The sequence below is a fragment of the Pleurodeles waltl genome, chromosome 7, assembly GCF_031143425.1.
Source record: "Pleurodeles waltl isolate 20211129_DDA chromosome 7, aPleWal1.hap1.20221129, whole genome shotgun sequence".
NCBI classification, from domain to species: domain Eukaryota; kingdom Metazoa; phylum Chordata; class Amphibia; order Caudata; family Salamandridae; genus Pleurodeles; species Pleurodeles waltl.
Genome location: NC_090446.1, coordinates 843543890 through 844120605, shown reverse-complemented (window position 1 = coordinate 844120605; position 576716 = coordinate 843543890).

Here is a 576716-nt window from a genome sequence, read left to right as displayed (position 1 = left end):
ACCTGAGCAGATACTACACTACCTCCTCTCGCAGTTCAGTCAGGGTTGGTGCATGCATCTATTAAGGTACATCCCACTGCAATATGAAAATATAGACACTCTTCACATTCTCTTTCTTTGTGCTCGAGCAGAATCATGAAACAGTTCATGAATGAATTATTCAGACTTTTTCCTCCAGTATGGGCTTGTACCCCAGACTGGCACCTGAACATAGTTCTATCTCAACTCATGAAGACTCCATTCAAATCAGAGCAAACCTCAAATTTCTCACAAGGAAGGTTGCATTGTTGTAGCTCTCATTTCTGCCACAAGAATAAGTGAGATACAGGCTTTTGCACTCCACAATTCTATAATTCTCAGAACCAATCCAAAATTCATTCTCAAGGTCACCTCAAATGTTCACCTCAACAAACCTATAATATTACGGACTTTGATATTGAATCCGACATCACCAGTGGAAAGGTCTCTCCATACGCTAGATATCAAAAGATTTCTCAAATTCTTCTTACATCACACTAAACAGCTTAGAAGAACTGACCAACTGTTGGTCTCACATGGACACACTAAAAACGATGTTCCAGTCACAAAAGCAGCCATTTGCTCGATGAGTCTCAGCCACAGTCCAGTCTTGCCACTCAAAGGCTGGAGCGAAAACAAGGGCACACTCAACTAGGGCAGTTTCCACCTCAACTGCTTTTTTTGTGCAAGTGCCTCTGGAGAAAATATGTTTGTACTGCGCCTTGGAAGAGTATGCATACATTCATGCAGCATTATTGTCTGGAACCGATGCAGTGCAGCGATGCAGCCGTAGGACAGACTGTACTGTACACCATCTATTTCAGTAAGGTGAACCTGTTAGCACGTCAGACCTTATTAATTAAACTTACAACAGAGACGCATATAGGCCGATGGACCTTTCGACTGCGATTTACACAAATCCACGCGGCGGTCTTTCAACCGCAGTATTCCATTGGCGGTACACACCACTGCGCTCAAAATACACACACTCTTACAAAACACTGCCACATTGGACAATTCCAAATACACACACCTGATACACATACACACACCACTCCCACACACCCGATACAATATAAAACACACCCCCACATCACCCACAAACCCCTACGACAAAAAATTCAGAAAGAAGGCGAGAGAGAGACAGCACCAGCAAGAACAACAGAATCCACAGGCACACAACACCATCACCCACTGAACTTCCATGCACCTCACACAACACACCACTACATATCAGCACACTTACCACGACACACTCCACCCCACATATCACCTATGCCACCCCATGGCATGGCAAAGACATCCCAGGTTCTCGGAGGAGGAGCTCAGGGTCATGGTGGAGGAAATCGTCCAGGTAGAGCCACAGCTATTCGGAGCACAGGTGCAGCACACCTCCATTGCAAGGAAGATGGAGCTATGGCGAAGAATAGTGGACAGGGTCAACGCAGTGGGACAGCACCCAAGAAATCGGGAGGACATCAGGAAGAGGTGGAACGACCTACGGGGGAAGGTGTGTTCCGTGGTCTCAAGACACCACCAGGCGGTTCAGCGGACTGGCGGCGGACCACTATCTCCTCCCCCACAACTAACAACATGGGAGGAGCAGGTCTTGGCGATACTGCATCCTGAGGGCCTCGCAGGAGTAGGTGGAGGAATGGACTCTGGTAATACAAATCTTAATTATTACATCCCCCACCCTACCAGCATGCCAGCACATACCCCCACCCTCACCCTCACCCCCAGCACCCCAACTCCTCACATATGTCCCAACATCACAAACCACCCATCCCAACACCAAGCCCTGCATGCAACAACAAAGCATGGACACCAATTACTAAAGCATGCCCACTGCACATACCCATACAACCCCCTAAACCATCATCACACAAGGTCCCACACAGGAATGCAAGCACTGGGGTACACGGTCACTCACCCATTGCACACCATGGCACACACAGATGTAATAAACATCATTTTATACCCCTGCAGGACCCCTACCCAACGTCACCGCACAGGAGGGTCCACACATGTCCACACCACCAACAGAAGAGGCCCACAGTGATGACAGCAGCTCTGTCCAACTGGATCTAGATGACCAGCCCGGCCCATCGGGGACCTCAGGACAGTCGGTTCCCCTCACCCAGTCACAGGCCACCACAGACCTTCCCCCCTCTGGAAACACCAGCACAGCACCCACCCAGCGGGCCCATACCTCCGTCCCCAGGACACGTCAATCAGCTGTGTGTCCACCACTACAGGGAACCCAGGATAACCCACCACCACAACAACAACGGGGACCTGGGGGCAGTGGGCACACAGTCCAGGGGGACGGAGGCCCAGGAACACGGGGAACTGGGAGGGCTGCTGTGCGACAGGGGGCGGACAGGCCAAGGGAACCCACTCTCCACGAGGCCCTCTCCTCCATCATGGGAGCCTACCACCACTCCCAGGAGACGATGGCAACGGTACTGGCCAAGTTTCAGGAGACCCAGCGCCTGCAGGAGGAACAGTAAATGGGCTTCAGGGAGGAACTCAGAACCATCATCTCCACCCTGGGCACCATCGTAGGGGTGCTGAAGGAAGTACTCAACACCAGGAGGGACACTGTGGCACTACAAGGGGCCCCTGACACTAGCATGGACGATGAACTGCCCACCACCTCCGCCGGAGCTAGTGGACAGGAGGCACCGCCGCAGGACCACCACACCAACACCCCACCCCCTGGTGTGGTCTGAGATCCAGGACAAAGACAGAGCACGATGCCAAGACCCCCGCCAAGAAATGAGACCACCCTGATTGTCATCCTACTGTCCCACTTTGTCACAGGGGTCCCGGTGGGAGTGTGGAGTCAGCTGTGACACCTTCCAAGGTGGGGAAGGGCCACAAGAAACCCGGCAAGTCTGGGAAGAGCAGCACGGCGGAGAAGACCGCCATCATCCCCGTTGCCCAGGAGCCCACCTCCAGCCCAAGCCCAGCTGCCCAGGACAGGACCGCCAGCACTAGCCCACCTGCCCAGGAGGGGCCCGCCAGCACCAGCCCAGCTGCCCAGGACAGGACCGCCAGCGCTAGCCCACCTGCCCAGGAGGGGCCCGCCAGAACCAGCCCAGCTACCCAGGAGGCCACCGCCAGCACCAGCCCACCTGCCCAGGAGGACACCGCCAGCACCAGCCTAGCTGCCCAGGAGGCCACCGCCAGCACCAGCCCACCTGCCCAGGAGGCCACCGCCAGCACCAGCCCAGCTGCCCAGGAGGCCACGCCAGCACCAGCTCACCAGCCCAGGAGGCCAGCACCAGCCCACCTGCCCAGGAGGCCACCGCCAGCACCAGCCCACCTGCCCAGGAGGCCACCGCCAGCACCAGCCCACGTGCCCAGGAGGCTACCGCCAGCACCAGCCCAGCTGGGCCATGAATGACCGCCAGCAAAAGCCCTGCTAGGCCATGAAGGACCACCAGCAAAAGCCCCGCTGGGCCATGAAGGACCGCCAGCACAAGCCCCGCTGTGCCATGAAGGACCGCCAGCACAAGCCCCTCTGGGCCACGAAGGACCGCCAGCAGCTGAGACCCTGCAATGGAGATCGCCATCTCAAGCACCGCTGCACAGGGCACTGCCAAATCAAGCACCGCTGAACAGGGCACCGCCAACTCAAGCACCGCTGAACAGGGCACCGCCTTCTCAAGCACCGCTGCAAAGGGCACCGCCAACTCAAGCACCACTGAACAGGGCACCGCCATCTCAAGCACCGCTGCACAGGGCACCGCCGTCTCAAGCACCGCTGAACAGGGCACCGCCAACTCAAGCACCGCTGTACAGGGCACCGCCAACTCAAGCACCGCTGAACAGGGCACCGCCGTCTCAAGCACAGCTGAACAGGGCACCGCCAACTCAAGCACCACTGAACAGGGCACCGCCAACTCAAGCTCTGCTGAACAGGGCACCGCCAACTCAAGCACCGCTGAACAGGGCACCGCCGTCTCAAGCACCGCTGAACAGGGCACTGCCAACTCAAGCACCGCTGAACAGGGCACCGCCAACTCAAGCACCGCTGGCCCATGAGCGCCAAGGGCACTGACGCAACTGAGTCCGTCACGGGGTGAATGATGCACTCTGGGCACCATGCCCCCTCCAGAACCAGTGGAGACTGTCATCCACTACCTCTGTCCTTAGCAGGATGAAGCACTCTGGGCACCATTCCCCCTCCAGAACCAGTGGAGAAAAGCATCCACTACCTCTGTCCTTAGCAGGATGAAGCACTCTGGGCACCATGCCCCCTCCAGAACCAGTGGAGACTGTCATCCACTACCTCTGTCCTTAGCAGGATGAAGCACTCTGGGCACCATGCCCCCTCCAGAACCAGTGGAGAAAAGCATCCACTACCTCTGTCCTTAGCAGGATGAAGCACTCTGGGCACCATGCCCCCTCCAGAACCAGTGGAGACTGTTATCCACTTGTGAGACTGTGGCTTTGCACTCCCCAGGATTGAACAGTGGGCAACCCACCCACTGTAATTACTTGAGAGACTGTGGCTTTGCACTCCCCAGGATATGGCAGTGGGCAACCCACCCACTGTATAGACTTGAGAGACTGTGGCATTGCACTCCCCAGGATGAAGCAGTGGGCAACGCACCCACTGTATAGACTTGAGAGACTGTGGCTTTGCACTCCCCAGGATGAAGCAGTGGGCAACCTACCCACTTGTGAGACTTGAGAGACTGTGGCTTTGCACTCCCCAGGATGGAACAGTGGGTATGTGGCCCCCTCGTGGATTTGGCATCGTGCACTCATCCGGCTGAGGTGCCCCCCTTTCCCTCCCCCTGAGGTGCCTGTTTAGTTGCTGTCTGATGCCCCTGCAGTGTTCTCTCCATCATGGTCGGGGATCTTGTGTGGGCCTCGCCCATACCATGTGGTCCCAGTGTTCCACGGACTTTCTTAGAGCACTACCTGGACTACTATGCTTGGTATATATGATGTACATGGTGTATACATATATTTCTGCCTACTTGCTTTTAATATATTACAATGGTTACACTCATTTTCTATTGTCTTTGCATTCTTCCGGGGGGTTTGGGGGGTGTAAATGTGATGTATTGATATGCATTAGTGTGTGTGTTGTAGTGGGTGAGGGTGGGGGTGTTGCGTGTGTGTGTCCCTGTTTTTTGCCTCCCCCCTCCCCTGTGTCGTAGGTGCAGTACTCACCGTGGTCTTCGCCGCCGGTGTTCGTGCTCCTGGTAGAGGAGCAGGAAGACTATTGCAGGTAGAATTTGGAGTTCCGGGTCCACGGAGTCCTCGTTCCTTGTGGGGTGTGTAGAGGTGAGCGTTTTCCCTTCGGGATTACTGTTTCCGCCGTGTTTTTATCCGTGGTGAATCCACCCCGGAAAAGGTGGCGGATTGGCCTGTCATAATAGTGTGGGCGGTACATTGTCTCCCGCCTGTCTGTTGGCAGTGACCGCTGTGCTGTTTGTATGTACCACCGTGGTGGTCGGAGTGTTAAAGTGGCTGTCTTTGTTGGCGGTTTCCGCCACAGTCGTAATTGCAAATCTTTTACCGCCGGCCTGTTGGCGGTCTTACCGCCGCTTTAACACCGACCGCCAGGGTTGTAATGACCACCTTAGTCTCAAAATCAAATGATAAACAATCAGAAACAATACTGGTTGCCAAAAGAATTGCCATCTAATCAAAGCTTGAGCTACCACACATTCTAATGTCAAGTTACAAATTAACAACACGAATAACGCAAACGAAATAGCATACATTTAGATTCAGAAATGAAAAGACAATAGCTGTTGTTACATGTAGCGAACTTCATCAGTGAGAACCCTAACTAATATCAGATTAGAATAGCATGTTTGGGCTTCATGCAAAACAATTTAGTCAACACAAATTTGGAAAACATCTAACAATGGCTCTATCAAATGTAACAGTTGGTACCTAGGAATAAACACAAATAGACATAACAATCAGTAACATCGTCTTATACCTGTCCTCAATATGGTTCAGTAAGCTGCAACAGTCTTGGTCGATAGAACATCAGTTCGGTCAGCAAGACATCAGGATTCAGCAATTGAGTTCAGAAAAGCAAAGTCTCTTCAAGCAATTCGGAAAAGAATAAGAAAACTCAAGACAGTTAAGAAGAATTTCACAGAATGGCCTTTAGATTTCCTAAAACTATTCCCCATGTCATTATTGGTCAAAGAATTGCATTTTTGCATTTAGTCCAGTGAAAATAAATCTCCAAATCTATAGATTTACTACATGGTTCATGCACCATTTTCAAAACCACTGCTTTAGTACTTCACCAAAAACATTGCACTCAGCAATTCAGATTGTCCATAGCTAAGGCACATGCCGGTGTTGTCTGCCTCGAGTCGACGGTCTTGGAAGTTTCTCTGCTGATGACCCTAGAGCTGTTACTTGCATTTTTTGAGTTATGTATATCAGGATTGTGCACACTCTGTGGGGTCAGGGAAAACACTGTTCAGTGGGTCATCCTCCTTAATTTAAAGATGTGTTTGGCAAATATATTTTGGACAACTGCTGCTGATACCTCTGTCATATTAATCTGTGAATTTATTTGTTGAAGGTATAACATCTTTCCATTATACCCTATCTGCTGTGCTAAATAAAGCCACTTACAAGCCCCTTCCTGGAAAGGTAAAGGCCCATATTTATACTTTTTGACGCAAAACAGCGCCAACGCAGTTTTGCGTAAAAAAAATTAGCGCCGGCTAACGCCATTCTGAAGCGCCATGCGGGCGCCGTATTTATTGAATGACGTTAGCCGGCGTTAGCCGCCGGCGCTGTCTGGTGTGCGTTAAAAAAACGACGTACACCAGGCAGCGCCAGCGTAGGGGGAAAATGGCGTATGGGCGTCCAGAAATGGTGCAAGTCAGGCTGAGGCAAAAAATTTGCCACAACCCGATTTGCGCCATTTTTTTACGACGCCCATCCCCCATTGAAATGACTCCTGTCTTAGCAAAGACAGGAGTCATGCCCCCTTGCCCAATGGCCATGCCCAGGGGACCTCTGTCCCCTGGGCATGGTCATTGGGCATAGTGGCATGTAGGGGGGCACAAATCAGGCCCCCCTATGCCACAATTTTTTTTTACAAAAAATACTTACCTGGACTTACCTTAATGTCCCTGGGGTGGGTCCCTCCATCCTTGGGTGTCCTCCTGGGGTGGGCAAGGGTGGCAGGGGGTGTCCCTGGGGGCTTGGGAGGGCACCTCTGGGCTCATTCTGAGCCCACAGGTCCCTTAACACCTGCCCTGACCCAGGCGCTAAAATCCGGCGCAAATGCGGGATTTTTAGACCCGCCCACTCCCGGGCGTCATTTTTGCCCGGGAGTATAAATACGACGCATATGCATCGCAGTCATTTTTTAAGACGGGAACGCCTACCTTGCATATCATCAACGCAAGGAAGGTGTTCACGCAAAAAAATGACGCTAACTCCATGAACTTTGGCGCTAGACGCGTCTAACGCCAAAGTATAAATATGGAGTTAGTTTTGCGTCGAAATTGCGTCAAAAAAACGACGCAATTTCGGCGCAAACGGAGTATAAATATGCCCCTAAATATCCCATATAAGGCCCTAGTTATGTGGTGGCAAAGGGTTATAATGAAGTTCCATTATTGCTGTTAAAATTAATTATACAGACACTTTTTCAGTTAATGTACTGATATTGAATGTTACTGTAACTTCATTAATTTAAGAAACTGAGGTCTTGATTAAGAATGATAATGCACAACTTAATAAATCACATTTAACTTCCCGAATGATTTGTGTAACCTAGGTGTTTTTGGTCGTTTTTTCATCTGTGAGCACAGGTTGCCACACTAATATGGTAACAAAGAAATCAACCAAATATTTCTCAATCACACTGAACTCCCTGCTTTCCTTTTTCATTTTGTGGTGTATCACACATTGTGAATAGAGCACTCCTAAAATATAAAATTATACATACAGTGATGGACACGAAGTGTATGGCAAATTCCACTATAAGCGTAAGAATGCTTCCCTTAAAATAAAGTGACCAGCCAAAATGTCTGAAAAACATTTCTGAAAACATGCTTAATCAAAAAACTTGATACAAAATCCAAAAGGCACCTATACTTTAAAGCAATTTACCAAGTAAAATATGCTTTACCCAGGCAATACCCCTTCTAGTTTAAATGGAAAATATAGAAAAACAGTATTGTTCTTGCATAACTAAGGTACCTAGATGGAATTACTGTAACTAGAGCACAAAGTAGGTTTTCACTTGTTTATGTATAGGAGAAGTACAGAATACTTTACTACTCTCACTTAAACATATTGCAAAAACCTGGCATTAAAATTACCCTGCATCATAATACATTTGTGTTTAAAGCATTATTTGACTTCAAACTTTTCTGTTTAAAGCTGAACACCGACAGGACCGAAACTGTGAGCTTTGGGAAGAGCACATCACCTTGGGTCACCAACAGAGCTGGGACTAACACCCTCCCCTACTACCCACACCAAGAACTTCAGAATCATCACCAACTAGAAACTCGACATGACTGTCTATGTCAATGGCATTACCGCCTCAGGTTTCCACACTGACATGACACTACACCTCAAGGAGCTTCACTGGCTCCCCATTCACAACCGATTACAATTCAAACTCTTCAACCACAGTTGCAAGGTCCTACGTAACACTGGCCGAGCATAACTTAAAAATTGCATCTTTTTTCCAAAACCTTCCAGACACCTCCTCTCGTCCACACTCCTACTTGCACAACTATCACACATATATGGTGCATGTACATTAGACCTGGCAGTTTAGCCTTCTCCTATGATTGCTTCAAAAGGGTGGAACAACCTACAGGTGCACATAAGAGTTCCGCAAGAAGCTGAAGACCTGGATTTTTGAGTAGCCCACTGGACCCTTGGTGTGGCTAGACCCACACCTGCTCTGTGCTAGGATACCTTCCGGTTGATAGTGAACTCTATAAACTGCATAGCATAACATAAAATTACAAACTTTTGTTGCCAGGGGCATTTAAATACCATATGAAGAATAGTGCCTGATAAAAATGAATCGTCTTCATTACTTGTACATAAATTACATATAACTTGCAATGTTTCATCTTTAAACAGATGTAACAAAATGATGTTGAACCTTGCTTTTTCCAACAAATAGAGATGTTTGCTCCAAAACACATCTTTGATGTAAATTTTCATGCATTGAAATGCCAGGAAGAGACTCAGTACAGGATGAAGTAAATTTTTATGCTAGAGAAACTGTGCTTCGCATAGCAATCTGCAGCAGAAAAAGTTGTAATGGAACTATCTTAAATAGGGCGGGAGAACGCCAGTATATCACAGAGTTCTAGTGATTGATGGATCGCTGGGTCAAGGGTTTCTGATGGCAGAGCCTATTGAGGGTCGCCAGTTGGAAGCCCTGGGGTTCACTCCATTACAAAGGAGGCGTGGATACCCTGAGTCTGGTGGGGCCATCACGGAAAGCAGATTCTGAAAGAAGATTCCAGAAAAAGTAGATATATCTATTTCTGTTTTGCTGGTATGACCATAGTTGTTCACCATTACAATCCTACAGGTTAGTTTGATGATGTACTGAAGAATTACTCTGTCAGATTTCCACATTCAGAGACTGAACCACTCATTTATGAACATTTTGAATAGGGCCTTAGTCTTGTGAAGTCGCAGTTGGTTGTCCATGACAGCTGGGCACTGAAATGTACCAGTGATAGTCATGTATGCACAAAAGACACACCATGAGTCATGCCACCCTCCATGCCCACAACACCACTTTGCCAACGGTACAAAAACATTAATTGACAAAGCCAGTAGGTCTGGGCATTTTGTTAGTAAAAGTGCGTCTTCGTTGTTTGCCAAATTTGCGTTTTTTTGCTACATGTGTGAGTGAGTTGGTCAGTGTGAGAATGAGTCAATAACTGGAGGAATGAGCGAGTGGATGAAATGAGTGATACTGCATGGCAAGATATGTGCATTTGTGAATGGCTTAGTACTGTGTCAGTGGATGAATATTTGGATAAATCGATGGGTGAATGAATGAAAGAGTTTAAATAGGCAGGTTCCAGCAGGCTTACAGGCTTAGCTGTAAGTAAGGAGTAGTGCTATTTTTATAAAAATGACATATAACCCTGGCATTGAGTTAATTGAAGCATTAGTCCAAGACTGAGTAGCACCATGTGCCATGAAATTGACCTAGGAAAGACCGCTGCATTCAAATATAACGTGCTGAGTTGATTTAGGTGGGAAGCACTCACAAGCTGTAATAGTCAAGCACACCGTGTCAAATCACTATGCCTTACAGAACAGGATTCTCTTTTGTAAAGCTAAAATATCAGTTATATAGGATAAGGAATAGAGCTTTAAAGAAAGTTGCATTTTGAGAAGAGATACTTCCTTTCGAGACTAGCCATTTTCGCTTTTTTTCGCATTGGGAAGAGGCGATTTATCAACAAACACATTAATTCAGTGAGAACTTCCTAAGGATTTATGATGCCAAATTTTAAAGCGAACATAAAGGCTACAACTCGCCACAGGAAATCACATGGAGCTGATAGCAAAACTTTATAATTGTGTCGATTTGCATTTAGTGCATTCCTTTGATCTTCATCCTCGGGAAACTGTAGAGAGAAACGAGCACCCAACGAAATGTGCCCATCTTCTTTTGACATTGGAAGCATGAATGTTAATTCATTTGATCAAAAAATATATTACAAAACAGAGCAGACAGGTTTTTGTCGAAGTCACCATGCCAATCAACAAGCCTTCAGAGGTAGAGGACACCGGGCGCCATTGGTAACAGAAATAATATGCAATATGACACAGACAAGGTTTACCTGTCACAAAATGGATGTCACTGCAAATGATTTATAGTGCTGAAACTATGTGCAATTCATTGCCTTCTCCTCTGTGCAGAGAATCGCCAGAAGAATGTCTGCAATAAATATGAAGAACAGCATACCTCTGTCACTATATTAAGCCATCTACACCGTTGAAAGTAAATCGCATTCTACAAACAAGCGTGACTACGTGCCAGTGTTGGAAGGGGCCAGAAGTCAAATAAAACCAAACTTAAAAAGGAGCCACGCAAAAGGAGCAGGACTACATAACACGCATTGGCAATGGCAGTAGGCCTTGTCTTTCAGAGCTAGTGACTTTGCCGATGATACTTAGCCATGCTGCACAGCATCCCTGATAAATTAGTGTTTGACCTGACATCCTTTTAATGGTGTTTCCCCAGACTTATTGCCTTCACACGTTATTTTTGCTGTGGTCGTTTTGTTGACTCTGTGCACTTTAACCTTGCTAACCCTTGGCAAAGTGCTTGTAATCTCTCTCCCTAAAACCTGGTAAAATTGGTCTATACCTAATTGACACATTTAATTCACTTAGACATCTCTAGTAATGGTTCTCCGTTGAAACGGAGGCATGTAATTAAATGCAACCCTTGTGCCACCTGTTAAGGTATCTTTCAAAAACATGCCTAAGGCATGCCACTGCAGCCCCTAGTGCAGTTATAAACTGCCATGTCAACCTGGCAAAATAACCCCTTTGCCAGGCCTACGCATTCCTTTTTAATACTTATAGGTGGCTCCTAAGGCAGGGCCTAAGCGCTCATAGTTCAGGGCGCATAGTATTTAAAAAGTAAAGCATTTGTACTTAAGTTTTGCATGTCCTGACGATAAAAACTCCTAAAGTTCTATTTCACTACTGTACGGTTTCTCTCCCGTAGACTAACAATGCGTTACCGTTTTGCAGCTGATATGGGATAGCTAATGAATTGTACTTTAAAATCCTCTTTAATAGTAAAGTCAGATTTTCGGTTACTATTCTGAAAATGTCATATCTAGAAAGTTAATTACAAAACTGTGTTAGAACCAGTTAAGGGCAAGCTAGGAAGGGATCAATTAAACCAAATACATTAAATCCCCCTGTTGATCATAAATGCCATCAATTACTTATTGTCGTACACAATGGAATCAATCAGTGTGTACTACGTAGAAGCCTTTTTTCAAGCTCCAACCATATTACTTACATACATATTACTATCACAAGACTTTGAAAAGAAATTCACATAACTGGACCCAAATCAACAATACTTTTATTATATAGACGTGTCTCACATATAAACTGATTATAACTTAAAGAAGTGTCAAACATGGAAATACACACAGTACATAGATTAAACTCTGATAATAACTGAAAATTCAGTAGTCCTTTTTCGTTAGGAAACTAAAGTTTACATTTGTCTCACTGTCATGTAGGGGGAGGACACTATGGGTGGGAAAAAACAGAAGACTGCTTGTTAAGGAGATTCTATTGGCCAGGAGTCGACACAGATCTTAGACAATTTTGTGCCTCCTGTGAGTGGTGTCAGTTAGCTAACCCATCATGCATTTCCAAAGCCCCACTACATGCCCTCCCATGCCCATTACTTGAAACTACCTTTAGTGTTCTGTGCCATTTGATGTCATGCTCAAAGTTCCTCTGGATTCTCTGCATCTGAGCTAGTTTTTGAAAGGTAACTGCACAACTTACTTGAAATTCCTGTGGAACACTGGGAGGAAGAGGGGGATAAGAGTGGGGGGGTTAGACTTGACAGGCTTAGGGTGATCATCCCCCAACTTTTTGCCTGCCTCCTACACTTTTCTGACACTGTTTTTGCTGTTTTTATGCCTTTGCACACTTTACCACTGCTAACCAGTGCTGAAGTGCATATGCTCTCTCCCTTAAACATGGTAACATTGGTTCATACCCAATTGGCATATTTGATTTTCTTGTAAGTCCCTAGTAAAATGCACTTCTTGAGCCCAGGGCCTGTAGATTGAATGCTACTAGTGGGCCTGCAGCACTGGTTGCCCAACCATGTCTCAGGCCTGCCATTGCAAGGCCTGTGTGCAGTTTCACTGCCACTTCGACTTGGCAGTTAAAAGTACTTGACAAGCCTTGTAAGTCACCCTTAAGGTAGGCCTTAGGTAACACATAGGGCAAGGTGCTATGTAGGTAAAAGGCAGGTAAAAGGCAGGACATGTGCATGTGTGTTTTATATGTCCTGGTAGCGTAAAACTCCTAAATCCGTTTTCTACTACTGTGAGGCCTGCTCCTTTCATAGACTAGCATTAGGGCTACCCTCATATACTGTTTGAGTGGTAGATTCTGATCAGAAAGGGGTAACCAGGTCATATTTAGTATGGCCAGAATGGTAATACAAAATCCTGCTTATTGGTGAAGTTGGATTTTGTATTACTATTTTAGAAATGCCACTTTTAAAAAATGAGCATTTCTCCTCACTTAAAATCCATCTGTGCCTTACCGTCTGTCTCCAATCCAAGTCTGGCTGGGCTAGTTGACAGCTCCCTTGTGCATTTCACCTAGACAATCACAGGATACACAGTTACACCTGCACTTATCTGCATACTGAATGGGTCTTCCTAGGCTGGGAGGGTAGAGGGCCTGACACGTACATTTCAAAGGCTAGTGGCCTGCCCTCACACAATGGACTGTCTAACCCCCTACTGGGACCCTGGCAGACATGGCAGACAGACATGTACTGAAAGGAGACCTTGTGCACATCAAAACAACTCTTTGAAGTCTCCCCCACTTCAAAGGCATTTTGGGGTATATAAACTGGGTTTCTGACCCCACTAAACCAGACACTTCAGGACCTGAACCTCCAACCTGTCAAGAGGAACTGCGTGGCTGCCCCAAGGACTCATCTGGACTGCTTTGCTGTGAAGGACTGCTATCCTACTGTTGCCCTGCTGCCCTCTGACTTTGCTGGGAGGTGCTCTCCAAGGGCTTTGATTGAGCTGGAAAGACTTCATCTCTTCAAGGAACACCTTGTGCGCAGAAAAGTCAATACGCAGCCTGCTGGAAACGACACACGCCCTGCGACAAGAAAATTGCCGAACCGGAATGATGCAGCCTGACTTCCCGAGCAAAGATCAACACAGCACCTGCATTGTGACTGGAAATTCGGTGCACAGCCCTACCAGATCGACGCACAGCAGAGCAGGAACAACGCAGCCCCCATTTTCAGAGTGAAGAATCGACACACGCCTGCCGTGCAACAGAAACTCCAACGCATTGCCTACTGGATTGACACAACACGTGTTACTTCATCTGGCATGCCCAGGATTTCCAGGCATCGTCCCTGTGTGTCAAAGAGAAACCCACATCGCAGTGAGGAACCAAGACTGCGTGCCGGAAATTGACGCAAAGCCTCTTGCAGCGTGGAAAGAAAAAAACGCCTCGTCTGTGCCATCCCGTAAATTCTGACACACACCTTTTTTTCCACGCATCTCTTCCTCCTCAGTCTCCGTGTGTGTAATTTTTTAAGCAAACCAGATACTTTGTGAAACAAAGAGACAACTGTTGATTTCTAAGATTTAAGACTCTTTTTAATCTTGCAAACTTGTGCTTATTGAATCTTTATTGTTTTGAAATTAATTTAACCAGATAAATATCTTATATTTTTCTAAACACTGTATGGTGTATTTTTGTGGTGTTTTCACTGTGTTACTGTATGACTTATTGCACAATACTTTACACATTGCCTTCTAAGTTAAGCATGACTGCTCAGTGCCAAGCTACCAGAGGGTGGGCACAGGATAATTTGAGCTTTTGAATCATTCTCAGAAATGACGGCTGACTGTGAAATAGCAAGTAACACCACCAACAGTAGTGTGCACATGGACATCCCAAGATGGCACCAGGGGTGTTCAGTCTAGTTGTTGTAGCAGCCCCAGACAGATAACATCAGCACATCTGCTGTCTTCTGAACATTTCACTGACGCGTTGCAGGTCGAAGTGCTAAGGATTAGTTCCCTGTGGCGGCAAAACAAGAAAATGTGATTCTCCACCATTATTCTGGTACAATGTAAGTTGGCTGAGACATGTAGCTGCTTGCTTTTATTTGCTTAAAATACTGTTATATGCCGGACTAGTGGAATCTATACAATACTCTATTGTTTACAGTTCGTGCACTGTGGCAAACGGATACTTGACTGTGATGGGATTGGTATAAGGCTACCTTGGTGTCAGGCTACTTTGAAAACTATGAAAGCTACAGCATGCAACCACACAATGGAGGGTGTTACACATGAATTATAGTTATAGTTTACTTCATCAATAGGAGGTTGAATCTAAAACAGTATTTTGCACTGTATTTCAGTGAACTGAGTTGAATTGGGACATAGCAGCATAACCAGGGATCTGCTGTAATTATATAGAAATGTAAGTGTTATCTTCACATGCATTGGTGAACATGTTGATATTGGTGCAGAGATATGATTGTTTTTTCTCACACGTAAGTGCATGGTGCATGACACATTGGGGGTCATTACAACATTGGCGGTAAAAGCCGCTTACCGCCGTGCAGAAGACCGCCAACACACCGCCGCGGCTGCGGAATTCCACCACAGCTATTATGACCCACATCTCGGAACCCGCCAAAATTCAGACACCCACACAAGTCCGCCACACCAAAGGTCAATGATAAACTGGCAAAAACAAATCCTCCACCGTCACGCCAACAGAAATACGCCCACACTATCACGACACACAAATCCACACGGCGGTCTTTCAACAGCGGTATTCCATTGGCGGTACACACCGGCGCGCTCAAAATACACACACTCTTACACCTCCGCCGGCGCTAGTGGACAGGACACCCCGCCACAGGACCACCACACCAGCACCCCACTCCCTGCAGAGGGACAACCACCCCGCAAACGGTCCCTGAGATCCAGGAACAAGACAGAGCACGATGACTAGACCCCCGCCAAGAAATGAGACCACCCTGATTGTCATCCCACTGTCCCACTTTGTCACCCTTCCATAATTAAACTGCCCCAGCTCCACTTCCTATGCCCATATGGGCAATGCACCTGTGAGACTAATAGACTGGACTCTGCCATGGACACTCCTCCGCCATCACCGCTCACCATTTAACTTCCCCCTCCAATATTTTGCATTTAAATAAACACACCTAAAGCACAAAATGATCTGGAGCCTGTCTGTGATTTCGAAATAGTGTATTTGCAATTACAGTGACAAAATGTTCTTGAAATAGTAATGTCAACATACCTATGTCACACAGCTCTAGTCCATGAGGAATGTAAGCAGATGACACACAGTGGGACCCACATCTGTGAAACCGTAAGGGAAAGTGACAACTCAGTGACCATACACTGGGTGAAAACGACAGACAGTAGAGAGGTAGTAGTTGAAAAGTACATGTAGTAGGCAGGAATGTATTCTCACCTGTGTTTCACTGGAAATATTGCTGGATCACTGAGTCCCTGTTCTGCGTGGCTTCTTCCTCTGCTTCATCCTCATCACTGTCCACAGGCTCCACAGCTGCCACAACACCGCCATCTGGACCATCCTCCTGCAGAAAAGGCATCTGTTGTCGCAAAGCCAAGTTGTGAAGCATACAGCAGGCCACGATGATCTAGCACACCTTCTTTGGTGAGTAGAATAGGGATCCACCTGTCATATGCAGGCACCTGAACCTGGCCTTCAGGAGGCCGAAGGTCTGCTCGATCACCCTCCTAGTTCGCCCATGGGCCTCATTGTAGCGTTCCTCTGCCCTGGTTGTGGGATTCCTCACTGGGGTCAGTAGCCATGACAGGTTGGGGTACCCAGAGTCACCTGGAAATGGCGAGGGACAACTGTTAGACACACACTAACCTGTAGGGATAACCCCAGACAACCATTCCCACTGTCTTGCTTCCAGGGGCTCACCTAATAGCCACACACGGTGCCTCTGGAGTTGACCCATCACATAAGGGATGTTGCTATTCCGAAGGTTGTAGGCATCATGCACTGAGCCAGGGAACATGGCATTCACATGGGAGATGTACTGGTCTGCCAAACATACCATCTGTACATTCATCGAATGATAACTCTTCCAGTTTCTGTACACCTCTTAACTCCTGTGGGGGGGGGCAAAGCCACATGGTCCCATCAATGGCACCTATGATGTTGGGGATATGTCCAAGGGCATAGAAGTCACCTTTCACTGTAGGCAAATCCTCCACCTGAGGGAAAACAATGTAGCTCCGCATGTGTTTCAGCAGGGCAGACAACACTCTGGACAATACATTGGAAAACATAGGCTGGGACATCCCTGATGCCATGGCCACAGTTGTTTGAAAAGACCCACTTGCAAGGAAATGGAGCACTGATAGCACCTGCACTTGAGGGGGAATTCCTGTGGGATGGCGGATTGCTGACATCAGGTCTGGCTCCAACTGGGTACACAGTTACTGGATTGTGGCACGTCAAACCTGTAGGTGATTATAAAATGTCTTTCCTCCATTGTCGACAGGTCCACCAGCGATCGGTACACCGGAGGATTCCGCCATCTCCTCACATGTCCCAGCGGACGGTGCCTATGAAGGACAACAGCGACCACAGAGTCAAACAACTCAGAAGTACATACCCACAGTTTACCCAGAACACCAATCATACAAAATAGGTGGCCTGTATGTGTGTTGAGACTAGGCCTAGGTATGTGTGACGCAGTTGGAAATTAGGCCATGTGAGCCCCTTAAATGGCGGCTTCCTGACCTCTAAAGTGGGACAATGGGATGTAAGGTAACTGCGCTGGCGTTGTACACCATCGCGGTAGGCGGTCGGAGACCGCGGCGCAATGCTGTATTGGTTTACATTGGACCCTATGGGTCCCAGGAGCCAATGACAATGTACGCCGGCGGTGATGGTACGCACCGCCACGGACGTGACCGCCGCGGACGTGACCACTGCGGACGTGACCGCCATTTTCTATCTGTTCAATCACTCGATACCTGATCTTCGACAGGAGAGGACCTACACTGCAAGTGCTGCTGTGACCTCGGTCTGGAAGAGACAATGGCTTGTGCGTCTGGGGAGTTGGAGAAGCTCGTTGATGGGGTCCTCCCCCAGTACATGCTACTCTACGGTCCTCCAGACAAACAGGTAAGTACACAGGGAGCATGTTTTATGGGCTATGCCTGTGTGGAGAGGGCTGGATGTAAGAAGGAAGGGGGCAGAGTTCTGCGTGCATAAAAAAGACGGTGGGTGCATGTGCCACATGGCAAGGGTAGGGATGGGGGCCACTCACTTTGACGGTGCAGTAACTACTCTTTTTCCCCTGTACATTTCATGTAGGTCAGCACCCACCATAAGAAAGATATTTGGCGTGCCATCGCCAAGGACGTCCGGACCCTGGGGGTCTACCACAGATGGAGCACCCACTGCCGAAAAAGATGGGAGGACATTCGCCGCTGGAGCAAGAAGACGGCGGAGGCTCAGCTGGGGATGGCCTCCCAACATGGGAGGGGTGCCTGTCGCACCATGACCCCCCTGATGTTCAGGATCCCGGAGTTGGATGGGCACTTGAGGGCATCACAGCAGACACAAGGGGGTGAGTACACTCTCATTCAGCTGACTGCGCGCAGTGGAGTTGTCTGGGTGGGGGACGAGGGCTGTGGGTTTCCCTAGTCCAGGGCGAGTTCTGTAGGCTAGGCCCCTCCGTAAGGCATGGCCCTGTGGCCCTCCACCCCACCTCTGTAGAGTGCCAAGTACAGCTATTCATGCCCCTGTGTCATCTATGTGTGCAGATGTCATCCATAGCCTTGTAGGCCATTTCCCAGGAATTGCACTGTAGAGCCCAAGAGCGCGGCGTAGTGCAGGGGGCTTCAGTGTCTGTCTTGTCCGCCAACGGTAGCGGTAATCCATGCACTCAACATGTCTTTATTCTGTTCCCGCCCCCCCTTTTTGTGGTTTCCCTGTTCTTGTGTGCATTAGCATAATCAGGCGGAGGAGCAGTGGCACCGGAGCACGAGGGAGCTGCATCCTATATGGCCATGGAGGGCCACACTACGGACTCAGAATTCACCAGTGGGACAGAGGGCGAGGGGAGCTGCGTGGCGGGGACAAGAGCTGACACCAGCGACACAGACTCGTCCTCTGATGGGAGCTCCCTTATGGTGGCGGCAACATCTGTGCCCCCCGCATCTACAGGTACAGCCGCCACCCCCCCTACCAGCACCGCCCTCCCAGCAGCCCCTCAGCCTTCGCCCCGTGTCCGCTCACCCAGGAGGGTGGGCATCACCTTCGCCCCAGGCACCTCAGGCCCTGCCCCAGTCACCCCTGCTGCCCTCAGTGAGGAGGCCATTGACCTCCTCAGGTCACTCACTGTTGGGCAGTCTACCATTTTGAATGCCATCCAGGGTGTAGAAAGGCAGTTGCAACAAACAAATGCATTCCTGGAGGGCATTCATTCTGCTCAGGCGGCCCTTCACCGAGCCTTTCAAACTCTGGCCTCAGCACTGATGGCAGCCATTGTCCCTGTGTCTAGCCTCCCCCCTCCAACTTCCTCCACCCAGACCCAATCCCCTGTACCTCTGCCTATCCCAAGCACACCATCAGACCAGCCTGCACACACCTCACCACACAAGGGAAGCTCAGGCAAACATAAGCACCACACATCCCACAGGCACGCACGCAAGCATCAGACACATGCAGACACACCAACATCCACTGCCTCCACTGTGTCCCCCTCCTCCTCGTCTCCCTCCTCCCTCCCAGTCTCGTCTACACACACACCTGCATGCACTACCTCTACAGCCACTACTTCCCTCACCAGCACACCCACCACCACACCCCGCTCACGTGCAGTCACCACCCCACTATCATTCACACGTCCCCTGTGTCCTCTCCCAGTGTGTCTGTGACGCCCCCTCCCAAGATACACAAACGCAGGCACACACCCACCCAACAGCCATCCACCTCACGACAGCCTACAGTGCATGCACCTGCACCCAAAGTCACCAAACATACACCTCCTACTACCAGCACCTCTTCCTCCACTCCCATACCCCCTCCAGCTACCCATCCTAGTGTGTCCAAAAAACTTTTCCTTTCCAGCCTTGACCTTTTTCCCACACCTCCCCCACCCCGTCCATCTCATAGGTCCCTGTAGGAAAGTACCATCTTGCCTGGCATGTTACCCCCATTTTTCACTGTATGTATGTTGTTTTAGTTGTATGTGTCACTGGGACCCTGGTAACCCAGGGCCCCAGTGCTCATAAGTGTGCCTGAATGTATTACCTGTGTAGTGACTAACTGTCTCACTGAGGCTCTGCTAATCAGAACCTCAGTGGTTATGCTCTCTCATTTCTTTCCAAATTGTCACTAACAGGCTAGTGATCAATTTTACCAATTTACATTGGCTTACTGGAACACCCTTATAATTCCCTAGTATATGGTACTGAGGTACCCAGGGTATTGGGGTTCCAGGAGATCCCTATGGGCTGCAGCATTTCTTTTGCCACCCATAGGGAGCTCTGACAATTCTTACACAGGCCTGCCACTGCAGCCTGAGTGAAATAACGTCCACGTTATTTCACAGCCATTTTACACTGCACTTAAGTAACTTATAAGTCACCTATATGTCTAACCTTTACCTGGTAAAGGTTAGGTGCAAAGTTACTTAGTGTGAGGGCACCCTGGCACTAGCCAAGGTGCCCCCACATTGTTCAGGGCCAATTCCCCGGACTTTATGAGTGCGGGGACACCATTACACGCGTGCACTACATGTAGGTCACTACCTATATGTAGCTTCACAATGGTAACTCCGAATATGGCCATGTAACATGTCTATGATCATGGAATTGCCCCCTCTATACCATCCTGGCATAGTTGGCACAATCCCATGATCCCAGTGGCCTGTAGCACAGACCCTGGTACTGCCAAACTGCCCTTCCTGGGGTTTCACTGCAGCTGCTGCTGCTGCCAACCCCTCAGACAGGCAGCTGCCCTCCTGGGGTCCAGCCAGGCCTGGCCCAGGATGGCAGAACAAAGGACTTCCTCTGAGAGAGGGTGTTACACCCTCTCCCTTTGGAAAATGGTGTGAAGGCAGGGGAGGAGTAGCCTCCCCCAGCATCTGGAAATGCTTTCTTGGGCACAGATGTGCCCAATTCTGCATAAGCCAGTCTACACCGGTTCAGGGGACCCCTTAGCCCTGCTCTGGCGCGAAACTGGACAAAGGAAAGGGGAGTGACCACTCCCCTGACCTGCACCTCCCCTGGAGGTGTCCAGAGCTCCTCCAGTGTGCTCCAGACCTCTGCCATCTTGGAAACAGAGGTGCTGCTGGCACACTGGACTGCTCTGAGTGGCCAGTGCCACCAGGTGATGTCAAAGACTCCTTCTGATAGGCTCCTTCAGGTGTTAGTAGCCTATCCTCTCTCCTAGGTAGCCAAACCCTCTTTTCTGGCTATTTAGGGTCTCTGTCTCTGGGGAAACTTTAGATAACGAATGCAAGAGCTCATCCGAGTTCCTCTGCATCTCTCTCTTCACCTTCTGCCAAGGAATCGACTGCTGACCGCGCTGGAAGCCTGCAAAACTGCAACATAGTAGCTAAGACGACTACTGCAACTCTGTAACGCTGATCCTGCCACCTTCTCAACTGTTTTCCTGGTGGTGCATGCTGTGGGGGTAGTCTGCCTCCTCTCTGCACTAGAAGCTCTGAAGAAATCTCCCGTGGGTCGACGGAATCTTCCCCCTGCAACCGCAGGCACCAAAAAGCTGCATTACCGGTCCCTTGGGTCTCCTCTCAGCACGACGAGCGAGGTCCCTCGAATCCAGCAACTCTGTCCAAGTGACCCCCACAGTCCAGTGACTCTTCAGTCCAAGTTTGGTGGAGGTAAGTCCTTGCCTCACCTCGCTAGACTGCATTTCTGGGAACCATGACTTTTGCAGCTACTCCGGCCCCTGTGCACTTCCGGCGGAAATCCTTTGTGCACAGACAAGCCTGGGTCCACGGCACTCTAACCTGCATTGCACGACTTTCTAAGTTGGTCTCCGGCGACGTGGGACTCCTTTGTGTAACTTCGGGTGAGCACCGTTTCACGCATCCTTGTAGTGCTGGTTTCTGGCACTTCTCTGGGTGCTACCTGCTGCTAAGAGGGCTCCTTGTCTTGCTCGACGTCCCCTCTACCTCCTGGTCCAATTTGCGACCTCCTGGTCCCTCCTGGGTTACAGCAGTGTCCAAAAACGCTAACCGCACGATTTGCAGCTAGCAAGGCTTGTTGGCATTCTTTCGGCAGAAAAACACTTCTGCACGACTCTCCACGGCGAGAGGAATCCGTCCACCAAAGGGGAAGTCTCTAGCCCTTTTCGTTCCTGCAGAAACCTCAGCTTCTTCTGTCCAGTAGAAGCTTATTTGCACCCACAGCTGGCATTTCCTGGACATCTGCCCATCTCCGACTTGCTTGTGACTTTTGGACTTGGTCTCCTTGTTCCACAGGTACCCTAGATTGGAAATCCATCGTTGTTGCATTGTTGGTTTGTGTCTTTCCTGCATTATTCCTCTAACACGACTTCTTTATCCTTAGGGGAACTTTAGTGCACTTTGCACTCACTTTTCAGGGTCTTGGGGAGGGTTATTTTTCTAACTCTCACTATTTTCTAATAGTCCCAGCGACCCTCTACAAGGTCACATAGGTTTGGGGTCCATTCGTGGTTCGCATTCCACTTTTGGAGTATATGGTTTGTGTTGCCCCTATCCCTATGTGTCCCCATTGCATCCTATTGTAACTATACATTGTTTGCACTGTTTTCTAAGACTATACTGCATATTTTTGCTATTGTGTATATATATATAGTGTATATTTCCTATCCTCTCACTGAGGGTACACTCTGAGATACTTTGGCATAATGTCATAAAAATAAAGTACCTTTATTTTTAGTATAACTGTGTATTGTGTTTTCTTATGATATTGTGCATATGACACTAAGTGGTACTGTAGTAGCTTCACACGTCTCCTAGTTCAGCCTAAGCTGCTCTGCTAAGCTACCATTATCTACCAGCCTAACCTGCTAGACACCCTATACACTAATAAGGGATAACTGGGCCTGGTGCAAGGTGCAAGTACCCCTTGGTACTCACTACAAGCCAGTCCAGCCTCCTACATTGGTTGTGCAGCGGTGGGATAAGTGCTTTGAGACTACTTACCACTCTTGTCATTGTACTTTTCATAAGAGAAAAATATACAAACCAAGTTCAGTGTATATACACATAACCAAAAAGTTTTGCATTTCCTCTTTTCACTCTTTTCTAAGTGCTGAAAAGTACTTCTAACTTTCTAAAAAGTTTTAAAAAGTTTTTTTCTCTGTCTTTCTAAAAGCTCTGACAAACTTTTTTCTCTTTTTCTATCACTTTAACTCTCTCTAAAAATGTCTGGCACAGGCCAAAATGTTGATCTGTCCAAACTTGCATATGATCACCTTAGCTGGAAAGGAGCAAGGAGTCTCTGCATAGAGAGAGGTTTGAGTGCAGGGAAGAATCCTTCCTTGGAATTGTTACTTAACATGCTTAGAGAACAAGATAAGGCAAGAAGTGCCCCATCTGTTGAAAAAGTAGCTAATGGTTCCCAATCTGATCCAGGTACTCCCCCAGGAAAAGATTCAGGAAAGAAACTTCCTAGCCTGCCCATTACTAGACAGTCTAGCATAGTTGGTAATGATGAAGAGCCACACCATACAAATAGTGTTGTCTCACATCATAGCAAAAGCATTTATTCTCACCACAGTGGTACTGATGTTTCTGTTAGCCAAGCTGTTAGGGTGCCCTCTGTAAGGGACAGGTCTCCTTCTGTCCATTCTCACCATACTTCTGTTTCAAGGCATGTCCCTCCCACCCACCCTGATGACAGATTGTTAGAAAGGGAACTCAATAGATTGAGAGTGGAACAAACCAGACTGAAGCTCAAGAAGCAACAGCTGGATTTGGATAGACAGACTTTAGAAGTAGAGAAGGAGAGACAGAAACTGGGTTTAGAAACCCATGGTGGCAGCAGCAGTATTCCCCATAGTCATCCTGCAAAAGAGCATGATTCCAGGAATCTGCACAAGATAGTTCCCCCTTATAAGGAGGGGGATGACATTAACAAGTGGTTTGCTGCACTTGAGAGGGCCTGTGTTGTACAGGATGTCCCTCAAAGGCAGTGGGCTGCTATCCTATGGCTATCATTTAGTGGAAAAGGTAGGGATAGGCTCCTTACTGTGAAAGAAAATGAAGCCAATGATTACAAAGTTCTTAAGAATGCACTCCTGGATGGTTATGGCTTAACCACTGAACAGTACAGGATAAAGTTCAGAGAGACCAAAAAGGAGTTTTCACAAGACTGGGTTGATTTCATTGGCCATTCAGTGAAGGCCTTGGAGGGGTGGTTACATGGCAGTAAAGTTACTGATTATGACAGCCTGTATAACTTAATCCTGAGAGAGCATATTCTTAATAATTGTGTGTCTGATTTGTTGCACCAGTACTTGGTGGACTCTGATCTGACCTCTCCCCAAGAATTGGGAAAGAAGGCAGACAAATGGGTCAGAACAAGGGTGAACAGAAAAGTTCATACAGGGGGTGACAAAGATGGCAACAAGAAGAAGGATGGTAAGTCTTCTGACAAGGGTGGGGACAAATCTAAAAATGAGTCTTCATCAGGCCCACAAAAACACTCTGGTGGGGGTGGTGGGCCCAAATCCTCTTCTAATCAAAACAAGGAAAAGAAACCATGGTGCTATTTATGTAAAATAAAAGGCCATTGGACAACAGATCCCAGTTGTCCAAAGAAAAGCACCAAGCCTCCTACCACTACAACCCCTACTGCTACCCCTAGTGTCCCTACTAATAGCAGAGGTGGTGGGAGCAAACCTACTAATAGCCAATCCAAGGGAGTAGCTGGGCTCACTTTTGGTAACTTAGTTGGGGTTGGCCTTGTTAGGGAGGCCACAGAGGCTGTGTTAGTCTCTGAGGGGGCTATTGATTTAGCGACCTTAGTTGCTTGTGCCCCTTAATATGGATAAGTACAAGCAGCTACCCCTAATAAATGGTGTTGAGGTTCAGGCCTACAGGGACACTGGAGCCAGTGTGACTATGGTCAGAGAAACTGGTCCACCCTGAACAACACCTACTTGGTCACTAGTACCAAGTAACCGATGCTCACAACAACACACTTAGCCACCCCATAGCTGTTGTAAATCTCAACTGGGGGGGGGTTACTGGTCCAAAGAAAGTTGTGGTAGCCACAGATTTACCTGTAGACTGTCTACTAGGAAATGATTTGGAGACATCAGCTTGGTCAGATGTGGAGTTGGAGGCCCATGCAGCAATGCTGGGCATCCCAGGGCATATTTTTGCTTTAACCAGGGCTCAGGCCAAAAAGCAAAAAGGACAGGGAAGCTTGGATCCTGGAACAATGGACCAAGTGCTCCCTAAAGCTAGGGCTAGTAGAAGCAAACCACGTTCTACTATCCCTCCCTCTACAGTGGATTCTACTTCTGAGGAAGAAGAATTTCCACCCTGTGCAGAACCTACACCAGAGGAGCTTGAAGCAGACACTGCTGAGCTTTTGGGTGAAGGGGGGCCTGCCAGGGAGGAGCTGAGTGTGGCACAGCAAACCTGTCCCACATTAGAGGGTCTAAGACAGCAAGCTGTCAAACAGGCTAATGGGGATGTCAGTGACTCTCACAGAGTTTACTGGGAGGACAACCTCTTGTACACTGAGCATAGGGATCCTAAACCTGGAGCTGCCAGGAGATTAGTGATTCCTCAGGAGTACAGAAAGTTCCTCCTAACTCTTGCCCACGACATTCCCCTAGCTGGACACCTGGGTCAAATGAAAACTTGGGACAGGCTTGTTCCCTTGTTTCATTGGCCTAGGATGTCTGAGGACACAAAAGAGTTTTGTAAGTCCTGTGAAACCTGTCAAGCCAGTGGCAAGACAGGTGGCACCCCAAAGGCACCCCTTATTCCACTGCCTGTGGTTGGGGTTCCCTTTGAGAGGGTAGGGGTTGACATAGTTGGCCCCCTTGACCCTCCTACTGCTTCAGGCAATAGGTTTATCTTGGTGGTAGTGGACCATGCCACAAGATACCCTGAAGAAATTCCTTTAAGGACCACTACAGCACCTGCAGTGGCAAAGGCCCTCCTGGGAATATTTTCTAGGGTGGGCTTCCCAAAGGAAGTAGTATCAGACAGGGGAAGCAATTTCATGTCTGCATACTTAAAGGCCATGTGGAAGGAGTGTGGTGTAACTTACAAGTTCACTACACCCTATCATCCACAAACAAATGGACTGGTGGAGAGATTTAATAAAACTCTCAAAGGCATGATTATGGGTCTCCCTGAAAAACTCCGCAGGAGATGGGATATCCTGCTACCATGCCTCCTTTTTGCCTACAGGGAGGTACCCCAGAAAGGAGTGGGCTTCAGCCCCTTTGAACTTCTTTTTGGACACCCTGTTAGGGGTCCACTCACACTTGTAAAGGAGGGTTGGGAACAACCTTTAAAAGCTCCTAAGCAGGATATTGTGGATTATGTACTTGGCCTCAGATCAAGGATGGCTGAGTACATGAAAAAGGCCAGCAAAAACCTTCAGGCCAGCCAAGAGCTCCAGAAGCAATGGCATGATCAGAAGGCTGTTTTGGTTCAGTACCAACCAGGGCAGAAAGTGTGGGTCTTGGAGCCTGTGGCCCCAAGAGCACTCCAAGATAAATGGAGTGGACCCCACACAATTGTTGAAAAGAAGGGATAAGTCACCTATTTAGTTGACTTAGGCACTGCCAGGAGTCCCCTTAGGGTGCTCCATGTCAACCGCCTGAAACCCTACTATGACAGGGCTGATCTCACCCTGCTCATAGCAACTGATGAGGGACAGGAAGAAGACAGTGATCCTCTACCTGATCTCTTCTCTTCCACAGAACAAGATGCTCTTGTGGAAGGCGTAGTTTTGGCTGATTGTCTTACTGCTGAGCAGAAAGACCATTGCATAAATCTCCTAGATCAATTCTCTGAACTCTTCTCTACTGTGCCAGGTACCACTTCTTGGTGTGAGCACAATATAGATACTGGAGACAGTTTACCTGTCAAAAGTAAGATCTATAGGCAGCCTGACCATGTCAGGGACTGCATAAAGCAAGAGGTGCAGAAAATGTTAGAACTAGGAGAGGTTGAGCACTCTGAAAGTCCATGGGCTTCTCCTGTGGTACTTGTACCAAAACCCCATTCCAAAGATGGAAAGAAGGAAATGCGGTTTTGTGTAGACTATAGAGGTCTCAACCTGGTAACCAAAACTGATGCTCACCCTATACCCAGGGCAGATGAGCTCACAGATACACTGGCATCTGCCAAGTATCTAAGCACTTTTGATTTGACTGCAGGGTATTGGCAGATCAAATTGTCAGAAGATGCTAAACCTAAAACTGCATTTTCAACCATTGGAGGCCATTACCAGTTTACTGTAATGCCTTTTGGATTGAAAAATGCACCTGCCACTTTTCAGAGGTTGGTGAACACAGTCCTGCAAGGGCTAGAAGCTTTCAGTGCAGCATATTTGGACGATATAGCTGTCTTTAGCTCCAGCTGGGATGATCACCTGGTCCACCTATGGAAAGTTTTGGAGGCCCTGCAAAATGCAGGCCTCACTATCAAGGCTTCAAAGTGCCAGATAGGGCAGGGTAAGGTGGTTTATCTGGGACACCTTGTTGGTGGGGAACAGATTGCACCACTTCAGGGGAAAATCCAAACAATTATTGATTGGGTTCCCCCTACCACTCAAACTCAGGTGAGAGCCTTCCTAGGCCTCACTGGGTATTACAGGAGGTTCATTAAGAACTATGGCTCCATTGCAGCCCCTCTTAATGACCTCACATCCAAGAAAATGCCTAAAAAGGTATTATGGACAGCAAACTGTCAGAAAGCTTTTGAGGAGCTGAAGCAGGCCATGTGCTCTGCACCTGTCCTGAAAAGCCCTTGTTACTCTAAAAAATTCTATGTCCAAACTGATGCATCTGAATTAGGAGTAGGGGCAGTCCTATCACAACTTAATTCTGAGGGCCAGGATCAACCTGTTGCTTTTATTAGTAGGAGGTTGACCCCTAGAGAAAAGCGTTGGTCTGCCATAGAGAGGGAGGCCTTTGCTGTGGTCTGGGCTCTGAAGAAGTTGAGGCCAGACCTGTTTGGCACTCACTTCATTGTTCAGACAGACCACAAACCTCTACTTTGGCTAAAACAAATGAAAGGTGAAAATCCTAAATTGTTGAGGTGGTCCATATCCCTACAGGGAATGGACTATACAGTGGAACATAGACCTGGGAGTAGCCACTCCAATGCAGATGGACTCTTCAGATATTTCCACTTAGACAATGAAGACTCATCAGGTCAAGGCTAGTCTTATTGTCCTTCGTTTGGGGGGGGGTTGTGTAGGAAAGTACCATCTTGCCTGGCATGTTACCCCCATTTTTCACTGTATATATGTTGTTTTAGTTGTATGTGTCACTGGGACCCTGGTAACCCAGGGCCCCAGTGCTCATAAGTGTGCCTGAATGTGTTACCTGTGTAGTGACTAACTGTCTCACTGAGGCTCTGCTAATCAGAACCTCAGTGGTTATGCTCTCTCATCTCTTTCCAAATTGTCACTAACAGGCTAGTGACCAATTTTACCAATTTACATTGGCTTACTGGAACACCCTTATAATTCCCTAGTATATGGTACTGAGGTACCCAGGGTATTGGGGTTCCAGGAGATCCCTATGGGCTGCAGCATGTCTTTTGCCACCCATAGGGAGCTCTGACAATTCTTACACAGGCCTGCCACTGCAGCCTGAGTGAAATAACATCCACGTTATTTCACAGCCATTTTACACTGCACTTAAGTAACTTATAAGTCACCTATATGTCTAACCTTTACCTGGTAAAGGTTAGGTGCAAAGTTACCTAGTGTGAGGGCACCCTGGCACTAGCCAAGGTGCCCCCACATTGTTCAGGGCCAATTCCCCGGACTTTGTGAGTGCGGGGACACCATTACATGCGTGCACTACATATAGGTCACTACCTATATGTAGCTTCACAATGGTAACTCCGAATATGGCCATGCAACATGTCTATGATCATGGAACTGCCCCCTCTATACCATCCTGGCATAGTTGGCACAATCCCATGATCCCAGTGGCCTGTAGCACAGACCCTGGTACTGCCAAACTGCCCTTCCTGGGGTTTCACTGCAGCTGCTGCTGCTGCCAACCCCTCAGACAGGCAGCTGCCCTCCTGGGGTCCAGCCAGGCCTGGCCCAGGATGGCAGAACAAAGGACTTCCTCTGAGAGAGGGTGTTACACCCTCTCCCTTTGGAAAATGGTGTGAAGGCAGGGGAGGAGTAGCCTCCCCCAGCCTCTGGAAATGCTTTCTTGGGCACAGATGTGCCCAATTCTGCATAAGCCAGTCTACACCGGTTCAGGGGACCCCTTAGCCCTGCTCTGGCGCGAAACTGGACAAAGGAAAGGGGAGTGACCACTCCCCTGACCTGCACCTCCCCTGGGAGGTGTCCAGAGCTCCTCCAGTGTGCTCCAGACCTCTGCCATCTTGGAAACAGAGGTGCTGCTGGCACACTGGACTGCTCTGAGTGGCCAGTGCCACCAGGTGACGTCAGAGACTCCTTCTGATAGGCTCCTTCAGGTGTTAGTAGCCTATCCTCTCTCCTAGGTAGCCAAACCCTCTTTTCTGGCTATTTAGGGTCTCTGTCTCTGGGGAAACTTTAGATAATGAATGCAAGAGCTCATCCGAGTTCCTCTGCATCTCTCTCTTCACCTTCTGCCAAGGAATCGACTGCTGACCGCGCTGGAAGCCTGCAAAACTGCAACATAGTAGCTAAGACGACTACTGCAACTCTGTAACGCTGATCCTGCCACCTTCTCGACTGTTTTCCTGGTGGTGCATGCTGTGGGGGTAGTCTGCCTCCTCTCTGCACTAGAAGCTCCGAAGAAATCTCCCGTGGGTCGACGGAATCTTCCCCCTGCAACCGCAGGCACCAAAAAGCTGCATTACCGGTCCCTTGGGTCTCCTCTCAGCACGACGAACGAGGTCCCTCGAATCCAGCAACTCTGTCCAAGTGACCCCCACAGTCCAGTGACTCTTCAGTCCAAGTTTGGTGGAGGTAAGTCCTTGCCTCACCTCGCTAGACTGCATTGCTGGGAACCGCGACTTTTGCAGCTACTCCGGCCCCTGTGCACTTCTGGCGGAAATCCTTTGTGCACAGACAAGCCTGGGTCCATGGCACTCTAACCTGCATTGCACGACTTTCTAAGTTGGTCTCCGGCGACGTGGGACTCCTTTGTGTAACTTCGGGTGAGCACTGTTTCACGCATCCTTGTAGTGCCTGTTTCTGGCACTTCTCCGGGTGCTACCTGCTGTTAAGAGGGCTCCTTGTGTTGCTCGACGTCCCCTCTACCTCCTGGTCCAATTTGCGACCTTCTGGTCCCTTCTGGGCCACAGCAGCGTCCAAAAACGCTAACTGCATGATTTGCAGCTAGCAAGGCTTGTTGGCATTCTTTTGGCGGGAAAACACTTCTGCACAACTCTCCACGGCGAGAGAGATCTGTCCACCAAAGGGGAAGTCTCTAGCCCTTTTTGTTCCTTCAGAAACCTCAGCTTCTTCTGTCCAGTAGAAGCTTCTTTGCACCCACAGCTGGCATTTCCTGGGCATCTGCCCATCTCCGACTTGCTTGTGACTTTTGGACTTGGTCCCCTTGTTCCACAGGTACCCTAGATTGGAAATCCATCAGTGTTGCATTGTTGGTTTGTGTCTTTCCTGCATTATTCCTCTAACACGACTTTTTATCCTTAGGGGAACTTTAGTGCACTTTGCACTCACTTTTCAGGGTCTTGGGGAGGGTTATTTTTCTAACTCTCACTATTTTCTAATAGTCCCAGCGACCCTCTACAAGGTCACATAGGTTTGGGGTCCATTCGTGGTTCGCATTCCACTTTTGGAGTATATGGTTTGTGTTGCCCCTATCCCTATGTGTCCCCATTGCATCCTATTGTAACTATACATTGTTTGCACTGTTTTCTAAGACTATACTGCATATTTTTGCTATTGTGTATATATATCTAGTGTATATTTCCTATCCTCTCACAGAGGGTACACTCTGAGATACTTTGGCATATTGTCATAAAAATAAAGTATCTTTATTTTTAGTATAACTGTGTATTGTGTTTTCTTATGATATTGTGCATATGACAATAAGTGGTACTGTAGTAGCTTCACACGTCTCCTAGTTCAGCCTAAGCTGCTCTGCTAAGCTACCATTATCTATCAGCCTAAGCTGCTAGACACCCTATACACTAATAAGGGATAACTGGGCCTGGTGCAAGGTGCAAGTACCCCTTGGTACTCACTACAAGCCAGTCCAGCCTCCTACAGTCCCGAACTAGCACCTCAGCCACACCATCTCCGGGACCAGTGGTGCCTGTAGTCACATGTATGTGGAGTGCACCGGCCACCAGGACAGCCAGTGTGGCACGGAGCCACAGCACAGCCAGTCCCCCCCCTGTGAAGCATCAGAAGGTGGCCAGTGCCCGGCGGGAGAGGGGGAAGACTCCAGCCACCCAAGCCGCTCCCAGGGGTCCCGGTGGGAGTGTGGACTCAGCTGTGACACCTCCCTAGGTGGGGAAGGGCCACAAGAAACCCGGCAAGTCTGGGAAGAGCAGCACTGCGGAGAAGACCGCCATCATCCCCGCTGCCCAGGAGGCCACCGCCAGCCCCACCCCAGCTCCCCAGGAGGGCCCCGCCAGCCCCATCCCCGCTGCCCAGGAGGCCACCGCCAGCCCCAGCCCAGCTGCCCAGGAGGGCACCGCCAGCCCCAGCCCAGCTGGCCAGGAGGGCCCCGCCAGCCCCAGCCCATCTGCCCAGGAGGGCCCCGCCAGCCCCAGCCCAGCTGCCCAGGAGGGCCCCGCCAGCCCCAGCCCAGCTGGGCCATGAAGGACCGCCAGCCCAGCTGGGCCATGAAGGACCGCCAGCACAAGACCCGCTGGCCATGAAGGACCGCCAACTCAAGCACCGCTGGGCCATGAAGGACCGCCAACTCAAGCACCGCTGAACAGGGCAAGCACCGCTGAACAGGGCACCGCCAAATCAAGCACCGCTGAACAGGGCACCGTCAAATCAAGCACCGCTGAACAGGGCACCGCCAACTCAACCACCGCTGAACAGGGCACCGCCAAATCAAGCACCGCTGAACAGGGCAAGCACCGCTGAACAGGGCACCGCCAACTCAAGCACCGCTGAACAGGGCACCGCCAAATCAAGCACCGCTGAAGAGGGCAAGCACCGCTGAACAGGGCACGCCAACTCAAGCACAGCTGAACAGGCCACCGCCAAATCAAGCACCGCTGAACAGGGCACCGCCAAATCAAGCACCGCAGAACAGGGCACTGCCAAATCAAGCACCGCTGAACAGGGCAAGCACCGTTGAACAGGGCACCGCCAACTCAAGCACCGCTGAACAGGGCACCACCAAATCAAGCACCGCTGAATAGGGCAAGCACCGCTGAACAGGGCACCGCCAACTCAAGCACTGCTGAACAGGGCACCGCCAAATCAAGCACAGCTGAATAGGGCACCGCCAAATCAAGCACCGCTGAATAGGGCACCACCAAATCAAGCACCGCTGAACAGGGCACCGCCAACTCAAGCACCGCTGAACAGGGCAGTGCCAACTCAAGCACCGCTAGCGCATGAGCGGCAGGGGCACTGACGCAACTGGGACCGTCACGGGGTGAGTGATGCACTCTGGGCACCAGTCCCCCTCCAGAACCAGTAGAGACATGCATCCACTACCTCTGTCCTTCACAGGATGAAGCACTCTGGGCACCAGTCCCCCTCCAGAACCAGTGGAGAGATCCATCCACTACCTCTGTCCTTCACAGGATGAAGCACTCTGGGCACCAGTCCCCCTCCAGAACCACTGGAGACTGTTATCCACTTGAGAGACTGTGGCTTTGCACCCCCCAGGGTAATGCAGTGGGCAAACCACCCACTGGAGAGACTTGAGAGACTGTGGCTTTGCACTCCCCAGGATAATGCAGTGGGCAAACCACCCACTGGAGAGACTTGAGAGACTGTGGCTTTGCACTCTCCAGGATAATGCAGTCAGCAAACCACCCACTGGAGAGACTTGAGAGACTGTGGCTTTGCACTCCCCAGGATAATGCAGTGGGCAACCCACCCACTGTAGAGACTTGAGAGTCTGTGGCTTTGCACTCCCCAGGATAATGCAGTGGGCAAACCACCTACTGGAGAGACTTGAGAGACTGTGGCTTTGCACTCCCCAGGATTGAACAGTGGGCATTTAGCCCCCTCGTGTATCTGGCGTCGTGCACTCATCCGGCTGAGGTGCCCCCCCCTTCCCTTCCCCCTGAGGTGCCTGTTGTATTTTTATCTGATGCCCCTGCAGTGTCCTCTCTGTTTTGATCTGGTATCGAGTGTGGGCCTCGCCCATGCATTTTGGGCCCAGTGATCCACGGACTATAAATGGTGCAATACCTGGACTACTATTCTTGGTGTATATTTTGTTAATAGTGTATATATGTATATTTTTGCGTACTGCATTTTAATAGATTACAATAGTTACACTCATTTCCTTTTGTCTTTGCATTCTTACGGGGGTTGGGAGTGTAACTATAATGTATAGATATGTATTAGTGTGTATGTTGTAGTGGGTGAGGGTGGGGGTGGGGGTGTTGCGTGTGTGTGTCCCTGTTTTTTGCCTCCCCTGTGTCATCGGTGCAGTACTCACCATGGTCTCCGCCGCCGGCGTTCGTGCTCCTGGTAGAGGAGCAGGAAGACTATCGCAGGTAGGATTTGGAGTTCCAGGTCCATGCTGTCCTCATTCCTCATGGAGTGTGTAGAGGTGAGCGTTTTTCCTTCGAAATTCCTGTTTCCGCTGTGTTTTTATCCGCAGTGAATCCGCCCCGGAAAAGGTGGCGGATTGGCCTGTCATAATAGTGTGGGCGGTACATTGTCTTCCGCCTGTCTGTTGGCGGTGACCGCCGCGCTGTTTGTTTGTACTGGTGTGGCGGTCAGAGTGTTAAAGTGGCTGTCTTTGTTGGCGGTTTCCGCCACGGTCGTAATTGCAAAAAAAAATCAGCTGGCCTGTTGGTGGTCTTACCGCCACTTTAACACCGTCCACCAGGGTTGTAATGACCACCATTATGTTTTAAACACTTCCATTGATGGAACTAAGGCCAGTTTCATTGACTGACTAATATCATATGAATACCCCAATGCGAGACAGCATTGAACACTTGGTTCTGACACTATTGATAGCATTTGATGGCATTGACTGGCTAATAATATGTGGACACCATAATGCCAGAGAGCATGGAACACTTGGTTGTAATGCTATAGATGACATTTTCCTAATCCTTTGAGATGTAAATTTGACTGAAAGTTTGGTAGCACTAGCATGGCTACCTTTGCTAAGCAAGGAGAAATGCTAGACAAGGATTTAATTTCAGTTCAGTATAATTCCATAGGTGAGAGAGGTAGACAACGGCATCCTGAGGAGACTCCTCTAGTGGCTTAGGGACAAAACGTGAACTAATTTCCACATATGGTTGAGGACTGTTTTTGAGAAAGGAATAGCTCTGACATATGGGCACCCCAATCACTTGCATACAATACAATACAATACAATACAATACAGTGTATTATTGTTTTATTTGTTTGTATTTGTGTATATGAGAGCACCGCGTCTGCACTTTTGATTCACTTTCTCACACTTTTGATTATTGCATCATTTTAGTAACAGTTGTTCATAACCTAATTCAATATATAAAAATGATTAAATTCTACTATGTGTCCAGCACATGTCTAAAGTATGAGTATAAAGCTAGGGTCTATTCATACCGGTATAAGAACTTACCTAACTTAAATTGACGAGTTTACATAAGTCTATGCAATTACAAGACTTATAGGCTGATTGGCTAATTGCCCTTCCGAATAATTCCCATGTGACAATTATTCTATGTTGATGGTAATCAAACCAGTACATGGGTGTATTGGGTGGTCATTGTTTCATATTCACAACTTTTAGGAAGTTGACATGTTCCTGCCTTAGCCATTTAGTGCCTCTAGCCTGTCTCTGATTACATGCCTGGGTGTAGCTGACAGTTGGGCTTTATGTATTCCTCCTAGACAGCCACACACAATAGAGAGCTTAGTTGTGCCTGGATGGACCATTATGGGCAGGATGGGAGGACAGAGTTGAATCCAGTCCTACTTACGCTTGAGAAGGTTGTATCCTGCCTCCACGTAAAAGAGCTGCATATCCCCTGTAGTTAGTGAGCCAGGGAAGGCAGGATGCCTGGGAACTTGATAAGAAAACCTCAAGAAACTTCTCCCCCACTTCAAAGGCACAACTGGGTATAAATACTGACCCTCAGATGCCAGTTCTTCAGTACATGTTTGGCCCTATTGATACTCTGCCATGAAGAAGGCCTACTGTGCTGTTGGAAGGACTGCCACTCTACCGGACTGCTAGATTCCTGCCTTGCTGGACTGCAGCTTTGCTGATTGCTGCCCGTGTCTGGGTGAGAAGGACTAGATTTGCAACTCTTGAACCTAGAACCCCAGAGTGATTATAACGGCTTAGTGGATGGCCTCCTGATCTGAAGCCTCATGGACACAACAGGTTTTAAACGAACTTGTACCTAGACCCTGCCTTCTGTGAGTCTACCCTGCCAAGTGGTGCCACCCCAGTCCTTGACCCTTGGAAGTGGGCCTAACATTCTCTCCCATCCTCTGTGGATTCAGTGGAACTGACGCATCAGAAAGACCCATGTCACATCATAGCCGGTCGCCGCATCCTAACTGCAGCTACAGGACATCTACTCAGCGCAGGCCCTCCCATGCTTTATTGACAGCAGCCTTGATGACAATGTCAGACTCTGCTTTGCAGCCTCGCAAGTCCTCGGAACCAACGCATTGACCCACTTGCTTCATGCACCTTTGACTCCGGACTTCGCACCACAAGCCCTAGTCGACGGGATCCTTGCCAGATATTGGAACTAACTCCTCGCTTTGGCTGTGCAATGCACCTTCATCACGGATTCTTGCAATTCTCAGCCAACCAGGATCTAAGGTATTTTGTTCAGTGAGCCTAACTGGGACCCTGTAGCCCGCCCACCCTGCATTGTGGTTGGCCTGAACTCGTGATTTTGTCCTGGTCTGGCACGACCTGATATCCACATTTGACGCTTTATGTCTTTTGATGCTATTTTCACTAAAATCTTTAAAACTGAATATCTCTGATTCTTCTAATTTTTATTTTTGACTTTTGGTCGTGCTTTATTTATTACAAATTCCTCTATATTTCTAAACTGGTGTAGGTTCCTTGTGTGGTGGGTTTCAATGTGTTATTGTTTAAGTGTTGCACAAATACTTTACACATTGCCTGATTGATCTGTGTCAAGCTACCTGAGGGCTGAGCACTGGCTAATTTAGGGTTTGCTTGTGACTTCCTCCTGAGAAGAATTGTGTTTGCTACTTGAGTAGAGTTTCACCTCCCTCAGCCAGTATTCTAATTTCCTACAGCCACTAACACCCAAGCCCTAGAAACAACATTTAGCCCAGCTGGAAACCCAAAGAATCCAGGAAAGTGAACTTAGGGATGCACATAAGTATTAATGGAGAAATCCAATTGAGGAAAATCTTGCGTACATATCATGACTGATTTTCTGGGAAGCCAGGAAAATAAACAATCTTATCCCACAAGATATTGTTATGGAGGTCAACCAAGTAGTTCAGTTGTGCCTTATAGAATTCCAGAAGCTTGGACGGAGGCTGTAGAGAGAGAAGTTATCACAATGTTACAGGAAGGAATAATTGCATCCTCAAACAGTTCATAGTGTTCCCCAATCATCTTAGTAACCAAACATGATGGAACTATTACATTTTGCTTTCACTTCAGAACTCTAAACAGCATATTAACATTTGAAACTTATCTATGCCCCAGGTGGATGAGTTAGTAGAAAAACTGGGGACGGTCCGGATTCTGTCCATCCTCGAGCTCAATAAAGACTATTGGCAAATTCCCTTATCTAAAACAACCAGAGAAAATACAGCCTTCGTGAGCCCTTCGGGGCGATGTCAGTTTAAGGCTCATCTTTCTGGACTTCATGGGGCTAGTGCCATCTTCTAAAGATTAATGGATCATATTCTACAACCTCATCAACAATATGCAGCCACATATATTGATGACATTGTAATTTTCAATCCTAACTGGGTAACTACACATTAAACATCTTAATTCCTTCTTCACCACCTTTCAGGAGGCTGGGCTCACCATCAACCCCAAGGAATGTACGTTAGCAATAGACTCTATTCAGTATTTGAGGTTTCAAATACAGGCAGGTACTATTCGTCCACAAGTTGATAAGATCATGGTGATTAAGACTATTCAACAATCCTCCTTTTCAGAACTAGTTGGTTACTATAGGAGGTTAATTCCTTAGTTCTCTGAACTGGCAGGTCCCTTGACAGCCTTACTTAGGTATACCCAACCTGGCAGAATTAAGGTATGGTCTGCTGCTCAAAACAAAGTTTTGAACTTCTTACAGACATCTTGTAATGGGACACATTTTGCGGTGCACTAATTTTCAGAAGCCTTTTGATCTGCAGACTGATGCTTCAGTTAACGGTCCAGGGGTAGAGTTATCTCAGCCTGATGTGGAGGGAGTATTACATCCTGTGGTTTATATCAGAAGAAAACTCCTTCCACAGGAAGTCCACTATGCTAATATTGAGAATGAGTGTTTAGCTATTAACTGGGCCATGGCCGCTCTCTAATATTATTTGTTTGGTTATATCTTTTTGCTACTCACTGACCATACTCCTTTGATGTGGTTTGACCAAAACAAGGATTCTAATCCCAGGATTTTGAAGGGGTTCTTAGCTCTTCAACCTTTTTCTTTTTAGGCTTCACTGTCCAGGGAAGCTGCAAATGAACGTTGACTGTTTGTGCAGATATGGGGTCTATGAATGGTCCAATGGGCCATTCCCGGAGATGAAGTTACTGACCAGAAGTTGAGTGGACCCTTGTTAGGATCCAGCATGGCAGACATTATGGAGCCATGCGACAAGGAAGTCATCATTCAAGCAGCTGTCACGCGTACAAAGAACTTGAAGCAGTTGTCCTACAGGGTATTGAATGAAGACACCAACAGGAAGAGGAGGAGTGGAGAATGCCGGAAATCAAGATAACTATGGGGAAGTCTGAGGCAGCAAAAAGTGGAGCAACAGATCCCGAGAGACAGGAGAGCAGAAACGGGACATGGATTTTAGGTGGCAAAGAGATGTGCAGATTTCAGGCGTGTCCTCCAGGGTTGTGGCCACAGGCAAGTGACCGTTATAAGAATGACCAGGTATTGAAGGGCTCAGGGCACTTAGAGATACAGGTGAGGCACTTGGAGATGATCAGGTGTGCATCAGTAAATGCAGACAATGAAATCTTCACGGCTTATGACACTAATGAAGCCTGAGAGGGTGACATTGGCACATGGTGATGATGAAGGGTGTGTGCAATAAAACTATAAATTAGTACTTCTACTGTTTCCCAAGGGCCAGCACTTTCCTAACAAGGTCACCAGGAGAATAAGCACGAAGGCTGAGGAAGGCCACTGAGAACCATGATTTCAAAGTAGATAACTGTAAAACCTTAATAATACTTACAACCAATAGATCTCTTGGGGTATTATCACAATTTACAGCCTGCTATGGATGCTTGACAGGATCTTCACGCTAAGGCCTTGACCATGTGTGACACCTGGCCTGCTCTTTGCGCTACAGGGATGACCATCTGTGACACTCTTCCTGTTCCTCACAGCCCACTCAACCGCAAACTGGATATTTCACACCAGACTTTAGAAGGTAACTTTTTCAGCAGGACTAACCTGGTGTATCCAGCCTCCACTCCATCACAGTCAGCCTGAACGTCTGACTTTCACCTGTTCTTGCACTAACAGATAACCGCAAGTGGCACTTTGTGCATTTAGGCACTGTACTTACCTTAAATCTTTGAAATTGCATATCTCCGGTTTGACTGATTGGACTTTTGTCATTTTTACCTCAATTAATTTAATACATTTTACTCTATTTTTATAAAATAGTGTGGGTTTTTTCTTGTGTTGTGGTTTCCCTTTATTATTGTTTGATGTGCTGCATAAATATACTATATGTTGCCTTTATGTTAAGCCTGACTGCTTTTTTGACAACCTACCAGAGGCTTAAGCACAGGTTAATTTGGGGGTTATTTATGTTACACATCAACAAGAATTCTTGTTGCTGCTTCATTAGGGTTTCATCACCCTCAACCAGTATTCCAATTTCCTATACCTTGATAGAAAAACCTCAAAGAATTTCTAACAGAAACCCTTTCTTCATCCTCCATCATATCCACCAACTCCAGGAACTGCTACCATACAAGTGTCACACATCCAGCATGCAGAGACACATATGATTTGCAGGGAATGTCAGCGCAAGGCTCTGGGAATTACCTCTCAGTAGAACTTTACACAAGTGTTGGAAAGAGGATTATTGGTAAGGGCAGGTAGGTACCTACAATTAGCAATAGGCCACAAACCCCCACTAGGTCCAGTCAAGGTCTCAGTAAATTAATCCTTACTCAACCCTTGGATGCTTAGCCAGAAGCCGTAGGCTTAACTTAGGCAACAGGTTTGTAAAGCATTTAATATCAACAAAACAAAAAATAAGTAAAACAAAATACACACTACAATTCTGATTGTTACCTTTAAAATGACATAAAAATGACAAAAATCAAATATATAGAACTGGAGATATGAATTTTTGAAGATTAAATGAAAAAACATCAAAAGTTTTGACCGGGGACATCTGGTCCCACTCGACCGGTGCAAAGTCAAAAGTTGAGGCCGACCAGGATGGACCCCTGCTCGGATACACTGAGCGGGAGGCCTCAGTCTATGTTTTACCTTCACACAGACATTTTATGGAGCTTTTTCTCTCATCATCGGGAGAGGTTCCTCTTCAGGTCGGGGTGCGATGCGATGACGGCGGCTTGCTTCAGCGCAGGTCCCGGTCAACTCCTGGAAGTCTCATTGACAAGAAAAAACTCTGGAGCTTCAGCTGGACGAACCTGAAATTCACTCAAGGTCATAGTCCGACATCGCCGTCTTGACTCTTCTCAACGGGTCGGTCACCTTATGGAGCTTTTTTCCAAAGTTGCTCCAAATTGCTCCAAACTTCTGGATCTTCTTTCAGGAGTACTTTTTGGGCCCTTAAAGTGTCCACAAAATTGATCCAAGGTTCCAGAAGCTCTGAGCTGCTCCATGGAAGTTGGGACTACAGTTCCCAGAATGTACCTCTTCAGAGTCCTCAAATGGACTCTAGTCAGCTCATTTATACTTGTTGCTTACAGGGAGTCCATATTCCTGGAGTTGGGGAGATACAAGACAAAGCCCTTTTCTTTTTGAAGCCCAAAGTGTGCAGCTGGTGCAGTCCTTGTGAGTGCAGTGTCCAGGTGCAGGCCAACAGGGCAGTCCTCTTCTCCGGTATCTTCTTCCAGTAGGGAACTAAATTGTGGGGCAGCTCTGCCATTTTTGTCCCTGCTCCTGAGTGTAGAAAGCAGGGGCTGCTCCTCTCCAATGGAGTGCAGGCCATCATCCTCTTGGCTGAGCACTTTGTGGGTAGTGTGGCAAAAATCCCACTGGTGTGGCTAGGTTTCTCTTAACACACCCCTTCCAGCCTCTATCTTAATCTAATCAGGGGGGGGCTCCTATCTGTGTGGGGCTGCAGGAAATGGGGGAGGTCCAGTTTCTGTTCCAAGTGACTTTCCCTCCTTTGAAGACCAGTTTGTCTACTCTTTCCCCCATCCTGCTCTGCCATCTGCTCTAGCAGTTCTCCTCCCACCAAATGATTCCTTTATTTCAACGCAGGCCAGTTCACACCTCGTTAAGGTATCCTAGCTCAGGCTCCCAGAGGCTGACCAACCAGGTAAGGGCACTACAATGCTGAATTTGGTAATTTCAGAAAGAGTTATAAAACTCTTTTCCTGGGTTAGTTATATTAAATTAAACATTGGCAAGTTATTGGACTTATCATAACATTTAATTTGGTACCAAATTGGATATATTTAGCTAATCTCTATGGAAATTAAGACATTATTGTTTTAAAATTAAGGGCCTGATTTATGAAAAGTTAGCGCCGCCTTTGTGCCTTTTTTTTAATGCAAAAGCGGCATAAACTTACAAAATATAATTAAAAGGCGGTACTAACTTTTCATAAATCAGGCCCTAAGTCTCTCTATGTTAGCCTATGGGGCCCATTGACTACAATAGGGAAAAACTCGTTTGGCTATTTTTACCTCACCAGAGCTCATAAAGCATATTTTATAAAGTCCCTGCTTACATTTACACTGCATCCATTCCTGGGGTCACCTAGGGCAGACCTTAGGGGTGACCTATGCAAAAATAAGGTAGGTTGAGAGTTTGGAAGTAGTTTTAATTCCAAGGTCAAATTGTGGGGTTAATTTTAACTTGAAAGCAGTCAGCAAGGCAGGCCTGTTTTACAATGACACTGGACACCACCTATGGGTGTACTATATATACTGGGTTCCCTAAACCTACATGCCCTACCTTATACTAGGGACTTATAGGTAGGGTGTCAGAGACAATTATAATTAGGTCTAATATTCATATACCATTTTACTCAGAGCACTGGTCCTGGGACTGGTTAGCAGTGCCCAGGGCACAGTCAGAGTCAGTAACCACCAGTATCAGTCCAAATCTTTGGGAGGAGATCAGGCAAAAAGGATGACTTTCCTACAACGAGAATGACAGAAAGGCTCCACTCCCCCTGGAACAGAAAAAAGACTGCTCAGGATGACGGATATTTAAAACTTTCTGTGCTTCCATCATGGGCAAGAGGTCAGCAACACGGGCATCGATGGCAGTCTCTTGTCTTTATAGAGGATACACTTGGTGCATCCTTCCAAGTCACAGAAAAGGTTCTAGCTGAGCCTAAAATAAGTCAGTACAAATGTTTCACATGCAGTCTGGTCACTCAGGGCAAGGGTACACTTCTATGTACCGCGCAGGGGACATTGCCGCCTCAGCAGAACTTTCACATCAGTTCTTTCATTTAAAGTTGGGCAAATGGTGATGGTTTCGCAGAGACTGTGTGATAGTTCATAAAATGCCTGCTCCGTGAGGCACCTTTTTTCGGGCTGGTCTTGTTACTGTCCTCTAGATTAGGTAGAGATAGTATCGGGATTTATAACCTCTATGCCAGTAAAGCAAACCAAGCCGTATTATTTCTTGCCTGCTTGACTACAAATTGCCTATATTGCCAGTAGTTGCACCGCAGGATATGCAGTAGCTGTATTATGGGATGGAAAGGGAACAGAGAAAGGATTTTAGGTTCGTATGATTGGTAACAGGCCATTGTAAAAAGAAATTCGGTAATATTAGAGCAGATTAATTCCGCACACCAGCAGCTTTAGTTAACATTTAATCCTCGCGGCCTACAAAGGAAGAGTAAAAGAGCTCTAAAGACCCATGCTCCAAATATACCTTTTTGAAAATCCTTTCAAGAACTGCTGTCAGGGAACGCAAGGCTACATGACATCTGCAGTACCCCTGTCGCTCAAGCCAAACCTACCGGTCATCACAGACAAGCATTAGGAGAAGCCTCCTGCCCTTCTCTACTCTGTGCTCTTCCCTCGACCACCCACTATTTGGATGTCTGGCTCGAGCAGCTTTTCTGTCCTAGGGACTGAGGACGCCCTCTGTTGGAAGGCCTGATTTCCACAGTGATAAGAGCTGGCAGCACTGAGAAACAAACGTTGCAACCAACAGGAATCTGTTACAGTCTGCAAAGACTGGAGAGACATTTAAGCTTTCTTTATGTGCACAAGAGATCAGGAAACGCTCGATGTCAATCTCCGGGATTGACGTTGCCCAATTGGCATGTAAAGAATAACTATGCCGCCCGTCTGTGCTGTAGTTGCTCTGTATGCATTTACACTAAGGTTAAACCCCTCTAGGGTCCGAAAGCGATTTTTGAACGGAGTCCTCTGTACTTCGTTGAGATAGCTAGGGTTTATGCGGCACAGATGTATCGAGTTATTTTGTGTGATAGTAGAGTTCACTGATAGCGGGTCCTTTTAGCGGGTGTACAGTTGGCGTTGAGTGTCAATTATAGCCTCCGAAGGAACGCGCGCAGAGAGCTAAATGTCACTTCATTGACTACTCACAACAGGTATGGCACAGAATTCCTACTTCTCGTGCGCACGACGCGCTAGAAATGTTCATGGTACAAGTCCCACAACCTCTCATGCAGGAAACGTCTTACAAGCAGTTTTACTCACCAGAAGGCCTGGGGCTCTAGTATATTTCGTAGTACTAGCATAGAGTTCCCAAGTGCGGAACACATTAAAATACTGGGGGGGATATCCACAACATTGAGAGTTATTAATGATCAATTCAGATCGCTTGTGGCCTTAGTGAGCAGCCTGCGCTTCTCTTAACCATGTAACAATCTGAAAAATTAGGCTTTTCGTTATTCACAAACTAAGATTTAATAGTAACTTTATGACTGCAGAGACTCGGCAGTCGGGGTGGAGAACTTTACACATAAAAGGACAGGACAGGCCGAACTATAAAACATGCCCTCAGTTACAAAGTAGTTCTCTTTAGGCTTGAGCATTGTGTTCTTCAACTTTGTTTAGGATGATCGCGATCAAGTAGATATTATGATCTGTATATGTTGGCAAACATTGAACCATTTTATAGTTCCCATATGTGAATTGCTATTGTGTTGTGTTTTCATGTTGAGGATTGTGCTCGTTCTTGAGATTATTCAGTGATTGTGAAGTGTGTATAGTGTGCAAAAGCCTGGACCTCAGTTTCCTCAGTTCATTGCTTGCATTACTGTTTTATTCTGTTTTGTGTCTTGTGTACTTTTGAATATTTTTATCACATTTTGTATTAATATATTTCTGTATTTCAAGATATTATGGAAGTGTTGGGTTTTCACAATTCTGACTCTGCTTTCACTTCTTTCTTTCTTGCAACTGGGATAATTGTATTGTACTGCACCTTGGTTCACCCTACACCATTTCATTTGACCTAGGCCTTGTTTGCTCATCCACGTTTAGCATGAGAATTGAGAATGCTACGAGATCAGCTTTCTATCGTAGGGTAAGGGCTGTCACATTACAGTCATGGTCATCCTTATTTAGAGTTGGGTGAACATCATGCGCTCCTGGACAAGGAAATCAAACAATGACCCAATGTGCAAGGAAAAGCCTTCCAGTATGGAAGACCATTTTTTCAGTAAGCACACAACCACTTTGAAAAGTTGCTTTATGAAAAGCAAAATGTTGCAGAGTGGCTGTGTTAACGCGTCCCTTTAAAATTTATTACACATCAGGACTCGTTTTAGGCCAATGAATCTTTTAACCCAGTTGAGAGACACCTTAGGACGAGATAGCTAATCTATATGTCAATCAATACATCAATAATGTCATAAATATTTATCACGACAATGCATTTTGCTTTAGTCAAAGTCATTAATCATTTCAAAGACGCTACCATGACCTTTCAGCAATGAATAACCACACCTTGTTTAGTAGAATTTTATAAGTTTTATTCCCTATTAGTTACAGTCTAAAAGCAGATGCGTTAATCTCAACACCAAGAAACATAATAGCATAGTCACAATATCGCAACTTTGAAAAGATTTCATTAAAGCGAGAATCACAAACATCAGAACATAACATGGCATGAACATAGATCAAGTTTAGCAGCGTCTCAATAACGCGTCAGTTCAACAAAGCATGATCTCGGTCGTTTGTCTATTTGCGTCAGTTTTGGTGAACACCTATCCTAACCACTGATTAGCATTCGCATGTTGGGCTTCATGCAAAACAATTTAGAACACTAATTTGGAAAACATCTATCTAAGGTCTCTGTCAAAGTAAGCAGTTGGTACCTAGAAAGGAAAAGCAAACAGACAAATCACAGATGAATTGTCATAATTACCCTCCAAGGTTTAGGTCAGCGCACAGGTTCAGTCTTCGTCCTCAGGACATCAGTCAATTCGCCATCAGTCAAAACTCAGCTCCGGGGCAAAAGGACACTTTCCTCAGAAGGAGGTAAAGTGTAACATGGACAAATCTAAGGGCAAGGATGGTTTTAAGTAGACCACTAAGTCACCAAACAGAGTGACAGAGTTTCTGGATAAAATCAATAGCATTCCCTAACCCACCTAAATGACTCCCCGTGACATGGGTTTTTATCCCTTTTCCATTGTACATTCCCCAAAAATTCTATTGGACATTTGTTATACCCCACTATCTTTAACCTATCAGAAAATTCATTAGATAACCCAACTCTTCACCCCATGTTATTTTACAAGTCTTTGATTGGTCTTTATAATTGACGTCTTCCGAGGTGGCACGTCCGGTATGATTTCATCTTTCTGTAATTCTTTGCACATCTTTTGGTAAGCACTTCCATTGTCTTCACCGGTTTGAATGACCTTGTACATTACATTAATCTACACTGTTTCAATTTGTTTTTAACATTTACTCTGCACACAATGAAGAATGCTTGAGAACGGATCTAACATGGTTACATTCGTCTTCTAATTTGAAGAAAAAAAGAACATGCAGGGTCGTGTCCCTTTGTGAGTCAGCATACTGAAAAATAGAAAAATGCATTTAATATGAGAGCCAAGCAGCTAAGCTTCGGCTCATGCTAACTTAAGGCCTATGAGGATTTCAGCACAGATTCAATAACGCAATCATTAGTATAAACTTATTTAAACGTAATATAAACATTTTGGTCATTATTATTAGTCTACGTATACATTGACGGCCACTCCCCGTGGTCACATTTCAAGTGCACATTTTAAGCAAAATTATTATTGTAATTTCTATGCAGCATTATCACACATTAATTCATAAACATTTCATGTTAATATAGATTATATAAACTACGCTCTCTCAGTCCCTCCTCTGATGACGTTCGTCATCACACACACCATTCCCTTTGACCTTTCACTTTAATTTTTCACTTTACGCATAACGCGCATTTCAACATCTTTTCCCTTGTGTGAACTCTCCCAAGTTTCATTAAACATTTTCTCCCTTTCATTTTCTTCATGCTTTTTACTCCTCTTGGTCCATTTTCTTTTAATTTTGTCATTACTTCTGCAAGCACCCCATAATCCTAATAGACAGGCCAGAACAATTAATAGACCCCCTAATATTTTTGCAAGTACCCCATTCCAAATGTTGCTAAACCAGCTCCCTACTCTGGCAATTCCCTTCCCTAATTTCTCCCACACTCCAGGTTCCTTCAAATCTTTTAAATCTGTACTATCTTTAGTTAGGGTAGTAAGCATTCCTCTTATCTTTCTACTATTGTCTGGTATATATGAGCAACAATGACGCTCGTTGAGCATCTTGCAGACTCCACCACTCTTTGCTAAAAGAATGTCTAAAGCAAGCCTATTTTGAAGAGTCATAACTCTTTCCGCAGCAAGTTCAGTATCCATCAGGAGTATAGCCCCTGTAAAATTTGTCAGCATGTTATCCACAATAGTAGACAACTTTTGAATCTTTATGGAGTTTCAGATAACCCCTACTGAAGGAATTATGGCTCCAAATATGTCACCAATGACAGCAGCCGATGTCTCTCATTTTTATCTAACATGTAATTCAGACATTTTAGGTATTTGTTTTAAATCATCAATCTGGTAAATCTTTGGGAAAACTATTCCCAAATAACATGTCCCATACCATCCCTTAGGAAGACGGTAATAAGCATTAAGTCCACAGATATAATAGATCCCAGGGATCGCTGGGTCCTGCCCATTTAACATGAATGTTCGTTTACTCTGAAACAAAAACACACGCCTGCATTCACTCGTTCCCACAAATGAAGTGTCCTGCTCAGATTTTGGCCTATATATACAAAGCCTTCCTACATGTAAAGCATCTATAGCTAGTTTGCCTTGTGTCTTTATGGCAGTGTAAGCATAATCATTTGCATATGTGTGTTTCTCTAACCCTTTCTCTAATCTTTCTTTCATTGCTTTGCGTCTATCATCAGTGTGATCTAGAAAGCTTTTCTCTACAGGTGTCAATAAGCAAGTCAGATTATTGCGGTGTGCATGAGCTGTCCCAAATGTAAGTGTCGGTTCAAACTACAACTTATCCCATACGTTAATGGAAGGCTATGATAGGTAACCCCTTCTTGCACTGATGAAGGAATCTTTGTGCACACATAACAGTTTTTCGCATCCATGGTCTCAACGTATTCATTCAGAAAGCGATAGAGGACATTAGTGGAAAGTTCCCCCTTTGAGTTAGTTCCCTCATGCCAGTGTTTTGCATCCTGCTCACACATTTCCCACGGTGTTAGTGTTACAGTCTCAGGTTTTGAAGCATTGTTAGTCGCTTTCTTATCCAACCACAGCATTCCCGCAATCACAATTATTATTGCACACACAATACCTATTGTAAGACTCAACCAACCACACACTTTACCCTTTTTGTTACTACCACTATTATAAGCCATGTCTGTAAAGAATCAGATAGTAGAACAATTAATCAACTTGAGGATGATATAACACTTTTTTTTTTTTTTTCTTGATGCAAAAGTCTCTTTCTCTCTTGCTGTATTTACAGCGTTTCACTTACTCCAGGACCCTTTTGTTAAATCAGGGTTAGCAGCTTGTCTTAGTCAGGTTTTCAAAGTTAATTCAGGTTATCAGTGTCACATCCGGTAATGTATAAGTCTCTTTCTTAGCTTCTCAATTTTCAATTTCAATTTCAATTTTAACAAAGTCTCTTCTTTTTTTAATTGATTTCAGGTACCGTAGTATTGACCTGGTACTTCTCGATCAAAACAGAACGCTAAGAATTCTTGTTGCCATTCAGATGTTGTTGCATATGCCCATTCAGGACCTGCGTACCTTCTATTTGTGGTTCTCTTTCTTTTCAATCTGCGTTCGCCGTGCAATTCTCCTTCACTTAGATCTTCTGTCCTTGTGGTATCGGTTTCTTCTGTTATTGTTTCACCTGGTACATCCTCTTCTTTTGCAGCCTGCTTCTCTGGCCAGTTATCTCCCTTATGCGTCTTTTTCCTGCTTGTCCTTTCAGTACGCTGAACAGCACCCTCCTCTTGTGCTATGGTGTTTTCTCTTGATGGACCTGCAATTGGCTCAGGGGATGTCGGTGTACTTTGATCTCTCTCTACTATTTCCCCTTCTTCTTCTGGATCTGTAATGGGTTCAAGCTCTAACCCGTATCCGTCTGCTTCTGGGAGAACCTCTCCTTGATTTAGTTCTCCTGCTGCCTCTACTGAGATAGGCACATTGTCACCTCTCTCGCACTCGTATACTGTATGAGGGACAAGGCTGTTCTCAGTGGGCTCTCCTGCAGTCTCAGTTCTCTCTTGACTATTTTCAGGCCCTGAGACTTCCCTCTCTGGAACTGTTGAGTCGGAAACTTCAAGTTCCTCATTAGTTGGACACGTTACCTTCTTTGTGTGACTGGCGTGTATCCAGTTTGGAACACCTGCACATTTCACAGCAGTGGTTGTTGTCAATATTACTTGATATGGCCCCTTCCAGCGCGGCTCCAAACACGATTTTCTCACATGCTTCTTGACAACCACCCAGTCACCGGCTTGCAGGGTGTGACCTGGATCACTGATCGGTGGCAATGCGTTAGCTTCCACCTGGTGAGAAAAAGAGCAAACCACATCAGCCAAACCTTTGCAGTAGTCCAACACCATATCATCCGTGATATTCACAACAGCATTTGCAGGTACTGCGGGCAGCCTCATAGCTCTACCCATAAGGATCTCATGGGGTGATAGGCCTGTCTTCTTATCAGGGGTGTTCCTCATCGACATCAGCACTAAGGGCAATGCATCTGGCCATTTCATATTGGTAGCTGCGCACATCTTCGCCATTCTCGATTTGAAGGTACCATTCATTTGTTCTACTAGTCCTGATGCTTCAGGGCGGTAGCTACAATGCAGCTTCTGTTCAATGTCTAATGCGGCACACAAGAGCTTAATCACCTCATTATCGAAGTGTCTGCCCCTATCTGATTCTATAGAGACCGGGAACCCGAACCTGGGTATTAGTTCCCTAAGCAGCAGCTTTGCGACTGTGAGACTGTCGCTTCTACGTGTGGGGTAAGCTCCAATCCAGTGGCTGAAAACACACACAATCACCAACACGTACTTCAATCCTCCACAAACAGGCATCTCAATGAAATCCATTTGCATCTTGATAAATGGACCACCAGCTCTCCCTATGTGGCTCAATCTTACCACAGTCCCTTTTCCGGCATTCATCTGTTGACAGATGATGCACCTGTGACAGATAACCTCTGCGGCATGTCTGAATTTTGCATTAAACCAGTCAATTTTGAATGACCTGATCATTGCATCTCTCCCAAGATGTGCCTGTCCATGGTAGAGCCTCGCAAATTGTGACAGAAGACTGTTTGGCAAAACCAGTTTCCCTTCTTCTGAGACCCACAAGTCATCAGCTCTTTGTACGCATTGCATTCTCTGCCAGGAGCGTTTTTCTTCTTTGCTAGCACGACCCTGTAGTGTCTTTAGCTCATCTAGTGTATCGACCACCCTTAATGCAAGATTCAAACAGGTGTCATTTTCAGTTTGCGGTAACAACTCCCACTGATCCTTGAACGATATACAGTTCAATGCACAAAATCTTGCGACTTGATCTGCATAGCCGTTCCCCATGGACACAAAGGGGGTCATTCTGACCCTGGCGGTCCATGACCGCCATGGCGGAGGGCGGCGGAAGCACCGCCAACAGGCTGGCTGTGCTTCCTGGGCTATTCTGACCGCGGCGGTAAAGCCGCGGTCAGAAAAGGGGAACCGGCGGTTTCCCGCCGGTTTTCCCCTGGCCCAGGGAATCCTCCATGGCAGCGCTGCTTGCAGCACCGCCATGGGGATTCCGACCCCCTTCCCGCCAACCAGGATGGCGGGAACGGGTGCCGTAGGGCCCCTGGGGGCCCCTGCACTGCCCATGCAACTGGCATGGGCAGTGCAGGGGCCCCCTAACAGGGCCCCACAAAGATTTTCACTGTCTGCTTTGCAGACGGTGAAAATCGCGACGGGTGCCACTGCACCCGTCGCACCCCTGCATCTCCGCCGGCTCCATTCGGAGCCGGCTTCCTCGTTGCAGGGGCTTTCCCACTGGGCCGGCGGGCGGCCTTTTGGCGGTCGCCCCCCGGCCCAGCGGGAAAGTTGAAATGATCGCTGCGGTCTTTTGACCGCGGTGCGGTTATTTGGCGGTAACCGCATGGCGGGCGGCGACTGCCGCCCGCCGCGGTCAGAATGACCGCCAAAGTCTTGCGACATAACATGAGCATTGCATTTCACCACGGCAATTTCAAGAGGTAACTGAATCGCATGTAACAAATCCTTAATTTGTTCACCATTTATCACAGGAGAACCAGAAGAGGTCATGAAACTTCTCTGTGACCACAATTGGCCAAAATCATGTACAATTCCAAATCCGTATCTGCTGTCAGTATAAATAGTGACTCTCAGATTTTTAGCTGCGTGGCATGCCTTAGTAAGGGCAATTAATTCTGCCACTTGGGCAGAATACACTCTCTCGAGCCAGGAAGCTTCAATAATACCAGCTATGGTACACACAGCGTAACAGGCTCTCAGCATTCCAACTGAGTCTCTCAGACAGGATCCATCAACAAACATAATGCAGTCATTTTCTTTTAACTGCGTGTCTTGAATATCAGGTCGGGGCTTGGTACATAGTTCTGTTACCTCAAGACAATCATGCTCCACTTCCTCTTCATTATTAATCTCGGTATTCTCAACAGGAAGCAGAGTTGCCGGGTTTAATACAGTACATCGCTTCAGTGAAACATTAGGTGACCCCAATATAATTGTCTCATATCTGGTAAGTCGGGCATTTGTCATGTGCTGAGTTTTGGTTCGAGTCCACAAAATTTCAACTGAATGTGGAACCATTACTGTCAAGGGATGTCCCATCACTATGCCTTCACACTGCGTGAGGCTTTGACCAACTGCTGCAACTGCGCACAAACAACCCGGTAAGGCTGCTGCAACGGGGTCCAAGGTAGCTGAAAAATATGCTACAGGGTGGTTTGCACCTCCATGGACCTGTGTTAAGACAGACAAAGAACAAGCATCACGTTCATTTCAAAACAGTAGAAAAGGTTTTGTGTAATCAGGCATACCCAAAGCTGGTGCCCTGCACATGCACTCTCTCAATTCCATGAATGACTCAAGCTCTTCTTTGGATAGGGTTATGGTGTACGGTTCATCTTTAATCTCTTTGCCTGTTAGCTTTATCAATGGTTTTGAGATAATTGAGAAGTTGGGTATCCACTGGCGAGAGTAACCCACCATTCCCCAAAACATCCTGATATCTCTCTTTGTTGTCGGGGGGCTCATTTTCAAAATGTCTGTCACCCTTTCCTTCGATATTCTCCTAGACCCTCTCTCAATCAAGTGTCCTAAGTATTTCACCTCTTTCTGGCAGTACTGCAGCTTCTTGGGTGACACTTTATCTCCGTTCTTTCCCAAATGATTCAATAAGGCTATTGTATCATATTTACAGTCATCTTTTGTCCTGGACGCAATCAGCAAATCGTCAATGTACTGTACTAGAGTTGAATTGAAAGGCAGTACTAGGTATTCTAAGTCCTTTTTCAATATCTGATTGAAGATGGACGGTGATTCAGAAAACCCTTGAGGAATTCTGCACCAACTGTACACCTTGTCCAGGAATTTGAAACTGAATAAAAACTGGCTGTCCTCATGAAGAGGTATCGAAAATAAAGCTTGTGACAGGTCTACAACGGTGAAGCATTCAGCATCACACGGGACCTGAAACATAATCACTGCTGGATTGGGCACTATGGGGCAACACTTCACCACAATCTCGTTTATTTTTCTCAAGTCCTGCACAATTCGGACCTTCCCACAAGGCTTTTTCAGACCCGTTATCGGTGAATTACATGGGCTGCCCAATATTTCCTCCAGGACTCCCTGTTTCACAAAGTCCGCAATTATTTGTGTCACCTGGATAAGAACATCTTGTGCCATATGATATTGTGGCACCTGGGGAAATACTGCATTTGGCTTTACTTGAACTTTAACTGGTTCCACTCCTTTTATCAGTCCCACTTCCTTTCCTGTCAAATCCCACACCTTCTCTGTCACTGTTCCCTGCAATTCATCCGGTAAGTCAATCACTGTAAGCATCGGGAATAATGTTATCAAAGGGTAATCTTCATTTGCGGTTTCTGTCTCTAACTCTGAGAACTGACCATCGTCCCCTTCATCATCACTGTTTGTCTGCACCTCAATTCCATCATTAGAACAGGTAATCGAGCATTTCGTCTTGCACAGTAAGTCTCTTCCCAGTAGGGATACCGGACTTGAATCGCAGACTACAAACTTATGCAGTCCCTGGAAGTTGCCGATCTCAACTTGCACTGGATCTGTAATTGGATTCGTCAAGTACTGGTTAGCTACTCCGACCAGTCTTATGGTACGCCCCGAAAGTGGCAACCAAGAATGAAACCTTGTGACCCATTACCATTCCCTCTACATAGGGTCCCTCTGATCTACCTCTAGGGACGCTGCAAGCCTGCACTCTTCACTGTCTGAACTGTCATCCGACCATTCCTCATTCATTCCATCTTCACCACGCAATGGGAATTGCTGTCCTGTATTATTTTGGCTCATCACTTGACCTGTGAGCTGCTGAGGAAGCATCACCTGTTGCTGTCCCATTGGAGCCATTGGTAGTTGCATTTGCTGTCTAGGTTCCATGGGAACCTGCTGTTGTACTTGCTGCATTTGCGCTGGCTGAACACGCGGCATTTGCATTTGCTGCATGGGCTGTAACCCTGGCATCTGAACCATGTTATTTTGAAAGTTCGGGTTTTGATTTCTCAACTTTGGACCTCTCATATTTTGCAATGTACCGACATTAGTGCTTTGTTGAACGACACCATCCTGCACCGCATTTCGGCATTCCCGCTTCCAAGGACCCACGCCCCCACACGCGTGACATGGTGATATCTTTTTCATCCCTTGTTCATCATTTTGAACTACAACAGTATTCAAATCTGGACCACGATTCACGAAACCTCAACCTCGACCTCTTGGTTGTGCCTGAAACACACCATTCCCTTGCGGTTGCTGCTGTATCATCTGCTGAATCCCATTTCCCTGCATTCCTGCCTGTGCAGCCCTTATCTGCATCACCATCACTTTCTCCTTCAACTTTTTCTGCTTCAGCTCAATCTCATCACTACAGTATTTTGCATACTGTAACACCTCGTCAATCGGCTTCGCCTGCCAACAGATCAAATGATTCTTAATCATCTGGCTAACCTCTGGTCTCAACCCTTCAACAAATCTGAACACAAGATGGTTCATGTCTTTCGGCTCAATTGTCTCAGTACCACTGTAATGTTTGAATGCCTTCAACAACCTCTCATAGTAAGCATGTATTGATTCCTTAACCTCCTGTGAGGTCCGGTCGATTTTCTGCCAATCAGTCACTTTCGGCGACACTTTCTACTTCAAAAACTCAATCACTTTATGATAGTACTTCATCACCTCCTCAGAGGGTGCTCCGGTCACCTTATCCCTTGCCGGCTCCTGTGTCGGCCAGTCTACCCCTCTCTTGCACTCAAGCCATAAGTCGGGCGGAACAATGATTTCAAACAAGGTATTCAAGTCTTCCCAGAGACACTTCGCAAGCTTCACAAACCTATCTGTTTGTTGGTACCACTCGATTGGTTTCTCCCTCAACCTGAGATAATCATTTGTAAAAGATAGGATGTCTCCCCTGGACCACGGTACATGAATTAAAACCCCACCAGCTGTGTCTCTCATTTGTAGCATTTTTACTGATTCCGTATCTGGTGTAGTTTTAGCTTTACTTGATCCTGGGCTGTCACCTTTCTCCTTGTCTCTTTTCTTAGCCCATCTGCCTTCCCACTTTTCTAATGCTCCCCACATTTGCGCACTTTGCAATATTTCCTTTAAATGTGCTTTCATTCCGGCAGAACTCATGTGCTCGAAGTCTTTTGAATCAAAGTCTAACCTGTAACTTCTTTTCAAATGTTTAGTATTCTCAATATCAATATTGTATTTGTCTGCCAGGTTCGCTAATTTCCGATGTACCTTGCCTACTTCCTTAGTAATCATAGGGCACAGATATCTCAGTTCTGCTTCTGTGTGTGACTCTAATCTGTTTACCCCCATTGTTCCGTCCACTAATTCAGCAGCTTCCCCGCCCAGTCTCACAAAGCTCAGGTACTCATCTCTCCCCAACCTTTCCGGTTCCACTGCAGTTACTGTAGTCTTTTGCGTAGTAGAGGTCTTCTCTAACCACTCATTCAACTGTTGTACCGTAAAACCTTGTAATGAAATGTTTCCTGCATGCATCATCGGCGACTGTGAAGCATTCGTACTTATTGTTTGTGGGGTTCACACCCCTAGCCCTGCCTGTCTCATTGCTTCCAACGGTGCTTCAACTGGGCTAAGGTCTATCAAAGACCTTGGTTTTTCAACCGCTTGCTCTCCTGGGGCCATTAACTGAGGGGTTCCAATGGACCCTCCTCTTATTACATCTTGGGTCATTACTCCCTGATCACATACACCAGGCTTACCATGTGCATACAATGGCACCGGTGGACCAACAGTAATTGGCAATGATATTGCAGCTGGTGTCTGACCTGGTCCCAAACTTTGTGGAGCAGCAACTCCAAAGGTCTGATCCAGTGAAGCCGGGGCAGGTATTAATGGAGGTCCTGCTGCTGGATTATATCCTGGTATCAGTTGTGGCTGCGGCTGGGGCAACAATTGCGGAGTTGACTCAATTTGTACTAACCTCGATTTTGTATATATCGGGTTTGGCGGCACTAACAGGTTTGTAGTAGTCTCTAGTACCGGGACATCTGGGTAGATTCTCTGTATCTGCGGTGGAGGTTGCAACTGTATCTGCATGTCTGCTGCAGTGGGTACACTGACGCCATTCTGTATCGAACCCGTATCACTAGTCTGTACTGTATCAGTAACTCCCTTCTATTGCGTCTGGTTCCCAGGTCCTGGGCTAGTGCTCGGGACATTGTCGCTTACCCCATAAGGTGGCGGGCGATCATGTAATATCTGATTTAGGAATTCTTCATCGTCTGAATCATCTTCTTCTTCCCAGTTTCTTTAGGCTTACTAGAGTCTTTGTCTGTTTTACATTTGGCTTTCTTCCCCTGCATCTCATCTCCCTGTGTTATAGCTGGAAACAATTTTAATCCATCAAATATCCCTCGTCTCCACATTTTGCTCTCATTGTCCCACCTGGCTTCCGCTAAAGTGTTTTCTGCCCTTTTTATTCTTCTTTGGAATTTTTCTTATCTCTGTTTAATAGCCATTACATCCCAAATTGCTAAAGCCTCATACTGGTCTGGTCTCGGGGGTGGTTTCTGTACACTTAACATCCACCTTAAATTCTCTAGAACTCTCGTATTAAACATCCTGTGTTCTGGGAATGCCAAACATCCCTCTTTTTCTGTCAATTTGCACCACAGTTTCATCCATAAGCAAGGCGCAACACCTTTTTCCTCCATAACTATGTAAGCTGGAGTTCCCTCAGGCGGTGTAGGCTCCCCTTCACTCACCATAATGTATGCGTCTCCTTTCAAAGCACTCTTAAAAGCTTTGACAAAGTTCATTTTTACGTCTTCCTTTTGTTTGTGTTTGATCAAGAAGTGACTTTAATTCCCAGGATACTCTTCACCCACCTTTCTCAACCTATTGTCTCTCACGGACGGAGGCCAATCCGTGCGCGACCCCTCTCGAAAGCTGACCTATCTCAGCGCAGCACCACTGACGTCACACTCACACACTGCAGCTGACAATGTCTTGCGGCTCGTCCGCCCCTCACTGGATTCACACCAAACTAATGCAAAATTTACTGCGAGCACCTTAACAACAACAACACAAATTTGCCGGTTTACTACAGGAAGGGTAACACATTTGCTTCAGAACTTTACAGATATTTCACTTGAAGCCTCGGCCGCTACTCTCTCCTTCTCAGTTCCCGCACCCGCAAGCAGAATTCGACCCGCAAATCCTACTCTCGACTTGTCAATGGTTCATTCTAGTGCACTTTAGAACTTGCCAAATCTCCATCGAAGGTTTCATACATACAATTTGACTCAAACTCGACTTGTCAACCACGCCCGATTGACCTACTTAAACCGCACAAATTACAACATAAACCCAAGTGTCCCCTACACTTGTCAATATACTCCGGAGTCTTAGACCACGACGGGTCGGTACATGAACAACCAACCACGTGGATAAATTTGAGCACAAAGTGCCAAACTCATATGAAGTACGCCGACTTCCCTACTTTCTTACTGCGGAGTACGCCCACTCCTACTAAAACAACATTACCTGGCCTAAATACACACAAACTTCACAAATCACCTGCAAAATGCATAAGCTGAGCAAGCGCAAATCCTACACCACACATGCTAAAAAGCCAAGAACATTCCCAACTCACTTAGGCAGGCTCAAAGATCCCAGGAAAACCATGGTGAATTTAGAAAAACATCCTATCTCGAATTTGCATTATCTCAGAAAAACAATTTAAACAATGATTCTCCGTCCTAGGGCCCCAAACGACCAAACCGTCGCTCTGCTACCAGAACTGTTAACGCGTTCCTTTATTATAATTTATTACACATCAGGACTCGTTTTAGGCCAATGAATCTTTTGACCCAGTTTAGAGACACCTTAGGACGAGATAGCTAATCAATATGTCAATCAATACATCAATAATGTCATAAATATTTATCACGACAATGCATTTCGCTTTAGTCAAAGTCATTAATCAATTCAAAGACCCTACCATGACCTTTCAGCCATGAATAACCACACCTTGTTTAGTAGAATTTTATAAGTTTTATTCCCTATTAGTTACAGTCTAAAAGCAGATGCGTTAATCTCAACACCAAGAAACATAATAGCATAGTCACGATATCACAACTTTGAAAAGATTTCATTAAAGCGAGAATCACAAACATCAGAACATAACACGGCATGAACATAGATCAAGTTTAGCAGCGTCTCAATAACGCGTCAGTTCAACAAAGCATGATCTCGGTTGTTTGTCTATTTGCGTCAGTTTTGGTGAACACCTATCCTAACCACTGATTAGCACTCGCATGTTGGGCTTCATGCAAAACAATTTAGAACACTAATTTGGAAAACATCTATCTAAGGTCTCTGTCAAAGTAAGCAGTTGGTACCTAGAAAGAAAAAGCAAACAGACAAATCACAGATGCATTGTCATAATTACCCTCCAAGGTTTAGGTCAGTGCACAGGTTCAGTCTTCGTCCTCAGGACATCAGTCAATTCGCCATCAGTCAAAACTCAGCTCCGGGGCAAAAGGACACTTTCCTCAGAAGGAGGTAAAGTGTAACATGGACAAATCTAAGGGCAAGGATGGTTTTAAGTAAACCACTAAGGCCCTCATTCCAACCCTGGCGGTCTCTGACCGCCAGGGCGGAGGGCAGCGGAAGCACCGCCAACAGGCTGGCGGTGCTTCCTGGGCTATTCTGACCGCGGCGGTAAAGCCGCGGTCAGAAAAGGGGAACCGGCGGTTTCCCGCCGGTTTTTCCGCCGGTTTTCCCCTGGCCCAGGGAATCCTCCATGGCAGCGCTGCTTGCAGCGCCGCCATGGGGATTCCGACCCCCTTCCCGCCAGCCTGTTTCGTGGGGCCCCCTAACAGGGCCCCATACAGATTTTCACTGTCTGCTTTGCAGACAGTGAAAATCGCGACGGGTGCCACTGCACCCGTCGCACCCCTGCAACTCCGCCAGCTCCATTCGGAGCCGGCTTCCTCGTTGCAGGGGCTTTCCCGCTGGGCCGGTGGGCGGCCTTTTGGCGGTCGCCCGCCGGCCCAGCGGGAAAGTTGGAATGGCCGCCACAGTCTTTTGACCGCGGGGCGGTCATTCGGCGGGAACCGCATGGCGGGCGGCGACCGCCGCCCGCCGCGGTCAGAATGACCGCCTAAGTCACCAAACAGGGTGACAGAGTTTCTGGATAAAATCAATAGCATTCCCTAACCCAGCTAAATGACTCCCCGTGACATGGGTTTTTATCCCTTTTCCATTGTACATTCCCCCAAAATTCTATTGGATATTTGTAATACCCTACTATCTTTAACCTATCAGAAAATTCATTAGATAACCCAACTCTTCACCCCATATTATTTTACAAGTCTTTGAATGGTCTTCATAATTGACGTCTTCCGAGATGGCACGTCCGGTATGATTTCATCTTTCTGTAATTCTTTGCACATCTTTTGGTCAGCAGTTCCATTGTCTTCACCGGTTTGAATGACCTTGTACATTACATTAATCTACACTGTTTCAATTTGCTTTTAACATTTACTCTGCACACAATGAAGAATGCTTGAGAACGGATCTAACATGGTTACATTCGTCTTCTAATTTGAAGAAAAAAAGAACACGCAGGGTCGTGTCCCTTTGTGAGTCAGCATACTGAAAAATAGAAAAATGCATTTAATATGAGAGCCAAGCAGCTAAGCTTCGGCTCATGCTAACTTAATGCCTATGAGGATTTCAGCACAGATTCAATAACGCAATCATTAGTATAAACTTATTTAAACGTAATATAAACATTTTGGTCATTATTATTAGTATACGTATACATTGGTGGCCACTCCCCGTGGTCACATTTCAAGTGCACATTTTAAGCAAAATTATTATTGTAATTTCTATGCAGCATTATCACATATTAATTCATAAACATTTCATGTTAATATAGATTATATAAACTACGCTCTCTCAGCTGCAATAAACAGGGCGTTCACTCGACAAACTTTGAAGCCTTGAGTGGAGCTAGTGTACCTCATCTCCCCTGAGGGCAAATAGACCCACCTCACCTACATGCTGATGACCTCTTAATTTGGCAGTCTGTCACCTGCCAGTGTCTAAATGACACACTGAGTATTGAGAATCCTGTTTACATGGGAACACCAGCATGTTCACCTTTGAAAGTGCTTGTTTGTCTTGCACAGCCCTAGCAAAAAGCCTGACAAACTCTATTTAAATAGCTATACTTTCCTCATTAAACTAAGAAATGCAGATGCTCCTTTCTAGTAAAGGCTAATGTAATCACAGGCTTGTCAAGGAGGTGATGTGAAATGTAAAGGTTTAACTATTGATGTTTTGCCTTTTGCACAATGATTCAGAACACTGTATCACAAGGTCAGTTCCCATAGGTTAAAGAACAAGTAAACTAAGCTAGGAATACTCAGTTTGTATAACAATTATTAATATAAGCATTAACCTTGTATGCTGTCACAAATAAATGGTTGGAACATCATTCAGTCTGCTTTCATCAGAGCAGCAATACCTTGTTTCCGTTAGAAGCACATGCTTGACCACTAACCTTATGGATCCTAGCTATGCAGTATATATTTGGTGTCAGAATTCCTTTTCTGTTGTCTTCTGGCTCTCCTTGCAGTTTGACTTTGTAGAAGAGAGAGTCAGGAATAGTGGTAAGGATGACACCAATTTTCTTCAGCAGGAGACAACACACAAAAAGGTTAGTGGTTTAGTACTTCTTTTTCAATTTCTTGCTGAAACTAGAGGAAAATCCCTTCCTGGAATTGTTTCTCCCATACTAGCAGATGGAGAGGAAACTCACCGAGTGTATTCCTCTACCGATTTTTCATGCCCTACTTAAATTTTCTATTATGATCCAATTCTAAATAAGGCCAAAAGTCTAAAAATCTGACGAAAACTGATTGTACCATTCATTTACAGAAGAAACAATTCCCTGGGTCTTCAGCAGTACATGAAAAACGTAAATCTTTAGAAACAACTTGAAGAGTCAGAGTACAAGTATTATTCATCTCTGCTTTTTCCCAGTGGCAGCTTTGTCTTCTGCATGATATTGTTTCAACAAGGAATGCTATTAAGTGGATCCTGTAGAACCCACTATAAAAAGATCTTCAAACAACCCTTTCCAGAGGTAACCGAGCACTAAAACGGTTTAGACAAGATATAACTAAGTTGATTGTGTCAATCCTCTACCCAAAGGCCAATATGGGCCATTCACTGTATGACCTTTAATCCACATCCATGTAAAAATACTCATTGTGGCACCTAGGTTCTCTTCCAGGGGATCCTCATCAATAGCCATAAGCATTAAATAGTCCGGCCCACGTGTGGGGACTCCAGAGCACATATTAAACATATATACATATATATATATATATATATATATATATATATATAGAGAGAGAGAGAGAGAGAGAGAGTTGGACTTTTTTGCTCAGGCAGGGTCATCCCCAATCTTTTTGCCTCCTGCCTCCTATTTTTTCTGACCTGTTGCTGTTGGCTTTTAAACTCTGAGCACTTTACCACTGCTGACCAGTGCTAAAGTGCATATGCTCTTTGTGTAAATTGTATGGTTAATTGGTTTATACATGATTGGCATGTTTGATTTACTAGTAAGTCCCTAGTAAAGTGCACTAGAGGTGCCCAGGGCATGTAAACCAAATGCTACTAGTGGGTCTGCAGCACTGGTTGTGCCACCCACCTTAGTAGCCCTGTAATCATGTCTCAGACCTCCCACTGCAGTGTTTGTGTGTGCAGTTTTAAACTGTAAATTCGACTTGGCAAGAGGACCCACTTGCCAGGCCTAACCCTTCCCTTATCTTACATGTAAGACACCCCTAAGGTGGGCCCTAGGTAGCCCCAAGGGCAGGGTGCAGTGTATGGTTAAGGTAGGACAAATAATAATGTGTTTTATATGTCCTGACAGTGAATTATCTAAATTTGTTTTTTCACTGTTGCAAGGCCTGTCCCTCTCATAGGTTAACATGGGGGCTACCTTTAAATATGATTAAAGTGTAGATTCCCTTTGGGAGCATATAGACATGTGGAGATTGAGGTCTCTGAGCTCACAATTTAAAAATACATCTTTTAGTAAAGTTGATTTTGAGATTGTGTGTTCGAAAATGCCACTTTTAGAAAGTGAGCCTTTTCTTGATTAAACCATTTCTGTGACTCTGCCTATTTGTGGATTCCCTTTCTTGGTCAGTTTGACATTTGGGCTGGTTGCACCTCTCACTAGACAGTGACACAAAGGGAGCTGGGGTGTAGTCTGCATTTCCTGATGACCCATCTGTGCTAGAAGGGAGGGGAGGAGTGGTCACTCACAACTGAAAGGGCTGTGCCTGCCCTCACACAATGCAGTCTCCAACCCCCTGGTGTGTGTCTGGGGCTTGGCCTGGGCAAGGCAAGATTTCACAATCAAGAGAGACTTTCCTTTGAAGTAGGCCTACTTCACAGGGCAAAATGGGTATAAGAAGGCACCCAAAACCACAGACTTTAGAATACTTCTGGAAACCAAGAACAACCTCTGCCTGGATAAGAGCTGAAGAGCTGAGGAAGAGGAGCCCTGTCTGTGACTGTGCTTTGTGTAGCTATCTTGCAGTTGCTGCTTCTGCGTGGCTAGAGGACAAAGACGGAACTTTGTGTTGCCTTCTTTCTTGTGAAGATCTCCAAGTGCTTGACTTAGAGCTTACCTCCTGTTGTTTGAAGTCTCAGGGAAAGCAAAGACTTCTCTCTGCCAGCATCTGGAGTCTCTGGAGAGACTCCTACTCTGCCCAGTGGTGCCCATCCAGTTCCTGGGACCCTGAGAAGAGAAGCTGGCAGACCAAGATTGAGAAGTCCACGCACAGACTGCCGTGCGGGGAAAAGATCAACGCAACTCCGATCTGCGGCTGAAAAATCGACGCGCCACCATCTTCGCAGCTAAAACTCGACGCACGCCTGCAACACGACCGGGAGAGCGACGCCCACTGCTGGAGAAACGACACGCCGCATCACTGACGGAGGCTGGTGAGATCGCAACCCGCGCTGCATGGTTTTCAGACCATTGTGCAGCTGAATTTCGGGCGCAAACACGGCTGGGTATGTAAAAACAACGCAAGGCCTGCCCGGACCCCAGAGCGCTGACCGGAATCGACGCATCACTCTCCTGCGGAGAGAAGAAACAAAGCGCGCCGACCCGACTAAAGGAGAAACGACACAAGGTCTCGCTCGCGAGTGAAATCAACGCATCTCAAGCCCTTTTCGAAGCACACTCGCCCGTGCTGGGTTATTTTTGATGCACCCAAGGTACATTTTTAAGCTAACAGCGTTGTGTTTAAAATTACATGACAGCTCTTTTTTGTTTTTTAATTGATAACGACTTGTGGATTGTGGATTTTTATTGTTTTGGTCTTGTTCTGTTTAGATAAATATTTTCAATTTTTCTAAACCTATGTTGTGTCATTTTGTAGTATTTTCATTGAGTTACTGTGTGTGTTGGTACAAATACTTTACACCTAGCACTCTGAAGTTAAGACTGCTGCTCGTGCCAAGCTACCAAGGGGATGAGCAGGGCTAGCTGAGGGTGATTCTCTTTTACCCTGACTAGAGTGAGGGTCCTTGCTTGGACAGGGATTAACCTGACTGCCAACCAAAGCCCCTATTTCTAACATATATATATATACATACATATATATATAGAGGTCACCAGTAGGTAGTTATAGTTAGGACCATGTTTCCATTGAAAAAGCGTTTTTTGGCTTGCCTATATCTTTCGTGCCATTTGACAAATCTTCACAAAGTTTTTCCAAAAAATGTTCCAGTGAACCTAGCTGTACATAGGAAGTTTCGGGGTGATCCGTCAGGTGAGGGCCGTAAAAAAGGGGAGGGGTCAAAAAATGTGTGTTTCCCATATAATTCCCATAGGGATTTTAGACACGGCTACAGCCCAAACCGGTGGATGAAATTACACCAAATTTGGCAGAAAAGTACCCCATGGTCCAGAAAGAGTGCTTTTTCTTATTGTCAGGACTGCGGGCGGAGTCTGTAGGAAATCTGGGTGGAGCACCACTCAGGGTCATGGAATATTTCCCTATGGATGTAGTGTATCAAAGGAGAGGAGCAGATAAATGCATACACAAGGAAAGAACAGTTAAAGATTGAGCGCAGGAACAGCATAGTGAAGGCAGAGCAAACTTGGCATGAACAAACAGAGAACAAACCAATAATTGATAACACTCTGGATTACCAGTAAGGTTGTACACAGATAAGGCTTAGAATTTCACACAGTAACAGGGAATGTCAATGCCTCTGTGCAGTTTACTCTTACAGATAATCACCTGCAAGCCCCATAGAAAGGAGGCAGCAGAAGGGATTCTGTCTCTGAACCTTTAAGGCACAAACATGGTTTGTACTTACATTTACAAAATGAGCCCTTATGAGTCCACCTGGAGAAACAGTGAGAATTCCTAGAAAACAGAAATGGCTCACTGTCACAGATAAAGCACGTAAGACTGCATACAACACAAGAAATAGGATAGGGCAGGAATTGCCACCTGGAAACCAGGAGCCAACCCCTGCACAAAGAAAAATACTTATACACAGGTGAGGACTAATAGGTCACTTACCAGACACAATTGCCCCAGAGGAAAATTCAGAGCAAGCACTAGAAAGGAGCCTAAGAACTGTAGCTAATATTTCAGGGGCAGGCTATGCAAGGAAAACTGGAGAACAGGTAAGTCATACACAAGGATTTCAGGAAACTGTAACAACCAAGAGACTCGAATTTCAAGAGAATTAAAGCAAGGAAAAAACTGGAGAACAACTAAGTCATACACAAGGATTCTAGGAAATTGTAACAAGCAAGAGACTTGCAGTTCAGGAAAACTAACGACTGCAAAAAAATCATGGAGAACGGGAACAGAAACTAAGGAAAAATCTAAGACACAAAGGAGAAATTTCAGGAGTTAAGGTAGAAGCAAAATGAATAAGTAATTGGAAAGTGATAGCAGGAACAGAAGGAACAAACTAGGAACAATTAGAAAGCAAACAGCTCAAGGGCTGCACCAAGAGCACAGCAAACAGAGCTGGGAAAAATCTGTAGCAGGCTGCACAAGAACAAGGTATAGCAAACAGGCCTGTGAAAGATCTATAACAGGCTGCACAGGAAAAGGACACTGTAAAGAGGGCTGGGAAAAATCTGCAGCAGGCAGCACAGGGCCAGGGCACAGGAAACAGCGCTAAATCAAGCAGGAACAGGACTAGAAAACAAACCAAAAAGAGGTCCAGTACACAATGGAACAAACTTCAATGCAAGAACAGGGAGCTTCTGCGAATGGCAGCTTATAAGCAGTTCCAGGCAGCAGTAAGACCAGGGCAGAGTCACATGGCTCGGCTGCACAAGACTGACCACTGGTATGTGCGATTCCAATCTCTCATAAGTCTTGAAGGAGAGAATCCATTACAGAGGAACAGCAAGACTATTCCCACAGGAAGTAATGGACAGCAGATTCCAGGTCTTACTGACTACTAGGCTGTGCATTATGGGTCCAGAAGTCCACGGAAACAAATGTAGGTTTTCAGTAGCATACAATATCGAAATGGGAAGCAAGAAGGAGTCAGAAAGGGACTCTCTAGGGGCCACATGTAGGTAGGTTCAGATTTGCGACCCGCAAATTGCGAGTCAGAGCGACTCGCAATTTGCGAGTCGCAAATCCGAATGTAGGATGGTGTCCCTGACACCATTTGCGATTCGCAAGGGTGTTGCAAATGCCCACCTCATGAATAATCATGAGGTGGGTCACAATTTGCGACCCCCTTGCGAATGGCGGCCCTCACAGGGATGGTGGCCTGCTGCGGACAGCAGACCACCATGTCTGTGACTGCTTTTCAAAAAAGCAGTTTTTTTTTTTTTGTAATGCAGCCCGTTTTCCTTAAAGGAAAACAAGATGCATTACAAAAACAAAAAATGAAATGTTTTCTATGGACCACTGCCTGCTCTGAAAAAATGTTTACAGTGACATTCATAACAGGGAAGGGATCCTATGGTGACCCCTTCCCTTTTGCGAATGTGTTAACACCCATTTGAAATGGGTGCAAACTGCGATTGGTTTGCGACCGCGTTCGCGGTCACAAAACAATCCTACATTGCACTGCGAGTCGCAATTAGGAAGGGAGCACCCCTTCCTAATTGCGAGTCGCAAACCAGGTTACTGAATCGCAAAACTGGGTTTGTGCATCGCGATGTGCTTTTTGCACGTCGCAAACAGCGAAATTCGCTGTTTGCAACGTGCAAAAAGCCACCTACATGTGGCCCTACGAGTTTGAATGGGGATTCCCAGGCTGCAGATGGTCCATGTACAGCGTTCCCCAAAGACGAAATGATAGTCGTAACAGTTATTTGGTGTAAATCCATTGAGTATTTTTTCAAATATTAAAAGAAAACGAAATATAGATATCTAGAGGTGTGAAGCGTTTGCAAATAATAATGAGCTGATACAGGGAAATGCAGAGCTCTGATTGGCTGCCAACACTTCAACCAGGAAGTGTTGGCAGCCATCTTGGGACTCAATTTCAGTTGAGTCCCAAAAAAAAGCTAAATAGAAAATAGGCCAGTTTAGGGACACCCTGACCCCTTAGCACTGGTGGTGGGGTGTCAGAGGGACCCCACCCCAGAGCAAAAAAACCTTTTTTTTAAGCTTTTGCTGCAAATGTCTGGGCCAGGTCCTGGGAGCATTATGAAATAATAGAGGGGGGCGCACAGGGACCCCCATCTAGGGCATTACCCCCTCCTGCAGCCCCGGAGACTGCCACCTCCCTAGGGCTAATAACAAATACAATGCAAGGGGGGGCATTTTGCCCCCCCACATTCCCAGTTTCCCTCACCTCCCCAGGGCTAATAACAAATACAGTGCAGAGGGCCATCGGACACCCCCCCTGTAGCCCCGGGGACTGCCACCTTCCCAGAGCTTTAAAGAAATTGAATGTGCGGGGACTGTGCGACCCCAACCCCCACAGCCTTGGGAAGCACAATCTCCCCAGGGCATTGAAATCATGAATGAGGGGGGCAGCGCAACACCTCCCCAGCCCCAGGAAACACCACCTCCCCTGGGCTAATAACAAACTAAGGGGGTCATTACAACCCTGGCGGTCGGTGTTAAAGCGGTGGTAATACCGCAAACAGGCCGGCGGAGAAAAAAAGGGAATCATGACCCTGGTGGAAACCGCCAACAAAGACAGCCACTTTAACACACCGCCCGCCACGGCGGTACAGACAAGCAGCGCGGCGGTCACCGCCAACAGACAGGCGGAAGACAATGTACCGCCCATAGTATCACAACCTGCCAATCCGCCACCTTTTCCGGGGCGGATTCACCGTGGATAAAAACACGGCAGAAACTGTTTCTGCAATGTGAAAACGCTCACCTGAACACATCCTACGAGGAAGGAGGACACCATGGAGCCGGAATTACAAATCCTACCGGCCCTTGTATTCCTACTCATCTACGAAGACCAACGCCGGCGCAGACAACGGTGAGTACTGCACTTACGACATAGGGGAGGGGGGAGGCAAAAGTCAGGGGGACACACACGCAACACCCCCACCCTCGCATATTACAACACACACACCAATGCATGTAGAAACATCACAGTAACAACCCACAACCCCCCCTGAAGAATGCATAGAGAAAACTAAATCAGTTCAAACATTGTAATGTATCAATATACATGTCTCAAATATATACAGATATATTATAAACTCATTCAAAAGTATATACATTACGAGAGGTAGTGTAGATATGTACATATCAATGTCCGTGCACCACTAGTCCAAAAATGCATGGGCGAGGCCCACACAAGATACCTGTCCACAAACGGAGAGAACACTGCCGGGGCATCAGAGAGAAATACAACAGGCACCTCAGGGGGAAGGGAAGGGGGCACCTCAGCCGGATGAGTGCAAAGCCAGATCCACGACGGGGCTCCATGCCCATTGATGTATCCTGGGGAGTGCAAAGCCACAGTCTCTCAATTCTCTACAGTGGGTGGGTTGCCCACTGGACCATCCTGGGGAGTGCAAATCCACAGTCTCTCAATTCTCTACAGTGGGTGGCTTGCCCACTGGACCATCCTGGGGAGTGCAAAGCCACAGTCTCTCGAGTGGATAACAGTCTCCACTGGTTCTGGAGGGGGAATGGTGCCCAGACTGGATTAGAGTCCCCGTGACAGTTCCTGTCCCGTCACTGTCCCAGCTGCACATGGGATAACGATGCTTGATGTGGCGGTCTTTTCCTTCTTCAGCGGTGCATGCCCTGTTCAGCGGTGCTTGCCCTGTTCAGCGGTGCATGCCCTGTTCAGCGGTGCTTTGCCATGGCGGTTCGGGACTGTTCAGCAGTGCTTTGCCATGGCGGTCCTGGACTGTTCAGCGGTGCTTTGCCATGGCAGTCTCTGGACTGTTCAGCGGTGCTTTGCCATGGCGGTTCGGGACTGTTCAGTGGTGCTTTGCCATGGCGGTCCTGGACTGTTCAGCGGTGCTTTGCTATGGCGGTCTCTGGACTGTTCAGCGGTGCTTTGCCATGGTGGTTCGGGACTGTTCAGCGTTGCTTTGCCATGGCGGTCTCTGGACTGTTCAGCGGTGCTTTGCCATGGCGGTTCAGGACTGTTCAGCGGTGCTTTGCCATGGCGGTCCTGGACTGTTCAGCGGTGCTTTGCCATGGCGGTTCGGGACTGTTCAGTGGTGCTTTGCCATGGCGGTCCTGGACTGTTCAGCGGTGCTTTGCCATGGCGGTCCTGGACTGTTCAGCGCTGCTTTGCCATGGCGGTCTCTGGACTGGGCATTGGTATGTGGCATGACGATCCCTCATTGCCCAGCGGGGCCGTGACTGCCGGGGCCCTCCTGGGCAATGACTCTGGCGGTGGTCTCCTGACTAGTGACGATACTTGGGCCCTCCTGGGCACTGACTCCGGAGGTAGCGGTGGTCTCCTGACCAGTGACGATACTTGGGCCCTCCTGGGCACTGACTCCGGCGGTGGCGGTGGTCTCCTGACCAGTGACGATACTCGTGCCCTCCTGGGCAATGACTCTGGCGGTGGTCTCCTGACCAGTGACGATACTCGTGCCCTCCTGGGCACTGACTCTGGCGGTGGTCTCTTGACCAGTGACGATACTTGGGCCCTCCTGGGCACTGACTCTGGCGGTGGTCTCCTGACCAGTGACGATACTCGTGCCCTCCTGGGCAATGACTCTGGCGGTGGTCTACTGACCAGTGACGATACTTGGGCCCTCCTGGGCAATGACTCTGGCAGTGGTTCCTTGACCAGTGACGATACTTGGGCCCTCCTGGGCACTGACTCCGGCGGTGGTCTCCTGACCAGTGACGATGGTGCTGGCGGTGGCATCCCGGATGCCGGGAAGGATGCCGCCCTTCTCCGCCGTGATGCTCACACCAGGCTGTGCAGACTTCTTCTCGCCCTTCCCCACCTTTGGAGGAGTCACAGCTGACTCTGCAATCCCCCTGGGACACCTGTGAGTTGTTTTGCCTCCAGTAGTCTTCACACGGTCCCGTCGGCCACTTTCCAACTTCAGAGCCTTTACAGGGGGTGGACTGGCAGTGCCTTGGCTCCGTGTCACACTGCCTGCCCTGGTGGCCGGTGCACTCCACACACCTTGAACACGCACCACTGGTACTGGAGGCTTGTTGGCTGAGGCGCTACGACGGGACTGATGAATTGGGGGGGGGTGGGGGCAAAAAGGTCAACTTTGCAGAGGGACAGTTTCTGACGAACACTGGGATGGGTAGCTGGAGGGGGTCTGGGAGTGGAGGAAGAGGAGGTGGTTGTAGGAGGTGTCACTTTAGGTGTTTTGGGTGCAGGTGCAAGTACTGGAGGCTGTCGTGAGGTGGATGGATGTTGGGTGTGTGGGTGCCCGCGTTTGTGTACTTTGGGAGGGGGCGTCACAGACACACTGGGAGAGGAAACAGAGGACGTGTAAATGGGAGTGGAGGTGGTGATTGCAGGTGAGCGGGGTGTGGTGCTGGGTGTTCTGGTGCGAGTCCTGGTGCCTGTAGATGTAGTGCATGCAGGTGAGAGTGTAGACGACACTGGGAGGGAGGAGGGAGACGGTGAGGAGGGGGACACAGTGGAGGCAGTGGATGTTGCTGTGTCCGTATGTGTGTGATGCTTGTTTGAGTGCCTGTGGGATGTGTGGTGTCTATGTTTGACTGAGCTACTTTTGTGTGTTGAGGTGTGAGCATGCTGGTCTGATGGTGTGCTTGGGATGGGCTGGGGTACGGGGATTGGGTCTGGGTGGAGGAGGTTGGAGGGGGGAGGCTAGTGACAGGGACAATGGCTGCCATCAGTGCTGAAACCAGAGATTGCAGGGTTCGCTGAAGGACAGCCTCACCAGAATGAATGCCCTCCAGGAATGAATTACCGTGTTGCAACTCCCTTTCTACACCCTGGATGGCATTCACAATGGTAGACTGCCCAACAGTGAGTGACCTGAGGAGGTCAATGGCCTCCTCACTGAGGGCAGCAGGGGTGACTGGCGCAGGGCCTGAGGTGCCTGGGGCAAAGGTGATGCCCACCCTCCTGGGTGAGCGGGCGCGGGGCGAACGCTGAGGGGCTGCTGGGAGGGCGGTGCTGGTAGGGGAGGTGGTGGCTGTACCTGTAGAAGTGGGGCGCACAGATGGTGCCGCCACCACAAGTGAGCTCCCATCGGCGGACGAGTCCGTGTCGCTGGTTGGTGATCTGGTGGCCGACGTGAAGCTCCCGTCGCCCTCCGTCCCACTGGTGCATTCTGAGTCCGTGGTGTGACCCTCCATGGCCATGAGGGATGCAGCTCCCTCGTGCTCCGGTGCCACTGTACCTCCGCCTGATGATGCTGATGCACAAAAGAACAGGGAGAGCACAAAAAGGGGGGGGGAGACAGAAGAAAGACAGGTTGAGTGCATGGCATACCGCTACCGTTGGCAGACAATACAGACACAGCAGCCCCCTGCCCTACGCCGTGCTCCTGGCCTCTACAGATGCAATTTCTGGGATCTGGCCTACATGGCTATGGTGGACATCTGCACACATGGATGCCACAGGGGCATGTATACCTGTACTTGGCACTCTACTGCGGTGGGGTAGAGTGCCACATGGCCTGCATTACGGAGGGGCCTAGCCTACGTATTTCTGCCTGGCCTAGGTACACCCACAGCCCTCCTCCCTCAGCCAGCCCCTCCACTGCGCGCCAAGTACCCAGAATTAGGTTGTACTCACCCCCTTGTGTCTGCTGTGATGCCCTCAAGCGCCCATCCAACTCCAGGTAGGCCACCGCCAGGATCCGGAACATCAGGGGTGTCATGGTTCGACGGGCACCCCTCCCACGTTGGGAGGCCATCCCCAGCAGTCTTCTTGCTCCAGCTGCGAATGTCCTCCCATCTTTTCCGGCAGTGGGTGCCCCGTCTCTGGTGGACCCCCAGGGTCCAGACGTCCTTGGCGATGGCACGCCAAATGTCCTTCTTCTGGTGGGCGCTGACCTACATGACATGCACAAGGGAAGAAGAGAAGTCATTACCAACTGCACCGTCGATGTGAGTGTCCCCCCTCCCTACCCTAGCCAGGTGACACATTCATTCACATGCATCAATGTTCCCTGAACTCTGCCCCCTTCCCTCTTACAACCAGCCCTCTCCACCTAGGCCTAGCCCATACAACTTGCTACCTGTGTACTAACCTGTTGGTCTGGAGGACCGTAGAGTAGCGTGTACTGGGGGAGGACCCCGTCTACTAGTTTCTCCAACTCCTGAGAAGTGAAGGCATGGGACCTTTCCCCAGATGCAGCAGTCATTGTCGCTTCCAGACTGAGGTCACAGCAGCACTTGCAGTGTAGGTCCTCTCCTGTCGAAGATCAGGTATCTAGTGATTGAACAGATAGAAAATGGTGGTGACGTCCACGGCGGTGACGTCCGCGGCGGTGCGTATCATCACCGGCGGCGCACTTGTTCATTTGCTCCTGGGACCCATAGGGTCCAATGTTAACCAATGCAGCATTGCGCTGCGGTCTATGACCGCCTACCGCGACGGTGTGCAACGGCAACGCAGTTACCCCACAATCCCATTGTCCCAGTTTAGAGGTCAGGCAGCCGCCATTTCATTGGCCCACATGGCTTTATTTATTTCTGTGTCACACATAGCTAGGCCTACACTCAACACACATACAGGAAGGGTTTTGTGTCTGGTGTCGTGTTCTGTGTAACTGTGGGTACATACCTGGAAAAAAGTTGACTCTGTGGTCGAAGTTGTCCTTCCTAAGCACCGTCATTTGGGACAATTGAGAAGATGGCGGAATCTTCCGGTGTACCGACCGCTGGTGGACCTGTTGACAATGGAGGAGCGACATTTAATCATCACCTAAAGGTTTGACCGTGCCACTATCCATGAACTATGTACCCAGTTGGAGCCAGACCTGATGTCACCAATCCGCCATCCCACTGGAATCCCCCCTGCCGTGCAGGTGCTGTCAGTGCTCCATTTCCTTGCAAGTGGGTCTTTTCAGACAACAGTGGCCATGGCATCAGGGATGTCCCAGCCTATGTTTTCCAACGTGCTGTCCAGAGTGTTGTCTGCCCTGCTGAAACACGTAAGGAGATACATCATTTTCCCTGAGGTGGAAGATCTAGCTACAGTGAAAGGTGACTTCTATGCCCTTGGACATATCCCCAACATCATAGGTGCTATTGATGGGACCCATGTAGCTCTGGTCCCCCCCACAGGAGTGAACAGGTGTACAGGAATCGGAAGAGTTATCATTCCATGAATGTACAGATGGTATGTTTGGCAGACCAGTACATCTCTCAGGTAAATGCTATGTTTCCTGGCTCAGTGCATTACGCATACATCCTGCGGAATAGCAGCATCCCTGATATGATGGGTCAACTCCCACCGTGTGTGGCTATTAGGAGACTCTGGTTACCCCAACCTGTCCTGGCTATTGACCCCAGTGAAGAATCCCAGGACCAGGGCAGAGGAACGCTACAATGAGGCCCATGGGCGGAGTAGGAGGGTGATCGAACGCACCTTCGGCCTCCTGAAGGCCAGGTTCAGGTGCCTCCATATGACAGGTGGTTCCCTATTCTACTCACCGAAGAAGGTGTGCCAGATCATCATCGCCTGCTCTATGCTTCACAATCTTGCATTGCGACCCCAGGTGCCTTTTCTGCAGGAGGATGGTCCAGATGACGGTGTTGTGGCAGCTGTGGAGCCTGTGGACAGTGATGAGGAGGTAGCAGGGAGTCAGACATACAGCAATATTTCCAGTGACACACAGGTGAGAACATTTTCATTTTTACCATTACATTCACTCTCACACGTCTTACTCTATCCTGTGTGTAATTTCATAGGATTATTTGGTAACTGAGTTGTTCCTTTCCATTACGGTTTCACAGGTGTGCTTACCAACGTGTGTCATCTGTATGCATCCTTCAAGGACTTGTGATGGTTGACATAGGTATGTTGCCTTTACAACTAGAAACGCATTTTGACACTGTCATTGATAATACATTTTACCAAATCGTAGACTGACTCAACATTGTTTTGTGGTTCAAGGATGTTTATTTACGTGCTCAAAAATGGAGGGGGGTTGTAAAATGGGGATGGGTGATGGTGGAGGAATGTCCATGGCAGAGTCCAGTCTATTAGTCTCACAGGTGTACTGCCCATATGGGCATAGGAAGTGGAGCTGGGGCAGTTTAAGTATGGACAGGGTAACAAAGTGGGACAGTGGGAGGACAATCAGGGTGGTCTCATTTCCTGGCGGGGGTCTTGCCATCTTGCTCTGTCCTGTTCCTGGATCTCAGGGACCGCTTGCGTGGTGGTTGTCCGTCTGCAGGGGGTGGGGTGCTGGTGTGGTGGTCCTGTGGCGGGCGTCCTGTCCACTAGCGCCGGCGGAGGTGGTGGGCAGTTCATCGTCCATGCTAGTGTAAGGAGCCCCTTGGAGTGCCACGGTGTCCTTCAAGGTCTGCTGTATGTCCTTCAGCACCCCTACGATGGTGCCCAAGGCGGAGCTGATGGTCCTGAGCTCCTCCCTGAACCCCAAATAATGGTCCTCCTGCAGGCGCTGGGTCTCCTGAAACTTGACCAGGACCGTGGCCATCGTCTCCTGGGAGTGGTGGTATGCTCCCATGATGGAGGAGAGGGCCTCGTGGAGTGTGGGTTCCCTTGGCCTGTCCGCCCCCTGTAGCACAGCAGCCCTCCCAGTTCCCCTGTGTTCCTGGGACTCCGTCCCCTGGACCGTGTGCCAACTACCACTGCCCCCAGGTCCCTGTTGTTGTTGGGGTGGTGGGTTAACCTGGGTTCCCTGTAGTGGTGGACACACAGCTGATTGACCTGTCCTGGGTACGTAGGTTTGGGCCCGCTGGGTGGGTGCTGTGCTGGTGTTACCAGAGGGTGGAAGGTCAGTGTTGGGCTGTGCCTGTGCAAGGGGAACCGACTGTCCCGAGGCCCACGATGGTCCGGGCTGGTCATCAGGATCCAGTAGGGCAGAGCTGCTATCGTCACTGTGGGCCTCTTCTGTGGGTGGAGTGGAGTTGTCTGGACCCTCTGGTGTGGTGACGGTCCTTCGTGATCCTGCAGGGGCATAAGAGCATGATTATTGCATGTGTGTGTGTCATGGTGTGCAATGTGTGGGTGTGCGTGTACCCCAGTGCAACCATTCCTGTGTGGGGGCTTGTGTGATGATGGTTAGGGGTTATTATGGGTATGTGCAGTGAGCATGCTTTAGTGATGGGTGTCCATGCTTAGTTGTGTCATGCAGGGCTTGGTGTTGGGATGGGTGGTTTGTGTTATTAGTACATTAGTGAGGAGTTGGAGTGATTGGGGAGGGGGTGAGGGTGGGGGTGTGTGATAGCATGCAGGTAGGGTGGGGGATATGATAGTTAAGATTTGACTTACCAGTGTCCATTCCTCCACCGACTCCTCCGAGGCCCTCTGGATGCATGATGGTCAAGACTTGCTCCTCTCATGTTGTTAGTTGTGGGGGAGGAGGTGGGGGTCCGCCGCCAGTCCGCTGAACCGCGATGTTGTACCTGGAGACCGCTGAACGCACCTTCCCCCGTAGGTCGTTCCACCTCTTCCTGATGTCCTCCCGATTTCTTGGATGCTGTCCCACAGCGTTAACCCTGTCCACGATTCTGCGCCATAGCTCCATCTTTCTGGCTATGGATGTGTTCTGCACCTGTGAGCCAAATAACTGTGGCTCTACCCGTAGGATTTCCTCCACCTTGACCCGGAGCTCCTCTTCGGAAAAGCGGGGGTGTCTTTGGCGTGACATGGGGTGGTGTTTGTGATGTGTGGGGCGGTGTCAGTGTTGATGTGTGTGGTGATGTGTAGTGGTGTGTGGTGTTTTGTGTGTGGATGTTGTGTGGGTGATGGTGTTGTGTGCCTCTGTGTGGTGGGATTGTCTATTCTGTGCTGTCTCTCTGGCCTTCGTGACTAATTTTTGGTCGTAGGTGTTTGTGGGTGATGTGGGTGTGTGTTTTATATTGTGTTGGGTGTGTGGGAGTGTTGTTTGTATGTGTATCAGGTGTGTGTATTTGGAATTGTCCAATGTGGCGGTGTTTTGGAGATGTGTGTGTATTTTGAGCGTGGCGGTGTGTACCGCCAATGGAATACCGCGGTTGAAAGACCGCCATGTGGATTCGTGGGTCGTAATAGCATGGGCGTGTTTCTGTTGGCGTGGAGGTGGAGGTTTTGTTTTCACCAGTTTAACACTGACCTTTGGTGTGGCGGACTTGTGTGGGTGTCTGAATTTTGGCGGATTCCGAGATGTGGGTCATAATAGCTGTGGCGGAATTCCGTGGCTGCGGCGGTGTTTTGGCGGTCTTCTGCACGGCGGTAAGCGGCTTCTACCGCCAATGTTGTAATGACCCCCTAAATGTGGTGGGCCACCCTAGGGTAACTATAAGTCATTTCATCACCATGCACTGCTAATTACCCACAAATTACAGCACTCTTGAAATCTTTGATGACATAATTGATAATATGTATGTAATATTTGCAGTAAATGTACCTTAAGGCATGACTTAAGATAACTATAACTTTAACAGGTACATTTCTATGGTTTTGTAAGTTTAGAATGTGAGGCTAACTATAACATCCCTGTAACCTTTGGTTTTTTAAGTAAGTTTCTGTTGGAAAATTGATTATTGGTAAGGACAGGTAAGTGCCTACACTTAGTAATAGGCCACTAACCTCCACCTAGGTCCAGTTAGGTCTCAATAAATTAAACCCAGCTCTACCCTTGGTAGCTTGGCAACGAGCGACATGGCTTAAATTAGGAGACAAATGTGAAAAGCATTTACAAATCACAAAACAGTAAATAAGTAAAATACAAAACACAATATAAAATCCAACACCAATTTATGAAAATAGATGATATTTTTATTTTTAAAATGACACCAAAACAATTAAAATTGGATAAGGGGAACCGGAGATATGATTTTTATTTTTTTAATTAATGCTTTCTAGTGCATAGAAGCAACTAGCGCTCAAAGGGTTAAAAAAGGTCACACTGGAAAGGAACAAAGTCCAGAGTTCAGGCCACCCACAAGGTAACACTGTCACACTTACTTTCAGAAGTGTTTTGTGATTCAGGAAAGTGATCCACAGCACCAACCAAGGGTTCACAGGCTCTGGTTTGCCTCTTGGGGTCTGGGACTACAACTCCCACAATGCACCTCTTCAATTTATGAAGTCGAACCAAACGTCTCCAAACTTGTGGATCTTCTTCCAGAGGTGCTTTCTGGGTTCTTGAAGTGTCCACATCTTAATCCAAGGCTCCAGAAGCTGTGAGTTGCTCCTTGTGAGTTGGGACTACAATTCCCAGAATGCACCTGATCAGAATCCTCAACTGGCCACTGGACACTGGTGAGCTGGGCTCTGCTTACAGGACTTGATGTAGGGGACTCTCGGCAGCTCCTTTGTACCTGTTGCAAACAGGAAATCCCTTCATGAAGCAGTAAAAGACAGGCAAAGTCCTTTTACTGGTGAAGCCCAAGTGTGCAGCTGACGCAGTACTTCAGAGTGCAGTGTCCAGGTGCGGGTCAGGGGTCCAGCAGGGCAGTCCTTGTTCTTCTGCTTATAGTTACATGGCACCCAGCCCTAGGGGCACATAGGGCACATCTTAGGGGTGACGTATATGTAAAAATAAGGTGGTTTAAGACTTTGGAAGTACTTTTAATTCCAAAGTCAAATGAGCATGTAACTTTAATTTAAAAACAGACAGCAAGGCAGGCTTGCCTTTAAACTGACCCTGGGCACCTCAGCAGTGCACCTATGGGTGCACTACCTATGCTGGGTTCCCTAAACCAACATGCCCTACCATATGCTAGGGACTTATAGGTAGGTTGACATAGCATTTGCATACTCATTTTACACAGAGCACAGGCCCTTGGACTGATTAGCAGTACCCAGGGCACCATCCTAGTCTGGAAAACAACAGCAAAAAGTGAAAAACGGAGGCAAAAAGTTAGGCGCCTTTACAATCACCCCTGTTTTCTCACAGTTTCTATGTTTTTTTAAATTCTATTTCCTAACTATAACGTCCCTGTAACCTTTCTTTTTTTCAGTGAATATATATATATATATATATATATATATATATATATATTACCGAGTGGCGGTCGCCACTAGGTAGTAATAGTTAGGACCGAGTTTCTTTATAAAGAGCTTTTTTTACTTGCCTATATCTTTGGCGCGGCTTGACGAATCTTCACAAAGCTTTCCAAAACAATTAGCCAGTCCCGTCAGCTGCTTCCTGTAAACTTTCAGGGGGATCCATCCAGAGGGGGCTGAGAAAAAGGGGGGTCCCAAAAAACGTCTACCCCATTCAATTTTCCATTGCGATTTTCAACATCAATAGCCAAACTACTGGATGGAATTACACCAAATTTGACAAGAAGGTAAGACCTAGTCTAGAAAGCTACTTTTTTTTGTTTTGCTGTAATTCTGTTCAGTAGTTTTTGAGAAATTAAGGGGAGAACACATTTTTACATCTAGGGACGCAAAGGATTTGCGACCCCTCCCCATCTCCTGCAGAGATCTAATTTGCTGATAGCACTTCAACAACAGAAGTCATTGAAGTGTTGTCAGCCATCTTGGGACTTAGCTGAAGCTGAGCCCCAATAAAATCGTTTAAAAAAAAAGAAAAGGTGCCAGGGTACGAACACCCGGACCCCTTAGCTCTGATGTTAGGGTCCCAAAGGGGGCCATAGAAATTCACCAGTTATAGTTAGAGTTACCTCAAGTAACTATAACTTGTGCCCTAAGGTAACTATAACTCCCACCCCTGCCATGCACAGGTATATGATCAATAATTTTACTGCAGATCTTGCAGTGACTTTATCAATGATGGTATCAAAGCTGTCATGAGTATTGTCATTTGTGGGGTAATTAGCAGTGCATGGTGAGGGAGCGAGTTATAGTTACCTTTGGGCACAAGTTAATCTAGGCGGTGCTTGGCCACAGGGCCTGCCCTCCTGCCAGCCCTGGGAGGCGGGAGGGTGCCGGGCACCCCTGCATATTAAAGTCACAGCCCTGGGAAGGCGGTGGTCCACAGGGAAGCAGGGGGGCACATGCCCCTCGCATATGAATCATTGGCCCCAGGGAGGCAATGGTCCCCAGGACAGCAAAAGAGGGACGGGTGCTCCCCGCAAATTAAAAAACAGCCCTTGGGAGGTGGAAGTCCCCAGGGCAGCAGGAGGGGGAATGATAGTAATGAAGTGTGGTGTCCACGCGTTTTTTAATTTTTTTTATTTTATGGCAGATCCACCACGACTCTGTTAGTAAAATCAAAAAAATTGCCTGAGCTAACTATAACTTACTCCCCCGCAATGCACTGCTTATGACTGTACATTTTACATTCAATCATGACATGGTCAGTGACAGGGCTTGCTTTTTTTTGTCACAAAGTCACCACAACTTTGAGGCAAAAATGAAATAAGAAATTGCTATTTTGCCTTGACGGGGTGCCACGGGGACCCCAGCATCAAATCTAGAGGGTTAGTGTATTTAAACTCTTCTCCCTCTTCTTTTTTATGTTTATTTTTGTGATTCGGCTGAAGCCAAGTCCCAAAATGACTGCCAGCACTTCCTGGTTGTCAGCCAATCAGATCCCTGCACGAGATCAGGAGTATTGGGGAAGCTGTTGCAACCCTGGATATACAAATTTGGATTTTCTTTATTGTCTCCAAAACTACAGAATGGATTTACACCACAGAACAAAAAGCATGCTTTCTGGACCAAAAGCTACCAATCTGCCAAGTTTGATGTAATTCCATCCAGCAGTTTGAGCTGTAGGCTCAAAATCCCTATGGGAATTAACATGGGAAACACACATTTTTGATACCCTGAAACATTCAATGCACAACAAGACCCAACTATTTATATATATATATATATATATATATATATATATATATATATATATATATATATATATATATATATATATATATATATATGTGTGTGTGTGTGTGTGTGTATATATATATATAAATGTATATATATATATATATATACAGTATATATATATATACATATACACACATATACATATAGATTCATATATATGTATGTGTGTATATATATATATATTTATATATTTATGTGTATATGAGTGTGTGTATACCACAAGTAATGAACGTAGTACTTTTAGCAGAATATATAAATAAATGTAAATATGCAGCATACAGCAAAGAGCTAAAAAAGCTGAAATTAAATTGAGTTTTCATTTAGAAACCATCCAATTCAGTTCAATTCTCTATTTATGGTTTGGATCTCAAAGAGAACCACATGATCAAAACAATACAGAACACGTATACCATAATCTTGCATCTTAAAACAAGAATAAAAGCCATGATAAAAACTCAAAAATACAGTCTTAGGAGCAAATAACATCTTAACAGATAGCTAAGAAAATCTCCATCAGTTAATCAACCAATTATACAAAGTGGCCCAAAGAGAGCAGCCAAATAAGTTCTTACCACTGCCAAAAGAACAGTGCAACTCCAAGTTAAAATACCTGCATTTAGATCTTAAAACTAATAAAAATAAAACCTGAGATAATATTGTGCAAACTGCTCTCTAATACACTTTCAAAGAAGCCCTCCCCCCAAGACAGCAGAAAACCATTAGTGCCAAATACTCTAAAATGTGCTGTGCAAACATGAATGATCCCCCCTTACATAGCAGCAATCTAGAGATCATTATTATAAATTCATAAAACCTTTGAAGATTATAAAAATTCTTATACAAATCACTTCATTCTAAGGAAAAAAAGAATCTCTTGTGCCATTTCAACCGACGTTACATTATTCTGTAAGAACATTGGCCCTAAAAGGCATTGTCGCAAGGTAATAATGCAGGACAGACAAAAAGTACATGATTAAGATCTTGGCTCCCTAGATCACACAAGTTAACATCTTTTCCTGTATCTACAGAAGAGGATCAGTTGGCAGTTAGATCAATTAACAGCAGCAAATTACCAAGATGTGTCTGCAAAAGCAGAAAAAGAGACTATAACATGTAATCACAACCTTTCTTAGAAAAGGAAAATGCAATATAATGACGGGCATTGTTAGCCAATAGGCTGCATTTAAAGAATAACAGATAAAACTGGCACTGTGCCTTTAAGGCCGTACAGGACCCCCTATATCCTATCATGCCCCATAGGTGACATTTAGGCCAGTTCTTTTTTCAGGCCCCTACTGTTAGGATCCTGGAGCACTGAGCTCTAATATTTTTTTATGTTTTGTCAAAACATTCTCTTTGAAAACTCCAGTTTTTGGTTTTATTCAACAGATTTAAGTACCTAGCGAACAGAAGACTGTTTTTTCTGCCCGTGGTAAAAAGAAGGAACATTCAGTCTGTGATGATCCACATTTAGTCTGTATTGTCTGTCTTCCTGATCCTCATCATCCAGAGACCTGCCGGCATTGTCAGAAACTGTCCAGAACAACTCTCAAGGACAGAGAGAAGATTAGGCTGCATGGTCTACAGGAGAAAGGAAAGATAGGCTCTTCAAAAGGCTTTGGGGAGTCCCTGTACTTCAAAGAGCCCTCCTCTCATACGGCAATAGCTAACAGAGGAAGATCTCATAAAACACATGAGAAATGCCATTGGCGTTGAAGTTGACGTTGAGAGTGGCTTTGGAGCAGCACCACTCGATGTTGGGCCAAGCATCGCCCTTGAGAGTTCCTTTGACGCCTATCCATCATCATCACTCAAAGTCAAGATTTTCCCTGCAGTCAACAACAGGTAGGTGTCAACAACAGGATCACCGTCATGGCATTCATCAGCTGCAACAGCTCCGTCAACGCCTAAGCGGCATTGGTTGTCGACATTGTGACACTCGGCAACGTCAAAGGACACTCCATCAAAAGATACACATCGCTTGTCAACGCCAGGACAACCATCATTGGCAAAAGATACGCTGCCAAGAGCTATAAGGTGTCCATCAACGTCCAGCACACACCCGTCAACAACGAAGCAACCTGAAAGGTCACAGTTGTAGTCGAACAGATGGTCTAAAACCGTATCAACGTCAAGAAGTGATTCAACATCACTACAGGTGCAGATTTACCATTTGAGTCAGTGGGATCAAGGTCTTCTTCACCAATTTGACCTACTTCTGGTACACCTGTGAATCTCTCTCAACATTGTATTGAAAGTGTGCGTAAGTGGCGAGAGTCTGCACCTCAGAGTCCTAACTCAGTCTTGTCATAGACATACTCCCTATCCAGCATTACCTCACATACGCCAGCATAAAATGCACTCTGCCACCGGCATTCTCCCTGGACTTTCCACCCACACTTCTGAAGAGATGTACAACTGTGCCAAAGTTCTACTATTGATCCAAGACCCCACAATGCCATAGATCAAGGCCGAAATCTGTTACAACCAGGTCTGCTTCCAGATCTCGATGATCCCATCATTCCAGATCTCTCCATCAGAGGAGTAGAATACCCTCCTGGTCCACCACTTCTCTATCACCCGTGAGGGATTATTCTCCAACTCTAACAGACATACCACCTGCAAGGGTTTCACCTGTAGATGACCTGATCACATTCAATGATGTGTTGATTGGGGTGTATCAAAACTGAACATTGACATCCAAGCACCTAAAACATTGTCTTCGGTCATCTTTGATACTCTGCACCACAGAGCAGTATCAAGGCCAGTGCTACCTCTAATATCAAGGATTCTAGAGCCGGTAATGCAACTCTTTCTGGCTTTGGCTTCTCTAAGAGCAGGACCATCATGGATCCTTCAAAAATATAAGGATCCAGACCAGGAACTGTTGTCCCTAAGGGCTGATTCCCCACCAGATTCAGTCATGATGGCCACTGCTCATAAGACACACTCTAGTGCCTCATCATCATCAGTCCCTCTGGATAAGGACAGCAAACAGGCAGACACCATAGGGAAGACAATGTGCGGAATGTCCACTTCCTTCATAAAATTAGCCAGCGCTTCTGCCTTACTAGGAATGTATGATAGAGCATTGTGGGAGTCTCTTAGGAGATTCACAGAGACGTTACCTGAGGAAGACAGACTGGACTTTCAGAAAATACTGCAGGAAGGTGGATTCATATCCAATCAGATCATTAGTGCAGCTGCGGATGCGTCAGATCTGGCTGTGTATGGATATTCCCACAGCATCTGCATCAAAAGGTCTTTCTGGTTTCACTCACAGGCCTAAAGCCAGAGGCCCAATACAAGATTATGAATCTGCCATTTATGGGAAATCCATTACTTGGCACTCATGCAGTTGATGAAATGGCCAAAATGAAAACTGAGCTGTAGGTCTGGAGAAATGGAAGGAGTTCCAAAAAAGATTCTGACCTTATGATACACGACAGAGCCAGTCCCAGTCCAACTATTATGCCCACAGACCAGCTCATGGAAAAGGACAACTTGCATCCTCTGCCAAACCACCAGCCAAGCAATGAGACCTCACTTCCCCCTTCTCCGTTACCTGCTCCAGTGCGGGGAAGTACCATCAAACACCTGGATGAGTGGCGCTCCATCACAAGAGACAAGTTGTCTTAAATATTGTCCAAAATGGTTACTCACTTTGTTTCATGTCTCCTCCTCCCGCTATCCCACCTACAACAAAATCATGTCATCAGCGAAACCTTCTACAAAAAGAAGTTGCTAATCTGCTCCAAAAGGAGGCCATAGAAGAAGTCCCTTGTTCCCAAAAGGGACTAGGAATTTACTCTTGTTATATCCTAGTGAGGAAGAAAGGCCCAAACAAGAATTCCAACCCAATATGGACTTCAGAGTCCAGAACAAATTTATACAAAAGGAAAGATTCAGGATGCTAGCCCATCACCAGATCTACCCACAACTACATTAGGGGGACTGGATGTGTTTGGCTGATTTACAGGATGCATACTTCTGCATCCAGATCACCACAATACACTGGAAGGACCTACACTTTCAAGTGACATCCAAACACTATCAATACAAAGTTGAACGGTTCAGCCTAAAATTGTCACCTCGTACAGTCCCAAAAAATACATGGCTGTGGTCGCAGCATCCTTGAGGTGGAAAGGACTATTTGTCTACCCCTACTTAGATGAATGACTTACAAAAAGCACCTCCCAGTCACAGATGGAAGAACATTGCCAAATCTGCATGGAGAGATGCCAATAAATCTAGGTCTCCAGATCAACTTCATAAAGTCTGTACAAAAGCCAACCCAAAAGCTGCATTATCTGGATGGTACTCTAGCCACAAGAGCTACAAGAGTGTATCCTTCAGAGGAGAGACTATACCCAATCAGTCTAAAGTGTTACAATCTCCTACATTCCCAACATCACTCTGTTAGACAGGTGGCATCTCTTCTAGGCTCAATTGCCTCTTGTATTTTCCCTGTCTCCCATAGAGGAATGCATATGAAACCCTTGCAACAAACTCTATAAGATCAATGAAATACGTTTTCAAACTGTTGGAATGACAGACTGATTATTTCACAAGCTGCGACTCAATCACTGTCATGGTGGTCTCAGTGGTAGAACCTAATGGTGGGAGTTCCCTTTCACCAGGACCCTCTCACGCAGACACTGATCATGGATGCCTCCCTCCATGGGTGGGACACTCACATGGGCTCCCTGCAAACTCAGGGAGTGTAGTCAGACAGGGAACAGCAATATCATATCAATATAATGGAGCTAAGGGCAGTCCATCTAGTCCTCAAGTCTTTTTATCCATAGATAACAAGAAGCTCTTTCCTCGTCCAAACCAACAACACAACCATGATGTATTACTTAAATAAGCAATGGGGACTCATTCTCACCCCTTGTCTCTGGAATCACAGGCCACCTGAAAGTGATTATTAGCAAGGAACTTTGCAATCTAAGCCATTCATCTGCCAGGAGTCCAGAACACTCAAGCGGACTCTCTCAGTAGCAACTTCATGAATGGATTCTACACAGCAAAGTTATGTATGACATCTTTCGAGAATGGGGGCATCACAAATCAACCTGTTCCCTGACTAAAGCACACAAAATCCCTAGATTACACATTCAGGTTTTCCCGACAAGAGTCAAAGGGTAAAGCCCTTTTGATTACTTGGTCACGGAAATTTCTTTATGCGTTTCCCCCAACTCTGCTGATTCCTTCAGGTTTAACAAACTGTACAAGTCCAGGACCAGAATGATCCTCATAGCACAGGAAAGGCCTCACCAGTGGGAGTTCCCAGACCTGCTTCACCTATCAGAAAAAACATCCTAGAGGTGGCAATTTAGACAGAATCTGCTGTTCAAGCTTGAAGGGCAGATTTTCCATCCAAATCTTCCCTCGCTCAGCTTGACACCATGGCTTCTGAATTCCTCCAGTATGCCCATTTCGGCCTATCTCGGGAATGTATGGGCATTCTCAAAGAATCCAAAAGACCTCCTACCAGAAAAGTCTATGCATTCAAATGTATAAGGTTTTATTTTTGGGTTGTCCAAAATGATCTCCATCCATTTTTGGGACAAGAAGATATAATTCTTCTTTACCTTCTCCATTTAGCAAAATCTGGTCTGCAGTTTTCATCCACAAAGATACAGCTCACAGCCATTACAGCTTACAGAAAGTCTACCACACAGAATGATTTCTTTCAAATAACTGTAGTCAAAGATTTTTTAGAAGGGCTAAAGAAGGTATTCCCTCCTGTAAGATCACTTTCTCCCCAATGGGAACTTAATGACCCTCTCTCTAAACTCATGGGTCCTCCTTTCGAGCCTATACACAAAACCTCTTTAGTGCACCTAACATGGAAAGTGGCTTTTCTAGTTGCTATTACTTGAGTAGGTAGAGTCAGTAAGATCTAGTTGCTATGCGCTAAAGAGCCCTATACAGTGTTTCATGCTAGTAGTGTGGTCATGAGAATGCATGCAAGTTCCCTTTTCTAGGTAGTTTCTGACTTTCACATTAACCAAACTATTTCACTACTGATGTGCTTTCCTAGTCCACCCCAGTGGAGAGAGCTTTGCAATCCTTAGATATCAAATGAGGACTAAAGTTTTACTTAGATAAAACAAAAGATTTCAGACAATCTGGCCATCTCTTTGTCAACTATGTTCCAATGAGAGTAGCAATAACTTCCTCCAAGCAGACCATCCATAGGTGGTTAGTCTCATGTATAGTGTTTTCCTATCAGTTAGTCGGCAAACACTTACCTGCCAGACCCAAGGCCCATTCTACTAGTTGGAAGGTAGCAACTGCTGCTCTACTAAGAAATGTATCAATTTTCAAGATCAATAAAGCTGCAACATGGAGATCGGTACATACTTTTACCAGACATTACTGTTTAGACTCTGACACTCAGACAGATACTTATGTAGGGCAGGCCTCTTTGATTAATCTTTTAGATAATTGCAACAGCTGCTATTGATTCTTTGTCTTCATCCCCAGGTGCATGGAATGTGCTATCTATTCTTTTCAATGCTTATGACTGTTGATGGGGATCCCCTGGAAGAGAAGGATAAATTGCTTACCTGCAATCCTAGTTCTCTTCCAGGGGAATCCTCATCAAAGTCTCAAGCAACCCTCTTTCCTCCTCCGATGAATCATTAATTCAGCTTCTTATACATTCTTTGTGCTCTGGTTTTCATGACACCATAAAAAACATGACCTAACTGTCATCTGTGGGCATGATGGGATATAGGGGTTTCTGTGAGTTCTTAAAGGCACGGTGCCAGTATTCTCTGTTATACTTTAAATGCATCCTAGTAGCTAACAATGCCTCTCATTCCCTTGCATTTTCCTTTTCAAATAAAGGTTGTGATTACATTTTATAGTGTCTTTTTCTGCTCTACCGGAAATGTCTTGGTAATTGTTGGATGTTTTTTAAACGAAAACTCAATGTAATTTCAGCATTTTTAGCTCTTTGTATAGGCTGCATATTTACATATTTATATCTATGTGTTATGTACATTGATTGCATTATACACACTCACTCAAACATATGACATATATATATATATAATATATAGGGGGTCATTACAACATTGGCGGCAAAAGCCGCTTACCGCCGTGCAGAAGACCGCCAACACACCGCCGTGGCGGCGGATTTCCGCCACAGCTATTATGACCCACATCTTGGAATCCGCCAAAACTGAGACACCCACACAAGTCCGCCACACCAAAGGTCAGTGATAAACTGGCGAAAAAAAAACCTCCACCGTCACGCCAACAGAAATACGCCCACACTATCACGACACACGAATCCACGCGGCGGTCTTTTACCGCGGTATTCCACTGGCGGTACACACCGCTGCGCTCAAAATACACACACTTCTCCAAAACACAGCCACATTGGACAATTCGAAATACATACACCTGATACACATAAACACACCACTCCCACACATTAAATACAATATAAAACACACACCCACATCACCCACAAACCCTTACGACCACATTTACAGAGAGAAGGCCAGAGAGAGACACCACCATCCACAAATTAGCAGCCACAGGCACACAACACCATCACCCACACAACTTCCACGCACAAAACACCACACACCACTACATATCACCACACTTATCACCACACACACCACCCCACACATCACCTACACCACCCCATGGCACGGCAAAGACACCCCAGGATTTCAGAGGAGGAGCTCAGGGTCATGGTGGAGGAAATCGTCCGGGTAGAGCCGTAGCTATTTGGAGCACAGGTGCAGCACACCTCAATTGCAAGGAAGATGGAGCTATGGTGAAGAATAGTCGACAGGGTCAACGCAGTGGGACAACACCCAAGAAATCGGGACGACATCAGGAAGAGGTGGAACGACCTACGGGGGAAGGTGCGTTCTGTGGTCTCAAGACACCACCAGCCGGTTCACTGGACTGGCGGCTAACCCCCACCTCCTCACCCACAACTAACAACATTGGCGATTCTGCATCCTGAGGGCCTCGCAGGAGTCGGTGGAGGAATGGACTCTGGTAAGTCAAATCTTAACTATTACATCCCCCACCCTAACTGCATGCTATCACATACCCCCACCCTCGCCCCCACCCCTATCACTCCAACTCCTCACAAATGTACCAATATCACAAACCACACATCCCAACACCAAGCACTGCATGCAACAATAACGCATGGACACCCATCACTAAAGCATGCCCACTGCACATACCCATACACCCCCCTAAACCATCATCACACAAGCCCCCACACAGGAATGCCAGCACTGGGGTACACGGTCACCCACCCATTGCACACCATGACACACACAGATGCAATAATCATGCTTTTCCACCCCTGCAGGACCACTACCCAATGTCACCAGACAGGAGGGTCCAGACATCTCCACTCCACCCACAGAAGAGGCCCACAGTGATGACAGCAGCTCTGTCCAACTGGATCTAGATGACCAGCCCGGACCATCGTGGGCCTCGGGACAGTCGGTTCCCCTCACACAGGCACAGGCCACCACAGACCTTCCCCCCTCTGGTAAAACCAGCACAGCACCCACCCAGCGGGCCCATACCTCCGTCCCCAGGACACCTCAATCAGCTGTGTGTCCACCACTACAGGGAACCCAGGATAATCCACCACCCCAACAACAACAGGGACCTGGGGGCAGTGGTAGTGGGCACACGGTCCAGGGGACGGAGGCCCAGGAACACAGGGGAACTGGGAGGGCTGCTGTGCGACAGGGGGCGGACAGGCCAAGGGAACCCACACTCCACGAGGCCCTCTCCTCCATCATGGGAGCATACCACCACTCCCAGGAGACGATGGCAACGGTCCTGGCCAAGTTTCAGGAGACCCAGCGCATGCAGGAAGAACAGTATTTGGGGTTCAGGGAGGAACTCAGAACCATCAGCTCCGCCCTGGGCACCATTGTAGGGGTGCTGAAGGAAATACTCAACACCAGGAGGGACACTGTGGCACTACAAGGGGCCCCTGACACTAGCATGGACGATGAACTGCCCACCACCTCTGCCGGCGCTAGTGGACAGGAGGCACCGCCACAGGACCACCACACCAGCACCCCACCCCCTGCAGACATAGAACCACCCCGCAAACGGTCCCTGAGATCAGGGAACAAGACAGAGCACGATGCCAAGACCCCCGCCAAGAAATGAGACCACCCTGATTGTCTAGCCACTGTCCCACTTTGTCACCCTGTCCATAATAAAACTGCCCCATCTCCACTTCCTATGCCCATATGGGCAATGCACCTGTGAGACTAATAGACTGGACTCTGCCATGGACACTCCTCCGCCATCACCCCTCACCATTTGACTTCCCCCTCCAATATTTTGCATGTAAATAAACACACCTAAAGCACCAAAAGATCTGGAGTCTGTGATTTCGAAATAGTGTATTTGCAATTACAGTGACACAATTTTCAGGAATTAGTAATGTCAACATACCTATCTCACACAGCTCTAGTCCATGATGAATCTAAGAAGATGATACACGTTGGGACCCACACCTGTGAAACCGTAAGGGAAAGTGACAACTCAGTGACCATACACTGGGTGAAATCGACAGACAGGATAGAGGTAGAAGTGTTAAAGTACTTGTAGTAGGCAGGAATGTATCCTCACCTGTGTTTCACTGGAAATATTGCTGGATGACTGAGTCCCTGTTGTCAATGTCTTCTTCCTCTGCTTGCTCCTCATCACTGTCCACAGGCTCCACAGCTGCCACAACACCGCCATCTGGACCATCCTCCTGCAGAAAAGGCACCTGTCGTCGCAAAGCCAAGTTATGAAGCATACAGCAGGCCACGATGATCTGGCACACCTTCTTTGGTGAATAGGGATCCACCTGTCATATGGAGGCACCTAAACCTGGCCTTCAGGAGGCCGAAGGTGCGTTCGATCACCCTCCTAGTCCGCCCATGGGCCTTATTGTAGTGTCTCTGACCTGGTCCTGGGATTCCTCACTGGGGTCAGTAGCCATGACAGGTTGGGGTAACCAGAGTCACCCAATAGCCACACCCTGTGCCTCTGTAGTTGACCCATCACATAAGGGATGCTGCTATTCCGCATGATGTAGGCGTCATGCACTGAGCCAAGGAACATGGCATTCACATGGGAGATGTACTGGTCTGCCAAACATACCATCTGCACATTCATCGAATGATAACTCTTCCGGTTCCTGTACACCTGTTCACTCCTGTGGGGGGGGGGACCAAAGCCACATGGGTCCCATCAATGGCACCTATGATGTTGGGGACATGTCCAGGGGCATAGAAGTCACCTTTCACTGTAGGCACGTCCTCCACCTGAGGGAAAACGATGTAGCTCCGCATGTGTTTAAGCAGGGCAGACAACACTCTGGCAATATGTTGGAAAACATAGGCTGGGACATCCCTGATGCCATGGCCACAGTTGTTTGAAAAGACCCACTTGCAAGGAAATGGAGCACTGATAGCACCTGCACTTGAGGGGGGATTCCTGTGGGATGGCGGATTGCTGACATCAGGTCTGGCTCCAACTGGGTACACAGTTCCTGGATTGTGGCACGGTCAAACCTGTAGGTGATGATCAAATTTCTTTCTTCCATTGTCGACAGGTCCACCAGCGGTCGGTACACCGGAGGATTCTGCCATCTCCTCACATGTCCCAGCGGACGGTGCCTATGAAGGACAACAGCAAGCACAGAGTCAAACAACTCAGAGGTATGTACCCACAGTCTACACAGAACACGATTCATACACAGAATCTGGCCTGTATGTGTGTTGAGAGTAGGCCTAGGTATGTGTGACGCAGTTGGTAATTAGGCCATGTGGGCCCCTGAAATGGTGGCTGCCTGACCTCTAAAGCGGGACAATGGGATGTGAGGTAACTGCGCTGGCGTTGTACACAGTCGCGGTAGGCGGTCGAAGACCGCGGCGCAATGCTGCGTTGGTTAACATTGGACCCTATGGGTCCCAGGAGCCAATGATGACGTACGCCGGCGGTGATGGTACGCACCGCCGCGGATGTGACCGCCGCGGACATGACCACCATTTTCTAGCTGTTGAATCACTCGATACCTGATCTTCGACAGGAGAGGACCTACACTGCAAGTGCTGCTGTGACCTCGGTCTGGAAGAGACAGTAGCTCATGCGTCTGGTGAAAGGGCCCCTGCCTTCACATCGGAGGAGTTGGAGAAGCTCGTCGACGAGGTCCTCCCCCAGTACACGCTACTCTACAGTCCTCCAGACCAACAGGTAAGTACACAGGGAGCATGTTGTATGGGCTATGCCTGTGTGGAGAGGGCTGGTTGTAAGAAGGAAGGGGGCAGAGTTCTGAGTGCATGAAAGACAGTGGGTGCATGTGCCACATGGCAAGGGTAGGGATGGGGGCCACTCACTTTGACGGTGCAGTTGGTAATGACTTCTCTTCTTCCCCTGTACATTTCGTGTAGGTCAGCGCCCACCAGAAGAAGGATATTTGGCGTGCCATCTCCAAGGACGTCCGGGCCCTGGGGGTCCACCACAGTCGGAGCACCCACTGCCGGAAGAGATGGGAGGACATTCGCCGCTGGAGCAAGAAGACGGCGGAGGCTCAGCTGGGGATGGCCTCCCAACGTGGGAGGGGTGCCCGTCGAACCATGACCCCCCTGTAGTTCCAGATCCTGGCTGTGGCCTACCCTGAGTTGGATGGACGCTTGAGGGCATCACAGCAGACACAAGGGGGTGAGTACACTCTCATTCTGCTGACTTTGCGCGCAGTGGAGGGGTCTGGGTGGGGGAGGAGGGCTGTGGGTTTCCCTAGGCCAGGGCGAGTTCTGTAGGCTGGGCCCCTTCGTAAGGCATGGCCATGTGGCCCCCCACCCCACCTCTGTAGAGTGCCAAGTACAGCTATTCATGCACCTGTGTCATCTATGTGTGAAGATGTCGTCCATAGCCTTGTAGGCCATTTCCCATGAATTGCACTGTAGAGCCCAACAGTGCGACGTAGTGCAGGGGGCTGCTGTGTCTGTCTTGTCTGTCAACGGTAGCGGTAAGCCATGCACTCAACCTGTCTTTCTTCTGTTCCCCCCCCACTTTTTTTGCGGTCTCCCTGTTCTTGTATGCATTAGCATCATCAGGCGGAGGAGCAGTGGCACAGGAGCACGAGGGAGCTGCATCCCACATGGGCATGGAGGCCCACACTATGGACTCTGAATACACCAGTGGGACGGAGGGCGAGGGGAGCACCACGGCGGTCACAGGATCTGCAACCAGCGACACGGACTCTTCCTCCGATGGGAGCTCCCTTGTGGTGGCAGCAACATCTGTGCCCCCCACTTCTACAGGTACAGCCGCCACCCCCCCTACCAGCACCGCCCTCCCAGCAGCCCCTCAGCCTTCGCCCCGTGCCCGCTCACCCAGGAGGGTGGGCATCACCTTCGCCCCAGGCATCTCAGCCCCTGCCCCTGTCACCTCTGCTGCCCTCAGTGAGGAGGCCATTGACCTCCTCAGGTCACTCACTGTTAGGCAGTCTACCATTTTGAATGCCATCAAGGGTGTAGAAAGGGAGTTGCAACAAACCAATGCATTCCTGAAGGGCATTCATTCTGGTCAGGCTGCCCTTCATCGAACCTTTCAAACTCTGGCCTCAACACTGATGGCAGCCATTGTCCCTGTGTCTAGCCTCCCCCTCCAACTTCCTCCACCCAGACCCAATCCCCTGTACCTCTGCCTATCCCAAGCACACCATCAGACCAGCCTGCACACACCTCACCACACAAGGGAAGCTCAGGCAAACATAAGCACCACACATCCCACAGGCACTCACGCAAGCATCACACACATACAGACACACCAACATCCACTGCCTCCACTGTGTCCCCCTCCTCCTCGTCTCCCTCCTCCCTCCCAGTCTCGTCTCCACTCACACCTGCATGCACTACCATTACAGCCACTACGTCCCGCACCAGCACACCCACCACCACACCCCGCTCACGTGCACTCACCACCCCCACTACCATTCACACTTCCCCTGTGTCCTCTCCCAGTGTGTCTGTGATGCCCCCTCCGAAGATACACAAATGCATGCACACACCCAGCCAACATACATCCACCTCACAACAGCCTCCAGCGCATGCACCTGCACCCAAAGCCACAAAACTTACACCTCCTACAACCACCACCTCTTCCTCCACTCCCAAACCCCCTCCAGCTACCCGTCCCAGTGTCTCCAAACAACTTTTCCTGTCCACCCTTAACCTATTTCCCATCACCCCCCGTCCAACTCATAGGTCCCGTACTAGCACCTCAGCCACAAAATCTCCTGGACCAGTGGTGCCTGTTGTCACTGGTATGTGTAGTGCACCGGCCACCAGGCCAGCCAGTCTGTCACGGAGCCACAGCACAGCCAGTCCCTCCCCTGTGAAGCACCAGAAGTTGGCCAGTGCCCAGCGGGAGAGGGGGAAGACTCCAGCCAGCCAAGCCGCTCACAGGGGTCCCGGGGGGAGTGTGGACTCAGCTGTGACTCCTACCATGGTGGGGAAGGGGCAGAAGAAACCTGCAAAGTCTGGGAGGAGCAGCACAGCGGAGAAGACCGCCATCATCCCAGCAGGAGGGCCCCGCCAGCCCCATCGTCGCTGCCCAGGAGGCCACCGCCAGCCCCATCGCCGCTGCCCAGGAGGCCACCTCCAGCCCCATTGTCAATGCCCTGGAGGCCACCGCCAGCCCCATCGTCGCTGCCCAGGAGGCCCCCGCCAGCCCCATCGTCACTGCCCAGGAGGCCACCGCCAGCTCCATCGTCGCTGCCCAGGAGGCCAACGCCAGCCCCATCGTCGCTGCCCAGGAGGGCCCCGCCAGCCACAGCCCACCTGCCCAGGAGGGCCCCGCCAGCCACAGCCCAGCTGCCCAGGAGGGCCCCGCCAGCCACAGCCCATCTGACCAATGAAGGACCGCCAGCCACAGCCCAGCTGGGCAATGACGGACCGCTAGGGCAAGCACCGCTAAACAGGGCAAGCACCGCTGAACAGGGCAGAGACCGCCAAGGCAAGCACCGCTGAACAGGGCAAGCACCGCTGAACAGGGCAGAGACCGCCAAGGCAAGCACCGCTGAACAGGGCAAGCACTGCTGAACAGGGCAGAGACCGCCAACTCAAGCACCGCTGAAGAGGGCAAGCACCGCTGAACAGGGCAGAGACCCCCAAGGCAAGCACCGCTGAACAGGGCAAGCACCGCTGAACAGGGCAGAGACCACCAAGGCAAGCACCGCTGAACAGGGCAAGCAACGCTGAACAGGGCAGAGACCGCCAACTCAAGCACCGCTGAACAGGGCAAGGCCCGCCAACTCAAGGACCGCTAGCCCATGAGCGGCAGGGGCAGTGACGCAACTGGGACCGTCACGGGATGAGTGTTGCACTCTGGGCACCAGTCCCCCTCCAGAACCAGTGGAGAACAGCATCCACTACCTCTGTCCTTGGCAGGATGAAGCACTCTGGGCACCAGTCCCCCTCCAGAACCAGTGGAGAACAGCATCCACTACCTCTGTCCTGCACAGGATGAAGCACTCTGGGCACCAGTCCCCCTCCAGAACCAGTGGAGAAAGACATCCACTTGAGAGACTGTGGCTTTGCACTCCCCAGGATGGAACAGTGGGCAACCCACCCACTGTAGGGACTTGAGAGACTGTGGCTTTGCACTCCCCAGGATGGAACAGTGGGCATCCCACCCACTGTAGAGACTTGAGAGACTGTGGCTTTGCACTCCCAGGATGGAACCATGGGCAACCCACCCACTGTAGAGACTTGAGAGACTGTGGCTTTGCACTTCCCAGGATGGAACAGTGGGCAACCCACCCACTGTAGAGACTTGAGAGACTGTGGCTTTGCACTCCCCAGGATGGAACAGTGGGCAACCCACCCACTGTAGAGACATGAGAGACTGTGGCTTTGCATTCCCCAGGATGGAACAGTGGGCAAGCCACCCACTTGTGAGACTTGAAAGACTGTGGCTTTGCACTCCCCAGGATACATCAATGGGCATGGAGCCCCCTCGTGGATCTGGCGTTGTGCACTCATCCGGCTGAGGTGCCCCCCTTCCCTTCCCCCTGAGGTGCCTGTTGTATTTCTATCTGCTGCCCCTGCAGTGTTCTCTCTGTCATGTTCGGGTATCTTGTGTGGGCCTCGCCCATGCATTTTGGGCCCAGTGGTCCACGGACTATGAATGGTACAATACCTGGACTACTAATCGTGGTGTATATTTTGTTAATAGTGTATATATATATTTTTTTTTTTGCTTACTGATTTTTGATATAATACAATAGTTACACTCATTTCCTTTTGTCTTTGCATTCTTCTGGGGGGGTTGGGGGGTGTTACTGTAATGTATAGATATGCATTGGTGTGTGTGTTGTAGTGGGTGAGGGTGGGGGTGGGGTTGGGGGGTTGCGTGTGAGTGTCCCTGTTTTTTCCCTCCCCCCTCCCCTATGTCGTAGGTGCAGTACTCACTGTGGTCTTCGCCGCCGGCATTGGTGCTCCTGGTAGAGGAGCAGGAAGACTAGCGCAGGGAGAATATGAAGTTCCGGCTCCATGGTGTCCTCCTTCCTCGTGGAGTGTGTAGAGGTGAGTGTTTTTCCTTTGAAATGCCTGTTTCCGCAGTGTTTTTATCCACGGTGAATCCGCCCCGGAAAAGGTGGCGGATTGGCCTGTCATAATAGTGTGGGCGGTACATTGTCTCCCGCCTGTCTGTTGGCGGTGATTGCCGCGCTGTTTGTCTGTATCGCCGTGGCGGTCAGAGTGTTAAAGTGGCTGTCTTCGTTGGCGGTTTCCGCCACGGTCGTAATTCCAAAATTTTTACCGCCGGCCTGTTGCCGGTCTTACCGCCGCTTTAACACCGTCCGCCAGGGTTGTAATGACCACCATAATGTTTAATATGTACTCTAGGGTCCCCATAAATGGACGGAGCTATTCAGTGCTTATGACTTTGATGATGATTCCTGTGGAAGAAAACTAGGATTAAAGGTAAGCCAAACCCAAGGTCCCATTTGGAAGTGGGTGAACCACTAAACATCTGAACAGCAGGGCCTGATCCTGATCTGCCTTCTGTAACCTTTGAAGCGGAGCCCCAATTGAAACAGGGCTGCTTCCAGAAGTCCACTCCATACAGGGTAAGCTATTCAATTATATTTTTACCTCTATTGGACTTCCATATGAAGCATAGTGGATCCAGAATGGAAAAAGGAGGAAAATTCCCTTTGCCTTAGGGCCGTTGCTTATTTTGTTGGGAGAAACAAACCTGAATTTTGTTTTTTCAAGAGGAAACTAATGCTAAAGAGTCCTCTGTGACACAGCTGCCCACCTGGCATTACAGTTTTGATGAAAGTGAATCAGCCAAATCAATGGTAGTACTTTCGCCAAAATGATCCCTCCCACCTCCACCATAGGGTAATTACATAAGTGATCCTCTGCCGGGCTGGAGGAGACAAAGGCCTCCACTGAGCAGTAGGCTTGCAGGTAATTTAGTACAATCTAAACAACACTTTCACATGTAGCCAATTGTTCACATGCTCCCATACACATATAACATTGAATAGTATTATAAAACAGTTATGTCAATTTTAGTTTGACTATACTGCAATTCCTTTATCTTTTAACTGTATCACATTGTGCTTGTTGATGCCTATATTGCCTTTCAGGACTGAGACAAGCTTTCAACCGACCTGGTACACCTAATGTTAAAACTACATTACTTTCATGAGGCTTTTGGCACATTTTTGAGCAAGCGGATTACAATATTCAGTGCTCAACTTAAGTGCGTTTCACTTTAGCCCTATTCTGTCCCTCTCCTATTTTGCTTGCTAATTTACCATTCTGTTATTCAATGGTACTCATTGTATCAACTTAGTAAAGATGAACATTTAAATACACCGACTAGGATTGAAATCAGAGACATGCAAGTTACATAAAATCTCAGCAGGAATTTAATAAACCATTATACTATCCTGCTTTCATCATTTGTAATCCAGGAACAAAACATGGACTGAATTGTCCAGCAGTGGCATTTTCGTTACCAAAGACTTATCTTGACACCTTAATAGATCATCGTTATAGAGAAGGATTTTTGTTATAGCCCTATAAAATATTACAGTTATAGTTAAAATATTGAAGTTGTAGTTAAAAACTACACTAATACAAACCCAAGGTTTTGTAAATAATGGAACACCTTCACCCCACTGGTACTTAAAATTACCGAAAGTAACTAGATTGTCGCTGTAAGCAATCGCAGAGTAATTGGTATTTTCTGAAACTCGGGCAATTTTCAGTTTTTGGAGGGATTTCTTGTAGGATGAGAGAGGACTGTGAGCCTTGTAAGGCAATTAAATGAGCTGCGTACGTATGTGGCACAGATGCTATCCCACTCATATATTTAAGGCAGAGCCCTCACAAATAAATTGTGTAGTAAACTTTATCAATTAAGAACTGCAATTGAGGAAATATATATCTTGAGTGGAGCCAGAAGAGTGTTTATGGTAATGCTTCCATGACCCTTTTTTAGTACTACAAACATTTGCAACCCACCTATCTTTAACGGACATGAGGAAATCAATTGTTTAATGTAACTAAATCATAGTGTAGCAGCACATTTTTATTTACAGACAGCACATTTTCAATTGAAATGATCACTAAATTTGCACGAACATATTATTTACGGACAATACCATATTGCACACAAAGGATAATGTGTGGAAATAATTTTTCAGTAAATATTTACTATTTTTGCATCACCAAGTAGTGACTTCATTTGTCCTGAATATTGAAAACTTTGGTTTCTTCACACTTCAGAATTACCAAAAAATATGCTTCATTTTTGCTTTCCTAACTGCGGAATGTGTACAGTTCATTTTCAGATATTTACATTGTGCAGTGTTACCAAACACATGTCATCCCACTGCCTTTTTTTCCTTTCCTTTCATACTTCATTTACCTCAGCGAGATTGTCACGTAATTCATGTAACTTTTTTTCTCTGAATGCAAAGTGAGAGGAGTTTGTAAATACCATTCCCCATCTTAAAAACATAAGCAGCTGAAGACATCGTTTGACATTTGTCCTCTGACATTGAAGTGCAGCAAATGTGTCAAGATAAATACTGAATTTAAAGTTATCTTTATTTATCGCTTGAGCTTTGTCCATCCACCAAAAATCTGCTGGTGAGCTACTAATGTGTCGACATCCATACATTGGGAAACACTACTTTTACTTCTTAATGATTCATATGTCTGCACTTATGTGATGTGGGAGCCAGGGTCTACTGGAAATTTCACCAAAACCTTATGCTAACATAATATTGGCCACTAACGAAGGCCTCCAGGAAGTTGGTGAATAATTATCCAGACAAATAGTGCCTGTCTGCCACAGCAGCATTCAATAACCAGCAAAGGTTCAGCTATAAGTGGCAATGAGGTTCACAATTCAATAATCAAGGTTAGAATATCGACCAGAAAAGACAGTGGAATAAGTACCACAAAATCTAGCACAAATGTCCTAGAGTTTAAGTTCAAGTTTAGAGTTTTTCTGTTTGCCATTGTGGTAGATAAAGTTCTAACTGCTAAGGCAGCAGAAGAAAATCAGCCTGACTTGAAAAAAAGATTTGTTTAAAATTCTCCAATGCCCATCTCTGCTGCAAGAACATACACAATCCACACACAAGACACAAACAGTAGCTCCCAAGGGAAATTAGTATTTCTGATCAAGAATAGTTAATTGAATGAATCAAATAGGCAACAGCAAACCATTAGGAGCTGTTAATGTAGCCACATAATATCAATATACATGTAGAGAACAATCAATCATGGCATACATTTTTTAAAGAAAAATATTGAATTTAATATGTATATATTATTATATATGTATTTAATTGTTTATGAAGAAATGTTCATTCAATACTAAAAGAGGGTTTAAATTGAGGCAATTGAAGCATTGCAAACTTTGTAGAAACTTAAAGGCATGCTTCTTGATGTAAATGACTAAAACAGTGAGATTTATTGACAACTTAATAACAAAGAACAATATACCTAGTTATGGAACATTCCCACACTTATGATCAGACAACCTATATCTGATATCACTAAGCAAGAAGTTCCAGATGAAAACTGACTCACTGTCAAATAATTAGCATACTTGCATAAATTTGATTACACCAGTCCCACAAACTACACCATCCACAAATACTTAAAAATGCCATCAAATCCCCTGGACTCCTGCAGTCTGTCATTCTATTATCCAGTTGCTACCTGAATGCTTGATTTTTAATTACACCCTTGGTACCACAATAAGTCCTATGCTTGTGATAGTACATTTGTGATTAATATTCTAGGATGTTATACTTTTGAAAATAATATAGATTTACTTGTCACAAAGCAGATTGAGAGCCTATACACCAACATTCCGCAAAATGAGGCTCTCTCAGTTCTTGACACCATACTTGAATTGAGAATTCGACCCTATGGAATTCCTAGGTCCTTTCATATTCAAAGTTCTAATGTTGTCCTCAGTAAAAACTACTTTATTGTTGATGGTTGCTTCTACACAGAGACCAAAGGTATTGTCATTGGGAACAATGTTTGTTCCTCAGCTAGCCAACCTTTAATTTGTAGACTTTGAAGACCATTTCATATAGCACAGCTGGACTTCATTTAAATATAAAACTTCCACATAGATTTACTATATTGAGAATGTATTTATATTTGGAGAGGGACTGATCTACAACCAAAACATTTTTATAACTGGCTTAATTCAAGAAAAATTAGAATGCCACAAGAAGTCTATCAATTGTCTTACCTTATGCATTCAAGAAGGGGAAGGTAAATTGTACACTCCTACATACACTAAACCAAAATCACATAACACTTTATTTAAATAGTATAGCTATTATCCTCATTATCAGAAAGACAATCTCCCCTTTGGACAGTTTCTTGCTCATGAGACACAACTTTACTAAAAACTGATTATTTCAGATAATTTCAAACTTTAGTAATCAAATGTTGATGCGAGTCAAGAGATCATTAGAGCATGCTTGGTAAAATTATTGTCAGTCTTTTGTACAGGCAAAATCCAGTGAAAAACATACTCAAGTTTTTTGTGTGTCAGCATCTGGTAATCACTTCAATAAGATCAAAAAGACCATTTTGAATTTTATAATCCAGTTTGGGAAACAACTTTTTGTCTTTAGGAAAGGCCAAAATGTATATGACAAACTTTTACAGGCCTGCATTGATCCTCCTAGCCCACCACTTAGTCATAAATTGAATGAAGATCCTGTGGTTAGCCACTTTGTCTTGTGGAAATTGGACGACAACTAATACTGTCTGTACTGTTAAATCTTTGACTTTTAATGATCAAGAATAGTATCTATGACATTTCACTATATGAATGTGATTTATTCAAATCAATGCCCCTGTGATCTTTTAGATATTGGTAAAACTATCCAAGAGATCATGAAAAGGATACGGCAATACCAATCAAGAATCAGATGCCTTGCTCAACATGCCCCTCTAGTTGAACAATATGGCAAATGCAATCATCGAGCAGGGGATGTGAAATTGTGGGTTACTGATGTAATCAAGTGCTCATTTAGAAAGTAAAATGTTGATTACAAGTTAGCTTTGCAAGACAAAAATGGCTTTGGAAGGACAACACATTGAAATAGGGACTGGGTGTATCAGATGTGTAGTTTTCCTGGCAGTAACCATGTAATTTTCCTGCTTTTTGAGTCTAGTAAACTGAATTCAAAGTTATCTGGTTACCTTAGCCGTAGGTTACTGATGTGTTTCTGACTTGCATCTCTTTGGTGCACCCTTGATTCCCGTTTGTATGCTTAGGTTCATTTGTTTACTGTATGGTTATTTTACACTTGTTTCCTTCACCACTGGTCTCAGTCTTGATCATACACTTGTGTCCCTTTGTTAAGCTTTCTATTTTTCTTATTTGTATCATTTTGATAATTAGGCTGTTGTTTGTCTATTTCTGTGTTTACATTTTCTTATATCTCTGGCTTATCACCTTAGGCATAGCTCTCTGGCCATATTTTTTTGGAGTTGTCAAGTCTACTTCATTATTACTCTGAGCATTCTACATAAGTGTAGCAAAACTTAAAAAAAGCCAACAACTTTGGGTCCACTTCCAGAGTATTGTCCCATCCTATTAATGCCTTCCTGTCTTGTTTTTAGACAGGTCACAGTTTTTCCTCTACCTACCATTAAGCAGAGGATGCCATTGAGGCTCTCCCAGTTTCCTCTAGCTGCTCCTCACACATTTTCATCTCTCTGTGAGAGTGCTGCGGTTCTGCTCTTTGTTTTGCTCTCTCATCACATTTGTTGGTGTATATATACTTTAGCTGGCTTTTGACTGTGTTTCACAGTGTTCTGGATTACCTTGGCCATTCCTTCTTGTCTGCATTTTTGTAAATTTACTCTGAGTGATATGGTGCACACTCCATATCTTGTCTGGCCTAAACCATGTGCCACCTATGCAAATGCTGACAACAACTTATCGCATAATTGTCTAAGATTGGAGGAGCACAAAATATGTGCCTGAGCATAATGTGGAATAATTAATTGTATTGCTGGAAATATATGTGCCTGCTCCAACTATACCCCCCTTGTTAGTATTGAATTATCATTTTCCATAAACATTTCCATTTTTTTTACGCAATGTATGTCGAGATTGATTTTTATGTACATGTATATTGCTATTAATTGTCTGCATTATTGGCTGCATTAGTTGCTCCACAGGGTTTGTTGTCTGTTACCTATTTGATTGTTTAGCTAACCACCTTGAATTATGCACTAAGTATTTCCTTTGGGAGCTACTGTTTGCATTTTTGTTCTCAGAGTGCCCTTTGTTAGTGTTATGAGATCCCACACAATCAAAACAATCTAGCACCTACAAATAAGGAAATTTTTCTGTGCCTCAGCCAATTAGAACTAGGTCGGCCAGAAGAACTGCGCTTCACCCCGACAAAGTACTTATTAGGGCAAGACGGGCATTACACAGAGCACAGAGCAAGCACAAACAAAAACTAACAATTCAGACAGTGGCAGGGATAAAAAAAACAACACTTGAACTCTTAAGAAAATAACCTGGGAGTGTCAGGTGGCAAAGGATCAAAAAGAATGGGCAATTTTATTTCAATTATTGATGGATCCAAATCATGTGGGCTTTTGAGAGCATGTGAACAAGCTTAGGAACCGCAAGGTCACAAGAATAAATGGCATACCAGAGGCTGCCTTGGCTACCCATGACACAAATCTTTATACGGATAGCCTGTCAGTTTCAGATACGAGCGACAAGTGGAGCGAGACAATCTTGAATTCCCCTCCCACCCTTATTGATGCGCCCATCGGGGAGGATGAAGGAGGGACAGAGAAAAAAGCAGTCAGACATTTCTGATGAATCACAACATGAAAGTCCCAAACTTATTACCCAAACGAATATTGAAAATCCATTAAGTGCATAGGGAAAAATGGGGCCCCTGGACCTAATGGTCTGCCAGCGTCTCTGTTCAAATGCGCCCAAGCAGAATGGGAAAGGAGGCAGTCTCACTGTTTAACCATGCGTTCCAACTGGCCACATTCTGGACTCATGGAGACGGTCCATTCTTTGTCCAATTTAGAAAAAGGGGAATCGTTCAGCCCCCTCAAACTATTGTTTATTAGCCCTCTTGGACGTAGTAGCAGAAATGTACGCCCGCACATTACTGGCCCAATTGGAGGCTTGGGTATAGGATCAAAAGATCCTGCCGTTCTTTCAATCTTGCTTTAGACCGGGGGCGTCCACAGTGGATAATGTTGTGGTACTATTGTTTCTGAGATTGCAAGCAATCAAACACAATCACCCTCCGCTATTTGGCTGTTTTCTGGACTATGGTGTGACATTTGCCAGGGCTGACCGAGAAATACTATGGAGGAAGCTGGCTGCATAGGGTATCACTGCACAGCTCCTAAGTGCCATCATTTCACTGTACTCAGGCACATGGGCCCGAATGTCCACAAGTCCTTGCATGGTAACTCAGAGAACTGAAACCAGCAGGGGCTTAAAGCAGGGGTGGGTCCTGGTCCCTCTATTGTTTAAACTATACACAGCCGATCTATGGAAAAGCTTGGAGGCCAGTAGTCTGGTGTTGCAGAGGATTGGCTCCACTAAGCTTCAAATCATCCAGTATGCTGACGACATTATGATAATGGACTACACAAGAATCGGCCCACAGCGTGCATTAAAGGCTCTGAATGCATTTAACATTGCAAGTTAGCTTCAAGCGAACCAAAATAAAATGAAGGTTCTCATATTTGGAAAGTACAAAAACAAAAAGAACATCTCCGGGTGACTGGAAAGAATGCCCATCAGTACAGCCAGAAAGTATAACTATCTATGTGTGAGATAAGTGCAATTAAAAACAAAGCAGATGCAATCACATATGGGTTTGCACAGATGAACAAACAACTGGGAAGTGCATCCGCGGGCCCAATACTGAGGGTAATAAAGATGACTCTTTTTGGAAAATGGGTTATTGGTAAGGGCAGGTAAGTACCTACACTAGCAATAGGCCACTAACCTCCACTTAGGTCCAGTTAGGTCTCAGTAAATTAAACCCAGCTCAACCCTTGGTAGCTTGGCAAGGTTTAACTTAGGAGACAGAGTGTAAAGCATTCAAATATCACAAAACAGTAATTAAATAAAACACAGGAAACAGTTTAAAAATCCAAAACCAATTTATAAACATAGATCATATTTTTATCTTTAAAATGACACAAAAACGAATAAAATCGGATAAGGGGAACCGGAGTTATGAATTTGTAAAGAATTATTGTTTTTTAGCGCCCAGAAACAAAAAGTGCCAATCGGGTCATCTGGTTGCACCTCGACCAGGGCAAAGTCAAAGTTTAAGGCCGACCGCAATGGAGCCCTGCTCGGCTACAGGCCGCGGGAGGCCTTGGTTAAAAGTTTACCTTCACACTTAGGGGCTCATTACAACCCTGGATGTACAAGACCGCCAGGGCTGTTATGACGGAAGCACCACCAACAGGCTGGCGGTGCTTCACAGGTCATTACGACCGTGGCGGAAGCGCCGCGGTCGCACCGCCGGGGCCGGCGGTTTCCCACCACAATGGCCCCGGTGGTAGTAATCCGTCAGGGTAGCGCTGCTAGCAGCGCTGCCCAGGGGATTACAAATCCCCCTACCGCCAGCCTTTTCCTGGCGGTTTGAACCGCCAGGAAAAGGCTGGCGGTACGGGGTAGTCACGGGGCCCCAACTGCACCCGTCGCACAGCCGCAACACCGCCGGCTCCATTTGGACTGTGTTGCGGCCGAGATCCTCGCTGGGCCGGCGGGCGGAAACTAGGTTTCAGCCACCCGCCAAGGTCGTAATGAGGGCCTAAGTCGCTTTTCTGAAGATTTTCTTCAGCGGGACGAACCTGTCAGTCCAATCCGACCTCCTGGAGCCCTTCTCCGGATACACGTCGCGGGAATCCTTCGGACTTAGTCGTTTTCTCGGGGTGAAATCCTTCGACCGGGGTAAACCTGTATCTTGATCCGACGTCCCTGGAGCCCTCCTCGGATACGCTGGCTTGGAGGTCCCGGTCAACTTTTTACCTTCGGACTTAGTCTCTTTTTGGGAGATTTTCTTTACCGGGACGAACCTGCAAATCAGGCCAGGTCGCTGTTGAGGCAAGCCGGCTAGAGTTGACGCAGCGGGTCTGTCACTCTATGGAGACTTTTTTCAAAAGTTCTCCAAACTTCTAGGGCTTCTCCCAGATGTTCCTATAAGGTTCTTTTGGGGTCCACAGCTCACCCCAAGAGTCCAGAAGCTCTGAGATGATCCTTGAGGGGGTGCAGACTACAACTCCCAGAATGCACCTGGTGCAAACTCCTTTTTGGCCACTGGGCAGTGGTCAGCTGGTTGATTTCTTCAGGAGTTGGTGCAGGGGACTCTGGTTAGCAATTTTTCACCTGTAGCAAACAGGGAGTCCCTCCTTGAACCAGTTGAAGCCAGGCAAAGTCCTTCTTGTGGTGAAGCCCAAGTGTGCAGCTGGTGCAGTCCTTCTGAGTGCAGGTTCCAGGTGCAGGCCAGGAGTCCAGCAGGGCAGTCCTTCTTCTCCTTTGGTTCTTCCTTGTTGGAATCTGATGGGGATCTGAGGTGTGCGTGCAGGTCTGCCAGTTTTATCCTTGCTCCTGGGTGAAAAACAGGGGGGTCCTGATTCTCCAATCAGGTGCAGGGTCCTTCCCCCTGTGATGACCACTTCCTGGGAAGTGTGGCAAAATCAATCCCAGGAGGCAACATTCTTCAAACATCCATCATGGCTGAATCTGATTTTTGGAGGTTACATCTGGCTGAGCCCACCCACTGGTGTGGCTAAGAATCATAAACACACCCCTCTCCTGCCCTCTCCTAATCTAATCAAGGGGGCACCTAGTTGTCTGGGGTTGCAGGATGTGGGGGTGTTGCTGGGTTGTTCCAAATGTCCTTCTCTGCCTTTGAAGACCAGTTTGGCAGCCCTCCCCCTTCCTGCCTCACCATCTGCTGAGGGGAAATTCCCTCTCACAGGCACATCTTTTTGTGTGAAGCCAGGCCACTTCACACCTCATCAAGGCAGCCTGGTCAGGCTGCCAGAGGCTGGCCAATCAGAGCACAGCAGCAAAAACAATGCAGGGCTGAAATTGGCAACTTTTCAGGTAAAGATTAAAAGGCTTTACCTGAACAAGTTATATTAAATCCAAAAACTGGAAGTTGTGGGATTTATTATAACAATTAATTTGATACCAAACTCTTGGTATCCATTGTTTAAGGGGACTTGAAAAATTAAAATAAAGTCTCCCCATTCTAGCCTATGAAGGCCATTTACTACAATGAGGGAAAAACGAATTTGGCTGTTTTTACCTCACCAGGGCTTATAAAACTACTTTTATAAGGTCCCTGCTTATAGTTACATGGCACCCAGCCCTAGGGGCACATAGGGCACACCTTAGGGGTGACTTATATGTAAAAATAAGGTAGTTTAAGACTTTGGAACTACTTTTAATTCCAAAGTCGAATTTGCATATAACTTTAATTTAAAACCAGCCTGCAAGGTAGGCCTGCCTTTAAAATGACACTGGGCACCTCATCAGTGCACCTATGGGTGCACTACCTATGCTGTGGTCCCTAAACCTACATGCCCTACCATATACTAGGGACTTATAGGTAGGTTAACTTAGCCAATTATAATTAGTCTAATTTGCATAGCAAGATACGTCCAACATGCAAGGCTAAGAATAAAGTTGGGCTTAGTGTCACAGAGACTAGACTGTCAAGCATCAATCTTGACATATTATATCAGGGTTACGAAGGCAGACCTTCTATCATTAAAAAGCCATCTGAAATGTATCTTTGAAAATGCAGGCAACCCTTGGTATACCCTGGTAAATAATGCACTGAAGACTTTTGAGATGGTAAATTCTATCTAGTTGGCAGAAAGTGCTCCGTATCACACCTGGAAAAAAACAATTAACAGACATTCAAAGGAAATCTCGAGAGAACGAGATCTATTGATCATCAGAATCTCAGCTGTAGCACAGCCTTTAAATGACTCCTACTTGGTTGGAGCCCCACAGCCATACTCATTGGAGTCAATAAATGAGGAAACCCGTCAGCAGATTCTCTACATGTACATACTAGCCCTGCCAACTAAGGACTTCAACCTTTCTTGGCCCACTTTCAGTGACAAAAGATCCTGCAGGCCCTGCTCTTATCAGCACAAATCTTGACTACACCTTCTTTGTTGCTGCCCCTCTTTAGATTCTCAGAGGGGACTGTTAATTAAGCCAGTGGCATTGGCCTTGGGGGTGCGCTTGTGCCACATCTGCTTCTCTCATTCGGCTGCTTGGGTCCTGGCCAGATGTGCTAAATATGTCACCGCACTAAGGTGGCTGCTCTCCTGGTCCACTGGAGTGGTTAGCATGGAGGAGGGAGGGCCATCAGCTGATAAACTACAAGGTGGGGTAGGTCCCTTCAAATAGTGCAAGAGAGGGCTTGGAAAGCCTGGACATGATAACAAGTTGCAACATATGTCTTTTTGTATATAAGTTTTAATATTGCCCTTCCTGCAGTACATCAGATCATGCCTAGAAGCAAAGTATGGTCTGAAAGTCAACGCCATCTAATTGTACTGGTCTCTCTGGAAAAGACCTGAACTACTGACTTAATTTGGGAGAAAACAAATCTTTTTTAAATGTGTCTTGCACAAGCACTTTAGGCTTTTGCCTTAGCGGCCTTCCCAGTTGGGTAACGTAAGTCTTTAATTACACTGCTCTCCCTGGAAAAGGGATGAATTACCAGCATAGTCTTAATTGCATGTGTTTTGCACAAGTACCTTAGTCCCTTGCTTCAAAAGGTTTTATTTGGGTAGTTAAGTTTTTTAGATGGCATTATTTATATTCTCTTTAATAATGTATTGATTTACTACACATTTTTGTCTTTCAAAGTATAGATGTTTACCAAGATCTTTATTTTAGACAATTGTTTATTGCTTATTTTTACATTGTTATGGTTTTAATTAACTAAACAATAAAGTTTGACTCAAGCAAAGTTTGACAGCTTTCTGTGATGATTTAAAGCTAACTGTTGGTACCTTGGCACAAGCAGCTAGGACTTCCTCATACAAAATTACATGTGGTAGATGCATAGCGACTAGAAAACAACATTAAGAATTACTTTAAAGTTCTCAAACTAACATAGGTAAAAACAGTATAACAAGATTGATGAAAATACATTAAAACTGTTAACAGAGAATGTGGGCGTAAGAAGTTCTAAAAATATTTGAAAGCATCAATAGCAACCAAAAGGTTCAATGTTATAATCTCAGATACAGTTTACTGGGTGAAGTGGGCCGGTTTTGGATAGAGGTTGGTAGGCCTAGCAGTTCACCACAATCAAGAGTTTTACCTTCTTAATTGTTTATTTGGAAGTTAAGAAAAGCCAGCAGAGGAATGCATAACATTTCTGCCGAGCAGGGATCCACAGGCAGATACAACAGTGTGACTCCATTGAAGCCAGTAGCCATGATGTAAACAGATCAGAACTGGATAGACCTGGAAATTGTAGCAGGAGGGATCACATTGTCATTAGTGTTATTAAGGTTTAGCTTCTGATTAGAAAGGTTTCTAGGAATTATTATATGTGAGCAAAGCAAGGTCAGGATGCATGGCCAGACACAGCTCCATAAGAAAGGATACCTTGTTTTCAAAGACTTGCTTAAGCATTGATTCTTGCTGCAAAAGATCAGAGCTTGACAAACCAGGAAACCTGTCCACAAAGATCACATCTTCGTATCATAACCTTATCACCTTGTGCCGGGCTTCCAGATGTAAAACAGTTTCTTAAGGTCCACCATTTTCCAAAGTTCTGCATCTTCTCTCCTTTTGCTAAAGTTCCCAAACTTTCAGGAAGGCTATCCTTTGACCTGACTGCCCTTGAAAGGGGTTCAGTGTTGTGGTTTCCTTTTAAAAGACAAGTAGGAAAAGATGTCCAAATTCAGGTCGGGAAGTCTTTGTCTAAAAGCAGCTTTAATCAAGATCAAACTTTTCTTCAGATATGGTTACCAAATACAGAAATCAGTGACAGACAGGAATAGGTTTATTCTGAAAAATGTGATCAGTAAGGAGGAAAGCATCTGTTAACGCGTCCCTTTATGACTAATTTACTCACTTTGGGACTCGTTTTAGGCCAATGAATCTTTTGACACTGATTGAAGACACCTTAGGACGAGATAACTAATCAGCATGTCAATCAACATGTCAATGATGTCATCAAGTTTCACAATAATACGACAATTCAAATTAGTCAATGTCATTTAATAATACTCAGAAACCACCATGACCTTGCAGTCATGAATAACCACACCAGTTTAGTACTATTATATGAAGTTTATTCCCTATTGATTACAATTCTACTAGCAAGTTTATTAATCTCAAAACCAAGAAACACACTAGCATAGTCACAATATGCAACTCTGATAAGATTTCATCAAAGCAAGAATCACGAATATTAGAACATAACACGGCGTCAGCATAGGTTATCCTTAGCAGTGTATCATCATCATGTTATTCAACAAAGCATAGATTTGGTCATTTGTCTATTTGCGTCAGTTTAGTGAACCCCTCATCTAACCTCAAATCAGCATTGTCATGTTGGGCTTCATGCACAACAATTTAGTAACACCAATTTAGAAAACATCTAGCTATGGTCTCTGTCAAAAGAAGCAGTTGGTACCTAGAAAGGAAAAGCAAACAGACAATTACAATTTCATTGTCATATAGTTACCCTCCGTATTGGGTCAGCACTCAGGTTCAGTCTTCGTCCTCAGGACATCAGTTGATTTGCCATCAAGAATTCAGCAATCGGGTATAAGGGGCACTTCCCTCATAAGGAGATAAAGGCGGTCATTCTGACTGCGGCGGGCGGGCGGCGGTCGCCGCCCGCCATGCGGTCACCGCCAAATGCCCGCTCCGCGGTCAGGAGACCGCGGATGCCATTCTGGCATTCCCGCTGGGCCGGCGGGCGACCGCCAAAAGGCCGCCGGCCGGCCCAGTGGGAAAGCCCCTGCAACATAGATGCAGGGGTGCGACGGGTGCAGTGGCACCCGTCGCGATTTTCACTGTCTGCAAAGCAGACAATGAAAATCTTCATGGGGCCCTGTTAGGGGGCCCCTGCACTGCCCATGCCAGTGGCATGGGCAGTGCAGGGGCCCCCAGGGGCCCCACGACACCCGTTCCCGCCATCCTGGTTCTGGCGGTGTAAACCGGCAGAAACAGGCTGGCGGGAAGGGGGTCGGAATCCCCATGGCGGCGCTGCAAGCAGCGCCGCCATGGAGGATTCCCTGGGCCAGGGGAAAACCGGCGGGAAACCGCCGGTTCCCCTTTTCTGACCGCGGCTTTACCGCCGCGGTCAGAATAGCCCTGGAAGCACTGCCAGCCTGTTGGCGGTGCTTCCGCTGCCCTGACCGCCAGGGTTGGAATGAGGGCCAAAGTGTAAATGGGAAATATAAGGCAAGGATGGTTTTAAGAACCAAACAGCAAAGTCTGTATGCAGAGTGACAAAGTGTCTGGGTCATAGCAAATCGCATCAGCATCTCCCTAATTCTCTCTCCTACTCTCTTCTGTTCTGATTTACTTCCTTGTGACAAGGGTTTTTATCCCCTTTTCTGTTGTACAATCCCCTAAAAGCTGATTGGCTGGGGTCAGTACCCCACTATCTCTATCCAATAGTTTTTCAATTACTTCATTGAATTTGTCACCCCATAACTGTTCTCACGTAGTTTATTGGTCCTTATGATTGACGTCTTCAGTGGGTAGAATGTCCGGTATGATTTCATACTCTTGTGGTCTTCTTTGCATCTTTAGTCAGTGGCTCCATCGTCTGTACGGGTTCAGGCGACCTTGTACCTGCGAACAGTCTACACTGTTGCGTTCAGCAAAAATGTTTCACTAAGCAAGTCGAATTTCATGGGAATGGATCTACTACAGTTACATTCATCTTCTAGTTTGGAGAAAAACAAGAGTTCATGTCCTTCAGCAAGTCAGCACACTGCACGTTAGAAAAACACATTTAGTATGAAAGCCAGGCAGCTAGGACTTGACTCATGCTAACTAAGGCCTAATGATTTATTTAGCAAAACTTTTACATATAACCTATTATTATTAGTGCAAAATCATATCATAATTTAACATTTCAACATTATTAGTCAGTTTCATTAGTCATTGTATACATTAGCGGCCACTCCCCGTGGGCACATTTCAAATGCACGTTTTAGCAAAATACATTACTATGTTTTCTATGCAGCATTATTACACGTTAGTTCATATACATTTCGTATTAATATAAGCTACGCTGTCCCAGTCCCTCCTCTGATGACACTTGTCATCACACATAGGGGGTCATTCTGAGGGTGGCTGGCGGCGGGCGTCGCCAGCCAAACGGGAACCACCAGAATACCGCTGCGTGGTCAAAAGACCGATGCGGTTATTCTGAGTTTCCCGCTGGGCGGGCGGGCGACCGCCAGAAGGCCGCCCGCCCGCCCAGTGGGAAACCCCTTCCCACGAGGAAGCCGGCTCCGAATGGAGCCAGCGGAGTGGGAAGGGTGCGACGGGTGCAGTTGCACCCGTCGCGATTTTCAGTGTCTGCTATGCAGACACTGAAAATCTTAGTGGGGCCCTGTTAGGGGGACCCTGCAGTGCCCATGCCATTGGCCAGGTTCTGGCGGCCCGCCAGCCAGCCAGCCAGGTTCTGGCGGTCAAAACCGCCAGAACCAGGCTGGCGGTAAGGGGGTCGGAATCCCCGGCAGCGCCGCCATGGAGGATTCCCCAGGGCAGTGGAAAACCGGCGGGACACCGCCGGTTTTCCGTTTGTGACCGCGGCTGTACCGCCGTGGTCAGAATGCCCATGGGAGCACCGCCAGCCTGTTGGCGGTGCTCCCGCGGTCGTTGGCCCTAGCGGTCCATGACCGCCAGGGTCAGAATGACCCCCATAATCTTTCCCTTCACAACCTCTCAATTTCTTTAACTTTCGCATCTCAATTTCTTCCTTCCTATGGGATCTTTCCCAAATTTCTTTGAACATTTCTTCTTTTTCTGTTTCTTCTTTTCTTTTATTATGTTTTGCCGAATCTCTTTTAATTCTTTTATTAATTTTGCATGACAACCATAGACCTAATAGACAAATCAGGACAATCAATAGACCCCCTAATATTTTTGCAAGAACCCTGTTCCAAATACTACTAAACCAGTTCCCTACTTTGGTAATTCCTTTCCCAACTTTTTCCCAAACTCCAGGTTCCTTCAACTCTTTCAAATCTGCACTATCTCTTGTTAGGTTAGTAAGCATACCTCTAATCTTTTTACTGTTATCTGGAATGAAGGCACAACAATGGCACTCCTTAAGCATTTTACAGACTCCGCCACTCTTTGCTAAAAGAATGTCTAAAGCAAGCAGGTTTTGAATAGTCATAGCTCTTTCCGCAGCAAGTTCAGTTTCCATCAGGAGTATAGCCCCTGTGAAGTTTGTCAGCATGTTACCCACAATGGTAGACAACTTTCGAATCTTTATGGAGTTTAAGATAACTTCTACTGAAGGAATTATGGCTCCAAATATGTCACCAATGACAGCAGCCGTTGTCTCTCGTTTTTGTCTAGTATGTTGTAATTCAGACATTTTAGGAATTTGTTTTAAGTCATCAATCTGGTAGATCTTTGGAAAAACTATTCCCAAATAGCATGTCCCATACCATCCCTTTGGAAGACGGTAATCAGCATTAAGCCCTATATGCATCTATATAATAGATCCCAGGGATCGCTGGATCCTGTCCATTTAACATCAATGTCCATTTACTCTGAAGCAGAAACACATGCCTGCACTCACTCGTTCCCACAAATAAAGTGTCAATGCTCAGATTTAGGCCTATAAATACAAAGCCTTCCTACGTGTAATGCATCTATAGCTAACTTGCCCGGTATCTTTATAGCAGTGTAAGCATAATCATTTGCAAGCATGCGTTTTTCTAATCCCTTTTCTAGCCTTTGCTTCAATGCTTTTCATCTATCATCAGTGTGATCTAAGAAGCTCTTTTCTACAGGTGTTAGTAAGCAGGTTAGATTATTGCGGTGCACATAAGCTGTCCCAAATGTTAGTGTCGGCTCAAAGAACCCCCTAACTAATTTTATGCTGTGTTCTTTAGCTAGTTTATTTAGAAACTTCATCACAGGCACGAAGGAAAACACTACATCTAAGTTAGAATAGAAGTATTGAACGTGTTCTTGATCACAGAATCTTGTTAACAGCAAACTACAGCTTATCCTGTAGATTAATGGCAGACTATGATAAGTAACCCCTTCTTGTACAGATGAAGGAATCTTCGTGCACCCGTAGCAATTTTTCGCATCCATTGTGTCAACATAATCATTCAGCAAGCGATAGAAAACATTAATAGATAGTTCCCCTTTTGGATTAGTTCCCTCATGCAAGTATTTTGCATCCTGCTCAAACTTCTCCCACGGTGTTAGTGTAGCAGTCTCAGGATTTGAAGCATTATTAGTCACTTTCTTATCCACCAATGGCATTCCCACAATCACTCCTATAATTATTATTGCACAAACAATACCCAGAATAGCACTCAACCAACCACACATTCTACCCTTATTACTATTATCTCTATTGTAACTCATGATCTGTAAAGAATCAGGTAGCGGAATACAAAGCAAACAATCAACTTGCGGATGATATAAAAGCTTTGTTTTTTCTCTTGTGCAAAGTCTCTCTCTCTCTGAGTATTTACAGCGTTTCACTCACTTCAGGTCCCCTTTGTCAAATCAGGTTAGCAGCTTGTCATAATCGGTTTTTCAAAGTCAATTCAGGTTAACAGTGTCACATCCGGTAATTTATCAGTCTCTTTTCTCAGCTTTTCAGCTTTCAATTTCAATTTCAATTTAACACAGTCTCTTTCTAAAGTTTAATTCAGGTGCCGTAGTATTGACCTGGTACCTCTCGATCAAAACCGAACGCCAAGAATTCTTGCTGCCATTCAGCTGACGTTGCATATGCCCATTCCGGACCTGCGTACCTTCTGTTTGCAACTCTTTTTCTTTTCAGTTTGCGTTCACCCTGCAACTCTCCTTCACTGAGATCTTCTTTCCTGGTTATATCAACTTCTTCCTCTATTGTCTCATTAGGGATTACTTTCTCTCTTGCAGCTTGTGGCTCCGGCCAATTATCTCCTTTAAGTGTTTTCTTTCTGTCTGGCTTTTCAGGACGTTGAACAGTGCCCTTCTCTTGTGCTATGGTGTTTTCTCTTGATGGACCTGCATGTGGCTCAGGAGGAGTCAGAACACCTCGACTTCCTTCTGCCTCACTCACTTCACCTTCAGGGTCTGTTATGGGCTCAACTTCAAACCCGCATCCGTCTGCTTCTGGGAGAATCTCTGTTTATGTCAGTTCCCCTGATGCCCCAGCTGAGATAGGCTCACCATCACCCCTCTGGATCTCGTTTTGAGTGATTAAGCCATCCTCAGCGGGCTCTCCTTCAGTCTCAGTTCCCCTTTGAATACTCTCCGGCCCTGAGACTTCATTCTCTGCAGCTGTTGTTTTGAACACTTCAAGTTCCTCATCAGTCGGACATGTCACCTTCTTTGTGTGAACGGCATGTATCCAATTCGGAAGACCTGCACATTTCACAGCAGTAGTTGTTGTCAGTATCACTTGATACGGCCCCTTCCAACGTGGCTCCAGACACGATTTCCTCACGTGTTTCCTGACAACCACCCAGTCACCGGCTTTCAGGGTGTGACCTGGATCACTATTGGTGGAAATGTGGTAGCCTCCACCTGGTGAGAAAAAGAGCGGACCAGTCAGCCAGACCCTTGCAGTAGTCCAACACCATATCATCTGTGATATTCACAAGAGCATTTGCAGGTTCTGCGGGCAATCGCATAGCTCGGCCCATTAGTATTTAGTGGGGAGACAGTCCTGTTTTCTTGTCAGGTGTATTTCTCATTGACATCAGTACTAAGGGCAATGCATCTGGCCACTTCAGATTGTTAGCTACGCACATTTGTGCCATTCTCGACTTCAAGGTACCATTCATCTGCTCCACTAGTCCTGATGCTTCAGGGCGATAACTACAATGCAGCTTCTGCTCAATGTTTAATGCAGCACACAAGAGCTTAATCACCTCATTGTCGAAGTGTCTGCCCCTATCTGATTCTAAAGAGATCGGGAATCTGAAACGTGGTATTAACTCCCTAAGCAGCAGCTTTGCTACTGTGAGACTGTCATTCCTACGTGTAGGGTAAGCTTCAATCCAGTGGCTAAAAATGCACACAATCACTAACACGTACCTCAATCCTCCACACACAGGCATTTCAATGAAGTCCATCTGCATCCTGCTAAATGGACCTCCAGCTCTCCCAACGTGGCTCATATTCACCACAGTCCCTTTTCCTGCATTCATCTGCTGACAGATGATGCACCTGTGACAGATAACCTCTGCAGCTTGTGTGAATTTTGGATTGAACCAATCGATTTTGAACAACCTGATCATTGCGTCTCTCCCAACATGGGCTTGGCCATGGTAAAACCTCGCAAACTGTGACAAAAGACTGTTTGGCAAAACCATTTTCCCCTCCTCTGAGACCCATAAGTCATCAGACCTCTGTACACATTGCATTCTCTGCCAGGAACGTTTCTCCTCTTTGCTAGCACGTCCCAGCAAGGATTTTAGCTCATCTAATGTGTCAACCACCCCTAATGCAAAGTTTAAGCATGTTTTATTTTCAGTTTCAGGCAACAATTCCCACTGATCTCGAAATGATATACAGTTCAATGCACAAAACCTTGTGACTTGATCTGCATAGCCATTTCCCATTGACACAAAGTCTTGTGACTTAACATGAGCATTGCATTTCACCACGGCAATTTCAAGAGGTAACTGAATCGCGTGCAACAAATACTTAATCTTTTTGCCATTTTTCACTGGAGAACCAGAAGAGGTCATGAAACCCCTCTGTGACCATAACTGGCCAAAATCATGTACAATTCCGAATCCGTATCTGCTGTCAGTGTAGATAGTGACTTTCAGGTTTTCAGCTGCACGCCATGCCCTTCTAAGAGCAATTAATTCCACCACTTGAGCAGAGTACACTCTTTCGAGTCAGGAAGCTTCTAAGATACCAGAGATTGTACACACAGCATATTCAGCTCTCAGTACTCCTACTCAGTCTCTCAAGCATGAACCATCAACAAAGATAATGTAATCATTTTCTTCAAGTTGGGTATCTTTAATTTCAGGTCTTGGTTTGGTGCACAGATTTGTTACCTCAAGACAATCATGTTCCACTTCCTCAGCATCACCAATGTCTGCATTATCAATAGGTAGTAAAGTTGCCGGGTTCAATACAGTACATCTCTTAAGGGACACATTCGGAGACCCCAGTATAATGGTCTCATATTTTGTAAGGCGTGCATTTGTCATGTGTTGCGTCTTGGTTCGAGTTAACGAGATTTCAACTGAATGGGGGACCATTATTGTTAAAGGATGTCCCATCACTATTCCTTCACACTGTGTCAGGCTTTGACCAACTGCTGCAACTGCACTCAAACAACCCGATAAGGCTGCTGCGACTGGGTCCAAAGTAGTTGAAAAATATGCTACTGGGCGGTTTGCACCTCCATGGACGTGTGTCAGGACAGACAAAGAACAAGCATCACGTTCATGACAAAACAGTACAAAAGGCTTAGTGTAATCAGGCATACCTAAAGCTGGTGTCCTGCACATGCTTTCCCTCAACTCCATTCCCTCAACTCTGCCTTCATCTCTTTCTCGGACTTGGTTATGGCACCTGGGCCATCCTGAACTTCCTTGACTGTCCGTCTTATCAAGGGCTTAGAGATGATCGAGAAGCTGGGAATCCACTGACGACAGTAGCCCACCATTCCCAAAAACATCATAACATTTCTCTTAGTTGTCGGGGATTCATCTGCAGTATGGTTGTCACTCTTTCTTTAGAAATTTTTCTTGACCCTTTCTTAATCAGGTGACCTAAGTACTTCACCTCTCTCTGACAGTATTGCAGCTTTTTTGGGGACACTTTGGGGGTCATTCCAACCCTGGCGGTCAGTGATAAAGCGGCGGCCAACCCGCCAACAGGCAGGGGGTCAAAAAAATGGAATTCTGACCCTGGCGGGAACCGCCAACACAGCCCGCCACTTTAACACTCCGACTGCCACGGCGGGACAAACAAACAGCGCGGCGGTCACCGCCAACAGGCAGGCGGCAGACAATGTACCGCCCACCCTATCACAACTCACCAATCCGCCACCTTTTCCGGGGCAGGAGCCCCGCCGATAAAAACACGGCGGAAACAGACTATGAACGGGAAAACGCTCACCTCTATACACTCCACGAGGAAGGAGGACAGCATGGAACCCGAACTACACATCCTACCAGCTATTGTCTACCTGCTCATCTACCAGGAGTACGAACGCTGGCGCAGACGACAACGGTGAGTACTGCACCTACGACACAGGGGAGGGGGGAGGAGGAAAGGTTACGGGCACACACATACGCGATACACCCACACCCCCACCCCAAATACCTACACACCAATGCAGAGCAACAAGTCAGAGTGACACCCCCCAAACCCCACGGAATAATGCAAAAACAAAATTAAAATGAACTTCAAAATTTAAGTATATTATAGCTCAATTGAAGTTTTGGGAAATATGCAATATGAAATATACATATTAAATAATTAACATAGTGAAAAATATATACATAGGCAATAAGTCCTGCACATTTTGGCAAAGTTCCATAGTCCGTGGGCCAATGTGCACAAACACATAGGTAAAGCCCACACACGAGACCAGATACCATTGGAGAGAACACTGCTGGGGCATCAGATGATAAAACTACAGGCACCTCAGGGGGAAGGGAAGGGAGGGCACCTCAGCCACATGAGTCCACGACGCCAGATCCACGAGGGGCCTCCATGCCCACTGTACCATCCTGGGGAGTGCAAAGCCACAGTCTCTCAAGTCTCTACAGTGGGTGGCTTGCCCACTGTTCCATCCTGGGGAGTGCAAAGCCACAGTCCATCAGATGGATTACCGACTCCACTGGTAATGGAGGAGGCATGGTGGCCACAGTGCTTCGTGAAGCCCTGCTCGACACAGCACCGGCACTGCCAATGGGCTAGCGGTGCTTGAGATGGCGGTGCCCAGCGGAGCGGTGCTTGACAGGAAGGGCCCAGCGGAGCGGTGCTTGACAGGAAGGGCCCAGCGGAGCGCTGCTTGAGACGGCAGTGCCCAGCGGAGCGGTGCTTGAGATGAAGGGCCCAGCAGAGCGGTGCTTGAGATGAAGGGCCCAGCGGAGCGGTGCTTGAGATGAAGGGCCCAGCGGAGCGGTGCTTGACAGGAAGGGCCCAGCGGAGCGGTGCTTGAGATGAAGGGCCCAGTGGAGCGGTGCTTGACAGGAAGGGGCCAGCGGAGCGGTGCTTGAGATGAAGGGCCCAGCGGAGCGGTGCTTGAGACGAAGGGTCCAGCGGAGCGGTACTTGACAGGAAGGGCCCAGCGGAGCAGTGCTTGAGATGAAGGGCCCAGCGGAGCGGTGCTTGAGACGAAGGGCCCAGCGGAGCGGTGCTTGACAGGAAGGGCCCAGCGGAGCGGTGCTTGAGATGAAGGGCCCAGAGGAGCGGTGCTTGAGATGAAGGGCCCAGCGGAGCGGTGCTTGTCTTGGCGGGCCCTGTTCAGCGGTGCTTGTCTTGGCGGGGCCCTGTTCAGCGGTGCTTGTCTTGGCGGGGCCCTGTTCAGCGGTGCTTCTCATGGCGGGGCCCTGTTCAGCGGTGCTTCTCACGGCGGGGCCCTGCTCAGCGGTGCTTCTCACGGCGGTCCCTGTTCAGCGGTGCTTGAGCTGTGTTTCTTGGGAACCAGACCTGGCCAATACTTCCCGCTCAGTCGCCATCCGACCTTTCGGTTGCGGGGCCCTCCTGTGATGGAGTCCTGGGCCCGTGGGTGTCGTCCGTCACCCCCGGAATGGGGCTGGTGGGGCCCTCCTGGTCAGCTCGCCTGCTGCCTGACTTGTCTGCCCTGCTGCCCTTGCCCTCCTTCGCTGAAGCTCTGTGGCCCTTGCCTCCCTTTGTTGATGTGGCAGGTGACGGGGCAAGGCTACTGTCCTTGGTGGCAGCCGTCTCAGGCTTGTCGCGCCAGCCCTTCGTTTTTTTGGTCCTCTTCCCAGGGGGTGGGCTGGCTGTCCCCTTGCTGCTGGCCGATGTTCCTGCCCTAGGAGCTGGTGGACTCCAATAGCCCTGAACTATGGTCCTAGTAGATGCAGGGCTTGTGGTGGCTGAGGTGCTGTTTGTACTCTTACCAGATGGAGGGGGTGGGTCAGGTGATGCAAAGAGGTTAATTTTGGAGAGGAAAAGTTTTTTAGGAGCAATGGGAAGGGTAGGTGCAGTGGGTATGGGAGTGGAGGAAGAGCATGTGGTTGTAGGAGAGTCAAGTGTGCTGTCTTTGGGTGCAGGTGCTTGTGACGGAGGCTGTCATGAGGTGGATGGCTGTTGGGTGGGTGGCTGCCTGCGTTGTGTGGTTTGGAAGAGGGGGTGACAGACACACTGGGAGAGGACACAGGGGACGTGTAAATGGCAGTGGGGGTGGTGACTGCACGTGTGCGGACTGTACTGGAGGGTGTGCTGGTGATGGAAGTACTGGCTGATGGTGGTGTGCATGCAGGTGTGAGTGGAGACGTCACAGGGAGGGAGGAGGGAGACGAGGAGGTGGGGGACACAGAGGTGGTAGTGACTGTTGGCATGTCTGCATCTGGATGTTGCTTGGGTGAATGCTTGTGTGATCTGTGGTGCTTATGTCTGGATGAGCTGCCCTTGGGTGTTGAGGTGTGTGCAGGCTTGTCTGATGGTGTGGATGGGATAGGCAGAGGAACAGGAGACTGAAACTGGGTGGAGGGAGTTTGAAGAGACAGGGACAATGGCTGCCGTCAGTGCTGAGGCCAGAGCGTTGAACGATTGCTGATGGGCAGCCTGACCCGAATGAATGCCCTCCAGGTATGCATTACTCCGATGCACCTCCCTTTCTACACCCTGGATGGCATTCAAAAGGGTAGAATGCCCAACAATGAGCGTCTGGAGGAGGTCAATGATCTCCTCACTGAGGGCAGCAGGGGTAACTGGGGCAGGGCCTGAGGTGCCTGGGTCGAAGGAGATGGCCGGCTTCCTGGCCGAGCGGGCACGGGCCGAACGCTGAGGGGCTGCTGGAAGGGCAGAGCTGGTGCGCTGGGTGGCGGCTGTACCTGTTGTGGCGGTGGGCACGGATGTTGCCGCCACCGCAAGGGAGCTCCCTTCCGAGGACATGTCTGTGTCGCTGACGTCTCCACGGGTCCCCGTTGTGGAGCCCCCCTCGCCCTCCGTCTCACTGGTGTACTCGGAGTCGGTTGCATGGCCCTCCGGGGCCATGTGAGATGCAGTTCCCTCATGCGCCGATGCCACTTCTCCTCCACCTGATGATGCTAATGCACACATGAACAGGAAGACAAAGAAAATGGGTGGCGGGGAGAAATGAAGACAGGTTGAGTGCATGCATTGGCAACACCGTTGTCGGAGAGGACAGACACAGAAGCCCCCAGCACTAGGCGGCGCAATCGGGGTTCACTACTCAGTTATTGTGACTAGGCCTACAGGTCTATGGACGACAAATGCACACATAGGTGAGGCCGGACCATGGATAGCTGTACTTGGCACCCTACAGAGGTGGGGGCGGGGCCATGCCTAAGGGAGGGGCCTAGCCTACAGAAAGCGCCCTGGCCTAGAGATAGCCACAGCCCTCCTCCCCCACCCAGGCACCTCCACTGCGCGCAAAGATAGCAGATTGTGCTGATACTCACCCCCTTGTGTCTGCTGTGATGTCCTCACGCGCCCATCCAAATCGGGGTAGGCCACCGCCAGGATCCGGGACATCAGGGGGGTCAATTGGCGGCTGGCACCCCTCCTACGTTGGGAGGCCATCCCCAGCAGAGCCTCGGCGGTCTTTCTCGTCCCGCGGCGGATGTCCTCCCACCTCTTTCGGCAGTGGGTGCCCCGTCTGTTGTGGACCCCCAGGGCCCGGACGTCCTTGGCGATGGCACGCCAAATCTCAATCTTCTGATGGGCGCTGACCTATGTGACATGTACAGTGTGGGAAAGGAAATATCGTCACTTTTCGGCATGGTCAATGTGAGTGGCCCCCCCTCACCAACCTTGCCATGTGGCACATGCTCTCATCTGTCGTGCGTTGCACTCCTCATTCGCTCCCCACCATCTTACATCCACCCCACTCAACACAGGCATAGCCCATACAACGTGCACCCTGTGTACTAACCTGTTGGTCTGGAGGACCGTAGAGTAGCGCATACTGGGGGAGGACCCCATCAACAAGTTTCTCCAATTCTTCTGAAGTGAAGGCAGGGGCCCTTTCCCCATTCGCAGCAGCCATTGTATCTTCCAGACCGAGGTCACAGCAGCACTTGCAGTATATGTCCTCTCCTGTGGATGATCAGGTCTCGAGTGATTAATCAGATAGAAAGTGGCGGTCACGCCCCCGGCGGCGGTGCGTACCGCTGCGGTGCGTACCGCAACCGCCGGCGCACATCATCATTGGCTCCTGAAACCCATAGGGTGCAATGTTAACCAATGCGGCTTTGCATCGCGGTCTTCGACCGCCTACCGCCACGGTGTGCCACGCCAGCGCATTGACCTCACATCCCATTGTCACACTTCACAGGTCAGGCAGCCGCCATTTCAAGGGCCCACATGGCATATTTTCTACTGCGTCACACAGGCCTCGGCCTTGCATTGCCACTCATACAAGCCTTTCAATGCATAGCAAATCGTGTACTGTGCAAGCTGTGGTTACGTACCTGTGGGTTGCTTGACTCTGTGCTCCATGTTGTCCTTCCTAGGCACCGTCCGCTGGGACTTGCGAGGAGACGGATGAATCCTCCCGTGTACCGAGCGCTGGTGGACCTGTCGACAATGGAAGAACGACATATCATACTTACATACAGGCTTGATCGAGCCACTATACAGGAACTGTGTGCCCAGCTGGAGCCAGTCCTGATGTCTCCCATCCGCCAACCCACAGGGATTCCCCCTCTGGTGCAGGTTCTGTCAGTACTCCATTTTTTGGCAAGTGGGTCTTTTCAGACAACAGTGGCCATGTCATCAGGGATGTCTCAGCCTACGTTTTCTAAGGTTTTGTTCAGAGTGTTGTCTGCCCTGATGAAATACATGCGGAGCTACATTGTTTTCCCTGAGGTGGGCGAATTGGCTACAGTGAAGGGTGATTTCTATGCCCTTGGACATATTCCCAACATCATTGGTGCCATTGATGGGACCCATGTGGCTTTGGTTCCCCCCAAAGAAAGTGAGCAGGTGTACAGAAATAGAAAAGGTTTTCATTCTATGAATGTCCAGGTGGTCTGTTTGGCTGACCAGTACATCTCCCATGTAAATGCCAAGTTCCCTGGGTCAGTGCATGACGCGTACATCATGCGAAATAGCAGCATCCCTTATGTGATGGAACAGCTACAGAGACACCGTGTGTGGCTAATTGGTGACTCTGGTTACCCCAACCTGTCGTGGCTACTGACCCCAGTGAGGAATCCCCGGACCAGGGCAGAGGAACGGTACAATGAGGCCCATGGGCGAACTAGGAGGATCATAGAAAGGACCTTTGGGCTCCTGAAGGCCAGGTTTAGGTGCCTGCATATGACAGGTGGATCCCTAATGTACTCACCAAAGAAGGTGTGCCATATCATTGTGGCCTGCTGTATGCTTCACAATCTTGCTTTGCGACGCCAGGTGCCTTTTCTGCAGGAGGATGGTCCAGATGGTGGTGTTGTAGCAGCTGTGGAGCCTGTGGAGAGTGAAGAGGAGGAAGACGACGGGGACGACACGGACAACAGGGATACAGTCATACAACAATATTTTCAGTAGCACACAGGTAAGAATCACCCACGCCATTTTACATTTACTTAAGGCCTCCTGCGTCTCTAATGTCTGTGTTTCCCCCCAGTTCCTTTTAACTGATTTGTGACTTTCCCTTCCCTTTTCAGAGCTGTATGACCCACTGCGTGACTTCTGCTTTGTTTGACCATGGACTAAAGCTTATTGACATTGGTATGTTGTCATCACAAAGTAACTGAACATTATTGCACCGTTATGTGTAATACATTTGTTAAGAATACAAGCAGACTCCTGATTTTTTAAGTGCAATAAGTGATTTATTTCAAGTGCTACATATAGGTACATGATTGTCAAACGGTGATGGGTGGGGGTGGAGTAATGTCCATGGCAGAGTCCAGTTCTCAGTCTCACAGGTGCATTGTCCATATGCCTGTGGAAGGATGGAGCAGGGGCAGTTAAAGGTTGGACAGGGTGACAATGTGGGACAGTGGGATGACATCAGGGGGTATCTTATGCTGGCGGGGTCTTGCAATCCTACTCTGTCTTCTTGTGAGATCTCAGGTTCCACTTGCGGGGTGGTTCTTCTTCTGCAGGAGGTGGGGTTCTGGTGGCCTGTTGTTGTGTGGGGGCCTCCTGTCCACTAGCGCCGGCGGAGGTGGTAGGCTGTTCCTGGCCTGGGCTAGTGACACGGGCCCTTTGGGGTGCCACATGGTCCCGCAATGTGGTGACTATTTGGTTAAGGGCCACAACGATGGTCTCCATTGCGGAACCAATGTTCCTCAGTTCCTCTCTGAACCCCATGTACCGTTCCTCCTGCAGTGCCTGGATCTCCTGGAACCTGGCCAGTACCGTTGCCATCGTCTCCTGGGACTGGTGGTATGCTCCCATGATGGAGGAGAGGGCCTCTTGGAGAGTGGGTTCCCTGGGCCTGTCCCCCCCCTGTCGCACAGCAGCCCTCCCAGTTCCCCTGTGTTCCTGGGCCTCTGTCCCCTGGACGGTGTGCCCACTACCACTGTCCCCAGGTCTCTGTTGTTGTTGGGGTGGTGGGTCAACCTGGGTGCCCTGTAGTGGTGGACACACCGCTGATTGACGTGTCCTGGAGACAGAGGCATGGGCCCGCTGGGTGGGAGCTGTGCTGGTGTTCCCAGAGGGGGTTAGGTCTGCTGTAGCCTGTGGCTATCTGTGGGGAACCGACTGTCCAGAGGTCCCCGATGGGCCGGGCTGGTCATCTGGGTCCAGGGAGACAGAGCTGCTGTGATCGCTGGGGGCCTCTTCTGGGGGTGGGATGGACATCTCTGTACCCTCCGTGGTGGTGTGGTGGCATTCGGGTCCTGCAGGGGTATAAGGGTATGGTTATTGCTTCTGTGTGTGGCATTTCGTGTGATGGGTGGGTGTCCGTGTACCCAAGTGCAGGCATTCCCTTGTGGGGGCTTTTGTGAGGGCGGCTTGTGGGGGTGATGTGTGTGTGCAGTGGGCATGCTTTGGTGATGGCTGTCCATGCTTTGTGGTCGCATGCAGGGCTTGGTGTTGAGATGTTTTGGGTTGTGATGGTGAGCCATTTGCAAGGAGTTGGTGTGATGGGGGTGGGGGTGAGGGTGGGGGTATGTGCTGGCATGCAGGTGGGGTGGGGGTGGGAAGAAGTAGTTAAGATTTGACTTACCAGAGTCCATTCCTCTGCCTACTCCTGCGAGGCCCTCAGGATGCAGGATGTGCAAGACTTCCTCCTCCCATGCTGTAAATTCTGGGGGAGTAGGTGGGGGTCCGCCGCCAGTCTTCTGCACCGCAATGTTGTGCCTTGATACCATGGAACGCACCTTCCCCCGTAGGTCGTTCCAGCGCTTCCTTATGTCATCCCGATTGCGTGGATGCTGTCCCACCGCGTTGACCCTGTCCACTATCCTTTGCCATAGCTCCATCTTCCTGGCAATTGTGGTGTGCTGCACCTGTGCCCCGAAGAGCTGGGGCTCTACACGAACTATTTCCTCCACCATGACCCTGAGTTCTGCGTCAGTGAACCTGGGGTGTCTTTGGGGTGCCATGGGGTGGTGTGGATGAGGTGTGGGGTGGCATTTGTGGTGATGAGTGTGGTGCGTGTGGTGGTGTGTGGTGTTTTGTGCGTGGATGTTGTGTGGGTGATGGTGTTGTGTGCCTCTGTGTTGTGGGATTGTCTATTCTGTGCTCTCTCTCTAGCCTTCGTCAATAATTTCGGGTCGTAGGGGTTTGTGGGTGATGTGGGTGTGTGTTTTATATTGTGTTGGGTGTGTGGGAGTGGTGTTAGTATGTGTATCAGGTGTGTGTGTTTCAAAATGACCAATGTGGCAGTGTTTTGGAGCTGGGTGTGTATTTTGAGCGCGGCGGTGTGTACCGCCAATGGAATACCGCGGTTGAAAGACCGCCGCGTGGATTCATGGGTGGTAATGGCATGGGCGGATTTCTGTTGGCGTGACGGTGGAGGTTTGGTCATCGCCATTTTTTCGCTGACCTTTGGTGTGGCGGACTTTTGTGGATGTCGGGTTTTTGGCGGTTTTCAAGTTGCGGGTCAGAATGACCATGGCGGTTTACCGCGGCCGCGGCGGCGTTATGGCGGTCTTCTGACCGGCGGTAAGCGCCTTTTACCGCCGAGGTCAGAATGACCCCCTTTATGTCCGTTCTTTGCCAAATGGTTCAGTAAGGCAATTGTGTTGTACCTGCAGTCATCTTTTGTCCTGGACGCAATTAACATATCATCAATGTACTGCACTACAGTCAAACTGAAAGGCAGTTCCAATGACTCCAAGTCCTTCTTCAGTATCTGATTGAAGATGAAAGGTGACTCAGAAAACCCTTGAGGAATTCTGCACCAACTGTACACCTTATCCAGGAATTTGAAACTGAAGAGAAATTGGCTATCCTCATGAAGAGGCACCGAAAAGAATGCTTGAGACAAGTCCACAACGGTGAACCACTCTGCATCACACGGAACTTGAAACATGATCACTGCTGGATTTGGCACTATGGGGCAACACTTTACCACAATCTCATTTATTTTCCTCAAGTCTTAAACAATTCGAACTTTCCCACAAGGCTTTTTCAGACCCATTATTGGTGAATTACACGGGCTACTCAGCACTTCTTTCAGAACCCCTTGCTTCACAAAGTCTGCAATTATCTGTGCTACTTGAATGAGGACATCTTGTGCCATGTGGTACTGCGTTACCTGGGGAAACACAGCATTCGGCTTCACCTCTACTTTAACCGGTTCTACCCCTTTTATCAGTCCCACTTCCTTTCCTGTCAGGTCCCACACTTTCTCTGTCACTGTTCCCTGCAACTCGGCTGGTAAGTCATTCACTGTAAGCATTGGGAATAGGGTTATCCAAGGGTATTCCTCATTTGCGGTCTCAGTCTCTAACTCTGGAAACTGACCATCGTCCCCTTCATCATCACTGTTCGTCTGCACTTCAATCCCCTCATTGGAACAGGTAATCGAACACTTTGTTTTGCACAGTAAGCCTCTTCCCAGTAGGGATACGGGACTCAAGTCACAGACTACAAATTTGTGTAATCCCTCGAAGTTGCCAATCTCAACTTGGACCGGATCAGTAATTGGGTTTGTCAGGAACTGATTTGCTACTCCTACTACTCTTATGGTACACCCAGAAAGTGGTAATTTCGGAACCTCTGCACTTCTGACTGTAGAGCGTGTAGCTCCTGTATCAACTAAGAATGAAACCTTATGACCCATCACCTTCCCCTCTACATAGGGTCCCCTCTGATATACTTCTAGGGACGCTGCAAGCCTGCACTCCCCACTGTCTGAACAATCATCCGACAATTCATCGTTTATTCCATCCTCACCACGCAATGGGAACTGTTGTACTGGGTTATTTTGACTCATTGTTTGACCTGTTGAGGAAGCATCACCTGTTGCTGTCCCATTGGAGCTAATGGTATTTGCATTTGCTGTCTGGGTACCATGGGAATCTGCTGTTGTGCCTGTTGCATCTGTGCTTGTTGGACACGTAGCATTTGCATCTGCTGCATGGGCTGTAACCCCTGCATCTGTACCATGTTATTCTGGAAGCTCTGATTCTACCCTATCATTTTAGGACCTCTCACATTCTGAAAGGTACCAACATCATTGTTTTTTTTAACAACACCATCCTGCACCAACATTGGGCATTCCCGCTTCCAATGCCCAACACCCCTGCACGTGTGACATGGTGTCACCTTTTTCATCTTCTGTACATCATTTTAACCACAACTGTGTTCAAGTCTGGACCATGGTTCACAAAACCTCCTCGTCCTCGGCCTTTTGGCTGTGCCTGAAACACTCCATTCCCCTGCGGTTGCTGCTGTATCACCTGCTGTACTCAATTTCCCCGCATTCCTGCTTGTGCTGCCTTAATCTGCATCACCATCACCTTCTCCTTCAACTTTCTCTGCTTCAACTCAATCTCATCACTTCAGTATTTTGCATACTGCAACACCTCATCAATCGGCTTCGCTTGCCAACAGATCAAATGATTCTTAATCATCTGGCTAATCTCTGGTCTCAGCCCTTCAACAATCCTGAACACAAGATGATTCATGTCTTTCCGCTCAGCTCAATGACCTCAGTGCCACTGTAATGTGTGAACGCTTTCAACAATCTCTCATAGTAAGCATGAATCGACTCTTTGGCTTCCTGTGATGTTCGATCGATTTTCTGCCAATCAGTCACTTTTGGCGACACTTTCTGCTTCAAAAGCTCAATCACTTTATGATAGTACCTCATCACTTCTGCGGATGGTTCTCCAGTAACCTTATCCCTTGCCGGCTCCTCTGTCGGCCAGTCTACGCCCCTCTTACACTCAAGCCATAAGTCAAGTGGAACTATAATCTGAAACAGGGTATTCAAGTCCTCCCAGAGACATTTTGCAAGCTTCACAAACCTGTCCGTCTGTTGATACCATTCTATCGGCTGCACCACTGACGTCACACTCACACACACTGCAGCTGACAAAGTCTTGCGGCTTGTCCTCCTCACACAAAGCTAATGCGATATATTGCGAGCACCTTTAACAACAATAACCCAAATTTTGCCGGTTTACTACAGGAAGGGTAACACATTCGCTTCAGAACTTTACAGAGATTTCACTTGAAGACTCGGCCGCTACTCTCTCCTTCTCAGCTCCCGCACTCGCAAGCAGAATTTGACCAGCAAATCCTACTCTCGACTTGTCAATGGTTCGTTCTAGTGCACTTTAGAACTTGCCAAATATCCATTGAAGTTTTAACTCACACAATTTGACTCAAACTCGACTTCTCAACCACGCCCGATTGACCTATTAAACCGCACAAATTACAACATAAACCCAAGTGTCACCTACACTTGTCAATATACTCCGGAGTCTTAGACCACGATAGGTCCGTACATCACCAACAACCACGTGGATAATTTTTTAGCACAAAGCGCCACAGTCACATGAAGTTCGCCGACTTCCCTACTCTCATACTTCAGAGTATGCCCACTCCTACTAAAACAACATTACCTGACCTAAATCCACACAAACTTCACAAAACACCTGCAATATGCATAAGCTGAGCAAGCGCAAATTCTACACCACACATGCTAAAACGCAGAGAACATACCCAACTCACTTAGGCGAGCTCCGAGATTCCAGGAAAAGCCATGGGGAATTTAGAAACGTATCATACCTCCAATTTGCATTATCTCGAAAAACACTTTTAAACAATGGTCCCTCATCCTAGGGCCCCAAAGGGCCTAAACCGTCTCTCTGCTACCTGAACTGTTAACTCGTCCCTTTATGACTAATTTACTCACTTTGGGATTCGTTTTAGGCCAATGAATCTTTTGACCCTGATTGAAGACATCTTAGTCTTCAATATGTCAATATGTCAATATGTCAATCAATATGTCAATGACGTCATCAAGGTTCACAATAATACGACAATTCAAATTAGTCATAATAATACTCAGAAACCACCATGACCTTGCAGTCATGAATAACCACACCAGTTTAGTACTATTATATGAAGTTTATTCCCTATTGATCACAATTCTACTAGCAATCTTATTAATCTCAAAACCAAGAAACACATGAGCATAGTCACAATATGGCAACTCTGGTAAGATTTCTTCAAAGCAAGAATCACGAATATTAGAACATAACACGGCGTCAGCATAGGTTATCCTTAGCAGTGTATCATCATCATGTCATTCAACAAAGCATAGATTTGGTCATTTGTCTATTTGTGTCAGTTTAGTGAACCCCTAATCTAACCTCAAATCAGCATTGGCATGTTGGGCTTCATGCAAAACAATTTAGTAACACCAATTTAGAAAACATCTAGCTATGGTCTCTGTCAAAAGAAGCAGTTGGTACCTAGAAAGGAAAAGCAAACAGACAATTACAATTTCATTGTCATATAGTTACCCTCCGTATTGGGTCCTCAGGACATCAGATGATTCGCCATCAAGAATTCAGCAATCGGGTATAAGGGGCACTTCCCTTATAAGGAGGTAAAGTGTAAATGGTCAATATAAGGCAAGGATGGTTTTAAGAACCAAAGAGAAAAGTCTCTATGCAGAGTGACAAAGTGTCGGGGTCATAGCAAATCGCATCAGCATCTCCCTAATTCTCTCTCCTATTCTCTCCTGTTCTGATTTACTTCCTTGTGACAAGGGTTTTTATCCCCTTTTCTGTTGTACAATCCCCTAAAAGCTAATTGGCCGGGGTCAGTACCCCACTATCTCTAGCCAATAGTTTTTCAATTACTTCATTGAATTTGTCACCCCATAACTGTTCTCACGTAGTTTGGTCCTTATGATTGACGTCTTCCGTGGGTAGAATGTCCGGTATGATTTCATACTCTCGTGGTCTTCTTTGCATCTTTAGTCAGTGGCTCCATTGTCTCTACCGGTTCAGGCGACCTTGTACCTGCGAACAGTCTACACTGTTGCGTTCAGCAAAAATGTTTCACTAAGCAAGTTGTATTTCATGGGAACGAATCTACTACAGTTACATTCATCTTCTAGTTTGGAGAAAAACAAGAGTTCATGTCCTTTAGCAAGTCAGCACACTGCACGTTAGAAAAACACATTTAATATGAAAGCCAGGCAGCTAGGCCTCGACTCATGCTAACTAAGGCCTAATGATTTATTTAGCAAAACTTTTACATATAACCTTTTATTATTAGTGCAAAATCATATCATAATATAACATTTCAACATTATTAGTCAGTTTCATTAGTCATTGTATATATTGACTGCCACTCCCCGTGGGCACATTTCAAACGCACGTTTTAGCAAAATACATTAATATGTTTTCTATGCAGCATTATTACACGTTAGTTCAATACATTTCGTATTAATATAAGCTACGCTCTCCCACATCTATCCCAGGAGCTGAGTAAATGTGAAAGAAACTCATTACTAGTGAGCTACAGGTAGTGGGAATTCATGCAATTTATGTTCAACAAATAACTAACATCACTTTATGTAACCTGCAGCCATTTTGGCATGCACAAGCCTCGCTTTTGTGCCGTTCACAGCAAAACGAGAATGTTCAATCAAACTAGAACAGCATCTAAGATTTTTTATTGTATCTTTTATCAAGCTTTTTGTGCAGTTCTCACTAGAAAGCAAGATGTATCATCCTTCAACTGCCTATGTGAAGGAAATATATCTGGGTTCGGTAAATTTGGAGGGGCCAGCATTACATGGTTAGATGTTTGAGGGAGGAGCACTGTCTCTTTTTGCTGCAATATGACTATTTGTGCATGTTTTGCTTATTAGTAAATGTGTTGCAGCCACTTCTCTTCCACAGAAGGAGGTTAACTCACCAGGTTAAATTTTTTTCTTAAGGACAGGACAATCAAAACCTTTAAAATGTTACCATTGCACCGTATTATATAAGGATCCCTGTAGGGTAATTATTTTTATTCTTCTGAATTAGTAATATGCCACATGAATGACTTTCCTATTTAAAAAGTGCAGTTTAAATTCACACTGTCTCAATGATAACACTGCAAGAGTCTCCCACCACTGCAATCACATTCTCACTGCTCCAGTACAGTAACCCTGCCATTTATAGAATTATATAAGAGATTTGTTTACACTTTGTGAAGAGGGTCTCTTGGGATCGTTCAACAGTCTGTGGGATAGCAGTCTGCTCAAGTGGGTGCACACAGCTGTTATTTGCACAGTAAAAGCTGTCCATCTCAGACACTTTCAATGTTTTTTGACTGCCTGAGTAGTCAAACCAGTGTTAAATTTCCTTAAGGGCACAAATAGGGCAATAGTCTTTACCCACCCCATGTGAGTTTGAAAAAATTGCTAAGAAAAATTAGCTTGATAATGTCTTTTTTTATTCATTTCATTATCTTATTTCAGCCGCGTAAAGCCTGTCAGTAGGCACTATTGTTTGCAAACAGAGACTCCTGACATATCTATATTAAAAGTAAATTTCAAATAACAAAGTACTTTATATGCGTTCCTTGCCACTCATATTTTCCTATTGTATTTTAACATAACTACTTTTAGGCAAATCTGAAAAGTTGGCTTGGATCTCTCTCCATAGTAGACACACTGAGGGCGCTGAGGGCCCCAACCGGGCCAATGCACCAATAAGGACAGGACACCATAGTAGGGTAGACTAGCCCTTGGTGCCAAACCTAAGGTCTTTTTATTTACTCACCTCTTATGTCAGGGGCATAATATCAATCCCCACCACCAGCAGGGGAAACACAGAAAGCCCACGCAGTGAGGCATACTCATAGTGTTTTCACATGGGATTCCGGTTTGATGGACCCCAGTTACGGGACCATCGCTGAACCTCATCAGCATCTTCCTCCAGAGGTTCTCTTACATCAGGACAAATTCAGGACAAAGTCTTTCAGCCTGCTGGAAGGCAGGAGTCAGGGTCTCAGATGATACCTCCCATACCTCCCAGGCCCATCCTTTGGAGGGACACTCTCGAATGTCATGGCTGGACCACCCCCCACTGACGACCTTTCCATCCCGCCTCTCTCAAAGGCCACAGACGGACCCCCGGTACGACTCTCTATCCAGCAGGTTACCCACTCTTTCTCAGTGGGTTCCTGGATGACTTTGCTCACTGAGAGGCATCGTGCCTTTTCATCTGCACCAGTCCTTGTTTACCCACCTTCAGACCGGTAGTGCTTGAGGAACGAGACATACTTGGTTACAAACTCTTCTCCCCGGGTCGCCGTGATCAATCATGGTGCCTTCACCACTGTCCTGGGCACAGGTTCAAATGGAAACTTGAACTTCCCTCCCAGGTGTCAGTTCCGGACCAACACCCGGTCGTCCACTCTTAGGAGCTTGGTTCAAATGTTTCTTTCCTTGACATGTGATCATTGGTGGGGCTATGTTCGAACAGCCTATCCGCTGCTTGCTCCTAAAGGGTCGAGGGTGTCTCTTGATGTGTGATGGTGTCCCCAATCATCCTGTTTATGCACAGTGAGCTTGATGTCACCTTAGTGGTAAGATGGGGCGTGAGTCGATACTCGCTCTAGAAGGAGTATAAAGCACAGTCTATGTTCTGCCCCTTGGCCACTGCAACCATTAGAACTTTGCTTAAGGTCCTCATAAACCGTTCAGCCTCGCCATTCGCCTGTGAACAGCACGGTGTGATTTTGCGATGATGGATGCCCTTGAGAGCCAGGTATTCATCAAAGTCCTGACTAGAAAAAGACAGTCCATTGTCTATCCTGTGCTCCTGGATGAAACCATGCATGACCATGATCTTTTCAAACTGGGGGATGGTCTGCTCTGCCGTGGTTACATCCAGAATCTCCACCTCTGGGTACTTAGAGAAATTCTCAATGACGACTTGCATGTGTCGCCCATCTGGCAGTGCTCGGTCGGTGCCAGGGAACAGACATGAAAGGCTCAGTGAGGATGGGAGCCCGGGGTTCACTTGGACCAGTGGCCTGACAGAGCTGGCAGTGTTGCACCACTCTCTCTACGTGTTGGTCTAGCCCCGGGAACCACAAGTTGCCTTGATCTTGACGATTCCCTGGTTTGCTGAGTGTGCAAGGTCGACGGTTCTATTTTGTAAAGCCATGAGTCTACTAGCCTTAGACTGCAGAGCAGACATCCTTCAGGAGATACAGACAACTCTTGCCTGATAGTGTGCGGCCTGCATGTTCAGTCCTTTTTGACAGATTGTGCGTCATAACATGCCTTCGTCCCGTTGTGACACCCGCTATAGCCAGCTGCTGACATTCATCAGCTTGGGTGGTGGCTTTGAACACTTCCATTGACCAGTAGCAGTTGTGACTGCTCAACCACCAGCCACACATATTCCTCCACGTAATCTGCTTCCGATTCCTCCTGGGCAGTAGCTGGCCTGGCAGGCCATGAGAGATAGTCTGCCGATTTTGGCCCCTGGTTAATACACCACTGTGAACTGATACTCTTGCAACTGGAGAATCCACTTTTCTATCCTGGGGGGTAGGATGAATGCTGACCCATTGAATAGTGGAATTAGAGGTTTGTGGTCAGTGTGTACAGTGAAATGCTGTCTGTATAGGTATAGATGAAAATGACGACAGCCCCAATGGACAGCTATAGCTTCCTTTTCAATGTGGGAGTATCGCTGTTTGATTACAGTCAATGCAGAACTGGCAGAGGCTACTGGGGCCCACTCCCCATTATCACCCTGTTGAGATAAGATGGCTCACAATCCAGTGGGACTTGCATCCACAGATAACTCAGAGTCTTTGGAGGGATGAAAGTACATCAGAGTGGTGTGAGCTGACAGGGCGCACTTGGTGGCATGAAATGCCTCTTCCTGAGTAGGTCCCCATTACCATGGGGCATTGGCCTTCATCAGCTCCATGAGAGGAGCAGTTAGGGATGGCAAGTTCAGGATGAGATTCCCACAGTATGTGACCATGCCCAGAAAACTGTGAACAACGGTGACCGAGGTGGGCGCTGTCCCTGTTTGAATGTCTTGGAACTTTTCGAGATCTGGCATTACCCCTTGGTCTGAGAAGTGATAGAAGAAAAAGGCAATGTCTGTCTGCAGAAAAGCACACTTCTCCTGATGCATCGTCAGCCCGTGATCCTGCAGGCACTTGAAAGTGGCTCAGTCATTCTAGGTGTTCATCTATGGTGGGGGCATGCACCATGATATTGTCACTGATGTTTATTACTTCCTCCAGTCCGGCCAGTACCCCTCTTATCGTGTCCTAAAAAACTTCTGAGGCACTGGATACCCTGAAACTTAAGCGTTTGCATCTCTGGAGTCCCACATGCGTAGAAAATGTAGTAATGGCCCTTGATTCTGGGGTCAACAACAGTTGGTGATAGCCTGACCGCAGGTCCATCTTGGAGAACCATCGGTATCCGCTCACCTCTGGCACGATGTCATCCACAGTCAGGGTTAGGTGGTGTTCCCAGCAGATGCCCAGGTTGGACATCCCCGTATCAACGCAGATTCTCACCTCCCCAGGCTGCTTGGGCTTCTGGGTGACGACAATTGGTGAGACTCTGGGAGTGGGTCAATCCACCCGTTTGATGATGTCAGCAGGCTTGAGCTTTCGTAGTTCCTCTTCTACCTTGGGATGTAGGTGAACGTGACCTGGTGGTGCTTCAGGGCCACAGGTTGGATGGACTTATCAATATGAAGGTGTATCAGTCTTCCTTTGAGACATCTAATGCCTTCAAATAATTGAGAGTACTGTGGCACCAGTCCCTCAATACTCTCTTAGTGTAAGCTGAATGTGAAGGACACCAGATCCAATTTCTCCACTGCCCAGCAGCTCAGAAACATGCCGGAACCTGTCTTTGGGATGTAAACCTTAGCACGGACCTTCTGGGTCTCGTGCGTGATGTCAGCCATGAAGACTCCTGCTAGAGGGAGCGGTGTGGAAGAACTGAACGCGAAGACCCAGGTGGTAGTACGGAGGAGCACCAGATGAATTTCCAAGTATTCAGGACAGGATAGGCCATGAGGTTGATGGAGGCTCTAATGTCAATGAAGGCCACCACTGGTCACCAATCTACTTGTATGTTGCATATTGGGATGCATTTCCTGGGGCATCCTCCCGGTTGCATGGCATGAATTACGTGTACGCCTCATCCACGTCATCTTCGTTCATATCTCTGTCCCCCTCATCTGGTGTGTGCATTTGCACAGAATGAACTGTCTTGGTTTGTTGAGTTTTTTTGATGGAGTGGAACAACAGACTTTGGAGAAGTGGCTTGTTTCAGTTTGTGCATTGTTTCCCTTGAGCAGGGCATTAACCTTGGTGTAGATTGGACCCTCCACACGTGTCTCGGTGGTCGTTTTTGGTTGAGGTTTCTTCCGTCCTGAGGCTGCTGCTGTGACTGCATTCACCGGTTCAATCTTCACCTGTCACTGCAAAGCCACCTCCATGTGTCCAGCATGAACCTTCGACAACTCCTTCGATCGCCCCATGGTGAGCATATCTACCGTGGGCATCCCTGGGACTTGTAGTATACTTTCTCTCAACTTCACTGAGTAGCAGTCTTGGATAAATTGTGCTCCCTGAGTCTTGTGTAGAAGGTGTCAACTCATTCTTCTGGAGGCTATCAAGTCTGCAGAAGGAGAAATCTATCATAATCAGGGGTTGCCAGTGGCTCAAAATAGCCCGTCAAAGCTCTTTTTTAGTGTTTGATATATGAATGGTGGCCCATCTTCTGTCACTGATTTGCTGATTTTGTTAATTGCAGCTCCGCCTCAATGTAGCAACATGGGAGAGCGCCGATCATTGTCTAGGGCTACAGCTGCAAAGTAGGTTTCCAGTCTTTCAACCCACTCCTTCCATTTGTCCAAGTGTGCAGATGGCAGACCGTCAATTACGAATGGCTCCAGGACGGGTATGGACGACATGATGTGCTAAGGACGAGTCTGGGCTGTGTCAGGGGAAAACGAGGAGGGACCCTTGCCCCGCCCTTTGGGGTCACTTTACATTCCGGGTGATGCCCTATAGCGAGGGTGTGGTGTCAACAGGCCCCCTTTTTTGACGTGTGCCATGCCACAACTTAACCCCTGTGTAACCTTTAAAGCTGTTGGTCATTTACCAGTGTCTAAGGACAGCCCACTACCTCCTCCTGGGACTATGTGGACGTAAGGATGCCATGTTTTGCCTTGTCCTCGTGGTCATGCAGTGTCTGGTTCCCCTGCAAGTTTATTTATAGATTTGTGCCCAGACTATATGCACCTTGTTGTATATCCCTCTCTTTTTATTTGGTTACTTTCTGCTTGCTTACTTTTCCATTTCTTTCCTTATTTTTATAGTTTCATAGTCTCTTTTTTAATATTTAGTGTCTCTGAGGCATGCTTGGTACCGTAAGGGATCATTTAGGTCTTTTCCGTCCTTCTCTGCTTCACTCCGATGTTCGGTCTCAGGCATGCAACTGACGCCGTGCAGCTGAACATGAGCGCTCTCCTTCCCTGGAGAAGCTTGACAACCAGCGGTGGGTGGGGCCTGCGGTATGAACATGGCGGCCCCACCGAGAACAAGTCGACAATTCTCGGGACTCAGGAAGAAGGAACCTTACGCCTGCTCTGGCGTTTTCAGCCACAGTACTCCTGCCGCTGCTCGAAGATAGCAGCACACTCAGGCCCATATTTATACTTTTTTTGCGCCGCGTTTGCATCACTTTTTGGTGCAAAAGCAGCGCTAACTTACAAAACACAATTGTATTTTGTAAGTTAGCGCTGCTTTTGCGTCAAAGAATGACGCAAACACGGCGCAAAAAAGTATAAATATGGGCCTCAGTGAGCAGGCGGGGCGAAGGAGGCACATACCACACAGTGCTGCATGGCAGCGAAGACATTGGACAGTGCCAGGTACCTGATGTCAACTTTTTATGGTTGATGGTGACGAGCGGGTCACCCACCCCCTCATCCCCAATTTGTTGGTGCTGGGGGCCCTGACCGGGCCATTGCAGCAATAAGGACAGGACACCATAGCAGGGTAGACTGGTCCTTGGCGCCAAACCTTGGGCCTGTTTATTTACTCACCCCTTACATCAGGGGCGTACCATCAATCCCCACCACCGGCAGGGGAAACACAGGGCCTTAGAGAGAGGGTCCCCCCTCTCAGTTAGACTGCCCAATAACACAACATAGCTGACAGTGTGTGGAGAACCATCCTACCAGCTTTAAACATTTTTCTTTGAATGGATCCTGTTTTATTACAGCTTGGGAATGTACCCATCATTCTATAGAGACATGTGATTTGCTATAACTAAACTTGTTTGCACATTATTATTTTCATTGGTGTTGTTTTTAAACCCTGCAATAACATTTTAAAGAAAAGAAATACGATCAAGTAAAGCAAGTGGCAAAAATCTATAGGACTGTACAAGGCAAAGGAAACACAGCTTTCCCTGTAAAAATCTCTACAACCCCCTCAGCCACCCTGACCCTAGCATCAATTGAGAAGCTGCTGGTAGAGACATTGGCACAATGGACCACCCATGATTTTGTTTTAAAGATTTTTTTTAAATCCCAAAAAAATGTCATGCTAGTTACTCCAAACTTGAAACTGATATCTCACAAAGTTCTACAGTGCTCACAGACATGATTAGCCCTACTCCACCAGGTGAAACACAACTTAATCTAATAGTACCAACTGAAGGTATACAATGGTCAGAGGGTCACAGCAGCTCAGATCCATTTCACTGTCTGATTTATCTTGTGCACTCTACCAACAGTATACCCTTTTAAAAGAAATTCAGGGTGTGCAATGACATTTTGAAGTTACCAGAATATGACAAACTAAATCACATTTACAACTAAAGAAATAGTCACTGTGAAGTTTATAAGCAAAGAGGAAGCCTTGACCATACATTCAAGAAATGCTTCTAGGTTGCGTCTAGCCTTTAAACCTAATAATAGTAATAACTGACCCCCTAATATTGAATAGCATGAATGACCATTGGGGGAGAATATATGGCTTGATCACTGGGAAGCATGTCTACTTTTTTGTCAGCATATGGAGGCAATAAGGTTATTGAAAGTTGTGGAAAAAATGCTCCTTTCTGCCGGGTCAGTTCAATTTTTTGCTGAATTTTATTGCTGATGTTAAGACTCTGCACACTGAAGTACTGCTTTCCAGTGCAATGTGTAGATAATGTGACCCATAAAACATGCAGATATTGCCTAATTCTTGATTTCACTTTTCTATAAGACCATAGTATATTGTGCAGAAATACACCCATGGCATGAAAAGTTAAATGCCACCTGCCATCCATATGTGCTACAAAGCAAAATATCGCTTCAGGCCCGCCTTGTAGTCTGACTGCTGCAGTGTAAAACCTCCAGTATGACCTTTTGGAATAACATTTTTACCAGGTAAAAGCCTCCCTTTAAACAAAAGTAAGTCAGCACTAAGGATGCCTTGTTGCTGACAATATAGAGTACAAGGTATTTGAAAGTGAGATGTAGAATGTTACCATCTACCTACATTGACCTATATTGACCTACATTGACTAGGCCCTATAAGACATTTTCAATATGGCAGGCCTTACTGTCCTCTGTAGAAACCCAGAGTACAAATTAAAATACTAATACTATAATCTCAAGAATGGAACAATCTAGAAAAAGGATTAAATGCCTATTTTATTAACAATCCAATTCAATGGTAAAGTCATATTTTTAATAAATATTAAGGAAAAGTAAATTTTACAACGTTACCATTTATCTGCATAACTGTCATTAGGCTAATTAGTTTAAGCTTCTGCCAGATCCCAGACTGTGCTCACGCCAAGGAAGAGTTGTCAAAGAGGTCTGAAATGCATTCAGGGAGCTAACAGTAGACTGACCGGAATCGGCAGAGACGACTCCTCTGAACTCCACAGAATAGTCACAGTGAGGACTGTGGGTATTCCCACACTGTCAATCCCTAGTTAATACCACATACAACACTTGGGTAGCCTTTGAATGGAATATAACGAGACGACAAAACAATTCTTATGTGCCCTTGCCTCGTTTCTGAAATACCTGCTTTTGCCCTGCTATACTTCTGCCTCTGGGATTGTTGTTCGTCAGTGCCTGCTTCAACTGGGTTTTAGTGGTAGATGTGGGAACATTAGGATTACCATGGTACACTTCTCACTCACATTGCCAGCCTCCGAGCCCAGGATCAGGGTAGCCAAAGACCTTCGCCAGCTTGGATTTGCCCTGACACATAGCATTTTGAGCCTGTTTGCAGTAGAGCTAACAGCAACTACCACAAATGTAGGTATGTCAGGGCCTTGAAATAGTTACTACATTGGTCAAAAAAGGACTAGAAATGTCCTAAAGGGTCCCCCACCCACAAGCTGGTGAACCCTACACAGCTAGTTCCCTACCCAGTCTTCCTCATATCACTGCTGTACTTGCAAAAGGGTACCAGGTGGGCTGAACCTAATATACTTGGAATCTGTGGCCTGCAATAAGGACTTCCACTGCCACTTGAAATCCAAACACAGCAAGATCTCAAAGGATCATGAGGCTGAATCCCTGTGTGGTTCCTAGAACATAACAAATCTGAAGAGGACATTCCTATGAAGAGTCCCAGGTGACCAGTGCCAACTAGACATGGATTGGATTTAGCTTTTGCTCTCTGTCTGACACCCAGATAGTCTCTCAGTGCTCCCTGTGAGGTCCTTGGGGTATTAGGAGTGTACTCCTGTGCTTGTTTGGGCACAAAAATGAGTTTGAAAACTTTTTTTAAAAAGTGTGCACCAGAGTACCAGAACTTCAAGGTGACTGACAGCAAAAAGTATCATTTTCACTGTGTTAGATTACATTTGAGGTTTGTCCCACACAGAGAAAAGGTTTTCCTCAGAAAAACAACTGTCTGTTTTCAGATTATGACTTAGAAACTTTTTTTTAACATTCCTACTTACAAGCTCTAGCTGGGCCAATGTAATTGGTGTACCAGCTTGTGGACTATATTGGTTGGCCTTAAATCGCACTAAGGTCTTTGTATACAAGAACCATTGACCCAAATTACTCATTGCACTTTTTGGCACTATTTGCTCTTAATTCCTGAAAAATTCCATATCTCCATTTCCCCTTACTGGATTTTTGTCATTGTGGTGCTATTTTGCTTGCTGAATGTTTCTTTATTTTTATATTTTGTAGTGGGATTTTTATTGTGCTGTGGTGTTGACATTTTAACTGTTTTGGTACTTCTAATAGCTTTACACATTTTTGTTAAATCTGTCAGATCTGTGCCACAGCTACAGGGGAAAGAGCTCAGGTTTAAATTATTAAAACTTTTTACATTTTGAAAAAATGACTTTTTTGAACCGCCTTTCAAGATTCTACAATCTCAGAGATCAAAACGCTAACAATAAGAGATGTCTTGCTAACCAAAAAAAGCAAGGCAGTGGGATTTCGGAATTAAATGCATTAGCCCATTGGTACACATGAAAGTTCCTTCAGAGTAAAGACAGCCTTTACTAATTGTGTGATCTAAGCTCTTACAAAGGGAGATTCATAACTGCATTTGAATTGAGTCTTTACCTGAAGAAGGTCTTGAATGCATAGTCACTGGAGACATTTCACTCCAAATATTAAATACATAATTTTGAGAATTTCTGCTTCACGAGCTGACTAATAACTCCCATTTTAATAATATTTAAGTTGTTTTTGCTTCTTCATATGTCCCACATGCCATCTTCATCTGTCCCACAGGTTTGTGAAGAGAAGTGAATATTAATTTTTTCAAAATAGTTTCTAGACCCAATGCTTTCCCCTTGTCTCTGTGAGTTTCCAATCTTTTTAAATGTGTCTTGAAGGATCTGTTTTGCTCTAGTTATTTGTTAACAATCATAGACTGTGAATGGATTGAAAGTCCTCCTTTGTGTATGTGAGCTATTGGGAGTCAGAATTTCAGCAAACTCAGGTTCAGCAATAATAAGAAGAGTATTCACTTGTTGTCAATGCAATTATAATATTGTTAGAAAAGGGGTCTTTGGTTGGCAGTCAGGTTACCCTCTGTCCTAGCAAGGACCCTCACTCTAGTGAAGGTAAGTCATACACAATCCTAATTATCCTGTGCCGACCCTCTGGTAGCTTGTAACTATGCAGTCAGGCTTAACTTAGAAGGCAATGTGTAAAGTATTTGTGCAATAAATCATACAATAACACCATATAGCTCCACAAAAATACACCACACAGTGTTTAGAAAAATATATAATATTTATCTGATAAGATGCAGGTCAAAACGATTAAAATGTAATAAGTAGATGTTGAGCTATCACTGTAAAAGTAATATAAAGTGTCTTAAGTCTTTGCAAAACAAGTAAATGTCTCTTAAAAACAATAAAGGTCTCTTACAAGCACAAAGTACCTGGTTCACGTTTGAAATCTCCGCAAGGGACTGCAGAGGAGGCGATGCGTGGAAAATGGGAAGGTGTGCGTCAGTTCCCCCCTTTCGCACACTGACTTGCATCGTTATTTTTCACGCAGGGGAAGGCTTCGCGTCGATTTCCGGCACGTGGACTTGGTTCCTCTTCAGGTTGCGGCGGTTTCTGGGGCCCCGGGGACTGTGTGTGGAATCCTGGGCTTGCGGAGCGAAGTCACAAGCGTTCCGTCGATCCAGTGGGCGTTACATGAAAATTTATCCTGCATTGTAGGCGCTGCGTCGATTCCTCTCAGGAAGCCGGGCTGCGTCGTCCCATGTCGGTTGTGCGCCGATCCGGTGGGCCGTGCGTCAAAGTTCTGGTCTCAATGCAGGCGCTGCATCAATCTTCTCCTAGCAAAATCGCACTGCATCATCCCGGTTTGGCGTGCAGTGAATGTCTCACCGCGGGGCAGGCTGTGTGTCATTTTTAGCAGGCTGTGAGTCGAATTCTAGCCGCACCAGAAATCCAGTTACAGGAGTAAAGTCTTTTTGGTCCTGAGACTTCAGGGAACAGGAGGCAAGCTCTATCCAAGCCCTTGGAGAGCACTTCTCAGCACGGCCAGGGAGCATCAAGGCAGCAGGGCAACAGCAAGGCAGCAGTCCTTGTCAGAAAAACAGTCCCAGTGAGGCCTTTGGGCAGCCAGGCAATTCCTCTTGGCAGGGCTGGTTCAGGGATTCTTCACCAGCAAGTTTCTTGTCCAGAAGTGTCTGTGAGATAGAGTGCCTGCCCCAAGAAGTGTCTAAATTCTGTGGCTTTGGGTCCTCTTCTTATACCCATTTTGGTCCTTGAAGTAAGCTTACTTCAAAGAAAAGTCTCACTTGATTGTGAAATCCTGCCTTGGCCAGGCAAGGCCTCAGGCACACACCAGGGGGTTGGAGTCTGCATTGTGTGAGGGCAGGCACAGCCCTTTCAGGTGCGAGTAACCACTCCTCTCCTCCCTACTAGCACAGATCGCTCATCAGAATATGCAGGCTCCAACCCAGCCCCCTTTGTGTCACTGTCTGGAAAGAGGTGCAAAGAGCCCAACTGTCAAACTAACCCAGACAGGGAATCCACAAACAGGCAGAGTCACAAAAATGGTTCAAGCAAGAAAATGCCCACTTTCTAAAAGTGAGATTTTCAAATACACAATCTTAAAACTTCTTAAAACCAACTTTACTAAAAGATGTATTTTTAAATTGTGAGTTCAGAGGTCCCAAACTCCTCATGTCTATCTGCTCCCAAAGGGAATCTACGCTTTAATCATATTTAAAGGCAGCACCCAGGTTAACCCATGAGAAGGATAGGCCTTGCAACAGTGAAAAACGAATTTGGCAGTATTTCACTGTCAAGACATAGAAAACACATTAGTATGTTTCCTACCTGAAACTGTGTCTTATATGTAGGGAATGGAAAGGGTTAGGCCTGGCAAGTGGGTACACTTGCTAATTCGAATTTACAGTTTAAAACTGCTCCACACAGGCACTGCAGTGGCAGGTCTGAGACATGATTACAGTGCTACTTATGTGGATGGCGCAATCAGTGCTGCAGGCCCACTAGTAGCATTTGATTTACAGGCCCTGGGCACCTCTATTGCACTTTACTAGGGACTTACTACTAAATCAAATATGCCAATCATGGACAAACCAATTAATAGTACAATTTACACGGAGAGCATACGCACTTTAGCACTGGTTAGCAGTTGTAAAGTGCTCAGAGTTCAAAAGCCAACAAAAACAGGTCAGGAAAAATAGGAGGAAGGAGGCAAAACGTTTGGGGATGACCCTGCATAAAGGGCCAGGTCCAACAAATATTGATCATTTAAGTTGCGTGCAACAAAAATGAATGGTATTTTGCAGCTAAAACAACTGAATTCTTATATCATCCACTCCACAAAGACGAAAAAGTGGGTTGTTCCTTAGGGTTACATTTGAGGGGACCATCACTCAAGCACTGGCTTAAGAAGTGTAGGGATGTAAATTTTAGCAATACTTTAGTGGCACAAAAGTCAGCACTATGCGACTTTTATATTCGCATTTAAAAGCTCAATGTAGATATTTGCATCATGTATTTTAAAAGTATACATGTTTTAATTTGTAGTGGACTTTGTGCTACCATGGCATACGTTGTGCCTACCAGAAATGACACAAGTGTTAACATGATTTAGATTTAACAATATTGAAATATTATAATTATTAGAATGAATTATTATGAGTAGAAATGAATATGATTTAGAATGATTTATGATGTATTAATTCAAAGTTACATGTGCAGAAAAATAAACGCACATCTGTGTCATATTTAATGTAATGCTTTAACAAAGACTGGAAATAATATTGAAATGCTTTTGCACATTTTATAATATAATATTAATGATGAATTCACAAGTTTGTATATTATGTGTGTTTTTTAGTGACGATATTAGTGCATTTAATTTCTTGCATTAGCATAACTAGGCCTGAAGTTTTCATATTGCAGTAACATGAGATTTCAAAGAATCTTCTTTTCCTCTAATGTGAATGTTTCCATTAGGTTGTCTCACTTAAGAGCCCCATTGTTTTATGTGTAAGTTTCATCCACCATGACCTTGGATGTTTTAACATTGGAATATGAGGACTGGATAATAAAACAGCATTATTGTTTAACTGTTAATTCTCATGAGAAACATTGTAACTATGGTGAGCCAGGGAAGATGTCGAAATGTATCAAGTAACGTACAGAGTTGCCTTTTATTGCCGGTGTCACACGGAAGGAGAGATCACTTCATTCAAACCTGGGAATCTTCATCGTTGTTGCAAATTCATCTTGTGTTTTAGTTCTCATTGGATATTGCCCTCTTGCATAAAGTGGACTAGTCAAATTGATAAATCAAATTGTTTTGTATATTTTAGAATAGGGATAGACATTCTAAGTTTTAGTCAGTCCACTCTTGAGTCTTGTCCAAAGTAGAGCCCCTTTGCATCTTGAACTGTTAAGTTGTCTCTTTGGACTTTTCCTGTTTCCTTTGTGCAGCCTGTGTTCTGCACTTCCCCCCGATGGTGCTTCTAATTGATCTTGCTGAAGATTTCTTTCTCTGTTGGTAGACCTCCATTGCCTGCTGATCCCAGGAGAGGTATATTATGTTAATTGCCCCCCTTGCTGTATTTTCCTAATTGAGTTAGCAATGTTTACATCTGGCTATTTTAATTTTTTAGTTATTCTAATTTAGCCCGAGATAAATGATTTTTCTAAATTATTTTTGTCTTGATTTTCTTTTTGATTTACCCATAAGTGTTGGCCCGTCCCCATACATGCATGTTCCCTATACCAAAGAAAGTTCATTCCCTACCTGTAAGAGTTACTACCTAATTCAGAGTGACCAACAGGGCCTGGGTCTTCATATTCCTCTGGAGGAACATGGGGAGCACAAAATCTCAGCTGCAGAGTCCTGTCTACCTCACTGAACCTGCTTCTGTCTGCACCAGTGTAAGAAGGCCAAAAGCAAACTGAAGGAGAGAACATACTCTGAAATAAATTGGATTTATGGTCTGGGTTTCCAAACACTGGCTTCGAAGAATTTTCTGAAAGGAAATTTCATTTGCATAATTTAGGTGATTGCTAAACATTGTGGAGGCAAGTGTACAAAAGGAGTGAAAGGGCTAAAACAAACTCCTTATTTTCAGAAAGTGTAGGGGAAGGATTCTAAGTCAGAACTGGAGACGAGGATTATGCTCATCTTTCTCCACTTTATTGCATAGATTAGCTTTAATTTTGCAAACTACCTTTCGCAGAAAATCGTAATGGAAAGAAGAAAAATATCACAGCCAATCAATACACAGACAATATATAACAGTGCATTGTCACTATTTATGCTCCCTATTCCTTCGCTGCGCAGCAGCCATGAGTTAAGTGTTTTTCAGTCTCTTTTCTCATTTGTGGTAATTGTAATGCTTTTGTGTGATTGTGGTTTGTGTTAATGCTGAGCACACCTAAGGCTTGTTTTTCACTTTCTGCAGGAGTGAGTTTCTGTGCTCCTCACACGGCATGTTATCATGCTGAATGGGGCCCAATGACAATGTTTTCTTCTGACAGCTGCTAAAGGACGCTTGTACAGCCGAGATGCTCCCTTGGCCCTGCAAAAGTAGCGTGACGTTTTTCTGCAATCTCGCATCCCGGAGCATTGGCATGTGCACAGGTGCCGCTGCAGCCTAAAAGCCCTCTAATGTAATCATGGGCACTTTCCCAATTATGTGCATAATTCACAGTGAGGTGACTGCCACACCCATGGGGTAGGGTACATAAAATGAACCCCTAGAGGTCAGAATATTCTGTGCAGATCCTTCCTTATTAACCATTAATCGCCCAGAAGCAATATGAGTTGGCGTACTGAGGGTCTAAAACCTTGTATCCAAAGGCATTGTTGTCCCTTAAGGGCCCACAGTCCCATTTTGACCTCCTCCAAGAGTCTCTGGGCCTACTACTGTATCACTAATTAAAGTCCCTTTTGTCAGTACCTCAGGGACCAGACCAGGTTGTTTACCAGTTGATCTCACAAGGTGTGGTCCAATATTCCCTGAGTCTCTGACTCCCTACATCTGCTAGGTTCCCTAGCACCATAGTCCTTCCTGGCATGCCGGAATCAGATGCTTAGGATATGGAGGAGGAATCAACCTCCTTTCTGCATTCTGACAATGAACTTTGTAAGGTGGTGGTTGCCTAAATCCATCAAGCGGTGTCTCTTGCACTTGCACGCCTGCAGGAAAAGATTGAAAGATTGTCTCAGGTTCACCATCAAACCCCACTCAAGGTGACAGAGGGCATGGTAGTTCCACATCAAGTGCCAAAAAGCACCCCGCAGACCAGGACGTTGATAAGGATTCTTTTGAGCGTCTCAGGAGAGCCTTCCTCCAGCTGCCCTATCAGACCCATTGGTAACAGCCCCTCCCTCTCCTAACCCTGTGGGGGATGACAATTCCTTGATCCATTTGTTTGATCTGGACAAATGGCTCCATCCTAGATCTTCTACGTGGTCCCCTAGCAAGAATGTTGTTACCTCCAAGGCGACTTAGAAAGCCCCTGGAAAAGGAGGCCTGGGCCCATCTACCGGTATAGTGCCTCTGTCCATCCTTGGTGGTCAAGGTGGCCTTCACCCTGGAGATCGATTAACGCACAGCTACATTTTTAGCGAAGACCATTAGAGATCCCAACAAGGGCACTGACCGCTCCTGGTGGTCATGCCAGGACAAACTCTTAGACGTAACAGGGCTGCTTACAAAGATTTTGGGGAAGAGGCCAAGTAGTCGGGGGCCTCTCATCTCTCCTGAAAACCTATCTGGGTGGAGTCAGAAAGTAAGAATTATTTTGGGAAATGCAAATTGTTTACTATCAGCTGAGAGGAGACATTCTCTTTTCAGCAAAGTGGACCCGAAGTTAGGAGACTTGACTTCGTAGGCGGGTGCCACTGCGCAAGGTGTGTTGTTTGGTAACCTCTTTATAAGGGTCCTTGGCAAATTTGTTGCCTCTTTCAGCTCATTCAATTATGTGCAGGCCTCTATCAAGAAGGTTTTATGGTCCAAGGTTTCTGGCGGCTAGAACATGGCAGGGGGTGCTCGCCTGGCCGATTCATCATCAATGTCTCTCAGAGAGGCCAGGGCTCTCGCCAAGGGCAATGGCAAGACCCTACCAGATTTGGCGACTTATTTCCCTCCTGTTGTTTCCAACATTCCTATGGGGCGCAAAGGAGGTGGCCACAGCCACGCTGAAGGATCTACTCATGGTAAGGACTCTCCTTTCTTCCCAACTAAAGGTGGGAGGTCACCTGGCTCTATTCCAGTCAGCTCTTTTGAGAAAAGGCACGATTGCTCCTTCAATTCTCCACCCGAGTGAGCTTGTGAGCATTATTTTCCTACTGAGTAGAGAGATGGGTGTCAGAGTCCCGTGATCAGCTTCAGGAAATTCAGCAAGTGGCTGCTGAATCTCCACTTCAAGATGGAAGGCATTCATCTCCTACACGAACTCCTAAGTCCAGGGGACTGGTTAGTACAGCTGGACCACAAGGACGCCTACTTTAAGATCCCAGTTTTTCTGTCTGACCCCAGGTTTCTGCAGTTCCAGAGAGGTCATTGTGCCTTTGAGTTTTAAATACTTTCCTTCGGACTTTCGTCCACTCAGTTTAGTTTCACCAAAGTTCTAAAGCCGGTGGTGGAGTTCCTCCATTGCATGGGCATATGTTTAATGTTCTATCTAGATAACGTTCTGTTGATAGATCAATGCCCTTGCCCTCTGTCAAGCCAGCTTCAGATGATGGTAGATTTGGTGCAATATCAGGGATTTCTGATCGATGAACAAAGAATCCTCTTGGTCCCTTCTGAGCAGACAACTTTTATGGGTTTCATGATAAACTCTCAGGAGTCCACCCAGAGTTTGCCCTCCAAAAAGATGTTGAAGATTTATCACAAACTATGAATGATCATGGACAGACAAGTCGTACATGTGTCTTAGGCAATTGGCCCAGCTGGTGGGCCCATTGGCATCTACCATTCAAGCCATATTTCCTAGCCCTTTTCATTACTGGGCTTTGCAAAGGTTGAAGGCACACCAACATCAGGAAAGCTTGACTTATTCAGCAATGATACCTCTATCAGAGGAGGGCAAGGAGAAAAGGAAATGGTGGTTGACTCACATGGAGGCCTGGAATGGGAGAGCCATCTTTGGTTCCAGTCCGGAGATCGTAATTGAGTCCAATGCCAGTACAACAGGCTGTGTATCCACAGGAGGAAAGTGGTCTTCAGAAGAGCAGTCTCTGCATATGAATTGCCTTTAGCTCCTAGCGGGCTCATTTGCAGTCCTAACCACCTTGGGGGCCATGATCCAAAATGGTAGCGGAATTGGCAAAGGGATTCTGGCACTACTGCCTAAATCGCAGCCTCTCAGTGACAGCGGAGTACCTCCCAGGGAAGTTCAACGAGGTGACAGATTGGTACTCTCGACTTATTTAGGACCTGCAGTGCATGGCAATTGCATCCAGAGGTTTTCCATTTGGTTTAGAGGCTCCGGGGACCTTTTTCGGTGGATCTCTTTGCCACTCGCCTTGACTGCCAACTAAACTGTTTCTTCAGGTGGAGGCCAGACCCACAAGCTGAGGGGACAGATGCATTCCTGCAGGATTGGAGTATGGAAGTGGGGTATGCTTTTCCCCTGTTTGTGATGCAGATGAAAATGGCAATGTAGGTCCATCGACAGAAGGCAAATCTGGTGGTGATCACTCCATTTTGGAGATCGCAAGTATGGTTTCCAGCGATGATGGAGCTTTCTTGAGATTTTCCAATCTGTCTACCCCAGAGACAGGATCTCCTACAGGATCCTTTAGGGAATCCTCACCGCTTGGTCCTGGAAGGGAAGTTACCCCTCATGGTGCAGAGGTTTACAGGATTAAGTGGAAAGTCTGAGGACTTTCAGAAACAGCTCAAAGTCTCTTGTCCAAGGCTTAGTCAAACAGGACAACTAAGAGATACAAGTCTGCTTTGGGCAGATGGCTGCATTGGTGTGTGCAGAGGGATGCAGATCCCATGGAATCAGGAGTCTTTCATGTTTTGAATTTGTTATCCCCATTGCTGAAAGACAGTATGGCTTACAGGTCAGTAAATACTTTCCGCTCGGCCATTTTGGTAGGTCACCTTCCCAAAGAGAGTTTCCAAACCATTGAATATCCCTTGTTTAAGAAATTGAACAGGGTTGTTAGGTTGTCAGTGCCTCCTGATCCCAGGTATTCTGCCCTGTGGGATGCTAATAAGGTTCTTAGGGCCATATGTCCTAAAGCATTTTCCCATAGACACAGAATGGGTAAAACCCTTTCATACATCTGGCCCTTAATTTCTTCCTTTCTTAGCCACACAATAAATACCTTTCTAGGAAGCAATTATCAGGTAAGTTGGCAACATTGTTGTGTTTGGTTTCTTGCAAACAAGTTTCGGATGTAAGAGCCCTGGACATTACAGGTAAGGTATTTACCCCAGAGGGGGTAACCTTTCATATTTTGAGAAGGATGAAATGTAATTCTAGTATTATTTCTCATCCAGTTTTGTGTATGTCCCCAAATTATGTGCAATCCGATGCCTTAAAGCCTATGCGGTATTAACAGAAGAAGTTCGCCCAGCTGGGGAACGTTACCTTCTAATTCCCTTTTGTAAATCGTTCAGGGCTGTTTCTTACCTCACCGTGGCCCAATAAATAGGGGGTGTCATGCAAGAGGCAGGAGTTGATATGTTTGTTTTTGGTGCACACTCGGAGGTGCTATGGCATCTAAACCTTTTTCTTTAGGGGTTTACCTGCAGGACATATTCAATGCAGCTGACCAGTTGTCAGATTCTACATTTAACACGTTCTATTTCAAACCAGTAGTGAATATGGCTACCCTTGTGGTGAATAAGCTTTAAATGAGCATAATCCTCACCTCCAGTCCTGAGATAGAATATGAAATTTCCTAGCTGTCGTAACAGAAAGTTTCAGTTCTGTGAGGACTTATAAGCGAGGATTACTCCTATTCGTATTAAGGCTGATTGTATCCTCCCTGTAAATTTTGCATCAATGTGAAGTTACACATTTCACTTGATATAAGAATGTTTACTGATTTTTGATTGAGAACTATGTGGATAATGGCATTGTTTAATGTAATGTGTCCTTGCATTATCAACAGTGTCTCAAAATAAATCATATGTTCAGGTTTTGTGGATAAATGTTACAGGATTGTTTATACTTTCAGGGAATGAAGCCTCCAACCAAGATTGAGCCAATTATCGATGAAACCCCTACGCTGGAAGGCATCTGTTGCATGAAGAAAGAGGAAGCATAAACAGTGACAATGGACTATGCATTTAGTTTGTTTATTAAGACTGCTATGTGCAATGAAGTGGAGAAAGATGAGCATAATTCTCACCTCTGTATCCTTCATAAAATTGGAACTTCTTGTTACGCCAGCTATGAAATTTTGTATTTTCACCTGGTACAAATTCATTTTTCACATTTAGGTTAAACAAGGGAAGAGGTAAAAAGGGTAAATGAACACATCCATTCTGCTCACTCATGCACATTGTCCATATAGCACTGTGGAAAATTAGAGCTTAGGGTTGAGTATTTGTAGGAGAGTAGGAGGACATGTGGAAATCTGTAGGTTGTGGAAAATTCTGAGGTACTCCTCAGCACTTCATGATAACAGCAAAAATTGGGATAGTTATGAAAATCGTAGTCTGAAATCTATTTTTAAATGTCCTCATGTTATTCTGATCTACCTCTTAATGAAAAATCTGAGCTTCCCATTTAACCAAAAGCACATATTCAAAAGTAAAGGTGAGCCGAAGACTCTAATGCGCTATTGGCTCTCTCTCTATAAAAAGCATGGACTCAGCTAGTACCCCATAGGTGTTGCTCTGGTATACAGGAAGCAAGCATGTGGCTGCATTCAGGGTCACTGGGGATTGTCCCTGATGGCCGTGTGGTATGAATGTGATCAAAATGTTGCTCTAACTGATGGTCGCTGTGGGTACTTCCACCGATGGTAAAATTACTTTGCAGCTAGCACATAGTGTTTTTTAATGTTCTGATACTGCGGTGCTTAAGGGTGCAGTCACTGACAGTTTGTGAGAGTACTAACTCTTCAAGTCGATGATTGTGATAAAAGTATTTTTTGGGAAACTTGCCATGATGATAACAGAGGGAGCTAGCACTGATGATGATAGTGGACACTGGCAGTTTGGTCTTGGGTTTGCTGACATTGACTGTCACTAGTGGACTGGCACTAATAGTCACTTTGGATACAATCACTGATGGCTCTGTTGGTTTTGCCTGATGGTTTTGTTAACTGAAAACTTGTCACTGAATGTGTCAATGATTTTAACTGCTAGTGCAAAAACTGGTAGTGAGTGCGGTGCTGACATGAATGGTCAATGTATGTATTTGTATTAATAGTCACTGCTATGTTGGAATTGATGATCACCTGGTGCACTGGCACAGATGCTCATTGTGGGCAATTACAATGATGCTCATTGGGGTGATTGGGATAGATGCTTAATGGGGGAGCTGACCATACTGGTCAACGGGCAGCTAGCACTGCTAATTTAAGTTGTTATAACACAATCTGTTACAAGTAGGTTTCATGGAGCTAAACAAGTGTACCAGGCAATTGCATATCATATCCATATACCTAAAAATGATTAGCAGAAAAGGAGGGATGTCAAAGCATAACAGAATGAAACAAACTGTGAATTTAATGCTACATTGAGTGACAGATCATTTCAAAGCTGAATCCAACAATTGATCTGTTTATCACTAGTGCACTGGCACTAATTGCCACTGGAACTGGCAGTGATAGTTCATGAAGGCACTATCAGTGATGACCATTGAGGGCTCACACACTTATGGTCACATAGGCATAGGCCTTTATGGACACTGGGGGTGCTTGCATTATGTTCACATTAAACTAGGAAGCCTGTGGGACTTTCCTACACTTTCTGCTACACACGGAATCATGAAGTTGATCATGAGTTTATTTTCAGTTTCAAGAAACTGAAAATGGTGAATTTTTAAATGTCTTCTGAATGGCAGAAGGTGAGGATGGTGCCCTAAGTTTGGAGGGAGAAAGCCAAGAAGTCAGTTATGGCTTCTACAACAACACTGATTTTGTTCTTGAAAAGTTCTGAATGTTGCTATAAGTTCAGGGGGTTCTTGCTTGGAGTTCTACTTAGGCACAAGAGTTGGGAAGTCAGATTGATCTACAAGAGGGTTTATTCTGACGCATTATTTTACCAGGCAGACAATTCTAAATTGAATTCTGAGTTATGAACTAAGGGCCAGATGTAGCAAAAAGAAAATTTGCGAGTTGGAAATTGCGAGTCCATGCGACTCGCAATTTGCAACTCGCAAATTGGTATGCAGTACGGTGTCTCAGACACCGTCTGCGAGTCGCTATGGGGTCGCAATGACTCACCTCATTAATATTAATGAGGTGGGTCGCAAATTGCAGCCCCATAGCAAGTCTAGGCACTCGCAAACATGGAGGCCTGCTGTCGTCAGCAGACCTCCATGTTCGTGACTGCTTTCTCAATAAAGCAGTTTTGTTTTTTTTAAGTGTAGCCCGTTTTCCTTAAAGGAAAACAAGCTGCACTTAAAAAAAAAACGAAACCTTTAGTTTCAGTATTTTTTCAGGGCAGGTAGTGGTCCGTTGGACCACTACCTGCCCTGAAAAAATAGTATTGGGTCCATTCGCAAAGGGGAAGGGGTCCCATGGGGACCCCTTCCAATTTGCGAGTGGGTTACCGTCCACTTGAAGTGGATGGTAACTGCGACACCCTTTGCGACCGTCCCTTCCTATATGCGATTCTGAAATGCATATTGCAAGTCGGTCCCGACTCGCAATATGCACTTCTGCATAGCAAAAAGGCATTTGCGCCTCGCAAACGGCGATTTTCGCCGTTTGCGACGCGCAAATCCTTTGCTACATCTGGCCCATAATGTTTTCAGGGCACAGAGAGAGCTGTGTGAGAAGCATGTTCATTGAGCCGTGCTTGATCAAATTTGTTTTTTGTGCATGAGCTCCTTTTCATGGGGAAAATGCATCAATAGGTTATCAGACATCCTTGAGTGGCGTTTTGCCACACTGATGTGTAGAGTACCATTTCAGGAGGATATTTGTCTGAGTTCTGCAACTCGGGATTAAAGCTGAACAGAGTGGTGATTAAAACTGAACTGTTGGGGGTGCCATTTGCCAACGTATCTATATCACAGATACGATTTCCAGTCTTTACTGAGATTGGCTATTTATAACAGAGGAGGAAAAGCTCAGGACTTTGTCATAAAGTCCATGTAATGTTCCACAGTTCAGCTTTTAATCAAACACAGCCACAAAGGTAATAATTGATCCTAGATCTTCAAATCTCCTGATAAAATTTTCTTTAGCGTTAATGTGAGGGCCCCATTGTATCTTCCTTCCTGTCCATCGCTTCGTGGATGATAAACCAAGGTCATTATATGCTTAATATCCAGAATATTGCATATCTGTTTCATTTATTTGGATACAAAAGGGGTACTTGCATCTGTCAGGATCTCTTGGAAATCCAATATGGGAAAATATTTCAATTAAATGTTGTGCTATTATTTTGGTGCTGGTGGTGGCCCTTAAGTTTATGGCTTTGGTACCCAGTAGCATAATCAACCAATTCCAACATGTATTTATACCCTTTAGTTGAACGGGGTAAGGGCCCAATTAAATATATTCCCACCCTCAATTTTCCTATTGTTGGCATTGGTTGTAAAGGGGGTTAATAAGGATTTTTACATTGATATATTTCACATTCCTGTTAATACTTCTTTATTTGAGCCATTATGCCAGGCCTATAGAAATGATATAGTATGATATAGTATGGCTTGGGTGGTTTTCTCAGACCCACTATGTCCTGCTAACATGGGAGTATGCATAAAACAATATTTGGTCCCTAAATTCTAGAGGAACCAATCATTTGAGGAGATTCATTGACTCACCCAGCTCAATATGAAAGCTCATTTTTAATTACAAAGTGAGGTTATGTGAGTTTTGAATTCTATTCATTGAGTTTAGTGCTTTGCCATGCATTATGGAGGGAGGAGCCATTTACTTGAACCACCCTGAAATTACAGTCTAAGACCCAAGGGTCCAGAATGAGTAGGGTGTTCTGCAGGTCTAAGACAATCTCCCTATAATCTTTTGTTGTTAACCCCTTATCCTGGACATTTCTTTTATAATAGGCTAATGAATTGAGAATTGTCAGTCCATAAAATTGTATCTTCAGGAAGATTCCCCCAAATCAATAGCTGATTCCTGGAATTTCAAATGTTTTACTTTTACTTTTGCTATGGGGTACTTTTTAGTATCCCCATGTACACACCGAATCCCCACATACTTATGTGGGATGATTTGATAAGGGTACTATGTCATCCAGGTCCACAGATTGTCTGCAGTAAAAATACACAGGGCCGTCACCAATTTGTGATTTATTTGCAAACTCAACTAATAACCTGATCCCACTTCCTGGGTAAAATAAATGGAGCAGGGTACGCATTTAAGTTCCATTGGTTCTTCCCCTGATTTCTTGATTTTACAGAATCTTGCAATATGTCCCCACTCTCCACACTCATAACATTGCAGCCCACTGTTGGGATCTGATTTGCTTTTTATTGGTGTGTTTTATGTACCTCTGATAGATTCTCTTAGTTTCTCTCCTCACTTCTATTAGAGCAGGAGGCTTGGGAGGTCCAGGTACTTCTTTCCATTTCAATAAACTGTGAGTGGGGTTGTGCCCTGGCAAACATAGTAGGAGCCATCTCTACAGATTGCTCCTAAGTTGGACCTGAAGGTTGACAAAACCACTTCAGGTGTGGACAGGTAAAGCCTCCAAATACTACTCTAAATATATTTTGGTCATTATTTCTACTGGATTCTTAGGGTTTCATCCATCTATCAGCAACATCTTTTATCTTGAAAAAAACAAGATTTATGAAGTATCCACATGAGCTCCTCTTTTTTTTTTAAACCAAAGTCAATAAGTTTCCTCATCCACTCCCAAACTATTGAGGATAATATCTTTGATTTCCACGTATGAGATATCACCAATAGCATTTGCTGTTTGGTAGGCTGCTTTGATCTCCCCAATCAACAAAGGAGCTAAATAGAAAAGCCATCTTTCTACTGGCCGTGAACTTGATCTATTAGCTCTCTCAAAGTTCAGCAAGAAAGCCTTGGGGCCTTCTCCAGACAAAAATGTTTGGAACAACACCTTAGGACCTATAGGAGTAATGCCTTTACTTTGGCTATAACTGAAGCTAACTGAAGTTGACTTTGCAAAACTTTAGTCATTTGTTCTACCTGGGTCTTTAAGGTATCCTGGAAGACTGTACGCTCTGCCTCAGCAATGGTCATATTTCTCTCCAGGGCCCATTTGAGTCTGTGTTGGCCATCAGCCAGTTGTCAGTTGGTTAATTATGCCCACGGTCTATACCATGTGTCATGTACTTGAGCAGGATAATTAACTTTTCCAATCTTTCAGTTTTAAGCATGATGTAACTTACTTTTTTCTTAGCCATTATCTGTTGTTGTCTGGCCAAGTTGCAGGTGTCAATAACTTAGTAGAGTTGATGTGCTGGTAGGGCACAAGGCCACTTTTAAGAACCTGCAGCGCCTAACCAAGCTGCATAATGGACCTAAGTTGACTCAGTCCATGATGTAAAAATGAAATATCATTTTGAATGATGTCCAAGGCAGATGACATGATGTTATTTAGCATATAAATGTGATTGGACAATGTGTTCATACCATTATCGACAACAGACAAACCCTTTTCCATGTTTTCTTGATCAATCTTCCTTAAAAATGCAGCAGATTCCATTTGTGAAAGCTTCCCCTTTTTATTGTATATAGCCTATGGAAAACGTTTTGAGCATGGTTTGCTAGGACCCAACAAGAAATCTTGTAAGTTGACCTCTTCTGAGAGGAGACTTTGACAGCTGCTAATGTGGAAGAACGTAACCACTGTTGGCAAAGTTTACCCACACTATATGCTGTGATGATACCTGAGTATTAAACGAGGGCCCAGTCATCTTGCTCTGAAAGCCTGTGCGGAATTTACAAAATGTGCCTGACAACCGATTGTGTCCACTGGTCACGACAACCAACCATGGCACGTGAAAGTGAGGAATAAACAGTACTATTCTGAACCCAATTAGTGAGCTGTCCTTCTGTGATATTCAAAAGTGTCTGCCAATTGTTAGATTTAGCTGTGTGGATATTGGGCGCATGTAGTTCTTTTATTTTTGCTAACCCCAGGCAAGTTGTTTGCTGAACTGTGTCATTCAGAAACATTATTTGTAAAAGATTAAGATATGCCCTAAATAAAGCTTCCCTATTAGCATTTGCCAATCACATGTTCTCCAAACACTCTTCAAATCAACAGAGGTTTTCCAAACTTCATAGCCCTCAACAGCCAGCCAGGAAACAAAGGAATGTGAATAGATGGATTTTGTTTCAGTTAGAAATATTTTGCTTACTTTAGAAAGCGGTAAGTTAAAGTAATATGACTCGGCATTTTTAGCATCATGCTGAGAAAAACATGCAACCTTTTCTACATACTTTTTGGAACTCCCCACCAGAGGAGTTGGACAATGCTCCTATTGTGTGTAATTAAAAACTGATCTTGGGGTACTACCTCAGTGCAGAAACATAATGGTGGTAACAGAACATTTCCCCATAATTTGCTGTGTTCATATATACATCTTCACTTTCAAATACAGTATAATATTCAAGCTCAAAAAGCATGGAATCAACTGTTTTAACATCCCAATCATCAGAAACAGCCCCTGGTGTTATAATATAATTCACTGAAACTTTGAAGATATATGGAATTTAAATGACCTCAGTAGGACCAAAAATATTATATGGTACTTTATGGTACTTTATCCCAAACAATCTCATCTGGAATCAGAACAGCTGAAATGTTCACAAGTGAAAAGTCTGTTCAGACATTATGGGAAGAAAGGTAAGGTGTCAAAACCTCATCCATCAGTTCAACAACAAAGGATTCAGGAAGAATGTGACCATTTATCAATGAAAAGAAAATTATGACAAACCCAATCCAAAGCAGGAAGGCAATGTTAGTAGTATCCATAGATAGTACCATCGATGAACCAAATAATTGTTTTTAAGGCAGGTATAAAGCTTAGGTGGTGCTGTCACAGATGCAAAGGAATTAGAAGAAAAGTTGTCACTGTTGACAAAATAACCCGAAGACGTTTGTGCAGACAGGAACCGGGGCAGAATTGGTAGATGGACCCAATGGTGGTGGTTCATAATAAATTATGTCATCTATCCGTGTTGAATTAGAATAGTAGAGATCCATAGTTTGGATGTTTCTTGTCGGTGAAGTGGTGATAGGAAGTAGCAGAAGTTTGTTTTCAGCCCTCCCCAAGCTAATGGAGACAACTGTAACATTGGTACTTGCGGAAGCATTATTGAGTGTTTGAAGAGGTATATCCCATTGGATAGTGAGGGAAGCTAGAGAACTACCCAGGGATCCTCATGGTCTACTGTGCAGGATCAGCCACATGGTGCAATTTGACATTGTCAATTGGAACAAAACAGTTTTCTTTAGAACCAAAAAGCAGTGGTATGATGACAGTTCTGGTACCATGTATTCCCAAGACTGGAACCAGTGCTCTATAGGATGGGCCAAACTCCATTTTTATATCAATCTTTTCTCACACTAGGGGCCAGATGTAGCGAAAAGAAAATTTGCGAGTTGCAAATTGCGAGTCCATGCAAATTGGTATGCAGTACGGTGTCTCAGACACCGTCTGCGAGTCGCTATGGGGTCGCAATGACCCACCTCATTAATATTAATGAGGTGGGTCGCAAATTGCGGCCCCATAGCGAGTCTAGGCACTCGCAAACATGGAGGCCTGCTGTCGTCAGCAGACCTCCATGTTCGTGACTGCTTTCTCAATAAAGCAGTTTTTTTTTTTTTAAGTGTAGCCCGTTTTCCTTAAAGGAAAACGAGCTGCACTTAAAAAAAAAACGAAAGCTTTAGTTTCAGTATTTTTTCACGGCAGGTAGTGGTCCCTTGGACCACTACCTACCCTGAAAAAATAGTATTGGGTCCATTCGCAAAGGGGAAGGGGTCCCATGGGGACCCCTTCCAATTTGCGAGTGGGTTACCATCCACTTGAAGTGGATGGTAACTGCGACACCCTTTGCGACCGCATATGCGGTCGCAAATGGTATTGCATGCCACTCCGAATCGCAAATAGGAAGGGAACACCCCTTCCTATTTGCGATTCTGAAATGCATATTGCGAGTCGGTCCCGACTCGCAATATGCATTTCTGCATAGCAAAGAGGCATTTGCGCCTCGCAAACGGCGATTTTCGCTGTTTGCGACGCGCAAATCCTTTGCTACATCTGGCCCTAGATCCCTAACTTTAGAAATCCAGCCAGTAGATGTTGTTGGCAAATCCCTCATTCCACAGGTAAGGTGGCAGCATAGACAGCTGAATTTTCATCATGGAATTGTGTTTCCTGTAAAACAGTGGCACGTTCATTTATGTCAAATGGTGTTTCTGCCACCACCTTGCCAGGGCCATCAAGATCTGGGACATATAGATATCCCAAACAGGACCTCACAGGGGATGCATCCTCCCAGGGACCTTCTGGGCAGATTATTTAGTGACCTCTAAACCCCATATAAGTGATGAAGCCAACTACAACCAGAACCTAATACCCTTGCTGTTAAGGACTGCATTAAGTCTTAGTTCTTCCACTCCACAACAGAATTTCACTTAGGATGATATAGAGATGAGAAATGGAGTTGAACACCCATTGTTGTCATGGTGTCTCTAAATGCCCTGGACGCAAAGGCCGGGCCCTGGTCCATTTGAAATGCTGCAACTACATATGTCCTGATGAAGACTTGCAAATCTTTAATAACAGTTCAGGTGTCAGCCGATCATTGTGGACATACTCACAGGAATATAGAACATAAATCAACAGCAACTAAGATATTTGTATGCAAAATCAGGTTGTAAGGGACCACAATGGTCCAGGTACACACATTGTAGTGGTTTGCTGAACACTAAGAGGGGAGTCTGCAGTGGGTGTTTCATGGTGGACCCCTTAATTCATAGATAGATGTCACAGCAAAGGACATACTGTTTGGTCTGTTTGCATAGATCGGACTGCCAATACCGTTTTTGTAGCAGGAAAATACTAGCCATCACATAAGCATAGGTAGAAGCAACATCCTCATGCACTGCTTTAATGAGATCTGATCTCTGATATTGGTAGGAGATCACACAATCACCTATCCATGGAATAGTTTCAAATGCAATGTCTTGGGCACTGAGGTGGTAGGTATATTTAGCACAGTATGCGTTTGGTAAAGGATTGCCCTCAGTTGAAGCTTTCACACAGCCAATGTCTCATTATTGAATCTCATATGAGAATGGGTAATTGCAGCAACAGAAGCTGATAGTCTGTGCTTAAGATCTGCTATCCTTCCCCACTAGTTTTTGTGTTTGTTGTTGTTCCCTTTTGAGTCTCTGAACCTGTTCAGGCTCCAACAATGTGAGTAACCCCTGTAGGACTGGACATAATAGTACAGATCACACACAATCAGTGTGGACTGTTCAGGATCCATATGTTCCAGTGCTAAAATCAAAGCCATAAGCTCTGCAAGTTGTGCAGTGCAGTCCCCTAGGGTCTGCGTGTACGTATGTTGAAGGTGAAATGTACCACCCCTGATTACTCCCCTAACAGCTGCGCAAGCAGCAGAGTACTGGTGTTTTGTACCTACACCTGGTTGTGCTGAACCATCAGTGTAAATGATTGTTCTGTATTGATCAAGAGGCATGATGTTAGAGGGCATGGGGTACTCAAGTTCATATTGTAGAAATTCTTGTGTCTGCATTTGAGGTTGAAAACATAATCAAAATCAGTGGCGGTCAGGGAGATTGCCCATTGAATCCAACGTGGATGTAATGCTTTGGAGATTTGGATGCTAGCTTTGGTTACCACCTCAAGGGCTGGTACCTGGGTAATGACAATAATATGTTTCCCTTGGGCAAGCGGCCTCTCCTTAATGACAGCCATCTGTACAGAGGTCAGCAGTTTTTCTGTTGGTGCAAATCTTTGTTCTTCGTTAGAGTAGAAGTGTGATTTGTATGCTATGGGTACAGTGTCACCCTCATTATATGTGATATAGGTGAACCTATTGGCACTAGGAATTATTCTGATGACCAAATTTGTTTTGTTGTTTCATGTGTGTAAATATAGTGCTTCTAGCATGTCTTGTCTCTGAGTTCTGGTGTCCAGTGTTTGCTTGAAAAATCTGTCTAGATGAATTAAATAATAAACTGGTTTTATGCATTGTGCATAGTCAGGAATGTATGTTCTGCCAAAATTAAAGAAATCAGTAGTGACTGTAGCTTCTTGATCATGTTTAAAGGTTGAAGTTGGGCACACTTTTCTTGAAAATGTGGGGCTACACTTTTGCCTTCATCAGATATTTTGTATCCTAAAATAGGAAACTAAGAAAAGCAATATTGGTTTTCTTGAAGTTAAATATATAGCCATGGGCAGCGAATCCTGAAAGTATGCGATTCACCTTGGTCAAATGTGCATTGAGTTTGTTATCTGTAAGACAGAGCCTAGGGATCAGTAATAATAGTAATATTGATGTTACAGTGGCAGAAAATACCCCAGGGTTGTTCTTATACCCTAGGGGCAAAAAACAAAAATGCATTTGAGAGCCTGGTACACTGAAGGCACTTAGATACTGACTTTTAGGCACTAGATTTTGGCAGGAAAAAACTTTACAAATGTCCAAGGTCGTTTTATATATTTTTTTAACTATATGGTTGATAAGTGATGTGCTGTGAGCAGTTTGGATTGCAAATGTGCATGTCTGACTGTTTAAATGTCTGTACTCTAAGACTACTGAATATGAATGGTCAGGTTTTGCTACAGGGAATAACGGGTTATGCATTGCAGGAACACAGGGTTCTAATACACCATGGCACTCAAGTTGTGTGAGAATCTATCTCACGGGTGCTTTAGCTTCATATTTAATTGGATTTTGAGGCTGGACTTGTGGAGTAGATCTAATTGGTATTACATTTTAGGGGAAATCTCTATTCCACCCTACATGGTTGTGATACATTGCAGGAGCCTGTGCCACAGCCCAATCAGCAGCATAGGCTTCCTTTACTACGTCTGTAACTAGGACTAAGAAAGAAGGAAAAATTACATCTTCCCCTTGTGGGAGCACGCAGAGAAATTCTGGTGGCCAATTTTTTTCTGCCAATAAAAGAACTTACAATCTACCAGGTGCTGGCGTAGCCCTGGAAAACAGTGACTGAACATGTGCTCTCTGGCAATCAAAGTGTACGGCCTCAGAAGTGTTTACCATACTACCCTTCACCCAACCATCCAGTGCACTGCAAAAGTGACCAACAAAATCTTTACAGGACTGGTGAGACAGTTTCCTACTATCCCTGAATCTCAACCTGCACTCTTCTGGGGTGAAGCGATATCTCTTGACAAGGGTCTCCTTCATGGTGGGATACCCGAACCTGTCTCTCCGATCTAGGGCCAGTAGGGCATCCCTCTCATCATCAGATATAGGCTGCCATTGTACAGCCTCCTAGTATTCTTCGGGACCCTGTGCATTACTATAGTGACTTCAAACACCTCAAATCACCTGTCTAAGTCATTGTCCTCCCTGAAGTCAGGCACCAAATATCTAGGTGTGTTTACCTTATCTTTGCCACTGGACATGGTAGTTTTGCTGCCACCACTGGACCCTACTTCTTTGCTTTTAAGTCCAGTTCCTTTAGACTCAGCTCATGAGACAACAAGATTTGTCTTTCTTCTAAGGCTCTTTCAGCCTCAGTTCTCCTGTCCTCTGTAGCTAGTCAGGCCAGCTGCAGTTTCAGATCCCTCTCAGCCTGTAGGTCCTTCAATTCCTCAGGAGACAGGGTGTGGGAGGAGACGTTGCTTACTGCCTATGATCCAGCAGGGGACCCCCTCTCTGTGGGCTCCCCTCCGTCCTCTGAAGCCACTGCTAAGACATTTTCATTCTCCTCCTCATTATCCCTCTCAGGTTCATCACCCTTTTGGCCCTCTGCTTTAGCCTTCAGCCAATGTGCTTCCTCAGAAGCATATAGGGAATCCTGCAGGTCCTGCTTGGAAGACCACTTTTTCACAGCCATCCCTCTATCCTTGCAGAACTTCCTTAGCTTAGCCTTGCTGAGGGCTTCAATGGGGGCAAGGTCCATCTCATTTTAGTTTGCTGGGAAGTTTGAATTCATTTCCAATCTGTTATAAGGTATCACAGGCGCAAAACAAAGATTCCCAAGTTTATGAAGGAGAGGTAGGAATCAAATTTGGAAAAATGACCAATGGAGATAATAAGGAGAAAACAACTTGTAATGGTCTTTAGATGTGGATGGTAGTGTACACTTAGTCACAGTAAGGCACTGCACAAACACAAGTCCTACCCTCACTGCTGAGTACCAATGTTAGAAATTGGGGCTCCAGTTGGCAGAGGTAGGACCCAGTCCAAGTGGGGACCACAATCCTGGTAAGGGTAAGTCACAACACAACCTAAATTATCCTGTGGTCAACCTCCAGTAGCTTGGCACAGAACAGACAGGCTTAACTTAGAAGGAGGCAAAATGTAAAGAGTTTGTGCAAGACCTCATACAGTAACACAGTGAAAACACCACAAAATGTTCTCCACACCAGTTTAAAAAATAGATATTTATCTGAATAAAAACTACAAAAATCCAATATGCACAAGTCAAGATATCTCTTTTTAGAGGTTTAAGTAAGTCTTCATCCATAGGAATCAATAGATGTATTTCTTTAGCACAAAGTAACTGAGATGCATAAAAAATAATGACACTGCCAGGTCACAGAGGAGGTGAGGCGTCGGAAAATAAAGCGAAGCATCAATTTTCCGGTGCAGTTAATTTTCTCCCTTAGGTAAAGTCTTTGATTGCCCTGAGACTTCTTGACAGGAGGCAAGCTGACAAGCCTTTGGAGATCAATTGCGTGGGGAAGGTAAAGTCCTTCCAGCAGACTCAGGGAGCAGCAGGCAGCAGGGCAACAAGCAGGAGAGCAGTCCTTCCAGAACAGCAGTTCAGATTAATCTTTTGGACAGCACTGCAGTCCGTCTGACAGAGTCCAGTTGTAGGTCCAGAAGTGTTCTACAGTCAACAAAAACAAGGTGAGAAAAAGAACAGGAAGGCAAAATGTTTGGGGGTGACCCTTCAGAGAGGGCCATTTTCCAACAAGTATTAATCTTCCCCAGAAGATTATTTTAATAGTGCGCTCTATGTCTCCCTCAAACTGTATGTTTAATCTGTACACTCTGTCTGTCTGTGACATATCCAGAAGATCTATAATAATCTGGCGACATATTGTGACCTCTGCAGCTCTGTTTAGCAGAGTCACTGCCAATGTCATGTTCTTCAACAACGTTCTCAGTATGAGTGGCATCTTTAATTGAAATTGCTGCCACCTTTTTCTTTTTAAATTGGGGCTTTTTCTGTGGAGGTTTCTCTTCTTTTTTTGTGAAAGTCTCTGAGGAGCATTGTGAGTCCTTTTTCAGCTTCACTCAGTCGCGTCAGTGTTCTGATCATCCTCCTCTGTCACTCCACTTATTTGGTGTGACCTGGGAGGAACTAGGTTGGCAACTGTCAGTATATTGATATCTATCTGGTGTTTTTAAAGTTTGCCTATTTCCAAGGTTGTATCTTTTTTCTGAGGTTTCCAGTGGTGGAGATTCTCTTCTTTGTGTTCTTCTATATTGATTTTGTTTTTTTTATCCCAACATTTTAGAGAGCTCTCTTTTACTTGCTTAGTACCCTCCTTAGTGGAGGTACTCTGTAGTTGAGGTTTAGTTGGTCTGGCCCTCAGACTTTCCCGATCTATACTAGTATAAGTTTCGGAAACAATCTTTGGCAGCTTGTGCTCCAGGTCCTGCTGAGGAACCTCCCGGAGCTGCTGGCAAATTGCCAGTGCTGCTTCTCCCCTTTTAATATTGCTTAAAATGATTGAGGACACTCTGTCAAAATTGCACATCAGTTTCACCCCCAGCCCAGGGCTGTGGCTATCCCATGTTCATTATGATTTTTTTGCAACACTTCAGGTAAATTTGCAAGTGTCAGTGTACAATGTGTAGTGGTATATATTGCGACAAAGACTGTGCCCTAAGTGGCACAATCCTCAATTGAGGGTGTAGTGTGACCATTTTTATATAGCCTTTGCGCGTTTGCTTAAAGCATTAGGCCTCTGTGCACTTTGTTCTAGATGCATTTTATTTGTTTGCTTAAAGCATTGGGCCTCTGTGCACTTTGCCCTAGATGCGTTTTATTCAGCCTCGCATTGTTATTTTTAAATAGCCAGTTTCACTGTCTTGTTTTATTTTCTTCTATCACACTGTTTAGCCTACTTCAGCACAGGAGTTCTCAAATAATACATTCTTGCTCACTCTGTGCTTCAGTCAAGGATACAGTCTGGTACATTGCCGATAGACGTGGTAGGAGTTTAGTCTTTTGGGTTCATAGACGATACACATTCTTACGTAGGGACGTTTTTTAGCACATCGACATGTTAGTTATAAAAACACTTCCTAGTCCTAATACACGTAAGAGGGAAATTCCGACCAGGTACCACAACTAGACGCTGACTGCCCTGTTGCAGATGCTGATACAGATCACAGGCCTTTGCTCAGGTATGAGGGTTGATGTCCTCCCAGGGAATCTGAAAGGCAAGCTTAGAGCTTAACATGCTGTGCTCAAAATAGACTTAATAGAGAGAACGTAATCTGGTAACAATATGATAGCGTTATTTCTATGTTTCACTCTCCTCGTTACTATTTCAATCCTACTGTGTTGTATGGTTCTGGTTATTGCGGCTCACGCCTTATTATCTAAAATGCAGTTGTTTTATTAAATCAATCTATAAAACCTAAACTGCCTTTCTCATTTGTATATGAGACCACACTTTGTATGAGAGAGCTGGTTGGGATCTGAGTGACCACGACTTCCCTGATAAGCTCTAAGATGTCATGCGCTCGGCTGCCCAATCATCCCTTCCCTTTGGGAGAGATGATGCACTGCTAGTTAGCCGGAGCAAAACCGGATCGAGGATGACAGGGATCCTTCTCCGTGGGTTCGACTTAGTCCCCCACACTGAGTACGACCCTGATACCCAAACATCCAGAAGTCTCATTTAGGATAATGAGAGCCAACGCAACAAGGGAGCTATTCCAAATGGCATGCACATTGTGAGAATTCTATGTTTATCTTAGGGTATGGTATAGGGAAACACTGCTTGCAGCTTGTTTTTCTTTTGCACAACCCAGAATAGAATATTCTCCCGCTCAGTGGGTGCTTTTGCTATTATTGAATGGACAGTTTGTGGCTTTATCCCAGTAGCAGCCAATTGATTTTTGTCTGGAGCAGCCCTCGCTCAGGCGGTGTTTAAAGTCTGAATTACAAATTGTATTAATCGCCTATACATTGGTACTAGCTCATTGTATAAAATGTGTACTTCTGCCATTTGCAGAGCTTGTACATTGAATGAGGTGTGTATCTGGACAATGTTGGCCATGTTGGACCATCATTGCTTAAAGGACCTAACCTAACAGGTTGTTTTACATGTGGAAGGGTGCTATTAAACCAGTCTTGGTGTTTTTGATAATTTAGAGGTTTTTCTAAATATTGGTGTGCTATGTACTGTAGTGGCACATTCAGTATTCTGTATCTATGAAATGTGTTGGTAATGAACACTTATTTCTGGGAAGGTGACCCATGGGTCAGTTCTGCAAGCGTCTTTAGCTTCAACTATGAATGTGACATACCTGCTCTAATTTTTAATCCTTAGCCAAAAGGAACTACATGAAAGGTTGTCTACAGTTCTCTCAAATATTTACTGGTTGTGCCAAATTAAGAAATAGCAATCATAGTCAGGAACACCAATGGTGGAATCCTTTTAAGGTTCACGCTTGAACAACTTGCACCCTAGATAAGTACTCCCTATTCAGCTAAGTATTTTTCCTAAGACCAGAGACGTCCCCCTATAATGGAGCTTAGGGTACCTTTAGTGTTTGTGAGACAGAGATACTCAGGGGACCTGTATAATTAGTGCCTTACCAATGTTGGTGTTGCCATGTTGTACGACTCCGGTTTTTGGAACAAGACTACTGGATTTGGAGTGGCAGCGTCTCCTTTTGTGAGTGACTGAGTCAATCCCACACCACCTTGGCAGCTGTTGGTCCAATCCTTATGGCCAGCTAGTAGCACTTCACCCAAACCAGAAATAAAAGGTTATTTGTGGCAGCCCGACACATTACACTCTGTGGCTTCTCAGGGGAAGTCCTGGTCAACAAGTCTCATCCCTTAACCTCGTTAGCAAAAGGTCTCATACAGACACATTGGCCAAAGAAAAATATGTAGGATGGTTTTCAATATGTTTATTGAAAAGACTGCAATCTACAATAAAATATATGAGCTGCAAATATTAGGGCAACATGACAGAACAGGATTAGAATGGTGGTGACCAGCAAGAAGAAAATAAACACTCTCAACATATTGGAATAACATACATATATGAATTTTAGCTTACCCCTAACTCCTAAGCGAAAGCATTGCGGTGATAACCCAATCTGTCCGTACTTAGTTCATGAGAGGAGCATTACCTGGAAGATAGGGGTCTGCGCGCTGTCTCCTGGGTTTGGTTGTAGAGACAGGGCTGAAGTCATCCATGAAATGGCATGCAGCATGTGTGGAATCCTGGCCGGAATTACCTCCCTGTTGTCCCTTGGCCTGTACAGGGGAAACATCCTGAACAATGCGTTGCAAACAACGCGAGCAATGCTTGCCGGAACAACGACTGCCTTTTTCTCTGCCTTAACCACGCATGTGTCAAACTACGCATATGCGTAGTTAAGGCAGAGAAAAAGACAGAGAGCTTGGGGAGGTCTGTGGGGCTGGGGCAGAGTTAGGGAGCATGTGGGGGTGTTGGGGAAGTTTAGTTTTATCGGCAGGGATGGGGGTTGGGATATTCTTTTAGGGCTTAGGATGGCTTAGGATGGGTATGGGTTGGGGTAGTTTAGTTATTGTGGTGGGGAATGTTTGAGGGCTCAGGGCGGGTGGGGTGTGTTGGGATAGTTTACTTCTTAGAGGTGGGGGTAGTTTTGGGCCTCAGGGTGAGTGGATTGTGAGTTGGGGTACTTTATTAGGTCAAGAGGGGGTTGTATGACAAAACCATGCATGCCCTTTCCACATATGACTTCACTAAGCATTCTTTTACAATGAAATTTGTTGCAAAGGCATACGTGGGAAAGGTATGTGTGGAAAAGACGCGGTCGTGGTTCAGACCGCGTTGTTAAGGCATGCGTTGTTCCAGTATTCATGGTTCTGTCATACAACCCCTGTACAGTGTTTTTATAAGAAACATATTTCTGTTCCATGAAAAGGCCTGAGGTGGGAATGTGCCTAAGTGTTGGACTGTTTACATAACCTTATGACGACAATTGCTAGCTGGATTATCATGTACTGCTCTTGTCAGCCTTGGACAGAGGAGCATGGTTAAATGTCGTGCACAGAATAATAATAACAATGCTTTCACAGAATCACAGAGTTACAGCTGATTCAAAAATAAAAACATCCCACTGAAAGCAGGCTAACTAAAAATGAATAAAACTGAATAAATAAATTCAGAGCACATATGTAGGTTCAATGGCACAGGCCTCAAACCTAAGCTAAGCAAAAATATTTGTGCCCAAGCAGAGTGTAAAATGAACCCACAACACATACATTATACATTTGCCCTACTATTGATTAACATCTAGACATCAGTATGTAGCCTGCCTAACAAATGTGTTTGTGTTAAACCCCAAGTGTAAACTATCCTCAGGAGGCGTCATACAGAGCTGATGTTTAAAATTGCGGTCACATTTTGATGAACCAGCAGCAGTCACACGTGCATCTTATTTTGCAGAGAAGTGTGAATTGCAACCAAAGAATCCAGTGGTTACCTCTGCAGGGAGATGTCTAAACTCTACTCAGATTCTCCTCTAGTGGGATCAGTGTTTTCTTGCTGCCTGGCCCACCCTAAGGGACTGAAGCCACTAATTCAATACGTCAATATTTACTTTGCCATGGTGTTTCTTGTCCTTGTATTTTTTTCATGTCTTTCCACCATACTGGACTCAATTCAAGTGCATTCATCCATGGTTATCCACAGTGTATGTCCAGTGACCATACTGAGCATGTCAATGGTTAGTAAAACACATGGATCTCACCACATGGCACGCCAGAATCCCAACATAAGAATCAGTGAAAATTATTTTCCTTGTGGAAACTTTATCCTGATCCATATATTCAACAAGCTCTGCCATCTTAATCTGGAGCCATTCCTCGGCTCTGCATTCTGCAGATCTTTTCACACTGTGAAATGGGGGATGCTGTGCTACACTTACTTATATAATATGGGTTGGATGTCCATGCAGGTGTTTAGAATGAGGGTTGGTTTTTACTGTATACTGGTGCCTTTCTTTATTCGCTGTGAGGCCATTTGGATGTCTCCCTTATCATTATGTTGAACATATTGAGGTGGGTTGTAAATTGTTTGCATGTATTGCTTGCGATCTGAGTAAGAGATTGGCTGTATGTGTGACTTTTCAAACATTTGAGTGCCATGAATTGCTTGGGGAGTATCATGTTCTCATGATTGTGCCATGAACATGGAGCTAGACATGCTTGTAATCAGGGGGGTAGCCTTCAATGCCAGAGTGGCAGGAGGGATAAGTTATTAAAATGTCCTGGTACTGCTAGGCAAAGGGATGGCCAAGTGCCTGGCAAGCATGATCGATAGGAGCTAGTTGAAATGTGGTGAGGAATTACAAATTTTAAGTACAATACATTGGTCAAAACATGGCAGGATATAAGGGCGAATTTACAGAGGGTTGTGCATTTCTAATGACATTAGGCTAATAGGAAAAAAATAATACGTACATAGAGCTCAAGATCTCCTGAGATATTTTATTAGAATATGCCACAAAAGTGAGCCAATTGCATAATAATTTCTTACTCTCTTTCAACAAATAGCAGTACCTCAAATGCGTTGTTAATAAGGGCTTCTTATCGAATCCTTCAGAAAAACAATTGCAACTGCATTAATCTCTGTGAATTTTGTTTTATTGTGTGCCAGAATCATCTGATGATTGCTTGACTCTCCTAAATCCATTTTTTAAATATTTGTTGTGGTAATGGTCTCACAGATTGTTTGGTGCACATCTTCAAATTCCTACTAGCTGTTCAATTTAAGAAGCACTTCAATCTTGGTGCACAGGTTCTAAACTCCCTTGAATTGGTAAAGGTGTCCCATATATTATCTTTCAATGTATTTTTACGAAGTGTGCTAGCCCTGTATTGAGTCAAGAATGTATATTTTGTCATCCCTTCTTTTTACATTTCTTTTCTTTTTACATGTTTTACCTTTTTCTTTGCTCCATGTGTGTGCTACTAATTTGTCTCTCCAGTAGCACACTTTTTAATATGCTGCAGTGGCTTATTTCCAATTCCAATCAAGATTATACAGCACAAAGAAGAGAAAGAACAGTGAAAAATATGCTTAGTGCCATGAAAATACCAAGGCTGGAGGACAAAAAGCAAGTTATTCAATTATATTAGAAACACCAAAGAAATTAATTTAGAGAAGAAAGGGGTAGGGGAAAGTTAAAAAGCATAATTTTTAGTTTAAGGAATGTGAGTTTCCCATATACATTGGGAGCGTTGGCATGTTTGATGAGCTGCTCTAGCATGCCTATAAAATTCATGATAGTGTTTTCAGTGGCCCCCGAAATGTTCAAACCATCACCTGGTCTTTAAATCTCCCAAAGGGCCATCAGAGACCATTGCTTTGCCATAGGATACACCCAACATCCCCTCAAACGGGATCTAGCCTGTCTTTGGTTACCTTTAGCTGCCCTAACACTCCACCAGCCAGCCTTAGAGACTCTTACTGTGCCATCCGCCATCTCCAGACAGCCCCCAGTCAGGCATCAGAGCTCACTCCAGACACATTCAACTGCTCTTCAGAGAGCATATTCCACCTTCATACAACCTAGGTAAGAATGTTAGTCCATGGTTTATTGCACTAGTTGATTTCAGTCTTGTGTAATTTACACAGTTATTTCTAAAATCGAATAGAAAGGCCACACATTTTGTCATCTTCCATGCAAGCTACACCCATTGTATTGGAACATATTTGCATGCTGCACAGCTATGGGTACTTTGCAGTGTCTGTTGGCCAACAACACATGTTCATTGAGATACACAATTGTAGTTGTCAACTTTGCTGATTGCCGTTCCTTGATTACAAACGTGTAGTCTGGCCTATGGCACTAGGAAATTGTACGGAGAGGGGATAGTTGCTTGTGAAGTAGATTGGATACACAACCACTCACTTTTATATTCCAGGAGATGTTCCAGGGTTTGTGAATGGTGGTCTCACAAAGGTAAATGTTGTTCTTCCCAAGTAATACTAACAAGGTACAAGAGTAAGCATGGAGGTTTTGTCTGAAGGAGTTCGGATTAAGACAATGTTCAAAAAATGGATGGAGATAGAAAGAATTGAATAGGTAAAACAAAAATTTTAAATGTGGGGATTTGTTTAATTAATTGTGAAATGAGTTGATTTTAACATAACTGGCTATTCATACAATATGGCCCTAATTCTGAGTTTTGTCAGTGTTTTCCGACCCCTGAACAAATCCCTGTTTTAGTAGGGTCAGAGTACCGAGGTAGGTGAAATTTCATGCACCTGATAATCACCATGTGTGCTAAATACTTCATCCTTAGTTTGATTTCGGCAGGTCAAACCTGACAAAACTTAACATGGGCATACAATAAGTTATTTACAAGCACATGTAAACACCAAGATGTGCATGTTATTTCCCACAGTCTCAGAATATGTGTTATTTATCTCACCCGACATATTTTGAACCCAGGGGTATCAGAATTTATTAAGTATTAAAAATAGCATTTTCAGTCCGACAAACTCTGAATCAGGCCCTTCTGCAAAATGTACGATTTTGGGCTTCAGAAAAAAAGTGTGTTTTTGCCATAATTTCTATGTGCCTGTAGGCCTACGGGTGTATCTTAAGACTGTTGTGCATTAAGCCTGTTTAGGGTGGAAGCTTTGATAAATAGCCAAATACAAGTAACATATGACTGGTTTAGGTTACACCTATTTTATTGAACTGGATTCTGTGTGCATTTGTAATCTGGGCATCTATGCATATATCATAACCTTGCCTACTTGTTTCACACTTTGGAAATGAAGCATAAACTACATAGTAAATGTAAAGTATTTTTACACAGTCAAACTTACACCTCGGAAAAAACCTTTGCAAATCAACATGTACATTTCTATCGCTTCTTTTATGGGATGCTCACTTTCTTTTTCTAACTCGTGCGAAGTCTCCTTAAACTGGACAGTGATCATGAGAATGAAAAAAGAAGACGTGCATAGATGTCATCTATTTTTATGACTCCCAACCAGAGTTGCAACAGCATGTGATGGTTTTGAGATCACATCAGTTTCATTGCTCGGTGATGAGCACGTGCAGACAATCTTGTAGTGTGTTGCTCAACAACCTGGCTCCATTATAACCTACTTTCTTTGCGCTCCCGCCGCCTCCCGTTCCTGTGGCATCTCCTTTGAGATGTAAACTACCTGCGGAGAGCCCTAAGGCCCGCTCTGACTGTTAGAAAAGAGGCCAATCAATAATTGGCTTGAGGATGAAAAGATGGTTCGTTTTTTCAGTACATCCCTGCTGATGACATTGTTGATGGGTCCCAGCACGCTATGAAGTTATCATTGGTGCATTTAAGCGTGTGCAACTGTGCGTTTTCATTCTGGAAGGAAAGCTTCTTTTTGTTTCCTTTTATTGTGCTTAGTAGAAGACAATTTCTGTGTTAGCCATGCTTTGTTGAAAGAAACAGTACTCAAAACAGTCTTTTAAGGAACTTCTAAATTAACAGTTTTTTCCACGTCCTTTTTAACCAATTAGGCCAAATATGCTATGCGTTTTGTCAAATATCGCTCCATCAAATTTAACCAAATTTAACAGTAAATCGAAAATGTTTTGACTTAATTTTGTCTTCCTTCGCCATTGGTTCTGCACAGGACCTGAAATACCGGCCCCACTTGCTTACAGCTTACCACATTTGATGCAGATTTATTGCAAGCTCCAAAGTTATAATGAAATAAAACAGTTGATTGCCTTCCCTTTAACCTTACCTCCTATTGAAGAATTGGCACAAAAGATGACATTCCAAAAGAAAACTAGTAGCAAGCTTTTTAGCAATTTAACACCTTTTGACCCCTCCCTCCATTTTATAACTGCTTTCTCCTTGATGGAAGCTGGACAATACTAAAAGTAATTTCAATATACCAGGGTCTTCGTTACCAATTGTCCAATGTTTGGACTGATAGTCATCGGATCCAAGAAAAGCTGGAATCTATGGGCTCTAACGAATAGCTCCTAATTAGGAATTTGTCCACAAAAAAGTGGATCTACATGCCGAATTTGGTGGTTAATGCACCAAAGCCTACCTGTTCCATAGAACAGCTTAGCGTTTTTCATTCAAAACATTTTTGCAGATTCACCCTGACAAAATATATGGGAGAAAAACTGCTGTAAATCGCTGCTAAAGGTCAAATAGGAGTTACCTCACATATCGCAACTAACCAGGGCACACGTAACAAGGGCCCATGTTCCTGTCAAATTTCAAGCATTTTGGTCATTTTGATCATTTTGTGCAAAAAGTGCAAATCAATAAATGGCTTAACAGCTGACAAGATATACAACAGTGTTCACATTTTTAAGCCCACTTGGCACATTTTTTTAAAAACTACTAAAAGGATTCATAAAACCATAAACAACAAACTTTCTGAGTAAAGTTGTTTCTATGAAAGTAGCTAAGAGCAAAATACCTTATGGGAATTAAAAGGGAAACACATTCTTTAACTCTTTTCGCCCTTCACAGAAATACACAAAAATTGACATACCAGATTTTAGGAGACTGCACCAAACGAGTGCCAGATTTGGTGTAGCCCCATCCATGGGCACCAAAATCATAGAAATGTCTTTTAAATGGAAAACTTGACTGAACCAAAAACACTCAGTGTTGACTGCTACTATAATATATATATATATATATATATATATATATATATATATATATATGTATTGCCCATGGAGAGCAGGTTCCCACAAATTCCTCTTTTAGTCAATAGTTGACCAGCCAATGCTGGTCTCCTGGTCTCCTTTCATCGTGGTTGGGGCGAAATCATTTGCATGAGGCTAGTATTCCTCTTGGGTCAAAAATCCAGACACACCCGGGTCCAGCAGACTCAGGTGTAACTTTTGCCTGTCAAGGATCAACCATTTTGGGTGCCAAGCGGCAGGTAGCGGCAAAACAGGGCAAAACTTCTGCAGTGGCTACCAACTTGCTGGTTTGGACTTCTTCAGATCTTTTCTCCCTGGTGTTAGTTTCAGGGGAGTACCTGCTATGACATGTGGCTGGGAATTAACTTGTCCCTGCCCCAGGAGCCAAAGGCACAGGCCAAACTTCACTAGCCTAAAGTGCAACAGGTGCAGTCCTTCCGACGGTGCAGCATCACTTTGTGCATTTTCAAGGGCAGCAGGGCAGTCCTTCTTCTTTCTTTTCTCGTGATCCAATGTTATCTGAGGGACAGGGTGCCAGTGGTGCTATATTTATCCCAGGAAAGTAACCTTAGGGGACCACATGGTCACTAGCCAATGGGCTACTCGGTCACCTCCCTCATGGTGACATGTCTCGTGCAGTGTGTAAATCATCTGGCTATCCCAGAGTGCACTGTTCTCAGCCATTCCCAAGATATTGGGACCCAAGAACTGTGGGTACCTGAAGGCTACACACCCACAGCAAAAATGGTTTTGGCACTCAATTTCCCTCTCTGCCCCTCTGTTCAACTTGCCTGCAAGAACACAAGGCAGTGTGTTCGGGAGTGTTATCACCATTTGCCCTTCAAAGGTGGTTTCAACTTTTAAACTCGCTTTTTGGGTTAACACCCAAGTGGCCTTCCTGGGAGAGGAGATAACACCATGCTCAGTGGCAACAGCCTTTGTTTTGAAACCTGGGAGCAGTTCACACATCTCCCCAGGTGGGCAGAAAGCTATCTGTGGGCCAGGGCCTTTCCTGGGGCCACTAGACTAACTGGAGCACTTAGAGGCAACTTTCTAAAAGTTGTAGAACTTTAATTCTGACATTAAATTCTACCCCAGAATCAAACCAGATGTAATGTCACAATTAATTTGATATCTTACAGTATCCAGTTAGGTAGTCCCATTCAGAAGTTAGCCAGGCTGGGGTGCCAACTAATAACCCTGTGTTAGCCAATGGGGCCACTAACTTTTCCTGAGCAAATCAACAATTTTGAAGTGTTGGGGTTAAGACATATGAAAATATATGTCATACTTAACAGTATATATCTCCCTGCGATAGGTCTTACATACCCTGGGTACCATGTACTAGGGACTTAGAAATAAGTCATCAGTTGCCATTTGGGTATAGCCAATTCGACATATACTTTTTAAGAGGTTAGACCACTGGAACTGAGGTCTGGTTAGGGATCTCAGTGAACTTTCAGCAGCATTTGAATAACAAATATGGGGGTGAACATGCAAAAAGGCAAATAGAGGTGTTTCCTTAATATATATATATATATATGTGTATATATATATATATATATATATATATATATATATATATATATATGTATGTGTGTGTGTGTGAGACACTCTAGATTTGCTCACCTCAAATGTCTGTTTTTCTAGAAAGATTTCTAAGCAAAGGATTGCCACAGTGCCATCCACGTCGAGCTACAAAGCAACAAAAGTCTTTTGCCATTAATACAGCAAAATCTTTACGCATAGGATTGGCCCAGTGCCATCCTTACCAAGCTGTAAAATGACAAAAAAAAAACAATCCTAGTCAGGGTACATCACAACACAACCTAAATTATCCTGTGCTCACCCTCTGGTAGCGTAGCACAGAGCAGGGGGCTTAACTTCGAAGGCAATGTGTAAAGCATTTGTGCAATAACTTAGACAGTAACACAGTGAAAAGACCAAAAACAGTACTCCACACTAGCTTAGAAAATAGATAATATTTATCTGAATAAAACCAGACTAAAGCAACAAAGGACCAAAATATACAGGTCAAGATGTCATTTTTTAGAGGATTAAGTAAGTCTTAATCCATAGAAATCAATGGACGTATCTCTTTAGCTCAAAGTACCTGGAATGCATCAAAAACAAAGATGACGCGGGCCATTGTGGGGATGAGGCACAGGAAAAGCAAAGCAATGCATCAGTTCCTCACTGCGCAGGGGAGGTGATGCATTGATTCTTTCCTCACAGGTGAGACAATGCATCGGTTCCTTACTGGCAGGGGAGGTTATGTGTTGATTGTTTCCTTGCAGGAAAGGCAATGCGTCGATTTCTAGACATGCAACCTTGGTTTCTTACTGCGGTGCATGGTTGATGACAAATTGATGCACAGGGCCGATGCATGGAAAATCCAGATGTGCTGTGATGATGGAACCCACTGTGAAACAGGCACTGCATCAATTCTGCAAGTGCCATGTTGATTCTTCAGCCACAAGACAGGTGCTGCATTGATTCTGCAGTCTTTGCGTCAATATTTCAGCCGCAAGGCATGTGTTGTATAGATTTTCCAGTGCTGCACGTTGAGACGTGGATTTTCTTTTTAGGTGAATTCTTTGATGGCACTGAGACTTCTTAACAGGAGGCAAGCTGACAAGCCTTTGGAGATCACTTGTGATGGTAAGGCAAAGTCCTTACAGCAGAGTCTGGGAGCAGGAGGCAACAGGGCAACAAGCAGAAGAGCAGTCTTTCCAGAAAAGCAGTCCAGTTGAGTCCTTTGGGTAGTACTGCAGTCCTTCTGACAGAGTTCAACTGTAGGTCAAGAAGTGCCTGATTTTTAGGGAGTCATAGACTAAGCACATATTCCCAAATGTGCCTTTGAAGTGGAGGAGATTTCAAAGAGTGGTTTTCAAGTGCACCTGTTTCCCTTTCAACCCATCCCTGTCTGCCAGGATATCTGTGGGGAGAGAGGGGGGTCCCCATCAGTATGCAGATGAATGCAGATGCAGCTGAGTGTCCTATGTTTATGGCTGCCTGGGTGGAGTGCACAAGGGGAGTTGTCAACCAGCACAGACCAGACATGGAGTTGAGACAGGATGAAAGGCACAGAGTGCTGTACATGCAGAGAAATGCCTACTTTCTAAAGGTAGCTTTTCTAAAATAGTAATGTTAAATCTAACTTAACTAGTAGCAGGATTTCTCACTACCATTCCAAATATGACAATGCCACTCCTTTCAGACCAGAAATTACCTCTCAAAAGTATTTAAGGGAATTTACGATGCTGGCCTATGAGAGGAGCAGGCTTCCACAATAGTAAACAATGACTTTCGGAGTTTGTCACTACCAGGACATGATGAACTTACAAGTACATGTCCTGCCTTTTACTTACATAGCACCTTGCCCTGTTGTCTAAATAGGGCCTACCTTAGGAGTGACATATGTAATAACAGGGACGTTTAAGGCTTGGCAAGTAGTTTTAAGCACCAAGCCAAAGTGGCAGTGAAGCTGCACATGCAGGCATTGCAATAGCAGCCCTGAAACATGCTCATAAGGCTACTTATGTGGGTGGCACAATCAGCGCTGCAGGCTCACTAGTAGCATTTAATTTACAGGCCCTGGGCACATATAATGCACTTTATTTGGGACTTATATGTAAATTAAATATGCCAATTGGGTAGGAGCCAATGTTACCATGTTTAGGGGAGAGACCTTTGAGAAAGTGCCTCTTTTGACGTGGTTAGCCCCCACTTTTTGCCTGGAACATGATCTGGTTTTGAACTGCAAGTACCCTGGGGCCCTGCAAAACAGGTTCCCAGGGCCAGATCTCTTTCCCCAAAACTGTACTGTGATTGGCAACTTCAGCCACCCTTGTAAGTCCCTAGTAAATGGTACCCCTGGTATCTAGGGCATGGGTACTGAAGACCTGCAGCTACATGTGTGCCACTCTGAGAGGCCCCACACAAGCCTTATGCAGACTGCCATTGCAGGCTGTATGATAAGGTGTCCCCAAAGTTGCAAACACAACATGGCACTCAGCCTGGATGCCATATCCCGTATCACTGCATGGAATATAGATAAGTCACATCTCTAGCAGGCCTTACAGCCCTAAGGCAGGGTGCACTATATTATTTTTGAGGGCATATGTGCATGACAAATATGCACCTACTGTGTCTTTGTCAATTTTTAGTCATAGTAAGTGTACAGGGAAGCCATAGCAAATACATGTGCTCGGAACTGATCATTACCCCAGCTACATGATGGTGTCTCTGAACCCTGGGTTGTTTGGTATTGAACAAGTCAGCATAATAAATCCTCACTGGTGCCAGTGTTGGATTTGTTATAAAATGTACCCAGAGGGTACCTTGGAGGTGCCCCAGAAAACCTGGTATGGTTGCTGACCGGTCTTAACCAGCCTGCCACCACCAGACATGATTCTGGACTCCTGAGACGGAAGCCTTTGCTCCCTGGAGCCAGAAAACAAAGCCTTTCCTGGGTGGAGGTGTCACACCTCCTCCCCCCGGCAAGTACACTCCTCAGGTGGGAAGTTTCGAAGGCTATACCGCCTTTGAAATGCAACCCTAGTCTCTGCTGCTACCAGCAGAAGGCAACCCCTAGTTCAGCCCCCACTTTAGGTGGGAAAACCAGTGGGAAAACTAGAAAGAATAGGAGCAGTGGCCATCCTCAGTGACTCCTGCATTTCATTTTTCTCCATCTTGGATGGCAGGAAGAATAGCCAATTAGGGTCAGGGTTGTGCCCCCCTCCCATAGGAGGTGGTCATATAGTGGATGTAGCCAGCCTAAGGTAGGTAGCCCATTGGCTACTACCACATGCTCCCACTAACGCTCCCTAAATACAGTATTTAAGTGGCATCCCCTGACCAGAGCTTTAGATTCCTGATGATCTAAGAAGAGCCAGATGCCACAGAAGTCGCACCAGCAGAGAAAACTGCAGACCCCAACTGACTTGGCCTACAAGTTCTTCAAATAGCCATGTCTTCAGCTCCTTCATGAAGTTGAGGAGGGGTGTAGCCTGTCTGAGGTGGAGTGGTACGGCGTTCCAGGCTGTGGCGGTGAGGTAGGAGAAAGAGCGTCTCCCTGTTCTTGTTTTACTGATGAGGGGTACTACAGCGAGAGAGAGCTGGGCTGAGCGTACGGTGCTGAGGGGTATGTGGAAATTGAGTAGCCTGTTCAGGTAGGCTGGTCCGGTGTCGTGGAGGGCTTTTTGTTCGTGGGTGAGGATGTAGAAGGTGATTCTTTTCTCTTTGGGAAGCCAGTGTAGTGTGCACAGGTTCTGAGAGATGTGACAGTGTAGAGGTAGGTCGAGGACCAGTCTGGCGGTGGTGTTCTTGATGTTTGTAGTTTGTGGGCGAGTTTCTTGTTGATCTCGGCATCGAGCGAGTTGCCATAGTCCAGTCTGGTGGTAACAGGGGCATGTGTGATGGTCTTTCTGTGTTCGAGGGGATCCATTTGAAAGTCTTGCATAGGAGGCAGAGGGTGCTAAGCATGTGGATGTGACTGAGTTGATTTAGCCGTTCATGTGGAATTTGGAGTCCAGGATGATCCCGAGATTGCAGGCTTGGTTCGTGGGGGTGGGCGGGCTTCCGATGGTAGGTGGCCACCAGGAGCCGTTCCACACGTTAGGTTGAGGGCCCTTTATGAGTACTTCTGTTTTGTTTGCACTGAGTTGTATGCAGCTGTTTTTCATCCAGTTGGCGACTACTCCCAAGTGCTGGGTTCATAGGATGAGGATGAGTTGAGTGTTGTCAGCATAGGAGACAATGTTGAATCCGTAGTTTCTGACGATGGCAGCTAAGGGCCCATGTAGATGTTAAACAGTGTGGGGCTGAGGGAGGATCCCTGGGGAGCTCCACAGGTGGAAGGGCAGAGTCTCACTCATTGAGTTCTGCCTGAGAGGAAGGATTGGATCCAGTCAAGGGCCTTGTCTCTGATACCGGCCTCATGAAGTCTGCGTGTCAGGGTGTGGTGGGAGACTATGTCAAAGGCCGTCAAGATGATAAGCAGGATAAGGACCACAGTATCTCCCTTGTCCAGCAGGGAGTAGATGTCGTCTGTTGCGGCTAGGAGGGCTGCTTCGATGCTGTGTTTTTTTCTGAAGCCAGATTGGGAAGTGTAGAGGATGTTGTGGTATTCGATGAAAGTGGCGTGTTGGCTGTTGATGGCTATCAGGATGACTTTCACTGGAAATGGGAGCAGGGAGATGGGCCTGAAGTTCTTGAGGATGGTGGGGTTCGCCCTGGGTTTCTTGAGGAGAGGGTCAATCTTGGCGCGTTTCCAGTCATCGGGGAAGGAGGCATCTGCTACAGAGAGGTTGATGGTGAGGTGGAGCTTGAGGGCGATCATGTCAGCAGCTCTGTTGAAGAAGCGGTGGGGGCATGGGTCTGTGGGGGCTCCAGAGTGAATGGTCTTCATTGTCTTCAGTGTATCGTCAGTGGTGTGGGGGGGTCCAGTTGGTGGTCGTTGGTTTGTTGGTGTCGGGACCCGGTGGAGAGGGTTCTGCACATGGGTTCTCCTCGTGGGTTGTCCTCGTTGAAGTTGTCGCAGATGGTCTTGATTTTGTGGTGGAAGTATATGTTGAGTTTGTTGCAGAGATTTTGTAAGGGTGGGATGTTGAAGGGTTCCTTGCTGTTGTTTGTGTGTGAGAAGATTCTTTCTTGTATTGCTTTCTTTTTGGTGCTTCTGATGAGTTGGTGGTTTGAGGTGGTGGTGGCTCTGAGTTTGCTTTGGGCTTCTGTAGATTTGGTGTTTCATCAGATTTTTTCGAGGCGTCGACATGTGTGTCCTACTGGCCTGCCTGCAGCCCTCGAAGAACCTGCACCAAAGACATTTTGTCCTGCAGCCCAGCGACCTCGGACTGCCTGCCTTTGATAAAGACCAAGATCTCCCATGGACAGTGGACCTGTCCAAAAGAAAACAATTTCAAAGAAGTCTGCCAGAGGAACTGCAAACCTGCCTCTGGAACCACCCCTGCACCCGACACCCAAGGCCTGAGTCCAAGTAGACTACCGGTCCTGTGAAGGTTCCCCGGCGCTACTGAGCAAGAGTCCACCATAGGCTGACCCCTGCCAGACTACACAGTGATGCCTGCAACCTCAGTCCGAAGACACCACCTGACCGCGACCTGTCTGGTACGCTGTTTCTGATGTCAAAAGACACCCCTTCACCAGGAGTCCCTGAGCCTTGGGGAGCTGGACCATCAGTGTCCCTACGACCCCTGGCATCTCTACTTACCTGGGCAGCTGTGGGTTTTCCTCACCCGGCCTCCTGGCCAGAGCCTGTAGCCTGTTTCAGAAACTGACCTCTGCTGTTCGATAACATTGGGTGCTGTATGCTGTGTTGGCACACTGCACCTAGCCGCCCATGTGCGGCTGAGGGTATAAGTTTGGTGTTGCCTTGTGGCCCCTCTTGTACTTACCTCAACTTTAGGAGATTGACCTCCTCTGACCCCGATGTACTCACGTGGGAGCAGCGCATCTTCAGTTATCCCCTGTCTCCATTGGTTAACATTGGGCACCTAACGCTCTGTTGGCTCTCCTCACTTAGCTGCCGCGGTGACGGTGTAAGTTTGATGATGGCTCCTGGCCTCCCGGTGCTTACCTCGGCCCCCAGAAACAACCCTCTGATGCCACTTGTATTCACCTGTGAGCAGTGCATCTTCATTCACCCCCAGTCTCCAGTGGTTAATAATGGGCACCTGACTCTGAATTCAACCTCTGCACCCGGCCACCCTTGTGCTGCTGGGGGTGCACTCTTGGTGCTGACTTGGTGCACTGCCCACCTCCCCAGGCCGATCTCAACCCCGGGGAACTCATACCCCGGGGCCAGGCCTTTTGGGAGGGTGGTCAGATGGCACCCCTCTCTAGGGCTGATCTCAGCCCCACGGACCCCAGGGACCCCATTTCCCAGGGCCCAGCAATGTGGCCTGGGTGCCCCCTCAGAGCACCCAGTCACTATGTTGGGGACCGCGTGAGGGAGCCTGAAGCTCCCTGCGGTCCCAGCCAGCTCCCTCCTATGGGAGCCGGCTTTGCTGTCACAGAGGGGGAGCTAAAGCAGCTCCCTCTCTGAGAGAGAAATGTTTCCTCTGTTTCCCTACCTGCATCTCTGTGGCCAGTCCCTGTGGCCAAATCCTATACCAACCAAACCCTGGGCAGTCCCTCTCCCCAGGCCAATCTCTGCCCTGGTGACCCCATCCCCGGGGCCCAGTGAAGAACCAGAACCTTATGGGCCTGGCGGCGCAGGGTACGCCTAAAATCTCCTTGGATTCACCTGCCTCAACTAACAGAGACACGGGACACTCTGTCAGGCGTAAAAGATCAGATTTTATTAGCTGCAGCTAGTACAGTTGTCCAAGAAGTACACAAGGTATGTTCTCAGGAGACTGCCACTTTACTTTGTGGCGCACAATCTTATATACCGTATAAAAACCATTTATTAACTACATACACTCCCAGAACACATAGAAAGGAGCCAGTAAGAATAATGTAAAGATAGAACAGAGCCAATAGAAATGTCGGAAAACAAGACAGCACCAATAGAAGGAATTGGAAAACAAAGTATCAAGTGACTTAAGGTTGCCTCCCCTCCAGCTGTGTTTGTCACCCCTCCCTTGAACTAATTCATTAACCGATCCACAACGAAGTTGCATGTGGTGTGATAAGTTTGTGTGCGTTTGGAGGACAGTTGTGAAATGAGAGAATACTAGCAAAGGACAGCGAAGGCCAGACGATAAGATAAGATCGGCGGAGAATAGTGTGAGCGTACAGATAGTTGAAACAAGGATTAGAAAACCAGACAGGGATTAGTGTACTCGGTCAGACCTTAATACCAGCCTTGTAAAGATAGAGGCAGAAGGCTGTTTTGAACACCATGTTGCAGAATAAGCAGAAAAGGCAGAATGGACTTCGTTCGCTGTGCTGCCTGAGTGAAGGCAACATAAAATGGCGGCGGGCCACAAAATGGCGGGTCGATACGATAGTATTAAAAATCGAATTTCCTCACCAGCCTAATTATTAATGTTTTTTTGGGGAGGGGGGCTGCATGGCCCCCTTTCCAAGGGCCAATCTTTTCCCCAGAGAACACCACCCTCCAGGATCTGGCCTAAACATTACTTTTTTTTTGAAGATGTGGGCTGTGCACACCCCCTCCCCAGGCCAATCTCAGCCCCAGTTACTCCTTCCCCTGTGGCCTGGCCTAATTATTACATTTTTGGGGGGAGGGGAGCCATGTGGCATAGAACTTGTCCCCTAAGATAACTATACCTATTGCTGTTGCAATGCACTGCTAATCACCCACAAATCACAGCACTCATGGCATCTTTGATAGTATGGTGGGTATGGGTTTGTGGGTGCTAAGAGCGGTCGCCAGTAGGTAATAAATTTAGGACCATGTTTCCACAGAAAAAGTGTTTTTGTCTTGCCTATTTCTTTGGCACGAATCTCCACGAGATGTTCCAAAAAAAGTGCCACAGTGATTCTTGTTGCACATTGGAACGTTTTGAGGTGATCCGTCAATCAGAGGATGAGAAACAAGGGGGGAGTCATAAAAGTTGTGTTTCCAATGTTAATCCGCACAGGACCTTTAGATACAACTACAGCCCAAAAGCCCAAACCGCTGGACAAAATTACACTAAATCTGGCAGAAAGCTAGCTTTCAGTATGCAGGTTGTGATTTTGGTTATTTGATGTAAATGAGTTCAGTAGTTTACAAGAAATAGAGGAAAATCTGAATTTGTATATCTCTGGCCACCAATAAATCATGCATATTCGTTTATTTTCACAAATGCATGCGCTAATAGAAGTCGTGTAATTGGCTGGCCACAACCTGACCAGAAAGTTGCGGCTGCCATTTTATGTAATGGCATGCTCTGCTAATTACCCCCAAAATTACTGCACTCATGACATCTTCAATAAAATCATTGATAGTATCAATATAATATTTGCAATAAAGTTTTTGACAAATTAATTGTGCATGGGGGGGTGCAAGCCATAGTTACCCTAGAGAACGAGTTATAGGGCCTCATTAGGAGTTCAGTAGAGGGGAAGACCCATCCGCCGAACTTCCAATAGAGAAGCATACGGCACACTGGCTACCTCCCCGCCTGACTGATTATGACTTTCCTGCTAGGCTGACTGACAGAAATTGAGGTTTCTGCAAGTCAGCCTAGTGGAAAAAAGGTGGCAGCATTGTCTCTAGCTCGTTATTGAGCCAGTGGCAATGCTGGACCCTGCAGGGTGCACCAGCACCCTTGCAGTGTTCACAGTCTGCACAGCAGACATTTGAATATTGCAAGGGTGCTGGGCAGGGGTACAGCTGCACTGCCCGTGTCAAGTGCATGCGCATTGCAGGGGTCCCCCTGTAGCCCCCCTGCACCTGTTCTCCACCAGCATGTTCATAACTGTGATACCGCCATGAAAAGGCTGGAGGAGAATCAGGTCGTATGCATGCAGTGCCGCCCTGGCTGACTCCTACCTGCACCCACCGTCAACCCATCAGGATCACTGATCCCGGTTGCGGTGACAAAACCCTATTAATGTGGCGGTCAGACCACCACAGCAGCTGCAGTCCTGACCACAAGGCTGGCAGTCTCAAGACAGCCTCGTAATGAGGCCCTTAGTGGCCTGAGATAACTCTAACTGTAACAGGTGAATTTTTATGATTTTATATGTTTAAAGTGTGAGCATATCTGCATCGTACCTGTAACCTTTGGTTTTTTAAGTGAGTTTGCATATTTGCATACATATATATATATATATATATATATATATATATATATATATATATACACATATATATATATATATATATATATAAGGATTATACTTCGCATTTGAATTTTTTCCACGCATATGCCTTTACCCACCATGCCTTTACAATGACATTTGTTTGTGGTAACGGCATGCGTGGTAAAGGCATATGTGTGGTAAACATTTTTGTTGCAAATGCATGTATGGTAATGACACATGCGTCATTTTAACCACGTTGTAAAGACATGCATGGCAAATGCATTCATGGTTCCATCATACAACCAAGGAAAACAGATTAAACTATTGCTCCGGTATGCAGGTAGCAGCATTTTTAGCTGCTCCCCTCATGTGGGAGCAATGCCAGCTCCCGGAGGAGACAGGGAGCCAGCTGGGACTGCAGGGTCTAGAAGCTCCCTCCACCGTCCCCGACATGGAAGAAAGAAAAAAGTGGCCTCTTCCAGGATAAATAGGCAGGGCAGAAATCATTCAGGCACAAAGCACATTTTGCATATATTAAAGGTCAACAGGAAGCACCTACAGATATAAACAACGCAGGTGCCCTATTTGAAGTTCCACTTCTGCAAAGTACTAATCATCCTAATTTCTTGCACATGGTCAAGGCAAACCAAGTGTTTTTTCTCTGCATTTCCATCTTGATAAGCTGTCTGATGAAGACGCTCATGGAATAATTACATTGGCAAAGTTACAGACACACAAGGTCACTGGAAACATTACTTTGGCATCCTTTACTTGGCTTTAGTGTAGGAGATACACTATATATATACCCAATGAGGTAGCGCTTACTAACTATCTATTAGAAAGTACTCCAGTTGGGTAGAGATTCTGCACAAAATGGTGGCCTGTTCTTAGGTAAATACGCAGGGTAGGATTCATTCTGGTATGATGCTCATTTCACTGAAATCCAACCTCAATGGCAAGTGCTTACAGATATAAGCAAGGCAGGTGCCCAAGTTGAAGCTCCACTTCTGCAAAGTACTAATCATCCTAATTTCATGTGCAAGGTAAAGGAAAAGAAAGTGTTTTTTCTCTGCATTTCCATCTTCAAAATGTATCTGGAATCCTTGATGGAGGTGTTTACCTCCTTGCTTTTTTCGACAGTAATATATAATTCAGTGACTGTTAAAAGTGGGGTGTTCCTTGTCATGTGTTGCTGAGACCAAAGATTAAGGGCCAGATGTAGGAAGGAAAAGTTTTGCGAGTTGGAAATTGCGAGTCAATGCGAATCGCAATTTCCGACTTGCAAAATGGGATCCAAGAAAAAAAAGCAACATCAAATTACGACTCGCAAATGATGTCGCACTGCAGATTGCGAGTCAGCTATTAGCGAGGTCGCTTTTTGCGACCTCGCTAAAAGCGAACTCGCAATTTGCGAGTAGGGTGTCGCATTTTGCGATGGGCCCGCAAATTGCATGCAGGTGCAGCAAAACAGTTGGAAAAACACTTCCTGGCTCTTGCTGATGACATCAGAACCAGGAATTCATCAAACACATCTTGGAGGAGGGAGGACCACACCCTTTTCAAACTGCTGTGCAACTACCTGGAGAGAGGAGCTGCTGCTACCATGGAAGACACAGGCAGTGCAGGAAGGAAAAGGAAACTCAAGTTCTAAGAAAAAGAACTTGAGGTGCTAACAGAAGAATGCTGCCATCACCATGACCAACTTTTTGGCAAGGCAGCCCTGAGTGTTCCAGACACTGAGAAGAGGAAGATCTGGCTGCAAATCCAGGAGAGGATCAATGCCATTGGGGTGAGCCACCGAACCCTTGATGAAATCAAAAAAAGGTGGTACAACCTGCGCTCCAGGACAAAGGAGAGGGTGGCAGAGCACCTCAGGGAAATGAGGGGCACAGGAGGAGGCCCATCCACCATCCCACCACCCACAGCCATGGAGGAATTGGTGGAGCAGACACTGGAGCCTGAGGATGTGTCAGGAATGGGAGCATTGGACACTTCAGCGCAAAGGACATCCAAAAGTGAATACCATGAAATATGCATGTACAACTACAAATGCTATATCCACACTCTCCCAGTACACAGCAGCAGGCATAACCAGACTAGCTCCATTCCAGACTAGCAACCACCAGAATGGTGCATTATGGGCAATGTAGTACAGTAGTCAGCATATAGGCAAATGTCCAACACGACACCCCCACCAGCCACACCATCCAGGGAGAAGGCAGCAGGCCACAGGCAGTGCCGGAGGCTGCAGCAGCCATTCCAGGGCCCAGCACGACACCACCACAGTCCCCTCCAGAAGAAGTACAGGACATGGAGGAAGGAAACACAACACCTGGCCCCAGCCACACAGTGAGACATTCAGAGCCAACAGCACAACCGTGTAGCATACGCAGAGTCCAAGTGCAGGCGGTGCCCCAGGAGGATTTAGGGGAGGCATCAATGTCTGCAGTCGAGGCATCCCTCCTTTCCGGTCAGTGCCTGCAAACAAGGCAATTATGGATAATATCAGGTGCATTGCAGAGACTGGAAAATAATATGACACATGGCCTGGCTGATGTGAACACACAGTTCACAAGACTAAATGACAATGTTAGCGAACTTACACAGTCAATCCGCCAACTGGTGACAGAACTGGTGGTTGAGAGACACAGTGCAAGGCACCGAGAGCGCCACCTAGTTACTAGATTTGACCGCATGGCAGCGACCATTGGCCGTCTTGCCAAGAACACTACAGGCCTGTCAAGACGGACCGTGAGTCTGCAGGTGGAACTTGCCCCCTTTTCCCGGGGATGTGGCACGGGGACTGGGCTGCATTAGCCTCGCAGTGGACATGTTGGAGGCCAGGCAGGTGGCAAGGGGCACGGGTGAGACCCTTCAGGACAGTGAGGAGGATTTCACTATCAGCAGTGTATCTGCCACTGAAACACGTGTACTGAGGAGTGGAAGTGCACGTCAGGGGTCAGCTGACCCACCTGGGATGAGCCATGCTGGGAGAACCAGGAGGAGGATGTAGGCAAGAACACTGCAGGACTCATGAGGCACATGCAGTTAATATGTCCTCATTAAGGGTGGACATGTGCAGCCCCTTACGGACAGTTATGTTCTTTCAACATTAGGTTCACAAATTAAAAAGTTTTGTTTGTTCCACTACACAACTGGGCTCTTTGGATGTGACACTGATGAGTGTGGTGTCAGTTGCCATGTACCTTCCAAAGTATTGGGTTGCAATGTGGTCCCATCTCTGTCTGCCTTGATTTGCAATGCTTCTATCTCCAGGCTGCCGATGTGGTAGCTCTTGCTCCTCATCCTCCGAATCTGGGTCTGCAGGGGTGAGATGTAGCCCACGTCTGGTGGCAATGTTGTGTAGTATTGCGCATGCACCAACTATCTTGAATGCTGTTATTGGGGCATACTGGAGCGCACCTCCACTTCTGTGGAGGCATCGGAATCTTGCCTTTAACAGTCCAAAGGTCCTCTCTATGACATTTCTGGTCCGCCGATGTGCACTGTTATATCGCCTCTCATTCTCATTGCTAGGTGTTAGGTATGGGGTAAGTATCCATGGTCTTAGCGCATATGCACTGTCACCTGTTTGGCAAAAATAAGCTCTGTTAGCAGGGCATGGATGGCTTCTACAGTGACCTGTGTGTATGGCTTCAGGGTGTATTCAGCAATACCTAATAGATAGCCGTCTCCAAACTCCCCACGTTCTAGGCGTTGGTGTATCCCACTGTGCCTGAAAATGTAAGAGTCACGTGTACTCCCTGGAAATTTGGCTACAATGTCAGTGATGACATTATGGGCGTCACATACCACCTGGATGTTCAGTGAGTGGGTACATTTCCTATTGCGGAACAGATATTTCAGATTTGCAGGAGGGCAAATTTGTATATGTGTCCCGTCCACACACCCTATTACATGAGGGAAGTTGGCAATTCTGTAGATTTCTGTTTGTGCTGTTAATTTCTGCCTCATTCCTGGGTAGGTATATGTATCTGGACATGTGTGTGAGTATGGCATCTAGGAAACATCTGAGGAACCGTGAGAGTGCACTTTGGGATACCCCACCTGCCACTGCAATCACCCCCTGATAGCTACCCGAGGCCAAGAGGTGCAGTGAACATAGCCCTTGTACATGTGTGGGGATGGCGCTGCCGCGCACAGTCTGGCATTGAAGCTGCGGATTGAGTAGATCAATTAATTCTAATATTGCTGCACTGCTGAGTCTGTATTTGTCATAAATCTCCTCCTCAGTTTTTTGGAAAAGTGTCTGCTTGGTTCTGTGTATCCTCTCATGTCTCTGGCTCCTCTTCCTCCTCTGCTGGGCGGCGTGGACTCTCCTCCTCCTTGCTATCACATATATTTCAGCCATTTTGAATAACCCATCTGGGTGTCCTTTTATACTTTGGTTCTGGTTACCACCTGCTCTGACTTAGTGGTAATTTGGGTGTGCAAAATGGGCTTTTTGCGACTAGTCGCAATTTGCAAGTGGCTTTTTCATATGGTTTGCGACTGGCAATTTGCGACTTCCTATTTGCGGGTCACAAAATCAGGTCGCAAATTTTGTGAGTCGGTAATGGCTCACATTGAAATTTGCACTACGGAAATGGGATTTTTGCATCCCCTTTCCGATTTTGCGGTGTCGCAAATTGCGATTCGGGCCATTTGCGACTTGCAAAACTTTACTACATCTGGCCCTAAGTTCTATCTTTTAAAAACTACAAGTATAGAAAAATTAGCCTGGAAGCCCCGCCCTTTTGACCCTGTCCCATATACATTAGTGGTATGCAACGTCTTCCTGCTATTTTTCCAGTTTGATGGACAACTTACTGAAAGGACCTCCCCAAACATGTTTCCTGACAATTTTGGAGACACGTTCTTGATGCTTAGAAATATGATCACATCTCCACCAAACAAAGAAGTACTTCATGAGTGGCATGGGGTTTTGTGATTGTAGGGGGTAGGCTTTGCAGACAATCCCTGCCGCTCACGGCCGAAGGCAATGCGTGCCGAAGGGTTGGGTGGTTATAGGGGGCTGGCCAACACACAGCGTAAGGCCATGCGCGGTTGTGGTTGTGTAAAGTAATTAAAATTACTTAATGTTTAAAAAAAAAAAATCACTAAAAAAAACAAAGGTTACAGGGGTGTTATAGTTAGGAAATGGAATTAAAACAAATTGAAATGTATTTATCGAGCCAAAGGCTACCTGAAAATTATAGTTGGACACACGTATCAAACGTACCAAACCATGGAAATTGAGCAGTTAAAGTTATAGTGATATCAAGTAACCATAACTCGTGCCCTCGCCATGCACTGCTAATTACCCAATATATTACATCAGTCATGACCTTTTCTATGGCGTAATTGAAATTTTCAATGGAATTATTGAAATTATCACTGCAACATTTCCAATCAAATTATTTATGAGGAAACTGTACATGGCAGGGGCGCAAGTTATAGTTACCTAAGGCGCGTGTTGTAGTCACTTAAAGTAACTCAAACTGCTGAATTTCTATGGTTTTGTACTTTGAAAAGTGAGCCTAAGTATAACATCCCTGTAACCTTTGATGGTTTATGTGAATCACAATGTTTTTTAAATTCTATTTCTTAACTAAAACGTCCCTGTAACCTTTGGTTTCTTCAGTGAATATATATATATATATATATATATATATATATATATATATATATTTAGGGAATGATCTCATCTATAATTTCATTTAACATGTCATGAGTTATGCAATATATGAGGTCATACATAAGCAGGGCATGGTGGAGGCATAAGTTATAGGCAGCTTAGTAAACTATAACTGGTGAATTTCACTCCATTTTTTGTTTCTACCTTATTTCAACACCTAATTATAACTCCAGTTTAACTTTTGGTTTCAGTGCATTTCTAGGGGCTTTTAACATAAAGCAAGATGGTATTACCATAACTAACTATAACATAACTTTAATCTTCTTTTTCTTTGAATTGGTAGTTTTTTTTTTTAAGGTGATGATCTTATTACCATCCCTAACTATAACATAATTTTAACATTTGTGTTTTTTTCAGTGAATTTCTGGGTTTTATTGATGACATACATCCAACTCTTCACTGAGCACAGCTTTTGGTCATGCTTGGCAGGAGGTTGGACACAGAGCCTGGCCTGCAACAGTCCCTCCACCCAGCCCCCTATGGGCAGCCGTGCATGGCTTTCGGACATGTGCAATAAGGGGTTAGCTGCATGGACTGGCCTTCGGTCAGACCCTCTGCCCATCCCATGATCTGTGCAGTTGTGCACGGCAGGGAGTTTGATGCGCAAACCCATTTTTAGAAGAGAGTGGATACTATTTTTGTGTGTTTTTTTTGTGTTGTTGTTCACATTCATTTAAAAAAAATTTCAGTTTTCAACTTTTGTTCTTTAAAAAATATTTGATATTGTTTTCCTTTTTTTTACTTTTTTGTATTTCCCTTTTTCTTACATAATCTAAATGCTATTTTGGTACTTTATTTATTGTTTTAAACACTTTTTAAAAATTTTGTTACTTCTTTTACTTTTACGGCTTTGTGTCCTGTTTGCAGATGCTGTCCCATGGCCCTTGTATATATTCTTCTATTTACTTCATCACATGCTGCATCTGCAGTATATCCTGAAATTCTGCATTTTGCAATAATTTTCTTGCTCTTCTTGTTTTAGTACTGTCCCCAGAGCAGTGAATTCTCTTTCTCCCACTATTTCTTCTGCATCTCTTTATGCGTTATTATGTTTGGGTGCATAGCCCTTAAGTACTTCCACATTTCAATGGTCCCATTGAAAACTGGCCACTCTTCCGAACCTTTTGGCAAGGGGCACATGCAACCTCTTGTCCATTCTTGTTTTTTTCTAACAGTTGGAAGGTCAAAACACTGCCACACTAGTGATTCCTTCACTTGCCTTGCTTATTATAGTATTTTTCGACCACCCTAAAGTTCTGCAATAGTCCACCATGAACCATGGAGCCAATGAGAGGGTACACAGGAATACTGGATGGTTTACTTCTTATTCTAGGTCCCGGGGGAGCATGGAGAGACACAAGACATCTGAAAAAAACAGTAGTGTTCACTATGAAGTGGTAGTTTTATTTAAACTTTGAGCCTAGAGGTTTACTCACAGGCCTAAACAAGAAATGTGCCTAGAAGGTTTTAGTGAAATGTCTACATTGTTAGGTGTTGCTGGACCACTGTACATGAAAATTGAAACTGTACTACTCTACGTATAAGAGACAATAAAACACCACATCTTTGGCTGATGTCATTACTTTGATCTATGTTTCATCTCTGTTCCATCTACATAGCCCTTGGAGTTACTGTGGTAGACTTGGGTTCAGTTGAAGAAGCAGGGCTCAAGCAGCAGGGCAGGCCTGAGGGTTCGAGGCAGGCTCCAGGCAGCAAAGCAGTCTTGTGGAATATAAAGGCAGTCCTCTGAGAGCCCTTCTACAGGTCCAGAAAGTGAATTGAAGAGTGGGTTTGAGGGTCCTATTTTTATACGTGGGTGTCTTTTTTGGAGTAGGAGCAGTCTCCAGAGGTTTATCTCTGAAGTGCATGAGATTTCCTGACTCTCCTGCCTTGGTTCCAAGTTCACTGCAGGGACAATGTATTTGTGACAAACCCTTTGTGTGAGGGCAGAGCACAGCCTATTCAGTCACTACTGGGGCTGTGCCAAACTCTGCCCCCCCTCCATCCTGCCAGCAAATGCCCCCATTCAGGCATAGCTTATCCCTGTATTGTATGACTGTCTGGGAGGAATTCACAAAGACTAACTTCCAACTACACCCAGTCATGTGGCCTAGGACATGCTGTAGCCACCAAATGGCAAAGGGCAGGAAAATGCCAAACACCATTTTTAAAATTGTAATTTAAAATCCAACTTTGCCATTAAAGAGGATTTACAATACAGTTTCATAGATACCAAACATGAAATGCGTATTTGTTCACATTCAAAAGTTAACACTTATTAGATATAATAAGACAACCCAATATTATCCTATTCAACAGGTAGGTCTCACAGTAGTGAAAAATGAATTTAGGAGTTTTCACTACCAGGACAAGTAAAGCTTAAAAGTACATGTCCAACCTTTTAATTACATTTCCTTATTGGCTACCTAGGACCTACCTTAGGGGTAACATATATTCAATAAAAGGGGACTTTATGATTTGGCCTGGGAGCTACATGGCAAGTCGATTTGGCAGTTTAAAACTGCATTTAGGCTTCAATGACATGCCAAGGACATATTTTAAGGAGTTACTCAAGTGAGCTGCACAATACGTGCTGCAGGCCCACTACTAGCATTTAATGTACAGACCCTGGGTAAATGGCATACCAGTAAATTAAATATGCTGATTAGGTGTGTCGTGGGTGTATGTATGGAGTTTCTGTTTGTCAAATATAGTTATAGGAATAAAGAGGGATCACACAATTCTTTTATTGAGTATAAGGATATCTCCTTTATTATTGACTGTAGTTTATTCAATTATTTCTTTTTTCTTTTGTCCTTTTGTCCTTTTCTTGTCTCTCTCTCTTTTATTTGATTCTGGTTACTTTTCTTTTCCTGATAGCTTCTCTCTGGGGATATCTTCCTGGGTTGTGTATTGTTTTCTTCTCTCTTCCTTCTTGTAGGTATCTCCGGTTTCAGAGGCACCGTTCCCGAAAACATGGATGTCAAAGGAAAAAAAAAAGGAAAAGAGTAGGGAGTAGGTAAGCATAATTTCTCTTTTAGGGTAACTTGACTACACCTGGTGGGAGCGGGAAAAAGGAAAAAGAGAGAGTGGGACTGTTGAGGTCTGTGCTTAAAAGTGTAGGTCCTAATCATCTTTAAGTGTCCAAGTGCTCTTGGTGCATAAAAGGGGAAAAGAAACAACGTTGAATAAGTCCCCACTTCTCTTTATGTTTCTGTTAGGCTTCTCCCTCCCTCCCCCTTCTTCCCACATTTAAAATAGGTATACAGGTTTGGCAAATAAGCCTGTACCTGTAGTAGCCATGTCCCTCCTGGGACGTGGCGGGTGGATACGGCGTCCTTCTTTGTCGACTCAGCTTCAGATGGGAAATCTGTTTACCGAGCCCATGCTGCCACCTCTGACTTTGCGTTGCTCTCCTGCCTCCTTCCGTTATTAGGACTCTTTGCCTCTTTCCACACGTCCTCGTTATCATCGGATGTTGCTCTATCCTCTTTTCTATCATCCTCCCTATCTAGCGTCTTCTTCGTCCTTTTTTCTCCCCCTTGCGCAGCGCTGCAACCCTCTTTTTCCAGGTTGGCTCACCCCACGAACCGGGCGTTGTTTTTTAAAGTGCCCCTGGGGTACTCGTTTAGCTGCCCCACACGATTAGTGGGGTCGGCTGTTACAGCTAATCTGTTACAAGGTGTAAGTAAATCTTACCATGTTTAGGGGAGCGAGGACAAGTATTGAGCACTGGTTTGCAGTGCTAAAGTGCACAGAGACCTAAGGCCAACAAAATTGAACTCAGAAAAAATAGGAGGGCTGAAGGCAAAAAGTTTGTGGGTGACTCTGCAGACAGGGCCAGTTCCAACAGAGTATGTATACACACAATTATCTAAACCTAATGGGCTAATGGATACAGATATTGAGAGGAGCTTAACTAAATGCACATTAAGAACTATTAATAGATATATTTTTTTTTAGGCGGGAACAAACAAAGGATGACAGTATTGACCAATATATTAAAAAGAATGGGCAACCCAATAACTCTTCGGGAGCCTGGGTATCATAAAAGTGAAGGGTAAAATGCTGACAAGGGGATCATTTAGAGAGTCATTTAGGCAAAGAGTGAATCTCAAGCTTAATGTCATTAAATGGAGGCAATTGGAGTAAAACGCAAAGAAAAAATGTCAAATCATTAAAAATCTAAATTAATTAGAAATGAGAAACACGGTCATACGCACTCTCAAATTAAAACAAATTCTTCTGTATTGTTTGTGTTAAATGATAATCAAGATTATAGGGTACACGAAAGATGTAAACAATCTGAGATACATTAATCATGTATAAATGCAAGCACTTAAAGTCCTATTTCTACACAATAAACTAATGTATGTGATGTCCACTCATAAATGTATAGAATTGGTCTTCTATATGCATCAAAAAAATCAGAAAATCAAAATGTACTGGTGCGAGAAGTGGAACCTATGTCAACATTTTGGTCTCTTGTGTCAACAGTGCATGAGACCACCCCCAGGACTTTATATGTCCATTCATTTTAATTAATGAGTGTGTACGCCTGTGTTTCTCATTTCTAATCAATTTAGATGCTTAATGATATGGGCCCTCATTCCGACCCTGGCGGTTTGAAACCGCCAGGTTGGAGGGCAACGGAAGCACCGCCAACAGGCTGGCGGTGCTTCCAGGGCTATACCGCCGCGGTCAGAAAAGGGGAACCGGCGGTTTCCCGCCGGTTTTCCCCTGGCCAAGGGAATCCTCCATGGCGGCGCTGCAAGACATGGGGATTCCGACCCCCTTCCCGCCAGCCTGTTCCTGGCGGTAAAAACCGCTAGGAACAGGATGGCGGGAACGGGTGTCGTGGGGCCCTGGCATGGGCAGTGCAGGGGCCCCCTAACAGGGCCCCACCATGATTTTCACTGTCTGCTATGCAGACAGTGAAAATCGCGACGGGTGCTACTGCACCTGTCGCACCCCTGCAACTCCGCCGGCTCCATTCGGAGCCGGCTTCCTCGTTGCAGGGGCTTTCCCGCTGGGCCGGCGGGCGATCTTCTGGAGATCGCCCGCCGACCCAGCGGGAAAGTCAAAATGACCCCCGCGGTCATTTGACCGCGGTGCGGTCTTTGGTTGGTTTCCGCCAGACGGCCGCCGCCCGCCGCCCGCCGGGCTCGGAATGAGCCCCATGATGTTTCTGCCTTGAGTTTTCCTCTATTTGCCTTCATTTAGTGACATTAACTTTGAGATTCACTCTTTCCCCAAATGACTCTCTGAAAAAATTCCTTTGTCAGTACTTTACCCTTTACAGAATTGACCAATATCTCACAAACTTGATGTCTATGATGACAAATGTTGTTTTGAAACTACACAGAAAGACTTCATGATAGATTGGATTGTGGTGCAATGAATCAGAACATGATCATACATTCCTGTTAGGTGAGCACTTTTTATAGGAAGTCACAGTAATAGTGCATTATCAGAAAACTGTTTTAAAGTGGTGAATTAAGTAAGAGAGGGAGGATGAACTGAATTATTTAGTATGCAAAATGCTGTATAGACAGCTTCTACTTTCGCAAGAATAGTTCAAATAAAAAATAAGAAACTAGTAGGAAAGGGAATAAAAAAGAAAGGCATTAGCACTGCTTTTTGTGCTGTCAGTGTGGAGGTATGAATAATATGGTGCATAAGAAAAAACGTCCCAGGACTAAGGTTTATGTTATCTGGATAAAAAAAAAACAGTTGTTAATTTGGAACTATGTTTAGACTCATAAAATGCATGGTTGAATTGACATCTCAAACTATCAGAAGTATTTGGGATTTAGGGGGTCATTCCAAGTTTAGCGGGCGGCGGTTGCCGCCCGCCAAACTTACCCCGTCAAATGACCGCTCCGCGGTCAGAAGACCGCGGGGGCCATTCAGACTTTCCCACTGGGCCGGCGGGCGCCCTCCAAGGGAGCACCCGCCGGCCCAGCGGGAAAGGCCCTGCAACACAGTAGCCGGCTCCGAATGGAGCCGGCGGTGTTGCAGGGGTGCGACGGGTGCAGTTGCACCAGTCGCGATTTTCACTGTCTGCATAGCAGACAGTGAACATCATGCTGGGGCCCTGTTAGGGGGCCCCTGCACTGCCCATGCCAGTGGCATGGGCAGTGCAGGGGCCCCCAGGGGCCCCATGACACCTGTTCCCGCCATCCTGTTCCTGGCGGGAAAAACCGCCAGAAACAGGCTGGCGGGAAGGGGGTCGGAATCCCCATGGCGGCGCTGCTTGCAGCGCCGCCATGGAGGATTCTCCCAGCCGGGGGAAATCCGGCAGGAAACCGCCGGACCCGGCTGGGCGACCGCGGCTGTAAATGAAGCACCGCCAGCCTGTTGGCGGTGCTTCCGTGACCATCCACCCTGGCGGTCGATGACCGCCAGGGTTGGAATGACCCCCTTAATGTCTCAGACAAGAAAAAACAAATGGGATATTGGTTTGTAATGAGAATATTAGTAAAGTTAGGGTTGAGATTGTTGGGGATTCAGAACCTCCATTTCTCCAGTATTGGATGATTCATAGATTCACATTCTTGAATCATTCCCTGTCGTCAAAGTGGAAGTTCCACGGTACCATAGTAAAGCAGTACATAGCATTGCAATAGGCTATAATGGTAATGAACAATCACTTTGAGGACCTATCCATGTCCTTTCATATAAACTAAACTCAGCCAATCAGGCAACAACACCTTCTAGAACATGACTAAACAGAGGCTGAGTCCCTAAGAGTTTCTACCACACATCATGTGAAGAGAGCCTCCCTGAGCTCTGCACAGTTTTTAAAATTATATTTACTACCTACTACCATGTCAGAGTCATCAAAGAAAGGGCTTTTCAGGCCCTGTGGTACTTGTGGGAAGAAAATACTTCATTTTGAAGACCTCCACAAGGATTGTATCTACTGCCTCTACCCTCAACATAAGTTAAAAGACTACAAGATCTGTAAAACTTTCCCACTAAAAACTTAAGGATGAGGAGGGGAGGCGTCTTCTATGGCTTCATAAAGCTAAACCAAAAAGATCTCTTTGCTCAGAGGAAGAATACAGTGACACCTCTTCCACCTGTCAGAAAATGTCACAGAAGAGGGAAAGGTCAGATAACCAGGGGACTTCAGAGGAGTCCAGGAAGGCCTATGAACCATCGACAACTGCACACTCAACTATGGCACTGTCAATTAGAATAACTTTGTTGACGCTGGAAAAATACCAAAAGCCCTTTACAGTCGACAGCGACATCCACCGGTTCGACAATGATGTTAACGAAATCATTAATTCTGCCAGAACACACTTCGCCAAGTAAGGTCCCTCCTGTCCCTCCTAGTATTCTTTCGGATGAGGAAGACCAATGATTGCTCATTTGGGACTGCCCACAGGCCTTCCAGACCTCAAATATAATACCAGGATGAGGAAGAGGAAGATGAACAGTATTACAAGGAATACTACTACCCCAGCAGACAGACTATGCGGATATTACTACCCACAGCAGACAGAATATGCGGAACGATCCAGGCATCATGGGGAGCATTTCCAACAATATGGCCATTCTCCTTCACAAGAAAGTATGGTACAGGTTACTTTGACCCCTTTCCAAGACCTTTCAAAGGATGCTGCAGGACTACAATAAAAGGTTTCCTGAGCTCACAAGACCAACATCCCCAACAGAGCCTAATGCCCCAGCTCCAACTCAGTATCCAAGCAGGCTGAGGCCTATTCTGCCACCCCTGACACCCAGGATGACTCCTGCATCCAACATTGCAGCTCCTCCTGGGGATGATCTCTCATCATCAGATGAGTATAGAGAGGATGGAGAGATTCCGGACAATAACAATGGAGTGACTTCATCGCCACCTGCTCCCCAACCAGTAGACTCACCTCCAGATGACATAGTGGATTTCTACAACCTGAAGGAGATGGTGGCAACATTTTCCAGCTGCCAATATCAGTGAAACAGTCTGACTGATTTCTTTATGACTTCAAGGAGCCTGCAAAGAAGTCAGTGAAAGCCATCCTGATAGTGGATAATAACTGGGAAGAGGACACAGAGGATTATGAAGAACCCTAAGACAGTCCCAGCCGTCCTGCCATGAATAGATAAAAAGCACAAGGCTCCAGATTGACCATCTTGATTAAATCTACATCCAAAGCCGGATTCAGTCATCTCTAAAATGCTCAACGCCGTTCTGAAAAATCCTCCATGTCTATCTCAACTCTACCAGATGGAGAAGGTAGGCGCTTAGATATGGGGAAAATGTTTTCATCTACACCCACCATTAAAGTGTGTGCTGCCAATATCCTGGCAATCATGGGCCGATATGATCAACAAATGTGGTACGATATCAGTGCCTTTATAGACTGACCTGGTGCAATAGGTTAGAATATCAGAGGCAAAAAGAATGCTGCAACAAGGGGAAAGAACATCCTCAGAGACAATTGACTGTATTATGAATATAGCCTCAACAGACATTCAGCAGCTAGCAGGTGATGCTGTTTTAAGACAACAAGGTTGGTTGAAAGCAACATCTTTCTGACCTGAAGTTCAGTGAAAAGTCCTGGATACTCCCTATGATGGAGAAGTCCGCTTTGGAAAACATGTGGACGATGCTTTACAGGCCATCAAGGGTCATACAGATACTGCGAAATCTTTGGGCACCCTTCATTTTTAGAAATTGCCCTTTCTGGGGCCACAAGGAAGACATTTTGGTTCATACAGAGGGGGTTATCAATGCTTTCAGCAGTACCAACCATACCAACAACAGTGTAGGCCATCCTACCAACAGCAATCCTATCAACTGCCACTTATGGCTGCTTGTAACAGACAAGGGCTAAGACAGAAACAGTCCAACCAAGGTAGAGACACCAATAGGAAACACTGACCCCTCTCAAGTGCTATTTACACTCAAGCCTATGAAAGCTGTGGGTTCAAGCATTTCCAACTTCTCCCACCAGTGGTGGAAAATAACATCAGACAGATGGGTTTTAGCCCTTGTCACCTATGGTCATACCCTATAATTTATCAGGAGGCCGCCAACCACTCCACCAAAGGGAGTTACCCACCATGTCTCCACTTACTCTAGAAGGAAGACCTCACCATGTTGAACAAAGGAGCAATAGAAAAAGTCCTCCACTCCCATTCTTCATCATAAAACAAAGAAAACAGGAGATTGGCGACCCATTTTAGATCTCTGAAAAATAAACACATTTCTATGTGTATTTCCGTATTCCCACACATCCCAAACATTGCGCGTTTCTAAGATTCATGTTAGTCAGCACCCACTACCAGTTCAAAGTCCTACCATTCAGCCTCAAATCAGCTCCCCGCATTACCAGGAAAGGCCTTGCCCCCGTGGCAGCTTCCCTACGGAAAGGTGGTTATCATGTGTTCCCCATACCTTGATGATTAGCTTATAAAAGTATCAACAGCCACGAAAGCTTGCCTAACTTTGTTCAGCAACTTACCTTCAACCACCAAAAATCATCAAGTATTTCACCAAAAAGGATAATATTTATGGAAGAGGCTTTGGATACCATCCAAGAAAAAAAGTTCTATCTCAGGACAGATAACAAGGACTGAAAGACCTGGCACTCAAACTGCTGGGAAGAACGTTTTTTTCATGGTGTCTGTTCAAATCGCTTCTAGGGATGATTTTCTCAGCGATAAACCAAGTCCCTTTCTCCTGCCTAAAAATGAGGTCCATACAGGAGGAACTAGACAACCAACGTATTGTATGCAGACAGAGGGATCCTTTGAAGATCTAGTGAAGATTACGCCAGGCAAGACAGTAGCTCTGACCTGGTGGTAACAAACCAGTCATCTTTCCAAGGATCTCATATACCCAATTTTTAAAAAGAACCACAGATGCCTCCTTAGAGGGCCGGGGAGGCTACCTTCAAGACCCGCAGATCCACAGAAAGTGGTCTCCAGTCCAAAGGACCATGCATATGAATTGAATGGAGCTCAAAGCAATCTTTCTCAGTCATCAAGCTTTCCTACTATGAATAATAGGCTTGTCAATGTTAGTTTGCACAGACAATACCACCAGCATGCATTACATAAATATGCAAGGGGACACAAGCTCACTAGCCATTTCCAGGAAAGCTCAGTAAATCTGGAGCTGGTTAATGAAGCACAGGATAGCGCTTCGGACAGAACATTTTCCAGAGGCAAGAAATTTCTTAGTGGACACACTAAGCAGAACACAGACCAGCTGCCACAAAGGGGAACCGAACCAGTCGGCACTAAACAGATCTTCTTCCTTTGGGGCAAGCTGGTGTTAGACCTCTTTGACACAAGAGGAAATGGGAAATACCAGTTCTAAGCAAGTTGGCATCCACATCCAGGATCTTGGGGAAATGCGTTTTTGATCAGATGGTCAGGGCTCTATGCATATACTTTTCCCCAATACCTCTTATTTCAAAGTGTCTCAGCAGAATGAAGGGAGAGCGCTGTTGTTTAATACTGATAGCCCCCAGGTGGCCCAGACAACACTGATTCAGGGAGATGCTCCTATTGTCAGAAACCAGCCACATTCACCTGAAACCATCCAGGACACACTTGACGATGTGCCATGGTCAGGTCCTCCATCCAGACCTGACTTCTCTCCACTTATGCGCATGGCTTCTGAATTCCAAGAGTTTTGAGATCTGAATATCTCTCAGGACTGCAGATATGTCCTTGCTAGCCCCATCGGTACAAAACCTGAAAATTACAAACTAGTTACAATGGATGTGGTTGCACTTTATACCAACATTGAACATGAAATAGGGATAAAAGCTTGTGAATATTTTCTAAAGCAATGCAATATACAACTATACCAACATAATACCATGCTCCTGGAGATGATAAAAATGTGTTTAACAAATAACTTCTTCCTCTTTGATAAACAGTTATATCTTCAGATCAAAGGTACGACCATGGGCTTTTCATTTCCTACAACGTTTGCCAGTCTAACAATGGGGTGGTTTGAGCAACAGTTTGCCTGGTCAGAACAAAATGATATATTTATGCAAAAGATTGTAATCTGGTTAAGTTTCATAGACGATATATTCATTGTATGGCATGATACAGAAGAAGAATTTCAACAGTATTTTGAACAATTGAAAAAGACTCCAGCAAAAATGGGGTTCACCTATCAAATAGATTAAACCTGGGTTACATTCCTGGAAACAGAAATGTATATAAACAACTTTAAAGTACATACTACGCTACACTGAAAAATAACAGTGACACATTCAATACTTCATGCAGAAAACTTCCACCAGCCTAGCACCAAATGGAACATTCCTTATGGAGAATTCATGAGATTTAAAAGAATTTGTTCACAAAGAAAGGAATATAAGCGACATTTGGAAACATCATCAGAGAGGTTTATCAGGCAAAAAAATCCAATAACATGTATTAAAAAATCTAAATAAAGATTAGAGGACATCACAAGATCAATGTTAATACAGTACACAAAAAATCAAAAAACTGAAAAGGAAGAAGTAATAAGATTTATGACATCATACTCGTCAGAGACAAAACAAATGCAGAAGATTCTCACCAAACATTGGTCTGTCCTAAAAAGGGATCCAGTAATAGGAAATATGGTAGGAGATCATCCACAGGTGACCTATCATAGAGTACCAAGTTTGAGGGATAATCTGGTGAGAAGCCACTGTGACAATTCTAGTACATCATGGCTTACACAATCTGGTTTTTGGAGATGCAACAAATGTAAAGCCTGTGCGTTAGAAATGGGGTCTTTGGTTGGCAGTCAGGTTACCCCCTGTCCAAGCAAGGACCCTCACTCTAGTCAGAGTAAAGGAGAATCACCCTCAGCTAACCCCCGCTCACCCCCTTGGTAGCTCTTGGTAGCTTGGCACGAGCAGGCAGGCTTAACTTTAGAGTTCTAAGTGTAAAGTATTTGTACCAACACACACAGTAACTTAATGAAAACACTACAAAATTACACTACACAGGTTTTGAAAAATAGGAAGTATTTATCTAAACAAAACAAGACCAAAACGACAAAAATCCAACATAAACAAGTCAAGTTATTAATTAAAATGCAAAAAGGGTCTTAAATCCTTTAGAAAACAATTTAGAAAGTATGCCTAGAAAAAGGTAAGTGGTGCATCGATTTCTCACCCGCAAGCAAGGTCATGCGTTGTTTCTCCTACTCCTCGCTCGGGTCGGCGTGTGTCGTTTTTCTTCCCCGCAGGGGAGCAATGCGTTGATCCGGGCAGCACTCAGTTCTGGGCAGGCGTTGTGTCATTTTTCCACACCCAGCAAGATTTGCGTTGAAAATCCTGCCGCATGGTGAAAGCAAAACCGCGCTGTGTGGGTTGCAACGTTGGCAGACTCTGTCCGGCGGAGAGTCGTTTCTTCAGCCGCTCTCGGAGGTGGCTTCGGTAATTTCCCTTCACAGCGGTTTGTGCGTTGATTTTCACGCCTGGTCAGCCAGCTTCACCTGTCAGGGCCCCAGGAACTGGATAGGGCACCACTTGGCAGGGCAGGAGTCTCAGCAGAGAGTCCAGGTGCTGGCAGGGGAAGTCTTTGATGGCCCTGAGACTTCAACAACATGAGTCAAGCTTGGGAAAAGCCCTTGGAGATTTCTTCACAAGTAGGAATGCACAACAAAGTCCAGTCTTTGTCCCCTTTCACCAGGCATAAGCAGCAACTGCGAATAGCTCCACAAAGCACAGTCACAGGCAGGGCAGCACTTCTCAGCTGTTCTCCAGGCAGAGGTTCCTCTTGATGTCCAAAGTGATCTAAAGTCTGTGGTTTTGGGAGCCCTTCTTATACCAATTTTGGCCTTTGAAGTAGGCTTACTTCAAAGGAAAGTCTCTCTTATTTGTGAACTCCTGCCTTGCCCAGGCCAGGCCCCAGACACACACCAGGGAGTTGGAGACTGCATTGTGTGAGGGCAGACACAGCCCTTTCAGGTGTGAGTGACCACTCCTCCTCTCCCTCCTAGCACAGATGGCTCATCAGGATATGCAGGCTACACCCCAGCTCCCTTTGTGTCACTGTCTAGAGAAAGGTGCAAACAGCCAAACTGTCAAACTGCCCCAGGCAGGGAATCAACAAACAGGTAGAGTCACAGAAATGGTATAAGCAAGTAAAAGCTCAGAAGTGGCATTTTCAAACTGACAATTTAAAAATCAACTTTACCAAAAGTTGTGTATGTAAATTGTGAGTTTAGAGACACAAAACTCCAAATCTCCATCTGCTCCTAAAGGGAAACTGCACTTAAAAGATATTTAAAGTAGCCCCCATGTTAACCTATGAGAGAGATAGGCTTTGCAACAGTGAAAAACGAATTTGGCAGTATTTCACTGTTAGGATATGCAAAACACATCAGTACATGTCCACCTTTAACATACACTGCACCTTGCCAATGGGGCTACCTAAGGCCTACCTTAGGGGTGTCTTACATGTAAGAAAAGGGAAGGTTTAGGCCTGGCAAGTGAGTACACTTGGCAAGTCGAATTGGCAGTTTAAAACTGCACCCACAGACACTGCAGTGGCAGGTCTGAGACATGATTACAGAGCTGCTAATGTGGGTGGCACAACCAGTGCTGCAGGCCCACTAGTAGCATTTGATTTACAGGCCCTGGGCACCTCTAGTGCACTGTACTAGGGACTTACCAGTAAATCAAATGTGCCAATCATGGTAATCCAATCAACAATACAATTTACACAAACAGCATATGCACTTTAGCACTGGTTAGCAGTGGTAAAGTGCTCAGAGTTCAAAAGCCAACAATAACAGGTCAGAAAATATAGGAGGCATGAGGCAAAAAGATTGGAGCTGAACCTGCATAAGCTAAAAAGTCCATCACTGTGTAATCAGAGTAAACAAAAAAGAATATGTAACAGGAATGGGAAAAAACTAAACAAATTAAACAACACATTGCATGCAGAAGCAGATTCATTGTATATTTGTACCAATCAACAAAATCCTTGGACAAAGGTGTGCCACACCAGTTTGATTCAATCAAGATTAAATCAAACTGGCAAAACATTTAATTCAGAAAAGGACAAAATGAAGGTGTTCTTTTTGTCATAGAAAATATGGTTAGTGCTGTAGAAAGAAAAATTAGGACAGGTTTTAAGTGAGTTCTCATAGAGATCAGATTTCACTAATACATTAGTGGCATATGAGTTAGCATATGGCGACTTATAAATGTTCATTTGAAAGCCTAACAGAGAAATTAACATGAAATGTAAAAATTTGCACATTTGAATTATCAGCAGGCATTGTGCCCTCTACTTATTTGGAAAATTGTGTTTTGTAATGGCAGATGTTGTGCATTTATATTTTAGTGAGCTACTATGATAAATTATTGTTAAACATATTATTTTTAGAGCTACAGTAGAGATGGAAAATATATCATGAATATTGAATGAACATGAATTAACCGTACTTATATTGATGTTTATGGACTTTATGAATGTGGAGTTCCATGCAGAAAAAGCAATACACGTTTCAACTATTTCTAACGTTATGTATTAATGATATCTGCAAATAAATGAATTTTGTTTGCATATGTTGATTAAATGGTACGCATTAGCATAAGTGTTTAGTAATTTGAACTATGTATTTAGGCTTACTTTGCTAGACTAGGCCCAAAGACTCATTTTTGCTGCAATAGTGAGAAGTGCTAATGCATCATGTTTCCTTTGCATATGTGTTCAAGAGTGTCTTATTGTATTAATAGATAGCAATTCTGGTTCTGTTGACCTAAAAATGTAGCAATATCTGTTTAACCTATCAGAAGGACGACAAGTATTGCTGAATTCAGAGCTGTGGGATCATCCTGTGGTACATGGGAAGAAATCTTACTGTTTGAAATGTTATACAAATTGTCATTTTTCAACAGAACTCTATGAATTCATCTACATGACTTCGCACCTTCCCTGAGAAAATCCAGAATAGTTGCAAACCTGAGGCGCATTGATAATTTTCATTGGATATTGATCCATTTGCGCAAGATGAGTCCAATCTGAGGGCCAATCAGAACTCTTTGGACATTTCTAGTTAGGGAGAGACTTATGAAACTTAGAGGAGGTTCTTGCTTGGGTGTTTATGTTGTCACTTTCTGTTCCTCTCCAAGTCTTCTACCATTTCTAGTCTTTCTCTCATTTTATGGGTTTTCCTTTCATTCTATATGCCCCATTCATTTATGATGCTCAGTACTAATATGCCCAACATGTTCTGAACTGCTATCTTATTCTATGTGCAGCTCATTATTCTGCACTGTCCTTGATACTGCTGTCTACTGATACTGAGAAGCTGTGAGCTCTCTGGACTGTCAAATCCTTCTTGGCTGCTTTCCCATAAGGAGAGGTATATAATCTGCAATGTGGTTCTACTTGTTTCCTTTTCAGCTTAGATGATTTACACCAGTGTATTTTATAGAGAGTTGCCCTAGTTACATGATTTTCCAAATTATTTTAGTCTCTTCTTTTGCTTTTGTCCGCATGTGTTAGCCCATCCCCACACATGCAACTCCAAATTCGTAATAGGGATAAGGAGAGCCCAGCGCTAAAATGTGATTGTTACTAATTGAATTTTGATGCTTTACTGATGTTATCATCATCTGCTTTTAAACCTGTTTTGATGTATAGTTCTGTTAATTTATGTTATTTTCCTGGAGTGTTTAATCATACTGATGTTTAGTAGGCTTAGTCTCTTTAGACGTATTGGTCAGCCTACTCTTTTCATGTGTGTTTATAACTTAGTTTTGCGTACCATTTACATTACATTGGCTCTGTGGTTGCAATGAAGCATTGAAAATTAATTCAGTTTGGAGTCTTGTTTCAGTGGCCAATTGATCATGGTGTTTAAATTGTCTAGATTTCTCTTGTTATTGATTTGTGCTGAAACAAATCTGATTACCCACTCTTTATTGATTCCAAAGATCCCATCGACCTCTAGTGTAGGTGGGACGAGTCATGGCGTCTCACCCGCATGCAGTTTCTGAATCCAAATTGGGAGGAAGACCTCTGCATGCTACAACAGTTTTTGGTAGCAGAGTGATAGTTTTGGCTCATGAGGAGAGGAGTCAGATTTTGCCCACATCATGAGCTGTTCATGGTGAAGTGTAGGGGTGGATGACATTTCAGCATTATGGTACAGGTGTATGTGTTCTGAGTAGGGTTTGTGCTTGCAATGCTTTTGCTAAATTGCAGTGAAGTGTGATGTGTTTGATGTTCAGAGAGTCATCATACTCAAAGTGAATGTTGTGCTTTGAGCTCAAAATTGCCCACGTGGCTGTTGTTGTTTACAGGTCCTAGGTGGCCCAAAACTTCAGTGTACCACACAAGTGTATGGAGACACCTGGTTAATTTATTGTCTGCAGTAAGGTGTTGGTTGATTGAGTGCTATCGACAATACCAGTAAATTCCATGAGTATGTGTGAGATGTTGGTTGGTATTAGGTGAATCCTGAGTTCACAAATCTTACTTGCATTTGTGTGAAAGCCACAGTCGGAAGTGTAGCCATACAGCTTTCAAAGCGTTTGAGCAGACAGGTTTGGTTTTTGTGCTTGCAATATGTGCATTCAGGGTACATGCAAGTGGTGTATGAGACGGTTGTGAAATGAGTTGCAGCTGCAGAGTGAAGTGAATGTGACGTGATTTGATCCAGACTGGGATTGGTTGATTAGTGAGAAGAGCAGAGCACTAATTGATGGACAAGACTGCGCTGCTATAGGTTGAGTTTACGAAAAGGATTGTGGGTTGAAAGGTACTTCATGGATTCATGTTTGTGAATAAAACTTTTGTAGAAATTAAGTTTTTCAAAGCTTTAAGGTGTGCTTTAGGAGGAGATATATTTTTATTCCAATTTGTGAGGGTGAACCTACTTCACCTGAGGGTACACCAGCAGTTGAGGTGATTCAGCATGTCTTTGGGTAAAATAGTGGTGGAAAATCACTGAGAAGGAAGGTAACTTAGCTATCCCCTGTTACGAACCTTTCAATCTAAGGGTTTTAGAGAATTTGAGGAGAGTATTGTATTGTAATAATCAAAACCTCTTCGTAGACCTGTATAATTTGAAGCACTTACCATTTGGGAATAGGTTGCAAGGCAAAAAGAGGCTCAGAAATTCAAGAGGAGAATGAGGAAAGCAGAAGAGACATTGGAAGAAGCAAGATGGGATGAGGAACAGAACAGTTGGAGAGCAGACAAGTTACATGGAGTAAAATTATTCCCAGCAATGCCACAGGAGGATGATCAAAGTGTCCAAAAAGAAACCTGCAGAAAACTTAGAACAGAAGTTAGATTAACATAAAAAGGCAACAACCACTGAAAGTGATTCAGATGATGAATGTATAACCCAGCTTTTACAGAATCGTTCCCCCACGGTATAATGCGATTGAACCTGTAAATCAGAATGTAGCCATGTGTATAGCCACAGCTCCAGTTGCACAAGGCCGGGCTCAAGTAGCTCCCAATGTACCTGCTACTGTGGCACGGGTACCAGCCATTTATCACACAGTTCCAGTTGTTAATATAGCCCAGAATATCACAATTCCATTTATGCCACAGAGACCCCAGATTTCAGGAATGACTAACGCTTAATGTAATGACACCTGCACAAATTGTAAATCAGAGGCAGACAATGCCCATGTATTCCTCAATATCAACACTACAGAATATTGCCCCAAATCAATCAAAATAGACCTTTGGTACAGTACTAACTGGCTAAGGTACAGGACGGATGTCCCTACCAATTTAAACAAATTTGTCAGGACCAGATGCAATGACAGTTCCCATGACAATATGTCCAGTCTTCCTGTTGTATACCCATGGTAATAATGGGAGTGGTCTACATACTCCAAACCCAGTATTAGCAGTGCATTCTCCTTTTGGAACTAATGCAGTAACGGAGCGACTGAGTACTACTGTGCCAGCCAGGACCCCTATGAATTCTTTCAGTTTTAACCAGATATGTGATAAAGTAGGTTCACTGACTGATATGAAATGTCCCCTGTGCTCAACAGGTCCATCTGTGCTGGGTCAGGAGTAGGCTATGAGAGCACCATGTAGTACTCCACAGCCCATATAGCGAGGTAATAATATTAGCTTACAAGGAGTATCAGCACAGCATCTAACTTAATGGTTAGACAGTTTGGGATGAAGTATCAGTTTTAAGAAACACACCAGAGGTACAGAAGACACCAAATATGGCTAGACTAAAATGTGAATTGAATGAAATGATTAAGAGAACACTTGAATTGGACAGATCTTACAATAAAAAACAAGTTGCACTTTATGTGCAAAGATGTCACACACCATGCAGGACAGATCTATGGGAAATTAGCTGATTTGACAGAGAAATATGAAATTGAGATGAATAAATCCAAACAGTTAAACAAAAGTTATGGATTAGAATTTGATTCTAGAGACATTGCAAACATGAGATCACCTGGCATGAAAATTCACATTAAGGAATTGATTCAGAGCATCCAAACATGGGGGGCATTGGATAAGTGGGAGGACAGATGGGCAAAGAGAAGAGATCAGAAGAAAAATACATCTAGATCCACACATGGTGTACAGCAAGCTGAGGGAGAAGTAAAAATGATGCCAATGAGAGAAATTCTGGGAGGGAATTTTGTTCATGTCCCATGGAGCAAAATTGGCATATTGTCATTTATCAATTATTACCCGAAGTTGAGGGAGAAGCCAGTACCAACAAACGGAGAGGTTTGTTAAGCTTCCAAAGTGTTTGTGAGAAGAGTTGAACACTTCATTTGAAATTGTAGTCCCAGCATATTTGTGGGTTGAATGTAAGCGGGGTGTTGATTGGTCAACTCGTAAGCCACTAAGTGATTCAGTGAGAGGTGCACCGTCTAAAGAGGAAAAGTTTATATAAGGTGATTGAATTTCTGAAAACTAGAGTTTCCCCTAAAGATGTTGATTGGCAGAGAATTGACAGGACAGCCCAGGAGTCAAAGGAGTCCATTCATGTTTGTGATAAGGGTTAGACCCGATAGCCTTAGGGTGGTCACCCCTAACTTTTTGCCTGCCTCCCTCCACTTTTCAGATACTGTTTTTGCTGGTTTTAAGACTGTACCACAGCTAACCAGTGCTGAACTGCATATGCTCTCTCCCTTTAAACATGGTAACATTGGATCATACCCAATTGGCTTATTTAATTTACTTATAAGTCCCTAGTAAAAGCACTATAGGTGCCCAGGGCCTGCAAATTAAGTGCTACTAGTGGACCTGCAGCACTGATTGTTCCACCCACTTAAGTAGCTCTTTAACCTTGTCTCGGGCCTGCCATTGCAAGGCCTGTGTGCGCAGTTTCACTGCCGATTCAACTTGGCATTTAAAAGTACTTGCCAAGCCTAAAACTCCCATTTTTCTACATATGTCACCCCTAAGGTATGCCCTAGGTAACCCGTAGGGCAGGGTGCTGTGTAGGCAAAAGGCAGGACCTGTAGTTTACATGTCCTGGTAGTGTAGAACTCCTAAATTCATTTTTACACTGCTGTGAGGCCTGCCCCCTTCATAGGCTAACATTGGGGGCTGCCCTCATATATTGTTTGAGTAGTAGCTGCTGATCTGAAAGGGGTAGGGAGGTCATATTTAATATGGCCAGAATGGTGATACAAAATCCTGCTGACTGGTGAAGTTGGATTTAATATTACTATTTTAGAAATGCCACTTTTAGAAAGTGAGCATTTCTTTGCACTTAAATCCTTCTGTGCCTTACAATCCATGTCTGGCTGGGTTTAGTTGACAGCTTCCTTGTGCATTCACTCAGACACACCCCAAACACAGGATACTCAGCCTCACTTGCATACATCTGCATTTTGAATGGGTCTTCCAGGGCTGGGAGGGTGGAGGGCCTGACACTTGCATGTCAAAGAACAGTAGCTTGCCCTCACACAAAGGACTGCCACACCCCCTACTGGGACCCTGGCAGACAGGATTGAACTGAAAGGGGACCTTGTGCACTTCTAAGCCACTCTTTGAAGTCTCCCCCACTTCAAAGGCACATTTGGGTATTTAAACAGGGCCTCTGCCCCTACCAACTCAGACACTTCCTGGAGAAGAGAACCTGAACCAGAACCTGCATCCTGCAAAGAAGACCTGTCTGGCTGCCCAAAAGACTCACCTGTCTGCTTTCTGTGAAGGACTGCTGCATTGCTGTTGCCCTGCTGCCTTGCTGCTCTCTGGCTGTTCTGAGTAGTGCTCTCCAAGGGGTTGGATAGCTTGCCTCCTGTTCCCTGAAGTCTCAGGACCAAAAAGACTTCATCTCTACAAGAAGAACTCCTTCTGCAGCGAAATTCCATGCACAGTCTGCCAGAAACGATGCACAGCTTGCACCACAGTGAAAAATTCACTGCACACCGAGCTGGAATCCTGCACACTGACTTTGCGTCAAGAAGATCGACGCAGCTCAGCGATCGGAAATTCAATGCACGGGCCACTGGATCGACGCACAGCCGAGACGGAACGACGCAGCCCGACTTCCAGAGAGGAATGGACGCAGCGTCTGATGTGCGGTAGAAATTTCGACGCAACGCCCACCGAATCGACGCAGTTCCTGTGACTACATCCTGCCAGTGCAGGAAATTCCCACATCGTCCCCGGGGCACCTGAAAACCCCATAACCCAAAGAGGATTCACGTCCGAGCACCGGAAATCGACCCACAGCCGTCCCTGCGTGAGAACTAAAAGACGCATTGCTGTGTGCGGCCCAGATATCGACACACACCCTTTTGTGTCCACGCATCTCCTCCTGTGCGGTTCTTTGAAGAGATTTTGCACGCAAACCAGATACTTTGGGCTTGAAAGAGACCTTTATTGCATTTATGAGACTTAAGACGCTTCGGGGGTCATTATGAACATGGCGGTAACCACCGTTCCCTGCCGTGGTGATGGTGAACAGAACCCCGCCATTGGCGGTGAACAGAAACCCACTGTATAAAGATGCAAAAATCAGAATCTGACAATAAAAAATTCCTGCCACCAGTCACCGCCAGAGCCTTGTCAGCGAAAATGCCGGGCATCCCACCACGCCACCGCCGAGCACACAAATTCCCAGCCCTCCAAATAATGAAGTGCAAATCACCGCAGCGGTCAGTGGAAGTCGAATGATTATTGGAGGTACAGACCGCCACGGCCACCAATGGGACCCAACAGTAAGAATGCACACATTGGCAAGTTTGAAAATCACACACCTGACACACATCCACAACACTATAAAACACTTACATACATACCCCACAATCCTTTGCATCTCCAATAGGACAACTGAGATTGAGAACTCCACAAGCAGACACTGAATGCCACAACACACAAATCACACACCCAACCACACAACAGCACCTTCACCTAGATCCACACAACACATCACTCACAACACACACCGTGGCACCCCCCAAGCTCCCACGCTTCACAGAAAGGGAGCTAAGAGCCACGGTGGACGAGATACTGAAGGTCGAGCAACAATTATTTGGGGCCCAGGTCCAGCACACACCCATCGCCAGGAAGATGAAGTTATGGCAGACCATTGTCAACAAGGTCAACGCAGTGGGACACCATCCACGCACGAGGGATGACGTCCGCAAGAGATGGAATGACCTGCACGGGATGGTGAGGTCCATGGTCCAGAAGACTGAGGGAGGACCTCCACCAACACCACCCAACTACACTGACTGGGAGGAAAAGGTACTGGCTATCATGCACCATGCGGGCCTCACTGGACTCACTGGAAGAATGGACTTGGGTAAGTCATCTACAATTACCCCATATCCATCACACCTGTAATGCATGCACCATCCCACCCCTCCAACAGCCACCAGGACCACTACCTCACCCAGGCCACAATCACAACATCCAGTCATCCTGCATGCCCACAAATCCACCAGCAGGCCCACAGTCCTCCCTCTGTGCACAGCCACCTACCCCTGCAAGGAATCACAATGGCACCACACCACCCACAATGCACCTCCACATCCTAAGCAAAATGCAATGGCAACCTCACAAAGGCACCCTGCATGGTGCAACAGTGGAAAACCAGCACATAACAGCTCAGCCCTGTGCACCCCATCAGATTTTGCAACTGTAACAGACATGTCCATTTCCCCCAACAGAAGGCACCACCACCCATACCACCCTGACAGACAGGACAAGGGGTGGCAGTGCCCCACATGGAGACAGAGGCACTACCCAGGAGACTGGAGAGGGAACCCTGGACAGTGAGGAATACCCTGGCCCCTCACACAGTCCAGGACTGTGACCATCCAGCAGCCCCACCCAGGACACCACTGACACCCCTACCACCCAGCCACCAACATCAGCCCAGGGCAAGCAGCCCCACATCTGTGTATCCAGGCCACAGACTGGTGGAACACAAGGGAGAGGCCACAGTCACCACCCACCAACAGGCAGGTAGACGATGGCCCCAGTACAAGTGGTACCGCCAGACCTGCGCAGGGAACACAGGGAGCTAGGCCCAGAGGAAGGGCATCAGTGACCTGGGGGAGGCCACATGATGGATGCTGCAGCCCAGGACATGATCTCTGAGGTCCTGGGAGCACACCACCATACCCAGGACAGGATGGGCCAGACTGTGGCCACCCTGGATCAGAGTCATCCCATCACTGTAAAGAGCACCATGGTATTCCTGACACCAAATAAAACAACTTGTTCACCTACGTAAATGTCCCCAGTCAGTATGTTGAATCAAGTCAACGTGTGCATGCAATTGTCATTGAAATAATTTATTCATATCTCTATTGCAGGACTGGCACCCCACGCATAACATGGGGTAAACCAACAGAAATGTCTAACAAGTTGTCCATGATGTCACATGTCCATGCAAACCTGGTCACAGTGTCAATGTCTATAGGCCCAACACCCCCATAGAGGATAAGGAATACCGACAGTATGTAGCACAGACAACAACAGCATCAAATAGTACCTCTTAGTTACTGAAGTACAGTTGGATCAGTTGGTTCCTAGGGTGTACATCTTCCCCCTCCTCATCATCACCATCACTCTCATCCCCTCTCCGAGGAAGCTGGTCTGGATATACAGCACCATCCTCCTCCAAGAGGGAAATAGATTTCCTCACAGCCACGTGGTGCAGCATGCAGCAGGCCACCACTATTCTACACAACCTCTCAGGCTCATAGGCCAGGGATCCCCCAGAGATATGGAGGCCCCAGAATCTAGCCTTCAAGAGACCTATAGTGAGCTCTATCATCCTCCAAGTACGTCCATGGGCCTCATTTTAATTCCTCTCAGCATCTGTCCTAGAATTCCTCACTGGTGTCAGGAGCCAATGCATGTTGGGGTAGCCAGAATCACCTGCAAAAGTGGGCAAAATAGGACTGTTACTGACAACCATCAGTTGCAGTCAGCTATGTTCCAAAAGGTGCCAGACACACTTACCTATTATCTATCCTCTGCCCCCTTGTAGTTGTTCTATCATGTGTGGCACACTGCTGTTCTTTAGCACAAAGGAATCATGGACTGATCCAGAGAACATGGCATTCACATGTGAAATATACTGGTCTGTAGTACACACCAATTGAATGTTCGTGGAGTGAAAGTTCTTCTTGTTTCTGTATACCTGTTCACTTACTCTTGGTGGGATGAGAGCTATGTGGGTTCCATCGATGGCACCTATCACATGGGGAATGTTGGCAAAGGCATAAAAGTCTGACTTGATGGCAGGGAGTTCAGCACTTAGTGGAAACCTCACATAGGACTGCAGGTGTTGTACAAATTCATTCAGGAACATGGACAGTATGAGGCTAAACATTGGCTGTGAAAAACCTGCACCCATGCCCACAGTCACCTGAAATGAGCCTGTGGCCAGGAAATGGAGTGCGGAGAGCACTTGTGCTTCAGTAGGGATGGCATACTGATTCCAATTAGCCGGTCTCAGTGCTGGATCCAGTAATGCACAAAGTTCATGAGTAGTGGCACTGTTGAGTCTCTAATTGATGATGATGTGGCACTCCACCATGGTCCCCAAATCAACAAGTGGTCTGTACACCGAAGGGGCCCTCCCTCGCCACATGGGTCTGTACCTAGGCGGAGTGGAGAACACATGTGAGGAACACACATTCATCTGCTCATTATGTTGAATATTCAGCACTGCTGGCATACAAGTCAATGACACATATGCATAGGAGGATGCTAAACTGGAGTTACATGTCCTCAATAATACATCTGGACCGATGTGGTGAGTAAATGTATATTTGGCATGCGTATGGGGGCTGGGGACAATAGGGCCTGCATAGGGCAAATGAGAAATAACTGCGTAGTAATGTCCAAAATGTCTGCCCCCTGTAATCCAGACATGTTGTAGTGGAAGTGACCTTATACCACCAGTGGTTGTCGTAATGGTGTAAGGTGGTGTTCACCGCTGTGCGATCATTCATTGGTTAACATGGTTGTCAATGGGGAATATGAGCCTATCATGATCGCTGCGGGTGGTGACAGTGGACACCGCCGCGGAGCGTACACCATCTCGTCACCCCAACTTCACTTGACTCCCGGATTACGTGCATACAGGTACTCCATTGAGTGTGCTGCTGTGTCCTGTCTCTGGTCCTGGAAATGGCACATGTGACAGGGGAAAGGGCCCTGGCCTTCACCACCGAGGAACTGGACAAACTGGTGGACGGCGACCTACCCCTGTACGAAAGCTCCATGGTCGACCACAGGTACAGGTGAGTAGGCGGATGGGGGGCATGGATGTGTGTAATGGTGGTAGATGGATGTATACATGTGCACACGATTTGACACTGTACAGTCGTCAGATTCATGACATGCTGCATGTGTGAGGTGCTGTTATGCTCTTGTAAGTGTCGGTCCCATAGGGGACGTATAGCCATCTATATCTAAACCAACAAGGAAGGGGTGCCCATCGGGCACTGACCCTCCTAATGCGCCGCATTCTGGCAGTGGCGTATCTGGACCTGGATGGGCGCTTGAAGGCTGCACAGCAGACCCAAGGGGGTGAGTACAGAAAACATCATATGCCTCCTTGATGGATATGTGAGTGTGCGTAGTATGTATGCTGTCTAGTGGCAGGGACTCTAACTGATGTGATTTTACATAATGGCCCCCATGGGAAGTTAGGTTGTAAGGGACAGGTCTGCAGTACTTCCGGTCCTTCTGTGATGTTGGAAATGGCTGTAGAGCAGGGTTGTGGCCACCAGTCAGGGGCATATCCATGTGTATGGCGGTAGGTGCTGCATGGTGGGATATTTGCAGGGTGGGATTGTGTGTGAACCAGTTATGTACCTCCATTCAGATATTTACAAGTGTCTCTCCTGTTTGGTCTCCCCATCCCTGTTCTCTTGTGTTGTCTGTGTACATCAGCATCATCTGGCGAGGGAGCCATGGCACCTGCGAGTGGGGATGCAGCTGCCCATGGTTCCACGGAGGCAGAGTCGAGCGACGCCAAGCGAACTAGTGGGTTGGAGGGCGAGGGGAGTACCACGGGGAGGCAACTCTGATACCTCCTCCGATGGGAGCTCCCTGGTGGTGGTGGAACCTAGTGGGCCCACTCATTCTGTGTCATCTTCCGCCACCCCCATACCATCACCGCCCTCCCAGTTGCTCCCCACCCAGTTGCCCGTGCCCACTCACCCAGAAGGGTGGGCGTTTCCTTCGCCCCAGGCACCTCATCCCCTACCCCAGTCAGCCCTGCTGCCCTCACGGAGGAGGCTATTGACCTCCTGGGGACCATCTCTGTAGGGCAGACAACCATCCTCAATGCCATCCAGATGCTAACAGCCGTGGTGCAGCAGACCAATGCATACCTGGATGGCATTCACAGTGCCGTCTGGCCAACAGAGAACTTTTCAGGCTCTGTCTCCTCTTTGACGGCAGCCAGTGTCCCTGGTCATTCCGTCCCCCCTCCAACCACCTCTACCCCTTCCAGCACCCCACTCCCTTCACCCGTCCCAAGCACACATTCTGACAGTCATGCACACACCTCAACACACCAGAAGCACACTGAAAAACACAAGCAGCACACTTCCCACCACAGGCATACACACAGCCAACATACAAAGGCACACACACCAACATCCACTTCCCCCAGTGTGTCCACCTCTTCGGCCTCCCTGTCTGTCACCTTTACATGTACACTCACATTCACTGCACCCTCACTCACTGTTGCTGACCCCATTCTGGCAGCAACCACAACATCAGACACCCATTCATGCACCCCAGACACCACACCTGCACTCACCACAACAACTTTGGTTGACACATGCAGCTCACCAAACTTGCAGACACACAGACAACATACATTTACACTGGCAGCCTGTCTTGTCCCACTGTGTCCACCCCCCTCCTCTCAAGACACTCAAACGTTCCAGGACACCCACCCAACACACATCCACCACACCTCAGCATACTGTACAGTCACCTGCATCCACGTCACACACACCTACACCTGTCATGACCACTCCCTCTACCTCCACTCCCACACCTTTCTCCAGGTCCACCCCGACTGCCCCTAAAAAACTTTTCCTATCCTGTGTTGACCTATTCAAATCCACTGGCCCACCCTGTCTCTTCCCTAAACATGCCCACCTCTGGATCCATGGTTCATCATTTCTTTGTGGGGGGGGGGGTGTTGTGCACATGTGTGTACTTTGGGCAGGTGGTCTTGGCCTTGGGTCGGGTAAGTAACTCTGGCTCTGGGGTGTATTGGCTTGTGCTGTTGGGTGGGGTTATGGGTGCGTTGCGGGGTGGGTGGAGTGGGTGGTTATGTAACTGTGCCCTTTCTTCCCTTGTTTAGTAGATTGCAGTACTTACCGCTGTCGTCTTCATCTGCGGTCTCAGTCGTGGAGGTATATTGCAAGGAGCAGGACTAGCATGATTTGCAACTCTCTGCTTCGGCGTGTTGTGTGAGCCTCTGGTGAGTGTTTCCTTTTATTTGGTTTGTTTCAACCTGCCTTTGCGTGGTTCCTGCCCCGGAACTGATGGCGGTCTAGTGCTTCATTATTTGATGGGTGGGTAAGGCCTTTCCGTTGGCCTGTGGGCGGCCTCTTCCGCCATTATTGGGACTCCTCTGCTGGCGGTGGGTGGTTTTCAGGCTGCCTGTTTTTCATGTGCTTCATAATTTGGTGGGCCAGATCGCATGCCTGTTGGTGGTAGTAACTGCACTGTTGGTGGTACGGTCTTTACCGCTGTGTTCATAATGAGGGCCTTTATATCACTTTTACAGTGCTATCTCAACACATACTTATTGCATTTTAATCGTTTTCACCTGCATCTTATCAAATAAATATTATATATTTTTCTAAACATTGTGTGGTGTATTTTTGTGCTGCTATACTGTGTTATTGCATGATTTATTGCACAAATACTTTACACATTGCCTTCTAAGTTAAGCCTGACTGCTAAGTGCCAAGCTACCAGAGGGTGGGCATGGGATGATTTGGATTGTGTGTGACTTACCCTGACTAGAGTGAGAGTCCTTGCTTGGACAGGGGGTAACCTGGCTTCCAACCAAAGACTCCATTTTTTGTAATAATGAGAGATTATTGCAAGTAGTTAAACAATATAATGGTAACGAAAGATATGTTTAATTTTGTGTTCAGATTCATACAAGGATTGAAGCCTGAAATTAGCAATATGGTTCAGAATCATTTGATTTGCTGGCAGGGTAAACCAATTGATGAAGTACTGCAGTACTCAAAATACTGTAGTGATTAACTTGAATTGAAGCAGAAGAGATTAAAGGATAAGGTGATTGTGATACAAATAAAGTCTGCCCAAGCAGCAGGAATGTTGGACTCTCAATGGAGGGTGAGCAAAGGAGGAATGCAGGGAGTACAGCAGCAGGACAATATGATGCCTCAGTTTAGTGGTTGAAGTTGTGGAGTTTGAGTAGATCAGAATGTCAGGGTGGCTGATGTTCAAACTATGAAGAGAATACTTCCTTGTCATGCATGCGGAAATGTCGGACATTGGAGATGGGAGTGTCCATACAGTAGCATTAATAATTTGGGGCAAGATAGTGGTGTTGCGCAGATCGTTGACAACAGTCAATTTCAAAATCAAAGAGTTCAAACTCTCTGAAACCAAAATATGAATGTTACTGGAGCAGTACAAATACAATTTCTCCAACAGTAAATTCAGGCCCCACAACAAATGCAGATTCCACCAGCTCCGATGGTACAGCAACAGGTAATGGTTCCTCAGCAGAATGCAATCCAGAGAGCAAATGTGAATGTAAATCAGTTAATCACACAATACTGACTAATGGATTTCAGTGATGATAAAGTGAGTGAAGAATAATAGAGAGTGAGAGTTCAGAAGAGGAAGAATGTGTGTTGGCTGCCTCACTGGAGAGAGATCAGTGTGGTCCCTATCTGAATTCAAGTGTTAGGGGTCATGATGTTTTGTTTCTGGTTGACACTGGAGCAACCTGTTTCACTGTCAGATCTGCAGAAGTCCCTAATATGCCCTGTCTGGAAGAACAGTTCAGGTAGTAGGAGTAGCAAACCAGCATCTGGTAAATCCCATTATGGAGTACATCCCGGTCAAGATAGGAATCTTTAAGGATTTACACCAATTTGTAGTTTGTGATTCAAGTCCTGTGAGTCGGTTAGGAAGATACTTGATATGCAAATTCAAATACTCCATCACTTGTACTCATGAAGGGATAACAATCCAAACAAGTAGTGATGATTACACTTCCAGAAAAATTAATGAGATGTATCATCTCATTTCATTGTTACCTGTCATGACAGTTACAGACTTGCCCGAAGAATTACAGGACACAGTAATGTTGAGAGTTTGGGATCTCACGGGAAAATATTTTAGACTCATGAGGAGTTGAGCCAGTCAAAGCAACTATAAAGCCAAATGCAGTCTTTTCCAAAATGCCACAGTATATCATGATCCCAGAAGTATTTGAGGGAATTACTCTAATAATGATAGACTTTGTTGAGCAGGGAGTTCTAAATGAAGTGGTGGGCAGCCCTTGTAATTCTTCTAATATGGGACTGCAGAAGACAAGTGGAAAATACTGCTTAGTCCAGGATTTGAGAAAGATGAACAAAAGTGTGGTATCATGTTGTCCAGTGGTGCCAAATGCAGCAGTAATTTTATTTCAGGTTCCACATGAAGCAGAATGGTTTTCTGTTATTGATTTGTTCTAAGCATTCTTTTCAATGCCCTTACATGAAGACAAAAGTAAATGAGTCTAACCAGTGTTATATTGGAACATTCAGATATATCAAGGGAAAAACAAATAATCAGTATATACAAATGTTTACATTATGTACACAAGGCCGTACACTGTCTCTTGTAAATGATTGTGGACCAGTGGTCCCAAAAAGCATAGGCGAAGCCCACACAGGACATCTGCCTCAAAACGGAGAGAACACTGCAGGGGCATCAGGTCGAAAAAACACAGGCACCTCAGGGGGAAGGAGAGGGCGGCACCTCAGCCGGAAGATGGTACGATGCCACTGCTCCTCAAGGGGGCTCCATGCCCACTGCTTGGTTCTGGGGAGTGCAAAACCACAGTCTCTCAAGTGGGTGGTTTGCCCACTGCTTGGTCCTGGGGAGTACAAAGCTCTCAAGTGGGTGACATGTTCCACTGGTTCTGAAGGGGGCTTTGTGCCCACAGTGCTTCATGCTGCCAACAATTGGGTGAGTGGATGTATCTCTTGACTGGTTCTGGAGGGGGCTTTGTGCCCAGAGTGCTTCATCCTGCCAAGGATTGGGTGAGTGGATTTATCTCTCCACTGGTTCTGGAGGGGGCTTTGTGCCCAGAGTGCTTCATCCTGCCAAGGATTGGGTGAGTGGATGTATCTCTCCACTGGTTCTGGAGGGGGCTTTGTGCCCAGTGATGCTGCACCTGGGGTGTGGCAGTTAACATCCTCACACCTGGGTGTCTGAGCCACGCGATGTACCTGGAACAGGTAGCATGATACTCCATGGAGGCAGAGCCACACTCCATCCTGCGGCGACTTAGGCTGCCAACTGCTGGTAGTGCCAGTGTTGGAGGTGGTGCCTCAAGTGGCGTGTCCAGGGTCCAAGACGTCGCCTGCAGCCCCGGTTGGCTGCCCACTGGTGATGCTGCTGACGTCCGACAGTGGTACCGGCTGGGCATGTGGTTGTTCAGATGGTAGTGCAGGTGGCGGTGGCTGTGGCGGAGATGCTACCGGTGCTGGCCGTGGTGCAAGTGTCTGTCGTGGTGGAGGGAGACACCATACCGTCTCCAGCAGCCTCAGATAGTTGATCCTTGGGGAGGATGCTGCAGACCGACATTGTGGCAGCGGCGGTACAGGTGGCGGTGCAGGTGGCAGTCGTTGCGGCGGTGGTTACTGTGGAACAGGTCGCTGGCATCCCTGACGAAATGGTGGTCACCAGCCCCTCACCAGGAGGCATCGTGCCTTGAGGTGACTTGCCCTTTGCCTTGTGGCACTTCCCCACTTTGGCAGTTGCTGCTGGGACCTTGGCACTGTCCTCCCTGTGTTTGGGCAAGGCCTTGCTGGGTGGTTGGTGCGACTTTCCCCTGCTGGAAGCCGGCCCCTTTTTGTCCTTTGCATGTGGTGAAATAGGGTGGTCCTTCCCATCTGTAGGTGGCACACTGGCAGCTCTGATGGGTGCCACCTTCGATCCACCACGCCTTACATGGATCACAGCAGACACAGGTGTGGTGGCTGAGATGCTGGGCTGGGATCTAGACATCCTGGCCCTAGGGGACGGACGGGGGGGAGGTGTAGGGAAAAGGGTTCAAGTTAGGTAGGAAACGTTTTTTAGACACACTAGGATGGGAAGATGGAGGGGGTGTGGGAGTGGAGGAAGAGGTAGTGGTTGTAGGAGGCATACATCTGCTGAGTTTGGGTGAAGTAGCATGGGCTGGAGGCTGTTCTGAGGTGGATGGCTGTTGAGTGGGTGTGTGCCTGCATTTCTCTACTTTGGGAGGAGGGCACAGGGGACGTGTGAATGGTAGTGGGGGTGGTGATTGCACGTGAGCAGTGTGTAGTGATGGGCGTGCTGGCGATGGAGGCAGTGGCTGATGATGTAGTGCATGCGGGTGTGAGTGGAGATGAGACTGGGAGGGAGGTGGAGGACAAGGAGGAGGGTGGCACAGTGGAGGACGTGGATGTTGGTATGTGTGCATGGGTATGGTGCCTGTGTGAGTGCCTGTGAGATGTGTGGTGCTTATGTTTTCCTGAGCCACTTTTGTCTGTTGATATGTGTGCATGCTGGTCTGATGGTGTGCTTGGGATAGGCTGAGGAAGAGGGGATTAGGTCTGGGTAGTGGAAGTTGGAGGGGGAGGGGGAGGCTGGACACAAGGACAATGGCTGCCATCAGTGCTGAGGCTCGAGCCTGAAATGCTCTCTGTTGGGCCGCCACGCCAGTATGAATGCCCTCCAGGTATGCATTTGTTTGCTGCAAATGCCTCTCGACACCCTGGATGGCATTCAGAATGGTTGACTGCCCAACAGTGAGGGATCCCAGGAGGTCAATAGCCTCCTCACTGAGGGCAGCAGGAGTGACTGGGGCAGGGCCTGAGGTGCCTGGGGAGAAGGAGATGCCCACCGTCCTGGGTGAGCTGGCATAGGAAACACGCTGATTGGCTGCTGGGAGGGCAGTACTGGTAGGGGGTGGTGGCTGTACCTGTTGATGGAGTGGGCACAGAGGTGTCCGCCACCACCAGGGAGCTTCCATCAGAGGAGTCGCTGGTATCCCCTCCTGTCCCTGTCGTGGAGCTCCCCTTGCCCTCAGTCCCACTGGTGCCTCGTCCCCCACCTGGGATTCACCCTCCTGGGTCATGTGGGATGCAGCTCCCTCCGTCGTTGCTGCCTCTGCTCCTCCGATGGTGCTAATGCACATGAGGACAGGGTGACAAAACAAGAAGGGGGGGAGAGACAGAGGACACACATGGTCAATGCCAGCAACACCACTACCGTTGGCGGACACAACACACACCGAGCTGCCCTGTGCACTAGGCCTTGCCCAACCACTCACTATGGTAGTCACCACCCCATGTGGTACAATGCCTAATGCCAACATATGCACACCTGACACCCACAGGACCCTGCACACTAGTAGCTGTCCAATTGTACCATTGGGGTAGGGGTGCTTCTGAGCCTGCAAACAAGGAACCTACCCTGGCATGACCGCCCTGGCCTATGGGCACCCACAGCCCACACACCCCACCCAGATCCCTCCTAAACCACACAGAGTCAGCTTTATGACACTGTACTCACCCCCTTGTGGCTGCTGTGATGCCCTCAAGTGCCCATCCAACTCCGGATAGGCCACCGCCAGGATGCGGAACATCAGGGGGCGTCATGGTACGACGGGCAACCCTTCCACGTTGGGAGGCCAGCCCCAGCTGGGCCTCCGCCGTCTTCTTGCTCCTGCGGCGCTGGTCCTCCCATCTCTTGCGGCAGTGGGTGCTCTATCTGTGATAGACCCCCAGGGTCTGCACTTCCTTGGCGATGGCACGCCAAATACCCTTCTTCTGGTGGGCGCTGACCTAAAGGAAAAGTACAGGAGGAAAGGAAACTACTCACCCGTCCGGACTGTCATGCTCATTGCCCACCAGTTCCCACCCATGCCCTGACGCACATACACTGACCATCCTCACATGCAGCCCTCAGCCCCCCAACATGTGGCTTCCATCCACACCACTCCAAATAGGCATTGCCAACGCATCATGCTCACAGTGCACTCATCTGTTTATCTGGAGGACCATAGAGTAGCATGTACTGGGGGAGGACCCCATCGACCAGTTTGTCCAATTCCTCCCCAGACACCGACCAGTTTGTCCAATTCCTCCCCAGACACATGAGCAAATGTCGCTTCCAGACTCAGGTCACAGCAGCACTTGCAGAGTAGGTCCTCTCCTGTTGATGGTCAGGTATCAAGTGAGTGAACAGATAGAAAATGGCAGTCACGTCCACCGCTATGCGTACTGTCACCGCCGGCATACATGGCCGTTGGCTCCTGAAACCCATAGGGCCCAATGATAACCAATGCTGAGTCGTGCGGCGGTCTTCGACCGCCTACCACGACGCTGCACAACGCCAGCGCAGTTACCTCATTTGCCCTTGTCCCTCCTCACAAGTCAGGCAGCTGCCATTTCAGGGGTGCACATGGCATGACACCTAACTTTGTCACAGCACATATTGGCACATATACGGACTAACTTTTTCACACACTGAATTACTAACATTACTGCAGACACAGTTGTGCTACCTATGTGGTAAATGAACCTCTGCTCACAGTTCTCCTCCATAGGCTACAACTGCTGGGGCAGATGATGAGATGGCAGCATCCTCCGGTGTACAGACCCCTGTTGGACCTGTCAACAATGGAAGACTGACACATCATAATCACCTACAGACTTGATCGTGCCACAATCCAAGAACTGTGTGCCCAATTGGAGTCAGACCTGATGTCATCTATCTGCCAGCCCACAGGTATGCCCCTCTAGTGCAGGTCCTGTCAGTACTCCATTTCCTGGCAAGTGGCTCCTTTCAAACTACAGTGGCCATAGCATCTGGGATGTCTCAGCCAATGTTTTCTAACGTGTTGACCAGAGTTTTGTCTGCCCTGCTGAAACACATGCACAGCTACATTGTGTTCCCCCAGGTGGTTGATTTGCCCACAGTGAAAGCTGACTTCTATGCCCTGAGACATATCCCCAACATCATTGGTGCCATTGATGGTACACATGTGGCATTTGTCCCCCATGCAGAAATGAACAACTGTACAGAAATAGAAAAATGGTGTGTTTGGCGGACCAGTACATCTCCCATGTGAATGCCAAGTATCCTGGCTCTGTGCATGACGCCTATATCTTGCGGAATAGCAGTATCCCTTATGTGATGGGCCAACTCCAGAGGCACCAGGTTTGGCTAGTAGGTGAGCCCAAGCTCCCCACACAGTATGAGTAGGTGTCTGGGTATGGGGTAGTCCCTAAGGGTTAGTGTGTGTCTAACAGGTATTCCTCGGAATTTCCAGGTGACTCTGGTTACCCCAACCTCTCATGGCTACTGACCCCAGTCAGGAATGCCAGGACAAGGGCAGAGGACTGCTACAATGAGGCACATGGCCAAACTAGGCGTATTATTGAGAGGACGTTCGGCCTCCTGAAGACCAGATTCCGGTCCTCCATCTAACAGGTGGCTCCCTATACTACACACTGAAGAAGGTGTGCCAGATAATTGTGGCATGCTGCATGTTGCACAACTTGGCATTGAGACGCCAGGTGCCTTTTCTGCAGCAGCATGAGCCTGGTGATGGTCTTGTGGCAGTGGTGGAGCCTGTAGACAGTGAGGAAGAAGAGGCAGAGGAAGAAGATATTGACAACAGAAGGAACATCATCATGCAGTACTTCCAGTGATACACAGGTAATAGACTGTAACTCCTACCCACATTTCAGAATACTGTAGGACAGTGTACATGTCAGCCTCTTAACCTCTGTCTATTGACACTGACTGTTCCCTTTGGGTTTACTTTTTTCAGATCTGGGTACCACATTCTGCCTTCTGCTATATGTACTGCTGGCCAATCAGGAGAGTCTTATTTCCTGGCGGGGGGTCTTGGCAATGTTCTCTGTCTTCTGCCTGGATCGCAGGGACCGTTTGCGGGGTGGTTCTCCTTCTGCAGGGGGTGGGGTGCTGGTGGCCTGTTGTTTCTGTGGCGGTGCCTCCAGTCCACTCGCGCCGGCGGAGGTGGAAGGCTGTTCCTCTGTTTGGCTAGTATCAAGGGGCCTTTGTTGTGCCACTGCCTCCCTCACAGTCTTGCTTATGTCAGCCAGCACCCCTGCTATGGTGACCAGGATGGTGTAGATTTGGGGGAAGTGCTCCCTGATCCCCATGTAGTGTCCCTCCTGCTGCCGCTGGGTCTCCTGAAACTTGGCCAGTACTGTGCCCATGGTCTCCTGGGAATAGTGGTATGCTCCTATGATGTTGTAGAGTACCTCGTGGAGAGTGGATTCCCTGGGCCTGTCCTCCCCCTGTCGCACAGCAGTCCTCCCAGATTTCCTGTTGCCCTGTGCCTCTGTCCCCTGAACAGTGTGCCCACTGCCCCCAGGTCCCTGATCGTCATGGGTTAGTGGGTTTGCATGGGGTCCCTGTATTGGTGGACACACTGTTGATTGACGTGTCCTGGCGACAGTGGCATGGGCCCGCTGGGTGGGTGCTGTGCCGGTATTTCCTGAAGGGGGAGGTTCTGTGGTGGTTTGGGACTGTGGCAGGGGAACCGACTGTCCAGAGTTCCTAGATGGGCCAGGCTGGTCATCCTGATCCAGGCGTGCAGAGCTGCTGTCGTCACTGTGGGCCTCTTCTGTGGGGGGACTGGATATGGCTGGCACCTCTTGTCCGGTGACGTTGGGTAGGGGTCCTGTTAGGATGTAAATGCATTGTTATCTGTGTCTGCCATCTTGTGCAATGGGTGTGTTTCCCTGTGTTTCCCTGTATTAATGTGCTTGCATTGTCGCCTTGGCCTTGTGTGACTGGTGATTATGTGGGTCTGGTGAGTCTCTCTACTAGGTATGCTGTGGTGATGGGTGTCCATGCAGGTCTGTGATGGGTGTCCATGCATTGTTATTGCATGCAGGGCTTGGTATTGGGATGGGTGGGTTGGGTTGTGATAGTGGGGTATGTGTGAGGTGGGGGAGTGATGGGAGTGATGGGTGTGAGGGTAGGGGTAGGAGTTTGTGATGGAATGCAGGAAGGGTGGGGGATATAGTAGTAAAGATTTGACTTAATAATTGTCCAGTCCTCCTGCTACTCCTGCGAGGCCCTCTGGATACATGATCGCCAAGACTTGCTCCTCCCATGTTGTTAGTTGTGGGGGAGGAGGTGGGGGTCCCCCGCCAGTCCTCCGTACAGCAATCTGGTGTCTTGAAACCACAGAACGTACCTTTCCCCGTAGGTCGTTCCACCTCTTCCTCATGTAATTTCTGGTTTCGGGATGCTGTCCCACTGCGTTGACCCTGTCGACAATTCTCCGCCATAGCTCCATCTTCCTTGCAATGGATGTCTGCTGCACCTGTGATCTGAATAGCTGTGGCTCTACCCGGATGATTTCCTCCACCCTGACCCTGAGCTCCTCCTCAGAAAACCTGGGGTGTCTTTGAGGTGCCATGATGTGATGTGAGTGATGTGTGATGTGATGTGTGGGGTGATGTGTTGGGGTGTGTGCCATGACATGCGTGGATGGTGTATGTGTGATGGTTGTTGGAAAATGGGTTATTGATAAGGGCAGGTAGGTACCTCCACTTAGCAATAGGCCACTAGCCTCCACTTAGGTCCAGCTAGATCTCAGTAAGTTAAACCCATCTCAACCCTTGGTAGCTTGGCAACGAGCGGCAAGGCTTAACTTAGGAGACAGAGTGTAAAGCATTCAAATAACACAAAACAGTAATTAAATAAAACACAGGAAACAGTTTAAAAATCCAAAACCAATTTATAAGAATAGATTATATTTTTATCTTAAAAATGACACAAAAACGAATAAAATCGGATAAGGGGAACCGGAGATATTAATTTTTAAAGAATTATTGTTTTTTTAGCACCTAGAAACAAAAAGCGCCAATCAGGTCATCTGGTTGCACCTCGACCGGGGCAAAGTCAAAGTTTAAGGCCGACCGCAATGGAGCCAGGCTCGGCAACAGCCCGCGGGATGCCCCAGTCAAAAGTTTACCTTCGGACTTAGTCGTTTTTCTGAAGATTTTCTTCAGCGGACGAACCTGCCAGTCCAATCCAACCTCCTGGAACTCTTCTCCAGATACGCGTCGCGGGAGCCCTCAGTGGAGATTTTTACCTTCGGACTTAGTTGTTTTTTCCGAGGTGAAAATCCTTCGACCGGGGTAAACCTGATCTTGATCCGACGTCCTTGGCGCCCTCCTCGGATACGCTGGCTGGGAGGTCCCGGTCAACTTCCTACGTTCGGACTTAGTATCTTTTTTGGAGATTTTCTTCACTGGGACAAACCTGCAAGTCAGGCCGGGTCGCAGTTGAGGCAAGCCGGCTAGAGTTGCCGCAGCAGGTTTGTCCCTCTATGGAGCTTTTTTTCAAAAGTTCTCCAAACTGCTGGGTCTTCTCCCAGATGTTCCTTTAAGGTTCTTTTGGGGTCCACAGCTCACCCCAAGGTTATAGAAGCTCTGAGATGATCCTTGGGGGTGTGGACTACAACTCCCAGAATGCACCTGGTGCAAACTCCTTTTTGGCCACTGGACAGTGGTTAGCTGGTTGATTTCTTCAGGAGCTGGTGCAGGGGACTCTTGTTAGCAATTTTGTCACCTGTAGCAAACAGGGAGTCTCTCCTTGAACCAGTTGAAGCCAGGCAAAGTCCTTCTTGTGGTGAAGCCCAAGTGTGCAGCAGGTGCAGTCCTTCAGAGTGCAGGGTCCAGGTGCAGGCCAGGGGTCCAGCAGGGCAGTCCTTCTTCTCCTTTGGTTCTTCCTTGTTGGAATTTGATGGAGATCTGGTTGGGAACGGAGGTGTGGGTGCAGGTGTGCCAGTTTTATCCCTGCTCCAGGGGGTTCCTGGTTCTCCAATCAGGGGCAGGGTTCTTCCCCCTGTAATGATCACTTCCTGGGAAGTGTGGCAAAAATCAATCCCAGGGAGCAACATTCATCAAAAATCCATCATGACTGAAAGTGATTTTTGGAGGTTACATCTGGCTGAGCCCACCCACTGGTGTGACTAAAAATCCTAAACACACCCCTCTCCTGTCCTATCCTAATCTAATCAAGGGGGCACATAATTGTCTGGGTTTGCAGGATGTGGGGGTGTTGCTGGGTTGCTCCAAATGTCCTTCTCTGCCTTTGAAGACCAGTTTGTCAGCCCTCCCCTTTCCTGCCTCACAATCTGGTGAGGGGAGATCTCCTCCCACATTCACATCTCTTTGTGTGGAAGAGCCAGGCCACTTCACACCTCATCAAGGCAGCCTGGCCAGGCTGCCAGAGGCTGGCCAATCACAGCACAGCAGCAAAAACAATGCAGGGCTGAGGTTGGTAACTTTTCAGGTAAAGTTTAAAACTCTTTACCTGAACAACTTATATTAAATCCCACAACTGGAAGTTGTGGGATTTATTATAACAATTAATTTGTTACCAAACTCTTGGTATCTGTTGCTTAAGGAGACTTTTAAAATAAAAATAATGTCTCCCCATTCTAGCCTATGGAGGCCATTCACTACAATGAGGGAAAAACAAATGTGGCTGTTTTTACCTCACCAGGGCGTATACAAATATGTTTGTAAGGTCCCTGCTTATAGTTACAGGCACCCAGCCCTAGGGGCACTTAGGGCACACCTCAGGGGTGACTTATATGTAAAAATAAGGTACTTTAAGACTTTGGAACTACTTTTACTTCCAAAGTCGAATTTGCATATAACTTTAATTTAAAAGCAGCCAGCAATGCAGGCCTGCCTTTAAAATGACACTGGGCACCTCAGCAGTGCACCTATGGGTGCACTATCTATGCTGCGGTCCCTAAACCTACATACCCTACCATATGCTAGGGACTTATAGGTAGGTTGACTTAGCCAATTATAATTAGCCTAATTTGCATACTGATTTTACACAGAGCACAGGCCCTGGGACTGGTTAGCAGTACCCAGGGCACCATCAGAGTCAGGAAAACACCAGCAAAAAGGGGAACATGGGGGCAAAAAGTTAGGGGCCTCTGCAATCAGCCCTCTTCTCTCACAATGTTATTCTGTGCCTCTGGATAATGGTGTGGTCTTTGCTTTTCTCTCTCTCTGCTTGTTCAAATCTTTTCGCTGTAAGGGGTTGTGGGTAATGTTGGTGTGTGTTATATATTGGTTTGAGTGTGTGGGTGCGGGTGTGGTGTGTGTATGTGTGTCAGGTGTGTGTAGTTTGAATTGTCCAGTGTGGTTGTGTTTTGTAAGTGTGTATGTATTTTGAGCGCAGCGGTGTGTACCGCCAATAGTTTACTGCGGTTGAAAGACCACCGCGTTGATTCGAGGGTCGTGATACTGTGGGCGTATTCCTGTTGACGTGACGGTGTGGGTTTTGCTATCACCAATTTATCACTGACCTTTGGTCTGATGGACTTGTGTGGGTGTCTGTATAGTGGTGGTTTTCTCAGTGTGGGTCATAATACCCGTAGCGGAATACCGCTGTGGTATGTTGGCAGCCGTCAGCACGGCGGTAAGCAGGGTTTTCCACCAGGGTTGTAATGAGGGCCTTAGTGCTGGATTATTGCAAAGGTGTGGCTAATAAGGTTCGCTCTTCGCCTCATCAGGTTGAAGCAGCAACAGTTCAAACAGCTCAAGAGCAGTGTCACAGCTTGAAGGCTGGTGAATGGGTGCTCATCAAGAAACAAGTGAGGAAGACTTGCCTAGAACCAAGGTGGAAAGGACCTTATCAAATCATCTTAATGACTAAAAGTGTGCTGATCTTCTGAACTGGATTCATGCAAGCCACACACGCAAGACAGAGAGTCTGATCCCCAGGAGTGAATGCAGAAGGTGAAGGGGTTCAGATTAACCAAGCTGTGAGGACTGGACAAGTGGCTGAAGCAGAACTTGTGATAGATGGTAAACATGCAAGCATTCCAAATGCAGATAAAGGTACAGGACGACCAATTCAAAGCCAACTGACTCATGCCAGCACATCAAACTTTGAGAATCCAGTTGCACCCAAAAAGAGAACTGTAAAGGGAGATCAATTGTCTTCATCTATACCTGACCTGTTTGCTGATAAGCTTCAAACTATAACAGAAGCATTTGAAGAATCGAATCAAAATGAAGGCAAAATGTGTGCTGTGAGGTGAGCAAAAAGGAAAAGAGTGCCAAGCGGAAAATACTCTTCACCTGAATGGATATATCTTGCTGTAAACTGTTGGACTTTTTTGCTTATGCAGGGTCATCCCCAATCTTTTTGCCTCCTGCCTCCTATTTTTTCTGACTGGTTGCTGTTGGCTTTTGAACTCTGAGCACTTTACCACTGCTAACCAGTGTTAAAGTGCATATGATCCTGTGTAAATTGTATCGTTGATTGGTTTATCCATGATTGGCATATTTGATTTACTAGTAAGTCCCTAGTAAAGTGCACTAGAGGTGCCCAGGGCCTGTAAATCAGATGCTTTTAGTGGGACTGCAGCACTGGTTGTGCCCCCCACATATGTTGCTTTGTAATCATGTCTCAGACCTGCCATTGCAGTGTCTGTTTGTGCAGTTTTAACTGTAAATTCGACTTGGCAAGTGTACCCACTTGCCAGGCCTAAACCTTCCCTTTTTCTTACATGGAAGGCACCCCTAAGGTAGGCCCTAGGTAGCCCCAAAGGCAGGGTGCAGTGTATGATTAAGGTATGACATATAGTAATGTGTTTTATATGTCCTGACAGTGAAATATTGCTAAATTCGTTTTTCACTTTTGCAAGGCCTGCCCTCTCGTAGGTTAACATGGGTCTACCTTTAAATTTGATTAAAGTGTAGATTCCCTTTGGAAGCGGATGGACATGTGGAGTTTAGGGTCTCTGAGCTCACAATTTAAATATACATCCTTTAGTAAAGTTGATTTTAAGATTGTGTGTTTGAAAATGTCACTTTTAGAAAGTGAGCATTTTCTTGCCTATACCATTTCTGTGACTCTGCCTGTTTGTGGATTCCCTGTCTGGGCCAGTTTGACAGTTGGGCTGGTTGCACCTCACACTAGACAGTGACAGAAATGGAGTTGGGGCGTAGCCTGTATGTCCTGATGAGCCATCTGTGCTCTGGTGTGTGTCTGGGGCCTGGCCTAGGCAAGGCAGGATTTCACATTCAAAAGAGACTTTACTTTGAAGTAGGCCTACTTCAAAGGAGAAATTGGGTATAAGAAGGGCACCCAAAACCACAGACTTTAGAAACACTTCTAGAAACAAGAGGAACCTCTGCCTGGAGAAGACCTGAAGAGCTGAGGAAGAAGAGATGCCCTGCCTGTGACTGTGCTTTGTGGAGATATCCTGCAGTTGCTGCTTCTGCCAGAGTAAGAGGGCAAAGACTGGACTTTGTGTGCCTTCCATCTTGAAAAGAAATCTCCAAGGGCTTGATTTAGAGCTTGCCTCCTGTTGTTTGAAGTCTGAGGGACAGCAAAGACTTCTCTCTGCCAGCACCTGGAGTCTCTGGAGAGACTCCTACTCTGCCCTGTGGTGCCCATCCAGTTCCTGGGAGCCTGAAAGGAGAAGCTGGCAGCCTAAGAGGAAGAAATCCATGCGCAGAGCACAGTTCGGGGAAAAGATCGACGCAACTCCGATCTGCGACAGAAGAAACGATGCACCGCCAGCTTCATCGCTGACGGAGGCTGGGAGATTGCAACCCGCGCTGCGTGGATTTTGAATCATCGTGCAGCTGGATTTCTGACATGAACCATCGTGGTGCATGCAAAAACAATGCAAGGCCTGCCTGGACCCGTGTGCAGACCGAATCGACGCATCGCTCTCCTGCAGAGAGAAGAATCGACGCATGCTGACTCGACAGAAGGGGAAACGACGCAAGGTCTCGCTCGTGAGTGATATTGACACATCGCAAGCCCTTTTTGACTCACACCAGCCTGTGCAGGGTTATTTTTGACGTGCACCAGGTACATTTTCACGCTACCAGTGCTAGCGTGTGTTTAAAACTACTTAAAGATTCTTTTTGATTTTTAATTGATACCTTGACTTGTGTTTTGTGGATTTTATGTCGTTTTGGTCTTGTTTTGTTTAGATAAATATTTCCTATTTTTCTAAACCTGTGTTGTGTCATTTTGTAGTGTTTTCATTGAGTTACTGTGTGTGTTTTGGTAAACACTTTACACCTAACACTGTGAAGTTACATCTACTGCTCTGCCAAGCTACCAAGGGGGTAAACAGGGGTTAGCTGATGGTGATTCTCTTTTACCCTGACTAGAGTGAGGGTCCTTGCTTGAACAGGGGGTAACCTGACTGTCAACCAAAGACCCCATTTCTAACATAAACGAATAGGAGAATTAATCTATGGCCTTTTGTTTAAGCCGTGAGAGTTCAGATAAACATTCTGAAACTTGAAATCATATTTGAAATGAGTTTTGAAATTACCATGCCAATTGATCACCAGAGACACTACACACTGGAAGTGACAAAAAGTGATCATCAGACTGTGATTTATTAGAGACAAACCTTTTTTAACTACATGTGAGCACCTTTTAGATGAAACTTGATGAACATCCTAGAAGATAAAGAATTGTTGTAAATAAGTGCATAAAGACTGTGAAAAGCTGCTCCGAACTTTTGATTTTTGCTTGCTTTTGAATTTTTCCTTTTCTTCTTCCTCCTTGATTCCACAGAAACCATGAACCCAAAACAGGGTAAACATAGCAAATGTAAATATGCGTACATTGGTTTAGTCATAGTATATGTGATTGTAGGATTGAGTGTTTTGATGAAAGAAGATGTGCAAAGCACAGCAACTCCAGTGCAGGGACTAACACCACCCAAGCTGGAGACGTTTCATAAGAATGACAGATTGCTTCATTTAGATGACGCGAAGGGAGATTTGTTTTCCAATGTTTATTATGGGCTCCTGTATGAGTATGTGGATACAATGAATGCACATGACTGTTATGTGTGCACACAGATTCCTTCATCAGTACCGCTGACGTATGGAATTAGTTGCAGTCTGCTGTTAAGACATTTGTATAATAAGAGTACATCCAGTGTTTTTATTCTAACTTTGATCTTGTTTTCTCTTTTGTTCCTGTTAATCAGCATTTAAGTGGCATTGCAAAGGCTGAGAACATAGATATAGTAGGAGGATTCTTCGAACCTGCACTAACCTTTAGCACAGCATGCACACAGAAACAGCTTCACATGTATCCTCATACAATTAGAGAAAGAGTTTATTAATCAAGTTGATGACAGAAGGAAGGCAATGTAATGAAAAGATAGAAAAGAGCATAGTTTCACATGATTACAAAAATAAATCTGCTCACAACACGCCTGATACACAAGGATGCTTACTTTTAGATAGGAAAAATGTAGAGAAGCTTTGTACGTATAGGCCACAATCAGAGACTGACAAGTTAGTAGGGACTAGTGAATGCAGACATGTGTTTTTATTTCAGAGTGTATGGGATTTTATGTTAAATGGACAAGACTCCACTGTCCCTGGTGTATATTATATTTGTGGGAAGAATGCTTATTACAGGTTACCAAAAGGTTGGTATGGCACATGCTATTTAGGGGTGTTTTTTCCAAACATTTATCGGGTAGACAATTTTGACAACCCAGCAGGGAATGAGAGACCTAAGGCGAGGATTAAAAGAGGAGTAAGTAGTTCAGAGATTACTGGAGATACTTTTGAAGCTTGTATTCCATCAGTAGTTGTGCTCCTAAATGACAATCAGATAAGGAAATTATCAACCATAGCAGACAAAATGTCAATTTATTTTGCGGGTGCAATGGTCCTAATGGACACGGAAATGGTTGCAGTAAGAACAATGGTTTTGCAGAATCGCCTTGTGTTACACATCCTTTTAGCAAAGGAAGGCAGAGTCTGTTGAGTTTTAAAGGCAAAACATTGTTGTACCTACATACCTGACAAAAGTAAGGAGATATAGTTCTAACCTGACAAGTCTGAAAAATGCCTTGAATTACCTAAAACAGACACATGTTTGGGAGACAATAAGTGAATGATTCTTAAGAGTAGCATCTTGGTCAGTAGGTTTTGTAAATGGATTTGTGAGAATGATCCTGAAACCTTTATTGATAGTGCCGGTGTGCATAATTTGAGCACTTGGATTTATAAGGTCTACAATTTTTATAAGATGCAAAGAGCAAAGAATAAACAGAAGAGGGAAGAGATTAAAATGGAGAATGTGAGAAACAGATACTACAAGAACCTGAAGAAAATTGAAAATTACCACAGACCTAGACCTATGCGTTATCATACTACAAGGCTTTCAGTTGTCTCATTGTAAATGAGAATGTCCTTTTTGTGACCCCATAAATTGCCATCAGAGCAGGGACTGATAGAGATCAGAAGACATTAGTGGCTTCGAGTTAGCATATGACAACTTATAAATCTTAAATCCTCATTTCAAAGCCTAACAGAGAAATTAACATGAAATGTTAAAATTTGCACATTTGAAACATGAAGGACATTGTGCCCTCAAGTTATTTGGATATCATGTTTTGCCATGGCTGATGTTGTGCATTTATATTTTAGTGGACTACTGACATGAATTAATTTTAAAAGTATTATTTTGAGAGATACAGTAGAGATGGAAAATATATCATGAGTATTGAATTAAAATGAATTAGCTGTACTTACATTGATGTTTATGGACTTTATGATTGTGGAGTTCTTTGCAGAAAAAGAAATACACGTTTCAATTATTTCTAATGTTATTAATTACTGATTTCTGCAAATGAAAGGATTTTGTTTGCATGTGTTAATTAAATGCTACACATTAGCATAAGTGTTTAGTAATCTGAACTATGTATTTAGGCTTACTTAGCTAGATGAGGCCCGAAGATTCATTTTTGCTGCAATAGTGAAAAGTGCTAATTCATCCTGTTTCCTTTGACCTGAATTATTTCCAAGTTTGCTTCAGTATTGTAGAATGTCTTATTGTATTAAGAGGTTGCAAATGTGGTTCTGTTGGCCTTGAAATGTAGCGATATTTGTTCTAGCTATCGAATGGACGACAAGCATTACTGAATCCACATTAGAACTCTGGGATCATCCTGTGGTACATGGGAAGAAATCTCACTGTTTCAAATGTTATACAAATTGTCATTTTTCAACGGAACTATATGAATTCATTGACATGACTTCGCACCTTCCCTGATAAAATATTGTATAGTTGCAAACCTGATGGCCATCAATAATTATAATTGGCTATTGATCCATTTGCGCAAGATGAGTCTACTCTGAGGACAAATCAGAAGTCTATGGGCATTTCTAGTTAGGGAGAGACTTTTGAAATTTAGAGGGAATTCTTGCTTGGATGTTCGTGTTGTCACCTTCTGTTCCTCTCCAAGTCTTCTACCATTTTTAGCCTTTCATGTTATGAGTTTTCCTTGAGTTTTATATGCCCCATTTAATTATGCGGTTCATTACTAATATGCCCAACTTATTCTGAACCTATATTTTACCCTATGTGCAGCTTGTATTCTGCACTGTCCCTGATGCTACTGTCTACTGATGCTGAGAAGCTGTGAGCACTCTGGCCTGATGAATCCTTCTTGTCTGCTGTCCCACGAGGAGAGGTATATAATCTGCAATGTGCTTCTTCTTGTTTCCTTTTCAGCCTAGATGATTTACACCAGTGTATTTTATAGTGAGTTACCCTAGTTAGATGATTTTCCAAATTATTTTTGTCTCCTCTTTTGCTTTTGTATACATGTGTTATCCCATCCCCGCACACACAAGTCCAAATTCGTAATATGGATAAGAATGGTCCAGCACTAAAGTTTGATTGTTACTAATTGAATTTTGATGATTTACTGTTTTCACCATCATATGCTTTGTAACCTGCTTTGATGTATAGTTCTGTTAATTGATTGTTACTAATTGAATTTTGATGATTTATTGATGTCATCATCATATGCTTTGAAACCAGCTTTGATGTATAGTTTTGTTAATTTGTGTTATTCTCCTGGAGTGTTTAATCATACTGATGTTTAGTAGGCTTAATCGTAATAGACGTATTTGTCAACCTATGGTTTTCAGGTAGTTTTATAGCTTAGTTTTGCATACCATTTACATTACACTGGCTCTGTGGTTGTCATAAAGATTTGAAACTTAATTCAGTGTGGAGTCTTATTTCCATGGCCAAATTGGCCATGGTGTTTAAATTGTCTAGATTTCTCTTGTTATTGATTTGTGCTGAAACAAATTTGATTACCCACTTTTCACTGAGTCCAAAGATCGCATCGACCTCTAGTGTGGGTGGGGCAAGTCGTGGCATCTCACCCGCGTACAGTTTGTGAATCTGAATTCGGAGGAACACCTCCATGTGCTACAGCAGTTCTCAAATATCTTCCTCTTATATTTCATTAAAACATTCTGACATGCAGACTGAAATGCATACTTTCAAAATTAGCAACAGACCGAAGTTAACTCCTTGGTGACCAGTAGTTTTACTACAGTGTTCTAATGATCAACTAGAGTGCTAACCTTGCAAATCTATGCCAAAAGTGTGGCACATCTGAATGCCATCTCAATGGAATCAAAGTTGAACACTCTAAGCAGTTTCTACTGAGGGTACTGCATTAATTGAGATTAGGTAGCTTCATAACAAACACATCTCCCATGACTGCCATCAGAGAAAAAAGAGCTCAAATTCAGCACAAATATCACCCAAATGTAGCCCAAATATAGCCCAATGAGACAAGTGTACAAAACACTTAGGGCCAGATTTCCACCAAAGTGGTGTAGCGCTGTGCTGTGCCAAAATTGGCCACTCCATGCTATGTCACTTTGGAAACGCAGGGATGTGCCGTATTACCAAGAATAAGGCACACCCCTGCATTTCCCTCTGTGGCAAATGTGCTTCCAAGCACCAACGCTGCTACCCTTGTGCCATGATGCAACAATGGCTGCGTTGTGGGGGGACATTTTTTGTGCAGGAAGGGACACCTTTCTGCACAAAAACAATCTTCAATGGCAACTTGTTCTTTATATGCATGCTGCAGAATGCAGCACATATAGAAGGAGCAAAAAACTAGAAGAAATTAAAGCATTTCTCCTTGCTGCACCATGCTAACACCATGCCTGGAGTGGCATTAGTTTTGTTGGCACTGCTTCAGATTTACAAAATCTCGTAAATCTGGCGCAGCGTCAAAAGGCAATGGGTGTTGCTGTCGAATACACACGGCAACACCCATTGCACACCCCTTCCACACAAAGTGCTGCGTTGAAGGGGCCGTATTTACAAGGTGGCGTTAAGCCAGAAAAAGTGGCTTAACGCCACCCTGTAAATATAGCAGAATGCCCAGCACCACCTGAGCATCACTAAAAGTGACGCTCTAGTGGTGCTAGGGGCTTGTCAATATGCCCCTTCATTTTGTTGTTTTTTTGCAGTTTTATAGTGCAGACTTGACCCGAAGGTTTTGGAGTGCTTTACATGAGCATCAGTTACATTACACAGGGACATCTCCATTTTGGTTTTAGGCATGGAGAGATTAGGTGATTTGCCCAGAATCACAGGATGTCGAGCTAATGCAGAAACTCGAACCTGGTTCCTCAGTTGCAAAGTCTGCAGCTCTGGCCTTAATGCCACATTCTCTCCCTCTAGGTTAACACATAATCATGATATCAACTGGATAAAAAAATCAAGATACCACATAATTTAAAAGTGTTTTCTTGCTATTTGAGAATACAGAAAATAGGCCCTTATTTTAGCCTTATAGCACTAACCATAATTTCTACAGGAATAAGACCTAATTTGTGTAATTTGTAAAGGAAATGATTGAGGTGTTACACTTTTGATTACATCAAGATGACGTCAGGCATTCTACACTTTTGTAATTAATGTTAGCAGTCTAGTTGTTCATTAGAATACGGTGGGGAGGCAGAGGTCAGGGCCATGGATTTGGATAATTGAGGTCAGTGAGGAGGGTGCAGAGGCAATAAGTTAACCATGCAGGACAGGCAAAAAAGACTGTGGCAATATAACAGACCATTTAGGGCAGAAGCAAGAGACAGTGATAGGACAACCATACAAGCCAACAGACCCGATTCAGGCAGCAGACTCCCAATGTTTTTAATCCCAAAAGGAATTCATTTTATCTGCTGCATGCCTCAAATCTCCTCTTTTTCAATGTAGGTCAATGGAGAAAATCAATTCACCAGTTTATTTCCAAAATCTCCCTCTTACCAAGTTAAAAATGTTAGGAAGTATGACACACCAGATAATGGAAGGCAGGAGGAATAGGGTAGGGGCATGGACGCAGATAACAGAGGGCAGGAGGAAGATGAGCAGCGGCACCAAACTGACCTTATAAACAGGCACCAGGGGTTGCAGCTGCTCAATACACCACACAGGGCATGTGGGACAGCAGTGCAGCACAACAGACCATGAAAAACAATGGGGAGGAAACAGGGCCATGTGCATGGACGACAGAGAGCAGAGGGGTAGAGAAGGGACAGGGCCATGCACGTTGAGGACAGAGAGGAAGAGGCAGGGGCAGCAAGGTGACCATACAGGACAGACAATAGGGACGGTTGCAGATTAACGGACCATGAAGGGCAGGAGGGAGGGGGCAGTGGCAGCATAACTGACCATGCAGGGCAGGAGAGAGGGAGCTTGTGCATGGACCCAGACAACAGAGGGTAGGGAGGGGTGATGGGGTAGCAAGCTAACTGTTCAGGGCAGATGGGAAGGAAATTGTCAAAACAATGGCCACACAGGCCTAAAATAAAGGAGCAGGGACATGGACAATGAATAGTGATATAGTCTAACCTTTCACACAGCCCCTCGTGTTACAAAGGTCATCAGAATGTGATGGTTTATGTTTTCTGTTAATCGTAGTTTTAATAGTTAAATGTATAAAGTTGCACTGATGCATTTTAATGTGCACCTGCTTGTACTTCATAGTACAACTTAGGTTGCATTTGCATTTAATCACATGTTAGAGGGATAAAATGTAAGTTATATTTTAATTTAGGGTTGGCCTCCCCTGAGCAAAACCTTTTTTGGGGTATTTGGGTTAGTTCACATTTAGGCCCCCATCATTTTTGGTCCACATAAGCTATCCAGGCCACAGTTGCATCCTTTTTTTCCAACATCCTAGGAATTCTAAAGGTACCCTGGGTTTGTGGATACCTCTCGCGAGAACAGAGAAAATAGGCAAAATGTCGCTAAATTTTAAGTTGTTGGGGAAAAATGGGAAAACAGTGCTGCAGAAGAAGGCGTCTGTTTTTTCCGCTGCCAATGGCATCAACAAAGGGTTTGCTGTGCTAAAATTAGCATCTTCCCAGTTTTCAGTAACAGGCAGACTTGAATCAGAAAACTAAATTTTGTAACACAGTTTTAGCAGTTTACTTGAACATAGCCCATTTTTCCTATGTTTTGTGCATTCAGCCTCCTTCCAGTTAGTGGTGGAAATGGGTATGAAGCCACTGGTGGATCCTAGAAAACTATACATTTCTAAACAGTAAACAAAATTCCCAATTCAGCATTTTTGTAGATCCTTCAAGGTTTTCCTATAGAAAGTAAAAATTGAAATAAAAAAATATTGAAATTGAGTTGAAAAAAACTGCCATTTTTGTCTGTATTTTAATCTGTAACTTCTAACTATGGCAGATTTTCAAAAGCAATATACTGTATGTCCACTGGACCATTCTGGTTGAGGCAATATATAGGGCTTGTAGGTTAACTAAGAACCCTAGGTACCCAAAGCCAATAACTGAGGTGCACCTTGCAATGGATTTTCATTATGTACTGGGTATACATACATTCATTTAATAAAATATAAAGAATGAAACATAGGTATCAAGGAAACCTAAGGGCCATATTTATACTCTGTTTGCGCCGGATTTGCGTCGTTTTTTTTACGCAAATTCGACGCACAACGAACTCCATATTTATACTTTGGCGTTAGACGCGTCTAGCGCCAAAGTTCATGGAGTTTGCGTCATTTTTTAGCGTGGACACCTACCTTGCGTTAATGATATGCAAGGTAGGCGTTCCCTTCTAAAAAATGACTCCGAGGCATGTGCGCCGTATTTACACTCCCGGGCAAAAATGACACCCGGGAGTGGGCGGGTCAAAAAAAATTACGTCTACCCGCGTTAGCGTCATTTTTTAACGCCTGCTCAGGGCAGGCGTTAAGGGACCTGTGGGCTCGGAAGGAGCCCAGAGGTGCCCTCCCATGCCCCCAGGGACACCCCCTGCCACCCTTGCCCACCCCAGGAGGACGCCCAAGGATGGAGGGTCCCACCCCTGGGACATTAAGGTAAGTGCTGGTAAGTATTTTCTTTTTTTTTTTTGTGGCATAGGGGGGCCTGATTTGGGCCCCCCTACATGCCACTATGCCCAATGAGCATGCCCAGGGGACAAAAGTTCCCTGGGCATGGCCATTGGGCAAGGGGGCATGACTCCTGTCTTTGCTAAGACAGGAGTCATCTTAATGGCGTCTGGGCGTCGAAATAAAATGGCGCAAATCGGGTTGAGCCGATAATTTTGCCTCAGCCTGACTTGCCCCATTTTTTTACGCCCAAGCTCCATTTTCCCCTACGCCGGCGCTGCCTGGTGTGTGTCATTTTTTTTGACGCACACCACTCCGCAGCGCCGGCTAACGCCGGCTAACGTCATTGAATAAATATGGCGCCCGCATGGCGCTTCAGAATGGCGTTAGCCGGCGTTAAATTTTTTGACGCACAACTGCGTTGGCGCAGTTGTGCATCGAAAAGTATAAATATGGCCCTAAGTATTTCAAAAATGTGCACAAGGTATGGAGTTTAGAAGCAGTGGTAATTTGCACATCTCTGAATTTGTGGGTACCCATACTAGCATGTGCATTAGAGGGCCATTTCTCAAAATGACTTCTTCCTTACACACTGTCTTACATTTGGAAGGAACAAATGCAGAGAAAGACAATTGGTAAAAACACTTGTTCTACTATTATGCCTTCCCATGAGTCTCCTGATAAAGATGGTACCTCACTTGTGTGGGTAGGCTATGTGCCCACAACTGAAAATGACCCAAAACGCAACATGGACACATCAAGTATTTCCACCCAAAACTGACCCTTTTTGGCAATGTGCCTAGCTGTGGATTTTGAGCCCTAGCTGAGCTGGCACATAAAGAAACTTAACAAACCTGTACATTTCTGAAAACTAAACACCCCGGGGAATCCAAGATGGCCTCACCAGGTTCTTTTATCCAGAATCCCTTGCAAACCTCAAAACAGGTCTAAAAAAAAATTGTACTCACAATTCTGTAATGGAAAGTTTGGAAATCTGAGTGGAGTAACAACCTTCCTTCCACCCAGCATCCCCCCAAGTCTCCCAATAAAAATGGTACCTTACTCGTGTGAGTAGACCTAGTGCCAGCAACAGTAAATGGCCCAAAACACAACATAGACACATCACATTTTTCCACCCAAAACTAACCCTTTTTTTTGCAATGTGCCTAGCTGTGGATTTTGGGCCCTAGCTCAGCCGGCACCTTGGGAAACCTAGCAAACCTAAAACTAGACAACCAGGGAAATCTAGGATGGGGTGACTTGTGTGGCTCCCATCAAGTTCTGTTACTGAGTCTCCCTTGCAAACCTCAAAATTTGTCTAAAAAACTCATTTTCATCACATTTCTGTGATGGAAAGTTCAGGAATCTGAAGGGAGACGACAACTTCTTTACACTCAGTATTCCCCCAAGTCTCCTGATAAAAATGATACCACACTTGTGTGGGTAGGCCTAGTTCCCGAAACAGGAAATGGCCCAAAACACAACATGGACACATCACATTTTTCCACCATAAAACTGACCCTTTTTTTTGCAATGTGCCTAGCTGTGGATTTTGGGCCCTAGCTCAGCCGGCACCTTGGGAAACCTAGCAAACCTAAAACTAGACAACCAGGGAAATCTAGGATGGGGTGACTTGTGTGGCTCCCATCAAGTTCTGTTACTGAGTCTCCCTTGCAAACCTCAACATTTGTCTAAAAAACTCATTTTCATCAAATTTCTGTGATGGAAAGTTCAGGAATCTGAAGGGAGACGACAACTTCTTTACACTCAGTATTCCCCCAAGTCTCCTGATAAAAACGATACCACACTTGTGTGGGTAGGCCTAGTTCCCGAAACAGGAAATGGCCCAAAACACAACATGGACACATCACATTTTTCCACCATAAAACTGACCCTTTTTTGCAATATATCTAGCTATAGTTTTGGGTCCCTAGCTCACCCAGCACTAGGGAAAGCTAGCAAACCTGAACATTTTTTAAAACTAGACACCCAGGAGAATCTAGGATGGGCTGATTTGTGTGGATCTCACCAGGTTCTGTTAACCAGAGTCCCCCTCAAACCTCAACATTTGTCTAAAAATAAATTTTCCTCACATTTCTGTGATGGAAAGTTCTGGCATCTGAAAGAAGCCCCACACTTCTTTCCACCTAGCATTCCCTCAAGTCTCCCAATAAAAATGTTACCTCACTCATGTGGGTAGGCCTAGTGCCCGCATCAGAAAATGGCCCAAAATGCAACATGGTATAAACACCACAGCGGTGTGTGCGCTAGGGCTCACCCCTACCTGTTGCTCATCATTATCCAAAAGGAAAGGTCCTTCCATATGCCATCATGCTAAAACAGCCATTTAGCGTGCTGGCAAAGTGCATGCCATAATGTCAGGGCGATGTTGGCTCTTTTGCCCTAAGTTCAGGGCTCACCTTCTGCATGATCGCTCTATGGACGATCAGTAACAAGTTATGGCTTAACTCACGGACTCGCGCTTCATGCGCACACAATGCCGCCCTGTGTTCTGTCTATATCATACACAAGGACTTCAAGTCCCAGCTACCGTTGTGGCAGGCTCTTGGGCAGGGCACTACTATTTAAGCATCCCCGTCCTGTTCCCAGTGCTCACTATTCTGGGATTCAGTTATACGCTCATTGGATCAGTTCCGATTTCCTGAACTAGCAGTTCCTTCTTTGCTGAAACCATCCTGTGGTCCGCTTGGTCGGAGTTCGAGGGTAGCCTAAGTGCCCATGATAGGAAAGGGCCCAAAACATATTGTGGTCACATCAAACTTCTCTGTCACAAAATGACCTGATTTGCAAGTAGGGCACCTACGTTTTTGTTCCCGTACTCGGGGGCCATCTAGGGAAACCTACAAAACCCTGATATTTCTGAAAACAAAACAACGGGGGGAGTCCTGGGAGGTGTGGCTTGCGTGAATGCCCCAACGTTTTCTTACCCAAAATCCCCTACACACCTCAGATTTTGTTAAGGATTCATATTTTCCTCACATTTCCGTGTGGGATAATTGTGGCAGCAGACATGTATCACCACCCAGGAGTCTCCTGAGTCTCCTGATAAAAATGATACCTCACTTGTGTAGGTGGGCCAAGTACCTGTAACAGGGAAGCACCAAAAACATGTAGAAATTGAGGGGGAACCAAAGCCGGTCCAAAAGGGCAGTTTTTTCATACAGTTTTAGGCTGACTCTGCTTTGGGCACCCACACAGGTGGGGAAGAGTTTTTAAACAAAAGATGAGGCAATGCTGGATGGTAAATGTTTTGTGGAGTCATGCAAATTCTGGACGTTTCCATCACAGAAATGTAGGGAAAATTAGTGTTTCAAGTAAAGTTGGAAGTTTGTAGGGCACTGGGGTAAGAAAATGGTGTGGGGTGCATGTGGAGCACACCACCATGGACTCTCCCAAATGTTTAGTTTTCAGATTTGTCTGAGGCTGGTAGATATTTCCAGGTGGCAGCGTACCCAAGTCCAAAAAGTTCAGCCCCTCACCATTGCAAGTGGGACAATATTGGAAGTTAGCTAAGCTCTCTTGGCCCATATGTAAAATCAAAAACCAAAAGATTCAAATGTCCTCTTGTCAAATGCCCTCTTGCTTGCCATTGGGATGAGATGATGATGATTTAGCCCACGGGGGACAGGAAGAATGTTGCCCTCTTCAGTTGTGGTGGGAGCATAACCATGCCCATGGAGCTGGGCAGCCCCCACCCCTCTATTATTTTTAGTTCTCTGACGTCTAGTGAGCTGTCTGCCTCAGACCTCCCAGGGGCAGATCGGGGTTAATTACCTCCCTCTGGCTGAGTGGGGTAGAAAGACTTTGGTCCCCATTTCTGTGGGGTGGGAGCATGGCCATGCCGAAAGTGGGCAGGCCCCACCCACCCCTCTTTTAAAAATCTCTGGTGTCTAGTGTGCTTCGTGCCCCCCCAAGGGCAGATTGGAAATAAAAACACCCAACCTGCCCCCTAGGGGACATAAAGACTGTGCCTATTTTCAGGGGTGGCATTGCTGTGCCATTGTGGACCGCCCCCACCCCTAGACTTTTCTAAAAAGAAAAACAAATTCTCACAGTTGCCTTGTGGACTTTCCATCACCCAGGATGGGCAGATCAGGGGTAATTACCCTATTTGCCCCTGGGGGGTAGAAAGATTTTGGTCCCTGTTCATATGGGGTTGGGGCATGGCAATGCCCATGGTGAGCAGCCATCTGAATCGAAGTGATTGTGGTGCTTTTTGCTCAAAAATCTCTGCAGTTGTTAGTTACTGGTCCTTTGTAGCCTAAGATCGTGGGATAATGCACAGGTGTAGAAGACACTTGGTTCATTTATTGTCTGCAGTGAGGTGCTTGTATTAAAACGTCGTCGATGGTGCCAATAGTTTTCCTTGAATGAGTGTGATTTTTTAGTTGGTATTAGTGAATCCTGAGGGCCTACGGAGGATCTATATCAACTGGAGTGAGAATTGCTGGTCCAGTTTCAATCATTGTGTGATTGTGAAAGCTACAGTCGTCAAAGTGTAAGCCTGTACAGCTTTGAAGTGTTTTAACTTTTACTCGTAGTGCGCAGACAGGTTGTTGGTTTTTGCTTGCAATAGTTTGGATTAGGTGTGAGTGAGCGATTATGTAAAAGACTATTGCAAAGTGATTACAGCTGTTGAAACAATTGAGTGTGATGTCTGCCATGCTAATATAGGTTGGTTAGTGTGAAGCTGTGCTGGTATTGGTGGACTGTGCCACATTGCTATTTGTTGGAACTGTGAGAGCAAAGGGTTGTGGAATTGAAATTACTTTCTGATTTGATTGCAAGTTGTGATATTTATTGAATTTGATCAAAAATGAAATTGTTCAAAGCATTAAAGGGTGTGTTAAAGAGAGATGTATTTAGTTCAGTTAGAGAACATATAGAAACACCACCCCAAGGAACTCCAGGTTATATTGTGTTGTCCGCTAAGGTTTTTCATGCATGTCTTTGAACAATGGTGTAAAATTAGAGAAAGAAGGTGTATTAACTTTTCCCTGATATGGAGCATTTAATTTGAGAATTTCAGACAATTTGATGCGCATAATGTATGAAATGGGACCACCTCCAAGACCTGCACATTTGGAAGGCCTCAGTATTTGGGAACTTGTTGCCCAAGAATGTCAGCTAGATTTGTATTGGAATGCAGAAAGTAATCAAGAGAACTTTCAGAAGCTAGATGGGATGCAGAAGGTGTGGACAGCAGATATATTAGTTAGAGTCAGAATGTTTCCAGCTATTTCAGAGGAAAGTGATGTAAGCACAAAACCTAAGACTCGAAAGAAACAGGCAGAGAAAGCAGGATAGACAGCAGAAGCCAAGAGTAAAAAGACAGTAACCTATGACAGTGATTCAGATGATTAGTTTATAAATCAGTTTTTAATGAATCATCCACAACCGTATCATTCAGTCTAATAAGAACAAGAGGTGAAGCAGTACAGAATGTTGTCCACAATGCGCCAACCACTCCAGTTGCACAGCCTCAGAACAGGATTGTTCCAATTTGGCCTGTAAATGCAGGGACACAAATGTCAATGGCTCATTCACCAGTTCTGATTATTAATGTGAATCAGACAGTGGTGACACTTAGTGTGACTATGCCTTTGTAGAATTGTAATCAGAAACAGTCTATGCCTATGTTTTTGTCAGCGCAGACAATGTCAAATGTTACACCAAGTCAAACAAGACAGGCTTTCAGAACTGTCTTTACAGGACAGAGTGCAGGCATACAAATTCCTCAGAATCAGACAAATCTTGTGGGTTTCGATGCACTGACAGTTCCATTGACTATAGGTCCAGTTGTTCCCTTGTATGCTTTAGGTGGTACTAGAAGTAATCTGCTGGGATATCACCAACTGGTATGCAGAGATCAGTATATTCAAACAATTCGGAATTGGAGAGAACAGCTTCTGTTGTTCTACCTTTGCCCCCTACATGAATTGCAGAACCTAACCAGATGTTAAAGAAGACAGAACCAGTTCTGGATGTGAGATTTCCTCAGGGAACCCCACCGTATTCCATGCTCAGACGAGATCAGATTACGCACATAAATCGCAATACCTCGCAAGACATGTCTCAGAGTAATAATATTAGTTTGCAAGGTTTCACAGCACAGGAATTAACAGATTGGTTAAATAGTTTGAGTCCCCAAGGTGCAACATAATCAAATGGCAATGCTAGAACAGAAGAGACAGAGAGAGAGAGAGACAGATCAGTGAATATGCCCAGATAGAAATTAGAATTGAATTAAATTATTCTAGAAACTTTGGACATAGCTCAATTGGAAACTTACACAGAAGACGAACTGGGGTTCATGTGTAAGGTTGTTACTCAAAGTGTTGGACATGGCTTATGAGAGATTAGCTTAATTAGCCAAGAAATATGACGTGGATTTAGAAAAATCAAAACCCTTGAAGAAAAGTTACAGTTTAGAGTTCAGTTCAAAAGACATACCTAACATGAGATCGTCTGGAACGAAATTGCACATTACGGAATTGATTACCTATATACAAACGCGGGGAGCATTAGATAAGTAGAAACACAGATGGGCAATGACAAGAGATCAGAAGAAAGCAAAGTCAAAAGTGCCTCTGGCAGGATTAAGCCAAGCTGAGGGCAATGTGAAAATGATGCCCATGAGAGAAACACCAGGTGAAGGTTATGTTGAGATACCTTGGAGGAGGAGTGATATACTTTCATTCACCAATGATTACCCGAGATTGAGAAAAAAACCTGTGGAGTGGTACAAGCAGACAGAGAGATTTGTGAAACTTTCAAAATACTCGTGGGAAGGTATGATTACATTGTTTGATATTGTGGTTCCAACTGATTTGTGGAACGCGCGTAAAGTGCATGTTGATTGGCCTGAACGGAACCTCCAAGAGATCCATTGACTGGTGTGCCACCTGAAGAGGTGATAATAAAGTATTGTAAGGTAATTGAGTTCCTGAAAAATAAAGTGCCCCCAAAAGATACAAATTGGCAGAACAGTCCAGGAGACGAAATAATTGATTCATGCTTATTATGAGAGATTGTTGCAATCTTTCAAGCATCACAGTAGTACTGAGATTATAGAAGCTAAAGATATGTGTTCAGATTTGTACAAAAAAACAATATTTCACAAGTGCCTGTTTAACCCTTCATGAGCAAGTGATTCTTGCCTCTTTGTGTATATTAAGAAATGCAGGGCCGACTTCAAGACAAATGGTGCTGCATCCAGTGCAGTGCTAATTTTTTTGCACCCCTTAGCACCCGCCTAATGTCACCATGTGTGTGCCATAATTAACATATGATAGTCAGAGAACTAGCGTAAAAAATGTTTATGCTAGTTTGGCGCTTTGCAGGAATAGCGTCAAAAAATGTGACGCTAACCCTGCAAAGCACATTGAGGCCCATTGAAAACAATGAGGTGCCTCCTTTTAACACCTGCTCTGCGCCGGTGTTAAAAATGCCACTAAAATGGAGCAAAGAAATCTTTTAGATTTCATTGAGCCATTTTTGCAGGCTCCATAATGGGAAACCCCCCCTTGCATATATTATGCCTAGCGCAGACATAGGGGGTCATTATGATCCCGGCGGTCGGCGTTAATATGGAGTAAAGTACTGCCAACAGGCTGGTGGTACTTTTCTCCATATTATGACATTGCCGGTTTGGCATTTGCCAAACCGCCAATGTGTCACACTGACCGCCACGGCAGTAACCGCTGGGCTGGAGTCTTCACTCTCCAGCCCAGCACCTGTCACTTGCCCGCCTGTGAGATTATGACCCTGCCTACCACCATGGTTTTTGTAGGATCCTTAATGCCACGAAAACCATGGTGATAGGCACTATCAGTGATAGGGGATCCCTTCCCTGTCACTGATAGGGGTCTTCCCTGCCCCTCCCCCTCCCCAGGTTCCCCCCACCCCCCCTTCCTCTCCAGACCCCCATACACCCCCCTGCCTTTACACACTCACACATGCATACACAGATCCATTCCAACATTCATGCACGCATGCATACATCCATGCACACACACACAACAAAAAAAACAACCCCTCAAAATACATGCACTCACACATCCATACATGCACACACCCACAACAAGCAACACACACCTGCATACACGCACGCACAGACATACACACCCACTCCCACACACACAAAACCCCCTCCCCTGTCGGAGCACCTGACTTACCTGTGGTCAGGGGGTCCTCTGGCAGGCGACGGAACGGGCACTGCTGCCAGCAGCAGCGTCCGCTGCAGAACACTGCCAGGCCGTATTATTCTCATAATACGGCCAGCAGCGGTCTACTGACGTGGTGCTGCAGCTGGCACCAGTGCCACCTTACCGGCATCCGCCGGCATGGCCACAGCCAGATTTCCACCATCCTTCTGGTGGAAATCCAGCTGTGGTCATAATCCAACAGATGGCTGATAGCCGCGGCGACGGTCTTTTGGTGGCAGTCGCCACGTGGTAGGTGTTTTTTACCACCGGGGCCTTAATGACCCAGTAAAAAAATTACGCAAATGCGGTGCTAAAAAATTATAAATCAGGCCCTAAGTGCATATAGAAAGGATATTGAATTTCTACAGATTAGTAAGGATTATGAGTGTAAAATATGTGCAAAAGTGAGAGAAATGCAATTCTCTGTTGCACTTAATGAATTTAGTAACAAAGCTTTTCCATGTGAAATTAAATGTATTATTCATGTTAATGAAATATTAGTAATGCTGAATTTATATGCTTGAATATAACATCTGTTTCACTAAAACATATTAATTAAATGCATTATTATGGTTCCCTTTGTGTTAGCATGAGCATGGCCTGTTGAAGCTTTTAGATTTTGCCCGTGCTAGAAATGCTGTTTAATTTCCTAATGTGAACATTCTTTCTAATGAGAAACTTAGTTAGTTGGTAACAGAATGGTTTGCTTAAGTATAGAGAGAATGTAGCGTAGTGTCCTTGACGGAAGAACATCACAGAACATAGACTGGTATTGTATACAATTGTTCCAAGCTTGCATAGAGTCACGCAGATGGAAAATGTTCTCATGGAAAGCTTGGGAAAGGAAGAGCTTGGTACAATTTGGAGTCTGGTGATCAATTTCTATTGGATGATGCCCATTCAACATGACATGAACTGATATCTTTGACGAATCAGAATGCTTTGTGAATTCGAAAATACTGATGGACATTTGAACTTTGAGCAGTCCCTGCAGTTCCTAGTAGCTTCTAGAGAGCTCCTGATGTGTGTAGACATCTTGCTAATCCTGATGCTTTGCTGATGAAGATTCCCTAAATGCTGTATCCTTTGGAGAGGTATCTCCCTCTCTGCCATTGCCCCTTGAAACATCTTCTTAGATTTAGATATCCTTTTATTTTTCCTTTCAGAAGATTCTTGACCAAGCTTCTGATATGCTGACACATTCCTTTTTTATTTTTTGCCTAATTTAGTTAGCGACCTGCAGTCCAAGATTATCTTTTTCCAAATTATTTTTAAGCTTTTTATGCTTTTTGTATTTTGCCCACATGTGTTTCTCCCCACACCTGTATTTTCCTGATTTGATTAGTTGCAGGGTTGACCTGTGCCCAGCAAAAGATTTTTTAATCAGCTAATTTGCATTGATTGATGATTATTCACTCTGAGCAACATATCATCTCTGTAACTCAGATAATCTTATCAATTATACACATTCTTCTTCTTGAATGTTTAGTTTTATTGATGTTAGTTCACCCTAATCTATTTCAATGCCTTGGGCAACCCCTGATAATTATGTACCTTTACAATTTGGTTTTATGCATTGTCTACATGACTTTGAGTTTGTGTTTGTAATACATTTTTTACTTTATTTCCTGTTTGGAGTTTTTCCTTATGTGGCCACATTGGTCATGGTATTTAAATTGCTTGGGGTTGTATTGAAATCATGTTGATGGTTCAAACGTCCTATATCCCGGGTCCAAAGAGTCATCCACCTCGAAAAGTACTGATTCCTGTGAACAATGCAAATGCTACAACAATGGCATGGGGGGGGGACAGTAGCAGAAAGCTTGGGTAAGGGCAGCACAATGCCAAGCCAGGCCCACCATCAAAACCCCCTCCCCCACCGTGCATCTTAACATTAAAAAAACCCTAGAAAACCCTAGAAAATTACTAACAAAAATAAAGGCTACAGGGATGTTAGGAAACAGAGTTAAAACAACCTTAGAAATTCACTAAAAAAACAAGGTTACAGGGACATTATAGTTAGGTTCACATTTTACATGCACAAAACCATAGAAATTCAGATGTTATAGTGAGAGTTATTTAAAGTACCTGTAACTCATGCCCTAAGGTAACCATAACTTGTGCCCTTGCCATGCACTACCAAGTACCCCAGATATTATATCACTCATGACATCTTCTTTGACATCATTGATAATATCACTGTAACTTTTGCAGTAAAATTGTTGATGAGAAAATGTGTATGGTGAGGGGGGCAAGTTATAGTTGCCTGAAATAACTCTAACAGCTGAATTTCTATGGTTTTGTGCATGTAAAATGTCAACCTATCTACAACGTCCCTATATATATATATATATATATATATATATATATATATATATATATATATATGTAAATATATATATAAACATAGGAAACAATTGCTCTCACAGAGAGGGAGCTGCATCTTTAGCAGCTCCCTCTTTATGACAGCAGTGCTGGCTTCCACAGGAGGCTTGGAGCCAGCTGGGACTGCGGGAGCCTTCAGGCTGCATTCCCAAACCATTTTGACCACCCAGATGACATGGTCAGACCCCGCCAGATAGGGTCCTCGGGACATAGATCGGCCTGGGCTGCAAGGCTATTTTTAGGACTTAGGGTGAGTATGGGTTTTTGGATGGCAAGGGCATTTTTAGGGTTGGGGTGGGCATAGGTTTTTAAGTTGCAAGGGCATTGTTAGGGTTTAAGGTGGGTAGGTGTTTTTGGGTGGCAATGGAAATTTTAGGGTTAAAGATGGGCATAGGTTTTTGGGTAGAAATGTTATTTTGAGCGTTTAGGGTGTGTATGGGTTTTTGAGTGGCATGGGGATTTCAGGGTATAGTATGGATATAGGTATTGGGTGGCAAGGCTATTTTTAGGATTTAGGGTGGTATGGGTTTTTAGGTGGCAAGGGCATTTTTAGGGTTTGGGGTGGGTATAGATTTTTAGTGGCAAGGGAATTTTTAGGGTTTAGGGCAGGTATGGGTTTTTGGGAGGAAAGGGATTTTTTTAGGTTTTAGGTGGGCATAGGATTTCGGGTGGCAGGGGAATTTTTAGGATTTAGGGTAGGTATGGATTTTTAAGTGGCAAGGGAATTTTTAGGCTTCAGGGTGGGTTTAGGGGTTGCTGGTTAATAAGGGAATATATATATATATATCCCAAAACCAACAGTTGGTAACAACTGCAACACTTCACTCCAGGAGAAAAATTTGCGCTTTTTTTTTATTTGCAGTAAAAAAAAAAAAGGTCACCAACCATCACCACTGACGCGTTTTGACCTACTGGTCTTGGTTGCAGTATCTCAATCTTTTTTCAATGTTTGTTATTTATAGTCGCTTCACAACTACCCATGCTAATGCATTATGGGAAATGTAGTATATTCGAAAACTAATGTTAAAAACAAAGGATTCCACCCAACCCAATTATACAAAAATAGATTACCATATGTGCAAAAAACACCGGAATTTAAAGTATTGATCACATATATCTCTAAGTCAATCCAGACTGGGAAGTCTCTGTTATAACATGAAGATATCTGTCTAATTACTATGGTCCTACTTTAGGGGATTCATTCATCTTACCATAATTACTGCTTTGGCTGGCTTTCTATATTGTGACAAATATTTCTCCTGGAGTGCAATGTTGCAGTAGTTATCAACTGTTTGTTTTGGAATTATTTGGAGGAAAGGTCCATTCCTCAAGACTGCACCAGTATGAAACAGCGCGCCATAAGGATGACCGTTTGTTCATATATATATATGTGTCTGTATCTGCCTGTGTGTGCGTGTGCATGTGTGCGTGCATGTGTGTGTGTGTGTGTGTGTATGTTGGAGGGTGGGTCATTAGTTGTGTAGCCCGCACAAGTAAGGCGTCCACACTTGACCACCACTGGGAATCAAACAACCCATTGTAGCACTTGACGTTCATAGGGTAGCACTGCAGAGCAGTTCAAGGCTTACTCAAGGGAGGTGGTGTGGGCTTGTAATCACCATTCATGAGCACACAAGAATAACACTTAATAAATGATTGTTCAGTCAGTGCTTTTTCTTTTGATAAAGCAAAAGTACATTTATTACACACATCACTCAATACTATGCAACAATTTGCAAATTTACACAAGTTCATGGAATTACTTTTGGATGACAGTGCGTAATCATTCTTGTCTCTCCCAAGGGGAGACATTAACCAACAAACTACATGGCAGAACATTCACCTAATGCGATATTTGACTGTAACTTGGAAGTGAGAGCACCTGATACTGAAAATAAAGTACATCTACTTTGATCACTGGTGGCTGTCAGACTCATTACTCAAATAAGCATCAACGCTAAACAGGCTGGAGAGGTTGGCACAGCTAGGATTTCTCTCAGCATGATCTACGCAGTCTACCCATATCCCTAAAGGGTGAGGGGCAAGGTTCATCATAATCCACATTGAAATATTGAACATAAAACTGATGCACAGTTGACAGGGTCCCTAAAGGACATCATTTGGTTGTTAAACATCATGTAGTACCATATTTCACCCTTAGAGGATGCCTTGTCCTATGACCCTTCACAAGTCATACCATTTGCCTCAACACTGCGACCACATATTTTTAAAGACACATTTAACATAACATGCTACCATTTGTACCATAGTCGCTAAAGAACATCATTATGTAAAAACACCCTTAGAGAATGTTCACTTTTTTAACAATCTTGTTGTTATCACCATTCAGGCCACAGGAACTTCAGCCATGATGTTCACCTCTAGTAAGCACAGTTCCATCACCCTGAAACAAAGGTTTCAGCTGGGTCTTTTTTTAATACACATTGCTCCTGCAGCTCACCCTGTCCACTTACTTCCTGTAGGTGGTGACCCCATCTTTCTGGGGCCACCACAAGCTGAAAACTGGAATGTTTTAGGCCCAACACGTTGTGCCTCATAAGGCATTATGGGGCGCTCCTTGCCAGAGCATGCATATTTGATGAGTGGCTCTCCCGCTATGCTGGGGAGAGCTGCTTGCCTTTTCCATCATGTGATACTTTTTCCTGGTGGCCTCGTGTCACAACTTTTTGCCTCATGTGGTGTCCAGTTCCACCCAGACACCCCCACATGAGGTATGGCATGGTGTGCAGTCACTCAGGGAGCCCCACCCCTAGCCGCTCTCTGCATGGTCAGCGCCTGGTGGTGCTGCCATGGGTGCCGGCACTCCTAACTTTGGAGGTCTGCCCACTCCAGCGGACAGATGCTGGTGAGATGGCCTGGGGACAGGCTATGTGGAGGAGGCATGCTGGCACTCCCCTATCTTTCCTCTGGTGTCGGCCCACTTCTGCAGACACAATGTTGGTGGTGTCCGCCCTGGTCACCTTGGGGGAGTAGGACTGCACTCTTACCTCCCTCATCTTCACAGGGAGTGCGACGATGCTCCCTGGATTCTGCTTCCACCATGGGGCTCTGGGATGGGGTCTGAGGCCCCTCTTACAATTGAGGCCCCATGAAGGTGTTCAGGGCCCCCTCTCAATTTTCATGGGGAGCACAATGGTGTTCCCTAGTTTGGGGTCTATTTGGGGCCCAGGATGGGGCTGGGGGCCCCCCTCTCCATGTTGTTGGGGAGCACGATGGCACACCCCGGCTTGGGTTCTTGAGGGGCCCCAGGATAAGGTCCGGGGCCCCTCTTGCACACCTTCGAGGGAGCACGACGGCACTCTTGCATGTTCGTTATTTTCACAGTGGACGAGTGACGGCGCTTCACGGCTCCAATTTTCCTTGTGGGCATCCCCCAGACCCTGGCCCACTCTGAGGGCAAGCTTTAAGTCAATGGCAGATCTCCACATGCTTTGTGGCTGGCCTTACAAAGGTCAAAGATTGCCAAACTTTAAATGAGGATATATCAGTGCACGTTGAGGCAATTTGTGATGCTCTTTGGCTCATTTTGCTCCTGGTGATGCACCCTAGCAGCAACCAGAAACACTTTCATCAGGCCTTCTAGCCTGCAAGGGTGAAAGATTTGGCAGAAAGCTGGTTTCACAGGCTTCCTGTACCAGATTCCACTTTGCTCTCCTTCTGGGCCTCTCACGTCCTGGCGCAGAACCCAGTCTCTCTCCACTGGTCCTGGGGCCAATCAAAGTCAGAATCCTTGGTCCTGGGGGCAGTCAGGGGGCTCCTCCTTCCAATTGTCCATTGCATCAGCCTCCAGTCCAGGGGTTCTTCAGCAAAAGCACATTCCAAGAGAGAGTCCTCCCCTGTGCAAGACCATTTAAGTGGGGGCAGAAGGGTCCAGCAGGGCTGCACCTCTGGCCGATCCAGATGTGCCACATCACTTCTCTGCCCCTGTCCCAGTCTTCCTGCACAATCTTCTGGGATAGCTCAAAATGGTGTTGTCCAAGAGATAGTTGCTACATGTGCTCTAAGAGACTCAGCCCCTCCTCCCTGACATTCCTTCCAGGGCCTCTCAGGCCCAGTTCCTGACATGGAATGACTGCTGGCTGATTGATGCAAGGCCTGCTCCTCCAGCTGGACAGAGCAATAATGGGCCTTTGTCTTGAGCTGAGTGAGAGAAAGATGACATTTCTGGATGATCCATAAGCTGTACAGATATGCTTATGTAACCAACTACGTGTGCCAGCCCATATTTACAAGGCCATGCAAAGCCACCTTGCATGGCTTTTCATGACCTTGTAAATATGGAACCATTTCACGCATTACTTATGAAAGTGGTGTTCCATGGGTGTTGCTTGGGATGTTCCCATGCAACACCCATTGAACCCAAAAGAATCTGATACATTTCCAGGTTTACAAGTCTATGAATGCATCAGATTCCTACACCACGTCTGGGTGGTGTAAGAGTGATTCAACGGGGAGAAATACATTTATTTTTCCCCGATTTTCCTCTTTCTATGAGTGCTGCATTGTGCAGCACACATAGAAAGAGGAAAACACCTCTTGTGATTGTTTTTGTGCAGGAAGGTGTCCCTTCCTGCACAGAAACAATCATCCCCACAAAGCAGGGTGCCTGTGTTGGCGCATGACAGCAATTTGTGTTCCATGGCAGGGGGAGAGGACAGAAATGCAACATATCCTGTCAATGTGGCTCATTGCAGGGCGGTGCGCCACCTGTGCCAAGGGCCTTGTAAATGAGGCCCTCAGCCTTGAATCAATAAACTAAATTATGGATTAGTGCGCACTAGCCTGAGGATCAAGTACATAGCCCTGTCTTAGTTCTTTAACTGGAATCCGAAGAAAGGCAGAAGGCTGTGGTGGGAGAAGCCCAAAAGGAGATGGAATCATAGTCAGGACTGAATGCAAAGGAAGTGTTGCAGGAGTCAGTATCATGGGATCAGCAGGAAGGCTTAGAAGACTAAAGCGCTGGAGGTTCCGGTTGACTCAGGAGGTGAGTGTAGGGAAGATGCTTGCACAGGACTAGAATGAGGCCAAGCACTAATTCAGGTTCAGAAGGTGTATTTAGGCTGGAAGGAGAGACTGCTCCTGAAACACATGTATCTCACGTGGAAGAGTGTAAGTTTCAAAGAAACTGTGAAACAGAATGTGTTACATAAAACGGATATGACCCCTTGCAGGTGCAAGTAAGCAATTAACAATGATCAACGAACCCAAGAGCATCCTGGTAAAAGTCAACAGGTCAGGGCAGAAACAGCTAATTGCCCAGGAAACAAGTGGTTCTTCTGCAGGTGCAAGACAGACTAAACTAGCAACAGTATCGGAGATTCAATGGTTCAAGAGCTCTGGGATGGGGACCAGAGTCAGAGAGGTGCCACAAGGGAAAGGTTACAAGAGCCTGGTGTGTAAAACCCATAGCACAGAGGGCACTAGAAGGGTTTGTGATAGTGGGGTTCGTGGCATATGTGAATCTATGAAAGATAGCAATACTGGAGAACTATAGTTACAGATAAATAACTAGTTTTCTTATTTTAGTTTCAACTAAAATTTGGAAGGGACGTTTAAGGAAAAGGTGGGTTGAAACGTACTTCTCATAAACACTAATCCTGATGTAGTCTAGAGCAAAGAATGCATTGTTGGCAATATGTCTTAGGCAGCTTAACAGAACGTAAAAGGCTGGAGGTATGAAAGATTCCATAAAATCGTCCTTATTGATGCCCCCCTTGATATTTGCCTGACATGTGACTGAAACTATCAGCCTGTGTGCCAATCTAAAGGGATTTATTAGGAACATACAGGGATTTATTAGGAACATACAGAGTTGCAACTTGGAGCAACCCAAAAAATCTAGTCCATGCTCATGTTAGGAGAGACAATGTTTGTAGGAGAAAACAGTGAAGTATGGCATGCCACCGAATTCTACCGAACAATGACTCTAAGCACTTAATATGATTAATTATTTATTTTTGAAGCTTCAATTTTACACAAATGTTCAATATCAAAGCCTTTTTTGAAGGGTTATTCCTATGATGAAAGCATGTCCTTTGGATGGGATTGTACAAATGATATCGAGGATGCCCTCCTTTCTCCTTAGATTACTTACATGGAGTTGCAATCATCCATGACTTGTAAAACTTATCAAGGATGTTTATGTTAAGGATCCCTTTAGAAAACAAATTAACATTTAAATATTGTATTTTTTTAGTATTCCTTTCAATTAGCTTCAATTAATTTCTCTATTAGGAATTCCTATTTTTCTCTATGTCTTGTCAGGCTGTGTATAACCCTTTGAGATCTTGTAACAGCATTGTCCTGAATGATACTATATCGCCCTTGTCCACCGTCTACGAACGCTTGTAATGTAGCTTCATCACATTATTTTCTGCCTTGTAATAATCATCATACAGAAAATTATTGTTCTTCTTAATTTGAGAAATTCACTTGCTGTCCTACAAACCTCAAAGATATTGTTTGAGGGTTCGGAAAAACGTGTTTCCAATGTATTAAGAAAGTATATGCATGTTTTTCAGTAAAGGTAGATGAAAAGAGTAGTTCAATATGGTGTGTTAGTATAACCTGTTTGAGTAGACATCATGCATACTTGTTACCTGGTTTAAGAAAAATGTAAACAGCGGATTGAGAGTTATGCACAAACCATACATAATACTGATTGCACTACACTGTGACAGCCTTTGCCTCTGTGGAGATGTATAATAGACGTGCCCCATTCGTTCTCAGTTAGATTGACTCCCGGTTATTCCTCCCTATCACATATGAAAAACAGTTCTTATTTGAATTATCTTATTATGTTGAGGTGCAAAATTATCAAAGTTAAGTTCTTCCACAACACGTCTTCTATTTTATTTTGGTTACGAATTATTGTAGCAATATGGACACATAAAAGGAAGACAGCTGCACATATTGGACATTTGTAAAAACAATTTGACTTTTAGGGTTCTGCATTGTTTACATGTCGCCTGTAGCTACATATGACTGCGTGGTTTCGTCCTATCTCTTGTGCACTGTACGGTTAAATATGCTAATAAAGCTAAATTATTTAGAAATGGAATAAAACAAAGATAAAATCAGTATGAATGCAGAGAAACATTTAGGACATGAGTTGGGTAAGTATGTGTCTTACCAAAACTATCAAACAATAGCCCCGCCTGCAACCAACAAGGATGAGATGAGGTCTTTCCTTGCACATGCAGAATTGTGTTCTTGATGTTGAAAGGTATGCAAGCATAACATATCCTTTGAGGTGGTTCATGAAAAAAGTGTAAATGAAGTGGAGTGACACATGACCGGAATGGTCAGTTAGTAGTGCCGGGCCTCAAAGCGAACCATCTGAAATTGAAACTGGGTGTCTAAAAATGGAATTGGAATATGGGTTACATTGTCTCAAAAGTAATAAGGTGATTATAAAAACTTTTGTGTCAGTATTACTCACAGAAACTAAATAAACATATTGTTTACTTGAAAGAGAAACTCTGTTGTTTGTGCGATGGGGGCAGAAGATGTTTGATACTGTTACTGCGTGGAGGGGTTCTACGCTTTAACCACTCACTAAGATGTCAATCAAAGAGGAATGATGAGAGCATCTGGCCTTGCGGCCAGGGCCGGCCTCAGCACTGGCAGCGCCCTGTGCGACAATGCTTGTTGGTGCCCCCCAGTGACTACCTCCACCACGAATTCCCTCACTACCACCCTTTAACAGTGTCCTTCAAGTCTCCATAACCACTCCCTCTCAGATGCATTTAATTAGTTTTGTAGGTCCACTCATTCCACTGTTGGGTGCCAGCACTTTACATCGCACACAAATTACACAAAGACAATCAATGATAAGTGTGTAAATCAGTATATAAGAAACGTTACATAAGGCAGAGCACTACAAGATGTAGGAGTCACATGTCATCCATACTAGAGTGCCTGGTCTGGAGAAGCATCAACTCTGAATGTAAAATGTAGCACCATGGTTGGGGGTTCTCTTTAATAATATTAACTTATTGATACCCAATTGAACCCTTTTTACAACATTAGGATAATGAAAGAGTGGGGAAAAATAATGACGCTCTAATCTATACCTTGCAGAATGCATGCCATTCTTTGATGACAGTTAATAGTTTACTGTTCTATGTTAAGATTTTAACTTATAAACTGCAAGTAACAAAAGGAGCTCTCTGACCAAAGCAGTAACCCACTGACCTATTTGCGTTATATGCTCTTTGTGATCGCCATGGTAAACGTTCTTTGCAGGAGACTGCGCTACCTTAAAGCTTCCACTAGTGAAAACTCTGAACTCTCTCCAGGCAGAACATTAATCACCAGAGTTATCTTGACATTTTTATTGCTGCCTGAAAATTGCTGGAGGCAAAGAACGCTCCACTAGGGGCTTTTAAAACAATAATTTGCTTGCAAACAGGTGCCCTCTCCCAAGTCAACACCTGGTGCAGTGGCACCAGTTGCACCGCCCTAGTGCCGGCCCTGCATGTGGCTATCTATAAGGCTGGAAGAATTTTGTTACATATTGAAATATTTTTCAAGACTAAGGGCCTCATTTACAAGGAAATGATGCAGCCCAGTGCCCCAAGCAATTTTGCTGCACCGAGCTGCGCCATTTCCAAAATGCACGAATGCACCGTATTTACCAAAATACACCGCAACCCTGTGCTTTCCCCTGTGCTTTCCCCTGTGCTGGCATTAAATCAGCTACCTGGCGCCAACTCAGTCATCCTTGAACCGTGGTGCAAGGATGCCTGCATTGCAAGGGTTGTTGTTTTTGTGCAGGAAGGTGTTGAAGTAAGCCTCAGCAAGGCCTACTAGTGCAAGGGGTTCACCTTTCTCTGCACAAAGTCCTTAGACCATGTAGGAAGAAGTTGGCACAGGAACTGAAATAAAAGACAAAGTTTATTAACCTCACGAGGTGGTACTACAGTTCAAACAGCACCCTTAGGTAATGTCTGAAGTAGCACACTGAACTGAGAGAGCATGGTCCTTTTATACCCACGCAGGGGCTAAAAGGAGGTGGTACAATTATAGAAGCAAGACTTGTATACATGTAAGGTCATGTGGAAAATGCACAGTCGACAGGTTGGAGGAGCTAACAGTTTTCAAGGACTAACAGCTGCAGACCTTACTGAGCATGTGCGAAAGTGGGAGATGCTAAATATAACTTGTCACTAGGCAGATTTCAAGAGTAGTTAACAGAAAGGTAGGACAGAGCACATGGTGAGCACATGGCAGCATGTGGCAGAGAAAATGGCTGCCATGAATACAAAATGGATTCCGCGAAATGTTCACAATAGTTTCAAACACAGATGTCTTCCGCTAATGCTTAATCTAATCGCTGCTAAACTACAACAAAGGGACACATTCCTTCACAAAAACAATCATTAATGGCTTTTGCTCCTTCTACGTGTGCTACAGAATACACACATAGGAAGATCAAAAAACGAGGAGAAATAAAAGTATTTCTCCTTGTTGCGCCACTTTAATGCCACTCCTGGGAGGCGTTAGTTTTTGGTGCTTTCTCAGATTTATGTTTTCTTGTACATCTGGTGCAGTGTCAAAAAGCAGCTGGTGTTGCATGTGCACCCCTGCAGCAACACCTGTAACACGCTCATTTGCGGCAGAAAACTGCATTGGGTGGTCCATATTTACAAGGCCACATTAAGGATGAAAAGTGGCTTAGCACCGCCCTGTAAATATGGAGCAGGGCACAGTGCCACCGGAGCGTTGCAAAAAGTGATGCTCCGGTGGCATAGGGGGCTTGCAAATAAGCCCCTAAAAGCCTCATTTAACAGGCCCGTGGCGCAGGGTGGCACAGCGGGGTACTGTGCCACTGGAAAAGGGTAGAAATGCACCATATCTACAAGATACAGTGCATTTATGTCCTCTCCCCCTGCGCTGGCCCAGAAATTGCTGCCATGCACCAATGCAGACACCTTTGCACCATGGTGTAAGGGTGCCTGCATTGTTGGAGTGATTGGTTTTGTGCAGAAATGGACACCTTCCTGCACAAAAACAATCACTAGAGGTGTTTTCCTCTTTTTATGTGTGTTGCAGAATGCAGCACACGTGGAAAGAGGAACAAATGGGAATAAGTAAAGATATTTCTCCACATTGCATCACTTTTATGCCACCCATGAGGTGGTGTAGGAATCTGACGCATTGCCAGACTAGTAAATTTGGAATGCATCAAAGTCCTTCCTGTTCCATGGGTGTTGCATGGGAACACCCCAAGCAACACCCATGGAACACCCTTTTCATGCAGTGTTATGTGTGAAAGGGGTCCATATTTACAAGGCCATGAAAAACCATGCTAGATGGCTTTATGTGACCTTGTAAAAAGGGGGCTGCACACTGTGCCACCGGAGTGTGAAAAAACGATGCTCTGGTGGCACAGTGTACTGGTAGGGCCTCGTAAATGAGGCCCTAAGTATGTTACGGCACATTTGTTGTCAGGCATGCCCGTGGTGAAAAAAAGAGAGATGAATGTGATGAAGGCATAGTGCGGTATCTGAAAAGAATGTTGGAAGTTTCATTAAAAAAAAGAAGAATGGCTTGGTGGATATAAACGATGATACATTAATATTGAGGGCATGCATTGCAGAAGGATGGTTTATTAAGGATTTTCTGGATGAGTTTTTAAAGCAATCCAAGGCGTTCCAGAATAAATTTGTCATAGGGGAATGTTTAAATTTGGAAAGGGTGGAAGTGGTTCCTCCCTCTTTTTGAGAACTAGGGTAATAATGTCAGATCAAATGACACATTCAGTAATTTGAACCAAATGGAGAGTAAAGAATGGTTTTTCATAGACATGCACAGGAAACTTGTGTTTTCCTTCCAGCCAACCCTGGAAAAACAATAACAGAGGAAGAAGAAGTGAGGGATGAGGTTGCCCTCCACAGGCAGTTGCCAATAATCATACCTGATGGGCATTTACCGTACACAAATGTTCCAGTGATTGTGATCACTTATTGCAAAAGTTATGCTCATAACTGCAAGCATTTAAAACATTTGAACATAATTTAAATGCTGAGGCCAGTAGGAAGCTGCCCAAGGGTGCAACTATGCACACAAAAAACATGAATATGCTGTCACAAAAAAGGGTTTGATCAGAGGGGGATCAAGAAAAACACCCATCTTGAGAGTGCAGGGTAACTAGACCACTAGACCATTTCGGGCACACAAAAGGAAGCCTATGACTATTAGGAGCCTCTCAAACTTTATCTAAAAGCAGAAGTGCAGGGTAACAGAACAACAATAGAAAGAAATGGTAGGTATGGCGTCGTTGCTCGGATAGTCATCCTTACAGCTTCACAGATCACTTTCAAATTAGCCCTGAGAGTTTACTCTCTTCAGAGGAAAGACGTGTCTGTCTGCCTCGGCATTGAGAAGCTCGGGTTCTTAGGCTATTCCCTCCAATCCCTCCACCTACTGTGGTGCCTGGAAGGTAATGGTGTTTGTGTGCAGCTGTTACCATTATTCCTTCCCATCCGGCTGTAATGTATCTCTAACGCAGGTAATTGATGACCAGGAACAGAGCGAGGTATCACTGGCCTGAGATTGAAAACGGGTGGCCCAGATAACCTAGGAAAGCAGAGCTAGACCGAATTTGTCAACAACGTGTTCTGCTGCTGTGTGAAACGTTATACACTTCATCATACCCTGTGGCAGATATGAAGAAACAGAAAATCTCTACTATGAGGAATTTTTCTTTTGAACATCACTGAATTAGAAAGGTGTAAAAACAAACTGCTCATTCTGCCGAGAACAACCTCAGAGTTGACAGAAAGAGCAGCCCCGCTTTTGTCAGTTTGAAATATTGACAGAGACACAAAAATATTCAAAATTAATGGATACTCTAAAAAAATGAATAAAGTTTTGTCAATACTTTTGAACCCTTAAGACATAATAATAATGTTTTATGTTATGTATTTGTGCGAATTCAAGCCCTTGAGCTCAGGCCATGCTAGTTAGTGACCCCCAAAAAGCGACATTTTTGGTCTCAAAGCATGCAGCCTAATGATAATCATTTTCTGAAGTTAGCCCTTCATGCAGTGGGTTCCTGTAGAACTGGTTGGCATGCAGTGCTTACTCTGAGCTGGTGGTTTCAGTTGAGGCCAACCCGCAATCATTTTTTGTCAGACTTGGGCCCTGATTTACAAACACTACACTGAACGCAGCGCAGCAGCCGAAAAGGCTGTGCTGTTTTGCATGACAGGGAGGGAGCAGGAGAGCGCCATATTTACGAACATATGGCACTCTCCTTTCCTCTCCCTAGCTCTGGGGCTGATTTCAGCAGCTGTGCGCCACGCACACACCTTTGTGCCATAGTGCTAGGGTGTGTGCTAGTGTGTGTGCATGAGTCTAGCATAGTACAAAGCACTATGTTTAGATGCACTTTAAAACTTTTCCTACTTCACAGCACGCATGCAAAGTCAGAAAAGAAAGGAGAAATTAAAACATTTACCTGCTCTCAAATGGGGTTAACTTTTGGCAAAAAACACTGTCTACTATTGTTTGGAGATGCAGTTTGGCATCAAAAGGCATGGATGGTTGCATGGAAACACCCCATATACCACCCATATAATGCCCCTTTGGTGCTTCGCACTGCTTTGCATAATTTTTAGGGTACTTTCCACCACAAAATAAGCTTGCACTGTAAAGGAAGAAATCATTTTGTGCTGGTTAGCATCACGTTTGTGACAGTAACCCAGTGCAAAATGTTTGTAAATCTCCCCCAGTGACTCTAAAAAAGAGTAAAACACATGGGGGAAAGAAAGAGAAGCCAAAGACAGAAATCAGTGACAGAGGGAGACTCCTGAGATGAAAGTCAACCTGAAAAGAGAGAAAGGGGCAGCGAGTGAATGCTGCTGGATTAAAGAGGCATGAAGTGGAATCAAGACTATGCAGCCTTGGTATTCTACACCCAAATATTCAACAGCACCAACCCCGGGCCTCTGAGTGAAACCTTGGGCCCCAGCACTTATTGCTTTACATATTAATCACCGTTGGTTAGTGTTGCCCATTGGGTGCGTGCCTATCATTGGGACCAGCAGCAGCGACAGCCAATCAATATCCATGCTAGGGTTGTGTTTAGGTTTCCACCTAGGCCCATATTTATAATGCCCTTGTACCACTCTTGTGTCACTTTTTGTAGTGTAATTATGGCACGAACTACTAAATCATATTTATAAAGCCAGGCAAAGCCACTTTGAGTGGTTTTGAATTGTCTCGTAAATATGGTGTAAGGCAAGGCAGTGCAAATCACAGCCTTGCTGTACTCTGAACTAGGGAGGCATTCAATGGGCATTGTAGCACACATGGAAAGAGGAAAAGGCCTCCCAGGATTGTTTTTCCTGAACAAAACAATTGTGCATGCACCAAGGTACAAGGGTGCCCGCGTTGACGCTAGACTACCAAAACAGAGCCAGCGCAGGGGAAATAGACCCGAATGCAGAGTATTGATTAAATATGGGAATTCTTTCCCTTTCCCTTTGATGCAGGACAGCACAGCAGGGTGACTTGTGCACTGCCCTGAACCAATATCTCACTCTCTAGCAACTCCTTCATTCATTTGCCTGCAGGTTTATGGGTAGCATAATGATATAGGAAGCTGTGTTGGAAAAGGGGGTGTTGTGAAGCCTTTCCGTTACTTTTGGAGCGGGGCTATTGCAGCCTTACATATCAAAGAGAGTCCTGTGGAGTCCATTTAGTACATTCTTCTACAATTACACTGAGACATATTAGTCTTACAAGTTTTCAAATGGAATACAAGGGAAAGAAAATCACTGCATAACAACACGATGGAGCACATTTCCAAAGCGCAATCATAGCTTCTTTCATCATCAGACATCAAAAGGATAAGACTGCTGGAACGGGCTCAGATATGCTTAAAACATGATGCTATTTGCAATAATGGATTTTTCTCTGCAGAGAATAGGCAGCTTCAAGCGTAGCTGGGGGGTAAGATGTCAAAAGGGGCTTACAAAATGTCTGCAGGAGCATGGCTTGATGAGGCTCAGCCTACAAAATTATAAAAGTTTTCAGATGAAGTTATAAGAGCTGCGGTATCAAAACTATGGGCTGAATAGGGACGAACAGAGGGCAACATGTATTCGTTTTATTTTCGATGTTTTTCACAGGCCTCGATTTAGTTGTGTGAGGCTGGCCTGCAGCAAGAGGAATACTAATGTAATGCTGCCATCTGGTGGTGAAAAGTATCAGTGCATTGAAATGACAAAAAATGTCTACATTGAATTTGCAACTGCAGAGCGTTAACAGCGGTTAAAAAAAACACCAGTGCAACAGAATATCCAACTGAACAGTTCTGAATGGTTTCTACTGAATCCAAATGTTGGCCTTTAGGTGTCAGGGTAAAGGAGAATCACCCTCAGTTGACCCCCACTCATCCCCTTGGTAGCTTGGCACCAGCAGACAGGCTTAACTTCAGAAGAAATGTGTAAAGTATTAGTACCAACACACACAGTAACTGAGTAAAAACAATACAAAATGACATAACAAAGGTTTAGAGAAATAGGTAATATTTATCTAAACATAACAAGACAAAAATGACAAAAATCTAACATACACAAGTCAAGATATTACTTTTTAAAAGAATAAGAATCTTAGGCCCATATTTATACTTTTTTAGCACCGCATTAGTGCTGCTTTTTGACGCAAAAGCAGTGCAAATTTACAAAATACAATTGTGTTTTGTGAGTTTGCACCGCTTTTGCGTAAATAAAATGACGCAAACGCAGCACTAAAAAAGTATAAATATGGGCGTTAATCCTTAGAAAACAGTGAGAATGCTGTTATTTCACAAAAGTACCTCGGTAGCATCAAAATAAAGCCACACCGGCCAGTGTGCGTTGAAAAAGGCCAGCGATGCATCGATTTCTCCCCTGCAAGCAAGAACGTGAGTCATTCCTCATCCAGTCGGGTCACTGTGCGTCGTTTCTTCTTTCCTGCAAGAGAGCGATGCATCGATCCAGACGGGCACCTTGGGTCCGCGCAGGCTTTGTGTTGATTTTCCACGCCCAGCGATGTTGCGTTGAAATACGGTTGTCCCGTTGTCAAGAAACCGCACTGTGTGGGGGCTTGCAGCCACTGCAGGTGTTGTGCTTCGTTTCTCCAGCTGCATTGCATCGATCCCCGAGCGACGAAGCAGGGGAGACGCCAATTTTAGCAGTGAGGTCGACGGCACACCGTTATGAGCTGCTAGGCGGGTGGTGCACTGAAAGTTTCCCTGCACTGCAGTCTTTGCGTGGATTTTCAGTTCTTAGCTGCCAGCTTCACCTCTCAAGGGCCCAGGGACTGGACAGGGCACCACTTGGCAGGGCAGGAGTCTCAGCAGAGAGTCTAGGCGCTGACAGGGTAAGTCTTTAATGGCCCTGAGACTTTTCAACAACAGGAGGTAAGCTCAGTTCAAGCCCTTGGAGATTCTTCTCAAGCAGGAATGCACAATAAAATCCAGTCTTTGTACCCTTTCACAGGCAGAAGCAGCAGCTGCAGGATAGTCCAACAAACCACAGTCACAGGAAGGGGCAGCATTTCTCCTCAGCTCTTCAGTTCTTCTCCTTGGCAGAGGATCCTCTTGATTCCAGAAGTGATTTAATTTTCAGGAGTTTTGGGTGCTCTTCTTATACCCCTTTCTGCCTTTGATGCAGGCCTTCTTCAAAGAGAAGCCTCTGTTGTTTTCAAGATCCTGCCTTGCCCAGGCCAGGCCCCAGACACACCAGAAGGTTGGAGACTACTTTGTGTGAGGACACTCCTCCCTTCCCCTCAGCCAGATGGCCTATCAGGATATGCAGGCTACACCCAGGCTCCCTTTGTGTCACTGGAGAGGTGCAAACAGCCCGGCTGTCAAACTGATCCAGACTGGGAATCAATAAACTAGCAGAGTCACAGAATGGGCTAAGTAAGAAAATGTCTACTTTCTAAAAGTGGCATTTTCAAACACACAATCTCAAAACCAACTTCACTAAAAGATGTATTTTTAAATTGGGAGTTCAGAGACCCCAAACTCCAATGTTTATCTGCTCCCAAAGGGATTCTGCGATTTAATAATATTTAAAGGCAGCCCGAATGTTAACCTATGAGAGAGATAGGCCTTGCACCTGTGAAAACCACATTTGGCTGTATTTCACTGTCAGGACATATAAAACACATAAGTACATGTCCCACCTGTAACATACACTGCACCCTGCCAATGGGGCTACCTAGGGCCTAGCTTAAGGCTACCTTACATGTATAAAAAGGGCAGGTTTAGGTCTGGTAAGTGGCTACTCTTGCCAAGTCGAAATGGCAGTTTAAAACTGCACACACAGACACTGCAGTGGGAGGTCTGAATCATGTTTACAGTGGTACTAATGTGGGTGACACAACCAGTGCTGCAGCCCACTAGTAGCATTTGATCACAGGCCCTGGGCACCTTTAGTGCACTGTACTAGGGACTTACTAGTAAATCAAGCATGCCAATCATGGAAAGCCAATTACACATACATTTTACATAGGAGCACTTGCACTTTAGCACTTGATAGCCGTGGTAAAGTGCCCAGAGTAACAAAAACAGCAAAAACAGAGTCTATCATACATCAACAATCTGGGAAACAGAGGCAAAAAGTTAGGGGAGACCATGCCAAGGATGCCAAGTCTAACACCTGTCCCCCCCCCGCTGAAAGTGGGGAGAAACTACTTAACCTCATAGGAGTTTTCATTACTAAGGCGGAACAATCCCAACAGACCATTAGCATTGGTGTGTTCTGTACCAGGGAGGTGTTCCAACATAAAGACCATCCCCTGTAGGGAAATGGACCACCTCAGCAGTTTGGGATTCTCACCCTTCATCTGCATTAACCATCTGAGGAGCATCTGGTCGGTCTGAATCCGAAAGTGAGTCCCAAACAAGTAGGGTCTTAGATTCTTCAGTGCCCAGACAGCAGCAAAAGATTCACGCTCTATTGCACTCCACATACATTCCCTGGGAAGTAACCTCCTGCTAATGAAGGCTACAGGTTGATCTAGTCCCTCTTCATTAAGCTGTGAGAGTACTGCACCTATACCATGCTCTGAGGCATCTGATTGTACAACAAACTCCTTGGAGTAGTCAGGTGCTTTAAGAACAGGTGCTGTGCACATGGCAGCCTTCAGGGCATCAAAAGCGGTCTGGCAAGCCTCTGTCCAGATCATCTTCTTTGGTTGCTTCATTTGGAAGTCAAATCATTCAAGAGTGCAACAATGGTGCCATATCCCTTGACAAACCTCCATTAATAGCCGATGAGGCCTAAAAAGGCTCTCACCTCAGTCCGGGTCTTGGGAGGCTCCCAAGCCAGAATGGTGTCAATTTTTGGCTGTAGGGGTGCCACCTGGCCACTCCTTACCTGGTGTCCCAAATACACAACTGAGCCATGCCCTATTATGCACTTGCTTGCCTTAATAGTGAGGCCTGCCTTTTGCAGGGCTCCAACACTCTGCGGAGGTGCTGCAAGTGTTCCTCCCAAGTGAAACTGAACACTGCATTGTAATCCAGGTCTGCTGCCCTGAAGTCATCCAGCCCTGTCACCACCTGGTTGACCAACCTCTGGAATGTTGCAGGGGCAATTTTCATCCCAAATGACATCACTTTAAACTGGAAGTATCCCTTAGAGTAGAAAATGCTGACCTCTCCTTGGCCCCCTGAGTTAGGGCAATCTGCCAATACCCAGATGACAAATCAAACGTGATGAGGTATTTGGCAGCTCCCAAACGATCTATGAGCTCATCAACTCAGGGGATGGGGTGCGGGTCAGTTTTTGTGACCGCATTGAGACCCCTGTAGTCCACATAAAAGCGGAGTTCTGGGGTGGCACTAGGAGGAGCAGCCTTTGGGACCAAGACCACAGTGCTGGCCCAAGCACTGCTAGAAAACTCAATCACCCCTACAGCTAACATCTTACACACCTCATCTTTGATGCTGGCCCTGACCTTTTCAGTCATCCTGTAAACCTTCTGTTTAATGGGTGGACTGTCCCCAGTGTCCACATCATCTGTACAGAAGTGTGAGACCCCTGTGATCAGGGAGAACAGGGAGGCAAACTGACCCAATATCTGGCAACAGTTTCTCTGTTGTTCTGAGGTCAGGGAGGGGGAGAGGTTCACTCCCTGACAGACCCATCTTTATCTGCAGCAGACAGGAGTTCAGGAAGAGGCTCACTCTCTTCTTCTACCCCATCATCTGTTGCTAGGAGCATAGACAATTCAGTCCACTCAAAATGTGGTTTGAGACGGTTCACATGCAGGGCCCTTAAGGGGTTCCTGGGAGTCCTCAAGTCCACCAGGTAGGTGACTTCGCTCTTGCACTCCCCCACCTCAAATTGCCCTGTCCACTTGTCCTGGAGCACCCTGGGCTCCACTGGTGCCAATACCTTCACTTTTTGGCCAGGCTGAAACTCGACCACAGTGGCATTCTGGTCATACCACCGTTTCATGTCTGCCTGGCTCGCTTCCATGTTCTCTTGTGCAAGAGCTCTGAAGTGGGAAGTCTGGTTTCTGAGGCCAGCATGTAACTAAATACATCCTGTGGAGGTTTACTGGGGTCTTTCTCTAAGCCCTCCTTCGCCAGACTCAAAGGTCCCCTAACAGGGTGGTTATACAGTAACTCAAAAGGACTAAATCCAAGCCCTTTTTGAGGCACCTCCCTATAGGCGTACAGAAGGCATGGCGAAAGGACATCCCACTTCTGCCTCTAGGGCTCTGACAGACCCATGACCATGCCTTTCAAGGTGTGGTTGAATCATTCAATCAGACCATTGCTTTGGGGGTGGTAAGGAGTGGTGAACTTATACGTTACCCTCACTCCCGCCACAGAGACTTAATATAAGTAGATATGAAGTCTGTACCCCTATCTGATGCCACTTTCTTGAGGAACCCCATGCTGTTAAAAAAAAAACATCAATGCATGACCCACCACAGGGGAAGTGATTTACCTCAGAGGAATGGCTTCTGGGTACTGGGTGCCATGGTCAACCAAGACGAGGATGAACCTGTTGCCCATGGCTGTCTTGGGATCCAGAGGCCCCACAATGTCAATGCTGACTCTTTCAAAGGAAGTATTAACCACTGGAAAAGGTTGGAGGGGAGCCTTACATTTCCCCCCACTCTTGCCACTTGCCTGACAAGTCTGGCAAGACCTGCAATGAGCATCTGAGTACCTGGGCATTAGGGGCCAGTAAAAGTTGGTGACAAGCAGTTCAAAGGGCTTGTCCTGCCCCAAATGTCCAGCTAAAGGCACATCATAAGCCAGCCCCAGTAGGAAGGCTCTAAAGCACTAGGGTACCACCAGCACATGGGCTGATCCAGCAACTTTAGGCTCACTATACAGTAGGTCATCCTCCCATTAAATTAGGTGAGATCCTGGCTCCTTACCGGCCGCCTGGTCTGCAGCCTGCCGCCACAAATCCACTAGAGTAGGGCATGTCCTCTATGCCTCGCAGAATGCCTCCCTGTTGGGTCCCCCTTCCTGCTGCCACTGTGACAGCTCAGGGACCTCTCCCAGCTCATCCACCTGTTCCCCTGTAGGCTCCGGGGCATCAGCCTCAGGCTCTGCCTCCTCCCAGACTGTGGGAACCTCTGGGGACAGTTTCCCATGCCCTTCCTCTTTTTGGCGGTTCCCCGGGCCACTGTTTCAGGCTCCAGGGGCACCTGACCACCCTGACGGGCTGCCATTGACCTGGTGGATATGCATACCCACCCAGGCAGATGCAACATCTCCAAGTGTGACATGTGTTCCACCTCCTTCCAAGGGGAATCCTTCAGGTCATTGCCTAGAAAACAATCCACAGACATGGTTGGACTCACAGCTACCTTAAAGGAACCTGAGACCCCCATTCAAAGGGAACCTGCACCATTCTGCATAGGCTCTCTGAGTTGTCCACTGCAACTACTTCGTGAAGTACATGGGGATCTATCTGCTCTTTAGATACCATGTGACTCCTCACTGTAGTCACACTGGCTCCTGTGTCTCTCAGAGCCTCCACCCTGTGTCCATTCATGGTCACCCACTGCCAGTACATTTTAGTTTTCTCAGGCACTAGGGTTCTCTGGACCATCTCACTGGCCCTAGTGAGACAAGGGTCATCTCAGCTGGCTCCCACCCACCTGGAACCAACTCCTCCCCAAGCGCTACACTAGCCAAACCCTGTGACTGAGCACCAGTGGGAGTTGGTGTACCCTTGGGACATTTGGGGTCCCCCCTCACATGACCCAGCTGGTCACATGCATAACACTTACGTGGGGGACCCATTCCACAGGTCTCCCTTTGGAGAACCATGGCTTCTTTTCACTGGGGGGCTGGGATTCCTTACCTGGGGAACTAGGTTGGGGCCCGTTAGAGAACTCCCCCTGTTTACCCTTACCGCCCTTCTTCTGAGAGGGACCCTGCCCACCCTTGATGTGGTATTCCCCATACCTCTCCTGGACCCTGGTGCTTTCCCAGGGGTCCGCTTCCTGAGTAAGCCTTCTGGGATCAGCCAGCTTGCTGTCAATTAGGTATGGTGCAGCTCTTTAAAACATAAACTGCACAAGTGCTCCCAAGCACCTGGGGCCTGACTAACAGGTAAAGCTGCTTCCCCCTTGATTACAGCTAATTTTTGCACTTCCTCTTAGTTCTTAAATATTTTATCTTGTGCACGCATTTTATGGGACTCCGGTGCCCGTGTTCAGTGGCATCCGGTAGTCCTTAGGGATCTCCTATTTTTAATTCAACATTAGTGTAATCCTCATGCTCTCTGTGGCATTTCTTCTGACGCTCTCTCTGTGCCATTTCTCCTGGCAGCCATTTTTTCCTCACTCAGTAGTTCCAATTAGAGCCGCCATCTTTGTTAAGCAGTCTAGTTGCCAGTCCCCGGCTCCCCAGGCCCATAAAAAGAGCTGCATGAAGCAGACACGCAGCAAACCTGATTTACAGGTAAAGCTGCTTCTCCCTTGATTATAGTGCGATTTTGCACTTCCTCATAGTTCTTAAATATTTTGTATAGCGCACGCATTTTAAGGGACTCCGGTGCCCGTGTTCAGTGGCATCCGGTAGTCCTTAGGTATCTCCTATTTTTAATTCAACATTAGTGTAATCCTTATGCTCTCTGTGCCATGTCTTCTGGTAGCCATTTTTTCCGCACTCAGTGGTTCCAGTTAGAGACGCCATCTTTGTTAAGCGGTCTAGTTGCCAGTCCCCTGGCCCATAAAAAGAGCTGCATGAAGCGGACAGATCCCGGAAAGATTAGCGTACTCGAGGCAATCTCTTATATCTCTCAATAACAATACAGTGAATCCTTCTCAATACCTGCTAAACTTTAATTCGCCCACAAGCACCTGTATCGCTTGTCAATAAACTCCTCGGCTTATACTCTCATCGAATCCAAGAATGGATAAAGAGCAGGTTAACAAACTGCTGTTATTAAACTGTCACTCCCTACCCACACACAAGCTATATATTCAGTCATTGCTAAGTGAATATGCCCCAGAGGTTCTATTTTTAACAGAAACTTAGCTGTCTTAGGACTCCACTCCCGATTTAAACATGGTCCTGCCCTCAAATTATTCAATACATCGTCTAGATAGACCCCAGGGCAAGGGAGGAGGGATCGGAATAATCTACAAAAACTCAATTCATTGTCTTATTCACTCCTTCTCCATACCTGACTGAGAAAGTCTGGCCTTTTCTTTGGCAATGAATGCCACTTTCAACTTCTCTGGTATAGTAATCTATCATCCCCCTGGCCCCTATGGGAGGTTTCTGCAGGCCCTACTGGACTATGTAGCAAATGTTGCCTGCAGATATTCCAACTGCACTATCCTAGGTGATTTTAATATTCATGTAGATGACCCTCACAACATCTCTGCCAAAGCCCTACTCACGGACTCGGCAGCCTTAGACCTGACACAATTGATAACTGGCCCCACCCATCTTTGATGCCATACAATTGATTTAGTTTTTAGTAATCTTTCCAATCTATCAGCTCAGGCCCCCCTCCCCTTGATCTGGTCCAACCCTTTTTTAGTTGCACTCCCACTTCCTATTTCTTCTTCTCCAATTCTCCAGCCCCGTAGTAAGTCAACCATACGTCAGTGGTCAAAGTTGAATAAAAAGACTGGATGGATACCTTGATGAACCTGCATTCTTCCCCATCCTTTACTAAGCCTTATATAGCAGAAAGATTTGATAAATGAATCTCCGAGTCCCTAGCAATTATTTTATCTACTAAGACCGTTATTAGGACCACTCGTCAAAAGAAATCATTCTGGTTCTCCCCTCATCTGCTGCATCTAAAAAAATAATGTAAATGGATGGAGAAGAAATGGAGGAAATCACACGACCCTGGCCTCAAAAGAGATTATAGGAATATGATCCGATCCTTCCACTCGGAAATTAAGGCTGCGCAGGCATCCTATTATACCTCCAGGATTGAACAGTCCTCCCATTCTCCCAGGGAGATTTTCTCTATCTTCAAGGAAATGACCAAGCTTCCCTCCGTCAACAATGTAATAGAGGGTGCTAAGGAACTTAGTAATGAGCTAGCCTGCTTTTTCCAAAAGAAAATCTCTGACATTCAAGCAACTCTCCCTAGTAATCCCCTTAATGAGGATGTCTGTCTCCTATGTCGACAGTCAGGTTTCTCGAGTCCTACTTTCAGGCTTCCAGCCTTTCAGTGAAGATTAAGTAGATAAATACCTTTGCTCCATAAAATCTGGATCTCCTTTGGATCCGCCTCCTCCGTTTGTCCTAGCCTTAGGATCAGATGTATTAACTCCTGTGTTAACTGATGTTCTCAATGACTCTTTGTCTTTCAGGCATACTCCGTAACATTGGTAACATGCTGTTGTTAAGCCCTTACTAAAAAAACTAATCTTGATACAACATCACCCTGCAATTACAGACCGATTGCTCTTATCCCCATTGCATTCAAAATAATCGAGAAACACATTAATACTTAGGTGTCAGGCTTTCTTGACAAACATAATCTTCTTCACAACACCCAAATGGGATTTAGACTACTACATAGCACCGAAACTGCCCTGCTGGCGGTTACTGAAGATACTAGGCAACGCTTAGATGCAGGTGGATGTGCATCAATCATCCTAATTGATCTGAGTGCCGCCTTCGAGGCTGTGGATCATAAGGTCCTACTTCATAGAATTTCTCAAATGGGAATTGAGGGTATTTGCCTTAAATGGCTTTCACCATATTTGAGTCAGGGACTTTTCAAGTCCTTGACCAGGCACACTACTCTGACATTTTTCCCCTTACCTGTGGGGTCCCACAAGGTTTGTCCTTAAGCCCTATGCTTTTCAATATCTATATGGCCCCTCTGGCAAAGATCGTGAAAACCTATGGGTTATCCCTTGTTTCCTATGCTGATGATACCCAATTGGTCTTTTCTTTTTCTCCTGGCACCAATTCAGAACAAGCCATCCTTTCCTCCTTTCTGTCGGGTGTTGCGAGATGGATGGCAGACAGCAAACTCAAGCTAAATGATGAAAATACAGGTTATGTTGATAGGGAATTTCCCCCGCCGTAAGTACCCTCCCTCAGTTTCAGCAGGATTAAATGATCTCCCTTTGCCTAAAGACAACATAAAAAGCTTAGGCTTTTGGCTGGACTCCCATGTCACAATGGAATGTCATTCAAAGAAACTGGCTGCTACTTGTTTCAATCTGTTGAGGACCTGCAGGAAAATGTTTACATTCCTATCCTTTTCAGCTAAAAGGCTTATTGTTCAGGCTCTTATATTGTCCCGCCTGGACTACGGGAATGTTTTATTTATGAGCTCTCCATCCTCTGTCTTAAAGAGACTGCAGGTGGCACAAATTGCTGCTGCCTGCCTTTTAATGGGCACTCCCAGATACTATTCTGCTAAATCCACTCTGGCCTCTCTCCATTGGCTCCCCATTGCACAGTGCATCAACTTTAAAGCTATTTGTTTCGTTCACCGGGCACTTCATAAAAAGGGGTCAGCCTTTCTTAGGTGGATTATAACCCCCATACTCCCCAAAGATCACTTAGATTGCCATCCACTTCCCTGATTAACATACATCGTGTTAAGAAAGCAAGATGGGGAGGCAGGTCCTTTGCCTTTAAAGCAGGTAATTTATGGAACTCTCTCTTACTGGAACTCCACCTAGAGAACACATAACTTTCTTTCCGTAAAAAGCTGAAAACTTTTCTTTTCCTTCCATAGCTGGTCAGCTTTGCCTGTTTAAAGGTCTTGCATCATTGCTGGTAGGCCTCCGGGTAGCCATGTGCTCTATAAATGTTAATGTTAATGGTAAGCTGTAGATTGTAAAGGCCCTCATACATTGTCACCTTACTGCCCTTCACCCAACCATCCAGTGACCTGCAAAAAGAATCAACACATTCCAACCATGTTTGGGATTCCTTCTTCTTATAGGGCGTAATCTTGTCCTTATACCGCTCAGGGGTCAGACATTACCTCGTGAGTAGAGCATCCTTCATGATAGAGTAGGTGAGCCCCTGAAAATCGTCTAAGGAAGTCAGAGTATCCCTCCCCTACACCTCAAAGTGTTTCCACAGACCCACCCTCCAATGAGCTTCTGGGGCCAGATTCATATGGAGAGCAGACTCATACCCCTTGAACCACAAGAATATCTCATCTTCCCTTTTGTAATCCTTCACAAGGTCTTTAGGAATGTGCACCCTCCTCAGGCTGCACCGTGATATTGCTGCCACCATCCCTACTGGACTGGCTCCTCTGATCCACCTCCCTCAAGTTGAGGATATGAGCCAGCAGTATCTTCTTCTCCTCTATGGCCATCCTTCTTTCATCCATCTTCCTTTGCATCCTAAACTTTTCCAGCTCCAATTGGTACTCTCTCTCTGCCTGTCTGTCCTGTAACTCTTCAGGAGTCAGACCCCTGGATGACACACTGCTACCTGCCCTGGAGACCCTCTACCTGCACTTAACAGGCCCACCCACTATACCATTGGGAATGGACTGCTCTTCCTTCTCCTCATCCTCCTCCTCCCCCCTCTGTGTGCCCCTCAGCTTCCTTGGCTGTTACCAGGGCCCTCAGTGCCTTTTGCAGCTCCTCTTTCCTGGTGGAGCCCTTAATGGGACAAGCAAGGTTTTTGCAGAACTGCCTCAACTGGGCCACTATATAGCTCTTCAGTTTCCCTAAATCAAAGCAGCTCCAGCTGATGCATCGCCGGATTGAGACATGATGAAGAGTTAAACAAACAAAGTTCCAGAGGCAGAAAAACAAGTTCCCAATGAAGTTGTCAAGTCAATCAGGAGAGCAGCAAAAAAATTAAAGTAGAGCAAAAAGGAGAAAGTAGAGCAAAAAGGAGAAAAAGCTAAAATCACGAAGACAAGTAGTATGTGATCATGTAAGGGTCTGCACTGAAAACAGTAGTGTACACTTAATCACTGTATGTCAAGTACAAATACAAGTTCAATCCTCACCGCAGATCACCAATGTAAGAAATGCAATGTTTGGTTGGCAGTCAGGTTACCCCCTGTTCAAGCAAGGACCCTCACTCTAGTCAGGGTAAAGGAGAATCACCCTCAGTTAACCCCCGCTCACCCCCTTGGTAGCATGGCACGAGCAGGCAGGCTTAACTTGAGAAGCAATGTGTAAAGTATTTGTACCAACACACACTAACTCAGTGAAAACACTACAAAATGACACAACACAGGTTTAGAAAAATAGGTAATATTTATCTAAACAAAACAAGGCCAAAATAACAAAAATATAACATACACAAGTCAAGATCTGAATTTTTAAAAGAATAAGGTTATCACAATCCTGGCAGTTGGTGTTAAAGCGGCTGTAAGACCGCCAACAGGCCGGCGGTAAAAAATTAGCAATTACGACCATGGCGGAAACCGCCAACAAAGACAGCCACTTTAACACTCCGACCGCCACAGCGGTACAAACAAGCAGCGCGGCGGTCACTGCCAACAGACAGTCGGGAGACAATGTACCTTCCACACTATTATGACAGGCCAATCTGCCACATTTTCTGGGGCGGATTAACCGCAGGTAAAAACATGGCGGAAACAGGAATCCCAAAGGAAAAACGCTCACCTCTACACACCCCACGAGGAACAAGGATGCCATGGATCCGGAACTCCAAATTCTCCCTGCAATAGTCTTCCTGATCCTCTACCAGGAGAACGAACGCCGGCGGCCAAGACCACTGTGAGTACTGCACCTACGACACAGGGGAGGGGAGAGGGAAAAAACAGGGACACGCAACACCCCCACCCCCACCCTCACCCACAACAACACACACACTAATGCATATCAATACATCACAGTTACACCCTCGAACCCCCCCAGAAGAATGCAAAGACAATAGAAGATGAGTGTAACCATTGTAATATATTAAAAGCAAGTAGGCAGAAACATATATATTCACCATGTACAAAATATATACCAAGCATAGTAGTCCAGGTAGTGCTCTAATAAAGTCCGTGGAACACTGGGACCACACGGTATGGGCGAGGCGCACACAAGATCCCAAACCATGACGTAAAGAACACTGCAGGGGCATCAGAGAGCAACTAAACAGGCACCTCAGGGGGAGCGAAAGGGGGGCACCTCAGCTGCTTGAGTGCACAATGCCAAATCCACGAGGGGGGCCACAAGCCCACTGTTACATCCTGGGGAGTGCAAAGCCACAGTCTCACAAGTCTCTCCAGTGGGTGGTTTGCCCACTGTTCAATCCTGGGGAGTGCAAAGCCACAGTTTCTCAAGTCTCTACAGTGGGTAGTTTGCCCACTGTTCAATCCTGGGGAGTGCAAAGCCACAGTCTCACAAGTCTCTCCAGTGGGTGGTTTGCCCACTGTTCAATCCTGGGGAGTGCAAAGCCACAGTCTCACAAGTCTCTCCAGTGGGTGGTTTGCCCACTGTTCAATCCTGGGTAGTGCAAAGCCACAGTCTCACAAATCTCTATAGTGAGTGGGTTGCCCACTGTTCAACCCTGGGGAGTGCAAAGCCACAGTCTCACAAGTCTCTACAGTGGGTGGGTTGCCCATTGTTCAATCCTGGGGAGTGCAAAGCCACAGTCTCACAAGTCTCTACAGTGGGTGGTTTGCCCACTGTTCAATCCTGGGGAGTGCAAAGCCACAGTCTCTCAAGTAGATGACAGTCTCCACTGGTTCTGGAGGGGGCCTTGTGCCCAGAGTGCTTCATCCTGCCAAGGACAGAGGTAGTGGATGTGATACTCCACTGTTTCTGGAGGGGGCTTTGTGCCCAGAGTCCTTCATCCTGCTAAGGACAGAGGTAGTGGATGACAGTCTCCACTGGTTCTGGAGGGGGCATGGTGCCCAGAGTGCATCATTCACCCCGTGATGGACTCAGTTGCGTCAGTGGCCTTGCCGCTCAAGGGCCAGCGGTGCTTGAGACGGCGGTGCCCTGTGCAGCGGTGCTTGAGACGGCGGTGCCCTGTTCAGCAGTGCTTGAGATGGCGGTGCCCTGTTCAGCAGCGCTTGAGACGACGGTGCCCTGTTCAGCGGTGCTTGAGATGGCGGTGCCCCGTGCAGAGGTGCTTGAGGTGGCGGTCTCCATTGCAGGGACTCAGCTGCTGGCGGTCCTTCATGGCCCAGTGGGGCTTTTGCTGGCGGTGGCCTCCTGGGCAGGTGGGCTTGTGCTGGCGGTCCTAACCTGGGCAGGTGGGCTTGTGTTGGCGGTCCTGTCCTGGGCAGGTGGGCTTGTGCTGGCGGTCCTGTACTGGCCAGCTGGGCTTGTGCTGGCGGTCCTATCCTGGGCAGCTGGGCTTGTGCTGGCGGTCCTGTCCTGGGCAGCTGGGCTGGTGCTGGCGGTGGCCTCCTTGGCAGCGGGGATGATGGCGGTCTTCTCCGCCGTGCTGCTCTTCCCAGACTTTCCTGGTTTCTTGTGGCCCTTCCCCACCTTGGAGGGTGTCACAGCTGAGTCCACACTCCCACAGGGAACCCTGGGAGTGGCTTTGGTGGCTGGAGTCTTCCCCCTCTCCCGCCGGGCACTGGCCAACTTCTGATGCTTCACAGGTGGGGGACTGTCTGTGCTGTGGCTAAGTGCCACACTGGCTACCCTGGTGGCCGGTGCACTCCAGATTCCGGTGACTACAGGCACCACTGGTCCCGGAGATGTTGTGGCTGAGGTGCTAGTTCAGGACCTAGGAGACGGACGGGGTGGGGGAGGTGTGGGAAAGAGGTCAAGGTTGGACAGGAAAAGTTTTTTTGACACACTGGGACGGGTAGCTGGAGGGGGTTTGGGAGTGGAGGAAGAGGTGGTGGTTGTAGGAGGTGTTCGTTTGCTGACTTTGGATGAAGGTGTATGCGCTGGAGGCTGGATGGCTGTTGGGTGGGTGTGTGCCTGCGTTTGTGTATCTTGGGAGGGGGCGTCACAGACACACTGGGAGAGGACACGGGACATGTGAATGGTAGTGGGGTGGTGACTGCACGTGAGCGGGGTGTGTTGGTGGGTGTGCTGGAGAGGGACGTGGTGGCTGTAGAGGTAGTGCATGCAAGTATGAGTGTAGACGAGACTGGGAGGGAGACGAGGAGGAGGGGGACACAGTGGAGGCAGTGGATGTTGGTGTGTCTGCATGTGTTTGATGCTTGCGTGAGTGCCTGTGGGATGTGTGGTGCTTATGTTTGCCTGAGCTTCCCTTGTGTGTTGAGGTGTGTGCATGCTGGTCTGTAGGTGTGCTTGGGATAGGCTGAGGTACAGGGGATTGGGTCGGGGTGGATAAAGTTGGAGGGGGGAGGCTAGACACAGGGACAATGGCTGCCATCAGTGCTGAGGCCAGAGTCTGAAAAGCTCTCTGAAGGGCCGCCTGACCAGAATGAATGCCCTCCAGGAATGCATTTGTTTGTTGCAACTGCCTTTCTACACCCTGGATGGCATTCAAAATGGTAGATTGCCCAACAGTAAGGGGCCTGAGGAGGTCAATGGCCTCCTCACTGAGGGCAGCAGGGGTGACTGAGGCAGGGCCTGAGGTGCCTGGGGCGAAGGTGATGCCCACCCTCCCAGGTGAGTGGGCACGGGGCGAAGGCTGAGGGTCTGCTGGGAGGGCGGTGCTGGAAGGGGGGGTGGCGGCTGTACTTGTAGATGTGGGGGCACAGATGTGGTCGCCACCACAAGGGAGCTCCCATCAGAGGTCGAGTCCATGTCACTGGTCTCAGCTCCTGTCCCCGCCGTGGAGCTCCCCGCGCCCTCCGTCCCACTGGTGAAGTCCGAGTCCGTAGTGTGGCCCTCCAAGGCCATGTGGGATGCAGCCCACTGGTGCTCCGGTGCCACTGCTCCTCCGTCTGATGATGCTAATGAACACAAGAACAGGGAGACCACAAAAAGGGGGGGGACGACAGAAGAAAGACATGTTGAGTGGATGCATTACCGCTACCGTTGGTGGACACGACAGACACAGAAGCCCCCTGAGATAAGCCACGCTCTTGGGCTCCACTGTTCAATTCCTGGGAAATGCCCTACAAGGCTATGGACGACATCTGCACACATAGACGACACAGGGGCATGACTAGGTTTACTTGGCACTCTACAGAGGTGGGGTGGGGTGCCACATGGCCTGCCTTACGGAGGGACCTTGCCTACGGAACTCGCCCTGGCCCAGGGAAACCCACAGCTCACCTCCCCCACCCAGACCCCCCCACTGCGTGCAGAGTCAGCAGAATGAGAGTGTACTCACCCCCTTGTGTCTGCTGTGATGCCCTCAAGCGCCCATCCAACTCCGGGTAGGCCACCGCCAGGATCCTGAACATCAGGAGGGTCATGGTGCGACGGGCACCTATCCCATATTGGAAGGCCATCCCCAGCTGAGCCTCCCATCTTTTCCGGCAGTGGGTGCTCCGTCTGTGGTAGACCCTCAGGGTACGGACGTCCTTGCCGATGGCACGCCAAATATGTTTTTTCTGGTGGGCACTGAACTACATGAAATGTACAGGGGGAAGAGTAAGTAATTAACAACTGCACCGTCAAAGTGATTGGCCCCCATCCCTACCCTTGCCATGTGGCACATGCATTCACCGTCGTTTCATGCACGCCGCACTCTCCCCTCTTGCTTCTTACATGCAGCCCTCTCCACACAGGCATAGCCCATACAGCATGCTCCCTGTGTACTTACCTGTTTGTCTGGAGGACCGTAGTGTAGCATGTACTGGGGGAGGACCCCATCCACGAGTTTCTCCAACTCCTCCGATGTGAAGGCAGGGGCCCATTCCCCAGACACTCGAGCCATTGTCTCTTCCAGACCGAGGTCACAGCAGCACTTTCAGTGTACGTCCTCTCCTGTCGAAGATCAGGTATTGAGTTATTCAATAGATAGAAAATGGCGGTCACGTCCGCGGCGGTGAGTACCGTCACCACCGGCGTACATCGTCATTGGCTCCTGGGACCCATAGGGTCCAATGTTAACAAATGCAGCATTGAGCCGCGGTCTTCGACCACCTATCGCAACGGTGTACAACGCCATCGCAGTTACCTCACATCCCATTGTCCCACTTTAGAGGTCAGGCAGCCGCCATTTCAGGGGCCCACATGGATTAATTTTCAACTGCGTCACACATACCTAGGCCTAGACTCAACACACATACAGGCCACCTTTTGTGTATGAATGGTGTTCTGTGTAAACTGTGGGTACGTACCTCCGAGTTGTTTGACTCTGTGCTCGCTGTTGTCCTTCATAGGCACCGTCCGCTGGGACATGTGAGGAGATGGCGGCATCCTCCGGTGTACCGACCGTTGGTGGACCTGTCGACAATGGAGGAGCGACATGTGATTATCACATACAGGCTTGACCGTGCCATAATCCAGGAACTGTGTACCCAGTTGGAGCCAGACCTGATGTCAGCAATCCACCATCCCACAGGAATCCTCCTCTCAAGTACAGGTGCTGTCAGTGCTCCATTTCCTTGCAAGTGGGTCATTTCAAACAACAGTGGCCATAGCATCAGGGATGTCCCAGCCTATTGTAGTGCTTTCCTCTTATTTAGTTTCTAAGCACTAACATAACACAACAGAAATGCACTTCTGAGGTCAAAGAAGACTTTTATTGTTATTTTATTCTTCCCCAACCACAATGTTTATGAATGAATGACGAATTAGTAGCTTTCAAGTCCGCGTTAATCAAACAAAATATATCAGTTTGCAATATACACAGCAGGTTATATTTATAAGATATTGAATGCAAAGCAAAACAAATACTTCACCGTGTAGGAACTATTTACAGCTACATCTTTCTAAGGTCTGCAAGCTGATGACCCCTGTCAGCCGCGAGAAAGAGTGTCATCTACCCACACGGGATGCTGGCAGCTGGCGCCAAGCTCCAGCACGAGGTCCGGCAGATTCGAATCTCACTCTCTGCAGCCTGTTACATTCGTTACAAAGGTGTGCCCCCTCCTCTCAGACCTGGGAAACTGAGCAAGCCTTTTGGAGACTGGCCAGGTCTCCAAGACTACTCCTGTTCCCAAGCTCAAGGGAAGAGAAACAACGCCCATGTACTCTCTCTTATCAGGTCTAGTCTACTGTGAGAGCAAAACATCTTGGTTCTCTGGTGCAAAAACACAGCTTGGAAAAATACAGCTTAGATTCTCAACTGCCATGTCTAACTCCACGTTAAAGGCAATGGGCAGCTAACCTAAATATCAAATGCAATGTCATGTTAAAGGCAATAGGCAGCTAACCTAAATATCAAATGCAATGTCTAGTGTCATGTCAAAGCCAATAGGCATCTAAGCTGAATACAAAATGCAATATATAATATCATGTCAAAGCCCATAGGCAGCTGAGCTGAATATAAAATGCAATGTATAATATCATGTCAAAGCCAATAGGCAGCTGAGCTGAATACAAAATGCAATGTATAATATCATGTCAAAGCCAATAGGCATCTAAGCTGAATATAAAATGCAATGTATAATATCATGTCAAAGCCCATAGGCAGAATATCTAATAGCATGTCAAAGTCAATAGGCAGCTAAATTGAATACATCATGTCAAAGTCAATAGGCATGCAATGTCAAAGCCAATAGGCGGCTAGACTGGATACAGCATGTCAAAGCCAATAGGCAGAATACAGAATGTAATGGCTAATGCAATGTCAAAGCCCATAGGCGGCTCAACTGAATACAGAAAGTAATGGCTAATGCCATGTCAAAGCCAATAGGCACAATACAGAATGTAATGACTAATGCAATGTTAAAGCCCATAGACGGCTCAACTGAACAAAACATACCATGTGCTACTGGTGAACATTGAGCAACTAATATGCGCAGTGGTGAAACACAAAGTCATTGGTCAAAACAAACTTTATCAAATGGCAGGACATTCCGCCCTTTGACCAATGAATTTTTGTTTCACATATCTCATATTTCAAACAAACAAAAAAAAACATCAGCACAAAAAAAAAACATTATGATCAAATCAAATTTCAATGATCAAAGCAATCCCTGTAAAGCAATAGAAGTGAATTAACACATTGATTTCATAACCTTTCACATCAGATACATCTACATAGAAAAGACTGGGCAATTTTTTTTTTTTTTTCTGAATGAGTCTCTAATTCAACAGTGTTAGCAATTTGATGTGGCATGAGTTCTGCTCATGTAAAGGTGCACGGTCCACCTGAAAGGTTTTCTGGAAGGTAAGCAAAAGTCAGAGTTCCATACGAGAGGGGAAAAAAAAAACCACAGCAAACAAGTTGAACTTGAACTGAAGGCGCAGTTTGCGCGAAATTGATCCATGGTGCTGGCACTTTACTCAGCCAGGTTCAGGTTGGGGATTCGGTCCCTTCCCCGACCCCACACGCACACACCGGAAGGGGGACCACACAGCGCACTCAGGGACAGTGGCGAAACGTGGTAGGATCTGCAAAAGAAACAAGTATGACTTTTCTTGCAAATAACATTTTTCATTTAAACTGCACCCTTCCTCTTTCTTTCCCTGTTTTATAATCAGCAGGACGTTTTTGGGGCCCTTTGTTATATTCTCTGCAGGTTCTGGAGGGTCACTTGGGGCGTCAGCCCACACATCAGCACTGAGGTTTTTATCTGCTGCACCACAGCTTCCCTTTTCTTGCACTGTCAGAAGGGCTGGGGCAGACTCCTTCTTTACCAAACCTCCATTCACTGCATTTTTGCCAAGTTGGGCCATTCTGTCTCCAATTTGTATGAATGAATCAGATTCTTTTCTAGGTATCAGCATAATTTCGATTTTTCCTTGGTAATTTGCAGCAATCACTTTCCCTAAAACCTGATCAATTTGCCATTTCTGTTCTGGTAACTTTCCTCTCCCCAACTGCTCTGTGACTGCTTGCATGACAGATTGCTTTTGTGCGTGCTGCACAGTTTTTATCAAATCTAGGGGAATGTGCATCTCTCTCATCTCTGCCCACCTGTAAGTGGCCTTTTCACATTTCTGGGGCACCCACATAGCCATCCCCACTAAGGCAGAATTCTGGGTGAACACTTCTCTCTCTGCATTTTTCTCATTAACATCTGCAAGGTAATTGAACCAGTTAGGTGCTAAAACATTATCAAAGAACCAAAAATCAGCATAAAAATGACACATCTCATGTAGCTCTTGCTTTAAAATCTGACACACATTATACAACGCTGTTCCTTCTACTGTGCCAGAAAACAACATTTCAGTCAATGAATCATTAGTAAAACAAACATGCTTTTTATCTTCAGTGGACACGAATTCAAATGGTGCACACAATTTCATTGATAATTCTTTTATCTGTGGTACTCTAGCCCTGTCTTGCAAGTACCAGATCCATTGTATGATTCTAGCTAGGGGCACTATTTTCTTTCCTTGTTCTTGATTTACATGTACATCAGTATTTCCTTCTTGCACTGCGCAGAAACCTAAAGTCTGCATTATTTCAATTGCCAAATCACAAGCGCGCAGCTGCATATTATTTTTCACAGTGACCATATACAAAAGTGTTAGGATTTCTCTCAAATGAGGGCTATTCTTTTTCCAAAAATCAAACAAGCTAATGAAACTCGGGGTGTCTTGCTCTAAAATCCTTCGTTTTACTTGTGCATTTTGCAACGGTAACTTGTAAATCACATTCTGGTCTCTCTTGTCCGTGTTATCAGTTAAGGAATGCATTTTGGCTGCCAAAAACCCTGGCTCACACGGAAACTCAGTGCAGCTCGGAGCTGTCTTAACCCCCTCATTACTGGAATGGGACAAGAAAGATTCTTCAAAAACAGCCTTTTTATAACTTTCAGTCGGGCTAATTTGCTCACGTAAATTCCTATTTTCATGTTCCAACTTCCTACATTTCTCCTGCATTTCTCTGTAAGCAGATAAAGGTATCCAGACCTTTCTGTCATCATTACTTCCAAAACACACGTTTTCTACATATATACAACAGGAATTATTTCTCAAAACATTATCAGGCCTTTTAGCTACACATGCATTTTCTTCTGTAATTCCCCAAACAGAAAACAATTCACAGTTTTTCTTAGCACCATCAGGCAGTTCATCAACACATGTATTCTCAGACATGGTCTGCCGTGCTACTGTGATTCCCCAAACAGAACAATTTCTGTAATTCTCCAAACAACAAAAAAACAATTACACTTTTAAAGTGTGCACTTAGAAATCTACTAACTCGTCAAACCCCTTCTTAATCACCTCTTAATGACCGACCCCACGACTCCAGGTACCAATTGTAGTGCTTTCCTCTTATTTAGTTTCTAAGCACTAACATAACACAACAGAAATGCACTTCTGAGGTCAAAGAAGACTTTTATTGTTATTTTATTCTTCCCCAACCACAATGTTTATGAATGAATGACGAATTAGTAGCTTTCAAGTCCGCGTTAATCAAACAAAATATATCAGTTTGCAATATACACAGCAGGTTATATTTATAAGATATTGAATGCAAAGCAAAACAAATACTTCACCGTGTAGGAACTATTTACAGCTACATCTTTCTAAGGTCTGCAAGCTGATGACCCCTGTCAGCCGCGAGAAAGAGTGTCATCTACCCACACGGGATGCTGGCAGCTGGCGCCAAGCTCCAGCACGAGGTCCGGCAGATTAGAATCTCACTCTCTGCAGCCTGTTACATTCGTTACAAAGGTGTGCCCCCTCCTCTCAGACCTGGGAAACTGAGCAAGCCTTTTGGAGACTGGCCAGGTCTCCAAGACTACTCCTGTTCCCAAGCTCAAGGGAAGAGAAACAACGCCCATGTACTCTCTCTTATCAGGTCTAGTCTACTGTGAGAGCAAAACATCTTGGTTCTCTGGTGCAAAAACACAGCTTGGAAAAATACAGCTTAGATTCTCAACTGCCATGTCTAACTCAACGTTAAAGGCAATGGGCAGCTAACCTAAATATCAAATGCAATGTCATGTTAAAGGCAATAGGCAGCTAACCTAAATATCAAATGCAATGTCTAGTGTCATGTCAAAGCCAATAGGCATCTAAGCTGAATACAAAATGCAATATATAATATCATGTCAAAGCCCATAGGCAGCTGAGCTGAATATAAAATGCAATGTATAATATCATGTCAAAGCCAATAGGCAGCTGAGCTGAATACAAAATGCAATGTATAATATCATGTCAAAGCCAATAGGCATCTAAGCTGAATATAAAATGCAATGTATAATATCATGTCAAAGCCCATAGGCAGAATATCTAATAGCATGTCAAAGTCAATAGGCAGCTAAATTGAATACATCATGTCAAAGTCAATAGGCATGCAATGTCAAAGCCAATAGGCGGCTAGACTGGATACAGCATGTCAAAGCCAATAGGCAGAATACAGAATGTAATGGCTAATGCAATGTCAAAGCCCATAGGCGGCTCAACTGAATACAGAAAGTAATGGCTAATGCCATGTCAAAGCCAATAGGCACAATACAGAATGTAATGACTAATGCAATGTCAAAGCCCATAGGCGGCTCAACTGAACAAAACATACCATGTGCTACTGGTGAACATTGAGCAACTAATATGCGCAGTGGTGAAACACAAAGTCATTGGTCAAAACAAACTTTATCAAATGGCAGGACACCTATGTTTTCCAACGGGTTGTCCAGAGTGTTGTCTGCCCTTCTGAAACACATGCGGAGCTACATTGTTTTCCGTCAGGTGGAGGATTTGCCTACAGTGAAAGGTGATTTCTTTGCCCTGAGACATATCCCCAACATCATAGGTGCCATTGATAGGACCCATGTGGCTTTGGTCCCCCCCACAGGAGTGAACAGGTGTACAGAAACAGGAAGAGTTATCATTCAATGAATGTACAGATGCTATGTTTGGCCGACCAGTACATCTCTCTTGTGAATTCCATGTTCCCTGGCTCAGTGCATGACGCCTACATCCTGCAGAATAGCAGCACCCCTTATGTGATGGGGCAACTCCAAAGGCACTGTGTGTGGCTATTAGGTGAGCACCTGGGAGCAAGACAGTGGGAATGGTTGTCTGGGTCTGGGGATATCCCTACAGGTTAGTGCGTATCTAACAGTTGTCCCTCGCCATTTGCAGATGACTCTGGTTACCCCAACCTGTCATGGCTACTGACCCCAGTGAGGAATCCTAGGAAAAGGGCAGAGGAACGCTACAATGAGACCCATGGGCGAACTAGGAGGGTGATCGAGTGGATCTTCGGCCTCCTGAAGGGCAGGTTCCGGTGCCTCCATATGACAGGGGGATCCCTATTCTACTCACCAAAGAAGGTGTGCCAGATCATCGTGGCCTGCTGTATGCTTCAAAACTTGCCTTTGAGACGACAGGTGCCTTTTCTGCAGGAGGATGGTCCAGATGGCGGTGTTGTGGCAGCTGTGGAGCCTGTGGACAGTGAAGACGAGGAAGCAGAGGAAGAAGACATGAACAACAGGGACTCAGTGATCCAGCAATATTTCCAGTGAGACACAGGTAAGAGTACAGACCTGCCTACTACATGTACTTTAACACTACTACCTCTCTACTGTCTGTCCTTTTCACCCAGTGTGTTGGCACTGAGTTGGCACTTTCCCTTACGATTTCACAGATGTGGGTCCCACTGTGTGACATCTGCTTAGATTCCTCATGGACTAGAGCTGTGTGACATAGGTATGTTGACATTACAATTGCAAGAGCATTTTGTAATTGCTAATACACTATTTCGAAATCACAGACAGACTCCAGATTGTTTTGTGCTTTAAGTGTGTTTATTTAAGTGCTCAATATTGGAGGGGGTAGTAAAAGGGTGAGGGATGATGGCAGAGGAATGTCCATGGCAGAGTCCAGTCTATTAGTCTCACAGGTGCATTGCCCATAAGGGCATAGGAAGTGGAGCTGGGGCAGTTTAAGTATGGACAGGGTGACAAAGTGGGACAGTAGGATGACAATCAGGGTGGTCTCATTTCTTGGCGGGGGTCTTGGCATCGTGCCCTGTCTTTGTCCTGGATCTCAGGGACCGTTTGCAGTTTGGTTCTCCCTCTGCAGGGGGTGGGGTGCTGGTGTGGTGGTCCTGTGGCAGGCGTCCTGTCCACTAGCGCAGGCAGAGGTGGTGGGCAGTTCATCGTCCATGCTAGTGTCAGAGGCCCCTTGTAGTGCCATAGTGTCCCTCCTGGTGTTCATGAGTTCCTTCAGCACCCCTACGATGGTGCCCAGGGTGGAGCTGATGGTTCTGAGTTACTCCCTGAAGCCCATATACTGTTCCTTCTGCAGGCGCTGGGTCTCCTGAAACTTGGCCAGTACCGTTGCCATCGTCTCCTGGGAGTGGTGGTAGGCTCCCATGATGGAGGAGAGGGCTTTGTGGAGAGTGGGTTCCCTTGGCCTGTCCGCCCCCTGTCGCACAGCAGCCCTCCCAGTTCCCCTGTGTTCCTGGGCCTCCGTCCCCTGGACCGTGTGCCCACTGCCACTGCCACTGCCCCCAGGTCCCTGTTGTTGTTGGGGTGTTGGGTTAGCCTGGGTTCCCTGTAGTGGTGGACACACTGCTGATTGACGTGTCCTGGGGACGGAGGTATGGGCCCGTTGGGTGGGTGCTGTGCTGGTATTTCCAAAGGGGGGAAGGTCTGTAGTGGCCTGTGACTGTGTGAGGGGAACCGACTGTTCAGAGGTCCCCGATGGGCAGGGCTGGTCATCTAGATCCAGTTGGACAGAAGTGCTGTCATCACTGTGGGCCTCTTCTGTTGGTGGTGTGAACATGTGTGAACCCTCCTGTCCGGGGACGTTGGGTATTTCTTCTCTTCTGCAAACACAGCTATGCATCGATCCGGACGGGCACGCTGGGTCCGGACAGGCTTTGCACTGATTTTCCATGCCCAGCGATGTTGCATTGAAATCTGGTCACACATTGTCTAGGAACCACCCTGTGTGGGGTCTTGCATCTTTAACAGCAGCTGCTGCGGGTGTTGCACGTCATTTCTCCAGCTGCGTTGCATCGATCTTCCAGCCCCGATGCAGGTGTATCATTGATTTTAGCTGCGAGGCCGGCGGTGCATCGTTTTCAGCCGCAAGGCCGCTGGTTCATCAAAAGTTTCCCTGCACGGCGGTCTTTGTGTGGATTTTCAGTTCTTAGCTACCAGCTTCACCACTCAAGGGCCCAGGGACTGGATAGGGCACCACTTGGCAGGGTAGGTGTTTCAGCAGAGAGTCCAAGTGCTGGCAGGGGAAGTCTTTGATGGCCCTGAGACTTCAACAACAGGAGGCAAGCTCAGTTCAAGCCCTTGGAGATTCTACTCAAGCAGGAATGCACAACAAAGTCCAGTCTTTGTCCCCTTTCACAGGCAGAAGCAGCAACTTCAGGATAGCCCAACAAAGCACAGTCGCAGGCAGGGGCAGCAATTCTCTTCAGCTCTTCTCCTTGGCAGAGGTTCCTCTTGATTTCAGAAGTGATCTACTTGTCAGGGGGTTTGGGTGCTCTTCTTATACCCCTTTATGGATTTGAAGTAGGCCCACTTCAAAGAGAAGTCTCTGTTGTTTTCAAGATCCTGTCTTGCCCAGGCCAGACCCCAGACACACACCAGGGGGTTGGAGACTATTGTGTGAGGGCAGGCACAGCCCTTTCAGGTGTAAGTGACCACTCCTCCCCTCCCTTCAACCCAGGTGGCCCATCAGGTCATGCAGGCTTCACCCCAGCTCCCTTTATGTCACTGTCTAGAGGAGAGGTGCAACTGTCAAACTGGCCCAGATAGGGAATCCACAAAAAAGCAGAGTCACAGAATGGTTTAAGCAAGAAAATGCCTGCTTTCTAAAAGTGGCATTTTCAAACACACAATCTCAAAACCAACTTCACTAAAAGATGGATGTATTTTTAAATTGTTAGTTCAGAGACCCCAAACTCCACAATTCTATCTGCTCCCAAAGGGAAACTGTGCTTTAATAATATTTAAAGACAGCCCCCTTGTTAGCCTATGAGAGAGATAGACCTTGCACCAGTGAAAACCAAATTATGCAGTATTTCACTGTCAGGACATGTAAAACACATACGTCCATGTCCCACATTTAACATACACTGCACCCTGCCCATGGGGCTAACTAGGGTCTACCTTAGGGGTGCCTTACATGTATAAAAAGGGAAGGTTTAGGCCTGGGAAGTAGGTATACTTGCCAAGTTGAATTGGCAGTTTAAAACTGCACACACAGACACTGCAGTGGCAGGTCTTTTACAGGGCTACTAATGTGGGTGGCACAACCAGTGCTGCAGGGCCACTAGTAGCATTTGATTCACAGGCCCTTGGCACCTCTAGTGCACTGTACTAGGAACTTACTAGTAAATCAAATATGCCAATCATGGAAAGCCAATTACACATACATTTTACATAGGAGCACTTGCACTTTAGCACTGTGTACTAGTGGTACAGTGCCCAGAGTAACAAAAATAGCAAAAACAGAGTCCAGCATACATCAACAACCTGGTAAACAGAGGCAAAAAGTTAGGTATAGACCATGCCAAGGATGCCAAGTTTTACACAAATCCCTAAGTCTGATATGAAACACAGAAAAGCAACTTTGTGTGGTTTTGAATGTCAAAACATTTTGGAATAGTGCAACCATGTACTAAATGTTGTGTTGCATCACTTTGCGGAAGTGGAGAGGTGTTCCATATGTATTGTGTTAGTGTTTCCATTAGACTTTCATGGTTGTTAATGTATGTCATTGTTAGAAATTGGGTTTCTGGTTGGCTGGGGTATGCACCTCAGCTAGGCAGAAATTACCCACTCTATTCAGTGCAAGGGAGTTACACGTCCAACATAACACCTGCTCACCCCCTTGGTAGCTTGGCACAATCAGTCAGGCTTATCCCAAAGGCAATGTGTAAAGCGTTTGCACAAAAACACACAACACACGTGACGCAATATCCCCACCACAAAGGAAACACAACACCAGATTATATGAAAATACACTGTATTGTACACAACGCAATTATTAGACCAAACATCACATAATAGTACTATCCTGCTACCTTAGCAGTTGTCTGAACATTTCACATACTCTGCAAACTAGCAGTAGTCACACCTAATACACTAGTTACTCAGTATTCTACAACATAAGCAGTAGTCAGGAAAACACGTTATTACACCAAAGTACTTGTTGTAAGTATATCATAAAATGCCCATAGTAGGAACATTAGAAAACATATGGCAAGTTAGAAAAACATATTAGCAAGCATGTCCATAAAAGGAACATTTGAATATGCACACAAAAACACCATAAAACAGGTAGGCAACATATAATGCAATAAAGTCTCTAATAAGATCTTTTGGTATATATATTGTCCCTTAGGAGTACCTGGTTGATGATAAAGGCAACTCCAGTGCCTAGAAGACAAAGTAGAAAGGGTCCCCACGCTCCCCTATGCAATGTGGGGGCCTCCTTAAAATTCCAGGGAAGAGGGGGGTGGCACGCACCCCCTCTGCACTACTGACGGGCCCCCCCCTGGGGAGTGCAATCACTGGGGCTCCCGCAGGCCTCCACCGGCCCTAACGTGGGGGGCCAAGGTCACCCAATACTTTTATGGAAAAGAGGGAGGCGGCACAAATGTGGGTTGAGTGTGTGCCATTATATATGCCTGTGTCAGGAAATGCAATCTTATTGGACCAGGAGGCCAACACAAATATCTGTCCAGAATAGATGTACTGCTACTAACATTGACAGGAGTAAAACAGAGATCATGTGTATTTGGCAGCATTATGGTAACTAAACATCACAAGTTAAATAGACTATTTGACCCCGGTTCACTGAAGTGATGCCTAATTGTTCACTCACATATTCCAAAGGTCTGTTAGAGTGTGTAAAACTTACCCCTGACCCACATCAACTTGTCAGAAATATGTGGGCATAATAACACAATGTGCAGAACACGTTTGCCTTTGCAAGACATACACAACAGAAAGGTTGCAATGTGGAATAGTGTACACATGTTGGCAGTGTCTGTGCTGCAACATTGTGTTCACCTTCAGACCCTCTAGCACTGTCCAAAGAGAGTGTAGTTCCAAACAGTGTGTGATGACTGTGTGTTCTGCACATCATGATGTTTGTTTCTGTCTGACATGTGGAGAACAGTGTACTTTCTATTATGTCCTGTGAGTATAAACAGAGAGGCATGTAATGAGCATGCCCACACAGTGCAGCACAGATAGTCTCCTTATGCAAGCAAATTGCAAGAAATGTTCTGTATCTAACAAAACTCTTTAAATTCCCTCCTTCTACTCCATGCTGGTAAATGTATGTGAGCATAAAGGTGCACCTTACTGCTAACCAATATATCCTGTGAGCCATAGTCCTCCATCTAGATGTGCTGCTGTACAGAGGACACAGAGAAAAATGAAGTATCAAGGAGATGTTAAGGTCCAACTCCATGTAATGTCACTCTTGGGAAGGTCTGTTTGTAAATGCATATATTACCATTTGATGTGAATGACTACCAACATGCAGTGGTCAAGGAAACTATCTCTGTTGCAGTGTAAGACAATGCAGTGATTTGCAATATAGTGGGGTACTTGTGAATAATGACACTTGCTTTGGATACTCAAGCTGGCCCTGTTATGCTCAAACAAAAGGCAAACTGATTTGCAAAACATATTTACCATGGTGTATTATGCAAGTGCCACCCATATTGCTTTAGACATATAGCCTTGACTGCAGACATGTCTGTACCACTACATTACATACTTCTGCCTACACCACAGCTACGTTTGTTCATCCAAGCATACTACAAACCTCAAAAGGAAGAAAAACATGTAAATGTATCTATACATTACAATAATTACTTGTTTTACATCTAAATATTTTGTCACTCAAAATGTCATCACTAGGAAGGTAAAATGGCACACATAGACACACCATGACTACTGAAAAATCACACATCAGCAAATATTAAACTTGTCTGGTAAGAAAAAAAGACCAAGAAAAGTGAGCCCAAGGTATGTTTTCCTGTATTGCATAATTCCCTACAGTGTATCCCAGACCATAGGCCAGTTGCATGGGTCAGAACACATGCACCGACCCATTTACTCAGTGCATTGCACCCTTTGCTCCGGTTGTAAGCTATTCATCAAAGCCAATATGTTGAAAAAAATGCATAGGTGGTAATGCGCTGTGCGTTAATCATGAAATTGCAATTTCTGTACCAATGTGTCATAAAAAACGAAGGGGCATATTTATACTCTGTTTGCGCGGAATATGCGTCAAAAAGTTTGACGCACATTCGGCGCAAACCGTGCACCATATTTAAACTTTGACGGCTGAGCACGCACATGCCAAAATTCTGCCATGTGCGTCATTTTCTGGAATGCGGGAAACCGCCTTGCTTTAATGACATGCAAGGTGGGCGTTCCCATTCAAAAAATGACTTAAACTCATTTTGCTACCACCCAAAAATGACGCACGGCCGGGAGGCGGAGTCTAAAAATGACGCACATCCCGGTTTGCATAAAAAAATAACGCCTGGGTAAGGTCAAGTGTTAAAATGGGGCAAACACACCTGTACTTAATGAAAACACACAGAAGCAACAGCAGAACTCCAAAAGGAAGACATGGAGGTGCGTTTCATCCAGCATGCACGCAGATGCAGAGCACAGGACCAACAGCAGCAGCTTCCACAACACCAGCAGGGACCCCAAAGGCAACACAGAAGGCAGGAGAGGATATTCCGCACCAGGACAACCCTTATGGGACTCCACCAACAAGACATCATTCAGAGGTACAGGCTTAACTAGCAAGCCATTCAGCAGCTGCTACGCACCATTGAGCCACAGTTGGCACCTAGCTTGCAGACACCCTGCATCATTCCACCAGAAACCAAGCTGCTAGCTGTACTAAACATTTTGGCAAGTGGCTCCTTTCAAACCACTGGCGCCCTGGATGCTGGGATCTCACAGCCATCATTCTCCGCCTTCCTACCCAAGGTACTGGATGCATCATCTCCCTCACACCCCGCCACATCAGCTTCCCCAACACGCAGCAGAAGCAGCAGGAGAAAAAACAGGGGTTTTACCAAATTAATGGCTTCCCACACATCCTTGGTGCCATTGACTGCACACATGTACGCATTGTGCCACCTGCTGCAACCAAACATCTATACTGCAACAGGAAGCACACACACTCCATCAATGTGCAGGCCATTGTCGATCGCCGGGTTTTGATCACCAACATCGTGGCAAAGTATCCTGGGAGTGTACATGATTCATTCATCTTCCGTCACTGCACCATCAATCAACACTTCCAGGATGGACGATATGGAAATGGCCTACTTGTTGGTAAGTACAGAAACCCAGTTACATGCACACTGCACAGCAACCCTCTAGGACACACAACACATACACCACGACATCGACACGTGGACAGGAACACACTGAGGTTGTGACACCGCTAGGCATGGTTGATATCCTCACCCAATCAAAGTTCCAAATAACAACAGATGCCACTCCACAGACACAAGGGGACAATTTAAAACTACACAATGACAAAGACATGGCCCCAACTGGCAGTACATTTTGGAAGATTAATCTTTCAATAGCACATCAATAACACTCAATCCAACACCCTTCAAACCAATACGTACTATGTAAGGGGTGTGTAATGTTTTGTACTGCAGGTGAAACACCATGACACACATAGCATGATGATGACTCCAATGACGGTCATGTGCAATCATTGAGGCTGTACCAATATCTCACATCACTCCTGCTCTCACATTGCCCACTACAAAGGAGCAAGTGGACTGTGTGAAGAACACATATTGATGGGACAATATTGAAAGTGCACATACCTACACATACGCATTGCGACAAATTAACACACACACAACAGATGTACTGGCATACGGTCATTCTGAAACTCAAAATGACAACCTCACAACCAAGTTAGCCATCTGAACTAGAACATGTTCAGTAGTATAGGTACACGTTACAACCTGAGTCGACTTGTCAAGGGCAGAGAAATAGGTCTGCAGTGAACTTGTCACACAATTGAAATCAGTGCATAGTCAATTGTTAACACGTCAGTGCTCACAACGTACGGAGATGTTTTGCACATTGTCACCTTGCAAAATCTAAGGGTCTCACTGATGGTTAAATAATTCTATTGCATATGCGAAATTGTATGGGATGTCCAGGGTATATAGATGCAACTGTGTTACCACCACTGTCGAATTGATTCTGTGTATGGAAGAATCATGTCACCCCCAGTTAAGACACAGGGACACCTATTTGACAAGTCACAATGCAAGGGAGTACACACTGTACTGCAACTCTACAAAAATACTGCTGACATCCGGTCAACAGCCAAACACCTGTTCAGATAAGGAAACAACCCAATGCTGATGGTACATCCTAGAAGCCTAGGATTCCACACAATAACACAAACACCAATGAGTCACAAACAACACAAGAGAACAACTGCCATGCAAAGTGATATTTATGGTGCAAAGTACATCAGCTGATCAGGGGTACGGGATCCAGCCATGGATCATGACCCCATTTGCAAACCCAAGCACTGCAGCAGAGTGTGCCTATAATGAGGCACATAGGAGGACACGCACCATAGTTGAGAGGACATTTGGCATCCTGAAGTCAAGATTTAGGTGCCTCGACATCACCCGAGGCAGCCTCCTATACTCACCAGAAATGATGTGCAAAATAATTTTGACCTGTGCCATCCTGCACAACATGTGTAGAAGGAACATTCCCCTATATGAACCCGACCCAAAAATGCTGAAGAGGAGGAAGAGGAGGATGCTGTCCATCAACATGAGGGGGACCATCCAAACACAGCTGCACGATTTTGTCGGAGACAACATATTGTCCAAAATTTCTTTTAACTCTACTAATCCATCACCACTATCTTACCATATGTAAATAAACACCTGTACTAATCACTATATCATGGTCTGGATACTCATTTTTGCATAACATTATCTCTAACTATCAGAATCAGAGTGTAGCCTCATGGAGCATTGCTGAAATACCGATTAGGACACAGAAAATTCCAAAACTAGTTTGATGCGTATGAATGTACAGCCACATTCACTCACACTGTAAATTACATATATCCTGTACATTTCACATTTGAAGGGCAATAGCAGAGGCCCACACCTATTTCACACATACATGTTGGCAACATGGTTCATCGCAGCATATGGCACACAACTAAGACACCATCAGTCAATGAGGGAAACAAATGCCTCATACATGAGGCGGTGGATGTGCTATTGCATTGGTAACAGGAATGTATGACCAGACCCTTGACAGCAGTAAGTCTTACATCACCTATCTGTGCAAGGACTATGTGTGACTAGATTTCCATATAAGCAGCAAAATCATAGCTCAAGTGCCCGAGGTCTGACTAGCATTGCTCACATGACATCCCCTTCACATGGCAGCCCAAGTCCTAAGTCCAGCCACACCCATGTTCCCTGTCTCACCCCACCCTTCTTCAGAGGTCCCTGGAATGGGAATATCTGTCCCCAGATAATCCCTCCTCTACACACTCCCAGACTCAAAATGTAAATCCAGTGTGGTTCCCTCTTTAGTATGGTATGCCATAGTCATTGTACTTCTGTCTGCATGGACGTCAGGTTAAATAATGCACTGGCTTGTAGTCTGTAGGACCTGTAATCGCCTGTGCATTGCTTCCCATGTGAAAGGTACTGTTGGCCCTTTGAACTTGAATCTCACCTACAGGACTTGTGAGAGACTGATGCTACACACACCTGTGAGCACCTCCATGGAGACCAGCCATTTAAACATGCACTGCCCTTGCAGCTGCTTTGAACAACATAGAAGCAGCCATTTTATCTATAACACTGTTATGCATTGCTGTATAAACACAGCCCTTGGGTTAATGTGTTACGTTTGAACACACAGGAAAACACAGTTTTCCGTTTCCACAGTCTTGTTCCACCTTTGACCAGTCTCAGTCTGACCACTGTGTATTTACCTTGTGAAATGTTGGGATCCTGATTGACCCTGCATTGTATTAGCCTGACTGGCTCCTGTCTTTGCGTTACCCTAAAGGTTCCTTGTGCCTACATTTGTATCATAGTTGCTTTCCCAATCCTCATATTCCTCCTGGGGTATTGTGTCAGGTGGGTCTACAATGCATACTCAAATACATTGTATAGCATAATCAGTTTATTTATTGCACCATGGGGGGGAACTTGCCTCCAAATAGCCGAATCGTGGCCTATCCCTTGTCTGGGTTTCATGTATGCATGAGTGACAAATTGTTTCAGTGTACCATGGCTGTATTCATGGATTGGGAATGGTGCCTCCAGCACAACAAACAACATCAGATAATGTGCATGAAATGTCTACACATGTTAGGACCCTGACAGTCTACACGCTGATTCACATTGCTCCCAACATATTGATGGGGCTTGTGTGGTGAATAGCTGTGAGATTAATCAGCACAGAGGCACTGATGTTCCCAGATGCAGTGGGAATGTTAGAGGCAAACCTGTGTACAAATGTTGTGAGGACACCTGCCGGTATAAGAATCCTGAGACATTAACTTTGTCAGCACACCAAGGGTGCCCTGTTGACTGTCTCATAACACATCTGCGTGACAGGGTTGGACCATCCACATGCGTGTTCTCAAATCCTCATTAGCTTTCCTTCTATTGATCTGTAAAGGATACTTTGTAGATACAGGAAATGGCTCCACAGACTCATGACTAGACCTGCACGTAACTGTGGCAACATAGACCCCAATAATTAAACAGGCTAAACATTGGCCCACGCAGATGAACCAGATACCTCTGTGCATTTTACCACTGGAAATATATGAACATGTGCTGCTTGGTCTGCTGGTCCTCCACTGCCACAGGAGAGACATGGCTCAGTTATATGACTCCAACTGTGGGGTAACATTACAATTGTGTATTATATTTGGGACTCAGTGTCACAAACACAGTACCCACATAGTAAGATCCCATGCCTGACTCATGGTGGGTAAACAAACAAGTGCCTAGGAAGTAGTATCCAACATTTCAGGACATGTGATGGCTAAGTTTTGGAACATTGACATGAACAACCTCTGCTATCTATCCAGTGCATGTGTTTATGTTCCAAAAAACCTAAGAAGTGAACACAGCAGTTGTTGCAATGTGTATGACTAACACATGTCCTCTTTCATTTCCACACTGACTTGCATCTGAGGGTTGGACACATTGACTCCACATGCATACAAGCAGATTTGCAAAAATGCATCTTGTGATGCTCACACAGTGAGTCAACAACAATAGTAGTAGCCAAATCACACACATTGACCCATAGGCATTGAGATACTGTAGTCAGTTGCGTCGCCTTGCTATCCTCTCTTGACGCAAAACATGCCCAAACTGGGTAATACATAATTGTATCCCACACGTTTGGCCATCTATTGTGTCACTGAAGAGTGAAACTCCGGTACACCAAGTAGAGGATTTTGGTCCGCAGTAGTATGATCTGTAACAAGTGCCCATACACCGTAATGCCCAATGTGGGTGCAATCAGCCTATCTCTGTATTGTCACAACCGTCATGTCCCATTACAAATGAGAAATGACCGAAACACAGTTAATGTCAGAAATTTTGACGCATAAGCGTAGAAAAATTATGCATATGCGGCGAAATAGGATGTACATTGCCATGAAAAATCCATTGGCCCTGAGCGGTAATTCCCATACTGTACCCCCAGAAAATTGTTAAGTATGAAACATATTTAACAATATGGATGCAGGGTTATTTCTAATCATGTGCATAAAAAAAATGACGCACAGACTGTAAGCGTAATAATATTTTGACGCATAACAAGAAAAACGCACTGCATTTGAGGCAGGAAGTGATGTAAAAGGATATCCTGTTTACAGATTTGGTACAGTGGGTGTACTTTCACTTTCACTTTGCAGCCTGTGATATTTCCTGACTGTGTGGATGTGTTTAGACTTGTCTCTCTGTGCATTTTGTGATTTTGTCTCCAGTGTGGTCTTCAAATTGTCTTTTTGTGTATAATAACTGTCTGTGGTATCCTGTCTGAGTGTTTTTTTGGTCATTTGTGTTGTCAACATTTGTCTTTGTTGTGTTGGGAGTCTGTTGTGGGTAGTGGTAGTTTGGGTATAGTTGGGCTGTGTTCTTAGTTACTTTGCATTTTCCTGTCCTACTTTCCCTCTATTCTCCTTTGTACCCCTTAATCCCCTCTTTTTTTGGTGCAATAATGTTGGGTAGGCCTCGTCTTTGCAGGATGGGAGAGGAGGAGCTGGGTGGGTTTATTTGGCTGGTGTGCCACTTCCTACCCTTAATGATAGACGCAGGTAGTCATGTGATCCAAGGCTATCACACAGAGGCAAGGAAGCTCCGGTGGACAAAGGTGTTGTACCATCTGCAGAGAATATACAACACACCACGCAATGACCACCAGCTGAAGCACTGCTGGGCTGATGCAAGACCTGCTGTACCACCTGGGGATTGTGATTGGTGGCCCTGTTGGTGAGCACAAATCAGAGTAATGTGCACATTTAAATGCTCCGTAGTGACAGTAGCTGATTTGTTCATATGCTGCCGGCAATGTTTTTGAACATGCGGAATGCTAGTGAAACATACAGGGCCATATTTCTACTTTGTTAGCAGTGCAATTGTGACCTGTTTTGAAGCAGGAGCGGTGCACACTTACAAAATACATTTGTATTTTGTAAGTTTGCACCGCCTTTGTGTCAAACAGCAACACAAATGCGGTGCAAAATATGTATAGATATGGGCCACAGTTGCCTGTGAGGTATACAATTTTCCTACACATTACCGTCATTTGTTGACGCAACAGCTAGACTAACTTTCAAAACACAACAGGAGCCTGAAAATTAGTGCTGGCTTCACGTCAATTGATGATGGCAATGTGGCTCAAACATATGTTTCATGTGTGGTCTGTGAGTGTATCAGGAAACATATCTTGGAAATCCAGAAATTTTCAATAAATATTGTGTCCCTCAATTGTTTTCGGATACAGGTCTGAACTGGATTCTGACGCATACATAACAAGTTATAGCTTACCTCAGGTAACACCTTAGACTGATATTTTGAGTTTGTAGTGCTACATTCAAATTAAGGATGGCTGGCAAAAGGTATGCACACAGGTTCATATCTCTATGGTTGGTGCAACTCACCATAGCTGTGGCACATCAAATGAAGAAAATGATACAAATTGAGGGCTAACAACTGTCCCTGGCCCTCTGTACATTGTACCTGTGTGTCTAAAATTGGTCTTAGTCACAATGTCTGGGTGACTGGTATAGCAGTCCTCACGGAAAGTGGCTTTGCATGTCTCTCGTGGATACACATGATGAGAGGAATACATTCCATGAATTTGTCTGCTCACTAATAAAGGTAACAACTTAGACCGATATTTTGAGTTTGTAGTGCTACATTCAAATTAAGGATGGCTGGCAAAAGGTATGCACACTGGTTCATATCTCTATGGTTGGTGCAACTCACCATAGCTGTGGCACATCAAATGAAGAAAATGATACAAATTGAGGGCTAACAACTGTCCCTGGCCCTCTGTACATTGTACTTGTGTGTCTAAAATTGGTCCTAGTCACAATCTCTGGGTGACTGGTATAGCAGTCCTCTCAGAAAGTGGCTTTGCATGTCTCTCATGGATACACATGATGAGAGGAATACATTCCATGAATTTGTCTGCTCACTAATGAAGGAGCATGTTTGCCACAACATGATAGTTAGGGCCATTGCATGTGTGCAGATATGTGTGTACCACTCACTGCAGTCCCCGGGTCTGTACATGTTTGCAGTGGTATGTGGGATGCAGTATCATCATGTCTGAGAGGCTTTACTTTCTGAATTAACATTACACATTGTATTTGTATTTTGAAGTGTTGTACAGTGCGTAGACATTGAGCACATTTCTCCCTTCCATGCCTTACAGGTGGACCTGCACCCTACACTATCGGAGAGGTCGCTCGATTTGCGGACCCAGACATCTCCAGTAAGTGTTGATATTTCTGTTCTGTGTTGTGTTTGCTGATGATTTGTGATTGACTCCTGTGTGCTGGACACATAGCAAGGTCAATGATGGGTTTTGTTCCTTGAGTAAAGTATCATTTTTTCCCCATCTTTGAGTTGGCCAATCCTTAACCCCTTAGCTGCTGGGCCGTTTCCCCCCCCCCTCCAGTGCTGAGCCCTTTTTTGGCTATTTGGGGTAGTTCGTGCTTAGACCTTCATAACTTTTTGTCCACATAAGCTATCCACGCCAAATTTGCGTCCTTTTTTTCCAACATCCTAGGGATTCTAATGGTACCCAGAGTTTGTGGTTTCCCCTGGAGGAGACCAAGAAATTAGCCAAAATACAGTGAAAAATTTGTTTTTTCCAAAAAAATGGGGAAAAAAGGGCTGCCGAAGAAGGCTTGTGTTTTTTTTTCCTGAAAATGACATCAAGAAAGGGTTTCTGGTGATAAAATCACCATCTTCCCACCTTTCAGGAAAGGGCAGACTTGAATCAGAAAGCCACATTTTTCAACACAAATTTGGCATTTTACTGGGACATACCCCATTTTTACTATTTGTGGTGCTTTCAGCCTCATTCCAGTTAGTGACAGGAATGGGTGTGAAAACAATGCTGGATCCTGGAAAGCCAAACATTTCTGAAAACTAGATAATATTCTGAAATCAGCAAGGGGTCATTTGTGTAGATCCTACAAGGTTTTCCTACAGAAAGTAACAGCTGAATTAAAAAAATATTGAAATTAAGCTGAAAACAACAGCCATTTTCCTTTATGTTTTACTCTGTAACTTTTTCCTGCGATGTCAGATTTTTTAAAGCAATATACCGTTATGTCTGCTGGACTCTTATGGTTGTGGGGATATAAACGGCTTGTAGGTTCATCAAGAACCCTAGGTACCCAGAGCCAATAAATGAGCTGCACCCTGCAGTTGGTTTTCATTCTATACTGGGTATACAGCAATTCATTTGCTGAAATATGAAGAGTGAAAAATAGGTATCAAGAAAACCTTTGCATTTCCAAAATGGGCTCAAGATAAGGTTTTGAGGAACAGTGGTTATTTGCACATCTCTGAATTCCGGGGTGCCCATACGAGCATGTGAATTGCAGGGCATTTCTCAAATAGATGTCTTTTTTACACACTCTCTTATATTTGGAAGGAAAAAAGGTACAGAAAGATAAGGGGCAATAACACTTGTTTTGCTATTCTATGTTCCCTTAAGTCTCCCGATAAAAATGATACCTCACTTGTGTGGGTAGGCCTAGCGCCCGCGACAGGAAATGCCCCAAAACACAACGTGGACACATCCCATTTTTTGACAGAAAACAGAGCTGTTTTTTGCAAAGTGCCTACCTGTAGATTTTGGCCTCTAGCTCAGCCGGCACATAGGGAAACATACCAAACCTTTGCATTTTTTAAAACTAGAGACCTAGGGGAATCCAAGATGGGGTGGCTTGTGGGGCTCTGACCAGGTTCTGCTACCCAGAATCCTTTGCAAACCTCAAAATGTGGCTAAAAAAACACGTTTTCCTCATATTTTGGTGACAGAAAGTTCTGGAATCTGAGAGGAGCCACAAATTTCCTTCCACCCAGCATTCCCCCAAGTCTCCCGATAAAAATGATACCTCACTTGTGTGGGTAGACCTAGCGCCAGCGATAGGAAATGCCCCAAAACACAATATGGACAAATCCCATTTTTTGACAGAAAACAGAGCTGTTTTTTGCAAAGTGCCTACCTGTAGCTTTTGGCCTTTAGCTCAGCCGGCATCTAGGGAAACCTACCAAACCTGTGCATTTTTTAAAACTAGAGACCCAGGGGAATCCAAGATGGGGTGACTTGTGGGGCTCTGAGCAGGTTCTGTTACCCAGAATCCTTTGCAAACCTCAAAATGTGGCTAAAAAAACAAGTATTCTTCATTTTTCGGTGACAGAAAGTTCTCGAATCAGAGAGGAGCCACAAATTTCCTTCCACCCCGCGTTCCCCCAAGTCTCCTGATAAAAATTATACCTCACTTGTGTGGGTAGGCCGAGTGCCCGCGACAGGAAATGCCCCAAAACACAACGTGGACACATCACATTTTTTCATAGAAAACAGTGTCTACCTGTGGATTTTGGCCTCTAGCTCAGCCGGCACCTGGGGAAACCTAGCAAACCAGCGCATTTTTGAAAACTAGAAACCCAGGGGAATTCAAGATGGGGTGACTTGTGGGGCTCTGACCAGGTTCTGTTACCCAGAATCCTTTGCAAACATCACAATTTGGCCAAAAAAACACCTTTTCCTCTCATTTCGGTGACAGAAAGTTCTGGAATCTGAGAGGAGCCACACATTTCCTTCCACCCAGCATTCCCCCAAGTCTCCCGATAAAAATGGTACCTCACTTGTGTGGGTAGGCCTGGTGCCCGCAACAGGAATAGATCACACAACGGTCAATGTTGGTCCTTACATGAGGCAGCCGTTGACCGTGGGGTGATCTATTCCTGACGCAGGCACTAGGTGTATGCACTCAAGTGGGGTAGTGTTTTTATCAGGACAGGTGAGGAATCACTGGGTGGTAGGAATTTTGTGGATCCCAGCATATTCCTGTAGTTTGTGTGACAGAAATGTGAGAAAAATAGAGTTTTTATTCAAAATTTCAGCTTTGCAGGGTATTCTGGGTAAGAAAACTTTGGGGAATCCACACAAGTCACACCTCTGTGGACTCCCCTGAATGTCTAGTTTCCAGGAATGTTTGGGTTTAGTGTGTTTCTCTATATGGCCGCCGAACCCAGGACCAAAAACACACGTGCCTGCCTTACAAAAGCAGTTTGTTTTGCGATAGATAATTTTGATGTCTCCACAATACGATTTAGGCGGTGGAATTTGGGGCTGAACTAAATTGGGGAGCTCCCAAGAGAGCACTCTGTGTCTCTCCCTCTGCTTGCCGCCGCATTCACCTGCTCTCTGGGTTGGGGTAACCCACTATTACCCAGCTGCACAGACTGCTTGCGAAGGGACAGCAGGACTGTCCTCATCACCTCCCTCATAATGTACTGGAAGAGGAGTTATCAAATGGGACTCCTCCGACTGAAAAATCACTCCCAGAGTCTGCACCATTGTCCTATCCCTCAGTTGCTGTCTCAGTATCTGATGTCTCAGTCTCGGATCCTATGTCGGAGCTGTCCACTATAACCCGAGTGACGGCAGCAGTCATCCATCAAGATGCCATCTCTGCTATTGGCCAAACTGTTGCTCTAAAACACTAGCCTACGTAGACTGTCACAAAATCGATGGTGTGTGTGAGATACGTGCAACAGTAGAGGCCAACTTACCCGCGCTTCTTCCCTCAATCAGCACATTCTTTCAAGACACTCAAAAAACACCTTGTCACATACCATGCGTCACAATCTTTAGCACCTCTTGCGCCCAGTCCAATAATCATTATTGGTGCTCCCACTCCCTCCTCCTCGGATTCCCTCATTACCACCCAGCAAAAGTGCCCTTCATCTCTCCATAGCCGCCCTCCACCCCGCACATACATTTCATTTGTATTATAGCGCAGGTAATGGCTGACTTTACTAATGTACTCAGCTATTTACATAAAAAAACAGATTTGCTCTTTGCAGTAGGCATATAAACCTTCTGCGCTTCTTTATGGCACTAAAACTGCCACAGACAAGTCTGACCCTTTTGTAGCAGAAACATAATCACAATACTTACTTGACTTTTTTATTGCTGCCTAAAAGCTACAGTTGAAAAGCGTCAGTTGAAGTATGTGAATTGCTTTGAAGACGCAAGCTGCAACTGCAAGACAACTGGTGGCAAATCTATATATAAATATATATATATATATACATATATATATATATACACACATATATATATATCACTTTTATATGTGGGTCTGGTTTTCCTGGAGGCCGATCGCAGCCCCCAGGGAAACCACACACATATTGACAAAAGTGATATATATATATATATATATATATATATATATATATATATATAGATCTATCTCTATATATATATCTATCTATCTACATAGATATATCTATAGATAGATCTATATATATATATATAGATATATAGATACATATATCTATATATATATATATCTATATATAGATATATCCATGTACATAGATATATCTACATAGATATATCTATATATATAGATCTATATATATATATATACATATGTATATATATATATATATATATATATATATAGATCACATTTTTTTTTGGTTGTTGTATGGTTTCCTTGGGGGCCAAAATGGCCCCCAGGGAAACCCTACAACAACTAAAAAAAATATTGCCCCCACAGGGGGTTGCCCGGGGGGGGGGCCCGTTTTCCGAGGGGGCCGACCCCCCCAAGTGAAATCCCTGGTGTCTAGTGGTGTTTCCTGGCCAGGAAACACTTTCAGAAGGCCTCGTAAGAAAAGGGAGACTCTCCCCTTTCTTACGAGGCCTTCCCGAACGTGGGGAAGGCCGTTTGTGGCCGTTTTCCCCATCGGAGCTGGTGGCAGCGCGCTGACGTCACAAAGGGGCAGGTGGGGGGCGGGGGAGACACGGAAGAGCTTCCGTGTCTCCCAGGGATAAAAAAAAAATGCCTGCACTTAAGCGGTTAACGTAATGTCATATTTTGGGATTCTAGGTCAGTCTTGTAGGCACGGTAATGTGAATAGGGATGAGTTATGTGGATAAGACTTGAAATCAGAAAATGTAGCAGTGGACCATACCAGTGATTTAGGCCCATATTTATACTTTTTGACGCTAAACTGCGCTAACGCAGTTTAGCGTCAAAAAATTTAGCGCCGTCTAACGCCATTCTGAAGCGCCATGCGGGCGCCGTATTTATGGAATGGCGTTAGCCGGCGCTAGCAGACCGGCGCTGCCTGGTGTGCGTGGAAAAAAACCACGTAGACCAGGCAGCGCCGGCGTAGGGGGAAAATGGCGTTAGGGCGTCTTAAAATGGGGCAAGTCCGGTTGAGGCAAAAAAATCGCCTCAACCCGATTTGCGCCATTATTTTCGACGCCCAGACGCCATTTAAATGACTCCTGTCTTAGTAAAGACAGGAGTCATGCCCCCTTGCCCAATGGCCATGCCCAGGGGACTTATGTCCCCTGGGCATGGTCATTGGGCATAGTGGCATGTAGGGGGGCACAAATAAGGCCCCCCTATGCCACCCAAAAAAAATTAAAAAATATAAAAAATTATACTTACCTGAACTTACCTGAATGTCCCTGGGGTGGGTCCCTCCATCCTTGGGTGTCCTCCTTGGGTGGGCAGGGGTGGCAGGGGGGGTCCCTGGGGGCAGGGGAGGGCACCTGTGGGCTCATTTTGAGCCCACAGGCCCCTTAACGCCTACCCTGACCCAGGCGTTAAATAGTGGCGCAAATGCGGGGTTTTTTGACCCGCCACCTCCCGGGCGTGATTTTTGCCCCGGAGTATAAATACGACGCATTTGCGTCGCCGTCATTTTTTTAGACGGGAACGCCTTCCTTGCATCTCATTAACGCAAGGAAGGCGTTCACGCCAAATAATGACGCTATTTGCCCATACTTTGGCGCTAGACGCGTCTAACGCCGAAGTATAAATATGGCGTTAGTTTTGCGCCGAATTTGCGTCGAAAAAAACGACGCTAATTCGCGCAAACGGAGTATAAATACGGGCCTTAGTGTATCCTATTTGGAGTTCCTCCTTACCTGTGGTGTGCTGGCCAAACCCATGTACAGCTTTCCAAAGCTTCCTGGGTGTCCTTGTTGTTAGAAAATATTAGTTGCTTGTCCACCCCCCCCAACCCGGGTACAGAAGTAGGGTTGTGAATAGTGTACCTAGGACTGATGATCCAAGTTTGGTACACAGACATGGAAATCTGTAAATCACTTGTCCAAACCTAGGATATCCACTCATGATTAGCACCTGCATTCTATACTGGCAATTCCGTTTACAACTCACAGATCTTGTGGCCCTAGATTGCCATCAAGAACATAGAAATTTGTTGGCCTGTCAGTGGTGGAGGATTTGCAGCATGATTTTTACCTGACAAGTGGCTGAACAATTATGCCAAAGTCATTCCAGTTGTTACCCATCTTTCAGGGTTTGGATGTGCTGTTTGATGATAGGACATGTGTAGGCTGGCTTGCCATGTACTTCCTCAGGGACAATCAGTGATCTGTAGGATGATATGGGCTGTTTCAGGTACATTAGATGTATTGTCTGATTTACTTCTTGAGCCATTTCACACAATGAAGTACTTAATCTTTCGTTTTCTATTTGTCTTAACAGCTGCCAATATCACTCCCATCCAGATTTGAGAGTTTCAGTGCAGGGCAATGCGTTACCGCCACATTCTGGATGGGGAGTCTGGGTACCGCAACATGGCAAGACAATATCACCATGAAAGAGCCTCCGGAGTGTGGAGGGTATTTGCCCAACGGGGCCCTTCCATGTCCACCACAGCCACCACCGCCAGCACCACCACTACCACCCAGGTGGCACCAACAGTAGCAGGGACCTTTGCTGGACCATCAACATCGAGAGCTCCAGCACCTGTCACAGCACCACCTGCACCTCAGCCTATGGACATGGCATCGACAAGGGCCCATACTTCATCCACTGGCACCCAGACCACCCCTGCTGCAGTCATAGACCCTGCAGCTTTTAGCCAGATGCAACGGAACATGGACCATGTTCTATGTAAAATTGCCAGACTGCAGCAGGAGGTGGCACAAGTGAATCGGTGGGTGGGTGCCATCAAAAAGACCCTGCAGAGGGCCAACTTGTAGGCTTATACCCAGCCATGATTCGCTCCCCTCCCTCCTCTTTCCTGGTTCTTTAAATTAGTGGGTTTAGGGGGGTTAGTGTTAGGTTAGTATAGGCTGTTAGTTTAGTTAGTAGTAGTGGGTGGGGGTATCATAATTTTTACAACTGTTTTTTTTATTATGTGTGTGGGTTACAATGTGTGTGCTGGACGATGTTGGGGTTTTGGTGTTTTAAAAAAAGAAAAAAAAATGTATTTTTGTTTAGCATAAGATAGTATGTGTTTAGGTAAGTATATGTTGTCCTCCATCTGTCCCGTCTTCTAAGGGTGGTGGGGAGTTGATGTTTAGATTGTTTCGTTAAATATGATAAGTTTTGCTTAGGTTAGTTAGGGACAGTTGTGGGTAATGTGTAGTTAGAGTAGTTTAGGTTAGGTAAGGTGTTTCCCCTGGGTTTAGCTTCTGTTTTTACTGTTTAATAAATATTTAGGTAACCATTTACAGTATGTGTCAAATGCTTGTAGATGAGGGCCTTGCCATGAGTGAACAGTATCTCTTTTGTATTAGCTTTTGTGTCCCATTCTGCAACCATATGCCAACTAAGCTGTTACATTGACAGCTACACCAAAGCTACTTAGCTAAGACTCGGCCATCCATTGCACCCACCACTCACGGTTACTATGGATACCAAAGTGTGTTTATTTTGTGATGTATATTTTCAATGTCACATACTTTGCTAACAGATTTGGTATTGGGGACACTGTGTTAAGTCTGCCTGCAGCCTGATGTCCAAGCAAATCCTTATAAGGTGAGTGGTAGCATGCTCTCATGTAGTATGGTATACATAACTCACACCTATCATTTGTTACAATGTTCAGCACGGTTACTTATTTGTATGGAAACTCATACACATCCCTTCATGCTGTTTGGTGTGTGTTAGCTAAAAACTGGGGAAAAGGTCACATACGTACGTTTTTACTTTCAGTCAAATTTGAAGGTGCTATTTTCTGGCTTAGACATCCCTTGAGGAAGCGTTATTCTGTACAACACAGGATTCTGGTGTATAGTTTATATTTTCCTCTGAAATAACCCTCAGGGAGGGCAGAGGATGGTACAATCCAGGCCACTGTGCATAGTTATCAGCCAAGATTTGTTCAGGTCAGGTGTATAGACAATCAATGATCATTGACCTGAAGTTAACATCACTGATGACCATCACGGTTGATGTGTCACATTACACAGAGACAAAGTTGTTGTGTAAGTGCTATTTATTTAAAAGTGCTGTAGTGCTATATGTACATTGTCCATGATTGTGAGTCCATTAGTGTGACATCTTCCATTGTGATCCTACACAAGTACAAAAGGACATGTCATTGGACATGCTGGGGTAAAGTGTCAGACAGTGCAGAGGGACAGGATTTGCCAATGAGTTAGTGAGAGACAATCACAGGGCAGGGTGACAAGAAGAACAGTGCTTGAGTACAGTTGTTGCAGGACTGGCATGTTACAAAGCACAGGACCTTGGTAATAGGTGGCCATGTGGCAGCTACCGGGTACTTTTATGGGCGAAGGTGATCTGTTCCACGTCTTCATCTTCTGATGTGTGTGTAGTCTCCTCTACCCTTGGTGGTGGCGGTTGTGAAGGGGCAACACACACCTCAGTGTTTGAAGACGTGGAGTCAGACATCCCGGTAGCTGCTAACTGTGGGGCTCTTAAGGGCAGTACTGCAGCAAGGAGGAGCTGCTGGTTCTTAAGAATAGCAGCCACATCACAGTGGTAGGCAGCCAGGTCGGCCCTGAGGGGTTCAATATTGCATTCGTGCACGCGTTGACAGGATTGTTGTTGTAGGTGTCGGATCAACTCTATTACAGCTGTGCTGATTTCCTTCAACCTTTTTTCAAGTTGCTGCAAGATTGTTGTTTGCCCTTGCATAGCTGCTGTCTTTTCTTCAGTTGACATCATGCACGAACACACCCCCTCTAGTCTGGCTGCCATAGTTTGCATCCCCACCGCACCTCCTTGGCCAGCTCCCGCTGTACTCCAACTACAGTTCGCTCAAAGCTGGTGCCAGGGTCGTCAGAGTCCTCAGCTGTGTTGGAGCTGGCAGGTTGTACAATTGGGGTGGTGGGTCGTTCCTCTGTGATGGCTGCTAGTTCTGTGCTCCTCCTTGTGTCTGAAGGTGGGGTCTGAAGGGTTCCAAGGACATCTTGGAGGGTCTGCTGGCTGATGTTTGTCAGCTCGTCATCCATGTCATCAGGGTAGTACTGGACAGGCATATCCGCAGGAGATCCATCGTCCTCTGCAATGAGATATGGTACAATTAGTGTGTCTGTGTTGTGGGCTTTGTAATGTGACATGCCTGCCTTCCGATTATTTTCACATTGTGATCTTGGTTCCTGTTCATTGTTCATGTCTATAATATTATCATTCTCCCAGGCCTATGCCCCCACCTGCATGTCACATGTATTGTGGTCAGTTTGTGGACTTGTCAGTATCACATCCTCTAGGTGTTGGTTGAGGCCAAATTGTGAATTGCCACCTTCTTGTCCTGCTCAACCCTCCGTCTACTTCCATTCTCATGGTGAGACCTTTCACTTGCTGTGGGTGCTCTGATGGCACTAGCACCACACTTAACAATCTGGACCTGCCACAGTCTCTGATCTTTCACTTCCACCTATATATAGTTGAGATCTAGCATATACTATGTATAGCTTTGGATGTCAGCATTGGTAATGTGTACTGCTAATGTTGGGGAATGTGTGGTACATTGGATTGCACTGATAGTCCTAGCAGTGTTCCATTTCATCCTCTGACTGTGCATGTGTTTTTTCTGTAACCAGTTACATGTGTCCTCCCCCTCAATGCTGTTGTCTGAGCAGTATGACATTTGGGATGTTGCATGGTGGTATTGGAGCTATTGTGACCCAGGCACAGGGTGGAACCTGACTTATGCAGCATGGCTATGACATTAGTGCTGTGTACCTCCTAATGTTAATGACAATGGCTGATGTTTGTAGCAACTATGGACAATCACATTTGACTGGATATGAACATTTGTCTTGATTTCAGGGGATTGATAACGTTGTCATCCTGAACCCTCTAATTTGGGTGTGTTTGAGCCATGGCGACGTTACTGCCATTAGCTACTTGACCTGCACACGCAGCAGAGGTAGTAGTGGCAACTGTTGTCAATGTTACATTCCTCTTGCAGGTATGGCCAGAGGTTGTTAATTGGGCCCTAGTTACTGTAGGGAGAATACTGGCTGACATGTGGCGGGCTGCCAGTTTTAAATTGTACCCTGCCCTCCTGGCCTGGCTTTACCTTTGCAACATCCTTGGCATGGCACCATACCCTCATGCAAAGGTTGTTGGTGTTGTGTAGTAGTGTGCCCCAGGTTTCCTCAGAACGGGCCATGCCCCCGTGCCGTGCCCCCATGCCGTGCCCCTTTACCCATTCCACTCCCTGAATTTCATGACTTACATGCTTTGTTTAGTAGGTATGTCCACCTCCCTGCTTATAGTTAACATTTGTGCAATTTAATTCCCCATGCAACTTACCCTGCATGTGCGTTGTCTCCTGGTAGTCTGCGCTGTCCTGTCCTTGAATCTCTGTGACAATCTCCTCAGGGATGATGGCTGCGACCATCTCCTCCATGTGGTCCAGGGTGTCCTGCGGTGCTGGACTCCCACCTACAGTCTGCAGTGCTGCCTTCCTGTTCCTGGCCATCTTTTCCTTGGTCCTGCGCTTGCAGTCATGCCAGTGTTTCTTGCACTCGATGACTGTTCTATGTACTTCTGCCACACTGTTGATCTTGTTAACAATTTGTTGCAATATTGCCTCTCTCCTACTGATTGGCAACTTTGATGTGACAAACAGTTGGTGCTGGTGTTCCGTCACCTCTTTAACCAGAATTTCCTGCTCCTCTGCACTGAAGCACCACTTTCTTTTCTTCTTCTCCCTCTCCTGGGTCTTGTGTGGGTCCTCCTGGCTGGTTCCTGGTCTGTTGTCATCTTCCTGGGGTCTGTGCAGGCATCTGGGATCCATTTTGGCTCTCCTATGCACATTTTGCAGTGTTAGCGGCGCTTTTTGACACAATTGCATCAAAAAACAGCACGTATCCGGTTTTTGACGTCGTAAACCGGATCACAGTCATTTTCGCCGTATTAACGTAGTTTTCCTTTACGACATGACGCATTGGTTTGAGTAAAAAAAAATGACTCACACCTGCGGTTTGCGCCGCCGTGCGTCAAAGTATACATTTGATGCCCGCACGGTGCAAAGAAATGGCGTTAGCTGGCAGTGATGAAGCAGAAAAAGAAAGACTAACAAACATTCACATATCATGTAACAAAATCGTATAAGACAATGTGATTTTAGCAAAGAACAATAATGTATGTAGAAAATGTGCCCACGGAGTAGGTCACCATTAGTATAAACAAGCTTAATTAATCATGAAAACCGACAAATGTAGTAATATGTCATAATTGCAGCTATATTTTATTATTTTCTTGTTAAACTGTTATATGCTTAGCTTAAATTTAGCAGAGGCTTTGGCCTAGTGGCCTGGTCTCAATTTTAACTGCGTAAGTTTTCCCTTGTATTAACAAAGATGTGTTTTAAACTTTTAAAAGCTGTATTTTTCCAGTAGAATGACTAATACACTTATCTCAAGGTTGCGTGTTAGGCAACTTTCATCCCCTTTGAAGCAAGGTCAGTTTCTGCAGGTGCAGACAATAAAGACACTGATGCAGAATTAATTGGCTGGTTCCTGGTCTGTTGTCATCTTCCTGGGGTCTGTGCAGTCATCTGGGATCCATTTTGGCTCTCCTATGCACATTTTGCAGTGTTTGCGGCGCTTTTTGACACAATTGCATCAAAAAACAGCACGTATCCGGTTTTTGACGTCGTAAACCGGATCACAGTCATTTTCGCCGCATTAACGTAGTTTTCCTTTACGACATGACGCATTGGTTTGAGTAAAAAAAAATTACTCACACCTGCGGTTTGCGCCGCCGTGCGTCAAAGTATAAATTTGACGCCCGCACGGTGCAAAGAAATGGCGTTAGCTGGCGGTGATGAAGCAGAAAAAGAAAGACTAACAAACATTCCTATATCATGTAACAAAATCGTATAAGACAATGTGATTTTAGCAAAGAACAATAATGTATGTAGAAAATGTGCCCACGGAGTAGGTCACCATTAGTATAAACAAGCTTAATTAATCATGAAAACCGACAAATGTAGTAATATGTCATAATTGCAGCTATATTTTATGATTTTCTTGTTAAACTGTTATATTCTTAGCTTAAATTTAGCAGAGGCTTTGGCCTAGTGGCCTGGTCTCAATTTTAACTGCGTAAGTTTTCCCTTGTATTAACAAAGATGTGTTTTAAACTTTTAAAAGCTGTATTTTTCCAGTAGAATGACTAATACACTTATCTCAAGGTTGCGTGTTAGGCAACTTTCATCCCCTTTGAAGCAAGGTCAGTTTCTGCAGGTGCAGACAATAAAGACACTGATGCAGAATTAATTGGCAACTTTGTTGCTACTTGTGTTCCAAATCTCCAAGGACACCTTATGCATAGATGAGTATTAAGAGAAAAGACACTATTCATTGGTCAAAGAGAAATCACCCCATGGACCCTCCAATGGAAGAACCTGAAGAATTTTGAACTTTTCTTACTTAATCCCATTGGATGGAGAGAAGCCAGCCATTTTCTTTGATGCCACTTTGAAGCCAGATTCGAGAAGCCATTTTGATGGCACTTTGATGCTTTTTCTCTATCCCAGAGAGAGAGAGACTTTGAAAATTCTCACCCTAGAGACTTTAACTTTACTTTGCCTGGCCCATTCAATAACTTTTGTTTCCCCCCAATTTTCCTTGCTGCTGCAAGGAAAACTTGCCCTAAACGTTGCCCCCTTGAAGTTTGCCCCATGCTGATCGAACCGGTACCTGATGGACGAAGACTTTCCTTGAATGCTGATTGTATTTGGTAATTATAAAAGGATAAATGTATTATTCGTTGTATTTTCCTTCTTAGGTACCAGCTGCTTATTTTGACAGAGCCTAAGCTAGAAGGTTTCTAAATTTATGTTGATTAAATTCATTTTCACATGAAGCCCCACATGCCAATGCTAATCAGAGGTTAGTTGAGGTATTAATTTGATGCACCATGCTGAATTGAAATCTTGTTATGCTGACCAATGTATGCAATTAGTCAAATTCAGTTACTTTTATTAGTGATTTGCATTGCTATAGCCGAGTGCATTATAATCCAAGTTTTGCGTAGATTGCGTTTCTTCCGTCGTTATGGACAGCCAGTAATGTTCGTATATGTGTATCATTTGATTTTAAGACTTACTTACATTGTATTAGCTTTGTTAATATAGGGAAATAAACTCATTAACTTTTAATAAACAGGTGTGGTTATTCATGACTGAAAGGTCATGGTGTGTCTAATTACTGATTTTCTGTTTAACTAATTTGTTGATTGATTACTAATCGAGTATTGGTTATTTATTATAAATGATTATTGATTATTGATTTGAGGGATCCGACAATTCTTTGGATAAGAAGAACTCAACCCGGTCAAAAGGTTCACCGACCTCCGGCGTGTCCAAGCATAAGTAATTTATAAGGACTGGACGCGCTATCAGCGGTAATATTTTTTACGCAAAACTGCGTTGGCGCAGTTTTGCATCAAAAAGTATAAATATGGGCCTAAGCATTTTTTGAAAACGGAAGGGATACACCCAGGGAGAGATGCAATGGGTGTGGCAGGCTGCAAACTAGGAACTGTAAAGTTATATAAGATAGGGTTCGCTTGTTTCATTGGTCTGTCAGTGGGAACAAGGCATGCAAGTAGATAGGGCTGAATAAGCAAATCCCTTATGCGTCTAGAGACATGCCAGTATATTTTCTTTGATAACTGATGTGGTATGCCATGTGCCTATTTAATTATTATAAATGGGCAAGATTAGCAATTGTGAGATTTGTGACACCCAGCTATTTGTGGGTTAAGAAAGAGTCGGAACTCAGACTCCTTACAGGAGTTTATCATGTTACGTCTTGTTACTTATAAGGAGAGCTAAGAAAACATTAGCCACTCAGCCTTAGTCAAGTGCTCGACAGTTCACGTGGCCGACATGAGATTTTTTTAGTGTTCTAAAAGTATTGATAAATCTTCAGCGTCTACGGACAAGAGCTAAAATAAGTTAACAAACTGATAGAAAGCAATACATTTGCGTGTGACATTCTATCGCATTTAACTGGAAGCTTTTAACTGCTAGTTGAAAAGAGGAAGTGCTCCATTTTTTAAGAACAGCTTGGTCGTGGTTGCCTGTTTTCTCTGCGAGAAATACAAAGAAACATTTTATCTTCTTATCACTTCCTTCGTATACATATATATGCTTTCTCTTTTCTTGTTTCTTTAAAAGTCAATATCTGGAGCACTTACTCAATACTCTATTCTTGGGATACTTACAATTTTTCCTCTATCTTTTAGCGATAAATAATCCAGGTGTATAAATCTGTGTGGAAAATATATGTTGTATGTCTGCTGAGTTATTGCTTTCCGTTAAACATGTTTTATTCGTTTCTTGTTAGGCGGTATCTCAGCTCACGGTGTACTGATGAAATATAAACGCTTACATAAACAGTTTATTGTTATATTTAACTCACAAAGTTGGTGTAATACTTCCTGTTAAAACGTGACCTGTGGGAGACAGAAGAATAACTTCAGGGGTGGGAGGAAATAGTTAACAGTAAATTCTGAGAACACAGGTAATGAGCAACAATGTTTAACGAAATAATAGAGGTGACCCTCCATTCACTCCACAGTAGGCTGGTTGCTGTAGTTAACAATCAAACATATAAAGTAAGTCCTATAACTGAATACCAAAAAGACCTACTATCAATAGCTTGGAATATACTGGGGGTAAATGTAACTGCAACTACAGAAGTAAGGTTGTCTATACTAACTGAGACAGAACTATTACCACTGGATAGTGCTGATAAACCATCCAGGTGCAGCCCTGTGGTACCAGATACAACATATTCTGATCAGGTTTGGCCAAACTACTCACAAGGGTCTGCTACCGAGCACAGTTGGGAGCATCTCACGCCTTCATTGTGCTCCCCTATTTCCCCAGTGGTAATTAACTTCCAGGGGGATTCCTCCACTGGGTCCAATTACTCTGTGGGGGCAATTGAGAGAGCCTAACAGGTAGATACTACCCCCCGGCTTCTCCAACATCATGCACACATAACTCTGAGAGAACGGTGGAACAAACCACTCCTCAGGAATCACACTTAACAGACTCAAGGGGCCAGCAACAAGTATAGAGCACATACCTGTTCCAGAGGTAAATTAGACCTCTCTAGGAGACGCTAGGGAATGAGCGCAGCACTAGCGGACTTCATAGGACCCCAGATTGTCATATACCTTATTGATGATTTTGTTGTTGGGATTTCTCAGGGGCACCCTTCCTCATTTACCACGGTAATGCCCTTGACTGGCTCTGTCCTCTTGATGTATTCCATGTTTTAGGCATTGATATCGCACACGTGCAACTGACAGTAGTCCCCACCTACGGTACCCAGTTAAATCCAAACACAGCTATGTAGTAAAAACATCAGCATGGGCACTCCACTGCAGCATGCACTCAAGAATTTCACAGGGCAAGAGCAGCGCATAATCAGACACTGCAGGGAGTTACACAAGCATACAAAGAACTTGACACACCCCTGGACGCCTGAAGGCGCCTTTGATTGTGCCATATTAGAGCATGCCACTACATTCTTAGAGGCCAACTACTCAGGCAGCAAGCTCCAAAAACGCAAAGACACTTTAGCATTATGGTGCATCTTTAAAGAAGGCAATGACATACATCGAAACCTACGGCCCCACTAGCATATCATGCAAGCGCAATGTACCCCAATATTACTGCACCCCTAGATTTGGCCCCGACCTCAAATGACAAGGCAGCTGTGGCTTCACCGACATACCAGATGACCCTTCTCCTCTCCAGACTTACAACGACACAACAAACAAGATGCAAGTACGGCATCTTTTAGTGACTCCAGCCCAGTGACAGAAGCGGTAGCTTCAGGTCTACCTGGTCAAACAGATGCACAATTCACTCTGAAACTCACACCAACACTGATTAATGTTACATCACAGCATGATGAGTATGAGGAGTGGGATAACGCCTCTGACATAATCACAGGCAGCTTCTCACACCACGCTCCACTCTGGTTCCAATGTCTCCTTTGGAGGCAATCAGACCCTCTTAGACCAGCAATGAAAAATATAATACACTGTTCCACATGGGGGGTCCTAAAATTTAGGAGCAAATAACCTCACACATCCATGAGGATGTCATGCTTCATCATTGGTATAGCTCCTCATCAGACCGGCACTGCAATGTCTGACGGGCACCACCCCAGATGGGGGGGCTCTTTGCCGGAGATCTTTTACAATGATGGTGCCGTCACCCCAGGAATGAGTAGGCAAAAAAAGGAGATCAAAACAGGAAATGATTAAAATTGGTTCTCAAAACCTCCAACGGGTAAACGATTTATTAGACCAGATGGAAGGTAGGGACCAAGATTAAAAAAGATGTAGTCAAGAGAGTGAAACAGAGATAATTATCAATTACTCTATATTAGAAGGAATGAATGGGAGGGAGGTTGGACAGTTTCCAAACCAACCCTTTCATGGGTCAACATGTTTCGCATCCTGGTGGCCCATACGGGTCCAGTGATGCTTCGTCAGGACCTAGATGACTACGTGCATCTCCTAATCATAAAGGACAAGTGTGCCTTCTTAATCTAAATATATGGGTGACTAATAACCAGAGAGTTATGGAACAAATAATAACCAATCACTTACATCAGTCGGGAACATATAATTCCTAACTATGGCCCTGTAAATGAAATTGCATGTGTTAGTCATCTAACAGAGCGAATCGAAAAACCAAATGTTAAGAAAAGGTGCAAAAACGTGAACTCGTGTTACACAGTGTAAGTGTTGACTAGTGGGAAAGTGCGTAGACTTATACATAGACATTGCTTACCAACCCCATTAAGGGAGTGCGCTCCATAGGACCACGTAGACCAATGGTCAGGCGCAGTTTAAGTCTAAATATGAAGTACAAAGACATCAACGTGAAAGAGAACAACAAATATTTGTCATAGGTGGTTCATGTTTCATAAATCAGAATTCTGTAGGACAATGGAGGTGTAAACCAACTAAGTTCATATGGTCGGTGTATGTCAATAGAATGTACTATACATTGATATCTAGATATTGTTACATGTATATGGTACTAAGCATATAATAAGGTTAGCAAGCCAGAATCTCTGTGAGGGTAAAAACTGGGGTCTGCTGGTCAAATTACAACCTCATATCTCACTAAAAATGTGCAAACACCTAGAAGTCAGACAGGGTATATTTAAATACAGCTACGCCGAAAAATCGGCACCGTTACTTAGAGGGAAATCATTATCGAGTCTGGAAGGTGAGGCGGGCCGGGTCCCACGTTAGTGGACAAGCAGCCTGACGAACGTAGAGAGCAGGAGATGAGGCACTTACTTTGAAATGCTAAGTCAGGCAGGGTATATTTAAATACGGCTACGCCGAAAAATCGGCACCGTTACTTAAAGGGACATCATTATCAGGAAAGTGAGGCGGGCCGGGTCCCACGTTAGTGGACAAGCAGCCTGACGAACGTAGAGAGCAGGAGCTGAGGCACTTACTTTGAAATGCTGCCGAGACTGTCAGGGAACCTACCCGGGTCCGTGGATCCTGTATTGTAAACGGACCCCAGGGAATGGCAAAGATATATAATCCGACCCGGATACTGGAAAGGAGTGTTTCCGGTAACGTGTGGTCACGTGGTTCCACGCGACTCACGCGTCAGTAGAGGGTCATGGAAATCAACGAAGGGTTTTTCAATGAGTAACCCAGGGAGGAATAGAAATAGAGGAGGGGTTCAAATCACCGAATCCTCTACAGCGTGTAAAGTCAAAATACGACTTCAAAAGATAATTATTATCCTCTCGGTCTACAAGGGCTGAATTGGCCAGAACCTATGAACTCTGGATAAATGAAGCGGATGTTAAATACAGACTCAAATAAGAAATCAGACAACAGAAAAAATATAAAGCAAACACTAATTATGTGAAAGACATTTATGTTGGGGAAACGCAGAGATAGTTATGACTGCTAATGATAAGAGTCAAGTTAATTAGTTAGACTCGTCCAGGGGATATCATCATTTAATCCTTCAATATGGGTGCGTAGTGTAAACACCCATCGTTGCTCTAACTCAAAAAGGGAGTTGGTAGTCTTATGTGAGTTAGTTTGGAGAACAACCCACTACATGTCATCTGGGCTATGTCCAATCTCTAGGAAGTGTAGGGAAAATTTAGTTGTGGCACGGCCACATCTAATATTGCTGCGGTGTTCATTAATTCTGAGTTTCACTGCTCTTGCGGTCATTCCTATGTACTGCAGACAACATGGGCACGTGATCATATATACACAATTCCGAGTATTACAGTTGGTGTGTTTGACCAATTGCCAGTTACCAATGAGATCAAAAGTGATGGTTTTTAACTGTTTGGTGAGAGCGCAAGCATTACAACCTCCACTGGCAGGTGCGATCAGCCAGTGTCCCACCCCTGGGTTAGGAGGGAGCGCATGTCTTGGCCCCCCAGGGACTGTGTAACTGCGATGAGGAGTTCCCGGATCCCCTTGTCCCCTTAGATACAAGCAAATGGAGACGTGTGGCCGAGCTGAGTAGTGTGGTGAATCTGACATGTGACGACATAAACATTAATGAGTTTAAGATACAGACACCCAGTCCCGGGGATGATGGGGAAGCGGCCCTCAGACAAATGTCACAAACAGTAGAGAATTTAAAAGACTCACTTAATGAAATGATTGGTGGAGCAGGTGCTCTATCAAATACAAAAGAGGCCAGGGAAGACACCCCTCCACAAGCGCAAATGTCCCCGTACCATATTGAGATAAAAAACAGTGAGGTCATTCCACAAAACTATGAGCCCACTCCCAAGGGGAACATTGCACAGCCATCACGGTTAGGCCCAATGGCATTTTGACCCAAGAGCAGTCAAATGCAGCCCAAACAGCATTACCATTGAGGGAACACACTACAGGCTACTTGCCTGATTCCACCTGTGATTCCATTTACACCAGACCCGACAGGGCTCACCCACACCAGGATGAACAGAAAGTTAAGAAGCAAAGAAAGACTGAAACAGAACAGCTGGCAGTCTTGGGAACACATGGGCAACCTGTTGACATGTCTTACAACGTTTCTGGGATGGCACTAATGGGTTCCACCAGGTAAAAAAATTACTATAATGTAATGCTCAGTAAACAGGCTAACACAAAATGAAATAGTCACCCTCAGGTAAGGGAGTAACTTTCATGCCATTCTCTTCACCAACTATCAGACAGGTTGGACAGAAGGTCTCGCACCACAAATGACCCCGTGGCCACGAGATGGATCCTTTGACCCACGAGATATGGCCACAGCTGAAGACGGTATAATACATGGGGTGGGCGACGAAGAATGGGATAATCCTTACATGAGGGCAGGTTTAAAGGTCTAGCAGAAATATGCCCGTAAATTCAACCACATATGATCTATAGTAGCAAGTACTGCGGTAACACACCATTTGCCCCTACTGTTTAAAAACGCACATGACCCCCAGTGTATGTCCCATGGCCACAAATGGACAAGGACAATTTGAAGAAACAACTCCCTCCACTAACAGAAGGTGCGGGCAAATGGATTGCAGCCTTAGAAAAACACACCAGTGGTGTCAACCTTGTGGTTGGTGACATCAAGAGCCTGCTTACCTCCCTGATCGGAGAGGAAGCAGAAAAAATATTAACAAAAAAACTAAAGCTTGCACTTGCTGATTAGCAATGCGATGGTGCTCCATTCAATAAAATACAAGCATGCCTATGGACCTTGTTACACCGCAAATTCCCAGGTGTCCCAGAAATAAGATCTCCCATGTCCCAAACAATGCAACCAAATGAAGATCCAGCACAGTACATCTCTAAACTCAAGGAGAATGGCATCAGAAGTTGGGGGAAAAGTTGAATACAACAGGAGGGAACTGGAGGTTTTTCTATCACACAGTGAAGAAGAGATTGCCCACTGACGTGCAGGAGAAACTAGATGGGATAGTGGCCCTGGAAAGTAAACCATGGCCCGAAATACAAGATCACATCATTCTTTTCTGTAAGAAAAAGTAGGAACATGACAGAAACAGATGGTTAACAATTGAAAATGCAGCTGCCAAGCTAGTCCAGCAGAAATTAAATAAGAAAAAAGATGCACCAGACACAGTCATGCTTGCAACACCAGTTAACCAGAATGACTGCCATTGCAGGGTTCCCTCAGAATGCCCGAAATGCACTGGCTGGCAATGCACAGGGAATCATACCATACATGCAGCCACAGCCCACTTATAACAATGAGTCACAGCAGCCACACTATGGTGGCCAGCAAAATAGGACAGGATACACAGGAGCGCAGGGCAGGTCAGCAACAAATAGAGAGTAACCGAGACTCCCAGTATGCTATTATTGTCAGAAGGTTAGCCACTTCCAAAGAAATTGTCATACCAAAATGCAAAACGAAGAGAAGGCAGTGGGTACGGGCATCTACAGACCCCTGCCCAGCCCACTCAGCCAATCCAGCCCCAAATAATATACTCCTACCTCCCACCAGTTCAGCAACAACCTATACAACAACAACCACACCTTCAGACACCTGCAGTGGCCCAACAGGTGCCAGTACAGCAGATGCATGCCTTGGGCCAGAATAATGGCAGTTACAGAGGACTCCTCCTTGTCAGATCAGATGAGAGCCCGCCCGGTGAATGAACAAGCATTCTACACTGTAGTACACATCACTGTTGCAACCACACCGGAACTCAAAGGCTGTACTGTACAACTGCCAAAAGAGTTCTTCTTTCGGCCACAGTCACGGATTCCCCAAATACGAGAGAAACAGATGGTTTTAGACATACATCGCCTCAGAATAACACCTATATACGGAGCCTTTTAAGCATTTGACAACAACACCTGTACATGGGCCTGCGTCATTTTCATTCAAACAGGAGGGTTAGTGAAGGACATTCTAGACGACCAACTGTTTGGACCTCCAGAACATTATTCCAAAAGTTAGATTGTTTATCAAAATGAAGTACCCCTCTCAGTGACAGTGGAAATAAGAACACCCACTTCGGCCTCATTCACTCTGCTACCCCATTCAGAATAACACTCAACCCAGGTGCCATTCTGCCCAGAGTACACCAGTATCCCTTGTCCAAGGAAGCAGTGGAAGGTATTGCCCCCAATATACAAGCATTACTGAATCAGGAAGTCATCTATCCCTGCACCTCTCCATGCAATACCTGTCTGTTCCCCGTGCGCAAAGCAAAGACTAACCAATGGTGTTTGGTTCATGATCTCTGCCCCCTTAATAACATAGTGGTACCACAATTTCCAACTGTCCTGGACCCTTCTGTGATTCTTACCAATATACCCCCGGATACAGAATACTTCTCTGTCATCGACCTAAAAAATGCTTTCTTCAGTGTTGCATTCTGAAAGTCAATATTTGACATCCTTCACATTTTGCACTACCAAAATGAGCAACACGCCTACCACAAGGGTCTTGTGAATCCCCCAGCATCTTTAACAGAGTTGTGAAAGATGACTTATCCAATTTCCAATGTGCAAGCACCTTGTTGCAGTATGTCGATGACATTCTGCTGTATAGCCCTACGGAGCAACAATGCAGGAAAGACACCATTGCCCTACTAACAACACTAGCTCAGAGAGGTTACAGGGTAGACAAAGACAAACTTCAGTACTGTCAGAAAGAAGTACACTATCTAGGCCAATTGCTCTCTGCATCAGGAAGAAGAGTCACCCCAGACAGAGTTGAGACCATAAAAGGAACTCCTGAACCACAGACAGTCAAAGAGATGCAGAAATTCCTCGGGTTGGTCAGTGGTTCTTTGATTTTTCCACCATCAGTGCCCCACTGCTGAAAGCTGTGAACTTAGCCAAGGACAAACACGACAAAATAGACTGGACACCTGACATGAGGACAGCTTTCACACAGCTAAAGAATGAAATGACAAATTCACCTGTGTTAGGGTCCCCAGACTACTCAAAAGAATTCTACCTGTTCACTCGTTGCGACGGTCAGGTCATGACAGCAGTCCTTACACAGAAATACCCCATGGGGCACAAGCCCAATGCTTATTTCAGTGGCATGCTAGACTCCATGATGAAAGGACACTACCCTTGTGAACCCTTGTGAACAAGCCATGGCAACAGCAGCATTCGCTGTTGAGAAAAGCACCCCCATGGTCATGGGTTCCTCACTGACACTGTACACTGAGCATGCTGTGTTTGCAATAATACAGAAAGCTAAGACAACTCTTACCACACAAAGAGTATCAGGTTACGAAGTCCTACTATCATTGCCATCCCTGAAGGTTGTCAAATATCACACAGTGAATCCAGCAACACTTTTTGCTCACCCAATTGCCACAGCAGAAGAAGACACTCATGATTGTGCTAGATACTCACCAGATGAGTCAGGAGCAGCAAAAGAAGACCTATTGCCAGACAGTACTATATACTTTGTTGATGGGTCTTCTACCATTGATCAAGAGATGGGGATCAGATATACCGGAGCACCAGTAGTTTGCGCATGACAGAATGACTCCTCTGATTCCCTAGACATTGTACAGCATATTACATTGCCTTCACATTATTCAGCACAAGCAGCAGAGCTGGTGGCGTTAATTGCTGTTTTAAGAGTGGGGCTGAGGATCGTATCACTATTTATTCAGACTCTGCATATGTCACGATAACAATGCATTCCTGCATTTTGCGCTGGAAAAGGCAGGGCTTCCTGAAATCGAATGGTACACCAGCCATGCATAGACAGTTACTTGAGGAACTGATTGATGCACTACCACTTCCAGCAGAGGTAGCTGTAGTTCAATGCACAGCCCACGCAAATGGTCAAGACTTTGTCTTTAGAGGCAATGCTCTGGCAGACTGGGCAGCTAAAGCTGCAGCTAGGGGGCACCCACCTGCGGCATCAACAGAAGCACAGCAAGTTCCCATCCTGCTAGCTCACAATTTGCCAACAACAGAACAGAGCAATGGGAAAGATGTGGAAACAGCACCTGACCCCCCTCCCCAACACATCATTGATGACACACAACCATACGAGCACATTGCACACTTACACCTTAGAAAAGTACAGGAAAATGCACCAGATGAAGAGAAAGAGTTATGGAAGAAGAGGGGAGTACAATTAGATCCATCAGATTTCATTTACAGGCAAGCTATTGCAGGTAAACCTGTAATGCCACGGGCCTTATTGCAAAAGACACTTGACCAACTACATTTTCCTACACATGTATCGCGATGTCCATCACCATACAAACTGACTGGTTTGTCCCAAACGCCCATGAATTGATACAACATTTCATCAACAAATGTCTCATTTGTCAACAGTACTCACCAAATCCAACTATGAAAACAGTTGCTTCCACAATACCTAAACCAAAAGGCCCTTTCAAAAAACTCCATATCGACTTTGTCGACATGAGTGACAGATGTCAGAATTACAGATAGCTCATTGTGGTAGTTTGTCCCTTCTCGCGATGGATCGAAGCTGTACCATGTGTCCACTGTGCTCCTCAACGGTCTGCTCAAAAATAAAATAAGCAAGATTACCGCCACAATAAACAATAAATGGCTTTACTGCCTCCAAATTGCCCTGTTCCCACTCAGGAATTCCCCAAGTTCTGATCACCTGGCTCCCCATCAACTTGTCACTGGACGATCACTAAATGTGTCAGTTCCATCAGCTAGACCTAAAGCAGATATTGAAAGTTCTTCTGAAATTGTGAAAGCTAAGATGTATGAGTATCTGTGTGACTTAACACGCACTGTGCAGTACCTTTCTACACAGATATCGAAGCAGAAGGAGAAGGGCCCAATTGATCTTGAGCTCCCACCTATCAGACCAGGCACACAGATCTTTGTTCAGAAGGCAGTCTGCCGTTGGAAGGATCCAAAGTTTGAAGGACCTTTTAAAGTCATAGACTCTTCACCCACAGCTGCCCGCATCACCGAAAGAAAAGCATGGAGGTCGACTCTGCACCTCCTCAGAAGTAAACAACAAACAAGAAGAAGGCAAAGTACTTTCACTGACTGTCCGAGAGGAGAAAAATGGTGATCATTTGGTGGTCTACGGATTCAGTCGCTTCAACAGCACAGAATTACCACCTCCATCACCCTGAAAGTTATGTACTTATACTGTAATGATTTACATTTTTGTCAGAATGGCACTCGCAATATTTTACTGGTACGCCGTTTCTTCCCACTGTATTGCTACAAAAGCCTGTATTCCTCAAAGTGTTAAAGTTGTCAACACCAATAAGCATTGTAGTCCACCTCCACAGGTTAGTTTAGGTCCCGAAGGTGTCAATTGTAGTAAGGGGACAGGTTTAAATTCTTTTGCCAACAACACCAGTATTAGAAATAACTTTGTGTACCCTGAACCTCATCTTCTCCCCTTGTTAAAAGTACCACTGAGTGGGATGGCATCAATGATCTCAACCTCCATCCATCGCTGCTGTCCAGGCATCGTAGAAATGCCCCAACAGTTGGACAGAATGCTGCTCATGATTCCCTCCATGATAACATGTGGTATAGAGAGATGGCTGCAGTAGGGAAACAGACGACCAACGAATCCTGCTATGTGTACTCATACATTCCCCATGCAGTAGGCGCAGATAGATTGATTTTCCCAAGAGAAGTACCACTACAAACAGCCAAATGTCTTCTACATCTGTTCCTTTGCCGTATACAATGATTGGTACAAATAAGGAAGGCCAAAATTGCAGACCTCCCACCGACGGGGTGAATACCACAATATGGGGAAAAAATCCTGTAACATTTACTATTTTCTCTGACCCAGCTGAGGTTGGGAAAATGGTGGGGAAACTGTTGGCAACTAACAACAAAGAATTGAAGGCTCAGGAAGCATATATAAAGGACTTTGTATTCTTCACATTAGCAGAACCAGAAGTGCCCCCGTGTAAGGGTTATACAGACGGGAAATGCCAAAATAGAACAGCACTGGAAGTAGAAACACAAGTCTAAGTGGAGGGTAAATGGAGCAAGACAGGCCAGATGTGGTGTAGAGCAGCATCCTTAGGACCACCTCAGATAACAAACCAGGGTTGTGGGATTATTAAAGAGGAATGTGCACAAATATGGTCCCAGGAGAGTGCAGGATATACTGAGGGTGTGGAGAAGATGTACAAACCAAATAAATCCGTTAAACTAAAATTCCCTCTTCTTTGCTTCCTAGGAAATGGTACAGTATCTGTGGGGCGCAAATCTGGATTCAACAGCACCATTTTCAATTTGGACTTATAACTTGGCACCTCCTGCCTAATGGACTACTACTGGGCCTGTGGAGAATGCCTTTATCTCTAACTGCCCCCTCGATGGAATGTACTGTGCACCATTGTAACAATGCATGAAGTTCACCTGATCGTACCAGCAGCCAACATCTCCCACATCCACACCCATCCTATGACTGGTGATGTCACCTTCCTCCATCGACACCGGCGAGGATATTACCCCAACCTATCTGATATTCCTTATGAATTCCGGCTATTCAGTGAGGCCGAAATGTTTTTTGGCAGTCTCTTTCCAGTGTTCCAAACACAAGCAAATGCACGTTGGCTACAGGTGGCACGCTATGAGGTAATGCGGGCCATCAACAGTACTAGGGATGGGCTGAGCGCTATCAAGGAAGAACTGCGCCTCCTGAGGCTCATGGTTCTGCAACACCAGTATGTCTTGGACAAATTAACAGCTATGGAAGGCGGAGTCTGTCGTAATATTGGGAGTTCGTGCTGCACATTCGTGCCAGCAAATGACGTACAAAATAGATCCATCACAAAGGCCATCGAGGATTTAAAAAATATAGGGAAGAAAATGTTTGATGAAGGAGGTGCCAAGGCAGACATGTTTACAAACCGGTTTGACTTTAGCTGGATGCCCTCATGACTGTCTGCCATCTTACAAATTATAGTGCTGGTTTGTGGCGTGCTGTTGCTCCTTTGCTGTGCCATACAAATGATATGTCATTGTGTAAAGAAGGGTGATGCTAATGTAGTAGGCATGAATTATGCAGGAACAAAACGATGTAATAGGGATGGGGAGGACATGGCACTTTTAGACAAAGTTGAACTTACAACGATCAATATGCACACAATGCAGCCTCAAACAGTTACTGAGAAGGAGACTACTAACCCCTAACTTCCCCCTGGTAGATTCCAAACACTGGAGGATCCCAGCGTCAGTGTGCAGCCACCCATGTCTGCACTTTATTCATCCCTCACTGATATGTCAGAAGGAGAGTATGTAGAGTTGGGGGACAGACTGCACTGCTACATCAATAACACACCTTGGATCCACTGATGATGGTAGGCCTTATGCCTCCCTGATAGCACTATAGACATCATGATCTCTTAAGACCATGAACTTGTAATCTGGTCATTTCTTTTCTTGTCAGCCAGATGTTTCTCTGATAGCTTTTTCGGAACTAAGACAGCTACATGGCGTGACAGTAAAAATTAGACAAACAACCTTGAACTGTGATGAACTTTTGTGTTATCTGGAACTTCTGCTTTTTTTATAAAAGTTGTTTACGACAAAATGTTCAGGACACCTGCAGGCTTAGCGGTTAGCAGCCCTCATCAAGATGGTATAAAAAAGGCTGTTTCCGATCTGTTAGTTGACCACCCTACCGACGTGAACTCTCAGCTCACAGAAGCGGGCGTGCTCCCAGTTAACTGTTTTGCCTAGAATCCTTGACTAAGGTTGTAATACTGTATTATACTTAAAAACTCTTTTTCCCTCTCTCACTTTCCCTTTCCTTGCATTGTCGTGGTTTTTATGAACTTAGTATATTGGAGGTTTTTCTCTTCATCTCAAAGGTGTTGTTTGACCCTTGTTGCTTATTAGATTTCTAAGCATTAAGGATTAATAATAAATGTGTCTTTTATGACATTTATTGTTTGAATTATTTCTTGAATAAATTGTGTCATTCCGACTCAGTTCCTGCATCTCTCACGTGTATTCTTTTATTTTAGATAGCACATTTGTGTGGCAAATTATGTGGTAAAAAAAATTCCCTCCAACACTGCCAATTTCTCCTACTCTATGTTTGTTTGTGCTTGGTGTTGTAGGTGTTTGGAGAGTGTCTGTGTGAATTTCTAGTGCTTTGGCCTTGTCACAGTGTGCACTGTCCCTATATTATGTCTCTGTCATACCTATGTTGTCCTTTTTCATTGGTATGTATAAATATTTGTCATTGTCTTGTTGGGAGTTAGTCATTTTGGGGTTTGTATTGGGATAGTTTGTTGGGGCTGATGAGGGGTGATACCCCAAAATCGGTTCCAGGATGCTTGTTTCTGGTCCTGGGAGGACCTGGCCTGGCAGTTCGGGTTGGACTGTTCCCATGGGGAACAGGGTCAGACTGATTTACATATGGCTGGGTTTAAACTGGGGTGGAATGGTGAGCAATAGAACAATGGACTTAACACAGATCTGTGACTTGGGTGAGTGTTTGAAAAACTTCAATACTTAGTCCATGATCTTGTTGTGTTGCTTTGTTGCCTTAAGTAACAAGGGTATGCCCAGGTGTGGGTCCCTTGCTCACTGTGCCACTGGATTCGAGCTAGCTGGCTGGTTAGGGGTGATATCCCAAAATTGGCCCCAGGATGCTTGTTTCTGGTCCAGGGAGAACCTGGCCTGGCAGTTCCGGCTCGACTGTTCTCATAGGAAACATGGTCAAGAATGATTTGTATATGGCTTGGTTCAAACTGGGGTGGCATGGCGAGCAAAAGAACAATGGATTCAACCCAGATCTGTGACTGGAGGTGAGTGTTTGAAAATGTTCAGCACTCTGTCCATCATCTTGTTGTGTTGCTATGTTCACCCTAAGTGGCAAGGTTATTCCCAGATGGGGGTCCCTTGCTCACTGTGCCACTGGATTCAAGCTAGCCTGACTGATAAAGGGTGATACCCCCAAACAGGTCCCAGGATGCTTGTTTCTGGTCCAGGGAGGACCTGGCTTGGCTGCTGGGGCTGGATTGTTCCCATGGAGAACAGGGTTAAGACTGATTTGCATATGGCTAGGTTTAAACTGGGATCGCATGGTGAGCAAAGGAACAATGGATTTAACCCAGATCTGTGACTGGAAGTGATTGTTTGAAAGGTTTCAACTCTCCGCTCATCATCTTGTTGTTTTGCAACATTTCAAATCAATACTGGTGACTCATGCCCCCGACTGAGTCATTTTTGAGGCAACCCACATGGACCTAATCAGAAGGTCATTCGCTTGACTGCTGGAAGGCTGCTCCTATAAATAGCCACACCCATATCTCTCCGGTGCTTCGCTTTGTCTCTAGTGCCTGAAAAGCCTCTCTCCTCTGCTCATCTGTTTGCTGAAATGCAGTGATTCATCTAATTCTAGAAGACTTTGAGATTTTGCTACCTCTCCAAAGACTGTACCCACCTTAAGATTAAAGGTGGATTCAACCCCCCCTCCCAAAACCCTCTTCAGGGAGCAACTAAATTGTTGCGCTTAGCTGAGATTTTCCAGGAAGCTCCATGCTGTAGCATGCTGTATCTTAGTTCATTTTGTGAATTTGGGGTGCGTTACCAAATAACATCAACACTTGTTTTGAACTCATTGAAGTGCCTATTGCTATGCCAATCTTTTATTAGATTCCCTTGTTCTGTGGAACATGAGAACAGAGCATTTAGAGGTGCTTTCTTCATGCTGCGACCCCTGTGTCCTTTGAAACCTTTTGTGCTCATACTTTCACCAGTAGACCTTGTTGTGATATATTTTAAGCACATTGTGCTTGTATTGTATGCACCATTGCCTAATATTCATTTGCTCAGTGTGTGATGAATGTACTAGTGCTGGAAAGTGGTCAATGTGATCCAGATGAGAACCCCATTATTCGCCATTGTGTGTATAACTGATCTCAATCACTTTGGATAACATCTTAGAGAGTATATGACGGAGTGACTTCTCAACTCTTGTCCTTCATATGTATGTTCTATAGACATTGGCCTCAAGGCCTGTGTGTGAGTCATCCTTGGTTACAGCCGTGCCTGAGAACTAACACAAGAGGAGTATATTCTGTGGTGTCCTGTCAGAAAGTCAAGGTGATCTAAGTCCTAGGCTACCTACTTGTGTTTTAGTCTTTTCTTAGCCCTAGGGTTTCCCAGGACATGTAATACTAATTGTGTGTCTCACTCTTCTCTTCTCCAAGACACCATCCATGATGAAACATTGACCATGTCCCTTCCCTCCCAAGATCGGGTGCCCGGCTGGACCTGGAGGTGGAAGTGGAGATGTACCAGTATTGTTTATTCTCCACTCTTCCTGATTTCCCTTCCCTCCTGGGATGCCAGCTGAGACTTTCATGACTCTCAAGTAGTATCAAGAAGTGTTCTGGAAGGTCAGGGGGCCATTCATCACTCCTGCAGACATCCTGCTTTTCAGGTGAGTGACCCTGACATAAAGCCAAGCCAATGCATGCAGGGCTGCCTGGGCGATGGATTCTCCGGTTGATATCTTTGAGGGTTCACCACAGGAATTACAGACAGACCAGGAAGCTCCCTCATTAGTGAATTTAACAAGGGCCTTAGTGAGCTTGCAACAAGAAGTATCCTCCCTCAAACAGGAGAACAAAGAGTTACAGTATGAGTTGCAATGGGATAAACCCAAAACTGTACCATGGGAGGGCATGAAACCTAACACCAAATCTTCTGTTGTGAAACCCCCATGGTTTGATTTTCCCTCACACATGACCACATCCACCCCAGCAACAACACAACCCATGCATCTGATGTCACCACTCTTTCAGCTATTCCCCTGGCTCCCCCAGAACAGTATTTTGGAGACAGAACCAAATACAACATATTTATCCACTAGTGTCAGTTGCAGTCTTTGTGTCACCCGACCACCTTTCTCAATGATGCTGCTAAGGTGGCATTTATGACTTCCTATTTAGGCAGCAATGCTGCAACCTGGTCAATGCCACTGGTGAAAAGGAATGATCCACTGCTCTATGAATTTACTCAGTTCAAAGAGGCCATGTGAATAATCTTTGCTAAACATCTGTTCATTCAGGCCAGTGACATTGAGCTGTTAAATCTACGGCAGGGTACTAAGGACCTGCTGGCAAACATTGCATCTTTTAATCGTTTGATTACAGAAACCGAACGGCCCATGGATAAAAGAATGTCTCACTTTTAACAGGACCTCTGGGACCATCCTAAAGGTGTCCTGGCTCAGATTGTAGATCCCCCCACTGATTGCTAAGAATGTATTGACCTAGTGGCTCAGTTAGGCACCGTTTAGGGTGACACAGGAATGGTAGTGATTAAAACCAAAAAGAAAGACACCCCTCCTCCAAACAATGTACCTGAGCCAATGAAAATTGGTAGCATCCAAGGTTCCTTGTCAAAAAAGGAAAAAGATCACAGGCGTAAACTAAACCTTTGCCTTTATTGCAGAAAATCTCAGGCATTTTCGTCCAAGAATGCACTAATAAACCTAAGGCCCCAAAACAATGGTAAGTACAGTGGCTGGTGGTAAACAGGTAGTAAACTTCTAAGCTTGATAGTTACTGAGGCCACCTTATCGGGCAAGACTACTTAAGTGGTCTCCCATGTTTTAGCACATACCACCACCAGTGCACCAAAACATTTGGCTCTAGTAGTGATACTGGCCCTGTCCCTCCAGGCAAGAAAAGGTATTCCTATTTTACTCAGTTCTGGGGCTACTGGTAACTTCCTGGATCTGAGACCTGCTAAGATACTAGACATTCCAACTGCCCGCAAGGGAAACCCAAAACCTGTCAGGGCCATAGACAGCTCAGAATTGACGTCTGGTCCAATCATAGATCAGACAGTTCCCTTAACCATGATCTGTGCTAACAACCACTCCAAATAAATGGAGTTTGATCTTATAGACACTCCTGTGTTTGGGACCACATCGGGTATTCAATGGTTTCAGGTGCACAATCCCAAGATAGAAGTTATAGCCAGAACTGTCACTCTGAACCCCAAGCATTGTTGGCACTCTTGTTGCCAGGAAACACCTCATATAATAGTACCTCAGCATTGTGCATCTGCGCTGGCAGTAGCTGCTTCGCTCATGCTTCGCTCACTACAACTCTTCCAGACACCCATCCTGACTTCACTTTTGTTTTTTTGTAGCAACAGGCCACTAAACTACCCATCGTCGACCTTATGATTGTTGTATCAATCTGATCCTTGACACCTCTTTACATTGTAGCAGAGTATATGCTCAGTCAGAAACAGAGAACTGGTATCTCCTCAAATATCTCAATGATTTGCTGGCCAAAGGGTTAAATCGTCATTCGATGTCACCTGTATCATTGCCTTTATTTTTTGTATCCATAAAGAATGGGTGAGCTGAGCACCTGTATCAATCATCATAATCGTGCAATGAATAAGGTAACAATCAAGAATCATTACCCATTATCCCTGATACTAGTGCAGCGCCCCAGCAACTCCATCACAAGGGACACATCCCACTTCAGACATCTGTCGGTGTATACCAAACTGGATTTACTCGATGCCTACCATTTGATCATGGTGTTGCAAGGATTTGAGTAGAAGTCAGCATCCCGGACCAAGTTTGGACTTTTGAGTATACCCTGATGCCTTTTGATTTGTGCAATGCTCCTGCAGCCTTCCAATTTCTCATCAATGAAGTGCTGCAGGAGTTCCTTGATGTCTGAGTAGTGGTGTACATAGACAACACCCTGATTTGCTACCCTTCTTAAGAGGAACACAATGGGCATGTACGAGCAGTTCTACAATGGCTCCGAGAACATCATCTTTTCACCAAGTTGGAAAAGTGCATTTTTCATGGCCAAATCATAGAGTTTCTGGGATATGTTATCTCCCCTGATGGAACTGAAATAGACCACTCTGAGGTGCAAGCCATTCTCAACTGGGAGCCCTCAGATACAGTGAAGGAAGTCCAAAAGTTATTTGGCTTTGCCAATTTCTATCAGAGCCTTATGTCTCGTTTCTCCACTGTGATGTACCGCATTATACACTTATTATGGAATGAAAGTGTATTACCTTTCATTGGGACACAAAAGCTGAATGGGCCTTCCAGCACTTGAAACATGCCTTCGCAGAGGCACCCATCTTGCGTCATCTGGACTAATCACAACAAAAACTTGTGGAGACAGATGTGTCCCCGGTGGCCGTTGAAGGGGGTTTTATCCTATCGAGATCCAGAGATGGCTGCCTCCATCCGATGGCTTACTTTTCTAAAAAATTGCTACCAGCAGAACAGAATTATACGGTGGCAGAAAGGGAGTTGCTAGCCATTATGTTAGCCTTTCAACAATAGCATTATCATCTCCTGGGGGCTAGGCACACCATGGCGATCTATACTGATAACTATAACTTGCAGTTTTTTCAAGATACTAAGGCTTTAATACAACGCCAATTATGGTGGCTCCTATTCTTTAACAAATTTGATTTTGTTATTACAAATAGACCCAGCATGGCCCAACAGAGGTCTGATACCATGTCTCGACTCAGTTTCTCTTCCTACCATAACAGTGAATCCACCCATACCATGATACCTCCAGAAAAAGTCATAGCTCAGTGTTCTCGTGGAGAACACTCATAGCTCAGTGTTCCCCACAAGAGTTCCTTCAGAGAGTACAAATAGCTTCAGTTACCATTTCACCCTAGATAACATGACAGATGAAGAGAGGAGGACCTTTGAAATGTGACGGGACAGGTACAGGCACCTAAAGAATGACTCAAAGGCCTACCGCAAGATGAATAAGCTGTATGTACTGCCAAGACAGTGGGGTCCTGGAATGTCCCTCAACCCACAACACCTTCAAGGGCAACATCTGCCACAAGCCCTAATACAGCAGGCCCAAGCAAGCAACAGGCACCCCCAGACACAAATACCACTGACTACCCCTGCAGCCACACAGCCAAGAGCCATACGGGCCAGGCGGCCCAGAAGAAGACATGATTCAAACTTCAAATACAGTATCATCCTGGAACTGATGAAGATAAACAAAAAACTGGATGCTATTAGGAGTGAGTGGGCAAGCTTACAGCAGAGAATGGACAACATGGTGGAGGCCATGGTGCAGGTTTCCCAGCTAGTTTAGAGAACTAGTTGGTTGGTGAATGAGATAGGTGTAGATTAGTTAAGTTTTAGCTTTTTCTCTATTTATAAGGGTTTAGGTTGGTGGGGGGGGTTGGTGTTTAGACTTTGTAAAAAAAAATACCCAAAATATACTTGTTTAGGTTTACATGCAGGTTATGTATAGGTGTAGTTGATATCTGTATTATGTCAATCTAGGTGTGCTAAGAGTGGTGGGGGTTGATGTTTAACATGTTATTTCTGTTTAGTACTTAACATCCTATAGGATATGTGAAGGCAGTGTAAGGTAGTGTTAAGGTTAGTTAGTTTAGGATAGGTAGATTTGGGTAGTTTAGGGTAAGTTTAGATAGTATAAAGTAGTGTTCAGGTTAGGTAATGTAGGTTAGTTAGTTTTAGTTTGCTTGAATAGATTTATTAGTAAAACCTTTCATACTTTCACAATATCGTATTTATTGCATCATTGTGAATTTCTAACACTGAGTATGTTGAGTTGAGTACATGATGTAGCTGTTGCCCTGCAGTCTTTAAAGGTGTATGTTATTTTGTGAGAAGACATGGTCAACAGTTAGTGTATTTCACATGAGTCACCTACTGACTATTTGACATTCTAACTGCATTTTAAGTGGTTAAGTGGTTGTCTTAGTGTGATTTGAGACACAGACCAACAAAGATGGTCTCCTACTGTAATACTGTGTGTTAAAGACATACACCATGTATAATTTGGATGGTTTAATGACAACATATTATAGAATCCATGCTGTGCTGGGACACACACTGATGTCTGCCCCCAACACACATACCCTTGTACCATTCTGCATGCAGGTACTTGTTGTTAGCTGGTTACAAATCATGAATGTTGCCCCAACCAGCCTAGAGAACCTCAGTAATCCTTGGTATAAAAAAAAAAATTGTAAATTAGCACTTGTATAGCACACTACTCACCTGTTAGGGTCTCAAGGCGCTGTACTCATACCGCTATGGAACCCCTCCTGGTTTTTCCCTGTGAGGCACCCACTCCTGAGCACCCCGAGGGTGAAGCCAGGCATCCAAGCGCTGTTGGGGCCGTTGTGGAGATTAAGCAAGCTATTGCCCAGAGTTGGGCCCATGAATTAGATTAGGCACCGAGGCGAGAATTATCTGGTCAAGGGGAATTGAGCCCAAGACCTGCCGAAGCAGGACTTGAACCCTGGTCTTGAGCCAGATCTCTGCTTCAGGGTCTGCCGCTCTAACCATTGAGCCACACTTCTCCACAGCCACACTTCTCCACATTGGTATTGAAAACTTGCTAAGTATGGCACTACATGGATGTAACTTTGTGCAAATAGTTACAAAGGTTTGAAAACCATAAGTCTACCATTGCCTCCTAGCCTGGGAAGGTGTTGCTTTGTTCCAGGTTCTGTGATCTGGCTCCAATTCAGTAATATCTGTGTACAATTGATGTCATGTTTGTTTATACTCACACTCAATACATGTGAGGCCTCTCAGGGACAGAGGAGCACATTTGCCCTACATATCCTAGTTGACCTTTCTACACCATTTATGATTTGTAAATGGACCTATAATAATAAGAAGTTGCATTTCATGCATACTGATCTCCAATGTGTTGGCCTGACCTTGTGCATCTTTGTGCAGCAAAGGTATGATGCTCATTCAGAAGGAGTCTGGCCATGTGTACCTGCATATTATCAGTGCCAGCACATTTTAAGATCTTTAGTGTCTCTTCAGTGTAAGTATTGAGGCTATCATATGTGCTTGTTTATGTTGTCATGTTGAATAAGCTAGAAATATGTGTATGAGTGAAGTATTGTCATTGGCTCACATGCCCCAATTTGAGCATGTAGGCATTTGCGTGTTTACTAAGGCCTTTTCACTGTGTGCTAGTCCAGGAGGTGAAGCTTATTGTCACACCATGACTTTTAATTGGTAGACAAGACTTTGAACATAATGCTATGGCTGTGGATGTACATGATGGTTAGGCATATACAAAAAGTGCAGGTGATAGTGATTGTAGCTTGATATCCTTGAGATGGTAAAAAGTTGGTTCTATACGTACACATAAACCATGGTATAAGTAGTCTTTTCTAGAATAGACATACAACACTTGGGTTTATGGGAGTGAATTTATTTACATCTGTGGGGTGGTCACTATGAGCATTTATACCTTGAGGTAACGACAAAAAATTGCTCGTCAGCAAAGCATGTTTAGATAGAGTCCATTTTGGGGACATGGTATGCGACATGTAGAGTTGTTGAGAATTTCAATGATGAGATACAAAGCCATTAGTAAAGGTAGACTATTTCACAAGCCCACAGGTGGATAAGATTAACAGGTGCACAAACGAAAAGTGACAGTTCTGGGTAACAAAAGCGGTGGCATGATGCTAGACACAGGACCACTGGGAAACTGTCAAGGGGGCACAGACAAATGTTACTGGCAGTTTTACGACAGAAATAGGAGAAATCCACATCTTTGTCCTGTGATGGGTGCTGTGCATCATCTGCAGTTGGTGCTGTTTATGTGAGAGGCATCTGAGGCAAACACACATCAGGGACCAAAGATGGGGCTCCCCTGTCCCCTGCAGCATTTGTCTCTGCCAAGAAGGAAGGCAGCACAGCACTGACAAGGGTCTGATGGCTTCCCAGCATTGCAACAATGTCACTATGGAGGGCACCCGTTGTTGCTGTGTAGGAGTCCAACTTTTGCTCCATAGATGGCACAATGTTAATGATGGTTCCCATCTTGGTGGCAACCTCATGGTGTCAGATGTTGAGGGCTGTTGTTCTCGCCTCTGCCTCATGACACAAGCAATGTCAGCTAGGGACTCACCCCTACTATGAACGCAAGTGTAGGTGCCTTTAAGTGCCTCAGATGTAGCCTTATTGAGACTGAGGCACCTATGGACTCATTTTAGGGTGCCTGCTATGGTCTCCATCCACTCCCGCACATCATGAACCATCTGCGGCTGCACTCCTACCACTCGGTGTTGGAAGACAACTTGGGGGTCCTTGGAGTCAACAGCTGGGCTTGGAAGGGCAGATGGAGCATTTTCTGTGGGTAGCGGTTCTTCTGGCAACCATGAAACGCTGCTATCCCTTGCTAGGTCTGGAGAAGGAGATTCTATGGAATCCAGGAGGTGCTGTAGGTGACATTGTCATCCAGGACAGGCTGCTGCACAGGAGGTGTTGCTTGTCCATCTGCAATGAATAATATTTATTTTTATGGTGGTCTATAATAGATGTTGCCAATAGTATTTAGATGACAAACAGACTTTATTAACATTCCCTTTATGTTACGCATAGATGTGTTGAACATATGTTAGTAAGAGTGCATGAAACAAAGTTTCACTATTTTTGCTTTCCACATGGGCATACCTGTACATTGTTAACACAACCACTATGTGACAAGGGGATCATGTGTGTGTCATTGCACACATTGCAAGGCAGTTACATAGCTTGCTGGCCTGTCCTGGCTAAAACGGTGAGTGCATGTAATGACGCCATTTAGAATCTTACTGAACTTAATTTCATATCATGGCTATATTGATGTATAGTTCCCTTATTGACACTACTACTGAGAACATTGCGCCCTGTCAACAGGATGCCTGCATGCTCTGTAGCCAGTATTTAGTTCACAGCTCCTGACAACTTGATGTTAGTTTAGTGAACTATTCATTTTCGTACATCATTCTGCCTCTCACACAGTAACAACACACCAATCTGCCTCACAGTGCTGTATTGCATACAATGTGTGCATTTATGTGGCCAAGGGCTCCTACTTGACACACATCCACACAAATCCACACAGCAAGCAGATTTGCTTCACCGCAGGAATGGGTAAGGGCTTTTAAGTACCATAGTTTACTTATTTGTGTGTACTCCTTTGTTTTCCTAGTACACACAGTCAACTCCAGAGTCCAGACCAATAGGCATTGTGAACTATCTCGGAAGGGGATATGCGCAATCACACTTGTAAAAATACAAACATTTAAGTTCTCCATGTTTCGTAATTACCCAAGTTGGCCTTCAATTGCAGAGCATCACAGATCTGTTCACTCAGCCCTGATCACTTGTACCTGGACATGACTCCTCAGTCATACATAATTTGTCCCAAGGGCCAGTACTTACTCTTAGACGCTGATGACACCCAGATCATACATTGACTCTCTGGAGACACTGACACAACCAACATTAATTACAATACGCAGTTGCCCAACATGTCTCACTATATGTTAGAACTATGGCACATATCTAATATTCTGTGATATCGACTCACCCTGGTTGCCAACATAACTGGGCCCAGACACCCTGCCCTCCAACCTACCCCAAAACCAACCCATCATCCTGGACAAATGACTCATCCTGTCACTCCATAATTACGTATTTAATATCCTCCTGCTTTGACATATATAGCATGGTCAGACTTTTGTGGTTACTCCTCCCTCCTGACACCTGCAACACATCCCATGTCAAGTGTAGTGCAATAACAACCTCTCCTACACAATCCCTTCATAGTTACTACAACACTATCAAAAAGAAGCAGTGTATGACTGTCACTCAGGCTATCTTGCAGCACATACATCACCCCTCTAATCCTTGGGATACCATGGCTCCCCATCCAGACCCACTGTCAGTTCAATGTGCTCAGCCACACCTACATGGCACTACACTACCAGGGACACACCAAGCTTTTTCATCATCTATGCTTCCGACAAACACTCACGGACCTCTAGTGTACCTCACTTGCATATACCCCCACCCCCAATATTCATTTGTTCAAGACAGGAAGGGAGTGTTGTCTCTAACATGGCAGACTCCTCAACTGCAGGACTGTTGTGTCCCCATAAGCTCCTGCCACAAACTCTATTGGGATAAGTGATGCCAATCACTGATCCTCCAATGGGTCCGACTCCTCCTGTTCCTCTGGTCCTCCTCCAGTCTACAAGTCTGCCCTCAGGTTTGTGGCCAGTTACTACTTGGTCCTGCGCTTATAATCATGCCAACTTTTTTTCACCTCAAACACTGTCATTTTAGCTTCGCCAACACTGTTGATCTTATCCACTATAGACAGCCAAATGACTTTGTTCTTCCCTAATGACAATGTTGAGATGACAAAGAAAAGGTGTTGATTTTTTGTCACCTCAGCTATTATTATTTGATTTCTCTTCTTGTTGAAATATCTTTTCCTCTTCCTCGTTCCCCAGCCTGCTGGACATCTTAGCTGGGGTTGGGATTGAAGCCTTCCTGATTTGTGGATGCTGCTGCCTCTGTTTTCTGCATTTGCTATGGGTTGCGACTAAGCTTTTTGAAATGCGTAATTTCACGATGCAAGGCACTCTGATGTGCAGCAATGCTGATTTGTGGCACTTACAATTGCTTTATGACAAGCAAATCAGCTTTGCGTCACGTAAGGGCCAGTTGCCTTATGCCAAATTGCATCATTTTTTTGATACATCAAAATTTTAGATGCAGCTTAGAGCCTTATGATATGTTGTGCTGTTCCACAGATATGGTACAGCCAGGTTGCATGGAAATGACGCACAAAAGCACAAGTTATTTTGAAGCAATGCTGCCACAACGCAGCATTCCGTCACGCTCATAAATCTGCCTGTTATTCAATAGGTGTCAATAGGTTTCCTTTTCCTGTATCACCCATGAAAAGAGGGAAATGCCTCTTTGAATTGTTTTTCTGCAGCAAGTTACCCATTGCTGCACAAAAACAATTGTGCATATAATGCTTGCTGTAAGGCTGCCTGCAGTGGTGCTAGAGAGCCACAGGTGTGCAAGAGCTGGAAGAGAGCTGGAAAGTGACATACCTCTGTAAATATGTACTCTTCAGCTCTCTCCCATTCACGCAATGCAGCTTAGCAACTTGCCTTGCTGTACTGCATTGCGAAGGTTCTTAGTAAATCTGCCCTCTTGCTTTTCAGTGCTGGGCGTTCATCCTTCAATACATTGTAATCTGATAATTTAATTAATTTAACTAAGTGAACTATGAGTACAACTCCCAGAAATGATCAAAACATTAAATGAACATTTTCTGGAGAATTGTTTGTATTCATAAGAGATATGTGTGATTACAGGCCCAGGCAGAGCCAGTGGCAGCAGGTCAGCTGGGCAGTTGCAGGAAAACCTCTTGAGCTTGTTGTATCCTGTAGCTCAAAGTAGGAGGTCAGCCAACTGACCCTTGGAATCACTCAGATTAGCCAGGGAAGAAGGGAGCAGGTCCAGCCTTCTTTCTCAGAGAACAAGGCAGTCCTCTGAAGAACAAGGAAATCAAAGCAGACCGCTGGAGAAAAAGGCAGTCCTTCTTCTGTAATGATACAGGCCCAGGAGTGCATATCTCTGTTGGCATGTATGATAGACATATCCTATTCATCCTCAGTTAGACTGATATCCGTTTTTTTCTCCTTATAATCTATAAAATTCAGTTTTTATTAGAATTATATTACAATGTTCAGATGCAAAATTATCAAAGTTCTTCCACAGCAAGTCTTCTATTGTATTACAGTTATTAATTATTTATGTAGTCCATGAATGGTAGCCTGAGTCAGGCCTGAGACTGGCCACTCAGCTCAGAGCCTGTACACTGAGACCAACAGGTGTCTGGTGAGCCAGGACATTTCGGGGGGAATCCCTACCCAAGGGTGACACACTCTGTCTGTGTCATGCACGGGTCTGCCTGGTGCTTTATTTGTGTGACAGCACAGGGAGCACCGTCGGGTCAGAAGTTGATTCACCAGGGTCAGTTTTAGGTGGCGCTGAGTTTGCCGGGTGGACAGAGTAAATTAATCCATTGACATGGTTGAGGGACCTCATGCCAAATGTATAAATGACCACCAAATAGTTGGTCATTTATAATGCATTAACTAGAAACTCCATCCATTTCACTCTTTGGTGCAAGGCTGCGTCAGCATGACACAGCCCTGCACTAAACAGAGCTGCACTAAACAGTTGTCATTTTTATTTTCCAAATAAATTCCTGAAACTGGATTTTCTTTTTGACAATAAAGAGGTAATGCTCATCTCCCATGGCAAGGGGGGCATCATTTGCATTTTACTGTCCCTTACCACCAGTATATGCTTGGCGGCGATGCACAGTAAAAAAAAATGGCTATATGTCCACCCATCCTGATTGGGTGGAAGGACATATAGCCATTTCTCTGACAGCCCTTACTCCATCGGACCAGCAAAGAGGTCTGCTATGGCAGTGAAGGTGTGATCACCTGTGAAGTCAAACCTATGGTCTGCCCTCATTTAAATCAGTGAGCTGACCATTGTGTTGGTGATAAGGATACTCTGTCACTACAACATATAAATCAGGTCCTAAGTCAAAAGGTAAAACGTTCCACCAGACTAAACATGGTTCCTGCATCCGACCCGTGCTCCATTGCAGTTGGCCTTAACTTCTGACTTTGACCCAGTCTAGTGCCACCAGATTCCAGTGGTTGGTGCTTTGTGGTTTTTTACATCTAAAACTTTGAGAAACCCTATCTTCAGTTCCCTACACCAGATGTTTGCTATTTTGCTGTCTATTTGCTCATTAAAAGTTTCTATATTTTTTTTAATTGGAGGGGGATTTTTATTAAGTTGTGTTGTCTACTTTTAAACTCTTTCAGGAATGATAAATGAATTACACATTTGGCCTAACTTACGCCTGTTTGCTCTGTGCTACAGCTACCACGGGTTGAGTTCAGATTTAAATCATGGAGACCTAACTGGACTTAGTAAGGAATAGTGCCATAATACTTGAAGAGGACTTCCATCCACTTCAACTAATAACCCACTTTCTTACAACTGGCAAGTGCATAGAATAAGAGTGACACAATACCATCACTTCATCAGACCATTTCCGGAACCTGGGAAGATGCCTCATGAACAAGACTGAAAGAAAAAAGACTCTTGACTGCTGACTCATGCTGGATGCAAAGAGCTCAAGGATTCCTGCCTCCTGCCTCAAGGACTGGAACTGTACTCGATGAGTTGTTTTCTAAGAGCCAAGTGACTGCCCTCCTGTCTTCTGACTTCAACAAGGGCATAGCTGACCACAAAGTACTGGACCCTACAAGAGACCTGGCTGGGTAGAGGCATGGTGCCTAGAATCCTGACCTGAGGAAGTAGGGTAGTAGGACTGACAAGAAGAAATGTTTTCAGCAGTTTAATAGAAAGTAGGACTTAGTCATTTTTTCCACTTCCAGAGGACCAGGACAATGTGCCAAGGCTGGAAAACTAGCACTCAAGGCAGTCATGAAAAACAGGTTTGCCTAACTTTGAACTTTTTGCAACGCTTAAAACGGGTTCAGTGGGACATTATGGCCAAAGGCCGAGATTTAAGAGTGCCTAGTGCCATTCTAATGACATATTAGTGTCATTTTTTTCGCTAATGTGGGGTTAGATAGCCAAAAACGCTGCACTATATTTTCAAAGTGGCGCAATGCATGCATTTTGCCACGTTGTAACCCTTTGTGCTACATTATGGTTGCACCAGGCATAATGTATGCAAAGGGGGAGCTCCCCTGTGGGGGGGCTGAAAAAATGGTGCAAAGAAATCTAAGAGATTTTTATCGCCACTTTTAATGCCTGTTCAAAGCAGGCATTAAAAGGAGGCTCCCATTGGTTACAATGGGCCTCTGGGTACTTTGCAGGATTTGTGTCAACATTTCTTACTTTAATCCTGCAGAGCACCAAGCTAGCATCAAAAATTCTGACACTAGTTCCCTAACTACCGCCATGGTGCACCATATATTAAATATGGCACACAAATGGTGACGTTAGGGGGCACTAAGGGGCGCAAGAAAAGTGGTGCTGCTTTAGGTGCAGTGCCACTTTTCATAAATATGCCCCAAAGTATCTACACTCTTATTTAAGAAAATGTGGCACCACCTTTGCACCATTTTTTCTGATGCAAAGGCGGAGTTAACCTAGCATCATATTTATATTTTGTCACTAGACACGTCTAGTGACAAAATTTCAGATTTATCAGCATTTTTTGGGAGCACCACCCCACCTTGCGTTGTTTTGCCACAATGAAATGCAAAGTAGGCGTTCCCTTCCAAAAAATTATGCTAGCCCTCTTGCGCCATGTTTTCTGCCTGACTCAAAAACGAAGCATGTTAAGGAACCGGTCCAAAAAAATGATGCTAAGTCCAATTAGTGTTAAAATGAGGCTCACACACTACTACATAAGGAAAACACACAGAAGGAGCTTTGGCAACACCTTAGATAACATGGTTCTGCTTTTGCTCCAGCTTGGCACACGCCGTAGATGACAGCTAAGACAACATGTTCTACCAGCACCACTGCAGCAACTCCAAACACCACCACAGCCGCCACAAAGGCAGTGCAGAAGGCGGGAGAGGATATTTCGACAGTGCACAACCATCCTTGTGCTCAGGAAACAAGATGTCATCAGACTCTACTGTCTGAAGCGGGAGTCGATTGTATGCCTGTTGCACCACTTTGCACCAGACATCACTGTAAGGGTGGAAACTCCAACTACTATTTCACCCATGACCAAATTTGTGCCTGTCCTTCATATTCTGGCTTTAGGATCATTCCAGACAACTGGGGCACAAGTAGGTGGTATCTCCCAGGCATCCTTCTTGGCCTTCCTTCCAAAGGTCCTGGACGCAATCATCTACCTCACACTCCACCACATCCAGTTCCCAAACACACAGCAACTGCAGCAGGAGCCCAAGCAAGGTGTCTACCAAATTGCCAGGTTCTCGCATGTGCTGGGTGCTATGGGCTGCACCCATGTCATACTTGCACCACCTGCTGCAACGGAAAACCTCTACAGGAACCACAAACACACCCATTCCATAAACATGCAGGCCATTGTGGACCATCATCGTCTCTTCACAAACATCCTAGCCAAATATCCCGGCAGTATCCATGATCCCTACACATGCCGGCACTCCACCATCAACAAGCGGTTCCAGGATGGGCAATATGTCAATGGGCTACTCGTAGGTAGGCCGCCATACCAATCTTTACACAGACAACACACCAAACGTTTAGGATAAACAATACATGCACCACACTAAACACACATGGACAGGGGAACACAGATGTACAGAGAACAACATATGTGCCACATGCCACACTACAATGCATTAATTGCACATCACACACTCATATACCAATATGTACATTATACAGGCACAACCTGACTGACACACCATGTGAAGGACAGGTGGAGCTATGTACTGGGAGAGGCCAGAGATGCATGTGAATGAGGAGACATGGGACTTAGCAGGACTAGTTATTCAATGCAGGGCATTGTAGAACACCACATCGTTGCCTCTCCCATTACACAGGTGCCTGAAAACTCATGCATAAATCACAAAACATACCATATAACTGTGCCACACTGTGCCCATGATCCACGTGCGTATACGTATGCCAGCCAGCAATTGGCAACAACAACACTTTGTGCAATGGAACTTTTTCAAGGGAAAAGGGGTGGGATTCACATGGTACACACAGGGCACAACACCTGTGTCGGAGCACACAACACACAAAATAGATTCAAAGTCCCAGAACATCACTCTTCTGCAGGTCTAAAGTGAAGGGACTGAAGGCCATATGTCAGGAAAGTGGTGCAGCATCTACAGCAGCACCACTGTAACTGTTCCCCTTGTCCATACCCTACTGCCACCATGTGAGCCCCTTATACAATATACGACACACCATGGTGCAAAGTATATGCAATAGTGTCAAGAAAATGGATGCCATTCATGGACTTCTGGACATGGACATGGTACTGATAACCAACCTGACCATTTCATGCACAGCACAAAGAGACCCATTCAAATAAATGGTGTGCCCCCTCCTAACGCCTGCTCTGTGCAAGTGTTGAAAGCATTTGCAAAACATCATGTCTAGGAACCTTGGAGAATCCTCCGCACCAATTTTGCTAGTTCTCCTAGTGTGTGAATTTCCCCCTTGTGCGCATGATGTCTGGCACAGGCATAATCTGCCACAAAGGGTCACTAGGTGTCACACTGCATGCGCAGTGCCACATGGAAACATGGTGGCCTGAGTCTGGCATTGAAGGGCTACCATAGTGTCAATACAAGTGACACTATTGTGTTGCAAGGAGGTGATAGGTTCCACTAACTTTAGGACACAGCCTCAAATATAGACAACACAACACATAGTTGGCATGGTTGAACTGTCAGTCCAGAATTAATTTGACAATCACTAGGTTCCTGAGACACAACTGATGATAGTAACGTCCATCACCACACACCAATGCAACCATTCAACCAAACAGGACCACACGCAATACCAGATGCCAGTACGAGTCACCGCTCCACCTAAAACTAACATCTGCCATGGCTAATAGTACACCAGAAATGTGCATGACTGACACACGTTCTCACATTCCTTTGCAGCCAACCAAGCTTACGGCATCCAGCCATGGGTGATGATCCTTATTGGCAACCCGACAACAGAGGAAGAGCAGGCATACAATGAAGGCCACAGAAGGACATGAAATGTGGTATTAAGGAAATTTGGGCTCCTTAGTCAACGTTCAGGTGCCTGGCTCTGACAGAGGGAAGCCTGTTGTATGCACCACCAATGGTATGTAAGATAATCCTTGTACATGCAAACTTGCATAATATTTGTATTTGGACTAATGTCCCCTGGGATGCGTTGGTAGATGTCCCCAATGAGGAGGAGGATGATAATGGTGCAGCACAGGTGTGGGAGGAACAACAAAACACTGCTGCAAGAGTTTGCAGGAGACAACAAATTGTTCTGAACTTCTTCACCTAGACACTGTACAACTAAAATCACCCCTTAAGTATCACCATTAAATCACTTTGCACCAAATTGTCCATGGCGTACTCATTGTCTGCTTCGTGTACCATTGGTAAGTTGCCCATACCTCAGAGAGCAGATAAACAGATAAAAACCACATCATTTGCAAAGAATGTTGGAACATAGGCTGAGATTTAAGAGGGTCTAGCACCTCCATGCCGCACATCAGTGTCACATTACTCATGCTCATGTAGCTCTCTAAGGCCTAGATCCATTCCCCAGTAATATCAAGTGGCGTAATGTGTGCATTGCACAAATTCCAACCCCTTACACCACATCATGCCTACGCCAGACAAGATGTATGCAAGGGAACATACGGTAGGGGGTGTTTTAAAATGGTGTACTTGAAACTAAGGAACTGAGCTGTGTCACATCTCAAGAGGGAAGATGTAATGCCAGCACTGACCAGGTGTGACAAAGGGGAACACCATTGATAGCAATGGACCATTCTCTACTGGTCAGTGTTAGGGCCAGAATTTTGGTCCTAATCCTGCACAGTATATCAATGGTGTTACATACCATGAGCTCTATTGGGCCCAACCTTGACACATGATGTGCTGTCTCTCAAATATTGCACACACATGTTGGCTGTGGAGTTGCTGAGGGCCGCAAGACAAGTGGAGCAGCACCCATTGCTCTCCACACATATGCTCCATAGCCAGGAATGATTAATAAAATGGGGGAATGCACCACCACATGAATGTGTGGCTGAAATGTAGGCATAGTCTGTAGCACTTCCAAAGTACATTCTTAGACACATGTCACACAATTGTGTTGTCTTGACATATGCCTGCAGCTAATCGGGAAATATATGTGAAGACTGCTGTACTAGTGTATGGCCTAAGTAGAAAAGTGTTAACAATTACCTACAATGGTTGGTTTGTGTTTGCAAGGTAACCCAGTAAAGTCTGTATGACACTATCACACAAGATATATGAAAACTGCCTCTCAATGACACACACATACAAATATATGAAACACATTCCGATGTTACTGTTACATATATGAATGCACATGAACATACACATAGCCATAACATACTGACTACATAGATGCATAGCCCCTGTAACAGGATATACTGTCAGCCTTTCCTACAAAATCCACGCATTCTTGTTATGCGTTAAAAATGTTGACGCAAATGGAAATTCTCTATATATCGCATATCAATAAAATAACGCCTGGACCCTGCGGGTCAAATGGAGGTCTACAGGCCTTGTCAGCCTTCATGGAAAAAAAACACGCGTGGCCGTCATGTGTAAAAAAAAACAACGCATATCAGAAAACGTGACGCACACGCCCATGAAGTGATGAAACAAGGCTTTTCTTGCTGCAAACATGGTACAGTGGTTTCACTTTCACTTTTACTTTACAGTCTTTTAGTCTGTAATTGTGAGAGGTTGTGTGAAGCTGGTGCTGGTTGAGGAGTGGTGATTTTTCTGAATTTTGTGCTGTGTCCTGTTGCTGTCCTGTCAATTTTGTCATTTTTGTAAGTTTTGTGTAGTGTTTTTGTCCTGTCATAGTATTTGTTTTGTCGGGTGTTTGTCTTGGAGTAGCGTAGTCTGTTAGGGGATTTGGGGTTAGGTGGGGTAGTGTTAAATAATTTTGGGGGTTATTATATTTGCAGTGGAGGGAAACTTCAATATGTCGGGGAAGGGGAGAGCCCAACGCATGTGTAGAGATGAACTGGGAGGGTTCATCTAGCTGGAGAAGCACTACCTCCCCATGTTGTTGAATGTGGGTGGCTGGGTCATCCAGGACTACCCAACGGAGGCAAGGAAGCTGTGGTGGAGCAAGTTGCTCCACCACCTATGGAGGATCTTTGGCGTTGTGCGGACAGACCAGCAACTCAAACACGGTGCACAGGCAGAAGATCTCCTGGATCACCTGGTGATTCGGATTGGAGGACCCCTTTTGCCCTAATTTGCATCTGCATGACAAGAGAACATACGATTGACTGCAGCATGTTTTATCAAGGGTCAGGACAGGAAGTTTAGTGTCTAAACCAAACAGCATTTAAGAGAGCTCAGCAATGCACCGGTTGCAGACAAAGTGCACATTTCTCTTTGTGTACATTGCGCATCACACATACACCATAAAGTGTTAAATATCAGACACACATGTGCAATGATGCAAGGGTATATGTTTCCCATGCACAAAATTACGAGTACCTCATGGTCATTACAACTTTGTAAATGGGGTAAGTAATGTTAAAGTGATGGGAACCATGATGCAGGAGTATTGTCAGTTATGGGTGTGTGTGTACCAAGAGTCATGTATGTGCAGAGTGACATGACATTTACACAAATGTAAGAAGGAGTGATTGCCTCATGACGCAATATCTGTGTCTAATTTTTTGAATGAAATGTTGCTAATGGAGGCAACTACTACCTACCCGTATGTCAATTTTTGACATGTGCAAGTATTGTGGCAGTGTGAAAGGCTTGTACCACATGACAGCAGAACAATGCCTGAGGAATGCAAGCTGTGTATTCCTGCCATAGGAGGCACCCAAGAAATATAGCCTTAACATCAACTTGGTTACACTATTCCTTTACTGGAGTCAACTTATATTTCTGCCTAAGGCTGGTTGATTATCTGACTGTTCCCTTGTCATCAAAAAGGCGATTTCCACTTTCACGTGTAGCATTTTCATGTATGGTGCTAAATATGCCAAGTGCAACCATACTGACTGGGTTCCCAACATCATTGTCCTGACATCCGCCATGGTGTGCCATATCTTACACATGGAACAATCATGATGGAGGTATGTGTTGGTGCTATGGGACTGAAAATTGGCAAGCATCTGAGTGGTTGCCTGCTTCTTCACATAGATCAACTACAAGAGTCAATGCTTCAGCCAATGGACAGTCTCCTGTCCCCCACATTGTTAAAACTATGTATCTGAAACGTGTACATGTATGCCACCCAAATCTGTGCATGTTCTAAAATGCATCCTCCTCAACGTCTGCTCCCTCCATAAACATGGTCCCAAAATCTGGGACCTCCTTGACAGCACCACCCCGGATGTCGCATTCCTTACCGACACCTGGACTAACACCACTTCAGGCCCAGACAACGCCATGCCATTCCCCGAGGATCCAAGATCACCCAGAAAGATTGCCCCAGCCATCCCGGGGGGGGGGAGGGGGGATTGCCATCATCCACAAGTCTAACATCCGACTGAGCACACACTCTGAAGACCCCACTAGCCTGACGGAACGCCTTCACTTCAAACTTAAGACCAGCCCGACACCCACCCACAGTGGAACCCTCATCTACCGTGCACCTTGGCTCCACGCACCCTTCTCCGACTCCATCATAGACCGCATCACCGCACAAGCCATTGTTGCCAAAAATAACACCCTGCTGGGAGCCCTCAACTTCCATCTCAACAACCTACAAGACCCCAACACAGCATCCCTCCTACACAACCTCCATAACATAGGGCTCCAACAGATCGTGACGGAACCAACACATTCAGCAGGACACACCCTCTACCTCATCTTCACAACAGAAGCCTCCATCACCTTCAGCCACACCTTCGAACATCCATGGACAGACCATCGTTGCATCCATTCCACCTTCAACTCACCCACCATCCTCAGATCCCAGCACCAACCATCTTGTAGAAGCTGGGCAAGAATCACCAACGGCCAGTCCACCGCCCCCCTCGCCAACTCTGCTCGAACACCTGTAATAGGCCTTAAGAAAACTACAGAGGGCCTACTCTGGTCAACACACAAATTAGAAAACAAACATGCAGAAGTGTATATTATACGTGAAAAGTACAGGCCTCAGTTTGAACATGATGGTTGTGAGAAAATAGGGCTGATTGCAGAGGCCCCCTAACTTTTTGCCCCCATTTTCCACTTTTTGCTGGTGTTTTCTTGACTCTGATGGTGCCCTGGGTACTTCTAACCAGTACCACGGCCTGTGCTCTGTGTAAAATCACTTTAAAAGTTAACCTACCTATAAGTCCCTAGTATATGGTAGGGCATGTAGGTTTAGGGACCACAGCATAGGTAGTGCAGCCATAAGTGTACTGCTGAGGTGCCCAGTTTAATTTTAAAGGCAGGCCAGCCTTGCTGGCTGCTTTTAAATTAAAGTTATATGCAAATTCGACTATGGAATTAAAAGTAGTTCCAAAGTCTTAAACTACCTTATTTGTTACATATAAGTTACCCCTAAGGTGTGCTCTATGTGCCCCATGGGCTGGGTGCCATGTAACTATAACCAGGGACCTTGTAAAAGTAGTTTTATAAGCCCTGGTGAGGTAAAAACAGCCAAATTATTTTTTCCCTCATTGTACTGAATGGCCTTTATAGGCTAGAATGGGGAGACTTTATTTTAATTGTTAAAGCCCCCTTAAGTAATAGATACCAAGAGTTTGGTATCAAATTAATTGTTAGAATGAATCCCACAACTTCCAGTTGTTGGATTTAATATAACTTGTTCAGGTAAAGAGTTTTAAACTTTACCTGAAAAGTTTCCAATTTCAGCCCTGCATTGTTTTTACTGCTTTGCTCTGATTGGCCAGCCAGGCTGCCTTGATGAGGTGTGAAGTGGCCTGGCTTCACACAAAGAGATTTGCCTGTGGGAGGGAATTTCCCCTCAGCAGATGGTGAGGCAGGAAGTGGGAGGGCTGCCAAACTGGTCTTCAAAGGCAGAGAAGGACATTTGGAACACCCCCACATCCTGCAGCCCCAGATAACTAGGTGCCCCCTTGATTAGATTAGGAGAAGGCAGGAGAGGGGTGTGTTTATGATTTTTAGCCACACCAGTGGGTGGGCTCAGCCAGATGTAACCTCCAAAAATAATTTTCAGCCATGATGGATTTTTGAAAAATGTTGCCTCCTGGGATTGATTTTTGCCACACTTCCCAGGAAGTGCTCATCTCAGGGGGAAGGACCCTGCACCTGATTGGAGAATCAGGACCCCCCTGTTTTTCACCCAGGAGCAAGGATAAAACTGGCAGACCTGCACCCACCCCTCAGTTCCCTACCAGATCCCTTCCGGGAAGAACTACAGAAGAAGAAGAAGGACTGCCCTGCTGGACCCCTGGAGCCTGCACTCAGAAGGACTGCACCAGCTCCACACTTGGGCTTCACCACAAGAAGCACTTTGCCAGGCTTCAACTGGTTCAAGGAGGGACTCCCTGTTTGCTGCAGGTGAAAAATTGCTAACCAGAGTCCCCTGCACCAACTCCTGAAGAAATCAACCAGCTGACCACTGCCCAATAGCCAAAAAAGAGTTTGCGCCAGGTGCATTCTGGGAGTTGCAGTCCACACCCCCAAGGATCATCTCAGAGCTTCTGGACCCTTGAGGTGAGCTGTGGACCCCAAAAGAACCTTAAAAGAACATCTGGGAGAAGCCCCAGAAGTTTGGAGAAGTTTGGAGAACTTTTGAAAAAAAGCTCCATAGAGGGACGGACCTGCCGCGGCAACTCTAGCCGGCTTGCCTCAACCGCTACCCAGCCTGATTTGTGGGTTCGTCCCACTAAAGAAAATCTCTGAAAAAGAGACTAAGTCCGAAGGTAAAAAGTTGACGGGACCTGCCAGGCAGCGTATCCGAGGAGGGCTCCAAGGACGTGGGATCAAGATCCAGGTTTACCCCGGTTGGAGGATTTTCCCCTCCAAAAAAATGACTAAGTCCAAAGGTAAAAATCTCCACAGAGGATTCCCGCGATGCGTATCCGGAGAAGAGTTCCAGGAGGTGGGACTGGACTGGCAGGTTCGTCCCGCTGAAGAAAATCTTCAGAAAAGAGACTAAGCCCGAAGGTAAACTTTTGAATGAGGCCTTCGTGAGCTGTAGCCGAGCAGGGCTCCATCGCGGTCGGCCTTAAACTTTGACTTTGCCCCGGTCGAGGTGCAACCAGATGACCCGATTGGTGCTTTTTGTTTCTAGGAGCGAAAAAAATAAATAATTCTTTAAAAATTCATATCTCCGGTTCCCCTTATCCGATTTTATTAGTTTTTGTGTCATTTTAAAGATAAAAATCTATCTTAATAAATGGTTTTGGATTTTTAAACTGTTCCTTGTGTTTTATTTAATTACTGTTTTGTGATATTTGAATGCTTTACACTCTATCTCTTAAGTTAAGCCTTGTCGCTCGTTGCCAAGCTACCAAGGGTTGAGATGGGTTTAATTTACTGAGACCTAACTGGACCTAAGTGGAGGTTAGTGGCCTATTGCTAAGTGTAGGTACTTACCTGCCCTTACCAATAACCCATTTTCCAACAATGGTCAATAAGGAATGCAGGGACAGAAAGGAGAATGAGGAGAGAAGCCAGGTGCAGGGTAAAGCAGTTATGATTCAGCGTAGCATACCACAGATAACTTAGAAGGACGCACACACACAAGGGAGAGTTTGAGTTACTTTCTGATAGCAGGAAAGGAGAAGGGTAAATCACAACAGTCTTGAAAGGGACACGGCATTAGATGTTTGTGTTTCAAGGCTGGCAGAAGGGAGGTGACAGGCCATAAAACTTTTGGAGTCTTGTAGACGTGTAGGGGGAACATATTGGTAGAGGCCACAGAGCATGATCCAAGGACATTGTGTATGTCAGATACTATGTATGTAGTAAATCTGCTAGGACTGTATTTTTGTAACAAGCAGTCAGATAACGCTTAAAGAATTCTTGTTTTTGTTAATTGTAAGTGTTGTGAAGGAGGTGGGTTTTAAGCACCCACTGAAGGTATGTACATCACTGTGTGTAAGAGCTGAGTTGAGTGTGGGTTCAGTTGCAGAACTGTGCTGTACTCCCGGCCATATTGTATTCTGTTTATTTTGGTTATATAAATACACAATTATTGCTGGAATTGTGTCACTTCTTTATTATTAATAAGAAATTCAATTACATTTTGGCGAGCCAACCAGGAGCCAATCACTTCCTTCAATGGACCAGCGGCTAAAGGAGCCTTCGAACTCTGATAGATGAAAGTGCATAATTCTGTGGTAATTGTAGTATGGGGAAGTAAATGCATGCGGATTTGTATGGGTTTGTTGAAATATAACGTTGATATGAAATGTGGTGTCCTGGCCAGGCCAGAAGACTAGCTAGTAGGGATTCCCTTTTGTAATAGAAAGGAGATAATGAGTATTAGTGGATAACCTATGGGACAGCCTCTGGAAGACACATTAGGTGTATAACCTAGGAGGATAGTTCCTAGAAGACACCTTACGTGTAATAGCGGGATCCTAGGAGAGTAGCTCCTAGAACACACCTTAAGTGTATTAGCGGGATCCTAGGAGAGTAGCTCCTAGAAGACCCACTAGGCATGTTTGTGGATAACCTAGGGAATAGCCCTAGAAGACACATGAGGTGTATCAGTGGATAACCTAGGAAACAGTTCCTGGAAGGGACAGTTAGGGGGTCATTCCGACCCCCGGCGGTAAAACCCGCCAGGGCCGTGAACGATGGAAAGCACCGCCAACAGGCTGGCGGTGCTTTCCTTCCCATTCTGACCGCGGCGGTAAAGCCGCGGTCAGAAAAGGGGATCCGGCGGTTTCCCGACGGATTTCCCCTGGCTGGGCTGAACCTCCATGGCGGCGCGGATTCCGACCCCCTTCCCGCCAGCCTGTTTCTGGCGGTTTTTACCACCAGGAACAGGATGGCGGGAACGGGTGTCGTGGGGCCCCTGGGGGCCCCTGCACTGCCCATGCCATTGGCCCCAGCATGATTTTCACTGTCTGCATAGCAGACAGTGAAAATCGCGACGGGTGCAACTGCACCCGTCGCACCCCTGCAACACCGCCGGCTCCATTCGGAGCCGGCTTCTGTGTTGCAGGGCCTTTTTCCGCTGGGCCGGCGGGCGCTCCCTTGGCGGGCGCCCGCCGGCCCAGCGGGAAAGTCTGAATGGCCCCCGCGGTCTTTTGACCGCGGAGCGGCCAATTGGCGGCGTAAGTTTGGCGGGCGGTAACCGCCGTCCGCCAAACTTAGAATGACCACCTTAGTGTCTGTTAGGTAGCCCGGCTAGGTCCGGAGGGTGAAAGTAGAGAAGGGATGAGACAGGTAACGTGTAAAGTCAGACTCAGCTAAACATGTTGAATGTGTAACAGTTATCCATGCTCATAAATGTTCAAAAATCACAAAGCTATGTGTTCTTGTCATGTCTTCTGGTGGACCTCCATCCTATACAATTGGAAAGGTTTCCCAGTTTGAAGATGCAGCTAGTAAGTGTCACCTTGTGCGTCACATATGTCATTGCAGGGTTTTGTGTGAGAGGGTTTGATGTATGCAATGCAATGTTAAAATGGCATGTGTGAACTATAAGATAACATCATCTGAGTTTGAGTACTTCCATTATGTCTGATGCAATGTTGAGGATGCAGATTAAGCTGATTGTTGCACAAGTGCCAACTTGTGCTGCTATGGAATTGTGGGTGTTAGGGAAAGGAAAGCATGCCCACATACACAATGACGTCAGTCAAGATATGTGTCAGAGGCGTTGCTTATCTGATTAGCATGCCTGTTCCCAACATATTTGTCACAGTACATATTACAGCACTGTGTGCCAAACATTGCTTCAATTTACTCAGGACATGAAACAAATGGTGTACATGTGTTGAGATCTCAAGAACGCTTATCAAGGAGACACTTGCACCACCGGTGCCTCACTACTGTTCTGTAATGAAGTGAGGCAGCAGCCATGCAAGTAGCCTTATTGTGCTGGGCAACAGTCATTTGAGTACACATTGAGATTTCAGCTCTGCTCCAGATGGATGTGGGACATGTCTACCGATTGTAGCAAACAAGATGTGTGAGGTTGAACCTACACGATCTATCCATCATGATAATTGTGAGTGAGCTTGGTCACATCACATGTGTATAGAATGTGGATGGTGAGTGTTTACCTGGAACGTATGAGATATAAAACATGCATGTGCACAGGTAGGTCAATAAAAAGGAAAACTGTTGCTGCACCCAGTGCACCGCCACACTTCCTGTGCCCCTTGGGGCACGCCTACCACCACCATGTCTGCGCCACATAAGAAATTTTGAACACCATGCCACAGGGTAGGGGGCAATAGGTACAAAATCTGTAGACATTATAGATGTACTTTTCAGGCTTAGGGCAAACGATATTGGCACTAACCCTGAACTGTACATAGGGGCCCATTGTAAGCAATGGTGTGCTGCTTTGTAACTCCTACTCTGAGCAGGTTTTAACCAAAGGAAACATAAATGATGCATTGGAATCTCTTAGACTTTCCGGTGCCATTTTTCCTGCCTCCCCTATCGGGTGAACCGCACCTTGCATCCATGATGCCTGGCCAAGGCATAATGTAGCACACTGGGTCTCAAAGTGGTGGAATGCATGATTTGCACCACTATGGGTCTATGGCACTATGGCACAGGGATTTGGAACTTGAGGGGCAACTTGATTCTCACAAGTATGATGATGCAAATGTGGCAAAAGGAGGCACTAGTGCAACTTAACTCTGGACCCTAATGGGCAACAATGGATAGCCATTAACCCTGTGACATGAACTTGATACCGTAGATTGCTGGTAGGAAGTTTAGTCTGGATTTGGTAATTGACATTGTTGTGGAATGCCTGGTGGACAGCATGTGTCATCCGATGATGCTATGTACATATCATGGGCTGTTCAACCTCCACCCAATGCAGTACCTGATGTCATGTTCTCCTTATGTTTTGGCTGCCATTATGACCCCAGCATAGAAGCATGCTTTTGATAAGAGGGCTGAGTGTTTCCTCCACATCATGGAGGTACAACCAGGGTACAGGAAGATGTCCAGGAGATATCGTTGGGAGAAGTCATTGGGTGTTTGGCTTGCCTTCCCACATGGGGGACCTCGTAAACAGGCTGCAACAGGGCAGAGCACATTGAGCACCACATCAAGGGTCACGGGGGCCTCAGTTGGTCTAACTCCCTCCACGCCGACAGCACCAATGGCAATACAAGCACCACAACAGCCACCTGCTGCAGCCACATCCTCCAGCTTTGAGGCGGACATGAGGAGGGACATTGCAGCTATTATGGTCAGGTTGGACCAACTGGAGCAGGAAAATGCTCGTGATTTCAAACTTTTAAAGTTTTGTAAAAAGCAGATTAAGATGTTTTAATCTAGGATATGCACAGCCTCCGAGTTCTTTCCCTTCTCCTGTTGTATTTTTTATTTAGTATTAGTGGGTTTTAGGTGGGTAGTGATAGGTTAGATAAAATAGACTAGGTTAGTTGTAGGATAGAGTAAGTGCAGTTGGGGGGGTTAGTTTCATATTTTGTCTTGGGGGTTGGGTGGGGAGTTATGTATGAGGCTCTATGTTCAACAAAATAATAAATGCACATACATTTTTTAATTCCATAAAAATTTACAAAAATATATATATTTGTTTAGGATATAGGTTAAGTTAGTATATGTGTAGCTTTAGTTTATGTTGTCCTACTTGTGTCTTGTCTCTTAAAGGGTGTGGGGGGAAAATGTTTAGTGCGTGGCGTTACATGTACAAGATAGGTTTAGATTAGGATAGATAGCTATAGGGGTAAGTTTAGATAAACTAGTATAGGTCATCTTAGTGTAGGATAGTGTTTAGTTTAGGTTTTTATAAGGTGTTGTTTTTAAGTACCAAAAAATCCTGTTAGCTGTACACAATTAGGTGTCCCTGATGATTGAGTGCCTGGATGCTCTCATGTGTGCACTGGCCAAGTTACAGGAATGCCTTAGGGTATGCTTTCTGTATTGATTTACATGTATGACTATGTGTATCCCCTATAACCAAGTAGCTGTCTGATTGGCTGCAATATGACATCAGCTAATCAAAACAATTTTCATCCCCTGTTCCTGACAATCACATTGTGTATGTATACAAAATCTTTGACAGGTAAGAAAGGAACATCAACTCTCAGGTCTGTCACAATTATTCTTGTAAAGTGTAGCACATTTTACTTCACCTTCTTTGGGGTATGTATCCTGGCACACTGACAGCTGTCCGTCACTGATCAATTTTGCCTTTTCTGTTCCACACATTTTTGTTGTAGTAATGCTATCATCAGGGAAAATTCCAGACACTTGAGTTCTGACTCATACATGCCACATGTCAACTTGCATGGATATCTGTTCGATACATGCTTTTAATGTAAATTGGTTGTAATCCACAACATTATCAGTCATCTTTTTCATGCTAGAGTCCTGTTGTGTGGCTTTGATAGTAAGCCACATATGTAATTAGGTTCTGTTCTCATTGACGTAGCTTCACACACTGCATACATTTTAATGAGTTGATGGATCACAGTAAAAGATGGCAGGTTACATGTGAATATGTAGATTTATTTACATGTGCAAGTTTATTTTCCAATGCAGTACAATGTCCAGTTCACTGACCCCATGAGAGATCCTGAGCCATTTCATGTACATTCAGAGTCCAAGGGTAAGGGACATGTCATGAGACATGGTAGGAGAAGTGTGCATTAGTGAGGAGGTGTCTAAATTGACAATAGGTAGGAACTGAGACAATGACAGTCCACAGCAGATATGTCAACAGTGAAGAGGGCACATTGCCAGCTGTCACAGCGCTGGCATGATCTTAAGCACAGAACTAAGGACATATTGTCCATGTGGTACAGACTGGTGCTACCAGGTGGTTTTTACGTGTGAATGCTGTTCCTTACACATCTTCATCCTCTGATGTGTACGGTGCCTCCTGTGCCATGGGTGGTGTTGTTGATGAAGTTTAGGGGGCCACACACACATCAGGGGATAGAGATGTGGAATCAAAGGTCCCAGCAGCTGCCATTTGTGGGAACACATAAGGCATCACTGCAGCAAGGAGGAACTGCTGATTTCTCAACACCGCAGCTGTGTCACGGTGATAGGCAGCCATGTTGTCCCTGAGGGAGCCCACTTCCCGCTGTATAGATTCCAGGGCATTTTGTATTGCCCCCCAGCCTGTTATCAATTATGCTGCTGTCACTTTGGGAGGGTACTTGTTGAAGCCTCTGCCTCATGACAGCAGCTATGTCGGCCAGGGACTGCTGGAGTCCACTTAGTGGGGACTGGGTACCTCTGATGGCAGCTGAGTTGTCCTTATTTGGACTGAGGCACCTCTGCACTCTGGTTACCTGCCATAGTCTCCATTCCCACCTACACCTGCTTCGCCAGCACCCGCTAGACTCCTACCACTGTCCTATGAAAGGTGATATCTGGGTCCTTAGAGTCCAGGGCTGTAGCAGGACTGGTTGGTTATCTGTGTTGGTAGTTGGGTGGTTCATGTGGAGAGTCTGCAACGCTGTGTGTCCTCTCTGCGACTGGAGGTGGTGTCTGGAAGGAACCTAGGACATCCTGGAGAGTCTATTCATTGATGGTTGGCAGCAGGTCATCCATGTAATCTGTACCATCCAGGACAGGCTGGTTGGCAGGAGGTAAAGCATCATCCTTTGCACTGGGATAGTGAAATGTCAATCTATGACTGTAGTGGCTATTGACATGGCTCATCAGTTACTTGCTACTGGTAGCTCAGTGACATGTTACAGACCTCAGATTGTAGTTGTTTATTATGTGGGCATTGTGCATCACACATGGAGCAACCTTTCAAAGTATTTTGTGCTTTGATCCCAAACCACCATATTCCTTGCAGGTCCTTTGCCCCGGCCACTGACACAATGGTAGCACATCATTTACATTCGTATTCACCGCGGTGGACATTCCCACAGCAGTGTAATGAGTGTTGTAACTATTTTGGTGCTTTACTGCATTGACACCATGAATGATGGCACTAGTGCAGCAAAGCACGGGGGGTCCATTGCTTACAATGCTTATGTAACTTTGTCATCTGCATTTAGCAGGCCCCACACATGTGCTAATTCGATGGTGCAGTGCAAGCTCCATGGATTGTCATCCCCATTAGTTAGCCCCTCCCTACATTAGGGACATTTCCTTGCATACAACATATCTGCCACAGGCATATGTCGGTGTAAGGATGTTCAATGTGGATCAATGGATGCGTTTTGAGAGTTTGTTAATTTGGGATGAGGGGAATGGGCAGCTTGGATCCTCATGGGCAACTATTTGTATGATGGTACTGTTGTATTGCGGGCTAGTGACATTGTGCAGATAGGGCAACATTAATGCCACTTGGGCCTGTTCTTACGCCTGAAGGTGTCCCTTTATGCACAATGCCAACCATTCCCACAACACAGGCAACCTTGTTATATGGTGAAATTGAAGCTTCTTGTACATCAGCACAAATGATGATCACAGGCATGCCCCTCATGTTGTATATGTTCACTTTTGTGCCCATTCCCAAATGGTGCATGGAGGTGTGTGAGAGTTGTTGTTGGGCCACCCTATGCAAGTTGCATAGAACACGTTGCACACTGAGGCCCTGATTTTTTCTAAAGTGGCACATCTCAGTGCAGTGGCAAAAATTGTTGTGCCACTTTTAAAACGCAGGGATGCGCTGTATTTACAGGAATACAGCGCACCTCTACATTTCCCCTGCACCTGCGCAGAATTAAGTTCCCTGCATTCACCATTGTACAAGGGTGCCTGCATTGGGGGGATACATTGTTTATATGCAGGAAGGTGCCCCTTCCTGCACATAAACAATCAATTATGGCGATTTGGCATTTCAAATAAACAATCAATTACGGCAATTTGGCATTTCTCTGTATACTGCGTGATGCACCACGTATAAAAAGGGCAAAGACACAAGGAGAAAGGAAAGCATTTTGCCCTGCTGGCCACCCTAACACCACTTCTGGGGTGTTGTTGACTTTAGTCACAGCCTCACATTAACATGTAGTCTAGGATCTGGGGAAACAACAATATGCAATGGGTGTTGTTGTGGCACAGCCATAGCCACACTGACTGCACGCACCTTCAAGGCAAAGTGCTGCATGTGTAGGGGCCATATTTACAAGGTGATGTTGAGCCACTTGCCACGTTGTGTATATGACGGAGTGGAGAGCGCCACCAGAGCATTACTGGAAGTGAGGCTTCAATGGCGATGTGGCCTTTTAATCTGGCCCTATGTGTCCCGATGCAATCCTTTTGCATGCATTCAGTGTGTCCTATGTGCCTCCCCTTCTTTCCCCCCTGCAACTTACCATGCATTTGTGGTAGTTCTTGGTAGTCTGTGCTGTCCTGTCCTGTGAATCCAGTGACCAGGTCCCCCGGGATGACATCTGACACCATCTCCTCCAGGTCATCCAGGCCCTCCTGGGTGCAGGACTTCACCTCCAGTCTGTAGTGCTGCCTTTCGGTTCCTAGCCAGTTTCCCCTTAGCTCTGTGCTTGCAATTGTGCCAGTGCTTCTTACATACAGTGGCAGTCCTCTTCAACTCTACCACACTGTTGACTTTATCTATTAGTCCCTGCCATATAGCCTCTCTCCTACCTATTGGCAATTTGGGTGTGACGAAGAGCTGGTGTTGGTTCTCCATCACCTCTCTGACCGAGATGTCATTCTCCTCCTCACTAAAGTGACACTTCTGCTTCCTCTTCTAATTCTCCTGGGTTCTTTGCTGGTCCCTCCTGGCTGGCACTGGGCTGATTGGAATCTCTCTGGGGTCTCTCCTGGCCTGCAATCTCCTACCGTGTCTCCCAATTCTTTTTCCTTGCTCGCGTATTTTGTTTTTACGGTAGTGCTGTTAAATATGGCACTAACATGTTTAGCGTCCAAAATTGTGCCACTTTAGCAGCATTAGCGTCATTTCTACTTCCGGCATGTCGCAAAGGTTAGCTAATCATTCCTTAGCACCATTGTGCATCATTTTATAAATATGCAGACAGTGAAAATCATGCTGGGGCCCTGTTAGGGGGCCCCTGCACTGCCCATGCCAGTGGCATGGGCAGTGCAGGGGCCCCCAGGGGTCCCACGACACCCGTTCCCGCCATCCTGTTCCCGCCGGATCCCCTTTTCTGACCGCGGCTTCACCGCCGCGGTCAGAATGGGCAATGAAGCACCGCCAGCCTGTTGGCGGTGCTTCCGTTGCCCGCGGCCCTGGCGGTCTTGGACCGCCAGGGTCGGAATGAGGGCCTCAGTGTAGTGATGAAAGTTTCCTTTATTCTAAAGGTCTTGGTTATTCAGCTCCTTTTACTTGAAATCCAAACCCCCCAAAACAAAGCCAGAAAAAATTAAGGTTTATTGTCTGGTCCAGTAACACATGGTATCTTCATCTCTGTGTTATTGCATTTTGCTTGAATCTTTTTTTTTTCCTTTCTAGTTATGGCTGGCTCCCCGACAGGAGTGCCCTGGAAAAGAGAAAACACAGGCAAGTGTTCTTTGTAGGTGTGATTGCCTTTCAAGAACTATTCCTAACTGATCTCTAGTTAGGAATAGTTCTTGTCAGTCTGATGATTTCTCTCTCTTCTTTCTCTTCAATTTCATTCTTATTCTCATATTTCTTTTGTCTTCTCTTTCCTATTCTTCAGGTGCTCTATATTCTTGCCAACTTTAGGAAATACTAGATGTATAGCCTGACATTCAGGTAGACTTCTACCTGAATAGTCTTTCTGAATTTTATATACCTTAAAAGAGCAAATTGAAGTAAACTACTTCTCATTTTGGGAAAAATGTAAATACATTTTAGAATAAATAATGAATAGTGAAATGGAGAAAAGGCCTCCACTGCCTGGCTATCCTACCTCCCTTTCATATAGTATTTTAGGTACTTTCTTAACTACTCGTCTAAAAGACAGTAGGGAACTAACCACAAATTCCTGTTTTGCCATTTTTAGCTGGTCCGTATATCAAGCTTGTTATTATTTGCTCCGCTCTCATCTACTTCTCATAAGTTCAATCCCCAAAATGTAGTACTGACCTGAGAGCCAGACGCCTCCTTGAGAATTGCGAACCCAAGTGCCTCTCCAGTCTAAGATCTTCAAGGGAGCTTCTGCTGCATATGTAAAAGCCTCCCCATGGAATGAAGGTACATCACTGTTTCTTCTTGTGCTCCCATGTATGCCTCTGTTGGTTCCCAGGACCATCTCTTGCAGTCCCTCTCTCACCATCAGTGTTTTTACATTAGGCCATACATCTTCATTTCTTCCTTTCTCCCTGCCGTCACTCATGTCTCCTTCTGGTAGGGAGACAAGAGTTATTTTAATGTTTTTGTCTTTTTGGTGTTTCCTGGTTTTTGTCCCTTCTCACTTTCTCTTGTTTTTCTTACAGGTCTAATCAGAAGGAGATCTCTGGAAGCTTAAGAAAGTCCCTTCATCTTCTACTTTTTTATGACAGTGCTGTAACTGTGGCTTCTGTCAATGCATTTTAATGTACCACCATAGGGAAAGTCAGTGTGGTTTACTGTCTTGTCTACAGTGACACTTTATACTACACATCTTGTGAAAGGCTAGATTGGAGTGCAGTTTCTCTTCTACTTTGGTCTACAGAGACCAGTGACATATAGAATTGGGGCATAACATCTATTGGAAAATCAATTCTGCAAGTTCCAAAAAGATATCTGTACAGCTCATGGGTCACCAAGGGATGTTATATTTATCTGGCTGAGCTCAGGATCAGTTAACAGGCCTTTTGTCAACCTGCTGCACTGTTCATTATATGTCTCTCCAGCAGCACAAACAAATGCCTCCTGACACAAAGGGAGCAATTACCAGTGCTTCATTCAGCTCCTGAGGAGGAAAGAGTGGGGCAGAATGATCTGCATTAATAAATTAGCTGGCACACAATACCAGGGAGGAGCCTTCCCAAGGCCACTAAATAAAGGAGAGAGTCCTGACCTCTGGAGCCAATACATGAAGGGGCTTCTTTGAAGGTTTGATGGGAAAGGCCCTGGCAGAGATGTCAGTGAGGGGTGGGACTGAGCCCCCCGAGCAGATGTGGCATGTGACTCCTGGGTGACACCATTTTGGTTCTCTCAGGGGATTATTATGTGTTTTTGTGCAACCCTTTCAGGGGGTACAGCCCTTTAGCATAAAGGTTAGGTGTTTAGTATGCTCTGTATCTTGCATCATGCAATACCCAAGGTTTCGAATCCCACCATTATATGAAGCTTTTGGAACTTATGATTGTGTTCTTGCTTTTGATTTTTTTTTAGGTTTGCCTTAGCATTATCCTTGTTGATATTTCCTATCTGAGAAATGTTTGTGTGTTAATGGTTAAGTAACGTAGAGTGAACTTGGGTTATTAAGTATGGTGCTAAATTGTTTTTCTTTTCCAGTATAGGTTGTTCTATTTGCTTTAATTTTGGTGAGGATTGTTTTTTATGAATTTTCTGTCTGCTGTATCCACAGTGAGTTTTAGGCGCTGGAATCAACTGAGCATAAGTGATTTACATATATATATATATATATATATATATGCGACTTGTCCTTCGCTAACTCCGTTTGTTTTCTGGTCCTTAGGTGAGGAGGTTTGAGAGGAAACGTTGTTATGGCATCGCAAGTAAGAGTATGCTGTCGAGAACGGGCTATCTTTTGTTGCTCTCTAGATTTTATTTTGTGTGACATGATGTTTTCTTTTTTATTTATTTGCATTTCCATATATAATTCTTTGTAAAGAAAGTGGTACTTTTGTGTGCACTTAATGAGGCTGTTGTTCTGGTATTTTCATTCCATGCAGAATGCAGGTTGGTGAATATTGTTGAGCTGTGCATTTTCCAGTGGTTCTAAATATTACATAATGTGGAACCACTAATTTGAGATGAGAAGAATCACTCTTTTACATGTTTTCCTTGAAAATTTGTGGTTGCGTTTTGTTATTGGGCTATTGTATACATGATGGATTTAATTCTAGTAATTATGAGCTGCTACCTTCTGTTGTTTTTGTGTTTTCTTTACCATGCAGGATCGTCATCGTAGTTAATGGGCCCTTTTGGGACATTGAGGGGGTCATTACAACATTGGTGGTAAAAGCCGCTTACCGCTGTGCAGAAGACCACCAACATACCGCAGTGGTAGCGGAATTCCGCCACGGTCATTATGACCCATTGCTTGGAATCTGCCAAAATTGAGACACCCACACAAGTCCGCCACACCAAAGGTCAATGATAAACTGGCGAAAACAAAACCGACACCATCACGCCAACAGGAATACACCCACACTATCACGACCCACAAATCCAAGTGGCGGTCTTTCAACCGCGGTATTCCATTGGCGGTACACACCGCCACGCTCAAAATACACACACATTGACAAAACACAACCACATTGGACAATTCAAAATACACACACCCGATACACATACACACACCACTCCCACACACCCAATACAATATAAAACCCACATCACCTACAATCCCCTACTACCAAAAACTCCAAAAGAAGGCCAGAGAGAGATACCACCATCTACAAACGAGCATCAACAGGCACACAACACCATCACTCACACAACATCCACGCACCTCACACAACACACCACTAAATATCACCCCACACATCACAACACACACCACCCCACACATCACCCACACCACCCCATGGCAAAGACACCCCAGGTTCTCTGAGGAGGAGCTCAGGGTCATGGTGGAGGAAATCATCCTGGTAGAGCCACAGCTATTCGGATCACAGGTGCAGCACACCTCCATAGCTAGGAAGATGGAGCTAAGGCGAAGAATAGTGGACAGGGTCAACGCAGTGGGACACCCAAGAAATAGAGATGACATCAGGAAGAGGTGGAACGACCTACGGGGGAAGGTGCATTCCGTGGTCTCAAGACACCACCTTGCGGTTCAAAGGACTGGCGGCGGACCCCCACCTCCTCCCCCACAACTAACAACATGGGAGGAGCAAGTATTGGCTATTCTGCATCCTGAGGGCCTCGCAGGATTAGCTGGAGGAATGGACTCTGGTAAGTCAAATCTTAACTATTACATCCCCCACCCTACCTGCATGCTATAACATACCGCTACCCTCACCACTCCAACTCCCCACAAATGTTCCAATATCACAAACCACCCATCCCAACACCAAGCCCTGCATGCAACACCAAAGCGTGGACACCTATCACCAATGCATGGCCACTGCACATACCCATACACCCCCCTAAACCATGATCACATAAGATTCTACACCGGAATGCAAGCACTGGGGTACACGGTCACCCACCCATTGCACACCATGGCACACACAGATGCAATTATCATGCTTTTAAACCCCTGCAGGACCCCTACCCAACGTCACCGGACAGGAGGGTCCAGACATGTCCACTCCATCAACAGAAGAGGCCCACAGTGATGACAGCAGCTGTGCCCAACTGGATCTAGACGACCAGCCCGGCCCATCTGGGACCTCGGGACAGTCGGTTTCCCTCACACAGTCACAGTCCACTACAGAGCTTCCTCCCTCTGGAAACACCAGCACAGCACCCACCCAGCGGGCCCATACTTCTGTCCCCAGGAGACGTCAATCAGCAGTGTGTCCACCACTATAGGGAACCCAGGATAACCCACCACCCAAACAACAACAGGGACCTGGGGGCAGTGGCAGTGGGCACACTGTTCAGGGGCCCAGGGAAACAGGGGAACTGGGAGGGCTGCTGTGCGACAGGGGGAGGACAGGCCCAGGAAACCCACTCTCCACGAGGCCCTCTCCAACATCATGGGAGCCTACCACCATTCCCAGGAGACGATGGCAACTGTACTGGCCAAGTTTCAGGAGACCCAGCAGCTGCAGGAGGAACAGTATTTGGGCTTAAGGGAGGAACTCAGATCCATCAATTCAACCCAGGGCACCATTGTAGGGGTGCTGAAGGAAGTCCTCAACACCAGGAGGGACACTGTGGCACAACAAGGGGCCGCTGACACTAGCCTGGACGATGACCTGCCCACCACCTCCGCCGGCGCTAGTGGACAGGTGGCACCACCACAGGACCACCACACCAGCACCCCATCCCCTGCAGATGGAGAACCACCCCACAAACGGTCGCTTAAATCCAGGACAAAGACAGAGAATGGTGCCAAGACCCCCACCAAGAAATGAGACCACCCTGATTGTCATCCTGCTGTCCCACTTTGTCACCCTGTCCATACTTAAACTACCCCAGCTCCACTTCCTATGCCCCTTTGGACAATGCACCTGTGAGACTAATAGCTTGGACTCTGCCATGGACATTCCTCCACCATCACCCCTCACCATTTAACAACCCACTCCAATATTGAGCACTTAAATAAACACCCTCAAAGCACAAAACAATCTGGAGTCTGTCTGTGATTTCGAATTAGTGTATTAGCAATTACAGTGACTAAAGGCTCTTTCAATGGTAATGTCAACATACCTATGTCACACAGCTCTAGTCCATGAGGAAACAAAGCAGGTGTCACACAGTGAGACCCACATCTGTGAAATCGTAAGAGAAAGTGACAACTCATGTACCATACACTGGGTTAAAAGTAAAGACAATAGAGAGGTAGTAGTGTTAAAGTACATGTAGTAGGCAGGTTTGTCTTCTTACCTGTGTCTCACTGGACGTATTGCAGGATCACAGAGTTCCTGTTGTCGATGTCCTCTTCTTCTGCTTCCTCGTCTTCACTGTCCACAGGCTCCACAGCTGCCACAACACCTCCATCTGGACCATCCTCCTGCAGAAAAGGCACCTGTCATCGCAAAGCCAAGTTGTGAAGCATACAGCAGGCCACGATGATCTGGCACACCTTCTTTGGTGAGTAGAATAGGGAGCCACCTGTCATATGGAGGCACCGGAACCTGGCCTTCAGGAGGCCGAAGGTCCGCTCTATAATCCTCCTAGTTCGCCCATGGGCCTCATTGTAGCGTTCCTCTGCCCTTGTCCTGGGATTCCTCACTGGGGTCAGTAGCCATGACAGGTTGGGGTAACCATAGTCACCTGCAAATGGCGAGGGACAACTGTTAGACACACACTAACTCTTAGGAATATCCCCAGACCCAGACAACTATTCCCACTGAATTGGTTCCAGGTGCTCACCTAGTAGCCACACACGGTGCCTCTGGAGTTGGCCCATCACATAATGGATGCTGCTATTCCGCAGGATGTAAGCGTCATGCACTGAGACAGGGAATTTGGCATTAACATGGGAGTTGTACTGGTCTGCCAAACACACCATCTGCACATTCATCGAATGGTAACTCTTCCTGTTTCTGTACACCTATTCACTCCTGCGGGGGGGACCAAGGCCACATGTGTCCCATCAATAGCACCTATGATGTTGGGGATATGTCCCAGGGCATAGAAGTCACCTTTCACTGTAGGCAAATCCTCCACCTGAGGGAAAACGATGTAGCTCCGCATGTGTTTCAGCAGGGCAGACAACACTCTTGACAACACGTTGGAAAACATAGGCTGGGACATCCCTGATGCTATGGCCACTGTTGTTTGAAATTACCCAGTTGCTAGGAAATGAAGTACTGACAGCACCTGCACTTGAGGGGGGATCCCTGTGGGATGGCGGATAGCTGACATCAGGTCTGGCTCCAACTGGGCACACAGTTCCAGGATTGTGGCACGATCAAGCCTGTAGGTGATGATTACATGTCTTTCCTCCCTTGTCGACTGGTCCACCAGCGGTCTGTACAATGGAGGATGCCGCCATCTCCTCACATGTCCCAGCGGACGGTGCCTATGAAGGACAACAGCAAGCACTGAGTCAACCAACTTAGAGGTACGTAAACACAGCTTACTCAGAAAACGATTCATAACCCGAAATTTGCCTATATGAATTATGAGCCAAGGCCTAGGTATGTGTGACGCAGTTAAAAATAAAGCCATGTGGGCCCCTGAAATGGCGGCTGCCTGACCTGTAAAGTGGGACAATGGGATATGAGGTAACTGCGCTGGCGTTGTACACCGTCACGGTAGGCGGTCGAAGACCGCAGCACAATTCTGCATTGGTTAACATTGGACCCTATGGGTCCCAGGAGCCAATGACGATGTACACCGGCAGTGACGGTACGCCACCGCCGCGGACGTGATCGCCATTTTCTATCTGTTCAATCACTCGATACCTGATCTTCGACAGGAGAGGACCTACACTGCAAGTGCTGCTGTGACCTCAGACTGGAAGAGACATTGGCTTGTGCGTCTGAGGAAAGGGCCCCTGCCTTCAGCACGGAGGAGTTGGAGAAACTAGTGGATGGGGTCCTCCCACAGTACACGCTACTCTACGGTCCTCCAGACAAACAGGTAAGTACACTGGGAGCATGCTGTATGGGCAATGCCTGTGTGGAGTGGGGTGGATGAAAGATAGGGGGGGAGAATGAGGCGTGCATGAAACGACGGTGAGTGCATGTGCCACATGGCAAGGGTAGGGATGCGGGCCAATGACTGTGACCGTGCAGTTGGTAATAACTTTTCTTTTTCCCCTGTACAATTCCTGTAGGTCAGCGCCCATCAGAAGAAGGATGTTTGGCGTGCCATCGCCAAGGACGTCTGGACCCTGGGGGTCTACCACAGACGGAGCACCCACTGCCTGAAAAGATGGGAGGACATTCGCCGCTGGAGCAAGAAGACGGCGGAGGCCCAGCTGGGGATGGCCTCCCAACATGGGAGGGGTGCCCATCGCACCATGACCCCCCTGATGTTCAGGATCCTGGCGGTGCCGTATCCGGAGTTGGATGGGCGCTTGAGGGCATCACAGCAGCAACAAGGGTGTGAGTACACTCTCATTCTGCTGATTCAGTGAGCAGTGGAGGTGTCTGGGTGGGGGAGGTGGCCTGTGGGTTCCCCTAGGCCAGAGCGAGTGTGCTAGTTTAATCCCCTTTTTCAGGCAGACCCTGTGGCACCCCACCCCACCTGGGTACAGTGCCAACTACACCTAGTCAGGCTCCTGTGACATCCATGTGTGCAGATATCGGCCATAGCCTTGTAGGCCATGTCCCAGGGATTGACTAGTGGACCCCAAGTGCGTGCCATAGTGCAGGGGGCTTCTGTGTCTGTTGTGTCTGCCAACAGTAGCGGTAATGCATGCACCCAACATGTCTTTCTTCTGTCTTCCCCCCCCTTTTTGTGGTCTCCCTGTACTTCCGTGCATTAGCATCATCAGGCGGAGGAGCAGTGGCACCGGAAGAGGAGGGAGCTGCATCCCACATGGCCCTGAAGGGTGAGACTACGGACTCCGATTTCACCAGTCGGATGGAGGGGGAGGGGAGCTCCATGGCGGGGACAGGAGCTGACACGAGTGATACGGACTCGTCCTCTGATGGGAGCTCCCCTGCGGTGACGGGCCCATCTGTGCCCCCCGCATCTACAGGTACAGCCGCCGCCACCCCCTCCAGCACCGCCCTCCCAGTAGCCCCTCAGCCTCTGCCTTGTGCCCGCTCAACCAGGAGGGTGGGCATCACCTTTGCCCCAGGCACCTCAGGCCCTGCCCCAGTCACCCCTGCTGCCCTCAGTGAGGAGGCCATTGACCTCCTCAGGTCCCTCACTGTTGGGCAGTCTACCATTTTGAATGCCATCCAGGGTATAGAGAGGCAGTTGCAACGAACCAATCCATTCCTGGAGGGTATTCATTCTGGTCAGGCAGCCCATCAGCGAGCTTTTCAGACTCTGGCCTCAGCACTGATGGCAGCCATTGTCCCTGTCTCCCCCCTCTAACTTCCTCCACCCAGACCCACACCCCTGTACCTCAGCCTATCCCAAGCACACCATCAGACCAGCATGCACACACCTCAACACACAAAGGAAGCTCAGGCAAACATAGGCACTCACGCAAGCATCACACACATGCAGACATACCATCATCCACTGCCTCCACTGTGTCCCCTCCTCCTCGTCTCCCTCATCCCTCCCAGTCTCGTCACCACTCACACCTGCATGCACTACACTTCAGTCACTACGTCCATCACCAGCATACCCACCACCACACCCCGCTCACGTGCAGTCACCACCCCACCACCATTCACACATCCCCTGTGTCCTCTCCCAGTGTGTCTGTGAGCCCACCTCCCAAGGTACACAAACGCAGCCACACACACACACCCAACAGCCATCCACCTCACGACAGCCTCCAGCCCATGCACCTTCACCCAAAGTCACCAAACGTACACCTCCTACGACCACTACCTCTTCCTCCACTCCCAAACCCCCTCCATCTACCCATCCCAGTGTTCCTAAGAAACTTTTCCTGGCCAGCCTTGACCTCTTTCCCTCACCTCCCCCACCCCGTCAGTCTCCTAGGGCCCGACTCTCCAGGTCCCAACCTAGCACCTCAGCCACAACATCGGCGCGACCAGTGGTGCCAGTAGTCACCGGATTATGGAGTGCACCAGGTAGCAGGGCAGGCAGTGTGGCAAGGAGCCACAGAACGGACAGTCCCCCACCTGTCAAGCATCAAATGTTGGCCAGTGCCCGGCGGGAGAGGGGGAAGACACCAGCCACCAAAGCCGCTCCCAGGGTTACAGGTGGGAGTGTGGAGTCAGCTGCGACACCTCCTAAGGTGGGGAAAGTGCACAAGAAAACCGGCAAGTCTGGGAAGATCAGCACGGCGGAGAAGACCGCCATCAGCACCGCTGGCCAGGAGCCAACAGCCAGCAGCCCCACTTCCCAAGACAGGACCGCCAGCAGCTGCCCCGCTACGAAGGAGCCGACTGCCATCAGCCCCACTGGCCCAGACAGGACCGCCAGCAGCAGCCCTGCTGCCAAGGAGCCGACCGCCTTCAGCCCCACTGGCCCAGACAGGACCACCAGCAGCAGCCCCGCTGCCAAGGAGCCGGCCAGCAGCAGCCCCGCTGCCCCAGACAGGACTGCCAGCAGCAGCCCCGCTGCCAAGGAGCTGACCGCCATCAGCCCCACTGGCCCAGACAGGACCGCCAGCAGCAGCCCCACTCCCCCAGACAGGACCACCAACAGCTGAACCTCTGCCAAAGACACCGCCGCCAGAAGCACCGCTGCCAAGGACACCGCCGCAACAAGCACCGCTGCCAAGGACACCGCCGCCACAAGCACCGCTGCCAAAGACACTGCCGCCAAAAGCACTGCTGCCAAAGACACACCGCCGCAACAGGCACCGCTGCCAAGGACACAACCGCAACAAGCACCTCTGCCAAGGACACCGCCGCCACAAGCACCGCTGCCAAGGACACTGCCGCAACAAGCACTGCAGGCCCATGAGCGCCGAAAGCTCTGATGCTACTGAGGCCACCACGAGCAGGATGAAGCACTCTGGGCACAAGGCCCCCTCCAGAACTAGTGGAGAGTTACATCCACTACCTCAGTCCTTGGCAGGATGAAGCACTCTGGGCACAATGCCCCCTCCAGAACCCGTGGAGAAAGACATCCACTACCTCAGTCCTTGGCAGGATGAAGCACTCTGGGCACAAGGCCCCCTCCATAACCAGTGGAGAGTTACATCCACTACCTCAGTCCTTGGCAGGATGAAGCACTCTGTGCACAAGGCCCCCTCCAGAACCAGTGGATAGTTACATCCATTACCTCAGTCCTTGGCAGGATGAAGCACTCTGGGCACAAGGCCCCCTCCAGAACCCGTGGAGAAAGACATCCACTACCTCAGTCCTTGGCAGGATGAAGCACTCTGGGCACAAGGCCCCCTCTAGAGTCAGTGGAGAATGTTATCCACTTGAGAGACTGTGACTTTGCACTCCCCAGGATGAAGCAGTGGGTAACCCACCCACTGTAGAGACTCGAGAGACTGTGGCTTTGCACTCCCCAGGATTGAACAGTGGGCAACCCACCCACTGTAGAGACTTGAGAGACTGTGGCTTTGCACTCCCCAGGATTGAACAGTGGGCAAACCACCCACTTTAGAGACTTGAGAGACTGTGGCTTTGCACTCCCCAGGATTGAACAGTGGGCAAACCACCCACTGTAGAGACTTGAGAGACTGTGGCTTTGCACTCCCCAGGATTGAACAGTGGGCATGGGGCCCCCTCGTGGATTTTGTGTCGTTCACTCAACCGGCTGAGGTGCCCCCCCTTTCCCTTCCCCCCTAAGGTGCCTGTTTTATTTCTAGCTGATGCCCCTGCAGTGTTCTCTCCGTCTTGTTCGGGTATCTTGTGTGGGCCTCACCCATGCATTTGGGGCCCAGTGGTCCATGGACTTTAATGGTAGAATACCTTGGACTAATATTATTAGTGTATATATTTGTAAATAGTGTATGTATATTTTTTTAATACTGAATTTGATTATATTACAATCGTTCACCTCATTTCCTTTTGTCTTTGCATTCTTCCGGGGGGGTTGGGGGTGTAACTGTAATGTATCATGCTGTATTAGTGTGTGTGTCGTCGTGGGTGAGGGTGGGGGTGGGGGTGTTGGGTGCTGCGTGTGTGTGTCATTGTTTTTCCCTCCCCCCTCCCCTGTGTCGTAGGTGCAGTACTCACTGTGGTTTTCGCCGCCAGCGTTTGTGCTCCTGGTAGAGGAGCAAGAAGATAAAGGCTGGAAAAATGTGGAGCTCTGGTTCCATGGCGTCCTGGTTCCTCGTGGGGTGTGCAGAGGTGAGCGTTTTCCCTTCGAAATCCTGTTTCCGCCATGTTTTTGTTCACAGTGAATCCGCCCCGGAAAAGGTGGCGGATTGGACTGTTGTAATTCTGTGGGCGGTACATTGTCCTCCCCCTGTCTGTTGGCGGTGACCGCCGTGCTGTTTGTTTGTATCGCCATGGCAGTCGGAGTGTTAAAGTGGCTGTCTATGTTGGCGGTTTCCGCCACAGTCGTAATTCAATTTTTTTTACCGCCAGCCTATTGGTGGTCTTACTGCCGCTTTAACACCGACCCCCAGGGTTGTAATGACCACCTGAGTCTATTGCAGCTGAAATATTAGCTTTTGGTATGAGTTTACAGGTTTTTACGTAACAGGAAACGGACTTTTGATAATACAATGGATTTATGGTTCCAGATGCTTGTGGAAACAGTGATCTAATCATGTGCCCTGTGATGTTTTTCAGGTCTCTTGCGAGATGATATGCCCCACAATGTCAGGTTTTAGTTTAAGTATATGAGTCAGAATTACTTTTTTGGTAGTTGTGCATATGATAATGCGGCACCTTTGGTTTTCTTACAAGGCTTAAGATAAACCTTTACTCACCTGTAGTAGAACGGTTCTCTCTGCTGAGCACCTTCCACCTAGTTCCTATTTCTGGTTTCCACATATACTGTCCAATTGAATATATTGTTCTAGTTCTCACCTGGTCTTGCTTTTTATTTTTCTTTACCACTTGCTTTTTCTTCAAGCTTTTAGATTTTCATTTTGTCTTCATGGTGCGACTAGATAATGTTTCCTATTCCAATTCACTTTATTAGTCTGAGATGGTCCACTAAGACCTTACTTTAATAGTTTGTTTAAAGTTGAAAAATAGTGTCTACTCTATACATGCTGTTTGTGTCCCCCTTATACTACTTTGTCCTGCAGTGAATGTGATTTTAGGAGCTATACTTGTATTCAGAAGTGATGCAGCTCCCCCAAATAGAACAAAAGGTGTTTTAAAAATACTGACCCTAGGTTTAAAGAGACATCAAAAGCATAACAACCCCAGGATTTGCTGCTAAGTTCAAGCACTCTCCAGGCTGGAGCATGTACTCATCAGCTGGGAGGACAGTGCCCTCTAGGGGTAAAGTTTATGGCTGCAACTGTTGTGGGCTAAGGGTGTCTAAAGAGAGTACATGTTGAACAGTGCCCTCTATGGGCGAAGTTTATGGTTAGACGTGGTTTGTGATCAAAATGAATGCTGTCTAGGGGCTATTTGTATAATTGCGTTGTCAGTGTTGAAAGCATGTAAAAAAACACACATGCACATAATGATAATTTTAAATGCTTTATAGAAACAATAATTAATTCAAATATTTTCTTTCACTTACCACCACCTTTTGAATGCCAAAGTGTGAAAGTGAAAGCTAGCCATTTGTCTTTCCACTATAACCAGGGCAGTTACGCTAGTGGCCAAATCTATAATGGTCCTTACCCGGTCAGGGCATCGGCTGAGTATGTCAACTACAGAGATAGAGCATTCTCTGTTGCTGACCCACTTAAGTTCTCCCTGACCCTAAATGAGCTGGGTAGTTTGGCTATGCAGTGTACTCTGCCACTATTGCAATGAAGTATCCTCTAGACCAAACTCTAAATAAGTCTCTAAGTCAGTGGGTAAACACTTTGACTGCTACCATAAGCTTGTGCTGCTCGGCCCCTACTCCATTGCAGTCAGCCTGAAATCACACCTGGTCATTGTCAACAGTGAACATTTGGTTTTCAATGGCGCTTTCTTTTTTCTAGGCACTTTTTGTCTGCAAAATGTAAAATTTCATACCGCCGGTTCCCATTATGCAGTTTTTATGATCTTGATGTCCATTATGTATCCAGTACAGTGCTGGTGAATGCTTTCTAAAGGTATGTCAGGGTCCGGGTAAATTAAACTTCCCTGCAGCCCCTTCAACCCATGGCTGCTCTGACGTTTCACTCTGCCTTGGGAAGATGGTGAAGACAGCAACTCACAATTCAAAGGAGTTGCTACTGCTATATAGAATTGAGTTGCTTTGTACTGAATTCCGAACATTGCAGCACATTAATTAGTCTGAAATAACTTGCTGATATCATAGTTATAACAAAATAGGTTATTGGTTGAGAGGGATGTCCTTGTCAGGGTGAACCACAAAAGTCAATCTGAGTTGTAAAGTACTTATGCAGCACACCAACAGTAATACATTGAAAACACAACACAGGAAAAATCTCAAACCAATTTAGAAACATATAGTAAATTATAATAAAGAAAATGGTACCAGAATGACAAACTTCCAAACAGTAGAACTAGAGTTATTGAATTTTAAATGTTTAAGTAAAAATAGTGCCAAGAAGTACAAAGTGCTAACTGCCTGCATCTGGTCGTATTCGGCCAGGATAAAGTCACAAGTTTAGACTGACAGTGAAGGAGCACAGCCTAGGCACAGTACATAGGTTGGAATGCTGATGATTTTAGCTTATGTACTTGGTGTTAAGTCAGCATGGTGTTGCTTTTTAGAGACTTCGTGTTGTCCCACATTGGTTCTGATGAGGCCATGGGGCAAGACTTTGAAGAACTTTGCATCATTTAGCATCAGTTCCGATAAAGCTTTCAGGTGTGTGGTGAGATTTGGAGGGGTTTAGTGCCACTCTACATCAATTCCAATAAAGCTTTCAGCTGTAAGACGAGGCTTTGTGGGTCTCCCATCAGTTTGCACTGGATTTCATGGAACCTTCTATTAAGCCAGGAAGAATTCAGTCTGAAAGCAGCCAAGGGTCGGACCTGGGGAGACACCTCTGAGAATCAGAAACTCACTCCAGCAGATGCTAGCAGGGCTCAAGAACGTCCAGTCGCCGGTCCAAGCAGGTTGAATGCAACAGGTCAGCTAAGTAGTAGCAGGGAGGCCTCTGGAGCTTGCTGTGTCCCAGTAACTCAGAACAGGATGTCAGTCAACTGCCCTTTGTTATAACTCAGGTACCCTGGGAACAAGGAGATTGTCCAGTTCTCCTTCCACAAGTCAGGCATCAAGAAGCAGGGCAGTCATTTGGGGGTCCAGGCAGGCCTCTAGCAGCAGATAGTCCCTTGGAAGCAGTAGGGCATTCCTCTGGGGTCCCGGCAAGCCTCTGGCAGAAGGGCAGTCCGTTGGAGTCTTCCATAGGTCCTGTTGTGTACTGAAGAAGTGGCTCATGAGGCCCAATATGTACACCTGATGCTAGCCTTTGAAATGGGGGTGACATCCTGGCTACACCCACATCTGGTTCTGGAAAGTTCCTTCTTTCTCTTGCCAAAGCTCCAAGTAGTCCACAATGACAAAAGGCTGGTGTCAAGACCCTTTCTGTGTGTGCTGGAAGTAGCCCTTTGAAATGTAATTGGGACAGGAAACAGCTCCACCCCAACCATTCTAGCAGGATGGCCCATCCTGTCAACATCTAGTCCCCCTTTGTCTCACTGTCTGGGAGGAACACAAAAAGGCCAACTGCCAAGCTATTCACAGTCATGTGACCCGTGACAAAGACTGCAGGAACCAACTGGTTAGGACAAGAAAATTTCAAAAAGTGACATTTTCAGAACTGTGACTTCAAATCTGACTTTATCATTAAAGAAGACTTTAAATTACAAATCATTTGAGTTCAAACTTGACATTCCTTTCTGGTCCCAATCAAACATTATCACCTATTAAATGTAATAAGGTACCCCAGTGTTATCCAATGGGAATGATAGGCAGTACAATAGTGAAAAACAAATTTAGGAGTTTTTCACTAGCAGGACATGTAAACTTTTCAAAACACATCCTAGTTTTTAAATACACTGCACCCTCCCCTATGGGCTCTTTAGAGCATTGATTAGAGATTACTTACATGTATTAAAATAGAAGAAGTAAGTCTGCCAAAGACTTATTTTGCCTGGTTAAGTTGGCAGTTAAAAACTGCACCCACACTGCAATGGCAGGCCTGATGCATGTTTTAAAGGGCTGTTTAAGTGGTGACATAATGAGTGCTGCAGGCCTACTAATAGCATTTAATTTACAGGCCCTGGGTACATGTTTTACCATATTACTAGGGACTTACAAGTAAACTGAATAAGCCAATCGGGTGTGAGACAGTTTTAACTTCTTCTAAGGAGAGAACACAATCACTTAATCACTGCTAGACAGTGGTAAAGTCTGTAGAGTCCTAAAGCCAATTAAAACAAATTCAGAAAACTTGTAGAATGAAGGGAAAAAGTTTGGATCAAGACCACACTAAGGATAACAGGTCAAACAGTACTGCTTTAGCACACCTGTAGTTTACAAGCCTGAGGTAAAATTATACATATTCAATGCTATCAGATTCTCGAGACCCAAGGAACTTAACAGTGGGATGTTCTCAAATATTGGTTTGTGGCAGTGTGAGGGATTATAAACATTGAAAAACATATAAGAAAAAAACTTTATAAGATAAAAATCACATTTTGAAATTTAACATATATATGTATATGGGGATTGTATCATTGCATGTATTAAATTGCATTCTTTAGGGGAAATGTGCGCATTTGCCTGAATATACAAGGCATTGATCTATGTCAGAACAGTCTCCAGCTCACGTCTTACAACACGGGCAGAAGGAGGTTGGACAGGAAAAGTAGCCATCATCATAATCTTTTTTTGGGGTTTTATAATAAAACCTTTGAAGAACATAAAAAATATAAAATCCTCAAACAATTGGATATCCGACAGCACCATTTACGAAAGTAGCAACCTTAAAATCTACAAAATCAATTGGTAATATTTGCAAATAAGTCAGTGCTGGCCTGGTGAGTAAAATTCATGCCTCTCAACTACGAAAATGTACTTATTGTGCAAATCTTTATAAAATCCCCAAAACATAATAAAGTGCATGGTGTTCTAATCAGAAAATATGCCATATTCACAAGGGCCACGATTTTTCTAACAGATGTCAACCCCTTGGATTAGCTAAAAGACAGCATGTCAGGTTTCTCTTTTGTCCTGTATATAGGACAAAAACTCCTTTTTTGTCCAGCTCAAATCTGGTTTAACAATGAGCTCAGGGGTGTCAAATAGTTTAGGGCATCTCAAATCGGTGAAAACAGGTTTTCTATATCTTAGTCAAGGAATCCAGCATCCACTCTCTAGGTTTATACAATCCTTTAAAATAATACGATTTAACGCTATCTTACTCTCTCGAGCCAAATTGAGATGGTAGCAAAGATACACAGACATCCATTCTCTCTTCAAATACAGGCATTTTCAGATAGAAGGTCACACAGGGTCAAACAGTGATTACAATTGTATCTCAGTTCAAAAGCTACATGCCACTGACAACAAGAGGAACGGCCAACCTCAGAAACTCTGAAATTTCTGACTTATCAATTGTGTCAGCAAACATCAAACATTGAGATAAAGCAAGATTTCTCCAGTATTGGAGTATCTTTCATACATTTTCCATGCTTGAATCATCCCCATCGTCGAGGTGGGAGTCCCATGGTATATTCTAAAGCAGTGATAGTAATTAACATAGTTTATAATGGCAAAAGACATTGGGCCTGATTTAGATCTTCGCAGTAATGGTCCCGCTGCCGTGTCAGTCTGCCCGCTTTATTTAGATGTTAGCGGGAGGTGAAAGACCGCTTTATCATTCCCACCAACGCAATTGTGGCAGCTAAACCTCCACACCTGAGTTGGTGGATTGGGAAGGATAAAAGGATGAAACATTTTTTTTTCCACTTTTCCCATTTCCTGCTGCCATGAACCCAGTCATACCAGTCCTGCCATTGCTGCTGCTATTGGACAGAGATGGAAATCAACTCTGTCGTCGCTGGAACAGAAGGTAAGTCATGGTCATACCTGTCATCCTCTGAATTGTTGCTGTACAGCAGCACTGGACTCATACATGTGTAAAAAGTTTTTGGCAAACAACTCCACCATGACGCGCAATGCTTATGTGTGTTATATTGTACTTAGAAAATGTATCAAAACACACCTCGCGATATTAGTAGCACCCACCAATCTGGTACGAACTACCTCCACAGAAATGGACACCTACACTACAAGTCACACCAATCACAAACAGGAATGTGTCCACACGGGTGTGTGCAATAATTTACCCAATAAAATCGAAATCATTAACTGAAACAGTATACCCAAGAGGAATTACTCAATCCAATGATAATGTAGCAGTTCCACTACAACATGCCACAAGTGGGTGTACATAGAATGTACTACCAATCTTACCTCTAAACTGCAAACATGGCAGAGACAACCAAGGTCTCATGTCTCCTTGGTGTGTGCAATATATCAAAAACATTAGATGTCACTTAACTGTAAAGTGGCAGGTTCCCTGTGCAATGCAAATGAGCATATCATTGACACATCATGTCAAAATAAACACACATGCATTTTCCAGTCACAATAACAAATACACATTTAATTTAGGCGTGTGTCCAGTAACAAGATGAATGCTTGCACCACAATTAACATGTCCCTCACAAATGCAGAACACTAATGTATGCATGTCAGAAACATAGTTAAAATCTACAACCCGTGCTGGTCACTGTCACAAACGAGTTTAAGCACATGGCAGATACATTAGCAGAAATAACATTATCAGCAAACAATTAGTAACAATCATTAAACAAGGCCAGGACAAAGGTATTCCCAAATAAAAACGATTTATGTAATGAGATAACTCTCTCATAATGAAAATCAGAAAGAGCAAAGAAACAAACAAAGACACTAGGCCATCAGTCCATATCATGGGTTGCATGCCCAGAACTTGCCTCCTAATATCACTGCCAAAATAAACCAGAGGACAGAGACTGTGAAGAGCCAGCAGGTGAGGATGTTGAAATGCCCAATGAAGATGACAGTGATGAAGTAGAAGGATTTGACCTATGTCAGGATGTCATTGACCACTTTTTCACCTGAGTGTAAGCGTACCTTTACATATTGTAATTGCCAATGTAAGTACAACTTGTGACATAGGGAGCATATCAGCCTTCAATGCTGGAAGGGATATCTATGGGGCAGAGAGCAGGCACCTCAATGATGTTACTGGGAAAGGGTCTCTGGGTTAGGGAGGGGTGGATTTGGGTTTGGGAGGGGTGGATTTGGGTTTGGGAGGGGTGGGTTGAGATTTGGATGGGGTGGAATGGGATTTGGAAGGGATGGGTTGGGATGTGGAAGGGGTGGAAATACATTTGGGAGGGGTGGATTTATGTTTGGGAGGAGTGGACTAGGATGGGGAAGGGGTGGTTTGGGATGTGGAAGTGGTGAGAAGATGTTTTGGAGCGGTAGGTTGACATGTGTAAAGGGTCAGGGCCAGGGGAAAAAGAAGGTCTTCCTTGGGAAAATGGGTAGGGTGGGTGGCAGGGAGTTGGGTTGGGTGGTAGAGGGAGTGGAAGTGCCTGAGGGTCTGGTGTATGTACTGTATATTTTGATTTGTGTTTCTTACTGGGTGTCTTGGGTAGATGAGTGTGGGCGTTTGTGTTCAGTATGTGTGTTTGTGGATGTGTCTGTTGTGTAGATTGTGTGTGTTGTTATGGTGTCTGTGGGTGTGCTGGTTGTGTGTGTAGTTGGTGTAGTGGTGGGTGTGTTGACTGCAGATGTGCTGGTGGTGTGTGTTGGTGTAGTGGTTGGTGTGGTGTCTTCGGGTGTGCTGGTGGTGAGCGTGAATGTCTGTGTTCTGGTGGGTGTGATGCCTGTGGGTATGTTTGTGGTGGTTGTGGGGTGTGTGGTGTCTGCATGTGTATGTCTGTGTTTCTTGGTATGCTGGTGTGAGGATATGTTGCTTGTGTTAGTTGTAGTGGGTGTGTGCAAATGTTTAAGTGTACTTGAGATAGGGCTGGGAGAAAATTGGATTGGGAAGAGGTCGGTGTCTGGGCACGAGGTTAGGGAGGGTGGGAGGCTGAACTCAAAGAGGAGGCCAGATGCTAGAATGATTGCTGTAGGCCAGACAGGGCATCGTGAATGCCACCTAGGTAAGCCAGGATCTGGGTATTCTGCCCAGTCAGCCCCTGGATGGCATTCATTAATGCAGTCTGGCCTACAGAGATAGTCCTTAAAAGATCAACAGCCTCCTAATTGAACTCAGCCTGGGACACAGGCATGGGGGGGTGCCTGCAGCAAAGGTAACGCCACTCCTTTTAGTGGGGCAGCTACGGCCAACCGGGGGGAGAGCAAGAGGGAGGGTGGAGATAGAAATGAGGGTGGTGGACGACAATGCAGGTTTAACAATCGCTCCTGGATCCGCTACCACTAGGGACTGGTATTCATGGGAGGCCTCCGAAGAATATGTAAAGTCACTTCACCCTCTGTGCCACTGGCGCACTCAGTGTCTGTGGTATCCACAGTGGCCAGCTTCCTCCCCGCTGATGTGGCCGCTGTCACCTTCTTATTGCCCAGACAATGCTGAAATGACAGATACAACAGTTTGAGGGTACCTATGTAAATACAATTGGACATGAACTTTAATCACACAACATTTGCTCAAAGTCTAGAGATTCCCCATGGTACCTCCTATATTGCGTATGCCTTTGTCTCTTATCCACTTGTAGTCCCCTCCATGACAAAGGGCTTCGACAGAATGAGTAAACACGTAGGCCTTGAGACATTTCTAACCCACGGCAGTACAGAGCTAAACTATATTCACATTTTCGAAAGAGACAAGTGTTAGGCTACAAATTGAATTCTCAAGATGGGATACCACATCATCTACGTGATGTAACCTACCATCTACAAATGTCCCTGTAAGCATCAGATTTCACACCATTATTGATTTCTCATTTGGACAAAACTAAGGACACCAAAATGTTGTTTGCTTCCCTCACCAATATGGACATATTCCTGTCTAGTGCAATCAATACATTGTGGCATGTAATTTCACGTTGTTTCACACATACTGGCTCACATGCACATTTGTGAAGGACTAAGGCATCATGCCAACCTGCTACTGTCCACCTGAAGTGACTAGAAATTTGCTGTAAAAACAGGTTTTAAACAAGTTCCAGATAAGGAATGATGTCACTGTACACATGTTTTCAGTCTTTTTGGAGCAGATGCTCCTTATCATTATGTCATAGCACTAATTTACTAATGTTAAGCCTGCTACATCAACTGCATCATAAGTGCACAGTTTGCCATGTCACCAGTGATAAGGCCTACATTACCTGCTCAAATATGTGATGGAGAATCACACCTCACCCAATCATTAAATGGGGCATGTTTCCTCCAAATGTTCCTCATGACATAGAGAAAATGCAGGTACCCCTTTGCTCGCATGCAGCCACATGTCTGCTCAAAACAGTACTTGGCTTGTGATAGGGAATCTAGAGCCAGATGTAGTAAAGGTTTTGAATGACGCAAACAGCGAATTTCGCTGTTTGCAACGTGCAAAACCCACATCATAATGCCCAATTCCCGTTTTGCAAACCTGGTTACCGACTCACAAAACGGGACTGTGAGTCGCAAATAGGAAGGGGTGTTCCCGATCCTTTTTGCGAGTCGCAGCGCGATGCTGCATTGCTTTGCGACCGCGAACATGATCGCAAAGCAATCGCAGTTACCACCAGTGTCACACTGGTGGTAACCCATTCACAAAAAGGAAGGGGTCCCCATGAGACCCCTTACCCTTTGTGAATGGCATGGAAAACATTTTTACAGAGCAGGCACTGGTCCTATGGACCACTGCCTGCTCTGAAAAAATGAAACTGAAACGGTTCATTTTTAAATTTTGTAATGCATCTCTTTTTCCTTTAAGGAAAACGGGCTGCATTACAAAAAAAAAACAGCTTTATTTAAAAGCAGCCACAGACATGGTGGTCTGCTGTCTCCAGCAGGCCACCATCCCTGTGAGTGCTGTGAGTCGCAAGGGAGTCGCAAATTGCGACCCACCTCATTAATATTAATGAGGTGGGCCTTTGCGACCCACTTGCGAGTTGCAGATGGTGTCAGGGACACCATCCTGCATCCTGAATTGCGACTCGCAATTTGCGATTCACAGTTCAGGATATACCTACATCTGGCCCCTAGTGGCAACCTTTAGCACAAAGCAACACACCAGGCATAGCATCAGATACTGTCTGATTGACTTACACCTACAGAAATCCTCATGTGCGTTTGATGTGTGTCAACCGTCATGTTGATGCGATACAACAATGATGAAAATTAAAAAGGTTAAACAACAAAATTAGCGACAGACAATAGTTTACTCCGTTGATGCTGCTGTTGGGCCCTCAATTGCCCGTCAAGCTCCAGGTAGGCCACCACAAGTATGGGGGCCATTAGGGGGGTCAGGGTGTGGGGCACCTGCTTGGATTGTTGGGAGGACTGCCTAAGTCGGCCTTATGCAGTCTTCTACATCGAACATCGCAGGTCCTCCCACCTCTTCCGACAATGCACACTGCGCCGCTTACGGACCAAAAGGGTCTGCACATTCTTAGCAATGGCCTTCCATAATTCCCTACTATACTATAACTATAAGAGAGGTTTTGAGTGATTTGATGTGTCTGTAGTAATGTGACACTATTTTGTTGCATCGCTCACATGCATTTAGCAAACAGTAACTTTGTCTTTTCATAAAACATTTAGAGGTTGCTGGGAAATACTGATTTGCCATGATCGTTTGAGCACCCTCAATGGTTTCTATCTCCTCATGTTACCAATTCAGACCCAAAACATCATCTAGGCCAGGGCTATGAAAAATTCCTGTTCTGAGACCCACTCCTGATTACTCACAATCACTGTGAGCTACTAAAGGCTAAACAACCTATACGATCCTTGCACATAACCCAATGCACAATTACATTGGCTTCATGCCTACACTCCAAAGAGTCAGAACCCATAGTTTACATCACATACAGTGAATAAGGGCAGTATGGAAGGGAAGCTATGCATCAGCAAGAGCAGGGATTCCGGGGATGTATGAACAAGAGTGTGTGGGAATGGGACATACTTACGTGGATGATTGAGAGCCTGTGGCTTTTGAACTTGCAGCGTAGGAAATATATGTCAACGTATGTGGCACCATCACGTGTATAAAACCATACACGGCATCCTATTCCACAATACGGGCTGTAATCCCAGTTCACAAAACAGCATCTGACAACCCCATAACTTTAAAACATTTTCTTCCACTTAACATCACTATCATTTTGATACTGTCTGTAAGTTGTCACTCATACTATTGGTACACTGTCTACTGGTCACAGGTAGTAAACGGACTGCAGTTTGTCTGATGAAACTGGAATTGTGAGTTACATTGACAGATATTACAGCTTCTCCTTTCAGGAGACTTTACATTTCCATGCACTGAAATTTCTAACAGTGGCAAACAACATTCTGTCCCCCAGCAAAACCATTCAATTCACTACACTCCAATCACAATACTTCACCTATTAACAAAAATAGAAAATTGAGCTGTGGAAAAAAAAGGAACTAGATATTTAGTTAAATATTTCACAACCAGACATGTACCTGTTCCTTCAGGGTCCCATAGAGCTGCTTGGAACCTCCCTGGCAAGGAGCTTCAGCTCCTCCCGGCTGAAGGAAGGGGCCCTGTCACCTGCTTTGCCCGGTATCCTGGCTCCCGGAGGTCGTTAACAGCAGCAAAAAACAAGAAGGTCTTGTTGGCTGCAGTGTTAGGAGGCAAATTGGCTTTTTTTCAATATGTTGTGTTCAAGTACACAGCAAATGTGATCTGAGATGGACACAGCCATCACACACGTTAGCCTGTGACAGGGACCTACTATGCGGTTAACTTCTGCCAACAGCTGTCAGGTAACCAACGGCTGAATGGCAAGGTCAGGCATTTGCCATTTTCTGGCATGAAGCCATGAAGCTCTGAATTTTTTAAATTTTTTGTGCCTAACCAGCACTCAAAATGGAGGGTAGTTTATTTCCAAATGTCAGATATGAACAACACTGTTTTTGGCAAAATATGACACGTTAAAAGTGAACCGTGACTGTGTTTGAAATCAGTAGTCCGGTGGAGGAAGTAATTTCTCTGCTGACGGTATTTTGAAAAAAATGTGCAAATGATACATTTTACAGGTATTATTTGCACATAATAGAAAAAGATGAGACCATGAAAAAAGTGTTTTTTGACTTTTGAAAATATGTGGAAAACAGTATATCTACATACATGTCACAATGAAATTCATAATGTTACAAAGCTATCAGATATGTGTTGATTATCATAGTATGGTGTGACCAGTTAAGCTGATATTTTCTTTTCCATGCATAAAGATATTTGAACCCTGGCATGGGTAAGACACAATGGTGGTCATTCTGACCCTGGCGGTCTTTGACCGCCAGGGCGGAGGACCGCGGGAGCACCGCCGACAGGCCGGCGGTGCTCCAATGGGGATTCCGACCGCGGCGGTAAAGCCGCGGTCGGACCGGCACCACTGGCGGGCTCCCGCCAGTGTACCGCCGCCCCATTGAATCCTCCACGGCGGCGCAGCTTGCTGCACCGCCGCGGGGATTCCGACCCCCCCTACCGCCATCCAGATCCCGGCGGTCCGACCGCCGGGATCCGGATGGCGGTAGGGGGGGTCGCGGGGCCCCTGGGGGCCCCTGCAGTGCCCATGCCACTGGCATGGGCATTGCAGGGGCCCCCGTAAGAGGGCGCCTACATGTATTTCACTGTCTGCTGCGCAGACAGTGAAATACGCGACGGGTGCAACTGCACCCGTCGCACAGCTTCCACTCCGCCGGCTCGATTCCGAGCCGGCTTCATCGTGGAAGCCTCTTTCCCGCTGGGCTGGCGGGCGGTCTGAAGGCGACCGCCCGCCAGCCCAGCGGGAAAGTCAGAATTACCGCCGCGGTCTTTCGACCGCGGAACGGTAATCTGACGGCGGGACTTTGGCGGGCGGCCTCCGCCGCCCGCCAAGGTCAGAATGAAGGCCAATGTTCTCTGGTCTTCAAGCGATTTCCAGACCTTGCCACCATGGAGGAAAGAGATGTAATAAAAGGTTTTGGCTAAATAAGCAAACTATCCTGGATCTGTGTCGCCAACTGGACCCTGATCTCCTGCCTCACAATATTAATACAACAGCAATAACACCAACTTTCTGAGGTGTGCTACAAGAAGTCCTTTCTTCACAGCTGAGACACATCAACAGCTACATTGAGTTCCCATGACAAAAGGATTTGACCACTGTGAAGGGAGAATTTTATGCTTTGTGTGGACTCCACATGTGGATGGAGCAATAGATGGCACACATATTGCCTTGGTGCCACCACATTCAAGGTAACAGGTCTACCACAGTCGGAAGAACTTCCATTTAATCAATGTGCAAGTTGTCTGCTTACCGGATTTTACATCTCAAGTATGTGTGCCTGCTTTACTGGGTTAACGCATCCTTTGTACTACGGAACAGCACCATACCCCTACAAATGTCACATCTTGGAACTGAGAGGACCAGGCTTGTCGGTAAGTACAATATGACTTGAGGATCTTTTACCTGAATCCTAGTTTAGGAAGGGACAATGGCTTACTATGATATTAATCTGTTAATATGTTGCTTCTATGCAGGAGACTTAGCGTATGCTAACCAACAATGGTTGTTGGAACCACAGAGGAATCGCCAACAACGCCAGGGGAAGTCCATTTTAATGAGGCCCTTGGAAGAAAAGAGAGGCCAGTGGAGCGGGTCTTAAGCTCCCCAAAGCCACGTTTAGGGGCCTGGACAAGACTGGAGGAGCCTTCCTCTACTCACCCAATAAAGTGTTCCAAATCACAGTTGCCTGGTGCATGCTCCACAACATCGCCCTGCGATGGAACATCCCAATAATCGCAGAGGACAGAGACTGTGAAGAGCCAGCAGGTGAGGATGTTGAAATGCCCAATGAAGATGACAGTGATGAAGTAGAAGGATTTGACCTATGTCAGGATGTCATTGACCACTTTTTCACCTGAGTGTAAGCGTACCTTTACATATTGTAATTGCCAATGTAAGTACAACTTGTGACATAGGGAGCATATCAGCCTTCAATGCTAATTTGGAAGAAATGGTCAGTTCAGGAAAGTCCAAGGCAAAGATGTTAGTGCCATAGATTAACTTTGCTTGTGCTATGTGTCTTCTTAACTTGTTATTTGAGTGAAATATATTATGTGTATTCATTAATTATCCTTAGTCATTCTGTTTCAGGGTCCTTCACCATGTCATCTTCATTTGGACATTTCAAAGCTGTGACATTTGAAGTGAGATGCTGCTGCTGGAAAGAACTAAGTTAACATGTGTTGATCCTGGGACAGATACCCACTTGGGATGGACAGATCTTGTACATAGACAGCTTGCACTGTGATTGAATGGAAGTTCCAGTGATTGGATCCGAGCTATTTTCGGTGTGTTGTTGCCATCAAGATAAAATGTGCCACTTAGCCTGGTCACACAACATGTGTATGTTGAGCCATACCATAATGTTTTTCCTTTACGTTGGCTAAATCCCAAATGTGTGTTCGATAGAAGTAGCTATTGGTATTATTGATGTAGGATGCCTTTTGTGAGGGCAAGATGTATGGCTCCAGCTGAGGTCATGCATCAATGATAGTTTGTCTATTCGATTTGATTCCATGCAATATTCCCTTTCTTCCATGGTGTCAAGGTTATGGTGTATTCATCTCTAAATGGCAGGCTACTGGAACTATGCATTGTTTGTGAAACTCAACTCTGATGTCTTCAAGGACTTGTTACCTACATTTGTATGTTACCAATACATTGGGAATTTGTTTTTGTTCTTTGTGAATTGGGCAACCCATTGTATGAAAGTGCCATCATTCTGGCATAGTTACCCCCACTTTGTAACGATGTCAGTGTGTTTGGACTGCAGTTCACTGGGATCTTGCTAACTGGGACCCCAGTGACTGTGCTCCCTCTCCTAAATTTAGTTTGTTGATAATCTTTCACACCCACAATTGGCGTACTGATGCACCCATGTAAGTCCCTAGTGTATGATACCTAGGTACCCAGTGCATTGATACACCAGGGGTCCTCAATGGGCTACAGCATGTATTATGCCTCCCATGGGAGCCCATGCAAACTGTGACTGCAGGCCTGCCATTGCAGCCTGCATGAAAGGGTGCATGCACCTTTTCACTGCCAAACCTAACCACTGCACTTAGACATTATAAGTCACCCCTAAGGTAGGCCAATCAGCTCAAGGGTAGGGTGCATGTCTCTAAGTGTGAGGGTAGCCCTGCATGAGCATGGTACCTCTACAGACCCAGGCCAATTCCTGGACTCAGTAAGTGTGGGGAAGCCATCTTAAGTTATGTAGTGGACCCTGGTCTACACAAGTGGTCCAACTACAATTCCAGTGTTAGTTGCATGCTACCATGTACTCTGGGGGCTCCCTAGGGGACCTTCCAGTTCTGCCTCTGCAGCCTTATGGAGTCCAGCTGCCAGCCCATGCTGATTATGATCCCAGGCCCTGTTCTGCCCTCCTGCTGGTGAGCCAAGCTCAGGCAGGAGGAGCAGAACAAAGGATTTCATGCAAGGGAGAGGTGTGACCACCTCTCCTGGTGTATTAGATGTCTAAGGGCTGGGGTGAGGTGGCCTATGAGTGTCACCAGACTGCTTTGAAGAGCACATTTGGTGCCCTCCTTGCATAATCCAGTTTGTACCAGTTCAGGAACCCCCAGTTCCCGCTCTGGTGCAAAACTACACAAAGGACAGGGGAGTGAACACTCCCCTGTCTCGCTCCTCAACTAGTAAGGTGCACAGAGCTCTGCCAGGTGGTCACATGATTCTACCATCTTGGAAATAAGATGTGCAGAAGAACCTGCAAGCATCTGACTGGTTAGGCCAGGTAGATGACGTTCCTGGCCCCCTCTGATAGATGATTCACTGCAGAGAGTGACCAACCCTCTCTTAGGGTTACTTAAGGGCTCCCTCATGGGTAGGACCTCAGAGTCCTCAAGAAAGACTCTACAAGGAACTCTCAGCAAGACTTCTTCTGCTCCTGGCCTAGTGAACCGCAGCTGGTCTTCGTTGGAACCGTCTGGTGGGAAGGCTCCCATTGCAAAAAAAATTCTCCAGATCCTACTAGAATTCTGTAGCATCTAATGCTTTGCATCTTCTAGGGTCAAAAGGTCCCTGTTTGCACCGGGAAGCATGAAGGAATCTCCCTTAGAGTGAAGGAGTTACTCCCCTGTAACTGCAGGCACCTCAAGACAACATCAACCGTTTCATGGGGTCTGCTGTCCCTGGACATCTGATGATCCTGCTTCTCAGGTGGTGAGTCTGTGTCTTCTATCCAAGTTGGGAGACTTTGAGCCCCTGCTCTTGCCACTCGACTGGCACCCCTGTGCACCACTACTGACTCTTCCTCCAGGAGATCTTCATGCACCATAAATCCCCGGCCGCCAGCACTCAGCAGTCTGAACATCAGCCCCTGTCCTACAGCTCCTGCGACGTGGGACTTCTGTTTCATCATGCTGGTCAGGCTTCCTTGTGACTACCTGTGTCCATCGCCTGTGGGTCACTCGTGGGTCACTTGTGGGGGCTCCACTGACCTCTGTTGGCTTTCCTGTGTGATGAGGGCTAGCCCTGACTCCCCCTCCTGGGTAGAGTCTCTGGGACCTTGCTGGTACCCAAAACTTTGCAAACTCCTCTTCTGCTCCTGTTTGCATTTGCCAGTGCTTGTTGGTGACCTGGCTGGTCACTAACCCTCCTGAAATCTGGCAACCATTGGGGGACAGCTTGCAGGTGACTCCTGAGACCTCCTGCAGCTCCTGGAGCCCGCAGCTGGACTTCTTCTCCTCTGACTTGCAGGAACTTCATCTTCAGGACGGTGGGCAGTGTCACCTGCACCCCCTGGGCACCTTCAAGGGTGCTGGACTCTGTCCCCTTCCTTTGTAGGTCCTCCATGTCTGGAATCTGTCCCTGGGTTCGACTGGCCTGGTCCATGGGTCCTGACAGCAGCTGAACAATCATAGGCATCCACAGTCTTCAGAGAGAGTCTCTTCTCCTCTCTTCATCCAGGCCACTGATATAAGTACTCCTGTCTTCTGGGTATCCTGGGGTAGGGGCAGTCTTCATCCATCATCCTCCCTGATGGTTTACCCCAGGGTCCACTGGGAAGTGTCCTGAATTCCACAAACTCCAACCATTACTCTTTGTGTTAGTCTAAGGGACAATTGGGTGGGTAACTGACTTACTCCTGCTTGCTGGGGTCACTTACTGTACTTACCTCTGGTGCACCTAGCTGCCCCTAGCCCCTAGCTAACCACCACACTTGCCTTGGCTGGAGTCACCCTTTCAATTTCACGTTGTTAGTATATAGTTTGGCCCTGGTGCTTTCTTGTGACTAAGTTATTTTCTGACTACTGCTCACCTCAACTACCCCTAGAGAGCTTCTGCTATCTGGACATTTATTCACTATCACTAAGGGTTGCCTTGACCCAGCATAAGGTGCCACACCATAGGTGGACACATAAACTGAGCCAGTCACCTACACACATTACCTCTTTTCTGTTTCTAATTTTCCTTTGCAAATAAATGTTCAAACGATTTGACAACATGATGTCACTATAAATCCAACAAGAGTCTTTTAGTTTGTGTTCTAATCATCTATTTGCATGACACAAAAGAACAGAAAGGTGATTCTAAAATTTTTTTAAATGAGCAAAAATAAAGACTGTCATGGTGGCTCAAAGTATAGTAGTAGAGGCAAAACAGTGTGGAGTCCAATGTTCAAAATACAACTGTCCTCAGAGAAGATAAATGTGTCTCTGAAATAGCCTACAGAGTGAATGGTAGACCCACGCTGGAGGAAATTACGATCTGCGTCTTTTGGAGCTGGTGGTGGAGGTCTTGCCATCCTCTCCTGGTGGTCTGGATGACCGTCCCCTCTGGTAAGGAGGGAGGGCACAGGTGCACTGACTTGTGTTGGAGGAGCAGGCTTCTCATGTGTCAGGGCATCCCTGTCTGTGGCTGGCAGTAGTGTACTTGGGCCAGATGTAGTGGGAGCAGATAGAATGGGAAAAGCCCTGCTCACATGGTGGTAGGTGTCAGAAAGCACCCCATTCAAAGGAGCTCATATGTTCATTGTGGTTGCGTATTTCCAACATGAGCTTCCTCTACACCTCCTTGATCTCCTGGCCCTCTGTTACAACCTGGCCCATCCTGTCTTGGGACTCTTGTACTGCTCCAAACACTTGGTCAATGGTGGTCTGGGTGACAAAGACCCCAGTGGCCATACATGGCTGGCACACAGGTTCCCATCCACGACCTCTACCCCAACTACCCTGTGCCCTTGAAGTGGTGTGCTCCATCCCACTAGGTCCTAGCATAACTGGAGGCAGTGTTGGTTTGTCTCAACAGCAGCCAGGACTAGGGGACAGAGGTTTGGTGTAGCTCATCAGCAACAGGAAGTTGAGGTATCCTCATGCTGAGATGGCGTTGCATCTGGGGTAGGAGGTGTTGGTGTGGGCCGAGTGCAACTCACTGGAGCTGTCTTGACAGACAGACCAGGTAGACCAGCTGACTTCCAGTCAGCCGGACTTGCAGGTGTCCTCACTGAAAGCTTGCTCCTGGTCTGGAGTGGAGATGTCTTGGGTGGCAGAGGGTGGGCCAGAGGCCCTGGGGGTTGGACTTGATTAGAATGCAGAGAATATGTAATTAATATCTAATTAGTGCATCATATGTGTTTTTTATCTACAAATGGGGCAACCTAAAAAAGGAAAAACAGACTAATAGACATTGTGGGCCTCATTATTAGGTTCGCGGTGGCGGTCGAACCGCCACCAATGTGGCAGTCCGAGTGCCAGATTACGACCGCCGTGGTAGTGCCATCTTCATGATGGCCTGGTGGTTTTGGCGGTCCTAATTTGCCAGGGCAGTGCTGCCCTGGGGATTACAAAGTCGTTCTCCGTCAGCAATTTCGTGGCGGGGGCACCGCCATGAAATGGCTTGCGGAGAACAGGTGCAGGGGCTACCCTGGCCAGTACGGTTGCAATGCTCACTGTCTGCTTTGCAGACAGTGAACATTGTGAGGATGCTGTTGCAAACTGCACACTACAGCATTGCTGCCAGCTCAATTACGAGCCGGAGACAATGCTGTAGGCCGTTTCTCACTGGGCAAGCAGGTGGAGCTGAGGTTTCCACCCACTGACCCAGTGGGAAATTTGTAATGGGCCCAGTGGGGAGGCAGCCACAATGGCGGCAACCACCCAGTCGGGATTTTGTAATGACTCCCTATCTCTCCTCCTGTGTGATCAGATAACTAGATACAGCATTCACTCTGTCAACTATTCTGGTACACATTTGGCTTTTCTGAGATACGGTTGTATTTTGAACTTGTGCGTCAAACAACTGTGACTCTACCCTTATGATTTCATCCACCATGATAGACAACTCTCCATGTGTGAAATGTGGATTTCTCCTCCCTGCCATTGTGATTTTTTCCTAAATAAATCTAGTGCCCAAAAAATGAAGAATAATGAGAGAAAGTAATGTTAACAAAAAAACAGAGGGACACAGAAAAAAATCCTGTCTTCTGTGTTGTGAACTAGCCTGGCTGTCTGGTCTTCTGCAGTTTGATGGCAAAGGATAATGGAATGTGTTTATAGTATGTTTTGCAGGTGTTCACAATTGTCCAATATACAACAGGCCACTAGCATTCAACCAATGTCCACAGCCATAGTACTGTAATAAACGAGTCCAGTGATGGATTTCCACATCAAGGACACGCGTCTGAAACACCACAGCATGACTGTGTGATCTAAATAGCCTCTACAGGATCCTGCCATCAAGACAGCAATGGAGGGCCTACTCAACAGCACTGGAGTCTACCTCGTTGGCTGTGGGATGCAGTTTGCATGATGGAGTGGACTCCATTGTGGCAGCATTTGACTCAGCCGCAATAGATCTAAATATACGGCGGGCGGAACACCGTTAACTTGATGGTCTTTTCAGGACTGCAGCTGACACGGCTTGGTGGTAACACCATCAAGTTCTAAATCAGGCCCACTGTCTTTAATAGTGTCATAAGGACTCTTGTACTCTAGTTCGACTGCTGGATTTGGGGCGACAGCACCTCTGCGTTGTAGGTGACTGAGTCACTCCCACACCAATTGGCAGCTGTCAGCCCAAACCTCCCGGCTCTCTAGCAGCACCTCACCAAAATCCAACTGGTAGAGGTGATTTGTGGCAGCCTTGCATGGAGCTCTGAAAACCCCTCAGGGACAACTGTGATGAAACAAGCCTTATCATTTTCTCTCCACATATGAGTCTCTTACACACACAGAGGCAAGAAAAGAGATGCAGGACAGTTTTAAAAATATTTATTGAATAGACTGAATTTACGATAAAATACATGAGCTGCAATTAATAGAACAGTGAGGAATAACTTAATCAGGATTGTGAAAATTAGAGATGTGTGAGAAAATACGGCTGATTGCAGAGGCCCTCTGACTTTTTGCCCCATTTTTCACTTTTAGTTGGTGTTTTCCTTACTCTGATGGTGCCCTGGGTACTGCTAACCAGTCCCAGGTCCTGTACTCTGTGTAAAATCAGTATACAAATTAGGCTAATTATAATTGGCTAAGTCAACCTACCTATAAGTCCCTAGTATATGGTAGGGCATGTAGGTTTAGGGACCCCAGCATTGGTAGTGCACCCATAAGTGCACTGCTGAGGTGCCCAGTGTCATTTTAAAGGCAGGCCTGCCTTGCTGGCTGCTTTTAAATTAAAGTTACATGCAAATTCGACTTTGGAATTAAAAGTAGTTCCGAGCCCTTAAACTACCCTATTTTTACATATAAGTCACCCCTAAGGTGTGCCCTATGTGCCATGTGCCATGGGTGCCATGTAACTATAAGCAGGGACCTTATAAAATAGTTTTATAAGCCCTGGTGAGGTAAAACAGCCAAATTTGTTTTTCCCTCATTTTAGTGAATGGCCTCCACGGGCTAGAATGGGGAGACTTTATTTTAATTTAAAAAATCCCCTTAAGTAACAGATACTACAAGTTTGGTATCAAATTAATTGTTATAATAAATCCCACAACTTCCAATTGTTGGATTTAATATAACTTGTTCAGGTAGAGAGTTTTAAACTTTACCTGAAAAGCTGCCAAATTCAGCCCAGCAGAGTTTTTACTGCTTTGCTCTGATTGGCCAGCCTCTGGCAGCCTGGCCAGGCTGCCTTGATGAGGTGTGCAGTGGCCTGGCTCAACACAAAGAGATTTGCCTGGGGGAGGAGATTTTTCCTCAGCAGATGGGGAAGCAGGAAGGGGGAGGGCTGCCAAACTGGTATTCAAAGGCAGGGAAGGACATTTGGAGCAACCCAGTATCACCCTCACATCCTGCAAACTCAGACAATTAGGTGCCCCCTTGATTAGATTAGGAGAGGGCAGGAGAGGGGTGTGTGTAGGATTTTTAGCCACACCAGTAGGTGGGCTCATCCAGATGTAACTTCCAAAAATCACTTTCAGCCATGATTGATTTTTGAGGAATGTTGCTCCCTGATATAGATTTTTGCTACACTTCCTAGGAAGTGGTCATCACAGGGGGGAGGACCCTGCCCCTGATTGGAAAACCAGGACCCACCTGTTTTTCACCCAGGAGCAAGGATAAAACTGGCAGACCTGCACCCACAGTTCCCTACCAGATCTCTACCAGGAAGAACTACAGAAGAAAAAGGACTGCCCTGCTGGACCCCTGACCTACACCTGGACACTGCACTCTGAAGGACTGCACCAGCTGCACACTTGGGCCTCACCACAAGAAGGACTTTGCCCAGCTTCCACTGGTTCAAGGAGGGACTCCCTATTTTCTACAGGTGAAAACTTGCTACCCAGAGTCCCCTGCACCAACTCCTGAAGAAACCAACCAGCTGACCACTGACCAGTGGCCAAAAAAGAGTTTGCACCAGGTGCATTCTGGGAGTTGTAGTCCGCACCCTCAAGGAGCATCTCAGAGCTTCTGGAACCTTGGGGTGAACTGTGGATCTCAAAAGAACCATAAAAGAACATCTGGAAGACGATCCAGAAGTTTGGAGAAGTTTGGTGAACTTTTGGAAAAAAGCTCCATAGAGGGATAGACCCGCCGCGGCAACTCTAGCTGGCTTGCCTCAACCGCAACCCGGCCTGACTTGCAGGTTCGTCCCGGTGAAGAATATCTCCAAAAAAGTGACTAAATACGAACGTAGGAAGTTGACCAGGACCTCCCAGCCAGCGTATCTGAAGAGGGCTCCAAGGACGTTGGATCAAGATTCAGGTTTGCCAAGGTCGAAGGATTTTCACCTCGAAAAAACGACTAAGTCCGAAGGTAAAAATCTCAACCAAGGGCGAGGAAGAGTTCCAGGAGGTCAGATTTGACTGGCAGGTTCATCCCCCTGAAGAAAATCTCCAGAAAAACGACTAAGTCCTAGGGGAAACTTTTGACCGAGGCCTCCCGCAGGCTGTAGCCAACCCAGGCTCGATCGCAGTCGGCCTTAAACTTTAACTTTGCTCTGGTCGAGGTACGACCAGATGACCAGTTTATGTTTGGAAGCCTGATGCGGGTATGCACCTAAGCGCTGGACTGTTTAAATAGTCTTGGGGCCGGCAATACAAGATATTATACTGTGTGCCTTGCATTCTGTTCTTGTGATTCAGAAGAAGAGAACATGATGAAAAGTATGTCATCCATAACACAGATAATGACGCTTTTGTAGAATAGCAGCTGATAATGAAATTAAAACAAAGCTACTAAAAGAAGCAATAATAAAATGATCAAAATTTAATACCGGGATAATAACCAGGTAAAAGGACACAGGCTGCAAGCCTAAACGAAGCTATCACTGTGCCCAAGTGACTAACTAATATGGACCCACGACAATAGCTTATTAACATCATTTATAAAGAACCAAAGTCAAGCCAATTAGGCAATAGCACCCTCTACAACACTCCCAGCTGAGGCATCTTCTATCAGATGTATTACCACACGCTGTGTCAAAGGGAGTCTCCCTGAGTTCTCCTCATGTCTTCAGTTTGTTTCAAATTTGGTTATATTCACATTACTTCAGCTGTCTTTCAGTATGTCAGAACTCTTGAAGAAAGGACATCTTATACCTTGTGGGACCTGTGGAATACTTGGAAGATTCTCATAAGGAGTGTATCTACTGCCTTCACCTGGGCCACAAGGTAAGGGACTGTAAAATTCATATGACTTTTTCTTCCAAAACTCTCAAAGACAGAGAGGGAGGCTTTTACTTTGGCTCCAGAGACTAAAGGCTAAAACTGCTATTGTCTCGGAGCTGTATGTAAGGTACCAGGGCGATGAAGATGAAGAGGACTATTATGAACCCGTTTATCAGAGACAGCAATATACTGCAAAAATAAGACAATATGTGGAGCAGTTCCATCCCTTCACTCTTCCTCCGACACCTCAGGTCATGATCTAGGTCCCTGTAGCCTTTCTCCAAAATCTACAGGGCATTCTGCAGGACTATTACAAACACTTCCTGTCACCAGGAGGAGCACAATCATCACCAATGTGTTCACCAACTCCTGCACCTGGATCACTAGAGCCTATGACACCACTGGCTATTCTGAGAATAACTCCAGGGTCACACATTGCCATGCCCCAGCAGAACAACCATCCTCCTCAGATGATGATAGAGAGGAGGGTGAAATTCGAGGCTCCCAATCTCTAGCCAATGAATGGGACGATTACCTCACCCCAACACCTTCTCCTCCAACAATGACACCAGTGGATTCTCCACCAGTCGACATCAGTGGTTTTCATACGCTCGTGGAGAGAGCGGCTAAACGTTTTCAGCTCCTCATCACTATCAAGCAGTTGGATTGTTTTCTGTATGATTTTAAAAACGAGTCTAGGAAAACAGTCAGAGCAATCCCTAAAGTGTATTATATCTCAGTGGAAGGAATAACAATAATGAAAACACCAGTCATGGTTACAGCTGTTCTGCCATGAATAGAAAAAATATATAAATCTCCTTAAGACTCACCGGCTTGTCTAATCAGATATCCAAAACTCAACTCTGCTATTACACAGGCTGCTCAACGCTGGTTGAAGAACTAGGCCACACCAGTCTCAACCCCACCTGACAAGGAAGGCAGACGCCATGATAATTTTGGAAAGCGGCTCTCAGTCATGTCAGGAACGGCTGTCCGTGCAGGAAATTTTCTTGCAATTCTGGGCAGATACGATCACCAGATACAGTTGGACATTGCCACATATCTGGACGTCTTGCAGAAGCGAAGGAAATTCTGAAGGGGTGGGAAGATCATAGATTGCGCTATGGACATAGCCTCAGTAGGATTCCAACAGCTAGTAGAATCAGCGATGCTTAAAGCTACAAAGTTTCTGCCTGAGGTAAACATTTTGGATATGCCCTATGAAGGTGAGGCTCTGGTTGGCAAATACGTTGAAGACTCTTACAAGCGATCAAGGCTGATACTGACACCTCTAGATCAATATGAAACTTACAGTTCCGGAAAATACCTTTTTGTGGGATTCCCAGATGAGGAACCTATTCCTATCATGGAGGACACCAGATGTATCAGCTATACCAATCCTTTCAGAAGCCCTTTCGATCCACCTTCCATCAGTACCAACCATATCAAACACCACCAGCTGCAGCTTACTTCAAGCAACCACCAAGGAGAAATAAGACAGCCACAGACACTAGCGGGAAACAATGACAGTGTCATAATGCCATTTCTACAGCACATAATCCTGTGATGGCAAGGATTTTAAACTATTCCCATCAGTGGCAAAAGATCACTATGGAGAAATGGGTCCTGGATCTCATCACATATGGCCATACTGTGACGTTCCCCCAAATTACACCTCCCACTCCACAAAAATGATTGTTGCTGTCTCATCCCCATCGTCTCCAAAAGGAGGAACTGCCTATGTTAGCCAAGGGTGCCATAGAAGAATCTCCACCCTCTCAGAAAGGAATGGACTTCGACTCTTGTTTTTTCCTGGTCATAAAGAAAGAGGAGTGGCTCGCCATTCTGGATCTCAGGAAACTGAACAAGTATCTAAGAGGAGTGGCGCCCCAATCTGGATCACAGGAAGCTAAAAAGCAATCTTTTCATATGATCACCCTTCAGGAAATTCCGCACCTCCTCAATCACAGAGATTTAATGATAGGCCTAGATCTGCCAGATGCCTATTTCCAAATGCCTATCCATCCGAGGCATCGCAAATTTCTCAGATTCACAGTAGCTGGCACTCACTAACAATTCAAGGTGCTCCATTTGGTCTTAGATCCACTTCCTGGATTCTTAGGAAATGGCTTGCCCCAGTGGCAAACCACTTACGTCAAAAAGGTCTTCAGGTTTTCCCTATCTCAACAACTGCCTAATTAAAGCGCCATCTCTTTCTCAAGCATCGATAGCTGCAGCAACAAGTTTCAATCCTTGGGGCTCACAGTGAACTATCAAAAGTCTCTTCTCTCTCCCTCAAAGAGGATACATTCTCTGGGAGCAAGTCTAGATACATTGCAAAACAAATAATTCTTGTCCGCAGACAGACAAAAAAAAACTCATGACTCTGGCTCACAGTCTCTCAAAAATAAAGTCTGTTTCAGTTCACATTCTCAAATCTCTTCTCGGCATGATGTCATCGACCATTCTCCTAGTGCCTTGTGCTCATCTAAAAATGAGACCTTTCCAGGAGAAACTGTAAGCACAATGGGTCCAAGTGGAAGGCTCATTCCATGGTCATCCAGCTCACACCAGCAATGAAAAAAGCTCTTCCTTGGTGGATAAACTCCGTCAATCTCTCATCGGGCTTGATGTTCCTAGCTCCACTTTCCGAATACTTCAATACAACAGATAATTCTCTAGAAAGCTGGGAAGCCCATTTATAGGATCGTCAAATAAATAACGAATGGAGTCTGACACAGTCAAAAATGCATATCAATTCCCTGCAGGTCAGAGCAATCTCACTTAGTGTCCAAGTTTTCTTACCAAGGATACAGAGACCATTAGTGTTGACATGAACGGACAACGCAGCCAATATGCACTATCTCGACAAACAAGGAGGTACAAGATCTCAGGTCCAATCACAGGAAGCAAATGACACATGAAAATCGGCACTGGTGCATCAAGAGAGCATAAGAGCAGAACATCTGCCGTGGGTCAGCAACTGTTTGGCGGATACGTTAAGCAGAGCAAGTCAGAGCTGTCACAAATGGGAAATGAATCAATCCATTCTGAATGCCATATTCCAACAATGGTTCATGCCAAAACTGGATCACTTCGCATCTCAAGATAACAAGAAATGAAAATTTTACACAAGTCTTTTTACACAAAGGGGCCATGGGGGAATGTGTTTTTGATATATGGTCAGGGATTCTATGCATACACTTTTCCCCCCAATTCCTCTTATTCCCAGGCTTCTCAGGAAAATGAAGAGGGAGCCCAGCCATTTAATACTCCATGATGACTCAGACAGTACTGGTTCATGGAGCTTCTACTGTTGTTAGAGGACAACCACATCCAGCTTGAGCCACAGGAGGATTTGCTGTCAATGAACCACAAGCAGGTCCTTCATCTGAACCTGACTTCTCTGCACTTATCATTGGCATGCCTCCCAAATAACATGAACTTCAACACCTAGATATCCCACAGGATTGCAGGGATATCCTTGCAAGAGCCAGCATTAACCCTACAAACAAAATGTGTTGCTTGACTAGGAAGCATTTTGGTTTATGACACCAAAACTCAAACAAACAGATTTTGCAATATCTTCTTTCTCTGGCCAGATCGAGTCTGGAACATTCTTCCGTTAAGGTGCACTTGGCAGCCATTTCAAGGTACAGAAGAATTTCAGCATCTCCCTCTCAGATTAATAATACAATTCCTTAAAGGACTATTCAGAGTATTTCCTCTGATAAAGTCATTTCCACCAACATGACAACTCAACACAGTACTGTCACAACTAATGAAAGCCCTTAAGAACTTATTCACAAGGCAGAATTCAAGTTCCTAACATAAAAAGTGGCTATGATTTTAGTTCTCCCTTCCACAAGAAAAGTGAATGAGGTGCAGGCATTCACAATTAGAAACCCTTTCTTACATTTCAAAATAATACTACGAATCTCCAAACTAATCCCAAGTTCCTACCATTAGTTTGAACATATTTACATCTTTCTTCTCAAATCTCCAGACACCTGCAGATTTTTTTTTGCATAGCCTTGATGTAAAAAGCTTGAAGTTCTACTTAGATCGTAAAAAGCATCTACGAACTACAAACAAGATATTTGTGGCATATGGAAACCATAACAGGGTGTTCACTTTCCAAAACCAGCATAGCAAGATGGATCCTGACAGCCATACAATTCTGCCATTTTAAGGCCGGTAGGCCTTTGAGACAAAGGTCTAAAGCACACTCTACAAAGGCAGTTTCTACCACTGCGGCCCTGTTTGCTGGAGTGCCTTTCGTAAGGATATGCTGTGCTGCAACTTGGAAGAATAGGCACACTTTATTCTAGCACTAGTGTCTAGATGTGGTGCAGCGCAGTGATACAGCTGTGGAGCAAGCAGTACTTCAGTGTCTTTTCCAATACAGTAAGCCTCGTATCAGCAAATGTGTACGTTTTTGCCCACCATCCACTATTGTGTTTTACTAGCATACATTTAGAAAACATGTTTGTAACTGCTAGCTATTCTGATTCAAGCTTGTACATTTATGAAAGATACTCCGATACTGGAGACAAAGGGGGTCATTCTGACCCTGGCGGTAAATACCGCCAGGGCGGAGGTTGGCGGTAGCACCGCCAACAGGCTGGCGGTGCTCTGCCGGGCATTCTGACCGCAGCGGTACAGCCGCGGCCAGAAGCGGAAAGCCAGCGGTGTACCGCCGACTTTCCGCTGCCCATGGGAATCCGCCATGGCGGCGCAGCTTGCTGCGCCACCATGGGGATTCTGACACCCCATACCGCCATCCTGTTCCTGGCGGTTCGCCCGCCAGGAACAGGATGGCGGTATGGGGTGTCATGGGGCCCCTGGGGGCCCCTGCAGTGCCCATGCCAATTGCATGGGCACTGCAGGGGCCCCCGTAAGAGGGCCCCACAAAGAATTTCAGTGTCTGCTTTGCAGACACTGAAATTCGCGACGGGTGCAACTGCACCCGTCGCACCTTCCCACTCCGCCGGCTCCATTCTGAGCCGGCTTCCTCGTGGGAAGGGTGTTTCCCGCTGGGCTGGCGGGCGGACTTTCGGCAGTCGCCCGCCAGCCCAGTGGGAAACCCAGAATGACCGCTGCGGTCTTTTGACCGCGGTACGGTCTTCTGGCGGTTCCCGCTTGGCGGGGAATCAGGGCCAAAATGTGTTACTTACCTGTAACTCCCATTTTCCAGTATGGGTATCTTTCATAGATTCACATGCGACCCACTCTCCTCCCTTTAGAGGATCTCCTTCGTGTAAGTGGTGACTTTTTCCCACTAGTGCTTGAAAATGTGAGGGAAGATGCCTCTGCTGGGAGTGTTCTAGAGGGTGCTATCGCCTAACTGGCTGCAGTTTGGTTCTTTATGAATGATATGGATAAGCTATTAGAGTCAATATCTTTCACTGTTATAAGCTATGTTAATTCCACTGCTTTAGAATATACCGTGGGTCTCCCACCTCGATGATGAGAATGATTTAAGCATGTGGCTCTATGAAAGATACCAATACGGGAGAACAAGAGTTGCAAATAAGTAACAATTGTTTCTGTGGGCCTTGAAAGAAAGGTGGATAGAGCAAATGTAATGGCCTTTTACAAAAATGAGGTGGAGGGGCCTTCTATGGTGTTTCAGAGTAGCTGTAGTAGCGTTGTTAAGCAACCTGCCACCACCCCTTCCCTGAGCACTTATAAACATATCTCCTCCTACAGTGTAGTGTGTAACACCAATGAAACACAAATGTCAGAGTGTCCATAATGTTCTTCTCATCTAGTTACATATATAATCAGACTCCTCTTTTAGGTCGAATTGTCAAAGCTTGTTTTCCAGTTGCCCACTGTCAGCTTAATGTGATTATCCAAGTTGAGCTTGTTCACCAATTACATGAAAAACGTATGCTCAAATATTGTAATCGTACATGTTTATTACCAACCTATTTTCTATTTTCAGTGTATTTACCCCCAACTAATTGCTCCTCCTGTAGCTTGTCACTCAGCTCACTTGTGCTGAGTCTGTCATACAAACAGTACTGCTACAAAAGGTACTAATCTGCATTGTTGGACCTTTCTCTTTTTTCAGGATTACCCCAAAATGTTTGCCTTCCTCCTCCCATTTTTCTGACCTTTTTGTTGGCTTAGGACTCTGGGCCCTTTGCCACTGCTAATCAGTGATAAAGTGCATGTGCTTTCTCCCTGAAACATGGTACGATTGGGGTACACCTGTTTGGCATATTTGATTTACTTGTAAGTCCCTTGTAAAGTGGGGTATCATATACCCAGGGCCTGTAAAATAAATGCTACTAGTGGGCCTGCAGCTTTGATTGTGCCACACACAAAAGTAGCCTTTCAAACCTGTCTCAGGCCTGCCACTGCAGTGCCTGTGTGTGCAGTTTCCTGCCACTTCACCTTGACATTTAAATCTACCTGCCAAGCCTTAAACTCCCCTTTATTACATATAGATCACCCCTAAGGCAGGCCATAGGTAGCCCAATAGGCAGGATGGAGTATAAGTAGGACATGTACGTGTTTTGCAAGTCCTAGTAGTGACATACAGCCTATTTAGTTTTTCACTACTGTGAGGTCTGCTCCTCCTAGGTTAGCATTGGGAATTCCCTTATACCCTTATAAGTGGTAATTCCTGATCCGAAAGAAGTAGCTTTGTCATGTTTAGTATGCTTAGAATAGCAGAGATGAATCCTGCTTACTGGAGTAGTTGAATTTTACATTACTATTTTAGAAATTCCACTTTTAGAAAGTGGGCATTTCTCTGTGCTTATAACTCTATGTGCTTTTCGGCCTGTCTCCAATCCACATCTGGACCTGGGTGACAGCTTCACATTGTGCATACTTTCTAGACACAACTCAGGAAGGAGGAGAGCAGGGAATGAGTGAGATCTCTTACGCGCCCTGCAACCTATGATCTCTCATTGCTTGGACTGACTGACAGGTAAAGTAAATTGGCAGCAGCACCGCACGCTCGTGGCAGCTGCATTCAGTCCTCTGGATATGGGGGGGCGAATGAGGTCTTCCTGTGTGATTGCACAAGTTGGGAGCGTTCCCCCCTTTTTATCCTGCGATGAACGGGACCTTGGGGGCATTGCTCTTACCTGCATAAGTGCCCCATTGGGATAGTTGTCCTGCAACAGACTATTCACCATAAATAACTTAATAGAAGCGAGGATGCTTTGGAGCTTGATGTTCATTTTCTGCATTTGATGTGACTGTAACGTCGCTAAAGGAAGTGAATGCATATGTAAACACTGTGTGCCCTTCGGCCATTTATCATTATAACTAGAGCAGGACGTGTGTGATTTTTATCGCCTTGGTCTTGCTTTGATCAGAATAATGAGTACTATGTGAAAGATGCATATTATGAAAAGCATATGTTGTATTTATATCATTTTGGCCTTAATGTGGTCATAATATAATAAGCTATATCCATAGACTCCTTTATGGAGTCTCTCTTTTTAAGGTGTATTCATTGTGTTACTGTGTGAGTGTGTTGCACAAACGCTTTACACATTGCTTCTGAGGATAATCCTGACTACTCTGCTCTAAGCTACCAGAAGGTGAGCACAGTTTATATTTAGCATGTAATTTGCTTGCCCTGAGTAGAGTGGGGGGTTCTGCCTGGCATAGGTGCATACCCTATCCAGCCTGAAACCCGATTTCTACCATGCTTGTTCTATCTGAAATTGAACATGTTATTCAAACTTTTGGCAGCATTTCTGCCCATTAACTGAAGCAGATGGTTATGATGTGGTCTAGAGTGACAGGTCACAAAATGGTACTTGGAGAACTATAGAACCCTCCTCATCTTAAAAGCTGCTGCTTAGAATGAGAGTGAAGGTGTATCCTATGCAATTTGTAGGATTGATCTAGTAACTGAAGAATTTGACTTGGTATATAACATTTAAGGATTTCTCATGGTTGTTCCTCGTGTGTAAATAAGAGGCTGAAGTTGCTTGTCTTACGAGACAGCGCTTGCAAATGAATGCTCCGGAGTGGTTCATTGTTGCAAGTGATGGCATCAGCTCACAGCCAAGGTTGAAGCGGGTTCACCTGTAAAAGATGTGACTTAAAGAGTTTAAAGAGATGTTTGCATTCCAGAAAAGAAATTAATACAGACAGGGAGCTGTAGTAAGATTCAACTCCAAGCAAGTTGAATTTTATTTAATTGAAAACAACCTCATCTTATTCTTATTTTGAGATGTCAAAATGTGCTTCCTCAGTTCTTTTGCATCCCAACTCACTACTTTACCTCTCTTCATCCATCCAGGGTTTACTTTATGGTGAGTAAGTCCAACACAAATGGACCATCCCAAGCAACATGTCACCTACACCTTGCATGCCTGTTCTTAAACTTGAACACAAGTTGTCTAAAACCCACCATACTATTTTTTCAACAACGCTTAAGTCTCTGGGTTCATGTCAGGAGGCTACAAAGAAGTGGCTATTGCTGGCATAGTTTTTCTTCCAAACAGACTGCGCAGTAATAGTGTAAGGTGAACCAGAATCAGCTGCCACCTGCAAGGAAACTCCACCAAAAGATACCCAGCTTAATTATTTGTTGCTTTCATTTACAGAAATATTTAACACAACAAAATGCGTGCCTCTTGCTATAAAAACTGTAGCTGGAAAGTGCTTATCCAAGTCTGCAATTGCATTTTTGAATACATCAAAATCTTCGGCATTCCTTCTTTTTCTGTAATTATTTATAACTACGCAAACCCTCAGGACTTAAGCATGTACAATCCTCTAGATTTGCAATATAATTCATACCATACTGTTACCATCCAACCCATTTGACGAGGTTCTCCCGGAGGCGCTAGAAACACTCAGAGAGTCTTGAGATGCAAATTAATTGTACCAGTTGGCAATGGAGAATCATTGGTAGACGGTATTTTCCAAAATCCACAAATGATGAACAATAGCCTCAGGAGTAATACAAATCATATCTCTATGTTCTTGCAGCGGAGGAATACTTTATGTATTCATATATATCCCTTATCCCTGTCCTCTAAAAGTCCTGGTTGAAAGCCAGCAGATACCACAGAACCTCTGGCAGGTCTTATGTTTACATCCGAACTAGAGAGGCATGTACGCAGAAGAAACACACTTTTGAGTATAGAGTGGGAGCGTGAATATTTTCGTAGAGTATTAAATACCTTCCCCGATTGCCATGAGGCATTTTGGTGAAACCCATTGAACATTGTTCATTTTGTCAAAATGTATATGTGATCATGTGTTGGAGTGTAGCTTTTATATTCAATAGTAACATGACATGCTTGCAAAATAATGTATAATAAAACGGTAGAGAAAATGTATTAATGTACAACTAATGTACGCGTTTGAAATGGGCCCACGGGGAGTGGCCACCAATGTATACGATGATACATGAAAATGACTAATAATCAATTAATAATGTACTAATGTATGATTTTGTATTAGCTTTGAAAGTTATATGTTAAGATTTTGCTAAATCAGTCACAAGGCCTTAGTTAGCATAGGTCTGGGCCTAGCTGCCTGGTCTCATGTTAAATGTGTTTTTCTAACGTGCAATGTGCTGTCTTTCTGAAGGACATAAAACTGTACTTTTCCAGAAGCTAGAGATGTGTGTGTAGCCGTAGTAAATTCTTTCTCATGAGACCAGAATTGCTCAAGGAGACATTCTTGCTGAATGCAACAGTGTAATTCGCAACAGGTACAAGGTCGCCCAAACTGGTAAAGACAATGGAGCTACTGACTGAAGCGAAGAGTGTAACCATTCCTACCTGACATTCTACCCGTTGAAGACGTAAATCATAGGAGCCAATAAACTGCATGAGAACTGTTTTAGGTGAAAATTCTAGTAAGGTGATCAACGAATCATTGGATAGAGATTACAATGCACCAAACATTGACCAATTGGAAATGAGAAGCTTGGCTGGCAAATTCGATTTAACAACGTGGTACAAGGAGAAATCAGCCATTAGAGGGACACCCCTGCTGTTACTCTGACATTCCGTCTCTATCTTTGCTGTTCTGATACTTTAAACCATCCTCACTCTTTCTTGCCTTGCCCGATACTTCCTTCTCCTCCTTATGAGGGAAGTGTTCTTTATTGCCCTGTCTTGCTGAGACTTTGCTGCTTACCCCGGCTGATGACGAACCAACTGATGTCCTGAGGACGAAGACTGACTCTGTATGCTGACCCATTACGGAGGGTAACTTTATGATGATGAATTGTAATTGTCTGTTTGCCTTTTCTTTCTAGGTACCAACTGCTCTTTTGATAGAGTCCATAGTTAGAAGTTTTCTAAATTTGTGTTATAAAATTGTTTTGCATGATACCCAACATGCGGATGCTAATTCGAGGTTAGTTGAGGAGTTCACTAAAACGAATGCAAATAGACAAATGACTGAATCTTTGCTTAGTTGAATAAATGCGCTGATGGTACACTGCCAAAGTTGATTCATGTTGACGTTGTGCTTTGTTCTAATGTTCATGATCTTTGCTATGATGAAGTCTTATTCAAGTTGCCAAATTGTGACATTGTTGATGTGTTTCTGGTATTGAGACTAATCAATTTGCTAGTAGAGTGTAACTAATGGGGAATAAATATCATAAATCTTACTAAATTTGTGTGGTTATTCATGGCTGAAAGGTCATGTTGTGTTTCAATTCTTATTAATGCAATTAACTAATTTGATTGATTTGTTATTGTGAATATTAATGAGGTTATTGATCTAGTGATTGAAATGTGGAATAGATATCTCTTCTTAAGGTGTCTCTAATCAGGGTCAAAAGGTTCATTGGCCTAAATGAGTCCCCGGGTAAGTTAAATTATGAAAGGCGGGACGCGTTATCACCTGCACCAGGGCAATTGATGTCCTCGTCTTAATGCCTGCTTGGGATCCATACATTAGCTATGCAGGAGTGCGACCCATGATCAATCCGCTTTAAAGCAGACTTTTTATGCCAGTTGTCTAAGAAGAGACACATGAATCAATGTGAAACTTCCACTGCACCATGCTGAAGGCCGGCTTGCGATCAATAAGCCAATTTACGGCTGCTTATTGCCAAGATTAGTCCTTTGAAAGTAAATTTACTTGCCTGCTTCTTGCCTTGAATAATATTGCGGGGGCTTGAAAACTGAAACCGACTGGTGATTCATCAGTTTTTTCTAATCTGTATCTTTGTCTTTGTGCACCCTAATACAATTTTAGGAATAACTGAACTCCTTTGGATAAAATGAAAGGGTAGTGGTTGGGTCATATTGATACCACATTGCTTTCCTGCGGTGGTTTTTGGAAGTAACGTTGCTTTTTTCCATCACTGCATGATGTTGGAATGAACAAAGCAATAGGAAATTGAGCTACTGTGCAGCACTCCAAGCTATTATTTCAAGGTTGATCTTATTGGAAATCAAAGACTTGTTTTCAGTATATCAATTAGATATAATCCTGTGCCAATCTGATCGAACTGACATCTAACAAAAGGGCATGGGAGGACCTTGTTCCTGCCATAAATGACCAGGCATCTGTAAAATCTGACCATGGCAAAGACGTATGTTCTATAAAAATGTTGTATCCAAACTATCATACAAACACACACAAACATAAACACAAACATACATATATATATATAAAAACAAAGGTTACAGGGACGTTATAGTTAGGTTCTGAATATGCTCGTACAAAACCATAGAAATTCAGCAGTTATAGCTTGCGTTATTTCAAGTAACTATAACTCACGCCCTAAGGTAACTTGGCGTGACCCTTGCCATGCACAGTTTTCTTATCAATAATTGTATTGCAAACGTTGCAGTGATATAAAAGATGCCACACAAGATCTCATCAATGACATACTATGTGGAGTAGTTAGCTGTGCATGGCGAAGGCACTTTCACTTTGAATTTTCACCCCGGAAACGATGTCCTGTGAAATAAAATGGTGGCCGCAACTTTCTAGTCATGTTGCGGACAGTCAATTGCAATGCTTTTTTCTGCACACGTATTTGTGATAATTTGCAAATTTCACGAATTATTCACGCCAGAGATATAAAAATTTATTTGCCCTTATATATCTCCTAAACTACCAAACGGATTTACATCAAATAACAAAAAGCACAATCTGCTTACCAGCATCTAGCTTTCTGCCGAATTTGGTATGATTCGATCCAGTGGTTCGGACTGAAGACGTGTTGACAGGTTCTATAGGAATTAACATGGGAAACGGAATGGTTTTTTAGCACCTTTCTCTAGGCCCATGCTTGACAGATCACCCCGGAACTTCCTGTGTACCCCCACCATGCACAATTTATTTAGCATGAATTTTACTGGAAATATTACATTGACATTATCAATGATGTTATCAAAGATGTCATGAGTGCCGTAATTTGTGGGGTAATTAGCAGTGCATGGCGAGGGCGCAAGTTATAGTTACATTATGGCACGAGTTATAATTACTCGAGATAATTCTGACTATTAACAGGTGAATTTCTATGATTTTGTACAGTTATCTGAGTAAGTAAAACATTGGGGGATCAAAGCAGGGCTGCATATTTCTGGAGTCCCTCAGGTGTCTAGTTTTCAGAAATATCTAAGTCTGGTAGTTTCCCATAGGTAGCCACCAAGCCCGAGACCAAAAACATAGTTGGCTCTCTATCTATCCCAAAACAACCTGTTTGTGCAAGGGGGGAACCTGCATTTTTTGGTCCAGGGCTCGGCAGCCATCTAGGGAAACCTATCAAACCCAGACATTTCTGAAAACTAGGCAACTGGGGGAGTCCAGGGAGGTGTTGTTTGCTTCCCCCAATGTTTTCTTACCCAGAATCCCCTGCAAACCTCAAATTTAGCTAAATAATTATATTTACTCACATTTCTGTGAGAGATCACCGCGCCAGCACAAATTTCCTGCCACCCAGTGTTCCCCTCGGTCTCCCGATAAAAATGATTCCAATGATGACTATGTGTCTGGCAGCCATTTTGTGCATGCAGCCAGTGTTCATTTGCCATAGGCTTGCATCTCTTCTTTCTTTGTTTTCCATGCTTCCTTGCTCCTGGTTGCTGTTTTATCATGTGGCTGGTAGCCATTTTGTACATCCATCGTCTTTGTTATAGGCTTACATACAAACATCGTTAATTATTAATCAATTGTTTATTTCAATTTAAAATGTATTTTATTTTACATTTTTATTTTTCTATTTTCATATTGTATTCTATCATTTTTAATTCAATTTTTTACTTAATTTTTTATTTGAATTTTTTCCATTTTTTTTCATTTCTTGTTTTATTTTCATTTTTAATTTTTAGTTTTTTAAATAATCGATTTGTAAAAAAATTAAGATTTCATTTTATTTAATTATGCATTTTGCCTTGATCCATCCATCCATCCACATCCATTCCTATATCTATCCATCCACCAAAAGTGCACAGCATCACTACAGCATTTGGTTTCTTCAGGTGTATAACAATCCCATTACTTCCTGGACACCCTTGCTGCGAAGCACTGCAGACAAGTCAGCCGCATAATTCACTTTTTTAATAATTATTCTATTTCCCCTGGACCACCTTAGTGCCATAGGTATTTTTTTAAGGGTTATTCCATTTACCCATGCACCTCTCCCTGACTACCCCAGGTCTCTCCTTTAAAACAGATAGAGCTAAAGCAAAGAGCTATATCTGCATGTTGTGCTGCCTGATTTGAAATTAAATTTTATGGTGTGGTTTGTCTTTACAATGTTTGATTAAATTGATATTTATTACATAGGTAACCAACCGTACTAAGATTGCATTTGTCTGGGACATCACGCCAGATGCATGCCTGTCATTGACCTGGACAATGTCTATACAACGCTAGGTGCATCAACAGCTGAGGAGTGTTTGCATGTTTTCTTGTTGTTTTTCACCATGTGATGTGCCCTAGATAATGAGAGGGGCCGCAGCCCTCGAGGAGTGATTTCAATGTTTATTGCCTTCTTTTGCGTAACCCCTTCTGGCCCAGGGTGTACCAAGGACATAACCATTACGTCCTGGGACTGACCCACGGTGAAAGCGATGGTGCTCCCCCTGTGGGCCACCCACCCACAGGCCCCCACCGGGAATGGCAAGGGAATACCTTCCACCGCCACCGCTATCCCCTCCTTGGAGATCTGATGACGTCGACACATGCACAGCACACCCACGTCATCAGAGCATGGAATAATATGTGGAGTGTTTTGCGTGGCTCCCACAATGTTTACTTACCTAAAAGCACTTGTAAATGGTTGATTTATCAATGATATTTAGGGATTTTATTTCATAAAGTCATTGGTGAATAAGGTTTTGTTGTTTTAACCATTTACTTACCCTCATGCAAAGTCCAACCAGTATACCTAAGATGGACTAGTGGGTGTCTGTGCAATAATGTTTTGGTGTTTATCTTTGCTTTTTACCATCCATGCATATTCTCTCCGTAACAAACACCTTGCTGTCACATCTTTTTGGAAACTAGTCACTAAGGGAATAATATGTGGTGTGTTTTGTGTGGATCCCACAAGATTTACTTACCTAGAAGCACTTGTAAATGGTTGATTTATATTTGCGGATTGGCAGACTGGAGTGGGGCTTCCACCCATGGCCAGCCGGAGCTCTCAACCAGTGCCCGGGGTCATGGTTTCCCCACCCAGCCAGGCACAGTCACAGCTTACAGACCCAGCCAGATTCACTGGAGACTCAGAACTGATGCTGGGAAGGAGTTTTTGTACCTTTTGAACTACTTGAAGTGTGTGTGTTTTTTTTTTTGTTTCCCCCCATCCAATGGAAAAAACTGAAATCTTACCATACTCTGAGCTCCGTCACCCTGGGTGGAAAAAGTGAATTTGCCCCCTTGAGCCTGAAACACTCAAAATATTGAAAATATCACTAAAACTGGTGCTGGGAGGCTAGAAAGGGGCTAGAGGGATTGAAGGCTCAGAACTGACATTGGTAAGGAGTTTGTATACCTTTTGGACCATGTGGCGTGTTTTTTGTTTACGTCCATCTAAGGGAAAAACCTGAAATCATACCCGACTTGGAGCTCCATAGCCCTGGGTAATAGAAGTGACTTTGCCCCCTTGAACCAGAAAAAATTGAAATGCCGAAAATATCACTAAAACAGGTACAGGGAGGCTGGAGAGGCACTGAAGGCTCAGAACTGACATTGGGAAGGAGTTTCTACACCTTTTGGACCATGTGAAGTGTTTTATTGTTCACTTCCATCCAAGGGAAAAACCTGGAATCTTACCCGACTTGGAGCCCCAGAGCCCTGGTTAGAAGGAGTGACTTGAACCCTTGTCCCCTTGAACCAGAAAAACTCCAAATGATGAAAATATCACTAAAACAGGTGCTGGACATGGGCCAGAGGCACTGAAGTGTCAGGGATTGATACTGTGAAGGGGTTGATGTACCTTTTTGGGCCATGTGAAGTTTTTTTTGTTCACTTCCATCCAAGGGAAAAACCCAGAATCTTACACGACGTGTAGCTACATAGCCCTGTGTGGAAGGAATAGTTTTGTCCTCTTAACCCCTTCTGTGCCTAGGGCGTAATGGTTATGTCTGTGATATTCTGTCTGGTATGGACCCTGCTGAGGGCTTCTCCAGCTCTCCCGGGCTCCTCTTCCAGCTCGGCACCTGGCGGTAAGGGGGGGTTCCTAGGCCTTCATGCAGGGCTAGACACTGCCCCAGGCCCGAACCTGGTGGGGGAGCACAAGAGTCCTCTCCGGCCTGCAGCCACCCTGCCCTGTGTAGTGACTGCCTTCACCATACCGTGGGCTCAGGGTGCTGCCTTTGGGTGGGTGCCTTCCACCTTCCTGGAGCCCGGGCACTGGGAGACCAGGAGACTTAAGCCCGGACTTCCCCACACCCCTCTCTCCACTGGCCTGCCATTTTTCCTCGACTATTAAGCCCCCACAAAGTGGGAGCTTACATAACCCTGGGTGGAGACAAGTCTGAGTTAGCCCGGCGGCCCGGCCTGCAGGCCATCTGGTCAGCTAGCCGAGCGACAAATGTCCCAGGATGACTCGGTGACCAGATGGCCTGGAATGACCCAGCAGTCAGAGTGAGCCATGGCAGTCACCACGGCGAAGACAAGAACGGCCGTTCACTGTGAAAGGCTCCTTCCCAGGGCAGCTTGCCTCCCAGTGACTTGTGCGGACCAGGGATTCCCACCCTGACCATCTGATCACCCTGCTGACTTTCAAGGCATTGTGGCCTCCATCCCTGCACCGGGTGATCCAGGGTGGGAGGGGGAGGCCCCCGTGCCAGGTGGCACGTGGTGAAGATAGTCTTCCACGGGCCTGCAGCCTCCTCCCTTCCCACCGGCCTGGCGCCAGAGGGACCACCACCCCACCTAGGTGCGGTGGTGGTTTGAAACAGGCACCCACAGACGGAGACAGAAGCTTGGCTCAGGATGACCTTCAATAGATCGTAGGTAGCTGCTCTGCTTCTTAAGAGACCCTGACCCAGAATAAGGTAATTTACAAATGATTTAGTACGGGTGCCCAACGAACATGCGGTGTTGTAAGGGTGATGAAGGGGGCCCTGTTCTGTCCGCATCCGCTTACATTCAGCAGGTTGCCATGCCAGATCTGAGGTTCTAATCAAATGCAAAGCAGTGGGGAAAGCCAGGAGCATCATCCCCGGGGCTGCAGGGTACAGGGGACAAGGCAGCATACCCTTTTTCCTAGATTGAAGCCCAAGGCCGGCAGTTGACCCACCCCCCTCGAGGAAACAATCACAGATGTGTACACCCAAGGCTGTGTGCATAGGCAGCCGTGGAACACCACAGACAACCACACGCAGCATGCAGCCAGGTGCACCAGGACATGCCCAGGGCAGACCAGTCCCCTGCCCACACTCCGCCAAGGTGGGATGGCAAGGCTAGGCGCACCGGCAGCGTACCTCCATGACAGGACTAAGGGTGGGATCCTGCTGCAGGCAATAAGTAGGGGTCTGACCTTGGAGGGGGGAGCAAAGGGAGCAAAGCTACCCTTCGACAGCCCCAGCCGTGCCCTGGGGAATCCTGAGGGTGATTGACAATCAAGCAACCCTCAGACAGGCGTAGCCCTGGGAGTAGCCCAGGGCCGCAATGTGCATTCAAAATGTTAATGATCAGTGTCCTGCGTGTCCAGCAGAGGCGGGAGGAAGGAAGCACCACCTATTCGCCATCCACACCGCAAGTTAGCCGGGTACCCCGTCAGGGTTCCCTTCTGGGAGTCAATCTGCACAATTCAAAGAACATCACCAGGCGCTCAGCTCAGGAGCCTCCCCACGGGAAGGGGGATCCCAGAGCAGCACAGGGGTCAGACAGCCCCACCACCGCTGATCCCTCCAAGAGGACCAGGAGGGACGACACGAGTCTTCAAACCCTTACCCCAGCCACACGGGACCAGTGCAAGCCAGGTACCAGGCAACAAGGGAGGGTCACCCCACCTGCACACCACCTATCCACCACCAGATCTCGGCCCCTGCATGTCGAGAGTCACCGGCTTAAGGCGGCAGCCCGAGCTGTGCCAGTGGGCTGGGAGATAGCCCACCCCCACTGGCCTGGTCACAGGCACCAGAAGGGAAGACCCCCCTCCAGCAAAACTCCACTGAGGGGAGACAGGGTTCCATCACAGCCCCAGATCTCTTCATCCAGGCCACCATGCCACCCGAAAAGGGCCACTCTTCAGTCACCCGGAGTCCAGGCTGGCCAGGAATCAGGCGCAGGAGAGCCCAGGAAGGAGGGATTTTAGAGGGTGGTTGCAGCCCAGGGAGGCACTTCAATTAGGTTTCCCTCCCAGGGTCATGCTGGGTGAGCGTGGGTTCCATCTCAGGAGGGGCTTTCCATCTTGCCACTCCAGGCATGAGGGTCAAGTCCTCCTGGGTGGAGGAGCCCACCCCACACCCAGTCCTCTCCCAAGCACCCCAGTGGCCGTTGACTGCTCGGTTAGCCAGTAAGCACGAGGGGAGGGCCACGCCCTGTGCCTACGGGTGTTCCATTCTTGAAGGCAGCCAAAAGCTTTGGGCTGGTGCCATTGGTCTCTCAGGCTTCTCCACTGTTAATGATACTTCTGCAGGTTCACCTACGAAAACCTTGTTACGACTTTTACTTCCTCTAGATAGTCACGTTTGATCATCTTTTCGGTGCTCCACCAGGGCCATGGCCGAATCTGGTAGGGCCAATCCAAGGACCTCACTAAACCATCCAATCGGTAGTAGCGACGGGCGGTGTGTACAAAGGGCAGGGACTTGATCAACGCAAGCTCATGGCCCACACTTACTGGGAATTCCTTGTTCATGGCAAATATTTGCAATCCCTAATTCCTATCACAAAAGGGGTTCAGCGGGTTACTCGCACCGGCGAAGGGTAAACACATGCTGATCTGTTTAGTGTGGCGAACATGCAGCCCCAGAGATCTAAGGGTATCACAGACCTGTTATTGCTCAATCTCGTGTGGTTGAACGCCACTTGTCCCTCTAAGAAGTTAGACGCCAACCGATTGGAGTAGCACAAATAGTTAGCATAGAGGAGTCTCGCTCGTTATCAGAATTATCCAGACAAATCGCTCCACCAATGGCCATGCACCATGACCCACAGATCTGAGAAAGAGCTATCAATCTGTCAATCCTTTCCATGCCCAGACCAAGCGTGGTTTCCCGTGTTGAGTCAAATTAAGTCACAGGCTTCACTCCTGGTAGTGTTCTTCTGTCAATTCCTTTAAATTTCAGCTTTGCAACCATACTCCCCCCGGCACCCAAAGACTGGTTTCCCAGAAGCAGCTTGGTGGGTCATGGGAATAACACCACCGGATCACTAGTCCGCATCCTTTATGATTGGAACTACGACAGTATCTGATCGTCTTCAAACCTCCGACTTTCGTTCTTGATTAATTAAAACATTCTTGGCAAATGCTTTTGCTTTTGTTCATCTTACGCCGGTACAAGAATTTCGGGGCAGATGTAGCAAGTGTTTAGCGAGTCGCAAATGGCGAAACTCGCCATTTGCGAGTCACTAAAGCCACTTTGCTATGTAGAAATGCATTTTGCGAGTCGGAACCGACTCGCAAAATGCATTTCGGACTCGCAAATAGGAAGGGGTGTTCCCTTCCTATTTGCGACTCGCAATGCTATGCATTTTCATTTGCGACCGCGATTGCGGTCGCACATGAAAGCTCAGTTACCATCCACTTGAAGTGGATAATAACCCAGGCGCAAACGGGAAGGGGTCCCCATTGGACCCCTTCGGGACCCCTTCCCGTTTGTGTCTGGAATTTAAAATAATTTTTCAGAGCAGGCAGTGGTCCAAGGGACCACTACCTGCCCTGAAAAATACCGAAACTAAAGGTTTCGTTTTTTTTTTTCAAAGTGCAGCTCGTTTTCCTTTAAGGAAAACAGGTTGCACTTTGAAAAAAAAAGACTGCTTTATTTAAAAGCAGTCACGGATATGGTGGTCTGCTGTTCCCAGCAGGCCACCATCCCCGTGAGTGCCCTGACTCGCTATGGGGTCGCAAATTGCGACCCACCTCATTAATATTAATGAGGTGGGTCTTTGCGACCCCATAGCGACTCGCAGAAGGTGTCTGAGACACCGTTCTGCATTCCAAATTGTGAGTTGCAATTTGCGAGTCGCTAGGACTCGCAAATTGCAACTCGCAATTTGGAATCTTGCTACATCTGGCCCTTCACCTCTAGCGGCACAATACAAATGCCCCCAGTTGTCCCTATTAATCATGGCCCCAGTTCCAAAAATCAACACAATAGAACCGGAATCCAATTCCATTATTCTTAGCTGAAGTATTCAGGCGACCGGCCTGCTTTGAACACTCTAATTTTTGCAAAGTAAATGTTTCAGACCCCCAGGACAGTCAGTCAAGCGTATCAAGGATCAAGGGGGCGCCAAGATTCTGGGGCTGGGACAGGCGGTAGCTCACGTTACAGCAGACCGCCAGCTGGATACCAAGATCCAACTACAAGCTCTTTAACTGCAGCAACTTTAATATACGCTTTTGGAGGTGGAATTACCGCAGCTGCTGGCACCAGACTTGCCCTCCAATGGATCCTCGTTAAAGGATTTAGAGTGTACTCATTCCAATTACAAGAGGGTCCGGAGTAGCCTGTCCCTATTAATCTGATGAAGGCTATACCCCTTTCTTGTACTCCGCACACCGAGTGACAGAGGGGACAGTCGGTGAGGACGCACCTGACCTCATGGAGCCCTGGCTGGGCTTGAGGAAGCAAATGAGCCCTCAGCGGGACATCCGGGGCAGGCTGGCCATCTGGACATGCCATAGAAACGCATGAAACGGGACAGATGACCCAAGTTTTCGGAGCGATTGGATGGTCGTGCCACAAGGACATAAAGCCTGCCCAGGAGTCCTGGCCTCGGGGGCCAGAGGACAAAGACGAGGACGGGGGCTCACTCCCCGGGGCCTGCAAGAGCCCTGGCTCGGGGCCTCTGAACTCGAACCAGAAGGGAAGCCTCCTGGGCCTGGTGGATTTCCAGGCCCGGGACCCTCGGGGTACAGCCGGCTGGAGGAAGGGAGCGACTGCCCCAGGGGAAGGCGGGGCCAGGGGCCGGGTCAAAGCTCTCTTAATACAGCCATGCATGGGAGTCCTCCCCGGCCCCTGTCCTGGGTGCCTTGCCACCCGGTGGGCTGGAGGGCAAAGCCCAGGACAGGGGCTCCGACCTCGGGCCCACTGGGGCCCCTGAACCCAAACTGGCATGGGAAGCTTTCCCAGGCCCAGTGGATTCCCAGGCCTGGGCCCCTCGGGTACAGCAAGCTCGAGGAAGGGAGTGCCAGTCCCAGGACCCAGCAGGGGCTAGGGGCTCGGTCGGAGCTCTCTGAACACAGGCATGCATGGGAGTCTTCCCCACACCCTGTCCAGGTGGAGGAAGGGAGCACCTACCCCAGGGTCAAGTGTGGACCCGGCAGGGGCACCTGAACCCAAACTGATAGGGGAAGTCTTGCTTGGCCCAGTGGCCTCCCAGTAGACTCCCAGGCCTGGGCCCCTGAGGGTATGGCAAGCTGGAGGATAGGATCACCTGCCCCAGGGCCCGGCCGGGGCCCCTGAATCCAAACTGGGAGGGGAAGCCTCCCCAGGCCCGGTGGACTCCCAGGCCTGGGCCCCTCAGGGTACGGCAGGCTGGAGGAAGGGAGTGCCCGTCCCAGAGCCCGGCAAGGGCCAGGGGCCCAATCAGAGCTCTCTGTACACACCCATGCATGGGAGTCTTCCCCAGACCCTGTCCCGGGGGCCTTGCCACCTGGTGGGCTGGAGGGCAAAGCCCAGCACAAGGGCTCCCACCCTGGGGCCCGTTGGGGCCCCTAAACCAAACTGGCAGGGGAAGCCTTGCTTTGACCGGTGGACTGCCAGGCTTGGGCCCCTCAGGGCACAGCAGGATGGAGGAAGAGAGCGCCCGTCCCAGGGCCCGGCGGGGACCCAGGGCTTGGCCGGGGCTCTCTGAACACAGCCACTCAGGGGAGGCATCCCTGGACCCCATCCCCGGTGCCTTGTCAGGTGGCGGACTGGAGGACAAAGCATAGGATGGGGTTCCCACTCCAGGACCTGCCAGATTCCTGGCCCGGGGCCCCTGAATTCCAACCAGAAGGGAAAGCCTCCCCGGGCCCGGCAGACTCCCAGGCCTGGGCCGCTCAGGTTGCAGTAGGCTGGAGGAATGGAGCACCTGCCCCAGGGCCCTCCTGGGGCCCAGGACCCAGTCAGGGCTCTCTGAACACATAAAACCTCAAATGTAGCTACAAAAAAAAAAAAATTCTCACATTTCCGTTTGGGATTACTAGCCCAGCACAAATTTCCTAACACCTAGCATTTCCCTCGTTCTCCGAGTAAAATGATACCTCACTTGTGTGGGTGGGCCAAGTGTCCGCAACTGGAAAAGGCCAAAAAATGTCTAGAGATTGAGGGGATAACATAGCGAGTTAATAAGCGCAATTTTTTAAATGTTTTTAGGCTGACACTGCTTTGGGCATCCACACAAAGGATCCACGATTGTTTTCAGACCCATATGCTAACTGGAAGAAGGTTGAAAGCAGACAAAAATAGGAAATATTAGGTATGTAAAATGCCAAAAAATTTGTTTTATGATTCTAGACTGCCTGTTCTTGAAACCTAGGAAGATTTTGGTTTTAGCACTGCAAACCCTTCATTGATGCCATTTGCAGAGAAATAACCAGATGCAGCACTTTTTTTCATTTTGCCCCAAAACTCCAACTTGAGCTAGGTCGAGGCATTATTCCTACCCCTGCTGTGGTTCTTCACTATCAGTCGAGCTAAATTTGACTCTATTTAGATGTTACATCTACAAAGAATTAACTATGGCCAAGAGAAATACGTCATACGAATATTACTCTTGTTGTTTAGATTCGCTTAATTCTTATAATCGAATGACTTCCTATCCGAATGCCGGTGTCAGGAAATCGTTTTTCAGTTGGCCAATTAAATCTAAATGACACCATTTAGTGGACAAGTGATGTTTTGTCATTGTATCACAACGAACTCAGGGTGTCTGACTTATTTGAAAAGCCATTTTAGTCAGGAACAATAAGAAATGTTTAAACCACCTTCGAAAATCGTAAATTAATGCGAATTTGCCTAAATCATTTGGCAAACACTTGCTCGCTCCGAATGCCTACGCAGGTTATGTGGTAAGAAACTTACATTCTCAGAATATTTTTGGGAGACTGAAAAGATTTATTGAGATTAAGAAAGCAAGTATCTTCTCAGGCAACATTATTTAAGTATAATGAGGCAGAGTTTAATTGCATTGATATCAAACTCAGATAAAAAAGAATGTGTTGGTTTCTGTGCTTACATACTATAATAATGTAATCTTTCTTTCAGAAAATACGTTTCTTTTATTTACTTGAATGGCTATGCATTTTTGATAAACTGACAATAAACATAAAACAGTGAATAACATGACAAATAAATCACAACGTTGAAAGCACTAGCAGGGTTATCGCGTAGAACTGAACTATGTGTGCTGCCATAGTTTGCATTTTTCGCAAACATAATCACCAGAAAAGCATATTTGCAACAAACATGACAAGGAACAGAAAGCAAGAGAATATATGGGGAAATGGAAAATGGAGTGGGAAGAGCAGCAGGGAGAAAGAGGAAAAGGGGAGTAGGCAAGAAAAGCATTAGCAAAGCCAATAGGCTTTATCTTTGGGACCTATTGGTCTAGATTCACAAAACAAAACTTAGACCAAAAGTCCAAGTTTACAACTTTTAGTATTGACAAAGGTAAGTTATGAGAAGTATCTTTATGTCCGTACTCGGGTGGAGATCCTGCACTCAGGTAGAATCTCTTTATTTGGGGTAGTCTCCACCCGCCCCACACTCAGGCAGAATCTATGCACTCGGGGCAGAGATTTCACACTCAGGGCGGAGTAATTGTAATTACAAGTACACTTCCACACTGACACTGCGACTTCCTGCTTTTTACCTATAAATTATTACACCATGCTACCTTTGAGGAGGAGGAGGAATTACACAGAGGATGAGACAAACATGATTGGCACCTTGGCAGTAACAAACTAAAAGAGGTTGTATAGCCTTCCACCCCACTACAACGGAACAACACAGAAGGCAGCCCTGCGGCAGCAGTTGGCAACTCAAGTTGCTGCATTGGGGGAGGACATTTACACTGTTGGTGACATAAAGAAGTGGCAGGATCAGAAGAGGCGGATGAAGGAGAAGTATACCAGGATAGAGGTGGCCAGAGCTCTCTCTGGTGGATCAGCTGGACTCCATCACAGACTCACCCCACTTGAGAGTGACCTCCTCTCCATCATGTACCCCCAACTGATACATGGCCTGTCTTAGACTGATGAACAGAATGTGGTGTCAGGTAACGTGAAGAATTAAACAATGTTGTAAAATGCTAAATTTGGATGACACACCGCAAATTTGGCTAAGGAAGTCAGTCCTAGTTTGTGCAAACATACATCGTGGGTTAGAATGTCGTGTCTCATTTTGACTACTTCACTACAAGTCCCCAAATCCTTTGTGACAGAAATGCTAACATTCCGTTTCTTATTCATAAACTGCTGGTGAACTCATATCACACTGGTAAATGGCACTAGAATATGTGCCTGAATTAGTAACCATCACTGTTATCTTGTAAATGTAATTGAGTAAATCTGTGAATTGTTGTACATAATCATCATTTATTGATATTAACTGTTGACTTCTCATTTACATTGCCACATACAGCCAGAAGAGATTCACCCACTGGAGCATAGGTCCTTGCACTTGCAGGAAGACAATGTCAGGGGGCACATCAACCCACTCCACCAGCACAAACTGGTATGTACATATGGCCTGTAGAGGGTGCCTTCTAATACACTGTGATCTGACAACACATAGATATATTACATAGATTCCATCAATAGTCTCAAACATGTGAAATCAAGTAGGAAATGTGACACATTATATGTGTCAACTTCAATGTAAACTAAATACACTCATATCATTTTAGGCCCTGTGACGTTGGCCAAAAAAACATCAACGACAGTGACCTCTGTTCCACGGATGGGTGTGATATCTAGTCAGACACCACTCACTGGGCAGATGGCAGACCATGGGAAGTACACTTAATGAGGAATGTACAAAAAGGTAATGCTCTTAAATACTGGTTGATATGTCAGTAGTGTGTGGTGTGTGTCACATATCCCTTTTCTCGCTCATTTCCATGTGCACAGACATGAGTCATAAGAGTATACCACTTCATAACATGTTGGCTATTGAAATGATAACTCTACATTTATACCAAATTCATATAGTAAGTTTCAAAATGCCTATATTGTCTCATCTAAAGAGGACTAGCCACAACTGACTTGAAAATCTGTATCATGGATTCTCTCAAATATTTTCCCAGGGTCAGTGATGTGGCCAAGGCCCATACTGATGCCAACAGGGTGGTGGTTGGTGTTTAGGGGGTTTGGGGGGTTGGCAATAAGGTGGGTGTAGGTGAATCAAAGCATAAACATCTGTTAGTTGAACTGCATAACATGGAACCTGAAGATGTGTGATCCATCCCTGTTTCCCCATGTAACCAAAATTTGTGATCCTAGGCAATTGTTTAATTTCACTTTCACTCCTCTTTCATCATGATTACATATCAGAGAACCTTGCAATACATGGCTTTAGGATGTGTGCTGTCCAAAATATTCTGCAGTGTAGGATATTTAAAACAATTATGTTGTTTATGTTTAATAGGAACACAGGGCACCCAAACAGTGCACATTACAACTGATTATCCTCTTATTTCACTATTGGCAATGTTGTCTGGGTGGTGGGGGTAGCTGAACAATGAATGCTACCAAATTCACTTTAGAAAACCATTCATTTTAAAAACTACTCTGCAATGCACCTCTATAATCTGATGTACTACGGTGAAACAGTTTTGCATGCCAATTAATTTCCTTGTTAGAATATTGAAGATCCTTTTCCATACTTTTGCACGTAAGCTGCAAGATGTCTTTACAACTGACACTACTTCTAACATTAACCCCTTGGATGCGGGCGTCGGCCACTGGCCGACGCCCGCACTACCTCCCTGGTGCGGGTCACGATCAGTGGCCGACACCAGGGAGCAGGTTCATAAATTCTCCGGTGCGTCGCACCCGAGGATTTTTTTTTTTTTATTCTCCGGGAGACACAAAAGCTTTTCCGTGTCTCCCCCCACCCCACCCTTTGTGACGTCAGCGTGCCGCGAGGTGCACTGACGGCCTTCCCCACGTTCGGGAAGGTCTCGTAAGAAAGGGGAGACTCTCCCCTTTCTTACGAGCCCTTCCTGAAAGTGTTTCCTGGCCCCCGATCGCAGTACAGCTGCGATCGGGGGCCAGGAAAAACCACTAGACAGGAGGGATTTCACTTGGGGGGGTCGGCCCCCTCAGGAAACGGGCCGCTCTCCCCCCCCCCACCGGGGGCATATTTAAAAAAAAACAGTAGGGCGATCGCGCCCCCCCAGGGGCTAAATTATTATTATTTTTTAAATAAATAAAAAAAAGAAGAAGAAATGGACAGGGGGTCGCCCGTGGGCAGGACGGCCCCCTGTGGGGGGCAATACTTTTTTTAGTTGTTGTAGGGCTTCCCTGGGGGCCATTTTGGCCCTCAAGAAAACCATACAACAACTAAAAAAAATATAGATCTATATATATATATATGTATATATATATATATATATGCAAAAAAAGAGAATAGAGAACTCTGGGTAGTTCCCAAGTTTAGGTGGAGAGCAGCTCTAGTAAGGAGCACCCTGCAACACCAGCGACACTCTAGATTTGCTCACCTCAAATGTCTGTTTATCTAGCAAACTAAATGGCTTTTGTCATTTTACAGCTCGGCAAGGTTGACACTGTGTCAAACCTATGCTTAAAGACTTTGCTGTACAAATGGCAAAAGACTTTGTCACTATCAAGCTCGGCGTGGATAGCACTGTGCTGATCCAATGCTTAAAAACTTTGCTAGATAAACAGACATTTGAGGTGAGCAAATCTAGAGTGTCGCTGGTGTTGCAGGGTGCTCCTTACTAGAGCTGCTCTCCACCTAAACTTGGGAACTACCTAGAGTTCTCTATTCTCTTTTTTTGCATAATTTATGCAGCACTCTAGCCCTGAAAGGGATTTGTTTTGACTTATACTGGGTGCTCCCTTGTATCTGGACAAAGCTAAACCTCTCTGATGAGCTCTAATGAGAGCGAAACACGTGTCAGGGGTTGCTTTTACTCATTCCAGGTTGGCTTGGATGGTATTTTACCAGTCCAAAGCTGTAATACTGTGCCTGGAGTGGTAAATGGCGTTTGTCATTTTACAGCTCGGCAAGGTTGACACTGTGTCAAACCTATGCTTAAAGACTTTGCTGTACAAATGGCAAAAGACTTTGTCACTATCTAGTTCGGCTGCTCTCCACCTAAACTTGGGAACTACCCAGAGTTCTCTATTCTCTTTTTTTGCATAATTTATGCGGCACTCTAGCCCTGAAAGGGATTTGTTTTGATATATATATATATATATATATATAGAGAGAGAGAGAGAGAGAGAGAGAGATCTATATATATAGATATATCTATGTAGATATATCTATCTACATGGATATATCTATAGATAGATCTATAGATATATATAGATATATGTATATACATATATATATAGAACTATCTATAGATATATCTATGTAGATATATATATATATAGAGAGATAGATCTATATATATATATATATATATATATATATATATATATATATATATATATATATATGTATAAATCACTTTTGTCAATACGTGTGTGGTTTCCCTGGGGGCTGCGATCGGCCCCCAGGAAAACCAGACCCACATTTAAAAGTGATATATATATATATATATATATATATATATATATATATATATATATATATATATATTTGCCACCAGTTGTCTTGCAGTTGCTGCTTGCGTCTTCAAAGCAATGCACATACTTCAACTGACGCATGTCAACTGTAGCTTTTAGGCAGCAATACAAAAGTCAAGTAAGTATTGTGATTATGTTTCTGCTACAAAAGGGTCAGACTTTTGTCTAGTGGCAGTTTTAGTGCCATAAAGAAGCGCAGAAGGTTTATATGCCTACTGCAAAGAGCGAGCAAATCTGTATTTTATGTAAATAGCTGAGTACATTAGTAAAGTCAGCCATTACCTGCGCTATAATACAAATGAAATGTATGTGCGGGATGGAGGGCGGCTATGGAGAGATGAAGAGCACTTTTGCTGGGTGGTAATGAGGGAATCCGAGGAGGAGGGAGTGGGAGCACCAATAATGATTGTTGGACTGGGCGCAGGAGGTGCTAAAGACTGTGACGAATGGTATGTGACAAGGTGTTTTTTGAGTGCCTTGAATGAACGTGCTGATCGAAGGAAGAAGCGCAGGTAAAGTGGCCTCTACTGTTGCACGTATCTCACACACACCATCGATTTTGTGACTGTCTACGTAGGCTAGTGTTTTAGAGCAACAGTTTAGCCAATAGCAGAGATGGCATCTTGATGGATGACTGCTGCCGTCACTCGGGTTATAGAGGACAGCTCTGACATAGGATCAGAGACTGAGACATCAGATACTGAGACAGCATCTGAGGGATAGGACAATGGCGCAGACTCTGTGAGTGATTTTTCAGTCGGAGGAGTCCCATTCGATAACTCCTCTTCCAGTAAATTATGAGGGAGGTGATGAGGACAGTCCTGCTGTCCCTTTGCAAGCACAGTCTGTGCAACGGGGTAATAGTGGGTTAGCCCAACCCAGAGAGCAGGTGAATGCGGTGGCAAGCAGAGAGAGAGAGTGCTCTCTTGGGAGCTCCCCAATTTAGTTCAGCCCCAAATTCCACCGCCCAAAATTATCTATTGCAAAACAAACTGGTTTTGTAAGGCAGGCACCTGTGTTTTTTGGTCCTGGGTTCGGCGGCCATATAGAGAAACACACTAAACCCAAACATTTCTGGAAACTAGACATTCGGGGGAGTCCACAGAGGTGTGACTTGGGTGGATTCCCCAAAGTTTTCTTACCCAGAATACCCTGCAAATCTGAAATGTTGAATAAAAACTCTATTTTTCTCGCATTTCTGTCACACAAACTACAGGAATATGCTGGGATCCAGAAAATTCCTACCACCCAGTGATTCCTCACCTGTCCTGATAAAAACACTACCCCACTTGAGTGCCTACACCTAGTGCCTGCATCAAGAATGAGTCACCCCAGGGTCAACAGCTGCCTCATGTAAGGACCAACATTGACCGTTGTGTGATCTATTCCTGTCACGGGCACCAGGCCTACCCACACAAGTGAGGTATCATTTTCATCGGGAGACTTGGGGGAACGCTGGGTGGAAGGAAATGTGTGTCTCCTCTCAGATTCCAGAACTTTCTGTCACCGAAATGTGAGGAAAATGTGTTTTTTTACCAAATTTTGAGGTTTGCAAAGGATTCTGGGTAACAGAACCTGGTCAGAGCCCCACAAGACACCCCATCTTGGATTCCCCTAGGTCTCTAGTTTTCAAACATGCACAGGTTTGGTAGGTTTCCCTAGGTGCCGGCTGAGCTAGAGGCCAAAATCTACAGGTAGGCACTTTGCAAAAAACACCTCTGTTTTCTGTGAAAAAATGTGGTGTCCACGTTGTGTTTTGGGCCATTTCCATTCGCGGGCGCTAGGCCTACCCACATAAGTGAGGTACCATTTTTATCGGGAGACTTGGGGGAACGCTGGGTGGAAGGAAATTTGTGGCTCCTCTCAGATTCCAGAACTTTCTGTCACCAAAATTTGAGGAAATGTGTTTTTTTAGCCAAATATAAAGGTTTGCAAATGATTCTGGGTAACAGAACCTGGTCAGAGCACCACAAGTCACCTCATCTTGGATTCCCCTCGGTGTCTAGTTTTAAAAAATGCCAAGGTTTGCTAGGTTTCCCTAGGTGCCGGCTGAGCTAGAGGCCAAAATCTACAGCTAGGCACTTTGCAAAAAAGATGTCAAATTTCAATGTAAAAATTTGATGTGTCCATGTTGCGTTTCCTGTCGCGAGCATTAGGCCTACCCTCGCAAGTGAGGTACCATTTTTATCAGGAGACTTGGGGGAACACAGAATAGCAAAACAAGTGTTATTGCCCCTTGTCTTTCTCTACATTTTTTCCTTCCAAATGTAAGACAGTGTGTAAAAAAGACGTCTATTTGAGAAATGGCCTGTAATTCACATGCTAGTATGGGCACCCCGGAATTCAGAGATGTGCAAATAACCACTGCTTCTCAACACCTTATCTTATGCCCATTTTGGAAATACAAAGTTGAGTGAACAGCAGACCAGTGCTGCTGTTGACCAGAGTGGCCACATGTAAAAGTCTTGAGGGCTGCTTGTGGTCCCTGGGCTGAACTTAGAGTATCACTGGTCGATACCTATGGTATATAAATGTAAAATAATTACCATCTTCCATTGTATTATAATATGGATATGGATGCAACATTACAGCTGCTGTCAGAACTTCTTCTGTGATCCACACAACACCATCCAGGGGTTTGGGAGGAGTCCAGGCTGCAGCAGTCAGACCCACTGCTATTCGTCCATCAGGTAAGTGTGACATATAGAGGGTCATTCTGACCCTGGCGGCCGGTGGCCGCCAGGGCCACAGACCACGGGAGCACCGCCAACAGGCTGGCGGTGCTCCAATGAGCATTCTGACCGCGGCGGTTCAGCCGCGGTCAGAAGCGGAAAGTCAGCGGTCTCCCGCTGACTTTCCGCTGCTCGTGTGAATCCTCCATGGCTGCGGAGCGCGCTCCGCAGCCATGAGGATTCTGACCCCCCCTACCGCCATCCTGTTCATGGCGGGAAAGCCGCCATGAACAGGATGGCGGTAGGGGGGGTCGCGGGGCCCCCGTAAGAGGGCCCCGCAAAGTATTTCAGTGTCTGCCTTGCGACTGCCACTGCACCCGTCGCACCTTCCCACTCCGCCGGCTCGATTACGAGCCGGCATCCTCGTGGGAAGGTCGTTTTCCCCTGGGCTGGCGGGCGGTTTTTCAGCAACCGCCCGCCAGCCCAGGGGAAAACTTGTAATACCCGCCGCGGTCTTTTGACCGCGGCGCGGTATTTTGGAGGGCGGCATCCTGGCGGGCGGCCTCCGCCGCCCGCCAGGGTCATAATGAGGCCCATAGTATTGTAGTATAGTATTGTAAACCATTGATTCTCAAATTGTGCCCATAAACCAGCTCCCTGTGAAAGAATATCAGCAGATTTTGGGACTTTATTATAGCATCTGAAGTTAGTGTTTAATATGTTACCAGCATAATCATGAATGCCTGTGTTATACTTGGATGTACATATATCAATCATGCTGATCATTAATTTTGGTGTAACTTCTTCCTCAAGCTGCCGGATCGAGGACCACATCTTCTGCAACACACTCAAGGAGACAGATTCATCAGCTGACATCATGGGGGATCTCACGCCAAGACAGAGCTGTGGCTGGAGCTGGTGAGTTTGGTTTTGTATTGCACATCTGCATTGCATACCTCAGTGCTGCAGTGTGAGCTGTCACATGTAACAGATCGATGCAATGTTTATTTTACCCAGCCCTTGTATTGTAGCACATGATATACTGAGGCAAATAATTATCCTGCTGCAAACTGTATTTCAGGTACTGAGGATGGGGATGATGAGTCACTCAAGGAAGCTGAACCATCCACCAGTGGAGGGCGGAGGGCTATCCAGGGAGAGAACCCAATCCTCCTCCAAGCCACCATGTCTGCAGCCAGCATCGCAATGGAAGAAGAGGATGAGGAGGTAGTGGAGGAAGAAGAATATGATCTTGTGCTGGTCGAGGAGGTGAAGGAGGAGTCAGGAGTCTGAGGAGTGTAGTGTTGCCCCACAGGGCAAAAGACCAAAGCCAACACCAGGTCTGGCACCTCCCACTTTGCCTCTGACGATTGCCCATTCTCAGCAGTCAGGTGTCGAGACGGGCCACTCACCTGAAAAGCAGGATGTCTGCAGGGGCGATGGTATGCCCCGACCTCCTGGAATATCTCTCGGCACTTCCTGTTGGACACAGAAACCCCAGCAGGTGTCCCAAAAGGAAAGGGGGAGTGGAAGAGAAAGAGACAAGACACTGCCATGTCTTGCTGGTCCAGCCAGGCACCCTGTATCTTCGGGGGCAGGTAGTTGTTGACAGAGTGGTAGTGGAGTTAGTGCACTCAACTTCCTTGAAACAGAATTTCTTTTTCTGATATGGGCACGGGAGTGGTAGAAGAACACTGGAATGCTCCAGCACTTTTCTTGGATAATAATAACTGTTGGCACAATTACTAACACTGCATTACCAAAAACCCAAACTGAGCACCATAACAATAAGTACTGCGACACTAGGGCTGCCTTCACAGAGATTCACTGTCGCACACTACAATTAGAACTGTGGTTGCACTTATCATGCACAAGAAAGACAAACAAGGGCATTAATTATATCACGAGTAACTTTCCTGCATGCATAGGGTTAAACAAAAAGGAACATTAAACAATCCAAAAAATACAAATGTCCACTCTGGGTTTAAACAGTTAGGGTGGCACAGTTTGGTTTGGTTTCACTGTGTGTCTGTGTGTGTGTGTGTGTGTGTGTGTGAAAAACCCTTCAAAAGCAAATTCCTCAAACCTGAAACACAGGCATGAATGACACAATTTAAATCCAAGAGTTATGCTATTAGAAAAAGAAAAGTCACGTAAATGCTCTTTTTTTAAATTGCACTGTCACTTTTTGGATTACTTGAGCTCAAGCAGATTTCCTGAAGCACATTTAGGCAAGTAATTACAATAATACTGTAGAATGTTCAGAAATGCATTTGTCTATTCAAGATAAGCACACTGCCAAAATAGAAGGTCTGAAATACAGCAGCTGTTCCAGGAAAGCACGGCGCTCAAAGAACAAACTCCCTGGAGAATACTAGTCATTTAGCTGCAGTCTTTTCCGGAGTGCTGGAGGAATGCCTGGTGTCAGCTGGTACAGGAACGAAGAAAAGAATTGCCTCAAAAGTCCTGAATACGAGGATGACAGCAGGGGTTGGACTGCCAAATCAGATGCTGAGATCAGGAAAACAAAGCTGAGCAGGGAGGCATGCTTCACTCTGCTATTTATAGCCAATCAGGAAAGTAGTTGAGTTTCCACATGTGGATGAGTCACAACACCCAATTACAAGCACATGTCTACACCACACCCAATTAGAAGCACATGTCTACACCTGCTCACATTAGCAAATAAGCATTGGTAAAAACAAGCACTGATAAAACCAATTGTGTAACACAGCACATTGGCCCTCATTACAACCCTAGGGGTCTGTTTTAAAGCAGCGGTAAGACCGCCAACTGGCCGGCGGTAAAAAAAATGGAATCACGACCATGGCGGATACCGCCAACAAAGACAGCCACTTTAACACTCCGACCGCCACAGCGGTACAAACAAACACAGCGGTGGACACCGCCAACAGACAGGCGGAGGACAATGTACCGCCCACACTATTATGAGAGGCCAATCTGCCACCTTTCCCGGGGCGGATTCAACGTGAACAAAAACACAGGGGAAACAGGACTTGGAAGGGGAAACACTTACCTCTACACAACCCACGAGGAACCAGGACGCCATGGAGCCAGAACTCCAAATACTCCCTGCGATAGTATTCCTGCTCCTCTACCAGGAGCACGAAAGACAGCGGCAATGACCACGGTGCATACTGCACCTACAACACAGGGGAGGGGGGAGGAAAAAGAGAGTGACACACACACACAACACGCAACACCCCCACCCTTCCCCACAACGACATACACACAAATACATGCTGCATCATGACATTAACACCCCCTAACCCCCTGGAAGAACGCAAGGACAAAAGGAAATGATTGTAACAATTGTAATCAATAAAACTCCATTAGTCAAAACTTTAAATACAGTATAAACAATCATGTACACCAATTATTCAAGTCTGGGTAGTGAACCATTCATAGTCTGTGGACCACTGGGCCCAAAATGCATGGGCGAGGCCCACACTCAATACCAGACTCGAAACAGAGAGAACACTGCTGGGGCATCAGATCGAAATCAAACAGGCACCTCAGGGGGAAGGGAAGGAGGGCACCTCAGCCGGATGAGTGCACAACGCCAGCTCAGCGAGGGGGCTCCATGCCCACTGCTTTATCCTGGGGAGTGCAAAGCCACAGTCTCTCAAGTCTTTTCAGTGGGTGGGTTGCCCACTGCTTTATCCTGGGGAGTGCAAAGCCACAGTCTCTCAAGTGGATAACAGTCTCCACTGCTTCTGGAGGGGGCTTTGTCCCCAGAGTGCTTCATCCTGCAAAGGACTGAGGTAGTGGATGTATCTCTCCACTGGTTCTGGAGGGGGCTTTCTGCCCAGAGTGCCTCATCCTGCCAAGGACTGAGGTAGTGGATGTATCTCTCTGCTGGTTCTGGAGGGGGCTTTGTGCCCAGAGTGCTTCATCCTGCCAAGAACTGAGGTAGTGGATGTGATACTCCACTGGTTCTAGAGGGGGCTTTGCGCCCAGAATGCTTCATCCTGCCAAGGACTGAGGTAGTGGATGTGATACTCCACCGGTTCTAGAGGGTGCTTTGTGCCCAGAGTGCTTCATCCTGCTAAGGACTGAGGCAGTGGATCTATCTCTCCACTGACAGTGGTGCAACATGCAAGCTGCCCTGGCTCCGGGAACTGACCACCAGCCTTGTACGACTGACCACTGGGGATGGCAGCCATGTCTGTGGTGGTGCCACTGGCTCAGGATGTTGTGGGGCCGCTGGCGGTGCTGGTGGTGCTCGCGGCGGGGTCAGTAGCAGCGGTGCTTGCAGCTGGCTCTTTGGCATCAGTGCTGGCAGCGGTCTTTGTGGTGGCGGTGCTGGTGGCGGCCTTACTTACTGCGGTGCTGGTGGCAGCCTCACTGACTGCGGTGCTGGCGGCGGTGTCAGTAGCGGCGGTGCTTGCGGCGGGCTCACTGACTGCAGTGCTGGCAGCGGTGTCAGTAGCGGCGGTGCTGGTGGCGGGCTCACTGACTGCAGTGCTGGCGGCGGTGTCAGTAGCGGCGGTGCTGGTGGCGGGCTCACTGACTGCGGTGCTAGCGGCGGTGTCAGTAGCGGCAGTGCTGGTGGCGGGCTCACTTGCTGCGTGCTGGTGAAGGGCACAGTGGCTGCGGTGCTGGTGAAGGGCTCAGTGTCTGGGGTGCTGGCAGCAGTGTCTGTGGCGGCAGTGCAGGTGGCAGTGGCAGTTTTGTACGCTGTGCAGGTTGGCGTCGACGTGGACCTGTCTTTGATTTTCAGGCCCTTCCCCACCTTGGATGGTGGCGCAACTGTCTTGCCACTTTCAACTTTTGTCTTGCCTGAGCCCTTGGTGGCAGGTGTTTTTGCCTTCTCCCTCTGGGATGTGGGAGACTTACAGTTTTGGAGGTGGTGGAATGTCCTTACCCTCGCTCCTTGGGACACTGGCAGCACCTGTTGCTTGGTGCACTTCAAAATCCCGCTATTCCTGGCACCACTGTGCCCGGTGATGTGGTGGCTGAGGTGCTAGGTTGGGACCTGGAGAGGCAGGCCCTAGGGGACGGACGGGGGGGAGAGGTGTAGGGAAGAGGTCAACATTTGATAGGAAAATCTTTTTAGATATACTGGGACGGGTAGATGGAGGGGATTTGGGAGTGGAGGAAGAGATATTGGTTGTAGGAGTTGTTCGTTTGGTGACTTTGGGTGAAGGTGCATGGGCTGTCGGCTGTTGTGAGGTGGATAGCTGTTGGGTGGGTGTGTGACTGCATTTGTGTACTTTGGGAGGAGGGCTCACAGACACACTGGTAGAGGACACAGGGGATGTGTGAATGGTAGTGGGGGTGGTGAGTGCACATGAGCGGTGTGTGGTGATGGGCGTGCTGGTGATGGAGGTAGTGGCTGAGGATGTAGTGCATGCAGGTGTGAGTGGAGACGTGACAGGGAGGGAGAAGGGAGACGTGGAGGAGGGGGACACAATGGAGGCAGTGGATGTTGGCATGTGTGCACAGGTATGATGCTTGAGTGAGTGCCTGTGGGATGTGTGGTGCTTATGTTTGCCTGAGCCACCCTTGTGTGTTAATGTGTGTGCATGCTGGTCTGATAGTGTGCTTGGGATAGGCTGAGGTACAGGGGATTGGGTCTGGGTGGAGGAAGTTGGAGGGGGGAGGCTGGACAAGTGTGATTCAAGTGTGTTTATTTAAGTGCAAATTAGTGGAGGGGGTTGTAAAATGGTCAGGGGTGATGGTGGATGAATGTCCATGGCAGAGTGCAGTTATTTGTCTCACAGGTGCATTGTCCAAAGGGGCATAGGAAGTGGAGCTAGGGCAGTTTAAGGATGGGCAGGGTGACGAAGTGGGACAGAAGGATGACATTCAGGGTGGTCTCATTTCTTGGTGGGGGTCTTGCCATTGTTCTCTGTCTTGTGCCTGGATCTCAGGGACCGTTTATGGGGTGGTTCTCCATCTGCAGGGGGTGGGGTGCTGGTGTCATGGTCCTGTGGCGGTGCCTCCTGTCCACTAGCGCAGGCGGAGGTGGTGGGCAGTTCATCGTCGAGGCTAGTGTCAGGGGCCCCTTGTTGTGCCACAGGGTCCCTCCTGGTGTTCACAAGGTCCTTCAGCACCCCTACAATGGTGACCAGGGTGGTGTTGATGGACTTGAGTTCCTCCCTGATCCCCAAATACTGTTCCTCCTGCAGCCGCTGGGTCTCCTGAAACTTGGCCAGTACCGTTGCTATCATCTCCTGGGAATGATGGTACACTCCAATGATGTTGGAGAGGGCCTCGTGGAGGGTGGGTTCCCTGGGCCTGTCCTCCTGTGTCGCACAGCAGTTGTTTTCCTGTGCCTCTGTCCCCTGAACCCTGATGTTCTTGAGTTTGTGGGTTTGCCTGGGTTCCCTGTAGTGGTGGACACACTGCTGCTTGACGTGTCCTGGGGACAGAGGGATGGGCCCGCTCGGTGGGTGCTGTGCTGGTGTTTCCTGAGGGGGGAGCCTCTGTGGTGGCATGTGCCAGTGTGTGGGGAACCGACTGTCCCGAGGTCCCAGAGGGCCAGGCTGGTCATCTAGATCCAGTTGGACAGAGCTGCTGTCATCACGGTGGGCCTCTTCTGTGGGGGGGGTGGACATGCCTGGAACCTCCTGTCCGGTGACGTTGGGTAGGGGTCCTGCAGGGGTGTAAAGGCATGATTATTGCATCTGTGTGACCCATCGTGTGCAATGGGTGGGTGACCCTGTACCCCAGAGCTTCTATTCTTGTCTAGGACCTTGTGTGATATTTGGTTTGGGGATCTGTGTGGGTGTCTTTAGTGGACATGCTTTGGTGATGGGTGTCCATGCTTTGGTGTTGCATGCAGGGCTTGGTGCTGGGATGGGTGGTTTGTGATAGTGGGACATATGTGAGGTGTTGGAGTGATGGGGGTGAGCGTGAGGGTGTGGGTATGTGATAGCATGCAGGTAGGGTGGGGCATGTAATAGTTAAGATTTGACTTACCAGAGTCCATTCCTCCAGCTACTCCTGTGAGGCCCTCAGGATGCAGTATAGCCAAGACCTTCTCCTCCCATGTTGATAGTTGTGGGGGAGGAGGTGGGGGTCCGCCGCCAATCCTCTGAACTGCAATCTGGTGTCTTGAGACCACAGAACGCACCTTCCCCCGTAGGTCGTTCCACCTCTTCCTGATGTCATCCCTAGTTCTTGGATGCTGTCCCTCTGCGTTCACCCTGTCCACGATTCTGTGCCATAGCTCCATCTTCCTAGCAATGGAGGTGTGCTGCACCTGTGATCCGAATAGCTGTGGCTCTACCTGGATGATTTCCTCCACCATGACCCTGAGCTCCTCCTCAGAGAACCTGGGGTGTCTTTGCGGTGCCATGGGGTGGTGTGGGTGATGTGTGAGGTGGTGTGTGTTGTGATGTGTGAGGGGATGTGTTTGTGTGTGTTATGTGAGGTGCGTGGATGTTGTGTGAGTGATGGTGTTGTGTGCCTGTGGATGCTAGTTTGTTGATGGTGGTGTCTTTCTCTGTGCTTCGTTCTCAATTTGTGTCGTAGGGGTTTGTGGGTGATGTGGGTGTGTGTTTTATATTGTATTGGGTGTGTGGGAGTGGTGTGTGTATGTGTATCAGGTGTGTATTTCGATTTGTCCATTGTGGTTGTGCTTTGTAAATATGTGTGCATTTTGAGCGCAGCGGTGTGTACCGCCAATGGAATACCGCGGTTGAAAGACGGCCACGTGGATTCGTGGGTCGTGATAGTGTGGGCGTATTCCTGTTGGCGTGGCGGTGGAGGTTTTGTTATCGCCAGTTTATCACTGACCTTTGGTGTGGCGTACTTGTGTGGGTGTCTAGATTTTGGCAGATTCCGAGCTGTGGGTCGTAATAGCTGTAGCGGAATTCCACCGTCACAGCGGTGTGTTGGTGGTCTTCTGCACGGCGGTAAGCGGGATTTACCGCCAATGTTGTAATGAGGGCCATTATGTTTACTTAGAAACATGAAGGTTTAACCAAGAACAGAGATATGTTTTAACCCTAATCCCTGGGGTGCTGACAGATAACGCAGGAGGCACCTTGGGGATTTCTGATTGTCCTCCCCCCCAAAGTCCCTCTCAAAGGGCGGGGCTTGGAAGGGTGGAGGAGATAGAATTTGTTAGTAAGATGTGTAGCATGAACTGTGGACGCAGGTTCCCAGGAATGGTCCTTAGGCCCATAGCCTTTCCAAACCAATAAATAGTGTAGAATACCACGACGCGTCTGGCGTCAAGAATTATGGCCACTTCAAATTCCCATTGCCTGTGTACTTTTACCGGGGGAGGGGGTGGGGCATCGCGGGTATCAGGGAAATAGGGACGGAGTAACGACGCATGAAACACGGGGTGTACCTTGAAATCATCTGGCAATATCAGTTCTACTACCACAGGATTGATGATTTTGGCAATAGGAAAGGGGCCTAGAAATTGGGGATTTAATTTTCTGGATCCTGCAAGATGGAGATTTTTTTATGAGAGCCACACCTGATCTCCTATCTGAGAAGAGGGAGCAGGCCTCCTTCTTTTGTCTGCTTGTTTTTTTACTTGAGCTTTAAATGGTTTTGTACTTGTTTTTGAATCTCCTGTAACTCTTTATGGTGTTGTACTGATGGTACTCTTGTGGATGTTTGGGACCCAGTTATAGGTAGCATTCTTGGGTGCAGACCAAACAAACATTAAAATGGGGATACTCCTGTAGCCATGTTGACACTGTTGTTATATGCAAATAACAACAAGAGGTAAAGCCTTATCCCTCTCAGTAGACCATGTGCCAATGTAACATCTCAGATTTTGCTAGGGACTGAAGGGTTGGGGAGGTGAGGGGAAGAGGTCAAGGTTGGACAGGAAAAGTTTTTGTGGCCCACTGGGACGGGTAGATGGAGGGGGTTTGGGAGTGGAGGAAGGGGTAGTGGTTGTAGGAGGTGTACGTTTGCTGACTTTGGGTGAAGGTGCATGGCTGGAGGCTGTCGTGAGGTAGATGGCTGTTGGGTGGGTGTGTGGCTGCGTTTGTGTACCTTGGGAGGTGGGCTCACAGACACACTGGGAGAGGACATGGTAGTGGGGTGGTGAGTGTAAGTGAGCGGGGTGTGGAGATGGGTGTGCTGGTGATGGAGGTAGTGGCTGAAGATGTAGTGCATGCAGGTGTGAGTGGAGACGAGACTGGGAGGGAGGAGGGAGACGTGGAGGAGGGAGACACAGTGGAGGCAGTGGATGTTGGTATGTGTGCATGGGTATGATGCTTGTGTGAGTGCCTGTGGGATGTGTGGTGCTTATGTTTGCCAGAGCTTCCCTTGTGTGTTGAGGTGTGTGCATCCTGGTCTGATGGTGTGCTTGGGATAGGCTGAGGTACAGGGGTTTGGGTCTGGGTAGAGGAAGTTGTAGGAGGGAGGCTGGACACAGGGACAATGGCTGCTATCATTGCTGAGGCCAGAGTCTGAAATCTTGCTGTTGGGCTGCCTGACCAGAATGAATGCCCTCCAGGTATGCATTGGTCTGTTGCAACTGCCTCTCTACACCCTGGATGGCATTCAAAATGGTAGACTGCCCAACAGTGAGGGACCTGAGGAGGTCAATGGCCTCCTCACTGAGGGCAGCAGGGCTGACTGGGGCATGGGCAGAGGTGCCTGGGGCGAAGGAGATGCCCACCCTCCTGGGTGAGCGGCCATGGGGCACATGCTGAGGGGCTGCTGGGAGGGCGGTGCTGGTAGGGGGGGTGGCGGCTGTACCTGTTGATGCGGTGGGCACAAAGGGGCCCGCCACAGCAAGGAAGCTCCCATCAGAGGAGGAGTCCGGGTCGCTGGTCTCAGCTCCTGTACCCGCCGTGGAGTTCCCCTCGCCCTCCGTCCCACTGGTGGCTTCAGACTCCGTTGTCTCGCCCTCCAGGGCCATGTGGGATGCAGCTCCCTCCTGCTCTGGTGCCCCTGCTCCTCCGCCTGATGATGCTAATGCACACAAGAACAGGGAGACAATAAAATGGGGGGGAGATAGAAGAAAGACATGTTGAGTGCATGCAATACCGCTACTGTTGGCGGACACTACAGACACAGAAGCCCCCTGCACTATGCCGTGCACTTTGAGTTCCCTAATTAATCACAGGGACATGGGTTACAAGGTCTATGCCCGATTTCTGCACACATGGAAGTCACAGGAGCCTGACTAGGTGTAGTTGGCTCTGAACACTGGTGGTGTGGGGTGCCACATGGCCTGCCTTACGATGGGACCTTGCCTACTAAACTCGCCCTGGCCTAGGGGAACTCACAGCCCACCTTCCCCACCCAGACACCTCCACTGTGCGCAGAATCAGCTGAATGTGACTGTACTCACCCCCTTGTGGCTGCTGTGATGCCCTCAAGCGCCCATCCAACTCCAGATACACCACCGTCAGGATCCGGAACATCAGTGGGGTCATGGTGCGACGGGCACCACTCCCACGTTGGGAGGTCATCCCCTTCTGGGCCTCCGCCGTCTTCTTGATCCAGCGGCGAATGTCCTCCCATCTTTTACGGCAGTGGGTGCTCTGTCTGTGGTGGACCCCCAGGGCCCGGACTTCCTTGGTGATGGCACGCCAAATATCCTTCTTCTGGTGGGCGCTGACCTAAAGGAATAGTACGGGGGAAAAGGAGAAGATAAAACCGTCCGCACCGTCACAGTCATTGGCCCGCATCCTTACCCTTGCCATGACGCACATGCACTCACTGTCGTTTCATGCACGCCTCATTCTCCCCCCCCCATCTTCCATCCACACCACTCCACACAGGCATTGCCCATTCGGCATGCTCACAGTGTACGTACCTGTTTGTCTGGAGGACCGTAGAGTAGCGTGTACTGGGGGAGGACCCCATCCACTAGTTTCTCCAACTCCTCCTTGTTGAAGGCAGGGGCCCTTTCCCCAGACACATGAGCCATTGTCTCTTCCAGACCGAGATCACAGCAGCACTTGCAGTGTAGGTCCTCTCCTGTCGAAGATCAGGTATCAAGTGATTGAACAGAGAGAAAATGGCAGTCACGTCCGCGGCGGTGCATACGTCACCGCCGGCGTACATCTTCATTGGCTCCTCGGACCCATAGGGTCCAATGTTAACCAATGCAGGAATGCGCCGTGGTCTACGACCACCTACCGCAACGGTGTACAATGCCAGCGCAGTTACCTCATATTCCCTTGTCCCACATTACAGGTCAGGCAGCCACCATTTCCGGGGGCCACATGGCATTAATTTTAAATGCATCACACATATCTAGGCCTTGCATACACACTAATACAGGCACATAGCGGTTTAAAACAATTGAGGAATAAAGTTGTGTTAACGTACCTCAGTGTTGGTTGACTCTCCGCTCGCTGTTCTCCTCCATAGAGCACGTCCGCTGGGGCAGATGAGGAGGTGGCAGCATCCTCCGGTGTACAGACCGCTGGTGGACCTGTCGACAATGGATGAGCAATATGTAATTGTCACCTACAGACTTGATTGTGCCACAATCCTGGAACTGTGTGCCCAGTTGGAGCCAGACCTGATGTCAGCTATCCGCCATCCCACAGGAATCCCCCCTCTAGTGCAGGTGCTGTCAGTACTCCATTTCCTGGCAAGTGGGTCTTTTGAAACGACAGTGGCCATAGCATCAGGGATGTCCCAGCGTATGTTTTCCAACATGTTGTCCAACGTGTTGTCTGCTCTGCTGAAACACATGCGCAGCTACATCGTTTTCCCTCAGGTGGAGGATTTGCCTACAGTGAAAGGTGACTTCTATGCCCTGGGACATATCCCCAACATCATAGGTGCCATTGATGGGACACATGTGGCCTTGGTCCCCCCCGCAGGAGTGAACAGGTGTACAGAAATCAGAAGAGTTACCATTCAATGAATGTGCAGATGGTGTGTTTGGCCGACCAGTACATCTCCCATGTGAATGCCAAGTTTCCATGGGCGAACTAGGAGGGTTATAGAGAGGACCTTCGGGCTCCTGAAAGCCAGGTTCAGGTGCCTCCATCTGACAGGTGGTTCCCTATTCTACTCACCGAAGAAGGTGTGCCAGATCATCATAGCCTGCTGTATGCTTCACAACTTGGCTTTGCGACGACAGGTGCCTTTTCTGCAGGAGGATGGTCCAGATGGAGGTGTTGTGGCAGCTGTGGAGTCTGTGGACAGTGAAGGAGAGGAAGCAGAAGAAGAGGACATCGACAACAGAAACATGGTGATTCATCAATATTCCAGTGATACACAGGTAAGAAGACATCACTGCCTGCTACATCTGATATAATTGTTCGACCTCTCATCTGTCTGTCACCTTCACCTGGTGTAGGGACCCTGAGTTGACACTTTCCCTTTCAATTTCACAGATGTGGGACCCACCGTGTGACATCTGCTTTGTTTCCGCATGGACTAGAGCTGTGTGACATAGGTATGTTGACAATGCAATGGATATATCATTTTTACACAGTTATTGCAAATACACATTTTCAAAAGCACAGAATGACTCCAGACTGTTTTGTGCTTTATGGTTGTTTATTTAAGTGCTAAATATTGGAGGGCGTTATAAAATGGTCAGGGGTGATGGTGGAGGAATGTCCATGGCAGAGTCCAGTCTATTAGTCTCACAGGTGCATTGTCCAAAGGGGCATAGGAAGTGGAGCTAGGGCAGTTTAAGGATGGACAGGGTGACAAAGTGAGACAGAAGGATGACAATCAGGGTGGTCTAATTTCTTGGCTGGGTCTTGCCATTGTTCTCTGTCTTTGTCCTGGATCTCAGGGACCGCTTGCGGGTGGTTCTCCATCTGCAGGGGGTGGGGTGCTGGTGTTGTGGTCCTGTGGCGGTGTCACCTGTCCACTAGCGCCGGCGGAGGTGGTGGGCAGTTCATTGTCCAGGCCAGTGTCAGTGGCCCCTTGTTGTGCCACAGTGTCCCTCCTGGTGTTGACGAGTTCCTTCAGCATCCCTACAATGGTGCCCAGGGTGGTGTTGAGGGATTTGAGTTCCTCCCTGAACCCCAGATACTGTTCCTCCTGCAGCCGCTGGGTCTCCTGAAACTTGGCCAGTGCCGTTGCCATCGTCTCCTGGGAATGGTGGTAGGCTCCCATGATGTTGGAGAGGGCCTCGTGGAGAGTGGGTTCCCTGGGCCTGTCTTCTCCCTGTCTCACAGCAGCCCTCCCAGTTCCCCTGTGTTCCTGGGCCTCTGTCCCCTGAACCGTGTGCCCACTACCATTTCTCCTAGGTCCCTGGTGTTGTTGGGGTGGTGGGTTAGCCTGGGTTCCCTGTAGTGGTGGACTGCTTGTCATGTCCTGGGGAAAGAGGTATGGGCCTGCTGAGTGGGTGATGTGCTGGTGTTTCCAGAGGAGGGAGACTCTGTGGTGGCCTGTGCCAGTGTGAGGGGAACCGACTGTCCCGAAGTCCCAGATGGGCCAGGCTGGTCATCTAGATCCAGTTGGACAGAGCTGCTGTCATCACTGTGGGCCTCTTCTGTGGGTGGAGTGGACATGTCTGGACCCTCCTGTCCGGTGACGTTGGGTAGGGGTCCTGCAGGGGTGTAAAGGCATGATTATTGCATCTGTGTGTGGCATGGTGTGCAATGGGTGGGTGACCCTGTACCCCAGTGCTTGCATTCTTGTGTGAGACCTTGTGTGATAATTATTTGGGGTGAGTGTGGTTAGGTGCAGTGGCCATGCATTGGTGATGGGTGTCCATGCTTTGGTGTTGCATGCAGGGCTTGGTGTTAGGACGGGTGGTTTGTGATAGTGGGACATGTGTGAGGAGTTGGAGTGATGGGGGTGAGGGCGAGGGTGGGGGTGGCATGCAGGTAGGGTGGGGGATGTAATAGTTAAGATTTGACTTACCAGAGTCCATTCCTCCAGCTACTCCTGCGAGGCCCTCAGGATGCAGTATAGCCAAGACCTGCTCCTCCCATGTTGTTCGTTGTGGGGGAGGAGCTGGGGGTCCACCACCAGTCCTCTGAACCGCAATGTGGTGTCTGGATACCACGGAACGTACCTTCCCCCGTAGGTCGTTCCACCTCTTTCTTATGTCATCCCGTGTTCTTGGGTGCTGTCCCACTGCGTTGACCCTGTCCACGATTCTGCCCCATAGCTCCATCTTCCTAGCTATGGTGGTGTTCTGCACCTGTGATCCGCATAGCTGTGGCTCTACCCGGATAATTTCCTCCACCATGACCCTGAGCTCCTCCTCAGAGAACCTGGCGTGTCTTTGCGGTGCCATGGGGTGGTGTGGGTGATGTGTGGGGTGGTGTGTGTTGTGATGTGTGGGATGATGTTTAGGGGTGTGTGGTGTTTTGTGCGTGGATATTGTGTGAGTGATTGTGTTGAGTGCCCGTGGATGCTAGTTTGTAGATGATGGTGTCTCTCTCTGGCCTTCAGTCGCAATTGTGGTCGTAAGGGTTTGTGGGTGATGTGGGTGTGTGTTTTATATTGTATTGGATGTGTGGGAGTGGTGTGTGTATGTGTATCAGGTGTGTGTATTTGGAATTGTCCAATGTGGTAGTGTTTTGTAAATGTGTGTTTATTTTGAGCGCGGCGCTGTGTACCGCCAATGAAATACCACAGTTGAAAGACCACTGCGTAGATTCATGGGTCGTGATAGTGTGGACATATTCCTGTTGGCGTGACGGTGGAGGTTTTGTTATCGCCAGTTTATCACTGACCTTTGGAGTGGCAGACTTGTGAGTGTGTCAAAATTTTGGCGGATTCCGAGCTATGGGTCATAATAGCTGTGGCGGAATTCCACGGCCGCGGCGGTGTGTTGGCGGTCTTCTGCACGGCGGTAAGCGCCATTTACCGCCAATGTTGTAATGACCCCCATTATGTTTACTTAGAAACATGAAGGTTTAACCAAGAACAGAGATATGATTTAACCCTAATCCCTGGGATGCTGACAGATAATGCAGGAGGCACCTTGGGGATTACTGACATAAGGCAACCAGCCGCAGCATTCACTTACTCCAACACAACTGTTATCTCCTCACAGCCCTCACATCAAAATCTGAAGTGTTGGTTCCCCTACACACTCCTTCCATGACACTCCCTCCCAAGCCTTCTCTCAAGCATCTGAGGGACCTGACACTACTGGTGAGGAGAAGGTATCCCTCAGGCACCAACCTCCTCTCCACAGCCTCCTACATGCCGCCCCTCTCCATTCTGGTAGACCTGAGTCCATCCCATGAGGAGAGGGCTGGCAGATGGTCTTGGTGGTCAGTGGTCGGATTAGTTTTTCAAACAACAAGCTGATGTGAGGCAGGGTATTTGTGCCATAGATACACTGTCTGACATGTCCGACTCACTGTTGGAAATACGTCAAATCACCCAGATGCTTGACATACAGACCCATGTCTTAGACAGCATTGAGAAAACTTGCCAAGATATGGCAAAAAGGCAAAATGCTATCTTAGCTACCTATCAGGAAAAGAATGCAAGACACCATGCCTTGGCCATGAAGATGATGGAGAGCATGTTGAAACTGTTCCAAAGGTTTCCTTAACAGTCAAATCATGGAGGTGACACACCACACCTACCTGCACCTCCCCCACCCATCCAGCTGTACCACTACCTGCACAGGCACTCACCAACGCCCTCAGGCACCACCCCTCTGCAAATGCCCCCCAGCCCAGTCACACCCCCTACCTGTACAGGCACGCCCACTCCCTGCACAGGCACCTCAACCACCTGTGCAGGCACCCGCACCCCCTGTACAGGCATCCCCACTACTAGTACAGCACCCTCACCACCTGTACAGGCACTTTCACCATCTCTACAGGCACCCTCACCACAGGTTCAGGTACCTCCACCACCTGTACATGCACCCTCAATCCCTGTACAGGCACCCCACCACCTGTACAGCCAACCTCACCCCCTGTACAGGCACCTCCACCACCTGTACAGGTGGAGACACCACACCCACCAACACATTAGCACTGATACAGTAAATGCACATACTCACAGAGATCCTCCCCACAACTACTGTGAAGTCACAATAGGGATCAGCCATGATCAATGTAATATGGGGGTCATTCCAACCCTGGCGGTCAGTGACAAAGCGGCGGCCAACCCACCAACAGGCAGGCGGTCCAAAAAATGGAATTCTGACCCTGGCGGGAACCGCCAACACAGACCGCCACTTTAACACTCCGACCGCCACGGCGGGACAAACAAACAGCGCGGCGGTCACCGCCAACAGGCAGGCGGCAGACAATGTACCGCCCACCCTATCACGACCCACCAATCCGCCACCTTTTCCGGGGCGGGAGCCCCGCCGATAAAAACACGGCGGAAACAGACTACGAACGGGAAAACGCTCACCTCTAAACACTCCACGAGGAATCTGGACAGCATGGAACCCGAATTAAACATCCTACCAGCCATTGTCTACCTGCTTATCTACCACGAGTACGAACGCCAGCGCAGACGACAACGGTGAGTACTGCACCTACGACACAGGAGAGTGGGGAGGAGGAAGGGTTACGGGCACACACATACGCGATACACCTACCCCCCACCCCCCCTCCAAATACCTACACACCATTGCCGAGCAACAAGTCAGAGTCACACCCCCCAACCCCCACGGAATAATGCAAAGACAAAATAAAACGAACGTTGAAATTGAAGTATATAATAGCACAAATGAAGTAATGTGAAATATGACATGAGAAAGATACAAAATAAGGAATGAACATAGTAAAAAATATTTACATATGCAATAAGTCCTGCCCATTCTGTCAAAGTTCCATAGTCCATGGGCCAATGTGCACAAACTCAGGGGCAAAGCCCACACAGGAGACATTAATCCATTGGAGAGAACACTGCTGGGGCATCAGATGACAAAACTACAGGCACCTCAGGGGGAAGGGAAGGGGGGGCACCTCAGCCACATGAGTCCACGACGCCAGATCCACGAGGGGCCTCCATGCCCACTGCGCCATCCTGGGGAGTGCAAAGCCACAGTCTCACAAGACTCTACAGTGGGTGGATTGCCCACTGCGCCATCCTGGGGAGTGCAAAGCCACAGTCTCACAAGTCTCTACAGTGGGTGGATTGCCCACTGCGCCATCCTGGGGAGTGCAAAGCCACAGTCTCACAAGTCTCTACAGTGGGTGGATTGCCCACTGCGCCATCCTGGGGAGTGCAAAGCCACAGTCTCACAAGTCTCTACAGTGGGTGGATTGCCCACTGCGCCATCCTGGGGCGTGCAAAGCCACAGGCTATCAGATGGATTATTGACTCCACTGTCAATGGAGGAGGCCCGGTGCCCAGAGTGCTACGTGAAGCCCTGCTCGACACAGATCCGGCACTGTCAATGGGCCAGCGGTGCTTGAGACGGCGTTGCCCAGCGGAGCGGTGCCTGAGATGGCGGTGGCCAGCGGAGCGGTGCTTGACAGGAAGGGCCCAGCGGAGAGGTGCTTGAGAAGAAAGGGCCCAGCGGAGCGGTGCTTGACAGGAAGGGCCCAGCGGAGAGGTGCTTGAGACGGCGTTGCCCAGCGGAGCGGTGCCTGAGACGGCGGTGGCCAGCGGAGCGGTGCTTGACAGGAAGGGCCCAGCGGAGAGGTGCTTGAGATGAAGGGCCCAGCGGAGCGGTGCTTGACAGGAAGGGCCCAGCGGAGAGGTGCTTGAGATGAAGGGCCCAGCGGAGCGGTGCTTGACAGGAAGGGCCCAGCGGAGAGGTGCCTGAGACGGCGGTGGCCAGCGGAGCGGTGCCTGAGACGGCGATGGCCAGCAGAGCGGTGCTTGACAGGAAGGGCCCAGCGGAGAGGTGCTTGAGATGAAGGGCCCAGCGGAGCGGTGCTTGACAGGAAGGGCCCAGCGGAGAGGTGCCTGAGATGGCGGTGGCCAGCAGAGCGGTGCCTGAGACGGCGGTGGCCAGCGGAGCGGTGCTTGACAGGAAGGGCCCAGCGGAGCGGTGCTTGACAGGAAGGGCTTGTGTTCAGCAGTGCTTCTCACGGCGGGCCCCTGTTCAGGGGTGCTTCTCACGGCGGGCCCCTGTTCAGCGGTGCCTCTCCCGGCGGGCCCTTGTTCAGTGGTTCTTCTCACGGCGGGCCCCTGTTCAGCGGTGCTTCTCACGGCGGGCCCCTGTTCAGCGGTTCTTCTCACGGCGGGCCCCTGTTCAGCGGTGCTTCTCACGGCGGGCCCCTGTTCAGCGGTGCTTCTCACGGCGGGCCCCTGTTCAGCGGTTCTTCTCACGGCGGGCCCCTGTTCAGCGGTGCATCTCACGGCGGGCCCCTGTTCAGCGGTGCTTCTCACGGCGGGCCCCTGTTCAGCGGTTCTTCTCACGGCGGGCCCCTGTTCAGCGGTTCTTCTCACGGCGGGCCCCTGTTCAGCGGTGCTTCTCACGGCGGGCCCCTGTTCAGCGGTTCTTCTCACGGCGGGCTCCTGTTCAGCGGTGCTTCTCACGGCGGGCCCCTGTTCAGCGGTGCTTGTCCTGTGTTTCTAGGGAGCCAGACCTGGCCAAGATACCCGCTCACTCGGCACCCGACGGTGCGGTCGCGGGGCCCTCCTGTGATGGAGTCCTGGGCCCGTGGGTGTCGTCCGTCACACCCGGAATGGGGCTGGTGGGGCCCTCCTGGGCAGCTCGGCTGCTGCCTGACTCCTCCGCCCTGCTGCCCTTGACCTCCTTCGCTGAAGCTCTGTGGCCCTTGCCTCCCTTTGATGATGTGGCAGGTGACGGGGCATGGCTACTGTCCTTGGTGGCAGCCGTCTCAGGCTTGTCGCGCCGGCCCTTATTCTTTTTTGTCCTCTTCCCAGGGGGTGGGCTGGCTGTCCCCTTGCTGCTGGGCGATGTTCCTGCCCTAGGAGCTGGTGGACTCCAATAGCTCGGCACTATGGTCACAGTAGATGCAGGGCTGGTGGTGGCTGAGGTGCTCTTTGGACTCTTACCAGGTGGAGGGGGTGGGTCAGGTGAGGCAAAGAGGTCAATTTTGGAGAGGAAACGTTTTTTAGGAGCCATGGGAGGGGTAGGTCCAGTGGGTATGGGAGTGGAGGAAGAGGATGTGGTTGTAGGAGAGTCAAGTGTGCTGTCTTTGGGTGCAGGTGCTTGTGACGGAGGCTGTCGGGAGGTGGATGGCTGTTGGGTGGGTGGCTGCCTGCGTTTGTGTGTTTTGGAAGAGGGGGTGACAGACACACTGGGAGAGGACACAGGGGACGTGTAAATGGCAGTGGGGGTGGTGACTGCACGTGTGCGGACTGTAATCGAGGGTGTGCTGGTGATGGAGGTACTGGCTGATGGTGGTGTGCATGCAGGTGTGAGTGGAGACGTCACAGGGAGGGAGGAGGGAGATGAGGAGGTGGGGGACACAGAGGTGGTAGTGACTGTTGGCATGTCTGCATCTGGATGTTGCTTGGGTGAATGCTTGTGGGATCTGTGGTGCTTATGTCTGGATGAGCTGCCCTTGGGTGTTGAGGTGTGTGCAGGCTGGTCTGATGGTGTGGATGGGACAGGCAGAGGAACAGGAGACTGGGACTGGGTGGAGGGAGTCAGAAGAGGGAGGCTGGAGACAGGGACAATGGCTGCCGTCAGTGCTGAGGTCAGAGCGTTGAACGATCGCTGATGGGCAGCCTGACCCGAATGAATGCCCTCCAGGTATGCATTGCTCCGATGCACCTCCCTTTCTACCCCCTGGATGGCATTCAAAAGGGTAGACTGCCCAACAATGATGGTCCTCAGGAGGTCAATGACCTCCTCACTGAGGGCAGCAGGGGTAACTGGGGCAGGGCCTGAGGTGCCTGGGGCGAAGGAGATGGACGGCTTCCTGGGCGAGCGGGCACGGTGCGAACGCTGAGTGGCTGCTGGGAGGGCGGGGCTGGTGCGCTGGGTGGCGGCTGTACCTGTTGTTGCGGTGGGCACGGATGTTGCCGCCACCACAAGGGAGCTCCCTTCCGAGGACGTGTCGGTGTCGCTGACGTCGCCACGGGTCCCCGTTGTGGAGCTCCCCTCGCCCTCCGTCTCACTGGTGTACTCGGATTCTGTTGCATGGCCCTCCGGGGCCATGTGAGATGCAGCTCCCTCGTGCGCCGATGCCACTTCTCTTTCGCCTGATGATGCTAATGCACACATGAACAGGAAGACAAAGAAAATGGGGGGGGGAGAAATGAAGACAGGTTGAGTGCATGCATTGGCGGCGCCGTTGGCGGAGAGGACAGACACAGAAGCCCCCTGCACTACACCGCGCACTCGGGGTAAAGTACTCAGTTATTATGACTAGGCCTACAGGTCAATGGACGACAAATGCACACATGGATGAGGCCGGACAATGGATAGCTGTACTTGGCACCCTACAGAGGTGGGGGGCGGGGACACAGGGCCATTCCTAACGGAGGGACCTAGCCTACAGAATGCGCCCTGGCCTAGTGATAGCCCCAGCCCTCCTCCCCCACCCAGACAACTTCACTGTGCGCAAAGATAGCAGATTGTGCTGATACTCACCCGGTTGTGTCTGCTGTGATGTCCTCACGCGCCCATCCAAATCGGGGTAGGCCACCGCCAGGATCCGGGACATCAGGGGGGTCAATTGGCGGCTGGCACCCCTCCTACATTGGGAGGCCACCCCAGCAGAGACTCGGCGGTCTTTCTGGTCCCGTGGCGAATGTCCTCCCACCTCTTTCGGCAGTGGGTGCCCCGTCTGTTGTGGACCCCCAGGGCCCAGACGTCCTTGGCGATGGCACGCCAAATGTCGATCTTCTGATGGGCGCTGACCTATGTGACATGTACAGGGTTGAAACATAAAAATCATCACTTTTCTGCCTGGTCAATGTGAGTCCCCCCCCCCTCCCCAACCTTGCCATGTGGCACATGCTCTCATCTTTCGTGCGTTGCACTCCTCATTCGCTCCCATCCCCACCATCTTACATCCACCCCACTCAATACAGGCATAGTCCATTCAACGTGCACCCTGTGTACTAACCTGTTGGTCTGGAGGACCGTAGAGTAGCGCATACTGGGGGAGGACCCCATCAACAAGTTTCTCCAATTCTTCAGAAGTGAAGCCAGGGGCCCTTTCCCCAGTCGCAGCAGCCATTGTATCTCCCAGACCGAGGTCACAGCAGCACTTGCAGTATAAGTCCTCTCCTGTGGATGATCAGGTCTCGAGTGATTAATCAGATAGAAAATGGCGGTCACGCCCGCAGCGGTGCGTACCGCTGCGGTGCGTAACGCGACCGCCAGCGCACATCGTCATTGGCTACTGCAACCCATAGGGTTCAATGTTAACCAATGCGGCTTAGCACCGCGGTCTTCGACCGCCTACCGCCACGGTGTGCCACGCCAGCGCATTGACCTCACATCCCACTGTCACACTTCACAGGTCAGGCAGCCGCCATTTCAAGGGCCCACATGGCATAATTTCTACTGCGTCACACAGGCCTAGGCCTTGCATCAACACTCATACAAGCCTTTCAATGCATAGCGAATCGTGTACTGTGCAAGCTGTGTGAACGAACCTGTGGGTTGCTTGACTGTGTGCTCCATGTTGTCCTTCCTAGGCACCGTCCGCTGGGACTTGCGAGGAGAAGGAGGAATCCTCCCGTGTACCGACCGCTGGTGGACCTGTCGACAATGGAAGAACGACATATCATTCTTACATACCAGCTTGACAGAGCAACTATACATGAACTATGTGCCCAGCTGGAGCCAGACCTGATGTCCCCCATCCGCCAACCCACAGGGATTCCCCCTCTGGTGCAGGTTCTGTCAGTACTTCATTTTTTGGCAAGTGGGTCTTTTCAGACAACAGTGGCCATATCATCAGGGATGTCTCAGCCTATGTTTTCCAAGGTTTTGTCCAGAGTGTTGTCTGCCCTGATGAAATACATGCGGAGCTACATTATTTTCCCTGAGGTGGGTGAATTGGCTACAGTGAAGGGTGATTTCTATGCCCTTGGACATATCCCCAACATCATTGGTGCCATTGATGGGACCCATGTGGCTTTGGTTCCCCCCAGTGACAGTGAGCAGGTGTACAGGAACAGAAAGAGTTATCATTCGATGAATGTCCAGGTGGTCTGTTTGGCTGACCAGTACATCTCCCATGTAAATGCCAAGTTCCCTGGGTCAGTTTCATGACGCGTATGTCATGCGAGATAGCAGCATCCCGTATGTGATGGAACAGCTACAGAGACACCGTGTGTGGCTAATAGGAGACTCTGGTTACCCCAACCTGTCGTGGCTACTGACCCCAGTGAGGAATCCCCAGACCAGGGCAGAGGAACGGTACAATGAGGCCCATGGGCGGACTCGGAGGATAATAGAAAGGACCTTCGGCCTCCTGAAGGCCAGGTTTAGGTGCCTGCATATGACAGGGGGATCCCTTATGTACTCACCAAAGAAGGTGTGCCATATCATCGTGGCCTGCTGTATGCTGCACAATCTTGCTTTGCGACGCCAGGTGCCTTTCCTACAGGAGGATGGTCCAGATGGTGGTGTTGTAGCAGCTGTGGAGCCTGTGGAGAGTGAAGAGGAGGAAGACGAAGAGGACGACACGGACAACAGGGATACAGTCATACAACAATATTTTCAGTAGCACACAGGTAAGAATCAACCACGCCATTTTACATTTACTTAAGGCCTCATGCGTCTCTACTGTCTGTGTTTCCCCCCAGTTTCCGTTAACTGATTTGTGACTTTCCCTTCCCTTTTCAGAGGTGTATGACCCACTGCGTGACTTCTGCTTTGTTTGCCCATGGACTAAAGCTTATTGAAATTGGTATGTTGTCGTCACAAAGTTACTGGACATTATTGCACCGTTATGTGTAATACATTTGTTGAGAATACACGCAGACTCCTGTTAATTTAAGTGCAATAAGTGATTTATTTGAAGTGCTACATATTCGTACATGATTGTAAAACGGTGATGGGTGGGGGTGGAGTAATGTCCATGGCAGAGTCCAGTTCTCAGTCGCACAGGTGCATTGTCCATATGCCTGTGGAAGGATGGAGCAGGGGCAGTTCAAGGTTGGATAGGGTGACAATGTGGGACAGTGGGATGACATCAGGGGGTATCTTATGCTGGCAGGGGTCTTGGCATCCTACTCTGTCTTCTTGTGAGATCTCAGGTTCCGCTTGCGGGGTGGTGGTGGTTCTTCTTCAGCAGGAGGTGGGGTTCTGGTGGCCTGTTGTTGTGTGGGGGCACCTGTCCACTAGCGCCGGCGGAGGTGGTAGGCTGTTCCTGGCCTGGGCTAGTGACAGGGGCCCTTTGTGGTGCCACATGGTCCCGCAATGTGGTGACTATCTGGTTAAGGGCCAGGACGATGGTCCCCATTGCGGAACCAATGTTCCTCAGTTCCTCTCTGAACCCCATGTACCGTTCCTCCTGCTGTGTCTGGATCTCCTGGAACCTGGCCAGTACCGTCGCCATCGTCTCCTGGGAGTGGTGGTAAGCTCCCATGATGGAGGAGAGGGCCTCTTGGAGAGTGGGTTCCCTGGGCCTGTCCCCCCCGTCGCACAGCAGCCCTCCCAGTTCCCCTGTGTTCCTGGGCCTCTGTCCCCTGGACCGTGTGCCCACTACCACTGCCCCCAGGTCCCTGTTGTTGTTGGGGTGGTGGGTCAACCGGGGTTCCCTGTAGTGGCAGACACACCGCTGATTGACGTGTCCTGGAGACAGAGGCATGGGCCCTCTGGGTGGGAGCTGTGCTGGTGTTCCCAGAGGGGGTTGGGTCTGGTGTAGCCTGTGGCTGTCTGTGGGGAACCGACTGTCCAGAGGTCCCGGATGGGCCGGGCTGGTCATCTGGGTCCAGGGAGACAGAGCTGCTGTCATCGCTGGGGGCCTCTTCTGGGGGTGGGGTGGACATCTCTGTACCCTCTGTGGCGGTGTGGTGGCGTTCGGGTCCTGCAGGGGTATGAAGGTATGGTTATTGCTTCTGTGTGTGGCATTTCGTGTGATGGGTGGGTGTCCGTGTACCCAAGTGCAGGCATTCCCTTGTGGGGGCTTTTGTGAGGGTGGGTTGTGGGGGTGATGTGTGTGCGCAGTGGGCATGCTTTGGTGATGGGTGTCCATGCTTTGGGGACGCATGCAGGGCCAGTTTTCGGGATGGGTGGGTTGTGATGGTGAGCCATTTGCAAGGAGTTGGTGGATAGGGTGGGGTGAGGGTGGGGGTATGATTTGGCATGCAGGTGGGGTGGGGGTGGGAAGAAGTAGTTAAAATTTGCCTTACCAGAGTCCATTCCTCCGCCTACTCCTGCGAGGCCCTCAGGATGCAGGATGTGCAAGACTTCCTCCTCCCATGCTGTGAATTCTGGGGGAGTAGGTGGGGGTCCGCCGCCAGTCTTCTGCACCGCGATGTTGTGCCTTGATACCATGGAACGCACCTTCCCCCGTAGGTCGTTCCAGCGCTTCCTAATGTCATCCCGATTGCGTGGATGCTGTCCCACCGCGTTGACCCTGTCCACTATCCTTTGCCATAGCTCCATCTTCCTGGCAATTGTGGTATGCTGGACCTGTGCCCCGAAGAGCTGGGGCTCTACAGGGACTATTTCCTCCACCATGACCCTGAGTTCTGCGTCACTGAACCTGGGATGTCTTTGGGGTGCCATGGGGTGGTGTGGATGAGATGTGGGGTGGCGTTTGTGGTGATGAGTGTGGTGCGTGTGGTGGTGTGTGGTGTTTGGTGCGTGGATGTTGTGTGGGTGATGGTGTTGTGTGCCTCTGTGTTGTGTGATTGTCTATTCTGTGCTCTCTCTCTAGCCTTCGTCATTAATTTCGGGTCGTAGGGGTTTGTGGGTGATGTGGGTGTGTGTTTTATATTGTATTGGGTGTGTGGGAGAGGTGATAGTATGTGTATCAGGTGTGTGTGTTTCAAACTGACCAATGTGGCTGAGTTTTCTATGTGTGTGTGTATTTTGACCGCGGCGGTGTCTACCGCCAATGTAATACCGCGTTTGAAAGACCGCCGCGTGGATTCGTGTGTCGTGATAGTGTGGGCGTATTTCTGTTGTAAATAAAAATATAGGTTCCACATTTCAGTTGAGTTGAGTGAAAGTTGATGATGGTAATTTTATTTCTCGAGTTGTAGGCTATGTATGTGTTGATTAATGTGTGTAAGGGGGTTATTCCAACTTTGAAGGAGGTGTTAATCCGTCCCAAAAGTGACGGTAAAGTGACGGATATACCACCAGCCGTATTACGAGTTCCATAGGATATAGGGGGTCATTCTGACCTCGGCGGTAAAAGGCGCTTACCGCCGGTCAGAAGACCGCCTGTTAGGGTTTGTGCACAGCAAAGAGCATGTCCCCTCTCACTGCACTAGTGGGTTCTGTAATAGCTCCCTTTTAAACTTACTATTGAAAGCCTTTCTTGTTATCTCACCTTCCCCCCCCCCTAGGCTTCTGTGTATGTTGTTTAATGTGCTGTTTTGTTTACATATTGGGCCTTGCTTTTACCAAGGATTCTTTAAAACACTCCTCTCTAGGCCATGTGTTAATTTAACTCATTTGCATAATAACTGAAACTCTGCACACCTTTCAAGAACATGTGCAGCATGTGAGGACCACACCCAGCTCTTCAAACCACACCCAGCTCTGCACCCCTTTCAAGAACATGTGCAGCATGTGAGGACCACACCCAGCCCTGTCTATAAAAGGCAGCCCCCGAGCCTCACCCAGTGCTTGTGCTCGTCTACCTCCCGCTTACCTGAGGACAGATCCCTCGGCGCTGGCACTCCTGCTCTCTACAGACTTTCATTGGCTTCAGTGGGCGCAGCTGCTGGCTCTTCCTTCTTCCAGTTTCCGGTTCCTCCTTGCCTCAGCCTCTCTCCTACAAGCAACCTGCAAAAGAGAAAGAAGACAAGGTTAGACTGATCAGTATCTCTTGCCAGCAACAAGTAAGTGCAAAACTTTTATTACCTGAAAGAACTTTGACAACAATTTCTGGAAACAAGATACCTTCCACGAACATTGTGATTCAAACTCTTTGTTACAAGAATACTTTGCGGAACTTTGTGCAGCAAACATTTTTTTATGGAACTTTTAAGAATCGAACCGTGGAAACCATTAACAGCAAGGCAAACAGTAAATCAAGGACTTGCACAAATTACATGCTGTATTTTGACGTAAAAGTACAGTATTTGTTTTATAAAAGATTCTGGAAATATGGGAAAAGTGAGTCTGCTATTGGGAATTTAGGCTTTAGTTATATTAAGATGAATGTTTGATATTGGTAATTCTGATAACGGTATTTGTTTAATGTTTTAGAAGCTTTAGAGTAATAGAAAGCACATCCCAGAGCAGTAACACATTCCAAACCTGGAAACTAGAGACCAGGATCCAAGAGGTACTTTTAGAAGAAAATTTCTAATAAATAAAGGGATAGTCAGGAACCCAGTTAGGAATAGGTTGTACTTATCTGTTCTTTGTTTATGTTTCATTAGGCACCAGTTTCTACAGAAGTCAGAGAGGGCCGCAGATTTGTGCAGCACTTCAACAGTGGAAACGCAAGAACGGTGTTGTCTCTTTATTTTATTTTATCCACTTCCCCCCTTCCCTTGAGCTTCTGTTCTTAGTGCACTGTTTTAAAAACTAGTGTGCTGGAACAAGCAGCTTCAGGGTGGGGTCGGATTGTCTTCAACCTCCATCAGAACTGAACAAGGACTCAGGTGAGCTGGGCTTTGACAGAAGCACAAGCCTTAAAAAAAAAAATTCAGTTCTGGTGGACGATGAATATCGGGGAAGAAATAGAAGGCATTAACGTCACGGATATGGCGCAGGCCCTAAATGAGGACTTGGCTCATAATGAATCAGTGTCTGGCATCTTGCAACATATGCAAGAGGAAATAGAGAGATTAAAGATGGAGAATACCTCTTTAAAACAGGATTTAAGCAGGTATAAATTTAGGGTATCTCATTGGAACACAGCTTTTACGCCTTTGTTTAAAACTTCCTCAGAGACAGGGGCGCCATCAAAACATACAACTTTGCCTCCCCCAGTTGAGGTCACTGTTAATGTTCCTAATGCTGTGCCCTTAGCAGCACCTGAACGTTTTCATGGAGATAGTAACAAATTCCATGTTTTTATCAATCAATGTCAATTACACTTCGTTTGTAAGCCACAACAGTTCCCTACTGATGCTACGAAAGTGGCATTCGTCTTGTCTTATTTGGGTGGCACAGCAGCCAATTGGTCAATTCCTTTCGTGGAGAGAGATGATCCCATCCTCCATAATTGGAATCAATTTAAACGTACCATGACCAGCCTTTTTGCAAAACACACTTTAATGCAGGCAAGTGATAATGAGCTTTTAAATCTTAAACAAGGTAACAAGGATTTATTGACCTATCTCACTAGTTTTAATCGTTTACTCACCGAGACACAGTGGCCAGAAGAAAAGCGTGTCTCCCTTTTCTATAAAGGTTTGAGAGACGAGTTAAAAGACGCGCTGGCTCATATCATTGATTTGCCAGAAGACTATTCGGACTTTGTAGATTTAGTTGTGAAATTAGAACATAGACTAGGAGAAAGAAAGGGAGATAAATACAAACTGGAATCATGGTTAACTTTTATTAGACACGAGAAGAAAGACCCAGATAATAAACTCCCTGAACCTGAGCCTATGCAAATAGGGACACTCAGAGGTCCACTCACATCAGAGGAAAAAGAAAGAAGGAGAAAACTTCAATTATGTTTATATTGTGGAAGGGCAGGTCACTTTGCCAGAGAATGTCCAGTAAAGCCTAAAAATCCAAGAAAGGGTGCTGTTTCCTCCACCTCCTTAACTGAATCGGGAAACGATTAAGCTCGACAAGGGGAGAGGTTACTTGTTCGAGAAAACATCTTAATCAAACCTCTAATGCTGCAGCCTTCATGGTACCGCACATACCTAGACATTTCATAATTCAGGTCGTTTTAATTGTTACTACCCAAGTGAGGCATTCTCTCCCTGTCCTACTGGACTCAGGCGCGACAGGAAATTTTGTGGATAATAAGTTAGCTGAAAACTTAGGACTTCCTATGTGCCTAAAGCCTTGTCCAGAAGCAGTATGTGCAGTGGATGGGTCAGAATTGACCTCTGGATTAATCACAAAACAAACAAGTTCACTTGTTATGGTCTGTCAGAACGGGCACACAGAGGTGATTAGCTTTGATCTGATAGATACTCCTAATTTTGGTTTGATTCTCGGGGTACCCTGGTTAACAACTCATAACCCCAAAATTGATTGGGTGAATAGAAATGTTACTTTGGATTCCTCTTTCTGTAGAACCAATTGCTATCAAGAAGCAGGTACAGAACAGAGCACAGTATTACACTGTGCTAGTGTTATACAAGATGAACCAAGTCTCCCTCCTGAATATTCTGACTTTAAAGACGTCTTTGATCCAGTAAAGGCTAGTGTGCTGCCCCCACATAGGTCTTATGACTGTCGTATAGATCTTATCCCAGGGGCCCCTTTACCTAATAACAGAGTATATGCTTTGACTGACGAAGAAACCAAATACTTAAGAACCTACCTAGATGACCTACTACAGTCTGGGTTCATCCGTCATTCCACATCTCCGGTGTCATCTCCACTCTTTTTTATCCCGAAGCCGGATAAATCCCTGCGCGCGTGTATCGATTATAGAGGACTAAATAAGGCTACAATAAAGAATAAATATCCTCTTCCTCTAATACCTGTGTTGTTGGATCAATTAAGACATTCTACTGTATACACTAAACTAGATCTGCGGGGAGCTTACCACCTGGTCTGAGTAAAAGAGGGGGATGAGTGGAAGACAGCTTTCAAGACAAAGGCCCTCATTCTGACCCTGGCGGTCTTTGACCGCCAGGGCGGAGGACCGCGGGAGCACCGCCGACAAGCCGGCGGTGCTCCAATGGGGATTCCGACCGCGGCGGTAAAGCCGCGGTCGGACCGGCACCACTGGCGGGGTCCCGCCAGTGTACCGCGGCCCCATTGAATCCTCCGCGGCGGCGCAGCTTGCTGCACCGCCGCGGGGATTCTGACCCCCCCTACCGCCATCCAGATCCCGGCGGTCGGACCGCCGAGATCCGGATGGCGGTAGGGGGGGGTCGCGGGGCCCCTGGGGGCCCCTGCAGTGCCCATGCCACTGGCATGGGCATTGCAGGGGCCCCCGTAAGAGGGCCCCTACATGTATTTCACTGTCTGCTGCGCAGACAGTGAAATACGCGACGGGTGCAACTGCACCCGTCGCACAGCTTCCACTCCGCCGGCTCGATTCCGAGCCGGCTTCATCGTGGAAGCCTCTTTCCCGCTGGGCTGGCTGGCGGTCTGAAGGAGACCGCCCGCCAGCCCAGCGGGAAAGTCAGAATTACCGCCGCGGTCTTTCGACCGCGGAACGGTAACCTGACGGCGGGACTTTGGCGGGCGGCCTCCGCCGCCCGCCAAGGTCAGAATGAGGGCCAAAGTTTGGTTTATTTGAGTACACAGTAATGCCATTTGGGTTATGTAATGCCCCTGCGGCCTTTCAGTTCTTTATAAATGAGGTCCTACACGAAATCCTGGACGTTTGTGTCATAGTATACATAGACGACATCATCATTTACTCTAAGAACTCAGAAGAACATACCCAACATGTTCGTGCAGTATTATCAAAGTTAAAAGAAAATCATCTTTTTGCTAAGTTAGAAAAGTGTACTTTTAATGTCAGCAAGGTGGACTTTTTAGGATACTGCCTGTCACCTCAAGGAATAACTATGGATGTAAAGAAAATCAGTGCTATTGCTGATTGGCCAGAACCATCCTCTGTAAAAGATATTCAGAAATTTCTGGGTTTCGCCAATTTTTATAGGAGGTTTATTGCACATTTTGCAGACATTGCGGCCCCAATAACTACCTTGTTGCGGAAAGGGCAACGATTTCTTTGGACTGATGAGGTGGCACACGCCTTTCAACTCCTAAAACAAAAGTTCACTTCAACCCCAATTCTGAAACATCCTGATCCTGACTTGCCTTTTTTTGTTGAAGCGGATGCTTCACAAGTAGCTTTAGGAGGAGTTCTCTCTCAACGAGATGCAGTAGATGGCCAGTTACATCCTATAGCCTTCTATTCCAAAAAGTTATTACCAGCTGAACAAAATTACACTGTGGCTGAAAGGGAACTACTAGCTATCAAAGTAGCCTTTTCAGAATGGAGGCACCATTTAATGGGAGCCAAGTACCCAGTTACAATCTTTTCTGACCATAGGAACCTACAGTTTTTTGGATCACTTAAAGCACTAAAAAATGCGCTGGTTAATTTTTTTTAGCACATTTGACTTTGTAATAACCTATAGACCAGGTGCACAACAAATTCAATCTGATGTGTTATCTAGATACGGACATACTTCAGACATGAAACAAGATAAAATAGGAGAACCCATTATTCCTCCCCAAAAGTTTTTGGCACCAGTACAACAGAAGGATTTCATCACAGATCTATATAATGCACACATGCAAATAGCACCTCAGGATTGGTTAAAGGATTCCCATAACACAATACAACGAGGTTTATTGTATCACGACAACATGCTGTTAGTGCCCACCTCTGAATTACAAACACAGGTGATAATTTGGCATCACGCCTCACCGTTAGCAGGTCATCCTGGTTGGGTAAAAACCCTGGAAAATGTGCAAAAACACTTTTGGTGGGACACTATAAGAAAGGACATTAAGCAATTTGTCACTACCTGTCCAATTTGTGCAAGACATAAATCTTCTCATAAGGCCCCTGACGGCTTGTTAATACCAATGCCAACACCCAAGCAACCTTGGCACACTGTGAGCGTAGACTTTATTGTAGGTTTACCACCTGTAAAATCTTTCACAAATTGGTTATAGTGGATTTTTTATCTAAAATGGCACATTTTGTACCATTAAGGAAATTACCCACGGCGGCAGAATTTGCCGATATTTTTATAAGGGAAATTGTGCATTTACATGGTTTGCCAAGCAAAGTGGTGTCAGACCGAGGGAGCCAGTTCAACTCTAAATTTTGGAAAAAGAATTGTAAAAAACTGAAAATAGATGTGGCATTATCCACTGCTTTCCACCCAGAGACAGATGGACAGACTGAACGACTGAACCAAACCTTACTTCAAACGCTACATTGTTTATTGGCTGATTATTCTAGTGAATGGTTGGAAGCTCTCCCTGTAGCGGAGTTTGTTTATAATAATACTGAGCATTCAGCTCTACTTTGCTCACCATTCTATTTCTTGCAGGGGTATCATCCAAGAGCTATACCCATTTTGTTAGAAGATTCTCTGTTACCTACAGTAACGGATAGACTAACGAGGTTAGGTGACATACAAGACAAAGCCAGGAAACATTTATTAAAGTACAAGGAAAGCATGAAAAGACAAGCAGACAAACACAGATCTGAGGCCCCAATGTATAAAATCGGTGACAAGGTATGGCTCTCCACAAAGAACCTAAACATAGAGGGATCCCGAAAGCTGCAACCACGTTTCATTGGACCCTTTAGTATAACTGCCATAGTAAACCCGGTAACAGTAAAATTAGATTTACCAAAAGAATATCCAGTACATACTACATTCCATGTGTCCTTGCTTAAGCCGTACAATCCAAAAACCCGACCTGAACCACCACCTCCACCCATACCAATTAAGGGAAATCTAGAATATGAAGTGAAAAGCATAAAAGACTCAAAAAGAATTAGTGGACGTCTGTTTTATTTAGTAGAATGGAAAGGATATGATGAATCTGAGAATTCATGGGAACCAGCATCATATGTACATGCCCCACAGCTGATTAGACGGTTTTATTTAAAAAATCCAGGAAAACCCCATCTTGTAGGAGGGCCTTTGAGGGGGGCAACTGTTAGGGTTTGTGCACAGCAAAGAGCATGTCCCCTCTCACTGCACTAGTGGGTTCTGTAATAGCTCCCTTTTAAACTTACTATTGAAAGCCTTTCTTGTTATCTCACCTTCCCCCCCCCCTAGGCTTCTGTGTATGTTGTTTAATGTGCTGTTTTGTTTACACATTGGGCCTTGCTTTTACCAAGGATTCTTTAAAACACTCCTCTCTAGGCCATGTGTTAATTTAACTCATTTGCATAATAACTGAAACTCTGCACACCTTTCAAGAACATGTGCAGCATGTGAGGACCACACCCAGCTCTTCAAACCACACCCAGCTCTGCACACCTTTCAAGAACATGTGCAGCATGTGAGGACCACACCCAGCCCTGTCTATAAAAGGCAGCCCCCGAGCCTCACCCAGTGCTTGTGCTCGTCTTCCTCCCGCTTACCTGAGGACAGATCCCTCGGCGCTGGCACTCCTGCTCTCTACAGACTTTCATTGGCTTCAGTGGGCGCAGCTGCTGGCTCTTCCTTCTCCCGGTTTCCGGTTCCTCCTTGCCTCAGCCTCTCTCCTACAAGCAACCTGCAAAAGAGAAAGAAGACAAGGTTAGACTGATCAGTATCTCTTGCCAGCAACAAGTAAGTGCAAAACTTTTATTACCTGAAAGAACTTTGACAACAATTTCTGGAAACAAGATACCTTCCACGAACATTGTGATTCAAACTCTTTGTTACAAGAATACTTTGCGGAACTTTGTGAAGCAAACATTTTTTTATGGAACTTTTAAGAATCGAACCGTGGAAACCATTAACAGCAAGGCAAACAGTAAATCAAGGACTTGCACACATTACATGCTGTATTTTGACGTAAAAGTACAGTATTTGTTTTATAAAAGATTCTGGAAATATGGGAAAAGTGAGTCTGCTATTGGGAATTAAGGCTTTAGTTATATTAAGATGAATGTTTGATATTGGTAATTCTGATAACGGTATTTGTTTAATGTTTTAGAAGCTTTAGAGTAATAGAAGCACATCCCAGAGCAGTAACACATTCCAAACCTGGAAACTAGAGACCAGGATCCAAGAGGTACTTTTAGAAGAAAATTTCTAATAAATAAAGGGATAGTCAGGAACCCAGTTAGGAATAGGTTGTACTTATCTGTTCTTTGTTTATGTTTCATTAGGCACCAGTTTCTACAGAAGTCAGAGAGGGACGCAGATTTGTGCAGCACTTCAACAGTGGAAACGCAAGAACGGTATTGTCTCTTTATTTTATTTTATCCACTTCCCCCCTTCCCTTGAGCTTCTGTTCTTAGTGCACTGTTTTAAAAACTAGTGTGCTGGAACAAGCAGTTCCAGGGTGGGGTCGGATTGTCTTCAACCTCCATCAGAACTGAACAAGGACTCAGGTGAGCTGGGCTTTGACACCGCCATAACACCGCCGCGGCCGCGGTAAACCGCCACGGTCATTCTGACCCGCAACTGCCAAACCGCCAAAAACCCGACATCCACAAAAGTCTGCCACACCAAAGGTCAGCGAAAAAATGGCGATGACCAAACCTCCACCGTCACGCCAACAGAAATACGCCCACACTATCACGACACACGAATCCACGCGGCGGTCTTTCAAATGCGGTATTCCATTGGCGGTACACACCGCCGCGGTCAAAATACACACACACATAGAAAACTCAGCCACATTGGTCAGTTTGAAACACACACACCTGATACACATACTGACACCACTCCCACACACCCAATACAATATAAAACACACACCCACATCACCCACAAACCCCTACGACCCGAAATTAATGACGAAGGCTAGAGAGAGAGCACAGAATAGACAATCACACAACACAGAGGCACACAACACCATCACCCACACAACATCCACGCACCAAACACCACACACCACCACACACACCACACTCATCACCACAAACGCCACCCCACATCTCATCCACACCACCCCATGGCACCCCAAAGACATCCCAGGTTCAGTGACGCAGAACTCAGGGTCATGGTGGAGGAAATAGTCCGTGTAGAGCCCCAGCTCTTCGGGGCACAGGTCCAGCATACCACAATTGCCAGGAAGATGGAGCTATGGCAAAGGATAGTGGACAGGGTCAACGCGGTGGTACAGCATCCACGCAATCGGGATGACATTAGGAAGCGCTGGAACGACCTACGGGGGAAGGTGCGTTCCATGGTATCAAGGCACAACATCGCGGTGCAGAAGACTGGCGGCGGACCCCCACCTACTCCCCCAGAATTCACAGCATGGGAGGAGGAAGTCTTGCACATCCTGCATCCTGAGGGCCTCGCAGGAGTAGGCGGAGGAATGGACTCTGGTAAGGCAAATTTTAACTACTTCTTCCCACCCCCACCCCACCTGCATGCCAAATCATACCCCCACCCCCATCACACCAACTCCTTGCAAATGGCTCACCATCACAACCCACCCATCCCAAAACCTAGCCCTGCATGCGTCCCCAAAGCATGGACACCCATCACCAAAGCATGCCCACTGCGCACACACATCACCCCCACAAACCACCCTCACAAAAGCCCCCACAAGGGAATGCCTGCACTTGGGTACACGGACACCCACCCATCACACAAAATGCCACACACAGAAGCAATAACCATACCTTCATACCCCTGCAGGACCCGAACGCCACCACACCGCCACAGAGGGTACAGAGATGTCCATCCCACCCCCAGAAGAGGCCCCCAGCGATGACAGCAGCTCTGTCTCCCTGGACCCAGATGACCAGCCCGGCCCATCGGGGACCTCTGGACAGTCGGTTCCCCACAGACAGCCACAGGCTACACCAGACCCAACCCCCTCTGGGAACACCAGCACAGCTCCCACCCAGCGGGCCCATGCCTCTCCCTCCAGGACACGTCACTCAGCGGTGTGTCTGCCACTACAGGGCACCCCGGTTGACCCACCACCCCAACAACAACAGGGACCTGGGGGCAGTGGTAGTGGGCACACGGTCCAGGGGACAGAGGCCCAGGAACACAGGGGAACTGGGAGGGCTGCTGTGCGACAGGGGGGGGACAGGCCCAGGGAACCCACTCTCCAAGAGGCCCTCTCCTCCATCATGGGAGCTTACCACCACTCCCAGGAGACAATGGCGACGGTACTGGCCAGGTTCCAGGAGATCCAGGCACAGCAGGAGGAACGGTACATGGGGTTCAGAGAGGAACTGAGGAACATCGGTTCCGCAATGGGGACCATCGTCCTGGCCCTTAACCAGATAGTCACCACATTGCGGGACCATGTGGCACCACAAAGGGCCCCTGTCACTAGCCCAGGCCAGGAACAGCCTACCACCTCCGCCGGCGCTAGTGGACAGGTGGCCCCCACACAACAACAGGCCACCAGAACCCCACCTCCTGCTGAAGAAGAACCACCCCGCAAGCGGAACCTGAGATCTCACAAGAAGACAGAGTAGGATGCCAAGACCCCCGCCAGCATAAGATACCCCCTGATGTCATCCCACTGTCCCACATTGTCACCCTGTCCAACCTTGAACTGCCCCTGCTCCATCCTTCCACAGGCATATGGACAATGCACCTGTGCGACTGAGAACTGGACTCTGCCATGGACATTACTCCACCCCCACCCATCACCGTTTTACAATCATGTACGAATATGTAGCACTTCAAATAAATCACTTATTGCACTTAAATTAACAGGAGTCTGCGTGTATTCTCAACAAATGTATTACACATAACGGTGCAATAATGTCCAGTAACTTTGTGACGACAACATGCCAACTTCAATAAGCTTTAGTCCATGGGCAAACAAAGCAGAAGTCACGCAGTGGGTCATACAGCTCTGAAAAGGGAAGGGAAAGTCACAAATCAGTTAACGGAAACTGGGGGGAAACACAGACAGTAGAGACGCATGAGGCCTTAAGTAAATGTAAAATGGCGTGGTTGATTCTTACCTGTGTGCTACTGAAAATATTGTTGTATGACTGTATCCCTGTTGTCCGTGTCGTCCTCTTCGTCTTCCTCCTCTTCACTCTCCACAGGCTCCACAGCTGCTACAACACCACCATCTGGACCATCCTCCTGTAGGAAAGGCACCTGGCGTCGCAAAGCAAGATTGTGCAGCATACAGCAGGCCACGATGATATGGCACACCTTCTTTGGTGAGTACATAAGGGATCCCCCTGTCATATGCAGGCACCTAAACCTGGCCTTCAGGAGGCCGAAGGTCCTTTCTATTATCCTCCGAGTCCGCCCATGGGCCTCATTGTACCGTTCCTCTGCCCTGGTCTGGGGATTCCTCACTGGGGTCAGTAGCCACGACAGGTTGGGGTAACCAGAGTCACCTATTAGCCACACACGGTGTCTCTGTAGCTGTTTCATCACATACGGGATGCTGCTATTTCGCATGACATACGCGTCATGCACTGACCCAGGGAACTTGGCATTTACATGGGAGATGTACTGGTCAGCCAAACAGACCACCTGGACATTCATCGAATGATAACTCTTTCTGTTCCTGTACACCTGCTCACTGTCACTGGGGGGAACCAAAGCCACATGGGTCCCATCAATGGCACCAATGATGTTGGGGATATGTCCAAGGACATAGAAATCACCCTTCACTGTAGCCAATTCGCCCACCTCAGGGAAAATAATGTAGCTCCGCATGTATTTCATCAGGGCAGACAACACTCTGGACAAAACCTTGGAAAACATAGGCTGAGACATCCCTGATGATATGGCCACTGTTGTCTGAAAAGACCCACTTGCCAAAAAATGAAGTACTGACAGAACCTGCACCAGAGGGGGAATCCCTGTGGGTTGGCGGATGGGGGACATCAGGTCTGGCTCCAGCTGGGCACATAGTTCATGTATAGTTGCTCTGTCAAGCCGGTATGTAAGAATGATATGTCGTTCTTCCATTGTCGACAGGTCCACCAGCGGTCGGTACACGGGAGGATTCCTCCTTCTCCTCGCAAGTCCCAGCGGACGGTGCCTAGGAAGGACAACATGGAGCACACAGTCAAGCAACCCACAGGTTCGTTCACACATCTTGCACAGTACACGATTCGCATTGAAAGGCTTGTATGAGTGTTGATGCAAGGCCTAGGCCTGTGTGACGCAGTAGAAATTATGCCATGTGGGCCCTTGAAATGGCGGCTGCCTGACCTGTGAAGTGTGACAGTGGGATGTGAGGTCAATGCGCTGGCATGGCACACCGTGGCGGTAGGTGGTCGAAGACCGCGGTGCTAAGCCGCATTGGTTAACATTGAACCCTATGGGTTTCAGTAGCCAATGACGATGTGCGCCGGCGGTCGCGGTACGCACCGCCGCGGGCGTGATCGCCATTTTCTATCTGATTAATCACTCGAGACCTGATCATCCACAGGAGAGGACCTATACTGCAAGTGCTGCTGTGACCTCGGTCTGGGAGATACAATGGCTGCTGCGACTGGGGAAAGGGCCCCTGGCTTCACTTCTGAAGAATTGGAGAAACTTGTTGATGGGGTCCTCCCCCAGTATGCGCTTCTCTACGGTCCTCCAGACCAACAGGTTAGCACACAGAGTGCACGTTGAATGGGCTATGCCTGTGTTGAGTGGGGTGGATGTAAGATGGTGGGGATGGGAGCGAATGAGGAGTGCAACGCACGAAAGATGAGAGCATGTGCCACATGACAAGGTTGGGGAGGGGGGGGGCACTCACATTGACCAGGCAGAAAAGTGATGATTTTTATGTTTCAACCCTGTACATGTCACATAGGTCAGCGCCCATCAGAAGATCGACATTTGGCGTGCCATCACCAAGGACGTCCGGGCCCTGGGGGTCCACAACAGACGGGGCACACACTGCCGAAAGAGGTGGGAGGACATCCGCCGCGGGACCAGAAAGACCGCCGAGTCTCTGCTGGGGATGGCCTCCCAACGTAGGAGGGGTGCCAGCCGCCAATTGACCCCCCTGATGTCCCGGATCCTGGCGGTGGCCTACCCCGATTTGGATGGGCGCGTGAGGACATCACAGCAGACACAAGGGGGTGAGTATCAGCACAATCTGCTATCTTTGCGCGCAGTGAAGGTGTCTGGGTGGGGGAGGAGGGCTGGGGCTATCACTAGGCCAGGGCGCATTCTGTAGGCTAGGCCCCTCCGTTAGGCATGGCCCTGTGTCCCCGCCCCCCACCTCTGTAGGGTGCCAAGTACAGCTATCCATGGTCCAGCCTCATCCATGTGTGCATTTGTCATCCATTGACTATAGGCCTAGTCATAATAACTGAGTAGTGTACCCCGAGTGCGCGGCGTAGTGCAGGGGCCTTCGGTGTCTGTCCTCTCCGCCAACGGTGCCGCCAATGCATGCACTCAACCTGTCTTCATTTCTCCCCCCCATTTTCTTTGTCTTCCTGTTCATGTGTGCATTAACATCATCAGGCGGAGGAGAAGTAGCATCGGCGCACGAGGGAGCTGCATCTCACATGGCCCCAGAGGGCCATGCAACAGAATCCGAGTACACCAGTGAGACGGAGGGCGAGGGGAGCTCCACAACGGGGACCCGTGGCGACATCAGCGACACCTACAAGTCCTCGGAAGGGAGCTCCCTTGTGGTGGTGGCAACATCCGTGCCCACTGCAACAACAGGTACAGCCGCCACCCAGCGCACCAGCCCCGCCCTCCCAGCAGCCCCTCAGCGTTCGCCCCGTGCCCGCTCGGCCAGGAAGCCGGCCATCTCCTTCGCCCCAGGCACCTCAGGCCCTGCCCCAGTTACCCCTGCTGCCCTCAGTGAGGAGGTCATTGACCTCCTGAGGACCATCATTGTTGGGCAGTCTACCCTTTTGAATGCCATCCAGGGGGTAGAAAGGGAGGTGCATCAGAGCAATGCATACCTGGAGGGCATTCATTCGGGTCAGGCTGCCCATCAGCGATCGTTCAACGCTCTGGCCTCAGCACTGACGGCAGCCATTGTCCCTGTCTCCAGCCTCCCTCTTCTGACTCCCTCCACCCAGTCCCAGTCTCCTGTTCCTCTGCCTGTCCCATCCACACCATCAGACCAGCCTGCACACACCTCAACACCCAAGGGCAGCTCATCCAGACATAAGCACCACAGATCCCACAAGCATTCACCCAAGCAACATCCAGATGCAGACATGCCAACAGTCACTACCACCTCTGTGTCCCCCAACTCCTCATCTCCCTCCTCCCTCCCTGTGACGTCTCCACTCACACCTGCATGCACACCACCATCAGCCAGTACTTCCATCACCAGCACACCCTCGATTACAGTCCGCACACGTGCAGTCACCACCCCCACTGCCATTTACACGTCCCCTGTGTCCACTCCCAGTGTGTCTGTCACCCCCTCTTCCAAAACACACAAACGCAGGCAGCCACCCACCCAACAGCCATCCACCTCCCGACAGCCTCCGTCACAAGCACCTGCACCCAAAGACAGCACACTTGACTCTCCTACAACCACATCCTCTTCCTCCACTCCCATACCCACTGCACCTACCCCTCCCATGGCTCCTAAAAAACTTTTCCTCTCCAAAATTGACCTCTTTGCCTCACCTGACCCACCCCCTCCACCTGGTAAGAGTCCAAAGAGCACCTCAGCCACCACCAGCCCTGCATCTACTGTGACCATAGTGCCGGGCTATTGGAGTCCACCAGCTCCTAGGGCAGGAACATCGCCCAGCAGCAAGGGGACAGCCAGCCCACCCCCTGGGAAGAGGACAAAAAAGAATAAGGGCCGGCGCGACAAGCCTGAGACGGCTGCCACCAAGGACAGTAGCCATGCCCCGTCACCTGCCACATCATCAAAGGGAGGCAAGGGCCACAGAGCTTCGGCGAAGGAGGTCAAGGGCAGCAGGGCGGAGGAGTCAGGCAGCAGCCGAGCTGCCCAGGAGGGCCCCACCAGCCCCATTCCGGGTGTGACGGACGACACCCACGGGCCCAGGACTCCATCACAGGAGGGCCCCGCGACCGCACCGTCGGATGCCGAGTGAGCGGGGAGTCTTGGCCAGGTCTGGCTCCCTAGAAAAACAGGACAAGCACCGCTGAACAGGGGCCCGCCGTGAGAAGCACTGCTGAACAGGGGCCCGCCGTGAGAAGAACCGCTGAACAGGGGCCCGCCGTGAGAAGCACCGCTGAACAGGGGCCCGCCGTGAGAAGAACCGCTGAACAGGGGCCCGCCGTGAGAAGAACCGCTGAACAGGGGCCCGCCGTGAGAAGAACCGCTGAACAGGGGCCCGCCGTGAGAAGCACCGCTGAACAGGGGCCCGCCGTGAGAAGAACCGCTGAACAGGGGCCCGCCGTGAGAAGCACCGCTGAACAGGGTCCCGCCGTGAGAAGCACCGCTGAACAGGGGCCCGCCGTGAGAAGCAACGCTGAACAGGGTCCCGCCGTGAGAAGAACCGCTGAACAGGGGCCCGCCGTGAGAAGAACTGCTGAACAGGGGCCCGCCGTGAGAAGCACCGCTGAACAGGGGCCCGCCGTGAGAAGAACCGCTGAACAGGGGCCCGCCGTGAGAAGAACCGCTGAACAGCGGCCCGCCGTGAGAAGCACCGCTAAACAGGGGCCCGCCGTGAGAAGAACCGCTGAACAGGGGCCCGCCGTGAGAAGAACCTCTGAACACGAGCCCTTCCTGTCAAGCACCGCTCCGCTGGGCCCTTCCTGTCAAGCACCGCTCCGCTGGCCACCGCCGTCTCAGGCAACGCTCCGCTGGCCACCGCCGTCTCAGGCACCTCTCCGTTGGGCCCTTCCTGTCAAGCACCGCTCCGCTGGGCCCTTCATCTCAAGCACCTCTCCGCTGGGCCCTTCCTGTCAAGCACCGCTCCGCTGGGCCCTTCATCTCAAGCACCTCTCCGCTGGGCCCTTCCTGTCAAGCACCGCTCCGCTGGGCCCTTCATCTCAAGCACCTCTCCGCTGGGCCCTTCCTCTCAAGCACCGCTCCGCTGGGCCCTTCATCTCAAGCACCTTTCCGCTGGGCCCTTCCTGTCAAGCACCGCTCCGCTGGCCACCGCCGTCTCAGGCACCCCTCCGCTAGGCAACGCCGTCTCAAGCACCTCTCCGCTGGGCCCTTCCTGTCAAGCACCGCTCCGCTGGGCCCTTCATCTCAAGCACCTCTCCGCTGGGCCCTTCCTGTCAAGCACCGCTCCGCTGGCCACCGCCGTCTCAGGCACCGCTCCGCTGGGCAACGCCGTCTCAAGCACCGCTGGCCCATTGACAGTGCCGGGTCTGTGTCGAGCAGGGCTTCACGTAGCACTCTGGGCACCGTGCCTCCTCCATTGACAGTGGAGTCAATAATCCATCTGATGGCCTGTGGCTTTGCACGCCCCAGGATGGCGCAGTGGGCAATCCACCCACTGTAGAGACTTGTGAGACTGTGGCTTTGCACTCCCCAGGATGGCGCAGTGGGCAATCCACCCACTGTAGAGACTTGTGAGACTGTGGCTTTGCATTCCCCAGGATGGCGCAGTGGGCAATCCACCCACTGTAGAGACTTGTGAGACTGTGGCTTTGCACTTCCCAGGATGGCGCAGTGGGCAATCCACCCACTGTAGAGACTTGTGAGACTGTGGCTTTGCACTCCCCAGGATGGCGCAGTGGGCATGGAGGCCCCTCGTGGATCTGGCGTCGTGGAATCATGTGGCTGTGGTGCCCCCCCTTCCCTTCCCCCTGAGGTGCCTGTAGTTTTGTCATCTGATGCCCCAACAGTGTTCTCTCCAATGGATTCATGTCTCCTGTGTGGGCTTTGCCCCTGTGTTTGTGCACATTGGCCCACGGACTATGGAACTTTGACAGAATGGGCAGGACTTATTGCATATGTAAATATTTTTTACTATGTTCATTCCTTATTTTGTATCTTTCTCATGTCATATTTCACATTACTTCATTTGTGCTATTATATACTTCAATTTCAACGTTCATTTTATTTTGGCTTTGCATTATTCCGTGGGGTTTGGGGGGTGTGACTCTGACTTGTTGCTCGGCAATGGTGTGTAGGTATTTGGAGGGGGGTGGGGGGGTGGGAGTATCGCGTATGTGTGTGCCCGTAACCCTTCCTCCTCCCCCCTCCCCTGTGTCGTAGGTGCAGTACTCACTGTTGTCGTCTGCGCCGGCGTTCTCGTGGTAGATAAGCAGGTAGACAATGGCTGGTAGGATGTTTAATTCGGGTTCCATGCTGTCCAGATTCCTCGTGGAGTGTTTAGAGGTGAGCGTTTTCCCGTTCGTAGTCTGTTTCCGCCGTGTTTTTATCGGCGGGGCTCCAGCCCTGGAAAAGGTGGCGGATTGGTGGGTCGTGATAGGGTGGGCGGTACATTGTCTGCCGCCTGCCTGTTGGCGGTGACCGCTGCGCTGTTTGTTTGTCCCGCCGTGGCGGTCGGAGTGTTAAAGTGGCGGTCTGTGTTGGCGGTTCCCACCAGGGTCAGAATTCCATTTTTTGGACCGCCTGCCTGTTGGCGGGTTGGCCGTTGCTTTATCACCGACCGCCAGGGTTGGAATGACCCCCATAATGGACTCGTAATACGGCTGGTGGTATATCCGTCACTTTACCATCACTTTTGGGACGGATTAACACCTCCTCCAAAGTTGTAATAACCCCCTAAGACTTGTATATTTGTAGGTCTATCTGTGTACCAAAATATCATGTTGGAACCATAGCTAAACACCTTCTGATGTAACTTCAATAGTTTATATAATGAAACACAACACAGAGATGTGGATTTTAAAACGTTTTATCCACTGGGAAGGGAGAAAGGAATTCTTAAATCAGATTGGGCAAGGGGACTTGGAGGGGGTGGGGAAAATAAATCAGGAAGCATCATGGGAACCAGTCTATGTGCTAGGGGTTATAAAAAAAAGTCTCCAGTCCAATGTCCTTTCACTGGCCATCCTCATTGTCCTTGACAACAATGTTCATATCCTCTGCACAGAAGACCGCCTGTTAGGGTTTGTGCACAGCAAAGAGCATGTCCCCTCTCACTGCACTAGTGGGTTCTGTAATAGCTCCCTTTTAAACTTACTATTGAAAGCCTTTCTTGTTATCTCACCTTCCCCCCCCCCCTAGGCTTCTGTGTATGTTGTTTAATGTGCTGTTTTGTTTACACATTGGGCCTTGCTTTTACCAAGGATTCTTTAAAACACTCCTCTCTAGGCCATGTGTTAATTTAACTCATTTGCATAATAACTGAAACTCTGCACACCTTTCAAGAACATGTGCAGCATGTGAGGACCACACCCAGCTCTTCAAACCACACCCAGCTCTGCACACCTTTCAAGAACATGTGCAGCATGTGAGGACCACACCCAGCCCTGTCTATAAAAGGCAGCCCCCGAGCCTCACCCAGTGCTTGTGCTCGTCTACCTCCCGCTTACCTGAGGACAGATCCCTCGGCGCTGGCACTCCTGCTCTCTACAGACTTTCATTGGCTTCAGTGGGCGCAGCTGCTGGCTCTTCCTTCTTCCGGTTTCCGGTTCCTCCTTGCCTCAGCCTCTCTCCTACAAGCAACCTGCAAAAGAGAAAGAAGACAAGGTTAGACTGATCAGTATCTCTTGCCAGCAACAAGTAAGTGCAAAACCTTTATTACCTGAAAGAACTTTGACAACAATTTCTGGAAACAAGATACCTTCCACGAACATTGTGATTCAAACTCTTTGTTACAAGAATACTTTGCGGAACTTTGTGAAGCAAACATTTTTTTATGGAACTTTTAAGAATCGAACCGTGGAAACCATTAACAGCAAGGCAAACAGTAAATCAAGGACTTGCACAAATTACATGCTGTATTTTGACGTAAAAGTACAGTATTTGTTTTATAAAAGATTCTGGAAATATGGGAAAAGTGAGTCTGCTATTGGGAATTTAGGCTTTAGTTATATTAAGATGAATGTTTGATATTGGTAATTCTGATAACGGTATTTGTTTAATGTTTTAGAAGCTTTAGAGTAATAGAAAGCACATCCCAGAGCAGTAACACATTCCAAACCTGGAAACTAGAGACCAGGATCCAAGAGGTACTTTTAGAAGAAAATTTCTAATAAATAAAGGGATAGTCAGGAACCCAGTTAGGAATAGGTTGTACTTATCTGTTCTTTGTTTATGTTTCATTAGGCACCAGTTTCTACAGAAGTCAGAGAGGGCCGCAGATTTGTGCAGCACTTCAACAGTGGAAACGCAAGAACGGTGTTGTCTCTTTATTTTATTTTATCCACTTCCCCCCTTCCCTTGAGCTTCTGTTCTTAGTGCACTGTTTTAAAAACTAGTGTGCTGGAACAAGCAGCTTCAGGGTGGGGTCGGATTGTCTTCAACCTCCATCAGAACTGAACAAGGACTCAGGTGAGCTGGGCTTTGACAGAAGCACAAGCCTTAAAAAAAAAAATTCAGTTCTGGTGGACGATGAATATCGGGGAAGAAATAGAGGGCATTGACGTCACGGATATGGCGCAGGCCCTAAATGAGGACTTGGCTCATAATGAATCAGTGTCTGGCATCTTGCAACATATGCAAGAGGAAATAGAGAGATTAAAGATGGAGAATACCTCTTTAAAACAGGATTTAAGCAGGTATAAATTTAGGGTATCTCAGTGGAACACAGCTTTTACGCCTTTGTTTAAAACCTCCTCAGAGACAGGGGCGCCATCAAAACATACAACTTTGCCTCCCCCAGTTGAGGTCACTGTTAATGTTCCTAATGCTGTGCCCTTAGCAGCACCTGAACGTTTTCATGGAGATAGTAACAAATTCCATGTTTTTATCAATCAATGTCAATTACACTTCGTTTGTAAGCCACAACAGTTCCCTACTGATGCTACGAAAGTGGCATTCGTCTTGTCTTATTTGGGTGGCACAGCAGCCAATTGGTCAATTCCTTTCGTGGAGAGAGATGATCCCATCCTCCATAATTGGAATCAATTTAAACGCACCATGACCAGCCTTTTTGCAAAACACACTTTCATGCAGGCAAGTGATAATGAGTTTTTAAATCTTAAACAAGGTAACAAGGATTTATTGACCTATATCACTAGTTTTAATCGTTTACTCACCGAGACACAGTGGCCAGAAGAAAAGCGTGTCTCCCTTTTCTATAAAGGTTTGAGAGACGAGTTAAAAGACGCGCTGGCTCATATCGTTGATTTGCCAGAAGACTATTCGGACTTTGTAGATTTAGTTGTGAAATTAGAACATAGACTAGGAGAAAGAAAGGGAGATAAATACAAACTGGAATCATGGTTAACTTTTATTAGACACGAGAAGAAAGACCCAGATAATAAACTCCCTGAACCTGAGCCTATGCAAATAGGGACACTCAGAGGTCCACTCACATCAGAGGAAAAAGAAAGAAGGAGAAAACTTCAATTATGTTTATATTGTGGAAGGGCAGGTCAGTTTGCCAGAGAATGTCCAGTAAAGCCTAAAAATCCAAGAAAGGGTGCTGTTTCCTCCACCTCCTCAACTGAATCGGGAAACGATTAAGCTCGACAAGGGGAGAGGTTACTTGTTCGAGAAAACATCTTAATCAAACCTCTAATGCTGTAGCCTTCATGGTACCGCACATACCTAGACATTTCATAATTCAGGTCGTTTTAATTGTTACTACCCAAGTGAGGCATTCTCTCCCTGTCCTACTGGACTCAGGCGCGACAGGAAATTTTGTGGATAATAAGTTAGCTGAAAACTTAGGACTTCCTATGTGCCTAAAGCCTTGTCCAGAAGCAGTATGTGCAGTGGATGGGTCAGAATTGACCTCTGGATTAATCACAAAACAAACAAGTTCACTTGTTATGGTCTGTCAGAACGGGCACACAGAGGTGATTAGCTTTGATCTGATAGATACTCCTAATTTTGGTTTGATTCTCGGGGTACCCTGGTTAACAACTCATAACCCCAAAATTGATTGGGTGAATAGAAATGTTACTTTGGATTCCTCTTTCTGTAGAACCAATTGCTATCAAGAAGCAGGTACAGAACAGAGCACAGTATTACACTGTGCTAGTGTTATACAAGATGAACCAAGTCTCCCTCCTGAATATTCTGACTTTAAAGACGTCTTTGATCCAGTAAAGGCTAGTGTGCTGCCCCCACATAGGTCTTATGACTGTCGTATAGATCTTATCCCAGGGGCCCCTTTACCTAATAACAGAGTATATGCTTTGACTGACGAAGAAACCAAATACTTAAGAACCTACCTAGATGACCTACTACAGTCTGGGTTCATCCGTCATTCCACATCTCCGGTGTCATCTCCACTCTTTTTTATCCCGAAGCCGGATAAATCCCTGCGCGCGTGTATCGATTATAGAGGACTAAATAAGGCTACAATAAAGAATAAATATCCTCTTCCTCTAATACCTGTGTTGTTGGATCAATTAAGACATTCTACTGTATACACTAAACTAGATCTGCGGGGAGCTTACCACCTGGTCTGAGTAAAAGAGGGGGATGAGTGGAAGACAGCTTTCAAGACAAAGTTTGGTTTATTTGAGTACACAGTAATGCCATTTGGGTTATGTAATGCCCCTGCGGCCTTTCAGTTCTTTATAAATGAGGTCCTACACGAATTCCTGGACGTTTGTGTCATAGTATACATAGACGACATCCTCATTTACTCTAAGAACTCAGAAGAACATACCCAACATGTTCGTGCAGTATTATCAAAGTTAAAAGAAAATCATATTTTTGCCAAGTTAGAAAAGTGTACTTTTAATGTCAGCAAGGTGGACTTTTTAGGATACTGCCTGTCACCTCAAGGAATAACTATGGATGTAAAGAAAATCAGTGCTATTGCTGATTGGCCAGAACCATCCTCTGTAAAAGATATTCAGAAATTTCTGGGTTTCGCCAATTTTTATAGGAGGTTTATTGCACATTTTGTTGACATTGTGGCCCCAATAACTACCTTGTTGCGGAAAGGGCAACGATTTCTTTGGACTGATGAGGTGGCACACGCCTTTCAACTCCTAAAACAAAAGTTCACTTCAGCCCCAATTCTGAAACATCCTGATCCTGACTTGCCTTTTTTTGTTGAAGCGGATGCTTCACAAGTAGCTTTAGGAGGAGTTCTCTCTCAACGAGATGCAGTAGATGGCAAGTTACATCCTATAGCCTTCTATTCCAAAAAGTTATTACCAGCTGAACAAAATTACACTGTGGCTGAAAGGGAACTACTAGCTATCAAAGTAGCCTTTTCAGAATGGAGGCACCATTTAATGGGAGCCAAGTACACAGTTACAATCTTTTCTGACCATAGGAACCTACAGTTTTTTGGATCACTTAAAGCACTAACACCACGTCAGATGCGCTGGTTAATTTTTTTTAGCACATTTGACTTTGTAATAACCTATAGACCAGGTGCACAACAAATTCAATCTGATGTGTTATCTAGATACGGACATACTTCAGACATGAAACAAGATAAAATAGGAGAACCCATTATTCCTCCCCAAAAGTTTTTGGCACCAGTACAACAGAAGGATTTCATCACAGATCTATATAATGCACACATGCAAATAGCACCTCAGGATTGGTTAAAGGATTCCCATAACACAATACAACGAGGTTTATTGTATCACGACAACATGCTGTTAGTGCCCACCTCTGAATTACAAACACAGGTGACAATTTGGCATCACGCCTCACCGTTAGCAGGTCATCCTGGTTGGGTAAAAACCCTGGAAAATGTGCAAAAACACTTTTGGTGGGACACTATAAGAAAGGACATTAAGCAATTTGTCAACACCTGTCCAATTTGTGCAAGACATAAATCTTCTCATAAGGCCCCTGACGGCTTGTTAATACCAATGCCAACACCCAAGCAACCTTGGCACACTGTGAGCGTAGACTTTATTGTAGGTTTACCACCTGTAAAATCTTTCACAAGTTGGTTATAGTGGATTTTTTATCTAAAATGGCACATTTTGTACCATTAAGGAAATTACCCACGGCGGCAGAATTTGCCGATATTTTTATAAGGGAAATTGTGCGTTTACATGGTTTGCCAAGCAAAGTGGTGTCAGACCGAGGGAGCCAGTTCAACTCTAAATTTTGGAAAAAGAATTGTAAAAAACTGAAAATAGATGTGGCATTATCCACTGCTTTCCACCCAGAGACAGATGGACAGACTGAACGACTGAACCAAACCTTACTTCAAACGCTACGTTGTTTATTGGCTGATTATTCTAGTGAATGGTTGGAAGCTCTCCCTGTAGCGGAGTTTGTTTATAATAATACTGAGCATTCAGCTCTACTTTGCTCACCATTCTATTTCTTGCAGGGGTATCATCCAAGAGCTATACCCATTTTGTTAGAAGATTCTCTGTTACCTACAGTAACGGATAGACTAACGAGGTTAGGTGACATACAAGACAAAGCCAGGAAACATTTATTAAAGTACAAGGAAAGCATGAAAAGACAAGCAGACAAACACAGATCTGAGGCCCCAATGTATAAAATCGGTGACAAGGTATGGCTCTCCACAAAGAACCTAAACATAGAGGGATCCCGAAAGCTGCAACCACGTTTCATTGGACCCTTTAGTATAACTGCCATAGTAAACCCGGTAACAGTAAAATTAGATTTACCAAAAGAATATCCAGTACATACTACATTCCATGTGTCCTTGCTTAAGCCGTACAATCCAAAAACCCGACCTGAACCACCACCTCCACCCATACCAATTAAGGGAAATCTAGAATATGAAGTGAAAAGCATAAAAGACTCAAAAAGAATTAGTGGACGTCTGTTTTATTTAGTAGAATGGAAAGGATATGATGAATCTGAGAATTCATGGGAACCAGCATCATATGTACATGCCCCACAGCTGATTAGACGGTTTTATTTAAAAAATCCAGGAAAACCCCGTCCTGTAGGAGGGCCTTTGAGGGGGGCAACTGTTAGGGTTTGTGCACAGCAAAGAGCATGTCCCCTCTCACTGCACTAGTGGGTTCTGTAATAGCTCCCTTTTAAACTTACTATTGAAAGCCTTTCTTGTTATCTCACCTTCCCCCCCCCTAGGCTTCTGTGTATGTTGTTTAATGTGCTGTTTTGTTTACACATTGGGCCTTGCTTTTACCAAGGCTTCTTTAAAACACTCCTCTCTAGGCCATGTGTTAATTTAACTCATTTGCATAATAACTGAAACTCTGCACACCTTTCAAGAACATGTGCAGCATGTGAGGACCACACCCAGCTCTTCAAACCACACCCAGCTCTGCACACCTTTCAAGAACATGTGCAGCATGTGAGGACCACACCCAGCCCTGTCTATAAAAGGCAGCCCCCGAGCCTCACCCAGTGCTTGTGCTCGTCTACCTCCCGCTTACCTGAGGACAGATCCCTCGGCGCTGGCACTCCTGCTCTCTACAGACTTTCATTGGCTTCAGTGGGCGCAGCTGCTGGCTCTTCCTTCTTCCGGTTTCCGGTTCCTCCTTGCCTCAGCCTCTCTCCTACAAGCAACCTGCAAAAGAGAAAGAAGACAAGGTTAGACTGATCAGTATCTCTTGCCAGCAACAAGTAAGTGCAAAACTTTTATTACCTGAAAGAACTTTGACAACAATTTCTGGAAACAAGATACCTTCCACGAACATTGTGATTCAAACTCTTTGTTACAAGAATACTTTGCGGAACTTTGTGAAGCAAACATTTTTTTATGGAACTTTTAAGAATCGAACCGTGGAAACCATTAACAGCAAGGCAAACAGTAAATCAAGGACTTGCACACATTACATGCTGTATTTTGACGTAAAAGTACAGTATTTGTTTTATAAAAGATTCTGGAAATATGGGAAAAGTGAGTCTGCTATTGGGAATTTAGGCTTTAGTTATATTAAGATGAATGTTTGATATTGGTAATTCTGATAACGGTATTTGTTTAATGTTTTAGAAGCTTTAGAGTAATAGAAGCACATCCCAGAGCAGTAACACATTCCAAACCTGGAAACTAGAGACCAGGATCCAAGAGGTACTTTTAGAAGAAAATTTCTAATAAATAAAGGGATAGTCAGGAACCCAGTTAGGAATAGGTTGTAGTTATCTGTTCTTTGTTTATGTTTCATTAGGCACCAGTTTCTACAGAAGTCAGAGAGGGCCGCAGATTTGTGCAGCACTTCAACAGTGGAAACGCAAGAACGGTATTGTCTCTTTATTTTATTTTATCCACTTCCCCCCTTCCCTTGAGCTTCTGTTCTTAGTGCACTGTTTTAAAAACTAGTGTGCTGGAACAAGCAGTTCCAGGGTGGGGTCGGATTGTCTTCAACCTCCATCAGAACTGAACAAGGACTCAGGTGAGCTGGGCTTTGACACCGCCATAACACCGCTGCGGCCGCGGTAAACCGCCACGGTCATTCTGACCCGCAACTGCCAAACCGCCAAAAACCCGACATCCACAAAAGTCTCCCACACCAAAGGTCAGCGAAAAAATGGCGATGACCAAACCTCCACCGTCACGCCAACAGAAATACGCCCACACTATCACGACACACGAATCCACGCGGCGGTCTTTCAAATGCGGTATTCCATTGGCGGTACACACCGCCGCGGTCAAAATACACACACACATAGAAAACTCAGCCACATTGGTCAGTTTGAAACACACACACCTGATACACATACTGACACCACTCCCACACACCCAATACAATATAAAACACACACCCACATCACCCACAAACCCCTACGACCCGAAATTAATGACGAAGGCTAGAGAGAGAGCACAGAATAGACAATCACACAACACAGAGGCACACAACACCATCACCCACACAACATCCACGCACCAAACACCACACACCACCACACGCACCACACTCATCACCACAAACGCCACCCCACATCTCATCCACACCACCCCATGGCACCCCAAAGACATCCCAGGTTCAGTGACGCAGAACTCAGGGTCATGGTGGAGGAAATAGTCCGTGTAGAGCCCCAGCTCTTCGGGGCACAGGTCCAGCATACCACAATTGCCAGGAAGATGGAGCTATGGCAAAGGATAGTGGACAGGGTCAACGCGGTGGGACAGCATCCACGCAATCGGGATGACATTAGGATGCGCTGGAACGACCTACGGGGGAAGGTGCGTTCCATGGTATCAAGGCACAACATCGCGGTGCAGAAGACTGGCGGCGGACCCCCACCTACTCCCCCAGAATTCACAGCATGGGAGGAGGAAGTCTTGCACATCCTGCATCCTGAGGGCCTCGCAGGAGTAGGCGGAGGAATGGACTCTGGTAAGGCAAATTTTAACTACTTCTTCCCACCCCCAGCCCACCTGCATGCCAAATCATACCCCCACCCCCATCACACCAACTCCTTGCAAATGGCTCACCATCACAACCCACCCATCCCGAAACCTAGCCCTGCATGCGTCCCCAAAGCATGGACACCCATCACCAAAGCATGCCCACTGCGCACACACATCACCCCCACAACCCACCCTCACAAAAGCCCCCACAAGGGAATGCCTGCACTTGGGTACACGGACACCCACCCATCACACAAAATGCCACACACAGAAGCAATAACCATACCTTCATACCCCTGCAGGACCCGAACGCCACCACACCGCCACAGAGGGTACAGAGATGTCCATCCCACCCCCAGAAGAGGCCCCCAGCGATGACAGCAGCTCTGTCTCCCTGGACCCAGATGACCAGCCCGGCCCATCGGGGACCTCTGGACAGTCGGTTCCCCACAGACAGCCACAGGCTACACCAGACCCAACCCCCTCTGGGAACACCAGCACAGCTCCCACCCAGCGGGCCCATGCCTCTGTCTCCAGGACACGTCAATCAGCGGTGTGTCTGCCACTACAGGGCACCCCGGTTGACCCACCACCCCAACAACAACAGGGACCTGGGGGCAGTGGTAGTGGGCACACGGTCCAGGGGACAGAGGCCCAGGAACACAGGGGAACTGGGAGGGCTGCTGTGCGACAGGGGGGGGACAGGCCCAGGGAACCCACTCTCCAAGAGGCCCTCTCCTCCATCATGGGAGCTTACCACCACTCCCAGGAGACGATGGCGACGGTACTGGACAGGTTCCAGGAGATCCAGGCACAGCAGGAGGAACGGTACATGGGGTTCAGAGAGGAACTGAGGAACATCGGTTCCGCAATGGGGACCATCGTCCTGGCCCTTAACCAGATAGTCACCACATTGCGGGACCATGGGGCACCACAAAGGGCCCCTGTCACTAGCCCAGGCCAGGAACAGCCTACCACCTCCGCCGGCGCTAGTGGACAGGTGGCCCCCACACAACAACAGGCCACCAGAACCCCACCTCCTGCTGAAGAAGAACCACCCCGCAAGCGGAACCTGAGATCTCACAAGAAGACAGAGTAGGATGCCAAGACCCCCGCCAGCATAAGATACCCCCTGATGTCATCCCACTGTCCCACATTGTCACCCTGTCCAACCTTGAACTGCCCCCCACCCATCACCATTTTACAATCATGTACGAATATGTAGCACTTCAAAATAAATCACTTATTGCACTTAAATTAACAGGAGTCTGCGTGTATTCTCAACAAATGTATTACACATAACGGTGCAATAATGTCCAGTAACTTTGTGACGACAACATGCCAACTTCAATAAGCTTTAGTCCATGGGCAAACAAAGCAGAAGTCACGCAGTGGGTCATACAGCTCTGAAAAGGGAAGGGAAAGTCACAAATCAGTTAACGGAAACTGGGGGGAAACACAGACAGTAGAGACGCATGAGGCCTTAAGTAAATGTAAAATGGCGTGGTTGATTCTTACCTGTGTGCTACTGAAAATATTGTTGTATGACTGTATCCCTGTTGTCCGTGTCGTCCTCTTCGTCTTCCTCCTCTTCACTCTCCACAGGCTCCACAGCTGCTACAACACCACCATCTGGACCATCCTCCTGTAGGAAAGGCACCTGGCGTCGCAAAGCAAGATTGTGCAGCATACAGCAGGCCACGATGATATGGCACACCTTCTTTGGTGAGTACATAAGGGATCCCCCTGTCATATGCAGGCACCTAAACCTGGCCTTCAGGAGGCCGAAGGTCCTTTCTATTATCCTCCGAGTCCGCCCATGGGCCTCATTGTACCGTTCCTCTGCCCTGGTCTGGGGATTCCTCACTGGGGTCAGTAGCCACGACAGGTTGGGGTAACCAGAGTCACCTATTAGCCACACACGGTGTCTCTGTAGCTGTTTCATCACATACGGGATGCTGCTATTTCGCATGACATACGCGTCATGCACTGACCCAGGGAACTTGGCATTTACATGGGAGATGTACTGGTCAGCCAAACAGACCACCTGGACATTCATCGAATGATAACTCTTTCTGTTCCTGTACACCTGCTCACTGTCACTGGGGGGAACCAAAGCCACAAGGTCCCATCAATGGCACCAATGATGTTGGGGATATGTCCAAGGGCATAGAAATCACCCTTCACTGTAGCCAATTCGCCCACCTCAGGGAAAATAATGTAGCTCTGCATGTATTTCATCAGGGCAGACAACACTCTGGACAAAACCTTGGAAAACATAGGCTGAGACATCCCTGATGATATGGCCACTGTTGTCTGAAAAGACCCACTTGCCAAAAAATGAAGTACTGACAGAACCTGCACCAGAGGGGGAATCCCTGTGGGTTGGCGGATGGGGGACATCAGGTCTGGCTCCAGCTGGGCACATAGTTCATGTATAGTTGCTCTGTCAAGCCGGTATGTAAGAATGATATGTCGTTCTTCCATTGTCGACAGGTCCACCAGCGGTCGGTACACGGGAGGATTCCTCCTTCTCCTCGCAAGTCCCAGCGGACGGTGCCTAGGAAGGACAACATGGAGCACACAGTCAAGCAACCCACAGGTTCGTTCACACAGCTTGCACAGTACACGATTCGCTATGCATTGAAAGGCTTGTATGAGTGTTGATGCAAGGCCTAGGCCTGTGTGACGCAGTAGAAATTATGCCATGTGGGCCCTTGAAATGGCGGCTGCCTGACCTGTGAAGTGTGACAGTGGGATGTGAGGTCAATGCGCTGGCGTGGCACACCGTGGCGGTAGGCGGTCGAAGACCGCGGTGCTAAGCCGCATTAGTTAACATTGAACCCTATGGGTTTCAGTAGCCAATGACGATGTGCGCCGGCGGTCGCGGTACGCACCGCGGCGGTACGCACCGCTGCGGGCGTGATCGCCATTTTCTATCTGATTAATCACTCGAGACCTGATCATCATCAGGAGAGGACCTATACTGCAAGTGCTGCTGTGACCTCGGTCTGGGAGATACAATGGCTGCTGCGACTGGGGAAAGGGCCCCTGGCTTCACTTCTGAAGAATTGGAGAAACTTGTTGATGGGGTCCTCCCCCAGTATGCACTACTCTACGGTCCTCCAGACCAACAGGTTAGTACACAGAGTGCACGTTGAATGGGCTATGCCTGTGTTGAGTGGGGTGGATGTAAGATGGTGGGGATGGGAGCGAATGAGGAGTGCAACGCACGAAAGATGAGAGCATGTGCCACATGACAAGGTTGGGGAGGGGGGGGGAGGCACTCACATTGACCAGGCAGAAAAGTGATGATTTTTATGTTTCAACCCTGTACATGTCACATAGGTCAGCGCCCATCAGAAGATCGACATTTGGCGTGCCATCACCAAGGACGTCCGGGCCCTGGGGGTCCACAACAGACGGGGCACCCACTGCCGAAAGAGGTGGGAGGACATCCGCCGCGGGACCAGAAAGACCGCCGAGTCTCTGCTGGGGATGGCCTCCCAACGTAGGCGCCAATTGACCCCCCTGATGTCCCGGATCCTGGCGGTGGCCTACCCCGATTTGGATGGGCGCGTGAGGACATCACAGCAGACACAAGGGGGTGAGTATCAGCACAATCTGCTATCTTTGCGCGCAGTGAAGGTGTCTGGGGGGGGGGGGCTGGGGCTATCAATAGGCCAGGGCGCATTCTGTAGGCTAGGCCCCTCCGTTAGGCATGGCCCTGTGTCCCCGCCCCCCACCTCTGTAGGGTGCCAAGTACAGCTATCCATGGTCCAGCCTCATCCATGTGTGCATTTGTCATCCATTGACCTGTAGGCCTAGTCATAATAACTGAGTAGTGTACCCCGAGTGCGCGGCGTAGTGCAGGGGGCTTCGGTGTCTGTCCTCTCCGCCAACGGTGCCGCCAATGCATGCACTCAACCTGTCTTCATTTCTCCCCCCCCATTTTCTTTGTCTTCCTGTTCATGTGTGCATTAGCATCATCAGGCGGAGGAGAAGTAGCATCGGCGCACGAGGGAGCTGCATCTGACATGGCCCCAGAGGGCCATGCAACAGAATCCGAGTACACCAGTGAGACGGAGGGCGATGGGAGCTCCACAACGGGGACCCGTGGCGACATCAGCGACACCTACAAGTCCTCGGAAGGGAGCTCCCTTGTGGTGGCGGCAACATCCGTGCCCACTGCAACAACAGGTACAGCCGCCACCCAGCGCACCAGCCCCGCCCTCCCAGCAGCCCCTCAGCGTTCGCCCCGTGCCCGCTCGGCCAGGAAGCCGGCCATCTCCTTCGCCCCAGGCACCTCAGGCCCTGCCCCAGTTACCCCTGCTGCCCTCAGTGAGGAGGTCATTGACCTCCTGAGGACCATCATTGTTGGGCAGTCTACCCTTTTGAATGCCATCCAGGGGGTAGAAAGGGAGGTGCATCGGAGCAATGCATACCTGGAGGGCATTCATTCGGGTCAGGCTGCCCATCAGCGATCGTTCAACGCTCTGGCCTCAGCACTGACGGCAGCCATTGTCCCTGTCTCCAGCCTCCCTCTTCTGACTCCCTCCACCCAGTCCCAGTCTCCTGTTCCTCTGCCTGTCCCATCCACACCATCAGACCAGCCTGCACACACCTCAACACCCAAGGGCAGCTCATCCAGACATAAGCACCACAGATCCCACAAGCATTCACCCAAGCAACATCCAGATGCAGACATGCCAACAGTCACTACCACCTCTGTGTCCCCCAACTCCTCATCTCCCTCCTCCCTCCCTGTGACGTCTCCACTCACACCTGCATGCACACCACCATCAGCCAGTACTTCCATCACCAGCACACCCTCGATTACAGTCCGCACACGTGCAGTCACCACCCCCACTGCCATTTACACGTCCCCTGTGTCCTCTCCCAGTGTGTCTGTCACCCCCTCTTCCAAAACACACAAACGCAGGCAGCCACCCACCCAACAGCCATCCACCTCCCGACAGCCTCCGTCACAAGCACCTGCACCCAAAGACAGCACACTTGACTCTCCTACAACCACATCCTCTTCCTCCACTCCCATACCCACTGCACCTACCCCTCCCATGGCTCCTAAAAAACTTTTCCTCTCCAAAATTGACCTCTTTGCCTCACCTGACCCACCCCCTCCACCTGGTAAGAGTCCAAAGAGCACCTCAGCCACCACCAGCCCTGCATCTACTGTGACCATAGTGCCGGGCTATTGGAGTCCACCAGCTCCTAGGCCAGGAACATCGCCCAGCAGCAAGGGGACAGCCAGCCCACCCCCTGGGAAGAGGACAAAAAAGAATAAGGGCCGGCGCGACAAGCCTGAGACGGCTGCCACCAAGGACAGTAGCCATGCCCCGTCACCTGCCACATCATCAAAGGGAGGCAAGGGCCACAGAGCTTTGGCGAAGGAGGTCAAGGGCAGCAGGGCGGAGGAGTCAGGCAGCAGCCGAGCTGCCCAGGAGGGCCCCACCAGCCCCATTCCGGGTGTGACGGACGACACCCACGGGCCCAGGACTCCTTCACAGGAGGGCCCCGCGACCGCACCGTCGGATGCCGAGTGAGCGGGGAGTCTTGGCCAGGTCTGGCTCCCTAGAAAAACAGGACAAGCACCGCTGTCCAGGGGCCCGCCGTGAGAAGCACTGCTGAACAGGGGCCCGCCGTGAGAAGAACCGCTGAACAGGGGCCCGCCGTGAGAAGCACCGCTGAACAGGGGCCCGCCGTGAGAAGAACCTCTGAACAGGGGCCCGCCGTGAGAAGAACCGCTGAACAGGGGCCTGCCGTGAGAAGAACCGCTGAACAGGGGCCCGCCGTGAGAAGCACCGCTGAACAGGGTCCTGCCGTGAGAAGCACCGCTGAACAGGGGCCCGCCGTGAGAAGCACCGCTGAACAGGGGCCCGCCGTGAGAAGAACCGCTGAACAGGGGCCCGCCGTGAGAAGCACCGCTGAACAGGGGCCCGCCGTGAGAAGCACCGCTGAACAGGGGCCCGCCGTGAGAAGAACCGCTGAACAGGGGCCCGCCGTGAGAAGAACCTCTGAACACGAGCCCTTCCTGTCAAGCTCCGCTGGGCCCTTCCTGTCAAGCACCGCTCCGCTGGCCACCGCCGTCTCAGGCAACGCTCCGCTGGCCACCGCCGTCTCAGGCACCTCTCCGTTGGGCCCTTCCTGTCAAGCACCGCTCCGCTGGGCCCTTCATCTCAAGCACCTCTCCGCTGGGCCCTTCCTGTCAAGCACCGCTCCGCTGGGCCCTTCATCTCAAGCACCTCTCCGCTGGGCCCTTCCTGTCAAGCACCGCTCCGCTGGGCCCTTCATCTCAAGCACCTTTCCGCTGGGCCCTTCCTGTCAAGCACCGCTCCGCTGGCCACCGCCGTCTCAGGCACCCCTCCGCTAGGCAACGCCGTCTCAAGCACCTCTCCGCTGGGCCCTTCCTGTCAAGCACCGCTCCGCTGGGCCCTTCATCTCAAGCACCTCTCCGCTGGGCCCTTCCTGTCAAGCACCGCTCCACTGGCCACCACCGTCTCAGGCACCGCTCCGCTGGGCAACGCCGTCTCAAGCACCGCTGGCCCATTGACAGTGCCGGGTCTGTGTCGAGCAGGGCTTCACGTAGCACTCTGGGCACCGTGCCTCCTCCATTGACAGTGGAGTCAATAATCCATCTGATGGCCTGTGGCTTTGCATGCCCCAGGATGGCGCAGTGGGCAATCCACCCACTGTAGAGACTTGTGAGACTGTGGCTTTGCACTCCCCAGGATGGCGCAGTGGGCAATCCACCCACTGTAGAGACTTGTGAGACTGTGGCTTTGAACTCCCCAGGATGGCGCAGTGGGCAATCCACCCACTGTAGAGACTTGTGAGACTGTGGCTTTGCACTTCCCAGGATGGCGCAGTGGGCAATCCACCCACTGTAGAGACTTGTGAGACTGTGGCTTTGCACTCCCCAGGATGGCGCAGTGGGCATGGAGGCCCCTCGTGGATCTGGCATCGTGGAATCATGTGGCTGAGGTGCCCCCCCTTCCCTTCCCCCTGAGGTGCCTGTAGTTTTGTCATCTGATGCCCCAGCAGTGTTCTCTCCAATGGATTCATGTCTCCTGTGTGGGCTTTGCCCCTGTGTTTGTGCACATTGGCCCACGGACTATGGAACTTTGACAGAATGGGCAGGACTTATTGCATATGTAAATATTTTTTACTATGTTCATTCCTTATTTTGTATCTTTCTCATGTCATATTTCACATTACTTCATTTGTACTATTATATACTTCAATTTCAACGTTCATTTTATTTTGGCTTTGCATTATTCCGTGGGGTTTGGGGGGTGTGACTCTGACTTGTTGCTCGGCAATGGTGTGTAGGTATTTGGAGGGGGGTGGGGGCGTGCATGTATCGCGTATGTGTGTGCCCGTAACCCTTCCTCCTCCCCCCTCCCCTGTGTCGTAGGTGCAGTACTCACTGTTGTCGTCTGCGCCGGCGTTCTCGTGGTAGATAAGCAGGTAGACAATGGCTGGTAGGATGTTTAATTCGGGTTCCATGCTGTCCAGATTCCTCGTGGAGTGTTTAGAGGTGAGCGTTTTCCCGTTCGTAGTCTGTTTCCGCCGTGTTTTTATCGGCGGGGCTCCAGCCCTGGAAAAGGTTGCGGATTGGTGGGTCGTGATAGGGTGGGCGGTACATTGTCTGCCACCTGCCTGTTGGCGGTGACCGCTGCGCTGTTTGTTTGTCCCGCCGTGGCGGTCGGAGTGTTAAAGTGGTGGTCTGTGTTGGCGGTTCCCACCAGGGTCAGAATTCCATTTTTTGGACCGCCTGCCTGTTGGCGGGTTGGCCGCCGCTTTATCACCGACCGCCAGGGTTGGAATGACCCCCATAATGGACTCGTAATACGGCTGGTGGTATATCCGTCACTTTACCATCACTTTTGGGACGGATTAACACCTCCTCCAAAGTTGTAATAACCCCCTAAGACTTGTATATTTGTAGGTCTATCTGTGTACCAAAATATCATGTTGGAACCATAGCTAAACACCTTCTGATGTAACTTCAATAGTTTATATAATGAAACACAACACAGAGATGTGGATTTTAAAACGTTTTATCCACTGGGAAGGGAGAAAGGAATTCTTAAATCAGATTGGGCAAGGGGACTTGGAGGGGGTGGGGAAAATAAATCAGGAAGCATCATGGGAACCAGTCTATGTGCTAGGGGTTATAAAAAAAAGTCTCCAGTCCAATGTCCTTTCACTGGCCATCCTCATTGTCCTTGACAACAATGTTCATATCCTCTGCTCCTGTGGACTCTTCTTGGCTAGCCAATTCAGAAACAGATGCCCCATGGGGATGGGCAACACAAGGGAGATGAGGGGTAGCATGGAAAACAGAGAGGAAAGACAAACTGGGAGACGCGACTCCAGTAGTTTTGGGGGGGTGGTGGGCCAACGCAGACAATATGACTGCACCCAAGAGGTGAGCCATATCTCGGGAATGTGCCTCTCAGAACTTATGGAGTTCATCTCAGATTTCCTGTAAGATCCAAGAGGGCACATTCTCATCAAACTCAGATGTTTCTCCAGGAATTACAGTACATGGCGGGGTATGAGTAGGACAAGAGGGAAGTGGAGTGTCAGGGGCAGATGCCTCCCTCGGCTCTTCTGGGAAGGCACATGGAAGGGGATTAGTGGGAAGGTGAAGCCAGCTAGAGGCCCCTATGGAATGGGGGCCTCAGAAATTAGGCGGGGACAGATGGTGGTCTGGCCTGCCCTGGGGACATCACATCAAAATTCTATTCTTCTGGGTCAGGGGGAGACCCACCTTCTCCTCCCCCTCCCCCTGGCTTGTGGTGTCCCTAACAACACCCACTATCCCCTTCAATGTCCTCAGCCTCCACCCGGGCTGATGGTGTTGGTGGTGTAGCTTCAATCTGAGTGGGTGCACTACCCCTGCCTTGGTCTTCAGCTCCCTCCTTTTCCTCCTCACTGGTGAATGCCACAGGTCATACCCACTGATAAGTTGAGGTTCCAATCTCCTGCCCCCAGCCCTGGGTGGATGTCCCCTGGCCAGCTAGGTCCACTGAAATAGAGGCAAACAATTATGTAGTTGGTAGACAATTCATAAAGAAGCTCATGACAAAATTAAGCAACTGCTAACTTTGTAATCTTTTGATCTCAATAGGCAATGTAATGTTTTTGGAACCCAAAAGTATGTGCATTATCGCTGTAATGAGTTGAAATTACATACACAATAACATCCGTCTCAAGTTTACTCTGCATCCTCTTCGTATTCACTAACCTTCACCTTCAGCATTGGTATGATGGGAGTTTGTGAGCATTGAATAATAGTCATCTTCCAATGTAACAGTTTACAAGTGGAGATGGGATGCAGTCTGGATGGATATATCCACACCTAAAAATGGACCCAGAAGAATCCTGTAATGTGCAGTCTCAACAGTCTTACACTTTCTATCAAATGACAAATGTTGTGTAGCATACAGGTACACTACGTATCTGCAAAATATGGTGTACAGTCACAAACAAGCCATTGCATATGACCTTGTCAAAGATGTGATTCAGAATATTATAATGTGCCTTGAGAACATCACGTAGTGTACATGGCAAGTGCCTCATTTAGCATGTCAAACAGCTTTATCTATGCAGTATACTGGTAACCACATGTGCATAGTTGAGACTTCAACCTAGATATTAGAAATGACATATGTTCCTCTACAGATGTGTGTATGTCCTCCCTCTTTGGTATGTTTGCATCATTTTGAGTCCGACAAGTATCGCAAAGTCAGCCTTTACTTCGTTATCCAAAAATATGTTATTCAACCTAAAAAAATGATTACATGAAAAACATGCATGATACAGCAGTCACCACTCCAACCCATTCACGTACAAACACTAGACATTGTGCAAGCCATTTCTTCACCATTGGATACAACAGTCATGAGGTCCTTTGTTGACTAGTCATGATATTGTAATTGCATTTATTCATGAAAATGCAACTCTAAGTGAAATTTATCCCAGTTGTGTTTTATGTGTTTATGTTTCCCACACTGAAAGTCCCACAATGCCCTCATAAAGCAGCATTCTAATTGTTCCAAGGACACATAGACCTTATAAATACTAAAACTGTTGCACAGAGAAGGTAAAATGTGGCAAAAGACACACACCAAAAGCATGCATGTGACAGCATCCAACACCCAAACCCCTCACATACCAACACTAAACATTGTGCACACCATTCCTTCACCACTGGATACAACAGTTATAAGGTCCTTTGCTGACCAGTCATAATATTATAAGTGTATTTATTCATTAAAATGCAACTCCAATTTAAATTTACCCCAGTTGTGTTTACTGCACTACAAGTTCCAGAATGCCCTCCTAACCCAGCATTCCAATTGCTTCAAGGAGACACAGACCTTATAAGTACTGTAACCATTATGCAAAGAAAACGAAAGGTGACAAAAGACACAGAGAAAAAGCATGCATGAGACACCATCCAACACTCAAACCCCTCACGTACCAATACTAGACACTGTGCAAGTCATTCCTTCATCATTGGAAACAACAGTTATAAGGTCCTTTGTTGACAAGTCATGATATTGTAAGTGTATTTATCCATTAATATGCACCTCTAAGTGACATTTATCCCAGTTGTGTTTACGGCACTACATGTCCCAGAATGCTCTCATAAAGCAGCATTCCAATTGCTTGAAGGAGACATATACCTTATAATTATGGTAACCATTATGCAGACAATGTGAAAGATGACAAAAACATGATACAACATCTCTTTTACCATTCACATCATCCTACCAGACACATAAAACAGTTCATGCCCTTACCAGGTTTCTGCTGCTCATACTCCTCCAACTGAGAATGGAGGGTCAGCCAAGCTGGTCTCAGGACACTCAGTTACAGTGGGCAGATGCGGAGCCTGTGCATGTATGTCTGTGAGAACAGGCCCATTAGTTGCCTAATCTTGGCCCAGAGGCGCAGACCCTCCCTGAGCTTCTTACACATTCAATGCTGCTGATGGCATACGCTCACTGCACTGCAGCCCGCATTTCTTACCAGGATCTGTTGCATGCCGCAATACTCAGCTGTTGCTCCTTGCCCCCATAAAGCTGAGGGTACTTATCAAGCATCCCCTCAGCTAAAATCTTCAATTCAGTTTCACTGAAAGTGGGTGCCTTGTCCTCAATTCCCTCAGCCATGTTGGGGGACATTTCGATATGTAGAGACCAGCAGGATGGCACAGGATCTAGCTTGCAGGTGAGGAAGGCTCAGAATGAGTGTACATCAGTTGCCAGCAACTTCCTGTGCTGAACTCCCTGTTGTTTATTTCCTGTTTGTCATTTCCTGTAAAATATCATTGGGTTCAGGCCTGACCTGTGTGCGGAGTTTACGCATTTGGGCAGAAACTCCGCACTCAGGGTGGAGTCTCTGTGCTTGGGCCAGAAAACAATGATTCACCAAAGCAAATGACTCACAGGCAACAAAAAAGCAGGAAATGCAGCACCAGGTAGGTATTTTAAGGTTTTTCTGAGCCATCTTCACAACCAACAAAGAGGCTCTGCCAACCTGCAGCTCAATTAAGCAGGGCTAACTTTAGCACACACATCATGGTGTGTTAGCACTAGGCAGCCCCTTGTCTGCCAGCGCAGGAGTAAAGGACAGGAATGCACCATATGCCTGAGAAAGAGCAGATTCCTGACATTTCCCAATGATGCAGTTCAGTGCAGGAAGATGGCTTGCTGCACAGCACCACGTCACTTTTTAGTAAATATGTCGCCAAGCTCATAACACTGCCTGACACTCCATGTCACGTGTATATGGGCCATTGTCCAGCGTACAGTCTGCCACACAGCAAGCCTCCTAAAACCGATGGGGTAGTTGTGCTTGATTGGAGTCTGATTTCTCCAAAATCCGAGGTTGACATTAACTTGTATCATTTTTATTTTCACACATACCAGTAGGTTTCCTTTTTGTAGAGAGTGCCAAACGTCACTGACTCTATGCATATGCATAAGCATACACCCTTGTGACCCTTTGGGGTACATTTATGGGGATTTTGCGCAGGGCATCGCAGAAAGTCACCTTCCTTCGCTGCCCTGCATCGAAGTGAAAGGGCAGTAATGCTCCTATCTATAGCATACGGTGTAGAATGCAGCACACATAAAAAGAGAGAAAAACGAGGAGAAATAAAGATGTTTCTTTTTGTTGCGACTCCCCTGGTGAGGCGTAAGGTTTTGGCCCAACACAAGGTATACAAGCTCTTGTAAATCTGGGGATTAGTCAAAATCATGAATGGTTGTTGTGTGGGAAGACTCATTGCAACACCCATGGGACGCCTCCCTTGTGCAGAGTGAGGCAAGGCAACAAATTCTGCTGGCTTGCCTTAATTCGTATCTATAAGGCCATTCAAAGCCACATAAAGTGGCTTTGTGTGGCCTCATAGATATGGTTACAAGGTTTGCACCACCGTTGTGTCACAAAAAGTGATGCACCGGCAGCGCGAGGGGCTCATAAACATGGCCCTTGGTGCGGAGAAAGTTTAGATGTCCATTGTCCAGGACGATCACACAAATGAATTGACATGTACTGCCCTTAGGCAATGGAGTCTTTTGCAACTTTGTCTACACTATACACTGACATAGACACAACATCTGTAGCAGGGCCTACCGTTTGACTCTTGAAAACATGTGTTGTTGACAAACTATGTGTACTGCTTACAGAGAAGTTTCAGGATGAAATTTATGGACTGAGTGTTAAATGTCCACCAGTCATCATTGACAACAGACTGTGCAATCACATAAAGGTGGTCATTACAACCCTGGCGGACGGTGTTAAAGATGTGGTAATACCGCAAACAGTCAGACGGACAAAAAAAGGGAATTATGACCCTGGCGGAAACCGCCAACAAAGACAGCCACTTTAACACACCGCCTGCCACGGCGATAGAGACAAGCAGCGCGTCGGTCACCGCCAACAGACAGGGGGGAGACAATGTACCGCCCACAGTATCACAACAGGCCAATCCGCCACATTTTCCGGGGCGGATTCACCGTGGATAAAAACACAGCGGAAACAGCTTTTGCAATGGGAAAATGCTCACCTTCTACACATCCCATGAGGAACGACGACTCCATGGAGCCGGAACTCCAAATACTACCTGCCCTTGTCTTTCTGCTCCTTCACGACCAACAGCGACGGAGGCGCAGAAGATACCGGTGAGTACTGCACCTACGACACGGGGGGCAAAAGTTAGGGGGACACCCACCAAACACCCCCACGCCCACCCTCGCATAGTACAACATACACACCAATGCAGTCACAAAAAGAACAGTAACAGCCCACAATCCCCCCGGAAGAATGCAAAGACAATGCGAATTTCGGCCAAACATTATAATGTGCCAATATACATGTCATACAAAAATATACAAATATATGTATTCCAAAATCACTCATATTTACATAAATAATCCGAGAAGTATTGCAGATATGTACACAACAATGTCCGTGCACAAACAGTCCAAAAATGCATGGGCGAGGCCCACAATAGATACCTGACCAAAATCCGAGAGAACACTGCCGGGGCATCAGATAGAATCACTACAGGCACCTCAGGGGGAAGGGAAGGGGGGGCACCTCAGCCACATGAATGCAAAGCCAGATCCACGACGGGGCTCCATGCCCATTGATGTATCCTGGGGAGTGCAAAGCCACAGTCTCTCAAATCTCTACAGTGGGTGGCTTGCCCACTGTTCAATCCTGGGGAGTGCAAAGCCACAGTCTCTCAAGTCTCTACAGTGGGTGGGTTGCCCACTGTGCCATCCTGGGGAGTGCAAAGTCACAGTCTCTCAAGTCTCTACAGTGGGTGGGTTGCCCACTGTTCAATCCTGGGGAGTGCAAAGCCACAGTCTCTCAAGTCTCTACAGTGGGTGGCTTGCCCACTGTTACATCCTGGGGAGTGCAAAGCCACAGTCTCTCAAGTCGATGCAGGTCCATACTGGTACTGGGGGGTGACTGGTGCCCAGACTGGATGAGTCTCCCCGTGAAAGGTAGTGTCCTGTCACTGTCCCAGCTGCACATGGGATAAGGATGCCTGATGTGATGGGCCATTCATTCCTACCCGGTGCATTGCCCTGTTCAACGGTGCTTTGCCATGGCGGTCTTTGCCCTGTTCAGCGGTGCTTTGCCATGGCGGTCTTTGCCCTGTTCAGCGGTGCTTTGACATGGCCGTCTCTGGACTGTTCAGCGGTGCTTTGTCATGGCGGTTTTGGACTGTTCAGCGGTGCTTTGCCATGGCGGTCTTTGACCTGTTTAGCGGTGCTTTGACATGGCGGTCTCTGGACTGTTCAGCGGTGCTTTGCCATGGTGGTTCTGGACTGTTCAGCGGTGCTTTGCCATGGCGGTCTTTGCCCTGTTCAGCGGTGCTTTGCTATGGCTGTTCTGGACTGTTCATCAGTGCTTTGCCATGGCAGTCTTTGCCATGTTCAGCAGTGCTTTGCCATGGCGGTCTTTGCCCTGCTCAGTGGTGCTTTGACATGGCGGTCTCTGGACTGTTCAGCGGTGCTTTGACATGGCGGTTCTGGACTGTTCAGCGGTGCTTTGCCATGGCGGTCTTTGCCCTGTTCAGAGGTGCTTTGACATGGCGGTCTCTGGACTGTTCAGCAGTGCTTTGCCATGGCGGTTCTGGACTGTTCAGCGGTGCTTTGCCATGGCGGTCTTAGCCCTGTTCAGCGGTGCTTTGCCATGGCGGTTCTGGACTGTTCATCGGTGCTTTGCCATGGCGGTCTTTGCCCTGTTCAGCGTTGCTTTGCCATGGCAGTCTTTACCCTGTTCAGCAGTGCTTTGACATGGCGGTCTCTGGACTGTTCAGCGGTGCTTGCCATGGCGGTCTTTGCCCTGTTCAGCAGTGCTTTGCCATGGCGGTTCTGGCCTGTTCATCGGTGCATTGCCATGGCGGTCTTTGCCCTGTTCAGCGGTGCTTTGCCATGGCGGTCTTTGCCCTGTTCAGCGGTGCTTTGACATGGCAGTCTCTGGACTGTTCAGCGGTGCTTTACCATGGCGGTTCTGGACTGTTCAGCGGTGCTTTGCCATGGCGGTCTTTGCCCTGTTCAGCAGTGCTTTGCCATGGCGGTTCTGGACTGTTCATCGGTGCTTTGCCATGGCGGTCTTTGCCCTGTTCAGCGGTGCTTTGCCATGGCGGTTCTGGACTGTTCATCGGTGCTTTGCCATGGCGGTCTTTGCCCTGTTCAGCGGTGCTTTGACATGGCGGTCTCTGGACTGTTCAGCGGTGCTTTGCCATGGCGGTCTTTGCCCTGATCAGCGGTGCTTTGACATGGCGGTCTCTGGACTGTTCAGTGGTGCTTTGACATGGCGGTTCTGATACGGACATTGGTGTGTGGCATGACGATCTCCATACTGGACATTGGTGTGTGGCATGACGATTTCCACACTGGACATTGGTGTGTGGCATGACGATTTCCACACTGGACATTGGTGTGTGGCATGACGAACTCCAGACTGGACATTGGTGTGTGGCATGACGATCTCCATACTGGACATTGGTGTGTGGCATGATGTTCCATCATTGCCCAGCGGGGCTGTGGCATCCTGGCCCCGCTGGGCTGTGTCTTGTGCGGTGGTCTCAGGACCAGTGACGATAATTGGGCCCTCCTGGGCTGTGTCTTTTGCGGTGGTCTCAGGACCAATGACGATACTTGGGCCCTCCTGGGCTGTGTCTTGTGCGGTGGTCTCAGGACCAGTGACGATACTTGGGCCCTCCTGGGCTGTGTCCTGTGCGGTGGTCTCAGGACCAGTGACGATACTTGGGCCCTCCTGGGCTCTGACTCTGGCGGTGTGCTCTGGACCCGTTACGATACTTGGGCCCTCCTGGGCACTGACTCTGGCGGTGGGCTCTGGAACATTGACGACGGTGCTGGCGGTTGTGTCTGGACCGCTGGAAATGATGGCACACTTCTCCGCCGTGACACTCACAACAGGCTGGGCAGACTTCTTTGGGACCTTCCCCACCTTTTTTGGAGTTACAGCTGACTCACCAATCGCCTTCGATCCCATTTCACTTGTTGTCCCACCAGGAGTCTTGACACGGTCCCGTCGTCCACTCTCCAATTTCGGAGCCTTTACAGAGGGTGGGCTGCCAGTGCCTTGGCTCCGGGTCCTACTGCCTGCCCTGGTGGACGGTGCACTCCAAAAACCTGGAACACGCACCACTGGTACTGGTGGCTTTTTGGCTGAGGCGCTACGACAGGACTGATGAATTGGGGGGGTGGGGGCAAAAAGGTCAATTTGACAGAGGGACAGTTTCTGATGAACACTGGGATGGGTAGCTGGAGGGGGTCTGGGAGTGGAGGAAGAGGAGGTGGTTGTAGGAGGTGTCACTTTAGCTGTTTTGGGTGCAGGTGCAGGTACTGGAGGCTGTCGTGAGGTGGATGGATGTTGGGTGAGTGATTGCCGGCGTTTGGGTACTTTGGGAGGGGGCGTCACAGACACACTGGGAGAGGACACAGGGGAAGTGTAAATGGCAGTGGAGGTGGTGAGTGCAGGTGAGCGGCGTGTGGTGCTGGGTGTCCTGGTGCGAGTCCTAGTGCCTGTAGATGTGGTGCATGCAGGTGTGTGTGTAGACGACACTGGGAGGGAGGAGGGAGGAGGGAGAAGAGGAGGAGGGGGACACAGTGGAGACAGTGGATGTTGCTGTGTCTGTATGGGTGTGATGCTTGTGTGAGTGCCTGTGGGATGTGTGGTGCCTATGTTTGCCTGAGCTACTTTTGTGTGTTGACTTGTGTGCATGCTGGTCTGTAGGTGTGCTTGGGATGGGCTGGGGTACAGGGGATTGGGTCTGGGTGGAGGAAGTTGGAGGGGGGAGGCTGGACACAGGGACAATTGCTGCCATCAGTGCTGAGGCCAGAGATTGCAGGGTTCGCTGAAGGACAGCCTGACCAGAATGAATGCCCTCCAGGAATGCATTACTGTGTTGCAACGCCCTTTCTACACCCTGGATGGCATTCACAATGGTAGACTGCCCAACAGTGAGTGACCTGAGGAGGTCAATGGCCTCCTCACTGAGGGCAGCAGGGGTGACTGTGGCAGGGGCTGAGGTGCCTGGGGCGAAGGTGATGCCCACCCTCGTGGGTGAGCGGGCACGGGGCGAACGCTGAGGGGCTGCTGGGAGGGCGGTGCTGGTAAGGGGGGTGGGGGCTGTACCTGTAGAAGTGGGGCGCACAGATGGTGCCGCCACCACAGGGGTGCTCACATCGGCGGACGAGTCTGTGTCGCTGGTTGGTGATCCGGTGGCCGACGTGAAGCTCCCCTCGCCCTCCGTCCCACTGGTGTATTCAGAGTCTGTGGTGTGGCCCTCCATGGCCATGTGGGATGCAGCTCCCTCGTGCTCCGGTGGCACTGTACCTCCGCCTGTTGATGCTGATGTACAAAAGGACAGGGAGAGCAGGAAAAGGGGGGGAGACAGAAAAAAGAGAGTTTTAGTGCATGGCATACTGCTACCGTTGGCGGACAAGACAGACGCAGCAGCCCCATGCACAACGCCACGCTCCTGCCCTCTGCACATGCAATTTCTGGGATATGGCCTACATGGCATTGGTGGAAATCTGTGCACATGGATGCCACAGGGGCAACTATACCTCAACTTGATAAGTTACTGAGGTGGGGTAGAGTGCCACATGGCCTACATTACGGAGGGGCCTTGCCTACCTAACTCGCCCTGGCCTAGGGACACCCACAGCCCACTTCCCCCACCCGGACACCTCCACTGCACGCGAAGTCCGCAGAATGAGAGTGTACTCACCCCCTTGTGTCTGCTGTGATGTCCTTAAGCGCCCATCCAACTCCGGGTAGGCCACCGCCAGGATCCGGAACATCAGGGGGGCATGGTACGACGGGCACCCCTCCCACGTTGGGAGGCCATCCCCAACTGAGCCTCCGCCGTCTTCTTGCTGCAGCAGCGAATGTCCTCCCATCTCTTACGGCAGTGGGTGCCCCGTCTCTGGTGGGCCCCCAGGGTCCGGACCTCCTTGGCGATGGCACGCCAAATGTCCCTCTTCTGGTGGGCGCTGACCTACATGACATGCACAAGGAAAGAGGAACAGTCATTACCAACTGCACCATCAATGTGAGTGGCCCCCTCCCTACTCTGACCATGTGGCCCATTTATTCCCATGCTTTACTGTAGTATGACTTCTGCCCCCTTCCCTCTTCCACCCAGCCCTGTCCACCCAGGCCTAGCCCATACAACGTGCTCTCTGTGTACTAACCTGTTGGTCTGGAGGACCGTAGAGTAGCATGTACTGGGGGAGGACCCCATCCACAAGTTTCTCCAACTCTTGTGCAGTGAAGGCAGGGGCCCTTTCCCCAGATGCAGCAGCCATCGTCGCTTCCAGACCGAGGTCACAGCAGCACTAGCAGTGTAGGTCCTCTCCTGTTGAAGGTCAGGTATCTAGTGATTGAACAGATAGAAAATGGTGGTGACATCCGTGGCAGTGACGTCCGCGGCGGGGCGCATCATCACCGCCGGCGCACCTGTTCATTGGCTCCTGGGACCCATAGGGTCCAATGTTAACCAATGCAGCATTGTGCCGCGGTCTACGACCGCCTACCGCGACGGTGTGCAACGCCAGCGCTGTTACCCCACAATCCCATTGTCCCAGTTTAGAGGTCAGGCAGCCGCCATTTCAGGGGCCCACATGGATTCATTTTCAACTGCGTTACACATACTGAGGCCTACACTCAACACACATACAGGAAGGGTTTTGTGTCTGCTGTAGTCTTGTGTGTAACTGTGGGTACATACCTGGAGGAATAGTGACTGGTTCTTCGCTGTTGTCCTTCTTAGGCACCGTCAGCTGGGACATATGAGAAGATGGCGGAATCCTCCGGTGTACCGACCGCTGGTGGACCTGTTGACAATGGAAGAGAGACATTTAATTGTGACCTACCGGTTTGACCGTGCTACAATCCAGGAACTATGTACCCAGTTGGAGCCAGACCTGATGTCACCAATCCGCCATCCGACTGGAATCCCCCCTGACGTGCAGGTGCTGTCAGTGCTCCATTCCCTTGCAAGTGGGTTATTTCAAACAACAGTGGCCATTGCATCAGGGATGTCCCAGCCTATGTTTTCCAATGTGTTGTCCAGAGTGTTGTCTGCCCAACTGAAGCACGTAAGGAGATACATCATATTCCCTCAGGTGGAGGATTTGCCTACAGTGAAAGGTAACTTCTATGCCCTTGGACATATCCCCAACGTCATAGGTGCCATTGATGGGACCCATGTAGCTCTGCTCCCCCCGCAGGACTGAACAGGTGTACAGGAACAGGAAGAGTTATCATTCAATGAATGTCCAGATGGTATGTTTGGCAGACCAGTACATCTCGCAGGTAAATGCTATGTTCCCTGGCTCAGTGCATGACGCCTACATCCTGCGGAATAGCAGCATCCCTGATATGATGGGTGAACTCCAGAGGCACCGTGTATGGCTATTGGGGGACTCTGGTTACCCCAACCTTTCCTGGCTATTGACCCCAGTGAGGAATCCCAGGACCAGGGCAGAGGAACGCTACAATGAGGCCCATGGGCGGACTAGGAGGGTTATCGAACGTACCTTCGACCTCCTTAAGGCCAGGTTCCGGTGCCTCCATATGACAGGTGGGTCCCTATTCTACTCACCAAAGAAGGTGTGCGACATCATCATCGCCTGCTCCATGCTCCATAACTTGGCATTGCAACGCCAGGTGCCTTTTCTGCAGAAGGATGATCCAGATGATGGTGTTGTGGCAGCTGTGGAGTCTGTGGAGCCTGTGGACAGTGATGAGGATGAAGCTGAGGAAGAAGAAAACAACAACAGGGAGTCAGTCATACAGCAATATTTCCAGTGACACACAGGTGAGAACATTTTCATTTTTACCATTACATTGACTTTCACACATCTACCTCTATCCTGTACCTACATTTCACTCACTATTTGTTAATTGAGTTGTACCCTTCCATTTCAGTTTCACAAGTGTGGTAACCTACGTGTCAACTGTTTGCATCCTTGAAGGGCTTGTGATGTGTGACATAAGTATGTTAGCCTTCCCATGGGTAACCCATTATGAAACTGTAATTGATAATACAGATTTACAAATCATAGACTGACTCCATTTGTTTTTAGTGTTTCAGGGGTGTTTATTTAAGTGCTCAAAAAATGAAGGGGGGTTGTAAACTGGTGATGGGTGATGGTAGAGGAATGTCCATGGCAGAGTCCAGTCTATTAGTCTCACAGGTACATTACACATCTGGGCATTGGAAGTGGAGCTAGGTCAGTTCCGATTTGGACAGGGTAACAAAGTGGGACAGTGGGGGGACAATCAGGGTGGTCTTATTTCCTGGCGGGGTCTTGCCATCTTGTTCTGTCCTGTGATCTCAGGGCCCGCTTGCGTGGTGGTTGTCCGTCTGCAGGGGATGGGGTGCTGGTGTGTTGGTCCTGTGGCGGGGCGTCCTGTCCACTAGCGCCGGCAGAGGTGGTGGGCATTTCATCGTCCTGGCTAGTATCAGGGGCCCCTTGGAGTGCCACGGTACCCTCAAGGTCTTTTGAATGTCCGTCAGCACCCCGATGATGGTGCCCAGGGCGGAGCCGATGGTCCTGAGCTCCTCCCTGAACCCCAAATATTGTTCCTCCTGCAGACACAGGGTCTCCTGCAACTTGTCCAGGACCGTGGCCATCGTCTCCTGGGAGTCTTGGTATGCTCCCATGATGGAGGAGAGGGCCTTGTTGAGAGTTGGTTCCCTTGGCCTGTCCTCCCTCTGTCGCACAGTAGCCCTCCCAGTTCCCCTGTGTTCCTGTGCCTCCGTCCCCTGGGCCGTGTGCCCACTGCCACTGCCCCCAGGTCCCTGTTGTTGTTGGGGTGGTGGGTTCGCCTGGGTGCCCTGTAGTGGTGGACACACCGCTGATTGACCTGTCCTGGGTAGGGAGGTTTGGGCCCGCTGGGTGGGTGCTGTGCTGGTGTTACCAGAGGGTGTAAGCCCGGTGTTGGGCTGTGGCTGGGCAAGGGGAACCGACTGTCCTGAGGCCCACGATGGTCTGGGCTGGTCATCAAGATCCAGTGGGGCAGAGCTGCTGTCGTCACTGTGGGCCTCTTCTGGGGGTGGAGTGGTGTTGTCTGGACCCTCTGGTGTGGTGACGTTCCTTCGGGTTCCTGCGGGGGAATAAGTACATGATTATTGCATGTGTGTGTTTCATGGAGTGCAATGGTTGGGTGTTTGTGAACCCCAGTGCAGGCATTCCTGTGTGGGGGCTTGTGTACTGATGGTTGGGGGGTGTTGTGGGTCTGTGCAGTGGGCATGCTTTGGTGATGGGTGTCCATGCTTAGTTATGTCATGCAGGTCTTGGGGTTGGGATGGGTGGTTGGTGTCATGGGTAGATAGGTGAGGATTTGGGGTGATAGGGGAGGGTGTGATGGTGGGGGTGTGTGATATCATGCAGGTAGGGGGGGGTATGATGGTTAAGATTAGACTTACCAGTGTCCGTTCCTCCAACGACTCCTTCGAGGCCCTCAGGATGCAAGATGGACAAGACTTGTTCCTCCCATGTTGTTAGTTGTGGGGGAGGAGGTGGGGGTCCGCCGCCAGTCCGCTGTACCGCGATGTGGTGCCTGGATACCGTGGAACGCACCTTCCCCCATAGGTCGTTCCACCTCTTCCTGATGTCCTCCCTATTTCTTGGGTGCTGTCCCACAGCGTTGACCCTGTCCACTATTATTTGCCATAGCTCCATCTTCCTGGCTATGGATGTGTGCTGTACCTGTGAGCCAAATAGCTGTGGTTGTACCCGGATGATTTCCTCCACCATGACCCTGAGCTCCTCCTCGGCTGGGGTGTCTTTGGCGTGACATGGGGTGGTGTAGGTGATGTGTGGGGTAGTGTATGTGTTGATGAGTGCGGTGAGTGTAGTGGTATGTGGTGTTTTGTGCTTGGATGTTGCGTGGATGATGGTGTTGTGTGCCTCTGTGTGATGGGGTTGTCTGTTCTGTGCTGTCTCTCTGACCTTCTCTCTGAATTTTTGGTAGTAGGGGTTTGTGGGTGATGTGGGTGTGTTTTACATAGTATTGGGTGTGTGGGAGTGGTGTGTGTATGTGTGTCAGGTGTGTGTATTTGGATTTGTCCAATGTGGCGGTGTTTTGGAGATGTGTGTGTATTTTGAGCGCGGCGGTGTGTACCGCCAATGGAATACCGCGGTTGAAAGACCGCCGTGTGGATTCGTGGGTCGTAATGGCATGGGCGTGTTTCTGTTGGCGTGGAGGTGGAGGATGTGTTTCCGCCAGTTTATCGCTGACCTTTGGTGTGACGGTATTGTGTGGGTGTCTGAATTTGGATTCCGTGATGTGTGTCATAATAGCTGTGGCGGTCTACCACGGCCACGGCGGTGTATTGGCGATCTTCTGCACGGCGGTAAGCGCCTTACACCGCCAATGTTGTAATGACCCCCAAAGTCCATAAAACAACTAATGGCGCAAGAGAAAAAAGTGTCAACCAGCTGATCACGCGCCTGCATACCCGGCCCTCTGTTAGGTACGATTGCCCTGTTTCCTGGATTCTTACCTAGATGAGAGTTCAGAGGTATGTGTAAGCCCTGACATACTGCATGTTGTTTAAGACATAACAGGCTACTATTATCTTGGACACAACTTCAGGAGAGTACAGCAGCTCACCCCTTGTACAGTCAAGATATCGGAAACATGTCCAAAAGTACACTCAATTTTGGCTTGTGTCCGTATGTATGCCCTATTGTACCTCTGCTAAGGTACAGTGATTGCACGTCTGTATGGTGTGAGGAGATGAGGGGAGAGTGCAAATGCAGCATCACCTAAGGAAGAAAAAGTACAGATTTGGTGCAGGTCCCAGTTGTATATATGTTAAGTTAATGAGATATGAAATGGTACATGCAGTGTCTTTTGGCCTCATGTATGTGTATAAGATATATTAAATTGTAAAGGGATTGTATTAAAACAACTTTATACAAATGCAAACTTATTTACAGTTTGAGTACTTATTCAGAAGCCACATGTTGCCACATTGTCCCGCTTCCAGCCGCCTGGCCAGAGGTGACCGGCGGAATATGTAGTTGTCATGTAAGAAGGGGGAACACTGCATGCACATACGTAAAACAGCCACTAGCATCACACACCCTGCCCATTGGTGGAGTGCCTGTGGTGCCTGTTGTGGAAGATGTGGGCATTGTGGCGAGGTGGCTGAAGTGCCACATGAGTGCAATTGATTGCACCAACCACAAGGGGAAGCAGGGTAAGATGTAAAAATCCCTGGCACTCAGAAACTGTCTCCAAGATGACATAAGGGGAAAACAGAATCTTAAACTGACATCTTAGCCGGACATCCCAAAGAGGATAATCCTTTGCCTGAAGACTCTCTCTGCTCTCCTCCTCCTTCTCTTCACATCATTCTGTTGCATGACCAGCGGCAACCCAACATACACATTCAACAACATGTTGTAAGGTCTAAAAGAGTTTGTTTGTGTCAGCTGAGAAATTATGTCTGCAGACAGGCTGTGATTGGCTAACAACTTCAAGTTCGAGCTGGATGGAGGGATGGTAAGCACTGACCCAGGCGTGAGTGTGGTGTGTTTGGGAGAAACTTAAGAATCTGATGTTCGTTAATAGATATAGGGCCAGATGTAGGAAGCAAACGAATTGTGATCTGGAAATAGCCACTCCTTGTGAATCGCTATTTCCGACTCGCAAAATGGTCCGGAGTCGCACCGCAATTTGCAATCTCCCAATTTGCAAAATTGCTATTCGCAAGGTCGCAGATTGCACAAGGGTGTGGTCCAGAGTCACCAATTGCGACTGGCTCACAAATTGCACGCAGGTGCAAATAAAATAGGTGAAAACACACTTCCTGGTTCTGAGAGATGATATCAGAACCAGGAAGTACCCCCATGGAACAGGGAGGAGCCTACCCAGCACAAACAGCAGAGGCACACCCAGCTGAGAGAAGCAACTACAGCCATGTCAGCTCAGGGCAAGGAGACACCCACTGCTGGGAGGAAGAGGAAACTTAAGTTTTCTGCAAAGGAGCTGGAGGTCCTTACTGAGGAATGCTGCCTGCACCATGATGTCTTGTTTGGCAAGGCATCAATGAATGTCCCTGACACCCAAAAGAAGAAAATCTGGCAGGATATCCTTAGTAAGGTCAATGCGATCGGAGTCAGCCATTGCATAATTGATGAGGTCCACAAAAAGTGATACGACCTCCGGTCCAGGACCAAGGAAAGGGTGGCAGAGCGGATGAGGGAGATGCACGGAACTGGAGGAGGACCATCAACAGTACCACCCCCTACAGCCATAGAGAGCATGGTGGAGGCCACTCTGGATCCGGAGGCTGTGATAGGAATTGCAGACCTGGACAGTTCTGCACTGGGAACATCCAAAAGTAAGTACCAAAAATCACTTATTTACACCACTCAATGTACCATGCACGCAACCACAGTACACAAAAGCATGCATCCTGCAGATATGCTCCATTCACATATTGCAACCTACAGAGCAATGCATTATGGGCAATGTAGTACATCAGTCCAACTTTAGAGAAATATTTATTCTGATATACCAAGCATATGTGAGGCACTGACAGTGTATCCCCTGTGTCCACCAGGTCTCCCACAAGGACCCACCAACAACCCTACTGTGCAGGGAGAAGAATCTGCCACCAACACAGCAGACGAGGCAGCCAGTGTAACTGCAGGGGAGTGCATGACTACACCACTCGTCCAACATGCACAAGAGACCACCGACGAGACAGATATTGATCTTGAGGTAGGCAAAATGGCACCGGGGCCACTGATGGGTGGTAGTCGGCCACATAGGTCAGCTGGGTCTGGGCGGAGACGGCAACGTCCAACACAGTCAGCCAGTGAGGAGGATGTCACCGGTGAACAATTTCTAGGACTGGAGGCATCCTTACTGAGAAGTCACCAGCTGCAAAATAAACACATGCAGGTAATGAATAGGAACCTGCACAGACTGCAACAGACCCTCTCCCGGGGTTTTGCCAATGTGGACAACCAATTCACTGCCATGAACAACACCATGACAAACCTCACAAGCTCCTTCAATGACTTGGTCAGGAAATGGTGGCAGATAGGGCCCATGCAAGGCACAGAGAGCGCAACACTGCTGCCCGTTTGGACCAACTGAGTCAGTCAATTGGGCGCCTTGCAACCACAACTACCTGCTTGTCAAGATGCACTAAAAGCTGTAGGTAGAACTTGGCCATTTTGCTGGTGATGTGGCAAGGGGACTAGGGCACATCAGCCATGCAGTGGACCTAATAGAGACCACCCAGGCAGCAAGGGGCATTGACGATACCCCTCAGGATAGTGAGGACATCTCCAGCGTCAGCAGTGTATCTGCCTCAGATGCACGCATCCTGCGGAGTAGCAGTGCCCGCCAAGGATCAGGGGACCAACCAGGACTGGGCCATGGTGGCCGTAGTCGCAGGAGGGTGTGAGCTACCTATTCTGTGTTTTGACTGAGGCACATGATGTTAATGTGTCAGACATTACATTTTACTTTTTTCGTGCAGTTGAGATGACAAATTTTCATCATTACATTTCTGACATTAAAGGGATTATTTGTTGTACTACACAACCTGGCTATGTGTGTCTTACATTTGTGAGTGTTGTCACGGTTGCCATGTACCTGACTAAGTAGTGAGTTGCAATGTGGTCCCATCTCTGTCTGCCCTCCATTGCGATGCTACCATCTTCAGGCTGTTGGTGTGGTAGCTCTTGCTCCTCATCCTCCGAATCTGTGTCGTCGAGGGTGAGATATAGCCCACGTCTGGTGGCAATGTTGTGGAGGATGGCACATGTTGCAACGATCTTGCAAGCAGTTTCGGAGGCATACTGGAGTGCCCGTCCACTTTTGTGCAAGCATCAGAAACGTGACTTCAACAAGCCGAAGGTCCTCTGAATGACTGCTCTGGTCCACCGATGTCCTATGTTGTATCGCCTCTCAATCTGATTGCCAGGTGTTAGGTATGGGGTGAGTATCCAGGGTCTCAGAGCATAGGCACTTGATGGTACCACAGGGTTACACATTGACATGTATTTAAGGCATCAGGGTGTACTAGACAGTAAATAATAAATATCCTTTGCCAAACTCCCCACGTTCTAGGCGTTGGTGTATCCCACTGTGCCTGAATATGTATGCATCATGTGTACTCCCTGGATATTTTGCCACAATGTCAGTAATGACATTATGGGTATCACCTACCACCTGGATGTTTAGTGAGTGGGTACACTTCCTATTGCGGAACACATATTCCAGATTTGCTGGTGGGCAAATTGGTATATGTGTCCCGTCCACACACCCTATTACATGAGGGAAGTTAGCAATTCTGTTGAAGTCCAACGTTGTGCTGTTAATTTCCACCTCATTCCTGGGAAGGTATGTATATCTACACATGTGTGCGAGTACGGCATCTAGGAACCGTCTGAAGAATCATGAAAGGGCGCTTTGGGACACCCCACCTGCCACAACAATCGCTCCCTGATAGCTACCCGAGGCCAAGAGGTGCAGTGAGCAGAGCACTTGCACATGTGTGGGGATGGAGCAGCTGTGTATTGTCTGGCATTCAAGCTGAGGTTTCAGCAGTTAAATGATCTCTAGGATAACTCTGCTGCTCACTCTGTATTTATCATAAATCTCATCCTCAGTTTGTTGAAATAGTGTCTGCCTGGTTCGGTATATACTCTCCTGTCTCTGCGTCCTCCTCCTCTGCTGGGCAGCCTGGACTCTCCTCCTCCATGCTATCACGTATAGTGCAACCATTTTGAGAAACCCAGATGCCTTCTGGGTCTCCTTTTATGCTTTGGTTCTGGTTACCACCTGTTTGGAATCAGTGCTAATCTGGGGGTGCAAAACGGGCTTTTTGCAACTAGTCGCAATTTGCTACTGCCTTGTGCATTCGGTTTGCCACTCGCAATTTGCGACATCTTAATTGCGAGTCACACTTTCAAGTCGCAATTTTAGCGAATCGGTAGTGGGTCGCATCGCTATTTGGAACTCCAAAATGGCTTTGAAACATACCATTTTGCTTTTTGCGAGGTCGCAAATAGCGTTGCGACTGATTTGCGACTCGCAAATCTTTCGTACATGTGGCCCTTAGAGTGTTATAATACATTCACTATTTGACTGTGGAAGACTTTATTTGACCTATGATTCTGGGTTACATGTCAAACTGTGGAGAAGATGTTTTATTGAATTTACAAAGTTTTTCAACAATCTTGTGGTGGTGTGTGTTTTTAATAGAATATTTACCACTGCAATACACACCCAACACATCCACATATGAAGCTGCCCAGCACCTACATGTAGCTATTTCATATTGTCAGTGATGTATTACATGCTAGTTTGGTTGTCTATTTATGAAGTTTTAAAATATTTTTATAGTGGTGTGTGTTTTTGACAGAATATTTACCACTGTGATACACACCCTACACATCCACATATGTAGCTGCCCAGCACATACATGCAGCTATTTCATATTGTCAGTGATGTATTATATGCTATTTTGGTTGTACATCTATAGATTTTTGTGCTCCGGCTCCAGCCCAAATGTGTAATCTCAGCCCTGACTGTGGATATTCCACCCAGAGTGCAGAAATTCCACCCTGGAAACAGAGATTCCGCCCCAAGTGCAGAAATTCCACCCGAGTGCAGATGTAAAGATACTACTCATAACTTACCTTTGTGACTACCAAAAGTCATAAACTTAGACATTTGATCTGCGTTTACCTTTGTGAATCAGGCCAATAGTCTTTTTCAGTGTTTTAGCCATGTAGCGCAGCATCCCTGAAGCAGTGCCACATAGCTAAAGAATTTAAAAAAGGATTTAAGGTGTCCCACTGTGTCATTTTCTAGTTGTGTGCACCACGCATGCATGCACCTACAAAATGATGCAGCTGCTTTTTGCTTCTTTCTATTTACGACTCAAGGTACACTAAAAAGAAAAACAAAACCTACAAAAGCATACTTTTGTTTAAAACCAGGTGGGTGTGGAAGCAACACAAGGAGGGCGAACAAACACATGGGACCCAGTGGGGGGTTGGAAGCAATACGGGATTCAAAAGCGGGAGCGGAAGCAAAACAGGGGGAGCTGGTGGAGGAAGCAACATGGGGGCACAGGTGGGAGCTTGTTGGACCTGGCCTTTTTTGCATGGTCATCCCCAAACTTTTTGCCGCCTTCCTCCTATTTTTCTGAACTCTGAGCACTTTACCACTGCAAACCAGTGCTAAAGTTCATATGCTCTCTGTGTAAATTGTACTGTTAATTGGATTATCCATGATTAGCATATTTGATTTACTAGTAAGTCCCTAGTAACGTGCACTAGAAGTGCTTAGGGCCTGTAAATCAAATGCTACTAGTGGGCCTGCAGCACCGATTGTGCCACCCACATAAGTACCCCTGTAATCATGTCTCAGACCTGCCACTGCAGTGTCTGTGTGTGCAGTTTTAAACTGTAAATTCGACTTGGCAAGTGTACCCACTTGCCAGGCCTAATCCTTCCCTTTTCCTACATATAAGACACCCACCCCTAAGGTACGCCCTAGGTAGCCCCATGGGCAGGGTGCAGTGTATGGTTAAGGTCGGACATATACTAATGTGTTTTATATGTCCTAAAAGTGAAATACTGCCAAATTCGTTTTTCTCTGTTGCAAGGCATATCTCTCTCATAGCTTAAGCTGGGGTCTGCCTTTAGACATGATTAAAGCATAGATTCCCTTTGGGAGCAGATAGACATGTGGGGTTTGGGACCTCTGAACTCACAATTTAAAAATACATCTTTTAGTAAAGTTGGTTTTGAGATTGTGTGTTTGAAAATGCCACTTTAAGAAAGTGGGCATTTTCTTGCCTGAACCATTTTTGTGACTCTACCTGTTTGTGGATTCCCTGTCTGGGTTAGTTTGGCATTTGGGCTGTTTGCACCTCTCTCCAGGCAGGGACACAAAGGGGGCTGGGGTGTAGCCTGCATATTTTGATGAGCCATCTGTGCTATGAGGGAGGGGAGGAGTAGTCACTCGCACCTGAAAGGGCTGTGCCTGCCCTCACACAGTGCAGACTCCAACCCCCTGCTGTGTGTCTGAGGCCTTGCCTGGGCAAAGCAGGATTCCACAAAAAAGTGAGACTTTCCTTTGAAGTAGGCCTACTTCAAAGGCCAAAATGGGTATAAGAAGGGGACCCAAAACCACAAACTTTAGACACTTCTTGGGGTAGACACTCTACCGCACAGATACTTCTGGATGTCGCCTTCCTAACCAAAACCTGGATGAATCCCTCCTCGGAACACGACATCGCCATCGCCATCTCAGACGGATATAAGATCACCCGCAGAGACTGCATTAACAGACTGGGAGCAGAGATTGCTATAGTCCACAGGAACACCATCAGAATCTCAACCAACACCAAAGACACCCTTGACACCGCTGAACACTTAGACTTCCAGATTCACATCAACGCCAACACCACCCTCAGAGGAACACTCGTCTACAGACCCCCCGTCCGCAGTTCAGTGACTCCATCGCCAATGCAATCACTGCTCACGCCCTTGTGTCCACGGACTACATCCTCCTCGGCGACCTGAACTTTCACCTCGAGAATGCCAACAACAGTAACTCCACTGCCCTGCTCGACAACCTCGCCAACATCGGTCTCAAACAACTCGTCACGATGCCCACCCACTCTGCCGGCCACACGCTCGACCCCGTCTTCTCGGCCAGCAGCCACATCACCTTCAGCCACACCACCGAACTCCACTGGACCAACCACTGCTGTGTCCACTTCCCCTTCAAGAAACCCAACACACACCACCACCCACAACAGATCCCCCGCCGCAGCTGGAACAAGGTCATCGAAGACCAGCTGATCTCCACCCTCGCCTGAGCCCTGCCACCCACTACCGCCGACCCCAACACAGCCACCCGCATCCTCAGACAATGGATAGATGACTGCGCGAACACCCTCGCCACGATCAAGAAACCCTCCAACAACAGCAACAGCACTAAGGCTATCTGGTTCACCGCCGACTTTCAGGCCTCCAAACGGGAATGCCAAAAACTCGAGAAGAAGTGGTGCCACGATCAAACAGAGATCAACCACACTGCCCTCAAGAACGCCAACCGTAAGCACCACCAGCTCATCCGGATCACCAAGAGATCCTCCTACAAGGAACGCATCGACAACAACGCACACAACAGCAAAGAGCTCTTCAACATCGTTAAGGAACTCGCCAACCCCAGGCCCTGCTCCAACAACACCCCACCTTTGCAAGACCTCTGCGACTCCCTCTCCACCTTCTTTCACCGCAAGATCATGGACATCCACGACAGCTTCAACACCTCGACCCCCACGACAGTCGCTGTCACCACAACCCCTGATTCAGAGGACCCCAGTCACACCAACCTCCTGCTCTCCTGACCCACATCAACGACGGTGATACCATCAACACCTCACCATTCACTCCTGATCTCCATCCGACCCCTGCCCTCACCACGTCTTTAACAAAGCTAGCTCCATCATCGCCCCCCAATTCCGAATGATCGTCAACAGCTCCTTCCAGACCGCCACCTTCCCGGAAAGCTGGAAGCACGCCAAAGTCAACGCCCTGCTAAAGAAACCCAAAGCATACCCAAGAGACCTCAAGAACTACCGGCCCATCTCCCTCCTCCCCTTCCCGGCGAAGGTCATCGAGAAGATCGTCAACGGTCAACTAACCCGCTTCCTTGAAGACAACACCACACTGGACACATCGCAATCTGGTTTCTGTAGCAACCACAGCACCGAGACTGCCCTCAACGCCGCCACCGACGACATCAGGACCATGCTAGACAGAGGCGAAACTGCGGCCCTCATCCTCCTTGACCTCTCGGCTGCCTTCAACACCGTCTGCCACCACACCCTACGCACACGCCTCCACGACGCAGGGATCTGCCACAAAGCCCTGGACTGGATTACTTCCTTCCTCTCCGGCAGAACCCAGAGAGTCCGCCTCCCTCCCTTCCTATCCGAAGCCACCGAGACCATCTGCGGCGTTCCCCAAGGATCCTCAGCCCAACCCTTTTTAACGTCTACATGGTACCTCTCGCCAACATCGTCCAATCACACAACCTCAACATTGTCTCCTACACTGATGATACCCAGCTGATCTTCTCACTCACCAAAGACCCCTGCCACCGCCACCGCCAAAACCCACCTCCACGACGGATTGAAGGCCATCGCCAACTGGATGGAGAGCAGCTGCCTGAAACTGAACTCACACAAAACGGAGATCCTTATCCTTGGCTCCAACCCCTCTGCCTGGGTCGACTCCTGGTGGTCAGCCACTCTAGGAAACGCACCCACACCTACCAACCACACACGCAACCTAGGATTCATCCTGGACTCATCGCTCACCATGACCCGGCAAGTCAATGCTGTCCCATCTTCCTGCTTCAACACCCTCCGCATGCTCCACAAGATCTTCAGATGGATCCCCACCGAAACCAGAAGGACGGTCACCCAGGTCCTCATCAGCAGCAGACTGAACTACGGTAACGCTCCCTATGCTGGAACCACAGCCAAGCTCCAGAAAAGACTGCAACGTATACAGAACTCCTCCACACGCCTCATCCTCGACAGCCCACGCCACAACCACATCTTAGCCCACCTGAGAGATCTACACTGGCTCCCCGTCCACCTACGACATACCCAGGACCTGCTTACCTTCAGGAAGCACCTCAAGACCTGGCTATTTGAGCAGTAGCACCCCCCTCTGCGCCTTGAGACCCTCACGAGTGACTAGCACGCTCTATAAATGATTGATGGATTGATTGATTGATTGATTGATTGGACAAGAAATCTGCTGGTGAAAAATCCCTCAGCCAGACCTACCAAGAGGAACTGCCTGGCTGCCCAAAGGACTCACTGAGACTGCTTTTCTGACAAGGACTGCTGCCTTGCTGTTGCCCTGCTGCCTTGCTGCTCCCTGGGTGTGCTGAGAAGTCTCTCCAAGGGCTTGGATAGAGCTTGCCTCCTGTTCCCTGAAGTCTCAGGACCAAAAAGACTTCACTCCTACAATTGGACTCCTTGTGCGACGAAAATTCGAGGGACAGCCTGCTAAAAACGATGCACAGTTTCATTTTATTACCCTTATCTTTTTTTCTCCTTTTCTGTAAAATCAATAAAGTTCTTTATAAAAAACAAAAAAAAACAATGCACAGCCTGCCCCGCGATAAGAAATTCACCGCACGCCAAACCGGAGTGACTTAGCACAACTTCGGAAAGAGAAGATCAATGCAGTGCCTGTGTTGCGACTGGAACTTCGACGCATGGCCCACCGGATCGACACACAGCAGACCCAGGACGACCCAGCCCAACTTCCAGAGAGGAATCGATGCAGCACCTGCCGTGTGGGAGAAATGTCCACACACTGCCCCCTGCATCAACGCAGCGCTTGTGACTTCGCTCCGCAAGCCCAGGGTTCTACGCACAGTTCCCAGGCCGCCAGAAAACCCAGCAACCCGAAGAGGAACCAAGTCCGCACGCCGGAAATCGACACAAAGCCTTCCCCTGCATGGAAAATAACGATGTAAGTCGGTGTGCGAAGGGGCTAAACTGATGCACACCTCCCCATTTTCCACGCATCACCTCCTCTGCGGTCCCTTGCGGAGATTTTGAACACGAACCAGGTATTTTGTGCTTGCAAGAGACCTTTATTGTTTTTAAGAGACATTTATTTGTTTTGCAATGAGTTAAGACTCTTTGGGGGTTATTACAACTTTGGAGGAGGTGTTAATCCGTCCCAAAAGTGACGGTAAAGTGACGGATATACCACCAGCCATATTACGAGTCTATTATATCCTATGGAACTCGTAATACGGCTGGTGGTATATCCGTCCATTTACCGTCTCTTTTGGGACGGATTAACAGCTCCTCCAAAGTTGTAATAACCCCTTAAATATCAGTTTTACAGTGATATCTCATCATCTACTTATTGCATTTTAATCGTTTTGACCTGCATTTATCAGATAAATATTATATATTTTGTGTGGTGTATTTCTGTTGTGCTATATTGTGTTATTGTATGATTTATTGCACAAATACTTTACACATTGCCTTCTAAGTTAGGCCTGACTGCTCAGTGCCAAGCTACCCGATGGTGGGCACAGGATAATTTGGATTCTGTGTGACTCACCCTGACTAGAGTGAGGGTCCTTGCTTGGACTGCCAACCAAAGACCATATTTCTAACAGGGCTCAAATGGGAAAAAGACCACACCATGGAACTGATAGGGAAACAGCACACAGCAAGAAGGCAAAGCAGGTAGAGTGGGGGAGAAGCACAAGAGCAAGAGAGAGGAACACTGAGGGGGTCATTACAACCCTGGCGGACGGTGTTAAAGGTGCGGTAATACCGCAAACAGGCCAGCGGACAAAAAAATGGAATTACGACCCTGGCGGAAACTGCCAACAAAGACAGCCACTTTAACACACCGCCCACCATGGCGGTACAGACAAGCAGCGTGGCGGTTACCACCAACAGACAGGCGGAAGACAATGTACCGGCCACACTATTACAACCTGCCAATCCGCCACCTTTTCCGGGGCGGATTCACCGTGGATAAAAACACGGCGGAAACAGTTTCTGCAATGGGAAAAAGCTCACCTGAACACATCCCACGAGGAAGGAGGACACCAGGGAGCCGGAATTACAAATACTCCCTGCCCTTGTCTTTCTGCTCCTTTACGACCAACAGCTACGTAGGCGCAGAAGATATCGGTGAGTACTGCATCTACGACACAGGGGGGGAGGCAAAAGTCAGGGGGACACCCACCAAACACCCCCACCCTCGCATTATACAACATACACACCAATGCAGTCACAAAAATCACATTAACAACCCACAACCCCCCCAGAAGAATGCAAAGACAATGCGAAATTCAGGCAAACATTGTAATGTGCCAATATACATGTCATACAAAAATATACAGATATATATCTCTAAATCACTCTTATTTACACATACAATCCGAGAAGTAGTGCAGATATGTACACCACAATGTCCGTGCACCAACAGTCCAAAAATGCATGGGTAAGGCCCACAATAGATACCTGACCAAAATCGGAGAGAACACTGCCGGGGCATCAGATAGAAACACTACAGGCACCACAGGGGGAAGGGAAGGGGGGGCACCTCAGCCACATGAATGGGAAGCCAGATCCACGACGGGGCTCCATGCCCATTGATGTATCCTGGGGAGTGCAAAGCCACAGTCTTTCAAGTCTCACAAGTGGGTGGTTTGCCCACTGTGCCATCCTGGGGAGTGCAAAGCCACAGTCTCTCAAGTCTCACAAGTGGGTGGTTTGCCCACTGTGCCATCCTGGGAAGTGCAAAGCCACAGTCTCTCAAGTCTCTACAGTGGGTGGTTTGCCCACTGTGCCATCCTGGGGAGTGCAAAGCCACAGTCTCTCAAGTCTCTACAGTGGGTGGGTTGCCCACTGTGCCATCCTGGGGAGTGCAAAGCCACAGTCTCTCAAGTGTCTACAGTGGGTGGTTTGCCCACTGTGCCATCCTGGGGAGTGCAAAGCCACAGTCTCTCAAGTCTCTACAGTGGGTGGTTTGCCCACTGTGCCATCCTGGGGAGTGCAAAGCCACAGTCTCTCAAGTCTCTACAGTGGGTGGTGTGACCACTGTGCCATCCTGGGGAGTGCAAAGCCACAGTCTCTCAAGTCTCTACAGTGGGTGGGTTGCCCACTGTGCCATCCTGGGGAGTGCAAAGCCACAGTCTCTCAAGTAGATGCAGGTCTCCACTGGTTCTGGAGGGGGACTGGTGCCCAGACTGGATGAGTCTCCCCGTGAAAGTTCCTGTCCTGTGACTGTCCCAGCTGCACATGGGATAAGGATGCCTGTCCATTCATTCCTACACGGTGCATGCCAAGTTCAGCTGTGCTTTGACATGGCGGTCTTTGCCCTGTTCAGCGGTGCTTTGACATGGCGGTCTTTGCCCTGTTCAGCGGTGCTTTGACATGGCGGTCTTTGCCCTGTTCAGCGGTGCTTTGACATGGCGGTCTTTGCCCTGTTCAGCGGTGCTTTGACCTGGCGGTTCAGGACTGTTCAGCGGTGCTTTGACATGGCGGTCTTTGCCCTGTTAAGCTGTGCTTTGACATGGCGGTCTTTGCCCTGTTCAGCGGTGCTTTGACATGGCGGTCTTTGCCCTGTTCAGCGGTGCTTTGACATGGCAGTTCTGGACTGTTCAGCGGTGCTTTGACATGGCGGTCTTTGCCCTGTTCCGCGGTGCTGTGACATGGCGGTTCTGATACGGACATTGGTGTGTGGTATGATGATCTCTACACTGGACATTGGTGTGTGGCATGACGATCTCTGCACTGGGCATTGGTGTGTGGCATGACGATCCCTACAATGGGCATTGGTGTGTGGCATGACGTTCCATCATTGCCCAGCGGGGCTGTGGCATCCTGGCCCCTCCTGGGCTGTGACTCCGGCAGTGGTCTCCTGACCAGTGACGATACTTGTGCCCTCCTGGGCTGTGACTCCGGCGGTGGTTTCTGGACCAGTAACGATACTTGGGCCCTCCTGGGCTGTGACTCCGGCGGTGGTTTCTGGACCAGTGACGATACTTGTGCCCTCCTGGGCTGTGACTCCGGCGGTGGTCTCCTGACCAGTGACGATACTTGGGCCCTCCTGGGCTGTGACTCCGGCGGTGGTTTCTGGACCAGTAACGATACTTGGGCCCTCCTGGGCTATGACTTCGGCGGTGGTTTCTGGACCAGTGACGATACTTGGGCCCTCCTGGGCTGTGACTCCGGCGGTGGTCTCCTGACCAGTGACGATACTTGTGCCCTCCTGGGCTGTGACTCCGGCAGTGGTTTCTCGACCAGTGGCGATACTTGTGCCCTCCTGGGCTGTGACTCTGGCGGTGGTTTCTGGACCAGTGACGATACTTGGGCCCTCCTGGGCTGTGACTCCGGCGGTGGTCTCCTGACCAGTGACGATGGTGCTGGCGATTGTGTCTGGACCGCCGGAAATGATGCCGCACTTCTCCGCCGTGACACTCACAACAGGCTGGGCAGACTTCCTCTGGACCTTCCCCACCTTTTTTGGAGTTACAGCTGACTCACCAATCGCCTTCGATCCCATGTCACTTGTTGTCCCACCAGTAGTCTTAACACAGTCCTGTCGTCCACTCTCCAATTTCAGAGCCTTTAAAGGGGGTGGGCTGCCAGTGCCTTGGCTCCGGGTCCTACTGCCTGCCCTGGTGGACGGTGCACTCCAAAAACCTGGAACACGCACCACTGGTACTGGAGGCTTTTTGGCTGAGGCGCTACGACGAGACTGATGAATTGGAGGAGGGTGGGGGCAAAAAGGTCAATTTGACATAGGGACAGTTTCTGACGGACACTGGGATGGGTAGCTGGAGGGGGTCTGGGAGTGGAGGAAGAGGAGGTGGTTGTAGGAGGTGTCACTTTAGGTGTTTTGGGTGCAGGTGCAGGTACTGGAGGCTGTCTTGAGGTGGATGGATGTTGGGTGAGTGATTGCCAGTGTTTGTGTATTTTGGGAGGGGGCGTCACAGACACACTGGGAGAGGACACAGGGGACGTGTAAATGGCAGTGGAGCTGGTGAGCGGCTTGTGGTGCTGGGTGTCCTGGTGCGAGTCCTAGTGCCTGTAGATGTGGTGCATGCAGGTGTGTGTGTAGACGAGACTGGGAGGGAGGAGGGAGAAGAGGAGGAGGGGGAACAGTGGAGACAGTGGATGTTGCTGTGTCTGTATGTGGGTGAGGCTTGCGTGAGTGCCTGTGGTGTGTGTGGTGCCTATGTTTGCTTGAGCTACTTGTGTGTGTTGACTTGTGTGCATGCTGGTCTGTAGGTGTGCTTGGGATGGGCTGAGGTACAGGGGATTGGGTCTGGGTGGAGGAAGTTGGAGGGGGGAGGCTGGACACAGGGACAATGGCTGCCATCATTGCTGAGGCCAGAGATTGCAGGGTTCGCTGAAGGGCAGCCTGACCAGAATGAATGCCCTCCAGGAATGCATTACCATGTTGCAACTCTCGTTCTACACCCTGGATGGCATTCACAATGGTAGACTGCCCAACAGTGAGTGACCTGAGGAGGTCAATGGCCTCCTCACTGAGGGCAGCAGGGGTGACAGGGACAGGGCGTGAGGTTCCTGGGGAAAAGGTGATGCCCACCCTCCTGGGTGAGCGGGCATGGGGCGAACGCTGAGGGGCTGCTGGGAGGGCGGTGCTGGTACGGGAGGTGGCGGCTGTACCTGTAGAAGTGGGGCGCACAGATGGTGCCGCCACCACAGGGGAGCTCCCATCGGCGGACGAGTCCATGTCGCTGGTTGGTGATCCGGTGGCCGACGTGAAGCTCCCCTCGCCCTCCGTCCCACTGGTGCATTCAGAGTCTGTGGTGTGGCCCTCCATGGCCATGTGGGATGCAGCTCCCTCGTGCTCCGGTGCCACTGTACCTCCGCCTGATGATGCTGATGTACAAAAGGACAGGGAGAGCAGGAAAAGGTGGGAGACAGAACAAAGAGAGTTTTAGTGCATGGCATACCGCTACCGTTGGCGGACAAGACAGACGCAGCAGCCCCATGCATTACGCTGTGCTCCTGACCTCTGCACATGCAATTTCTGGGATATGGCCTACATGGCAATGGTGGAAATCTGCGCACATGGATGCCACAGGGGCAACTATACCTCAACTTGGCACTCTGCTGAGGTGGGGTTGAGTGCCACATGGACTACATTACGGAGGGGCCTTGCCTACCTAACTCACCCTGGCCTAGGGACACCCACAGCCCACCACCCCCACCACCCCCACCCAGACCCCTCCACTGCATGCAAAGTCCGCAGAATGAGGTTGTACTCACCCCTTTGGGTCTGCTGTGATGTCCTCAAGCGCCCATCCAACTCCGGGTAGGCCACCGCCAGGATCCGGAACATCAGGGAGGTCATGGTGCGACGGGCACCCCTCCCACGTTGGGAGGCCATCCCCAGCTGAGCCTCCGCCGTCTTCTTGCTGCAGCGGCGAATGTCCTCCCATCTCTTCCGGCAGTGGGTGCCCCGTCTCTGGTGGGCCCCCAGGGTCCGGACCTCCTTGGCGATGGTACGCCAAATGTCCCTCTTCTGGTGGGCGCTGACCTACATGACATGCACAAGGGAAGAGGAACAGTCATTACCAACTGCACCGTCAATGTGAGTGGCCCCCTCCCTACTCTGACCATGTGGCCTATCCATTCCCATGCATTAATGTTCTATGAACTCTGGCCCCTTCCCTCTTCCACCCAGCCCTCTCCACCCAGGCCTAGCCCACACAACGTGCTCCCTCTGTACTAACCTGTTGGTCTGGAGGACCGTAGAGTAGCATGTACTGGGGATGGACCCCATCCACAAGTTTCTCCAACTCCTGTGCAGTGAAGGCAAGGGCCCTTTCCCCAGACGCAGCAGCCATCTTCGCTTCCAGACCGAGGTCACAGCAGCACTAGCAATGTAGGTCCTCTCCTGTCGAAGGTCAGGTATCTAGTGATTGAACAGATAGAAAATGGCGGTGACGTCCGCGGCGGTGACGTCCACGGCGGGGCGCATCATCACCGCTGGCGCACCTGTTCATTGGCTCCTGGGACCCATAGGGTCCAATGTTAACCAATGCAGCAGTGCGCCGCGGTCTACGACCGCCCACCGCGACGGTGTGCAACACCAGCGCAGTTACCCCACAATCCCATTGTCCCAGATTAGAGGTCAGGCAGCCGCCATTTCAGGGGCCCACATGGCTTAATTTACTACTGCGTCACACATAGCTAGGCCTACACTCAACACACATACAGGAAGGGTTTATTGTCTAGTGTAGTCTTGTGTGTAACTGTGGGTACATACCTGGAGGAATAGTGACTGGATCTTCGCTGTTGTCCTTCTTAGGCACCGTCAGCTGGGACATATGAGAAGATGGCGGAATCCTCCGGTGTACCGACCGCTGGTGGACCTGTTGACAATTGAAGAAAGACATGTCATCGTCACCTACAGGTTTGACCGTGCCACAATCCAGGAACTATGTACCCAGTTGGAGCCAGACCTGATGTCACCAATCCGCCATCCGACTGGAATCCCCCCTGACGTGCAGGTGCTGTCAGTACTCCATTTTCTTGCAAGTGGGTCTTTTCAGACAACTGTGGCCATGGCATCAGGGATGTGCCAGCCTATGTTTTCCAACGTGTTGTCCAGAGTGTTGGCTGCCCTGCTGAAACACATAAGGAGATACATCATATTCCCTCAGGTGAAGGATTTGCCTACAGTGAAAGGTGACTTCTATGCCCTTGGACATATCCCCAACGTCATAGGTGCCATTGATGGGACCCATGTAGCTCTGGTCCCCCCCCACAGGAGTGAACAGGTGTACAGGAACAGGAAGAGTTATCATTCGATGAATGTCCAGATGGTCTGTTCGAAAGGCCAGTACATCTCGCAGGTTAATGCAATGTTCCCTGGCTCTGTGCATGACGCCTACATCCTGCGGAATAGCAGCATCCCTGATATGATGGGTCAACTCCAGAGGCACCGTGTATGGCTCTTGGGGGACTCCGGTTACCCCAACCTTTCCTGGCTATTGACCCCAGTGAGGAATCCCAGGACCAGGGCAGAGGAACGCTACAATGAGGCCCATGGGCGGACTAGGAGCGTAATCGAACGCACCTTTGGCCTTCTTAAGGCCAGGTTCAGGTGCCTCCATATGACAGGTGGATCCCTATTCTACTCACCGAAGAAGGTGTGCGACATCATCGTCGCCTGCTCCATGCTCCATAATTTGGCATTGCGACGCCAGGTGCCTTTTCTGCAGGAGGATGATCCAGATGACCGTGTTGTGGCAGCTGTGGAGCCTGTGGAGCCTGTGGACAGTGATGAGGATGAAGCTGAGGAAGAAGAAAACGACAACAGGGATTCAGTCATACAGCAATATTTCCAGTGACACACAGGTGAGAACATTTTCTGGTTTAACATTACATTAACTTTCACACGTCTACCTCTATCCTGTACCTACATTTCACTCACTATTTGATAATTGAGTTGTACCCTTCCATTTCAGTTTCACAAGTGTGGTAACCTACGTGTCAACTGCTTGCATCCTTGAAGGGCTTGTGATGTGTGACATTGGTATGTTGGCCTTACAATGGGTAACCCATTATGACACTGTAATTGATAATACAAAGTTCCAAATCATAGACTGACTCCAGATTTTTTTGTGTTTCAAGGGTGTTTATTTAAGTGCTCAAAAAATGAAGGGGGGTTGTAAACTGGTGATGGGGGATGGTGGAGGAATGTCCATGGCAGAGTCCAGTCTATTAGTCTCACAGGTGCACTGGCCATCTGGGCATTGGAAGTGGAGCTGGGGCAGTTCAAGTATGGACAGGGTGACAAAGTGGGACAGTGGGAGGACAATCAGGGTGGATTCATTTCCTGGCGGGGTCTTGCCATCTGGCTCTGTCCTGTTCCTGGATCTCAGAGACCGCTTGCGTGGTGGTTGTCCGTCTGCAGGGGGTGGGGTGCTGGTGTGGTGGTCCTGTGGCGGGGCGTCCTGTCCACTAGCGCCGGCGGAGGTGGTGGGCAGTTCATCGTCGTGGCTAGTGTCAGGGGCCCCTTGGAGTGCCACGGTGTCCCTCAAGGTCTTTTGAATGTCCGTCAGCATCCCTACGATGGTGCCCAGGGTGGAGCCGATGGTCCTGAGCTCCTCCCTGAACCCCAAATACTGCTCCTCCTGCAGACGCAGGGTCTCCTGCAACTTGTCCAGGACCGTTGCCATCGTCTCCTGGGAGTGGTGGCATGCTCCCATGATGGAGGATAGGGCCTTGTGGAGACCCCCACTACACAGAGGCACACAACACCATCACCCACACAACATCCACGCACAAAACACCACACACCACTACACTCACCACAACCATCACCACATACACCACCCCACACATCACCCACACCACCCCATGGCACGCCAAAGACACCCCTGCTTCTCCGAGGAGGAGCTCAGGGTCATGGTGGAAGAAATCCTACGGGTAGAGCCACAGCTATTTGGCTCACAGGTACAGCATACATCAATAGCCAGGAAGATGGAGTTATGGCGCAGAATAGTGGACAGGGTCAACGCCGTGGGACAGCACCCAAGAAATAGGGAGGACATCAGGAAGAGGTGGAACGACCTACGGGGGAAGGTGCGTTCAACGGTCTCCAGGCACAACATCGCGGTACAGCGGACTGGCGGCAGATCCCCACCTCCTCCCCCACAACTAACAACATGGGAGGAGCAAGTCTTGACCATCTTGCATCCTGAGGGCCTTGCAGGAATCGGTGGAGGAATGGACACTGGTAAGTCTAATCCTAACTATCATATCCCCCACCCTACCTGCATGCTATCAAACACCCCCTTCCTCACCCCCTCCCCTATCACTACAACTCCTCACTAATGTACCCATGACACCAACCACCCATCCCAACACCAAGCCTTGCATGACACAACTAAGCATGGACACTCCTCAATAAAGCATGCCCACTGCACATACCCAGTACACCCCCCCAACCATCATCACACAACCCCACACACAGTAATGCTTGCAGTGGGGTACACAAACACCCACCCATTGCACACCATTACACACACACATGCAATAATCTAGCTCCAATGCCTGCAGGAACCCGAAGGACCGTCACCACACCAGAGGGTCCAGACAACACCACTCCACCCCCAGAAGAGGCCCACAGTGACAAGAGCAGCTCTGCCCTACTGGATCCTGATGACCAGCCCGGACCATCGTGGGCCTCTGGACAGTCGGTTCCCCTTGAACAGGCACAGCCCAACATCGACCTTCCACCCTCTGGTAACACCAGCACAGCACCCACCCAGCGGGCCCAAACCTCCCTACCCAGGACATGTCAATCTGCGGTGTGTCCACCACTACAGGGCACCCAGGGTAACCCACCACCCCAACAACAACAGGGACCTTGGGGCAGTGGTAGTGGGCACACGGTCCAGGGGACGGAGGCACAGGAACACAGGGGAACTGGGAGGGCTGCTGTGCGACAGGGGGAGGACAGGCCAAGGGAACCCACTCTCCACGAGGCCCTCTCCTCCATCATGGGAGCATACCACCACTCCCAGGAGACGATGGCGACGGTCCTGGTAAAGTTTCAGGAGACCACCGCCAGAGTCACAGCCCAGGCGGGCCCAAGTATTGTCACTGGTCAGGAGACCACTGCCAGAGTCAGTGCCCAGGAGGGCCCAAGTATCGTCACTGGTCAGGAGACCACCGCCGGAGTCAGTGCCCAGGAGGGCCCAAGTATCGTCACTGGTCAGGAGACCACCGCCGGAGTCACAGCCCAGGAGGGCCCAAGTATCGTCACAGGTCAGGAGACCACCGCCACTGCCGGAGTCAGTGCCCGGGAAGGCCCCGGCTGCCACAGCCCCGCTGGGCAATGATGAAACGTCATGCCACACACCAATGTCCAGTGTAGAAGACGTCATGCCACACACCAATGTCCAGTGTAGAGAACGTCATGCCACACACCAATGTCCTTATCAGAACTGCCATGTCAAAGCACCGCTGAACAGTCCTGAACCGCCATGTCAAAGCACCGCTGAACAGGGCAAAGACCGCCATGTCAAAGCACCACTGAACAGGGCAAAGACCGCCATAGCAAAGCACCGCGTAACAGGGCAAAGACCGCCATGGCAAAGCACTGCTGAACAGTCCTGAACAGCCATGGCAAAGCACCGCTTAACAGGGCAATGCACCGGGTAGGAATGAATGGACCGCCACATCAGGCATCCTTATCCCATGTGCAGCTGGGACAGTGACTGGACACAACCTTTCACTGGGAGACTCATCCAGTCTGGGCACCAGTCCCCCCCAGTACCAGTAAAGACCTGCATCAACTTGAGAGACTGTGGCTTTGCACTCCCCAGGATGGCACAGACCACCCACTGTATAGACTTGAGAGACTGTGGCTTTGCACTCCCCAGGATGGCACAGTGTGCAAAACACCCACTGTATAGACTTGAGAGACTGTGGCTTTGCACTCCCCAGGATGGCATAAATGGGCATGGAGCCCCGTCGTGGATCTGGCTTTGCATTCATCCGGCTGAGGTGCCCCCCTTCACTTCCCCCTGAGGTGCCTGTAGTATTTCTATCTGATGCCCCGGTAGTGTTCTTTCCGATTGTGGTCAGGTATCGTTTGTGGGCCTCGCCCATGCATTTTTGGACTGATGGTGCACGGACATTGTTATGTACATATCTGCACTACTTCTCGTATTGTATATAATTATGACTGATTTTCTAATATATATCTGTATATTTTTGTATGACATGTATATTGGCACATTACATTGTTTGACCGATTTTCGCTTTGTGTTTTCATTCTTCCGGGGGGATTGTGGGTTGTTACTGTGATTTTTTGTGAATGCATTGGTGTGTATGTTGTAATATGCGAGGGTGGGGGTGAGGGTGTTTGGTGGGTGTCCCCCTAACTTTTGCCTCCCCCCTCCCCGTGTCGTAGGTGCAGTACTCACCGTTGTCTTCAGCTCCTACGTAGCTGTTGGTCATAGATGAGCAGAAAGACAAGGGCAGGGAGTATTTGGAGTTCCGGCTCCATGGATTCCTCGTTCCTCGTGGGATATGTTCAGGTGAGCCTTTTCCCATAGCAAAAGCTGTTTTTATCCACGGTGAATCCGCCCCGGAAAAGGTGGCGGATTGGTGGGTTGTAACACTGTGGGCGGTACATTGTCTCCCGCCTGTCTGTTGGCGGTGACCGCCGCGCTGCTTGTCTGTACCGCCGTGGCAGGCGAAGTGTTAAAGTGGCTGTCTTTGTTGGCAGTTTCCACCAAGGTCATAATTCCCTTTTTTTGTCCGCCGGCCTGTTTGCGGTATTTCCGCTGCTTTAACACCGTCCGCCAGGGTTGTAATGACCCCCTTATTCTTTTGAAAATTAATATCTTGAATTGTGTATGTTGGATTTTTTTTGTTTCGGTCTTGTTTGATTGAGGTAAATATTACCTATTTTTCTAAACTGGTGTGATGTTCATTTTGTAGTTTTTTCACTGTATTACTGTGTGTGTTGGTGTAAATACTTTACACATTGCCTTTGAGATAAGCCTGACTGCTTCTGCCAAGCTACCAAGGGGGTGAGAAGGGGTTATCTTGAGTGTGTACGTTCATTGCCCTGACTAGAGCGAGGGTCTCTTGTTGGACAGAGTGCAAACTGACTGCCAACCAGAGACCCCATTTCTAACAATTAACCTGCAGAAACTGGGCATCAGAGTAAGACGATAAAGCATCAAGATGCTTCTAAAGGCCTTTAGGAGTTAAATCCAGTAAGACAATATCATCCACGTAGAACAAAGTCCCCAAAGAGTAACCACCTAATTTTGAGGCATCCCCACCAATCTTACTCAACACCAAGGGTAAATCTGCCATATATAATGAGAAAAGCAAAGGAGCCATTAGACAGCCCTATTTAAGCCCATTCATAGTTTAGATTTTTGGTGTCATGCCCCGCCTACCCCCTAAAATAACAAGACACCATGGCCCTCATTATGAGTCTGGTGGTCTTAGGACCGCCAGACTTGCGGTGGCAGTCGTACCACCGCGCTCGTGGTGATTTGCCCACCACATTACAACCGCCACATTATGACCAGGAAAGGTTGGTGGAATGGGGGCATTGGGGGCCCCTGCACTTACTATGCACTTGGCATGGGCAGTGCAGGGTCCCTCATTGACAGCCCCATTGCGCTTTCCACTGCCCGAATTACATCAATGTTAAGGCCCTGTTAAGGCTCTGTTTCTGCCCGCCGGCCCTGCGGTGAACTCCTAATAGGGCCGGCAGTGTTCTGGCCTCAGTGGCAGTCCAGTGGCGGTACGAGTTTGACGGGCGGCCTCCGCCACCTGCCAAACTCATAATGAGGACCCATGTATCTGTATGGAGGGCAATAACAAGTTTTAAAAGATCCCCAGGAATACCCATGGCATCCAACTTCTTCCAAAGAATCTGCCTGTCTACACAATCAAATGCTGTTGAAGAATCTATAAAAGCCGCATAGATAGACATTTTCTTCTATTTAACATATTTTTCCAACAGCAGATGGGTCACCGTTATGTTATCAAGGGTCGAATCACCATCTCTTATACCAGCCTGTTCCAATGAGATTATGGCCCTCATTTCAACCTTGGCGGTTGGATGAGGCCGACCGCCAAGGCTGAACCGCCAGTCGGCCGCCCATGCGGCTGGAAACCCCGACGGCCGCATTTGGACCTCCCCGCTGGGCCGGCGGGGATGATGGCCGTAACATTGCAGCCGGCTCCTAATGGAGCCAGCGGCAATGTGGCAGTGCGGTGGGTGCAGCAGCACGCGTCGCGCATTTCACTGTCTGCCAGGCAGACAGTGAAAATCGCGACGGGGCTGTGCCTGGGGGCACTGCCCATGCCAAGTGCATGGGCAGTGCAGGGGTCCCCAGGGGCCCCGCGAGTCCCCTTACTGCCAGCCTTTCCATGGCGATGTCTACCGCCATGGCCAGGCTGGTGGTAAGGGGAGTCAAAATCCACAGGGCAGCGCTGCAAGCGGTGTGACCGTGGCGGTATCGCCATGGTCTTAATATGGCATTTCGTACTACCAGCCTGTTGGCGGTACGAACGCCACTTTAATCCTGGCGGTCGGTGACCGCCAGGGTTGTAATGAGGCCCTATATTTTTTCCTTCTACCCATTCTAACAAGTTATTTAAAATACATATGGCAAAGAATTTTCCTGTGTCATCTACTAAGGTAATCTGCCTGTAATTACACAGTGAGTTTACAAAGCCCTTCTTATGGAGCAGCAATATAATGATCCCCCTCCATGAGCTTGGACCCCTCCTGGTGGAATAATAGTAAAGAAAAAGCATAGATAGATAAGTGTCCCATCAATTCATATCTAATTTTAAAATAGAAATAGGAAGTTGATCCGGGCCTCTAGCCCCCAAGTTTCTAGCAGCCTTAAGGTGGAGCAATACTTTCTGTTGCAAAGGGGTCAATAGGGGGAATATTCTCTCAGCTACCCGTTCATTTTGGAGCTTTTCAATATACCAAATAGAAGACAGAATAGTCATGGTATATAAAGAAATTATATAATCCTGCCATTCCATACAAGTTACGATTCCCTTTTTTGTCTCAACCAGAGAGCCAGTATTTTCCCATACAATTCTCCAGAAAGCTTTTGAGTTATCGCACTTTACTGCCTCTGTTAGCTTAATTCAAATATCATCACAACTGTGCCTTTTTTGGATTTTTAACCATCTAGTCCTTCTTTTATGTAGACATGTAATCCATTTATTTCTCTCTTAGGAATAATGGACAATTTGTCTTCTTTGGAGATGATTAATAAGCCTACTAAAAGCAAACCTTTTATTAACATTATTAGGCTGCTTTACATATTTCTTACTGATGAGGCCTTCTAGGGTTGATATTCTCCACACAAATTTCCCCATATCCACCTCAAATACATGGATCCTTAAACAAAATGAGGAGGACTTAGGGCCAGATGTAGATAGGTAGAAATTTGTGACTTGCAATTTGCGAGTCATAGCGACTCGCAAATTGCAACTCGCAAAACGAAATGCAGAAAGGTGTCTCAGACACCTTCTGCGACTCGCTATGGGGTCGCAAAGACCCACCTCATGAATATTAATGAGGTGGGTCGCAGTTTGCGACCCCATAGTGAGTCCATGCACTCCCAGGGATGGTGGCCTGCTGGAGACAGCAGACCACCATGTCTGTGAGTGTTTTTTTAATAAAGTTTCCTTAAAGGAAAACGAGCTGCAAAAAGAAAAACTTCCGAAACCTTTGGTTTCGTTTTTTTCAGAGTAGGCAGTGGTCCATAGGACCACTGCCTGCTCTGAAAAATATTTTTTTTGCCATTCACAAAGGGGAAGGGGTCCCATGGGGACCCTTTCCCTTTTGCGAATGAGTTACCATCCACTTCAAGTGGATGGTAACTGCAAGTTGGTTTGCGACCGCATTCGCGGTCACACAGCAACTCAGCATGGCGATGCGGTCGCAAATAGGAAGGGAGCACCCCTTCCTATTTGCGAGTCGCAGCCTCAAATTGCGAGTCGGTACCGACTCACAATTTGCGGTTTTGCATCGCGTTTGGCCTTTTGCACATCGCAAACTGCGTTTTTCGCAGTTTGCAGCGTGCAAAAGGCTACCTACATCTGGCCCTTAGTCTCAGTAATTTTCCTTAATTCAGTGATGAGCCGTTGTTTGTCTTTCATGATCCATAAAACCTTCCCATTTGCAATACATCCTCATCATCAGATATCTGCCAGGGGTAACTAAGCTCTGAATTCCCTAGGATAGTAGAGAGCATTACATTATGGTCACTCCATACTTTCTATATTACTTTTAAATCGGATACCCAAGGGAAACCTGATTAAGAACTAATAACATATTCAATAACCGTTGCTGATTTTGTTGAGGTGTGAGTATAACAAGCCGGAGTGTCACTCTAGAGCATCCCATTAAGAACAACAAAATTGTGTTCCCTACAAGCTCCCAGGACAGGAGCACGCCTTCTATTTGTCCTGGAGGATTGAGGGAACACAGCAACTGGAATATTTAACACTTGCTCCCCTTCCTTATATGCAAAAAGAGCAAGGGAGTGATTAGAGATAGTGGCATTAAAATCTCCCGTAATTAAGACCCTACAAGTGCCCACCTTAGACATTACCAGGACAATTTCATCAAAGAAATCATTCAGCAAATAAATGTTTTCTTGACCTGATAAAATATACAAATTGGCCAAGATAAAAGGAGCAATGGGACATCTATCCCCATTCTGCTCAAGCACTACAATACAATGTAACAACTTTGAATGATGACTAAAGCCTTGATACACCCAAGAAATCTTTGGAGACAGAAGTGTGGCTATACCACCACTAGCATGGCCACTTTGATTTATTAGCTGTTCTTTTACACAGTTCTACCAATTCTAAATCACTACTCCTAACCAGTCTAAGTTAATGTACCTGGGTTAGAAGATTGAACACAAATGAGTGATTTAAATAGAAGGAGTTATCATCAAATAAAGAAATAAAGTCTAAAAATGCAATTTCTTTTAAATTATTGAGACTTATACTTTGATAGACTTGATAATTTTGATTGCTATTTATTGCCTTATCTGATATATTCTGGGGCACCGAAACTAAAGGGATGGAATCCATAGCCACCTGAGGAGACCTTATCACCCTTTCAGAGTCTTTCCTATCCCTTTTTGTAAAAATATTTGGTGCCAAAACCCTGATTTTAAAAGGGTCACTCTTGGAATCTTTAGCCAAAATACTTCCTTTTCCTTCCAAAGCTCCCCAAACTTTACAGGAACACCCACATTTGCATTGTTGATATCACCGGTTCCCCTTTCACAGAACAAGTAACCAATTGTACCTCTGCCTCGCTCCAGGGTGTCCTGCACACTTTTACCAGGGACTGCTAACAAAGAAGGCTCATCTGGGAATTTGATTTTCCTAACTCCTCTTTTCTTAAAGCGTCTTAATTTCCTTTTAGCCTTTTTCCCAACTTTTTTGTTTTTTTCCCTGTAACTACACCTACCTCTTAATAATTATGAATTGTTTCTTTCACAATTCCTTTTTATTTAAAAATTGGAAACACTTCTATACCACTGGAATAAGTGCAAGGGGACTTTGAATTCCCTAAGTCCTCTAGTTGATTGATTGGGGAACAATCTTTCTCCATAAAAAGGAGCTCTAGTGACGATAAATCCATCTCACCATTCCCATTCCCTGATTCAAGCTCATCAACTGGAGCTATGAGTTATGATGTTGGAAAACTAACTTGCACTGCTACGTCACATTTACTGATCATTTAAACAAAACCTGGCCAATCAAAGCATCAACTCCGTCATATTTCATTGGAAGCGCTTTCAAAATTATTGTTAAGATGTCCACAATATGATCAGAGCTGTCAGTCATGTTTTCCAGCAGCTGCAAAATAGAAGACAGAATACTCTCAAGACACTAGAGAGTCCTAGAAAAACAAACACAGTCACTAGACAGATTTACTGCTGGATTAAGCAACAGCTCTGGACCAGGACATGTAAAAAGAATCAAACTGGAAGATAGATTAATACTAGGTGTACTACTAAACAACTCTAGTTACTATCTCTTCCTCTGTGAGGGTGGCACAGCATTTGTAATAGATGAAGAAGCTGAAGTGGAACCATCTTGGTAAAGTGATATCACTGGGAGAGACTATCCAAATTTCAACGAGGCCTCTCCAAGGCAGGACTCTTGGGGAGACATCTGGTTTCTCTTGCACTGAAGCCCAGAAACATCCAAGCTTGGAAGACCAGCACTGAGCTGCTTTTTGGCCATGCCACACCGATTATTACTCAAAGCGAGCAATGCCATATTGGATGAAGTCCCGTCTCCCAAAGAGTTATGAAGAGAGCGATGAAGAATCTCCATTTGCTCTGCTCCCTCTTTCACCTGTCGGAGGCGATAAATCAATTTCTGTTTTACCTTGGGCCTCTACAGGATGTAAAAAATGGGACTGAAACATTGATTTCTCCTTTATGGTACCAAAAAATAGTACCTCATTTCTTGATGGATTAGATTTTGGTGGTCATTACAACATTGGCGGTAAAAGGCGCTTACCGCCGTCCAGAAGACCGCCAATACACCGCCGCGGCCACGACCACACAGCTATTATGACACACATCTCGGAATCCGCCGAAATTCAGACACCCACACAAGTCCGCCACACCAAAGGTCAGTGTTAAACTGGCAAAAACAAAACCTCCACCTCCACACCAACAGAAACACGCCCATGCTATTACAACCCATGAATCCACACGGCGGTCTTTCAACTGCGGTATTCCATTGGCGGTACACACCGCTGCGCTCAAAATACACACACATCTCCAAAACACCACCACAGTGGACATTTCGAAATACACACACCTGATACACATACACACACCACTCCCACACACCCAACACAATATAAAACACACACCCACATCACCCACAAACCCCTACGACCAAAAATTATTGACAAAGGCCAGAGAGACTGCACTGCATAGACAGCCCCACCACACAGAGGCACACAACACCATCACCCACACAACATCCACGCACCAAACACCACACACCACTACACATCACCACACTCATCACCACATACATCACCCCACACATAACCTACACCACCCCATGTCACGCCAAAGACACCCCGGGTTTTCCAAGGAGGAGCTCCGGGTCATGGTGGAGGAAATCCTACGGGTAGAGCCCCAGCTATTTGGATCACAGGTGCAGCACACATCAATAGCCAGGAAGATGGAGCTATGGTGCAGAATAGTCGACAGGGTCAACGCTGTGGGACAGCATCCAAGAAATCGGGAGGGCATCAGGAAGAGGTGGAACGACCTACGGGGGAAAGTGCGTCCAGCGGTCTCCAGGCACAACATCGCGGTTCAGCAGACTGGCGGCGGACCCCCACCTCCTCCCCCACAACTAACAACATGGGAGGAGCAAGTCTTGACCATCATGCATCCAGAGGGCCTCGGAGGAGTCGGTGGAGGAATGGACACTGGTAAGTCAAATCTTAACTATCATATCCCCCACCCTACCTGCACGCTGTCACAAACCCACACCCTCACCCCCTCTCCTATCACTACAACTCCTCACTAATGTACTCATAACACAAACAACACATCCCAACACCAAGCCCTGCATGACACAACTAAGCATGGACACCCCTCACCAAAGCATGCTCACTGCACATAGCCAGAACACCCCCCCAACCATCATCGCACAAGCCCCCCCACAGGAATGCTTGCACTGGTGTACACGGTGAGCCACCCATTGCACACCATGACACACACACATGCAATAATCATGCACTTATGCCCCTGCAGGATCACGAAGGACCGTCACCACACCGGAGGGTCCAGACAACTCCACTCCACCCACAGAAGAGGCCCACAGTGACAATAGCAGCTCTGCCCTACTGGATCCTGATGACCAGCCCGGACCATCGTGGGCCTCTGGACAGTCGATTCCCCTTGCACAGGCACAGCCCAACACTGACCTTCCACCCACTGGTAACACCAGCACAGCACCCACCCAGCGGGCCCATACCTCCGTACCCAGGACACGTCAATCAGCTGTGTGTTCACCACTACAGGGAACCCAGGCTAACCCACCACCCCAACAACAACAGGGACCTGGGGACAGTGGTAGTGGGCACACGGTCCAGGGGACGGAGGCACAGGAACACAGGGGAACTGGGAGGGCTGCTGTGCGAAAGGGGACGGACAAGCCAAGGGAACCCACTCTCCACGAGGCCCTATCCTCCATCATGGGAGCCTACCACCACTCCCAGGAGACGATGGCGACAGTCCTGGCCAAGTTTCAGGACACCCAGCGCCTGCAGGAGGAGCAGTATTTGGGGTTCAGGGAGGAGCTCAGGACCATCAGCTCCGCCCTGGGCACCATCGTAGGGGTGCTGAAGGACATACAGCAGACCTTGAGGGACACCGTTGCACTCCAAGGGGCCCCTGACACTAGCCTGGACGATGAAATGCCCACCACCTCCGCCGGCGCTAGTGGACAGGACTCCCCGCCACAGGACCACCACACCATCACCCCACCCCCTGCAGACAGAGAACCACCCCACAAGTGGTCCCTGAGATCCAGGAACAGGACAGAGCAAGATGGCAAGACCCCCGCCAGGAAATGAGACCACCCTGATTGTCCTCCCACTGTCCCACTATGTTACCCTGTCCATACTTTGGGGGTCATTACAACATTGTCGGTAAAAGCCGCTTACCGCCGTGCAAAAGACCGCCAATACACCGCCGCGGCCGCGGAATTCCGCCACAGCTATTATGACACACATCTCGGAATCCGCCGAAATCTAGACACCCACACAAGTCCGCCACACCAAAGGTCATTGTTAAACTGGCGAAAACAAAACCTCCACCTCCACGCCAACAGAAACACGCCCATGCTATTACGACCCACGAATCCACACGGCGGTCTTTCAACCGTGGTATTCCATTGGCGGTACACACCGCCACGCTCAAAATACACACACATCTCCAAAACACCGCCACATTGGACAATTCCAAATACACACACCTGATACACATACACACACCACTCCCACACAGCCAATTCAATATAAAACACAGACCCACATCACCCACAAACCCCTACGACCAAAAATTAGTCACGAAGGCCAGACAGACAGCACAGAATAGACAATCCCACCACACAGAGGCACACAACACCATCACCCACACAACATCCACGCACAAAACACCACACACCACTACACATCACCACACACATCAACACTGACACCGCCCCACACATCACACAACCCACCCCATGTCATGCCAAAGACACCCCCGCTTTTCCAAGGAGGAGCTCCGGGTCATGGTGGAGGAAATCCTACGGGTAGAGCCACAGCTATTTGGCTCACAGGTGCAGCACATATCCATAGCCAGGAAGATGGAGCTATGGCGCAGAATAGTCGACAGGGTCAACGCTGTGGGCCAGCATCCAAGAAATCAGGAGGACATCAGGAAGAGGTGGAACGACCTACGGGGGAAGGTGCGTTCAGCGGTCTCCAGGCACAACATCGCGGTTCAGCGGACTGGTGGCGGACCCCCACCTCCTCCCCCACAACTAACAACATGGGAGGAGCAAGTCTTGACCATCATGCATCCAGAGGGCCTCGGAGGAGTCGGTGGAGGAATGGACACTGGTAAGTCAAATCTTAACTATCATATCCCCCACCCTACCTGCATGCTATCACACACCTCCACCCTCACCCCCTCCCCTATCACCCAAACTCCTCACTAATGTGCTAAGAACACAAACCACACATCCCAACACCAAGCCCTGCATGACACAACTAAGCACGGACACCCATCACTAAAGCATGCTCACTGCACATACCCATAACAACCCCTAACCCTCATCACACAAGCCCCCACACAGGAATGCTTGCACTGGGGTACACGCACACCCACCCATTGCACACCATGACACACACACATGCAATAATCATGCTCTTATGCCCCTGCAGGATCACGAAGGACCGTCACCACACCAGAGGGTCCAGACAACAGGGACCTGGGGGCAGTGGTAGTGGGCACACGGTCCAGGGGACGGAAGCCCAGGAACACAGGGGAACTGGGAGGGCTGCTGTGCGACAGGGGGCAGACAGGCCAAGGGAACCCACTCTCCACAAGGCCCTCTCATCCATCATGGGAGCATACCACCACTCCCAGGAGACGATGGCGACGGTCCTGGTCAAGTTTCAGGAGACCCAGCGCCTGCAGGAGGAGCAGTATTTGGGGTTCAGGGAGGAGCTCAGCACCATCAGCTCTGCCTTGGGCACCATCGTAGGGGTGCTGAAGGACATACAGCAGACCTTGAGGGACACCGTGGCACTCCAAGGGGCTCCTGACACTAGCATGGATGATGAACTGCCCACCACCTCTGCCGGGGCTAGTGGACAGGACGCCCCACCACAGGACCACCACACAGCACCTCACCCCCTGCAGACGGACAACCACCACGCAAGCGGTCCCTGAGATCCAGGAACAGGACAGAGCAAGATGGCACGACCCCCGCCAGGAAATGAGACCACCCTGATTGTCCTCAAACTGTACCACTTTGTTACCCTGTCCATACTGAAACTGCCCCAGCTCCACTTCCTATGCCCATATGGGCAGTGCACCTGTGTGATCAATAGACTGGACTCTGCCATGGACATTCCTCCACCGTCCCCCATCACCATTTTACAACCCCCCTCCATCTTTGAGCACTTAAATAAACACCCTTGAACCACAAAACAATCTGGAGTCAGTCTGTGAGTTGGTCAATTTGTATAATCAATGACAGTATCAAAATGCGTACACTATTGTAAAGCCAACATACCTATGCCACACATCACAAGTCCTTGAAGGATGCAAGCAGATGACACACGTTGGTAACCACACCTGTGAAACCGTAATGGAAAGGTACAACTCAGTGACCAAATACTGCTATTAAGTAACAGACAGGATAGAGGTAGAAGTGTGAAAGTGAATGTAATGTGAAAAAAAGTTTTTCTCACCTGTGTGTCACTGGAAATATTGCTGTATGACTGACTCCCTATTGTCATTGTCTTCTTCCTCAGCTTCCTCCTCATCACTGTCCACAGGCTCCACAGGCTCCACAGCTGCCACAACACCGCCATCTGGACCATCCTCCTGCAGAAAAGGCACCTGGCGTCGCAAAGCAAGATTGTGAAGCATTGAGCAGGCGATGATGATCTGGCACACCTTCTTCGGTGAGTAGAATAGGGAACCACCTGTCATATGGAGGCACCTGAACCTGGCCTTCAGGAGGCCGAAGGTGCATTCGATCACCCTCCTAGTCCGCCCATGGGCCTCATTGTAGCTTTCCTCTGCCCTGGTCCTGGGATTCCTCACTGGGGTCAGTAGCCAGGACAGGTTGGGGTAACCAGAGCCTCCTAATAGCCACACTCGGTGCCTCTGGAGTTGACCCATCATATCAGGGATGCTGCTATTCCGCAGGATGTAGGCGTCATGCACTGAGCCAGGAAACATAGCATTTACCTGAAAGATGTACTGGTCTGCCAAACATACCATCTGTACATTCATGGAATGATAACTCTTCCGGTTCCTGTACACCTGTTCACTCCTGTGGGGGGGGACCAGAGCTACATGGGTGCCATCAATAGCACCTATGATGTTGGGGATATGTCCAAGGGCATAGAAGTCACCTTTCACTGTAGCCAAATCTTCCACCTCAGGGAAAATGATGTATCTCCTTACCTGTTTCGGCAGGGCAGACAACACTCTGGACAGCACGTTGGAAAACATAGGATGGGACATCCCTGATGCCATGGCCACTGTTGTCTGAAAAGAGCCACTTACAAGGAAATGGAGCACTGACAGCACCTGCACGTCAAGGGGGATTCCAGTGGGATGGCGGATTGGTGACATCAGGTCTGGCTCCAACTGGGTACATAGTTCCTGGATAGTGGCACGGTCAAACCTGTAGGTGACGATTAAATGTCGCTCCTCCATTGTCAACAGGTCCACCAGCGGTCGGTACACCGGAGGATTCCGCCATCTTCTCAATTGTCCCAAATGGCAGTGCCTAGGAAGGACAACAGCGACCACCGAGTCAACATTTTTCCAGGTATGTACCCACAGTTACACAGAACACGACACCAAGCACAAAACCCTTCCTGTATGTGTGTTGAGTGTAGGCCTAGCTATGTGTGACGCAGAAGTAAATGAAGCCATGTGGGCCCCTGAAATGGCGGCTGCCTGACCTCTAAACTGGGACAATGGGACTGTGGGGTAACTGCGTTGCCGTTGCACACCGTCGCGGTAGGTGGTCGTAGACCGCGGCGCAATGCTGCATTGGTTACCATTGGACCCTATGGGTCCCAGGAGCCAATGAACAAGTGCGCCACCGGTGATGATACGCACTGCCGCGGACGTCACCGCCGCGGACGTCACTGCCATTTTCTATCTGTTCAATCACTAGATACCTGATCTTCGACAGGAGAGGACCTTCACTGCAAGTGCTGCTGTGACCTCCGCCTGGAATCGACAATGGCTGCTGCGTCTGGGGAAAGGGCCCCTGCCTTCACTTCTCAGGAGTTGGAGAACTAGTAGACGGGGTCCTCCCCCAGTACACGCTACTCTACGGTCCTCCAGACCAACAGGTTAGTACACAGGTAGCATGTTGTATGGGCTAGGCCTGGGTGGAGAGGGCTGGTTGTAAGAGGGAAGGGGGCAGAGTTAATAGAACATTAATGCATGTGAATGAATGTGCCACATGGCTAGGGTAGGGGGGGACACTCACTTTGACGGTGCAGTTGGTAATGACTTCTCATCTTCCCTTGTGCATGTCATTTAGGTCAGCGCTCACCAGAAGAAGGACATTTGGCGTGCCATCGCCAAGGAAGTCCGGACCCTGGGGGCCCACCAGAGACGGGGCACCCACTGCCGTAAAAGATGGGAGGACATTCGCCGCTGCAGCAAGAAGACGGCGGAGGCTCAGCTGGGGATGGCCTCGCAACGTGGGAGGGGTGCCCGTCGCACCATGACCCCCCTGATGTTCCGGATCCTGGCGGTGGCCTACCCGGAGTTGGATGGGTGCTTGAGGGCATCACAGCAGACACAAGGGGGTGAGTACAACCTCATTCTGTGGACTTTGCGCACAGTAGAGGGGTCTGGGTGGGGGAGGTGGGCTGTGGGTGACCCTAGGCCAGGGCCAGTTAGGTAGGCAAGGCCCCTCCGTAATGTAGGCCATGTGGCACTCTCCTCCAGCTCAGAACAGTGGCAAGTTGAGGTATAGTTGCCCCTTTGCCATCCATGTGCGCAGATTTCTACCATTGCCATGTAGGCCATATCCTAGAAATTGCATGTGCAGAGGGCAGGAGCACGGTGTAATACATGGGGCTGCTGCGTCTGTCTTGTCCGCCAACGGTAGCGGTATGCCATGCACTAAAACTCTCTTTCTTCTGTCTCCCCCCCTTTTCCTGCTTTCCCTGTCCTTTTGTACATCAGCATCATCAGGCGGAGGTACAGTGGCACCGGAGCACGAGGGAGCTGCATCCCACATGGCCATGGAGGGCCATACCACAGACTCTGAATACGCCAGTGGGACGGAGGGCGAGGGGAGCTTCACATCGGCCACAGGATCACCAACCAGCGACACTGACTCGTCCGCTGATGTGAGCTCCCCTGTGGTGGCGGCACCATCTGTGCTCCCCACTTCTACAGGTACAGCCGCCACCCCCCCCTACCAGCACTGCCCTCCCAGCAGCCCCTCAGCGTTCGCCCCATGCCCGCTCACCCAGGAGGGTGGGCATCATCTTCGCCCCAGGCACCTCAGGCCCTGCCCCAGTCACCCCTGCTGCCCTCAGTGAGGAGGCCATTGACCTCCTCAGGTCACTCACTGTTGGGCAGTCTACCATTGTGAATGCCATCCAGAGTGTAGAACGAGAGTTGCAACACGGTAATGCATTCCTGGAGGGCATTCATTCTGGTCAGGCTGCCCTTCAGCGAACCCTGCAATCTCTGGCCTCAACACTGATGGCAGCCATTGTCCCTGTGTCCAGCCTCCCCCCTCCAACCTCCTCCACCCAGACCCAATCCCCTGTACCCCAGCCCATCCCAAGCACACCTACAGACCAGCATGCACACAAGTCAACACCCAAAAGTAGCTCAAGCAAACATAGGCACCACACACACCACAGGCACTCACACAAGCATCACACCTATACAGACACAGCAACATCCACTGTCTCCACTGTGTCCCCCTCCTCCTCTTCTCCCTCCTCCCTCCCAGTCTCGTCTACACACACACCTGCATGCACCACATCTACAGGCACTAGGACTCGCACCAGGACACCCAGCACCACAAGCCGCTCACCTGCACTCACCACCTCCACTGCCATTTACACGTCCCCTGTGTCCTCTCCCAGTGTGTCAGTGACGCCCCCTCCCAAAGTACACAAACGCCGGCAATCACTCACCCAACATCCATCCACCTCACAACAGCCTCCAGTACCTGCACCTTCACCCAAAACACCTAAAGTGACACCTCCTACAACCACCTCCTCTTCCTCCACTCCCAGACCCCCTTCGGCTACCCATCCCAGTGTCCGTCAGAAACTGTCCCTATGTCAAATTTACCTTTTTGCCCCCACCCCCCCCTCCAATTCATCAGTCCCGTCGTAGCGCCTCAGCCAAAAAGCCTCCAGTACCAGTGGTAAACAGGAGATACACCCACAGCTGAACACACCAATCCTCCACCAGAACTTGGGGATTGCTGGTCCTCTAGGAAGCATGGAGATTGGTTCAGAGAGAGTGTTCAGAAAGCAACAAATGGACGAAAGGTAAGAGATCTAACTTTTGACGTGTGGTCCAAAACTTAATTAAAAAAAAGAAAACAATAAGTGCTAGGGCCCTTGTCAGAAGACCACTAGAGCTTGCACCACCCATTGCCAAGGACAGTATCCATACAATTGACCATCACACTCATACAAGACAAGTGTGACAATTTAGACTTTAAATATACATTAAAGATGAGTAATACATGCAGCCCGAGCAATTCCTAGAGTTTTGGGTGGAAGCTATTAGTGATTTTTATGTATATTTAATGATTAGGCAACTGTTGTTTTGCTTGTTACAAATTTAGACAAACAGTGCCATCATGTGGCGAGCTATTACAAGAGCCATTGTTGACAATAAAGTGTTGGTGCTGAGCACCAGAAACCACCAGATCAAATTAAGCACTTTTGTAGTGTGGGGAGACTGAAAGGGGTGTGTAAGAAATTGGGTTATTGGTTGGTGTAGAACCTCCTTCAGGCAACAACCACAAACCTTGCCATTGTGATCTACAAAAGGTTACTAAATGAAGCTGTGCTTAACCCTCTGGTAGTGTGTCACAAAGCAGTCAGGCTTCACATAGAGGCATTATATAATTATATGTGCAGCACACACACAGTAGAAATGTGACAACACACACAAGAAAATGAAATTGAATGATATCAGAATGACAAAAATCCAATCAGTTGAACCAGAGATATTCCATTTCAATGTTTTAAAATGAAAATAGCACCTAAAAACTCACAGCCATCTGGTTGTGCTAGACAAACAAAAAGTCACAAGTGCAGGCCGACGTGATGGAGCCCGGGATAGATACAGGGAATAAGTTAGTCCTGCAGAAAAGTTACCTTCTCAGGTACAAGGCAAAGAACTGTATTCATGTTGGAGGAGGCTGTGAGGAGGAGGCTAAGTGTCACAGATGTTCATCACTGTAGCATAAAGAGCTGGTCGGGCAACACAGAAGATTGTTGCTGTCCCGTGAAAAGCCAGTCAAGTGTTGAGATTGGTCGTTGATGTAGGTTTGCACTGGTGTTCATTGCAGGCTGACGTTGCTGTAGCACAAAGTGCAAGTCTCACCTTGCCAGTCACCGTGGATAGTCTTTCTCTGCACAAAGAGCAGGTTTCAACAAAACTGTGCCTTGGCAGTCATCGTGGGCAGCAGAGCCTTGGCATGAACGGCCCGTTCGTGGTCGCATGGAGCCTAATCTTCAGGATTTTCACCTTTTCTTCTTTGGAGGAGCACTAACTAATGCCACCCAAGAGTCCATGCCTTGGGGGGCATCTCTTGGGAACCAAGACTCAGTCCAGCAGAGGTCAGCAGCAGGACTCAGGCAGGTCCATTTGCAGCTCCAGGCAGGTCCAGTTGCAGCAGGGCATTTGAGGAGTTGCAGGGAGGCCTCTGAAGCTTGTTGCATTCCTGTAGCTCATGCAGGAGGTCAACCAACAGACCCTTTAGTCACTCTGGGTAGTTTTGATAGAGGCAAGCAGGTCTAATCTTCCTTTTCAGGCAAAAAAACAGTTCTTCAAGCAGCAGGGCCGTGCTCTGGCAGCAGAGCAGTCCTTCTGTAACCTCCAAAGGTCCAGGAGTGTTCTGTTGAGTGACTCTAGAGGTCCAATATTTATGCCTGTACCAGCCATTCTGTCCTACCCCTACCTTTAGTTCTGTAAGGTTCTTCCCCTTCCTGTGTCAAGGTGTCTATCTGTTTCAGAGTGACAAAAGGCAAGGCAGCGCTGGTGTCAGGTTCCTTTGTGTGTTTGCAGGAGGCAACGTGCTTTGAAGTGTAAGTGGAGCTCAGTACAAGCCCTCTCCAGTCATCCTTCCAGGATGGCTCATTCTGTCCACACCTAAGCCCCTTTTTTGTTATTGTCTGGAAGGCATAAACAAATTCCAACAGCAGAGCCATTACAGTCATGTAACCCAGGTCACTGGCAGAAGGGACGATTTCTATTCTATTCTATTCTATTCCATTCTATTCTATTCTATTTTAGGCTCTTATGAAGCGCGTGGCTATACAAATGGGATTACCAGCGATTAACAAATTCCATGTCCTAATTCAATGGATTAGACCAATAGCCAGGTTTTCAACGTCTTCCTGAGACTCAGTTCATCTTCCATTTTGCATAACCTGGTAGGCAGAGAATTCTAAACTTTAAGGCAAGGTAAGAAAAGGAACAACCACAACGTCTAACTTTCTGGACTTCAAGGGTCACCATCCAAATTGAAGTAGAATCCTAGTGGGCATATAGGGTTGTATCAAATGATGTAACAACAGAGGGCCCTTTTTGTGACTTGCTTGATGGGCTATATAGAGAGCTTTAAATTGAATCCTGTGTTTGATAGGTATCCAGTGCAAGGAGGACAGAGAACTCACAAAAGAGTGATGCTTTGGGGTCCTCAGAAAAAGGCTGACACCTGTATTTTTGCACCATGTGCAATCTCCTTACTACATATTGTGGACATCAGAGAATTACCATAATCCAGGCACAACAAAACTAGGGCTTGGGCAATGATCCTCCAAGAGGAAGAGGATTGGAAGCCTAATATCTTTCTAAGTATTCTCCAAATGCCACAGCTATTCCCCGCTAGTTTCTGTGCCTCAAAAGTGAGTTTGCTTTCCAACCAGAAGCCTAAATGTTTTATTGTCTGTTTTGGTATGGGATGGCTGCTTATGGAATCTGGCCACAAACTGTGGGCCAACGATTAATATAATTGCCGACTACCTTGAAAACGTATTTCGCTGAGTTTGACGCATTGTCTATTTTTGAGGCATAGTAGGTAGAACACATGCCAAAAGGTTGCGAAATATACTGCAAACTTTTTAAAAGTCCAAAAACAACGTGATGGATGGAATGCTTGAATTAATCTCAGCCACTGCCAATTGCTCAGGGCTGCAACCAATCCATCAATTCTTTGCACACCATGCCACCTCAGTTTCGAACCAGCTATATGTAAATCAGTCGTGACCCTGCTGCAGTAGGAACAGTCCAGCCCACACTGCCAAGCCAGGTCCTCCCTGAACCGGAACACAAGCAACCCAGGACCAGTTTTGCCCTAGTTATGGGCTCACCAGCCAGGTACAGCTTGGTTCCAGTGACACAGTGTGTACAGGACCAATGTCTGGGCATACCTGTCCCACTTAAGGCAATACAATTAGTATACAATCAGTTTAAAACTGCACTCACAGGCTGCATTAGCAGGCCTGAGATATGTTTCAAAGTGTTACTTTAGCTGGTGGCCCATTGAGTGCTGCAGGCCCAGTAGTGGTGTTTAATTTAAAGGCCCTGGATACATGCAGTACCATTCACTAGGGACTCACAAGTAAATTAAATGTGCTAATTAGATGTAGGCCAATTTTACCATGCATGAAGGAGAGAGCACAAGCACTTTAGCACTGGTTAGCAGTGGTAAAGCGCATAGAGTCTTAAAGCCAACAAAAATGAATTCAGCAAAACATTGAAGGCAAAAAGTTTGGTAGAAGACCAAATCAAGGATATCAGGCCTAGCAGGGGCCGAGAAAACAACAAATGTGCACAGAGGGAGATGGCAAGGTTTGATCTAATGCAAGGTTCAGAGAGCATAACCAGATGCAAGTGTGATAATCAGTAAGGGTCTTCTACATTGTATAGTGTCTGTGCCTAGCATGACTGGGAAGAGAAAAGAAAGTGAAGTAATGACCTGTAGTAGGTGCCATTTTGGGTTGGTTACTAGTGTATTAACAATCAGTGACTCTCTAGGTATTTCTTGTATATGTACCTGTAACACACACATAAACATATTACCCTCTCCACTTATACATATTTCTCCAACCCCATTTTCTAAAAAAGGAATCTAATTATTCTGAGAAATGGCAGGTCCTCAAATCAGACCAAGAGGTGATTATGGTGAGGAGTTTGAAGAAGATAATTACTCACTGTAGGAAGTAAAACTTTCCAAGAATAAATCAAGATGTGATATCATTTGATTGCCAAAGTGCTAATTTTCTGTCCATTCTTTGTGTAGAAACGTTTTCATAAGGAACTGCTTGTCGCAGATAACATATGAAGTTTTGAGATCCTCTGATCAACTGAACAGTGGCCATAAAAGAAGATAGCTAAGTTTAAAAAGCAAAAAAGTACAGGGTTGCGAGGCAACAAACCAGCCCCACTAAGACACGTTTATTTTTTTATTCTTTATTTTTTTTGCATGGTTACTGGAATGGGGTTGTCTGGTGAACAGTTTGGTGTGTAATATTGAAAAGTATTGTAGAAAATAATAACAAATCATTTGTTTCAATTTTAGGGATGAACATTGGCTACCAATTGTCTTTTTTAGGTTTTGCTTGTGCTATGCTTGCAAAACGTCTTGAAAGAAAAAAGAAAACAAATCTTAAAAGGGGCTTAGAGGCTGTCTATTACTTACCTTTACTTCCCATTGGTTGACATCCAAGTCAATCTTCTTTCCCTGCTTCCTATTGGTCACCGCCTCCTCCTCCTCCTCACTTCCAGCTTTCTTCAGGGCTTTGAGCTTTGGTCCCTGCCATGGAACATGTATCAAGCATATCTTCCTGTGACCAGTGTCCTTCCACTGACCGCACGCTCCTGCAGCTACTCCTTTTTTTAAACTTTTGAACATGTACTCTTAGAGAATGCATGCATCTCCAGTCCCTCTCCTTCACCCCCGCCCTCCTCCCGCTCTTCATGGTGTCATTCCCTCCTCTGTACCCTCCTCCCGTTCTCTGTGGTGACTCTGCTCCTCCCAGAGAAATGATCTCTCTTCCCTCAAGAGAAGAGAACTTATTCAGACAAATTATAAACAAAGGTTGATGACGCTCCCAATAAATGAAAGAACTGGTGTATGTGTCAGAGATATTGCATCAAGTTTCCTGTTTTTATATTGTGAATTTCGGCGGTTCCTGTCAATGTAGAGAAATATCAATGAATACTTTAGGCATCTCTGAATTTGGGGGATAGGACCCCCCTAAACGTCTTCATAATCACGCCGCAAACCCATGCATTTTTTATTACGCTATTGATTTTTTGTATCTTCTAAATATTTCTGGGTATTTTTTTTTTTCACTCTTCTACTTTTTTGTCTATTTATTTTTACTTGTAAGTGCAAACCCATTCGAATTGAACTCCATCATCTCTAACCTGGAATTTAACACAGTGTTTTCTGCATTGTAAATAATTTAGACTTATTTAAATTCAGCCACAGTTACTTTAAGGTATTGCTGCTTGACACTGGTTGCCTTCATAGATAGCTGTATTCAGCCTTCTGAAATGGTTTATTTATTTTAAATATAATTTGCAATTTTTGTAGGATTTTCTATGGTATGTGGACAATAGACCTTTTGCGGGGGACGAACAGCGTCATAGACACGGATGGCCTTGACCTGGAACTTCGAAGGTACATTTATTGTTTTTCTAAATTTTGAAAATCTGTCCCAGATACCCGTTATTATTATTAACATCTGCAGTGTTCCAATATTGTTGTACAGAGATGCTATGGCTGTTGTGAAGGCTTATATCAAGTAGAGGGCAGCACTATGACGTTTTTAGCCTGTTGCCTCCTAGAATAATTCGCCTATCCAACCACCGTGGTGTTGCTAACATGTTTTTCTTTAGCGTTGTTACCATAGTATTTTTATACGAAAAATTTAGCTCAGTTTGAGTCTCCCGTCATTGAAATCTAATAAAGGCCTCTCTGCCTATGTACCTCTTAAATGGAGACTATTGGTCTGGTCTGAAAATGAAAGATGAAAAGCTACCAGTGCAACATACTGAATGAAAGGGAGAGTTCGAAAGCATCGTTGGTGTTTACCTCTAAAGCAATGATATCCAATTGTTTGTTCGTATTTTTCCCAAAATAAACACTAAAGTACTACGTGTTTTCACTAAATGGGAAAGGAAGATTACAATCACTACATTTCTTAACAAGAGCTGGAAAAGCCAGTGGGGTTAGAAACTGGCTTTTATTAACTAAATAAAAGTTAGATTAGAGGACGAATCCTAATGCCCAACCCAGAAACCTATCCAGATAGAATCTGAAACATAACTGGGAGGATTTGAGGAACGTTTGAGAAGACATATTCAACAAAGATGAGACATAGCTATAAAACAGACCTGCTCACGTGTGCGCAACGTCCAGTGGACTTAAAGTGCTCTAACCGCCTCTAAGTGCATTGCGGGTGCATAAATAAAGTACTGCAGATGCCTTTCTGAGTGCAATGAGGACTGAGGTCGGAGACGTAGCTGATAAAGAATAACACATATTGCATCTATTTCTTAGCCCTTCAGGTAAATGCATATAAAACATAACTTAATCTGTGGGAAATGTATTCTTTTATACTATAATACCTCAGTTACTTAATGCGGTCATTGAAGATGTCTCTGTGTGCAGTTAGACTGTCAGAGACAGGTCCGACCTTTCTCAGAACTGAATCCTTGTTGGTGCACTGGGGAATAGTGACGTGTAACGAACGATACTGCTATCCTTATAGCGATACCAGCGTGAAACCAAAACTACTTTGAATATGTAAGCCATTAATTTAAAATTGTATTATGCCTATTAAGATAAGCTGCCGAAAAACGTGCAAAGAGATTTAAGGGCAGATTTTAAGTTTTCATCCAAAGTAGCAACCAAAGTTGTTGCACTGTGTTGCTTTGCATAAAAGGGAGAGGGCAGGACAGCATCATATCTACAAAAATATGGTGCTCCTGCTTTCTTCCTGAGTGCTAGCACACAAACTGCCTGGCTGGTGCTGTCTTTGAACTATAGCACATACATGGGTGCGTGCTGTCTAGCATGCGTTTTGGACTGGAAGGTTATCCGTCTAGCACAAAATGTTATATTAAGGATACTTTAAGCTTTTCCCTCATTAGTTGTGTGCTGTACAGTGTAACACATATGCAATGTGGGAATAGGTAGGAGAAATGAAATTATTTCTCCTTTTTAATGTCTGCCCTGAGGAGGCCTTATGTTTTTGGTGCAAGTCTCTGAATACCATTGTTAGGAGATTGGGCTTTGTGTCAACAGCCATAGGTATAGAGGGAAACACCCATGTACCACCCATGGGATACCCTTTGATATGAAGCAGAACAAGTGATATTTTGCATAACGTTAGGACTACTTTGCAGTGGAAATAGTTTTGTGCTGGAAAGTAAATCACATTTCTCAAATTTGCACTACTTTGTGCAGAACAGAGATTTAGTCAACTGTCCAAATTTTGGGCCTGATTTAGATCTTGGCTGTATTACCGCCAATCCGGTTAGCAGCAGACCCCAAAAGACCTCAAGTGGACAGTGTTCTGCCTGCTGCATTTGGATGTATTGTGGCTGAGCCACAGACCGCTGTTATCGAGTGCTCTTCATAGCCATCAGGCTGGCGGGCTCCCGCTGACCATATTTAGATGTTACAGTCCTGCAGGTGGTGTACTGTGGGAGGATTGCTGACGGAGGGAGCCCGATGCTGGACCCAGTGGACATCGTACAAAGGCATTCACTATGGAATACAGGTAAGTCACCCACACACACTGTACCTTAGCCATATGGGTGCCCCTGCACAAAACACACCACATACACACTGCAGGAGTGTGAATTTTATAAAATGTTTATTAATGATTTTCATACAGAAAATGTGTAAGGAATTAACTTGCAAAATGAGTGACTTTTGAAATGTTCATTTTCTCTGTTCTTGGCTGAGCAAAATAATATTAAGATGCTGTGGTTATTTTCCATGATTCAAAGCTTTCATAAAAGTGTCTTCGAAGTTTGTGTAGATGTGCCCGCAGCTACCCCTAGTGGGATGCAGCGTTATGTCTCACAAGGTCATCTCTTAACCAAGCATTGCATAGGTTGAAATGTTCTATTGTTTGAGAATGTTACTAATATCTGGTCTTTCCTCGAGGATGGAAGTGAATGGAAACAGTAAAGGTTTCTTCCCGAGAACAAGATATTCGAGAGGCGACAAAACAATGGAGTTACAGATGAGACGGAAGAAGCAATGATACACCGGAGGAAAATGTTAGAGTTAGCGTAGATTTGTAGTGTTTTAGGTCATCAATTTAGTTGCCGATTGGCTGAAATGAAACCACCCCATAGACTGACCAATCAGGCGCTTATTAGAGTTAAGCATAACAACCCGGGCAGAATTCTCTGAGGGGGATTAGAGTATTAACTGATTGATTATAGCAGATGAGGTTCGAGTTTGATGGTTCAAGAGTTATTAGCTGTAGCTGTTGTTAGGCCCAAATCTTCTGATGACATAACTGATGGTGTCCTCAGGCTGATGCAAGCCATTTGCTGTTTCTGCTTTTATCTTTGGTAACGTATGCCATTGAAATGTGAATTGTGTCTCTCTTGCTTTCCAGGTGCCAGCTGCAACTTATGTTTTTATTGCTGCACATTTATAACACTTTCCTATTATTAGTTGATGTAGGAGCTTTTCAAATTTGTGTTACTAAATTCTTTGCACATGAAGCCCAGCATATTGATGCTAATCTGTGGTTAGTGAGGGAACTAACTTCGAAATGCTCATGACTTATTTTGAAATTACTTGATGCTGAACTAATGTATACTTTACCACTATTACCAGTTTTTGTATTATTAATAAGTATTACTAATAAGTGTGATACTTTTAGAGATAATTTGTTTGATTGTCTTAATCAAATTGAGATATATACAACGCTTCAATCAACCGCTATTGATCTTATATGCTTATCATTTGTGTTTGAGTTTGTGTTTGAGAGTTATTTTTGTGACATTAGCATTGTTAATATAGGGAAATAAATCTATGACTTTTTCTTAATAAACTGGTGTAGTCATTGACTGAAGATTTATAATATTGGTTGTTATTTGATATTGCTGTTCCTCACACCTTTCATTGATGACATCCCCTCAAACCTATGTCGCTTTGATCCACTGTCCTCTAGGGCAGAATCCTCTATTCAGGGTAGATAATAGCTAGGATTCTGTGGCGCATTCGCAACACTATAATCTATTGCCATTCCAACACCACACAACACGAATACCCAAAGTCAAACATTGCCATACATCCATGACACAGCACACACGCATTATTGACACTGCACCAACACACAGCACAACCATAACAACCGACACAACTACACACTCATCTACACAAACACACACACACACAAGTACAACTACACACATCACAACAATGCCAGCCACACAACAATGCTGGCTGAATGTTGCACACAGAAGCATATAACTAAACATACAAAACGGACATCATACACACATGCAAGTGGCACATATACAGACACAACCACATCACCCACTCCAGCTCCCTCTGCCTAAGCCAGTCAATCGAATCACACACAGACATAGATGTACTGACTCACATACACAATTGGAAGCACAACATCACAGGTGCAGGCCCCCCTGCAATGTGCACACATGGACATAGACGACAGGTGAATGTAACATCACTGTGCTGCCAGCATTCATTTGGCAATTACTACTGACACCAAAATGATAGTTGTGGATGTGTGCAATATGTGTTATGTATCAGTGTGTCCCCATCCATGTCTCACACAAATGTGCTCCTGACATTTGCATGTCACAGTAATTAAAAAAATTACTGTGACATGTATATGACTGCAGTGATCCAGAGCTCATATGTGGTCACCACACAATGTACACAGCCAATGCAGGTTCCCTACCTTTAAGTTTGGTGACAGGGGGGGTGACAGCGTGTTCTCTCCTTGGTCCAGTGGCAGCAGCGACAGGAGGTCTTGTCCAGTTGTGTCCAGTGGGAGACAGAAGTGGAATGGAGAAAAAAGGTAGGTTCGAACCCTGTTTCCCCTCCAATCTGCCAGCTCAGGTGTAGAGGTCGGACCGCCACAGTTGGCTTAGGGGTAAGGCACATCCAAATCTGCTTGGTGGTGAAGGTTGCTAGAGTCCAGTCGTCAGCCCCTATTCCCAATGCTGCCATCGAGGAGGCTGGAGATTCTTGGCGGAGTCAACGGGATTCGAGCAGTCTTTCACATATGACCCTGCCAACAGCTAAATCTGGCGGGCGGGCGGTCTGCCAAGGCAGCAGACAGATTTTCTGACAGAAAACTGGTGGCAGGACCATTACCACCAAGATCCAAATCAGGCCCTTAGTGTTTAAAATAAAGCAATTGTTTTGAAAATATATATTATTAGTAATACACAATCAGACTGTGCCTTTTGGACACCTTTTTTAAGTTTCCTTTAGAAGAACACACTACAGGACTCAGGTGATAACACTCTTACATATCCTCTCAAAAAGAATAATTCTTTGTCATCATGAAGCTTCAAATTACTCCATCAATTAAAGCAATGTAGTGGCCCCCTAGCAACTTCTAGATTTGCTGATTAACCAATTTTTGCACACATTTACACTTCTTTGAGACAGCAGTTACCTTGGCGAGAAGGCTTATTTCTTCTTATGCAGTCAGCAACTGACTTGGCTTCATAGAACAGGAGATACCCATCACCCCTTTCTGCTAGAGGCACCTAGAAGTTGGCATTACCTGTTCTAGAACAGTTGTTTTTAATAAAACGTATGGGAGCTGTTATTGTAAAATTAAAATAATGGGATCATTTCCAATTGAATCTGCATGCTTTTACTATTGAGGTCATCCAAAAGCCATTTTCAGGTAGATGAGGCTTTGTTTATTTTTCATTGCCTCTCATGCCGCAGTCTTTCTGCCTAATCAGCCCACTTGCAAGATGTCCATAAAAGACATGGGCCACGTTGAGAAATGTGAGGAGCTCAATTCCGTTCTGCACCATTATAAGAGGTCCAGTGTTCCTGCACCCATATTTTCCTGGATACAGGAATAAAAACCCAATTTTTAAAGGCTGGAAAATTCAGCACATAAAATTGGTATGAGAAAAGGCTGCGTTATAGGATCTATCTATGACAATCCATCTATGACTCCTGCCCAAACTTCAGACAGGACAACCAACATTCTCCACTCCTTCCTTCTCCCTCCACACCCGTTCCTTCCACCCCTGAACTACAATACCCTCCTGTACACTTGCTGGAGAGCAGGTGATAAAATTGTGTTCACACTCCACAGAAAAGGAAATAGCACATACTCTGGCTGAGGGTAGTTTAGGAATATCCGGTTGAGGTCAAGTTATGACCTTGTCTGTACAAAAAATATATATACAATTGGTCATTTAGCAAAACACAAACTTCTATGAACACACAAACACATATTGGAGGTTAAATGCACCACATAAATTTCAACAACTTACACATTACAAATTGCCTTTTACTGCGACTAAGACATAGGGCCTGATTCTAACTTTGGAGGACGGTGTTAAACCGTCCCAAAAGTGGCGGATATACCACCTACCGTATTACGAGTTCCATAGGATATAATGGACTCGTAATACGGTAGGTGGTATATCCGCCACTTTTGGGACGGTTTAACACCGTCCTCCAAAGTTAGAATCAGGCCCATATTTTTTTCAACTTCTATTTCTCAAACCTACGCCTCCTTTAGGGCTCGTTTTGAAGCAGTTTGTAATGCCATCCATCTTCCCTGTGTCACAATGACTGCAGTTCACGGTCCCCCAAGTTCCCCTTCCCCCAAGTTGTTTGTGACCACTTGACCTCTTTTTTCCATGAGCAGAACAAGGATTTTCATGACTGTATTGTCCAGAGTCTGGTTTCATCCTGTCTCTTGCACCATGTTTACAAGCCTTTATTCTTTATTGTCACTACTCTCACAGCTCTCCTAATGATTAAGAAAGAGAGGGAGGTTTCCTCCTGGCTTGCCTCCCTAAATTCCATCTCCACAGATGATGCATGCCCAGTCTGGACTGTAAAATCTTTATTTGTGGTAGCTACATCTATTTTTACTTTCACCCTTAACACCTGTTTTCATATGGCACTATCCCTAGTGGATGGAAAGTGGTTCTCAAACTCCTAAAGAAGTCAAACTTGGATGCCTATGCAGAATCTAACTATACGCACATGAACGTCCAGGCAGAATATAACTATACGTACATCTTTCTTTTGTCAGCAGTCACTAAAATTAGTGAGTAGTTCATCATTTTTCCAAACATCTTGAAAAACACCAGTAGCTAGATGCTAGCTGGGTGAATTAGAGAGTAGCTCACCAGTTTTCCAAGCATCTTGAAGAACACCAGTAATTGGATGGTAGCTTGGTGAATTTAAGGTCTGGTCTAGGCACCAAAACTGCAACTGTGGCTCTTTTGAACAGAGTACAATGATGACACTTACCCCAGCCTCATCCTGCTTTTGTGTCGCCCTGTCACCTCCAGATGCGGACCTTGATGAAAAACCACCTTCTTACTCCATGCTACTTGAGAGCTTGTGTTAATGGTAACATCATTTCTAGATTGAACTATGCCAATGCTTACTTCATTGTCCTTCCCGAGTCAGCTATTTACACGCTTCAAGGTGTTTAGAATATGGTAGTGTGACTAGTCATGAATTTCAGGAAATTTGATAGGTTCTCAGAGCCTTGTCATAAGCTACATTGATTGTCTGTTTCTAGAATGATCCACTATAAGGTACTCTGATTTGCCACAGAGCCTATTATGAAAAAGGCCCCATGCTTCCAAGTCTAAGCGATCCCTTCATTTTGTCTCTTCCCACCTGCTAACAGCACTCCATATAGAAAGACTCAGTGGGCAAGCTGAGATGTTGGTGAGGGACAGGGCTGTTAAGGTGTTAAGGTAGTGGAGATTATCCCTTGTCTTTTGTTGATTACTCTGTGTGGAATGCACTCTGTCTTGGCCTGCACAAAATAGCGGACAATTCTATATTTAGGAAGAATGTTAAAATCCATATATTTTATTTCATTAATGTTCTCTGTATCTTTTCTTATGTTATGCATTAGGGAGTTTGTGGCACTTTATACGTAGCAATTCAGCTCAACGTATATCCTGATTGTATAGGTTTCAATATGTTTAATGGTTGCCCTAAGACACTAAGGGCCTCATTATGAGTTTGGCGGGCGGCAGCCGCCCACCAAACTCTTATTACCATGAGGCCCCCTGTGCGACCTGAACCCCGTTGGCCCTATTTTGAGTTCCCCGCTGGGTCGGCTGGCAGAAACAGTGTTTATGCCCGCCGGCCCAGCGGTGACCAGGGTCTTAACATTGCAGATGGCTCCCAGTGGGGCCGGCTGCAATGTGGTGGTGCGGTGGTTGCATCAGCACCCGTTGCGCATTCACTGCCTGTACTTCGGGCAGTGGAATGCGTGACAGGGCTGTGGATGGGGGCCCCTGCACTGCCCATGCCCAGTGCATGGGCAGTGTAGGGGCCCCCAGAGGTCCCCCAAATCCCCCATTCAGCCAGCCTTTTCACGGCGGTGTAAACCGCCATGGACAGGCTGGTGGATGGGGATTCGTAATCCCCTTGCATCGCTGCCCGGGCGGATCACAACCGCTGGTACCACGATCGTTGCAGACTGGTGCCAGCCTGCGGTGTCAGGGGATGGACCGTGGAGGCTCTGCACGGTCATAATGTTGCGGTCGGACCACCACTTTGGCAGCGGTCCGACCGCGACTGTGATCGTGGCAGTCTGGTGATCCCCAGGGTCATAATGAGGCCCTAAATGGAGGGCTGATGGCAATTTTAAATGAAACTGAGCAGAAATGGTGGGTTTTGGCTCTTGTCCATTGGGAACGGAGCATATTCACCTGAGGGTCAGCTCAGGTGTTTGACACCTGATCAATGGGAAGGCTGATAGAAAGCTCAACTATGTGAAACCAGAACATATTGTAGGAGGCTGGCAATCTATAGATTGTACGAAAATTACATGCACTGTGCAGATAGTCAAAGCAACCCTACCTTGGTATCAAGAGGTAAAAAGCAGACCACCTAATGCACTGTTTTTAAGGTAGTGTGGGTGAGCAGTTAGGATAATCCAGGAGATCTGCTAAGCATTTGTTGTACTCACAGTATCAATAAATGTGGGCACACACTCGAATAACTCAAGACCAATTTACAAAAATAGTTCGGATTTTTATAAAATATTTGACCAAGATCATCAATATACGTTAAGTACTTCTTTTGCTCTGATTTTTCAAAGTTTAGAAAATGTTCTGTTTTTGTGGTTAATTATGAACCATAGGAATAAATAGGAAAATCTTTAAAAATGCATATAAAATCAGACAATGCTCTCACAAATATCACCTTCTATTTTTAGGTCAAGGTCATCGGAGTGTCCAATGGGCCAGCCGTAGAATGTTGGGCAGTTCCTGGTTCAAGCAGGAGCAGCGGCTGAAGGTCTTGGAGCTGGCACCCAAAGGAGAAGGGGACCACTTGGAAACACACTGCAAAGTTGTTATTAAAGGTAAATCTGGTGGGTCCCCTTGGAAGGTGAAGGTTGCAAGGGGTTAGGGACCCCTAGAACACAGATGGTTGGTCGATGCAAGGGCCACGGAGACTGAGTGCAACGCAGATAGGTCAGCCAGGAGTCTTGCGTCTCAGGGTCCTTGGAATCAGGAGCAGGTGACTTTCAGTGTGGCTTGCAGGTCAGCAGGGCCACTCTGGGTGTCACGACTCACGTGCTGCTTGCGCCTGGAATTTGCAGATCTGGTGGCGTGGATCTTCAATGTTCGACTTTGGCCCAAAAAGGGGCGACTCTTTCTGGTAGCCACGGTGCTGTAGGCAATGGAGACGCCAAGAACAGACCGTGCCCTTCAGAAAATAGCGCCAGAGGAAAAAACCCCTTAGAAAAAGGGGAAAAACCTCCAAACAGGAAGATTCCTGGAAAAAACAAGAACAAACAAACAGGAATCCAAAGGAGCAAAAGTCAGGAAACACAGGATGCTGAAATCCAGAACCAAAAGGTGAGGAAATCAGGAGCGAAGACACTAACTGAGCAGAAAGTGTTGCAGCGCAAAGAAAGAAGAAAACACAGCCCTTATATACTGAAAAACAGGAAGTGACCCACAGGAAGTAAAAGGACACCATCTTAGACAGGGAAACAACACATAGAACAGAATAGAACAGGAACCATAGAGAATAGGGAACAAGGAATGCTGGGAAAGAACAGGAATCTGGGAAGGGGGAAAAGACATAAAGAAAGGCACAACAAAAGACTGCAGGAAAGAAGAAAAAAGAAGAAAAAGAAGAAAAAGAAGAAAAAGAGAAAAGAAATGAAAAGACAGGTAAGAGGGGTCATAGACCCCAGCATAGTGGAGAGCAGAAAGTAGAACGAGGCCCCATGCTGTGTCTGGGGCCTCGATAAGCGCAGGAGAGGCTGGGGGCACGCCGCGTCTTCAAGACGCGGTGTGCGGCCCGAGTCGAACGCCCGGCTTGAGTCGAGCTCTCGGCTCGCGCCGCACCGCGCGGCGCGACAGTAGGTCCCCCTCCCGAAGGTCCAGGTTTGAGAGGAAATAAACAGTGAAAGCGTTGAATCAGGAGAGGTGCGTGAACGGAAGATGCATCTTCCCAAGAGCATTCACTGAGAGGATAACCCTTCCAATGAATCAAATACTGAAGGCGTTTGTGAAAAAGACGAGAGTCACAAATTTCCTGTACTTCATATTCAGGAACATCATCCACGAGTACCGGAGGTGGACAAGGAAACTGACGTGAGTAAGGGTCAGGCACATAAGGTTTAAGTTGAGAAACATGAAAGACCGGATGAATCTTCCACGTATGAGGTAAGTGAAGACGGACAGTGACAGGATTGACCAACTGAAGAATACGGAAAGGCCCATAGTAACGAGGTGTGAACTTATTTTGAGAAAGACGTGAGGGTAGGAATTTGGAGGAGAGCCAGACTTTATCTTGCGGATGATAGTCTGGATTGGTTGCACGTCTCTTGTCTGCAGCCATCTTCATATATCTCTTGGTATGTAACAAATTAGATCGAATTAGTCTATGGATTTGGAGAAGGCGTTTGGAAAAATAGGTAATAGCGGGTAGAGGAGAGTTGGATTGTGGAGAAGTAGGAAAAGAGGTAGGATGAAAACCATAAGAACAGAAAAAGGGAGTGACCTTGGAGGCACTATGGACTGAGTTATTGTAGGAAAATTCAGCTATAGAGAGGTAAGTGTTCCAGTTACTTTGGGTAGAATTGCAAAAGCATCGAAGATATTGCTCTAGTCCTTGGTTCAGACGCTCGGTCTGGCCGTTGGTCTGAGGATGGAACCCTGAAGACAGGGCTCTATTAATATTTAGTGTTTTACAAAAATGCCTCCAAAATCGGGAAATGGACTGGGGTCCTCTATCAGATATTATGGTATGTGGAAGTCCATGGAGACGGAAGATATGATCAATGAATATTTGACTTAGTTCTTGAGAAGTTGGTAGCCTTTTCAGGGCAGTGAAATGAGCCATCTTCGTGAAAGAATCCACAGTGACCATGATGACCCGGTTTCCTGCTGATGGTGGGAGTGAACACATAAAATCAGTAGAGATGGTGTGCCATGGGGCCGGTGGAACAGGCAAAGGCTGTAGTAATCCTGCAGGTCTGGTATGGGGTATCTTGATTTGGGCACATATGGGACAGGCCTGAACGTATCTTTCCACATCCAGCTTCCAGGTAGGCCACCAGAAAAATCGTGAAAGAAGTTCTTGTGTGGCCTTGATGCCTCTATGACCAGCCACAGGTGAATCATGGCACATTTGTAATGCCTTTTCTTGCACCTTGTTAGTAGGGAGGAATATCAGGTTTTGATAATAAAAATATCCTTGTTTCTTATGTAATAATGGTCTTAGTTCTTCTATGTCGTGGTCCGATAGGTTGGCGTATTCCAGTTGTACTTCTTCCAGGAAAGACTGAGCCACTCCAATGATCTTACTGGGTTCCAGAAGATACTGAGATGAGGAAGGAGTACACTCTGGATATCGGCGAGACAGAGCATCAGCCAGAATGTTTTGAGATCCAGGAATATATGTGATGAAAAAATCGTACTGACTGAAGAAAAAGGCCCAGCGGGCCTGACGACTATTCTGGCATACAAAATTTCGTAAACATTGTAGGTTACGGTGGTCTGTCCTCACCTCAAATGGTTCCTTGGAACCCATCAGAAACTGTCTCCACTCAAGGCAAGCTGTTTTTAGAGCCAATAATTCCCTTTCCAGTACAGAATAGTGTTGTTCAGCTGTGGAAAGGATATGAGACAAGTAGAAAACAGGATGTTCAAGACCATCATCCTCTTGTCGTTGGAGTAAGACAGCTCCGATGGCTCTCTCAGAAGCATCAGTTACGACTATAAATTGTTTGGTGGCATCTGGATGTCTCAAGATGGGGGCTTGGGTGAAGACTCTCTTTAATTCTTGAAAGGCTGCTTCAGCCGCCTCAGTCCAGACAAACCCTTTCTTTAAATTTTCCTTTTTTAAGGTGTGAGTTATTTGGCTAGTCAGTCTGGCAAAGTCTGGAATGAATTGTCGATAGAAGTTTGCTAACCCTAGGAAACATTGTGTTTCTTTTATGGAAGAAGGAGAAGGCCACTCTAGGATAGCTTGTACCTTTTCCTGATCCATAGCTATGCCGGTGGGACTTAAATGATAGCCCAGATATTTGACTTCCGTCATGTCGAACTCACATTTTTCTGGTTTGCAAAATAGTTGATGAGCACGAAGTCTTTGAAGAACTTGTTTCACATGGGAAGAATGGAGTTCAGGATTTGTAGAATAAACAAGAATATCATCTAGGTAGATCACGACTGTCTGATTCAGAAGGTCTGAAAACACTGAGTCCATAAATCTCTGGAAGATTGCGGGGGCGTTAGTGAGACCAAACGGCATAACCCTATATTCAAAATGGCCAAATGGAGTCCTGAAAGCTGTCTTCCATTCGTCGCCTTCTTTGATGCGTAAAAGGTGGTAAGCTCCTCGTAAATCTAATTTAGTAAAACGTTGAGCCCCTCTGATAGCTTCTAGTATGTCCCTGATGAGAGGCAAAGGATAACGATCTTTAATTGTTATTTTATTCAGACCTCGAAAATCCAGGCAAGGACGAAGATCCTTTGTCTTCTTGGGCACAAAAAAGAGAGGAGCCCCAGCCGGAGACGACGATGGAACAATAAGACCACTCTGTATATTGTCGTCCAGATACTCTTTTAGAACTTCCCTTTCGGGTTCCGTGAGAGAGTACATCCTCCCAAAAGGAACAATTGTGCCGGGTTCCAATGGAATAGCACAATCATATTCTCGATGTGGCGGTAGCACAGGTTTCGACGGTTTTTGGAAAACATCCTGAAACTCCAAATAGTGGTCTGGGACCCCTTGGACCGTATTAATGGACATACCAGTGGCACCTTCAGTATCTAAGGATCTTTTCGGAGACCAATACTTGTCGGAAGTAAAACAGTTCTCATGACAAAATTGCGAAGACAAAGAAACTGTCCGGGTTACCCAATTTATATACGGGTTATGTCTGATGAACCACGGAATTCCAAGAATGATGGTATGGTTGGGGGACGTGATAAGATCGAAGGAAATGTGTTCTTGATGGTTTCCCACCTGTAGACTTAACATCAGGGTAGTGGTGTCTACAGGACCCGAGGATATCAAGGATCCATCCACGGTGTGTACCTGTTCGGGTACTTCTTTTGCTTGTGTAGGAACTTGGTGAGCAGCAGCCCACGTCTTGTCCATGTATATACCACTAGCACCACTATCTAGTAATGCCATAGTCAATTCTTGACGACCGTCAGGAAGTTGTAACAGGACTGGAAAAATGAACAAGGCGGTTGTATTGTCATTAAAGGAGCTGATGGAAGGTATAGCTGTAGATCCCGTCCCCTCCCTTCTTACAGAGGATGGGAGGTGGCGTTTCCCGAAGGCCTGGGCGGACGTACAGGACAGGTACGAAGCATGTGACCAGCAGAACCACAATACAGGCACAACCCTCTCTTGCGTCTGTCTTCTCGTTCACTAGCAGAGAGCGGACCTCGGGTAGTATCCACCTGCATGGGTTCCCCTTCGATGTCTCTAGCAGGAGTGCGAGGTTCCTCGGAACGCTGCAGGCAAGCTCGTGAGCAACTTGGCTGGGAAAACCCTCTACTCCTTTTCTTTTCCGATCTCCGTTCCTGAAGACGATATTCGATGGACAGTGCTTGATCCATCAGGCCACGAAGATCTTCCGCTCTGGTAGAATGTACTAGTTCATCCTTTATTTCTTCTTTGAGCCCTCTACGAAATAAAGTTACCAGAGTACGTTCCACCCAAGTGGTCTCTGCCGCCAGCTGACGAAAACGGGTTATATATTGCAGGACGTCTTGCGAGCCTTGATGGATGTCACATAGGGCATCTTCAGCAGAGGCTTCCAATCCAGGACGGCTAAACATCTGTTTGAAGCGACTCACAAAGGTGGAATAGTCCGACAATACAGGGTCGTTGGAGGACACCATCGGGGTTGCCCAGGCCAAGGCTGGACCGGATAAGGCACTGATAAGATAACCCACCTTGGTCCTGTCGTGGGAGAATTGGGTAGGTCGGAAGGCGAAGTACACTGGTAATGCATCCAGGAACTCGCGAAGCTTGGTTGGTTCACCAGAGAAACAAGGGGTAGAAGCGGAGATAGTTGGAACATCACTGGTGCGGAGGGCCAAAGCCTGTCGTAACGCAGCATTTTCAGTGCGTAGTTGTTGCAATTCCTGAGCTTGTTGCTGAATCGTGGTCAAAAGAGATTGTTCCGGATCTGCAGCAGCCGCCACTGTGTCATCCATGGTGTTTGAGGACGTCGGAATGGTTTGGCGCTGCAATCTGTCACGACTCACGTGCTGCTTGCGCCTGGAATTTGCAGATCTGGTGGCGTGGATCTTCAATGTTCGACTTTGGCCCAAAAAGGGGCGACTCTTTCTGGTAGCCACGGTGCTGTAGGCAATGGAGACGCCAAGAACAGACCGTGCCCTTCAGAAAATAGCGCCAGAGGAAAAAAAACCTTAGAAAAAGGGGAAAAACCTCCAAACAGGAAGATTCCTGGAAAAAACAAGAACAAACAAACAGGAATCCAAAGGAGCAAAAGTCAGGAAACACAGGATGCTGAAATCCAGAACCAAAAGGTGAGGAAATCAGGAGCGAAGACACTAACTGAGCAGAAAGTGTTGCAGCGCAAAGAAAGAAGAAAACACAGCCCTTATATATTGAAAAACAGGAAGTGACCCACAGGAAGTAAAAGGACACCATCTTAGACAGGGAAACAACACATAGAACAGAATAGAACAGGAACCATAGAGAATAGGGAACAAGGAATGCTGGGAAAGAACAGGAATCTGGGTAGGGGGAAAAGACATAAAGAAAGGCACAACAAAAGACTGCAGGAAAGAAGAAAAAAGAAGAAAAAGAAGAAAAAGAGAAAAGAAACGAAAAGACAGGTAAGAGGGGTCATAGACCCCAGCATAGTGGAGAGCAGAAAGTAGAACGAGGCCCCATGCTGTGTCTGGGGCCTCGATAAGCGCAGGAGAGGCTGGGGGCGCGCCGCGTCTTCAAGACGCGGTGTGCGGCCCGAGTCGAACGCCCGGCTTGAGTCGAGCTCTCGGCTCGCGCCGCACCGCGCGGCGCGACACTGGGAGGTAATTCTTGGGTGTCCTGAAGTCCCTCAACTAGTGGTTGCTTCTGGGCTTTTGGGATTCTGGAGTGGACTTTGCTTCTGGGTGTCGGACACTGGGGGTCTGATACCCTGAGTAATAGTATGCCACAACGCTGGAGAGTTGCAGTACCACCAGACTTGGCATAGTGGCAGGTCATGTCTTTAAGGGCTGTTGTACAGAATTTAGCTGGGCTGCTGGGTCCGGGTCATTGGTCAGCAGCTGGTCACTTTACAGGACTTTGTGGGTTCCTTGCCTACAGGGTACAGTGATGCCCTCACTCAAAGTGAGATCTTGGGAAATTTTAGAAGATTGGAGGTGCTCTGGGGTTTGGTAGAGTCTGTCAGGTTTCCAGGTGACACCCCAGCCGAAGTTATCGATTCCTTGGAGCTGCAGGCAGGGTTTGGTGTCTTTTTCTTTCTGCAGCAGGACTTCATCTCTCGTGCCTTGGGTATTATTTGCTCTTGGTCTTCTTGTGTCCAGCAAATCTAATCTCTTTTTCTAGGGATGCCCTCTAAATAGGGGTCACATCTCTAACCCTGATCAGCTATTTTCCTACCATCCACGATGAATGAAAAGGAGTGGTCCCTTCGCCTGCCAAACCTAAGGGGTTGTGCAGGCTGGGGATGGCCACTCCTTATATCCTTGCTAGGTTTCCCACCTTGTGGGGGCAAAACCATTGGGCAGCCATCTGCTGCTAGAAGCAGAGGTGGAGGTCAGATTTCAAAGGCAGTAAAGCCTTTGAAGATGACCGCTGGTGCAGGGTACCTGCCTGGAGGAGGAGGTGTAACAACTCCACCCAGGAAAGGCTTTGTTTTCTGGTTCCTGAGAGCAACAGGCTCTCACCTCAAAAGTCCAGAATTGTGTCTGGTGGTGCCAGGCTGGTTGGGCCCAGTCAGCAACCATGTCAGGGCTGTTGGGTTTTGCAGGGGGCACCTGCAAAGTGCCCTCTGGGTACAATTTATAATAAATGCAGACACTGACATCAGGTCAGTGTGGGTTTATTATTCTGAGTTGTTTGAAACCAAACAACCCAGAGTTAAGAGAGGGCATCATTTAGCTGGGTAACTCGTAATGTCCAGTGTCCGGCACATGCATTTGCTATGGCTCTCCTGCACACTTACTATGTCCTAAGAATTAGCAAATACACAGAAGGGGAATATTTGCTCATGCACACATATGCCCTCTCATTAATTATATTCACCCTGCCTTAGGGTTTTAAGGCCTGCCAGGGGGCGACTTACCTATATTGCATGCAGTGTTAGTGGGCATGGCACTCTTGGTGACTGCCATGTCGAGTTTGCAGCTTTGGATTCACCTTGCCATGTACTTGCAATGGCAGTCTCCATGAGGCTGGTGTTGGGCCTCTCAGAGTGGCAGAATTGGCCCTGCAGCCCTGAGGGGGCCTCTTCAGTGCCCATGCCCTTGGTAGAAGGCGTACCATTTACTAGGGACTTACACAGATGGCTGAAGTGCCAAACATAGTACAGTACAGGCAAAGGGATCTGACCTTGGGAACCTGTTTAGCAGGGGCTCAGGGCCCTTATGGTTTGAAACCACATCATTTTCCAGGCAAAGAGTGGGGGGCTAACCATGTCAGAAGAGGCCCTTTCTCATACATATCATTCATGCCTAACATACCTCTACAATCTAAAGCAAACCCTCTAAGATCAGTTTCTCAGAGTGAAGAGCAAAAAGGCAGTATATTTGCACTTATGTGGGCATTGCATTGCTGTGTCCTGCTATATTATGCAGATTTGTAAAGTGCACTATCACCCTGAAGGGTATCCTGGCACTGACCAGGTGTGAGTCTAACCACACCTTGGGCCTAGTTGGACTTCTCGAAAAGCTAGGCCTTCAGCTTCATGTGGAATTCAACAAGTGAAGAGGAGACTCTTATGTGCAGCAGCAGTTCGTTCACACTTTGGGAGGGATGTAGGAGAAGGCTCAAACACCTGATCTGGTGTTCTATGTGTGAGATTAGAGCAAGTAGAAGGCAAGACAAGCAGAGATGTCTGAAAGATTTGTGAAAGCAGATGCGATTGTTGAGATATGCTGGGTCATGTTATGTAGTGCCTTGAAAGTGTGGGTGAGCAGTTTGAATTGTGCTTTTTTGTGAATGGGAAGCCAGTGGATCTCCTTCAGGTGTGGTGTGATGTGACTGCAGCATAGGAGGTTAAGAGTGAGTCTGGTCACCTAGTTCTGAATGGTCTGCAGCCTTCTGGTGAGTTTATTGTTGATCCTGGCAATAAGGGATGTTCGGTAGTCCAGCTTGTTTGTGACCAGCATGTGCATGACAGTTTGGCTGGTGATGATTGGGAGTCATTTCAAAATCCTCCTCAGCATCTTCAGGGTATGGAAGCATGAGGCAGTGAGGGCATTGACTTGGGTGGTCATATTGAGTTTCTGTTGATGATGATCCTGAGGTTCTTGCGTCGGTAGAAGGATGGGTGTTAGCCCTAGCTCTATTGGCCATCAGGTTGAGTCTCACAGTGTTGTGTCCTTCCCGAAGATCATGATTTAGGTCTTGTCAGTGTTTAGCTTTAGACAGTTGGCCTTCATTTAGTGGGAGATTTCAGTCATGCATTGAACTTGATCCAGGTACTGGGTGTTTTGTCTGTGAGAGAGAGAACGAGTTGTGTGTCATTGGTAGAAGAGAGGACATTGATGCTGTAACTCTTCAAAATAGTATAGTTTGGTAGTATGGCAGCAAAATGTTGCAACACCTTATTCTGCTGTCAAACTTAGTCTAGGTCTTTCAAAGGAGGTATCATTCTGATATTTTCTATATAGGTAACCAATGCAAACACATTTCCTATTGAAAACACTTATTTGTGCACTACATGTGCCACTGTTGCAATGACAAACTGGTGACCATGTTGTCAGTCTGGTGTCTCCGATGTGCCCCATTCAGTGTTGCCCCTTTCTCTAACCTGGCCAGGCTAATTGCTATGATTAGTATAGATACTTAAGAACAACCATTAAAGAAAATATGGTCATTCTTCTCAAAGGAACTTTGGAGAAACTTATAACAAATGTTCAGTTTTATAATGCAAATTGTTACTGAAAGATTTAAAAACAACATTGACATTTTAGTGGATTTGACACTTTATGTGCCAGGGGCCTCAGAATGGAATTTAAACCATGGCTGTGGTTATTGTAACATATACTATCAAGAGGGACAATTTATGTTTCTGTTGAAGTGACCTTTTTGCAGGATATTGACCATCAGTGACAAATCCTATATGGTCTTGATCTTGAAGAAAAATTTGTTTTCATCCCATGCTAGAACACCATTCATTGCAATGGTATTTCAAGGCAATTAACTTTTCTGCTAGTTCTTTAGAACCTGGTGACTTCCTGTATGGATGTAACTCAGTCATCCCATATGAGAACTGCTCAATGTGGGGAGCTAACAACATCTATTTTATTTTGATTTAAAATAGCACAGATTCCTACCAAAGTAAATATCAGGTGGTGATATTGCCAAACATGTGGCATTCACTTATTCAATCTATGGACGATTTCAACAAGGTGCATTAGAAATCAAACCTAAGACTTGCCAGTCACACATACCCAAATCAGGTTCTTTAACCAACTAATCTCAGTATTCTGAGACGTATGTATGTGGGGCCTCAAATAAGCATATGTTGCAGGGTCCCGATGAGCAGACTTAAACGGTATCTTCCATCAACAGTCAGACAGGAGAGTCTTTCTCAAGATGGAATTAAAAATATTTCATGAGCTTGTTGTCTATTCTCAAAAAGAATTTACCAAGAATTGGCAAAAAGTGTTTTCGTCTTGACATAACTTTGGGAAAACTGGTTCTAGAACGCTATGGTGGTCATTACAACCCTGGCGGATGGTGTAAAAGCGGCGGTAAGACCACCAACAGGCAGGCGGTAAAAAAATGGGAATTATGATTGTGGCGGAAACCGCCAACAAAGACAGCCACTTTAACACTCCGACTGCCACGGTCGGTACTGACAAACAGCTTGGCGGTCACCGCCAACAGACAGGCGGGAGACAATGTACCCCCCACAGTATCACAACCTACCAATCCGCCACCTTTTCTGGGGCGGATTCACCGCGGATAAAAACACGGCAGAAACAGCCATTTCAAAGGGAAAACGCTCACCTCTACACACTCCACGAGGAACAACGACACCATGGAGCCGGAACTCCAAATTCTCCCTGCGATAGTCTTCCTGCTCCTATACGACGATCATCAACGCCGGCGGCGAAGACAACGGTGAGTACTGCACCTACGATATAGGGGAGGTGGGAGGCAAAAGACAGGGACACACACACGCAACACCCCCACCCCCACCCGACTCTCATCCACTACAACACACACACCAATGCATATCCAAACATTACAGTAACAACCCCCAACCCCTCCGAGAAGAATGCAAAGACAAAAGGAAATGAGTTCAACCATTGTAATATATCAAAATACAGTAACCAAATATATACAGATATATATATACAGATTCAACAAAATATACATCACGATTAGTAGTGCAGGTAATGCACCATTCATTGTCCGTGGACCACTGGGCCCAAAATGCATGGGCGAGGTCCACACCAGATACCTGATCAAAACGGAGAGAACACTGCTGGGGCATCAGATAGAAATACAACAGGCACCTCAGGGGGAAGGGGGGGGGCACCTCAGCCGGATGAGTGCACCACGCCAGATCCACGAAGGGGCTCCATGCCCATTGATGTATCCTGGGGAGTGCAAAGCTGGGTTGCCCACTGTACCATCCTGGGGAGTGCAAAGCCACAGTCCCTCAAGTCTCTGCAGTGGGTGGTTTGCCCACTGTACCATCCTGGGGAGTGCAAAGCCACAGTCTCTCAAGTGGATAACAGTCTCCACAGGTTCTGGAGGGGGACTGGTGCCCAGAGTGCTTCATCCTGTGAAGGACAGATGGAGTGGATGCATGTCTCCATTGGTTCTGGAGGGGGACTGGTGCCCAGAGTGCTTCATCCTGTGAAGGACAGATGGAGTGGATGCATGTCTCCACTGGTTCTGGAGGGGGGCTGGTGCCCAGAGTGCATCACTCACCCCGTGACGGTCCCAGTTGCATCACTGCCCCTGCTGCCCATTGGCTAGCGGTGCTTGCGTTGGCGGTCTTTGCCCTGTTCAGCGGTGCTTGAGTTTGCAGTTTCTGACCTGTTCAGCGGTGCTTGCCCTGTTCAGCAGTGCTTGCCATGGCGGTCTTTGCCCTGTTCAGCGGTGCTTGAGTTTGCAGTTTCTGACCTGTTCAGCGGTGCTTGCCCTGTTCAGCGGTGCTTGCCATGGTGGTCCTTCATTCCCCAGCTAGGCTGGGGCTGGCGGTCCTTCATTGGGCAGCTGGGCTGTGGCTGCCGGGGCCCTCCTGGGCAGCTGGGCTGTGGCTGCCGGGGCCCTCCTGGGCAGCTGGGATGTGGCTGGCGGTGGCCTCCTGGGCAGCTGGGATGTGGCTGGCGGTGGCCTCCTGGCCAGTGATGATCTGGCTGCCCTCCTAGGCACAGACTCTGGCGGTGGTCTCCTGGCCAGTGACGATCAGGCTGCTCTCCTGGGCACTGACTCTGGCCATGGCCTCCTGGCCAGTGACGATCGGGCTGCCTTCCTGGGCACAGACTCTGGCGGTGGCCTCCTGGCCAGTGACGATCGGCCTGCCCTCCTTGGCACTGACTCTGGCGGTGGCCTCCTGGCCAGTGACGGAGGGCACTGCTTCTGGCAGCGGCCTCCTGACCAGTGACGATTGGGCTGGCGATGGCCTCCTGGGCAGCGGGGATGATGGCGGTCTTCTCCGCCGTGCTGCTCCTCCCCGACTTTGGAGATTTCTTCTGCCCCTTCCCCACCTTGGGAGGAGTCACAGCTGAGTCAACACTCCCCCCGGGACCCTTGTGAGCGGCTTTGCTGGCTGGAGTCTTCACCCTCTCCCGCCGAGCAGTGTCCAACTTCTGGTGCTTCACAGGAGGGTACTGACTGTGCTCTGGCTCCGTGTCACACTGGCTGTCCTGGTGGCTGGTGCACTCCACATACCTGTAACAACAGGCACCACTGGTCCCGGAGATTTTTTGGCTGAGGTGCTAGTACAGGACCTATGATTTGGAGGGTGGGGGGGTGGGAAAGAGGTCAAGCGTGGTCAGGAAAAGTTTCTTAGGAACACTGGGATGGGTAGGTGGAGGGGGTTTGGGAGTGGAGGAAGAGGTAGTGGTTGTAGGAGGTGTACGTTTGGTGACTTTGGATGAAGGTGCATGCGCTGGAGGCTGTCGTGAGGTGGATGGCTGTTGGGTGGGTGTGTGCCTGCGTTTGTGTATCTTGGGAGGGGGCATCACAGACACACTGGGAGAGGACATAGGGGACGTGTAAATGGGAGTGGGGGTGGTGAGTGCACGTGAGCGTGGTGTGGTGGTGGGTGTGCTGGTGCGGGACGTAGTGGCTGTAGAGGTAGTGCATGCAGGTGAGAGTGTAGATGACACTGGGAGGGAGGAGGGAGACGAGGAGGAGGGGGACACAGTGGAGGCAGTGGATGTTGCTTTGTCTGCATGTGTGTGATGCTTGTGTGAGTGCCTGCGGGATGTGTGGTGCTTATGTTTGCCTGAGCTTCCCTTGTGTGTTGATGTGTGTGCATGCTGGTCTGATGGTGTGCTTGGGATAGGCTGGGGGGCAGGGGATTGGGTCTGGGTGGAGGAAGTTGGAGGGGGGGCTACACACAGGGACAATGGCTGCCATCAGTGCTGAGGACAGAGTTTGCAGGGTTCGATGAAGGGCAGCCTGACCAGAATGAATGCCCTCCAGGAATGCATTTGTGTGTTGCAATTCCCTTTCTACACCCTGGATGCATTCAAAATGGTAGACTGCCCAACAGTGAGTGACCTGAGGAGGTCAATGACCTCCTCACTGAGGGCAGCAGAGGTGACAGGGGCAGGGGCTGAGGTGCATGGGGAGAAGGTGATGCCCACCCTCCTGGGTGAGCGGGCACGGGGTGAAGGCTGAGGGGCTGCTGGGAGGGCGGTGCTGGTAGGGGGGGTGGCGGCTGTACCTGTAGAAGTGGGGGGCACAGATTTTGCCACCACCACAAGGGAGCTCCCATCGGAGGACGAGTCCGTGTCGCTGGTTGCTGATCCTGTGACCGCCGTGAAGCTCCCCTTGCCCTCCGTCCCACTGGTGTATTCCGAGTCCATGGTGTGGCCCTCCATGGCCATTTGGGATGCAGCTCCCTCGTGCTCCGGTGCCACTGTACCTCCGCCTGATGATGCTGATGCACACAAGAACAGGGAGACCACAAAAAGGGAGAGGACGTCAGTAGAAAGACAGGTTGAGTGCATGGCTTACCGCTACCGTTGGTGGACAATACAGACACAGAAGCCCCCTGCACCACGCCGCGCTGTTGGGCTCTACAGATGCAATTCCTGGGATATATCCTACATGGCTATAGTCGACATCTGCACACATAGATGACACAGGGGCATGTATACCTGTACTTGGCACTCTTCAGAGGTCAGGTGGGGTGCCACATGGCCTGCATTACAGAGGGGCCTAGCCTACGGAACTCGCCCTGGCCTAGGGAAACCCACAGCCCTCCTCCCCCACTCAGACACATTCACTGCGCGCAAAGTCTGCTGAGTGTTGTTGTACTCACCCCCTTGTGTCTTCTGTGATGCCCTCAAGCGCCCATCCAACTCTGGATAGGCCACCACCAGGATCCGGAACATCAGGGGGCTCATGGTTCGACGGGCACCCCCCCACGTTGGGAGGCCATTCCCAGCTGAGCCTCCGCCGTCTTCTTGCTCCAGCGGCGAATGTCCTTCCATCTTTTCCGGCAGTGGGTGCTCCGTCTGTGGTGGACCCCCAGGGTCCGGACGTCCTTGGCGATGGCACGCCAAATATCCTTCTTCTGGTGGGCGCTGACCTACATGAAATGTACAGGGGAAGAAGAGAAGCCATTACCAACTGCACCGTCGAAGTGAGTGGCCCACATCCCTACCCTTGCCATGTGGCACATCTATTCACAGTCCTTCATGCACGCAGAACTGTGCCCCCTTCCTTCTTACAACCAGCCCTCTCCACACAGGCATAGCCCATACAATGTGCTCCCTGTGTACTTACTTGTTGGTCTGGAGGACCGTAGAGTAGCGTGTACTGGGGAGGACCCCGTCCACGAGCTTCTCCAACTCCTCTGCAGTGAAGGCAGGAGCCTTTTCCCCAGACACACGAGCCATTGTCTCTTCCAGACCGAGATCGCAGCAGCACTTGCAGTGTAGGTCCTCTCCTGTTAAAGATCAGGTATCGTGTGATTAAACAGTTAGAAAATGACAGTCACATCAACGGCGGTCACGTCTGCGGCGGTGCGTACCATCACCATCGGCGTACATCGTCATTGGCTCCTGGGACCCATAGGGTCCAATTTAACCAATGCAGCATTGCGCCGCGGTCTCCGACCGCCTACCGCGACGGTGTACAACGCCAGCGCAGTTACCTCACATCCCATTGTCCCACTTTAGAGGTCAGGCAGCCGCCATTTCCGGGGCCCACATGGCCTGATTCACAACTGCGTCACACAGACCTAGGCCTTGTCACACAACACAAATACAGGCCAGATTCTGTGTATGAATGGTGTTCTATATAGACTGTGAGTACATACCTCTGAGTTGTTTGACTCTGTGGTCGCTGTTGTCCTTCCTAGGCACCGTCCGCTGGGACATGTGAGGAGATGGCGGAATCCTCTGGTGTACCGACCGCTGGTGGACCTGTTGACAATGGAGGAGCGACATTTAATCATCATCTACAGGTTTGACCGTGCCACAATCCAGGAACTGTGTACCCAGTTGGAGCCAGAACTGATGTCAGCAATCTGCCATCCCACAGGGATCCCCCCTCAAGTGCAGGTGCTATCAGTGCTCCATTTCCTTGCAAGTGGGTCATTTCAAACAACAGTGGCCATGGCATCAGGGATGTCCCAGCCTATATTTTCCAACGTGTTGTCCAGAGTGTTGTCTGCCCTTCTGAAACACATGCGGAGCTACATCGTTTTCCCTCAGGTGGAGGATTTGGCTACAGTTAAAGGTGACTTCCATGCCCTTGGACATATCCCCAACATCATAGGTGCCATTGATGGGACCCATGTAGCTCTGGTCCCCCCCCCACAGGAGTGAACAGGTGTACAGGAACCGGAAGAGTTATCATTCTATGAATTTACAGATGGTATGTTTGGCAGACCAGTACATCTTCTAGGTAAATGCTATGTTCCCTGGCTCTGTGCATGACGCCTACGTCCTGCGGAATAGCAGCATCCCTTATGTGATGGGTCAACTCCAGAGGCACCGGGTGTGGCTATTAGGGGACTCTGGTTACCCCAACCTGTCATGGCTACTGACCCCAGTGAGGAATCCCAGGACCAGGGCGCTGACCTACATGAAATGTACAGGGGAAGAAGAGAAGCCATTACCAACTGCACCGTCGAAGTGAGTGGCCCACATCCCTACCCTTGCCATGTGGCACATCTATTCACAGTCCTTCATGCACGCAGAACTGTGCCCCCTTCCTTCTTACAACCAGCCCTCTCCACACAGGCATAGCCCATACAATGTGCTCCCTGTGTACTTACCTGTTGGTCTGGAGGACCGTAGAGTAGCGTGTACTGGGGGAGGACCCCTTCCACGATCTTCTCCAACTCCTCTGCAGTGAAGGCAGGGGCCCTTTCCCCAGACGCACGAGCCATTGTCTCTTCCAGACCGAGATCACAGCAGCACTTGCAGTGTAGGTCCTCTCCTGTTGAAGATCAGGTATCATGTGATTAAACAGTTAGAAAATGACGGTCACGTCAGCGGCGGTCACGTCCGTGGCGGTGTGTACCATCACCACCGGCGTACATCGTCATTGGCTCCTGGGACCGTCTCCGACCGCCTACCGCGACGGTGTACAACGCCAGCACAGTTACCTCACATCCCATTGTCCCACTTTAGAAGTCAGGCAGCCGCCATTTCAGGGGCCCACATGGCCTGATTCACAACTGCGTCACACAGACCTAGGCTTTGTCACACAACACAAATACAGGCCAGATTCTGTGTATGAATGGTGTTCTATATAGACTGTGAGTACATACCTCTGAGTTGTTTGACTCTGTGGTCGCTGTTGTCCTTCCTAGGCACCGTCCGCTGGGACATGTGAGGAGATGGCGGAATCCTCCGGTGTACCGACCGCTGGTGGACCTGTTGACAATGGAGGAGCGACATTTGATCATCATCTACAGGTTTGACCGTGCCACAATCCAGGAACTGTGTACCCAGTTGGAGCCAGAACTGATGTCAGCAATCTGCCATCCCACAGGGATCCCCCCTCAAGTGCAGGTGCTATCAGTGCTCCATTTCCTTGCAAGTGGGTCATTTCAAACAACAGTGGCCATGGCATCAGGGATGTCCCAGCCTATATTTTCCAACGTGTTGTCCAGAGTGTTGTCTGCCCTTCTGAAACACATGTGGAGCTACATCGTTTTCCCTCAGGTGGAGGATTTGGCTACAGTTAAAGGTGACTTCCATGCCCTTGGACATATCCCCAACATCATAGGTGCCATTGATGGGACCCATGTAGCTCTGGTCCCCCCCCCACAGGAGTGAACAGGTGTACAGGAACCGGAAGAGTTATCATTCTATGAATGTACAGATGGTATGTTTGGCAGACCAGTACATCTCCCAGGTAAATGCTATGTTCCCTGGCTCTGTGCATGACGCCTACATCCTGCGGAATAGCAGCATCCCTTATGTGATGGGTCAACTCCAGAGGCACCGGGTGTGGCTATTAGGGGACTCTGGTTACCCCAACCTGTCATGGCTACTGACCCCAGTGAGGAATCCCAGGACCAGGGCAGAGGAATGCTACAATGAGGCCCATGGGTGGACGAGGAGGGTGGTCGAACGCACCTTCGGCCTCCTGAAGGCCAGGTTCAGGTGCCTCAATATGACAGGTGGTTCCCTATTCTACTCACCAAGGAAGGTGTGCCAGATCATCGTGGCCTGCTGTATGCTTCACAATCTGGCTTTGCAACAACAGGTGCCTTTTCTGCAGGAGGATGGTCCAGATGACGGTGTTGTGGCAGCTGTGGGCCTGTGGACAGTGATGAGGAGGAAGCAGAGGAAGAAGACATTGACAACAGGGACTCAATTATTCAGCAATATTTCCAGTGACACACAGGTGAGAACACATTCCTGCCTACTACATGTACTTTCACACTTCTACCTCTATCCTGTCTGTCGATTTCAACCAGTATATGGTAACTGAGTTGGACATTTCCATTACGGTTTCACAGATGTGGTTACCAACGTGTGTCGTCTGCTTACATTCCTCATGGACTTGAGATGTGTGACATAGGTATGTTGACATTCCATTTGAAACAGCATTTTGTCACTGTCACTGCTAATACAAATTTTCAAAATCACAGACTGACTTTAGATTGTTTTGTGCTTCAAGGGTGTTTATTGAAGTGCTAAATATTGGAGGGGAGTGCTAAAATGGTGAGGGGTGATGGTGGAGGAATGTCCATGGCAGAGTCCAGTCTATTAGTCTCACAGGTGCACTGCCCATATGGGCATAGGAAGTGGAGCTGGGGCAGTTCCAATATGGACACGGTTACAAAGTGGGACCGTGGGGTGACAATCAGGGTGGTCTCATTTCTTGGCGGGGGTCTTGGCATCGTGCTCTGTCCTGTTCCTGGATCTCAGGGACCGCTTGCGGGGTGGTTCTCCATCTGCAGGGGGTGGGGTGCTGGTGTGGTGGTCCTGTGGCGGTGCCTCCTGTCCACTAGCGCCGGCGGAGGTGGTGGGCAGTTCTTCGTGCATGCTAGTGTCAGGGGCCCCTTGGAGTGCCACAGTGTCCCTCCTGGTGTGAAGTATCTCCTTCAGCACCCCTACAATGGTGCCCAGGGCGGTGCTGATGGTTCTGAGTTCCTCCCTGAACCCTAAATACTGTTCCTCCTGCATGCGCTGGGTCTCCTGGGAGTGGTGGTATGCTCCCATGATGGACAGGACAGGGCCTCGTGGAGAGTGGGTTCCCTAGGCCTGTCAGCCCCCTGTCGCACAGCAGCCCTCCCAGTTCCCCTGTGTTCCTGGGCCTCCGTCCCCTGGACCGTGTGCCCACTGCCACTGCCCCCAGGTCCCTGTTGTTGTTGGGGTGGTGGGTTATCCTGGGTTCCCTGTAGTGGTGGACACACAGCTGATTGACGTGTCCAGGGTACGGAGGTATGGGCCCGCTGGGTGGGTACTGTGCTTGTGTTACCAGAGGGTGGAAGGTCTGTGGTGGCCTGTGACTGGGTGTGGGGAACCAACTGTCCCGAGGCCCACGATGGTCCGGGCTGGTCATCTGGATCCAGTTGGACAGAGCTGCTGTCATCACTGTGGGCCTCTTCTGTGGGTGGGGTGGAGATGTCTGGACCCTCCTGTCTGGTGACGTTGGGTAGTGGTCCTGCAGGGGTGTAAAAGCATGATTATTGCATCTGTGTGTGTCATGGTGTGCAATGGGTGGGTGACCGTGTACCCCAGTGCTAGCATTCCTGTGTGGGGGCTTGTGTGATGATGGGTGAGGGGGGTGTTATGGGTATGTGCAGTGGGCATGCTTTAGTGATGGGTGTCCATGCTTTGTTGTGTCATGCAAGGCTTGGTGTTGGGATGCGTGGTTTGTGTTAGTAGTACATATGTGAGGAGTTGGAGTGATAGGGGAGGGGGTGAGGGTGGGGGTCTGTGATAGCATGCAGGTAGGGTGGGGGATATGATAGTTAAGATTTGGCTTACCAGAGTCCATTCCTCCACCGACTCCTGCGAGGCCCTCAGGATGCACAATAGTCAAGACCTGCTCCTCCCATGTTGTTAGTTGTAGGGGAGGAGGTGGGGGTCCGCAGCCAGTCCGCTGTACAGCGATGTTGTGTCTGGAGACCACAGAACGCACCTTCCCCCGAAGGTCGTTCCACCTCTTCCTGATGTCGTCCCGATTTCTTGGGTGCTGTCCCACTGTGTTGACCCTTTCGACTATTCTTCGCCATAGCTCCATCTTCCTAGCTTTGGAGGTGTGCTGCACCTGTGATCCAAATAGCTGTGGCTCTACCCGTACGATTTCCTCCACTATGACTCTGAGCTCCTCCTCAGAGAACCTGGGGTGTCTTTGCCGTGCCATGGGGTGGTGTAGGTGATGTGTGGGGTGGTGTATGTGGTGATAAGTGTGGTGATATGTAGTGGTGTGTGGTGTTTTGTGCGTGGAAGTAGTGTGGGTGATGGTGTTGTGTGCCTCTGTATGGAGGGGTTGTCTATGCTGTGCTGTCTCTCTGGCCTTTGTCTAATTTTTTTGTGGTAGGGGTTTGTGGGTGATGTGGGTGTGTGTTTGATATAGTATTGATTGTGTGGGAGTGGTGTGTGTATGTGTATCAGGTGTGTGTATTTCGAATTGTCCAATGTGGTGGTGTGTTGGAGATGTGTGTGTGTATATTGAGCGCGGCGGTGTGTACCGTTAATGGAATATCGCGGTTGAAAGACCGCCGCATGGATTCGTGGGTCGTGATAGCATGGGCGTATTTCTGTTGGCGTGACGGTGGAGTTTTTTTTTTTGCCAGTTTATCACTGACCTTTGGTGTGGCGGACTTGTGTGGGTGTCTGATTTTTGGCGGATTTCGGTATGTGTGTCATAATAGCTGTGGCGGATTTCCGCGGCCACAGCAGTGTGTTGGCGGTCTTTTGCACGGCGGTAAGCGGCTTTTACCGCCAATGTTGTAATGACCCCCTATGTGTTGAAACCTGTAGAAACTGCTTTTTAACTCTCAAATCACTTATTCCCCTTTGTAAAGATCTTTGTCAGTAACATAAAAACATTGTCAAATCCACTAAAGCTTGCTTGTTGTAATTGTATTGGGTTTGACTAATTTGTTAAAAATTCACAATTTGTCACTCTATTTTCTTGTATTGGTGCTAAGGATGTCTTCACCTCATTTATTTTGTTAGCTCCACCTCCATTGACTGACCTGCTACCCTTCCCCAGAAGTTTGAGTCTAGTTGCATCACTGCCTGCCAGCCTACAACAAAATCTCACTGTGTGAAGGGAAGGGACTGGACCAGGATGGGGCAGGGTCTGAGGAGGGGGCCCACTACATCAGCAGCCATGAAAGTGCTCTGGAGTGGGTGTGGCCATTGAGACAGAGTGGGGCTTTGTGCAGGTCACTGTCCATGACCGACACTACCCTCCCCCCAAAAACCCCCACAAGTGAGGCTTCAAAGACCCCTGGTGATGTTTTGGTAGATTGCAAAACCCCAATGGATATCAGCTGTGCCCATCCTCTCCAGACAATATGAGTTGGAAATGCTTTCTGTAGGGAGCTCCAACTCACATTGTCTACTACCATGTGATATTGGCTCCTCACCTTGTGAAAGTGTGAAAGGAGTTGATATTGTGTGAACACTGTGGAGTTGTGTGTGTTGGCAGGTCTCATAAAAGATTTAAGTCTTTATTTGCAGACAATATATCAACATGAACCTTAAGGGGTGACCAGTACCACATTTGTAAAAGAATACCTACTGGAGTCCAAAGTTTTACTCAAAAACTATACCAAGTACTACTGAATGTCAGTATCCAGAATATCAAAGCTGCATAGTCTTGATTTCACCTCATACCTCTTTAATCCAGCACTAGACACTCCCTAACCCTTAATCTCACACATGCATGCTATTTTTTATCCCTGCTTTCTCCTTTTGTCACAGTTTTTACATCTTTTTCTTCCTCTCTTTTCCCCTTGTGGGTTTTTCTCTCTCTTTCTCCGAGTCACAGTCAAAGGAGAGAAAAAAGTGTCAGTCCCAAAAAATATATGTGTGGGATCTACCTACAACCATATGCTCCAATTAAGCACTGGGAGTGACTACTAAATGTGAAGGTAATTCATAACAGGCCATGTTGCCATGGCAATGGGTTATCACAAGCTATGCACAGAGAACCAGTGAAAGCTTTGTGATGCATTTGGCAGAAACCCAGAAAGGCTCTGCCTTCTGGCCATTATAACTTAATTTAGCCTTTCTGCATTTGTCAGTGCTGTCACATACTAAATGCTGGATCATCATAAAGCACAATGTCACGAACAACAAATTTGGTTTCTGCTCAAAATACGTTGTATTGAAGATCTTTCAAGGTGCATGTTAGTTTATAAAACTTAATCGTGAGCCAACAGATATGGGCCCATATTTATACTTTTTTAGCGCCGCGTTTGCGTCATTTTTTGACACAAAAATGGCGCACACTTGCAAAATACAATTGTATTTTGTAAGTTTGTGCCGTTTTTGCATCAAAAAGCGGCGCAAATGCAGCGCTAAAAAAGTATAAACATGGGCCATGGTCTCTAATCTCCCTTCTCAGATAGTTTTTACCCTGATGGTTTAAAGCCAACAAGCAGGGCCATTTCTGGAATTTTTGCAATCCTTGTGAAGGTGATATTACGTTCTCTGTCTATGTGCTGTTCTGTGGTCTCTGGTGTGTAATTGTTGGACCTGACCATCTTTGCGAGGTCATCCCTAAACGTTTTATATTCACCCTCCTGTTTTCTGAACCTGTTTTTGTTGGCTTTTAGGACTCTGCACTTTACCACTGCTAACCAGTGCTAAAGTGATTGTGCGCTCTCCTTTAAGCATGGTAAAATTGGCTCACACCTAGTTGGCACATTTGATTTATTTGTAAGTCCCACATTAACTGTAATTAAATACTAGTGGACCTGCAGCACTAATTGTGCCACCCACTTTAATAGCTTTGAAACATTTCTCAGCTCTGCCATTGCAGCATGTGTGTGAAGTTTTAAACTGCCATTTCGACCTGGTAAAATAAACCTTTTGCCATGCCTAAACCTTCCTCTTTGAAAATATTTTTTGGGGATTTTTTATGTGTTGTGGCACTTAAACATCAGACAACGATGCAAAAGAAAAGCAATTGCATGGGCTTCAGGCATTGTACACAGTGTCACTGTGATATGTATGAAGTCAAGGGGAGTTCACCCTCTGTGTTCTCTATGAAGACATGTGTAGAGTGTCAAAGTCCTAAATGGCGCAAGATGTGCACTGGCATGTCAGCTTGTGTCTCTGTTGTTTACTGTTTTGAGTTGTGTTGATGGGCCGCTATTTATGGTTGCGGCGGGCATCTTGGGGCCCCACATCTATTGTGTGAAGTATCCTGTATCCAATATTAGAAAGATAGGTCTGAATGGGAGGAAAAACTGAACTCAGGAAAAGGGAGCAGAGCAACTTGGTCAACTTACAAGTGACTATGTTACGTGAAAGTGATTTTGATAACTTGGTGATGGCGGAACAGAGGAGGGGGAAGAGGATTTACTGCAGAGGCTGGGAAAATCAGAAGGAAGGGAAAGATGGGAGAAAGGAGGTAATGCATCAGTAATTAAATTGAACGTGTTGGGGTGACCCGTGAGCAGCCCTTTATAGAAGGGGGGAGCGGGAGTCATGATATCAGAAGGAGAGGTTGAGGTATTTCCCAGATCAGTTCCCCAAAAGTGTTGTTCTAAAATTTGCAATGCGGGATGACCCCTTGGTGTCGCGGGGCACCCTACTAGCTCATGAGGCAGGTGTCCCAGGTGGGGGAAGCTCCTCGATAAGTTTCTTGTTTTGCATCAGCATCACGTCCCAAGCCGCAGCAATGAGGCATCACCGGATACGTCAGGCCTCCTCCCATTGTAATGCAGAGCTTTCTGGCTAGCTTCAGTGGAACACCGCCATTTGCCATAGGACTAGAGTCGAGGGATGTAGGACTTTCCAGTGTAAAGTAAGGAGGCACTTGGCTAACTGGATGGCCAGGTTAGCAAAGCGTGGCCAGACCTTGTATTCCTTCCGTCTGGGGAAAATATCCAGGGCTCTGCTCTCCCAGGACTTCAATGTTTTAAGCTCAGTGACCATGGCTATGGTGGCGTGGACCCCAGTCCAGAAGTTGGGACAGTCCAGGGCAAGACCAGAGCATATGTTGAAAATCAGCAACTGGAGCAGAGTATCTGGGGCAGGTGAGTTGCACTGTGGGAAATATTTGGTTAAGGTTGGGGGCAGTGAGGTATGCCCTTTATAGGATCATATACTGAATATTCTTGAAATGAGAATTACGGGATACTGTTTTGGAAACTTTCAGGGCTCTAGCCCATTCGGAGTCATGTAGTGGCCTTCCCAGATCATCCTCCCATTGCTGTCTGAGTTGTGTCAGGGGTTTGTCAATATGTAATAGCCTTTTAAAGCCAGGTTATAAGGTGTCGCCCCTGCCCCATGAGACGAAAGGTATGTATCTTGGCATGTGTTGGTATTTCCCCAGTCAGAGCTCTCCATAGTGAGCGCATCAAAGTCAGTAGGTGCCTGTAGGTGAGGAATTGGCCTGGGAGGATAGGGTAGTCCAGGTGGAGCTGGCTGAACATCAGGAGTTGAGTATGTCAGAAGAGATCTCCCACTGTGTTTATTCCGTGTGGCCTGCCATTCTGTTAGCTGATCTGCTGTGAACAGGCCTTGGAGGCCAGTGAGGCCCTGCAGAGGAATATTTGGGGCATAGTGAGTGGTCTTTTCCTTAGCTGGAAAATTCTGGCCAGGCATTTACAAGCTATCCACCCATGTAAGGACCAGGTGCGGTGCAGTTTGATGGTGGGTTGTAGAAGCTGGTGTAGCGTATGAAGCAGGAGTGGGCCATCTCCCATGCTGGTCTCATACACATTTTAGCCCACCAGCCATCGAGCCATCCACTGACCTTGGGCAGCTAAATAATAGGATTCGAAGGAGGGGGCCCCCAGACACCCTGGACCAACAGGCAACTGCAGTTTTCGAAGCCCAACCCGGTGTCTCCCATCATTTCGGAACAGATCTCTCAGTAACTGGTATAAATCATGGAAGAAACAACCGGGAGGAAATACTGGCATGTTAATAAAATAATACAGCAACCGAGGGGGGGGGGGGGTCTAACATCTTAGAGAAGTCTATTATGCCTGTAAGGGCTAAAGGAAAGTCATTGCTAAAAGCACACTTGGAATCTGAGAGCACTATAAGCACATCTCAGATTACCATCATATAGGTCAGCTTCGGAGTGGTATTACCTGACACCTAGATACCAGGGGTCCACGACTTGCCAGGCCAATGGGGTAGTGCCTATTTGGTTTGATTGCAGTGGGGCGTCGTACCTGAATGGGAAGGCATACGATTTCTCCCAGTTCACCCGGAGGTGCTTCGAAGTCTTGGAAAGAGGTTGTTATGGAGGAGGTGCAGCTTGGGTGTTTAATAAGACATCCCCTGCATATAGGGATATAATGTGTGTAGTGTAATCTAGTGGGATCCACCAGGTTGGCTCTCCATTCTGAGGTGATAAGCCAGTGGTTCAACAGCAATTGAAAACAGGGGAAGGTCATCCCCATTGTGTGCCACGGACTATTGGGTAGCGGAGTGAGATCACACACCTCACTCATACCCCAGAGGATGGGCTGGTGTTTAGGAATTTGGTATAGGTTAATAAGTGTGGACCGAGACCAATTGTCCAGAAGACTGCAAAAATATACACTCATGACAATGAATCAAAGGTCTTTTCAATGCAGAGTATTAGGCATGCTGTCTGTGGGTACTGTAACAAGGCTTGGTCCATTACATGAAATATGCGTTGGATATTATTGGACATATTGCGTATGTAGTCTGCCAAAATCTTTCCTAGACTCTTATAGTCTGTGCCTAGGATAGCCACTGGGGCGTACTAGGATATTCGAGCAGGGTCCCTATCCGGCTTCAAGAGAGAAACCAATAGAGACTCCTGAAAAGAGGATAGGAGGGAGCCTGTTGAAAGGGCCTTGTTGTATACCTCAACCAGGCTTGAGGCAAGACTAACAGCAAATTGATGATAATACTCTAGAGGGAACCCATCTAGTCCTGGGGTCTTGTCACAGGCTAGGTCATCTATAGACTGTTTCACCTCTGTAATGGTGATGAGGCCATCCAATCGTCCATTTTAATACATATAAGTCACCTCTATTGTAGGCCCTGAACAGCCCATAGGGCAGGGTGCATAGTATTTAAAAAGTTGGGCATTTACTTTTAAGGTTTACATGTGCTGGTAGTGAAAAATCCTTAAATGTGTTTTTCAGTACTGCAAGGGCTACCTCTGCCATAGATAAAACTGGGTTATCTAATCACATTTAATAAGTGATAACTTTTGATTAGAGCAGGTACGAAGTTCATGTTTGGTGTCTGAGGAAGCGTAATTTAAAACCCTCTTTAAAGGTAAACTCGGTTTTTAAGTCGCAGTTCTGAAAATGCCACTTTAAGAAAGTTGGCAGTTTCTTATTCTAACCATTTGGTGCCTGCAGCCTGTTCCTGGATCACATGGCTGGGTGCAGCTGGCAGTTAGCCTTTGTGTATTCCTCCCAGAAAGTATCACAATAGATGTTAGCAGGTTCGGCCATTCTGGCTTAATGAGGAGGCGGAGCTCTCATCTACCACACTTGCACTCCAAGGGCACTGGCCCAGCACACTCACAAAGGACTTCACACTAGCCTAGTATGGGCTCCAGACAGACTGGGAACAGGGCAGGGAAGCAGGAAATTACAGATGCCTTTGTATGGGAGATACTCCAGAAGCTTCTCCCATTTGAAGGAGGCACTGGGTATAAAAATGGGACACTCAGATCCGTTCTTCAGATCACTTCTGAATCTGTGTAAGACTTAGAAGAAGGACTGCTGCCCTGCCCTGTTGCTCTGCTGCAAGAGGGACTGTGCAGCTTCTTTGCTGCCCTACTGCTAGAAGGACTGTCCATCTGCTGTGCTTCTGTGCTGCTCTGCTGTCCTGCTGCTGTGCCTGCAGGAAGGTCTGCTCTACTGCTAGAGTAGGAAGGACTAGACCTACACCTTGAACCCGGGGATACCAGAGAGACTTCAAGGGCTCCAACACAGTTGAAGCCTGAACCTGGGCTCTGCCTACTGTAACTCCTATCTCCCCAAGTGGTGCCTACCCAGTCCTTGACCCTTGTAAGTTTGGATAAATGTTGTCTGACAGCCCAACTATTGTCCTCATCAGAACCGACGCAGTGCAACACAACTTGACGAAGTGTGATGGAACTCAATGCAGAATCTCGCATCACAATCCTTGAAGCTCCGCATTGGAACTGAAGAAGCACAACACAACTCAAAGCAGACGTCGCCTAGCAGCCTCTCGCAGCTACTATCACAACTAACAGCATGATGCAACTCGACACAGGACCCCTCATCTCTCCTTAGAACCCCCGCTGTGTGGCGCAACTCCCATCATCCAGGACATAAAGTACAATGCTCAGTGGGCCTAACCCGGTCCCTTTATCCAGCCTTCACTTCATCACGGTTGGCCTGAACTTGTTACTCTGTCCCGGTCTAGCACAACCAGATAACCACAGTTGGTGCGTTGTGCTCCTGGGCACTATTTTTACCTAAATCTGCGTTTCTCTGGTTTTACAAACTGGATTTTTTGTCAGTTTGGTGTAAATTAATTTATTACATGTTGCTCTATTTTTCTAAATGTGTGTGGGATTTTTCTTGTGTTGTGTTTCTACTTTATTTCTGTTTGAGTGCTGCAGATATCCTTTAGACATTGCCTCTCAGTTAAGCCTGGCTGCTTTGTGTCAAGCTACCAGAGGGTAGAGCACAGGTTAATTAGTGATTTTTTTGTGTTTCACACTGAAAAAAGATTGTGGCTGTTACTTGAGTAGTGTTTCATCACCGCCCCAATCAAGAACCCAATTTCTCACAGTGATGCTTTGTGATTCCTGTCTGTGCTGCTCTCTGATCTCCTGTATGTGCTGGTCCATTTTCTCCTGTACCTGCTCCTCTGTGATCTATGGGTGGTGTTAAAGGATATCCTGTCTGGTCTACTTTGAGATCTACAGTTTGTGCTGCTTTGTCTATATGATCTCCCAAGTGTGCCGTGGGCCGAAGGGAAGGGGTTGGCTTGTGATATTTAGTGTCCTCTTTTGTGTGCTGGGATGTAGTCTGTGTGTACTAGTAAATAACTTTCGTTGTAAAGCGCTCTTACACCCTGAAGAGCGGTGCATTGCTTTATAAAAAATCTAAAATAAAAATAACAGGTGATACCCTATTTGTGCTGCTCTGGGATCTTCTGTGTGAGATTATCTGGGCCTGTGCTGTTTTTTCTGTATCCTGCTTCGCTGACCAGAGTCTGATCTCCCGTATGTGCTGCTTGATCAGTCACAAATGCTTTCTTTTCTTGTGTTGGGACTGAAAATTGTTCTGCATGGTTAAAAAAGTGTACCCCTGTCCAGATTGCACAACTGTACTGTTCTCTGTTTGCCCAATGCTGATGTTTTTCTTATAAGCAAATACAAATCATGTGTGTGTGCCATGTCATAGGTCTTGTTGGACAGAAGCGATGCCCAAAGCGCTACCCTCTTAGTGGTGGAAGACTATTGCGTTCACCAAGAATTAAGCAGCACATGCGTGTGGTGGCAACATACCATGTAGGGCCCAGTAGTAGTAAAAAGGACCTTTTAACCCTTTGTCGCTTAAGTGAGCATACAGATTCACTCACCTTTTTAAGAGTTCTGATGCTGCATGATTAACTCACCCTTGACCTACATCAGGTAGCTGTGGAGTGCTGTGCAGAGCAGATGTTGTGACCTGCGCTGGTTGTATGTGTGCTTGGGAAAGGTACAATGCAGGGGCAGAGCAGTACTGTGCAGTGGATGTGTGGATAGTGCACGTAATGTGTGTATGTATGCCTGTGAGGAATACATTACATGGAATGTGTAGTGCTGTGCAGTGCTTGTGCAATGAAAGCATGTGTTGGGTGTATGTGTGCTGGCATGAAGTACAATACAAGAAGGGTGAAGTGTTGTGCAGGGCACACATAGTGAGTGTGTGTGTGTGCAGGCAGTGTGTGTTTGGAAAATAGCACACCCGGGGACAGTATCGAGACGTTTCATTGCTGAACAGAGCGCACAGACCGAATGTGTATACTGATCATGTGTGTACTGGCAATGGCACAATGCGTGGAGGTAGCAGTGCTGGCAGTAAGTGTGCTGTGAATGTATACTGAGTGAGTGTGCCTGCATTGGTACATTATATGGAAGTTCCTGAGTCCCAGTTTGGGAAACCCAGGCCTGTCTGGTGAAGACATGAGAGGAATCCCCCAGAAATATTTGTGTGCTGCTGCATTTGTGTGAGCTGAGTGGGAGATACCGGAGGAAGGGAGGAAGGGACTTTCCCTTTACACTTCAAAAGTTTTTTTTTTAATTCCAAGATAGATCACAAGGAAGGGGCCTGGAAACATCTCATGAAAAAAGATGGGGCTGATAAGGGAATCATAAAGAGTTGAGTGGGAAGCCTCAGATTAATGTTTTGGTGCATACATCACAGTGGCTGACACCCCGGTGTGAACTCTGGTCTTTTCCATGAATTTTGTTGCAAGTTTATCAGCTTTGGAGTTTCGCTTGTTGTGACAGGCATCTTTTCAATTGGAAAGATGAAAAAGAGAAGTCGACACTCCAGAAGAAGCAGAACCCCAACTTAACGCAGGAAAGACTTAGACCTTATATCACATTTTAGTGTCTAGAAATGGACTATAAGAAGAGGGGGTTGAGGCTCCAAAGTTAGTCATCTGCCACATAGCCAGATGAGTTGTGTGAGAAGAGGAATCTCTACAAGACTTCTGCCTATGAGCAGGCCTGGGGGCAAATGCCTGATAGTCTTTCTGCCGGGAATGGGATATCATCCTGGAAAGCCAAGACCGCATGCCCTGGAGCCTGGAGCACCAGCACCTGCCTGCTATCCAAGACCAGTGTGCCCTGTGAAGAAGAGGAGAGCGCTGGAGGGAGTGATGTCCAGTTGTGAGCCCTGCCAAGAGGACACCCTGAGCACGGTATGAGGGAACGGCTGTGCACCAGTCGTGTCATTGCAAGTATGCATTGGCAGTTTGGCGACCCCTTGAATTTCATGAGAGGGCCAATGTGGACTGAGCTGTGTATAAGGTTCAGTGTGGGTTTTGCTAAGCCTGTATAATCACACTTCAGTGATCCCATAGGCCGATAGGGATAACCAGTAAAGTTGCTGCTGTAGAAGCGCTAACATTTTCAACCTCTGTGGTGAAGGCGTTTACACCGGAGGAATCTGCACACAATTCATCAAGTACCTTGGCAACCCCGTATGCCAGGAGGGTATGCCGGTACCTAGGTTGCCAAGAGCTTTGGGCCACCGCCCAAAAGGTGACTGAGGCTGCTTTTGGTGGGTCACAGCTTCACAGCGAGAGAACTGCCACCGACTGACCCCTGAGGACTGCAGAGGGTGTTGCTGATGATGACACACCCTTGCTGGGCTCCAGTCAGGAGCTGAAGAAAGGATTCACTCCCTCAGCAACTCCCCCCTCCACTAGGGGAGGCTGACTTGCCTTGTCTTTGTGAGCTGGAAGCTTCTAGGATAACTGGAGAAGCAAAATGGGGCTCACAAGAAGGAGAACCTGTGCACAACCAGCCCGACTTCTCCAAGCAGGATCAAAACTGGCTGGGGCCCGCAGTGAGGTGCCTTCTGCAACTCTGAATGTTCCCTGCTGCAAGAGCAGGTAAAATATGAACTGAGCATGTTGGGCTCCGTGGGACTCAGTGCTACCTCATAGACATTTTTGACTAATTCCTGGAGAGTGAAAGGGGAGCTCTTAAGTTTGGCCTATTAGTGAGCTTTCCCTGGATGCAGCCACCAGCGAATGGGGATACCCTGAGCATGTAATAAGAAAGAGGGTGGGACAGGGATTTGCCTGACAACTACTCAAGTCCCGACCTCAAGGGACTGTGTTATTGCTTGTGCATATTGTTATTCCTTTGCATGTGAAGAGTTAGAAGTAAAATACTTCTTATTTGACTGGGCATTGATTTATTGTTCGTACCGGTTGCTCTTTGACTTATGAGTTATATTAACTGACCTGTATCTACACTTTTCCTGCAAGGGAACCCGTGACTGCTTGTTTAATAGTTATCACTGCGAGTTGAGTGTAGAAGGGGTATTTGGCCCAGTTGTAGGTCAGGTCCCATGACATTAGGAGTATAATGCCTGAACAACTTCAGTGGAGCCCAGTATCCCCTGCGTGCACTCTGAAAGGTGTTCTGATACCTTGCATGACTACTGCAGTGGACGAGGAGCAGACTGATTTGTCTAATGTCACCCAGTATTGTTGCTTTAGCTCTCAGAGTGGGCTTGCTGAAGCATTTTTATGTTTGAAGAAAGCTCCTGACAGAAGCTGCATCCACAGACGTGGGGACATTGCCATCTAGCTTCGCACTAGCAGACTGTAAGGCAGTGCACTCTTGTGTACTGCTTCTGTCAGAAAGGTCCTTACG